The 576716-nt window shown below is 42.0% G+C and overlaps 1 protein-coding gene, 1 non-coding gene and 2 pseudogenes across 4 annotated transcripts; 2 read left to right on the forward strand and 2 right to left on the reverse strand.

Annotated features, from left to right (window-relative positions):
• The first annotated feature begins 42693 nt into the window (after nucleotides 1–42693).
• Nucleotides 42694–410132, forward strand: LOC130027195 (death domain-containing protein CRADD). Of its 3 annotated transcripts, none has more exons than XM_056117855.1 (5): nucleotides 42694–42946; nucleotides 44408–44772; nucleotides 46416–46867; nucleotides 174806–175109; nucleotides 409787–410132. In XM_056117855.1, the coding sequence occupies exons 2-5, from the start codon at nucleotides 44634–44636 to the stop codon at nucleotides 410086–410088; spliced, it is 1197 nt and encodes a 398-aa protein (XP_055973830.1). In that variant the 5' UTR covers nucleotides 42694–42946; nucleotides 44408–44633; the 3' UTR covers nucleotides 410089–410132. The 3 variants fall into 3 exon arrangements, with proteins under 3 accessions (XP_055973830.1, XP_055973839.1, XP_055973845.1); XM_056117864.1 differs by lacking the exon at nucleotides 42694–42946 and adding an exon at nucleotides 42954–43589; XM_056117870.1 differs by lacking the exons at nucleotides 42694–42946; nucleotides 44408–44772; nucleotides 46416–46867 and adding an exon at nucleotides 173545–173655.
• A 27930-nt stretch (nucleotides 410133–438062) lies between these two features.
• On the reverse strand, nucleotides 438063–438269 carry LOC130029533 (small nucleolar RNA U3). The gene has a single exon (XR_008793368.1). It is a non-coding gene; the product is annotated as a small nucleolar RNA U3 (small nucleolar RNA).
• A 1145-nt stretch (nucleotides 438270–439414) lies between these two features.
• Nucleotides 439415–439868, reverse strand: LOC130028634 (60S ribosomal protein L23a-like; annotated as a pseudogene).
• A 24936-nt stretch (nucleotides 439869–464804) lies between these two features.
• LOC130028642 (ras-related protein Rab-11A-like) lies at nucleotides 464805–473177 on the forward strand (annotated as a pseudogene).
• Nucleotides 473178–576716: the final 103539 nt, after the last annotated feature.

A 576716-nucleotide genomic window follows, 5' to 3' on the forward strand; every position in this document is an offset into this window, starting at 1 on the left:
TTAAATGATGTACAGATGAATGCAGTAACCTGGAGGTTATTCTTTTTATTTGTGGTCTTATGGGAGATAGTCATTAACTATTATAATTGCACACTGAAAGAAAGGATGGTTCACTAGGGTGAGGGGTTGGGGGAGTTGGCTGAGGATATTTGAATTTTTTGCATCACAAGAAACCGGTTTGGTCCAAATTTTGAAGATGTAAATCGGCCAGCTAATGCTATTAATTTGTTTGCTATCTTCAGAATTATGATCTTAAGAATTCTCCCATGCAAGGTAGAAACTCAACATGTTTTTCAAAGATAGATAAAATCAAAGGACAAATTCCAAACTCGGAAGAGTGGGTTTCTCTACAGATTATTGCTAACATGTACCATCATTGAAAAGGGATTGTAGCACCAAGAGGAAGCCCAGAGCACTGCTGGGTGTGAACCCCCCCCAAAAAAAAAAAAACAAAAATAATATATATTTGGCAGGGGTGAGAGATAGTACAGTGGGCAGAGAGCTTATCTTGCACACAGCTGACCCAGATTCAGTGGCTCCCAGTGGAGTACCCTTGAACACCACCTGACCCTGAGTGTAGAGCCAGAAATAAGCCCTAAGTTTTTTGGTGTGGCCCTCCAAATGAAACAAACATATATAAATATATGTGTATATATATCACATGGTTTTATTCAAAGTGTCATGTAAGGGTGTGAGCCAGAGAATCAGTAACTTGCTCATAATTTTCTTCAGTTACAATTGAAAAACACCAAAAAACTAATTTATAGAAATTACCCTACATAAGGCACATTTTTAATCAATAAGTAATCGTTCTTTTTATATTCCCTTTTATTTTCTAATTTTTTTTAATTGAAATTCAATTTTAAGTACATTGAATCAGCAAGATCTTGAGTTTATTATGGTATTTAATGGTTTTACTTTTTATTTTTACTAATTTAATCATATTTTATACGAATACTGGGTCATGATGAATTAAATACCTGCTTCTTCATCACAGATAATGACCATTTCTGTTTACAGAGTGCTTTGCAGTAGGTTATTCACCTTTGGATTGAAGCCTTCTAATAGCTAGGAGTTTACTACCTTTTCAGGAAGCAAATTCCAGCGTTGAGCATTTCTGATTATTAGAAAATATTTCCTGATAGTAAGTGGAGATCAGTCTTTCTACAGTTTGCAGTTCATAGACTTGATCCCTGGCCCTGGACTGTCATAAAATAAACTTACTTCCTCATATTGATTAGCCTTTTTTTTTTCTTTTCTATTTTTTTCGGGTGGTCACACCCAGCGATGCACAGGGGTTACTCCTGGCTCTGCACTCAGGAATTACCCCTGGCGGTGCTCAGCGGACCATATGGGATGCTGGAAATCGAACCCAGTTCGGCCGCGGCAAGGCAAATGCCCTACCCTCTGTGCTATTGCTCCAGCCCCCTTTATTAGCCTTTTGGATATATGAATACCTGCCACACCATTCCTTATTTTTCTTTAAACTCTGCTTCTTTTATTTTTCATATGCCACGGTTTCCAGACCGCCCTTGGCCTGCTTTTCCTTCGGCATGTATTCTATTAATAATGTCTTGCTTCAGATATATTACCCAGAACTGAACTGAACGTCATTTTCTTGTTCCGGACAATATGCTTCTACTAAGAGTGCCAATAACGCATTAAGTTTTCGAGCAATCATTTCACTGTGTTGGTGTGCAATGAGTCATAGTTTCTGAAGACATACTAAGAATATCAAATTAGTCTCCAAATGCAGCTGATGCCTGGGTGAATACATTCTTCTACCTTTTTTGTTTCCTTTTAGGGTAAAAAAAATGGGTTATTTTCACTGCTAACCTTTTATTTTTGCTAATTTAAAGATTTTACCTTTTAGGGGCTGGAGTGATAACATAGCCGGTAGGGCGTTTGCCTTGCACGTGGCCCACCCAGGTTCGATTTCCAGCATCCCATACAGTCCCCCGAGCACTGCCAGGAGTAATTCCCGAGGGCAGAGCCAGAAGTAGCCCCTGAACATCACCAAGTGTGACCCAAAAAGAAAACAAAAAAAAATTATCTTTTAAACCCAGCTGGGTAATGTCACCAAAGAGGATCTGAAACAGGCTTCATATATTTAGGAACTTCTTGGCTAGACTGTAACAAGAGCTAGATGAAATACTGGGCAAACTGTTAAGTGACTCATGTTAGTAATTCAGGTGACAAAGGAGTTGGGCCTAGATGAGAGACATAGAAAAGCTGGCAAGGAGACCAGCTCTAGGGGCAAGCAGGAAGCAAAATTAATCCGCATTGGTTGCTGAATTATATGGGAACAACAGTAATGAATGAGAAAGGAGGAAAAACAGCTCCCGACATGCAGAAGCTGGCCTGACATTCAATGCTAGCCTGTTATTTCCTGTTGTGCAGAAGAATCTCAAAGACCAACATGAGACAAGTTTCTGAGGCCATAGGAAAGGGAGACAAAACAAGTCCACTCTGTAATTTGCTCTAGGCATTGACAAAAGCAGAGTTATTGTGCCCTTTCCGGAAATTCCACATGTCTCTGCGACCCCTTCCACTAAAACCAGGGACAGCCACTATTTATGGTGAGAGAGCATTATCTTCTTTCTTTTGGAGGTTGGTGGGGATCGGGGGTGGCAGCCTGGCTGTATTTAAAGCTTACTCCTGGCGAACTCTGGAGACCGATTATGATGGCAGGGATCAAGCCCAGGTTGGACACATGCAAGGCAAATGCCTTACAGGCTGTACTATCTCTGACTCTCCCTGGATTGTTCTTCCTATAGGTGAGCGGTATTGAGACACCTTGTCATTAATTGCCTCTTCTTTGTGACTACACCCAGGCTCCAGCAACCCCCGCTTCTTTCCAGTGCTGGCAAGTCACTCCACCAACTCCCACATGCTCTCCCAGACTCTTTCTAACACCCTGAGTCTGACTTCCCTCACCTTTCTGCCACAAGTAGTAAACTCAAGTTATCCACCAGGGATATATTCAGAGATATATTCCTGGTTGCCCCAGTTTGAAGAGCTTCAGTGCCATAAGAATAATCCCAAAAATTCTTGTTTAGACAACGAGGTATTGGTCAGGCCAACTGAAATGAAGAATCTACTCTAAAAAGAAAGAAGAATTTCATTTTAACAAGCTAGCGCAGGTTTCAGTGGAGTTATCCAGGAGGCATTTGGATGCCTCTATGCTCTGGAGCTGATGAAAGATGTCTGAATAGTTACCTACCTTCCTTTTTCCTAACTCTATCAACCTAGCTCCTGTCTATCCAGACCGAAATATACTCAGAAATATGTATGTTTGAGAGCCACTTTTATATAATAGTTGAAGGTGAGGAATTAGCTGAGATCACAGAGAGAGAGAGAGAGAGAGAGAGAGAGAGAGAGAGAGAGAGAGAGAGAGAGAATTAGAATAGCACTATAGCACTGTCCTCCCATTTTTCATCAATTTGCTCAAGCGGGCACCAGTAAGGTCTCTATTGTGAGACTTGTTACTGTTTTTGGCATATCGAATATACCACGGGGAGCTTGCCAGGCTCTGCCGTGCAAGTGTGATACTCTTGGTAGCTTGCCAGGCTCTCCGAGAGGGATGGAGGAATCAAACCCAGGTCTGCCGCATTCAAGGCAAACGCTCTACCCGCTGTGCTATCACTCCAGTCTAGAAAGAGATTAGAATAAGCAGAGAAAAGAGCTCAGACAGAATGCCAAATAGCTTGCACATTTAGAGGGGGAGCAGATAGTTAAGATAGAAAAGACTCAGGAAGAGATGTCTGGGCCAGAGAGATAGTACAGAGGTTAAGGCCTTGTGCACAGCCAACTCTAGTTCAATCTCTGGTAAAGCATACAGTCCCCTGAGCACAGAGCCAGGAGCAAGCCCTGAGCTCCGATGGGTGTATTCCTGAATCCCCCTGACTTACCCCTCCTACCCACTCCCACCCCCCACCACACCCCCCGCCCAAATAGCTATCTTTGAAGAAAGCAGAGAATCAAAAGCAGCAAAAGATCAGAAGTTAGTACAAGAATTTTAAGGAGGAAGAAAGATTTGGCTTCAGAAGCTGCGAAGAAGTCAGATAAGATGAGCAGGTAATACAGCTGGTACGGCGCTTGACTCCTACGCGGCTGACCCGGATTTGATCCTCGGTATCCCATATAGTCCCCTGAGCACTGCCAGGAGTGCAGTCAGAGCCCGCTAGGGATGACTCCCAAGTGCAGAGGCAGGATCAACCCCCTGAGTCCTGCGGGTGTCTGAGGAGCAGCTGGAGCCACCGGGCAGGCCCCGTCCTGATGCCTCTTCACTTCCTGGCTCAGTGAGATGTTTTAGCCTCTCCTGGACTTCCTGCTAGAAAGAAGTGCTGGAATCATCCATTTCTCTAAGAACTCTGACTTCCTTTGGGAGGAAGTGGCTAGTTAGAAATCCAAGATCTGGCTTCCTGCTCCTTTTCAGATGCTGCTCTGTGAAGGCTCAGGCAACATGGGGATGACAGGGCCAAGAGGGAAAACTGATGACTAGCCTGCAAGCTTCTGGTGCCACGCAAGTTCAGACACCTTTGCAGATCTCTCTAGGATGCACTTTTACTTTAGGCAACTTGCTGGGACTCTGCCTTCCACAGGATTTCCTCTGTAGCAGAAGAAAAAAGGCCAGTGCTGCCCTTGGGCACTAAGTGAAGCCTGAAACCACACGCGAAATGCTCACCCAGTATTTCATCCTGGCAGGTGAATTTCAGTGCTGCAGTTGTAGCTTTGTTTATTAAATTGATAATAGTGTTTGTTGAGTTTAATTTTCATCATCATCACCATGATTTTTATTTTTTTTATAAAGTTTTTTTATTTTTAATTGAATCACTGTGAGATAGACTCTAACAAAGCTGTTCATGATTAGGTTTCAGTCATACAGTGTTCCAACACCGATCCCTTCACGTGTACATTTCCCAGCATCAGTGTCCCCAATTGTTATTATTAGTTTCGGGGTCACACCCAGCAGGAGTTGGGGTCTATCCCTGTCTCTGTGCTCAGGAGTCTTTCCAGATGGTGCCAAGGATTGAGCCTTGGCTTCTGGCATGCAGAGCATATATTCTAGCGTGTTGAGCTCTGTCTCTGGCCCACACATCTGTGTTATTAAGAAAAGGACTCTTATGTGTGGTGTAACTGTCTCTGGCTTTGCTGGCCAATTGTCTTTTTTTCTGGATAATGCCCAATTTTCTACCTCTGCCATTTTGTAGGGAGTCCCAGTTCCTGTCACATTCAACGGGACTAGGGATAGCAAGTAGGACTGGTTAAAGTACAGTGGTTTGGATTCAGATTGAGCATTCAGGCCAATGAAGATGTGAAGCTTTGCAAAGGAGGCTTCATGATGAGTTCAGTGGGGGAAGTGGAACGTTCCATTTGTCTGTGGCATCGTTCCAGGGAAGTAGATCTGTGCAAGAGTAAGAGAGAAGAGGTGAAGGCTGTAGGGAGTGGTGGAATCTGATCCCTGATGGGTGAGGCCCATGGGTGCCCAGGCTGTCTCCAAACTATGGAACCTTCCAACAGACCCTTTAGCCTAAGTGGGTTCAACCTGAATCACAGTGACTTTCCCTCAGGAGGGGAGAGGCTTCCCTCACAGTCTTCTGCTCAGGGCTTCCTCCTGATTCTGCTCTCAGGGATTCCTCCGCACAGTGCTCAGGGGAACCTTAGGCAATGCCAGGGATTGAACCTGGAAAGGGTGCGTGTGAGGCAAGCGCTTTAACCCCTATATAAGCAGCTTCAGGTGTGAACTACCTCTCTCCTGCCATGCAATTCCCTTCACTTTGATGATCTCCCCAAAATAGTAAGAGACAAAGTGAGTCTACATTGTAATTATATTTTCTCTCTTATTAGCAGCTGTCCAAAACAGTTGTTTCTATTTATGCTTCACATTAGATCATCTTTCTGAATAGTCTCCTAAGAATCTTCCCTTTGCTCAGGGGCTAATTTCAACTTGGTGCTTGGGGATAATTTTTCAGCAGCGCTTGAGGGATGCCAGGGATCAAACTTGGGGCTCCTACATGCAAAGCATGCACTCCAGCCTGTTGAGATGTCTCTCCAGCCCTGACCTCTGTTTTAGTAATCTGAGTAATCTTATATTCAGTTTTGACCATATTTTCATTTCTCATCCATCACACCACTCCATCGAATGTGTATGATCTTGGCACTTTATCAAGTGCCTTCTTTTCTGAGTCAACAAGAAGTAAATCATTTGTGAGGGAAAGTATGGATTCTTTCTTCCTTTAGCTAAAAGCAGTTTTCCAAGTACCCACTTAAGCTCACACTTTCTCTAATGGAGGGCTACTTAACAGGTTTCTCCATTCCTGTTTACTTTGTCGGCTTTTCTAGTTCTCCAGGCTCAGTGGAAACTCTAATCCTTGTGCTTATCCTGATGTCTGAATTCAAGGACTGCTATTCAGGTAGGTTAATGTGTTGCTTTTGCTTTGTGTTGTTGGATATTGTACCCAGCGCATCATACACGCATGTTCCACCCAGCTTTGTCCCCAGGCCCATTCAGGGTTTGTTTTTTAAAGGAATCTGGGTTTGGTTCCATGCTTGTCAGGATTCAGTACATTCAGTGTATTGTCAGTCCTTGACTCATGTAGTTTTTCTTTACCTACTTACTCCTTGCAGAATCAGGCTCCAATTTTCCTCTGGGGATTTACCTTTCACCGCTCTGAGTTTGAGATTTCTGTGGTGTTCTGACCACTCACTCCCTCTGTCAAGAATGGATACTCAGGCCAGAGAGAGTACTGTAGGTAGGGTGCTTGCCTCACATGCAGCCAATGGGGGTTCAATCCCCAGCACCCCCATAGGACCCCCCAAACACCAACAGGAGTAATTCCTGACTGTAGGGCCAGGAATAACCCCTGAACATTGTGGCCAAAAAAACAAAATTAAAAGAATGGATTCTCATCCGTGCCCAGGCCTATAGGAACATGTGGTCCTGTGGTACACAGACCCCAAACCAGTGCAATAAGAGGACATTGCAAAACTCTTACGAATACTACAAGCAGAATTTCTCCTCTCTACTGGATATAAAGTTAAAGATCTATGAGGATAATATTTTAGGATGAGAAGGGAATTTTTTTTTTTTGAGAATGGAACTAACCCCAAGGGCACAGCATTGAAAGATGAATAAATAGAAACTAGACCCTATAGTGCCTTTTTTGGAAGGGGCAGGGGGCAAACCCATTGGTGTTCAGGGTTTACTCCTGCTTGGTGAGAGAGGGACCATGTGTGGTGCCAGGAATCAAACTGGAGTTTACCTTGTGCAAAGCAAGCACCTTACCCACTATACTTTCTGGCCCGATTTTGTTCTACCTTATGGAACCCCAAACTAACTTTGCTTAAGCCCATTTGGATGACTCATTCTGTTCCATTTCACCACTAACAGTATTAATTAATGTAAGTATGGTTCTATAAAGTGCACCCGAGTATGCAGACAGCCTGGATAAACACATCTGATTTTTTTTAAAGCACAGCTGAGAAACAAATGAAAATTCAGGATCTATGGGCTTTGTTAGCTTACCTCGGTGCTTGTCAGAATTAATTACCTAGTAAAGCAAAAAGCATAGGGAATTTGACTCTGAGTATTTTTGTTTATTAATTTTGTTTTGTTTGGGAGCCACACCAGGTGGTTCTCAGGGCCCACTTTTGGCTCTATGCTCAGAGATCACTCTTGTCAGGGACTCTATGGGCTGCCGAGGATTTCTTTTTTAAATTTTATTGAGCCCGGCAAGCTACCGAGTGTATCTCGCCTGCACGGCAAAGCCTGGCAAGCTCCCCGTGACGTATTCAATATGCCAAACACAGTAACAACAAGTCTCACAATGGAGACATTACTGGGCCCACTTGAGCAAATCGATGAACAATGGGAGGACCATGACTGTGAATTTTATTGAATCACCGTGAGAAAGTTACAAGCTTTCATGTTTGGGTTACAATCACACAATGGCCAAACACCCATCCCTTCACCAGTGCACATTTCCCACCACCAATCTCCCCAGTATAACCTCCCTTCCCCACCCTCTCCCTCCCCCTGCCTCCATGGCAGACAATATTCAATATTCCCCATTCTCTCTCTCTCTCTCTCTCTCTCTCTCTCTCTCTCTCTCTCTCTCTCTCTCTCTCTCCTTTTGGGCATTATGGTTTGCAATACAGACACTGAGAGGTCATCATGTTTGGTCCATTATCTACTTTCAGCACACATCTCCCATTTCGACTGATTCCCCCAGCCATCATTTTCTTAGTGATCCCTTCTCTATTCCAGCTGCCTTTTCCCATCCTCTCATGAGGCAGGCTTCCAGCTATGGGGCAATCCTCCTGGCCCTTGTATCTACTCTCCTTGGGTGTTGGGATTCTGAGGATTGAACATAGTACTTAGGATTTCCCCACTGTACTATCTCTGACCACCCAGTTGGGTATTTTCAGTAATCCCACCAATTGCTTGGGATATCCTGAGGCTGAGAGATTTAAGCCAGAGCCTTTAAGGTGCATTACAATGAGAAGAGCTCTCTTGAGCAGAGTTCCTGGACATTAGAAAGTCACAGTGGCTAGAGAAAGGTTTATAAATTGATACAGTATAAATCTGAACAACTTAGTTAGCAGGAAGTGGGCAGGTGGTACTTTGAAAAATGAAAATGGAAGTATGTTTTTGCTTAATCTTAGAGAAACGAAAATCTGTAACAGTAGTACTTCAGCCCTTTCTGCCAATGAAGACTCTAGGAAGGGAATTTTATGATGGCTGGACCTTCGATCTCTGGGAACATAGAAACTCAACAAATTTATTCTTTATCCCTTTACTTACTTATTCTTTATCCATTACTTATTCCTTATTCCTTTACTCTTTCAATGATACAGCATTGGTGAGGTTTTTTCAGACACGACCTGACTCTATCTTTTTTTTTTTCCCCTTTATTTTATTTTATTTATTTTAAAGTTGTAGATTTACAATTTTTTGTGCTTTGGTTTCAATTATACAATGATCAGATACCCATCCCTCCACCAGTGCCCATTTTCCGCCACCATGGATAATATCCCTCCCACCCCCATCCCCCCATCCCCCCTGTCTCTGTGGCAGGGCAATCCCCTGTGTTCTCTCTCTCCTTTTGGGTGTTGTACGACCTGACTCTATCTTATCTCACTTGACTCTCATTCGTTCCAGCTATGGATAAAAGGTAATTTTTGTCTTCCTGTTGTTTCCATCAGTGTCAGCCTGCCAGATTTCCTAATTTCAGGAAAAAATTGCAGATTTTGTACGGGGAGAGAACTGAAGAAAGCATTTGATAGCTTTGAAATATCAAAAAGAAACACAAATCCTGTAATCCCGCCTTGGAAGACTGAGTGGAGCACAAGTTTGGTCCAATCTGCTTTGTCTACGGTTTTCTTAGGCTCACACCCTTGTCTCCCAACACTTTGTCCTAGCAAAATTCTTTGTCGTCTTTTGACAACTGCTTTGCACAATTCCTCTGGGAAGCTTGAAATCTGCTATATTAATTGCAGGTGAAGAACTGAACTGCTTTGGTGCTCAGAGGTTTCTAGCTTCTGGGAAATTTATATAAAACAGAGAAATTCCCAGCACAGCATGGTCCCCTGAGCACAGCAGGGTGTGGCCCCAAACCAACAGGAATTTGCCTATCCTTTTGAATTCCAGTCTCTCTCTCTCTCTCTCTCTCTCTCTCTCTCTCTCTCTCTCTCTCTCTCTCTCTTCGCCCCCCCACCCTTTACCTTCCCTCCTTTCCTACTTACCTCTTTCTTTCTTTCTTTCTTTCTTTCTTTCTTTCTTTCTTTCTTTTTCTTTCTTTTTCTTTTTCTTTCTTTCCTTTTTTCCCTTTTCTTCCTTCCCTCTCTTCTTTCTCTCACTCCCTCCCTTCCTTCCTTCCTCCCTTCTCTCCTTTCCTCCCTCCTTTCTCTCTCTTCCTTCCTTCTTTTCTTTATTTTTTTAAATTTTAATTTTGAAAATTGAGTCACTGTAAGATACACAGTGTTTATGATCAAGCTTCCTTCCTTCCTTCCTTCCTTCCTTCCTTCCTTCCTTCCTTCCTTCCTCCTTCCTTCTTTTCTTTTCCTTTCCTTTCTTTTTTCTTTTCTTCTTTTTTCTTTTATCTTTTCTTTTCTCTTCTTTTCTGTTTGGGAAACACTTGGCCATGGTCATGGGGCCAGATGTGTTTCTGGGGAATAAACCTGGGTCAAGCCCTGTGCAAGGCAAGTGTCCTACCAGCTGTTCCAGCCCCCTATTCTGGTTATTTTATTTTTTATCACTTTCACAGCCAAGGGTCTATCACTCTCTTCACATTACAGATCTAATGTCACTCCTGTGCTGTAGCATTTTAATGAGTGTATCACATCTAGAAAGCTTTGCCAGATATTATGCAATCAATGCAATGTGCAGTACAGTTTGAGAAGCTTAGAATATTTGCTATGTCTGTGAAACTACCACTCCACACAAAATAGCACCGATAAGGCTTTAAAGTTCTGAGCTCTTCCCTTTACAGCCATTTTTTTACCCACTACCTGGCCCCCATCCCCAGAGGCAACCCTTTTCTGATTTAATAGCCATAGAGAGTTTTGGCCTGTTTTGCATTCAAAACACAGTCTGAATTTACTAGTGCCTGGCTATTTTTAATCAACAATCTTTGTGAAAGTCTTCTGTGTTATTCTTTGGATTGTCCATAAATGTATTGCAGTGTGTTTGTCCACTTCCTTATTGATGGACATTTATACTGTTTTCAATTTTAGGAAATTTTTTGGTGAGGGACACATGCCCTTGAGTGGGATTAAAACTGGGTTGGCTGGGTGCAAGGCAAGCCCCCTTTTCCCCCTGTACTTTCTCCCTGACCCTCAGTTTTAGAATATTTTGAGAATACAATGGATACTCATGCTAAGACTTTTGAAGAGTTTTATTGGGTAAATACTCAAGAATGGAAAAGTCAAGTAGTGTTAGTCTCTAGCCACATGGCTGGCATGGGCCTTATGGAAAGCGTCCCATCCCCATCCTGTTCCCTGCACTTCCTCCTCTAACTTTGGCCTCACTGTGTGCTCTTCCCTCCTCCAGAAACGCTCTGTCTTCTTTCTCTTCTAGAACCTAATCCTTGCCCCACCACGTCTTTGTAATCTGTTTTGTGATCCAAGGCTAAGGGTTTTTCATTGTTAGATACTTTCCATCCCATGTTTTGTCTCTACATCACAGAGGAGTGAGATCACTATTTGTCCTTCTTCCTCTGACTCCCTCTGACTCATTTCACTTAATATGATACCCTCCAGTTCCAGCCCGGTTGTTGTAAGCAGCATGATTTCATCTCTTTTAATAGCTGCTTAGTTTTCCACTGTGTACATATACCACAAGTTTTTTATTCATTTTCCCATTCGTTGGATGTTTGGGTTGTTTCCATATCCTGGTTTTTGTACTCAGCTCTGCAGTAGATGTGTGTGTGTGTGTGTGTGTGTGTGTGTGTGTGTGTGTGTGTGTGTATTGGTGGAGCATGTAGATGCCATGAAGTAGAACTGCTGGGTTATATGAGAGTTCCATCCTTTTTTTCTTTTTGTTAAATTTTTTATTGAGTCACCATGAAATACAGTTATAAGCTTTCATGTTTGAGTTTCAATCATACAATAATCAAACACCCATCCCTCTACCAGTGTACATTCTCCACCACCAATATCCCCAGTATACCCCCACCTTTCCCACCCTCCCACTTCCTCCATGGCAGACAATTTCCCCCATACTCTATCTTTACTTTTTTTTTTTTCGATGCAAGGCATAAACTTTATTTGGAAAGGAGTTGTTTGGGAAACCTGAACACAACAGGGGTGTATACATTGTTGGAAATGAATTTTTATATTACACAGTCTATCTCTACTTTTGGGCGTTCCATTCTTACTTTTCTGAGGAAAGTATATTGTTTCCACAGAGACTGAACCAAACACTAACAATGATTGAGAGTTACATTTTTTTCTTTCTCTTTTTTTTGGTGGGGGGAGTGGGCACACCCAGTGATGCTCAGGGGTTATTACTAGTCACTCTGAAATCACTCTTGGCAGTGCTCAGGGAACCACATGGGATGTGCAACCTGGTTTGCCATATGCAAGACAAGCACCCTACCCACTGTACTATCTCTCCAGTGTCCTAGGCTGAGTTTCTTTTGCTATGTAAAACATGTATAATTTGATGTAGTTCCATTTGTTTATTTTTGCTTTTGTCATCTTTGCCAATGGAACCAAATCGCTAAGACTCTTCTGAGGCCCATATCCTGGAGCATAGAAGAGGACAATTCGGAGACAAGAAGGAACCCGATCTGCACATCTTTGGGTTATGGTAGGAAATCACAGTCCCCAGAGAAAACCCTCACAGACATGGGGGTTGTGTGTGTAAAGGCCACACAGACAGTAGCCTCATCTGGAAGTTGATTTTTTGTCTTTTATCAGAGTTAAAAAGAAATGAAGTCAAATGCAGCTGTGTTGTCTGAGAGCTAGCTGCACATCCAAGACTGCTGTTTTACATTTATGGCTGTGATTATTCACTGAAAGTCTGCTACAGATTTGCTCTGTGAGTGCAGATAGCGGTTTTTTATTTACTTTGATTCACGTAGTGCCCAATTTCATTTCTAGCACATTCGGTGAACTGAAGGACCCTGTTCTTTTACCCCAGCACAGATTTTGTTCTCTGCTCTGGTGAAACCCCATTTAATCATTCAGAAAAAAAAGAAACTCTTCACCTTTGTCATGAATTTCTCCATGGTCCAGACTCAGCCTGAGGGGAAAGACTGGGCAATCAGTTAGATTCATGCAGTCTGGCTTCCAGGAAAAAGAAAAGCTGAGATTTCAATCTTAATGGGTCTTGTCCTAAGCAGAGCTTTATATAAACCAAATTCTTGCTAACAGGGTTTTTGATTCAAATAAAACAACAAGGCAATGCAGTTAGCAAATAATCCACCTTGAACTAGGTTCAAGGGAGCTTGCCCCCACTCCCTGCTTGCTTTCCCCCAGTTTTGATTCTTGGGCATCGTGTACTAGGGAATTCTCAAGAAGGCAGAGGTTTTCTTGGAAAGCAGTAAAGATTTCCTAGTAGAGAATCATGCAATGAAGAAAAACTAAATAAAAGAAGGGGGATAAAATGTTATTATGTGATTGACTTTGTTCTTTTCGTCCCCACCCCCTTTTCTTTTGAGGTGCTGGAGTTTAAACCCAGATCTTCTGCATGCAAGGCAGGCGCTTTACCTATTACATAGGGATGAAAGAGTAAAAGTGATGTGCAGGATATGATCAAAGTGTAAGGGGCAATAGAGTCTCATTGGGGGTTTGCAGCATAGTGAGAATTTATCAGGTGATGGGACTCCCATGGGTTTGTGTAAAGTCTGTGGTGGATGTCTTGCCATAGTTTGTTGTGCAGGGAGAAAGCATGTCTAGCTGGTCATGGATTCATGCCCGTGGTACAAATAAAGAGGTTTGTCTTGGGTGGGCGATAGTGATGTCAGTGGACCAAAGAGATGGCTTATGTGAAGCAGAGGAGAAAGACGGTCATTTTCTCCCCATCTGCTTCTACCACCTGGGACCCAGGATTACTGGGTTCTTGTCTCACTCGCAGAAAAGAATTTCAGGAGTAGACGAGCAGTGAAGTGAAACAGATTTTATTTGGAGATTTTGAAGGGAAGGAGGGAGAGAAAGTGGGAAGAGGGGAGAGTAACATGCTCAAGAGAGAACCCAGGCTTCTCCAAGGGTGGGAGAGCCCCTCCACGCATCCCAGCATTAGACAGGAAAGCATGAAAGTACACATCTCAAGAGGGGAGATGCAGGCGACACATGTACTTGGCCACGTGGGCTTGGGCAGCATATGTGCACATGGGCTTGGGCAGCAAATGCATGCCCTTCCTTTGCTCAAGATGGCCTTCCTTTGCCTTTATAGGGTTTCTCCAACCTGTCCCCAAGTGGGGCTTCTACTTTGGTTAAAGTCCATTGCTAAGGAGGCTGCCTAGTGGGGTAGGGGTAGGAGTGGTGATGGTCTTCTTTAAAATTCCTTTCCTGGCCATTTGTTCCTGCTGGAGCTTCTGTCAGAGGGGGTCCTGCCTCCACAGTGTCCATCGCTGGCACCTGGTGAGGGTCTTATCAGGCCTTAGTTCCTGTTTTCTACAAGGTTGGTCTTTGCAACTTCAGAGCTATTACTTTCCAGAAAATTTACTGCCTTCGCCTGGGGAGGGGGTCTTCCCTATCCGCCTGCCTACATCAATAGCACCACAGTGTGCGTGTGAGGCAGACAGTTTACTGTCCTGGTTGCCATGAAATTTACTTCTATATTGAAAAACACCTTTATAAAGCATTTTTACCAATTGTCTGGGCAGAGCTGAAGTGTGATGAGCTAGAAAGACTCACCCACTGACTCACTGTGTTGTTCTTAGGAGCACGGATCTTCAGATGTAAAATCTAAGGGGGGCAGAGAGATAGAACAGCAGGTAGGGGTTGCCTTGTATGTAGTCAACCTGGGTTTGATCTTTGACATCCTATATGGTTCCTCTCACACCACCAAGAGTGATTCCTGAGTGCAGAACCAGGAGTCACCCCTCAGCATTGTCAGGTGTGACCCAAAGAGAAAATAAGAAGATCTTCAGGTGTGCTTGGCTCCACATCGTCTGCCCCTCTCTCCCAAGGATGCCCCAATATCTACAGTAATGGAGACAGTGTCAATAATTTTACATATCTTTACAGATGATTTCTTCTCAACGTGGTTCTTGTCTGTCCGGAGTAATAATCATGAGCAGATATGAGTGTGGATACTTTTTCTTCTCTAAGTGTGTTGCCTTTGGGGCCAGAGCCATAGTACAAGGGTAGGGCGTTTGCCTTGCATGCGGCAGACTTGGGTTCAATCCCCAGCATCCCGTATGGTCTCCCAAGCACAGCCAGGAGTAATTCCTGAGTGCAGAGCCAGGAGTAACCCCTGAGCATCCCTGGATGTGACCCAAAAATTTAAAAAAAGTGTGTTGCTTTTGTAAAAGTCACTGGGTCCCTAACATAGCTCAAGTGGAGGAGTACATGTCTAATGTATGCAAAGTCCTCAGTTTAATTCTCAGTCCTGCACATCTGTGGCATTCTCTGTGAAGCCCTGGGCCCCTCAAACATCTGGACTAAGCACTGTTTGATGCCCTGCCCCCTCAACAGCCACCAGTCCCAATGAGAAACATGATTCCCTATACTCAGTGGGGGGCGGGAGGGGGAGTGTATCTAATACCATCAGATAAATACCAAAAGGAAACCAAATTATTTTCAGAGCTAGCAAACTTCTGTAGGAAGAATAAAATATATTCTCTCTTTTACCAGAGATGGTGCCTCACTTGAGAAATTAGAATTCAAACGTAACAACATTTGTTTGGAAATCTGCTAGAGTATTCTACTCCTAGATATATGTCTTAAAGAATTAATCACAGATAGGAGAGCTGGAAGATAGACGGCAGGTAGGGTGCTTGCCTTGCAAGCAGCTGACCTGAGTTAAATCCCCAGAAATAATGCTTGAGCACAGAGCTAGGAGTAACCCTTGAGCATTGCTGAGTGTGGTCCCAAAACACTTAAAAGTTTTTTAATCATAGATACAGATAAGACAATTACTAGGAAAAGACAAGAGTCAATTACTAGGAAGGTCAATTCCTGTTGCTGCATTATCACAATGGAAAAATTTGGGATATCCTGAACACTGAAAAGAATGCTAAATTAATTCCAGGATCTTACTACAACAAAATATTGTTCAGTATTAATTAATGTTCACAAAACCTATTTGATAATATAGAGCATTTCTGCTAGGGAAAGAACTACTTGGAATATGGGATGAGAGAGATAGAAGAGTGGATAGGGTGCTTACCTTGCTTACAGGCTACCTGGGTTTGGTCCCTGGCATCATATTTGGTCCCCTGAGTCCCACCAAGAGTGATCCCTGAGCACAGAGCCAGAAGTAAACCCTGAGCACAGTCACATGTGGCCCCAACCCTCCCCCCTCCCAAACTATCTAGAGTGGGACTTAAAATCATATAGGCACCTAGTAAATATTTGTTCAGTCTATAGGTGTTTTAAAAAACTTCCAAGTATGTGAAGGCTGGCATTGTAAAGAACTAATATGGATAGAGGAAATATTTCTGGAAGCCGTTTCACTGATCCATTTATTTTAATTTTTCTCTGTTTGGGAGAAGGCTTCCAAGCAGTGCTGCGGTGAAGGGGGCCACACTGGGTGATACTCAGCCAATTATCTGTGATTAATTCTTTTTTTGTTTGTTTTTTCAGTTTTGTGGGGCCACACCCAGTCATGCTCAGGGGTTATGTCTGGCTTTGTGCTCAGAAATTACTTCTGGAAGGTTCCATGCTGGGGTGCGGTCATACACAGTGGCCTCCAGGGTTCCACCCAGCAGTGCAGTGGGGAGGAGGTGGAGGAGGGCATGGAATGTCTGGGTCTGACCTTGTGTAGACAAGACATGCACCTCCTACCCTTGGGCTGTCTTCTGGTCCCTGGAAGGCATCTTGCCAGTGGAAAAAGATGAAAACTGTTCTCCTCTACCTTCATTTCCAGCCCCCATAACTCTTGGAGGGCATTTTAGGATTTTAGGTGGAATGGACCCCATCTGCAACTAGAACTCCCACTTTTTTTTTTCTTTTTGGGTCACACCCCACAGGGATTACTCCTGGTTCTGCATTGAGGAATTACTCCGGGCAGTGCTCAGGGGACCATATGGGATGCTGGGAATCGAACCCCGGTCAGTTGCGTGCAAACTAAACGCCTTACCCATTGTGCTATCACTCCAGCCTCTAGGACTCCCACTTTTGCTTATTCCTAAACCCTGTTTGCTGAACTGCTCCTGATCACTTTCTTTGTGGAAATGTTGTCTAGAATTTTGCTGAGATGTGGTTTGAGGGAGTTTCTAATTTAGGTCTTATCCTTTACATCTTCTGTTAGGTGGAGGGTGGAGAATATTTCTACTTCCTTAAACATTCTTCATTCCAGAACCCTGGAGAAAGTCCCAGGCTGGTCACTTGCTTTCTCCTCTCCTCCAGAGTCAGAGCTGGTGTCTGTGGGTGTTCTTCAAAGTGCTTACCTAGTGCAGATGAGTTGAATTTTAAAATGGGCTCATTGCCAACATGCACTGCAGTTTCTGGAAATTGCAGAGGAGATTCAATTGAACCAGATATAGAAGGGTGTGTGTGTGTGTGTTAATGGGAGATAAAACAAAACCTGACAAAGAGGTATTGACTGGCAGCCATCCTGAACCAAAGGCTGAACATAATGAGTAGAAATTAGGGTTCACCTACAGCAGGAATATTTTAAAACTAGGGTGAAGACAGAGACAAGAGGTTCAGGTTCATTCCCCCACCCAACCCCCAGAAATACATAGATTTGGAATCAAATTACGCTTGGCGGGAAGATCTAGTTTGGGGAGGTTATAACTTTGACAAGACCAGCTCCTTGCTCCTCCTGTGAACCAAAGCTCCCTCTCTTTCCAGCACCATCCACATCGCTGAGACGCAGTGGCAAAGGTCAGAGTAAGCACATTTGACCTCTAGGGCACCTGGTCCCAGGGCTGCCTTCAATTCTGGCCAAGTGGAAATTGTGGCATCACAACCCCTTCATTGACCTCACCTATGTGATCCACATGTTCCACTGTGAGCCACCCCCGCCCCCCACCATGGTGAGTTCAAGGGCCGAGAGGGAAAGCTCATCATGCATGGAAAATCTCCCCATCTTCCAGGTGTGAGATCATGCCCACATCCAACAGGTGACGATGGTGCTGAATGTGTTAGAGTCTGGTGGGGTCTTCACTACCTTGGAGGGTGCTGATGACCCTACACATGTCTGACAACCTCTGGATTGCTTACCCTGCCCACTCCCTCCACCCCCTGCACTATTCACTGCTCAGCCGCCCTGGCTGAGGTCGTCCAGGGCAACATCAGTTATATGGGGGGCTCACGACCACACTTCATGCAGTCTCTATCACCCAGAAGACTATGGGGAGAGTGTGGTGAAATATCTGGGGGGTGGCCCCTAACCTCACCTCCGTGGTCATGAGTGCTGCTCAGGCTCTGGGCCAGGCCCTCCTGGAGCGGAACAGAGAGCTGACCTGTGTGACATTCTGTGTCCCTACTCTCAGATCCGACCTGCCATGTGGAGGAAGCTGCCAAGTATGACACCATGGGGGTGGGGTGGGAGGATGAAGCCAGCCTCTCAGAGCACCTCAAGGGCATCTTGGTTTTATTTTGGGGGGTTTCACACCCGGCGATGCACAGGGGTTATTCCTGGCTTTGCACTCAAGAATTACTCCTGGCAGTGCTCAGGAGACGATATGGGATGCTGGGAATCGAACCCAGGTTGGCCGTGTGCAAGGCAAATGCCCTACCCACTGTACTATTGCTCTAGCCCCCCTCAAGGGCATCTTGGGCCACACTGAGGACCAGGGTGACACCTGCTGCCCCACCCTCATGTGGCACAGCCCTCAATGACCCTCTGTCAAGCTTGATTCCTGGTGTGACAATGCATTTGGCTCCAGTACCAGGGATGGTGAGCTCGAGGCTGCACAAAGCCACCAAGGAGTAAGCCCCTCTATGGGGGCACGGGAGGACGAACAGGCCCTCAGCTTCGAGGGAGTCCACCCCCAGACCCCCAGACTTACATAGGGCCTCCTGACTGCCAGTTTCTCTCCCAGGACCCCTAAAGAAGGGGGTGGGTCTAGGGAGCCCTACCCTGTCGTGTATCATCAGTGGAGTTCACTGGACCCATAAAACAAAACTAAAGCCACCATTTTAGGATTCATATACTTTAGCCAGACCCAACAGTGCTTAAAAGACATAAAGAACAGCCTGACCATGCATCTGTTTGCTGATGCCTTTTCTTCAGCTAGAATGACTATTGGGACTTCTCCAGAGTTCTCTGCTCCAAGGTGCTTTATGATGGTGGGAAAGGCAGAACACAGGGATTAAGGGCTTCTGGTTAAATGTCCTCATTTCATCGCACACAAGCACATGTCCTGAGAGCACTTGGCAGGGCTCCTCTTGGGTTTTGTTGGGGTCCTGCCCCTCCAGCTTGGTGAACTTTGAGATGAAGCCCTCTCTGGTCATGCGCATCCTTAACACTGCCACATCTCACTAAACAACCAAGGAAGCCGATGGGGGTGGGTGGATGTGGGGTTGGCAGGAAGAGCATCTTGGGGCCCTTCATGCCCGAGGCTGCTTCTCTGACTCAGAGCCTGCACTCAGGCTGGGGAAGGGGCCAAGGGCCACTTAGGCCTTCTGGTGGACAAAGTCAAGAAGGCTTGATACCTCCCAGTTGGTGGGCTTTGGGACTGTTTCTAGCATTTTGGGATCTATTGAAGGTTGCTGGAACATCCATACACTGTCGCTGGTTTGTACCTATTTGATTATCCCTTCAGGGTAAGTTCCTAGAAATCCAAGTACAGGGCCAAAGATCATGACCGTGTCCTTATTTTGATACTGCCCAATTGCCAGAAGCTGGTATAGGTCTTCTCATAGACCATAGACCATAGACCATAGACCTTTTCCTGCAAGCCCTGTGTCCTCCTGCCCCCCTATTTTTTTTAATAGTGAAACATCATGAGGTACAGTTGTAGACTTACAAATACTTGTGCTTGGGTTTCAGTTATACAATGATCAAGCACCCATCCCTCCACCAGTGCCCATTCTCCACCACCAATGATCCCAGTATCCCTTGTACCCCCCCCCCCATCCCTCCATCCCACCCTGCCTCTTTGGCAGGCATTCCCTTTTGTTCTCTCTCTCCTTTTGGGTGCTGTGGTTTGCAAAAGAGGCATTGAGTGGAAATCACGTTCAGTCTATAGTCTACTTTCAGCATGCTTCTCCCATCCTGAGAGGATCCTCCCAATACCCTTTATTTGGTGCTCCCTTCTCTAACTGAGCTGCCTTTTCCCCGAGCTGTGCGGCTGGCCTCCAGGTCATAGAGTAAACCTCCTGGTACTTATCTCGGCTATTCTTGGGTGTCAGTCTCCTATTTTGTTACTTTATGTCCCCCAAATGAATGCAATCTTCTATGTCTATCCCTCTCTTTCTGACTCATTTCGCTTAGCATGATACTTTCCATGTAGTACCACTTGTATGTAAATTTCATGACTTCATCTTTTCTAACAGCTACATAGTACTCCATTGTGTAGATGTACTAAAGTTTCTTTAACCAGTCATCTGTTCCACTCCCCTGGTTTTGGATGTTTAGTGAGATGTGCCTGCAACGTCAATGTTAAGGATGCACATGGCCAGAGTGGGCTTCATCTCAGAGTTCACCAAGCTGGAGCGGCAGGACCCCAACAAAATCCAGGAGGAGCCCTGCCAAATGCTTCCAGGACATGTGATTGTGTGAAATGAAGCAAGGACGTTTAACAAGCTCTGCAAACCTGTTCTGTTGAAAATAGTTGATTATTGGGGCTAGAGAGAGAGGACAGTAGGTAAGGCACTTGTCTTGCATGTGGGTGGCTGACCTGGCTTTGATCGCTGGCACCCCATATAGTCCCCAAACCTTCCCAAGGAGTGATCCTGAGCACAAAGCCAGGAATAGGCCCTAAAAGTAGCTGGGTGTGTACCAAAATCTGAAAAATGGAGAGAGGAGATGAACAGACATTTTCCTGAAGAGGACATCCTTATTGCTAGTAGGCATATGAAAATATGTTCATGATCGCTTATTACCAGGAAAATGCAAACCAAAATGACAATATCCCATACCAGTAAAAACACTTTGTACCAAAAAGATTGGAAATAATCAGTGCTGGCAGAGATATGGAAAAAAAGGAATCTTCATTCACTGCCGGTGGGAATGCAGTCTGGCTCAACCTCTATGAAAAACAGTATGGAAACCTCTCAAAAAATTAAAAATTGAACATTCCCGATGACCCAGTGATTCCAATCAATAATTTTTTTTTTATTGATAGAACTTGCTTAGAGAGGACTGAAGGGAGAGACAGAGAGAAAAGTACCCGTTCAAGAGACATCATGTGCTTCTCGAGAGTGGAAAAAACAAGCAAAGACACGGATTGCCAATCAAGCGAGGCACATGTTTATGGGAGAACACAGGCTTGAACAGCAAGCCAACGGTTGCTGTTATGAGGACTCCTGCTGTCAGGGTGGACGTGAGCAGGTGGGAATCTTTAAGATGATTGTAAATCTCACTTACACAGGTGTAGCCTGTCAGATCACAGAGTTGCTAAGGGGTGGGTGGGGGGGTTGGGGGGGATAAGTAAACAAATTAAAAAACACTGGGTAGGTAGCTTACTCTCACACATATGCGCAGACAGCTGGCAGGAAGGAATAGCAACTACAACATGCTCAGCTTGATGGACAGTGACCAGGAAGATAAATGATGCAAGAAGGAGGCAGCGTGATAGAACGCAGGCCAGCAACTGGTCACTAACCATGATGGAGACCAGCAAGAGGTAAGAAGAAACAGCAATGACACGAAGAGTGGGTGGGGAGCAGGGAGCGGCCATAGGGGTGATTGACCTGGACGCGGAGGCCACTTTTCTGGTGCTGCTACAATTGCATTAATGCAAAAGCAGTAGGACTTTCATTCCAGTTAACTGGGTTCAAGTATCTTACCCACAGAGTGGTCTCCTGATAGCGACCCCGACCTCCAAGTTGCAAGCAGTTTATATAAGGTTTGATTACATAAGCAGGACATGCCTTATAGTTTCCGGAAAATCTTACTTAATTACCAAATAAGGGTGTTTGGCCAGCGTCTAGGGTATGTGTTGGACTCTGATAGGCTTGTGGTTGCTGGGTGCATTCTCGCTGGTTTTTGGCACATTGTGATTGATTGAGCCCACTGACTCAGCCCAGGAACTTTCCAGGTGGGTTCAGGTTGGCTGGTTACACATTATTTGATTTCTGGGAAACTGAAACTGTTTCAGTTCCAGGAACTAAACCTGAGGCCTACTTGATTTTTCTTCTGCTGCCTGTCATGGTGTCAGTTTCGCCCTTACATAAACAGGCCTACCTGGGCTGTAACAGGAGTGGTATGTGTGCTGGTATTAAACGTATGTGTGCTGGTATTAAACGCTGGCCACAAGGACCCAGAAGTTAGCCAGTGAGCCCTGCCACACTCTTAGTTATCCTGTTATTCTGGGTCTGGAGGATAACGGGGAGTTAGTTATCCTGGGTCTGGGGTCAAGGAGAACCCTGTTATTTAGAATTTCTGTGCTTCTGCAAGTTAGGTGACATCAGCGAGGCCTCTTTGTTTCATAGATACATTGTGGGGTATGAAAAGTGTCCAGGTCATAGGGTTGTGTGAGGGGATTTTGTGCCAGTAAAATCCTAGAATGATGCTGGATCCAGTAAGTGTCTACCATCATCCACATTCTAGAATAGAACCATACTGGTTCAGATCACATACCCTACACCATGCTGATTTCAGTGGCTCCTTGGGCAATGGGCATGAAACTTTTTGGGATAAGGAAGAAGCCTGGTCCCCACGTGGTCACGGAGGATAGTAGCATCTTCATGTTGAGAAATTAAATCATGGCACCACATATAATTTATAAAAAGAAAGTGAACAAATTAGCACCCAGATATGACCAAGAGAAGATTCCTATGAGTAAGAATGATAGTACTGTGGGTATGGTGCTTGTTTTGCAGGCAAACCAACCTGGGTTCAAGCCCCAGCACCCTATGTGGCCCCCCAACCACCACCAGGAATGATCCCTGAGTGTAGAGACAGCACTGTCAGGCATTGCCTCCAAAACAAAACAAACAAACAAAAATGAACAGGAAGGGAGGGAGGGAGGGAGGGAGGGAGGGAAGGAGTAAAGAGGGATGGAGGAGGAGAGGGAGAGTTGGGGAGAGAGGGAGGAAGGATGGATGGATGCATGGATGGATGGATGCATGGATGGATGGATTCATTCCTAAAAGGGATATGGGAAAAGACCATCTGCCTCTATTTTTTTCCTGGACTCTGCAAATTTGGTAAGGTTAAACTTGCCAGTTGCCTTTGGACAAATCTGTTGGGTTGAACTTGCCAGACTCTGTAGCTTTACATTTTCTAACCTGGTAAGAACATTGGCTTAAGGAGCCTCACCATTTTCCTGCTGAGAGTAGTCCTCTCAACAATACCAAGAATTCCCACTTTGATAGATAATGACAAGAAATATGACAGCCTGTCAGTACACAAGCAAATCATTTGATGGCAATGACTGATTTAATCAAAACATTCTGGTTCTTCCTCCTGTGAAACCACGCAAGGCATGAATCAATTCAATTGGAAAAAAATATTTGTTTTATCTTTACCACATTTGTTTACTCTTAGAGATTGTTTAACTTGATCAGGCAGAGGAGCTGGAAACAATAAAAATGCTTGGGGCCCTGAAGAGCCTTCTCTGTCTCTGGCACTAGGAGGGCATCGCCAGGGGGTATTTACACAGCCCCCTTTCCCGAGCAGTTTCTTGAAATCCTTTGCCCTCTTTTTTGAGTGAGGGGGGAATTTAAATAATTTGTGCACCAAGCTTTGGGATTGGATGTAGAGTGGGAATTAGAGAAATATTCCATCATTGAACCCTGCCGAGTCATGTTCATTATTTTAATTTTTTTGGTCACACCAGTGATAGAGGAATCATTCCTGGTATTGCTTGGGGGATCATATGGGATGCCGGGGGTTCAAACTTGGGGTGGACACTTGCAAGGCAAAAGCCCTACCAGCTGTACTATTGCTCAGACCCCTGCACATTATTATAAAGTATGAAATGCTCATTCCAAATTTTATCTGGGCAAGGACCAGTGTTAAAGGAAGGCAAAGCTAGGGTATTTGATAGCTATCAGAGAAGCTCCTGATCAGAGAAGGCCTGGGGACAGACCTATAGATTCTTCTGGAGCCTGGAAAGTCTAGAGGTGTTTTAGGTTGGGATTCCTGAGAGCAGAGCCAGAAAGTAGCTTTGTGATGCGCTAGAGAGACTTTTTTTTTCTTTTTGGGTCACACCCGGCGATGCTCAGGGGTTACTCCTGGATCTGCACTCAGGAATTACTCCTGGCGGTGTTCAGGGGACATATGGGATGCTGGGAATCGAACCTGGGTTGGCTGCGTGCAAGGCAAATGCCCCATCTGCTGTGCTATCACTCCAGCCCCCGAAGGTGTGAGAGAAACAGGGCCAGGGAGATATTCGGTAGAGAAGGGGCACAGCTTCCGGCTTGTCCCAGTGGAGCTGTGGAGAGGATGATTGGTTTGCTTTTGGTCTTTGGTTTTTAGGTGGCCTCCTGTGGTGCTCAGGGGATACACCTGGCTCCCTGCTCATGGATTCCCCCTCCCCACCTACTCCTTCTTCTCTCACCCCACGTGGTGCTGTGGGACTGTAGGTATAGGATAACGTTGGTTTGTCCTTTCTGCCTTGCCACAGGGAGCTTTTATTGGGTTGCACCTATTCTCAATGCTCCTGAGACACTCCCATTCCTCTGTGTTTATCTGTAAGCTCTTTTCTTTGTGTTCTGCTTCCACATCTGGTCAAATGCCTTTATCTCCTACTGAGACTCTGTTAACTTGTAAATATTGCTTTTCTCTTCTCCTTAAGTCCTTTGCATGCATAGTTAATTCAGAGCAATGTCCTTTTTGTATAGACACAGGAAGACAGTTAATGCTATGCTTTTGTAACTTGGGAGTTAATTGACTCTGAACCATATTCACTCCTGAGCATCTGTTTTCTCAACTTAAGCCTCAGTTGCTCTTACTTCCTAGCACCCCAAAAGCGGGGTCCTGACAAGGGACTGGATAGACCCAGGGCAAGCCGTGAGCTACCCTGGCATAGAAATGGGCCAGGCCAAAGCACCATAATACTTAACTGTAAGTTAAGATCATGGTCATGGACAAATTCTGTCATGATCCAAAAAGTAACAACTAGATTAGGACCCTGCTAGGGTTATGAAAGATTAATCTGGCCTGAGCACTGTAGTCTGAGATCTATAGCGAGATGTCCCCAGGAGAGTCACCCTATAAGCTTAATGTATCTCTTACTGTGTCTGTACAAAACAACTAAAGAAGTAGAATTGAGATGTTAATTAAGATGTTAATTAAATTATTGGACTAAGGAAAGGAGAAACACACCTTAGGTGGTATTTCACCCTTGAGTGGAGGGCTTGATTGTGCTACAGGGCCTGGGTGTGGTTGTTACCCAATGTTGGGGGAGTTGGGGAGAGACTAGAGAGAGACCAAAGCATTGAGTCGGAGCACAGAGAGACAAGTGAGGGAGATAGGAGGAGATGGGAATGAGGGGCTTAGTGAGATTGGAACAGGCATGTGGGCAGGAAGGAATAAATGGCAACTGATCACCAACCAGCCTGGTCCTCATTTCCTCCTTCATCCACCCATGGCATCGGCTGTCCCAGGTGGAGGAGCGGTGCAAGACCACTGAATGAAGGCTGCGAGAGAGAGCTGCGGGCTTCCCAATCATTTGGGGATTATACATGGGACAACCATATGCAGTGGTCCGAGGGACAGAGCCAGGCTTGCAGTGGCCATAGGCACGTTCCAGGCAAACCCTGTATCATTACACCATCTCTCTGGCCACTGTGAAGGGACAGTCGGCATCTGTTTGGTCCTTGTGCCAGTTTCCTGCTCTGTAACATGGGGATGTTTCCTGCCCGGTGGGGCGAGTGTTGAATGGCAGATGGCCTGCAGAGCTTTTAGCTCAGACCTAACCCCACCTGCCACAGCCCAGAAACATCTGGCAATGAGACAAATAGTCAGGACAATATGGGGTTCCCCCCCAACCCCCAGCTATGGATGCATCTGTCTCTAATGCCTTTGTCTTTTTTTTCGCTCAATTCCTCTCTGTGGTCTGTCACCTCAGGTTGGAGAAGGAAATGAATAATTTTTACCGATAATGAATAATAACTCATAATAATGACCAACTCTAGGAAGAACAGGGGAAGGGCAAGGTGGGAGGCAGGTAGAGGTCCCAGCCAGCTCTCATCGAAAGGCAGATCCAGAAGTGAAGCAGGAGGGCGCTGGAGGTGTGTGTTAATCAATGCCAAGTCACTTCCTCTCACCTTGGCCCTGGGGAGAGAATCGGGGTCCGGGGGAGGAGTGCTAGAATCAGTATATTCCTCCCCCCCTTTTAGGGGGATTGTTTATGATAAATACAGCCATATCTCTAAGGAGTGAAGAGCAACGGTGCTGAACTAGAGAAAGACACACCATGCTGGGGATGGAAATAATCCAGTTTTTGCGGCGCCCTGACCCTCCTGGTGAATGCGAAAACTCTTCTTTGCTTTTCACGTCTACTGCAGGTTATGATGTTCAGAGGCAGAAGCTGTTTACCAGACTGTTTGCTCTGGTACAATGGACAAACTGGAACAGCGCATCACCAGGGGTCACTCCTGAGCACGCAGTTATATCGCCCACCCTCACCCCATGTGGCCAAAACTTCCCACAGTATTTAAAAAAAAGACACCCCCCAAATAAAATAAAATGGGGCTTTTACTCTACTGCCCTTCCGGAAAGAACACAGGGTTCTCAGCCCCAGGGTGCAGGGAGACTAGGAGAGTGAGGAAGGGAAGGGGAATGAGTTGTAAACGGGGTGGGGTGCGGGTGCATCTTGGGTCCTGGGACTTGGGAGAAGAACCTGAAGGGCTTATGGCTGTGCGGGGGCGTTTCCCCGCGCTCAGGGCGGAGACCAATGAAGGAAAGCACCCTAGAGGAAGTGCCTCGCTCCCACGTGGGGCCGCCTCACTATCATTCGATGTACTCAGGTGGGAGCCGCTGCAAAGCGAAGCGAGAATGGGTTGGGCTCCTTTGAAGGGGAGGTGGGAGGTTCCCGGGGCTGCAGCCCTGCATCTGGCCTTGATCACAGAGGGAGCTGCAGGAACCAGGAGGGGCTCTCAGGCCGGGTCTCGAGGATGTCTCCTGGAAAGAACATGAATGAGAACCCAAACCTCCAGGAGCAGTTCTGGAGGGGCGGGCAGGGGCCCAGGGTACATGGCTGCCGCGATGCTGCCTCCCAGAGTTCCCACCCCGGGTGCTGGCGTTTACCCGCGTGGCGGTATCCACTGTCCAGGAGAATTTTGCAGATCTGCCCTCTCCTCTCCTCATCACCTCATGCACAGCCTCCTCCCCTCCTACCGACCCTGCAAACACGCTTGGAGCATCTTTTTCTGTTCCTGATAGGCTTTACTTAGAAACCAGCAAGCACTCAGTGAACAGCTGCTATTGATGATTCAGTTGCCCCTGAAACCTTGACCTTGAGGGAGGTACGTGTTTCCTGATGCTCTGGTTTCCATACCAGTAAAATATGATAGGAAGAGGCTGTCCTTGAGCCAAGACCCAAGAAGAATGCCTGGCATATGTTCAATATGTAATTATTATTGTTGATAATCATATTACTAATAATACCCTACTCTGGTGATGAAGACTTTGATCTTAAGGGATTTCTGAGCAAAGGGGGAAAACCAGCAATTATAATAAAAGGGTAGGTGTTCATGAATCCAGAAATAGAACTGCTCTGGAAATGTGGTGGGGAGGCCCCTGTGCTATTGTTTTACTGAGGGTTGTCTAAAAGGTATGGTGCTTTACTTGGGTCCTGAAGTGGTTTGGAGGTTCCCAGGTATGGAAGAGAGAGCAGGGAGGGAGAACCTCCCAGGTAGAGCAACGCACCACCAGCAGCTACACGTGAGAGAAGCTCAGGGCAGGGTCAGCCGTAGAGCACTTGGTTTGCGCGTGTGAGGACCTGGGTTTGACTCTCGAGCACTGAACACAAAAATAAAAGAAGAGCCAGAGGAGATGAGAGGGCCCGGGAAGGAGGCCTGGTAAACCATGAGGAATTTGAATTGATTTAAAAAAATCAGAGAAGATACGGCTCATGCCTTATTTTGGTTTGGGGCCACACTCGGTGATGCTTAGGGTTACTCATGACTCTGCACATAGGAATTACTCCTGTGGTGCTTGGGGAAGGGGGTCCTATGGAATGCCGGGAATTAAATCTGGGTTGGCTGCATGCAAGAAAAGTGCCCTCCCCACTCTATTTCTCTGGCTCCACATGGATATAGTTGAGATATAGTTAAGTTAGGTCTACTAACTTAACTGGAGTAGATCTATATGCATATAGTTAGATCTACTAGATCTATATGCAGAGATATGGTTAAGTTCGATCTACTCCCAGCTCAGTGCTTGTGTGGTACTGGGGCAGGGAGCGGCTGCAGGGATCATGTGGCGACAAAGGTTAGCTCTGGGGCTCCTGTGTTCTGGCTTACTGAGCATCTTGCTCTGCCCCTCTAGCCTCTCCTCCCACATTCTTTGGGTAACTACTTCTCCTGCCTCTTCAAAAATGTAAAATTTGAGTATGATCCCTCAAGCTATGTCTTTCTCACCAATCACAATCAACCAGAGTCAAAGATCCATTGAGTAGATACAGTTGCCTCTACTGGCCCAAAGGGAGAGCTTTATTATATCTAAGTCTATTCACTTTGCCTCAAGCCAATTTACTTCTTTACATTTTTTTTTAAAAACTGAATCATCAAGAAATATATAGTTACAAAGTTGTTCATGATTGCTACAAAGGTAGAGTGCAGTTGGGACAGAGAAGAGAACACTATGACAATGATAGTTGGAAATGATCACTCTGAACAAGAACTGAGTGCTGAAAGGAGGTAAAGGGATAAGCACAATATCCTTTTAGTAACAGTATTACAAATCAAAGTGCAGAGAAAGAGAGAGAGACAGAGAAAGAGAGAGAGAGAGAGAGAGAGAGAGAGAGAGAGAGAGAGAGGGAGGGAGGGGGGGAGAGACAGACAGACAGACTGCTATATCTAGGCAGGCTGTGTGTAGGAGGGGTTGGGCCAGAGGGAAACTGGAGACATTGATGGCAGGAAATGTATTCTGGTGAAGGGATGGGTCTTTTTGTTGATTTGGGGCCACATGATAGTGTTCTGGATTTTCTCCTGGCTCTGTGCTCATGGATCACTCCTGATGGGCTGAAGGGGTGCCAGGAATGAAACCCAGGTTGGCCATGTGCAAGATAAGCATGCTACCCACTGTACTGTTGTTCCGACCCCAAAGTTCCTTTCAGATCAGGACTGATCGCTCCACCTAGTCAGTCCTGCTGCATCTCTCCCAGGCAAAACTAGTCTTCTGTGCACCTCATTGCAACTGCTTTATTATTACACACAGCAGGAGCTAAGGATCAATGCATCTGAAAAAATGCTTTTAGATCCCCTGGGGGAAGTGAAGAACATTAGTCTTGTCATTTAATTATTTTTTTGTTGCTGCTGTTGAGATATGACCGACATTAACATTGTGTAAGTTTGAGGTATACATAGTGTGTTGATCTGATACATTTATGTATTACAGCATGGATTGCCACCAGCTATTTGTACACCTGTATCTTGTCACAGAGTTATCTTTCTTTTTTGTGGTGACAACTGTTTAGATGTAGTTAGACTGTTATTTCCATACTGTTTTTAATACTAGGGGTAAGTTGGTATCTTTTCCTGTCTGTAATTTCACCAAAATGGGACTATTTTCTGCTTTTCTCAAATAACTGAAATTAAGGTGGAAGGAGGTGTACCTAGACCTTTTAGTTGTAAGGATTAAAAAAAGTCATTGTTGCCTCCTTGATTCGTCTTCCTGAAGTGAGCACTACTGAAAGGTTAAAATGTGGGTTAGAAGGAAAGAAGGTTATTATGTGACTGAGTCTTATCATGAATAGTGGAAGATTTCAGCTTTCCCTCCCTTCCTCATTACCTTCAAGGTAGTTTTTCCTAGCTTTACTTTTTAGAGAGTCAGGTTTTGGGGAGGAATAATTTACACAAACTAAAATTGTCTCGTTAAAGTGTATAGTTCTTTGAATTTTGTCAAGGGTTTACTATTGGTCACTACCTTAAGATATAAAATATTCTGACCAAACCCTAAAGGCCCTTCCTGTTCTTCTGCAGTGAATCTCTCCTTCACTCCCTGCCTCCATTTCCTGGAAGCAATTTATGTATATGGACTCCTATAGTTGTCGGCCTTTTGTGTCTGGTTTTTCAAAGTTTGTGTATTGTTTTTGAGACAATAATTCATATCGATACTGGAAATAACTTAAGGTGAAGGGTCTCCAAATCATGGTGATGGTGTACGTGGAGACTAAAGACATTAGCATTTTTTAAACTGCAATAAGAATACAGAAATTCATATTGTTGCCTGTGTCAGTAGTTTATTATTGTTGTTTTTTGGTTTTGAGGCCACATCCAGCAGAGCTCAGAGCTTAATCTGGCTCTCTCTTTGCAGGGATCATTCCTGGTGCTGCTGCTCAGGAGACCATATGTGGTTCTAGGGATCAAGCCTGGATTGGTTTATTCTTTTTTTATTTTGGTTTTGGAGCCATACCTGGCAGTATTCAGCACACCCTGTGCTGTCTCCTCGGCCCAGTAGTTTGTTCTTTTTAAATTGCTGATTGTTATTCCATGATTTAGCTGTGACATAATTTTTCTCTTTGTCTCTTGGTCATCATTTGGGCTGTTTCCAGGAATTAGCTATTACAAATAAATTAGTATAGTTCTTGAAAGTAGAGCGCAGTGGCATGTGCTTCTGATATATGGTGAGGTCCTGGGTTTGATCTGTGGCATCAAAAGAGTTAGATTCATAGAAACTTAAAATATTGTTATAAATATTCGTGTGTGAATATGTGAGTTTGTTTCTCTTGCATAAGTCCTGGCGAGAGCTGTTGCTCCATCATATAAGTGCAAGCTCAACCATGAAAGGAATTGGCAAGTTGTTTTCAAGTGGTTTTACACTGTTCTATTTTCACTATGTATTTTACTTTCAGTTGTTCCATATACTCTTCAATCTTTGATAATGTCACTCATTTATATAAATGCAAATTTGATTTCTGGGACATACCCATGCTCACCTCCAACCCTGCACGCAGGGATCACTCCTGGTGGGACTCAGGGGACCATGTAGGCTGCTGGGGATCAAACCCAGGTTTATCAGTGCCTTAACTGCAAGGCAAGAACCCTACCCACAGTACTATCCTTCCCCTACCTTTCAAGCAGTGCTCAGGAGGCCTGGGGGTCCCTCCCAGTGATCCTTGGCTCACCTGCTCAGAGTTCACTGTGAGGGTCTGAGTATTCGGTGGAGCTGTTCAGCTGTGATGCCTGAGATTACTCAGGCCACCTTGTGCTGGGGCCCCCCCCAAGGCTGCACCTAGTGATATTCAGGGGACTGTGTGGTCCTGGAGACCAAACAGGGATCAACTCCATGCGCCTTAACCCTGTGCTGTCTTTTTGGCCTGGTAGCTTATCATGTTTTAATTATATTTTGTTAATTCAAACTAGCATCTTATTTTAGAATCTTTTTTTTTCTTTCTAAATTTAGTTTAGGGGGCCACTGCCTGGCAGTATTCAGCACCCTTCCCAGCTGTGCTCGGAAAGCATGAAGTGTTGGCAATGAAGCCTCAGCCTCCCCCATGCCAAGCTTGCATTCCAGTCCATTGAACTCTCTCTCTCTCTCTTTCCCCAACTCTAAGATTGACCTATTAGATTAATTAATTTTGACTTTAGGGCCACACGCTGTGCTCAGGACATACTCCTGGCTTTGTGCTCAGGTATCACTCTTGGTGGGAGTCCGGGGGACCACCTAAGGTGCCAGGAATTGAACCTGGGTTGGCTTCAGGCAAGGCAAACATCTCCCCTCTGTACCACAGCTCCATACTGGTTGTGACCTGTTTTAAATGCAAAACCGATCTGAAGAGAGCTCAGAGGCTGAGCACATTCTTTGCATGCAGGATACCCAGGTTCAAGTCCAGTTACAGCCTGACCCTCTCAGAGCCCCAGGAGTGAGCACAGAGCCTGGAGTAGCCCTCCGTCACTGCCAGGTGCAGCCTCCCCCTTGGCCCCCTCAATCAATGAAAACGACTTTCCTCCAAGCCACTTTCCTACATCAAAATGTTTTCTTTGTTCATATTTGAAACCCATACTGCTTTCCTAAGGAGAACTTGTTTTTAAGCACAGAATAACCTACTTAACTGATTTTGGTTTAATTTTTCCAACGTGGACAGTAGGCATCTTTTTTTTTTCTACCACCATCAAAGGGATATCATAAATATAAAATCAGCTATGTTCTAAACATATTAATAAAGAGAGATTAAAGACATCATGTAAAGTCAAGTTGATGTTCTTTTATTGTTTTGAGAGAGAAGAGTCTTGGGTTAGGGGGCTACTCCTGCCTATGTGCTCAAGGGTCACTCCTGGTACCACTCAGGGGAGCATAGACAGTGATGGGGATGGGCCCGAGGTTGCCCACATACCATGTTAGTGCCTTTACCTCTGTGCTCTCTCTCTCAGGCCCCTGTATTGTTTTCTGTGATGAAAGAGTAGGACAGTGACCGGTTTCGTGTACTGGGATCAGAGAAAACACCCATGAGTATGAGCAGAGACCCTTCACGTGGGGCCCTGATGGAGGCTGTGTGGGGAAACAGTGCCGGTTGCCAGGCATGAGCTGCTCTGTCCTGGTCAGCCTTGTCCCTTCAGCAAAGGCCAAATCTCACCCCCAGTGGCCTATCAGCAATTTGGTTCATGGGTTGCTGGTGCTTCTCAGAATTCCATGACTCAGCCCGAAATAGTGTGGGTTGTTTACTAGGAGGTATTTCTTCTGCTCTGCTTACCACATCATTCCCCCCGGGCCTTGACCTTGGTCAACTTCACTGGAAAGTCAGACTACCCAGAAACTGCTTAGGTTCATTTCAAATAGCCAATGGCTCTTGGGAAGGGCCTGGAAGGTGAGTTGGAGAGGAAGGAGAGAGAACAAACTGCATGGGGGCCACGATTTTTTTTTTTTATGTAGGAGTACTGCTATTTATTCAGCCACTAATTAGCTGATTGAATTGGGCATGAACTCCACTTTACTTTTTTCCCCCCATTTTTTATAATTGTATTTATTGAATCACCGTGAGAGCTGTTACAAAGCTTTCAGGTTTAAGTCTCGGTCATACAATGAAACACTTATACCTTCACCAGTGCCCATTCTCCACCCCCAAAACCCCGATATACCCCCGTCCCACACCCTCCCCCTACCTGTGGAGCAGATGGTTTCCACATTACTCTAGCTCTACTTTGATTACATTCAATATTTTGAAACCAGACCCACCATTATTATTTGGGATTTTACCCCAACACTCAGATCTGCTGAAAAGGCAACAGTAGACAATTTGTTTTCTATTGCTGGTTATGAATAACATATGATGTTGCATGGCTGCAGCAGTGGCCGCGCGATTTTGAAATTTCAAAATTTTAACAATTAAATCTGGAGGGACTTCTGCCAAAACCTGCTGGGTTCTGAGATTTGCTCCTGAGTCTCTGGGTTCATGGTCGTTAAGCAGCTTGATCAGGAGCCAGAAAGGCCCTTCATGGGCGGCGACTCTGGGTCTCATTGAGACAGGGAGGAAAGGGCCGGCTTCACCCCCATCCCATGAGGCCCCATGTGTCTCATCACTGAGGGCCCAAACCTGACTATCCAATGGCCTCTGGAGGATGGTGGCTACCGAGTCACCTAGGGGGAGCAGGTGGAGGGATAGCACCCTTTCTCCCCTGAAATGGCCTGGAGACAGCAACCTACTACAGGGTCTGGATGCATTTCTGCCAAAATCCACTGTTACGAGATTTGTTTCTGAGTCTCTGGGATCATGGCCATTAAACAGCTTGATCAGGAGCCAGAGAGGCTGTTCGTTGGTGGCAACTTGGGGTCTCATTGGGGTGGGAGGGAAAAGGCAGGCTCCACACACATCCTGTGAGGGGCCGTGCTTTTTGAGGGGAGAGCAAAGATCCAGGGAAGTGAAGGGCCTGATCCAGGCCTCTCCACCTTCAACCCCTCCCCCAAACCTCTCTGGACTTTAGAGGAAGTGGCAGAATGCCTCTCCACCATTTGCAAAGCCTCCCTGTGAACCCCCATGACTTCTCACCAGAGGTCAGAGTGACTGGTGGGGTCTCCCTCCCTCAGCCCTCGTTTCCTTAAGAGGGGAGGGAGTTATATTTGTCCACAAGGCTTGGGATGCTTGGGCAACCCACCTAGCTGTGTGGCATGGGTGACTCTCAGGTTCTCTCTTCATACTGCAGTGGTGAGGTCAGGTTGGTGGTGATTATGGAAAACACCAATGGAGCCCATTTCCTGTTGGCAACAAGACGGCCTGAAGGATCCGCCAAAGATCAAGCTGAGCTGCAAGGAAAGAGAAAAAAAATGTTCAAGAGTGACAGTGCGGCGGGCAAGACACTTGCCCAGCAAGCGGCTGAAGCATGGGGAGGGGCTTGACAGCAATGAACATGATGAAGTCCCTTTTTATATTCTAGGGGGAGAGAGACATTAAACAAATGCCCAGCTTCAAGCCCATCTTAAGGTCAGATAATTCTAAGGACTAGGATGAAAATTAAAAAAACAAAAACAGGTGAAAGTGAGAGTTGTTGCCGAGAGAAAGAAAGACTCTCTAGACAAAATCCTGAACATGGTGAGGGAGTTGACACCAAGAAAATATTGGAAGAAAACATGTGTCAGAGAAAATGTGGCCCCGAGGCTGGCTTGGCATGTCTGAGAAACAGGAGGCCTGAGCTAGAGTACCCTGACAGAGGAAAGGGGGGATAAAGGACGTTATTCTACACCAGTGAACTAGCATCCTTCCCAGCACCAAACTCGAATGACTGATCAACTTCTCTTTCTAGACCAAGTCCAGTGAAGAGAGTGCCACACTGTGCTGAAAGCAGACCTTTCCCCAGGAAAAACATTATTTGATTAATGTTGGAGTCTCTCAAGCAGTACTCAGAAGGCCCCAGGTCTCCACCAGGCAAGAGTCTTGGCTGATTAGAGCGTTGACCAGCTGGACAGAGTTGTTCAATGCAGAGCCTGAGGTAGAGCTGTCAAGCCTGTGTTCCCAACATAAGCTGGGCCACCCTGGGGGTGCTCAGGTGCTCCTAGAGGCCATGAGGTATCTGGGATGGAACTTGGTAGTCTCATGTGGGCCATATGCCCTATATGCTGTTCTATCTCCTGAACCCCAAGAGAACTTGAATGGTAACCACAGTCATTGGTGAGAACAAGGGCACTCACCTTTAAAATTTTTTTTGGATTTAATTTTTGTAAAGTTGTCCATAATAATTCATTACATTTGATATTCAAACGTCAATCCTACCACTGTGCACCTTCCCACCACCATAAGAGAAAAGTGTGTGAAGATTGCTGTGTTTCATCCTGGAACCATTTAAGCCCTTATATAAGAGATTATAAGCATGTATGTTAAACTCAAATAAATTTGTGCTACTTTTGGTATATCAGTGGGCTAGAGTATGAGAGGTTGCTCCAGGAATTCTGAAATTTAGCATATGATTATAGAGATTCACTCATGGGTAAGACCTATGTCACTCTCTTCTGGGAGCTTTATTTCAGAGTCTTCGCATCTTGGTCGTTGAAGAGATTACATGGAGCCAGGGCAATTTGTGGGTGTGACTGTCAAGCTACTGGAAAACTAGGGAGCTGGGGGGAGGAGGCCCAATACCACTCCAAGTGAAGGGGCACTCACTTTTGTGAAGGACATTTACATGTAGGTACCTCCCAGGTAGGCAGGTCTGAGGAATTAACTGAGAACCAGAGGCCTGGGCAGTGAGCCTGGAGGAGCAAGGCATTGACCACTTCCTTTGATCCCCACACCGCATGTAGTTCCTTCCCAACACCACCAGGGGTCAACCCTGAGCACAGAGCCACCAGTATTAGTCCCTGAGCCACTGCTCTGCTTTAGCTTCCCCACAGAGAGATTGGGACTCTGTGCAGATGGATCTTGTGATTGGTTGGAGAATGGAGACATTTGGATCTTCTTGGGGGAAAAAATTCTGTTTCCGTTTGGTTCACATTTCCCTTTTTAGACTCCTCACACATCTCACTGGGATTCAAATATGGCCCATTGGCAGGTGGTGTGTGGACTTGCACCTACAGATTTTTGCCAGACTTTCTAGAGATCTGACTTAACTCTGACAGCTGGAATATGATTCCCCTCCACTCCCGTGGGAAGACCAAGACATTGCCCTCCAGGTTTCTGGGTGCCAGCATTTTCGGGGGAGTGTTCTGCCAGTCTGCTCTGCCCCCTCTCCGCTGACCCTGGGCATGAAGACATCAGTGTCAACTCCACTCCTCTCCCCAGTTCAGCAGCCCGTGTTCTCACGGACAGAGGTAGAGCAGGAGTTTATGAAAGGGAACTATTACCAGAACTATTACATTTAATATTCAAATTAAGTAGAGGCAAGCCAGTCTCCTGAGGGCAGGAAACAGGGGCCAGGAAGTTCAAAGGGAGCAGCCCTGAACATTGCTGGGTGGGGCCCAAAAACCAAAAAGAGAAAAGAAAAAAGTAAAAGAAGCTTTCTTCTTTGTCTTATCAAGCCTCCATTTCACTCTGTTCTGTAGGTACCTTCACAGTCAATCCCCAGACCCCGACAAGACTGTCTTTGATTTTACCTGACCCAAATCCAAACCGAACTTGGTGTCTGTCCAGGGGAGGGAGGAAGTGAGCTTGTTGATCCAAGATCCCAGGAGCATTCAGAACATTAAGTATTCAGAAATCTTTCTCTCCCGGCCAGCCTGAGCTCTGCTTTCTTCCCTGTTGTCTTTGCTCCAACAGGCCCTTTCCAGTCGGGTGGAGAGGCTGGCTGGTGTGATCATTACGGCTCACCATCTTAAAAGGGGCTCAGTTGTTTTTCTTATAGTATTTAACACAGTAACAAGTCTCACAATTTGTTGTGGTGCCCACTTGAGCAAACTGATGAACAATGGAAGGACAGTGCTACAGTGCTTTTTAAATCCAATCCTGAAAAATATAATTGACTCGGACTGTGACACTAGACAAGCTCCTGTGTCCAGGGGCATGGGGCATGCTTAGTAGCTTGCCTATCTCCACAGTCCCCAAAAGAGAAAGATAGGATCCTGAGGGTCTGTGTGTGTGTGTGTGTGTGTGTGTGTGTGTGTGTGTGTTGGTGCTGGTGGTGGTTGGTGGTGGTTGGGATGGCAGGGTCAATGTGATTGTCTGGTTCAATTTCCAACACCACATATGGTCCCTGAAGTACTACCAATGATCACTCCTGTTCACAGAGTCAGGGCTAGTCCCTGAACTTCACAGGTTTTGATCTCCTGCTCCCCAAACCCCAAATAATAAAAATAGGAGAAAGGAGTGGTTGTCACATAAAAGGCAGGGAGTGTGGAGGGTGCAGTGTGTGTGTGGTGGTTGGGATGGAAAGTTGTAAAAGAACTTGCAAAAGGATTGTGGCAACTTCAATGGCACCTTCTGCTCATAGATGTTTTAGACGCAATAGGCACAGAATGTTCTATTGCTCTCTTACCCCCAAACAGAACTAAAACACCCCTCTCTGCAACTTGGCAGAAGTTCATGTGGCATCAATTCCAAGATCAGAACCTCTGCATGGTTAATTAAGAATGGCCAGTTTGGATTTGGCACCTGGAAAGGACATGCAAGCCTGGGCAGTTCCTTAATGTAGGCAACTTCTTAACTCTCAGCTTCATGAAATCACTCTTTTCCCTTTTCAAGAAGAGAGCCATTTTCACTGCAGTTCCAAATGTGCCCCACCCAAACAACAGATCAATTCCCGAAAATCAAAGAACAAATAGTATATATGTGTGTGTGTGTGTGTGTGTGTGTGTATATATATATATATCCTCATCCTCATCCATCACTGTCTCATTTGCCAAGGCGTCAAAAATCAGATGGGCTGGTCACGTAATGAGATTTAGAGACGACTGCTGGACTAGAGCCATTACTGACTGGATTCCACGGGATGTCAAAAGACCGCGTGGCCGCCCACCTACCAGATGGTTAGACTTTTTCATTAAGATCATGAACGATCGGTTTGAGGCTCTTTGTGTTCCTAAACGAACAGACACCATGCAGCTACACTAGCATGCGACAGGGACAAATGGAGATGTTACTGGCACCCGCTCGAGCAAATTGACGATTAATGGGAAGTCAAGTGATCAAGTGATATATCCTATGTAGGTGCCATTGGGCTACACTAGCATGTGACAGGGACAAATGGAGACGTTACTGGTGCCTGTTCAAGCAAATTAATGAGCAATGGGATGACAAGTGACACAAGTGATATATATATATTATTTTTACATTATAAAATTCAAGCTGAAGGGAGATTCTGAGGAATTTACTCTAAATTCCCAGGCAGTGAGAGGAGGAGGCTGCAGGTAGAAAATATACTTCCTCACTAGGTGAAAAAGCCGAAGTCCTAAAGAGTTAAAGGGCAGTATAGAAAAGAATGGCCAATCTTGACCATTTGTTTAGTGCCAAAGTACTTGGCATAGGTTTTCTCATTTAATTCTTATAATAGTCCCATGATTAGCTCTGCAAGAGGCCAAACAACTTGCCTAAGATCATAGATGTAGCAAGCATCAGCAGAGTGACAATTTACACCTGGACAGCTTAACAGGAAAACTGTGCTATGCAAGTATCCCTGCATTCACTCACCTATTATGTAGGATGCTACGACATGCTAGAATGATTCATGGGACTAAAACAGAGTTGGAGAGGCTAGAGGGATAGCACAGCAGGTAGGACACTTGCCTTGTATGTGGCTGACCCAGGTTCGATCAATGGCACAGCATATGGTCCCCTGAGCACTGTCAGGTGTGGCTCTATTTTCACTAACATAAAATAGAGTTGGAAGCCCTGAGACAGAAATGCATGTCCTCGTCCTAGCTGGGAAGAAAGATGGGAAACTGGACCACTAAATAAAACCCCAGCTGGATTAGATCGCAGAGTTCAGGAAAGAGCTAGAGTTGGGAGGAGAGAGACACATATGTGTGTGTGTGGGGGGGGGGGGGTCCCTTGTGAATAGAATGATCAGGTCAGGTCTCGCCAAGAAGGTGACACTAGTCAGGAATTGAGAAAGTGAGAGAGTAAACCATGCAGAAATCTGAAGGGAGAGAGGCCAGAGCAATAGGACAGCAGGTAGGTTGTGTGCCTTTCATGCAGTCAACCAGGGTTCGATACCTAGTACCCCACATAGCACCCTAAGATCTGCCAGGAGTGATCCCTGACCACAAAGCCAGGAGTAAGAAAGCCCTGAGTACTGTTGGGTATGACCCCCAAAGCCAAAATAAATTTTAAAGAATAAAGAAATCTGAAGGAAGATCATACTAGGTAGAGGCAACAGCAATGGAGAGGAAACAAGTGGAGCATGACTTGAATCAAGAGAACAGGAAAAAATAAGATGAGAAGCAACTGTCATTGAATCTTTTTTTTTTTCTTTTTGGGTCACACCCAGCGATGCACAGGGGTTACTCCTGGCTCTGCACTCAGGAATTACTCCTGGCAGTGCTTGGGGGACCATATGGGATGCTGGGAATCAAATCTGGCTCGGCCGTATACAAGGCAAATGCCCTACCCGCTGTGCTATCGCTCCAGCCCCTGGCATTGGATCTTGTACGGACTTGGGAGTGAAGAGTTTTTGTCTTTTACTTGGAAGCAATGCAGGAGTTTAGGTTGGGGCAGAAGAGTGAGTTCAAACATGATCACTCTCAGAAACAATCATTGTCTTAGGAAGATCTTTGGTGGGAGGGGAGGGCCATGGAGGCCAGGCCAGAGGCCAGAGTTAAGTTGGGTAGTGATGGAGGTGGTTTGGGCTGATGTGAATGAAGACAGACCAATGTTTCCATTCTGACTTTACTATGAACCAGTCACAGGATAGGTGGGGTCCATGAGAAAAGGCAGTCAAGACTTTAGACTCTTGGCTTGAGCACAGAGATTCTGATAGATATTTTAGGAAGTAGAGTTTAGAGGTAAGGCTTTGTGTGTGTGTGTGGTGGGGGAATGGATGCTCTTTAGTCTCAGTTGGAATCTATTTTTCTTCCCTTGGCCATACCTAGCCGGGTTAAAGGGCTACATTTAGCTGTGCTAAGAAGACCATATGTGAGGCAGTGATTGAACCGTTTTAGCAGTGTGCAAGCAAATGTCTTAATCCCTGCACTATCTTTCCAGCCCTGGGGACCTGTTCAATTGGAGATGCACATTAGCACCTGAGGGAAATGCTGGGGGCTAGCTCTGGAGTTCGGGACAACATCCCATTAGGATTGAGTTAGAATTTCTATACATTCCAGCTCCCATAGAGCGGTTGAAGACACTGACCCACAGCAAGTTTGGGGAAATGGTAGCTATATCCAACATACTGGAACTGCATTATGAGAAGCCCAATGGAAAAAGTCACCCATTTCCTGCCATCCCCAACAGCTGCTTATTGCTCGTTCCGTTCTGGTTTTACGCACACACAAATTATTTTAGGTCATTGCCACATAATTTCATAATAATTATAATGAGATACCAATTCATATCTACCTGCCCTGCCTCCATTGATCCCTGAGACATTTTGCGATCCCAGCCACATTTTCCTAAGTGGCTCCCAGGTGAGTTTCTTGGGTATCAGAAGACCAACAACACTTTGGCCAATGACAAGGAACACTTTGAAAACAAAAAGTAAAAAAAAAAAATCCCTGCTTTGGCATACAGTAATAGTAATCTTGGTGGGCACTCTGTGTGATAGCGATTTCACATGGTGTGGAGGTAACTTGGTCCCTGAACCATGGGGGTGGCACACACTTTTCAGAGAGGCATTTCAGGAAGATGGAATCATTGGTGCGAAGGTCAGTGGAGAAAACAGGAGAACACATTGTGAGGGGCTGCTGGTAGATTCATTTGAAATGATTTTATCACTGTAAAAAATCCTAAGTATACATACATGTTTTAGTCTGAACTACAAATGAGTGTATTTCCCTTTCCTCTGGACCTCAGAGCCATGTGGAGTGAAGCGTTGTGAACCCAAGGAGCTGTAATTATCTTTTTTTTGGGCCTTATCTGGTGGTGCTCAGAGGGATTGAAACACTCGCGCCCCCTTTGTACCCACCCCCTCCCCAACTCCCAACCTCCCTCCCCTTAATCTTTCTTTAGGTTTGAGCCTCAGGCAATACACAGGATTCCATTCCTCCTGAAATCTGCTTTCGCATTCTTCATCCTCGTCCCTCCTCTCGACCTGGGGTTCGGTCTCTTAATTTTATAGAATAGGTCCAGCGTCCAAATAATCGTAAATAACCCGAACAAAAGGATTCCGTGGCTTATGACTTACAGAGAGGGTTTTAACGGGGCTTTCATGAGCTCTGCCCTGCCTTCCACAGACGATTAAAAACCAATCGTGTCTCCGTGCACACGATTCCTTCTTCGAGGACAAAACTCTGGGTGCGCGGAGAAACTCCTCTGCCCCGGCACACCTGCCTAGCACCGTGGAGGAGTACCAACTCCAACGTGAGACAAAGGTCGGGGAAAACCTTTGCGCCGGCTACTCACCTCATTCTCCGGGTGCAGCTTTCCGCTTCTGCGCAGGGCCGGCAGGGGGCGCCCCACACAAGCCTTGAGAACCTCTGCGCCCAGCCGAGCCGCGCGGGAGCCGCGCGCTCCCCATCCCTCCCCGCCTTCCCCTCGCCGCTGGTCTCAACTCAGAGCCCCATAGACCTTGCAAGCTTTTCGGCAGTGGTGCCGTGGAATAGTATTTGGGGGCGGGGGGAAACGGTCATCGACAATGTGGATCCAGTTTTCCCGTGTTTTTTTTTTTTTTTTTAAGTAGGTCACATTTAAAGTAGGTCACATTTCCAGGGTGCTGTGCGGGCACAATGAGTTTCAAGCGAGGCCAGGTGGTCTCCCACTTAGACTGGGAAAAGGTGAGGCTCCCCGGCGTGGGGGGAAATGGTAGTAATTGGTGGTGGTGGTGGTGGTGGAAGGTGGGGAATCGTCCAGAATTTCCGGTCTCCAGGCGCCACCCGCGCGGGCTGGCGAGCGGCGCTCCCCGGACTGCGGCACCGCGTCCGTCCGCGCCGCGGCCGCGGGGATGGCGGGTGGCTGCGGCCGCGGGTGTCGGCGCCGAGGTCGGCGCAGGTGAGCCCGGCCCGGGCGCCCCGAGGCCGGAAGGAGCCGGCGGAGCCGCGAGAGGGCGGGGCGGGAGCGGCGCGGCCAGGGGGAGGGGACTGCGGGCAGCCCGCGCCGCTTAAGGAGGCGCCGCTCCCGCCCGCCGCCAGCCTTCTAGGATTGGGCCCGGGGCGGGGAGGCGGGGGGCTCTAGCTTCGTGGGGAGGGGGCGCTGGGGAGCGGCCCGCTGCACGCCTCCTTTCTGTGTCTTAAAGCGGGAGGGGGAGTTCCCGGGCACCGCCACTCGGCCCCCTTAGGCCAGCTAGCGCCCCCGCCCCTCCCGGTAAAGGAGGGTCGTGGAGGGTCGTGGGGATGGAATGCCATCCCTCAACCTCAGCAGCGAGCGGAGGGGGAGACGCTATTCGCTCAAGCGTGGAGCCCTTTCCCCCCCTCCAGCCACCACTTCCCCCGACTCGGCTGGCGGGCGGCAAGCTCCGGCTTCCCAAACGTCGGGCTGCGGGTGCTTCTCTTCGGAGCGTTTATTATTTTTTTCCCCCCCGGCGTGGGGTTGGGAGGGGGACACGCGGGGGGGGGGGGCAGAAAAGGGCGGATTCCCAGGCGGGCGGGCGCCCGAGCGAGCGCTCAGAGCCCCGTCTCGCCTGCAGCCGGCGCCGGAGCGCCGGAGCCTCTTTAAAGCGGTAGCTGGGGCGGCGGTCACGTGAGGCGAATTCCTGGAAAGTTCCTGGAAAGCGGCCTCCGCAGCAGCAGCAGCCGGGCGGGGCGCGCGCGCCGAGCGCCGCTCGCGGAGGGAGGCGGGGAGGAGGGAGGCGCGTCGGACCGGGGAGTCGCGCGCGCACGGCGCTCCGGGGACAGACGTTTAACTCTTGCCAAGTCTCGCCGCCGCCGCTGCGGCTCGCGGGCCTTGGGCTTCCCTTGAAGCATGAGCCTCCGCGCCCGCCGCCTCCGGCGCTGCGCGGGCGGCACACGAGGTGCGCCGGGGCTCCGGGCGCACAGCCTCAGGATCCCCCGCGCCCGAAGCCCGGGGGCCGGCGGAGCTCGGGTCGGGACTGGCGCCAGGTACCGGTCCGGGGCAGCCCGAAGGCTCCGCCCCGAGGAGGGTCGTTTGGGGAGGGCGGCGGGGCGCGGCGGTCGGCCTGGGCTTCCGCCGGGTAGAGCCCCGGGGAGAGGAGTCCGAACCGCGGTCGCGCTCCGCGCCGGGCGCTCTTGCTGCTCCCGCTTTCTTCTTCCCCGCTCCTTCTCGGCGCCGGGAATTCTCCAGAGTTGTTTTTTTCCCTCCTCTCCTCCTCCTGGTCTAAACTGCCATCCAAATTAATAACCCTCCTGATAACCTGATCTCCTGCTCCTCCCTACCCGCCTCCCTCCCGCCTTCGCTCCTTCCTTCCTCCCGGGTCCCACCTCTTGGTTAAACCCGGCAATTGCCTGGGCCCCGGGGCTCGTCGGAGTCCGGGGTAGGGTGGGGTGCCAGGGGTCGAGGTCTAAGGCGATGGCTCCCCGGGCTTGAGCTCGTCCCGGGCGCCCAGAACTCGCGCGCTCCCCGCCGCGGCGCCGGTGGCATCCCTAAGCCCTCTCGTGCCCAAATTAAAAGTCAGCGGGGAAAACTCGGGCAGACACGACACCCCTCCTCTCCCAGGCCCCTCCCGCCCCATGTCTTCTGGGGAGGCTGCCTGGTGCGGAGGCAGCGGCAGCGGCCGGAGCCGAGGTAAGGGCTCGGTACTCGCGTTGGGCGTGTGGCAGGTCCCGCGCGGCGCGGCGCGGCGCGGCGCCCGGCGCCGGCGTCTTCGGCCCGGAGCCCGGAGCCCCTGCTCGGGTCGCGCGCTCGGGCTGATTCCTCGACAGCGCCCGCGGCGGCAATCAGCGGCGGCCGCGCCGCCGCCGCCGCCGCCGGGCCCCCGAGCTGCAGCCGCGCGCTGCGGGGCTCCCCCCGCCCCTCTCGCTGCCCGCTGCCGGCGCTGGGAAGCGCGGGGGAGGGGGATGCGGCGGCTCCCGCACCTCGGCTTGCAGGGCGGGCGGCTCCAGTGTGGTGCGGAGGGTGGCCGGGCCGAACGGGGGGCTTCTCCCCCCCCGGAGCTCCCGGAGACGCGGCATCCGAGTTGCTCGATTTTTTTTTTTTTTTGGCGGGGGGAGTCTCGCCTGTTGTTTGTTCCCTTTGTACATTATTTTCGACTGGTCCTTGGCCAGGGCCTTTGTACCCTGCCGTCCCGCAGGTGACTCTCGCGCTTCTCGGCTGCAAGAGAGCAGTTCCCGGGCGGGAAGGCAGCCGCTTTCCCACCCTCATCCTGCCGACCCCCCCCACCCCCCTACCAACAGACACACTCTTGCGTTTGGGTTCCACGCTCTCTCCCGTTCTCCCGGCCCTAGAGTTGGATGTTGGGCGGAGGGAATGGTGTAGGAGCAGAGAAGCGGGGCGTGGGGGGGGAGTCCCCGGGATTTTCCAGTTCCTCACCCGTCTCCACCCCAATCGGGCCCACTTTAAGCTGACACCCCCCGCCCCACCACCCTTCTACTTCTTCTTTGCAGGCAAACTGTGGGTGAGTGCGCCTGCGGGGGATTTAGCCGTCGACCCTTCGGGCACCGGGGAGGGGCAAGCCGCCGCGCCCCGCCATCTCCTCCCGCTCCGGCACCGTCCCGGAGACCCCGCAGGGACGGTGGCCGGGCTTCCCGCTGACTGGCGGGGCAGGACGCGCGCCCCCCTCCGCCTCCCGCGCCGGCGGCCACCTGTCTTAGCCGCGCTGACCCTTCTCCCATGACCCTGCGGTGCCTCGAGCCGTCCGGGAATGGCGCGGAAGGGACGCGGAGCCAGTGGGGCAGCGCGGGCGCGGCCGAGGAGCCGCCCCCCGAGGCGGCGCGCCTGGCGAAGGCCCTGCGGGAACTCGGGCAAACAGGTAGGAGCGGGAGACGGGGCGCGCGCGCGCGCGCGGGGGGCGGGTGTGTGTGGGGGGATCCCTTGCCCCCCGCCCCCCGCCACCCCTCACCCCCAGGAGGCTGCTGGAAACGGGGCGGACGGAGTGGATAAAAGATCCGCTGCCCCCGAGGGGCCCGCGGACACCATGCCCGCGCGCTCCGCGGCGGCCCCCCGAAAGTGCTGCTGGTGGGACGCGGAGGCGAGGCCTAGGGGCGGGCAGCGCTCGGAAAGGGCTCCTCAGTTGGAAGTGGCCTTCGGGGGACTGCTGGGACCTTCCTAGTTGGCCGTGGCAACCGGGGCTCGGGTTCCCCGGCTGCAGAAAGTGCTCGGCCGCCTCCGGCACCTCGACCTCTTACTTTCTCCCTTCCTGTTTTTGCGGGGTGCCGGGGAACCGCTCCCGCCGCCTCCGGCTCGCGTGGCCAGCCCAGCTCGGGGACTGAGCGGTTGCCACGCAGGCGGCCGCCGCCGCCGCCGCCGCCGCCACCACCACCACCACCGCAGTGACTGGGCTAGCGCGGCCTTCTTGGGCGGCGCGCCCCGCCACTTGCTGGCGGCCACGGGCGTCCTGGGGGTGTGTGCCGCTTGCTGGGGTCTCGAGGAATTAAAAAAATTTTTTAAGAAGATTCAGGCCGACCGTGCAGGTTTTCCGTAAATCTGGATCCCATAAGCCTGTGTTGGAGGCAGAGTTAAAGTTTTTGGTAGCACGAGGGAGTGGGGAAAGTTCCCCTCCCATGCGAGTCTCTTTCCACGCCAGGCCATATGCTTTCCCTTGGAGCGACAGGCAGATTTGCAGGGATCCCAGCAAGGAACTGGGGCGCGGGGAGGACGGGGGTGTGGGGGGTGGGGAGCGGACAGGATCCCTGTCCACGTTTTTAAAATACACATCGTTCCTGGGTCATTTTGCGAACAGGATGGGCCCAGAGGTGGTGCAGACGGAGCAAATCGAGCATGCTGGGAGACTTGATGGTAGTGATTGGATTTTGGATTAGGACAAAGTCCAGAAGAGTTTAGGGAAGATTGTAAACACCAAGCGCTAAAGATCAGTTGGGGTTTCCCTCATTTCTCAATGGCTGATAGGGCAAGTTGTAAACTAAAAACGCAAACAGAAGCTATTGTTCTGTAATTGTCCATTAAAAAAACAAGCTGCTTGCCCTTCCCCATCCCGAGAACGGAGAGATGTGGGGTGCGGGGTTGTCGGGGCCCCCAAAGCTGCCTGTTTTGACCAAGGTCGGGCTTTCCACAGTTGTAAGGCATGGCTTTTGTTTCCGACCTCGTATTCATTTCTATTTTACTTTTAAATTTCAACCGTGTTGGAAGCGCCCCATCAGTGCCTCAGATCGCAGATTTTCTTTTGTTAGAAAGAAAAAAAAAGCTAATTTACAGAACAGGAGCAGTTTTTTTTCTTTTCTTTTTTTGTAAAAAGAAAACTGCAGTTTAAAGTGGGCTCACATTTTCGTTAATATTTGTAGTTTTGGTTGCCTCCTCTAAGCTTTCTCCACTTCCCCACTTATTTTTAGAACTAGGAAAACTGTTGCCGAATAGTTGCTCTACTTAAGAAAAAGAAAAGGTTCTTTATAATAACTTTTATCCTGTTTTCTTTTTTCTTTTTGAACAAAAACCCAGGTTGGTACTGGGGAAGTATGACTGTTAATGAAGCCAAAGAGAAATTAAAAGACGCGCGAGAAGGAACTTTCTTGATTAGAGATAGTTCGCATTCAGACTACCTACTAACAATATCTGTTAAAACGTCAGCTGGACCAACTAATCTGCGGATCGAGTACCAAGATGGGAAGTTCAGATTGGACTCTATCATATGTGTCAAGTCCAAGCTTAAGCAGTTTGACAGTGTGGTTCATCTGATTGACTACTATGTTCAGATGTGCAAGGATAAGCGGACAGGCCCAGAAGCCCCCCGGAACGGCACCGTCCACCTTTACCTGACCAAACCACTCTACACGTCTGCACCACCTCTGCAGCATCTCTGTAGACTGACCATTAACAAATGTACCAGCACCATCTGGGGACTGCCTTTACCAACAAGACTCAAAGATTACTTGGAAGAATATAAATTCCAGGTATAAGCATTTCTCTTTTTCTAAACATGCCTCATGTAGGGTCTCTCTTGGAATGCAGCTATATAAAAGAGAACCAAAACACGAGTGACTGCTTTGGATAACGACAAGGAATTCTAAGAACAGCTGAAGTCAATCTAATCTTAGTGCGTGATGAGGTAGTTAGGTAGTTAAAGCCCCCTCTCTCCCACCTCCACCTCCTCCCCCCACACCCTTATCCCAGTATTTTTCTTCCCAGTGAAGCTTCCTTGCCCCTAGCCTAACCAAGACCAGTTGATTCTTTCAAATTATAAAGAAAATACTCCCAAGGCAAGGCTGAAGAAGCACGTGATCGAATGCCTTTGCCTCCTGAGGTTCCTTCTTTTAGGGCTGAGTTTGAGCTTTGGTGATAGAGAAGGACCCAAGCTGGCACGGGCTTCCCTCCAGCCTTCCAGGCCTGGTGTTCCGAGTATGTTAGGACAGTTTATATTTTGCATTCTGATGTACCTAGGAGTCTTGTTAAACAGATATGCTTGTATTTAATCCTTCATTTTATGCAATTAACCAAATCAACCAAAAAAAAAGTGACCGTGAAAGCCTGTATTTGTCTTTCTTACTACATGTATGACCTCTCTCATGTGGACGACGAGTACTGTAGTAAATCCATTTTAAGGGAGCCTTATTTCAGAACTATTTCAAACTGGTGCAAACGGGAAAGACTGTGTCTTTTCCCCTAAGGCTAAAGACTAGAATGTCGTGCCACCCAGGTGCAACTCGACCCTTGTTAATGAAACCATGTAGAGATATTTTATCCCTGAAGTCGCTGTGTCCCAGCCTGTTGCCATTGATTTGGAAATGGCTTTAGATATGTCCAAGTTGTCCTTGAATTGTCTCGCCATGGACATCAGCAGTTGTCTCCCTTCTACCATGTAGAAAAATACTTGGACTTAATTTTCTTCCGGATATTGGGGGATATCTGCCTGTTTTTCAAAGTGTTTATTTACTGCTGTTACTATTTGACTAGAATGTATTAAATAAAAGGAAAACTGACTTTTACAAGTTGCACTTATTTTAATTGGAGAGAACATACCGCTTTCACAGGAATAGAGCATTGCTATAAAAACTTACACCTATTAAAATAAGCCAAATAGTAAGAGATAGAGCATTAACTTTCTCTAAGGTACTGAGCTGTTTTTGCCCTTTGCTTAGCGTCATTTGAATTGTGGATTGATGTTTTACAACTTGAAGAGTTGTCACACTAATTCCCTTTCTGTCTCCAAAAACATACAGAGTTTAGCCACTCAGTGCAGACATGGCCTAGTCTTTTACATGTTGAGAAGGCACAATGCAAAATTTTTTTTTTTTAAATTCAGGGGACAGGTGGGTAGTACAGGGGTTTCAGAAGGGAACGTGCTTAGGCCTACCCCTACTTTTTATCCTGGCTCACATGTTGTTTCCCACTTCCTTGCTCCCCCAGCACCCTGGAGGCCCCTGAGCTTCCCCAGGTTGGCTCAGGTTGTTCCCAGTACTACAGAACCATTACAACATTGCATCCTTGGGTGTTTACACTGAACCACCTGCCCATTTGGCCTAGAGTCACCAGGAGTGCCTCGCAGGTTCCTGGAGCAGTGTTTGGGAGTCTTCCTCCCCCACTTCCCAAAAGAAATCTAAAGGTCTGTGAACATTCCTTCTCAGCCACGCAGTCTTACAAATGCTACAAATGCATCTTCTATTCTGGAGTTAGTATTACCCATTTTATCATCTAATTCTTTTGTTGCGCACACCCAGCAATGCATAGGGTTTACTCCCAGCTCTGCACTCAGGAATTACTCCTGGTGGTGCTTGGGGAACCATATGATCATACAGGATGCTGGGGATCAGACACAGGTTGGCTGTGTGCAAGATATGCGCCCTACCCACTGTGCTATTTCTCTGGCCTCAAATATTTTGTTTTTTGGGGCGGGGGCACATCTGGCGGTGCTCAGAGCTTACTTCTGACTCTGTGCTCAAGGATCATTCCTGACAATGCTTGGGAGAATCATAAGGTGTTGGAGATTGAATCTGGGTTGACCATGGGCAAGGCAAATGCCCTGCCCACTGTATGAAGTATTGCTCTGGCCCCATTAAAAAACAAAATTCCCTTGGGCCAGAGAAATAGCTTGAAGGACTTGTGCATCTACTTTGCATGCAGGAGGTACTCTACCCCTGCATGATCCCCCAGGAACCATGGGGAGTGACTCCAGAGCAAGGAACTGAAGGTAGCCTCTGAGCATTGCCAGGTTGAACATGCCCCCTAAAAAACAAGAAACAAAAACGCCCAGAATTTTCTGCTTATTTACCTGCTATGGTGAAAATGGTTTTGTACCGGGAGGGAAACCACATCTGTGCATCCAAACAGCAAAGCTAACTCAAGATTGCTGGGGGCAGCCTACAGAAGGCAAAATTGTTCTCTTTTTGGTCTTCCAGGAATGGAACCTAGGGCCTCATATATGTGAGACATGAACTCTGCCAGTGGATAATCCCTGGCTGTAGCCTGAAATGTAAAGATCGGGTGCATGCATGTAGGGCGTGATCTGTGACAGAAAGATTAGTCTTGTTAGGTTGCTGAGATTCTGGGCTTGCTTTCTCCTCCAACTGACAACAGTTGTCTAGAGTGTTTTAAATATGCTAGCAAAAATTTCCCGTGCCCCATGCCAAGGTGCTTTCTGGAAATTCTTCCAGGTCTATTGCATTTTTATTCTCATTGTTTCAAACACTCAGCTCCTCAGTGATTGGGAGTTGGGTTTGTTGGTGGGTATGAGTACCTGTGTCTCATTCCCCTGACCCTGAAAGAGCCTCCAATGTGGCACCGTTGGGAAGGAGGAGTAAGGAGAGGCTGCTAAAATCTCAGGGCTAGGAAGAATGCAGACGTTACTGGTGCCCGCTTGTGCAAATCGCTGAATAACGAGATGTCAGTGATACAGTGATGAATACCTGTGCAAGTGTGGGAAGCTCTGCATTGGTGCTAGCAAGGGTCTCCTTGGGAGAAAACTAGAGGATTGCTACACTGTGGAGTAGGCTGGGATCTTGGTCTCTCTTTAATCTGCCTTGTTCTGAGTAAATTAATAAGTATCCAGAGACCATTCTTTTGTATTTGTATTACTTTGGGTTTGTCTTGGTTATTTTGTTTCATTTTGTTTTACAATTAGTAACTTGGTTTACTTTCTGGGCGTGTCATGTACCAGGTTCTCAGCCAGCACTTTCTGGGCATTATCTAGTTTTATCTCACACCCTCCAAATGAACAAAGTGCAGTGATTACAAGAGGTGCGTCTTCTGCTTTGTGAGCGAAGAGGCATTCCAGGAATATGTAGCCTTTTTTATTCCTGGAGAGGAACTTCGAAGAGCAAATTGCTGCTATTTCTACATTGATCTGGAGGAACAAGTTAGAGCAGGCTATAATAGGAACCCGCAGCCTTTTTACTGCTGTCTTAGCCCCAGTGGTGTAGGTGCCTTAATTAGTGACGTGGGATTCAGTGAGTTTGGCCTCCTGTTTTTACCCGTGGGTGGGATTTATGTAGAGTTTTATGTAGCTGATCAATGGTGTTACCAGTTATAACTAGCCACATTGTACAGATGCTGTAGAACCAGGGGGAGAAAAGCTCAGATTGCATACTTCATTTTGTCTAAATTCTCTTCTGAGCAGGAAAAAAAATCCCATTTGGAGGCGAGAGAGAGAGAGAGAGAGAGAGAGAGAGAGAGAGAGAGAGAGAATAGGGGTTAAGGTACTTGCCTTGCATGCAGTTGACCCTGATTCAGTAATGACGCCCAGCGCTGCTGCGTTTGCTACCCCCACCTCGCCAGACAACCCTCCCCCAATAAAAACCCACAACAAAAATACTAATAACTCCTTTGTCTCCCTAAACAAGGTAGTTATTGGGAGTAGTTCTGGGAGGGTATGGGGATTCTTGTTGAGTGGAAGGTTTATACAGGGTTTATATATTCCCCAGAGATTTTCAAAGGATTCTGGTCTCTTCGGTCTGAGTAGAGTTGAGGCAGGACCGTTTTTAAATTTAATCACAGTGACACCTGAGATAGCTTTTTTTTTTTTTTGCTTTTTGGGTCACACTGGCGATGCACAGGGGTTACTCCTGGTTCTGCACTCAGGAATTACTCCTGGTGGTGCTTGGGGCACCATATGGGATGCCAGGGATCGAACCCAGGTTGGCTGCGGCAAGGCAAATGCCCTCCCCATTATACTATCGCTCCAGCCCCAGAGATGGCTTTTAGGGACTTGGGCGTTTTTGTTTTCAGGGACTTTAAAATAGTGAGGAAAAGACGGTTATTTGGTTGCCGAGACACTTGTGACATGTCAGAAAATCTTTGTGGCACTTACATCATCCAAATAGGTAATTTCAAATGGGACAGTTGTTTGGGAGTGTTTATTTGGAATTGGGGGGACGAATTTGCTCTGCTTCTAAAATATTGTACCTGTGGGGAGTCTAGGAGATAGATGTTTGGCTAATGACCTTCGGGGAGGCCTTGCAGAGCCCAGCCAAACCCCTCCTGGCTCACTGGCTGAGGCTCAGGCAGACGGTGGGTGGGGTTGACCTTGGGTTCCACCTAACAGCTGGTTCAGATCGTTAAGCTCTGAATAGTCTTTCTGTGTTTCAGAGCAAGAAAATAAAAAGAACAACAAAGTGGGGGCTGGAGTAATAATACAGCAAACAAAAACAAAAGTACAACAAAAACAAAGTTTGGTCATTCATTCTTGATTTTTCAGGTATTATAGTTTCCACTCCCAGTTTTCAGTTTTTCAGAATGGTAAAGGTTGAAGCCAATTTATTGAAACCATTTATTTTAGTTTATTGGGTTTTGGGGCCACACCTGGTTGGTGCTCAAGGCAGACTCCTGGTTCTGTGCTCAGAGATCACTCCTGCTTGGCAGGGCTCGGGGGACCATATGTGGTGCCAGGAATTGAACTGGGTCAGCTACCTGTAAGGCAAGCACCCTATCAGCTATTATTTGATTGTAGACTAATTGGCACACTCCCCCCTCCCCCCCTCCAATTTCCCTCCTCTGAGATGTAAATAACAGGCCTTGGAATTTTGGGTGGAATAATTTCACCCACCCCCACCCCCACCCCTCACCCAAGGACACAGACTTCATGATGCCTCGATCCACATTCAAGTCCTGCGTTCCTTGTCTTGAATCATCTCAACATCTTTGACCTGTTTGCTGTTTGAAAATCGAAAACCTGTGGTGCATGCTGCTTTATGATCTCATTCCTGCCTCTGCCAGCCGTGACTCACCCGCGCCGTGGATGCTTGGGTGACTGCCCACCTGCCACCTCACCAGGGGAGCCCATTCTTCGGGGGCCTGCTCATAGGCACAGTGTTCTAGCTACTTCCTGCCTTGCTTTTACCCAGTATCATAACGTCACTCTTAGCTCATCTTGCTATATGGCTAGTGAAAGAGGGTAATTACATTCTCCTTGGGGTGGATAATTGAGTGATTTCATATACTTTATGATTAAATCTCTCTTCTCTCTCCCCGCCCCTCCCCTCATATCTTCAGTCTCAGATCTCTAATTTTTTTTCCTTAGTGTATTGATCTTTTTAAAATATCTCTATTTGAGAGGGAGATTTACAATATTTTCGACGACAGGGTTACATGCACACAAACTTCCATCTCCACCCACTCCATCAGAGTGTAACTCCTGCCACGTTTGTGTTTACTGTTTATTTTACGGGCATTGGCACCCCTCCTTCACTGGTAAGTGCCGTTGGTCCTTTGAATGGGGTGTAAGTGTCCTGTGTCTTCTTGTGGAGTGACTTGGTTTCGCTCCTCTGGAGGCTTGGTTTTCCTTGTCTTCACATATTTTTGATTTTTCTCATTTTTCCTCGCTGTGGCTTGAGTTCAGGATTCTTCACTCTATTACTAAAGTAAAGTAACAGCTGTGACTGCAGCAGCGTGTGAAAGTCCCGGCGTGGAAAAAACCACATTTGGAGGCCAGCCTGAAGTCGGAGCAAAACTGGCCTTTGTCCCCTACCCCTGCAGAGCCCTGGCCATGGCGATGTGGGAACCCACCAATCTGATTGCAGAGAAAGGGGGTCCCCCTCATATACATTTACTGAGTCATAAGCATAAAATGGCTCTGGTTAACAACTCTCATTCTTCAATAACTCCCTTAACTTATAAGGGCTGACTGGCCCTGAGACCAGAGAGTCCTTCTGGAAAGTATAAATTCCTGCAGTGCTGCCTCTATGAGAGACCAGAGAGAGGGGGGTTGGCTAGCGGAGTCCCAGGGTGGGGGAAGGACTGTCTTTCCTTGGGTCCAGCACACGTACCACCCCAGAAGCCCCTTTCCTTGGCAGGGAGTGAGATTTCATCACTGAGCCTCACAGCATTTCCCTATCATGCCACAGTTTCCAACAGCATGAAGATACATTTAAGACTTTGCACACAGCCAAACTGGATTGGATTCCCAGCACCGCATATAGTCCCCCGAGCACAGCTGGGTGTGGCCCCCAAACCAAAGAACACTCATATGTTGGGGTCAGAGAGATAGCACGAAAAATGGAGCAGATGCTTTGCATGTAAGAGACCTGGATTCAGTCTCTAGCATTCTTTGGTCCCATGAGCGCTTCCTGGTGACCCCTGAGCACCACTGGGTATGACCAAATACCTTCTCCCACCCCCTAGTTTTATATGTTTCTAAATGTTTTCCCCTTCTGTTCATTGGGGATGCTTTTTCCTGTTTACACTCTGGTCTAGAAAGCCACAGTGATCCTTCACATTCAGAAAAATGTTTGTTATTTCTACCCTAAGAAGTTTGATTTCCCATTTTAACTTCTTCTCTGCCATTTTGATGAACTTGGCCTTATTAGATTTCCAGCATAGCTGCTTTTCTCCTCATTTCTATTTCCAGGTTGTGGCTCTCGATTCTATTTGGACTGTGTGTCTTTTGCACATTTGATTAGGGCATCTGCTTTTACTTATCTCCAGTAATGGGGGCAGAGAGAATGGGAATGATTGAAACCCATAAAGACAGCCAGCTAATCGTTTCAGCTTCCTCCTCATTTTATCTCCTTTACTAAAACCAGTGACAAACATCAGCTGCTTGCCTGTTCTCTTATTTTCCTTGCCCATCAGGCAATAAATGTTAATAAATAATAAAGAGACAAAAATATATAGAAAGGGCAGCAAGGGAGTGGCTCAGTGGATGCTCTGAACCACGGGGTTGAGCCCTGGCACTGCACATTACCCCCAGCACTGTGGGGGGTGTGGGGGTGTGTGGCTCCTTCCCCCCTATCCCCCCTCCCCCAAAGATGGTAAGAATAGAAAATGAAGGGAGAGAGCCGGTGGGTGATGAGGGCTCCTGAGAGCCAATTGTTAAATATTAGGGTTTTTGTGAGCTGAATTATGATTCATGAGTAGATTAAGATCATCCATGGTGGGAGCCTTTGCCTCTTAGAAATTGGCAGATGCCCCCAGTTGCCTTTCCTTGTCTAGGTGGTAGTTTCGCCAACACACAGTTGATCTAGGCTATTGTGTCTCCTGTGGCAATTGAGATCTTGTCAGAAAAAAAAGTTACTTAGACCTGAGTGTCAGCCTCAATTTGGAGAGTGGAGTAGGAATAAATGCAGGAGTGAATTTTTTTTTAATTTTAAACTATATGTGTCAATTTTATGTGGACTCCACTACCTTGTTAACGGCAGATTCCTCATCTCACTGAAAAAATTCAGTGTCTTTTCCTTATTACTTGCAGAATATACTTATGAGGGAGGGACAGGATATTTTTAAAGTCCTATAACGTGTTTATAGCAACTCTTTTAATTACATTTTAATTTTTTTGAGAGGGGTGGGGAACACATGCAGCTGTGCTCAGGGATCACTCTTGGGATCAGTATTTAAGGGAACATATGGGAGTTTTGGGATTGAACCCGGGTTGGCTGCATGCAAGGCAAACGCCTTACCCGCTATACTCTCCAGTCTCCTATAGCTACTCTTTAGTTGTAACTGTTCGGGGACTCTTTATCCTCCTCCTCCTGGCTTCGTTTTATTCAATTATTCACTCATTATTCATTTATTACTTGTTTATGGGCCTGGAGAGCAGACTCAGGGCTTCAAGTGATGTGGTATAAGCCACATTCCCCCCACCCTTGCTGATTTCATTCTTTTCACTTCCTCTTCTCTGGAACACTCTCCTTTTTTTTTTTTTAAATCCTGTGTTTTTATTTGTTTGTTTTGTTTTTAACACTCAGCATTTATTGAGTGCCTACCGAATTCTATCAGGAATAGAAAAGAGTGAAAAAGAAAATAATCTTGGTGCATTAGGGACGCTCTCATGGCCTGTGAGTAGGGTTGGTGCGGAGAGGAACTGACATGATTCAATACTCCACTGGGAGCTATGCGCACATGTTTACTCTATTTCATCAGAAACTAACTGCTAATGCCTTTATTCTGGCCCTACCCGCTCCCTCCCTCCCCATGGAACATTAAAGGGAGGCTTGAGAGAAAAAAAATAATAACTTTCCCAGTGAGGGATGTAGTTATGGGTCCAACCTGAAGGTTTTGCTGGACTCTGCACTTTCAACCTATATGTCTCGGGCTACCACATCGTGCATGCACTTGAAGCAGGGGAATCACAGGGTGATTCATTGTTAAACTGTGAAAAAGACAATGATAGTTCCCTTCAGACAGGGTATAATCAGCCTGCCTGGGGTGTTAGAGAAAATGTCAGAGGATAAAGGGCAGGAAGGAAGGCATCTTTAGATCCCCAGGTAAGGTCGAAGAGGAGGGGAGAGGTTTGTTTAAGATCTCTACAGACTTTGTTGAAGGCTATGGAATTTATCCAGGGCACAGTGGATAAAAGCTTTTTCAAATAAGCTGAGAAATCTAAGAAGGAGGAGGAGCCAGGAGCTTGGGAGAAGACTGAGGGTTTGTATGTTGACTTCCTTTGTATGTGGACTCACATTGTCATGGACTATGGGGTGATGGGTTCCACAAATATAAGTTCCCCTTCTACACCTGGCAAGTGGGGTTAACTAACTATTTCGTTCCTAGCAAAAGAAGATATGGGGATACAGTGGGCAAAACTTGGAGCTAGGAATTCAACTTGGGTTATACTTCTAGTTGTTTGGCCTTGGCCCAAATACTGAACCTTTTAGGGCCTTAGTTACTTCACCTGTAAGATGAGCAGCTTAGCACCATCATTCTTTCTGGACCCTTCCAAAGAGGTAGCCCCAGTGCCCAGAGACCAGAGCAGTCCTCTCCTTTGGGATGGGCATGGTCAGAGGAAGGTAAGTGCCACATTTCTGTTGAGTCTCAGTGTCCACTTCAATTGTAATATAGATGTTCTCTCAGTTTCATAATTTATGTTCCTTTAGGAGCGATAGCACAGCGGTAGGGCCTTTGCCTTGCACGCAGCCAACATGGCCGACCCGAGTTCGATTCCTCCGCCCCTCTCGGAGAGCCCGGCAAGCTACCGAGACTATCTCGCCCGCACGGCAGAGCCTGGCAAGCTCCCCGTGACGTATTCAATATGCCAAACACACTAACAACAAAGTCTCCAATGGAGACGTTACTGGGCCCGCTCGAGCAAATCGAAGATCAATGGGAGGGCCTTTACTTTTTATTTTGAATAAAAAAAGATCTTTAATTCTGTACCTTTTATCAGCTTTTCCACAAATGAGTTAACTCCATTTCCGTCCAGTGTAGAATAATGTTGTGTTCGCTCTTGGCTGTGGATCTTTGAGCACTGTCCTTAGTTAAAGAGTTTGGTTGCCAGAAAGATAGTACAGAGGTTAAGGCACTTTCCTTGCATGTAGGCAAATCCTGGTTTGAATTCCTGGGACTGCTTATCATCTCCAGAGCACTTTCAGGAGGGATCACTCTTGAGCACAGAGCCAGGAGTAGCCTAAGTACAACTGTGCACACCCTACCCTCACTACCCCCCTAAAAAAAATACGTTTAGTTTCATATTTTAGATTTTGGTTTTGATGGAGATACAGGAATCCGAAGTGTATCAACCATCATCTTGGATGAAATTTTACTGTTAGGGGATCTGGAAGACTGTCTTTGTTCTGAGTTATGAGAATGACTGTACTCCCAGGAAATTGGGAGCAGAATATGTATGTGTTTGAATCTTTAAAAAAATTACACGTTGTTCTCATGAATGATTCTTAATGGATAGGAATACTTTTGAGCTTTACTTTTCCATTCCTGGAGCCAATAAATGAAGAAATTCATAAAAGAGATGAGAGAGAGAACACCGAGATCTAGAATGTACTAAGGTAATTCTTAGATTCTTTGGTAAAAAAAAAAAAATATTGCAACATGAATGATCTTGTCCTAGTATTTTTTTCGCATCTGGACTTGCTTGGATCTATTTTTTTGTCTTGTTTTGCCTTGGAGCCACATCTAACTGTGCTCAGGGGTTATTCGTGGCTTGTGCTCAGGGATGAATCTTGGTGGTGCTCAGAAGACCAGATGTGGTGCTGGGGATTCAACTCTGTGTTGGCCACCTGTATGCAAGTGCCTTAATCCCTGTACTCTTTCTGGGTTGCCTAGATCTATTTTAAAGTGGGGCACATGGGTGAGACTAATAGTCCTGGAAGAGGGAAGTATGCATACATAGACAAAGCCCGTCACTGAGTCTGGGAATGGCTGAAAGTTCCTAAGAGATCTGGATGAACCATCATCATTGGGTTCAATGTTAGTTGAAGCTAAATTGGGTAGCCCAGGGGTTATGTTATGTTCAAGGCATGACAGTGAGTGACAGTGAGTCAGCCATTCTAGAACAGACCAACTGTTGGCTTTCCAAGAGACTGGAAGAATTAAACCATTTAGAAATGTTAGGCATTATATTTTGACCCTTGACCAATAGGATCTCTTTTAGTGCTCCCAACATGTTTTAAGGTAAATTCTGTTGTGTTTACTTTAGAGATAAAGAGATTGGGGCAGAGATTAAGTGACTGAGATCTTGTTCTCAAGTCAGTCTTACACCAAAACTCTTGATTTTGTTTACTTTTCTCTCCTTTTCCTCAATGACTTTACAACCCCTTTTATGAAGGCTGCAGCTACCACAAATTTCAATGATGTGTTCTAGCACCTGTCACTGTTACTGTCCTCCCGTTATTCGATTTGCTCGAGCGGGCCCAGTAACAAATCCATTGTGACACTTGTTACTGTGGTTGGCATATCGAATATGTCACGGGGAGCTTGCCAGAGTTTGTCATGCAGGCAAGATACTCACGGTAGCTTGCTGGGCTCTAGCACCCTAGCACCTAGCTTCTTCAAATGTGGTTTGGAGGAGAGGGGGTCATATAACTCAATATGAGGTAGTGAAAAATCTATTAAAATTTGGTTTAAAATAGTTTTCTTTGTGATAAAATTACCTGTAAAATTTGATATGTATACTTATTTTCTAAATCCTAGTCAGATAAAAATTTCTCAAGCAGAAGGTGGTTGTGAGTGAGAAAATCTTAGAAAACCCTGTGCCAGACCATATAACTTTCAGTCACTCAAAGTAACAGTGAAAGGACTAGGACCCCGTCTGACCAATTCTTCACTATGATATTATTAGCAATTCAATTTCAGGAGAAATACAAGAATACCCCAAAACCTGAGCATCCAGCTTGAGATATTTCAGTCCATGTGAATTTATACCTTTTCTCCTTTCTTCCACCCTTTTATAATCACTGCAACCACAACCAACCTTTTCTTCCCAATCACTTCCTTTGGAGATAAATTATTTGAATTATGCGGCAGTCAAAATCAAAATCTAGTTTTGGGTAGCTGGAGCAATAGTACAGAGGGGAGGGCACTTGCCTTGCATGTGGCCAACTGGGATTTGATCCTTGGGATCCCATATGGTCCCCTGAGCATTGAGTAATTCCTGAATGCAGAGCCAAGAGTAACTCCTGAGCACCACCAGGTGTGTGCCTCCCCCCCTAAAATCTAGTTTTTGGTTTGTGTCAGGGATCAAACCCAGAACTTCATGCATGTAAAGCTTTCCTCCTATCAGTGAGTCACATTTCTGGTCCCATAATGTAAATTTCTATTTATTTATTTTTGGTGTGTGTGTGTGTGTGAGAGAGAGAGAGAGAGAGAGAGAGAGAGAGAGAGACAGACAGACAGACAGAGAGAGACAGACAGAGACAGAGAGTGAAAAGTCTCCTTAGCAGTGCTCAGGGTATCTGCGATCACTCCTGGTGATATTCAACCAACTGGGCCAGACAGGTTCTTGCAGCTCAGGCCTTGCATTGCTCGGACCTCATGGTGCTTGAGGACCAACAGGTCCTTGTGGTGCTCTGGGGGTCAGGTAGCGCTTGGTGTTGAATACATGGTCTTGGGTAGGCAACACGTGTGTCCTGACTACAAACTATCTCCACAGACTCCAAAATCTAGTTTATTTATGTATTTTTTTTTAAATTTGGCACTGCAAATCAACTCCAAACTCACAGGGACAACAAAAATTTCTGTCTTAAAATAGTACAGACTTCTCCACTACCCTGTGTGGTCGTATCACCAGAAGCCTAACCTCTGGGTCATTCTGGAACCCGGGCCAACAGGGGAGCCTCCTCTGCCTTCATGATGGGGTGCTCAGCCTGTGGGAAAGAAGAAATTCAAGGATCCCTCGATGACATTTAAATATCTTGTCACTTCAACTCCCAGCTCCTTGGCCAGATTTCTGTTAAATGGGGCACCCCAACCCCAGCAAACTGGGCAGCCCAGCCCTGTCCTCAGCCTTGAAGGAGGAGGGCAGCAGCAGTGGCCGCCACAGGCCACAGAGAGCTTGTGCCCTTATTGTTCCTTGTGCAGTTCCACTAATTAGACCTCAGGTAAACTGCAAGGGGCACACAAAGCCTCTTTAATCCCTTTCTTCTGTCCCTTTGTTTCCCAAAGCTATCTCAGCTGCTGCAGGATCATTCGTTCCTCTCCTTCCTTTGTGAAAGCTGTCTGGGAGCCACAGGAAAGGTCCTCACTCAACAAATATTTAATGAACCACCATTGCCTTGTGCCAGGCATGAGGCAAATGTCCTGGGGAAACTTGGGCGGGGGGGGGGAGGGGGGGGAGCGGGGGAACACCATCTGGGGTCAGGGAGATGGTACAAGGGTTAAGGCTTTTGCCTTGCACAAGGCCCACCGAGATTTGATCCCCAACACTGCACAGGTTTCCCCTTAGCCCTCCAGGAGTGATCCCTGAGCACAGCACCAAGAGTAAACCCTGAGCACAGCTGGGTGTGGCCCACCCCCAAAATGAAAATCAAAACCACTGTCTGCACTTTCACAGGGATGCTGGAAGTAGGGAGACAGACATGCCAGTCATTACTGTGCCGTGAGGTCATGGCTCTAACGAGGGCCGAGGAGAGGGATGCAGGAGAGGAACTGCCTGGGTTCGTGGGAAGGCATCAGGGAGAAGGTGGCTTTTGAGGGGAACTGAAAGACGGCTTGTCCTGACCTACATGCCAGGTGAAGGAGACACCTGAGATCCAGGTTCTACTACTGTGGGTGGAGCTTCATGTGTGAAAGCAAGAACTGGAGAGGATTTTCAAGAGGGGAAAAAGAGCATCTGATTTGGTGGCAGTGAGGCAGGTTGGTCTAGACGGGCGTGGTCCTATATCAGGGCTTCTTATCCCAGGCCCTGTGCTTGCAAGGACATGATTGGGATGTGTGAACTTGGATAGATCAAAAATGACAGTTTGTCACTGACCTCAAACTGAAATCTAGCATTTCTTTGAACAGTATGAGTCCAAGTGACAGATCAAAGTCGTATTGAGCAAAAGATGAAAGTTTCTGTTGATTGAAAGCAGGTATTTTGATATATCCCAGTTATTACAGGTATTTCAAAGTACCATTTACATTATATACTTCAAACCAAAATTACTGTCATCATTAGACAAGTTATATTGTGCCACTTAATAAATCAGTCAAGAAATACGAATATTACCATGTCAAAACTTGAAAGTAAGGTAAAGGCCCTCCCGTTGATCGTCGATTTGCTCGAGCGGGCCCAGTAACGTCTCCACTGGAGACTTTGTTGTTACTTGATATATGCACCTTTGGTAGAATTAATCATTTTTAATCCTTAAATTTAATTATATCACTGTCAATATTTTAGTTTTGGGGTCACACTTGGTGTTGCTTAGGGAGTCTGTGCTCTAAGATTATTGTTAGCAGATAAAATTGGAGTCAGTCACATGGAAGGCAAGTGACTTAATCCCTATTGAGTCTTGCTGCCCCTTAATTTTATTGTTTGAACACATTATTATAAGAAAGAATCTAGTCTTTTCTAGACTGCCATAGGTCTCAAGAGAGGTCAGGGCTCATAGTTGAGGAAATTGATTAAGAAGTGATCATAGGGCCTGGAGCAATAGCACAGCGGGTAGGGCGTTTGCCCTGCACACGGCTGACCAGGGTTCGAGTCCCAGCATCCCATATGGTCCTCTGAGCAGGGCCAGGGGTGATTTCTGAGTGCAGAACCAGGAGTAACCCCTGTGCATAGCCAGGTGTGACCCAAAAAGCAAAAAAAAAAAAGTGATCATAAAGGCTAAGGGGAAGAGAGTAAGGAGGAAGAAGGAGGAAGAATTTGTCAGAGATTCTAGAGACCCAGTGAATTTAATAGGTCTGAGAGATGTACCCCACCATGTTTCCAGAGCCAAATTCTACTTTCTACAGCTGTTTCTCCCTTCCTGTTGCTATTCCTATTTAATGAAAATTACAATCACAGTGATTTGTGTAGTTTAAAAAAACTAGTGGAGCATGGGGTGGGGGTGGGGTGGGGCGGGGGTGAAGAGGTGATTTACAAGTCCATAAGGACTTTGGATGTGGTGAATTATATCAAAACTATATCAAAACCATAAGCATTAAGAGTACTGTAAATATGTAAACTAAACTCTAATATTGAAATGCAAAATAAAAATGGGAAAAAAATTAAAAGAGATCTCACCAGAAAAAAAGTTTGAATAATTTAAAAAATATATCAAGTAGTATAGAAGGGTATGGGAAAAATCAGCTATCCCTTGCTCCCTTCTTTGGTCCTTGCCATTCCTACGCTTTTCCATCCTTACAGTGTTCTCTAAATACACTGCAAATTCTGTCCACAAAGAGCCTTGCAGTCCCCACTACATTTTTCATGGCTGGTGTTGAATAAATGACTGATAGATCCCAAAGGGACTATCTATTTCAAGTTCACGAAGCACATTAATTATACCTTATGTGAAGGGAATATATTTCCCCCCTACATTTCCATTTTCTCTGTTGTCTTCAAAGTAACATAAAATATGCAAAAAAAATCACACTTGTAGATTGTGTTTGTAAAAGAGAGCAAGAGCAGTTGAATAATATTATGCAATAGGATTGTGAAGATAGGTTTGAAGTTTAAAAAAAATTGACAAGGTAGATTTAAATTTTATATCCATTACTATTCCCCACCCCCACCGCCACCCACCCCCGCCCCGTGGTTCTCAGTAGCAGGGGTTAATTTCTCTGTGTGTGTTTTTTTTCCTTTTTCTTTTTCTTTTTGGTGGTTGGGTGGGGAGGTGGCACGCCTGGTGTGCTCAGGGCTTACTCCTGGCTCTGGGTTCAGGGATCACTTGAGGCATCAGATGGGGTGCCGAGGACGAAGCCTGGGTCGACTGCATGCAAAACAAGTACTCTTCCTTCTGTACTATCACTCCAGCCCCTTTTGCTAATCTTGTTCATTGGACTGTGGAGTTGTAACTCTTTGATCGGCTGGTTGAAAAAAACCTTGCTGTGTTGCTTGTGAGGCCCAGGAAGGTATAGTTTTATGTCTGATGTTTTTTGATAATGTGGCCAGATAAAACTGATGCCTGGCAGTTTTTCTAGGAAAACATTTAGATTATTTTCCAGGTTGACTTGTAGGAACTTAGTGTTATTTGAATTTCACAGAAGAACTTTTTTTCAAGTGACAGAAGAAATAACAGCTCCAGTTTTGAGGACTGTTAGAAGCATGTCTGGCAGTGCCAAGGTTGCTAAAGGACTGGACTGTTAATATGGATTTATGACAACGTTAAGAATCTAGATTTTTTTAAAAAAAATTTTATTAGTGAATCACCAATCACTGTGAGGTACAGTTACAGACTTACAAACTTTCGTGCTTGCGTTTCAGTCATACGATGATCGAGTACCCATCCCTCCACCAGTGCCCATTTCCCACCACAAATGGTCCCAGCATCCCTCCCACTACCACCACTCAGTCTTCTCCACCCCACCCCACCTCTGTAGCAGTGCATTCCCTTTTGCTCTCCTAGATTTTTTTTAAGTTATCAACATGATAAAATCCAGTTCTAATTACTGATACTTTTCCTAATTTTTAGAAAAAGGCATGTATGTTTCCCCTTATTCTCGTCTCATTTATCAGAGATTACTTTGGGGTTAATCTTGAGACATTATTGCTGTTTACTGTTCTTGCTGTCTTTTGTTTTGATTTTGTGCTTTTGGAGGGAGAGAAGCATTTGGGGGAAATGTGATATGGAAAAGGAAGCGTTCCAGTTTACACAAGAAAAAAGTACATCTTTCTTTATATTATAAATATTGGAAGTGCAAGCTACAATCGGCTGCTTGAGAGATATTACCTGGTAACACAGTGAGTTAACTTTTCTTTAAAAGCCTCGGAGCCTCTCTTCACCCTAACCGGCTGAATAACGGCATTCTTTCTTTCTGCAGTGAAGCGTCAAAATATACTTGGAACAAGATTACTACATTAAAAAACGCCTTATTGAAATATAATTTATCACAGAGGAATATTTAGTTAAGCTCCAGAACTGCCAACTCAACCCTTTGAAAAGACTTTTAACAAGCAGGTTAATGAAAGGCCAGAGGAGATCACTTTTACGGTTCATAAAGGTTAAAGCCAAGTCTCAGCACGGAGCTGAGAGGCGGAGAGGCGTTGACTTTGATTTACATCTCCTAGACCAGAGAAGGGACTAGCCCCGTTGATGTTTCTAGGAACTAGTTAAGGGAGAATTGGGCAAGTCTGGGGTGAGCGAAAAAGTGTGGGTCTTTGCGCCGGCGAATGACACACACTTAAAAGTTGGTTTCTTTCTCACTGTAGAATTTTCGAGCCGAATTCCTGTAGGGTGTGACCCAGTCTAGGAGTTGCACACCGACTGTCGCCAGGAAAGGGACCTCGCTGCTGCTGTTTAGACAGAGGCAGAAGAAGTTTTTGTGTGTATTTGCCTGCTGAGTCCAGTTTCCCTGCTGGGCCGCTTGTCCTGCAAAGACCCACAGGGAAGCGGGAGCCGGAAAGCAGAGGGGACTCCTGGCACTTCCATAAGGCAGCGATGGAGGCTTACAGATGCCCACGTATTTAACACTAGATGCTACCCAGAGGAGTGTGGCACCGAGTGTAAACAGCCACACTTTACCTTACTGCTCAGTGTCTAGCGAGTTAACATCTGTTTATATAACCTCACTTACCCCCTACAAATGAGAGAGTGGCCGGGCAGAGTAGTTTTCGTGGATTATCTCCTAAAAGACATCTGTTCTGTTTTTATTTATTATTGTCAGCTATTTCTCTCTCCCGACACCCCCCACCCTCCCACACAATTATTTTTAAAGTAATAAAGTGACTATGACTGACTCCGTTAGAAGTCAAATCCAATTCAAAAGGATATGAAGCAAGAACCAAAATTGCCGAACTTCCCCTCTCCTTTCACTCTCCGGAGGCAATGCTTGTTAAAATTGTATTTTTTTTTTGTTCCCCAAGAATTTTTTGTTGTGAGGTGAGGATATATTTAATTTGCCTTTTAAAAAGTGTGCACAGATACGTTCATGCTGTATACCCTGGTCTACAATTTACTTTTGAAGTTTACTATGTGGGGTCTCTGTAGAGCTTTATAGCTCTTTATGGTAACAAAAAGCTCAACCACATTCTTGTCAGCATCTACACATTATTCCTGGTATGTGCACCCTCGTTGTCCCACTCATTCACTTGCTGATGGACATTGGGTTGTTTCCTGCTTCCTGCTATTGCTCACATCTGTGCTAATAGTTCTGTGTGCTCATGGGTATTCGTGTATGTGTGTTGAGTTGAGTGCATGTCCAACACTAGAATGTTGCAAAGAATATATGCACTAATATTTGATCTTTTCCTTTTGGTATGGTAGATTGAAAACTTCAATTGTATTGATCTCCTGTTGTTTTATAATACCATGTAAATTTATGGAGTGCATCTTCATGTCTGAAATGTGTCTATGAGCTCCTCCAACATTAACATTTTAATGCATATTTAAAAATCAGATTCCTAAGAAATTCCTAAGAACTGTTATTCTAATAAATATTTTAGTAATTCAAATGTTGCCATTTTCTCTTAAGTTATAAATACAATTTAGCCTTTTCCTTAAGATATCATTCATTTTTATACAGCCAATTTAGTATGAAGATCAAATGAGCTTGTTTTTTTTTCCTAATTAAGTGAGCTAGATTTAAATGGCCATTCCAGAGAGGCTGTCTCTGGAGTGTTCTGCCTTTGGTCTTCAGACGTGGTCAGGAGCCCACAGCAGCTCAGGAGGATATGGCCAGAGACATCCAGAGCTACGGAGCAGGCACACGGCTTCATACTTTGACTGGCTCCAGTTAAAACAACTATCTAGAAATCCTAAGAAAGAATTGGTAAAATGTCTTCTCATCTTTTCTAATATCCTCTTCAGTTAGATCAGTTTAGAAGATGGTGATGAAGGACAGCAATAGCAAAAAGTTTCTCCTCTGACAACTTTCTTCACTTCCCTTCTCTTGCCTTTTTTCTTTTTCTTTTTTTTTTGTTTTGCATTTCTTTTCATTCCAACTATAATTTAGCCTTTGCATCTGCTCATGATGGGAGGTGGAGGAGTGTGAGAGGGTACAATTCTAGGTACAGCAAAATTGATTTCCTGCAACTCAAAGACAGTTCTGGAGAGAAAATGAACTTTGTCTCTGATTATTATCAGAGTGATCTGACTCTGTATCTAGATTCTGATCCAGTAGGGATGTTTGAGCTGTTCTGACTGCAGGCGCTTGAAGCATTGTATTTATACAGAAGTGCTTCATTTCTTACTTTTATTTTATTTACTTATTTGTTTTGGATTTTTGGGTCACACCCAGCTTACTTCTGGCTCTGTACTCAGGAATCACTCCTGGTGGTGCTTGGGGAACTATATGGGATGCTGGGAATCAAACCCAGGTTGGTCATGTACAAGGCAAATGCCCTAACCACTGTACTACTGCTCCATCCCCTCATTTCTTACTTTTAATTGAAGTGGCTGACTGGCTTTTTCTTCCTTCCTTCCTTCCTTCCTTCCTTCCTTCCTTCCTTCCTTCCTTTTCTTTTGTAGCTAAAACTTAATACAGATGAAACTGGATAGATAACAAGATAGAAATCAGACTTAAAAAAATTGCATTTCAAGTTGCAATTAAATCGCGTTTAAAATGAACATAGTGGTAACACTAAATACTTTTTGAATTAAAAGCCAACCCATTGGGAATTACAGAACTTGGACAGGATTTTCGCCTATAAAATTACCTGCTTGTCTGAAAAACAACTCTTTCGACTCCCAGTTCTGTCACCCGCGAAACTCATCATTAAAGACACAGTTACATCAGGCTAGAATCTAGATGTCAGGACAAAAGAAAAGAAAAAAAAAGGAAAAGAAAAACGAAGCTAGATTTTCCCATTTAAGGTCTGAATCTCTGTAGCTTTTAAAGTTACCCTGTAATCATATGACTTATGGCTTAAAATAAAAGAAAGTAAACCAGGAAACTTATGCCTTAAAATAAAAGAAGTAAACCAGGAGACACGGAAAGCCTGTCTAATCAGAACTCTTCATTCCCAACACTTCGTTTTCCCAGTATCACATTAGAGGTCAGCAGGACAAGAGAGAGGGTGAAACGTGTTGTTCCCTATTATCCTGAAATAGAATGTTCTTCTTCACAACTAGACAGGAAGCACCTGGGGGATTATTTGCTTTAGAGATTTGGAAATAAAATGTCTTAGAAAATAGAATGGAAAAAAATAAAGTGGTTTCTAAGGGGGCTTTTATTTTTTTGCATTTCCTCACACATACATCTTTATAATCTGAAAGAAATTTCATAATTCTGAAGCTAATAAATCTAAGTAAACACTGTTTAAATTAAAATTAAAGTCAGAATGTCAAGCAAGTTGAGATAGAATATTTTAGCTGAACTTTCTAATTTTGACTAAAATTGACCTTCAATATTATCGTACTTTCATTTTCACAACTCTTTACATATTCTGTGAAAGAGTTTAAAAGTGAAACAAATATGTTTCTTAACTATTATTATCTCTACTGCCTTCTGACTTTCTAATTGTATAGACTTTAAGATATATTTTATTTTAAATCTCAATAATTTACTAATGGACAGTTGATAGATTTTTGTTTTTATTTTTAGCTTCCATAAGAAGAAATCATTTGATTCCTTTTCTTACTCTTATTTCTTTTGAAGACTTAATTGTTTTTTCTTCCGTAGTTAATGTGAAGTCAATTTATTATAGAGAATTCTGTTGTTGGCAGCTGACAATATGAGTACATATTTCCCCACATTACTAGAAAGAATGTTATATAAGGAAGTTAGCAGAGGGACACGAGTTCTCTTAACACTGGGATTTAAGGGGAAAATCTGTACTTGTCGGTCTTTGATCTTTGTGTTTTAAATAACAGTTTAAATTAACTTCATAATTATGTATTTAGTGCCTTAAGCAACATTTTTGAAATTTCTAAATTAATATATTAGATTAAATAATCCAACCAGAAACACGGGGTACTGGTTCTTCCTGTCAACAATACTTTAAAAAGTAAGGCTTTGTTGAGAGTTCTTTTATTACCTCAATTTCATCCCTTTTGCAAAATGTGTGATGGGTATTACACATAGATTTGTTAGTGTACTTAAAGTTTTGTCAAAAACAGAGTGAGCCTTTTTTGTCACAAGTATTACTGATTTAAGAGCGTTTGTCAGGGGGTGGATAATAATGCTTTTGAATCTTCCTCATTAGTGAAAATAAAATAACTTTGGCTTTTCTTCTTTTTTATAATAGACACACATTTCACTGATTATAAACCAAAACTTTAAGTTCAAGTTGATATTAGTTCTAAAATACTTTATTTTACATATTTCAACTATTTTTAAAAATCCAGTTGCATTGTAGATTGCTTCTTCTTTTTGAAACCTGATTTTTTTCCACGGACTTGTTGCAAACTCTGCCACTATCAGTTCAGATGGCAGATCAAGTCTTCCTATCACACTCTGCTGTTGTGATTTCAGACTGGAGAGCAGGGTTGTTGTCTACTCAAATGTACCTTTTAAAAATAAATTGAGTCTCAAATTTCTTGCATGTGTTAGTACTCCTGGAACTGGGATGTTTTTCCTTCAGCCAGCTGAAAGTGGGCCTGGCCCTTCTTGCTCAGATTAGTTCTCATTTCAGGAGTTTTAAATTCTCTTGGTTCATGACTAAAAGATGTTCCCTTGCTTTTCTTTTTTACTTTTCTTCTTCTTTTTTTTTTATTCATTCCAGTGCTTTATTTATTTTTATTTATTATTTTAAATCTATGTATTTTGTTTTATTTTTATTGAATCAGCATAGATACAGTTACAAAGCTTTCTTGAATTTCAGTCATACAATCTTTGAGCACCCATCCCTCTACCAGTGTGCATTTCCCACCACCTCTGTCCCCAGTATCCCTCCCACCACCCCACCCGACCCCACCTCCTGCCTCTATTGCCTTTCTTTTTCATTTTAAAAGACCACAGTGTATACTCTTGCTGAATTGTCTCCGAGAACTTTAAGTTTATTGCAATATTAGGTTTTGTGTCTGGTTAATAGAGACTATATTTTTATTCTTTTTTTTTTTGATGGGGACTGTTGAATTTGTGATTATATCTTATTAGATTTTGTTGTTACTGTATTTGGCATATCGAATACATCACGGGTGGCTTGCCAGGCTCTGCCGTGCGGGCGAGATACTCTCGGTAGCTTGCTGGGCTCTCTGAGAGGGGCGGAGGAATCGAACTCGGGTCGGCCATGTTGGCTGTGGCTGGAGTAATAGCACAGGGGTAGGGCATTCGCCTTACAAGCGGCCAACATGGCCGACCCGAGTTCGATTCCTCCGCCCCTCTCGGAGAGCCTGGCAAGCTACTGAGAGTATTTGATATGCCAAACACAGTAACAACAAAGTCTCCAATGGAGACGTTACTGGGCCCGCTCGAGCAAATCGACGATCAACAGGAGGGCCTTTACCTTTACCTTTATCTTATTAGAACCTTTAAGATTATCCAAATAAAATGATGCATTTTTTCCCCTTCTCTCTCTCTTTTTTTTAAAATTTATTTATTTTATTGAATCACTGTGGGAAAAGTTACAAAGCTTTCAGGTTTAGGTCTCGGTCATGCAAATATCAAACACATTTCCCTTTACCAATACTTATTTTTCACCACGAAGAACCCCAATAAACCCCCATCCCCACCCCTCCCAATGCCTGTAAGGCAGATGAATTCTAGTTAACACTCTATCTATTTTGACTAGATTCATTGTTTCGATAAAAGATGCACCATTATTATTTAGAGTTTACCACCCCCCAAATCAGACATGCTGAAGAAGCATTGTGAAATGATTTGCTTTCTACAGCTGGGTTCAAGAATTAAATGATATTTTGGATTTCTGCTATTTTACTTATTAACTCTGGAAGTATTTCTACTGAAAGTCAGATAATTAAGATGTTTCTGTGCTCTGGAGTCGTGGCTGTGCTGGAGAGCCGCTCGGGGAGGGCAACTGGTGACCTCAGTAGGGCGTGAAGGACGGGCTGGAACGCCCCCCTTCCCATGAGGTTTTAGTCGCCCCAACACCCCCGGCTCATACATGCTCTCCACAAGGCTCCCATGCGGCCGCCATCTTTCTTTCCAGCGGAGGGGGGCGGGGAGGGCGGATCCCTTCTCTCTCTTTCTGGTGAGGGTATGGTTTTCCCAGCATTCTCCAAGGAGAGGGCGTTGGCAATTGTGGTAATTTCATTAAATTTGCTCACCCCTCGCTGTACTTATCCACAATTTTATATTTCTCAGTTAGAATTCTCTATCCTTCCAGATAACATAAACAGTTTATACCATGTGTAGGAGCATCTCTAGACTGTAGAACTCCTATTTGGATTTATTTTATAGGTAATAGGCTATGATTCTTTGCTTTTGGTTTGGTTTGGTTTGGGGTCACATCCAGCAGTGCTCTGGAGCTAGTTCCAGACTCTGGCAGTGCTCAGAGGCCATAATCGTGGGAATGGAAGCCGTGTCCCCTGCCTGCAAAGCACGTGCTTCTGACCTTTCAGCTATCTTCCCTAATCGCCAATTTTTCACTTTTAGTAGCATTCTTACTAGGTGCAGGATTTTATGCAAGGACTTTTCATTTTTTTTAAATTGAATCTCCATGAGATACATAGTCTCAAGGTTGTTCAAACTGGGTTTCAGTCATACAATGATCCAATAACCATCCCTTCATCAGTGTACATTTCCTATCACCAATGTCCCCAGTTTTCCTCCCCACCTCATCCACCACCCCCCACCCCAGAACTACTCTTCTCTCTCTCTCTCTCTCTCTCTCTCTCTCTCTCTCTCTCTCTCTCTCACACACACACACACACATAACTTTCCTTCTGGGCATTATTGTTTGCATTATAGCTACTGAGAAGTTATCATGTATATCTCTTCATGTCATACATCATTTGATTTAAAAAAACAGGCGGAACATTGTTATCACATTATCCCCCATTTTGCAGATGAGGAAACAGAGACTCAAAGAAGGTTGAAGTGACAAGACCTTCTCAGTACCAAGCGGCTGAGGTATAATTTAAAGCCAGATTATCTGAGTTCATAATTTTTATCTGGGATCTTCACTTATGATATCCAGCCCAAGTCAGTCACTGTGAAGTCACATAACAGTGCCCTGAAAAGCACTCCCAACGATTTGGAAGGGGGTGGTTTAGGGCCACCCCAGGTGGTACTCAACTACTACTCTGAGCTCAGGGATCACTCCTGGTGGTGCTTGAGGGGCCTTTTGTGGTGCCAAGGATCTAATTTGCATCAGCTGCATGTAAGTCAGGTGCGTTACCCATTTTACTACTTTTTCAACCCCACCTAAGTGCTAAGTGTTTCTTGACTTGATTGCTCAAAGGAAACTCTCTGTCCTGCCCCACATAACAATTATTGCAAATGGCTCTATTTTGGGTAGGGTGTGTGTCTTCACTTGTTTTATCTGTCAAAAATTATATTAGGGGGCTGGAACGAAAGCACACTGGGTAGGGCATTTGCCTTGCATGCGACCCTCCCAGTTTCTATTTCCAGAATGTCCCCTGAGCACCGCCAGGAGTAATTCCTGAGTACATGAGCCAGAAGTAACCCCTGTGCATTGCCAGGGGTGACCTCCCTTCAAAAAAAGCAAAAAAAAAAAATTAATTATATTAGTTTTTAGGTGGACTTTTAATTTAAAAATATTTTAATTTGAAAGTCATTGTAGAGTCACAGGACTTTTCTTTTTTGTTGTTTTGGGGCCACATCAATCAGTGGTCAGGGCTTATTCCTGCCTCTGTGCTGATGGGACCGTATGTGGTGTCAGGCATAACACCAGTACTCCACATGCAAAGTTAGTGCCTTAACCCCTGTACCATCTCTTTGGCCCTTCACAGGAACTTTCCACGACAGGACAGAGAGTGACAGGGAAAGCCTGTGGACCTTTCACCCAGTTTCTCCAGGGTTTAGTCAGTGTAGCTGCTACATGAACAGAACCACAAAGTTGACATTGGTCAGAAGTGTGTGTGCCATTATGTCACCTGTCAGTTGGTGTAATCACCATTGAAAACATGAGTCCATCACCATGAAGATGGCCTCACAATTTGTTCTTTTTTTTTTTTTTTGCTTTTTGGGTCACACCCGGCAACGCACAGGGGTTACTCCTGGCTCTGCACTCAGGAATTACCCCTGGCGGTGCTCAGGGGACCATACGGGATGCTGGGAATCGAACCTGGGTCAAATGCGTGCAAGGCAAACGCCCTACCCGCTAAGCTATCGCTCCAGCCCCCACAATTTGTTCTTATCTCCATCTTTGTCACCTCCAATTTTTAATTCCTGGCAGCTGTTAATTTATTCTTCATTTCTATATGGTTGTCATTTCATATCCCCTCCCTTTTTTTAACAACAGCATTACTTTTATTATGAAATCAGTCAATCAGAAAAGTTCAGAGAATTCTGTCAAGCTATGTCTATAACCACCACTCAAGACTTAGAAAATTAAACAGGTTGGACAAATGCTGCATTTTCTTCTCATTTAAAAAGAAGTTATAGATTTAACTTAAGACCTCCTTGTTCTACTCTTTGATCCTTTGACACCCCCTACCTTCCTCAAGGATAAACTACCCCGTTACAGGGATAGAAAGTGCTTATTATATAGTGTATACTTGTGGAGGCAGGAAGTATATAGGAAATATATGCTTCCTATCCATTTAAATACATCTCTCCCTAAAGGCAGAGATTCCTGTAAGCACTAAATGCCATGAACATTACATCTTTTTTGTTTCATTTTTGTTTCTTGTGCAAGGGATCAAACTTAGGGTCTCACACATGTCAGTCGGGTATCCTACTTCTGGTTTTGATTGCTTTAAAAGTGTATATAAGGGGACTGGATGGTGGTGCTGAGTAGAACCCTAGTTGCTTGCCTTGCATGCAACCAACCAGTGTTCGATACCTGCCCTCCCACATAGTCCCCCAAACCCAAGAGGGATCCCAGAGCACAGACCAGGAGAAAACTCTAAGCACAGCTGGTTGTTTCCCCCCATCCCCTCAAATGTGTATGAGGATCAGGAATGGAGCTCAGGTAGATAACTTGTACAAGACCCTGGGTTTAGTCTCAATCTCAAGGCAATATTTTATTTATTTTAAATATCTGTAAAAAATGTTTATGAATAAATCAATATGTATTGTCGAGTGCCTCCTGTTGCAGATTACTGCTCTAGTCCCTGGGAACACAGGCAAAACTATATGGGTAGAAAATGAGAGAAATAAACTGAATTTTTGTGAAAAGGTAACATAGGATTCCGATGGCTCCTTTGAATTGAAAGAGCGAAGGGGGTGAAGGGATTGGTAGAACACCCGGGGAAAAGGGCAGCTAAGGATGTTTGACTTTAAAATAGAAACTCCTAATGATAGAAGAAACAAGCCAACACAAGGCACCACAGGAAGTGCAGTTGGCCTCATCTCGTAAGGCCTCATGCCCTAAGCATGGAAAAACAAGATGGCCCCAAGACTGAAAGAAGTGTAAACAGCAGGGAGCACGAAGGGGTGGAGGCAGGGAGGGCGCTGAAAAAGGGGGAGGGAGATTGAGAAGGCCAAGGAGGTCTTGGTCTGGAATATGCTGTTATTGAGGTGGCCGTGGGGAGCTACGGAAAGGCCAAAGCAGGACATGCAATAGTGGAGGGCAATACAAGGAAGGACAACTGGAAGCAATTAGGCTTCTATTTTCCTGTGGGAGAGATCAGCCAGGAGGTGAGGATGCCTCCTAGAACAGGGAAAGGCTTGGTAGCCACTGATCTTTCTCAGTTTGCCTCTCAAGTTCAACGTTGTGGCTCAAGATATTAAATAGAGTTAACTCATTTAAATTCATTGCTAAATTGACTTTTAAAAATTCATCTTCCTGCATGCTAAAAGTAGACTATAGACAGAACATGATTTCCACTCAATGCCTCTTTTGCAGACCACAACACCCAGAAGAAGAGAGAGAACAAAAGGGAATGCCCTGCCACAGAGCAGGGTGGGATGAGGGGATGGGGGGTGGGAGGGATACTGGGACTTGTGATGGTGGAGAATGGGCACTGGTGGAGGGATGGGTACTTGATCATTGTATAACTGAAACCCAAGCACAAAAATTTGTAAGTCTACAACTGTACCTCATGGTGTTTCACTAATAAAAATTTAAAAAAATTCATCTTCCTTCCTTCCTTCCTTCCTTCCTTCCTTCCTTCCTTCCTTCCTTCCTTCCTTCCTTCCTTCCTTCCTTCCTTCCTTCCTTCTTTGTTTTTGATTCTGAGCCACACTTGGCAGCGCTCAGGGCTTCTCCTGACACTGCATTCCGGGATCACTCCTGACTGTACTCAGAGAACCAAATTGGATGCTGGGAATTGAGTCTGGGATGGAAGCATAAGGGAAGGGTTACCCACTGTATTATCGCTTTGACTCTTCATTCATTTTCTGATTTATTTCTCCATTATACAGTTCTGCCTAAAGCATCCTTTTAGTGGATTCCAGTGTCTAGGATATGGGACTTTCTCTGGGATATGCAGATAGCACTAGCATTGTTGAGGCATTTTAGGTGTGATTATTGTCAACTTAAGTAGTTTCAATTCATTTTCCAAAGAGGTTGCACTGATTTAGAGTAGCTGTGTGTGAGAATTTCCTGGAATTCGACATTGGTGGTGGGATGTACACTGGTGAAAGGACTGGTGCTGGAACATTGTATGATAAAACCCAATCATGAATAACTTTGTAACTGTGTATCTCAAGATAATTTAAACAAAAAAAGAATTTCCCCGAATCCTCAACACTGCTGTTATGCTTTTAATCATAGCCAGTCTAATGACTGTGGAATGGAAGGACATTTAAAATTTGTATTGCCTAATTAGTAGTTACTGGGTTTTTTTTTTTTTTTTAAGATCTTACCCTTTAAGATTTGTTTTTGGAGAATTTCTTGTACTTATCTATCCCCGCTTTCCCTTTGGGTTTTTTTTTTTCTTGTAGGTTCGTAGAATTTTTTGTTTTGTTTTTGTTTGTTTGTTTGTTTTTGCTTTTTGGGTCATACCCAGCGATGTACAGGGGTTACTCCTGGCTCTGCACTCAGGAATTACCCCTGGCGGTGTTCGGGGGACCATAGGGGATGCTGGGAATCAAACCCTGGTCGGCTGCGTGCAAGGCAAACGCCCTACCCGCTGTGCTATTGCTCCGTTCCCCCCCACCCTTTTTAGAATTTCTTTATATGTTCTGCAGAATAACCTTTTGTTGGCTTTTATACATTGAATATTGAATATACATTGAAAAACCTTTGTAAAGTTTCACACTGTCACTGTCACTGTCCTCCCGTTGTTCATCGATTTGCTCGAGCGGACCCAGTAATGTCTCCGTTGTGACACTTGTTACTGCCTTTGGCATATGGAATACATCACAGGTAGCTTGCCAGGCTTTGCTGTGCAGGCGAGATACTCTCGGTAGCTTGCCGGGTTTCACACATTAAACTATTTTTCTCCAATTTTTAACTTTTCTTTTCACATTTTAAAATGACGGTTTGCATTTAAATTTGACCACTGTCAGATTTACAATCTGTTTTTTTTAATTTTTGTATTTTCTGAGGTCATAAAAATTTAAAGCGTTATTTTCCTCTTTAGCTATTGATTTTACCTTGATCTTAATTTTGTGTTTAAGGTAAACTAGGATTTAAAAAAAAATTTATTAATTTTTTTTATTGAGTCACTGTGAGAGAGTCCCTTACAAAGATGTTCATAATTAGGTTTCAATTCCAACACCCATCCCTCTACCAGTGTACGTTTCCCAGCACCAGTGTACCAGTGTCCCCAGGTTTCCCCCAGTCACCCCCAAACCCCCCATCCTGTCTCGATGTCAGGCACTTTTCTTCTCTCTCCCTTTCCCTCTCTCTCTCTCTCTCTCTCTCTCTCTCTCTCTCTCTCTCTCTCTCTCAACTAGGAATTTTTAAAACATTCCAAATGAAAACCTAACTGATCCATTACCATTTATCGACTTTATCTTTACTGACTAGTTGTAGTCTTATCTCTATCATATATATGTTTTTCCACAACTGATAGGCCTGTTAATGGTATTCTTTTCTGTTTTGCTGTTGTGGAGCGATAGCACAGCTGGTAGAGCATTTGCCTTGCACGCGGCCAACATGGCCGACCCGAGTTCGATTCCTCCGACTCTCTCGGAGAGCCAGGCAAGCTACCTAGAGTATTTGATATGCCAGACACAGTAACAACAGAGTCTCCAATGGAGACGTTACTGGGCCCGCTCGAGCAAATCGATGATCAACCAGGAGGGCCTTTTGCTGTTGTATTTTTCTGTATCAATACCAATGCCATTCTTTTGAAATTGCTGTAGTTTCATAATAAGCCACGTTATCTGGTGAGGCAAATTCCTTGTGTTTCTAAGTTATCTTGGGCAGTTTTTTTTTTTTTGTATCCTTTCCTTGAAGATCAACTTGTAAAATGACATGGGGGAAAACTTAGAAGTTTCGATTATAATTGCAACCAGTTTATAGATTAATTTGGAGAGAATTGCCATCTTTGAGTCTTCTCTTTCTTAAGGTGAACATTATGTGTCCTTATTAAACCTTTTATGTGTCTCAATAAAGCTTTACTCCATAATGATATTGTATTTCCTTGACTAGATTTGTTTATATGTTCCCCAGGTTTTTATTACTGTTTTAAGTGCAATCTGTATTTTGTTTCTACATTATACTTGCTATTCATTTTATATTGAGATAAAGAACCTCTATTGATTTTAGAATATTCACTCATAGCCAACAACCTTTTTTGTGCTAATAATTTGTCTAAAGTGTCATACCCTTTTTAAAAAAAAATGTAGACATCAAGGTTTTCTACAAATAACTGTTCTGTTAGTTTTCCAACTAACTAGATTTTATGCAGTCTTTTCCAAAGTCTCAGATCCTTGGTTCTGTTTCAGTGCTTTTGTATTCATGGATAGGCAAAAACCAAGAATCAGTATTCATTCTTGATATATTTTATACTGATCTTTCATGATTCCTACCTCCTCTTTATTGAATCTGTTAGGAACATTGCCTTCCTTCCTTCCTTCCTTCCTTCCTTCCTTCCTTCCTTCCTTCCTTCCCTCCCTCCCTCCCTCTTTTCTTTCTTTCTTTCTTTCTTTCTTTCTTTCTTTCTTTCTTTCTTTTTTTTTCTTTCTGAGGAGCGTTGCTCCCAAGAAGTGCTTAGAAAGCCCAAGGGCCCCTCCCAGTAATTCTTTGTCTCTTGGGCTGGGGGTTCAGTGCAAGAGCCTAGGGAACATCCTGCTAAGGCAGGGGTTGGGTCTTTGGCAGTGTTGGGGTGCTCGGGTGCCTCCAGGTTGTACATGATGATGCAAAGGTGACTATTCCATCCTGGGATTAAATTGGGGTTTTGCATGCACCGCAACCCCTATTCTATCTCTCTGGCCCTAAAATTGTACCTAAATTTTGGTAGCAAACAGAAAAGCATGTAATAAAAATGCCTTAAGAGCTTAGACATCATCATTTACTGGAGACAGTGATGCCACCACAGTATTACAGATTGTAAGAACTGGGTCAGAAAGAATTGAGAACAAAAATATTGTGTCGGTTCTCAGTACTTGTGGAACATGACCTTCCCTTCCGTACCCCTGTTGGGGATTGAAACTTGTTTCTCTCTGTCCTTCTGGGTACTTGGTTGAGACATCCCTTTTAATTAAGTATAGGTTAAAGGGAGGAATAACTAATTTAATAATACAGTCAGGGAATAGGTGCCTATATGTCATCCAGAACTAGAGAAGGGGTAGGGGTGTGGGACTTCAAGTGTGAGGGGGAAAAAATAAGAACACAGAAAGAAGGAAAGAGCAAATGTTTAGTGAACAAATGTCTGTTTTCCTAGGCAGAGACAAAGGGATACTAAAAGGACTTTGAATAAATGAGCTAAACTCTCTGAAGAACCTTATGAACCTCTCTTAGGAACCTCAGGGCTCATAGTCTTTGGAGAGGTCTGCGAATATGCGAATAGCTTTTCCTGCTATAGGCCCTCTGTCTAAATTATTTGGTACAACTGTGGGGAGGTAAAGAAAAACTACCCAAGTTTGCATGGTTTGTTTGTTTGTTTTTTGGGTTTGGGGCCACACTCAGCAGTGCTCAAGACTAACTTCTGGCTCTGTGCTCAGATGGGGCTTGGGGGGGCACATGTGGTTCTGGGGATCAAACACAGGTCAGTGGAATACAGGGCAAAGGCCTTACCTGCTGTAGTATCTCTCTGGCCATTTTTGTTTTTAATTTCAAAGGTATCACCTCTATTATCAATTATTTTTTATTTACTTATTGGTTTTAGAGTCACACCCAGCTTATTCCTGTTTTTGTGCTCAGGGATCATCACATTGGAGAACCATATGTGGTGCTGAAGATTTGAACCAGGTTAGCTACATGCAAGGCAAGTGTCCCACCTGCTGTTCTATCTCTCTGACCCCATGTTTGCTGTTTTTAAGAATAGTCAGCCTAAGGAAATCCTCATGTCAAATACATATAATTTACTTTGTTGGTTTTGGGGCCAACACCCAGTGATGCTCAGGAGTGACCCCTGGTGGTGCTAAGGGCGCCAGATTTTTAAACCTGGTGTTGGGATGGAAGGCAAGTGCCTTACCCTCTATTTTAAAAGCGATAGGCTGGGGCCATATAGGTAGTACAGTGGGTAGGGGGTTTCTCTTGCACATGGCCGACCCAGATCTGATCCCTGGCACCCCATATTGTCCACCATGAACTTCCAGGAGTGATTCCTGAGTGTAGAGCCAAGAGTAACCCTGAACATTGTCAGGTGTGGCCCAAAAGCAAAAATTAAAAATAAAAGACATAGGCTTTGGGAGGTAAATTTTGCTTCATTATAATACTGTGTATGTGTATGGGGTGGGGTGGAAGTCGAGGAAGTTATGTGAGCTGTACAACATATTGATATGAGAATATTTTTTCTATAATTAGAAAAAAAATCAAACACAGGAAATGGGGCTTGTTTACCATTAAAGTTTAAAGATGTATAACAAGAAGGGTCTGATAGACTTAGAAAGAAAATACTTCTGCAGATTCCTTCTCAGATGAGTCCCTTCAGCCAGAAGCAGTGATTTAAGTTTAAGTGGTTAATTCTTATCTCATAAGAGTATGAGGAAATTTCAGTATACAAGGTGGGTTATAGCAAAACTCAAGTTAAAAAGGGATTCATTTCTGTTTGTGATCATGCATTCTGTGATTCACTTAAAGACTTGTCCTGGCACTATCTATCTGGGATGAAGGTGATGAGATAAGAAACCCAAAGCCAGTGAACTCAAACAGCCAGGGACCCTGACAAAGTCTTTGTCGTTTCCTCTGTGAAATAGGAAAGCCATTAGGCTGCTCTTGGGAAGGCTTCCAAGGGCCTGCCCTTTACAAATGTGCTGGGCCTGCTGTTCCGGGCTGTCCAGCCTCGCTGGAGTGAGGTCTAGTCAGGATGTGGTCTGAACGGAGAGAGTTACCAGGCCATTACTCTACCACTGAATCTACTTGGTCAGAGACCAAGTCATAGCTGTTCCCCGAAGCTATGACACGGCCTCCTATTTTTAGTTGTTCACTGCTTGCAAAAATAGTCAGAAATTCAGACCTTTGGGTTTCAGCAGCCTGGCTCCTGAGCTGTTTCAACGATGACAGTGACCCTCACCGACTCAGGGTGGGAAGGGTACTGTGCTCAAGATCCCTGTCAGTGCTCCATCGCCATGATTTTTTTTGGGGGGGTCACACCCAGCGATACACAGAGGTTACTCCTGGCTCTGCACTCAGGAATTGCCCCTAGCGGTGCTCAGGGGACCATATGGGATGCTGGGAATTGAACCCAAGTTGGCCGAGTGCAAGGAAAACACCCTACCTGCTATGCTATTGCTCCAGCCCACCATCACCATGATTGAACATATTCGAGCATTGGCACATCACTGCCTATACCTCTGTTTTTAAGATGGGAAAATCAGAATGCAGAAAGTTCAGGTGGTCTGTCCCGATTCACACAGCCTTTCCTGACAGAGCCTCATTCTAAACCCATCTTTCCAGCTGAGCACCACAGTCTCCCCTTTGAGCATTTCTTGGTCCTGTCTTTCCACATTCCATACCGTCATTGCAGTGAGAGGCTTATAACCTGGGACCTAGTCTGGGTTCCTCCAAGAACCTTACTTGATCCATTGCATTCCCATTCATTGACAAGAGAGTCTGTCCATCTTTCCGTGCCATCTGAAATATTTTTTTCTTTTTTTGTTTTCATGATGATTTAAAAAGTCATTGCATTTACAAGTTACCTTGTTCTTCTCATCATGTTCTCTCTCTCTCTCTCTCTCTCTCTCTCTCTCTCTCTCTCTCTTTAAAGTGGAAAGCAAAATATTTTTCCAACACAGTGTTATTTGGGGTAATTGCTTGACAGTTTAAAGGGCATCCAGCCGTTTCATAGAACATAGTCTTAAAATGGCCAATAAAACCATCAGAGTATGAGCAAACTCCAGGGGTGGAACGAGAAATGTGACTGCCTGCTTCTGTTGATCGCTTTAGCAGAAAAATCAAACTCAGGATCCTGTGTTTATAAAGATGATTGGCATGCTTCATCTAATGAATTGCACCTGGAAAATTTCTGATCTTAGAGCTATTGATCTCATGTAAATGACAGATGGAAAACAAAAAGCAATAGTTTGGCAGGCAAATAAATGTGCAGGGAACACCCAGGGGCAGGCAATATGCTTGCTCCTAATTTAAAACTCAGTGAGAAAAAATGGCGTGGCCATTTTCCAGTGAATTCTCAGCAGCTGGATGAGTGTGTAAAAGCTCCAAGAATTAGGAGGCAAGGGAGTGACTGGTAGTGGCCTTACAGAGCGACTGTGCTGGGAGGCATATAGGTCAGGCTCTTTTATTTGCAAGTCACAAAAATAAGCTTACAGGGATGTAGCTCAAGTTGGTGAACACATACCTTGTATGTGGAAGGCCTTGGGTTTGATCCCCTAGTACTTCATGGTCTCCAAACCCTGCTGGATGTGACTCACACAACTACAGATGAAGAGAAGAGAAAAAAAAAACCAAACCAAAACAAAACAAAACAAAAAAACAAGGGTTGACGAAAAAGGAAGAGAAGAGAAAAGAAAATATATACATGAGATAAATAGGGAAGTTTTTTCTTCTAGGGATTCAAGGCTATGAAATTCAAGGCTATGAAATGTTGATGTGTGCTGGGACCTTCCAGTGAGACCAGAATGCTTCCCTGTTTTCTTTTTCGTTTTTGTTGTTTTGCTTTTTGGTCGCATCCAGTGCGGCTCAGTGCTTACTCTGCATTCAGGGATCACTTTTGGTGATGCTCAGGGGACCGTATGTCATGCCAGGGATTGAACTGAACTGGGGTCAAGTGCATGCAAGTGAAGCTCCCTTCTATACCATTTCTCCAGCTTGGGACTACAGTGTTGCTTTAGCCTGTGGTTTAATCTTTTATCTTTTTGCTTTTGGGCCACATCTGGTGGTGCCCAGGACATACTACAGATTCTGAGCTCAGGGGTCAGTCTGGTTAGCCCAAGGGACCATATGAGATGGAACCTGGGTTAGCCCTGTGCAAGGTGAACTTTCTACTATATTATTTCTCCAACTTCCCTCCCCTCCCCTGCCCCCTTCCCTGCTTCGTCCCCTCCCCTCCTCCCTCCTCTCTCCTTCCCTCTCCCCTCCCCCCCATTTCCCCTTCCCCTCCCTCCTTTCCTCTCTCCGCCCCACCAGGGTTCAAAACCTTACCTCACAGAGACAAACAAGTGCTCGCCCACGGAGCTGTACCTCCAACCCATAGTTGTCTTCTTTAACACCTCCTTTCTGGGATTCTTGGTTTCTTGTCCCTGTTTTATTCTTGGTTTCACTTCCCCCTCTCTCACTCTCTGTGGACCAGCTTTATCAGCTTTTCCATGCACAACTGACTCACAAACCACAGTATCTTTTGTCCTTTGTTTGTGCAACCAAAAGACCCTGAGGCTGTACCTCAAGTCCAAATTCTGGGTCGGAGAATGCAACTGATCCAGCTTGGCTCTGGTCAACAACCCCAGCTGTCAGCTCTGGCTTGGGAAATGGGCATTTGGCAAACACATATGTCTCTGTGAAAGAAAAGCTGTGTGACTTTAGGCAAGTGGTCTAACCTTTCTGAGTTTTAATTTCCCCATCAGAGCAATAATAATTATTATTCTGTGTTAGGTTAAAATAAGATATGCCTTCTTTTCCTTCTATTCTTCTAAACATAGACATTCTGCAACAAATGTTGAATGTCACTATGAGTATCGTGAGAAGTAGATACTTTCCATTCCAGAACAGGTTATCTGTAAGTGAAGCATGGGGTAAATGCATTTAAAAAAATGATGGGTGCAGGAGGGAAACTGGGGACAATGGTGGGGAGAAATGTGCACTTGTGAAGGGATAGGTGTCGGAACATTGTATGACTGAAAATGATGAACAGTTTTGTAACTGTGTGTCTCATGGTGGTTCAATTAAAAAATACTCCAATAATCTGCGTTTTCACTCCATAGACCAAGAAGAAATGGTTCATTTTGTTTTGGTTTGCCTTTGCTCTTCTAGGCCACACCTAACTGTGCTCAGGACTTACTCTTGGCTTTTAGCTCAGGGCTTACTCCTGGCTTTATGCTCAGGGATCATTCCTGGGGGAATCAGAGGACCATATAGGGTGCTGGGGATAGAACCTCAGTCAACTGTGTGCAAGGTAAAAACTTTATGCATTGCACTGTCTCTCTTATTGGTTCCTTTAATTCTAATTATATATGTTTGTTTTGGGGCCTTATGAAGTTCTAGGGATTGCATTGGATCAGTCACATGCAAGGCAAGTACTCTACCCTTTGTACTATTGCTCTGGCTCTTTTAATCTATTATTTTTATACTTAAGAGTGCTATTACCATTAATCAAAATAACTGTTACAACTATAATAAAAAAGCCACTTATGCAGTGTGTTTCATGTTTCCTTACATTTGGTCATTTTATTGATTTTAAAGGTGTGTGTGTGTACATATATTTATATATATAAGAATTTAATACTTTAAGTAAAAGTAATTTTAAAAACCTGGATTCACATTTGAAGAGGCGCTTATTTATACACCTACTGTTGAGAATATTTTTATGTTGTGTGCATATTTTTAAAGTTGATTGTTTACATGTTGAGTAAAATGTTTAGGATATATATATATGTATTTTTTTTTGTTTTCTCCTTCTGACTTAAGGGATCTCAGTAATGTTATATATCAGAATATAACTTATGAATAAGAAACCATTATTAAAAGTATTGTAAACTTAACACCCAAAAGGAGAGAGAGAGAGAGAGAGAGAGAGAGAGAGAGAGAGAGAGAGAGAGTCTGCCATGGAGGCAGGGGGTGGGAAGGAGTAGGCGCGGTGGGAGGGATACTGGGAACATTGGTGGTGGAGAATGGGCACTGGTGGAGGGATGGGTACTCAAACATTGTTCGACTGAAACGCAATCATGAAAGTCCATAAGTCTAATTGTATCTCACAGTGATTCATTAAAATAAAAAAATAAAATAGCAGACTTGCAGTTTACAATTTATATTCTGTGAATATTTGATAATAAAGAAGTCTAAAAATATTGTAAACTACAAAATCAGTATTTTTTTAAAGTTAAGAGTTTACAACATAGCTTTTGAGTAGGTCATGCATAAATATATGTACAAACACACACATATATATCTTTCTTTATTTGTTTTTGTTCTGGGGTCATGCCCCGTGATGCTTAGGGCTTACTCTTATGTCTGCACTCAGAAATTACTTTAGGTGGTGCTGAGCACCATTTGGGATACCAGGGATTGAACCCGGGTTACCTATACAAGGCAAAACCCTTACCCACTGTACTACATTTCTGGCCCTTTATTTCAAACTTAAGTTTAGTTTCAGCATGGATGGAACTCAGACTGCTGCTCACGCCAGGCAAGTGTTCTACAGTTGAGCTTTGTTCCCACCCCCGAGAATGTCTTTTAAATTCTCTTATTTTTAATTTATGATGCATTTTATTAATAATTTAAAATTTATTATAGTTTAGGTAATATGGTTACAATATTGTTAATAATTATAGTTTTGATGTATACTGTATTTTAAATATACAAAATGCTCAGGACAATATTTTCCTATGCCAATACTCTCATACTGAGCATGGATGACTCTTGTGGTAGTAACTGAATAGTCTCCAAAATGACAATGCTTCCACCAGAAACAGCAGTGCGCAAACATTCTAGATAAAACAGCCAGTGATCTAACTCTGTGATATTGATTTTTTTTTCTTTTTTGGGTCACGCCCCGAGATGCACAGGGCTACTCCTGGCTCTGCACTCAGGAATTACTCCTGCTTGGGGGATCATTTGGGATGCTGGGAATCGAACCCAGGTCAGCCGCATGCAAGGCAAACCCTACCCGCTGTGCTATCGCTGCAGCCCAATTTCTTAAGGATACATATATTTACTTAGACATATTCACATGGTGGGGCGCAGAGGCAACTGCTCCTGAAGGGTCATTGTCGGAATTGGGTGGACAAGGACCATTTAACTGAGTATCTTCAACTATATTTGTGATGTTGCATTTTTATAAATCATATGATGCAAAGAAGGAAAATGTTAATAATGGTTGATTCTTGGTTTCTGAAGAAAGCATATGATAAAGCAGTTTAACTTTTCAAGAAGAATCTGGTTACTTTAAAACCTTATCATTCCAGTTATAACTAAGAGAATGGGATTCTGTGAATTGATTATGGGTAGATGTCCTTTGCCTGTATATCTATATGTATGACTCTCATTTGAATCAGATAACAGAATAAAAATTAGAAAGGGAAATGTATTTCAATTTGAGTGCCTTTTGATTTTGGGAAGCTCTTCAGAGGGATAGTAGGAGTCTTAATCAACATTATCCTCTCATGGCTGACATGTTTACAATGTGTCAGTAATTTACCAATCACTTGACATGGAATATCAGTTATGATACTGGTTTGTCCACTGTAATTAGACCACCAAATAGCAGTAGCTTAAGTCAGAGAGAACTTTAATTTTCATTCACATAAATAATAGTCTAGATATATGTAGTCCCCCGCCAATCCGATGTTTTTACAGAAGGGGAAAATCTGAGCTATACCTCCTTTGTTGCCATTCCTAGGGTATGCCCTTTTAGTACAGGAAGGCTCTTAACTTTTCTTAATCAGTTGTTTCTTTTATTTCCTTGGTCAGACTTGAACTTCACAAAGACTTCAGAACTATCAAAGGCTATCAGGGAAGTTGGGCAATGTAGTCTTTATTCTATAAAGCCCAATATCGCAGGTCTAAAAACTAGAGTCTATTTTTTTTAACACACCTGGCAATGCTCAGGGGTTACTTCTGGCTCTGCACTCAGAAATTACTCCTGGCAGTGCATGGGGGACCATATGAGATGCCGGGGATTGAACCTGGGTAGTCTGCATGCAAGGCAAACACCCTACGACTCTCTATTTTTATGAATAAGAGGAGTTGGCTATAGGATGAAGAAGCCCAAGAAGTCTGTCACAAGTGGAGAATTTCCATTTAACCTTACAACACTAGAATTCAAGCCATAACAATTTATTTAATAATGGAGAAAGGGAGAGATTAAGTTGCTTGCTGAAGGTCATATAGCTAGTACAGCAGGTCTCTAAACAACACTGTTTTGTTAAAATGTTGAGAAAAAAAGACTCCTAGCTAATGTTGAACAACGAAACCGCATTATTTGAGGACTTGGTTTCCTTATGCGTCATTTCACTTCAAGTTGCAGTTTCCCAGAATCTATCCATGATGTTCATTGAGGACTTACTGTACTGTTGAACTGGGTGTGGCTTTATTTTTGTTCCTTTTTGCCATTGCGTGTAGTTTGTTGAGCTGTTATAATTGCAGCTCTTGAATGGTTCTTCTCAATCTCTGTGGTACTGCCACTCCTCAGCAGGGTTTGCGTGATTGTGTGACACCATTGAGAACAATCATCCAGGGAGACACTGTGTGGCCTGTACTTTAGAGTTGAAAGCAAGCACACGTTTAATTTTGTTGAAGGAATTCTGTGACATTTATTGAGCAATGGGTATTACATTTGACTGTTGCCTAATCAGCACTAGAAACCTAGACCAGGGAAATGTCATCTTTAATTTGGTTCATATTTTACCTGGCTTCTAATTAGGCTGAGAACAGTGCAGAGTCTCCTGCCTCCATGCCTGGCTGTCCTCACCGGGGCCCCTTGGAGGAGGGCAGGTTGAGTTTCCCTCCCCACCCCGAGCAGAGTTCCTGGCAGCTGAAGACCTCTGGTTCCAGCCACAGCCATGCTTAAGACCACTCTCCACATGTTTGGATGAGCCTCATGCATGAAAGAACCAGCAGAGGAACCCAGGTGTGTGGAACCGGGGGCTGAGATCTCCAAGCCTGCTCGGATTGGGACTGAACCTCCTCCATCCAGATCCCCCATCTTCCAGTATGTATGCGTTACACCCACCAACTGCCCCAGCACCGTGTAATCCCATCAATGGCCAAGACCCAGAGACTAAAAAACCCAGCTTCCGGACATCTTATTATCTAGTTCTTACTCTGGAGAAACTGGCAGGCTACCAAAAGTATCCTGCCTGCACGGCACAGTCTGGCAAATTCCCCGTGGCATATTCAATATGCCAAAAACCAGTAACAATGATGGGTCTCATTCTCCTGACTCTGAAAGAGCCTCGAATGTGGCACTTTCGAAAATGACAGGGCTAGGGCAAAGGGGACATTACTGGTGCCTGCTTGAGGAAATCAATGTACAACAAGATGACAGTGATACAGTGATTCTAATTAGGCTAGAAGATTTGTCTCTAAAATATTATCAATATATAAGAATTGCTTTAATAAATCTATGCTCTAGCATGTTTTTTTCCTGAAAATATCATGACCATAAGCTATCTCCTCAATATGAAATCAAAGATTTTGCTAGAAGTGATTTTATTTTATGCAGAACAAAAATAGGATTAGAACCAGATGGTGCTATTCTACATCATCCATCCACCAGCATCTTACATGCAACAGAATTCGGTAGAAAAGTGACCTTTCTTTTTCATCCAGGTAGCAATTTCCAAGAGTTGGCATGTGCTGAAGACAACATTCTGCAAGAGAAACCTGTTTCCTTGAAAGTTTACATCTGACATTATCTAAACTCATGACAGATGAAAAGGATACACTGCAAGGAAAAGCATGCAGTCAAACCTGTTGTTGATCACTGCACATGGAAATATTGAAAACTGAAGTTCAAGACCAGAGTCAGAATTTAGAGTGAGGTAAAAGGAGGCTTTCCACTTCTGGCAGTGAAATTCACAGGTGTGCCAGAAAAACAATCAGGAGAAGTAACATTAAAATGAACTACTTTAAACATTAACATAAATGCAAAATAAAGTCACGATGAACAAATACCAGAGGTGTAAATACAGCAGGCTATTATTATTGACATAGCCATCCTGCAGTGTTGTGTAATGGGAACAATTTGTAATCAGACCCAGGCTCTTAGATCCTAGGTGTTCAGACTCCCCACCAGGCAGATTTGATGAGGGTTGCTAATACAAATAGATTGAATCATACAGGGCGTTATATAGTTTATACTCTTGTTTTTAGATGATAGAGATGTTATTCATTATTTTCACTTGGATCAGAACATAGGAGGATATTTTGATGAACCGGCGTAGAAGTATACATTTTCCCTTTGTCTTGGTCTACAATATGGCTCATTGGGAGCACTATTCAGGACTTCCGGGAATCTTGCCCTTTATGCTAGATAAGCCACTGCTATAGGAGGTCCAGAGTATGGGAGTACTAATCATGATGATTCCTTCTCTGAGACCATTTGGCTTTCTACACGCCTGTGCACCCTTTAGTCATCATGCCTCAAGTACACTTAGTCATTTATGTACAGATGGAAATCTGCTTACTTTGTCTAGAGCTATATTATGCCACTTAGGATACACATCCCCCTAAACTGTCTCTGGGCCTTTCATCATAAATCAGGTACCCCTTTTAAGTCCTTATTTCCATTTATTATTTTGCATGCATGTGTTTTACATTTGTCTTCCCTGATCTATTGCAGATTCCATGAGGAAGTTGTCAGAGAACATGTCTACCTGCCTTATCACTCTGTCCCAAGACAACATAACACAGTGATCACATCGTGTGTGGTGTGTGTGTGTGTGTGTGTGTGTGTGTGTGTGTGTGTGTGTGTAGTTTGTATAGACTTGAGGGGCTGGAAATCCTACCTGGAAGTGCTTAGAGGATCATCTGTGGTGCTGGGGATCATCCAGGGTTGACTATGTGAAAGTCAAGCACTTTACCCGCTATACTATTTTTCAGGTTCCTTTATAAACTATTAAAATACTTAAATGAATTTACAGATACTTTGTTCACATTAGCCAATTCCAAGTCATGGTTTTTGGGTGTTTAATAAATGCTATTGGTAAAAGTCCTTTGGAGACTCAAGAATGCCTTCATTGTCAACGACAAGTATAATTAAACCTGTTTTTCTCTCATTATTTTTCCCACTTGACAACTACTGTTTGTGAGTAGTTGTTTAACATAGTTTAAGCCATGTTTTGCAATATCTGAGTGAACAGTAGAGCAAAGGCAGTTTGACTTGGTGGAAAGAATATTAGATTGGGAATCAAGAGGCCTCAGGGTGAAGTGCAACTATGAAAGAGACTAAGAAGCTTTCTGTAGAATGGGCTGGGTTTCCCTTTGAGAGTCCCTTTGTTATTTTCTTATAACTCTTTGGCCAGAATCTAGTCTGTAAAGCTCAGGGTGCCCTGTTTTCTTCTAATTGGCGCTGCTCATTAGCTAACTCTGACTGTGAATTCTTATAACAGGCTTCTTTCCACGAGGGCCCCTCCCTCCTCTATACCATTCTTCGACCAGCGATGCCTCCATGTCCCAGTTCAGATTTGGTTGGGGTGCCACTCCCCATCCTGCTCAGGAGTTACTGCAGTCTCTGCATTGGGATAGGACCAGACCTCCTGCATGTGATCAGCCCATTCAGTTATGTCTCCGACCCTAGTGCAGTTGTTTTGGGGGCTTCTCTTCAGGGATTCTGGACAGTATCAGGGAAATATGGGAGCTGTCTCCATGAGTAGGTCAGTGATTATAATGTTTAGTTAACTTAATGCACATCTAATAATAAGCCACTGGAACAGGTCAGGGGTTTCAGATTCTTTTCACTTTGGGAGAGGCAAGTTGATAAGAGAGAGAGGAAGATCTTTGACTTTGGAGTCTGGTAGCCAGGATGGCATTCACTAGCCAGATGAAGGAAAAACTTGAAACTGAGAAAGTAGAAAGAATAAATTGACAATACTATTAGATATGCCTACTGATCACACATCACAGAATGAACTCAGATTAGCTCCAAACGGTGTAAATAGGGGCTGGAGTCATAGCACTGCGGGAAGGACGTTTGCCTTGCACACGGCTGACCCAAGTTCGATTCCCAGCATCCCATATGGTCTCCCAAGCACCACCAGGGGTAATTCCTGAGTGCAGAGCCAGGAGTAAACCCTGTGCATCGCCAGGTGTGACCCAAAAAGCAAAAAACAAAACAAAACAAAAAGACAAAGGATGTAAATAAATCTAATGGAACAAGGGAATTAATCAGAGGGACCTATGAGCTTTGACTTCTATAAGTTCAGGAGGAGTAGACATAACTGCATTTCATTGACAATTGGAATTAAGATCAACAATATTGTGTGGGCACTAATGTCTGATCTCTGCTGGTTTCTGTAGTTGAAGGTTTTCTTTCTTCAAGTATACAAGGATGTATATTTCCATCCAAATATGTGGTAGACATGATCGTGACTTTTTTTTTAAACCAGAGTGAAATGTTTCTCTCCCTTGAGAACCAATTTGAAAAAAATCCTGGTCTCACCTGGATGACATGCTGCCTCCTTGGACCAGTGAGCTTTGGCAAGGGCAGTGGATTACTGTGATTGACAGCTCTCAGTGGAAGTACATGTTGAAATTGGTAGAGTGCTAGTTCCTCAAAAGAAGAGAGTTTGCTTTTCTGGTTTTGGGGTCACACCTGGTTTGCTCAGGACTAACTCCTGCCTCTATGCTTACAGATCAGTTCTGGCAGTGCTCAGGGGACCAAATGTGGTGCTGGGAATTGAACCAGGGTCACAAGAAAGCTGTTACATGCAAAGCCAGTGCCTTAACTCCTGTACTATCTGACCCATTACTATCTGACCCATCCAGGTGTTAGTTTTTTTCCAGAAAAAGGAGTAGTATCAGGTAGACTAAACAATCAATCAATCATTGCCCTCCCGTTGATCGTCGATTTGCTCGAGTGAGGTAGACTAAACAGTGCACACATATTCACCACACATCTAAATCTTTCAGAGTTGCTTGTGAGGATTAATGGTGGTGTATCCAGAGCACCAGTTGTGAAATGACCATGATGTTGATGATAATAAAAAGATCTAAGCATCTCTGGATGCCAAACTCCACAAACAGGACCTTTCTGTCTCACAGTTAGAATCACACTCTCTTCTTTGTATTCTCTTGTTCTTGGACAGTCTTCATAATAGACTCCTGTGAAGTCTTTTAGTCATAGGAGATGAAGAAAATAAGATCAGAAGAATGTGACTTGCTTAAGGATACATAGGTAGGTAGTGTTACACCCAACCCTCAAGCCTGCCAACTTACTTTACCTTTTGTTTACAATGTGGTGCTGAAAAGAGAAGCTGAAACTGGCCCATGGGCTTTAAATCTCCTTTGACCATGTGACCTTAAGTTTCTAACTTTTCTGAGCCTCAGAATCACTTTGCAGAACTATTAGGAGGATGACGAAATGAATATGACTCTATTAGCTATTAGGACAATTATATCCTCAAATACTTTAACTTGAGCCTCCCACTCAAAATTCAAGCTTGTCATCTCTTCTAAGTGTGTCTGGGGAATGCCAGACCCTAAGTGGGGGTATATATTAGGCATATATTTTATATATAAAATAAACTAATATTTACATATTAGCTTAAAGTACAAACAACTTCTGGGTCAGAGAATTAGCTCAACTGGAAGAGCACTTGCCTTAAAAGTGCCAGGCCCTGGGGCTGGAGCGATAGTACAGTGGGTTGGGCATTTGCCTTGCACATGGCTGACCCAGGTGCATATGGTTCCCCGGGCACCGCCAGAAGTGATTCCTGAGTGCAGAGCCAGGAGTCAGCTCTGAGCATTGCTGGGTGTGACCCAAAAAGTAAAAAAAAAAAGTGCCAGGCCCTGAGTTTAATCCCCTACCCCTAGTACTGCCAGTCTGTGTACCAAACCTCTTGGCAGAGAATAGCTGAAAGATGTCCCTATTAAAAATAATAACAAGCAAACATATTACCTACTAAAAGCACTTCATAAATTGCTGATACTAAAAGAGTTATATCCTGATCTTACAGGAATGGTGCAGACAGGCTGGTTTGAATCCTGCCTCTATCACCCATTAGCCATACAATTTGTAAGAAGCTCATATCTGAATGGAGAACAATGCCTGTATCTACCTAGCAGAGCTGATGGGAGGAGCCATGCAAGCAGCATGATACTTATCACACAGAGTGTGCTCAAGAGACACTGACTGTGGTTCAAATTAAATACCACGTGATGGGCTCAGGTTCAAGAACACACAAAATCACCAAGGATTGTAGAGCCTTGTTTTTGAAATGTAGACACCATGACTTACAATGGGTTAATATTTGTGTCTAAGGAATCCAGCGCCACTCTATTACACCTACCAAGAGTGCCAACAGCCCTCCATCATCTCTAGGTCTCTTCTTATCTCTCCCCATCATTAGTAAACCTAGTTCTATAGGCAGATGCTCAAGGTTTGTTATTTCTGACTAGGGTTTCTTAATTTACTATATTTCTTTGTCCTTCACAGAGAAGTGATATCATTCGATATTTGTCTTTCTTTCTCTGACTCACTTCCTCCAGCCTGATATCCTCCTGTTCCATTCAAGATACAGTAAACTTCAGGATTTTGTCTTAGAGCTGAGAAGTGTTCCATTGTGAATATATGCTACAAACCTTTATCAGCTTGGGTTGTATAAAATGATTTGACTTTTTTTTCAGGTATAGTTTTGCAAATTATGCTACCTCTTCATTCTGTGGAAGGCTCAGCTGCATGGAACTTGAGTTATTTTTCTTGTGCGATTTTTTTTAAAAAAAGAAGAAAATATACTCACACATACAGAAGAAATATCATCTTCGGTTGTGTGAAAGTCTTCAGGATTAGTTTTGACAAGAGAAATAATCTTCTGGAGCAGCAACCTTCTGGAGCAGCAAATGATTCCAATGTCGGTTTAGTCAGAAAAGGACTCCCACTTTCATCTACTGGAGTCACATCAGCACTTCTGTCGCCCATAAAAATAAAAGTGGGTTGGTTCCAGGAAAGACACATTCTCTCCAAAATAGAACCTGAGGCATTCCTTCAACTTTTTATTCTCCACACTCCTTACCATGACCTGGCTAGGGAATAGCAACAGATCCTTAGCATGATCCAATCAGGAATAGAACCTTCAGGTTTCAATTTAAATGTTAAATTTGAAGGTTCCAGTTTTATAGATTGAAACAATCCTTGTTGGCAAAATTGCCTTGAATATTTTTGGGATGGAGAAAGGTATTCTCTCAGTAGTGAAAAGTAATTTTTAATATAACAAAATAATAGCCTGAGATGTGCTTGTCTTGGTCACGAAGCTAAGTTAGGTGTTGGTACTAGCTAACCCCTGATGTGTCAGACGTATAACACATAGAGGTTATTTCTTGTCCACACATCTCTACCATGCAGATCTGGTGAACATGCAGAGTAACTTCTTTCCAGGTGAAGTTTAGGGACCACATCTGCTTATCTGCTTGAAGTTGGTGATGATCATGAAGTTCCCGGCCATTGCAGCAGAGGAAAAGTTCATGGAGAATGGAAACTCCCTGGGTGGAATCTTTTATTGAGTTTTGTTACAGTGATGAATATTTCTTTGTGTAAATTTGGCAGAATTTGTTGTGGTATTCAGTTAATTGCTTTTCTTTTCCATTTTTCACAAAAGCATCCTAGTTCAGTTTGCTTTTCTGTTTTCTTTACACCTCCTCTGCTCAGATAATGAGTTTGTTTGATCTCAGTTTTTATCCATTGGTTGTATTTTTTGTGTCAATGCCAAGTGATATCAGTCATTTCTGGCTTGCGTGGCTCTAAGGAATGTTGTCCATTGATCTCAAGAGATGCTAGAGATGCACTTTGGGAAGCAACCCTTATCTTGTGGAGTTCTTGGGAAACAAAGATAGAGGAAAGATCTAAAGTGCTGAACAGTGGTGTTAGGGTGACGCATGTGGGAAATGGCTCAGTGATTTTCAGTGCTTGCCCACCAAGTATACAAGGTCATGAGTTCTAACACAGAACGACTACACATGCTGAGTAGGTGATCAGGACTGTCCCAATGTCTGTGAAGCTTATCAAGCAAAAAGACAGAAGATGGTTTCTAGAGTCTTAGGTTAGGCCCTGGCAAGGGGAAGGTCTTGAGAACAATTCCTGTACATGCACCAAGGCGATCCCACAACCCCATAAGCTGGGCACCACAGTGAAGGAAAATAACAAAAATAAAAGAATTGAGTACTGGCACATGTTGAATGTTCAACCACAACCATCCAGTTTACATTCAGAGAAAATCTCTGATCCATTTCCCTTTCATTCCCTCCAAAGCATGGCTTGCAAGGATGACTCTCCAGCCCACAATCCAACCTTCCCTCCTAACCTATGCTGCACTTTTTCAGGTACCACAGACCTCTCTTTTGTAGCACCAATTGGGCGCCACTAAACGCTTTTCCTCTGGGAATATTTTATGACTACCAGTACCTACTAGCAGACCATCTGTGCAGAGAGCTCTGGTGAGCCCCTCAGGATGAGGTCTGTATTGCCCCACTGGGTTGGGGCCCTCAACTGCCAGCCCCACTGGTCTTGACTCAGCTGAAGATAGTGCCTTGCCACACCCCCTTCTAGTGATTGACATGGGAGTTTGAAAGTTATTTTCACTTATCTGGGAGGTCATCCATCCTTTCAACTGTTATAGAATTGGCCTTGGCTTCCCTGGAGAATGTTTTTTATTTTTATTTAATCCTCTATGCAATCCTTTCTTTCATGATGTTAATCTTAAAAGTATTATACAGGGGCTGGAGTGATAGCATAGCGAGTAGGGCCCCACAAGCACCATGAGGAGTAATTCTTGAGTGCAGAGCCAGGAGTAACCCCTGAGCATCGCTGGGTGTGACGCAAAAAGCAAAAAAAAAAAAAAAAGGTATTATACCTGTCCCCCACCCTTACCCCAACACAATTTAAATCTCTGTCTTAGAGTCTGGAACTCAACTTGCCCATTGTGCCCTCAATAAGGAGAGTCATTCTTTCAGCTTTTGAAAATTGTGTCTATTCTTAGCACTTATCATTAGGCAATTTCTGTTTTATGCTCTACTCTCCCCCTTTCTACAAAAAGAATATAAAATTTTTTTGAGGGTTCCTCTCAAGTGGTGCTCAGAGGGCCTCCCCCCCACCCCTGCCCACTGGTGATTCTTGGACATACTGGCTAATGATTCAATATGAGGGCTTGAGAATGTGGTGCTGCCTATGTCTGTGGTGCCAGGACACCTGGGTCATCCCAGTGATGCTGGGGGGCCTCTGGTGATACCCCGCATAACACTCAGGTACCAATGGTGTTGGGGACAGTGTCTAATAGGGTTGGCTGCAAACAGGGTATGTACCATAATGGCTGCACTCTTGGGTTTCAGGAATGTGAAAGAATTTTTTGGTTTCTTTCTTTCTTTTTTTTCAATTTAGGATTTTATCCTTTTGTTTGTTTGTTTTTAGGCCACATCTGGCAGTGTTCAGTGTTTTCTTCTGGCTTTGCACTCAGGAGTCACTTCTGGGATCTTATGTGATGCTGGGAATCAAAGCTGGGTTCACGGCATCCTCCTTGCCCATTGTACTCTCTCTCTGGTCCTAGGGATAGTCTTTTTCTCTTCCTCCTTCCCCACTCCTTTCACTTTTTTATCCCTTCCCTTTCTGAGATGCCTAATCACTGCTTTTTAAAATTAAGAACCATTTTTATTACAACCATTGCTTTTAGATGTAGCTGAGGAGGGGGAAGAAAGTCTCTGGAAAATACCTGCAAGAGGGTGATGGCGAATAACTCAGTTAGTCTAGAGGCCATTTGGGAGCTTCACTCTTCTTCCCTGTGGAAATCTGTGGGAAAGGGTCATGCCAAGGAACAGAGAAAAGTGCTGCTAACTGCATAGCTGTCAGAGGTATTTTCTCATTTTGAATGGGAAGAAAGAGGCTTTTAAACTACCAAACCTCTTGTATAAATAGAAAGCTAAATACAAAACAAAACAACTCCCCCCAGAGAATCAACACAAGTCTATGTCAAAAATGACTTATTATGAACACCTTACCCTCATGTAAGGCCCAAGTCATTGATGCTTTATTTTCTGTAACCCGATTTTTTTAAAAGTTGTTTTTTAAATTAAATCACTGTGAGATATAGTTACAAAGCTTTCATGATCGGGTTTCAGTCATACAATGTTCCAACGCCCATTCCTCCACCAGTGTACATTTCTCTCCATTTGGGATTTATGGTATTATGATTTGCAACATCTCCCATCCAGAGCGATCCCTTCCAATCATCATTGTCATAATGGTATCTTCTCTATCACAACTATCCTCTCCCCCAGTTCTTGAGGCAGGTTTCCAACCGTGAACCCTTTGTCCTGGCCCTTGTTTCTACTGTCCTTGGGTGTTAGTCTTATACTTAATTTTTTTTCTCTTAAATTCCACAAATGAGCGCCGTCATTCTATGTCCATCTCCTCCTTGAATTTATTTAACTCTGCGTGATATTCTCCATGTCCATCCATTTATAAGTGAATTTCATAACTTCATTTTTTTCTAACAGCTTTATAGTATTCCATTGTGTAGATGTTACACTAGTTCTTTAAGCAGTCATCTGTTTTGGGGCATTCAGGTGCAATCCTATTTTCTATTTCATGTTTTGTTTTATTTTGTCGATAATTTGCCTCTTTTTTGGTGGGGGGGTCACACCCAACAATGCACAGGGATTACCCTGGCTTGGAACTCAGGAATTACACCTGGCGGTGCTCTGGGATCATATGGGATGCTGGAGATCAAACCCAGGTCGCCCACGTGCATGGCAAATGCGCTACCTGCTGTAATATTGCTCCAGCCCTGATTTTCTTCTTAAAAAAATTACAAGATTCAAGCTTAAGGAGGGGGTGTGCAACCTGGCTCTGCTATTGAAGTCCTCGTGATGTCTCTTCGAGCTCGTGCTCCTTGTCTATATGGTGGAGATTTCATCGGCTCACTGGTCTGAGAAGCTCAAAGTGAGCCAATGATATGAATGAGCTTTAGAGCTTTGAAAATTGTGAGTGACTCTAGGGAGAAATTGTCTTCTTCACTTTTATTGCTTCTTAATTTTCAGTGAAACAACTTGAACATCAACATTAGAACAGACAGAGTCTAGAATGTATTTCAAAGCCAAATATTAAAAGCTTAAAGAATATTCCTTGTTTTCAAGTCTGACAAAGGTCCTTGATAGCTTCCATGGTTACAAATAGACTGTCCTTGTAAATGGAGACTGTCCGACTCCTGTGTGAATCAGTCATTTTGTAATTGATTTGGGGAACCACTTGTTTTCTAGTCCAGGGTTTAAGATCGATCAAGTGTTAATGTTAATTTAGATGTCAACTTCACAGCCCAGTCACTTTTGGTTTTTCGTCTTGGGGGGCCATTTCTGTGGTGCTCAGGGACTTTTATCTTGGTGTCACTTGCAATAGTGTTGGTAGTGGGGGTCGATGTAATGCTCAGGGTTGACCAGATCAAAGCTGCATATAAGGACAGTGCCTTAACACCCATATTATCTCTTTGACCCTAGTAAAGTTTTGTTTGCTTGTTTGTTTGTCTTCTGCAACCTGGAATTCAGATGTCTCCAAGTACATGAGAATTTATGTCATGAGCAATGACCGCCTTCCCGTTGTTGAGCCTGGGTGTGTGAGGAGCCATCATTTTCTTTTTGTTGTTTTTTGTTTTTTTTTGGTCACATATGGCAAATCTCAGGGGTAACTCCTGGCTTTGCACTCAAGAATTACTGCCAGCAGGACTCAAGAGACCATATGGGATTGAACTGGGGATGGCCATGTGCAAAGCAAGTGCCCTACTTGCTGTATTATTTCTCCAGACCCAGGATCTGTATTTTGTTTGTCTGGATTTTTGATAGATGGCCAACTAAAGAGCAACCAGGACCAGACCAGAGGGTTGCAGGTATACCCCTGTAAGGTTGTGGACTGGGATGTTAAATCCTTGTCCTAAACAGAGGCTGCAGAGCTCCTGAGTTCTTTTATAATCAAATGTGAGGGGTGGGCAATGAGGTGTGATCTGATTGTTGGTGAAGATTTATAAATCACCTGTGAACATTTTTTAAATTCGAAAGGGCTTAGTAAGGGTCTGTTCCAGGGGAGGCTAGTTTTCTCTCTGAAGGGTGGGCTTCATGTTCAACAGGCAACCAGGTGACATGTAACAGGCACACGCACAACACAAGAGTTACATTAACAAATGGGCAAGTGCTGCATGGATCCTGTCCACCATTGAGCAGATAGGTTAAGATGGTGCAGTGCGAGACTCCTTGCAGAGAGTTGTCTCATGTCTCTCTGACCTACAGAGAGCTACAGATACGCTTTAAGAATAGCATGTTCCCAGCTTCCCAGAATATGCTATTCTTAAAGCGTATCTGGAGAAGGGACCACTAAGTAAATGATGGTTGGAGGGATCACTTGGGATGGTAGACGAATGCTGAAGATAGACTATGGACCAAACATGATGGACGCTTAGTACCTGTATTGCAAACCATAACACTCAAAAGGAGAGAGAGAGTAAGAGGGAATGTGCCTGTCATGGCGGCAGGGGTGGGAAGAGGTGGGGGTGGGGGGAAGGATACTGGGAACATTGGTGGTAGAGAATGGGCACTGGTGGAGGAATGGGTACTCGAACATTGTTTGACTGAAATGCAATCATGGAAGTTTCTAAGTCTGTAACTGTACCTTACTGCGATTCAATAAAAAGAAAAAAAAGCATGTTGTTCCTCTCTGCCTTTTCAAAAACTTGATGGTGGCTACACAATGCATCTGATAACATGTAGTCTTTTCAATGTCTTTGTCCAGAGGCTTTGCCTCCTGTCACTGCCCCGTTTAACCTCCAGACGGCAGCCACCTGGAACAAATGACAATGCCCTGAGCATGCCTTGGTGTGATGCATTTGTGGAAGCTTTCTCTGCTTTTCTTCCCAGGCTAAATTCTTGTCCTTCTCTTTCCAGGGTCCTGTTCAGAAATTCTCTTTATTAAATTCCCTGACTATCTCCTCATATGCACATGTCCTAAACTCTATCTTCCACTGGTCTTGGTGCCTCTCATTTGAATGACCTTATCATCTTGCACAGCCCTTGACATTCTGAATTGCTAATCAGTGATTTACTTGTCTGTCTCCAACTCAAGGCTAGAGTAGAAGCCATGACTTCATGGTTCATGCTCAGAGCCTTGGACAGAGTTTGAAATATCTGAAGTGCACAGTAATTGTTAATTGCATTTCTGAATCAGTGCATGGCTGGTTGAGATCCTTTCCTCCCTCTCCATTAGCACCAGCCTCAATGTTGTTCATTTATCTGTAGAGACACTGGACAGGGTTCCCAGTGGACGGAGAAAACTTATGTCTAGTGTGGAAATTGCCTTACCCTTAACTGGTTTGTCATGTAGGTCAGTGATTTTCAACTTTTCTAGGCCTGTAGATTGGCATAGATCTGGGGACCTGCAATTGAAAACCATTGATAGGTAGTGATGTCTTTGATTCCCCACACTTTAATAGGATTTAGGTGCTTTCTTAAGAGAGGTGAAAATACTCAAGACATTCTCCATGGGAAAATTGGTAAAATTATCAAGTGTGGAAGTAGAAGGGGTCTTAGGGGTTATAGGGTTCATTTTTCTTATTTACCAGGTCAGGAAGCTGAACATATGTGGAAGGATTTGCCAAGTTCTCGAGAATTATTAATGACTAAAGAGACCAGGGATGTGGCTCAGTAGAACAAAAGTCTAGCATGTGTAAGATCTTGGGTTGATCCCTAACACTTGGGGTGGGGGGTGGGAAGAAGCCCACCTTTGCTTAAGGACTAACATGGATGTGTATTGCTTCTGCCTACCTCAGTTCCTTTGAGGGTAGTCCTTTCCACTTTTAGTCCAAGGCTCTTGTTTAGTGCCGTGTTGACTGCCAAATCCAGGAGGATCATGTGAGCCAGACCAGGTCCATGAGAGAATCAGAATATGCATGTCTCAGGAGGCCTATCAAGCAACAAGACTTAGTTTCAGGATGCCGGATCAGAGAAATTCTCCTATGGGGTTGCTGAGTGGATAACACTGGGCCACCATCATGATGCACAGGCAGAGCATCAGGAAAACAATGCCTGGAGATGGGGAGAGGTGACCTCATGGAGTGCTCTCCTGCCCCCCGGCAAAGCTATGTCTGACTTGAATCTTGGTAGGAACTCATTGATCCTACCTAGGTAACTTTCTTTGTGTTTTTTTTTAAATTATTTTTGCTTAAGTTGGGTTCTGTCACTTTTATTTTTATTGAATCACTGTGAGATACAGTTATAAAGCTTTCATGATTGAGTTTCAGTCATACAATGATCAAACACCCATCCCTCCACCAGTGGGCCTTTCCCATCACCAAGTCCCCAGAATCCCTCCTGCCACCCCCACCCCACTTTCCTTCTTACCCTCTCTCTACTTTTGGGCATTATTGTTTGCAATAAAGATACTGAGAGGCCATCATATTTGGTCCTTTGTTTTCTTTTGGCACATCATCTCCCATCCCGAGTGATTCCTCCAACCATCACTGACTTAGTGGTCTCTTTTCCATCCCAACTGCCTTCTCCTCCAGAACGTGAGGCAGGCTTACAACCATGGACCAGTCCTTCTGGCTCTTGTCTCTACTGTCGTTGGGTGTTAGTATCAAACTATGTTATCTTATATTCCACAAATGAGTGCAGTTATTTTATGGCTGTCCCTCTCTTTCTGATTCATTTCACCTAGCATGATACTCTCCATGTCCATCCACTTATAAGCAAATTTCATGACTTCATGTTTTCTAACAGCTGCATAGTGTTCCATTCTGTAGATGTACCATAGTTTCTTTAACCAGTCATTTGTTCTCAGGCACTCAGGTTGTTTCCAAATTTTGGTTATTATTTACAGTGCTGGCAATATGGTTCTGTCACTTTCAACTAAGTAATCTAACATTAAATCTTGAGCCAGTATCTTACCTCCCAAATACAGTGCTTAATTATCCTCAACTAAACAAACTACCCTGGGAATTTCACCAATTAACCCAATGCCATTGTGGACTGTCATGTAACTGGAAAATAACTGGAAGGGAACAATGCAGGAGGCCTAGATAAGTTAGGGTACATGTGCTCTAGGGAGAGTCTCTGGGGACCATTGAGTGTTGTAAGGTCATAGGGGTCACAAGAAGGGTTAGGGCTGAGTGACTAACAAGTGAACACATGGAAACCAATTCTCACCTCCATTCCTGTTTTGACCTTGGGGGCTGATTGAATAATAATGGTTGGGACTTGCCTGTGACTTAGAAGCCCATTCAGCTTGAGTTTTCTTTTTGATAAATGGAAGCACCGTTGGTTCTGGATTTGGAAACATTGCTGGGGTGAAAACTGGAAAAGCAAGGACAAGAGTCAAGACACTACCATTTTACTCTTAACCTCTTATGACTCACTGCAGGTGTAGGGGGAGGGGAAATGAGGAAGAGTCATAGGCACACACACACACAACAGAAACATTCTCCATACCCAGCACTGCTGATAAGGCGGTGCTAGGCCCTGGCCCCTGATGGGGATCTAGGTGAACAGCTCTCTCATTGTGATATGCTCTTGATATTGTTTCATGCTTTGGGGATCCCTTGGTTTTTAGCCCCTGTGATCAGATCGATGGTGCCCAGGGAACATGGACTGAAACTGAGGCCTGTTGCCAGCAGAATCCTTTCCTTCACAAACATCAAGATGAGAATTTCCAGGTCAGCTTCATAGTATTCATCTCTGCACTCAAAAAAACAAACAAAACTACATGGTGGTATAAGAATCAGGAGGATGGTTATCTTTGTTGGGGGTTGAGGGTTGAATATAGAGAGTGATTTGGAGAGGTCCAGGAGGGGTTCTTGGAGTTTTGGTTCTTAAACTGTGTGCCTGTTCTGTGAAAATATCCATTTTTGTTTGTTTTATGGGCCACACCTGACAGTGCTCAGGACCTATTTCTGGGTCTGCACTCAGGAATTACTCCTGGCAGTGCTCAGAGACCATTTGGGATTCCAGGGATTGAATCCAGGTTTGCTATGTGCAAGGCAAATGCCCTACCCACTATACTATGGCTCTGCCCACTCACAGGAATGTTATGTTTAGAAAATATGGTTGAACCATGTATGTACTAATGTGTTTTTCTTCCTATGTGTTACAGTGCAATAAACATTACCTTATGGCAAATGCTATCTTTGTAGGTGATCATTTGTTGCCATGGGGTGGGGGGGGCGGGTAGAAATAGTGACAAGGAGTCCATTGAAATTATGTATTAAGATTGTTATGTGGTGAGAATCAATGATCCAGAATATGATCATATTAATTTTTACTATATTATTGACAAAATTAAACTATAAATAGAAATTTGATTTTTATTAAAGTTATTTGGTTTATTATTTATGTTAATGTTATAAAATTAATGTCTCTTGATTTTTAAATTTATTATAGTTCAGGAAGTTACAATAGTGTTAAAATTTATGGTATTATAAACTTACTAGATCCTACCACCCACAAAGTGCCCATAAGTTTCCACCACTCTTTTTCATGTTTCACCTGGTCTATAAAATTCAGTGTTCACCATCCTCTGGAAGCCTAGGTCATTGGTTGGGAAAAACTGAAGTACTGTGATACTTCCCTCAGAATCAGTTGAAAGAGTTCTCAAATCCTTACATCTCTCTATTTCCATGGCTGTCTTTCTGGTTTCAGCCACCAGCAGCTCCAGTTGAGCTTGCCTGAACTATGACAAGAATCTCCCTCTCTTGCCTAAAGTGAAATCTGTTGCCTTCCCACACAGAAGACTAAACATTTAAAGCATGGTGCACATGCTTCTGACATGGAACTCCTCTAACCTCTTCATCTTAAAGTCTACATCCTTTATTCTTGAGCTCTGGAGCCCAGCATTGGCAGGTCCCTCTTGCTTTTCTGAACAGTGCACTCCCCTAACTTCTAGCCCCACTGGCCCCTTTTTATTCTTCCAACATTACATGCTTATACTTGCCTTAAAGCTTTTCCTTCTGTCTCAAAGGCCTTTCATATATTTGGATTGCCAGTTCCCTCTCAGATGTTTTGTCTCAGCACAAACAGTATCCCCTCAAGGAGCCTCTGTAAGCCATTCTTCATCATGTGACCTTACTTTATTTTCTTCATGACTCCATGGCTGCTTTGTTTAGGTGGTTGTTGATCAGGTTGTAAACCTCAGGAGGGAAGGACTTAACCTGCTTTCCTCATTATTATTCATGTCAGTTGGTGTCCTAGCCAGCAGCAGTTGGTATATTCAAAAGGGTGGAGTTGGATAGAATTTAGCAAGAGACCATATGTAGAAATGTGGTGAGAGTAAGAGACTCAATACAGCATGGTGAGGCCTCCAGGGTGTGGTCTCTATGGAAAGCCATCTGCAGGGGCTATGACCCTTAGTAAAGCTGCAAGAAGAGCCACTCTCCATGCCCATGGCCAGGCAGGAGAAAGCAGGAAGGAGAGAAAGACTTCTCCTCCACTCTCTACTCAGTCACATATGGCCTCACAGTGTTTTCTGACCAAACCCAATGAGATACCCAATGACAAGGGGTCTGGGGAGATGCAGTCCCTTGTGGTCAACCTCTTGGTGGCACAGAACAGGGCAGGGAAAAGTGGATCAGGGTTGGCAGGAAACAAAGAGAAGATAATTAACCTAGTGTCTGATATGTAGTAGGTGCTCACATCACAAGGTTGATTTAATGAATGAATGAATGAACTAAGCCAAAGAGAAAGTGGTAGCAAAACAATGCGCATTTTACAAGTTTATACTGTGCATCTATAGGAATGATTTTGTTGAACACTCTCAGAAATCCATGAGATGCATCTTATCCATGCACATGGTTGAGAAACTAGAGGCCTCAGAGGCAAACATGTTCTTTCTGGAGAAATCATGGAGCTGGGCTTTCAACATAAGTCCAGAGATTTCTCCACCATATCTCATGAAACATTCTTTGCTCATCTCCATACTTGTGTTCCCCAGAACCAGACCCTGTATCCCTTCCTGTCTGGAATATCTTGTTGCCTCCCAGAAATCCCAGGAAAACTTGCTTCCTCTTTCATTCCTGTTCTTTGCAGCAGGCCTTGGACCACCACATAGGTGCACCATCTCTCCTCTGCATAATTATAGCAGCTCTTCTATATGTCATTCACATTCTTTTCCTGATAGTTATTTAAGATAGTTATTATCTCCTGATAGTTATTATCTCCTTGATTACTTTGAATGTTCTTAGAAACAGGATATTTTCATTTTCTTTCTCATTATTTTGTATCTGTAGAACTAAGGTGGGTGATTAATAAATTTTTTACACACTTGTTGATGTGTCTATTTGAGTAGTTGGGCTTATTTTCCATGTTTTTTTTTTGTTGTTGTTAAGAAAAAAATCAGTTAAGTGATACATTCCACCACTCCCCTTCTCCCAGTTTTATTTAAGCACTGTGATTTTTTTCTTTTTGGGTCACACCTGGCGATGCACAGGGGTTACTCCTGGCTCTGCACTCAGGAATTACTCCTGGCGGTGCTCAGGAGACCATATGGGATGCTGGGACTCAAACCCGGGTCGGCCGCGTGCAAGGCAAATGCCCTACCCGCTGTGCTATCTCTCCAGCCCTGGCACTGTGATTTATAATACATGAACAAAGAAAGTCGAAGAGAAAATGTAATAGAATTTAATGATAGTTGTATTATTATGCTTTAGTAGAATGAGCTCTGTAACTAGAGATAATGATAGAGTTTCAGGCTTACAGTGTCCCAACATTACACCCTACACTAGAGTGTCAGGATCCCTCCACTAGTGTTGCAAGGTCCTCTTCCACCAACCTCCCTTCCATCCCTTTGGAAAACTCAGTTAAATGATATTTTTCAAATTACATATACTTCAGAAACAATCTGTATATTTAATACTAGGCTATCATATTTTTCTATTATATACTCTCTGTAAATCCATTCTTAATGATGGTCTAATAGTTCCTCTTATGGATGTATCAGAATTTACTTTTTCATTGCTATGCATTTGAGCACAGAGCTTTCTCCCACCTTCACATCAATATGATTATGAAAATTTTCGGAGCTGCACTTGTCTTCATGGAATCTTTTCAGGAAGAGCCCATTTTCAGGTAACATTTCGATCAGACTGATTATACACTACTGTTACTAATTATACCAATTAGCTAGGAGACTCTATTTTGTAATCCGTCTTAGACTTAACTGTAAAGGGAGAGCCAAAATAACAGTGTCTCCTACCTTTGGGACTGATTCATCCACACATTCACTCAGCACTGCTTAGGAGGATCCTGGTGAGGAGCATAGTATCCACCAGAGGAAGCTGGTAGTTTTCTCTGGAGATGCTCAGAATTTTCAGCGGAACCAGGTATTGGATGGCCAAGAAACTGAGCACAAATGTTGTGCAGGACTGTTTCACCTCTCAGCCAAGTATTTAAATGAAAATTAAATACTAATTTTATCCTTGAAATTGCTCCAAAGTATAGGAGGGAATCTGAGAAGGGACAACTATAGACTGAGCACATCTTACAGGTCACATTTTTTTTGTTTGTTTGTTTTGGGACCACACTCAGCTGTGCTCAGTGTACTCCTGACTACCTGGCTATGTGCTCTGCTCAGGGATCATTCCTGGTAGAATTTGAAAAACCATATGTGATTCCAGGGAGCAAATTTGGATTGGCTGCAAGGAAGGCAAGTTCTTTACCCACTGTACTATTTCTTCAGCCCATGGGTCAGAAATTTGTATTGTGAGCTGGAGTGAAAGTAATGTGAGGAAGGCATTTGCCTTGCATTCAGCTGACCCGGAATTGATTCTTGGCATCCCATATTGTCCCCCAAGCATTTTCAGGAGTAATTCTTGAGTGCAGAGCCAGGAGTAACCCCTGAGAATCTCCAAATATAACCCAAAAAGCTAAAAAAAGTTGTATGGCTTATTTTACAAGCATAACCCACTAAGAATAATGAAATCTGGGTTAGATTTAGATCTCTGTTCCACTTGGTTAGACTCTATGACCAGAACCAGTGACTTCTCTTTCCCTTACTTTCTTTATCTGTAAAATGGAAGAAATACTTATATTTCCCAGAAGGTTGATGTAAGAGTTGGTTATATATGTGCAAGACTGGTAATACAAAAACAATCCTGCCTGGCACATACTAAGAACTATATGAGCATTGGCTATCATTGTTACTGATCTTAAGCTTATTTAATTTTCACACTAACACTTCAAGATAGATCAAGAGTTGAAAGTTGTCAGTCTATGGACTCAGCTTGGATGCCAGATTGTTTTATTTAGCCTGAGCATATCTCTTTAATTTGAACCAACATTTTGAAATCTGTAGTTTTATATTAAAATATGGATTCCTGACTCTTCATGAAAAATTCTCTTATGGAAGCAACTGACAAGAACTTGGAGCCTCTGATCTCTTTAGATGAGAAATCCACCCCAGTGCAGTGGGGGATGGTTTCAATGGTGAGTTGTAAAAACTGTGCACGCTGAAGGTTGTGTATTCACGGGCTCACTGGACGGCACTGTCTCACCGCCTGTATTCAGTACTCTTGAGCCCTGTGTGTGGCCTGGATTAGGACCGCTGTTCTCTCTCTCAAGCTTGAGCCCCTCTCTCTCTGACTCTGGATCTCTCTTGCCTGGGCCTACAGTCTTAGTTATATAGCAATCACGTAAGGCAGTGACACACAGGTGGGTTGAACATTAACAAATCAACAAAGAGAGGTAAGACCACTCCTCCAGGAGATTAACTCAAGGATAAAATCTCATCTAAAGAGATTACTCCAGATTACTAGGAGATTCGCTCAAGGGTGGGATCCCAACAAGGGTGTGTTCTTCCCTCAGCTAGTAATATACTTAAATAGTTGTAATAAATAAATCTACTTCTAATATTTCTAGCAATGTCATTCCGTATGAGCACAGTAAGAGATATAAACTTAGTTTGGTTCTTCCTGAGAACATCTCACTATACATTCTGCAGTCCTCAGGCCACGTTAATCTTCCTAGCTCCAGCAGGGTCCTACTCTCATTGTTACTTTTGGATCATGACAGCATTTGTCCATGATCACGTCCTCAACTTATAGTTGAGTATTGTGGCGCTTTGGCCTGGCCCATTTCGATGCCAGGGTAGCTCATAGCTTGCCCTGGGTCCATTCGGTCCCTCATCGGGACCCTGCTTTTGGGGTGCTAGGAACTAAGGGAAACTGAGTCAAGAAAGCAGATGCTCAGGAGTAAATATTATTTGGAGTCAATCAACTCCCAAGTTACAAAGCATAATATTAACTGTCTTCCTGTGCCCATACAGAAAGGATGTTGCTTTAAGGTAAACTATTCAAAAGACATAAGGAGAGGAGAAAGGCAATATTAACTTATAATACAAGTTCAGTGCCCTAGGATGGGTGTGAACTGATAAACGTAAGCTACCTGAGGAAGGACAAAACAGTGTTATCCTACAGTGAGTGGTAAAAATTACAAGAGGTGCTGCTAGCATGGAACTTACTACTTTTAATTAATAAGCTCAAGGTAAGATAGTCTCAGTAGAGTGGAACAACGGCAATAGAATGTTGTCAAGGACCACTGCCTGTCCTAATTCCACCCACTGCTCCTGATGATTTATGCTTTCTCTCTTTGACTTCTTTGGCATGTCAGATTTCCTTATTTCTCTCAGTATCTTTGAAAGGTTCACATGTCATGTGTAGACATGAACATGTTCAGAGGAGGAGAAGGTGTCCTCCTATTGGTTCCCTTTTCTCACAAAGGAAAAGCCTTTCCAAAAAAATTCCAGCATGGGGATGGAGAGATAGCACAATGGGTAGGGCACTTGCCTTGCTTGCAACTGATCTGGGATTGATCCCCAGCACCATTAAATATGGTCCCCTGAGCACTATTAGGAGTAAGCCTTGAACATTGGTGGGTGTAGTCCCCAACAAAACAACAGCAAAATCCCTGATTTTCTGATTTCCATTCCTGAGCTCAAAAGTGCCCAACTCTGACTCATAGGCTGAAGCCCTTGTGACAGAAGGATCTGGGATTGCAGTCTCACATGCTGTGTTACTGTTTAAATGAGGAGACTCTTCCTACAGGACAAAGGAGCAAATTTAGAGAGAAATTTAGGTGTTTCCAGCAAGTTCTCAAACAACTCTGGTTGCTTACTTACGAGGGGCAATAGAATCGGAAACTTCTGAGGAAGACTGTGTTTTGTCTATTCTACCCGAGGCTCATGTAGAATACTTATTTTACCCAAAATGATTCCACTAAGAAGAATGCTTTCAGCGTAGTAAGCATTCAGAGACTGGTAGGTACTAGTTCTGGATCTTATGGGAGGCTTAATACATAGTTCTTTGGGGTATCTATTCCTTCTCGGATAATCAACAGCACCAAGTAATGTTTATAGCATATCCAAGTCCACATATAAACTACCATTTAAGATGCAAGATAGGAATGTGGATGTGACCTTCACTCACACAACTCTGAGGGTAAGTAAACCTTTTATATGAGAGAACACAGTGGAGCATGTGAATGCTGCAGACAACAGAGCTTGCTGGAATTTCCTTGTGAGCTTGGCAGGCTATTCCATTCATCTAGGGGAAAGTTGGATTAAGTAGAAGCCACATAGGTAAGGTTGTTTCTGATTTCATACTGAAGTTAGAAATCCAAAACAGGACCCAAAAAGAGGTTTTCAAGTGGAAAGAATTTTCCTAGTTTAGCAATTTTAGTGATGATGGTTCTTTCTGTTCTTTGGCAACTATAGTTTATGAGCTACCTTTAGCAGTAGCAGGGTGGAACCACGCCTGCACTAAGATCTTGACATCATCTTTTAAAAAACTCAGCTTTAATGAAATCCTCTGTCTCTGATGTCTTTCAGATCCCCTTACCACTGGTATTTGGTCTGACTAGTTTCCCATATTGAGTCATTTCACTGTCTCTCTCGCCAAATAGTACTAAACATTCTCAGTGACTCACGCATCCTCACCAGTTCTTTTCATATTTCTTTCTCTCTCCCTCTCTCTCTCTAACCCTCTTTCTCTTTCTCTTCAGTGCTCTCTCTCTCTCATACACACACAAACTGCTAAAAAGTTTCTATTTACTCAGTCATTTGATACCAAATCTCCCCTTTCTCAGTGTCTTCACTTGTATTTTATTTTCTATTTGATGCAATTGAAATAAGAGTTTGCTCATTTAATCTTTAACAAAAACCCAGGTTTATTCATGAGCATCAGATTCAGTGTTCAGGTCTGCAAAACTTAAGTCTTTGATGAAAAAGAAATGCCACATCATTATTATTTTTCCCTTTGGATCAGTTGCCTTGCTATCTCCAACTGTTCAGGCATCAAAACTCTGTGCCTGAAATAATTCGGCGAGATTAGCAGAGTCAGTGGAGCAAATCTATTTTTATCATTTTTGTACGAGTGGGCTGGGGATAAAACTCTGGGAAGCACACAATATTTATATTTTTTAAAGGTTCTGCAAATATAGAATTCTCAGTGACTGAGGGAAGTTGGTCTGATAAAATCAACCACAGAAATGAGCAAATACTTCATCTACTGCTACTACTCCTGGTACTAGTATTAGTACTACTATGAAGTAAGCAGGACCCAGAGTGGATACCACAGAGAACATTTATTCAGACTCTTAAATTATTCTAGAGCTTGGGGTTTTGATAGTTCAAGATCATAGCTTAGATTTTCTTTGGGAGTATTGAAAGGTAAAGGAACTTCTCTTTATCCCACAACTGCCGTTTTGTCTAGCAATGTATTCCTTTTTAAGAAAATATGAGTATCTACTGGACACAGACATACCTTTAGCATGGCATACCTTTCAAGCTTTATCTTGTTGACCTTCCTCCACCCCACTGGAACCTCCCAACATACCCTGCAATCCAGGCATTCCTAACCAATTATCAAGAAGGCTTTATATACCAGATCTTAAGAACATCCTCTTTCTAGAATGCTCTTCTTTATCTCATCTAACTTAGCTGACTCCTGTGTGTAATTCAGCACCCAACTCCATCATTTAAAAACTTCTACAGTATTCTCATATTTCCAAACAGCCCTAGAGATTTTGATCACTACTGTACCTGAAGCACAGCGGGTAGGGTGTTTGCCTCGCATGCGACCGACCCAGGTTCAATTCCTCTGCCCCTCTCGGAGAACCCAGCAAGCTACCAAGAGTATCCCGCCCCTGCAGCAGAGCCTGGCAATTCCCTGTGGGTTATTGATACACCAAAAACAGTAACAACAAATCTCACAATGGAGATGTTACTGGTGCACGCTCAAGCAAGTTGATGAACAATGGGAGGACAGTGCTACAGTGCTACTGTACCTTGCACATGCCTGTAATATAGCTCATATTCTATCAATGGTAATGACAGTCTCTCTTGTATTTGAAGTTATGCTTAGCTCATCACTTACCTATACTTGGCCTCTATAGATTTGCCTTATACTGTACAGTGCATATAAATACAATATGCAGCTCTGCAGTCTTGGTATCTGACTTCTTTTACTTAGCATATACTCAAGATTCATCCATGTTGTATATTGGCACTTTATTCCCTTTTGTGGCCAAATGATATTCAATTGCATGAATATGCAACATTTTATTTCTCTGGTCATCAGTTGATAGACATTTGGGCAGTTTCTCCTTTTTGGTTATTGTTAATAATGCTGCTATGAATAGCACAGCGGTAGGGCGTTTGCCTTGCACGCAGCCAACATGGCCGACCCGAGTTCGATTCCTCTGCCCCTCTCGGAGAGCCCGGCAAGCTACTGAGAGTATCTTGCCCGCACGGCAGAGCCTGGCAAGCTCCCCATGACATATTCGATATGCCAAACGCAGTAACAACGAAGTCTCCAATGGAGACGTTACTGGGCCCACTCGAGCAAATTGAAGATCAATGGGAGGGCCTTTACTTACGCTCGAGCAAATAGAGCTGCTATGAATATTTGAATACAACCATTTGTGTGGACATGTACATTTTTGTTTCTCTAATTATATAAACCTGAGGATAGAATTCTATGTTTAACTTTTTAAAAGGAAGTTCCTGCATTTCTTTCCTAGCGATGTTGCACCATTTTACACTTTTTAGCAGCATATCAAGTTTGAACTTTTTACATCCTAACCCATATTTATCATTATCTGCCTTTTTAATTATAGCTGCATTTGTGTGTTTAGAATGGTATTTCATTGTGGTTTTAGTTTGAATTGTATTGATGGCTAATGAAGTTGTACATATTTTATGTGTTTACTGACCAATTGTATATCTTCTTTTATTTATTTATTTATTTATTTATTTATTATATCTTCTTTTAAAAAGTACCTATTTAGTGCCTTGGCTTAGTTGTAGTTGGTTTGTCTTTCTAACATGGAGTTAGATATTTCTTTATATATTTGAGATTCAATTATATACTTCGGAATCATGCAAAGAATGTACTCCAGCCTTTTAAGCCATTCTTCATTCCTCTTTATTCTATTGATATTGAGTAGCATTGTATCAGTTGATTGTCCTATATTAAACCATCCTTGCATTCTTGGTATAAATTTGAACTATTTATATTTCTCTATCATTTTAAAAATCTTATTGGATTTTTGTTTCTGATGTTTGGTTGAAAAGTTTTATACTTGTATTCATACAGTATTATAACCTGTAGGTTTCTTTTCTTGATTTTTTTTTAATCTAAGTTTTAAGATCACACTGGCCTCATAGTCTTAGTCAAGAAGCATTTCCTTCGTTTCTGTATTTTAAAAGAATTTGTAAAGAATAGGCATTAATTATTCTTTAAAATATCTATAGGATTTCCCAGTGAAGTCATCTGGACGTAATAATTGATTTATAAGTGATTTTTGTATTATTAAATATTTGAAAATACAGGTTTTATTATTGTTTAGGTCTGCTAAGGCAGATAGATTAGACGGTTCCCAGTAAAAAATATTTTGTTACTCACAGATTCCAGCTTTCTGCAGACCTGGAGAAGAACAGTATCTGTCAAGAGGGAAAAAGGCCAAGGGGAAAATATAGGCAAAAACCTCTTTGAGGTTTCTCTGGAGGGGAAGGGTACAACAGTATAAGCAAATATAGCACTGGTTACTTGAATAATTTCAGCAGGTTCTGTCTGGAGCATTGGAGTTATTCTTAATTACCTGGTACTGGGGTGACCCAGGCAGGGATTTAGTGACCCAGATTATAAAATGTCACTAAAGGAGGTGGAGACTGGGTTTTGGATTTTAAAAATTACATGTGAAAAGCACACACATATGCAAAAGTGAGTAGTTTAAATATCTCTGGCTATTGGCTGGCTCAGGAAGGAAGTTTCTTCAGAGTCTGCAAGGCCTCAGTTGTGGAAGCTTCAAAGATACAAAAAAAATTTTTTAAAGCATGATTGATATTTCCGGGAGCTGGGTTTTATAGTCTCTGGGTCTTGGCTGTTGACGGGATAAAACCCAGCTCGTGGGAAGCGCGCAGCCGCATTTGTGGCCGTGCGACATCTTATGATCTCACTCTTACTTTGGACAACGTGGCAGGCTACCAAATGTGACCTACCCACACGGCAGAGTCTGGCAAACTCCCCATGGTGTACCCAATATGTCAAATACCAGTAACAATGATGGGTTTCATTCTCTTAACCCTGAAAGAGCCTTGAATATGGCACTTTTTAAAATCTCAGGGCTAGGGCGAAGGAGATGTTACTGGTGCCTGCTGGAGGCAATCAACGAACAACAGGATGATCGTGATCATGATCGTGATTGATATGTAAATCTAATCTAAATTTTGCTATGAGGCCACTCAGATTTTCTTTTTCTTTTTTTTTTTTATGTAGAGTACTGCTATTTATTCAGCCACTGATTAGCTGATTGAATTGTGCATGAACTCCACGAGGCTACTCAGATTTTCCATTTCTTATTGAGTTGCTTTTAGCAATTTGTCTCAGTATAAATGTACCCATTTCTTTTAATTTATCGAATTTGTTGGCATACAGTTGTTTATAATATTCCCTTATAATATTAGAATTGGTCTAAGGGTCTCTCTGGCCATTTTTAATTTTAGTTATTTGGGATTTCTGTCTTTACTTTTTGGTCAAGCTAGTCAGATACTAAGTTTTGTGGATCTCTTCAAATCAATTTGTAGTTTTATTGATTTTCTCTATTGTTTTCTGTGAGTTCAAACTGTGGGTACGTGATGTGTGGCTAAGAGCACCTCCCCACTCTGGTGGGGGGTGCTGCCAGGCTAGTTGGTAATCAGTTGCTATTTATTCAAGTCTCACAGTGTTAGTTATAGAGAAATTTTCAAGAGTTGAGGGTAGCAACTACACCTAAGTGTGGTAAAACATTATTATAAACAATGAACAAATGTAAAGCCCTTCCTTCAGGGGAAGCTCTTCTAAGATATACTCAAAGACAAAATCTCATCCTGCTAGGACATCCAGCCAATGGTGGAATTCCATCTAAGGAGTGTTACTTTTTTCCTTATTCCATATACATTTAAACAGTCATCTTAAATTTACTTCTTAATGATATTTTTATCCATCTTGTATGGACATAGTAAGAGATATATTAAGGTCAAAGAGTGGCTCTTCTGGGGGACATCTTGATATATATCCCAGACTACAGTCTTCAGACCAGGTTAATATTTCTTAACCGCAGCAGGATCTTTATTCAATTGTTTCCTTTTGGGTCATGCCAGAGTTTGTCCATCACCATGTTCTTATTATACTTCTTATGGCACTTAGCCAGTCCCTTTTCGATGCCAAGAGAGCTTACAGCTTGCCCTGGGTCCATCCTAGTACCTTGCCAGGACCCTCCTTTTGGGGTGTTAGGAACTAAGGGCAACTGAGGCTTGAGTAAATACGACAGATGCCCAGGAGTAAATATTATTTGTAATCAGTTAACTCCCAAGTTACAGAAGCATAGCATTAACTGTTTTCCTGTATCTATACAAAAAGGACACGCTCTAAAGTAAACTATGCAAAGGACATAGAGGAAAGAGAAAAGCAATATTTCCTTCTATATACAAAGTCCTCAGAATAATTTGACTTTACAAATCACATAGTCTGGTTTGGGGATGTTAGTGATTAACAGATAGGGGAAGCAGAGCATGAAGGAGAGGTTAAAGATAAACACAGAAGATTGAAAGTGCCTGATGGAATTGGGTGTGCCTTGAGAGCACTATGGTGGGAGTAACTCAATAAATCTAAGCTCCCTGTAGGGGAGGGTGTAGAGAAAGGACAAACTAATGTTATCCAATAGTTTTCTATATCTATTTTTTTAATTTTCTCTAATCTTAATTATTCTACTCCATATCCTTGATTTGGGTCAGTTTCCTTTTTTCCCCCCTGTGCTTTTAGGTAGGAGGTTGTATTATAGGACTGGAGAAATAGTCTACACATTAAGGTGCTTGCCTTCCATTCCACTGATCCCAGTTTGAATCCCTGATACCACCGATGGTCCCCTGACCACCACCAGGAGTTACTTCTGATCACAGAGCCAGGAATAGCCTGTAAGTACTGCTGGGTATAGCTCCAAATGTAAAACAAACAAACAAAAAAACAAAAAAGTAAAGAAAAGAGAAGAAGAGGGACAGAGATAGTACAAGGGTTTAAGGCATTTGCCTTACATACTGCCAACCTGGTTCGATCTTCAATATTGCCTATGGTTCTCATAGCAATATCAGCATCAATCCCTGAGCACAGAGCCAGGAGTAAACCTTGAGTCCCTTTGGTGTGGCCTAACACTCCCCAAACAAATAAATAGGAAAAAAGCTAAGATAGTTTTTGACTTTGAGATGTTTTCCCCTTTTCATTGTCGGTCTTTACAACCATAAATGCTGCTGTAAACATTATGTTATCCATATGAGTAAATATTGGTGATTTAAGATTTAATTTTTCACAAAGTATTTTTTGATTTACCTGTGATTTATTATTTTAACTGTGTTGTTTAATTTTTGCATACTTGTAAATTTTCTTAAAATTCTTTCTGTATTTGGATATTACTTTCTCAAAATTCTTTCATATGAATACATGATCTTGCTTGTTTTACTTCAATCTGATAAACTCTATTTTTGATTGAATAGCTCAATCAATTCCCTATTTACTGTTATTGATAGTTTTGAAAGCACACACACACCACTGCACGTGTGCACATATACTCAACACAGAGACACACAAATGAATACTATGTATTCTTCCATACTTACTTGTGATTAAGTTTAATTTATAAATGAGACCTAGTAAGAGATTAACAACAGCAGCAATAGAACAACAACCTACTGTAATGAAAGTTATGTGCATGGAAGCCAGGGAGCTACCCCTCAGGCTGGAGTGCACACCTGGCATGCACAGGGCACCACATCGCCTCCCAAGCATTACTGGATGTTGCCTGAGTGGTCTAGCCGCCCTGGGGAGGCTTTTCCACCCCCAGATGCTTATGTTATGAGGTTGGGGAAGACAACTCAAAGGACTGGAACCCACGCTTTGCATATAGGAACTCCTTGTTTGATCCTTGGAACTGTATGTCCACCAACCATTGCACCAGGAATAACCCTCATTTATGTGTCCAGATGGGGCCCTTTAAAAATAAGTTGTGAGGTTCTTTAAAAAAAGTTATGTGAGGGGCTGGAGCGATACCACAGAAGGTAGGGTGTTTGCCTTGCACATGGCTGACCCGGGTTCGATTTCCAGCATCCCATATGGTCACCCAAGTACTGCCAGGAGTAATTCCTGAGTGCAGAGTCAGGAGTAACCCCCGAGCATCACCGGCTGTGGCCCAAAAAGAAAAAAAATTAAAATTAAAAACAAAGTTATGTTAATGTGGTCTCTATCTTAAAAGATGTTTGGGAAGGCTGGATCAATAGTATAACCTTCCAGCAAGAGCCTTTTTTTTTTTTTTTGCTGTTTCACACTTTATTTGTTTAATGATTTAGAGCGATAGAAAATAGCCCATTTGCTGGCTTTTATAGTCTGATAATTATTCACATCCATCATATTATACTATTATGGTGGTATGGTGCTTGTCTTACATGTGACTGACCCGGTTCAATCCCTGCCACCCCGTACAGTTTCCTGAGCCTGCCAGAAGTGATTCCTGAGTGCAGAGCTAAGAGTAAGCTCTGAGCACCAACAGGTGTGGTCCCAAAACAAAACAAAACAAAACAAAAATCTTTTTGGGGGAGCTGGAGCGAGAGTACAGCAGGTAGGGCACTTGCTTTGCATGCAGCGGACTTGGGTTTGATCCTCTTTACCCCAGATGATCTCCTGAGCACCTCCAGGAGTTATCTCCGAGTATAGGGCCAAGAGTAAGCACGGAGAATAGCCAGGTGTGATCCCTCCCTATTTTTTAAATACGCAATATTTTCAGAATGTAGTTGGGTGATTGAAACTGCAGAAATCAAAACTATGAAAAATGGGGAACAAAGGGGGATCAACTATATTCTCCAGGGTTATTTGCTTTTAGCTCCAATTATTTTTTATTATTATTGTTTCTTGTAAACAATATTATTGTTTCTTGGATTTCTATTTGCAGAGGGAAGTGATGGACTTCTTAAGGAGTGCTCTGGAGGTCTAGTAGCTCCACCAGTGCTTCTTGGCCAGCCAAGTCGACTGTTCAGTGCAAAGGTCCAATGATGCCAAGATGCTCGGGATTTCCCAAGTCACCCCAGTAGTTCGGGGCCTCCACAGTCACATCTTATAGTGCCCAGGGGAGCAAGTGTTGACAAGCATCATTCCATAACTGCTGTACTATCTCCCAGCTGTTGTTGTTTTATTGTTGTTGTTTGCAACACTAACGTTATTTCCTGTCAGCTCTTCATCACATCTACATGATAGTTTGTGGCTGATATGTAGCTAACTCTTCTGCTAAGGGGTTATCTCTACTTTTCATTCTTACAAATGATGTTGTCATGAATTTCTTTGCAAATCCATCCTTTGGGAGCCTTCTCTTTTGATGAACAAAAGTAGTAAGAGAATACATTTATAGACAAAGCCCTCTTCAAGGTGAACTCCCTAGATGTCCCCCATTCTTCTTTGCAAACGCAGCCACACATCAGTGCTTGATGCATGTACTTTTTGCATACCTTTCAATAATATATCTGGAGAGACAAGGAGGAGGAGAGGAGGGAAAGAGGTTTAGTTTTACATCAGTGTTATCTTAGTGTTTGTCCTGAGTTCACTTTGTTTTCTTCACTCAGCAACAGGGCTTTCCATGTCATAATTTAAATTCCTTTTTTTAAAAAAATTTTATAAAATGGAGGGGGGGCACACGTGGTCATGCTTGGGGCTTTCTTCTGGTTCTGCATTCAAGGATCACTCTTAGCAATGATGGGGGTTGAACTCAGGTTGGCTTCTTGCAAGGCACTTCGGTACTATCTCTCCCATCTTCTTTGTTTATTTTTGAGCTACACTCAGTGATGCTCAGGGGCTTCTCCTGGCTCCGTGTTTAGGGGTTGCACCCCATGGTGCTCAGGGGACAATGTGGTTCCCTGGATCTAAACTGGGCTTCTCTCATGCTTCACATGCATTCAACCCACTGGACTTCTTCTCAAATCTTAAGTTCATTCTTCCTTTAACTGAACATTGATCCAACATTTCATGAGTCCCTGGAATATGGGCAAACACTGGGGATTCAGAGACAGTTTTCATGAAGTTTTACACTCACCATTTGGAAGTATGATGTTTCACGTTCCCATTTTGATGAATATTTAGGTTAATCTCCAAAGACTGATGCTTAGGGGCTGGAGAGATAGCACAGCGGGTAGGGTGTTTGCCTTGCACGCGGCCGACCCGGGTTCGATTCCCAGCATCCCATATGGTCCCCTGAGGACCACCAGGAGTCATTTCTGAGTGCAGAGCCAGGAGTAACCCCTGTGCAAGGCGGGGTGTGACCCAAAAAAGCAAAAAAAAAAAAGAAGAAAGTGTGTCACATGCCCCAAGAGGGGACTCTTGCAGATGAGCACGCTGTGCAAAACTGAGAATGCGCTCCAAAGACTGATGCTTAGATGCTTAGAAGAGGGATTACTTTGTGAACATATTTGTTTACAAGTCTCAATATGGAACATGAAACTGCTTACCATAAACTATATCTGGTTACTTTCCCTAAGAATACTAAACTAGAGTGCTGGCTTGGTTATTTGGTCAATGGCAAAGTCTAGTTTTGAGTTGCATTTTTGTATTACTACTGAGATAGACTATTCTTTTTTTTTTCTTTTTGGGTCACACCGGGATGCTCAGGGGTTACTCCTGACTCATGCACTCAGGAATTTCTCCTGGCAGTGCTTGGGGGACCATATGGGATGCTGGGAATCGAACTCAGGTTGGCCATGTTGGCTGTGTGCAAGGTAAACGCCCTACCCGCTGTGCTATCGCTCAAGCCCCGAGATAGACTGTTCTTTCATGTGTAAAAGGTAAAGGTAAAGGCCCTCCCGTTGATCGTCGATTTGCTCGAGCGGGCCCAGTAACGTCTCCATTGGAGACTTTGTTGTTACTGTGTCTGGCATATCGAATACTCTCGGTAGCTTGCCGGGCTCTCTGAGAGGGGCGGAGGAATTGAACTCGGGTTGGCCATGTTGGCCGCTTGTAAGGCGAACGCCCTACCCGCTGTGCTATGTAATCAATTATGTTTTCCTTCTCTTCACTTTTTTTTGGGAAGCACGCTGGGTCACATCCGGTAATACTTAGGACTTACTCTTGGTTTTAGGCTCAGGGATCATTCCTGGCAGTGCTCAGGGGCCCATCTGTGGTACTGGGAATGGAATCCAGATTGATGGTTGACAAGGCAAGCACTTAAACCGTTCAAATGTTTCTTTAGTCCTGTCAATTGTAGATTTTTGTTCTTGATTGTTAGAACATTTTGCCCAACTTTTAATGTGTTCCTTCCTTGCTTATTTGCATAAATATTTGTCAATTATAGATATTTTTCTTTTGTAGTTTCTGTTACACATATTGTTTTCCATTTTCAATGATTGTGATAAACAAAAAATCTTTTTTGGGGAAAAAATTTTTTTTGGGGGGGACACATCTGGTGGTACTCAGGACTTGTTCCTGGCTTTGCATTAAGGGATAACTCCTGGTGGGGCTTGGGGGACAATATGTGGTTCCAGGGATCAAACCGGGGTCAGCTGTGTGCAAGATAAGCACCCCATCTGCTACTATCGCTTATCCCAACATTTGATTTTTTTCTTTTTCTTTAGTGGGGAGAGCACACATCTGGCTCTTTTCACAGGATCATAAGTAATGCTGGGAACTGAACCATTGTTGGAGCCACAGTGAGCAAGGCAAGTGCCTTAACATCTACCTTTCTTCCTTCCTTCCTTCCTTCCTTCCTTCCTTCCTTCCTTCCTTCCCTCCCTCTCTCCCTCCCTCCTTCCTTCCTTCTTTCCTTCCCTCCCTCCCTCCCTCCCTCCCTCCCTCCTTCCTTCCTTCCTTCCTTCCTTCCTTCCTTCCTTCCTTCCCTCCCTTCTTCCTTCCTTCCTTCCTTCCTTCCTTCCTTCCTTCCTTCCTTCCTTCCTTTCTTCCTTTCTTTCCCACTTTCAAGTAATATTTTGGTTTATGAGTATTCTTTATTTTATTTCTTCCCCTACTTTTATTCATTATTTCCCTTATATCTCACTGGGATTATACAATTTTTTCCCAATTTCACATACTAAGAGAATAACTCATTTTTTCCTGAGTTCTAATAAGTGTGCAAAAAAACTAAAAACTCTCATGATAGTACTAATTTAATTGCATTTCACAATTTCTTTCATGTAGCATTTTTCTAGTGTTTTCAATTTTAAGCATTTGTTAAGGCTCCCTATAGATTCTGTTTTAACCCGAGCTGTTTTTAGTAAAATGTACTTTAGTTTCATTTGTAAAGAATTATTTTTTTTTCTTTTTGGGTCACACACGGTAATACTCAGGGGTTACTCCTGCCTTTGCACTCAGGAATCACTCCTGGAAGTGCTCAGGGGACCATATGGGATGCTGGGAATTGAACCTGGGTCGGCTGTGTGCAAGGCAAATGCCCTACCCACTGTGCTATCGCTCCAGCCCCAAGAATCCCTTTTGATATGCTTTTGTTTCCAATTTCATTATCTGATGTATGAGATGTTAACTATAAGGTTATTTTGTAATTATTTTAGTGTGTGATCCATGTTTTCTTGAAGAAATATATATTCTCTGCTTATTTTAAGTTGTTTTCTAATTATTTTTTAAAAGAAAACTCATACATTTGTGTGTTTGTGTGTGTGTATACACTTGAACAGATTCTGATAAGGATATGTGAGCATCCAACAATTGTGTCTTTTTCTTTCCTTAGTTCTGCCAGTTTTTAAAATTATTATTATTATTATTATAAATTTATTGAATCACCGTGAGAGCAGTTACGAAGCTTTCAGGTTTAAGTTGCAGTCATACAATGATGAAACATCTGTCCCTTCACCAGTACCCATTTTCCATCACAAAAAACCCAGTACACTACCTATCCTACACCCTCCCCCTACCTGTGGGGCAGATGATTTCCACATTACTCTCTTTGATTTCATTCAATTTTGACCCCAGACTCACCATTACTTGGGATTTTACCCCAACACTCAGATCTGCCGAAAAGGCAACCATAGGCAATTTGTTTTCTATTGCTAGTTATGAATAACATACGATGTCACGCGGCCGCAGTAGGGGCTGCGCAATTTTGGAATTTCGAAATTTTAACAATTAAATCTGGACGGATTTCTGCCAAAACCTGCTGGGTTTCGAGATTTGTTCCTGAGTCTCTGGTATCATGGCCATTAAACAGCTTGATCAGGAGCCAGAGAGTGGGTGGCAACTTAGGGTCTTGTTGGGGCAGGGAGGAAAGGGCTGGCTTCACCCCCATCCCATGAGAGCCCGCCTGTGTCGTCACTGCAGGGACTGGATGCATTTCTGCCAAAAGCTGCTGGGTTCTGATATTTGTTTCTGAGTCTCTGGGGTCATGGCCGTTAAGGAGTTTGATCAGGAAACAGAGAGGCCCTACCTCCAATTATATAGCCGAGCCGGAGGAGGCTTGTGGGCGTGTCTCCCACATACCTAACTTTTGGCTATTTACTTTCTTGTTAAACTTGGCTCCAAGTTTTTGGGGTCTGGCCAAAGACACAGCAGCAATTTTGGGGTATCTAGAAGTCTGAAGGCACCATCAGGCTGCTGATGCACTCGCCTCACAGGTACAGATTGACCTGCTAGTGGCACCATACCCCCAGTTCTCCCAGTTTTCGTATTATTTACTAGAGAGCTGTTAGTCATTGCACTCAATAATAATAATAATCTTTCTCTAATGCCCAATGCCTATCTTTCTCTCTTGTGGGTTTTTTTTTTGGAGAGTACCAAAATTCCTTCCTTCCTTCCTTCCTTCCTTCCTTCCTTCCTTCCTCCCTCCCTCCCTCCCTCCCTCCCTCCCTTCTTCCTTCCTTCCTTCCTTCCTTCCTTCCTTCCTTCCTTCCTTCCTACTTTTTGGATCACACCCATCTATACTCAAGGGTTACTCCTGAGTATCCCAACTCTGCACTCAGGAATTACTCCTGGCGGTTCTCGGGGGACCATATAGGATGCCAAGGATTGAATCCCAGTCAGCTGTGTACAAGGCAAACACCCTACCTGCTGTATTCCAGCCCCAACAACAAATATTTCTAAGTAGTTGCTTTCCCTTATATTGTAGCATCCTTACATATTTATTTCTTCAAGAGTTTTTCAAAAGGTCTTCTTCATATGATGAACCTCTTCTCTCTCTCAGTCTTTATCACACGCTCACATACTAATGATAATTTAGCTGGTTATAAAGTTAAACAGAACACACCTAAGAGTTGCTTTTGCTGTGGAGCTGGCACTGTGGGACATGGTGCGAGCAGGAAGACTACAACCTCCTACGGCTGTCATCCTCATACAAAAAAGAAGGACCTGCGGCTGGATGAGCATACCAGGAGGGAGCTGGCCGAGTTGAAGCAGGAGCCCATTCGATCTGAGGAAGGTGGCGACATGACAAGTGGGATCAGTGCCTTTGCCTACCTTGAGTGCTCAACCAAAACCAAGGACCAGGTGAGGGAGGTGTTCAAAATGCCACGAGGGCTGGCCTCCATGTCCGCAAGAACAAGCGTCGGAGGGTGTGCCCTATTCTCTCAGATCCCCAATTTCCCCCTTCCCACTACCCCTCTATTCATGGGGAATGGGGTGTGGAAAGTCTCCGTGCCCCCAGCCTCACCCTCTCAGGACTCCATGAGGGACCCTTTTCCAGGTCCCTCCAGCCCAGGACTGCATGGCATTTGCTTAGCTCCCCTGACCCTGTGGACGGGCAGTGGTGGATTCTGTCCATGCCCTGGCCACAGGTGGGCACCTTCATCAATTTGGCCTTCCCTGGAGGATCACCACACACATTTTCAGCTCCCAGCAGTGGATGGGGTAGGAGGCATGACTGTGGAACCCCAGCCCCAGTCCCTTGGCGTGGGTGGGGCAGGGACTCTGGCTGTGTTTCACAGGAGGCTTGAATAAAGTCTGTAAGACTAAAAAAAAAAATCTTGTTTGACATGAAAAACTTTCAGACAGAAAAAAAAATCCTTTGATCTGGTAAATTCTGTAGTCTAACAGGTACAATAAGACATCTTTGGAGAAAGGGTAGACTAGCACTTTTAAAGCACAAAGAAGGGGCTGGAGTGATAGTACAGCCAGTAGGGCATTTGCCTTGCACACAGCCAACTTGGGTTCAATTCCCAGCATCTCCTATGGTCCCTCGAGCACTGCCAGGAGTAATTCCTGAGTGCATGAACTAGGAGCAACCCCTGAGCATTGCTGGGTATGACCCAAAAAGCCAAAAAAAAAAAAAAGCACAAAGGAAAGATTCAAAGTTACAAGACCAGTTCAGATGTGTATCAAAACTCAAAGAAGAGCTGGAGAGATGGTAAAGGGGGTAAGGAGCTTGTCTTGCATCCTGGCAACCCCAGTTCAAATCCCTGGCACCACGAAGGATTTACTCCTGGGCACAGAGCCAGAGAAAGTCCCTGAGCACTGTGTTCCTTCCCCCCCCCCCCCCCAAAAAAAACTCAGATAGTCAATACAAGAAAAGTGAAGTGCAGGTTCTAAAACTTGAGGTTGTTATCAAGGTGGAATGATCAGTATCCGTGGACATACACAGTCCCTTGGCGATTGTTCAATAGTTTCCTTTCATCATTATGGACCAGGAGTCAAGGCTGAAGTCAGCATTGTGACATGCCTAGATTTCTTAATACGTTGGTAATAATTTATGAGAAGAATCTGGTGATTTCTGTTATCTTCCAAACATTTCCTTGTATCTTTGTTCTTTTTTGTTTGGTTTTAGTTTTTGGGTCACACCTAAAAGCCCTGTGATCAGGGCTTACTGCTGGCTCTATGCTCAGGGATCATTCCTGGAAGACTTGAGGCAACATATGGGGTGCCAGAGATCAAATATGGCTTGAACATGTGCAAGGCAAAGTCCCTACCTGTTATACCATCGCTCTGGCTCATAATTTCTTTTTTCACTACCATCCCCTCTCTTTTTTTTATAAGGTTGGAGGCCATACCCAGCTATGTTCAGGGGTTACTCCTGGATCTGCACTCAGTAATGACTCGTGGTGGTGCTCAGGGAACCATATGGGATGTTGGGGATCTAACTCAGGGGGGCAGCATGCAAGGCAAGTACCTTACCTGCTGTTCTATCTCTCCAACCTTTTGCTCTTTTCCCTCCTTCTGGTGCTCCCATTATACACATGTTGGAATTTCTTGGTTCTTCTTTCCTTATTAACTTAACTGTTCTTGTGTATTTTCCATCACATATTCTGAGTATAATAGGGCCTCAGACTTCAACCCCCACTCAGCATTTTGGACTCCAGTTTTTATTTTTTTTGAGTGATTAATCTAATTTGTTGAATGATTTTGTTCCCCCAATCATGTCTTTCATCTCCAGACTGTCCACTTGCCCTCAGTTCTGCTTCACATAACATCACTACTGAGTCTTGTTAGAAACTCTTCATGCTTACTTAGCATTAGTTCTTCGCTTCATTCTGTGGCTCCTTGTTTAGTTGTCTTTCTCTGATAGTGATAATCTTCTCTTTGAAATTTTAGTTCCTGAGACCATGAGCTCCAGAGAAAAGCAACATGTTCTGGCAGCCATTGGCCATTGGACTGTGGAATGGGCTCCTCCTACAGGATGGTGGGTTCCACTGGCTCCCACCCCCAGTACCACCATTTGAACTTGAACAATCCTTGCTTTGAGTCATGTGGAGGCTGCTCTCCCCACCTTGCAGAATCTCCATAGCCTTCGCTCCATTCAAACCTTTCCTGTCTAGAGGGAAAGCAGGTCTACCTGGTTTCCGGCCAGCCCACTTGCACAGGTCCTTGTCTCCTCATCAGCCCATCAGCTCCAGGGCTATCTGCCAATGGACAGATAGTGCCAGCACTGGCATTTGGCATGAAATGCTGTTTTTCTGTTTTTTTTTTTAGAAGCGTCAGGCAGGCAAAAAAAAATAATAAATCCATCAAGTTATTTTGAGAAAAAGAATGTGACTCCACACAGTCCCTACCCAAATGGCTAGTCTGTCCCCTCCCATATTGTCCTCTCTTCCCCCACAGCCTCTCCCCTGGGAGTGTCCCTCAGGGTCATGTTCCCTCTGTACCCCCCACCCCCACCCCATAACCCCATAGCCCCATAATCCACAGGAACTGGCATGCCACTGCTTAGATCTCATCCTCTGTGCTGCCCCACCCAAGCCTCCCTGACCCTTTCTTTATCTCTGACACAGACATGTTCCCTACCAGGCTTCATCTTTTGCGGCTCTTCTCTCTGCTTGTCATTCCTTCCTCCTTCACACCTCTGTTCAGGGAGGCCTTTTCTGAACCTGTTTCTTGGACGTTGGCCATCTCATCAGGCTCCGAGTTTCTCTAGATGATCTGTGGTCATGTGTGGTCATTCTGTTAATTGGGTTTCTCTGATGACAGAGAATGATCACACTCATTTATGGGATATAAAGAACTTAGTATGAAACCAATACTCAAAGACAGTAGAAACAAGGGACAAGAGGATTGCTTCATGGTTAGAAGGCCTGCCTCAAGTGCTGAGGGAGAAGGCAGTTGGGATAGAGAATAGACCACTCTGACAATGATTGTTGGAAATGATCACTCTGGATGAGAACTGCCTGGTGAAAGTAAGTAAAGGAACAAACATGATAACCTCTCAGTATCTATATTGCAAACCATAATGCTGAGGGAGAGAAAGTGAGAGCAAAAGCAAGAGCGCGTGCGAGAGAGAGACAGAGAGACCAAGAGAGAGAGAGAGAATCAGAGAGAGGCACAGAGAGAGACAGACAGACAGAAGGAAAGAGATAGAGACATCGAGACAGGCTGGGGGTGTTGGTGGAAGGGAAACAGGGGACATTAGTGGTGGGAAATGTACACTGGTGGAGGGATGGGTGTTGGAACATTGTATGATTGAAACCTGTTCATGAGCAGCTTTGTAAATGTATCTCTTGGTGATTCAATTTTTAAAGAAATGCGTGAATGTGTGCGTGTGTGCACGTGTGTGTGTGTGTGTGTGTGTGTGTGTGTGTGTGTGGCTTTGGGGGGGCACTCTAAGAAAAACAAAGAAAACTAAGATAATAAACCAGGCAGAAGAGAGAGTGCAATGGGTGGGGTTCTTGCCTGCTTGCAGCTGATCTAGGTTGATCACATATGGTCCCCTGAGCTCCACCAGGAGTGATTGTGGAGTGTAGCCCCCAAAACAAAAACAAAGGAACAAAACAATAACTACGAAACTACAAAAAGAACTTTCTTTCTCTCTCTGTCTCTGTCTTTGTCTCTGTCTCTGTTTCGGTCCCTTTTCCTCCCTCCCTAATATTGCTGGAACTCTGACTAGGGGACAAGTGGTAGGTATTTGGCTGGAGCTATAGTAAACACGCCTGTGGAAGGAGTGAGCCACTGGCAGGTCAGCTGTGTCTCCCTGGAGAGTACTCAGTGTCTTGATTTCCCCAAGTTCCTGGAACTAGGCTGCCAGAGCTTACTTAGCACAACAGAAACAGAAATGTGTTTTCTCCTGGAGACGCTGGAGGCTAGGAGTATGGAGTCAGGTGTGGGCAGGGCTCTGCTCCCTGGGAAAGCTCCAGGGAGGTATAATCCCTCCTCCCAACTCCAGTCTCTGGCGATTGCCCAGCGTCCTGAGGTCCCTCGTTGTGAACTGCCTACCTCCATCTGTCTTCCTCCTCATGGGGTCATTTTCCCTCTGTGTGCCTGTGTCCAAATTTCCTTCTTATGAGGACACCCCCTAAGCCAGCAGGACTTCAGCAGAAGACTACTTCCAAATAAGGTTACAGGTTTCTAGCAGCCAAGGGTGTGAAGGGGGCCGGCAGGGCTGGGGGAGAGAATTCCCTGAGAACTATCTTCACTTCTAGGTGGCTGTCAAGAAAGGAGGATAAACTTGCATTTTTCGCTGTCATACTTGTAATTTTGAACTGATCATTACTGAGAGAGGACTTAGGGAAAGACCCCAGTGAGTCTCCACAGAGCAACACAGGTGAATGAGGTTGTTAATCAAGACAGAGCTAATGTCTCTATTCAATTGGAGCATTTCTTTCTTTCTTTCTTTCTTTCTTTCTTTCTTTCTTTCTTTCTTTCTTTCTTTCTTTCTTTCCTCCCTCCCTCCCTTCCTTCCTTCTTTCCTTCCTTTCTTCCTTCCTTCTCTCTTTCCTTACTTTCTTCTCTCTTTCATTTCTCTCTCTCTCTCTCTCTCTCTCTCTCTCTCTCTCTCTCTCTCTCTCTCTTTGTGATGGCAGTTACAACTGGCAGCGCTTGGGCCCAGCAGTGGAAAGGGAGCTCCAATGCCACAGGTATGATGCTGGAGTTTGAACCTGGGACCTTAGACATGCAAGGCAGGTGCTGCCACATTCCTGGCTCTGGAAATTTACTTTTGTTTCTTCCATTAGTGCATAACTCTGTGTAAATTCTTTGCGAGCTTGACAAACAGAAGTGACTGATTGAAATTATACACACATACACACACACACACACAATCTAGTAGTAAATTAATTTACCCCCAGTTTAAAGTATTATAGAAATTGGCTTTCTCATAGCCTACCCCTTAATCAGTGCATAGGACTCACAACATCCACCAATGGCAACCCAATCCTAAGAGGACCCTCAATGCATTCCTCCCACCCCCACCCCACCCCCCTTTCTCTCCAATAACTGTAGTTTTCAGAGCATCTAGAAGTTTCACTTTGTTTTCTTTTACTTTTATTATGTGTACTGTGCAGAAGAGTGAAACCATTTGGTAATTTTCTTAGTTCCTCATTCATTTCACTTACATAGTCACCTCGACTTCCATTCTCTTTGTCCCCAAAGCATGGTCTCACTGACTGTTTTTTGGTTTGTTTTTTGTTTTAATGGCAGAGTAATCATGTCCATTGACTAAACACCACAGCTTACAACTAAATTTTAGCATGAGCTCATATGAGGAATTGGGACATTAGGACCAATGCACACATATGGAATTGGCAACTCAGGAACTAAAGGTGGCTACAGTGAAAGATCTGAAGCCTGTTATTCTACATTCAATCAAAGAGAGCAATTGGGCTTGATAGCTTCAACCCTAATGGGTCAACACTGCCATGAAGCATCGGTGTTCCTATCCAGAAAGTGGGATCATGATGCTGACTTCAGAGTGCTGTTAGGAATATATGAAATCACACAGGGATTCAACAGTATGAGTGGCCCAAAATAATGGTCTCAGACGTTTTAGTTCCTTTCCCCAAACACTTGAAATTAAAAAACATAGTTCAGGATCATGAATGTGTGACTTCAGGGAATGTGAATGTCTTTAAATTTGTAATTCCCTTTCTACTTCTGTCACACTGTTCTTTAAACTATTGCCATCAGTAACACAGTTTGCAATCAAATGGTGGCATGGGTGTTTGAAATTCAGGGAAGACCAACCTCGAAACACTTGGCCTTATTCACCCTGTTCTTCTGCGGTTTTGTCACTTTGTCATGTGTCCTGTTACTCATGAGTAAGCAGGTAACAGGCAGAGGCAGCCGTCCCCTTTATAGCCTCTGTTTCTAGCCTCTGTTCCGAGAGTCACATGGTGAATTAACACTCTTTGTTCCTTCTTCACTCCTACTTTGCACTTCAGCAAAACAGCTGCTTTCTACTTTGCCAGCCTTTCTCTCTACTTTTGTAAACATTGGATTTTATTTTCCAAGTCTTTGCTGTGAGCTCCTGGCTAATATTTTGTAATCTGTTCTGAAATTAAAAAAAAAAAAAAAGAACAGCCTCTAGTCCTTTGTGTCAGTTGTTTCCCATCTTGGAGATCATGGTGAGTCAGGCTTGGTCAACCCATCAGCAGCTCTTACCACATGCTGGTAGGAAGCCCGGGGAATTCAGAGTCCCAAGGCTATCAGAAACTCCCAGTTCATTCTTTTCTCTTCCGTGTATTGACTTTCCTCAAAGGTTCTCCTATTTATTCTACTTCTAAGCATGGAGCCACCCCCTCTTGAACTGTGTGTTTTTTTTATCTTCTCAATATGGGCATCTGTTTTCTAAATTTACTTCTTTCTATTTTTTTTCTTTTGTCTTTGGGCCACCCCCAGTGGTGCTCAGGGCTTACTCCTGGCTCTGCACTCAGGGATCACTCCTGGCAGACTTAGGGGTTCATAGGGGGTGCTGGGGCTTAAACCTGGGTTGGACACATGCCTTGTGCCTGTTGTACTGTGACTCCGACCCCAAGTTCCCTTCTATTTTTTTAAAAAAAATTTCTTTGTGCGAAATCTTTAAAGTGTTTTGGATATAAGAATGAGTACCAGACTTTTCAATTTCATGGACCAAAAATACCAAAAATAACACAAAACAAAAACAAAAGCAACTCCAAAAAATACCCACTTAGAACTGAACTAGTATTGCCAACATTTTATTTTTGCTAGGAATCTCTCTCTCTCTCTCTCTCTCTCTCTCTCTCTCTCTCTCTCTCTCTCCCTCTCCCCCCTCTCTCTCTTTACCCCCCCCACCCCATCACTTGTGCTTGCTCTCTCTCTCTCCCCATTTTCTGTTGTTGTTATGTCATAAAAGAACATTTTGACATCAAAGCCAACACAGAAGTATTATATTTGAAAAGAAAGATTTGCTTCATTGTCCTTTTCCTTTTAGTACTTGGAACCTTGGAAAACTGCCCTACAATTACTTGTGGAGCAGTTGCCTTAAGAGCTCTCTTTACAGGTGTTATCTTTGTTTTATCAAGGTAGTTTCTACCTGGCTCTATCGCCTGTCCCTTCTGCCAAAGCTTCTCTCCCACTGGAGAGCCTTGATCATCCACCCCATTGGGCTGAGTATTAAAGGAACCAACAGTAGGGGAGGCCCCGCAGAGGTGGCAGCTGTTCACTGTGAGGAAAGCAAGCAGCTGTTGACAGTCCTTCTAGAGTTCTCTCATCATTCATCATGAACAAAGGTGGCTTTACAGACCGCCTCCATCCTCTTGTTTCTCACCCAAGTCTTGGAGAACCCAAAGAAATGTCTTTCATCTTGATGCCAACACCCAAGCTCATTGCTGTTTGTCTTGCTGTCCTTCCTGGCTTTTCTATGAGTTTAAGGGCATGTGTCATGGTCAGAGGGTGTTCCAATGTCAAGTAAAAAATGCAGACCTCTGTAGCACAGGACTTATTCCCCCTTTGGTGTTGATCAGATTTTCTTTCTGAATTCCATGCTGAGCCAGGGCAGAGGATGGAGTGTCTGGTGTGCCTAGACTTTCCTCTACATCCACCATTTTCTTTGCATTCTGTCTTCCTCCCAGGAATTGATGGCTCTGAGAGGTCACTCTCTCTTTCTTCAGAAGTGCAAGTAATTTGGTTAAAAAAAATACTCCCTGCAAGAGGCCAGGAGTATAATTTCCTTCCTCCCTGAGGTTCTTAAACAATGAAGTGGAATGAGCTTAGTTTTGGAGTCTGAAGAATTTCATTTCAGCCCTGAAGCTACTTATTGCTATGGCTCTTGGAATCTCTTTAAAATTCTGTTTCTTTGCCAATTAAGTGAGAAGATAATAGTAATAATAATCATACTAATAGTAGTAGTAGTAGTAGTAGCACTGTAGCACTATTCTCCCATTGTTCATCGATTTGCTCGAGCAGGCCCAGTAAGGTGTTCTTCATGAGACTTATTGTTACTGTGTTTGGCATATAAAATATGTCACGGGGAGCTTGCCAGGCTTTGCCGTGCAGGCAAAATACTCTCGGTAGCTTGCCAGGCTCTCCAAGAGGTGCGGAGGAATCAAACCTGGGTCGGCCGGGTCAGCCATGTGCAAGGCAAATGCCCTACCCGCTGTGCTATCACTCCAGCCCAGTAATAATAATAATAATAATAATATCTATTCTACAGTTTTAGAGTAAAACTTGAGTGAGATCATAGTAACCAAAATACTTCATCATCTGAAAAGTGTCCAGATTTAAAAATCAAAGTTAGTTTTATATTTGGGATATAAAGAGGGGAAAGCCAGGGCTGGAGCAATAGCATAGTGGGTAGGGCATTTGCCTTGCATGTGGCAGACCCTGGTTCGATTCCCAGCACCCCATATGGTCCCCGGAGCAGTGCCAGGAGTAATTCCTGGGTGCAGAGCCAGGAGTAACCCCTGAGTATCGCCAGGTGTGACCCAAAAAGAAAAAAAAAGAGGGGAAAGCTACCTGAGCTTACTTGAGCAAAAATATTGAATTTTATAGACCAAATCTTATAAAGGACAAACTTGGGGCTGTGGCAAATCAAAGGATTCTTTCCCTCTTTATAGCAGAATCTTGCTTGTCAGTATCCGGTTACTCTCTTCTTCAAAGTGCATTTGGCTGTCCAGCTCCTCCATGTGTCTGATTTCCAGTGATGGACCGTGAAAGGATGAGATGTTTGTCTCTTCTAGACCTGGTTCCAAACCGCTTATTTTGATTTTTCCTGCTCTTTCTCTTCCTCCTTGAGGAGGAAGATTTTCTGCTGACTCTGACAATCCCAGGAGGATCTTGAAACTAAAACAGTGTGGAATCGCAAGATGGGATGAATGAAACTGGGCCCCAGTGATAGCACAGCAGGGAGGGCATTTGCCTTGCATGCAGCCGAACCGGGTTCGATTCCCAGCATCCCATATGGTCCCCTGAGCACCACCAGGAGTGATTCCTGAGTGCAGCCAGGAGTAACCCCTGAGCATCACTGGGAATAACCCAAAAAGAGAAACTGGGCCCCAGAGCTCCCTGCTTGGCTAACGCTGCCTGGAAGGGCACAGTCCCATGAAGACACACACCTGCTGGGTCCTGCAAGATATAAATGCGTAGATCAGCTGATACTTGGGGTTCTTTCTTATCATTCAAGAGCCCACATCTTGAGTCTGCATTTTCCTGTCCCCTGTATTGTTTATTTCTCTTGCTCCAACCATCAGTCTCATTGTCTTTGTATTCATCAGGGCAGGATGTGATCTCCAAAACCAGCAACCATGCCCATCTCTTCTGTTCAAGAGTCCAACTTGATTTCAATTGACAACAACTGATTTCACATTTCAAAATCCCTGAAGAGCAGCCTTCTTTGACATTTTTATACTTGAAGACTGGCATCTGTCTTGCATATGAGTCCACGGACTGGTGTTTATTACCAAGGTGGGGAGCCAGTGTTTTTCAACATTTCTTATCTGTGAACCCACACCTCTCCATGGCCTAGTGGCTTAAGACTGGTGTCTTAGAGAGAATTGACTTACGTTCACCTGGTTTTGGGGGGTCCAGTTCCTGTACCAGTGAAGCGCATGAGGATAAGGAGAAAAGGCAGTTTTCAGAAAACTGCTGCCTGGCAGGCAACTCAAAAACATATTTGCAATTGTGCTCCATGCTTGTCAATGTTTTAAAACAAAAATAATGGGGGACTACTTATTTTCCCTGATATTGTGCCAAAGAATAAATTCCTAAGGCTGGATTTGATAAATCATCAGGTGATGATTTATCTTGGGAATGGAGAAGTTTTGCCAAATACCTTCAAATTAGAGGTATTTAATGAAAGAGTGTGGCCCAGTCAGGAGTGTGAGCACTGGGATAGGAGCACATGTTGTGGTAGGAAACATAATCTGGTACCTCAGTACTGCAGGTGTAAGGCAGAAAATTCCATAAAGGGACTTTGGAAAGGTGCCATAAAAGACAGTTGACAGGAGCAGGAGAGAGATTCTCTTGAAAGCATGGAATAAATAGTACAGTACAGAAAAGGGAACTACAGATATATTTGCTGCTCCAAGTAAATATTTCTCCACATCACAACAATTCCCACCCTCTGTAGCACTGTCCTCCCATTGTTCATCGATTTGCTCAAATGGGCCCAGTAACGTCTCCATCGTGAGACTTGTTACTTTTTTTGGGGGGGGGGCATATCGAATACGGGAGCTTGCCAGGAGTAGCTTGCCGGGCTCTCCAAGGGGGCGGAGGAATCGAACTCTGGTCAGCCACGTGCAAGGCAAATGCCCTACCTGCTGTGCTATCGCTCCAGCCCATTCCCACCCCCAGAAGTTGAAATATGGAGCACAACCTTCAAGGTCTTTTGTGAGTGGCTCCCTTTGGCTTCATCTTGCCTGGGTTCTCTCAAAATCAGAGGGAGAGCACAGTCATTTTTCCAGAAGCCACTTGTGCTTTGAAGTCCAAGTGTGAGCATTGCAAGAGCCCTTTTCCTTCACCCATAACTAAGCTGGGCTAGCTCCTTCCACATCTGCACACCCCAGATTGGGGTAGGCCATTCCTCCTTTCTGCTGTCAAATACTACATAAGCTTTTTTTTTTTTAAATGACATTTCCCCTGCCAGTTGCAAAGGTCAAAAAATGTTAGTAACAAAACTCTGGAAAGTCCAAACTAGCCCCAAGAAAGAAAATAAAAATTTCCAAATTCTCAGCATTCAGGGAAAACACACACACACACACACACATACACACACACACACACTACATATACCATGTGTACTTACATATAAATTTCGAAAACTTCTCTTTTTAAGCTAACTTTCCTCAAAAAGGATGTCGTGAAGAATTTCACATTCACCTTTATGATGATTCTTCATGAATATATCATACTTATCGATATTCCACAGTTGATTAAGTCAAATATTCCTGTCCTGTCCTCCTGTTGTTCATTGATTTGCTCAAGCGGGCCCAGTAACGTCTCCATTGTGACAATTGTTACTGCGTTTGGCATATCTAATACATCATATTATTGGTCACTTATGGTTGATTTTTTTATTATGTAAATCACTGTCGGATGCAAATCCTTAGATATAAATTTTTGTTTCTTTCTCTGGTTATTTCTTTTATTTTTTTGTTTGGTTGGTTTAGGGAGCACACCTGGTGGTGCTCAGGTGTTGCTCCTGGCTCAGTGCTTGAGGGTCACTCCTGGTGGTGCTCAAGGGACCATGTGGTCCCAGGAATCTAACATGAACTCTAGGCCTTTGAATTCTTTCTCCAGGTCATTGACTATTTCTTTTTTTTTTTTAATTGTTTTTTTAGTGAGACACCATGAGGTACAGTTGTAGACTTACAAATTTTTGTGCTTGAGTTTCAATTATACAATGTTCGAGTACCCATCCCTCTACCAGTGTCCATTTTCCACCACCACTGATCCCAGTATGCCTCCCACCCCCCCAACCCCCTCATCTCACCCTGCCTCTGTGGCAGGGCATTCCCTTTTGTTCTCTCTCTCCTTTTGGGTGCTGTGGTTTGCAAAAGAGGCATTGAGTGGAAATCATGTTTGGTCTATAGTCTACTTTCAGCATACCTTTCCCATCCTGGGAGGATCCTCCCAACACCCTTTATTTGGTGCTCCCTTCTCTTTCTGAGCTGCCTTTTCCCCTAGCATGTGCAGCTGGCCTCCAAGCCATGGATTGTACTGGTACTTATCTCAGCTATTCTTGGGTGTCAGTCTCCTATTTTGTTACTTTATGTTTCCCAGATAAATGCAATCTTTCTATGTCTGTCCCTCTCTTTCTGACTCATTTCGCTTAGCATGATACTTTCCATGTAGTACCACTTGTATGTAAATTTCATGACTTCATCTTTTCTAACAGCTACATAGTACTCCAATGTGTAGATGTACCAAAGTTTCTTTAACCAGTCAACTGTTCTCGGCATTCAGGTTTTTTCCAGATTCTGGCTATTGTAAACAGTGCTGCAATGAACAAACAAGTGCCAGTATCTCTTTGACTATACTTTTTTGCCTGCAAGAAATGTGAAGTGGAGCAAAGAAAGCCTCTTTAACAAATTGTGGTAAAACTGGATGGCTACATGCAAAAAAATGGGCTCAGATCTCTGCCTAACACCATGTACAAAAGTAAGATCAAAATGGATTACAGACCTCAACATCAGACCCGAATCCATAAGGTACATTGAAGACAAAGTTGGCAAAACCCTACATGACATTGAAGCTAATGGTATCTTCAAAGATATCATGCCACTGGCCAAGCAAGTGAAAACAGAGATAGACAAATGGGACTATCTTAAACTAAGAAGCTTTACACCTCAAAAGAAACAGTGTCCAAAATACAAAGACAGTCTACAGAATGGGAAAGGATATTCGCCCAATACACATCTGACAAGAGGTTGATATCAAGGATATACAAAGTACTGGTTGAACGCTACAAGAAGAAAACATCCAACCTCATCAAAAAATGGGGCAATGAAATGAACAGAAACTTTCTCAAAGAAGAAATCCAAATGGTAAAAAAGCACATGAGAAAATGCTCTACATCATTAATCATCAGAGAGATGCAGATCAAAACAACAATGAGATATCATTTCACATTACAGAGACTTTTGGCCCACATCCAAAAGAACAAAAGCAACCGGTGTTGGTGCGGATGTGGCGAGAAAGGGACCCTCCTCCTCTGCTTGTGGGAATGTCGACTAGTTCAGTCCTTTTGGGAAACAGTATGGACGATTCTCAAAAAATTAGAAATTGACATTTCTTTAAGGTAAAGACTTCAAAAGAGAGTTGTTGAGTCAAATGGCATGTCTATTAAGACACAAAAACAGGGCTGTATCCAGGGCTTGGGAAAAAGGGAGCTCAGATAGAGAAGGGAGCACCAAATAAAGGGTGTTGGGAGGATCCTCCCAGGATGGGAGAAGCATGCTGAACGTAGACTATAGACCAAACATGATTGCCACTCAATGCCTCTTTTGCAAACCACAGCACCCAAAAGGAGAGAGAGAAGAAAAGGGAATGCCTTGCCACAGAGGCAGGGTGAGATGGGGGGATGAGGGGTGGGAGGGATACTGGAACCCGTGGTGGTGGAAAATGGGCACTGGTGGAGGGATGGGTATTTGATCACTGTATAATTGAAACCCAAGCACAAAAATTTGTAAGTCTACAACTGTACCTCATGGTGTTTCACTAATAAAAATTAAAAAACAAAACAAAACAAAACAAAAAAACCAGGGCTGTAGAGAGAGACCAGTGATTAGGGAGTTTGTCAGCACATGGCTGATGTGAGTTTGATCCCCTGCATCCCATATGTCCCCTAAGCTCCAGCAGGAGTGATCCCTGATCACAGAGACAGAAGCAAGCCCCGAGCACCGTCAGATATGGCCCCAAAACTAAAACAGAAACCACCACCACCAAAAAAAAAAGTGCCAAGACAAAAAAAGCAAACAGTCTTTGAGTCTTGAGGTAAACCTTCCCAGGACTTCCCTCTTCTCAACAGACTTCCGTGAATATCTCATGGGCATTCTGTGTCTGTGTCACCGACACACAGACACAGAAACTAGGTATTGGCGAGTCAGGAGTCTCTGATTAGAGTAAGCCATCGAGGTGCAGCTTATCAGATCCAATATCTTCTAGTTATTAAGGAATATTTGAATGTAACCATGTTGTAGATTCCAAGTTCCTTCTCTACTTGCTGCAGTATATTAGTATATTGAAAGTTGTTTTCCATATGAAAGGTGACAACCCATCATCTTTATTTCTATTTGATTATGGATGAGTGTGGGTATTTAAAAATATTAATTGGTCATCATATTTCTTTTGTGATTTGCTGTGTCTTGTTACTTTATTTCACATAAATACCATACAATTTTTTTCCCAAAAGTGAGTCTTTTCTTTTCTGAATCCTTCATTTCCTATACAAGATTTTCCAAATCGTTGCCCTCAAATAAAGACTTTTCAGGTGCATTAATGTCTTCTGATGTGGGCCTACATACATATGGGTGTGTACTGCAGGCATAAGTAAGAATTGGTAGAAGAATGTTTATGTATACAGCTGGCCTCTAGAATCTGCGAAACTATAAGCGGTATCTTGAAGCATGGTAGAAGCATAATTTTTCCAGGAACAAGTTGGGCAATTTTGTTTAAATTCTAGCTTTCTCTTCTATTAGATTAGTCTATATTTCAATGGTTGCTTATGAATGTATTTTGCAATGTTATCTTCACATTGAAAGAACTTTGATGGGTTATAGAAAAAAAGTTCATTATCTAGAGACAAAAGAAAAAAAGTCACCTTGTAGAATTCTTGTTACTGTGTTTGGCATATCGAATACGTCACGGGTAGCTTGCCAGGCTCTGCCGTGTGGGCGAGATACTCTCAGTAGCTTGCCGGGCTCTCCGAGAGGGGCAGAGGAATCGAACCTGGGTCAGCCATGTTGGCTGCTTGCAAGGCAAACTCCCTACCACTGTGCTATCGCTCCAGAATTATTCACCTTGACCATGATCCTTATGTTCACCATGATCCTTGTATCACCCAGTCTTACAGAATGACTTTGCAGTTTAGAAAAATTTGTTTTGATCTCTCAAAACTAAAATTACAGAATGCAAGCAAAAGCCATGGCAATACATATCAACTTTTTGTTAAAGAACTAGTATGATGAGTCATTGGTTAGAATTCTGAGGCTCATGGAAACTGCTAAGTGGGGGCTGGGACAAACATCCTTGAAAGTTTCTTTTGACCATGGAAAGCTTGAAACCTTGTCTCTTAAATTCTGTAGCTTGAAATTCTAAATGAGCAAAGTGTGTGATGTTTTGAAAGCTTCACTATTTATTTATTTTTTAAAGAATGTTTTATGGATAATAAAAATTGTCTTTGGAACCTCAAATGAATGAACCAGATCTCTTTTTTCATGTGCTTAATGATGTCTATTAATGCAGTGATGAATCAGCGTTATTTCCAAGATAATGAATAATCCCGCCCTCTAGCCCTTCAATATCTAACTATTTCATTGTATTAACATACCAAACCATCATGCAGAGACAGATAATTTACAACAATTTATCTAAATTTAACTCTCTTACTTTATGCTTATTGTCTTTATTTTTTTTTAACCCAAGGAAATGAACCAATGTACAGAATCACTTTACTTTATTGGGATTTTTCAGTGATTAAGCATTGAAATGACTTCTGAATGAAGGTGTTGTGGATCTTCCAAGAGCTGTGTAATTGATCATGAAATCCTATAATTGATTGCAAAACCCTGCCATCCTTCATTTTCTATACACGACAACAATCAATGGCATGCAAATGAAAGTTACAAAGTGAATTAGAAAGGGTTGAAACCAATTCATTTCCCCCAGCACCCAAGGCGTGTGAGAGATGAGAGATGTGTGCTAGCAAGGGAAAGGCTTCACCAAACAGGCATCTCTGCTTGCAGGCGGCAGACTCAAGCCCACATTCAGCCTCTCCATGCATGATGTTCCTAAGTGGAGTCTTAGATTTGGACTGGCATTATGTTACAGACATGTGGTATCTACCCATTTCCGCCACCCATATTCAAATTTCCTATGTGAAGGGCCTGTGTAGTTTTTCCGGGTTTGATGAGGTCATGAAGGTTGGACCCTTGTGATGGCGTTAGTGCCTTTGTACGAAAAAGGAGAAAGATCCGAACTCTTTTTTGCCAAGTGAAGGTACAATGAATGAGAAGCCAGCTGGGAAGAGACATCTTACCAGACACCACATCTGCCAGGACTTTGTTTTTTCCTTCAAGGTTTTTGGGCCACACCCAGAGATACTCAGGGATTACTCCTATCTCTGCACTCAGGAATTACTCCTGGCAGTGCATGGAGGACTTATGGAATTCTTGGGATTAAACTGGGTGGACTGAGTGAAAGGCAGATGCCCAACCTACTGTACTTCACTCAGGACCCTCAGTCAGTACTTTGGTCTTGAACTAATTAGTCTCCACAACTGTGAGAAACAAATGTCTGTTTTTGTATTTTATTGTCTGGATTTGGTCGTAGCGGCGGGACGGGGGGGGGGGGGGGGTGGTGGTGGTGGAGGGTGTCACACCCAGCAGTGCTCAGGGCATATTCCTGGCTCTGAGTGAAGTAGTGAATTATTCATTTGTGATGTATGAATTAGTGTAACCATGTTGCAGGGTCCAAGCTCCTTCCATACTTGCTGCAATATATTAATATGTTGAAAGGGTTTTTCCCATATGAAAGGTGAAAAGGTTACCCATTATCATCTTTATTTCTATTTGATTATGGATGAGTGTAAATATTTAAAATATTTATTGGTCATCGTATTTCTTTTGTGATTTTCTCTGTCTTTGTTACTTTATTTCACATAAATACCAAGCAAATATTTTTTCAAAAGTGACTGCTTCCTTTTCTGAATCCTTCATTGCCCGTACAAGATTTTCCACATTGTGGCCCTCAAATAAAGGCTTTTCAGGTGAATTTATGTCTACTGTTGTGGGCCTACATACAAATGGGTGTGTGCTGGAGGCATAAGTAATAATTGTAGGAGAATGAGAGTGATCCTTGATGACTTGCAGGAGCATATGTGTTGCTAGGGATTCAGACTGAGGTCAGTTAGAGCAGTGCCTTAACTCCAGTACTCTCCTTCTAGCTCAAGTGTCTGTTGCTTAAGGTGTCCAGACTATGATATTTTGTTATGGCAGCCAAACTTGGCTCAGGCAGCTGGAGAGTGAGGCAGCTGAGAATATGGCAAACACATTGGTTTTCTTAGGGGTATTGTCCCATAATTATATGTTCCATCATATTAATTTTTCCTTATTTCTTATAGCAACCATGCCACACTTCATCAGCAGTTATTGAGGTTACATTTTGGCTCCATTGCTTAATTGAATAATTATTGATTAAACATATATTAATGTAGTCTCTCTGGCCTTAAGTTTTGAATAGAATACAAAGACTAGTTAGTACCAGTCACTGTAATTGAGATCAGTTTATATCCAAACTGTAAATAAGTAGCCATCAATAGCAGCCTGAACTGTAGGCTGTGAAAACACAGGGAGTGAGTTTAGCTGAATTCCAAATGGGACATATTTGAGTTTTACAAAATAATAAAAATCCACATGCGATTATTAAGGTTCTAATGTGATAGACTGTAAATTGTCACACACAAAGCAGAAAATATTGTAGATTTTTGCATACTTATTCTGCACATATAATACTATGAGAAAGATTTTTCTTAGATATCTCCCCCTCACTTGAAAATAACTTTAGCGGGCGTATGGTGCCGCCAGCAAGTCAATCTGTACCTGTGAGGCTGTACATCAGCAGCCTGATGGCACCTTCAGACTCCCAGATACCCCAAAATTGCTGCTGTGCCTTTGGCCAGACCCCAAAAACTTGGGGCAAAGTTTACCAAGAAAGTAAACGGCCAAAAGTTAGGTATGTGGGAGACACACCCACAAACCACCTCAAGCTCGGCTATATAATTGGAGGCATGGCCTCTCTGGTTCCTGATCAGACTGCTTAACGTCCATGATCCCAGAGACTCAGAAACAAATCTCAAAACCCAACGGCTTATGGCAGAAATGAGTCCTGTCCCTGCAGTAAGTTACTGGCGCAGGGCAGTTAAGCATTTTGATCAGGAGCCAGAAAGGCCGTTCATGGGTGGCAAATATTCCCAGGTGGGAATAGGTTTCGTGCCTTGGCCTATTCCCCCTAGCGGCATGGTGGCCATCATCCTCTAGAGGCCACTGGACAGTCAGGTTTGGGCCCACAGTGACGACACACGTGGGGCCTCATGAGATTGGGGTGGAGCTGGCCCTTTCCTCCCCGTCCCAACAAGACCCCGAATCGCTGCCCACGAACAGCCTCTCTGGCTCCTGATCAAGCTGCTTAGTGGCCATGATCCCAGAGACTGAGAAATGAATCTCAAAACCCAGCGGCTTTTGACAGAAATGCGTCCGGATTGTGCAGTAGATTACTGTCGCCAGCCACCCCAGGGGGGAAAGGGTGCTGTCCCTCCACCTGCTCCCCCTAGGTGGCTTGGTGGCCACCATCTTTCAGAGGCCATTGGACAGTCAGGTTTGGGCCCTCAGTGATGAGATACGTGGGGCCTCATGGGATGGGGGTTGAGTCGGCCCTTTCCTCCCCACCCCAACGAGATCCCGAGTCACCACCAATGAACATTCTCTCTGGCTCCTGATCAAGTTGCTTAATCCCAGAGACTCAGAAACAAATCTCAGAACCCAGTGGCTTTTGGCAGGAATGAGTCCTGTTCCTGCAGTAGGTTACCAGCGCTGGGCCGCCCCAGGTGGGAATAGGTTTTGTGCCTTGGCCTGTTCCCCCTGGTGGCCCGGTGGCCGCCATCCTCGAGAGGCCATTGGACAGTCAGGTTTGGGCCCTTATGGCACGCAGGGCCTCATGGGATGGAGTGGAGCCAGCCCTTTCCTCCCTGTCCCAACGAGACCCTGAGTCGCCACCCATGAATGGCCTTTCTGGCTCCTGATCAAACTGCTTAATGGCCATGATCCCAGAGACTCAGGAACAAATCTTGGAACCCAGCAGGTTTTGGCAGAAATCCCTCCAGATTTAATTGTTAAAATTTCGAAATTTCAAAATCGTGCAGCCACTACTGCAGCCACACGATATCATATGTTATTCATAAGCAGCATAAGAAAACAAATTGTCTGCTGTGGCCTTTTCAGCAGATCTGAGTGTTGGGGTAAAATCCTAAATAATAATGTTGGATCTGGTGTCAAAATATTGAATGTAGTCAAATTAGAAAGAGAGAGAGTAATGTGGAAATCATCTGCCCCACAGGTAGGGATAGGGTGTGGGATGGGGGTGTACTGGGGTTTTTGGGGGTGGAGAATGTGCACTGGTGAAGGTACGGGTGTTTCATTGTATGATTGAGACTTAAACTCGAAAGCTTTGTAACTGCTCCCACAGTGATTCAATAAATAAAATTATAAAAAATGAAAAAAATGAAAATAACTTTAGGAGTACAATGCAAGGGTCTCAGATACATTGGTAATATAGAGGAGTGCTATAGTTACATAACCAAACCACAGAGACAACACTGAAATCAGGAGATTCAAAACACCACAACCAAACTTAAAGCTGCTCAAGTCAGGTATGCCAGCTGGGAGGGGGGAAGGGGTGTGAGAGGAAACCTGGGTGCACTGATGGAGGAAAGTTGATACTTAAAAGTTGATTGGAGCTGTAACATAGTATGCCTAAAACTCAACTGTAACTCACTTTGTAAATCACAGTGTCATAACAAAAAATATATCACAAAGGTATGTCATTTCTTCATTTTACCGTATTTCCTTGTTATCCAGAATGATCTATTTTGAAATTGAATATTCTCATACATTTTTAGAATGCTTATAACACAGGAAATTATGTACTTATAGAATAGTTATATGTATTTTTAAATTATTTTCCCCCCTAAAGAATGGGTTTAGGAACAGAGGGGAGTTCCACCAGAGATTACATGGATGCTTTGAGGTTACTCCTAGAAACTTGTAATTCAAGGAAATGCCTGAGCATTTTGAATGCACTTTGAAAACTGCCTTCTCTTTTGTTCTTTCTTTTTTAGTATATGTGTTATTTTCAATGCATATTATAGTATGGCAAGTATCCCAAACTTGCCATCTTCATTCAGGCCTTTGTGTTTTAGTTTATTCACATGTAAGTAGTGTGAGTTCACAAAGTAAATCTCGGGGACTGCAGCTGACATTGCACGTGTCCATTCAGTGGCCCAGAACTGCCTCCCCGCCTCCCCACCTCCTCCTCAGGTGATGAGAGACAGAGAGACGGGGAGATGGGGTGGGGGAGGGGAGGGAGGGGGGGGGGGGAGAGACACATGGACAACAGCCTGATGATGAAAATGGGCCCCTTAATGCAGAGTTGCTAGCATACTTATAAAACATCTGATTGGGGGCGGGGTTAAGGTAATGACCTCGGTGTGATTGATCATTTACATAGATAAACATTTGGCAGAGGAAATTCTCTTGGGGAGATCAACTCAAGAAGACACCCTATATTGCGTTTTTCTTTCCCTCTAGTTGTATTAAGTGATCAGTACTTGCAGTTGTTTGGATAAACACAGTAAGAGACAAAGATTCCTACACTTAGCTCTCTGGGCTAAGAGTAAGAATGGCATTTTAGCACTTTGTCCTCTGGGCTCTGAGAGCAAGCAAGGCTTTTACCATAAATCCCAGACTAAATAAATTCTCAGGTCAGTTCAGCTTGTCCTTCCTGATGGGGGTCTTGTCTCTTAAGTTGTAACAGCTTGCATTAAGATCATGTATTTATGCTTTCTAGAATGTCCCATTTCGATGCTGGGTAGCTCTACCACTTGCCCCTGGTCCATCCCAGTCCCAACAACTAAAGTATGAGTCAAGTAATTATGACCAAGTAATTCTGCCCAGGAGCAGATACAGTCCAGAGTCAATCAACTCCCCAAATTAGGGGTTTAGCATTAATGATCTTTCTGTGTCTACCGAGAGTATCTCGCCCGCACGGCAGAGCCTGGCAAGCTCCCCGTGACGTATTTGATATGCCAAACACAGTAACAACAAAGTCTCCAATGGAGACGTTACTGGGCCCGCTCGAGCAAATCGATGATCAACGGGAGGGCCTTTACCTTTTTACCTGTGTTTAACAAAAGAACATTGGTCTGTAGTAAAATATAAAAAGGCTATAGGGGAGATAGAAAAGCAGGTTCAAATATACAGCACTTCGAATACAAAGCAGTACAAATACAAAGTTCAGAATTACCAGAAAGTTTTGGCTTATAAGTAATCAAGACTGACTTGGGGAACTGTGACAATGAGAGGTAAAATACAAGGGAAAGGTTAAAGATAAACTTCTACTAAATTAGGGATGCTAGCAAGAGCAAGTTAAGCTTCACTGGGAGGAAGAAAGGGGGCAATTCACTGAGGAAGTCTACAGCACTTACGGTTAATATCCAACATAAAGGAAAGGTTGAAGATAGACTTTAAACAAATTAGGGATGTTAGCAAGGGCACCATAAGCTTCTCCGGGAAGAGGAAAGAGGCAATTCACTGGTGAAGGCTAAAACACTTAGGGTTGATATCCAACAGGTAGCTTGTTTCTCACTGTTTCTGGAGGAGCTTATAAACCCAATAATGTTGCCAATTTTCGTATACATATACTTCTACATACTTGAAAGGATATTGTTTATTTTAGATGCCTCTTAATGGAGATTTAAACACCACTTAAAAGAAATTCTCAGATTGTATTTTAATCATTTCAAGAAACTGTTGTTCCAGTGTAGAAAATTGCTTCATTGCTTGAATACAAACTGCAATATGAACTTTGCCAGTAGCAAAATAAAATAATACCACCATTATGGACTGGCTTTCATATGTGCCAATCAACTGTTAGGCATAGTTTACATTAATTGATTCTTTTACCAAAGAAATAGTTTCAGATGAAACTAGTTTTTAAAAATTAATTTTATTTATATGACAAAAAGTTTTGTCCCCAGTTAAACCTAAAGGAGTAGAACATTTTCTTTTTTTATGTAGGCACCACGATTTATAAAGTTGCTGACAATAGTTTCAGGAAACTCCAGTCCCAGCACCAGCACTTGCTTCCCTCCACCAATGACCCCAGATTCCCTTCCACCCCTCAATCTGTCTCTTGACATTTGTCGAGTTTGATGGTTGTAGTTATGTCCCCCCATTTACAGCACTGTTGTCTCTAGAGGTTTAGCTATACACAGATACCTTACATCTATACCTCTACAAGTTCACAGCCCCCGATCCTATAAGATTTCAAATATTAAGGAAGTCACTCTGTCAATTTTTCTTTTATATTTTCTTTTTTGTTTTGAGGTCACACCTGGAGTTGTTCAGAGGTTACTCCTGACTCTGCACTCAGGAATCACTCCTGGTAGGACTCAAAGGACCATATGGGATGCCAGGGATTGAATTCAGGTAGGTAAGGCAAGTGTCTTACCTGCCATACTATCTCTCCAGCCCCTTCAATTGTTCTCTTATGTGCTTTAAAAATCAGTATTATGAATAAAAAGAATACAAAACCTAACATTTCCTTTTGGGTAGCTGATATATAAATCTGATAGAGCATCTTCTGTTTTGTGTATGCTTAACATGATTCATAATTTTAAATCAATAACAGAATATTGATGCTAATAATGAGATGCTCTCCCGTTGCTAATTCTTTTGGATTTATACTCAGAAGTAATTGCTGGATCATATGGTAACTCAATTTTTTTTGTTTTAGATTTTTTGATTTTTGGTTTGGAGTCCGTATGTGGTGTTGGTGCTTAAAGATTACTCCTGGCAGTACTCGGAGGACCATGGTATCCCTGGGAACTCCCTGTGACTTCTTGAATGCAAAGCCTGTGCTCAACCTTTAGAGCACTGTTTCTGGCATAGTGATTCTATTTTCAGCTAATTTTTTTTTTTTTTTTTGGCGCTGGGACAGAGTACAGTGTTTGCTCTGTATGTGCTTTAATTGATTTTGATCCTTAACATATGGTGGTGTTAACATATGGTGTCCTGAGCTCCACCAAGAGTGATCCCTGAGTATAGAGTCAGGAGCAAGCCCTGAGCACTGCTGGGTGTGGCCTAAAAACAATAACAACAACAACAACTTTTTTTTTTTTTTTGGTGCTGAATATGGAACGCAGAATCTCATCACTGTGAAGTCTGAGCTGTATCACTAAGTTGCATCCCCGGCCCTCATTTTAATTTTCTGATGAATATACTGTTTTTCATAGTAGAGCTATTGCACATTCCCACAGTGATACACTATTGTCCCTGTTTCTCCATAACCCCACAAGCACTTATAAGATGTGGTTTTAGTTTTCTTTTTCTGGAGAAATGAGGGTCCTTTCCTGTGACTCTCTCCCTTTTGTGGCTCGATATGAGGGTAAGAGTTGTCACCCCAGCAGTACTGGGATTTTTCCAGCAGAACTCAGTGATGCTGGGGCCTGTGCCACACTGAGTGCATGTGTTTGCATTTTCTCTTAGATAAGTGACCTGGAACGCCAGTTCACACATTTGTTTGCCATTTGTATATCATCTTTGAACAAATTTCTGTTCCAGTCCTCTATCTCTTTTTACTTTGAACAGCTTGCTTTCTAATTCCTCTTAGAACTTGCTCATATATTCTGAATCTTAACCTTATCCTATGGAGCAATTTATGAACTTTCGCCCATTTCATCAATTGCATATTTGCTCTGTTCATTGTCTCTTTGTCTGTGGAATTCAAAACGGGTATCATCCCGTTTGTCTTTTAGTTTTCCTCCCCAGGATTATGGTGTCCTGTGAGATAGAGCTTGAGATGATTACAAAGATAGAGTTTGAGTCAAACCTCCTGGGAAAATATCACTCTTCTTTTTTTTCTTTTGCTTTTTGGGTGACAACTGGCAATGCACAGGGGTTGCTCCTGGCTCTAAACTAAGTAATTATGCCTGGCGGTGCTTGGGGGACAATGTGAGATGCTGGAGATCAAACCTGGGTCAACCACATGCAAGGCAAGCGACCTACCTGCTGTACTATAGCTCCAGTCCAAGTATCACTTTCTCAAACAAGATTTTTTTTTGTATTTTGTTATACAGTTTTTTTACTTTAAAGTTTGAAATACTTTTCATTGTATTACTGTGAGATTCACAGTTACAAAGTTGTTCATGGGTAGATTTTAGTCATAGAATGTTCTAATATCTATCCTTTCACCAATGTACATTTCTCACCACTAATGTCCCCAGTTTCCCTCCCATCACTACCCCCATTCACCACTCCTGGCCAGTCTGCCTCTATGGCAGGCACTTTTCTTCTGTCCCTCTCTCCCTCCTTCTCTCCCACCCTCCCTTACTCCCTCCCTCCTTCTCTCCCTCCCTCTCTCCCACCCTCCCTCCCCCTTCCTGTCTCTCCCTCCCTTTCCCTTCCTTTCTCTCTGCCCCCCCTCCCCCTTTCTGAGCATTGTGGTTTGCAATACACATACTGACAGGCAATCATGTATATCCCTTTGCCTATTTTCAGCATTTAATTCTTATCCAGATTGATGATTTCCAATTATCAACGTCATAGTGCTCCCTTCTTTGTCCTAACTGCCCTCCCCCTCCCTTCCACTTGTGACAAGTTTCTATCCATGAACCAGTCCTCCTGGCCCTTGTTTTTACTGTTTGTGGGTCTTAGTCTCATATTACCTTTTTTTAAATATCCCACATAAGCCCCCAAACCAAGCTCCAGGAATATAGACAAGAACAGGCTGAGGGCATATCTGGGCTTCATGCTGTCCCTAACATTGCCACAAGAATTACCTAGATGACATTTTCTGGATGCCAGTTTCTCATCAAATATAAAACCCAGAGGTAGGACCAACCTTATAATTTTCAGGGTCCAATACAGAATAAAAACACAGATCCTCTTTGTTCAAGAGGGAAGTGAAAAGTGCCAGTAAATTTGTTATAATAGAAAGCTCTTAGATTTATTTTTTAAAAGTCTCTTGACATGTTTCCTTAAAATGTTTTCTATTTAATCTCTTGAATAAAGATAAAAGAACTTAAATTTTTAGCAGAAGACTTACCGTTTGTATTGCACAATACTAGTTTTATTTTAATTATTATTTTTTAATTTGGGGGCCACACCCAGCAGTGCTCAGGGGCTATTCCACAATTGGTTCTTACTTTTGGTGAACCCGGGCCTCCTGCAAGCAAAGCATGCACTTGAGCCTTTTGAGCTATCTTCCTGGCCCACAATGCCAGTTTTAAATACAACAAGAACATTTAACTCCTGAGTAGAATTGCAGAAATTGTGCAATTTGTATTTTGTTGCATGTGCATCTTTTGTTTTCACCATAAATACTGGAAATGCTACATCAAAACAAACCAACTCATTTCTTGTTATTTCTCCTCTTGGTTTGAACACATGAGTCTCACTGAATTCCCATACATCCTGGATCTGAATGTTAGTGTGAATGGGACCGGAAAAAGCTGTTGGCTTACATGTTGTATATAGCTGATCTGCTCACACATATGCTCCATTATCCTATCAGACTTGACTTACAAAATGCAAGAGGAAATCATTATGTATTTCAAGCTGGTGGCAGCAGAGCATTAAGTCAAGCATGGACCCTTCTTGGCAGGAGGCCTAGTGTCCTTTCGGATGTTACACACTTTGCAGACAATCTCAGGAACTTGAATTCATTGAAGCTCATCTGTTTGTTCAATGAAAATCCCTAGGTCAGAGTGAAGTAACTTCCTTTCCTCTCCATAGTAGGGTTATCTGCTTGTTTCAGGGTGAAATGCCTTGAGAAGAGTAAAGTGGGAAAAGAATCACTACTTCCTTTTTTTTCTTCCCCCTTTTTATTGATTCACCGTGAGATACAGTTACAAAGCATTCATGTTTGAGCTTTGATCTATGATCACCAAACACTTATCTCTTCACCAGTACACATTTCCCACCACCAAAATCCCCAGTATCTGCCCCCATTCCACCTCTTCCCCTGCCTGTGTGGCAGACAATTTGCACAATACTCTCTACTTTGGTTACATTCAATAGTTTGACACCAGTCCCACCACTGTAAAATCTCTCGAGGGATAGCCAGGAAGGGGGTGGGGGGGGTTGGAGTGGAGGGGGGACGACTCTTTCCTTAGCCGCCTGCATTCGGGCCACTCCCACAGCTGGGGCAGCCCAGATGGACGAAATGAGGGCCAAAACGGTTGATTTATTTAAAAGATGCCGTTTATTCCATTCTCCCCACGCGCCTGCCTCAGTCTCTCTGAGCCCCCCATTCTAGTCTCCACTGCTCCTCATTCCTGTCTCCTTCTGTCTCTCCTGCTCATCTCTCCACGCTCCATCTCGCAGCCTGGGCTCTCTCTCTCCACGTTCCTGCTCCTGTATTCTTCTTTTACATTCTTCTCTCTCTGTCTCCCATGCTAGCCTCTCCGCAGCCCATCTTGCCGTACTGCTCTCTCTCTTCTCTCCAGCTCTCTCTCTCTCTCTCTCCAACTCCCCAACACTTTGGGCTGACATTGCACCCATTCTGGTAGCAAAATCAACATAAGAAAGCCCTTCCCCACCTGGTTCAAAGGGAACACCACTTAAGAGGTATTCCAAAGCCCATCCTGACTATTGACTGCTCAAGGGCAAAATACCCCTTTAAGGTGTTTTTCTCTTTTCCTTAGTCCAATAACTCTATCAACATCTCAATACTAGTTATTTTTGTATGGACACAGTAAGAGATAGCATTGAGGTTTGTAGGGCAGGTCTCCTGGGAACTTCTTGCCACAGACCACTACAGCGCCCAGGCCAGATTAATCATTCCTAACCCTAGCAGAGTCCAAATCTAGTTATTACTTTTTGGATCATGACAGCATTTGTCCATGACCAAGCTCTTAACTTATAGCTAAGCATTGTGGCACTTTGGCCAGGCCCATCTCAATGCCAGGGTAGCACATAGCTTGCCGCTTGCCCTGATTTCATCCAGTCCCTTGTCGAGACCCTGCTTTTGGGGGTGCTAGGAAGAAAGGGAAGCTGAGGCTTTGGTGAGAGAACAAATGCCCAGGAGGAAAATATCACTGAGAGTCACATAACAAAAGCATAGGATATACTGTATTCTTGTGTCCATACAAAAAGGATATTGCTCTGAATAAACTATGCAAAGGACTTAGGGAGAAGAGAAAAATAATATTTACAAGTCTACAGAGCACAAAGAAGTTACAAATAAACACAGACGAATGGGAGCACTGTGATGGGAGCAACCCAATAAACCTAAGCTACCTGAGGCTATGCAGGAAGGGCAAAACAGTGTTATCCTACATGCCAGCACTCAAACCTGCTGAAAAGGCAATTTGTTTTGTATTGCTTGTTATGGATAAAATATAATGTTGCACCTGCCAGAGTGGGCACAAGCTCTAAGAATTCTAAAATTTTAATAATTAGGGTCTGGAGAGATCTCTACAGGGAGCTGCTCAGTTTCAGGATTTGTGTGTGTGTGTCTCTGGATCATGTCCGTGTGGGAGCTGAAGTAGCTGGTGGCCATTTGTGGGTGTCATCTCAAGTCCCATCAGGGCGGGTGGAAGGAGAAAGGCTGGCTCCTCCCCTAGCCCAGGAGGCCTGGCGTTTTTTGCCACTGCCACCGTGTAACTGAAACTTTCGTTGAGTTCTAGAAGATGGTGGCCGCCAGGATTCCTCGGGGGCAGTGGAGGGATGGCACCTGCTCCTGTCTGGAATGACCTGGTGAAAGAGGCTAATTGCAAAGTCCAGAGGCATCTCTGCAGCAAGTTGCTCAGTTCCGAGATTCATGTGTGTATCTCTGGATCATGGCCACATGGGAGATTAAGTATCACATGGCCATTTGTGGGCATCATCTCAAAGTCCCATCAGGCGGGGGGGATGGAGATCCCTTTTGTTTTAAAATCATGTTTAGGGGGCTGGAGTGATAGCACAGTGGGTAGGGAGTTTGCCTTGCATGTGGTTGACCCGGGTTCTATTCCCAGCATCCCATATGGTCCCTCGAGCACCGCTAGGAGTAATTCCTGAGTGCAGAGCCAGGAGCAATCCTTGAACATCACCAGATGTGACCCAAAAAGCCAAAAGAAATCATTTTTAGTCCCTTCCCAGGGCAACCAAATGCTATGGACTCAACACTGCTGTGCTCTGTTGAAAAAGAAAAGCCTTCTGCTCCCGTAGCCCTGCAGGAAGATGCAATGAGCCGATTCCTGGATTCTAGTACATAGAATTCTAGCTTTTCCTTCCTTTCCCTGAATCTGCTGTTACATTATTTCTGCATGTGACTATACACAGCTAACATTTACTGTCTTGTATCTGTCTATGTTTTTGTCTGTAAAAGAAAAATAGCTGTTTAAAATGGGGTTAGGGCTGTAGTTAACAGGGGTTAAGGCATTTGCCTGGCACATGGTCACCCCCAATTTGATCTCCAGCACTGCAGATGGTCCCCAGAGCACCACCAGAAATGATCCCTGAGCACAGAGACAGGAGTAGTCCCTGAGGACCACTGGCTACAGCCCATAGAAATGGGATTATGGGTCAGCAAAGGTGTTTGGGTGGGGTCAATGGGCATTTTGACATGCATTGTTTGTGGTGCTAACTAGATGTCCATACAGTGAAGATGACACTTGAAAAATAAAATTATCTTTGAGCAATAACTTGAAACTGCCGCTTGGGCAGAGAACAACAGAGTCTAGTGGATCTGATTTGGAATTTATACCCTCTATTATAATTTCATTCCGTTTATTTACATTTATTTTTCATTTTGTTTCACTTGGGAAAAAAAAAGATGCTCAGCGTTTTTGTTTATTTGTTTTTGTTTTTTGGCTTGTGTGCCACCCTGGCAGTACCTGGGCTTACTCCTGGCTCTGCCCTCAGGGATCGCTCTTGGCAGTGCTTAGGGAACCATATGGGGTCCAGTGGATCAAACTCAAGTTAGTCATGTGCCAGGAAAATGCCCTACCGGCTGTACTTTTGCTCAAGTCCTGAAAGATGTTCAGTTTTAGACATTAAATGTTTACAACTTGCTTTGTTACAATTAAATGAAAGTGATTCTCTCTCTCTCTCTCTCTCTCTCTCTCTCTCTCTCTCTCTTTCTCTCTCTCTCTCTTACACACACATACACACACACACACAAACACATACCTACTAAAGCCTCTGGGAGAGTGTGATAATGATTTAGCTTTTGTCTTAAGTATGTGGAGTGTGGAGGTGGGTACCAGAGGTGAGATTAGACAGTATAATTTGGAAAGTCTGGGGTACTTTAAAGACAGGGCTTAAGATAAACTTTAAGAAATAGAAATAGGAGAGAGAGAGAACAAAAGGGAATGCCCTGCCACAGAGGCAGGGTGGGATGGGGGGGTGGGGGGTGGGAGGGATGCTGGGACCTGTGGTGGTGGAGGATGGGTGCTGGTGGAGGGATAGGTACTTGATCATTGTATAACTGAAACCCAAGCACAAAAATTTGTAAGTCTATAACTGTACCCCGTGGTGTTTCTCTAGTAAAAAAAAAAAAAAAAAAAAAAAAAAAAGAAAGAAAGAAATAGAAGTAGCCCAGAAAGGCTCATCAGAATAGGGGCAAATGTTTATTATGAATGCAATTAAAAGGAAGGTTGTTTGGCTCCAGGTGCTGAACCCTTCAAATTCAGGAGGGAGGTGTGGTTCTGTTGTTAGGGAAACCCAGGATGGCTTCCAGGAGTCAGCATGCTTACTGCTGGCAAATCATGCATCATGCCACAGAATTCATTGTTCAATGCTGATGTAAAAAGCAATCCTCCTGCCTTTGTCCCACATGACTTCCTCTTCATCAGAAGGGCTGAAAAGATAGCTATTCACTGGGGTTAGAGGCATGAATGAAAGCTGAGGTCTTTTCCCCCGGAGGAACACCCCCCCCCCCCCCTCCCAGAACCAAGCCTGTGCCTATGAATAATGCAGAGGGTTCAGGGAAAAGGCAGTATGGCAGACCTGTCTCTGTGTAGCCACAACGCTTCGTGATATGCTCCTTTACAAAACCTAGACGTGGGTTTATTTACACACACGCTACTAGCACAGTGCAAGATTATTATCATCCTTATCATTTGAAGATGAGGATGATAATAATTTCAACTTTGGCCATTGTCAGTAGAGCATTTGTCATAGACACAGCTGACCCAGGTTTAATCTCCGGCAACCCATATGGTTCCCTGAGCACTGACAGGAGTGATCTCTGAGCACAGAGTCAGGAGTAAGACCTGAGCACTGCTGTGAGTGACCTTAAAAACAAAATAATAATAATTCCAACTTCTTGGGGGACTGTTGTGACAAATGGACGGGGTTCATACAGCTGAAGTGCCTAGCAGAGGGAAAGTACTTGAGAATTACTATCCTTATTATTAGTTTCTACCCTCTCTGAATTCTTCATAGGTGTCTTCTTGGGATGCTTCCTAATTTAGTGGCTTGTTGCATTGTGTTGCGCTCATTGGCTACTGTTTCTTCTAACTTAATCCTATGTGCCTTGTGCATTGAATTTTAGGAAGGAAACCCAGCTTGAAATATTGAAAGTTCTCCTTTCTACACTTGTTCTTAGCCAAAAGGCTGAAAATCAATTAGAGCTGTCCTTTCTAAGGTATAAAATGTGTCCTTCGATATTCTCTCACATGTCCTTTGAAGCCTGTCCACAATGGAACAGATCCTTGGGTGTACTGCCAGAAAGTGGGGTGGCTCTTTGTTAGAAGGAACCATGCCTCCAGCCATTTCTTCAATCACTGGGAATCAGAGCGCTTCTCTTTCAAATAAAGAGCACTAAGCATTCAAAAACCTCCCAAGAGAGAACCTCTAACCTTGATAAATTTCAGCCTGCCAGATTAAATACAAAATGATTATTAATCCCTTTTTCTACTCAAGTTAAGAAATACCCGTGGCACATTGTCCCTTTTTGAAGAAGAAAACAATAGTGTAATGGTACGTGGTGCTTATTGCTAAGCAACAGGACCAGGTCTGGACGGCACAGGAATAAAATTGTTCTTTGTTCACTCTGATGAGGAATTATTAAGTGCAAAATGCTTGGTAGAATCTACTGCAACAATAGCACTCTCATTTTTCAAAGCACTAATCAGCAATTGATAATTAATTTTCAGGGGAGTCTGACAAGAGCTCACTGTTTTGTTCCCTGAATGAAATAGTTTACCTGGAACAGTTCATGTGTAGGGAAGAAATGGATCTGATATTTAGATTGAAAGTTGTATATCCCTGGACCTGGGCTGTGGCTCAAATGGTAGAATACTTGAGGCCTTGGGCTAAACCCCGTATACTTTCTTTGCCCATTCCAGCAGCAACAGTTATGGGCCCCACAGCAAGTAAAAGAAGAAAAAGGTCATCAATCTCTGTTCAAAGCCACCTCAAGGGAACCTCAATACCAGTTACTCTTGGTGTGTGTACAAGGAGACCTGGGGGCCCCTTTCTGTTATTCTTAGCCAACTGATGGGCCAAAGATTTGATGCAAGAGCCTGAAGATACATTGCTGCTCCAGCCCTGTAGTGCCAGGGATATCAGCTACATAAATAAATAAACATAAAAAATAGGCTTATTTCCATAAACATATGGAAATATGTTTATCTAATTGAAACCAATGATTTCCAGACACCTCTTTGAAATGCAAACTCCTGAGCTCACCCTAGGTCTATAGAATTTGGGTGATAGGACCCAGTACTTTGCTTTCACAGGCCCTCCTGGAGATTCTGATACTTTTGAAGTTAGAAGATTTGAAGGATCAGGATCCCTAGGTAAGACCATCAAAGTAGAAAGGTGAGAGTTGAGTTCACTTTGGCACTAATGGGTCATTTTGAACCACTCTTGACCTGTGTTGCCATTTCAAACTGGGAAAGAAAATTATAGTTGTAACTCAGAAAGAAATCATAGGCAAAAGCTTATCGGTAGTGGAGGAGACTCTTTAAGGAAGCCTGTACATATTTCTCGTTGAAATTAGAAACATATGTATATGTCTTTCTCAATTATAACCAGTGAAAGAAGGCCTTCTTCACTGTCTTTATTTATCCATCAGCTATTGGGTTGGGTAACTATGGGCCAGGAAGCCTAGTAGGTAGGAGCATTGCTTGCTTTGTGAAGTTTGCATTATGCTACTTTCTTTTTTATAAAAAGCACATTTTTTTATTAACCAAAAGAAATCCAAAGAGGATATGTTCTTTTGTGACAAAAAGCAAAAAAGTAAAAACGAGCTACAATGTTGGTTTTGCAGAACCTGCTGTAGAGGCAGTGTGTACCTAAACATTCCTTTCTCAGGAATGACTTTTGACCATGTGTGTATTTATCATAACTTTACCCCCTTTACTATATGCTAGTGCTGCATTAGATTTTTATGTGGTGCTTGATATGATTTGGCAGGATATTTTTTGAATCTGGGAATGGCTCAACATTTTCCACATAAATTAGTGGTAATTGCTTCTTAACTTTATGCTGTTTTGGCTTGGGAATGATTTCTTAGGAGCACTCAATTTTCTGATAGGAGGGAGAAAGTGTCTCACAACTGTTTGTAATAAAGCTATAATAATTTGCACAGTCAGCAGTATTAGACATGTGGAATTGAAGGAGAGATGTTTCTTGAAATTGGAAAATTTGACCAGAATAATGACAAATAGGAGTATAAAATATATAGGAAAAAAATGGAGTGCTAGAGCTACCATTTTTGAAATATGGTTAATGGTGTTTCTATATGTGTGGTGGATTAAACATTTTTCACAAAAATTTTAAAATATTCCTCCTATTGAAAGGTGGTACCTATTTATCTTCTCTTTGGATCTAGGTTGTTTGTAACCATGGGAATATGTAGGAGTGAGATTAGACACTCCCAGGGGTCTGCATCTAAGAAACTAATAGCTTCTTAAGCACTGAGCTGTCACAGAAGACATTTCTCCTGCAAGAGAGGTTTCATAGAGAAGAAGAGAAGCTTTACTGAGCCCAACCTTCCAGCTTTCTCTGCCAAGAAGTCAAGCTTGAGAATAAAGTAAGACTAGCCGCCGGAGGAATACCAACAAGTAACTCTGATCAATAACACATGGTGCAGAAGAATCACCCAGCTAAGCTCTGACTAATTCCAGACCTGTGGAATCGTGAGACCTAATCAAATGGTTGCTATTTTAAGTCACAAAACTTTGGTGAATATGCAGCAACAAATGACTCTGCTCTCTACCCCACTGATGACACGGAAAATGTGCTGACATGAGAAGAAAGCCATCAGATAAGGAGGCACGGGAAAGTAGAGCAGAACCAACGCAAGGCAGAAGACAATACATCATTCTTTGAGTGAGGCTTTCACTAAGAGTTCAGTGAAGAAACTTGAAGAGTCACAATAGCATCTCACTGTTGACACACCCATGCAGCAAAAAGATCAAGAGCACGGGACCAGCAATCAAGTCAACAGATATTGTGACCGAGTGCCACATTACTTTTAAAAAATAGTTATTATTAAATCACTGTGAGATATAGTTACAAAGCTTTTGTGATCAGGTTTCAGTCATATGATGGTCCAACATCCAGTGTACATTTTCTACCACTAATACCCCCAAATCCCTTCTATCACCCCTCCCCCCAGACTGTCTCTATGACAGATACCTTTCATATCTCTCTGTCTCTCTTTCTCTGTTTCTCTGTCTCTCTCCTTTTGCATGCCACATTACTTTATCCTTGCAAAAGATCTTAACCTTAATCTTGCTGAGACTCAGTTTATTCCATAGGATATAACAGGCTTCCTACAATGTTGTGAAAATTGAGTGAGTTTAATCACATACAAGTGCTTTATCACAGCACCTGACGGTGCAGGTTCTGGGTCTGGGTTCATCCTTAAATTTATTCCTCATTCTTTTCAGCCCTGCTCTGCAGCTGACTCTTCTGGGTTCTTGTGTTTTTATAGTTGGAAGCAATGATAGGATAGAGTAGGATATTTGAGAGCCTAGGGAAAGACGCATCAAACTGTGATAATCTTATTTCTTATTCTAACCTTCTGTTATTATTCAGGTGTGAGGGTGGGGGAGATTGGGAGCCACCCTCAGGCAATGCTCAGGGGCTGTTCCTGACTCCATGCTCAGGAGTGACCCCTGGTGGTACTCAAGGTACCTGTCTGTATAGGAGATTTAAACCAGGGTCTGCCACATTCAAGGCAAGGGCTTTAACTTCTTGTTCAATCTCTACAGCACCCTGTGCTGTTGCTGATTTATGTTTGAATGTTGTTTTCCTCGTTGACCCTTTTTCTGAGGATGTGACCCTTCTTAGGTCCTAGATAATTTCCAATCTAGACTTCCACTCTCATGTGTCCAAGGCTTTGCGCCTTGTCTTCACACCCTCAACCCTCCCCTCCCCAACATATTTGCCCTCTGTGGATTGAGTTTCTCTTACTTTGATCTATAGGTGTGTGTCCGACGCTACATGACTTAATCAACTTCTGGAACCTGTGACCATTCGAGTCAGGGTCGCAGGAAAGATCCCTTATTGCTTGGTAGACTTGGGAAGTTCCCAGCAGTTCTTGGCCAATGTGTCCAAAGACACGTTGCTGCTTAGGATCTGCAGCAGTGTTTGAGGTAGGGACCATGTGATGCAGTGAATGGAACTGGTCTGTGTGGTGGTATGCACATAAGACATGTGCCTTAACCCCTGTATTATCTCTATGGATTATGAAAGAATAACTTTCATATTTTGTCTTGCTCTGAGAACATTGTGTAGCACAAAGTTTCAGGATCTCTCATTCACCATATTGTCCTCAACAGGAGAAACTCTTTTAAACCTCATGTTCATTAGGCAGTAAATTCTACCATATTTGTTCTAAGTTCTTAGACAGTTTGATAAATTCCTTCTTTACGTTTCAAACCAGGGCTGGGGAGATAGTCACTGTTACTGTCACTGTCCTCCCATTGTTCATCAATTTGTCAAGCGGGCCCAGTAACATTGTGAGACTTGGGGCTGGAGCAATAGCACAGCAGGTAGGGCGTTTGCCTTGCACGCAGCTGACCCAGGTTCGATTCCCAGCATCCCATATGGTCCCCTGAGCACCGCCAGGAGTAACCCCTGTGCATTGCCAGCTGTGACCCAAAAAGCCAAAAAAAAAAATTGGCAAAGTTGAAACCTTCAGAAGTGGGCCCTGGCTTCCCTAAAGGCCAAAAGTTAATCAATTAAAAAGACTTTGCAAATCATCAAGAACTACTCTGTAAACCAAAGTATTCAAATAAAGTGTAGGTTAAAAAAAATGACATTGTGAGACTTGTTATGTGTTTGGCATATCGAATACGTCACAGGTAGCTTGCCAGGCTTTGCTCTACAGGCGAGATACTCTCGGTAGCTTGCCGGGCTCTTTGAGAGGGGCAAAGGAATCAAACTCCAGTCGGCCGTGTTGGCCACGTGCAAGGCAAATGCCTGACCTGCTGTGCTATCACTCCAGGGGTTAATGGCACTTGATCCCAGAGGGACCCAAAAAGGTGAAAGTTCCGAGTTAAAATAAATGCTACCTTAGACACTTAATGAGTTATTTATTTATTTATTTAACCTTTGGGTCACACTTAGCAGTGATCAAGGCTTACTCTGAGCTCTGATCACTCAGGGATCACTCCTGACAGGTTTGGAGGACCCTGTAGAGTACCAGGGATTGAACCTAGGTCAGCTGCATGCAAGACAAGCACCCTGCCTGCTGTACTAGCTCTTTGACTGTAATAAAGCATTTAAATGTAAATGATCATTAAAACAAATGCTGAATTAAAATAATTCAAACAAGTTAGCTTAAGTGGGTAGATGATTGTTGTCATTCTTCTGGTGTCCATAGTGGTTGTTGGAGTTTGGGGTGTTATGGTTCTTTATGGAGAACTATTCTAGAGCACACACCAGTAGCCTTCACATCTTTTTGGACATAAAATGTGAGGAGCTCTCCTTAGCCATGCATTTCCAAAAGACGGTGCTTGCTGTAAAAGCCATCTGATAAAAGTATCCCAAGAGGGTCTGTTGGTAGGGGTTTTCCTGTTTGGATGCATATTGTATAAATTACAGTTAAATCTGTGACAGATTTGTTATTTGTTAAAAATTATTTTTGAGGCTCCACTCAGAAGTGTTTAGGAGATGCAGGCAATATAAGTGCCTTAGCCAGAAGGATTGGTCCACGGTTAGAAGCTTGGCACAAGTGGAGGGGGATGGAGGGTAGACAGTTAGGACAGAGAAGGGACTACCATAACAATGACAGTTGGAAATGATCACTCTGGACAAGAACTGAGTGCTGAAGGTTGGTAAAGGGACAAACATGGTAGCGTTGCAATACCTGCATTGCGAACCATAATGCTGAAAAGAAGAGAGAGAGAGAGAGAGAGATCAAGAAGAAAATTGCCTGCCCATAGAGGCAGGCTGGACAGGAGGTGACCAGAGGGAAACTGGGGACACTGGTGATGGGAAATGTACACTGGTGAAAGAACAGGTGTTGGAACATTGTCTGACTGAAACCCAATCATGAACAACTTTGTAACTGTATATGTCAATGTTATTCAATAAAAATATTAAATTAAAAAAATAATTGCCTTAATTCCTGTACAATCTCTCTGATCTCAACAATCATTTTTTTTAGTGTTTATCAAGAATAAATAGTAATTAAAAAATCCTTACTTCTTATTTCCCCCAGGGGCTCTAAGGTGAAATCAAATCCCTGGTTTATTTTATGGGGGATTAGTAACCTTAGAAGTTTAAAATTAAATAAAATAAAAGAAAGATGGCGGCCGCACGGGAGCCTTGTGGACAGCAGGTTTGAGCCGGGGGTGGGGGCGGCAGGGACCTCATGGGAAGGGGGCTGTTCTGGGCCGTCCTTCACGCCCGACCGAGGTCACCAGCTGCCCCCCATGAGCGGCTCTCCAGCACGGCCATGACTCCAGAGCACAGAAACCAATCTCTTAACTATCTAACTTTTAATAGAAATACTTCCAGGGTTAATAAGTAAAATAGCAGAAATCCAAAACAACATTTAATTCTTGAACCCAGCTGTAGAAAGCAAATCATTTCACAAGCTGTTTCAGCATGTCTGATTGTGGGGGGGTCGTAAACTCTAAACAATAAAGGTGCATCTTCTATCGAAACAATGTATCTAGTCAAAGTAGATAGAGTATTAACTAGAACTCATCTGCCTCACAGGAATTGGGAGGGGTGGGAGGTGGGGTTCTATTGGTGTTCGTGGTTAAAAATAAGTATTGGTAAAGGGAAATGTGTTTGATATTTACATGACTGAGACCTAAACCTGAAAGCTCTGTAACTTTTCCCACAGTGATTCAATAAAGAAATAAATTATAAAAAAATTAAATTAAATAAAATATAAGATGATTGAACACATGTACATCAATATCCAATAGCTTCATTTTGAAAGTTTGGAATCATGAACATTAATGTAAGTGAAATGAGTGCAAAAGGGGCTGGGAGAGTCAGCTCAGAAGCTAAAGTGCCAGTCTTGCACGCGGGTGGCAGGCTGATCCAAAGTGCTATATAGGCACGAGCTCAATCCAGGCAAGTACCACAACTAGAAGATGTATTAGCACTGTGGCATGGCGTACAATCCCCAGCAAGAAAGTGTGAGGACCAAAGTGGCCCTCATTGAATGCTACAACCAGCGTGTTCTTAAGCAGTATGTGTAAAATAGTGTGACTTCCAATTAGCACCTTGGTCGGGTTTGGGAGTGTCTCAACGTGCTCTATGAACTACCACCAGTAAATGGGTGAGTACCACCACTGAGTGGGCGTGTGTGTGTGTGTGTGTGTGTGTGTGTGTGTGAGAGAGAGAGAGAGAGAGAGAGAGAGAGAGAGAGAGAGAGAGAGACTCCAGTCATCATAACAACATCAATAGAAGTGCAGTGGAAGTGGGGGGTGGGGAGCGGGGTGGGGGGGAATGATGATTCATTCATTCTTCAATGACTTTTTACATTTGATAAGCTAATTTTCTCCTATCAGCTGTAGATCCTATACCCAAACAGCACTTCACCTTTCTGTGGCTCCTTTCGATAGTTTTGACACACGAGGTAATTTCTTAGTTCCTCCTCATTTCCAGAATTCTCTGATTGTATGAGGCTTCATACTCTGTGTGATATTTCCTGTTTTAAAAAAGAGACAGATGGTGAGGCCCAAGAGATATTATAGTGGGTAGATACTAGTCTTGCACATGGCTGGCCAGGGTTTGATCCCCAGCTCCCCATATGGTCCCCCAAGCAACATCAGGAGTAATTCCTGAATGCAGACCCAGGAGTAACATCAATATGCCATCAGGTGTGGCCCCACAAATCAAAATAAAATAAAATAAAATAAAATAAAAAGACATAGATGCTCTTGGGATAGAGCTCACATGACATTTCCAAGAACCCAATTATTGATGTTGAATAGGTGGAGGGTAGGGGGCACTGGTGTTGGAACAATATATGCCCCAAACTCAATGATAAATATATTTGTAATTTTGTAACAAGGTGATATAGAATCTGGAAAATAATTTTAGAGTTCTTTGCTTTAAAGTGTTGACATTTGATATGCTGGTGGAGGTATGGTTGTTGGAACATTGTATGACTGAAACTCAATCATGAAACTTTTGTAACTGTATCTCATGGTAACATGATGATTCAATAAAAAATAAACAAATAAAATTTAGTGTTGACATTTGAGATGTCATCCAAATATCCAGATGGAACAAGATTCTCCAGATGGAACAAAATTCTATAGTAGGGAGTAAGATATGATAGTAATTTAGGTGAAGGTAATGGTGGTTTTGATGGAGTCACATGATCTGGATAGGAGATATTGTTGATAATCAATAGAACTTATCAGTGATTGAATAAAATGTGGGACAAAGGGTCCAGAATGATGCTACAGCAGGTAGGACTCTTGTCTTGCAAGTGGCAGATGCGGGTTTGATTCCTGGCACCCTATATGATTCTCCCCAAACTTCCCAGTGGTAGGAGTAAAAGCCCTCAGCATTGCTAGATATGGCAAAATAAAACAGTTGATAAATGGAGAAAAATCAAGATTATCTCTGCCATCTTTGACTTAATTGGATGATAGTGCCATTTTTAGAAGTGGATCAGGCTGGGAAAGAGTGGCTTGCGGGTAAGAGAAATCTGGAGTCCAGATTGGAAAAGGTTGAATTTTATTTGCCCTCTGGAATTCCAAATGTAGATATTAGTAGACAGCTTGGAGCTAAATATTCAGGAAAAATTTCATCTTTAGATAATATTTAGTGGAGTAGGCTTGATAAGAAAATTTATGGAAAAGAATAAAATTATAATAGAGAACAGGTTCTGAAAGCATTAAAAATTCAGGTCCTAAAACCTCATACAAGGACCATATAGTAGTAACATAAAACTCTTGTACAATTTTCCATGTGAAAATGATTAAATAGAAATTTTGACTGTTATATCCTTTAGTAGATATAAATGATAAGCAAGAATAAGTCTGGTTGTAATATACACTGGTCTTATATGCATTTATTTGGCCGTATTTTTTAATGACTTGCAAAAACCTTATAGGCACTGTGTGTAAAATGAAATGAACAGAAGAGTTATGGACATTTGTCGAACACATTTACTGAGCACATAATATACGACAGATGATTTTAGTAGACACCCCTTTCCCCTCCCCAAAAAGATCAATTCCATGTTTCCTAGAAGAAAATTTAAAACTTAAACTCAGAAGGAGGAACACCCAGTAAAAATATCTCAGGGATAGTCTTTTGCTTCTGCACATCTAATACTCTTTGGCCAGTAGGAGAAATTTTTGTGAGCCAAATAAGTTTAGTGAGGTAAGTCGGACTGGAACTCATTCTGGCTTTTCCTTTCTCCTTTATTTCTGGTCAACAGGAAGGTTTCCCTGTGTGGAGAGAAGCTTATTTTAGCCCATTGCACACTTCCAGTTGACTAGCGCTCCCTGCATTTATATTCTCATTCTCTGGATAATTCATCAGCACTTTTAATGGTTTCTTTTTCCTATTAAACCAACAGTCTCCATCAAGAGTACTTCTAATGGTTCAATATTAATCTCACAATTTATTCAAAATTCTATACTTCCTGAATAGCCTGTGGACAGATTGGATGAATGCCCACTTATCATCATGAATAGGAAGGAAGGGAGGTACCCTTTCCTGGGCTAATGGCTAAATTTGCTTTATTAAGATGCAGATGAATCTTTGGATGGATTATTGTCAGAAAGAACAACTTAGCATCAATTACACTGAAACAAAAATCCTTATATTTAGTAATCATTGTCTACGTTTTGAATGGACTTTATTAAATAAGCTCAGATAAAAAGCTTAATTCATTCAAGTACTTGGTACATTTACTGATAAATCAATCATCCTGGACAACTCAGAAAGAAATGCTTTATATATATATATATATATATATATATATAGAGAGAGAGAGAGAGAGAGAGAGAGATAAAAATGAGTGTGTGTGTGTGTGTGTGTGTGTGTGTGTGTGTTTATTGTGACCATCTGGCAATGGAACTACTCAGGGGTTTTTAGGAGAGCTATGAAATAATTTCTTTGCACTTTAGAATATTAATTTATGTGGTCTCAGTCAAGTACTTGCTCATATTCTTAAACAAGTTCAAATGTTTTTGTTGCTAACTGAGAAATATCTTGACCTTTCTTCCTAATACCTATGCAACTGCTTCTATGTCTTTTTTTGTTGGGGACTAAGACAGATAAAGAAGTGGACAGAGTGGGCCTTTTATGGGACCTTTAAACCCGGAACTCTGGCGCCTTGATGAAGAATGCTGCTCCAGCAGGGTCCTGTAATAGATTCACCTCTGCTCCTTCTTCCAGAAGAATCTCCCCTTGAGAAAGTCCTTTACAAAGATGTTTGTCCTGATATACTAAGGCTCTTGGATGTATAAAAGTCAAGCCTAGGTATGTTAGGCATAGTTAGGCATTTGACCAAAGAATGTTGTTGTTCTCCTTCTGATGATTACTGGTTTTAAGCAATAAGTCTTGCATGTGGAGGACAGTTGAGGCTCTCAGTCTGTGAGGCTGTAAGTCCCTAACTCCATGTTTTTTGTCTCTTATTTCTGTAGCCTTTCTTTTTTTCTTTTTGGGTCATACCCGGTGATGCACAGGGGTTACTCCTGGCTTTGCACTCGGAATTACTCCAGGCAGTGTTCAGGGAACCATATGGGATGCTGGGAATCTAACCCGAGTTGGCTGCGTGCAAGGCAAATGCCCTACCCACTGCACTATTGCTCCAGCCCCTCTATCTCTTTTCTTAATCCTAGTGGAGTCCCTACTTCAGTCCTGTTCACCTGGGGCTGGTCCCTAGCAATTTTTCTTGAACACAAATGGAAGGTTAGTTAATTAAACTCTTTATGTCAAAATTTTGTCAATCCTTTTTATGTCTTTTATTCAAAATATATGCATTGTCCTATCACTGATATACTAAATCCTTCCAGTAGACATGCAGTGAGACTTTAGCTATCAAAATTGTAAACCTCAATTTTAAAAAAGGAATAATATTGTCTTTCAGGAAAGGACAGACTCAATAAAGGGTGCTGGAAAACTTGAAAAATCAAAAGAATGAATTAGGATCACTATCTCGTGCCACATATGAAATAATTCAGGAAGGAATACAAACTTGGTTGTTAAATTTAAATTTGTAGAAAACAGAAAAAATCCCCAGCAAAACCCTATACACTATTGGCTTTAGAGTTGTCTTTGCCCTCAATAGCAAGGGGAACAAAAGCAAAAATAAACAAATTGGATTATATCAAATTAAACAACTTCTGCATAGCAAAAGAAAGTCATTACAATAAATAAAAAGGCATCCACCTGAATAGGAGAAAATAATATACATCATGTATATGACAAAAAACTCACTGTCACTGTCACTGTCACTGTCCTCCCGTTGTTCATCGATTTGCTCAAGCAGGCCCAGTAACGTCTCCATTGTGAGACTTGTTACTGTGTTTGGCATATCGAATACCTCACGGGTAGCTTGTCAGTAGCTTGCCAGGCTTTTGCTGTGCGGGCAAGATACTCTCAGTAGCTTGCCAGGCTCTCCGAGAGGGGCGAAAGAATTGAACTCGGGTCGGCCATATTGGCCGCTTGCAAGGCAAACACCCTACCTGCTGTGCTATCGCTCCAGCCGGACAAAAAACTCATACTCAAAAAATATATATAGCTCAAAAAACTCATCGATCAAGAAAATAATTTAATCATAACGAAGAGAGAAAAGTTTGAATAGACTATTGGAGACATTTAAATATCAAAAAAGCATGTGTAATAAAAAATTATTCATTTTATTTTTTTAATTAAAAAAAATTTATTAGTGAGACATCATGAGGTACAGTTGCAGACTTACAAATTTTTGTGCTTGAGTTTCAATTATACAATGATCAAACACCCATCCCTCCACCAGTGCCCATTTCCCACCACCACGGATCCCAGTATCCCTCCCACCCCCCATCCTTCCATCCCACCCTGCCTCTGTGGCAGGGCATTCCCTTTTGTTCTCTCTCTCCTTTTGGGTGCTGTGGTTTGCAAAAGAGGCAATGGGTGACAATCGTGTTTGGTCTATAGTCTACTTTCAGCATGCTTCTCCCATCCTGGGAGGATCCTCCCAACACCTTTATTTGTGTTCCCTTCTCTATCTGAGCTCCCTTTTCCCCTAGCATGTGTGGTTGGTCTCCAAGCCATGGAGTAAAATTCCTGGTATTAATCTCAGCCATTCTTGGGTGTTAGTCTCCTATGTTGTTACTTTATGTTCCCCAGATGAATGCAATCTTTCTATGTCTATCCCTTTCTTTGAGTCAACTTGCTTAACATGATACTTTCCAAAAAAGTTATTCATTTTAATTTAATCTTTAACTTAATGCAAATTAGAGTTAGAATGAAATATTACCTCACTCCTGTGAGAATGGCCTATATCAAAAAACCTAAGAAATAAGTCAGATATAGAGGGGGGAAAAAACTTTTGTACAATGTCAGTGGAAATATAAGCTGGTTCAGCCTTTATGGAGTATGAAGTTTTTAAAAACATTAAAAAATAGGGGCTGGAGCAATAGCACAGCGGATAGGGCATTTGCCTTGCACGCGTCCGACCCGGGTTTGATTCCCAGAATCCCATATGGTCCCCTGAGCACTGCAAGAAGTGATTCCTGAGTGCAAAGCCAGGAGTAACCCCTGAGCATCTCTGGGTGTGGTCCAAAACAAACAAACAAACAAACAAACAAACCAAAACAAAACAAAAAACAAACACAAAAAACAAATAAAAACATTAAAAATAGACCTATCTATCATATAATCCAGCAATGCCACTCTGTTGTGATCCATTTGAAAAACACAGTAAACACTGACCTGAAGAGATATATGCACAGCCATGTTCATGGCAGCACTATCTACAATGGGTGAAATAGGGCTGGAGCAATAGCATAGTGGATAGGGCATTTGCCTTACATGCGGCAACTCGGGTTCGATTCCCAGCATCCCATATGATCCCCTGAGCACTGCCAGGAGTAATTCCTGAGTGCAAAGCCAGGAGTAATCCCTGTGCATTGCTGGGTGTGACCCAAAAAGCAAAAATAATAAATAAATAAATACATAAATAAATAAAATAAAAAACAATGGGTGAAATATAGAAACAACTCAGATTCTCAGATATGTGGGTAAAGATCTTGCATGTAAACACAGTGCAATATTACTCAGCTCTAAGAAAAGATGAACTCTTGCCATTTTGTGGCAATGTAGACGGAATTGGAGAGAATCATGCTAAATCAAATTAAATCAGAAGGAGAAAGACAAATACAAGATGTTCTCATGTGTGGGACATAAAGAAACAAGGCAAGGAAATAGACAATGTTCAATGAAAACAAAATCTTGGACTCTGACAGCACAAATGAGGTAGCCAATGTGGGTGGGGAAGAGTGAACAAAGAGGGAGGCTATGGAACTGTGGCATATCACTAGTAATTTGGTGGTGGGTGGAGTATGGTAACATATTTTGAAGAGGTGTGAAAGTTTGCCACTCAAACATATATGATCATGTAAACCAATGTTACATGAGTGAAGAACAAAAACAGCCAGTACTATCAAAATATAAATTGTAATAATTCTACAATCCACTGAACTATTTTTTTCTTAGGTTTTGGGGCCCACTCAGCTGTGCTCAAGACTCTGTATTCAGGGATCACTTCTGGTGATGCTCAGGGAACCATGTATGGTGCCAGAGCTCAAGTTTCAGGTCTGCTGCATGAAAGGTAAAAGCCTTCACCTTTGTACTATCTGTCTGGCCCCCAAACACTGAACTATTATAGGACAATGTTGCATACTGCAAACAATCAGAGAGCTTGTTGGAGGTATTCAATTAGTACATATTAGCTTGCATTATAATGTATTTATTTAGCTATTTATTTCCCATCACCCCGTGCACTTCACCACAGAACTACATCTTGGACTCTGGCTCTTTTTAATGCTTTGCAACTTAAAGTTTTTGTTTAAAAACAAAAAAGATATAAAAAAAATCTGTTCTCAGGAACTTAACAATAAGCCATAATTAAAGTCAGATCAAGATATGAAGATATGATCTCAGAAAATTGAAGGAACCCTTTGAGTTCAGAATGTAGTAAAAGAATATTCAATGCACATAATTTGAATAATATCATCAAAGCAGACAACCTTATCAAAAATTATAAAGGGATTTCAGCTTGGCTGTGCCTCCCCAATGACTTTTTAGGATTTGTCAGTACTGGGCTAGATTCCTCTGCTTATTTTGATAAATTCCCTTTTCATCCTTTCCATGGGGCAAGGAATGGGGAAGAGAAACTGCACAGTATTCCCCGCTGTGTATTGAGGTACCTTACTAGTTGCAGCCGGTGATAGCACAGCGGGTAGGGCGTTCGCCTTACACGCAGCCAACATGGCCAACCTGAGTTCAATTCCTCCACCCCTCTCGGAGAGCCCGGCAAGCTACCGAGAGTATTCGATATGCCAGACACAGTAACAACAAAGTCTCCAATGGAGACGTTACTGGGCCCGCTCGAGCAAATCGACGATCAACGGGAGGGCCTTTACCTTTACCTTTTACTAGTTGCATTATGCTCACACTGATCATTTGTTTATTTTCATTTGTTTTTGATTTGGGGGCCACACCTGACTGTGTTCAGGGCTTACTCCTGGATCTTTGCTCAGGGATCACTCGTAATGTGCTTCAGGAGACACATTGGGGTAGAAGTCCCATCAGCTGCATGCAAGTCAAACACCTTGCCCTCTGGACTGGGTCTCCAGTCCTATCACCTTGATCATTTAGTTGAGGTGCTGTTGGGAACATTGCTTTATATATATATATATATATATACATATACATATGTATATATATATATTTTCTTTCCAGCAAGTGTGTAACTTTTTGCATTCAGCTTTATTGATATAATGGCAAATTTCAAATTTTATATACGTATAGTATATAAATATTCTTTGCTGTTCATTTACATTGTTAAATGATGGCCACAACAATGCCCAAAAGGGGGGAGGGAGGAAGGGAAGGAGAGAGAGGGAGAGAGAGAGAGATTCAGTCAGTGGCAGGAGTGATAGTATAGTTCATCATTGTGTGGTGAACTCCACTGAATCCCTGGCACCACATGATACCCTACGCATCACTGATGTATCCCGGGAGGTCCCTGAGCACTATTGGGTAACTTTTGATGCACTGCAGGGCCTGAGCAGCACCACATTCTTTTTTTTTTCTCCAATTTTTGTTTTTAGCAGGTACGGCGTTTGCCTTGCATGCGGCTGACCCGGGTTTGATTCCTCTGTCCCTCTCGGAGAGCTCCCGCCCACACAGCAGAGCTGGGCAAGCATCTCGTGGCATATTTGGTATGCCAAAAACAGTAATAAGAAGTCTCACAATGGAGACGTTACTGGTGCCCAACTGAAAAATCTATGAACAATGGGAGGATAGTGCAATAGTGCTACAAGGTTGTTCATAATAATTTATTGCATTCAATATACTAACACCAAACCCACCATCATTATACCTTACCACCACCATTGTTTTGAATTTTCCCACTGTTACCCAAGCCTGCCCAAAGGTAGATCCTATATAATTTATTTTGTATTGCTCGTTAAGAGTAATTCATTAAAAATTATCTGAAAAGGTTTCCTTTAAGGAAAGTGTATGAAGATTGTTGTATCTCACCTTGAAGCCATTAAGCCCTTGTATAAGCGATTACTAACATGTTGTTACAGGTTGAAACTTGTGTGCATATACATATATATATATATTTTAAACTGAAATTTGTTGTCTTCTACTTTATACCTCATCAAATGTGGTGTGGAATTCTTGGTATATCAATGGTATTAGAGGATGTCATCATGTGTGCATTAGATGTTGCTCCAGGAATTCTAAAAATTTAAATAGGGTGATACAACTGGAGTTAAGTGCATCTCTGCAGCTTGTTGCTCTCTTCTGAGATTTATTTGTGAGTTTCTGGATCATGACCCTTAATGAGCTTATATGGCACCCAGAGGTAGTTCGGGGGCATGACTGCCAGGCCCCTGAAGAACAGGGGGTTGGGGAAAGGTGGCCCATTCCTGACTCCGTATGAGCTTGGAGATTTCAGTCACAAAACCTGCACACCTGGGTTTTTCAGTGGGTTCTTTCTCATGTGTGGGGGCCTTGTCTTGAGCCTGTGGGGATCAGCTGTGGGCATGGTGGTGATTGGATTCTGGAGGTTTATGGCTGCTGGGCTTTTTGGGAGTGGGTGTTGGGTTCGCCAACCTCCCTCCAGAGCACAACATTCTTAGGTCTTAGCATTCAACCATAGGCCCAGTTGGTCAAGAATGACTGGGAAAAGCCCTTAGATACCAGGACACTGCTTGGGAGCTTCCCACACCCATAAAAATGGCATTAAAAGATTTTTTTCCTGTTATATAGCTTCCCTTAATATAATTTCCAATAATTTATCTACCACGTTAAGTGAGGATTTACTGTAACTTTTTTGTTTTGTTTTGTTTGGGGGCCATACCCAGAGGTGCTCAGGGATTACTCCTGGCTCTGGCACTCAGAAATTAGTCCTGGGGGTGCTTGGGCAGACCATATGGGATGCTGGGGAACAAACCCATGTCAGCTGTTTATAATATACAGTGATTGCCTGCTGTACTATCTCTCGGGCCCTACTGTAGCTATAAAAAAATCTATAGACACTATTTTGTAACGTAAAACTTCAGAATTTATTCATCAAAACTCAAATTTTGCACCCTTAACCAACAGTTACCCTTCCCACATCCCAGTCCCTGACAACCACCATGCTACTCATAACTCCTGTTAGGTGTTTTTCAGAATTTTACAGATAAGTGAGATCATTTAGTATTTTTTCTTTCTCTGTGTGCCATACTATACTTGACATAATTCCTTTCCATGTTCATTCATGTTTTAATGTATGGTATGATGTCCTTTCTTTTACTGTTTTCTGATTTTGAAGCAGTATTTAATTTTTAGGGCAGTGTAGGTTCCCATCATAAGGGGAAGGTACAGAGACTCCCCATATATGCCCTGCCATGCATGCAGAGCATGCCCTATGGACCCTCAGCAGAATGGTTCATTTATTAGAACTGATGAGCCTTTATTGGCACATCACAATCACCCAAAGGGATTGCAAGTTATATTGGTGTTATACGTTCCATGGATTTGAACATATGACAAGAGGGATGTGTATCCATCATTGTCATCATTGTGATATATATCCATCAAGGGCCAAACCAGTATAAAAGTATTTACTCTGCCTTAAAATTCTCTTGTCCCTAACCTACTCATCTTCCCTGGTCCCCTTTCCCCTACTTCTTAGTAACCACTGATCTTTTGTACTATCTCCATAATTTTGTCTTTTCTAGAATATTATAAAGTGGATATCATACAGTATATTGCCTTTTCAGATTGTCTTCTTCATTTAGTAATAGGCATTTAAAGTTACCTATGTATTTTTAATATGATAATTTATTTTTAGCACAAACAATATTCCATTTTCAGAATATATACATATATGTATATATATATATATCATCTACTGAAGAACATCCTCATTGCTTCCAATTTTTGGCAATTACAAATAAAGCTGCCATGTGTGCAGGTTTTTGTGTGTGGACACAACATCTCTGTGTAAATACCTAGGAGCATCATTGCTGGATTCTATGGTAATAGTACGGTTAGCTAAAGAAATCATTTTAATTTTAGTGGGAAGCACACTAGCTGTGCCCAGGGCTTACTCCTGGCTCTGCGCTAAGGGATCACTCCTGGCTGGGCTGGAGAAACCATATGGGATTCTGGAAATGAAACTCAGGTAGGTCACATGCAAGGCGAGCACCCTACATGCTGTACTATTGCTCCTGCCCCTTTGTAAAAATTCCAAATTCTCTCCCATAGTGCTTGCACCATCTTGTGTTTCCACCAGCAATAAATGAGATTCCTGTTGTTCCTGTTGCCAGAATTTGGCGGTGTCACTGTACCAGAATATAAGCATCCTAATAGGTGTGATTCTCTTCTTTTGTAAAGCTGAATAATGCTATGCATATCAATTTTCCTTATTCATTCATCCAATGAGATTTTGTTTTTGTCTTTTAGCCATGCCTGGCAGTGCTCAGGGTTCACTCCTCGTTCTGAGCTAAGGGATCACTCTTGATGGTGCTTGGTGACCATACAGAGAACCCGGGTTGGCTGTGTGCAAGGCAAGTGCCCTACCCTCTCTCTGTACTATGGCTCTGGCCCCCATTAATGAGACTGTCTTAAATTTAATCTTTTCAGAAATTTAATTGCTAGATCATCTGGTAGTTGTATTTTCCCACTGAAGCATTTGGTATTCCTTAAAAGAAAAAAATCCCAGAGTTTTCCCTCATGTGTGTTTTTGTGTTGTTTCTTCACAATTGGTCACAATTGACTGGGCTGGAGCGATAGCACAGTGGTAGGGCGTTTGCCTTGCACGCAGTCAACATGGCCGACCTGAGTTCGATTCCTCCGCCCCTCTCGGAGAGCCCGGCAAGCTACCGAGAGTATCTCTCCTGCACCGCAGAGCCTGGCAAGCTCCCCATGATGTATTCGATATGCCAAACACAGTAACAACAAAGTCTCCAATGGAGACGTTACTGGGCCCACTCGAGCAAATTGATGAACAACGGGAGGGCCTTTACTTACTTACTTTACTTCACAATTTGTGATGCCAGTCTGAAGTTACCAGTAAAATGGTGCCAAGCTGACAGAAAAAAACAGGTTGGCCTGACATTTTTGCACATCAAATCTGAGGCTAATCGTGCCACACTTGTTTGGCTTACACCAATTTTATTAGTTCTGGAATAATCAATGATTGCAAACTCACTAATGTAACCATGTCTCATCATCAAAGTAAAAACCGAACAATGACTTTGAAACATAGTCTTATAAGGACTTGGTATTTGCCTTTTTTTGGCATTGTTGATGCTGTGGAGAATGTTATCTGGGATATTAATGTATATCGTTGTGGTCTCACAGAAAGTCAATAGAAAGATGGTGGGGAGATGAATGAATGGAATAATTAATTTTAATGTTTTTAGAATTTTAATATTGTTTTCCATAATTGTTCAACCAAGGAAAGTGTCCAACTTTTTAAGGGGCAACCCTCATTGGTGTGTGTGTGTGTGTGTGTGTGTGTGTGTGTGTGGTCATTCTTGCGGTTCCTCAATCTGGTTATGTGGGTGTGGCACTTCATTGCAGACTCCCTTGTGTAGAACTTGGTGGCCATAAGAGTTACACCTGGTGGTGCTGAGCAGAGGGCAACCACTGCCATGTAAATTAGCTCCCTCATCCTCGTTACTTTATTTTTTGGATTTGGGTAGGGGTCACATCTCGTTGAACTCAGGCTATTGCTGGTTTTGCGTTCAGGTGTTATGCTTGGGAGATTTTATGTGGTGCTGGGGACTCAAACCAGGTGAGGCTCCCATAACTGCATGCAAGGTCAGCACCTCACCTCCTGCACTCTCTCTTTAGCACTACTTTATTTTTTAACTCAAGAGTTTAAAGAGTTTTAAACATTTAGTTTCCAATGTTCGAGGCTAGTTTTAAACTAATGAAACTAACTTTTTGTTAAAATTTCAGATTTTATTGTAAAATGGTATTGATTTTTTGAGATTAAAGCTACTTTGGGACTTAATTTATTCACCACTTCTGTTTCAAGTACGCTTGAAAAGAATCTATTATCTCTAGGGCTTCATTTTTATGATGTAGAATGAACCAAAAATATATAACTCCTTTGATATTTGATTGTTAACTCAAGGGCCAAACTGAAATAGAAAAATACCACATTTATTCTTTTTGACTCTTTCCTTTGCAAATTCAGACTACGTGTATCTTGAAACAAACATAGTGGGGAGAGAGAAAAAAAGAAAATATCTGTCATTCCTAAAAATGGTTTTGTTGCTGCTGGGTGACAAATGCTTAATCCTCTTTAGGGGACCAAATTTAGCCTACAGAGAAAGAATGGAGGAGTAATAATTATTCTGAGCTATGTTTGTTCCTTTAGGGCCTCCTGGCCTTAGATGTTTATCTAAGTGAGGCTGAAACTCTGGTATGCTGCTCAGAGTGTCTTTCTAGATAGTCCAGGGTGTGGCCATGGCCCTACAACTGGTTGACTGATGACAATTAGCTAGTCAGGTTTCAAAAGTCATCTTCCATCTAAGGGAATCCATTCACTTAGGAGGCAGCATGGATGCTCTTCTGCATTTGCTACAGGAAGAAGGAGTTGATGATCTAAAACAGTTTTTTCTCAACCGCTCCCTGTCAGCTCCCAGGATATTACAGGGTAATATTAAAGAATAGCTGTAAATCACATATATCGGACCACAGGATGCGTTTAAGGGGGACAACCTATAGGTCATGGGATTGGTGCACAAAAAGGAAACAAATTCAGAAAGGAGTAATGGTTGGGAAAAGGTTTATCTAAACTAAAAAGATCCACCTGGGCTGGATAGCACAGCAGATAGGACACTTGCCTTGCATGCAGCTGACCTGGGTCCAATCCCCATCACCCTTACATGGTCCTCAAGTCCCTACACAGGAGTGATCTCTAAGTGCATAACCAGACCTTGAGCACCACCTATCCATCTATAGGTATAAACATGAAATATTCACCAGGAAAGGATAACCTGGAGGAAAAGAGGAAGAAGAAATGCTGGAAGAGAGTTTCTGGAACTCAAAATTATCAAAAGTAGGAATAAGTACCATATTAATAATAATTCAGCTGTCAATAATTTAGTCTGTAAATAGCAGACACTTCATTAGATAGGGCCATCTGGTATACTGGAAACAAATCAGAGGGATCTCATATAATTAGTCTTTCTATGTATTTTCTATGGGAATTTGCCTAAGACACTTGACAACTCTGACCCATTCTCCCTACATATTTAAAACTTCAATAATTGTAATATTTGCCATAATAAAACGACATACCAGTTACACATACCTAAAGATTCTGTAAAGGAAGATTTGGAATTGTTTCCTGTTGCTTTGTTTACAAAGAGTGTGTGAAAACAGAAATAATGATAGTTGAGAAAAAGTTCCTCTGTAATTGCCAATTTCTAATAGGTATGTGAATTTCTGTATCATTTGATGAATCAATGAGCATATATTTTTAATTGTGTCTCATTTTACAAAAGAATTTGATGAAGCTTTATTTTACTTAATGATATCTCTCTATGTTTGGCTCACGCATTTTTCTTGCCTTCCATATTAAACATTTGGTGAACTCAGTAGATTGTTCCTGGTATCTGCCCCTCCCTCTTTAGCATGTCTTTCTGTGCTTCAGAAGTTTGGAGCTTTTCAAACTACATGCCCAAACACCTTTGCTGCTAATGTTCTGCATTTGAATTAGGTTTCACCAATTCATCAAAGAAAGACTTGCAGGTGCTGTTTAGCTGATGCTGTTAGAGATAGCCTTGGAAATCTTGATTTTTCTGTAGCAGTGTTCCAAATCCAGTCACTTGCTTTGTCAGTGTTGGGAGGATGTTGGAACTATGAAGTGGCATTTTTGGGACTTTATCTTCCGACTGTGGTCATTAATCAGCTTGGCAGTGTTATTTTCCAAGTCATCCTTGAATTCCCAGTCTTTCTTTAACTTTTCCAATGATTAGTAGCTGAATGCAGCAACCAAATCCTGATTAGCTTGTAAATTTTTGTTGAGGAGGTCCCTGTGGTAAAAAGATATCCTTGTATTTTATCTTTATCCTTTATATTTTATCCTTATATTTTAATGAAGAGAAACAAGAACTGAAATAACAAGTTTAGTAGCATGCTAGAAAAGTGACTGTAACTACGGAAAAGGATTGGGAAGTGCAGTTGTGTATTGTAATTTTAGCACTGTAGCACTGTCCTCCCCTTGTTCATTGATTTGCTCGAGTGGGCACCAATACGTCTCACAACAAATTATGAGACTTCTTATTACTGTTTTTGGCGTATTGAATATGTCATGGGTAGCTTGCCAGGCTTTGCCGTGTGGGCGATATACTATATTATAATTTTAAATATAGCAAAATTGATAGGTGACTTTTGAAACCTGAGGTGACTTTTGAAACCTGAATATCTGCTAAGTTATTTGTGTAAAATATCTACTAAGTGATTGGTGGAAGTTGCTGTGTTAAACGGCAATCATCCAATTATTTCTTTGCTAAGACAACTCCATAATTGAAGTTACCGGCTTCCATTTCCAGGGAATTACATTGTTTACCCACAGAAAAGATGGCGGAAAAGGCTTCAGCGAGACACATGGCCCCTAATGAAGATGGCACAAGCACGACTTCCGGTGCTTGCCCTTAGTAAACATGGCGGCAACACTTCCTGTAGCGGGCTTTCGCCTTCAACAAAGATGGTGCTTCTAGTACAAATTCTCTAACAGTCTAGGTTCCGGTTTCAATTTTTTTTTTTAAAGATACTTGATTGCAGACGTAAGTAACAGGAAATCAGATACCCTGTATCCATCCTTTCTGGAAGGCCCGGTGCTCTGGAGACTCTCACCTGGGCGGTGCCTCCCTCCTCCCACCCCCTAATTTGCTCTGGGCTTTCCGGAGCGGGGTGGGATGGGGGTGACGGAAGGGGTTGCGGGGGATCGCCCTTTTCCCGGTGTGCTTTTAGAAAGATTCCCAGCACTCGTTTTCTTGGGTCTGGATGCCCCGAAAACCGCTAGCAGTTCTCCCGCTCAGTAAGAGGCAGAAAGTTGCACTAGGGCGCAGGCAGTGCAAAGCGTGCACCCTCCTCGCCCACCGCCTCTGGCTAGGGCTCAGGTGGGCTGGCTTGGAATTTGGGTAGGGGCCTGGGGTTTCCAGCGACCCGGGCACCTCCCCTTTCTCACCATTTGTGCACTGTCTGGGACATAACACGCATCCCTGTCTCTTGGCAGCTGAACAGAACGGGTGTGGGGACTTAGTTCAAGAAGGAGGAAAAAGTCCCAATAAATGTCCATGCATGTGTGGTCACAGCTGTGGAGATGGTGATTCTGAATTCTTAAGGGAAAGAGATAGAATCTGATTTAGTGCAAACTAAACGCCTCTAAATGTTACTCTTGAAGGTGAAGGTGCATAGGGCTTTGCTGTCAGGGAAAAAGATCCTTATGGGAAGGGTGTTTGGGTTTCTGGACCCTATCCCCTACCTAGGTTTTGCAAAGACCCATGGCCCAGAGCCACGAACAAGCACATTGACAGTTTCTGTGTTGGTGGAACACCTCGGCTCAACACTATGGTTAAAATAAAACCGCTATTTCTTCTCCAGTATGTGCAAATGAAATATTGCCTGGGATCTACACAGAAAAGTTGCTTTTCAAGCTGGTTATCTTGACTCTCTCTTTGGAGAATAAGGAACTGAGCTAATCCCAATGAGGGCAGAAAATATGGTTCCTATTCAGTGTTGTTTGTTACAAAAAAGGGCAACATTAAATATATTTGACTTGTATTAACAGCCAGGCATTAACCCTATGGGTCGGCCTTCTGCAGAGGTCCAAAGATGTTGCTGGCCTGTCAGACTTTCAATGGTGGGCCACTGTCTTTGGGAGTTCATTCACTTTCTGTGATCCAAGCCACTTTTTCCCCCCCCTCTTCCCAGGGAGAAATGGAGGCTAGAGACAAGCAAGTGCTCCGTTCTTTGCGCCTGGAACTGGGCACAGAGGTCCTGGTGGAAGGATTGGTTCTTCAGTATTTGTACCAGGAAGGGGTCTTAACAGAAAGCCATCTTCAAGAAATCAGAGCTCAAGCCACAGGCTTTGGGAAAACAATGCTGCTGCTGGATATCCTACCCTCCAGAGGCCCTAAAGCCTTTGACACGTTCCTAGATTCCCTGCAGGATTTTCCCTGGGTCCGGGAGAAGCTGGAGAAGGCAAGAGCAGAAACCACAGTTGAGCTGTCTGCAGGTAGGCGGGCAGGATGGGTATTGCTTCATACTTGCTCCAAAATTCTCTTGGAATTTGACATTGGACTTTTAGGCTTGGAAGTGGGTTAGACATTTCGAGAGAAGGCATTTAGCACTGGGAATACAGGATGTTTGGATGGAATTAAGAAGATCAGGGAAGAACTGTTGAGAGGGTGAGGAGGGAGCTCAGAGACAGGCTTTAGAACTGCTTTCAGGGAACTTTCAGGGAATTTGGCAAGTCATTTGGGAGGCATGTTCTCATCTGAGAGCCAGTCACATCACTGCCCTTCGCATCGGAAACCTTTTGGAAAGTGCAGATGAGAAAACAGGCAATATTTAGGTCTGCTGAGAGTGATTCGTGGGGTGCCGGAGAGTGGGCTGGGAAGATCAGGTTCCTGAAGGAGGAGGTGGCCTCTAGGAAGGCCTGGTCTACACCTGTTCCCTTCTTGTCTCTCATGGCAGAAGGGGATGATGTGGAAGACTGGCTTAGATTAAAAAGATAATAATTTTTAAAAAATTTAACTTATTTTATTTATTTATTTTTACTTTCTAATTTGGCTTCATTCAGACAGCCAGCACATTAAAATTTGCAAGGACTATAGTTTGAAGTTAGGGCCATAGTTTGAGGAGAGTTTTATTGTGAATTTAGGTAATGTTAGAGACAGTGTGAAAATAAAATAGTCCTGGTGGGATTAGCCTGACTTGCAGCAGGAAGGATACAAGCTCTTGATCATTCCATCACTTCAATTTTTTATAAAGATTGAGGAACAGGGAACTGAGCTGGCAACAAAAACACAACAAAGAAGAAGAAGGATCATTGAGAGTTGATTTTCAGACTTTTAGCAGAGTTAGAAAAAGTAGTGTTCTCAGATTTTTTTTTATAGTGATGTAAAACTACTCTCATGGTCTTTGGGAATAACTGCTTATAAAGCAGAATTTAGTACTGCTGCTTTATAAATACCAACATATTTGGTTGCAAACTAAATCAAATAATAAGATACCATTTTGTTTTTGGTTTGTTTGCTTTGGAGCCATACCTGGTGGTGCTCAAGAATTACTCCTTACTCACAGGACCATATGGGGTGCCGGGGCTTATACCTGGGTTGGCTGCATGCCAGGCAAGACCTTGGGCTATCACTCTGGCCTCAAATAAAAGAACACTTTCATTATTTTTGTCCCATGGACTTTATCATTTTAATGCTTTTTCATACTACATTTGTTAAGTAATTGTGATTATCTTAGTTTTATTAATGGCATCTGTCAGAATATCTGATCAGCATGAAAGAACCAGTTAATTTAAGAGGACCTGAAAAGACTCCAATGGAAAGCAAAACTACCTTCACTTTCTAGTCTGGCCAAATTGCAGTATGTTTTAGACTTTTTTAAAAAGTATTGAAAATAACTTGTCTCTGAAAAGGATCTTAGGAACAGTCAGCTTGGATTGCCCTTACAAAATTAAATACTCTAGGTGTTTGAATGTAACTAAAGTATCACAAACATTTCTATCACTTTATTGAAAGCAGAATATATAACAGAATTGGGAATTGTTGAAAGAAATATTAGGGCATTCGATTTCTTCTGGTATTTGATTTAGAGGTTCCTCTTGGTTGACCAAACTTATTTGGAAACAAAACAGGCTGACAGATAGTATGTGACAACCAAAAGATTTAATTTTATAGCCACTTTGGGTGATATAAATAGTACATCCTTTCCTGCATATTAATCAGAGAACAAAAAAAACATTAATTTTTTTTTTTTTTACCTGTAGCATAGCACTGTCCTCCCATTGTTCATCAATTTGCTAGAGCGGGCACCAGTTACATTGTGAGACTTATTGTTACTGTTTTTGGCATATCAAATACACCATGGGGAGCTTGCCAGGCTCTGCCATGAGGGTGGGATACTCTCGGTAGCTTGCCGGGCTCCTCGAGAAGGACCGAGGAATCCAACCCGGGTTGGCCGCATGCAAGGCAAATGCCCTACCCACTGTGCTATCACTCCAGCCCAGTCCTAGGATTACAGCATTCAATTCTATTTTCTGTCTTCTTATATCACATCATGTGCAAAACTCACAGTCAGTGAGTTAATGACACACCTTTAAAAATTTTTTGGGAAAAGAAAAAAAAACACCGTGAGGGAAAACATATTTTTATGGTCAGGAGCTTGGGGGATACTGAGTGACTAAAGTGCTTGCTTTGCAGGGGCCAGAGAGAAAGTACAGTGGGGAGGGTGCTGGCTCTGCACACGGTCCACCTGAGTTAGATCCCAGTATCCCAGGAATAATCCCTAAGTGCAGAGCCAGGAGTAATCCCTGAGCATCAATCACTGGGTGTAAAAGTTTCAGAGAAGCTTAAGGAAAAAATAGTGTATTTTAAAGTAATAAAATAATGGCACTGGAGAGCTAGGATAGCAGGTAGGGTGCTTGTCTTGCATGCAGCTGACCCGGGTTCAGTACCTTACATGGTCTCTCGAGTCCCATCAGGAGTGATTCCAAGTGCAGAACCAGGAATACTGCTTCCCCTCCAAATAAAATTAAAAACCAAATAAGTAATGAAGTAGTTTATGGTCAGGTAACATTCTGTTCATTATTGGACTGGATGTACCACAGTGGACCCAACAGGTTACTTTGATTATAAACTCACCTCTAAAATAGTTTTTATGAACTATTGAGTAGTTTAAGTAAAATGCAGAATATAAATTAGTTATAGAAAATAATAACAGTGAAAACCTGTTTCCTCTGCTTGGTTAAGAAATAAATTTACCACTGCCTTTGAAGAGATTTGGGCCGCTTCTCCTGTTCAAACTCTTGACCCTGGCCCCCTACTCACCTATAACTTATGAATTTGGAGTTCATTATTCCCTTCTTCACTGTGTAAGTTTCATTCTAATAAAAAATCACATTCTCTTAAAAGCCACATTTTATAGAGAATCCATCATGCCATTAGTTTTGGTTGTATATTACATATTTATGTGTGTGTGGGAAAGGGATAAGAAAAGTGGTATTTTTTAAAGGAATTATTAATTAACTACTTATTCGAGATTTAAAATTTTAAGTTTAATTAATTTGATAGTTGTATTTTAATACAAAAATAATATTGGGACTTAATATGGGAAGCCATAGTGTGTGTGTCTGTGTGCAAAACCTGGAAAGGGTATCAGATTTTGGTTCGTTTAAATTTTCATAAAAGCATTTTTGAAATTTAGAGATTAGATTACAGGAAAATGTGGTATTTATATATATGTGTATATCTGCAGTAATCTTTTCTGACTCATTTTCCTTATTATTAATGAATTCAAATTGGATTTTTTTTTTTGTGGTCCTCTTAGAAGTTCTTGAGAACAAATAAAGAGAATCAGTCTTTTGCTTAAGAGATCATTTCTTCTCCAAGAATGAGCTGATTTTATGTCACGTAAAAGGTTTCCTTGAGTGCTGGAGATGTAACATAATAGTAAATGCATGCCTTGCCTGCATGAGACCCGGGTTGGGTCCCCAGCACCACAAAAAAATTAAATTTTCTTGTTTTGGTCTTCTCAGAGAATCTTGGTTTCATTGTTTATGTGTTTGATTTGTGTTTTTCACTTGTAAAATTTGACCTACCACAAAGCTCTTTAGTTAGTGCTGAATCCTAGTTAGCTGCCGTCTATTAGAATTCTGGATGCATTTTTTTAAAACCACTTTTTTTGAGGTATTGGGGTTTACAATACTATTAGTAATAATAATACTTTTCGTGCATTCATCATTCCAGTACCACATCTATCACCAAAGTGCCTGCTTCCCTACACCAAGTCCCCTTTCCCTAACTCGAGGTTCTCTCTCAGCCCTCCCCATGTAAGATCACTTCTATTAGACAAAATCTTCAGTTCTGATGACTCTGATAATTTTTTGTTCTTTTATTATTTTTCTTTATATTCCACATATAAGAGAGGGTTTTTTTTGTTAATTGTGAAGGTGGTGACACCTACAGACATATAGATGAATAAAGATAAACTGAAATTCCACAAAATTGTAAATCAATAAGTTGATAAAATTTTTCTCAAAAGCTTTTTTACAGTATATATATTTAAAAATTAATAGTATGAATGAAAATTTTGTGCTAACACATTTAACATTTTATGTGAAATAGATTAATTGTACAAATACACAATTTAGTAAGAGTGAGGAGAATTAATAAAATTTTAGAGCTGGAGAGAGAGTCTAGTAAGTAAGGTACTTTCCTTGCATGCTACTGACCTGGGTTTCGTGCCTGGCACCTATAGTTTCCCTTCTCATGCCCTCCACCGTCCCACCAGGAGTGATCCCTGAGCACTGAGCCAGTAGTCAGCCCTGAGCACAGCCTGGTATGGCCTAAAAACCAAAAGAAATAAAAAAGGAAAAATTTAAAAGGACCTCTTATTGTCTAGTTCTCACTCTCGGAGAACCTAGCAGGCTACTGAGAGTATCCTGCCCGCACACAGAGTCTGGCAAGCTCCCTGTGGTGTATTCGATATGCCAAAACCCAGTAACAATGATGGGTTTCATTCCTTTGACCCTGAAAGAGCCTCCAGTGTGGCACTTGCTAAAAATCTCAGGGCTAAGATGAATGGAGACATTACTGGTGCCCTGCTCGAGGAAATCAATGAATAACAGGATGACAATGATACAGTGATAAAGGATAAAGGGAAAAATCTGTTTTGTTTTGTTTTTTTTTCTTTTTGGGTCACACCAGGTGATACTTGGGGGTTATTCCTGGGTCTGCATTCAGGAATTACTCCTCACTATGCATGGAGGGACCATCTGGGATGCAGAGGATCGAACCTGGGTTGGCCACATGCAAGGCAAATGCCCTACCTTTTATACTATCACTATGACCCCTAAGGAGAAAATTTGAATAGGCCTATAAAAATCCAGAAGTGTGTTTAATAATAAAAAGGGAATATTTACTTTATACTAGAATATATCATAGACAATATGTAAGTATCTATATTAATTAATAAAAGATTGTAATAAAAATGTCTATGATTATAAAAGTATCACCAGAAAAGATACTGAACGTTCAGTATCAACAAAAAATTATTTCTTTATTAAAGGAGTCTAAAATCCCTGAGCAAGCTAGAAGTTATTAGGCCTTTACTAATCTAGTAGTGAGCAACCACATGAACGATGAGTGAGTACCGTACCCAATGATAAAGTGCTGAGAAGTTTGTGTTGTGTTATAAGGAAGCTCCTTTAATGATTTTTGCAAAACTGGTTTCAAGGGTAAGAGTTCCCTAAACTGTGTTCTGTTTCTTAGGCTCTGGGTGTTTCTTTAAATCTGATAATCTAGCTGGATAGAGAATTTGTGGTGAAGTGTTTGTTTGATTGAGTTTTTGTACTATAACCCACAGTTCTCTTCCGGCTCAAAGAGTTTCTTTTGATCAATTTGCTATCAATCTTATGGGTCTTCCTATATATGTAAGCTCCTTTTAAAAATATCTTGCTGCTTTTGGTATTCTGTCTCTGTTTTTGGCTTTTGTCATTCTGAATATAATGTCTTTGTGTGTGTGTTTTTTTTAAATGTTTTGCAGAGACTCTTTGGATCTCTTAATCTCAGCTCTGGCAAATTCTTATCTATGATTTCTTTAAATCAAGTGATTCTTTAATTCTTAACAAATTTGCCTTCCTATTCTTTAGGGATACTGATGAGTTTTATTCTCACCCCACAGCAAATCCCCAAACATTAAATACATGTACATTTATTTTCAGATATTTTTTCTCCCATCTTTTGTTATTTTCTTGACGTTTCCTGCATCTCATCTTGGAGCTCAGTGATCTTTTCCCCAGGTGCTATTCATTCTGCAGCTCAGACCTTCTATTGAGTTTTTATACATCAACTATACTTTTCATTTCTGTCACTTCTGATTATAGATTTCTCATTTCTGCTCTCATGCTTTCTTGTGCTTTGCTGACTACCTGTATCATTGTTTCTTTGCATTCTTTAAACATCTCCAACATGGTGTCACCAAAATCATTCTTTAGTACTTTTCAGAGTTTGTTGGTACTGGTAGAGCCTTCTTGTGTTATTATTTTCACCCATTGAGCTTGGTGAGCTTCTATGCATTGTTCCTATGTTTGCTGTGCTAAGAGTAAATTTGTAGTTACCCCTCACCCCCAGACCCCTAGAATCTCTGAGGGATTCGGCTGGGTGATGCTCTTTTCTTTCCTTTGCATTTTCATCCAGTGACAGGAAGTATAAGTGTAAGCAGTGTGAAGTCTGATGAGTATATGTGGCCTGGAGATGTGGATGAGGGCGTCTTGTGGATGAGGTTGGTGTAGAGGTCACTGGGACCCAGCTGGATGGGTGGCAAAGCTGCTACCAATTCCAGAAAGTTCTCAGGGGTGTCAGCCAGGAGGTCAATATCACTTGAAAGGGAGAATGAGCAAGTGAGGGTCTGAGATGTTGAGGTGGGCCTTGTGATATCCTGGATTTTTTTTTTTCGGTGGTGGAGGTGGTGGGGGGAGGGACAAAGCCAAGCGGGTTCCGGGACCGAGACCTCCAAGCCTACTCGAATTGGAGTCGAGCATCTTCCACCCAGATCCTCCAAATTCCAGTAGGCGGGGGTCACACCCACCACCTGGCCCCCTGGCGCCGTATAATCCCATCAGCGGCTATAAAATCCAGATCCCGGATTTTAAAATAAAATCCAAATCCAGATCTCAGAGACTATAAAATCCAGATCCCGGAACCGCGCGGCCACATTCGCGGCCCCGCGACATCTTATCAGAACTTTTTTTTTTATGACATCTTATTGTCTCATTACTACTTTGGACAAACTTGCAGGCTATCGAATGTAGCCTGCCCACAGGACAGAGTCTGGCAAACTCCCCGTGGTGTACCAAATATGCCAAATACCAGTAACAATGATGGGTCTCATTCTCCTAAATAGCCTTGAATATAATCTCAGGGCTAGGATGAAAGAGACGTTACTGGGGCCTGCTCGAGGCAATCGACGAATAACAGGAGGTGGTGGGGTGGGCGGGGAAGGGTTAGGTCACACCTAGCAGTGCTCAGGGCTTACTCCTGGCTTTATGCTCAGGGATCATACCTGGAAGGGCTCAGGGGACCATATATTGGTTGTCAAAGATTGAACCTGGGTTGACTGTGTGCCAGGCAAGCACTCTACCTGTTGTATTATCTCCCTGGCCCCTACATGTAATCATTAAGAAAAAAATTGAGCTGTATTTCTCTACTCTTCTATACTACACCTTTAGCAAATCCCCAAACATTAAATATCAACAACTAAACAATCCTTTTTTTGGGTTTTGTTTGGGGATCACACCTGGTGTAATCCCCTCAGGGCTTACCCTCTGTTCTGTTCTCAGTCACTATGGTGGTTCTCAGGGGTACATAATGCAGTGTTAATGATCTAATCCAGGTCAGCTGTGTGCAAGGCAAGTGCCTTAACCCCTCTGTTATTTCTTTGGTGCCCAAATAAACATATATCTTAAATCTTTGATTTTCTCTAAATCTGTCTAGGTTACCAGTATATACATATATATACATACATATACATATGTGCACACATATTTATACACATATATATGTATATATACATATATATGATGTTAGTGATTTTGTACTTTTCTCACTTATATAAGGACTCTCTCTTATTTCAAAAGAGGAATAATGGTGATGAAATTACTTCATCCAGCATGGCAGTTAAGTGCAGCACCTCAAGGTCTTGCAAGAAGCACTGGTCAGCTGGAAGTCAATCTCTAGACTCCGGGCATTGAGGAGTTGAGCACAATGCTGAATCTGGGTGAGGCCGGCTTGTGCCCTCCTGCCTGACTTCCCACTCACACCCCAGCCCTGTGCGTACGGACAAGCTCACTCCTGTGCCTGAGTGCCCCTGGATCTGGAAAGGCCACTTACTGGCAACCCCAGCTCACCAGCTGGTGAGACTTAGCCCAAGTCATGGTCGGAGTGACTCCTGGGTTCCAGGACACCCTGTTCCACCATCTTAGCCCTGGCTCTGGGACTGGGTCTCTGCCATGTTTCTCTTTTAAAGGTTAGCCTGGAAACCCTGCTTCCCCCCAGCCCCACAGCCTTTCTTTTGGGAGTGGGAATTTTGCTCTTCCTCTACCCCAGGCTAGAGTCTTCCCTCCCCCCCCCCCCCCCCCCCCCCCCGCCCCTTAAACTGCCAATGGCCAAGGGGCCAAAGATGTAACTTAGAAGTAGAGAACGTGCCTCACATTGGTGAAGGTGTGACGTTTTGGTTTCAAGAATACCCATTTCAACTCTGGTATACTATGAATCTAAGATACAGCAAACTTGATGATTAGTTTATTGGGAAAGATAAGATTTTGGTGATCCATCCAAGATAGATCTCAAGTATTTTCAGAGATCAAGCCTTGATTATTTGAGCTGTTGATATCTTAGTTGTGTTCTTTCTACCTACTGGGTCTTTCTGCCCCACTTCAAATCATTCTTGTGACAAGAGATCCTCTTTGAAATAAGGACAAGTATTCCTTACATCCTAATATTTTCATTTATACAATTTTACACTATTGTACTTTGCTTATGAGTCAAAGAGGAGGATGAGTTTATTATATCAAAACAGAAAAATGACTTGTTGAATTATATATTTAATATTAAGGAAGTTTGGAAATGCCTCTCTGTTGTAGAACTGTTAGGAATTAAAATGCTTTTACTGATATTTGGGCTAGAGCCATAGCACAGCAGGTAGGGCATTTGCCTTGAATGTGTCTGACCTGGGTTCGATTCCTCCACCTCTCTTGGAGAGCCTGGCAAGCTACTGAGAGTATCTCACCTGCATGGCAAAGCCTGGCAAGCTACCCATGATGTATTTGATATGCCAAAACTAGTAACAACAAGTCTCACAATTTGTTGTGAGACGTTACTGGTGCTCGCTCGAGCGAATTGATGAACAGCAGGAGGACAGACAGTGCTACAGTGCTAAACTGCCAGTAGGATGGGGACCATAGCTCAGTGCCTCCTACATTAGCATCAGACTCCTTAATGCTATAGTTTTTTTGAGTGGTGTTCCTGGGGTTGATTTTTGCTTCAGTCTCCTGCCCTTGGGCTGGCCTTTACTACCATCCTCCATCCTGGACTATCTCTGCAGCCATTGGCGTGGCTGACCTGCTCTTCCTGTTTTCCAGGGTGTGGCCTGCTGTTTCAGAGCTTGTCTGGCCTGACTATTGAGGACCGATCAACCACCATCTCAAGATGTAGTCTGTCTCTGAAATGTCTACTTGGTTGGATAGGAGATTAATGAGCAAAAACAGCAACGAGTTTAGGTATGAAAGCAGGTTTATTAGGGAGATTCCTAGCTTAGGATTTCCTTGTCAGACTTTCTAACTGATCTCACTCCACGCATGTTCATGTCAATGTTGATCTCTCCAGCATAGGGTCTGTCCAGTCACTTCTTCTGTGGCTCAGGAGTGCCCACTATGTGGCATCCTGTGTGCTGGAAGGGAGCAACGGTTAGCAGCACAGCAGGAAGACCTCTTCTTGTGGTAAGAGCCCAGACTTCTCTGTGTTCCCAGCTTGACTATCATACTATTTCTGAGGATCAGCTCAATGGCAGGCACTCAAGAAAGACTTGAAGGGCCAACCATGGGGTTTTATTCTTTAACTAAGCAGAAGCTGACTGTTGACCGTTTGCAGAGGTGTTGGGGATACAGCAGTAGTCAGAAGCCCTCTTCTCTTCCTCATGGTAGTCGGAGGGCAGAGAGGCATCATGAGCCGACTCTATTATCAGGTGGTGATAGTGCGATGTAGAAAAACAGCATGTGTGTTCTGAGGGGTGGTCAGAGAAAACCTTGCTAGGAAGAGCAGAGATCTGACTGTCCTGACATCCAGGAAGAGCTTTCAGGTAGCAACAGAAGTTCACAGATTTATTTGGCTTGCCATTCTTTTCTCAGAAAAAAAAATCACACAGAGTCCCCTGGAAATCTGACTTATTTAAGTGAATCAACAGAAAGTCCCCAACACCATCACCGTAGTTGCACCTCAGGTGACAATTGTCCCCCACCTCCATCATTCCAGTGCTCTCTGGGGTTAGGCTTTCCTGCCTTGGGGAGCATTGGACAGTGTGCCCCTAAATCCAAAGGTGGTGTTTTAAGCCCAGGTCCATCTGGGAAAGAAGCTGGATTGCAGAGAGAGGGATCACATGCTGCAGGTTGGCTGGGAGGCTGTGGCAGCCATAGTTCTTTGGGCTCCCCACGTGTGTGTGTGTGTGTGTGTGTATGTGTGTGTGTGTGTGTGTGTGTGTGCGTGCACACACACAGTCAGGATCTTAAAATGCTTTGTGATGATTTGCAGATATGAGACCGAATCACACAAGGAAAAAGTTCCTTTTTCTTTATGTTTTTTTTCTGATCCCCTCTGAGGGAAAGCCTTCATTGGATACATATAATTCTATAATCTGTCACAGCTCATTCCAGTTCTCTCCACAACAGAGAAGGTCCTATTGCTTCAAGTTTTCTGGGGCGGCAGTCTAGCTAGAACTTAGTTGTATTCATTTCTTTTTTTGTAGCAAGGTAATAGCTTCCTCCATTTATGTAATATATAACTTTTTCTATTTATAATGTTCCTTTTAAAAACACTTTGCTTTCATTTAAGTGAAAAAAATGAGTCATTGCAAAGACAAATACCAAGAAAATAATCATGGTATGGGGATCTGGTGAAAGTACAGAAAGGCTTTTCATTTCATTATCTCTCTTTTAAGAAGAGTGGCGGGACTTTGGGATGGGAACCATTACTAGCTGGCCTCAGTGGAGAAGGCAGATTCAGATAGAATCTGAATTAGTTCAGATAGAAGATAATGCCCCATTTAGTATACTTAACAGGCTGACACTACTGTGTACAGTGACTGAGAACTGATAAAATTTACCAGCAAATTTTCAGTATAACTTATTTTAGTTTTTCTAAATTGTAATCATACTTATTTGCTAATGTACCAAAGTCAGTCTGACAGAGACATAACCTGGTTTTCCATAATTTTGAACTGGTAAGGTCTCACAGGCCATCTAAATTTTCTCTGTGAAGGCCAAAGTTTAGGGTGAATAAGTCAATGTGGGATTCCCAGCTGGTTAATGTAATTTATTGCTGGGATTGAAATCCAGGCCTCTCAAGTCTTCATTCAGGACTTTTTCTGCTGTGCAATCTGGACTCCCCACTGGGTTTGAAATGGGTTTGTATTATGCTGTAGTGTTAATAATGGAAACAGACTTTTAAAATGTACTAATGCTTTCTTTTCATTTTAAGAGAGAACATTTTAAGGGCTTTGGAGATATGCTGGGATAAAATGTTACTAAGATATTTTATTTTCATTACTGTTAATTTTAATAATTTAAAAGCTAATTTTGATAGCTCAGTATTGTAATTTGTCAGAAGATCTTCTCCCCCTGCTCCTGCAAGGCAGACATAAAGGAAGAGCGGAAGACTTTTATCAAGTATTTATGGGACTGATGAAATAATGCATCTGTTGGCAGCTAATTGCAGCTCTTTCTAGGAATAGCAAACCATGTGACAGCTTTCTCCCAGCAGGGATGCCTCCATTTCACTTTAAAAAATTGCTTTAATGTTCTCTTTCTGGTAGAAATTCTCACTATGATTTTCCTTCTCTTCTGTGGATATATGGGCCAGTTGACTGTGATCATCAGGGTTGCTGTAGCTTACTACTTTATAACTACATTAAAAAAATTAATCTGTCAATACCAGGTTTTCACCCAGGCCAGTCTTGTCAAAATTTGTGAAGATGGGTTCTGGGCATTGGTATTAAACGCATACAGGCACAGCACAGGCACGCACATACGTAATGACAGAAGTATGTAAATAACTCACTACATTATTATATTATAAACACCTCACTATATTATTTTAAATGCAGCAATCATGGAGAACTCTGGGATCTGAGCTGCTGCCTAGGGGCAGTACACTTTATTCACTCATTGCATACGTACTTGAAAAGTTTTGCGGTGGGAGGGTGGTAGGAATGGACATGTAGAAGAATATATAGTTTTGCTATAAATCTATAGTTAAAAAAGTCCTTTCATTTATTTAATCTCTTAAATATTGCTGAAGAATGTTTTAGAATTTTGGATCCCATACAAGGTGTGACTCTCCTCTGAAAATTCATATCCCCTAAATGTACGAGAGAGAGAGGGAGAGAGAGAGAGAGAGAGAGAGAGAGAGAGAGAGAGAGAGAGAGAGAGAGAGAGAGAGAGAGAGAGAGAGAAGAGAGAGAGAAGAGAGAGAGAAAGAGAGAACTCAAGCAAGCGCAAGTGAGCCTGGCAACAGAGCCTGGCAACATTGATGGTGGGAACTGCACACTGGTGAAGGGATGGCTGTTGATACATTATATGACTGAAACCCAATCATGAACAACTTTATAACTATCTCACTGTGATTCAATTTAAAAATTAAATTAAAAAATTTAAAAAATTAGTACTCTGGGGCTATATAGGATATATCTGTATAGATATATATCTCTATAGATATATGTCTAATATATCAATCAAAATCAGTTGGAAGGTTTTGAGTTAGCTGGTGAATTTTAGATTTGGGAGGGGTTATTTTCATTACCTGTTTACATTGTTTATAATACAAAGCATGCACTCTGCTTGGTGCGCAGTAGATGTGTCCAGATGGAGCTGGATCTGCCAGTGAGAAAGTGTTAAATGTCATTTTCCAAACCAAAGAAAGCTGATGATGATTTGAGGGTGGATCAGAAGAAGATGGAGACAAATGGCCAGTTCAGAGATTGGGACTGGCTTTAACTGACTGTGGGTCAATTGGTGAGATACTCTGGTCTGCCCATAATTTTTTATGGTAATTCAAAATGAATCTTAGGGACCCTGGAGAGAGGTCAAGGGGATGGAGTGCCCGCCTTGCCTGGGTGAGTCCCTTAGTTTGATCCCTGGCACCTCATGTCCTCCCCTAGCACCCTTGAATTAGATAGAACCTGTTTGCCTCGGCATTGCTGGATCCCAGCACTGTGCATAGCCAGCCTGAGCAGTGACTCATCAGGCCTGCAGTACAAAGCTGAGTATTTCCTGAAGGGTCATAGGCCCCAAGCCACAAAGCACTACTGGGAGATCCCTATAAAATAAAATATATTTTTTTCTGCATTTCATAAAGAACCTCAAATAACATCAGTAAAATAATAATCATAGTATTTAACTGGGGGCTTATTAATATGCCAAACACTGTTCTAAGTTCTTTGTACTTAGTTGTTGGGCCTTGGCAGATGACACTATTATCTGCTCTGCACAGATGAAAAAATAGAAGCCCAGAGACATGAAGTTATATAGTTCAGGTGTTAACACACAGTGGGACCAAAGTTGAAGTCCTGACACTGCACTGGCAAAGCCCTTCATTCACAAACTAGAAAACATCTCAACAATTTTTTTCTCCCCTCCATAATTCTGATAACCTCTTTTGATAGTTCTGAATTAATGGTTCCAGAGCCCCTTAATTCATTCTTTCTCCTTTTAGACTCCTAGACATGCAACCCGAGGATTCTTTGCTGTCTTTATCCTTTCTATATATTCTCTGAAGACTAATTCCTGCTTGGCACCTCTCTCCCTCACCTCCCTCACGTTATCTTTCTTTGTTTTGGAGTGGGAAAGTCTAATGGGAGGCCATCTGGGGTCAAGGAGCAAGAGCACCTGGGTTGCTCCCAGTTTACCTTTTTATTTCGGAGTGAGAAAAAAGACCAAACCTTCTTGGCTGTGAGCAGGAGATGATCATTGTGTTGGCGTTCTTGATACTGGAATCAGGTCCCACTTTGGCAGCTCTTAAATCAAGCTGTCAAAAGCCATTAGTTTCAATAACCAGCTTTTCTGGTGGTGCAGCCTTCGAGTTCAGCCAAATGTTTAGCCAGGTAGCTTTCTCTTTTTATGGATGTCGTTCAGACTTGTAGGCTGCTGTGGTAGCTAGCTGCAGGAATGTTTGCCTTTACTTAATTTTAATAGGCAGCTGTGTTTATACTTGCTCCTTCAGTTTGAGCAGTAAGGACTATATGTATATAATTCCTTGGAGGACTTTTCTCCCCAGAAGGGGGAAGAAAGAGTTCATTGTACTTTTCCGAATGGTAAATTTTAATTGGAAGGAACTATAATTTCTAGAAGAAGTTTGGGGCAGGGTTTAGTCCTAGGCTTTATTTTTGTTAAAGTTTTAAGAGAAATCTTAACTCCTTGTAAGAGGTGCCAAGTTGACAATTCCTGGAAATGTTCATGTTCTATTTATGCTCAGCACCATAGCAGAGAGGGTGGTGACACCGTTACCAAAATAATACTGCTGAGATGTAATAAGTGGCAAACCAAGGCTTGTGGTTTACAGCCTAAATATAAAACCTTTAAAGCATCTCTCAAGTCTGCCTTTTATATGTAAAGCATACAAATGGGGAAAGGTAATGGCGAAGTTGTTAGGAGAATCACAGAGCAAACAAACCCTGCCTACTGCAACCTGTTTTAGTGTTAGAACTGCAGAAAGTTAGAGCTGGAAGGGAACTTAGAGACACCTATCGTGCAAAAGAGGAAAAACTAAGGGATTTAAATAGGTCTAATAGCATCTATGTGGCACTTGAGTTCAAGTAGTTTTACACTAACATTAGCAAAATATGAATTTCTCTAACATATGCTGAAACATTCATGGCTTTGAAAAATTCATGCAGAATTGATGTGTCTACTTTGAGTCCTGAATCCTCTTAGAATTCTGTGGCACCAGATATGGGGCAGTTCCAAAAAGAACTGATTAAGATCAGATTAAAATCAGAGATACCTGCCATACTCTGTCCCTTTCATTCTTTTTGTATAGCATTAGTTCTATACTTCAGACCTGGAACAAAATGATGCCCTATGAGAAGGAGAATGTTTTTACATGTTCTGAATAATGTAAGTCCCAAGTTGAAGACCAGGGGTGCAATGAAAAGTTTAGGAGAACAATTTCTTTTTCTATTTTCTCAGCAAAGATAGATCTTTCCAAACACTTTCAAAATCAGAAGATGTTGGGGGCTAGCAGGAAGTGGAGATGGATTGAGTGAGAATATTAAAATAAGATTGAGAATTTGAATTGGCTTCTTGCCTAAGGACTTTAGATTTACAAACTCATTTTATCTTCATAGACCTTTGGAGTAGGCACTGCTGTTATCATTTGCATGTTATAAATAAGTAATCTGAGGTTTTAGGGAAATCGTCCAACATTTCACAACTCTGGTTGATAGTAGAGTTGGTCTACTGGTGGTCCCTGCTATTAACTACAACATTCTCTCTCTCTCTCTCTCTCTCTCTCTCTCTCTCTCTCTCTCTGTTTGTTGTTATTGTCATTGTTGTTTTTGGGTCACACCTAGTGGTGATCAGGGCTTGCTCTTGTGCTCAGGGATCACTCCTGGAAGTCTTGGAGGACCATATAGGATTCCAGGAATTGAACTCTGGTCAGCTGTGTGCATAAGGCAACCTCCTTATTTGTTATAATATTGCTCCAGCCCAAGAATATTCTCATTTGTATTGGAGTCAGAAGTCTTAGGTGACCTGACTAGGGCTAGCTACAGCCTTCTAAAATTTTTAACCCCTTTCTTGCATAACTCATATTTGGCCAGTATTTTCATTTTTTTTAAACTGGTATGCCAAAATGAGAGATCAGGAAAAATCAAAGATTAAAAATATTTTCTAGGGGCTGGAGTGATAGCACAGCAGGTAGGGTGTTTGCCTTGAATGCGGCCGACCCGGGTTCGATTCCCAGCATCCCATATTGTCCCCTGAGCACCGCCAGGAGTAACTCCTGAGTGCAGAGCTGGGAGTAATCCCTGTGCATCGCTGGGTGTGACCCAAAAAGCAAAAAAAAAAATTTTTTTTCTAGGAAATGTGATTAGACAGTGTAAAGATTTTGAATGAGATTGGCATGGCAATTTTTGTTTGTTGACTCTTTAGACTTATCTCCTTCTTTTCAATTTCTTTTTATCCTTAACTGACCATTTGCTGCCTCTATGGCAAATACCCTATTTTAGGCCCCTGGTTTAGCCCTTTTATTTCTTCTTTTGTGACAATCAGGTTCCATTTAGGAGATGCAACCACATGGCATTTTGAACATGGAAAATAGAGAATTATTGATTAGTGAAAAGTTAACGATGGTTAACTGCTCATGTGGTAAGAGGTATCTGAGGAATATAGGAATAGCAAGTGGAAGAAGTTACTTTTTCTTGGACTTTTACAATGGTGACAGTAAGAGTTTGCAAGAGCCACCTCATCTCCAAAGGCTGGGAGTCAGATTGCCTTAGCAATGAAGTGATGGCCACGTGAAAATGCAGCCTGTCATTGGCCAATAAATTTGGTGAATAAGATAGACTGGAGCTTGACTGTTAAAAGCAGCGCATCAGGTTGAGAAACTTGGTAGAGAATAAGAGTGGACCAGGAGCGTCATATCTGTTCTGTGGCAGGGGAATTTCTGGGAGAGTGTGTTCCCTCGAGCTTTCTGGAAGCCATCGCCAGGGACAAAGTATCCCAAACTACCAAAGAGCCCCTCCCTCTGCTGTGGCCCTGCAGTGCCCTAGGGATGTATCTTCTATTGATGTAAACCAATCCTGCACCCTCTGGCAACGGAGAAATGTTGACGGGGTCCGACTCCAGTATCACAAAGCAGGACAGAGAAGGTGAATTTTGAGCTGAAAAGTAACACACTTTGGATTGTGCTTCTAATGTGTAAAAAGAATAATAGTGCTTAATTCCCAAAGTAGTTCCGAGAAGCTGGTGTCTTCATTCATTCATTCATTCATTCATCCAGCAGTTATTGTATTGCTTGCTGACTGATTTGCTGAGGCTCGAGATTATTGTCATTGTTTCCGTTTGTCTCTGTGTCAGATTGCAATCTCTTAAATCAGAGACTTTTTTTAAAAAAATTTTATTTTGTTTTTACAAAATTCTTCACAATGATTTATTGCATTCAATATTCTAACATCAGTCCCACCACCATTACACCTTCTCACCACCACCATTATTTCCAATTTTACCAACCACCACTAAAGCCTGTCCTAATAGCAGGCCCTAAATAATTTATTTTGTATTGCTTGTTTTGAATAATTCGCTAAAAAAGTAAAAATAATCAAAACAGATTTCCTTAGAAAAAAGTATGTGAAGATTGTTTTCTCTCACCCTGTAGCAAATAAGCCCTTGTATAAGAGATTACTAACCTGTAGTTACAGGTTAAGCCTTGTGTGTTAATATTTTCTTAATTGAGATAAGTTGCCTTCTACTTACGTCCCATTCAATGTGGTGTGCTACTCCTTCTATATCAGTGGTGTAGAGTATGTGATGATGTGATGTTGTGTGGTCATGAATGCACATTCCAGGAATTTTTTGAATGGGGCGATACACTGTAGCACTGTCCTCCCATTGTTCATCAGTTTGCTCAAGCAGGCCCAGTAACGTCTCCATTGTGAGACTTGTTGTTACTGTGTTGGCGTATAGAATATATCACAGGTAGCTTGCCAGACTTTGCCGTGTGAGCGAGATACTCTGGGTAGCTTGCCGGGCTCTCTGAGAGGGGCGGAGGAATACATATGGAGTCAAATTTTAACTCTGGGAGTTCAGAAGCATCTCTGCAGCTTGTTGATCTCTTTTAGAATTATTTATGAATAAATAAACTGACCTCTGGATTATGGCAAGCTAATGAGCTTATATGGAGCACTGCCAGGCTCATAGAAGAACAGGGGAGATGACCCACCCCTGACTCTGTGAAGGCCTGGAGATTTCAGTCACAAAACCTACATATTTGAGTTTTTTAGCACATTCATTCCTGCATGAGGCTCGTCCTGAGCCCATGGAGTCTGGCTGTGAGCATGGTGGTAATTGGAGTGTGGAGGTTTTTGGCTGCTGGGGCTCTGTTTGGGCGGGTGTTGGACTCACCTTGGGATGTCCCTGATGAGACTCAGCCTGGGGCAGGTCTGAAGGCATCTCTGCAGCCTCAGAAGCTGTTTTTATCTGTTTCTGTAGAACCTATTTGTCCAGGTGTTAGATACACCATAGTCCTCACATGTTTGTTTTTATTTTTAGTGCTGGGGAGCTAAATACACACACACACACACACACACACACACACACACACACACACACATGCACACACACATTGTTGTTGTTGCTATGATAAATGGAAATTCAGCTACTATACAGTCAAGTGGCTTGCTAATTCATAATCATTATTTATTAATAAAATACATTCCTATAAAGGAAAGATAGCTCCATTTCCCCCCTAAATGTAAAAGAAATACATAAAAAAATAATGGTGTGCATATATCCTTTCAAATGAATGTTTTTGTGTCTTTTGGGATAAATACCAAGAAGTGAAATTGCTTAGTCATGTGGAGACTTCATTCCTACTTTTTTTCAGAAACCACCTTATTATTTTCCATAGGGATAAAACCAGAGAACCAACACTTAGTATAATAGTTAGGATATGAAATCAACCCAGGTGTCCAGTGACAATTGAGTGGATTATGAATGTGTGGTATATATACACAATGGAGTACTATGCAGCCTCAAGGAATGATGAAATCATGCAACTTGCTGCAACTTGTATGCAACTGGAGGATATCCTGTTAAGTGAAGTAACTCAGAGAAAGGAGAACAAATACCTAATGATTTCACTTGGTGTAGTTTATAGAATAACATAGCAAAGGAACTCAAGAGTACCAAAGTGGGGTGAACCGTTGGCCCTAGATTAGTATAATAAAAAGGCCAAAAAGGGAAAGAAATGGAGGGCGGGTGGAGGCAAAGGTAGGCATAAGGTGACAGGGTGAGGGTCAGAGCCTTGGGCACATTTCTTGTGCAGAGCTGTGCTATATATAAACATCTAAACCACAGAACCACCAATACTGAAGCATGAAACCTAGACTACAAGAATTAATCTTAAAAATGTGCCTATTGGGGCCAGAGAGATAGTACAGGAGTTTAGATGCTTGCTTTGTGTGCTGCTGACCCGGGTTTGGTCCCCAGCATTGCATATAGTCGTCAGAAGTATGTGCAGTAAATCCTAAGAATTGCTGGGTATAGGCCCAACAGCGCACCCCCAAAAGTGCCTGTTATATGCGCTGAAAGTAGACTATAGACTGAACACGATGGTCACTCAATACCTCTATTGCAAACCACAACACCCTAAAGGAAAGAGAGAGCAAAAGGGAATGCCTTGCCATGAGGTGGGGCGGGGTGGGGGGATTAGGAGGGTGGGAGGGCTACTGGGTTCATTGGAAAATCTAGAATTGACACAGTAAATCATGGTGCCTAAATAAAAAGTTATTTTTTTAAAAAAAATGACTAGGAAAGTGAGGAGAAAATGAAAATTACTTATAGCCTGATCATGCCGAGATAACCACATTTTAGGCTAAAATGAGTAGCGAAGTACAGTATTTATGTTTTTACCACAGGAAATGCTGTTTCAGAACCTTTTTCTTTTCCAAACTCTAGTCATTTCCAGAAAGCTTTGATTTACTTGATACTAACACTTAAGTTATGAATATCTTATGTAGTGCAAAGAATGAAATTCAGATGATACATGTATGAGGAAAAATATCTTTTTTCTGTTTTACCTTCAGAGAGTAAGACTTTCTGAATCAATTTAAAGTAGATTTTTCAAAAATTGTTACTCATGACTAGTTGCTATTTAAACTAGCCGAGGGGGGAGGGACGGGGGGGAGGGCTGGGGTGGGGGCAATTGTACTTGAATGACCTTCTCCAAATAACTCTTAAGGAACTATGAGAAATAGTTTTCACTCTGATGTTTAAAGTATTTTTCTGTTTATCTTTCTATGAGTATTCTATTTCAAAGTGGTTCACTAGATTATTATATAACTTGTTTTTTTCAGTCTCCTGTTTTTGTGCTTTTAAGTATTATAAATATAAATCTTTTCATTGATTTTACCAAACTGTTAAGCTCTTGGTGATTAAGCAGTTGCTTAATGCATTTTAAAACTATATTTATGTCCCTCAAATAGACTAAATTTGTAAATCTGGAGTGTTCTGGATAGTAGATTAGAATTTTTCCCCTTGCTCTTGGACATTTCTAGTGGTCATCCCTCTGTCTATAATGGGGCAACCATAGTCCTATCCCCCACACCCCCCCCCTCCCACATGGAGTATATTTCAAAGACTGTTAAAATCTTTAGTGAAATGATCATATCCTATTCCCTGACCCTTTATTACTAGGGTAAGTGCCATAAACCACTGCAGAAAGGAGGTGGGACTACATAAGTCTGTGGAACGAACACAGCTCTATGAGAAAGTCTGATACTTCTTACATTATTTCAGCAAGCATTTACTAAATTTCTACTACGTACCAGTTAGACAGATACAGAAATTAATACAGATTAATCCCCATTCTCAGGTCATTCCAAATTAATGACGTGATATGTGTCAAGTGCTTGGAGCAGAGCTTGACCTATGTCAAACATTTAGGGAATGATGTTAGGTATAATTGAAGAGATTTGCTGGAGAGATAAGGGAGAGGACAGGGATGGGTACAACTAAGAGAAGATTGATTAAGTCTTTATGGAGAATGTGTATCCCTTACACTGTATCCTGATGAGTACATAGTTGACTGGAAAGGCAAAAGGGGAAGGACATTGTAGGCAGAGGCAGTGGCAATACATTGCATTTGTTCCTGCCTGGTCCAGTAGGCTGGGATAGTAGCAGCTAAGGACTGAAGTCCTAGGATTGAGTTTGGAGTTGAGTGTTTAAGAGGTGATAAAGTCCAGGTGATGACTTTTGGAGAAAGGAATGGACATGAACTGACTTGAATTTAGTTAGAATGCTCAAGTCTGGTCAGGGGTGGATTGGAAGATGCTAAAATGTGGGTATAGATGCCAATTAAGAAGCTCTTGTGTGTGGGGGGGGGGGTCGGCTGGAGCATTAGCACAGCGGGTAGGGTGTTTGCCTTGCATGTGGCTAACCCGGTTCGATGATTCCCAGTATCCCATATGGTCCCTTGAGCACCTCCAGGAGTAACTCTTGAGTGCATGAGCCAGGAGTAACCCCTGAGCATTGCTGGGTGTGACCCAAAAAGAAAAAAAAATTAGCTCTTGGGGATTGCCACCATACTCAAGGCTGCTCTCTATAGACTCGGACAAGCCTTACCCATGAGAGAATCTGCAGAAAAACCCAGTTATGCAGGACCTGTGATTGAAATCTCCAACCTCTCTTGGAGTGGGATTGGGCCTCATTTCCCCCATCTCTCAAGTTTACCAGTAGCTTGGCAGTCACACCCACAAAGTGCCCCTGGTGCCATATAATCTCATCAATGACCAAGATCCAGAGACTCAGAAATAAAGCTCCCATAAGAGAGCAACACAGGCCTCACCTATGAGCAAATGTGCTGTATAATCATATTCTAAATTTCAGAATTCCTGGACCTCTCTACACTGCTATTGTACCAAGAGTAGCACACAACATTTGATTGACTTTAACAAACATGTTAGTAACCTCTTGTACAAGGGCTTAATGGCTCCAGGATAAAATACAACAATCTTTATACACTTTCCTCTAAGGGAAATTTGTTTAACCATTTTTTAACAGATTATTCATAACAAGCAATACAAAATTAATGGTTTTGGTTCTGCTTTGGGGGGCACATTTTGGGATTTGGGGTGGAAACATTTGAAATACGTTGGTGGGGAGGTGGAATGGTGGCGGGATTGGTGTTTGAATATTAAATGTAATGAATTATTGTGAACAACTTTATAAAATAAAATATAATTTAAAAATGATTTAAAAAAGAAGCTCTTGAAGTAATCCCCAGTGCAAAATTGGGAGAACTAGGCTCCAGCACTGAGGACAGAGTTAGGAAAGCGATTGAGAGAGATTTAAGAGAAAGGATTAGTACATGAATTCTCATTGGGAGGCTATGACCCCAGTGGGGTGAAGTTTGCTTCAGGAAGGGTGGTATTAAAACAAAGCCAAACAAAACAAAACAAAAAAAAGCCCTTAGATATTAGAATGGTATGTGCTCTTCCAAAGAATCACAGTACAAAAATATCACAGATATTCAAAATATTAAAATTCTATGAAAGGGTAGGAGTAATCAGGGAAAATATATCTATAAAGCCTTAGGGATATAATGATGAAAGTAAGGTTGACGTATACTAAGTTAGGAGAAGTTATTGCCTGATTGATCTTGAGCTATGGAGGAAGGATGAGTCTAGGAACATGACCAGATTTCTGGTTTGGGAAACCCTTCAGAACCACCAACACAAGATAAAAAGTGTACATGCTTGATGTACACTTAAGAGTGAGCTAGACCTTTCTGTGTTTTATATTTCTCTTTTGTATAGGGCTTATTCTTTTACTGTTCTTTCCATCTCTCAGATGAGGAAACAGATCTTCCCCAGAGCAGTGCTTGGGGAAATCAGGTAGATTATTTTGCTGGTTTTTTTTTTTCCCCTTCAGTTCTAATTATTTTATGTATGAAACAGAGCTAGCTCTTGCTTATCTCCCGGAGTCTTTGTTCAGGATAAACAAGAGGGTGTAGGAATGAGTTCTTAAAACATTTGGAACTCTGTGAATGTTGATGGTATTTGACTTTTCTTTGAAATGCCTCGTTTCTACCTTGTCTCACCTTTTATCTTTCTCTTGTATGCACCAGCTTCCAGAAGATTAGAAAGATAGAATAAGGCCCTCCCGGAACATCTTCTACCATTTTTTTTTTGTTACAACTGTCTCTTTGTTACCTAACTCTTTCTCTCTTTAATCCTAGAAGGGGTGACTTCTATTTCCTTGGGTTTTCATGACTATCTTCCCATCCAAAAACAGTGACTCATTTTTGGAGTCCCTGTCATTTGACTTCTGCCCCTTGCAGCTGTGTGTAGTGGTCATCAGTGATCTTGGTTTGGATAAGTCCTTGGACATATTTTAGGTTTTTACTTGCTCTCTTGGCAGCAGCTGACATTGGGGGTGGTGATAGAGGGGAACCCCCTCTTCATCTTTTCTTCCCTTGGGCATATTTTCCTCATACCTCTCTTTTTTTTCTTTTTCTGAGCTGCTGCATTAAAAGATTTTGTGTTTCATTAAATTTCTTCTTAATTTCCCCTCTTTATTTAAACACCATAGCTGCGAAGTTGTTCATGATACATTTGTTTAGGAATTCAATATACCAATGCCAATTCCACCACTGGTGTGACCTTTCCTCTACCATTATTCCCATCCTCTCCCCTGCCTCCCTCCCCCACCCTCCAGCATGCTATTCATTGTTAGTTGAGCCTTCTGTGTTTTTGTTGTTGTTATTGGGATTTGTTGGCTTTTAGTTACTTTCCCATCTAATGTGGTGTGCTCCTTTCAGGAAGCTGGTATTGTAAAATTTGGAGGTGTCCCTCCAAGAACTCCAGAATATTTTACTGGACTGTGAGTTTCCATGTTGTAGGATGTGGTTGTGGCTGCTCGGGCTTCCGGAAGTACAGAGGGTGAGAGGAGGCTGCCTGCCCCCACTCCCAGAAGACCCCCGCGTTCTCAGCCTAAAGACTAATGTACCTGGAATTTTTTGGCAGTTTGGCACCTCTGCAGAGATTAATTGTGAGGCAGTGGAACTGGGTCATTTGCATGGTGGTAGCTATAGGGGTGTGAGTGTGATTGTCAGGGCTTTGGCAGGGTGTGAACTAGTCCGGATTCCCGTTCCCCAAGGCGCCCCAGAGTTCTTAGCTGGAAGACAATGTGTGTGTGAGGGGGAGGGGGGGTTGATTTGTTGATCTCTTTTAATATTTAATTGTTGTGATTCTATAAAAGTGGGCTGATGGAGGAGCCTATCTCTTTTTTTAAAGGTGTTTGAAAAAAACCCTAAAAACCTAGTTTTTAGGTGTCATAGAGACAGGCTGGGAGGGGGCGTAGCAGTAGGGTAACTGGGGATATTGTTAGTGAGAAATGTACAATAGTGGAGGGATGGGTGTTTGAACATTTTATGACTGAAACCCAACCATGAGCAGCTCTGTAACTATGTATCTCATGGTGAGTCAATAAAAATATATATATAATAATTAATTTAAAAAATTGTCCTCACGTAAGACTATGGGGTTGTTGATGGCAAGAATTTAATTTTTTTTAAAGAATTAATCTTTATTTATTTATTTAAGGGCTGGAGCAATAGCACAGTGGTAGGGCGTTTGCCTTGCGCGCGGCCAGCCTGACCCAGCCAGATTCGATTCCTCCACTCCTCTCGGAGAGCCCAGCAAGCTACCGAGAGTATCTCGCCTGCATGGCAAAGCCTGGCAAGCTCCCCGTGACATATTCGATATGCTAAACACAGTAACAATAAGTCTCACAATGGAGATGTTACTGGGCCTGCTTGAGCAAATCGATGAACAACGGGAGGACAGTGTTTGTTTGTTTGTATTTATTTATTTATTTATTTATTGCTTTTGGGGTCATACCCAGAGATGCACAGGGGTTACTTCTGGCTCTGCACTCCGGAATTACCCCTGGCGGTGCTCAGGGGACCATATGGGATGCTGGGAATCGAACTCGTGTTGGCCGCGTGCAAGGCAAATTCCCTACCCGCTGTGCTATTGCTCCAGCCCCAAGAACTTAAATTTTAATCTTTCATACTCAGGACCTTGCACATCACTAATACTTAGTAGGGCCCAGAAGGAGTATGAGAGAATCTGACCCTCGGTGCCTTGTTTTCTTCATTCACCTTCCTCCTGTTATCCATCTAAGCTATTTTTATTAGTCACTAGGGGTGGTATGATAAATACTACAGACCAGAAATTAATTTTCTCATAGTTCTGGAGGCTGGAAGCCCAAATCAAGAAGGTGTCAGCAGGCCTGAAGTCTCTCCTCAGGCATCTCCTCAAGCTTTAGCTGTTCTCCCTCCTGCTGCCTTCCACCCACACTCTGAGGCTCCAGCCTGGTATTGCTCATATGTCTTGACCTTCTCTGAGGTCAATACTGGGCAGACTGGGCCAGGACTTCACCTTCTTTTTATTCTCTGTGAAGACTGTATTTGGATGGTTATATGCCATGGGAGTGAGGGTTAGGCCTTTAACATAGGAATTTTGAGTAGCCCCAATTTAGTCCATAGCACTACCATCACTTAATAAAAAAGAACTTTATCTGATTTTAGTTTTTTTTTTGGATAACCAGAAATGAATAATGACTCATTAACTCTTGCCCCTCCATGAATGTGATTCTTTGGCATTTCTTCGCAGTTGCTTTGGAGTGTTTGTTGTATGCCTGACATTAGCCATTTATTTGACCAAACTGGTCTCCGCAAGGCTATTTCTAACCTGTCTATTTCATTGACATTACTGAAATTATAAACTTCAGAGGGTCTTTCATGGAAGCCTCACTGCTGAAAACGTCAGCGGTCAGGGTATAGGTGTAGGAGTCCCTATAGCAGTCAGAAGCCCATCTCTGTCCAGGACTAAATCATTTTAAAGATGAGGAATTCTAAGACTGAAGTTTTGAGGCTTTCAGAATCCACCCCTTGGGGTTGGAATGATAGTATAACGGGTAGGGCGTTTACCTTGCACGAGGCCGACACTGGTTTGATTCCCAGTATCCCGTATGGTTCCTTGAGCCCCACCAGGAGTAATTCCTGAGTGCAGAGCCAGGAATAACCCTTTTGAATCGCTGGGTGTGATCCAAAAAGCAGAATCTTCCCCTTTGAAATGGATATTTCCAGAAAGGTGGCACAAAAAAAGAGCAAAATGAAAATCCTCCCTCCTTCCACACACCGCAGACATTCTGCCATCAGCCCTGGCCTTGTCTGCTCAGAGAACTTTGGTTCTGGCTCCTCTGTTCTGCTTTTTTATGATGTTCAACTTTCTTACAGTTTCATCTCTATCCTTCTCTAGATGATTAGCTGACTTCCTTTTTGTTCCTTCATTTCCCATAAATGCCCTTGAGACTCAGCCTCTGGCTTCTCCTTTTAAAATCTGTCCCCTACCCCCAGATGTAGTGCTTCTGCTTGGCTTTCCCTTCCTTTGGTCTTGATTGTTCCAGTTTCTCATGGGTCTCCCTTCCTCTTTTATTCACCCCCTGTTCCTCTCTTCTCTCCTTCCTCAACAGCCATCTTGTAGAAATAAGCGGGAGACTTTCTAAACTACTTTTGATTTTCTGTTGCCAATTTGCTTGTGGTGTAAAAGCAGGGCTTGGCAAACTCGGCAACCCATGGGCCAAATCTTTGCAGGCCAACCCCCTCTCCACCATTCGTTTTTGTAAGGGTCTGCAAATTAAGAAGACGTTGTTTTTGTTTGACTGCTTACACGTTTTTCAGAAGGGTTGAACCCAAACCAAACCAAAAAAAGAGATGAATACGATTTCATGACATAGGAAAATTATATGAAATTCAAATTTAGTGTCTATAAATAAATCATCGTTCCTTGGCATAGGGCCCTGCTTGTTTGTTGACATGGCGTCTCTGGCTGCTCACAAACTATGCAATCGGAGCTGATGGGTGTGGGAGAGAGTTTATGGCCCATGAGGTTCAAGCAATATTTGTCTGGGCCTTTACAGAGAAAGCCTGCCCACTCTCCTTCTCAAAAGCGAGGAGGGCCAGAAAATAGCTTTTTGGGTTGGGGGGGGAGGCGGGGAATCAGCCTTATTTACCTTGGTGTTTAGGGGAGTGCAGGGTTGAAGCAAATGCTTGGTTCCAAACTTGTTTTGAGAGTCAGACATTGGGAGGCTTTTCTTCGGGGCAAAGTTTTCCTGTGAGAGTATGTCATTATCTTTGCCGTTTCTTTTGAATTAAAATTTTTCCATAAGAGATTTACCATGCCAGGGCCATTGAACCTTTTCTTTTATTTCTAAGATTGCACAGATGAGAAGAAGAATTAAGTAAACCAAACAGATAAAACTCACTCCTTTGTACTGGGCACATTCACACGAGGATTTAATTTCAGCATATCCTGTATATACTTACTCATGGTTTAGTCTCAAGATTTTTAAAGTATTGGGGTGATGAGATAATGCTAACATTTGAGAATGAACTACACAAAAGAAGTTGAGCAAGTTTCCACAGTGACAAAGCGTTGGCCTTCTTCCTCTATCCATTAGGTATTTTGTGTACTCAACCCTCAATTTTGTCTTTGTTTCTACCTTGTTTAAAGAAAATAGTATTTCTTGTTGAGATGCGATCCTCTTGACAAGGAATGCCAAGGAACGTGAGAACTTCTTTGGGTCTCAAATTGTCATTGTGCTCTTGTGGGCTGTTTGTTACTTTCTTTATTACTCCTGGCTGGCTTGAGGGACCAACTGGGATGTTGGGGATGGAACATGGGTCAGCTATGTGGAAGGCAAGCTCCCTTCCAGATGTACAATTGCTCAGGCACCTGTGAGCTTTACTGGTTTTTTCAGTCCCTTTAGCACTTATTAACAGCACATTTTCCATGCTCACAGAAAACCATAGGCTCTAAAAGGCGTCAGAAAGAATACTTCAGCAGTAGAAGTTAGAGCCCTTGTTCATCAAGGAGTTTATAATCTATATGGCTAGAGAGGGCTGGGACACATGTGAATTTTTAAACATTTAACTGTAGCACGCACGTGTGCATGTGTGTGTGCGCGCACACACACACACACACACACACGCACGCACAAATACCAAGGGAGGAGGGTTTAGTGGGGGGCTGTTTCCAGGGTGGCTCTGGGTTTTTAGGAACAGAGTCAAAGGTTACTAAGAAGAAAGCTCATTTCAGACAGAGTAGATACTCAGTATTTTTTCTTAGGCCTCTTCCCAGGTTACCTTTGCTTGGAACATTAAACTCAGCATGATGCAAATGAAATGAGACATTTCTGCAGTAAATCTAGTTCTTCCTCATACCTTTAGTAATCTCATTAATTTCCTTTTCTTTTCTGAGTCATGGACTTATAAAGTAGATTATGAATGAGTGGGTTCATGATGGGGAGGAGGATGAGTCCTCAAATAGTGTTTGAGGGGTGTGTGTGTGTGGGGGGAGAGATCGAGGGCAAGAGAGTAAGCAAGGGGGGGAGAGAGAGAGAGAGAGAGAGAGAGAGAGAGAGAGAGAGAGAGAGAGAGAGAGAGAGAGAAACTGTAGGGCTATAAGACTGGGTTTGGACTTGACAGGGTGGGTTGGAGGGACTCTTGGGGTGAACAAGCTACACTGCATCCACTCTATCTCCCGCCTTCCAGGGAGTGCAGGCCATTAATTACCACACATCTTCTAGTCTTCCCCAAGTTCTTTCCAAAGACTTTCTGATTCCCATCCTTATTAAAGCCATCTTGAGTTCACTTCAAGTAGGTGCTGACTCTGGGTCCAATCATTGATCACATGATACTCAACTCTGCTGATGCCCTTCACGATCACAGTCATCCTGTTGTTCGTCGATTGCCTCAAACAGGCCAGTAACCTCTCCTTCATCCTAGCCCTGAGATTCTAAAAAGTGCCACATTCAGGGCTCTTTCAGGGTTAGGAGAATGAGACCCATCATTGTTACTGGTATTTGGCATATTTGGTACGCCATGGGGAGTTTGCCAGACTCTGCCATGTGGGCAGGTTACATTCGGTAGCCTGCCAGGTTGTCCAAAGCAAGAATGAGATAATAAGATGTCGGGGGCTGCAGGGAATGGGGTTTTATAGTCTCTGGTGCCCTTATGTGAGTGATAAGCTACCGAGAGAATCCTGCCCGCATGGCAGAGCCTGGCAAGCTCCCCATGGCATATTCGATATGGCATATTCAATATGCCAAAAACAGTAACAACAAGTCTCACAATGGAGTAGTTACTGGTGCCTGCTCAAGCAAATTGATGAACAATGGGAGGATAGTGCTATATTTCAATGACTTTATTGATTATTTTTTTTGGCTTTTCAGATCTCCAGTAGTCTTGCTCATACTATACCAGCAGCTGGAATCTGTTCTTCCTTCCACCTTTCCTCCTTACCTCACAAAATAAACAAACTGATAACCTTGGACTCCTTAGGCAAGTGTTCCTTAGAGGTGCTGTGCTGGGCCTGTCCACAGGAAAGATGATTTTTACATCATTTATGGAAAAACAGTGGCCCTGGATAAATGAGTTCCAGTCACTTTACCCACCAGACAGCTCTTTTTCCTCCCTCTGGGCCATTCAGGTTGGGTAACCTCCCTTTCAATTCACCCAGCAAATGATTTAAGTCACTTAAGTTGTTATGTTCATTTCATTCAGGCAATGAAAGCATAGGCATTTTCATTTTTTCTAGAACAAGGTTTTATACCTTGGACAGACTTCCAGACCAGGAAAATGTGGATCATAACTCCAAGGTTTCCGACTACAGACACTATTATTGAGAGTAGGAGATGCAGAAATAATCAGAGGTTCTTACTGCTCTTAAAAGGGGCAAAAGGTAATTTCTCCTTAACTGTAAAAGAAAAAAAAGTAGATGTGAATTTTGTGGTGCTTTTTCTTTCTTATAATGTCTTTTAAATTTAAGCATTATATAAGTGACCATTGTAGTGGTAAGAGCTAGCTAGAAGCCAACTAAGCTCGACTAAAAAAAAAAATCAACACAGAAGACTCTACTAGCAACAGCAGCTTAGTAAACCCAGACAGTACTTAATGTCCCCATGGTGCGATACAACAATTTTCACAAATTTTCTTTTACTGAAGTATTTTTTGATCATTCCATTAGTCATTTAGTGGTTGCAAGCAATAAAAAATAATTTATGTTTTGTCTGCTACAGGGACAGGCTTGAGGGGTGGTTGGTTAAATGGACACAATGGTGGAGGGAATGTGACAGTATTGGTGGGAATGATTGGTGTTGGAATATTGAATAATGTAACAAATGCATCATGAACAACGTTGTAAATCACAGTGTCTAAATAAAGTGGGGGAAAAAACCCAAAAGATCAGTTGATCTAGGTTCAATTACTGCCACTTTCCCTCTGCGTATGTGTCTTGGGCAAATTATTGCTTTTGTTCTTAAATAAACTTTATAATATAAAAAAATTGTAAAGTTTAGTTAAGACAAGAAAGTGGCAAAATGCTACAAAGAGTTCCTTGACACCCCTCACTCAGCTCCCTCATGTGGTTTTATGTAACCATAATACATTTGTCAAAACCAGGAAATTCACACTGATACACTATTAACTACATTAACTACCATTAGCTTAAGGGGATAGTTTTTACATGTACTCTGTGTGTATGTATGTTGAAATTTTATCACATGTGATAAAACTTCCCATGCTATTAAATTTTATCATGTGAAATTTGAGCATATATTTTTAAATTTTGTATACTTCATTCCTGATGAAACTTGACCCTTGGTATTTGGCCTTGATGCTCAGACATGGTATTGCTTGGAACCAGCAGAACTTTACCTGGTAGTGTTCAGGGGACTGTGTGGTGCCGGGGAAACGGACCCAGGGCCTCTCACATGCAGGGCATGTGCCTGTCACTGCAGTGATCAGAGCTATCCTTGAATCCTTACAAATGCTTTTGATTTTTTGGGGGGGTGAGTGGGGTATGGGAGTTTGGGTCATACCTGGAGGTGCTCAGGCGTCACTACTAGTGGTAGTTAGGAGATCATTTGAGGAATCAAAGATCAAATTGGGGTCAGTCACATGAAAGGAAGTGCCTTTATTCTTGTACTATCTCTCCATCCTGCCTTTGATATGTTATGGGGTGGGGCAAACCCAGCGATGCTCCTGGCTCTACAATCAAGGATCATCTCTGGTGCTGTTCAGGGAACCATATGGAATGCTGGAGATTGAACCTGGTTCAGCCATGTGCAGGGCAAGTACCCCACCCCCGTACTGTCTCTCTAGCCCCCTTTGATATTTTTTTTCTTTGTAACGTTTTTACTTTTGGAGCCTATTAATATTTCATCTAATTAAAAACCTAAAATTAAAAAGGATAAAAAGCCTGTAGAAAATAAAAAATAGAAACAAGAACCTAATTTAATTGAATTATTCAAACAATAACTAATCCAAGTTTTTTTTTAAATGTAGGAGTACTGCTATTTATTCAGCCACTGATTAGCTGATTGAATTGGGCATGAACTCCACCTTACTTTTTTTTCATAATTTTATTTATTTATTTATTTTTCTTATATTTATTTATTGAATCACTGTGGGAAAAGTTACTAAGCTTTCAGGTTTAAGTCTCAGTCATACAATGATCAAACACCTTTCCCTTCACCAGTACTCATTTTTCACCACCAAGAACCCCAATATACCCCCCTCCCACCCCTCCCAATGCCTCTGAGGCAGATGATTTCCACTTAACTCTTCTCTACATTGATTACATTCATTATTTCGATAAAAGATGCACCATTATTGACAGATTTAAAAAGTATCCCCTTAAGCACCATCCCTCCCAACAATCAGAATTGCTGAAAAGGCATTGTGAAATACTTTATGTTCTATAGCTGGTTATGAGAATCATATAATCTTGCGTGGCTGCAATAGCAGCCTTGTGATTTTGGATTTCTGCAAAGAGCCAGATAATTACGAGATTGGTTTCTGTACGTCTGGTGTTATGGCTGTGCCAGAGAGCTGCTGGTGGGGGGCAACTCGTGACCTTGGTAGGGCGTGAAGGACAAACCGGTACCGCCTCCCTTCCCATGAGACTGCAGTTACCCCATCACCACTGGCTCATACCTGGCTTTTCAATAAGCTCTGAGGCAGCGGCCACCTTGCTGCCGGGCAGGAAAAAGGTAGAAGGGAGCAACACCCTTTCCCTCCTGGGGAGGCATGGAGCTGTAGTTTAATGCATGGTCCGTTCACTTTTCTGCCGCAAGCTGCCAGGCTCTGGATTAATTCCTTTTGCCTCTAGAGCCATGGCTGTGCCAGAGAGTCTCTTGTGGGGGGCAACTCATGACCTCGGTAGGGCGTGAAGGATGTGCCAGTACTGCCCCCCTTTCCCTGAGACTGCAGTTGCCCCATCAACACCAGCTCATACCTTGCTTTTCAATAAGCTCTGAGACGGTGGCCACCTTGCTTCCGGGCGGGAAAAAGGCAGAAGGGAGCAACACCCTGTCCCTCCTGGGGAGGCATGGAGCCATACTTTAATGCATGGCCCATTCACTTTTCTGCCGCAAGCTTTCAGGCTCTGGATTAATTCCTTTTGCCTCTGGAGCCATGGCCGTGCCAGAAAGCCACTCATGGGGGGCAACTCGTGACCTCTGTAGGGCGTGAAGGACTTGCCAGTACTGCCCCCCTTCGCATGAGACTGCAGTTGCCCCATCAATGCTGGCTCTTACCTGGTTTTCCAAGAAGCTCTGAGTCAGTGGCCACCTTGTATGCGGTCCAGATGCATTTCTGCCAAAAGCTGCTGGGTTTCAAGATTTGTTTCTGAGTCTCTGGGATCATGGCCATTAATTAGCTTGATCAGGAGTCAGAGAGGCCCTTTGTAGGCGGTGACTCAGGGTCTCGCTGGGATGGGGAGGAAAGGGCTAGTTCCACTCCCATCTGGTGAGGCCCTGCATGTTTTGGCCTTGCAGGCCTAAACCTGACTGTACAGTAGCTTCTGGGGATGGTGGTCACTGGGCCGCCAAGGGGAACAGGCCAAGGCACAAAACCTATTCCCACCTGGATTGGCCCAGAGCCAGTAACCTACTGCAGGAATAGGACGCATCTCTGCCAAAAGCTGCTGGGTTTCGAGATTTGTTTCTGAGTCTCTGGGATCATGGCCGTTAAGCAGTTCGATCAGGAACCAGAGAGGCCATGCCTCCAATTATATAACTGAGCCAGAGGTGGTTTGTGGGTGTGTCTCCCACATACCTAATTTTTGGTCATTTACTTTCTTGGTAAACTTCCCCCAAGTTTTTGGGGTCTGACCAAAGGCACAGCAGCATTTTTGGGGTATCTGAAAGCCTGACGGTGCCATCAGGCTGCTGATGCACTCGCCTCACAGGTACAAATTGACCTGCTGGCGGCATCATACCCCCTCCCTTTGATATTCTTGGGAGGTCAGCTCCCAATCAGTGCTCAGGGGATCTGGGGTCATTTCCAGAGATACTTGTCCAAGTGAGCCAGCATCTCAGTGCAAGGGGCCAAGGATGTAGTATTTCTTGGGCCCTGGGGTGTTGCAGACAACCAGGGCCACCCCAGCAGTGCTCAGGACCTCGAGGGCCACAACCTGTGAGTTTTGAACCATCGGAGCTGTTGGACCATTGGGGCTGTGCCCAGCGATGCTCAGGCGACTGGTGGTACTGGGGATTGAACCCAGGTCAGCATATTCCCTAACCTCCGTACTTAAATCCCAAGCCCTTACCTTCGATTTTTGACACATACTCTTCTTGAAGTTATTCTGATCCTTTATGTGAATAATTAGCATTAGCAAAATAGAAATGGGAATCTTAATTTGATACTTGTAATTAAAAAGCTTCCGGACTTTCCAATTGGAGAAAAAAACGAGGAAGCTAAATCAAACAGAAGTCTTGATTTTCTTTTTTTCTGGCTCTAGCCCAGGAATCCTCTTGCTTTGATTTTTTTTTTTCCTGGATCAGGCCTTCCTCCCCATGATCTGTTTCGTTTACAGACTTTCAGAAATAGTCCCCAAATGTGTCAGATTTTCTCCTTCCCTTGTCAGATTACTATAATAACAGTACTTCTTCCAAAACCTATTTTCCACACAGCAGAAAGAGCCATGTTTAAAAACAGTGCTTTTTGGGTCAGAGTTAGTATAGGGGTCAAAGCACTTGCTTTGCACCCTGCTACCCTGGTTCAAAGGCCCAGCATCACATATGGCCCCCCAGGAACTGCCATGGTTCACTCCTGAGTACTGAGCCAGGAGCAGACCTGAGCACCTCTGAGTGTGACGACCCAAATCTATCCCCTCCCACCCCCCCCAAAGTAAGAGAAAACCACTTCAAACCCAGAAAACTTTGGACAAGAGAGATAGTACAGGGGTTGAGGCACTTGCTTTGCATGTTGCCCACCCTAGTTCTCTCTTCAGTACCACATATGGTCCCCAAGCACCTCTAGGAGTAACCCAGAGACTTGAGCCAGGAGTAAGCCCCAGGTACCTGTAAGTATGAACCAACCCTCCTCCCCTCTCCACTCAATTAAAAAAAAACTGGAGCTGGAGACATAGTACAGTGGGTAAGGCGCTTGCCTTACATGTGGCCAACCAGGGTTCCATCCTCGGCAGCCCAGTATGTTCCCCTGAGTACCACCAGAAGTGATCCCTAAGCTCAGAGCCAGGAGTAAGCCCTGAGAATTGCTGGGTGTGTCTGGTCCCTCCCCCCCCCCCCCCCACCCAAAAAAAAGGAAAAGAAAAAGAACCAAAACCACAAAGTGAAACAAATGTTTCTGAAATGGGCCTCTAGGATATTCCTGGGGGCAAATGAAAAATGGCATAAATGGGGGGTGGACACATCATGAATCTAGGGGGCCCAATCAATAGAAATGGAAACAAGTTTGGAAGGGGACCATGAGAAACACTGGTTTCAAATACAGACCAGATTATATTACTCCTCTGTTTACACGGCCCTCCCCCATGGCTTTCCACGCTCTGAGAATAAAATCCCAATTCCTCCGGAAGCCTGGGAAGCCTTCTGGAAGAGTGGCTCAGCTGCCCTTCTCCCTCCTCTGACTGTCGCAGCCACACAAGCCTCCTTGGCGGCTCCTGCCCCCTCCTGCCTGATGACCTTGGTTCTGCTGCTCTCTCTGTCTGTCCGCTGGGCACTGCTCCTTTGCTCTATAATTAGCTCCTTTGATAATTTCACTGCCAGCCTCCTGAATCAGCCCGGGAGTAGACTTCCCCTTCCTCTCCTATCCTCCTGTGTTCTTTCCTGCTCAGCATTTAATGGTTCTCTGGCTTGAGTGGGCCTGTTTGCTACTTGACCAATGAATTGTCCTTCCAGAGACTTTCAGCATCTTGAGAACTAGGGTTGCTTTGGGGAGTTGGTAGGACGGTGGTGTCTGAATTACTCTGGGCAGTGCTCAGGCACCACTCCTGGCTTATTGCTCAGGGGTCATTCCTGGTGGTGCTCTGGAGTGCCTGCCTCACCCTGCATCCCTGCATCCCTATTCCTCTGGTCCACAATATGATGGCTTTTTTTGGTAGGGAGAAGGGGACGTACCTGGTATTGCTCAGGGGTTATTCTTGGCTCTGCATTCAGGGATCACTCCGGGCAGTTCATAGGGGATCATATGGGATGCTGGGGATCAAACCTTAGTTGGCTGCATACAAAGCACATGTCCTACCGCTACACTATCTCCCAGCCCCTCTTTTCTTTTCTCTTCTTTTCTTTTTTCTTTTCTTTTTTAAGGAGCCTTTTTCTCTTTTGAAGGAAGAGAGCAGAGCGAGGAGTAAGAATGCCCTAAAATGACCAGCTGCTTTTCTTTGTAGGCTCTGAAATGACCATTGTGAGGAGTGTATTCACACTGCTTCCATGGAGAACAGCTATAATTGTTTAAAGAATACTTGCATTAATGGACCAGATCATCAGAAAGGTTCTTGAAAGTGGGGAAAAAATCCACTCAAATTAGCATTTTGATGTTTAAAATTATTAAAATGTTCCCTCCATTTAGTGGTCCTTTGTTTGTCATGAGCATTGCAAGGTCATATGGTACATTCATATGAATAGCAATCTGTGGCTAGAGTGCCTTGATTCTTTGCACCTCTTTTTTACCAGTTCTTTCCATTAATTACTTATTGATAACCAGCATCTTCCTATATATTTTCCTAGTAAGATATTCCAAATTCTATTTTGTCAATAAAGCTAGATTTAACAAGCAAAGGAAAGAAAATAATTACAGTTAGTATTCAAAGAACTTTTTGTTTACATTCTTGTATCTTACGGATGTGGATATAGGTTGCTCTATATTCCAAAAAGGTTTTCATTCTTGTATCTTACTGATACAGATATAGGTTGCTCTATATTCCAAAAAGGTTTTTTTCTAAAGAAGGACCATTTCAGATGGGAGAAGTTCTCTGCACCTGAGCATGTCACATACACAGATGCTCTGAGCGCTGGGGAGATAAACCCGAAATTTGTTCTTCCCCATGAGCTGTACTTGGGCAGTAGAGACAACCACTGAGCAAGGTTTGGCTTTCTTGATAATACAGAAAAGGTGTGCAAGAAACTTAGGATAATGGGTTTGACATTTGAATGTGCCTTCATTATGTATTCATTAAGCACTTTCTTTTTCTTTTGCATTTCACATTGGAGGAAAGGCTTCCAGTGCAGGAGGACATGGGATTTCTTATGTTTTCCCTTAGGTGAAAAGTACACCTGTGAGGACCCTGATAGCTAGTGCAATGGGTCAGGCATTTGCCTTGCACACAGTCAAACCCGCTTCTGTCCCCTGCATCCCATATGGTCCCTCAACCACAGCCAGAAGTAAGCCTGAGTGCAGAGCCCTGAGCACTACCAGGTAGGGCCCCCCAGAAAAGCACAAATGTGGTCCTCTGTGTCATAATTTTATTTATAGACAGAGCTAAAATGTCACTCTATTTATTTTTGATGGTGTTAGTAGCTATTTATTCCTTGTGAGCAGTTTAAGAACTGTGATTCAATATAGGAATATAAATGTATATATTTTTATATGTACTTTGTGCTGAGTTAATGATTTACTACTGTTTTTTTTTAATTAATTAATTTATTTATTTATTGAATCACCATGGGAAAGGTTACAAAGCTTTCAGGTTTAGGTCTCAATCATGCAAATATCAAGCACATTTCCCTTTACCAAAACTTATTTTTTACCATGAAGAACCCCAATAAAACCCCACCCCCCACCCCTCCCAGTCCCTGTGGGGCAGATGAATTCTAGTTAACACTCTATCTGCTTTGATTAGATTCATTGTTTCAATAAAAGATTCACCACTATTATTTAGAGTTTACCAACACCCCCAAGTCAGACATGCTGACAAAGCATTGTGAAGTGATTTGCTGTCTACAGCTGGGTTCAAGAATTATATGTTGGTTTTGGATTTCTGCTATTTTACTTATTGACCCTGGAAGTATTTCTACTGAAAGTCAGATAGTTAAGAAATTGGTTTCTGTGCTCTGGAGTCGTGGCCGTGCTGGAGAGCCGCTAGTGGGGGGCAACTGGTGACCTCGGTAGGGCGTGAAGGACGGACTGGAACGCCCCCCTTCCCATGAGGTTTTAGTCGCCCCCAGTCCCCCGGCTCATACCTGCTGTCCACAAGGCTCCCATGCGGCCGCCATCTTTCTTTCCAGAGAGGAGAAGGCGACTGGGGCAACACCCTTTCCCCTCCGGACAGACCTGATGGCCTGGATTAACGCATAGTCCGTTCACTTTTCTGCTCCAAGCTGCCAGGTTCTGCATTAAGTCCTTGTGCTTCTGGGGCCGTGGCCGTGCTGGAGAGCCGCTCGTGGGGGGCAACTGGTGACCTCGGTAGGGCGTGAAGGATGGACTGGAACGCCCCCCTTCCCATGAGGTTTTAGTCACCCCCACACCCCCTGCTCATACCTGCTGTCCACAAGGCTCCCATGCAGCCGTCATCCTTCTTTCCAGAGAAGAGAGGGCGAATGGGGCAACACCCTTTCTCCTCCGGCAGACTTGATGGCATGGATTAACGCATGGTCCGTTCACTTTTCTGCTCCAAGCTGCCGGGTTCTGCATTAAGTCCTTGTGCTTCTGGAACTGTGACCGTGCTGGAGAGCCGCTCGTGGGGGGCAACTGGTGACCTCGGTAGGGCGTGAAGGACGGACTGGAACGCCCCCCTTCCCATGAGGTTTTAGTCACCCCCACACCCCCTGCTCATACCTGCTGTCCACAAGGCTCCCATGCAGCCGTCATCCTTCTTTCCAGAGAAGAGAGGGCGAATGGGGCAACACCCTTTCTCCTCCGGCAGACTTGATGGCATGGATTAACGCATGGTCCGTTCACTTCTCTGCTCCAAGCTGCCGGGTTCTGCATTAAGTCCTTGTGCTTCTGGAACTGTGACCGTGCTGGAGAGCCGCTCGTGGGGGGCAACTGGTGACCTCGGTAGGGCGTGAAGGACGGACTGGAACGCCCCCCTTCCCATGAGGTTTTAGTCGCCCCCACACCCCCCGCTCATACCTGCTGTCCACAAGGCTCCCATGTAGCCGCCATCTTTCTTTCCAGAGAGGAGAAGGCGACTGGGGCAACACCCTTTCCCCTCTGGACAGACCTGATGGCCTGGATTAACGCATAGTCCGTTCACTTTTTTGCTCCAAGCTGCCGGGTTCTGCATTAAGTCCTTGTGCTTCTGGGGCTGTGGCCGTGCTGGAGAGCCGCTCGTGGGGGGCAACTGGGGACCTCGGTAGGGCGTGAAGGACGGACCGGAACACCCCCCTTCCCATGAGGTTTTAGTCGACCCCGCTCCCCCGGCTCATACCTGCTGTCCACAAGGCTCCCATGCAGCCGTCATCCTTCTTTCCAGAGAAGAGAGGGCGAATGGGGCAACACCCTTTCTCCTCCGGCAGACTTGATGGCCTGGATTAACGCATGGTCCGTTCACTTTTCTGCTCCAAGTTGCCGGGTTCTGCATTAAGTCCTTGTGCTTCTGGGGCCGTGGCCGTGCTGGAGAGCCGCTAGTGGGGGGCAACTGGTGACCTCGGTAGGGCGTGAAGGACGGACTGGAACGCCCCCCTTCCCATGAGGTTTTAGTCGCCCCCAGTCCCCCGGCTCATACCTGCTGTCCACAAGGCTCCCATGCGGCCGCCATCTTTCTTTCCAGAGAGGAGAAGGCGACTGGGGCAACACCCTTTCCCCTCCGGACAGACCTGATGGCCTGGATTAACGCATAGTCCGTTCACTTTTCTGCTCCAAGCTGCCGGGTTCTGCATTAAGTCCTTGTGCTTCTGGGGCCGTGGCCGTGCTGGAGAGCCGCTCGTGGGGGGCAACTGGTGACCTCGGTAGGGCGTGAAGGACGGACTGGAACGCCCCCCTTCCCATGAGGTTTTAGTCGCCCCCACACCCCCCGCTCATACCTGCTGTCCACAAGGCTCCCATGTAGCCGCCATCTTTCTTTCCAGAGAGGAGAAGGCGACTGGGGCAACACCCTTTCCCCTCTGGACAGACCTGATGGCCTGGATTAACACATAGTCCGTTCACTTTTCTGCTCCAAGCTGCCAGGTTCTGCATTAAGTCCTTGTGCTTCTGGGGCCGTGGCCGTGCTGGAGAGCCGCTCGTGGGGGGCAACTGGCGACCTCGGTAGGGCGTGAAGGACGGACTGGAACGCCCCCCTTCCCATGAGGTTTTAGTTGCCCCCACACCCCCGGCTCATACCTGTGGCCACAAGGCTCCCATGTGGCCGCCATCTTTCTTTCCAGAGGGAGGAGGGTGGAAGGGACCAACACCCTTTCCCCTCCGGGCAGACATGATGGCCTGGATTAACGCATAGTCCTTTCACTTTTCTGCTCCAAGCTGCTGGGGTATGCATTAAGTCCTTGTGTTTCTGGGGCTGTGGCCGTGCTCCAAGCTTAACTATGATTTTCAGAGAGAAACGTTGGGTGGTTTACTTCCCATGGATCACTTTGTATATAGAGAGATGTCGCGCAGCCGCGTAAACAGCCGCTCGGTTTTGAGGAAAAGTCCTAGTTCCCGCATACTCGAGCTGTGGTTGTAGAGGCTTCTGGTCACCGGGGTTCCATCTGGGGGAGGCGGGATGCGGTACCTACCCCATCTGGGGCTTCCCGATGATCTCGGCTCTTTTTGGAACCTGTTTTTTATTTATTTTTTTTTCCTTTGGGATCTGTGGATCCCGCCCTCCATGTTGTCCTTCTCTTTGGCTGAATGCTGTAAATATGGCGCTGGGGGGCAGGCTGTGGACGTGACTTCCGGAATCTGAGGTTACCTGGGAGTTGTAGTCCCGGCAGATTTGAGGAAAAGTCCAAGTTCCCGCATACTCGAGCTGTGGTTGTAGAGGCTTCTGGTCACCGGGGTTCCATCTGGGGGAGGCGGGATGCGGTACCTACCCCATCTGGGGCTTCCCGATGATCTCGGCTCTTTTTGGAACCTGTTTTTTATTTATTTATTTTTTTCCTTCGGGATCTGTGGATCCCGCCCTCCATGTTGTCCTTCTCTTTGGCTGAATGCTGTAAATAAAATGATTTACTATTGTTGAAGGAATGATTTCTGCATGAAGGAAATGATTAGTCTTTCATGAAATATTCTTTTTTTTGGGGGAGGGGCTTTTTGGGTCACACCCAGTGACGCACAGGGGTAACTCCTGGCTTTGCACTCAGGAATTACTCCTGGCAGTACTCAAGGGGGTCATATGGGATGCTGGGGATTGAACCTGGGTCAGCCGCATGCAAGGTAAACGTCCTACCGCTGTACTATTGTCCAGCCTCCATGAAATATTCTTAACAGAGGTTGATGCATTTCATTTTTTTTCTCTAAGTAAATTCTAGAGCTCTTTTGGAAAAAAATGCATGAACTCATATAGCTTACAATGACACAATTAGATTTTATTGTTGTTAATGCTAATGAACTAGTTTTCTTTCTCCTTTGGGCTGGGGGTGGGGCAGTACTCCTGGCAGTGCTCTGAGACCATCCTGGTGGTACTGGGAGATCTTGAGGTGCCGGAAATTGAATGTAGGGCTCAGACATGTAAAACGTGAGCTCAAACCCTTTGAGTTCTGAATTAATTTTCTTTAAAACATTAAACAAATTTTATTATTTAAAAATCAATCACCGTGAAATTATGAAGTTATTAGTGATTGGGTTTTACCGATCCATTCACCAGTGTCCACTTCCCTCCATTAATACCTCCCTCAACCCTCTGCCTCCCCACCCACCAGTCGGCTTCGAGAAAAGGAGTTTTTTATTTTATAAGTTTTTGTGCCGTAGTTTACCTACCATACTGCTGCTGATAGGATTTCATGCATAACACTTTACCACCTTTCTGAATTAATTTTCAAGCAAATATATACTTACAAATGTGGAAGAGGGCAGTTGCTCTTAAAAGCATTTTGCCACTTTCACTCTGCTATGTGAAAAGCTAACCCCCCTTAGATTTTAGGGTGTTTTCTTGAAAGTTATTTTCTTTTGTCAATTTAAAAACACGTTGTACCAGTCACGAGTATGAATTCATAATGTGAGTGATGGAATATGATTAGACTCGCTTCAGGGTAGCAGTTTATTTGGAAATAATTGGTGCTCTACTGCATTTATTGCTAAAATTTGTTCTTTTGTGCTACTCCTCCCATAATTCTGGGTATACTTAGTGGGTTTTTTTTTTTTTAAGATTCTAATCTGACTTGAGGGGTGTGTGGGGAAGAGGAGGAGTGATATAAAATGAGCAGGCTGCTTCCTCAGAAGCCTCTCACTTGTAGACTCTGAAATGACTGATGCTGGGAAGAAGTGATATTTATACTGATAGGGGTAAAAATGCCTGCCCATTTCTAGGTGCTTTTGTCTTCATGATAGAACTCCTTTGTACAAACAAAAGGATTTTCTAAGGGAGAGGATCATTTGCAACAGAGTGTTTTTTATTCCAGTAGCGTCTAGCTGAGACTAATTTCAGAGATTCTTAGTATTTCATTCAATCATTGCTTAGAAATGGGATATTTTAGCTTTTTGATAAAATTGTACATTTCTCTTTTAAGCCCTACCCAGGTGGTTTTTTAAGTAGTGTAACAATTGTTCTTTTATCTGTAGAGTTAGTAAAATATGCATAATTTGCCCAATAGCATAATTCTGTGACCTGTATAATTCAGACGACTTCTATAGCTTTTGCCCTGGATACGTTTCAGGTGGCTTTAAATGGAATGCAATTTTATTAGAAGGATTGCTCCAGGATGCTCCTTCAAAGTCACCTCATCTGTCTTCCTTATGTCCGTCCTATGAATCAATTCTCTGGGTAGAACATAGGACAAATATTAGACTGTCAGTATTTGTCATGTTTAGGACTGAGGGAAAGGCACTTTCGTGAGTTGTAATGTTATATTCTTCTTTGTCCTCATGCTGCTCCTTGTTTTGGGGCCACACCTGGCGGTGCTTGGTGCTCGGGCTTACTCCTGACTCTGTGCTCAGGGATCACTCCTTTATTTTTATTTTACTTTTTTATTTTGCTTTTTGGGTCACACCCGGCGATGCCTAGGAGATACTCCTGGCTTTGCAGTCAGTAATTACTCCTGGCAGTGCTTGGGGGACCATATGGGATGCTGGGAATAGAACCCGGGTCAGCCGCGTGCAGGGCAAACACCCTGAACACCCTGCCTGCTGTACTATCACTCCAGCCCGCTCAGGGGTCACTCCTGACCAGCTTTGGTGTGGTGCCAGGGGTCTTCGCCTATTGGCTTCGAACAAGATAGTGCCTATACCTGCTCTTCCTGTACCTTCTCCTTCCTCTCTGCTTCCTGTGTCACAAAGATGAAAACTTGTCAGATTGAAACAGCTACTTTGGAACTGGAGAGACATAACAGGCCAGGGGATGGGCTGGCTCCCACCACAGCATGTGGTAACCCCTAAGCACAGCCAGTGGCCATCCCTGAGCACAGAGTCAGGAGTAGCTCCTTAGCATCCGGTGTGGGGCCCTTTCTTCCAAAAACAAACAAACAAACAAAAAATGCAAAATGAAAACCCAAAGGCAAGAACTGTTTTGCTTTGTTTATGTCTTAGTGGGTAAAATACTCAGAAGGACTCAGCTGGTTGGTGTCAGCTGAGGCTGGAGGATGAGCTCCTCAGACAGCTTCTTCACTGTCATATCCGGTCCTTGGGCTGGGGACGTTGACCGTCGTGCTTAGCTGGGATTGGTGGTCTGAGCATTGCAACAGGCTTGGACTTTGTTCTTAGGTTACTCAGAGCAGCTTGGATTTCCAGAGAGAGCATTGCCAGAGGGTCTGAGGGAACTTCGGTTTATGACATAAAACTTATGACATTGCTCTATAAGTTCCAGAACATCATTTTTTTTCTTTTTCTTTTTTTTTATTTTATACGGTGGTGCACAATATTTGATTACAGTTAATATTCAAACACCAATTCCACCACCATTATACCTTCCCACCACCAAATTTGGGATGTTTCCATCCCAAGTCCCAATCCTTGTCCCAAGATCATTTCCCCCCCCCCCCTTTTTATTAAATTAAACCACATGAGATACACAGTTTCAAAGTTGTTCATGATTGGGTTTTGGTCATACAATGTCCCCAACACTTATCCCTTCACCAGTGTACATTTCCTACCAACAATGTCCCTAGTTTCCATCCTTCCACCCCCCACCCCCACCCCCAGTCTGCCTTTATGACAGGCACTTTTTTTCATCCCTTTATATCTTCCTTTTGCTCTATCTTCCCTTTGGGGCTTTGTGGTTAGAACACCATTTCTTAAGTAAGTCAGTAATATCAAGCAAACTCAGGATGAGGGCATTAGTTAACTTCCATCTTCACTGGGAAAAGGAGGAAAGATCTTGATCCCGTCTTTTAAGGATGGCAGTGGAATCATATCAGGATAGAGTTTATTCTGTAGTAATTAATGTCTCCCCTGAGGCTCAAGTGGCATATGTTACAAACACTAATAAGTGCTTTCTTAGAAAAGAATCCTGTGGTGTCTCCATTTGCAAAGTAACAGTAACAGTAACTCTGAGGTACTTTATCTGAGTCATTTGATAGATGGAAACTCTAAAAGTGGCATGACTATCATCTCAAAATATCTAGAAAGATGTCAGGCCTCTGAGTCATTGTACAAACTAGTTGGTTGAAAGAGTTCAAAGGAATCATAGATCTTGCAGCTGGAAAAGACTCCAAGGGATTACATCATCATCACCTTCCAAAAAAGATTTATTGAGCATCACTTAGTTCCAGGCCCTGGGAATGCAGAGAATATGACAGAATTCTTGCCCTTGAGACATAGTTGAAGAAATAGCACTGATGCATAAGATGAAAAGACATGGATCTAGGCTCTGTGACCACTAAAAAGCACAGGTGATATTTGAGCAGAAAGACTATAGAGGCTGTCAGTCTGAATCGGGGGTTGGGAAAGGCTGTAAGGAGAGTACCCTCCCATCAGATTGAGAACATAAAATATAGAATCAAGTACTTCCATTACCAATCCCTATGTGATTGGATTTCTGCTTCCGCTCCTATTTTCTTTTTCACTTCTCTTTTTAAAAAATAAAAATAAAAAAATTTGTGGCTGGAGCAATAGTACAGCTGGTAGGGCGTTTGCCTTGCATGCTGCCTACCCGGGTTTGATCCCCAGCATCCCATATGGTCTCCTGGGCATTGTCAGGAGTAATTCCTGAGTGCAAAGCCAGGAGTAACCCCTGAGCATTGCCAGGTATGACCCCCAAACAAAAAACAAAACAAAAATTTTTCTTGTTTTTCTATGTGTAGGGAGTGCCACACCTGGTGCTGATTGGGGCTTACTCCTGACTCTGCACTCAGGGGACCAGTCCTGGTGGGGATCAGGGAACTATATGTGGTGCCAAGGATCGAACCCTGGTTTGCTGAATGCAAGTTAAGTACCCTATCTGTTGTATTTATCTCTCTGAAACCCTCTTTTCTATTTCTCTTTTCTTCACTCACTGGTCTTCCTCAAATATACAGGCAAATAAGGACCTTTGAATCTGCTCATTCCTCTGCCTAAAATGTGCTTTTCAACAGATTCTTGATTTCTTAGCATAAATATGCCCTCCTTGAACTTTCTCTGGCCAGCCATCCTTTCTAATTCCTATCTCTCATCACTGTTTATTTCCATGAAGGCAAGAGTATTTTCTGCCATTCATAATTGAATCCTCAGCATGTAAAGAGTGCACGGAAAATATCAGGTGCCATACAAAAGATGGTTGATACTTGAATCAGCACAAAACCTTGAAACGGGATACATTTAATGCAAAGTGGAGAATGGATGATATTGCTCTTTGCCTGCAAGATAGAGTGAAAGAGAAGCAAATATGTGTGCACGTGATATAGTTCATGTCATATATCTCCATAACTTGACATCAGGGCCCTCATTTGAAAACTTTAGGTCCTTTCAACCACCCTCTTTGTAGTACTTATGTGGTAAGTACTATCATAAGACTTGCATAGCAGGTGATTCATTTGAAGTATTATAGGGGGGTCATGCTTGGTTCACTTGGAGAACTTTTCATTCCTGCGGAACACCGTACTATACCACATCTTTGACTTTGCTCCTGTTTATATATGTAATTTGCAGGAGGAGGGGAGAGTTGGGCCATTCCATTTGGTGCTCAGTGACTACTTCTGGCTCTTTGCTCAGGATCACTCTTGGTGATGCTCGGAGGACCATATGCAGTCCTGGTGTTGGACTGGGATTGGCTGCCTGGAAGACAAGTGCTTTTGCTCCAGCCCCTCCTGTTTGTGATTCTATCTGGAATATTCTGCCTTTTTTATGTTTGTGTCAGTGCTGGGGACTGAACCCAGGGCCTCATAATTAAGACAAATGCCTTTCCTCTGTGCTACATCCCTACCAAATATTCTTTCTGTTTTGAACTAGTGAAATCCCATATTAATCATTACACAAACATATTCTAATTTAACTAGATGTGTTTGTAAATGCATATTTGCTTCACCTATGTGTAAATGCTTATAAAACTGAGCTTGGTCTAGTTCATCTTTTGCTTAAGTATACAGCATGTGAGGAAGCATTAATGCAAATGTCAACTCAATTAAATATGAAATTGGAATTCTTTGACTCCTAAAGTAAAAAGAATAGATAGCACTGTAGCACTGTCCTCCCGTTGTTCATCTGTTTGCTCCAGCGGCCACCAGTAACGTCGCCATTGTGAGACTTGTTGATACTGTTTTTGGCATATTGAATATCGAATGCTATGGGGAGCTTGTGTGGGAGTGATAGCACAGCGGGCAGGGTGTTTGCCTTGCACGTGGCCAACCTGGCCGACCCGAGTTCAATTCCTCCGCCCCTCGTGGAGAGCCTGGCAAGCTACCAAGCGTATCTCGCCCACATGGCAAAGCCTGGCAAGCTACCTGTGACATATTCGATATGCCAAACACAGTAACAAGTCTCACAATGTTACTGGGCCCGCTCAAGCAAATCGATGAACAACGGGAGAACAGTGCAGTGCTACAGTGCTAGGGGGAGCTTGCCAGGCTCTGCCGTGTGGGGGGAAAAATACATATAATGCCAATGCTTAATTTCCAAGGAAACTGAACAGTAATGAAGTATTTTCGTACATGGGGTTTTCTGGTTGTTTGGATCTGTTTAGCTTCTTCAGGTTGCATCCATGATCTACAAAGGGGCTGCACTATTGCACAGTTTTATTTCAGTTACCTATTGCTGTACCACATTGTCACTGTCACTGTCCTCCCATTGTTCATCGATTTGCTCGAGTGGGCCCAGTAACGTCTCCATTTCAAGACTTGTTGTTACTGTGTTTGGCATATTGAATATGTCACAGGTAGCTTGCCGGGCTTTGCCGTGCGAACGAGATACTTTCAGTAGCTTGCCGGGCTCTCCGAGAGGGGCGGAGGAATCAAATCCAGCTCTGCCAGGCTGGTTGTGCACAAGGCAGATGTCTTACCGCTGTGCTATCGCCCAAAACTTAGTGGCATAAAATGCTAACAATGTTACGATTTTTCACCATTTTGTGGGTTGGCTGTAGTCCACCATGCGTTGCTTCTGCTCCATGTAGTATAGACGAGTGTCCCTAACACAGCCCATGTTCTCTGATTCAGACCTCTGTGGGGACTGGACTGCTCAAGTGCACCTCGGTCACCTGCCTCACATTGGTGAAGCACTTCTATTACCCTCATTTTCTTCAGTGTCTCGGTCAGCCCCTTTAGAGCACTGTAGCTGCATTCCCAGCTTGCAAGATGCTTCTTTTCTAGAGTCTCATAGCTTCTTACACGTTCTCTTGGTGGGAGTTACGAGACCTATCTAAATTCAGAGGGAGGAGAAATAAAATTCACCTCTTGACGGAATGTATGCATCAGGATGGGACGAATTATTAGTGATGTTGTCTGCACGAGTCTATCTCAGCATGCTGAGTTGTTCCTCAGCATTATCTTTTCAGTAAGGGGCAGAGCATTCTCAGTCAAGTTCAAAGCCTTTGAGTTGAATTGGAATGCTTTGGACTTAGATTGTCAATTGTTTTCAGAGAGAAGTGCTATGAACATTTGGGGGCTTAATTGAGTAATAGTTAAAGATGATTATTGACTGTGTTGCTATGTTTTCTGCTTTATTTGTCACTTATTTTGTGTAGTGCAAGTTCTGGTTTGAGTAGAGGTTGGAGTCAGAAGCCTAAGGAACTGAAGGTTCATTAGTCCTGAAACCTTCTCTGGTTCTTGGTATAACCCAGAACAAGAGACATAATTGGCAGGATAGGTAAGCTCCAGCCAAAAAGCAAAAGGAAGTAAGTCTGTTGCTCTGGTTGATATTATCATGTTAACACATCACAGAGGGAAGTTAACTGCTCAGCTGCTGTGTGGCTTCCATTGTCTCTAATTGACTTCTCTGATTCTCTTCTTGTCTCCTACAATTCTCTTACCACAACAGAGCAATGAGAAGGATCTTTTGAAAATGTAGATCAGTCATTCCTCAGCTTAAAATAACCCCAATGCATTTCCTTTGTATTTCTAATAAGGTCCAGGCTCTTTATTTTACATTGTTGACTCCTGTTCTCACCTGTTAGTTGTACTCTTCCATTACGTTTGAACCAAATTTTATTTTATTTTTTATTTTTATTTGCTTTTTGCGTCACACCCAGCATTGCACAGGGGTTACTCCTGGCTCATGCACTCAGGAATTATTCTTGGTGGTGCTTGGGGGACCATGTGGGATGCTGGGAATTGAACCCGGGTTGGCCATGTGCAAGGCAGACGCCCTACCCACTGTGTGATCTCTCCAGCCCCCCCATTTTTTAAATTGATTTCCGTTTTTGTAGTCCCCCCCTCCACCATACCCTGACCCTACACACACACACAAACACACACAGAGTTTTATCCTACCATGTTCATAATTTTTTAGGGCATAACACTTACTGTTCCTTTTTCAGGAATTCTCTGCTCCTAGATATCTGTGTGTCTGGATCTTCAAGGACCAGTTTCCCAGAGTCCAAAGGGACCTTCTTGATGTTGATGTTCCAGTATCTTTACTGCCATATTGTAGTAGCATATCTTGCTTGGTCTCACACATTTTCTGTTCATTCTACCTTCTGTTCATACATTTTTCTGTTTCTCATTTTTCTTGCATATAGGGGCGTTGATAGTAGTAAGGTGTTATCATGAGGATTAAGATATTTATTGAAAAGTTTGCTCAAGCGGGCCCAGTAACATCTCCATTGGAGACTTTGTTGTTACTGTGTCTGGCACATCGAATACTCCCGGTAGCTTGCCGGACTCTCCGAGAGGGGCAGAGGAATCGAACTCGGGTCGGCCATGTTGGCCGCTTGTAAGGCGAACACCCTACCGGCTGTGCTATTCCTCCACTGGAGCGATAGCACAGCGGGTAGGGCGTTCGCCTTACAAGCGGCCAACATGGCCGACCCGAGTTCGATTCCTCCGCCCCTCTCGGAGAGCCCGGCAAGCTACCGAGAGTATTCGATATGCCAGACACAGTAACAACAAAGTCTCCAATGGAGACGTTACTGGGCCCGCTCGAGCAAATCGACGATCAACGGGAGGGCCTTTACCTTTACCTAAGATATTTATTATTTAGAGAGGAATCACTCACATGATATGTTTTCCAATTATTACTCCTTCTTTCTACCTGAAAGTGTTCTGCTCATTTCTTTGCTTGATTGTTGTTTATTCATTAATTGGGTATTAGCCCTTTGCAAGCAGGAATTGCCTTTACCTGTTCTTGTTGCCGTGTCATGCATTTCCCCATTATATTGATGTATACAGTCATCCTCCTCAGGCACTTACAGAAAGTGTAAATGAAAGGCAGAAATGGAACAGGCCTGAAGTCTTGGTAACATATAATTGAAGCTTGAGAAAGTGGAAGCTTTGTGGGAGATTGTTTAGTTGCTTGATAGTATTTTCAAACTGGAATCTTAGAGCTCCTTAAATTTCATATGAAACTTAACATTATTTGTTTTGTTCTTTTGGGCCATGACTGGTGGTGCTCAGGGCTCGCTCCTGGCAGTGCTTGGAGGACCATATGGGGTGTCAGGAATTAAACCCAGGTTGAATGTGTGCAAAAAAAAATGTCCTACCCATTTTACTATCTCTCCTTCCTCTTGAACCTTATGTTTCATGTCGCTATTTTGAGGATAAACTTTAAAAATCTACTTCTGAAGACAGCGTCTTAATTGGGGAGCATTGACCCCTGCAGGTTCAAGGACTTACTCTCAAAGGTTCATGGGTTTTAATCCCCCTTCCCTTGCCTTTTGCATAGGTCTGTGAAGTCTTTCCATTGAGGAATTTGTCACAGTGATATTTTATCTGGTTAACAAATTCTCCCTGTTGTTCCTCTTCAGAAAAAAAAAAAAACAACTTATGTTCTGCCATGAGACTTGGGTTCTTCTATACAGTAGTGTGTGGTGGCTGAGCAGTAAAAATGTGATGACTCCTTCTTGATATGTCCTGAAGTGGAAAATGAATGTGAATTTCAAAGACAAGGGCAGGACTGGGTGGAGGGTAGTTTCGGGGGGGGGGGAGGGGGGATATCCTTATCATTTAGTTTTGAGTATTGGTTGAAATGATAGGGTTTTTAAAAATATATCAGGTTGCATCAAAGATAATTAAAATGAATTTCACTTTGGTTTTTAAAATGTAGCTTCTGCCTCACTAGAAAGTGAAGAATAGTCTGTATGGCAATGTCCCAATATTCCCTGCATTCTTGCATGCTGCTGGGTAGGAAGCTGCCACCACTCTCCGAGGAAAGACTGAAGGAGTTGGTGACTAGCCGTGGCCATCCCGGCGCATGGGAGGGTGGACATGAAAGCTGCCTCTGGCCATTTGGATGGGTCTCATGCAAAGAGATTCTCTCTGTTTCCAGAAGGGAAAGGGAAAGGCTAGAAATGTCACGTTACTAAAAGAAGAAAGAAAGAAGACTAATCTAAGATGAAAGAGTTCCCTAAAATAATAGTTCAGTGATGGCATGGTTTTTTTCAGAAGCAGTGGCTTTCTCATCATTTTACGTATTCAAGCAGAGGCTAGAGAGTTATTAGATGGGCTTATTTAGAGAGAGTTCAAGAAGTTAAAATTCATTTCCCTTTCAATCCTGAACTTCTGATCCTGAGATAAAATCAGGCAAAAGGTTGCCATTCTGCTCACCACCCATTTCCTGTCCCTTTTTTTTTTTTTTTGTGATGAGCAGGGATCTCTCAGGATCTTTCCCCTCCCTTCCCCTCCCCTTCCCTCCCCTCTCCTCTTCCCCTTCCCTCCCCTCCCCTCCCCTCCTCCCCTCCCCTCCCTTCCCTCCTCTCCTCTTCTCCTTTATCTCTCTCAGAGTTGTAGTGTTCACTAAGCATTACACTTATGGTTGTGGTGCTTCCTGGGGTCATACACTTGTGTTGCTTGTACACATGTTAACAGTGGGTAGTGTACCCTTTGTCACATGCTCCCATATCTTCAGTTGTGCTGCTTGGATACACCTGCAAGGGTGCTCTCGGGGTCTTGCTGGTAGATCAGGGATAGAGCATATGGCCTCTCACTTGTGAGGCAGACACTTGCCATCGAGCCCCAGCCCCTGAACCTCCAAAAGGTTGGTTTTATAGAAGTAAAGCATTGACTTCACTCCTGGTGTACCTTCCCTTTCAACTGGTCTATGAATGTTGTTTAGTTGAGCTTTGTCTTCTCAGTGTGGCAAAGAGGCTTGGTTCTTCCGGCTTAGGAAATCTGGTGAACAGTACCTGCATGAGTAATGTGCTTGACAACAAGCCAAAAACAGAATCAAACGGGCACACAAAACGGCCTTATTGCTAATGGTCAAGTAAAGAGAGATCTTCAAAGGGACATAGCAAGAAGTTTTTTTTTTAATTAATTAATTTATTTTCATTGAACCACTGTGAGATACAGTTACAAAGCTTTCATGTTTGAGCGTAGCAAGGAGTTTGAAGGACATTTGGCTCATTTTCCAGAAGGATAAGAGTCTCTGTGGTCCCTTTGGCTTTTCCCTGTGGCCACGAGATGCCTGAGGCCCCCCGTAGAGCATCAGTAAAGCTGTATGGTAAGGGGAAGGGGAAACTCAACATGCATCTGTCTCTTTTACCAGGAAAAGCAGCCCTTTTCCCCTACATCTCCATTCCATCTGTCATTTCACAGGCTGAAACTCACAGCTCCGTCTTTCCTGCAAGGAGACCTGTACAGTGGGTGTTTGCTCTGTGGCCTCTGGAGTGAGGATGGTGCAGAAAGAGGAGGCAGCTGAGGATGGTGGTTTAAACCCAGGTGGCAGGGTCTGCTGCAGACAGCCCCCTGTCTGATGGAGAACACCATCCCCAGCTTCAAGGCCAAAGCTTCAGACTCAAGGCAGGACATCACTCAGTCACCTTTTCACTCAAAACATTTCTGTCACCAAGTGGTTTTAGCTGCCACTGATGATTGTTGCCTAGGGAGCGTTATTAATGTCTTGACATTAACACGTACCCCTAGTGACTCCCACTGGAACATGGTTTAACACAGTTGCAGTGGCGGCAGCCATGTGGGTTAAACAATTCCTTCTTTTCAGAGAGAGGAACACCAAAGAAGTTCATGCTTTGGATTCTTGTGGGATGGAAATGGCTTCTTGCTCTGTCTCCCTTTCCCTTTCTAACTTCATTATCAAGAACATACATTATAAAGTGTAAGGAAATTGTTACTGTCTTACACTTTTTTGTTTTGTTTTGGGGCCACACCTGGTGGTGCTCAGGGCTTACCCCTGGCTCTGTGCTCAGAGATCACTCCTGGGACATTATGTGGTGCCTGGCAAACACCGTAACTTCTGTACTGTCTCTCCAGCTCCTCTTACCCTGTTCCCTGCCCCACCCCAACATCTTTAGGTTTGGACAGCTTTACTTGATCACTTGATATCCTGTTACTCATCGATTTGCTCGAGCAGGCACCGGTAACATCTCCATTCGTCCCTGTAGCGTGCTAGTGTAGCCCAATGGCATCTGCTCATTCTAGGAACATAAACAGCCTCAAGCCGATCATTTCAGGGTCTTGACGAAGAAGTCTGGCCATCTCATAGGTGGGTAGCCACGCGATCTTTTGACATCATGGAATCCAGTTGGTAATGGCTCTAGTCCAGCAGTCGTCTCCAAATCTCATTATGTGTCCAGCCCATCTGATTTTTGATGCCATGGCAAATGAGACAGCTTCCCTGATTCTTGACCGTCAATGGAGGTCAGAATCCGTATTCTTTCTCTCATTTGAGTGAAGCGGGTTACTCCATAGCTCTTTCAGTTCCTCTTGGGAGACCCGAATAGTGTTCTAATCCTGTTTTTATAGGGCCCAGGTCTTTGAGGCATATGTTAATGCAGGAAGAACAGTGGAATCGAAGAGATGTGCCTGGACAGCTTTACTATGAAGGCCATTTGAGTCCATAAATGTAACATATACCTGCTAAGGAAGAGATAGTATTGCCCTTACCTTACCAATGGAAACGTTACTGGGCCCGCTCGAGCAAATCGATGATCAACGGGAGGGCCTTTACTTTACTTTACTTTTACCTTGTCATATTTTCCTATCAGTATTCTGACCTTCTCTTTTCTAACCAAGAATTCATAATTTCTACCAATAAAACAGTAGATGACAAGAATAAGACAATGGGGAGGGGGAAGGTGGTTGGACCATACCCAGCAGTGCCCAGGGTTTACTCTTGGGTCTGCACTCCGGGATTGCTCCTAGGAATCTCAGGGGACCATATGGGGTGCCAGGGATTAAAACTGGTTGGGTCATGTGCAAGGGCCCTATCTGCTGTACTATTGCACCAGACCTAGAATAAGACAGGTTTTATAAAAGTGGTCAGCTAAGTTTCTTGTTGTCACTAAGAGCTAACTAGAATCGGAATAGGAAGCCAGCTGGGTGTGGAGGCCCCCCTGACCGTGTATCCTTTGTGCCTTATATCTACCTCTCTTTGTCTTAACCCACCAATGCCCTATTTCCCCATTTTTTTGCAGAAAAGGAAGCTCAGATAGATGAATATTTTTGGAGTCTCAAAACAAATACATCAAGGAACCATTATTTAAGCTTAAGAACTACTCCAAGACACATGATTCTCCTAATGAGTTAACCTGAATGTCTGTGATATTTTTGGCTCTAATTGTTCTTGTGGTTAATGTTCTTGAATTGGCAACAAGTAAATAGTTTGGCTCCTTAATGGCTCCTTAATGGCTCTCTCAAGACTTATAGGACTTATTTGAAACAATCACTGTCACTGTCACTGTGTTGTTCATCAATTTGCTCGAGCAGGCCTGGTAACATTGTGAGACTTGTTGTTACTGTGTTTGGCATATCAAATTCATCATGGGTAGCTCACCAGGCTTTGCCATGCTGGCGAGATACTCTTGGTAGCTTGCCGGGTTCTCTGAGAGGGACGGAGGGTTCGATCTCTGGTCACCTCGGTCAGCTGCGAGCAAGGCAAACACCCTATGCACTGTGCTATTGCTCCAATAAATATTTTTAATATTTAATTGCACATTTTATTATTTCAAGGTCTTGCTTTTTGTTATCTGAACCATGCTTTGCTAGTGTTCTTTTGGGAACAATACAGCTCTCATGATGCAAAATATTATTTAGTTATGTAGTTATTTAAATATATGTGTATATATATATGACCAGAGAAGCATAAGGAACTGTACATTATTATTTTTTCTTTATCCTTCTGTGCATGAATTTTTACCAACTAGAAGTCTGATTTTGTCCAGCAGAAAATAACAGGTAGTAATGTCTTGACATTAGTAGGTCGCTCTAAAAGCCTCTATCCCTCTCGGAGAGCCTGGCAAGCTACTGAGACTATTCCACCCACATAGCAGAGCCTGGCAAGCTATCCGTGGTGTATTTGATATGCCAAAAACAGTAAATACAATGGGTCTCATTCCCCGGACCTTGAAAGAGCCACCAATACAGCAGCGTTAAGAAGGATGAGCAAGGAGAGGCTGATAAAATCTCAAGGCTGCAGTAGGCTGCCAAAATGAAGAAAGACAAAATTGACAATGCAGGTACACTGGCATTGGATGCATCCACCAAGGACCTGATGTACAAGTGTGAAAGATCAAGTACAACATTATTGGTCTGACCGAGACGAGAAGGCATCAATCACATCACGCCGTTTTTGACACTGGAGATCTGTTCCTCGGAACATGTGACAAAAGAGGCATTGGTGGTGTTGGTGTCCTTGTCAACACGAACTTGGCCATGAACATTGATTCATTCGAATGCCTAACAACCCGAATTGGATGATTACACTTGAATAGATGTGGCTCACTGCTGGCAGTTTCTATCTTCATTGTCTACGCACCAACATTAAATTATGATGAAGGAGAAATTGAGAAGTTCTACATGGAGCTGGAGAAGTTCTATAAAGGAGACCACACCTTCTACAAGATCATTGTCGGTGATTTTAATGCCAAGATAGGACTGAGAAGATCAGCCGAAGAACTCCACATCGGGACCCATGGCCTAGAATGGAACGAACAGGGTGAGAGACTGTCTGAGTTTATCATGTCGACCAAGACCATCCATGGTAACTCACAATTCCAGAAGGTCGAATCTAAACGTTGGACATGGAAGTCTCCCGGTGGACGGTTTCATAACAAAATTGACCACATCATTTTCAATTGATGGTCTTGCCTGACTGATGGTCTTGCCATTGTCCCAAAATTCCAAACGGGATCGGACCACCGTCTTCTTTCTTTCAAAATTCTACTTCATAGAGCGAGGAGAAAGGGCTGCAAAGTTTAAGAAGCAAACTCCCAGAACGACCACCAACTGGGAGCTGTTTGGCACTATTTCAGCAACATGGGAAGATGCTGTTTTTGACAACATTGATGAGGAATACGATCGGCTGGTTCTGCACCTCCATGATTGTGCGAGGAACTCTGAGAGAGAGAGATAGCCATAAAAAGACGACTGTCTTCGAAAACTCTTGAGCTCATTCGCCAATGTGGCTTGGCACAAGTCTCAGGCAACTGCAAGCGAGTATCTGAGCTCGCAAAGCAGTGCAGAGAAGCCATCAAGGAAGACCTTAAAAAGAGAAGAGCAGCAGTGCTGGCAGATGCAGCAGAAGCTGGGAAAAGCATTCGCAACGCCTGCCTGTTCTTCTCCAACTACAAAACCAAGATGACTGCCCTCCAACGTCCTGATGAATCTATCACATCTTCCAGAAGGGCAATGGGGAAGATTATCCATGACTTCTATTCAGATCTCTTTGATAGCCACATCCACCTGTCCACATACCAAATTCTGCAGGATGGATATATCTTTCCCAATGTTCTCCCTTCCAAAATCCGACACTTCATTTCGTCGGTAAAGAAGCAAACAGCACCTGGCCCAGACAAGGTCAGATCCAAACACCTGATGAACCTGCTGTCACTACTCATCAATACACTGGCTCAGCTCTTCACACACTACCTTTCTGAATGCAAGGTTCCGTCCCAATGGAAAACCAGCAGGACTGTACTACTGTACAAGAAGAGAGGCATCCATGACATTAGCAACTATCACCCAATCTGCCTGTTGTCTGTCATCTACAAACTGTTCACTCAAGTCATCTTGAACAGGATTGGCAGAACACTAGATGAAGGACAACCATGTGAGCATGCTGGGTTCTGCAAAGAATTCAGCACGATCGATCTTATCCACATGATAACTCAGCTCATTGAGGTTTCTCGGGAGTTCAAGATGCCGCTCTGTCTAACATTCATTGATTTAAAGAATGCCTTTGATTCTATTGAGACGGAAGTGGTCATAGAAGCCCTAGCCAAAGAGGGCGTTCAAACTCAGTACATCAGTATCCTCCATGAGCTGTATTATGAATTCACTACCAGGATCTCACCATTCTACAAAGAAGTGATCATCCATATCAAGAGAGGGGTTCGGCAGGGTGATACCATTTCACTGAAACTCTTCAGTGCCACCCTTGAGAATGTCATGTGACAACTGGAATGGGAAGGAATGGGAGTGAAGATAGATGGTCGGCAACCACACTACCTCCGCTTTGCTGATGATATCATTCTAATAACACCAAACATTAGTCAAGCGGCACAAATGCTGCCCGACTTCGGCCGTGAGTGAGTGTGGAAATGTTGGACTCCAGCTGAATCTCACGAAGACAATGTTTATGAGAAACGGTCTCATTCCTGACGTTTCATTCACTCTCAATGGAATGAACATCTCTGAATGCAACAGTTATGTGTACCTAGGTCGAGAAGTCAACATGACGAATGACCTAGCACCTGAGTTGTGCAGGAGGAAGAGAGTGGCTTGGAACACCTTCAAGAGCGTCAAATAGCTAAGAGAATGAAGAACCTCTGGCTCCAGGCACATCTCTTCGATTCCACTGCTCTTCCTGCATTAACATACGCTTCAGAGACCTGGACCCTATGAAAACAGGATGAGAACACTATTCAGGTCAGCCAAAGAGAAATCAAAAGAGCTATGCTTGGACTATCATGTTTCACTCAGGTGAGAGAAAGAATCCAGAGTTTCGACCTCTGTTGATGGTCAAGAATCAGGAATGCTATCTTGTTTGCCACGGCATTGAAAATCAGATGGGCTGGACACGTAATGAGACTGGAGACGACTGCTGGACTAGAAACATTACCGACTGGATTCCACAGGACGTCAAAAGATCGTGTGGCTACCCACCTACGAGATGGTCAGACTTCTTCGTCAAGATCTTGAACGATAGGTTTGAGGCTCTTTGTGTTCCTAGAATGAGTAGACGCCATTGGGCTACACTAGCACGCAACAAGGATGAATGGAGATGTTACTGGTGCCTGCTCGAGCAAATCGATGAGTAACTGGATGTCAAGTGATCCAAGTGATCGTTGTTGTGAATGATGACGTTTGAGATTAGAATGACAAACAAGATGGTTTACTGTAGCGTATTTGTTATAAAGGGAATGGTCCCATTGCTAAAAACAGTTAAGTACTGAAAGAAAAATCCTTGGTATTTGACTATCTTAGTTTCATGAGAACGTGAAGAAGCAGGAACGTGGGAACTGTTCTCTTGTATATTCTGTCCCTGAAGATAAAAATGACTCAAAATCTGAGCACCAGCCACCCTCAAATTTTGAAAGGTTCTTTTATTGTGTGATTGCATCATTCGATAACAACTCTTATTATCTTGTTCTTCAATTTGTCTCACTTATAATGCTCAGGTGGGAAAATTTTCAACCCTGGCAATTGAAAAAATCACTTTTCTGTGATTAATCACTTGGTGTGATTTCACTTGTTTTGCCATTGAATGCTCAGGGTTGAAAACAGGTGTGTTCTCTCCACATGTGCTTTTGATGAACTGGATAGATTCCGTCTGGTCTGTTCAGGGCTAGCACCAGTGACTGCTTTCTCACTCCTTCCTCGAGGCCTGCTTCCAATGTCTACTCTGAGAAGGACTCACCATTGGAGCTTGGTTCCACAGTTGATTCCAAACTAAAGACTAGGGGGAAATAGTTCAAACAGGGAATCCCTCAGCTTTGCTAGCTTTGTTATTTGGTTACCAGAACCTGTCACTATCTAGGAGGCACACACAGCAGTTTTGCTTTCATTTGCTCTGTTACCATTTTAGGCATGAAATGGAGTCATTTTCTCCCAGAACATTATGTTCCAATGTAGAAATAAGTGATAGCACTTTATGGGCTTGAAGGATTCTAGAGCCAGACCCATTAGTAACTGAAGCTGTAATGACTCAACTTGACGTTGATGGCCTTTTCCTGAGACTGGGTATGGAAAGGGCAGTTCTTTGACTCATGATACCCAATCCCCAGCTCAGTCACAGGCAACTGAAGATAGCTGAGCCTGCTGCAGGAGTCTGCAGATGGAAGAAATTTGCTATCACTATGCCTGGCCATTTCCCTGACATGGTCAGGCAGGGTGCACAAAACACTTGATTAACGGTCTGCATTAAGTCTGGAGGACTTAACTGCGGCTTCTTGGTGCATCTCTACTCATTGCTAGGTACATCCCAAGAAGCTTGCACCTATTGCAGAGTCAATGGTAATCTGTTTAGAAGTTTTTCCTGACACTAATTGCTGCCTCCAGAAGGGAAAGACTCTCTACTGTTCTGGGCTCCTTAAAACAGAACTTAGGACCAGAGAGATAGTTAAGTATGGAGGTTAAGTACAGAAGTTACAGAGTAAGGGACATGTGGGTAACCCAGGCCAAGATTCAGTATATGGTCCTCTGAGCACTGCCAGGAGTCAGCCCTAAGTACAGAGCCAACCCCTGATCACTGCTGGACATTCTTCTCCCAGTCCCCAAACAAACAAAAACCAACCCTAAAAGCCAACCCCTCCCAAAACTAAACAAACAAAAAACCCCTCAAACTAGAATTTATATTCTGTCATGCTTTTTTTGTTTATTATATTATGCTTATGTTATTCTATGCCTGTCTGTTTTCTTAGGTAATAAATGTAAAGCCCTTAGCCCAGAGGCCTTCTATGTAATGGACTGTGAATCCTTGAGAACTGGGACCCTCTTTCCACTGTTTGAATCCTTAATGCCTACTAGAAAGTTTATATTCAACTGGTGCTTGTGAAATGAATGAAATGGTGATGAAAAGCTCCTGGTCCACATGCCACTCCATCCTTTCCAGGGAAAAATATGCCAGTAATTATACCTGTTTTCCACAACTGCTAATCAGAGTTAACAGAGCAGTGGTAGAGACATGAATAGAGTTGAAAAATAAAGGTGATCTTACAGTGAATAGAAATAAACCTCACAAGAGTTTGACAGTACCACACTGAGGCAGATTAAAGAATATTTGAATGGAGAAACATACTATGTTCATTGGGAGAAGAAATAAATTAAATATCAGTAGTCACTTTTGGCCCACATGATTCCAAAATGTAATGAAATTTAATAAGAATGATTTTAAAGTTCAGGAAAAAATATTGAGACTAGTAAAGAATGAAGAATGAAAAATTTTATGTTATCAAATATTAAGACAAAACATTGTAAAACAAATTAACATACAAACTCAGAAAATAGTAGCTAATATAATCTGGATACAAAAACCTAAAAAAGACTGTATAAGAGGAAATTGCAGTTATAAATGGAAATGCTAAAATTCTTAACAAAATATTAACAAGTTGTACCTAGCAAAATAAAAATGGATTGTACATCATTACAAGTGGGGTTTATCCTGGAAATTGCAAGCTAGGCACTCAAAATTAGCATGATTTATCATGTTAACAATAAAAAAATTAGAATAACAGAGCTATAATAGGAGTCAGATTTAAATATATATGAAAACAGAATGTTTACTTAGTACTCTGAATAATATCTCCAATTCCTGATGTGAAGTGGTTTGGTTGATCACGTTTCAGAATTTAGAAGTTTTGACTTCTCCTAACCAAATCCATGTATTTTTTCTTAGCAAAGCAAATTTGTAGTGGCACTAAGTGAAATAAATAACTACTAGAAATAGCTTCACATTAGCTTGGGTCAGAGTTTGCTACAAAGTGAATTTTGGTACCAGATTTAAAGAAATCAACAAAAAAATTATTTACTTTCAAAGCATAACTTATGATTTCAAAAAATATCCTGTTAGGAATGATCAATCTTTTCATGTTGGGGTACCATTTCAAGACAGTTTCTGAAGGGTGTTAGTGTTATCTACTTGTCATATAGGAACAAAATGGTAAAATTAACTTCCTACTTCATAATAAAATGAATTGATTAGAGACTTTACAGTTCTTATATACAGTTCAAAGTCCTGTATATAAGAGTTGAATATACATATGCATACATATTTACATAAATATCCAATTTTGATTTATAATCTTTGTTTTTTCATTTTTTATAATTTTATTTATTGAATCACCGTGAGAACAGTTACAAAGTTTTTGGGTTTAAGTCTTGTTCATACAATGAAACACCTGTACCTTCACCAGTGCCCATTCTCCACCCCCAAAAAACCCCAGTATACACCCATCCCACACCCTTTCCCTACCTGTGGGGCAGATGATTACCACATTACTCTCTCTCTCTACTTTGATTACATTCAATATTTTGACACCAGACCCACCGTTATTATTTGGGATTTTACTCCAACACTCAGATCTGCTGAAAAGGTAACACTAGACAATTTGTTTTCTATTGCTGGTTATGAATAACATGATGTCGCATGGCTGCAGTAGTGGCCGCACAATTTTGAAATTATGAAATTTTAACACTTAAATCTGGAGGGATTTCTGCCAAAACCTGCTGGGTTCCGAGATTTGTTCCTGAGTCTCTTGGATCATGGCCGTTAAGCAGCTTGATCAGGAACCAGAAAGGTCCTTCATGGGCCGTGACCCAGGGTCTTGTTGGGACAGGGAGGAAAGGGCCAGCTCCACCCCTATCCCAGGAGGCCCCATGTGTCTCATCACTGTGGGCCCAAACCTGCCTGTCCAATGGCCTCTAGCTGATGGCGTCCACAGAGCCACCAAGGGGAAGCAGGTAGAGGGACAGCACCATTCCCCCCCCTGGGGTGGCCTAGTGACAGTAGCCTACTGTGGAGTCTGGACGTATTTCTGCCAAAAGCCACTGGGTTTCAAGATTAGTTTCTGAGTCTCTGGGATCATGGCCATTAAGCAACTTGATCAGGAGCCAGAGAGGCCATTAGTGGGCGATGACTTGGGGACTTGTTGGGAAGGGGAGGAAAGGGCTGGCTCCATGCCCATCCTGTGAGGCTTCGCATGTCTTGTCACTGTGGACCCAAACCTGACTGTCCAATGGCCTCTGGAGGATGGTGGCCACTGAGCCATCAGGGGGAACAGGCCAAGGCACGAAACCTATTCCCACCTGGGGTGGCCCAGCGCCAGTAACCTACTGCTGGGACTGGACACATTTCTGCCAAAAGCCGCTGGGTTCTGTGATTTGTTTCTGAGTCTCTGGGATCATGGCTATTAAACGACTTGATCAGGAGCCAGAGATGCCGTTCATTGGCGGCTACTCGGGGTCTCGTTGGGGTGGGGGGGAAAGGGCCGGCTCCACCCCCATACCATGAGGCCCCACATGTCTCGTCACTGCGAGCCCAAACCTGACTGTCCAGTGGCCTCTGGCAGATGATGGCCACTGGGCCGCCAGGGGGAACAAACCAAGGCACGAAACCTATTCCTACCTGGGTAGCCCAGCGCCGGTATTCTACTGCAGGGACAGGACACATTTCTGCCAAAAGCCATTGGGTTTTGAGATTTGTTTCTAAGTCTCTGGGATCATGACCGTTAAGCAGTCTGATCAGGAACCAGAGAGGCCATGCCTCCAATTATATAGCTGAGCCAGAGGTGGTTTGTGGGTGTGTCTCCCACATACCTAACTTTTGTCTGTTTACTTTCTTGGTAAACTTTGCCCCAAGTTTTTGGGGTCTGGCGAAAGGCACAGCAGCATTTGGGGGATATCTGGAAATTTGAAGGCACCATCACGCTGCTGATGCACTTGCCTCACAGGTACAGATTGACCTGCTGGCGGCACCATACCCCCATAATTTTTAATCTTGATGTAGTAAAGATCTTGGTAAGCATGACATTACGGCTGGACTGAAACTAAAAACTTTTTTTAAAAGAAAAAAGAGAGGTTAGACTTACATAAAAATTAACCCTCTATAACAAAACACTATAAAGTTAAGAGTTAATGTCAATATGGGGGAGTTTATTAGACTCCAAGATAAAGGCTTTACATTTGATGCTTAAGAAAGTACTCAGCCTGATGCAATGACTTTCCTCTTGAAATGAAGTTCCATTAAAATTTGGGAGTTAAGACAGGTAATCTTAGATCAGAGCATTTGAAACCCAGAAATGTTATCCTCCAGAGGTCTTCCACTTAAGTAGATACAGTTTTTACAGCCTTTACACATCCTATACTTCTGGAAAGAAGATGCAAATGAAAGCAACTAAAATTTATCATTTGTTTTCTTTATCAGATTGGCAAAGGTGTCAAACAGAATACTCATTGCCAGGAAAGGTCAGGGTGTGGAGAAGCCTTAAATTGTTGGTGGGAGTGTCAGTTGGCAAGATCATTCTGGAAAGCAATTTGGCAATATGTATCAAAAGCCACATTCTTTGCTATAATACTTCTGTTTCTAGGAATTTGATAGGTCTGATTTGACAATCGCTCATATATCCAAGGATGTTCAACATTGTATTGTTTTTAACTGTACAAAATTGAGAGAACTACTCTTGTTTGACAATGGGAGACTGGTTAGGTTAGTTATGGGAAAATCAAAGTTATAGGAAAATCAAAGATGTAGAATTGTTTGTTAACTTTTGAGTTATTATTGGATGAAAAAGTAAAGCAGGTTGCAACACAGTACTTGTGGCATAATTTTATGTTTTAGAACTGCGTGTATATGCCAAGAAAAAAGACTGGGGACACAGTGTTGACGTAGTGAAATTTAAAGTGGTTATTTTCTTTTTTTTGCAGCATTTATTTTTGCCTTTCACTTAGACTTTAGTTTAAAAAAACAGTAAAAATATATGACAGTAATGCCCCTATACTGATGGTATTTCTCAACTTGAAGATTAAACACAAATCTGGGCTCTTGAGCCAGGTCTGAATATTTCCTTTGCTTTTCTGAGGGAATATTTGGGCACTTAAAAAATTTAGGGATGTATCTGATGGTATTCAGAAGGCCATGTGGGACCCCAACCTGGGACCATTAAACCCAGCTCCCCCCACACAGAACATATAATCGAGTTTAGGTACTTTCTGCATTTATATTTTTACTCTTTGTGAGTTGGCATAGATGAGTTCACACATACACATAATTTCCCACATGTTTTTCCCCCCAAGAATCACCAGGCCTTTTTTTTTTCACTGATTATGTTTGAGCTAATAGCCTGCCAGCCCTTTGGTTTACAAATGAAGTCACTGTGAAATTGTCATGCATAAACTCACTAGCTATAAGGAAGTCAGCTCAAGGTTTGTCCAGTCTAGAAAGAACAAAAAGGTCAAAGTTCCTTATTGGGTTGATAGCAGTCTTCAAAAATTTAAGCTGAGCTATCCCTGTTAAGGAATCACAAGATTTATAGAAGTATTTCTTCTGATAGGGAAGCAATCACATTTTTTTTTTTCTGTTTGGGTCACACCCGGCGATGCTCAGGAGTTACTCCTGACTCTGCACTCAGGAATTACTCCTGGCAGTACTCAGGGGACCAGATGGGATGCTGGGATTCGAACTCGACTCTGCCGCGTGCAAGGCAAACATCCTACCCGCTGTGCTCCAGCTCCTCACATTTTTTATTTATTTATTTATTTTATTTTATTTTATTTTATTATTTATTTATTGAATCACTGTGGGAAAGGTTACAAAGCTTTCAGGTTTATGTCTCAGTCATGCAAATATCAAACACATTTCCCTTTACCAATACTTATTTTTTACCATGAAGAACCCCAATAAAACCCCACCCCCCACCCCTCCTCGTCCCTGTGAGGCAGATGAATTCTAGTTAACACTCTATCTGCTTTGATTAGATTCATTGTTTCAATAAAAGATTCACCACTATTATTTAGAGTTTACCCCCCCCCCCCCCCCAAATCAGACATGCTGAAAAAGCATTGTGAAGTGATTTGCTTTCTACGGCTGGGTTCAAGAATTAAATGTTGGTTTTGGATTTCTGCTCTTTTACCTATTGACCCTGGAAGTATTTCTACTGAAAGTCAGATAGTTAAGAAATTGGTTTCTGTGTTCTGGAGTCCTGGCCGTGCTGGAGAGCCGCTCGCGGGGGGCAACCGGTGGCCTCGGTAGGGCGTGAAGGGCGGAGCGAAACGCCCCCCTTCCCATGAGGTTTTAGTCGCCCCCACACTCCCGGCTCATACCTGCTGTCCACAAGGCTCCCATGTGGCCGCCATCTTTCTTTCCAGAGAGGAGAGGGCGAATGGGGCAACACCCTTTCCCCTCCGGCAGACTTGATGGCCTGGATCAATGCATAGTCCGTTCACTTTTCTGCTCCAAGCTGCTGGGTTCTGCATTAAGTCCTTGTGCTTCTGGGGCCGTGGCCATGCTGGAGAGCCGCTCGCGGGGGGCAACTGGTGACCTCGGTAGGGCGTGAAGGACGGACCAGAACGCCCCTCTTCCCATGAGGTTTTAGTCGCCCCCACACCCCCAGCTCATACCTGCTGTCCACAAGGCTCCCATGTGGCCGCCATCTTTCTTTCCAGAGGGAGGAGGGTGGAAGGGAGCAACACCCTTTCCCCTCTGGGCAGAAATGATTGCCTGGATTAACGCATAGTCCTTTCACTTTTCTGCTCCAAGCTGCTGGGTTCTGCATTAGGTCATTGTGCTTCTGGGGCTGTGGCCGTGCTGGAGAGCCGCTCCTGGGGGCAACTGGTGGCCTCGGTAGGGCGTGAAGGACGGACCGAAACGCCCCCCTTCCCATGAGGTTTTAGTCGCCCCCACACTCCCGGCTCATACCTGCTGTCCACAAGGCTCCCATGTGGCCGCCATCTTTCTTTCCAGAGAGGAGAGGGCGAATGGGGCAACACCCTTTCCCCTCCGGCAGACTTGATGGCCTGGATCAATGCATAGTCCGTTCACTTTTCTGCTCCAAGCTGCTGGGTTCTGCATTCCTCACATTTTTTAAAGTGTTGATAAAAGCTTGATGCAACTCGCAATTGTGGAACTGTGTAAATGAATATTTTACATGGTACACTAATAATTGGCACAGTGAGTGAGAGTGAACATCCTCCCAGCCATTTGACACTGTGGATGATAAAAATTGTGGACCAAGGAACTGGTTCATGTTTTGCTGTTGTCTCTGAAGATCTTGAATGCTCAGAGATTTGAGCTCCCTTTGACTGAACTAATACTTTCAGAAACAGAGTCTTAAATCTGTTTCTATTGTAGAAACAGAATTTTTTTATGTTGCTTAGCAAATGAAAGGTGGAAAACAGATGTAAATACTGATTGTAGTTTTTCTGTAAGGCCATCTGAGGCCAAAAAAAAAAAAAAACCCAAACAAACCGAGATGACTATCCCTGAGTAAATGGTTTAGTAATGGGCTCTTAAGAGACTAATGGGCTCTTAGTGGCTTCATGCAATAGGTATTTTGAATTATCTTTACAATGGTTAATTTACCTTGTTCTTTTTGTTATGACAGCCACTTTCCAAGGTGTCCAAGTTATAATGATACCAGCAGTATCTGAATAGTGATATTCTTATGGTGCAGTTAATGGGTATTTCTGAGTCAGACAAACTAGGTTAAAATCCAAACTCTACTTTGTAGTTTTATTTTTTATTTTTAAACCATTGGCAAGTTACCCAGTCTCAGTTTATTAATCTTAAGAGTACCAACATAAAAGGTTACTGAGTGGATTAAATAATGATTTTTGTAAAGAACATCATTGTATCTGGCACACATTAAGTCTCAGGTTGCTTCTACTAGTATATATAGTGCTCTCTTGCTCTCTCTCTCTCTCTCTCTACTTTATTTAAATACTTTATTTTACAAAATTGTTCACAATATAGTTGTTTTGGTCATTCAGTATTACAACACAAATTCCACCACCAGTGTGACCTTCCCTCTACCATTGTCCCCAGTTTCCCACCCACCTCCCAAGCCTGCCACCCTTAGCAGGCACAAAATTATTTATTTTATATTGCTTGTTACAACTAAATGGCTAATGGAATTATCAAAAAATACTTCAGTAAAACAAAATTGTGAAAATTGTCATATCTCATCATTAAGTCCTTATCTGAGGGCTTGCTATGCTGTTTGTTGCTAGTGTTACTGTTTACAGGAGTTACCCCTGAGCATCACTGGGTGTGACCCAAAGCCTTCTGTGTTACTGTTTTTGTTTATTGAGCTGAGTCAGCTTCTGTGGTACTTTTCCATCTAATTTGGTGTGCCTCCTACTGGACTGTCAGTATTGTGGAACTTGGAGGTCTATGCAGCTGCTCCAGGATCTGGAGAACTGAGTTTACATGACAATGTGGGATGTGGAGGTGGGTGTAGCTGACAGGACTTCAGGAAGTAGGGGCGATGGTGGGTGGGGTGAGGCTTTCACCCTGAAAACTGGTGTACCTGGAATTTTTCTTGGTTTGGTGTTGCTACAGAAATTAGTCATGAAACCATGGAGTAGGGCTTTTGGCATGGCAGCAGTTGTGGGATGTGGGTGTGGCCACTGGGGCTTCAGCAGGGCAGAGATTTGGACCACCACCTTCCTGAGGGTACTCCAGAGTTTTCAGCCTGAAAGACCAAGGCTGGTGTACCCATGAATCTCTTTTTGCCTCTCTTCTGAGACGTGTGTCATGAATCTGTCAAACTGGGTTGATGACTTTACAGGGCAGCAGCTGTGAGATGTGGGTGGGGCTTCTTCTGCATTTTCTGGAAGGACAGGGATGCAATCTCTTTTGGGATATTTTATTTTACCCTAATAGGTGGTATGATGCAGTGATCACACATGTGGTTGTGACGCGAGCATGCTTGGTAGTGGTTGGGGCTTGCACACCTTCCCGTGTGGTGATTGCTTGCACACACCTAGTTGTGTTGTGCTGGGGATGCGCTGTGGTGGCACAGGGATCTCACACAGCAGTGCCCCCAGGATCACTAGATGTATGTGGGGCAGTGCCAGTGTTGAACTCTAGGCCTGTCATCCTCTGCCGGCAGGTACTCTGCTAGCTGAGCTTTCCTCATTTGCGAAGCATGCTGTTCTTCTCTGTGTTCAGGCATATGCTGTTGCCTCTGCTTGGAAATATCTCTCGTTCCCCTTTCTGCCTCTTCATCTTGACCTTCACTAAGCTAATCTCATTCAACTCAAGGATCTCAGCTTTACGGCCCATCCTGCCCTATCCCCTTTGCCCCCAGCACCCATTGGTCTATCAGTCTCCTGCCTTGGTCCTCATTTATGTGATTTTCACCTCTCATCTCCTTGTAATATCCTGGGGGCCCTCCGGTGGTTATGTGGTTCCCCAATTGAGAAGCATCACAGTAGGGGAGATAGATTCATGAACATATGATAAGGACAATGTAAGTACCTGTCAAAGGGACATAGGAGGCAGTGATGGCTTGGGATAGTTAAAGGAAGGACGCATGAAGGCCACCTGTTGGATAATAGATGAGATTCTACTATCGGACAGGATTGGAGAGGGTATTCTAAAAAGAGAAACAGTATGTGAGGAGTTAGGGAGACATGCATGTGCATGGTGTATATGTGTGGGGGAAATCCAAATAATGAGGTACTGCTAGATTGTCAAGTATAAATGCTGCTGTGAAGCTCTGGCATTCCCAGGATGGATTGTGGAATTTCTTTGGTGTATTAAAAAATTAAGACCAGGTTGGGAAGCAAGCTAATAGGGCTGAGCACGTGCACTGCATGTAGGTAGTCTGGGTTCGATCCCTAATAGCACATGGCTCCAAGCATCTTTGGAGAGACCCTGGAGCACTGAGCTGGAAACTGGTCACAGCACCACTGGGTGTGACTTCAAAAACAAACAAAATAATTCAAGTAGGAGCCTGGAAGACAGCTCCTGTGGTAGAACACACAACTAGTTTGTGCAGGAGGCTCCTCCTCCAGTACCTCAGAATGTATCTCTAGGGACTCCTGAGTAATGTGAAGCAGCCCAAGCATTGTTTGGGAATGACCCATTATGTTTGTGTGTGTGTGTGTGTGTGTGTGTGCGCGCTAACATTATACTAATATATAATAATGGTAATACACATTTATAGTATATGTTAAAATCCTAAATTTATAGTTATGTATAATTTATATATACAATAGGCTGGAGCGATAGCACAGTGGTAGGGCGTTTGCCTTGCACGCAGCCAACATGGCCGACCCGAGTTCGATTCCTCCGCCCCTCTCGGAGAGCCCGGCAAGCTACCGAGAGTATTTGATATGCCAAACACAGTAACAACAAAGTCTCCAATGGAGACGTTACTGGGCCCGCTCGAGCAAATCCATGAGCAACGGGAGGGCCTTTACCTTTACCTTATATAATATTATGTTATATGTAATATAATTTATATATTTAATTAAAGCATTTATATCTGCTTGATGTGCTCTGGGTAATATTTTTGCCAGAGAGAGAGAGAGAGAGAGAGAGAGAGAGAGAGAGAGAGAGAGATCTACTATAGGTGTCAGATAAAAAAAGTCAATGACTGTTATACAAACATTAAAATTTTATTACTTACTTCTAAAAGGACTCCACACTTTACAATATTTACTGTTCTGGCCTGTTCAAGTTTTCAGTGCACCGAAGGCAGTCTGCTTCCTTCTAGTGAAATAAATGCATTCATCAAAAGCAGTACAAGTTGAATGTTAGTTAGCCTTCCTCCATGGGAGGGGACGGGGCCCTGGGGGTAGGGAGGTTCTTTTTGAGTAGAGGTAGTTGCCAAGAAATCAGCATCAGAGTTTGAAGGGAAAATGGAGCACGGCCCCTCCTAGTCTGCTCTTGCCTGCCTCAGCGGGTAGGGGAGCCTCGGATACTGTAGACCTTTAAGTTGGCTGCGTCGCTGCTTTGTCCCAGGCCAGGCCAGAGAACTGGGTAGGCAGTTTATAGTTCTAAGAACTGGAGCAGGACTGCTGTGCTTGCACTTGTATGCTTTTTATGGAGCAGGGAATGTTGTTTAGGGAATTTAGGCAGCTGGAACCTGCCACATTAGCAGTTTGAACTAAGAAAGAATTTGGGAGTGAGAAAATAAAGCTCATTGTATTATTTCATTTGGTTATTTAGCAAGCTGAAAAGGGAGGAACTGGTTAGATTGTAAAGGCAAATCGGGGAGTTTCACAAACATCTTCCCCTCTATTCATTTTTTTTCCTAACTGTAAAAACTAGATTTAAATTGGGTGATCATGTGATCCATTTTGTAAAGGGCTGTCATTTTCTGCTGTTTCTTAGCTGTTTTGCCAGTTGGAGCAAAACAACAGTGCTGCTCATTTTCTGAGGGGTAGAGGAGAATGGAAGGGCTGGGTGGGAAGCTGGAGAAGGGAGCGGCTGTGGAGGCCAGGACCTGAAGGAGGCACCCCTGGCTTCAGGGTTGGAGCCTGGAACTCTGCCTGCTCCAAGCCTGCTGACGATCTCATCCTAATTTAGCCTTTTGTGGAATCTTCCATGAGATGCAGTGCCAGCTTCACTCTTCCTAGAGAATCAGTCCTCTTGACTGTTATGAACTCTATGCCGAGAACTGGCAAAACAGGGTTCTTTTCACAATCAATCACGAAGGGAAAGGCTTCTTTTACTTCTTTTACGCGCGTGCATGCGCGCGCACACACACACACACACACACGCACACACACTCATATACACACCTTACTTCAACCTCCTACCAAAGCAAACAAACAAAAAAATAACCATCTCTCAGCAAAGATTGGAATTGACATCACTGTAACTTTTGGCTGTTCTTTTTTTGTGCATAAAGTGTTAATCTCCTGTTTTATCTTCCTAAGGAATTAGAAACTACTTCTCTGCCCCACAACCCTCCCTAGTGAATCAGAAAAGGTAATAGGGACCAGATTCAAACAGAATAAAAATAAAGTCAGAAAAGCTGACTTTAAAAAAAAAAGAAGAAAGAAAAAGAAAAGCAAGGGGGAAAAAAGAACAAGTAGAAAGAAAAAAAATGTGTCCTCGTGTCCTTAGTGATCTTAAAATATGTCTTAAAGGAGAACCATCATTTAGGTTACTGGTGGGTCTTTCTTTCAGCATATTTCTGTTAGTAGAAGGTACTTTTGAGAAGAGGTAGGAATTTTAGAAATACTTTTATATTTCTGATTTTTACCCTTGCCCCAGCAGGGAAACTACACAGATAATCTGCCTATAGAGACGCCTGAACCCAGCTATTTCAGATTGACCTTGGCAGTGGTCAAGGCACAGTAGGAAGTGGGGTGCCACTGGACAGACAACTTCTTCCGGAGAGAACCGTGCTGACTGCCTTTCCTACTGCCTCCGTCCTACACCCAAATGAGGAGACTTTAATGTTGTAGCCTCTTCTCTGAAAAAAAAAAAAGTATATCCTTGCTGAGAGTGGCCCCTAAAAGAAAAAAAAAAGGTTGCTTTGCTCACCTTTAATACAGATTTCAGTGTGAGACTCACTAATCTTAATCTTAACATATATATTGAAAGTATATAACACACACACATGTAAATCTAGATGTGGGATCTAGCTCAGTGATAGAGTACATTCTTCATTATATTTGTGGCCCTGGGTTCATCTATAAAATAAAAGCTGAAATCTAATATACTGGGTTATTTAGGTTTTATTAAATTATCCTTTAACTGTAGAATAAAAGGATAGGCTAAATTACTTGAACTGCTAAGACTGTTGAGACTCAGTGGTTTTCCATTGTTTTGCATCTGCACACTGGTCAGCAGATGGCCAGTTAATAACTGCAGTAGGCCAGTAGTTTTCAACCTTTGTGCTTATGAACCATTGCCAGTCTTGGGAGTGGTGGTTGAAAACCACTGAGATTTCAGATTATCTAACCCTCATAGACATTGGAGGATTTCTGATGTGTGTGTGTATGGGGAAGTATGAAGATTAAATATTAAGTATCAGTATCATGAATCTTTCTAGGAAAATACAATTGAAAGCATTAACACTGTTTCCTACAGTTGGCAGTTTCCTTTTCTTTTTTGTTCTCCGAACTATGATAATGTCACTGAATTTCAAAAATCCAAAGAGATGATTAAAAATAAAGCTCATAGTTTTGAAAGGGGAAAATGCAAGGATTCTGGAAGCTGGTATATATATTTAAAAATAGTCATTTTCATTGTAAAGATCAGAAAAAGCTCAAAAATATTTTTCTTCTTTAATTAAAACCCAGGGCCAGAGAGACAGTACAGCAGATAAGGTGCTTGTCTTGCTTGAGGCTGACCCAGGTTCAGTCCCCTGCCCCCCATATGGCCCTCAGAGCCCCCCCACCCCCCATGATCTGATGTAGGAGTAAACCCCTAGCACAGCTGGGTGTGGCCCCCAAACAAAAACTAAAAGACCAAAAAAGAAAAAAAAAAGTGCAGATTGTACTTTGAATTAACGCAAAGGCCAGGAATCTGTAGATAAATATTGCTAGTCATTGTGGAGACTACTAATAACTCTGCTTTTGAATTATTGTATATATGCATTGAACTTTCTTCTTTATTACTAATCACCGGCTTCAATTATAAGAGGGCTTTCACTGAAAACTTGAGTCATTTATTTTAAAGCATCTAATTTTAGAAGTTTACTGATTTTTAAATACTATAGTTGTAACTATTTTAGGCAAAAATATTAAACTAAAATTTAGCTGGAGAGTTTAGCCAAAATATAAAATTATATAGAAGGCAAAGTGTATTTAACACCAGGCACAATTTCCCCCAGTACTGAGAATTGATATATATCACTGTATAAACATTATACACGTTTTACAGCATTTTGACTCCATTACACATCTATTTAGTAATGACCAAATAGAAAAAAAAATCTGCCTTACACTAGCACATACTACATAGTTAACTGTGATGAGGTGAAATTAGATAATAAAGCAGGATACTTAGATTAACTTTTAAGAAATGAATATCTAAATATTTCTTCTTTTTTTTAATACTTTAGTTCTGGGAATTCTTTAATCCCAGAGATGAGGTAACAATTAGCTATGTGAAAAGAATTCTGAGGATTATAAATTATACACGTTTTTCTATGTCATGAAGACTAATTAAAAAAATTATTTTAGGAAGTAGATATTTAGGTTTGTTAATCTTCCCTAGTACTGTGGTTGTCAGAGGTTTTAATTTTAATACAAATTTTTTGAAGTTATCTGAGTCAATTTATTTTTGCTTACAGTCATTTTTTATATTCGTTACTGTGACTGGTACAAAAAAATGAATTTACTTCTGTGAGTAAAATTACTTATGTGAAGTTTCTACCTAGAAAGTAGGGTGGTTACCCATGTTCATAATCATGTCTAAATTTTTATTTTATTTTATTGCTGACTAATAATATTGACTAATAATTATTAAACAATATTAAGGATAGTTATTTATTCTTATCACAACCATTTAGTTTTTTATACCTATAGTTTTTTTCTAGTAGGAATATAATTATTTGTGATAATAACTTAAAAAAATTAATAATTTTGTAGTCTAAAATACTTACTACCTTTATAAAGCAACTTGACTTTCGGTTTTAATACAGCTCTGTAGTTTGGCGAGTCCAGCAAAGATTTTAGCTTTCTCCCTGACCTGCCAGCCAAATAACTTTTTTGCAGCATTTCCCTTTGCTTTCTTAGAAACATTTAAACATTTCACTTTTCTGTAGAGTCCAAACTTTAAGTTAGAAAGCCCCGACTTTGCTTTGAAACCTCCCTTTCTTTTCTTCATACATCAGGGAGGAATGATAAATTTTCTGTATTCCCTGAGAGTAGTGAAAACAGAATTACTTAGTTTCTCTCGTTGAGCTGTCTACTTGCCTTATTCCAGAGGAAATGGTTTTGTCTGCTTTGCTTTAAAATGAGTTTGGTTGCTTTCACGCTGATTCCAAGGCATTAATTTTATCTTCCACTCTCCCCCAGATAATCAGAGTATCTTGTATATACCTCTCCTCCATCTTGTGCTCCCAAGCTTGGCATAGCAAAGAATCCTTTCAGGGCTGCAGGTTTACTAGAAAGCATGCCACAAGTAGTAAGTCTCACCTTAAGGGCTATCAAGAACCAAAATTAATATACCAAGGAAGGTGCTACTACAGCAAAAACTTTATTTCCTCTCCAAAGCCCTGCTATTTCATAGGTAGCCGTAAATCATATTCTCATACCAAAAATGTTTAAATATGAAAGTAAATATGACACCAAAGCGTAAGACATTCTGTATTTAAAGCCAGTATTTTCAGGATGTGCGGTCTTTAATCTTGACTTGAATTTGCGGATTAATTTGGCAGAGGGTAGTGGAGGTTAGTATCTGGGATTTCGAATGAGGAGGCTAATTAAAAAAATAATTCATAGGCTTTTCTGCTTCAGTTTTTAAAGACTCTCTGGAAATACTAGTAAGGTAGTTTTACGCTTAAAAGTGCTTATAGCTGTGGTCAGATTAAGCAGGTTTACAAATAAGACATGCTATTTTCTTCTTTGTAAAATAAGGGAGCTGTACCTTGTTCTTTCTAGGCTGTTTCCAGAGACATAAATCTCGCTTCGAAACTCTTATTACTCATTCTGTGCTTCCACCTTTTCCCTTTGCCTGCCGTGCTTTTTAAAATTTTGTGATCTGATTTGCAAGTCAATGTTATGGAAAGTGATCTATTGTAATGCAAAACGCCTCAGCTGCAGGTCCTCGCTGATATCAACAACCCGAAGCCGCTATTCAGACCTCTGCCGAAAGAAAAACCTCCAAAAAAGATGGCAAACTCTGCCTTCACGTTCGCCCCAAATGAAGTTTTCAAGCAGCATCTGGCTCTGCGGGGTAATCCAATCTATTTTAATGCATAGATTTTCCAAGAAGGCAGGAAACAGTCAAGGGGAAGGCTTTTTGGCGTCCGCTGTTTCGTTTCCAGATCCCTTGTGTTAATTTAATGTTTCTAGGGAACTGGGCTCTTTCTTTTCTCAGAATCCTTTCTCTAGGAACTGGTGAGTGCGGTGGCGCTGTGGGAACTGCAGATAAGCAGAGAGCTCGGCTTAGGGGCTCTTGGTGATCCTTGCACAGCCTGCTGTGGACAGCAAATCCCCTCCCGCTCCCTGGTGCCCCTCCGGGGTGATCTGTGGGCGTCTGGGTGGTTTTGCCGGTGTCTTTGCTTATTAGGTCCAGGCGGCAGCTGAGTGACAGAAGCATACTTGAAAGGCCTGTTTATTTGCATTTGTTCAATTTGGTCTTAAAGGTAAATATGAGGTGACTGGCTCTTTCTGCCACCAAAATCAGAGAGACAATGCCAGTCTCCAGGAGACAAACCAAGCATGCATTTGAGTGACATGTGGACCTTGCAGAAACATTTGAATTGCCCCCCACCCCACCCCATGATTCCTGGGGGAAGAATGCCAGGAAAATTGGTCTTCCTTAACATTGCCCTCTGCCCGTCATGGATAAATTGGCAATACCAGGTTGCCGGGAAATGTCTTTTGTGATGAGCAGGTTGCTCAGATTTGGTTTGGAAGGAGCACACTGTTCTAAGAGAGGCAGGTGTTGTGCAACTAAAGAACATTCTGCCCCCTCATCCCCCCCACTACCCCTCTGCAGGCTAGGCCAGCCAGATCTGGCTCGGATTCTCATCTCCCTCACTCCCACAAGACTGTCTCCATCCAGGACGAAGGCAACTCTCTGGAAAGTCTACCAAGTCTGCTCTTTACAGTGGGTTTGTTTTTGCCCATTTGTGTCCATCTTTTTTTTCTGTCCTTCCCATTTTTATTGATGAGTCATGTTTTACAATATTATCCATGCTAGTTTCATGCAGGCATCCTTGCAACATCACACCTTCCACCAGGGTCCACTTCCCTTCACCAGCATGCCACTGATCCTCCTTCCCCTACCTCAGTTCAGTTCTTGGAGTCCAGCTCTCAGATTCTGTGGCCTTTGGGCATTTCTTATTCTCTTACTATATTTCTTTATGTCTCATCTGTGAGAGAGATCATTTCGTGTCTGTCCCTCTCTTTCTTATGTCATTTAACATGATATTCTCTAATTCCGTCCGGGTGGTGACTAATTGCATGAGTTTATCTGTTCTTATAGCTAAGTAGTATTCCACTGTGTATCTTCTCTACAATTAACTTATCCAGACACCTGTTGTTGGACACTTGTATTGTTTCCAGATCTTGGCTATTGTGAATTGTGCTGCAGTGAGCATGTCTTTTGTGGCACTTGGAGTAGAAGTGAACTTGTGGGGTCCTGTAGAAGCTCAAATATTAAGTTTTTGAGAAGTGTCCTCATTGTTTTTCAGAGAGGTCAAACCAGTTGATATTTCTATCAACAGTGGATGAAGGTGACTTTTCTCTCACATCCATGCCAGCACTGATTGTTTTTGTTCTTTTGTGTGTACACCAGTTTCACTGCTCTGAGATAGTATCAGTTTTCTTGTTTAGAAGCTTAATAATTTCTATGGCCATGGAAATTGCACTGCTTACCTTTGTTAAAATTCTATGACTTCATGTGTTGTGTAGAATACTAGTAACTTAACTACTTGGATACTATGATAGTACCAATATTTTTTTAATAAGTTATTATGAAATTGAGGAAATCATACAGTTTTGGAGTTGAAACAGGCCTTGGAAGCCATTAAGTACAGTTCTTCTATGGAATTTTAAGAATCTCTATAAAACTTTTGACTACTTTTTGATTCATTGCTGGAAAGCTCTTATTCTTGAAATTTTATTCCTTCCATTACATTGAATTATCTCTGTATAATTGTCACCCTTGGTTCTTGTTCTCCTTAAATTATAAAAGCCTATGATTATTATTTTATTAAAGTGAGTGTGATATATACTTAAAGACTGTGATAAAGTTAGGTTCATAGTAATTATAACCACAATTTGGGTGCCTTATGAAATTTTCTTTTGAACTCCTTGGAACTATTTTCACTTTTTTCTTTTTCTTTCTTTCTTTTTTTTTTTTTTGCATTTTGGGTCACATCTGGTGATGCTCAGGGATTACTCCTGGCTTTGCACTCAGGAATTACTCCTGGCAGTGCTCAGGGGACCATATGGGATGCTGGGAATGGAACCCGGTAGTACTCCCTACCCGCTGTACTATGGCTCCAGCCCCTTTTCACATCTTAAGGTAGTGTTCAATTTAAGGAATAAAAATGTCATATTGGTGATACTTTTTATCTTTAAACCTTTTTACTGAATCATTGTGAGCTAGACCCTTACAAAGCTGTTCATGATTGGATTTCAGTCATACAGTATTCCAACACCCATCCCTCCAGCAATGTACATTTCCCAGTACCAGTGTCCCCAGGTGACATTTTTTAAATTAAAAAAAAAATCCCTTCAATAGTTTTACATATATCTTAATCTCTTATCTTGCAACTTTTTGTTTCCTTTGTAATGTTTAATGCTATAGCTAAAGACATTAAGTAAACATAAATGTATAGAACAAACTCAGAAGTGCTCATCTTCTGATTCTTTTTGACTTTACGTATGTATTAGTTTTCTACTGCTGCTATAATATATCACCACAAACTCAGTGATTGACAACAGCAGCCATTTATCATTCCCTGCACCCCACCCCCACGCCTCTTCCTGTAGGACAACATTATAGCTTTCCTGGGTTCTCTGCTTAGGGCACATATGCAAAGCGTATGCAAAGCTGAGCCATACCCCAGCTCTACAATATGTGTTTTACTAATAGCCTTCGTTTTATTTACCTTTTTTTTTTTGTACAATGAGGGAATCGTATTAGGTTTTGTAAAACAGATGTTTGTGAGTAGGCAGCTTTAGATGTTTTATCTGAGGGTGGTAAAAGAGAATTAAAATACATAAAATCTGGAGGACATGGTAGAATCTATAGGGTCTAGAGAGATAGTACAGTGGGTGGAGCATTTGCCTTGCGTTCAGTTGGCCATGGTTTGTTCCTTGGCACCACATATGGTCTTCCAAGCTTCTCCAGGAGTAACACATGAGGACAGAGTCAGGAATAAGTCCTGAGTACCGCTGTGTTGTGGGGCCCCCAAAATAAAAAAGAAGCCAATCCCCCGAAACCCAGATGCATATGTTGTAAAATCTTTTGTAATAAGATAGCCTCGGATAGAAGTCTGTTTATTATATTGGCATTATATATGGTAACAATACTTGTTCTTTAAAAAGAATAGGTTTCTTCTGAAATCTTTTTTCAGTCTTGGAGAGATGTGTTTATGTTTTCAAATAGGATATCTACTGCAGTTAATTTTGGGTAAGAAACTAGTCCCCTGAGTTATCTGCCTCTTAACTCATTCCTAAAATGTGCTTGAACATGAAACTTCCTAGTGGTAGGGCACAGGTGTACCCCTTCCCAGCTAGTGCATGGCTCTTAAAGCTTGGGAGAATAAAGAGGTAGTCTTATATTATGCATTCGAATCGACTCTTTATGGATCTTGATTACTGTTTTTTTTTATATTTTTTTTTATTGAATCACTGTGGGAAAAGTTACAAAGCATTCAGGTTTAAGTCTCAGTTATGCAATGATCAAGTACATTTCCCTTCAACAGTACTTATTTTTCACCACCAAGAACCCCAATATACCCCCCTGCCACCCCTTCCAATGCCTGTGAGGCAGATGAATTCTACCTAACACTCTATCTACTTTGATTAGTTCATTATTTTGACAAAAGATACACCATTATTGTTTACAGTTTATACCCAACAATCAGAACTGCTGAAAAGGTATTGTGAAATAATTTTTTTTACAATTAGTTATGAGAGCCATATGATGTCTTGCGTGAATTTGGATTTCTGATATTTTACTTATTACGCCTGCAGGTATTTCTGCCATGAGCCAGATAATTACGAGATAGGTATCTGTGGCTCTGGAGCCATGTCCATGTCAGAGAGCCGTGTGGGGGGCAATTCATGACCTCAGTAGGGCATGAAGGACGAGCGGGGAATGTCCCCCCTTCCCATGAGGTTTCAGTTGCCCCATCACCACTGGCTCATACCTGGCTTTCCAAAAAGCTCCAAGGAGACTGCCATCTTGCTGTCCCGATTACTGTTTGTTTTTTTTTTAATCCTATTTTATTTTCTTCATAAACTATAAGTCACCAACTATCCAGGAGTATTCATCATACATGGAGACACTTCTAGTAAAAATAAGAGGACAGTCATCAGCTCCAGTAGCAGAAGGGAAAGTGGTCAGAGGGGTGACTTAGAAATATTCTTTAGGACTTCTTCCAATTTGTTTCAGTAATGTAAGCACCTCCCTGTAATTCCTGCAAATGTGGGGCTGGCTGAGGACATGAAGTGGTGGTGAGGGTGTCTAACAGTCTCAGACTAAGATGCGGTGTAGTGGGAAATTGATGGTGCTGAATCTGAAACTGGTACCTCCACAGCATTTGTGGTGATGATATTAGGATTTTCACATCTTACCGTCATACATGGAATTGTAGGCACGTGTGTGGACATTGAAAATTGGAAGAGATGACCTAATTAAGGCGCTCCTTTACTTTTCCCTAATTTATGATTACCTTCATGTTATGGATGATTGTCTTGGCCATTTTGGCATAGAAAGATTCAGTTATGAGTCCAGTATGCATGCAGTTCATTAAGCAGGATGATAAGTGTTTTGTATTTGAAAGCCTTTACAGCTGGAAGTAACTGGATCATGCTAGTACATTATTAATGACATAATTATGTATTTTTAAAAATCTATATTCCAACCTATTATAATTCTGTATTAGGAATATTTATACATACATACCCACCACCAGTGACCCTATCATGTAATGTAAATAGATGGGCTAAAGGAAATGATAGGAGAAAAAATAGCAAGTGTGATATAAGTTGGCTTAGCCAAGGAACATAGAGCATAAAATTACATACAGTTGCTAGAATTAGACAGTAAGTTTGGCTCTAAACTTTCCTAATAGCCAAAACAAAATGGGGAAAAATAACCAGCTAGAAAATTCATCACATTCATCAGATTATATAAAAATATGGGATTTTCCTTTGAACTAATCAGCCTTCCTTCTACCAGAAAATTTAACTGTGAATTGCAATAAATGTCACAGAAGCATGATTTGTTTATGGAATTAAATGAGTAGGATGACAGAATGGAAGCAGTTAACAGCATTTCTGATAGCACCTGTCTTTCCCTTGCTCCATTTTCTTTTTTTTTTTTTTTTAATTTTTTCCCTTTATTTTATTTTTTTTTTACAGTTGTAGATTTACAATTTTTTGTGCTTGGGTTTCGATTATACAATGATGAGATACCCATCCCTCCACCAGTGCCCATTTTCCACCACCATGGATAATATCCCCCCACCCCCATCCACCCATCCCCCCTGTCTCTGTGGCAGGGCAATCCCCTGTGTTCTCTCTCTCCTTTTGGGTGTTGTGGTCTGCAAAAGAGGCATTGAGTGGCAAACATGTTCAGTCCATAGTCTACTTTCGACATGCATCTCCCCTCCTGGGAGGATCCTCCAAACATCCTTTATTTGGTGCTCCCTTCTCTATCTGAACTGCCCTTTCCTCTAGGATACCCGGCTGGCCTCTAAGTTATGGAGTAATCCTCCTGGTGCTGAACTCAGCTATTCTTGGGTATTAATCTCATATTTTGTTACTTTATATCCCCCAGATTAATGCAATCTTTCTATGTCTATCCCTCTCTTTCTGACTCATTTCGCTTAGCATGATACTTTCCATATTGTACCACTTGTATGTAAATTTCATGACTTCATCTTTTCTAACAGCTACATAGTACTCCATTGTGTAGATGTACCAAAGTTTCTTGAACCAGTCATCTGTTCGTGGGCATTCAGGTTTCTTCCAGTTTCTGGCTATTGTAAAGAGTGCTGCAATGAACAAACAAGTGCAGATGTCACTTCGACTATACATTTTTGCCTCTCTGGGATATATTCCCAGGAGTGGTATTGCTGGGTCAAATGGGAGCTCAATTTCTAATTTTTTGAGATTCATCCATACTGCTTTCCAGAAGGGCTGAACCAGTGGACATTCCCACCAACAGTGAAGGAGTGTCCCTTTCTCGCCACATCCACGCCAGCATCGGTTGCTTTTGTTCTTTTGAATGTGGGCCAGTCTCTGAGGTGTGAGATGGAATCTCATTGTGGTTTTGATCTGCATCTCCCTGATGATTAATGATGTAGAGCATTTTCTCATGTGCTTTTTTGCCATTCGGATTTCTTCTTTGAGAAAGTTTCTGTTTATTTCATTGCCCCATTTTTTGATGGGGTTGGATGTTTTCTTCTTGTGGAATTTAACCAGTATTTTGTATATCCTGGATATCAACCCCTTGTCAGATGTGTATTCAGTGAATATCCTTTCCCATTCTGTAGACTGTCTTTGTATTTTGGTCACTGTTTCTTTGGAGGTGCAGAAGCTTCTTAGTTTAAGATAGTCCCATTTATCTATCTCTGTTTTCACTTGCTCGGCCAGTGGCGTGGCATCTTTGAAGATACCATTAGCTTCAATGTCATGGAGGGTTTTGCCAACTTTATCTTCAATGTACCTTATGGTTTCTGGTCTGATGTTGAGGTCTTTAATCCATTTTGATCTTACTTTTGTACATGGTGTTAGGCAGAGTTCTGAGCCTATTTTTTTGCATGTAGCCGTCCAGTGATGCCAACACAATTTATTAAAGAGGCTTTCCTTACTCCACTTCACATTACTTGCACCTTTATCAAAGATTAGATGATCATATGATTGAGGGGAGATGTCAGTGTATTCAACCCTGTTCCATTGGTCTGCAGTTCTGCCTTTGTTCCAGTACCATGCTGTTTTAATTATTACTGCTTTGTAATAGAGTTTGAAGTTAGGGAGGTTGATTCCTCCCATTTTCTTTTTCCCAAGAATTGCTTTAGCTATTTGTGGGGGCTTCTTGTTCCATATAAATTTCAGGAGTGTTTGCTCCATTTCTTTGAAGAATGTCATGGGTATCCTTATAGGGATTGCATTGAATTTATACAATGCTTTCGGTAGTATTGCCATTTTGACAATGTTAAGTCTCCCGACCCATGTCCCTTGCTCCATTTTCTAATCTCCCAATATGAGACTCAGCACACAGGGAGACCCAGTAAGATAAATTGTTCTTTTGGGAAGCTGAGACCTTCCCTGGAGTTTCTGTGGATGGGGCCATCCATGGATATGTTTCAAGTGGGAGAGCCTGTGCACTCATGCGAATATCCATTATCTAATCCCAAGCACAGCCAGGATTGCCTTTGACTCCCTCACCCCCACCAAACTATGGTAATGCCCTTTCCCTCCTCCTCCCCCCCCCCCATGCCACACAATTCAGTGGGAATGTAGGAATGGGAAGTCAGATCCGATTGGGCTTTGACCCTCCCGCCCCTTTTATGGTGAAGAATTTTTCTTTGTTGTAGACTTTTGTATAATTTCCAATCCATGAGTTCATGGTGTTCCATTAAGCAGGACATTTCCGAGTTGCTTGCTTGAAGTTAAGAATATATATTCCTAACAAAATAATGCCACAGACCTAATTTCAAATTTGTAGTGAGCCCAAGGCCCAGTGGGGTTCAATAGAACAAATGCAGGTCTATAATTTTTTATGCAGAGGCTTGTAGGCCAGATTTTATTGACTTCAAAATTAAAAAAAAAGTTTTTAAAGGATAATACTGTGTGTATATGAGTTATTGCATAGCTCTGTATTGTGGTCTGGAGCAGGAGACTCTAATCCAGCACATTAATATGTCTGCAGTGGAGCTGATGAATATTCACACTCAGAAGGATAAATAAAAACTATAAATAGCCTCATGTCAGCTCAGGTCAGGTCCTGTCGCCAAATGAATTCAGGCCAAATGAGTTCAGGTCAGGTCAGGTGTTGCTGCCAACTGATTTATGAAAAAAAAAAAAAAACTTTTGTTGGTTTTCAGAGTTATTTGAATTTCAGATTAGGAGAGTTGTATTCTATACTGACATACATGCATGCATCCATATTAAACATATGCATCCGCATATATATATACATGCATACATATATGATATAGTTAAGAAAATGTAAAAAGTCACTGGTTTTATAAAAACCGTCACCACAGCTTAATATTATTTTATGGAAAAATGTGTTGGATTCCAGTGAGGGGAATCCAGGAAACCCTCCCTGTCCTGCAGCCTCAGCCCACAGCAGGAGTGAAGGGTTTCCATCGGGAGGGTTCAGGCCAGATGCCTTCTGGGAAGCCTGGAGCCAGCAGGTGGGCGGGCTCCTGAGGGCAGGTGCTGGTGCAGGTGCCTGGAAGCCAGGGGCCTGGAAAGACAAGAAGCCTGAGAACAGGGGTGGGGCTGGGAGCAGGCTGGGAACTGTGTCTTCCCCATTGTTCACTTCCTCACTCTCCTCTCCTTTCTCTTACCGTTGCCTCTGGTGTCACGATGTTAGTTCCCTTCCTCTCTCTCCCAGCCCTTTCCCCAAAATGACTTGCAAAGACAACAGCTGGTGCCAGGAATAATAGTACTTTCACAGGGAGTTGAAATCTTGGTCTGCATTTTGCCTCTGCTACCCTCTAGCAGTGTGACCTAAGGTCGTTTGCTAAACTCCTTAGAACACACACACACACACACACACACACACACCCCTATGGACCTGATTTCCTGAGAGTTTGACAAGACTGAATTCTGGAGTCCCAGTCCTATCCTGTGAAATGGTCCCCATGAAATTTGTGTTCAGGAAAATGGTAGTATCCTTTCGCACTCATAGTCCCCTGGGCATCCCCAGAGAAGCAAGCAGCCAAGTGTGGCAGGAAAATGCAGTAGCCCAGGAGAGGAGAAATTTCTGGGGAGAAGGGGGAGGATGAATATGGGAACTGTGATGATGAAGTGGCCTGCAAATGTAGGATAGAGCCACCACCGCTGTGTGCTGCCCCTTTTTTTAGTTTACACATGTAAAGATATCGGGCTGGAGTGATAGCACAGCGGTAGGGCGTTCGCCTTACAAGCGGCCAACATGGCCGACCCGAGTTCGATTCCTCCTCCCCTCTCGGAGAACCCGGCAAGCTACCGAGAGTATTTGATATGCCTGCCAAACACAGTAACAACAAAGTCTCCAATGGAGACGTTACTGGACCCACTCTAGCAAATCGACGATCAACGGGAGGGCCTTTACCTTTACCTTTATGCAAAGATATGAATGCTCGCTCTAAAGTATGGGCAAAACCAGTCTCTCTTTGGAGTTAATCTTGGCTTCGGTAAACATTTGGACTTGAAAGTCTCTAGGAAAAAAAAATCAATCTCCAGGCTTTTAGAGAAGTTAACCTAGAGCCGGACATCTTAGGGCCTTACCTGAGTCTGTTCGCAGCTGGCTGCGGTTGATATTGAGCCAGAGCCTGCCGGGAGCAGCAGTCCTGCTGCCAAGAAGCCTCTAGCAATTGCACCACTCTCCTAAGACTTTGTGACAGGAGCCCAGTGTGCTGATATGCTTTCTCGTCACATTGATGACATTTATTCTTTGGGTAATATTGAGTGCTTGGTATCCCAGGTAATTGATGCTGTAGGTAAGATCCATGATGCTAGGAAATGACAGGGACTACGAGATGGGCAGGAGTCAGCGTGGTGAGGACTCCTTGAGGTGGGGTGGTATGGTCAAGTAGGGAACATTGACACTGACAAGTTGGATGATTAGTGGGAGCTCTCCATGCCAGGAGCAGACTAAAAAGAGGAGGTCAGCAAGACCCAAGGACCTAAGATGGGAGGAACGTGGTGTGTCGTAAGACCGAGCACGAACCTATTGGAGCGTCATGAGCAAAGGTTGGGGATGGGGTAGAAGGGGAAAGGGTAGCTGGGATCAGAACTTGCTGAGTCTGGCAAGCTCTGGAGAGGAATATGGATGTGTTCAAAGAACAAGAGGCCCCTGAAGGTTTTTAAGCAGAGGAGGGACATGGTTTGCATAAGAGTCCACTTTGCCTCCTAAATGAACGTCATACAGTATTAACAACTGGCAGGGTGCTAGGCTCCTTTGGCAATATTCCAGCCTTTCCCTTCTTTTCAACTCTAATTTGAAGTCACTTATCTCTTAACATTTTTAGATTTTTCTCTTCGAAGCTCTTCATCAGCTTAGCTTTTTTTGGTTAGAATATATAAGTAGTCATCTCTGTGTATTGAGTAATTTTCCTATTATCTGCAGTTTTTTTTTCCACTATGGATTTTGTTTATCTTCTGACACACCCATCCTTTGCTGCCAGCATTGGCATGCTTTCTCCTTTTAATCCTTTCTCTTTTTCTCTCTTAGTTTTGCAATTGTGATGGATGTGTGTGTGTGTGTGTGTGTGTGTGTGTGTGTGTGTGTTTATCCATTTTATGACTTTTAAAGCTTTTTTTCTTGGCTTTGCTAATTTCTATAACAAACCCAATGTAGCTCCTTTTGCCTAGTAGGTGATCAGTGAAGTTTTGTTAGATCAACGAATAAGCCAAGAACTAATTTTTCCTTCTGTGATGAATATGTTGTATGTACATTCTCAAGTGGCATGTTGTTTAAGCAGGCCACTTGAGAACTGAAAGGCAGCGTTTGGCAGGACTCTAATAAAGGGAGATAAAGTACTGTTTATGAAGGAGCTCCATGAGTATAGATTTGAGTGTAGATTTGATACCTTAACCAGATCAGATCTAGCCTCTCCCTGTCTTTTTCAATGAGATTAGACAATTTTAGGAACAGTAAGGTATAGATATTATTACAGTAAACTGAGCCAGGCTTGTATTCATGTTAAGACAAATGATCTGAAATTTGATAGTAAGATAACAAAAAAAAGGGTGTAGACTTTTAAAGTCTCAAGAGTTGTCCAGCAAGGTTTAGTGGTCATTTGATTAGACAGAGAATATCACATGGTTTTACTTATTATTTGCTATGTGTTAGCATTCAGATTGTATTAAGAAGTTGACTACTAGGGTGGAGAGAGAGTACAGGAGGTAATACACTTGCCTTATATGGAACAGAGTCTAGAGATGGGTCCCCTGGTACTGCTAAGGGTCACTCCTGAGCACCAGAGCACCAATAGACCCTGAACACCACACAGTGCATCCCCCAAACTAAAATCAAATTGGAAAAAGGATAAAACAAAACTCCCAGAAGTGAACCCAGATTTTTCTCAAATTTCTAATCAGCAGAAAAGATAACTCCAAATGTTATGCTTTATATTTCCACAGAATACATAATTTAGCAATCTTAGTCCAGATCTCTTTTCAATATTTTGCAATTTTTTGCTTATACTGTAGCAATCTTATGCCAGAATCGTATTTTGCTTATAATTTAGCAATCTTATGCCAGATTTTCTTTTCTGTATTCACCATGTCAATGTATTTGCCACCTTGAAGTTTTTCTGATAATTGAGTTACGTAAATCTTTGGCACCTATCCCATCTACTTGTTTATGAATTATATTTCCAACCTTTAAAAAAGATCTGTTGACATTTATATTCAGTAAAGTCCTTAGACAAGCATGTACATGTTACTAATATCCAAATTATCTAATTAAATAGGGGTGGGAGCACAAGTGGTGGTGCTCAGCGTCTACTAGCTGTTGGTTCTGTGCTAGGAGGTCCTGGGGTCACTCCCAGTGATGATCGGAGCATTAGTGGGGCTGGGGATCAGACTTAGGCCTCAGCATGTAAAGCATTCATTCGGTCCATTGAGCTATCTTTCTGGCTCCCTATAATTTCTAACTGGAAATATCATAGATGGCACAGTAAGGGGAACCGTAGCATGATGCATTGATAAAAATTTAACTTAGAGTGGTCTTGTTTGTTAAGAGGTTCTCTTGATGGTATCTGTCCCTCTACAAGTTCACCATAAAAAACCTGATTAACATTTGGGCCAGTTTTGGGTAATTCATTGAATTAACCTGGGAATGGTCTGTGTACACTGTGCTCTTTCTTGAATGGTAGGAAAAAAACCACTATAAATAAATTAGATTTTGAATGGAATGAAATATAAAGTACAAGTAAATATATAAAATATGATATAAATAAAATATATAAGAATAAAATTATTTAAGAGATCATCAGCAAATATACATCTTTTGTTTCTTTTGCTAAAAAAAGGCTTGAGTATAATTTTAGGGTAAAGTTGTTTCTGAGCTGTTTTACCATAAAACATCATTAAAGCAAGTACACAGGAAGTCACTAAATACAGATCACAGAAATCTCACCATTCACACTTGTAAGTTCAGCACGAGTGGGTGTGTATTTCCTGAAAGATACTTTACCTACCTGTCACCAGCTGATAGCTTATTTATAGATAGTAAGTCTTAACTGGAAGTTCAGTTAAAAGTAATTGTTAACTGAAACCTATGTTAGTGTGTGTTCTCCATTAAAGTCTTCCAAAAAATAGGTAAGATTAATACTTTTTTAAAACAGATGCTTAAGAGGGAAAAACCATGAAATAAAACATCCATTCAGTTTCTTTTAGTTGTTAACTTCTTGGTCACTGCTCAAAGAAATTTTACTACTAAGCTCAATAAGGCCTTACTGTAATGCTCTAATTGCTTCACTCTAAATTCTTATCTTTGATCATCTTAGAATAGCTCTGGAATTTTTTCTAGAGCTTTATTCTCAGCCTCAACAGTGTTTTACATACTGTACACGCTTACACACTTGAGGGTATTTATATTCCTGGTTTTCCAGGAATGTGCTCTCTCTCTCTCTCTCTCTCTCTCTCTCTCTCTCTCTCTCTCTCCTCTCTCTCACCTGTTTTCTTATCATAATTCTTTTTTTTTCTTGTCATCATTCTTAATAGTGCTCCATTTTATTTTCAGGAGTTTTTCTGTATAAATTTTATGTTCACTTGGTTAGATGTGGTTAAGACTTATTAACCCAATACTCATCTGCATTCTTTTGTGTCTCTGCACCCCTTTTCCCTTCCCTACACGTGGCAAAAGCAAGACATATACAAGGAAGAAAGAAAGAAAGGAAAGAAAGAAAAAGTAAAGAAAGAAGGAAAGAAGGAAAGGAAAGTAGAAAAGGTCAACAGCTTATTATGTTCCCAAGAAATTCTGCCATTTTTCCCTTTACAGAGAATAGGTTAATTTATACATCACACTAGATACCATTTATTGATCACTTACTGTGTTTCTGACACTTTTTACTAGGATTGATTTAGTTGTCCCAATGATCTTATGAATCATGTACTGTTATTATCATCTCCACTTTATAAGACTGGATAGATGAATAACTTGTCTTGGATCACACAATTTATGGAATGTAACTGGAAATCCCTTAAGTCAAGCACTGCTGCTGGCTACCAGTTTACATATATTGTTTATTTAAGGCTTCTCATGGTTTGGAATTCAGAAATGCCTTAGCTTAATCATCATATCTTGGGGTTTCTTATTATATCCTGTGATGCCACATTGGACTGGAGTCATATGAAAGCTAGAGTGAAACTGGAGAATCCACTTCCAAGATGGGGAGCTCTGGTAGTTTAAATGCCAGGCAAGATGCTGTTTGATTGTAATGGAAGTGCCTAACAATAAGCTTTTTATGGTCAAAAACATTAATCTTGAATGTCAAATTTATCAGTTTGACAGCTACTCATAAAATAACTAGACATGGAACTTGATCATCCTCAATCTTGAAGTTCCTCTTTTAGAAAATCCTGGCTGACCTAGATAACTGACCACTTGAGTAATCCTACATCTCTCTTTCCACTCATTAATCTCATGCTTTAAAATCATTGGTGAGGAATGAATCCCTGAAATCCTATCACTCTAATATAGACAGAGCTCCAGGTCCTTCCTTTCGTCCTTTCCTTCTACCTGTGAACTTGCTATGTGTTCTTTGGACTGTGTACTTTCCAGAACATGCAACTAATAACTCTTATTTCATGATAGTTTCCTGATGGTTTGTTGAGGTGTGTCCTGTGATCATAAAAAGAATCCCAAAGGCTGGTTCAGTGTTTACATTGGCTATAGTGAGGAAAATGCCTTTGAGGGCTCAACCATAACTTCCTCAGACCCAGATGAATGCCCAGACCTTCTTGACTGATAGCATCACTGTTCATAGGCATGACTGACCCAACAACTCACAGTTCTGGTTGCTGGTATGTTTTACTTTATCCCCATTTAGGTTCATCTAGGAGCTACTTGACTGCCCACAAAACCATGGAGATTGGCATGCTCCGGGAATATAGTGTAAGATGGAGGACAGTGTCTTTTTTGACTTATCTTAAAACTTGTACACTTGCACTCCTTGGAGCTAGAGTGATGATGGTACAGCAGGAAGCTCACTTGTTTTGCATGTGGCTGACCAGGATTCGATTCCTATCACGCCATATGGTCCCCAGAGCCCACCAGAGGTGATCCCTGAGTGCATAACTAAGAGTAAGTCCTGAGCAGAGCCAGATATGGTCCAAAAACGAAGTTGCACTCCTCTACCATTTCATGAGTATTCAGTTGATGACACAGTTTGCTTTGGGTGGGAGTGCTAAACAAGGGAGTACAAGAATCATGGCATCATTTTTCAGGCTGACCATCACAAAAGGACTACTACTGTAAAATATATTTTTATGACTTAGCATTTCATGGCTCAGCATTTCTCAACCTAAGCAACCCAAGTTTAGGTTCTTGAACTGAAAATTAAATAGTTTTTCCCTGTTGAATAATCATGTCTAGATGCTTTTTTTAGGTCCCTCTGATGTCACTGTCACTGTCCTCCTGTTGTTCGTCAATTTGCTCGAGTGGGCCCAGTAACATTGTGAGACTTATTACTGTGTTTGGCATATTGAATACATCATGGGGAGCTTACCAGGCTTTGCCGTGTGGGCTAGATACTCTTGGTAGCTTGCTGGGCTCTCAGAGAGGGGCAGAGAAATTGAATTCGGGTTGGCCAGGTCTGCCGCGTGCAAGGCAAATGCCCTACCTGCTGTGCTATATTTGCACTAGAGCTACTGCTAATTTTTAAAGTTACATTAATCTTCTGGAAAGACTCGGCTCATAAATTTTATGCAGAAATGTGTGGCAAAAAAGCAGCAGCCTCTGAATACATTATGAAAATAAGTGGTGTGTTTTAGCTGATGAAGGGAGTGAGGAGGCAGGAAACAGGTAACACCTATACCTTCACAGGTTGAAATAAATAGGAGTTTAAGTGACTGCTTGCACAGCATACTTGAAGAATTCTTGGATGCATCTTTTCTAGCTAGGTGAGGACCATGACCATTTTTCTGGGTCCTTATGCCAAACTCCATGGAAGATAAAATAGGGTCAAGTATATTTAGTTAGCATTCCAAAGTAAAGTTAGCATTTAAGTCTGAAGATAGTAACAATCAAGCTAACTTCTAAGGTAGAGACCTTTTGATCTGTTCATGAGAAGAGTGCTGGTAGTCACAATTTTTTTTTGTTTTTCCTTACCATTTTTATTATAAATACTGTGATTTACAAAATGTTAATTATACTTTTCATATATACTTTGTTCTAATACCACATCCATCACCAGATTGGTAGCTGTAGTTTTTGTTCAAATATAATTTTATTATTATTTCTGTAAGTCTGCTAAGGATGTTTATCATATTAATATTAAAGACAGAGGCTTTTAATATTATAATATTTTAAACCCAGAGTAATCACTCTGGGTTTTTGATATCTTTTTTTGCCAACTGTTGAGATCAAAGCCTCAGCTTAGTTTGCAAGAGAAATTAACGGTGTTTAGGGTATGAAAGCCATTTTGTATTAGTAGATTTGCAAATATGAGGCACTTAGACACTTATTTGTATTGAGGGTTTTAGTTTTTACCAATCATAGATAAAAGATACATTCCATTCGGTTTCAACAGGATGTCAAGGTAAAGTAGATGTGTTACCTTTTGCATTATGCCTCACAAAGGAGTGATGGGCTTATGAGGCCACATATCAAGGGTGTGACATCTCCTCTGTACAGGCTTTAACACTTCTGATTTGGAAGTTCTTTCATCTGTATATTAGATTCATTCTGTGCCCAACCCAACAATGAAACTGGGACAGGGAGATGGCTCAGAGGGTTAGAGCACATGTACCACAAGGAGCAACTTCCTAACACCCAAGCACTAGGAGTAACCATCAAGCACTTCCGGCTGTTGCCCCCAAACAAAATAGGACGAACAAACAAAAAACCGAAACCACCCTATGATTATCACTTCAACCAGACTTAGTTTCCAGGTCCAGATGGGGGTTGCCTTGTAGCACACATTGTCCAGGGCTCCCAACTTAACACATGGACTTACAAACCAAACAGAATGTTTCCGGGCAGAGTACCTGATCTTGACATTGTACTTCCTTTATCTTTAATTCATTGGAATTCACTCAGGCAGTTTAGGAGCCCAAATTCCTAGGTTCATCTAACATAGTGAATACACCATACTCCCTCCTGTTCTTCAATCAGAGAAATACCTGTTAGTCTTTCAGTTTGCTCTGCCAGACCCTCTATTTGTGTCCATCACAGCCCATTTCCTGATGGTGATTGTTTGATACGTATGAATAATTTTGTTTAGGAAAAAAAATAAGACAAACCAGCAGGTACTATGTTAAGAATTAAGGTACAGATAAGTGTTTTTTAAAAATTTTGCTGCTTTGGTGACAGATAAACTATTGAATGTGTGTTAAGCCTAAATGAATTTATCATCATTTCAATTCTAAAGAAAGCACAAAAGAAAATTCACCTGATAAAATTTATGTTAATATTTTTAAACATAGTTAATATCATCAGTCTCTCTAATCCCTAACATCGTTGAATCCTTGATTTCTATGACCTCACCTTCCTTCCCTCCCTCCTTCCTTCCTTCCTTCCTTCCTTCCTTCCTTCCTTCCTTCCTTTCTTCCTTCCCTCCTTCCCTCCCTCTCGTCCTCCCTCCCTCCCTGCCTTTCTGTGCACTTTACTGCTGAAACATATCTGCTCATCTACTTAAAAAGAAAAAAAAACCCAACTTTGAACCTCCATTTATGTTGTTACCTATTGAATATGAACCCCTTCTTCTGATAAGAAATTTGTTTAATGTTAAGTATCTTTCTTTTATTCTCAGATATATCCCAAGTCCTGTTACAGTACACTAAGTGCTTGGTAAGTGTTAGTGAACGTTGGGCATGGTGAACTTCCATAGGTTCCATGCTGCTTGGACCAGTTAAATCACTATCCAGATAGTATCCCCATTTCTGGGCACACATTCTCACTAAAAGGCATGCAACTACTTTGTAAGGTATGCATTTCGTACTGTAGCACTGATGAGCTAAATGAGACCACGTGGAGTCCATACAGACTTCTCTGGCCTAGAACCTGTCTATCTGATGCTCCTTGAGGAGTCCCATACAGTAAGAGGAAGCAAGTGAGAACCTCGATCACAAAGACCTAGGGTAGAACTGTTTTAGGCTGATGATTCGAGGGCCCTGAAATTTCAGTTCACTGCCCTAACAGCATCTAAAACATGATCTGGAAGGTAATATATGCTCAAGAAATAAATTTTAAATGAAGACAATGAGGAAAGTCTTTCCAAGCAGTAGGCTGTCTTTATGTATAGGAGTAGAAAAGGGAGGAGTAATCCAAAAGAGGAAATGGATCCCAAGGAAAAAGTTGAACATTCCATATGGTCATAAAATCTCGACCTCTTAAGCTTGTCAGGTATCCAGGAAACTTCCTGAATAAGTCTCTGCCTTTGTCCCTATTGGTTATGCCTCCCGCCTCCAGACATATCTGCAAGTGGGAAGACTTGAGCGCCCTCTTGAGGCTGAACACAGTGCTGACAAAAATGAGCATGTTAATTTCTTTGTCAGTCGACCTATTTGCTGAGTTTACCATCGTCCTGGAGAAACAAACTTCATCGAAGACACTGTTTCCAACCTGGGAACTACACTGTGGGACCCTAGGATAGTCCAAAGGGGTTACAGGTAAAATTAGTGTAAATGGGGGGACCGTGGAATAAGATTGATAGGATTGGGGATGGGGTCACAGGAAGTAAACAGGATCAGAAGGGGACCCTAGTTGGAAGAGAAACACTGATCCTATGAGATGAATTAAACTTTAAAGTACCACTTCTTAAAACTATTTCAACAATTTTGTTAAAACACTTGCAGAAGCATATTATACATTTTTCTGTCTTAATGAAGTATGTGGAATCTCATCTAATTGTTCCCTATTATTTCAGGATCATTTTGGAAATATCACACTATAAACAGTGGTATGCTCAGATTCCCTCCCAGGTAGAGTTTTTCCATTATACTGATGACCATAAACTGATTTAAGTTTGAATTCTCATGGCATCTCTCCTCTCCTCTCTCTCTTCTTCCCGTCTTCTCTGCCCCTCCCCTCCCCTTCCCTTCCTTTCCCTTCCCTCCCCTCCCCTCCCCTCCCCTCCCCTCCCCTCCCCACTTTCTTCCCCCCCCCCCACCCTGCTCACTCACTTGCTCATTCTCATTTTGTTTCTGGACTATACCTAGTGGTGCTTAAGGCCTACTCCTTGCTCTGCACTCAGGGATCACCCCTGATGGGCTTAGGGACCCATTTGTCATGGCGGGGATCAAACTTGGGTCTGTCCTGTGCAAGGCAAGCCCCTTACCCACTGTACTATTGTTAGGCTTTCATGCCTATTTCCAGCATTGCTTTCTCCTCTCCTGCACTTTCAGATGATCTTCACAGGCTTTTTTCTAATCTGTTACACAATGGTCATAGTCTCTCTGGCTATATATAAGAAAATAGATGATTAACTTGGTTGAATTTACCTGTAATACAAGGGAACCATAAAAGAGTTTTTGTGATGTTTGAGTCTCTCTTTTCCATTTCTCCTACCTCTGGTTTGTACAGTATCAGGTTTGTTATACATGTAGCTTCTGTACAAGTGAGTTGTCATGGAAGCTTGGGATTTTTCCCAAAATTTGAAGGTTTTGTTTGTTAGTTTTGTTTTATGGGCCACACCCAGTGATACTCAGAAGTTATTCTTGGCTTTGTACTCAGAAATATACTCCTGGCCGTGTTCGGGGGACCATGTGGGATGCCAGAGATCAAGCCTGGGTCAGTTGTGTGCAAGGCAAGCACCTTACCCACTGTGCTATCACTCCAACCCCTTTTTCTCAAAATTTGAAAGTAGTAGGCTACCACGACTAAACATGTGCTGCTTTGGTGGGTCCTTTTCTCTTAGTCCCTTTCTCATGAGAACTTGAGAAAGGGAAAACATCACCGGATGTTGTCCTTCCAGTTTCTTTATTTTTGCAAAGAAGAAAGAGGTATGGGAGAACAGTCCAGGCTGCCTAGCTTGTGTGCCTCCACCAAGAGAGCAACCCCCTGTCATAATCTGTGGCTAGCTTGGAAAATTTGCCCAGGCTTTTGGAGTTGCTCAGTGGATTGTGTGAAGAATCAAGGAGGAAACAAGAACACCAGGCCAGAGGTGATGGCTGTTGTCCAAGAGAGGGATGGGGGTGACGGAAGTGGTGCTGATTGAAAAAGGTGGTTGGAGTCACGAGTATGTAATGGAGGTGGAAACATAGTGCCAGGTGTTAGGCCTGAGTAGATAACATGGTACATTGCTCCTATTATTAGAGTTTGGTAATGTGTGTTCACACCCTAACCTTGTTTTTGCCAAGGAATCAGCTAATCCTCATTGCTATTATTACCATGGTTGGATTTGCTCCAAAAGTTACATTACCAGATATAGAATGAAAGTCAGTCTTTTTTCTGTGAGCTAGCAAGCCACATACTTGAAATTAGAATTTGAAATCTGGTCGAGAAGATTTGTCAGAACATACATCTAACAAGGAATGGGATATTTTCCTTCCTTGCGGTTCTTTTTCTGGGTTGGAGCGGGGTACACTCAGTGGTGTTCAGGTGAACAGAGGTGGAACCAAGGGCTCCTGCAGTCAAGGTGTCTGCTCCAGCCTTTTGGGTTACCCACTCATCCCCTTGGGTTTCTTTTTTTTTCCATGTAGGAATATTGCTATTTATTCAGCCACTGATTAGCTGATTGAATTGGGCATGAACTCCACCTTACTTTTTTTTTTCATTTTTTATAATTTTATTTATTGAATTACCGTGAGAGCAGTTACAAAACTTTCGGGTTTAAGTCTCGGTCATACAATGAAACACCTGTGCCTTCACCAGTGCTCATTCTCCACCACCAAAAACCCCAGTATACCCCCACCCCAAACCCTCCCCCTACCTGTGGGGCAGATGATTTCCACATTACTCTCTCTCTACTTTGATGACATTCAATATTTTGACACCAGACCCACCATTATTATTTGGGGTTTTACCCCAACACTTCAATCTGCTGAAAAGGCAACAGTAGACAATTTGTTTTCTATTGCAAGTTAAGAATAACATATGATGTCCTGTGCCTGCAGTAGTGGCCATGTGATTTTGAAATTCTGAAATTTTGACAATTAAATCTGGGGGGATTTCTACCAAAACCTGCTGGTTTCTGAGATTTGTTCCTGAGTCTCTGGGATCATGGTCGTTAAGCAGCTTTATCAGGAGCCAGAAAGGCTGTTCATGGGTGGCCACTCAGGGTCTCATTGGGACAGGGAGGAAAGGGCCAGCTCCACCCTCATCCCATGAGGCCCTGCGCGTCTCATCACTGCGGGCCTAAACCTGACTGTCCAATAGCCTCTGGTAGATGGCGGCCACCGACCTGCTAAGGGAGAGCTGGCAGAGGGACAGCACCCTTTCCCCCCTGGGGTGGCCCAGCAACAGTAACCTACTGCGGGGTCTGGACGCATTTCTGCCAAAAGCCACTGGTTTTCGAGATTTGTTTCTGAGTCTCTGGGATCATGTCCGTTAAGCAGCTTGATCAGGAACCCGAGAGGCTGTTTGTGGGCAGTGACTCGGGGTCTCATTGGGGTGGGGAGGAAAGGGCTGGCTCCACTCCCATCCTGAGAGGCACAGCATGTTTCTTCACTGCGGGCCCAAACCTGACTGTCCAGTGGCCTCTGGAGGATGGTGGCCACTGGGCCACCAGGGGGAACAGGCCAAGGCACGAAACCTATTCCCACCTTGGTTGGCCCAGACCAGTAATCTACTGCAGGGACAGGACGCATTTCTGCCAAAAGTCTTTAGGATTTGAGATTTGTTTCTGAGTCTCTGGGGTCATAGCCATTAAGTAGTTTGATCAAGAACCAGAGAGGCGATACCTGCAATTATATAGCTGAGCCTGAAGTGGTATGTGGGAGGTGTGTCTCCCACATACCTAACTTTTGGCCATTTACTTTCTTGGTAAACTTTGCCCCAAGTTTTTGGGGTCTGGCCAAAGGCACAGCAGCAATTTTGGGGTATCTGGAAGTCTGAAGGTGCTATCAAGCTGCTGATACACTCACCTCACAGGTACAGATTGACCTGCTGGCGGCACCATACCCCCATCGCTTGTGTTTCTTATTGAGGAACTTATCAAAGATAATTTGGGGGCTTATTTAGAAACTGCACAGGTTTCAAGGAAACAAGCATACACATCTCCAAATCAATGATACTCCTTACAGGAATATAATAAATAATTGCAATTTGACTCATTTCTTTTATCAAAATTTTGGTGGTTCTTTATAATTCACAGCATTTTGAATCAAATAAGCCCAGCTCAGTATTTTAGATGTGTGACAGATTTTACATTTGGTACTGTTTAAATTGCTTGTTACTAGCATAATTTACATGAAGGTTTTATCATTAACTTTTGACTTTGTACATTTTAATATGATGACTCTTTATATTGATTTGTATTCAAGACTTCAATAAGAACTTGGGGAATACACAGCTTAACCTTCTGTCTGATTTTATTACATTGTAACAATGAAAATCATAGAACTTTGAGACAGGGCCTATTCACTGCTAAAGGTTTTGAAAACAAGAAAGTTCTTATAATCATTTTGCAAGCATTATTTGCTGTGCTTTTGTATTTGTTTCTTCTGAGCTATCCTAGCGGGTTTCCAGGAATTCAAGAGCTAAAAAGCATTTTACTAAGAATTTGAAATACTAAAGCATTTAATTTCCTGTGAGTGTAGAGTGTTGATTGCTTTTTCAACTTTGACGACATGAAAAATGAAGAAGTATATCATGATCACACACGTTCTGTATTATAACTGTTTACTTCACTGCCACAATGTAACCAGAATGGAAGAAAACACTGAGGTAGAAGTTGTTGGTCTGAGGGGATTGAATGTATGGAACAAGAAGAGAATAAAATTAGTTACCAATTACAATGAAAGGATTACAGTTAGAAGTTGTACAGATGAATGAATACTAAGACTTTCACTCCCTTTCCTGAACATTTATAAATTTCCCTCTTCTTTGCTTAAGGACTTGGCCAAGGAAAAAAGTATTCCTCCTGGGTTCTTGCATAAAACACACCTTCATTATTTTCCTCTTGGAAGCACTTTATCTGTCATTGCAGTCACCCGAGGATATGCTTTAGCTGTTTTGAAATAATTTTTGTTTTCAACTTAGCTTGCACTTTACCCACCGAGAGACTGGCCCCATCTCCTCCTAACTCTTCCTTTGTCCCCCTTTGCACCTTCAAAAACTAGAAATTGAGCTTCCATCTGACTCTGCAATACCACTTCTGGCCAGAACTTGTTAACCATGACTTTCTCTTTTATGAACCGACTGCAAAAGACCGTAGGTGCATTACATTCACAGACGCCCTGCCATAATCTGATCCCAAGGAAGCAGATACAGGAAATACAAGAAAACATGTTGCTTAACTCATCGCAGATTGACAAAGTAGCCAAAGGAAAAATTGAGAACAACAGAGATGTTTCATTTGATTTCTAGGAATGGAAATTATCAGTAGTCTGCTCTTTTTCAACGAAAACACTGATCCTTGTCGCAGACTAGCTTTCTAGTCACTCCCACCTGATGCTGAAAGGGGCCGCCTCTCCTTGTTGTTTTTGTGAGATCAGTCTGTTGATTATGGATAAATGGACTCCCCCAGCCCCAAGAGAAGCAGAGAGTTCCTGTCACTCATCATTCTGGGCTCCAAGGCTACAGAGATATTCAATTAAAATGGAAAGAAAGCAGGGAAACATATAGAAACAAGAAGAATTAGGAGAAAACCATTACTTGACTAATCCATGTATTCCCAAAGAATTTTCTTTGATACTGGGCCTGCTCGAGCAAATCGATGAACAATGGGAGGACAGTGACAATGATTAATGTTTCCTATAATCTCTCCCTTTTCTTTTCTGCTTTTTGGGCCATTCCTTGTGGTGCTCGGGTCTTATTCCTGGCTCTGCACTCAGGGATCACTCCTGGCTGGTCCAGGGGATTGAATCCTGGTTGGCTGGCTGTGTGCAAGGCAAATGCCCTGCTGGTTGGACAGTAGCTCCAGCCCCAGATCTCTCTTTTCTTATTCTACTTTCTTCTTTCCTTGAATTTCCTGGTTTTCTTCTTTCCCATTTACTTTCTCTTTCATCATTCTTTCCTCTCTCCCAATTCTTTCTTTTCTTCTTTTTCTGAACTTAGTACAATGCTGTGCTGAAAGCAATGACTCAGAATGAATCTGTGGACCCAAAGGAATTTCCTCAGGGTTCAGAGCACCCGCCTTGTGTGTGTTCCACATGTAACTGGCTCTGCTGTGCGAGCCTGGAGGCTCTGCTGTCCGCAATCCTGTTTGTCCCAGGCCATTTCCAGATGCCATGAAACTAATTCTTGGAAGCACCATAAAAAAGGTGTGAGCCCAGGGGAGCCCTGCAACTAAACAGGTGTGTGAGCACTGTGGCCAGAAAGTATGACCTTGGTGGATGAGGAGTAGTATAAGTACTAGAGCGCTCGGCTCCCTGTGAGCACCACAAGCCTAACTTGTGTGCCCCTCAGCGAGCGCATGTGAGAGGACAGCACCCGAAGCCTTGCACCACAGCCAGGTGTGCGGGTCACTCATGTTCACCACAACAGTCAACAACAAAAGAGGGAGGGAGGGAGGGAGGGGATGAGATGAAACAAAATAAGCTTAAAGGGAAAAGGAACAAATTTTGCTGTGGAAGGAAAGCTGTGTGCAAAGCCTGATTCCAGGCAGTCAGGTGAGAAAGAAAGCACAGCTCCAAAGGAGAAGGCTTTATCTGCTTATGGAGATGAAGACTCAGTCATGGAATCTGTATTCTTTTATCCATTGATTCATCCTTCCACCCCCACTCCCCCCCTTTTTTTTAAAAAAAAATTTTTATTAGTGAAACACCATGAGGTACAGTTGTAGACTTACAAATTTTGGTGCTTGGGTTTCAGTTATACAATAATTGAGTACCCATCTCTCCACCAGTGCCCATTCTCCACCACCACTAATCCCAGTATCCCTCCTATCCCCCCAATCTCACCCTGTCTCTGTGGCAGGGCATTCCCTTTCGTTCTCTCTCTCCTTTTGGTGCTGTGGTTTGCAAAAGAGGAATTGAGTGGTAGTCATGTTCGGTCTATAGTCTACATTCAGGATGCATCTCCCATCCTGAGAGGATCCTCCCAACACCCTTTATTTGGTGCTCCCTTCTCTATCTGAGCTGCCTTTTTCCCTAGCATGTGTGGCTGACCTCCTAGCGATAGAGTGAACCTCCTGGTACTTATCTCGGCTATTCTTGGGTGTCAGTCTCCTATTTTGTTACTTTATGTTCCCCAGATGAATGCAATCTTTCTATGTCTGTCCCTCTCTTTCTGACTCATTTTGCTTAGCATGATACTTTCCATGTAGTACCACTTGTATGTAAATTTCATGAGTTCATCTTTTCTAACAGCTACATAGTACTCCATTGTGTAGATGTACCAAAGTTTCTTTAACCAGTTATCTGTTCTCGGGCCTCAGGTTTTTTCCAGATTCTGGCTATTGTAAACAGAGCTGCAATGAACAAACAAATACAGATGTCACTTCGACTATACTTTTTTGCCTCTCTGGGATATATTCCCAGGAGTGGTATTGCTGGGTCAAATGGGAGCTCAATTTCTAATTTTATGAGAATCGTCCATATTATTTTCCAAAAGGGCTGAACCAGTCAGCATTCCCATCAGCATTGAAGGAGGGTCCCTTTCTCGCCACATTCGTGCCAACACTGGTTGCTTTTATTCTTTTGGATGTGGGCCAGTCTCTGTGCCACCCCCCTTTTTTTATGGCATTCTGCCAGGCACAGAGGGGACAGTGTCCCAAGAGGCAGTATAGTTATAGGGACTTCTTTGAGGGAGTATGGTACACTCACCATGTCACGTGGACCTAGGAATTTGGGCTCCTAAGCTGCCTGAGTGAATTCCAATGAATTAAAGATAACGGAAGTACATTGTCAACAGGTACTTTGCCTGGAAACATTCTGTCTGGTTTGTAAGTTCATGTGTTAAGTTGGGAGCCCTGGACTGTGTGTGCTACAAGGCAACCAACATCTGGACCTGGAGACTAAGTCTGGTTGAAACGATGATCATAGGGTAGTTTCGTTTTTTGGTTCTTTGTTCTATCTTATTTGGGGCAACAGCTGGAAGTGCTTGATGGTTACTCCTAGTGCATTGCTTGGGTGTTAGGAAGTTGTTCCTCATGTACATGTGCGCTAACCCTCTGAGCCATCTCCCTGTCCCAGTTTCATTGTTGGATTGGGCACAGAATGAATCTAATATACAGATGAAAGAACTTCCAAATCAGACGCATTAAAGCCTATTCAAACACAGGACACGAACATGTACTTGGGGAATGTCAAGGAAACACATGGTTCCTCTCTGGAGTGTCAGAGGGTAGAGCAGGCGCTGCCTTCCCTGCGGAGTCTGGGAAGGCTCTTTGAGGAGGGCGGTTTCAGGAGACAGCTGCAAAATATGAGGAAACCAGACCTGGGAAACGCCCAGTCTTGGGGACCAAAGTGATATGCAGCAGGTAGGGTATTTGCCTTACACTTGACTGATCTGGATTTGATCCTTCACATCTCATATGACCCCTTGAGCACCCAGAAGAAATTCCTGAATGCAGAGCCAGGAGTAACCTCTAAGCATCAGCGGATGTGTCCCCCACTCTCTGCCTCCCCACCCCCCCAAAAGAGAAAAGTAGAGTCTTGCCCAGAGGGATAAGGGCAGAGTCCTGGGTGCTCAGAGCAAGGGAGTGCGGGGATGGGGGGGGGGGTTCCAGCAGAGGTGGGAGTAGCCAGGATGAGAGCCAAGGCGGGGGTGGGGGGGGGCGTGGGGGGGTGGGGCTCAGCGCAGCTTGAGGCTGAGGTTATAGTTCAAGCGTGTGGGAAGTCATTGAAAGGGTGTTTCTTGTTGCAGTTTTCTTTTTAAAAGTCAAGCCTAGTTGATGCATGGGGAATACATTTTAGAGGGTCAGATGGAAGCACAGGAATCATAATGAAATCTCTAGTCTGCAGGCGGCAGGGTGAATAGAGTGCTGAGAAGTATGCTGTGAACTTGATGGCATTATACTGGGCAGTCTTTCCCTCCTTCCATTCCCCCCCACCCCCCCACACTCACTCTACTCTGCCTGTCTCTCTGTATGTGTGTGTGTGTGTGTGTGTGTGTGTGTGTGTGTGCCTGTGTCTGTCTGTCTGTCAGTTTCTCTGTCTCTCTGTTGGAATTCAGATTGGCTGGAATTTAGACAAGCAGAGATTTGAAGAGAAAAGTATTTCTAGACTGAGACAGCAGCATCGGGGTATGGAAGATGAGAGGCATGAGGTAAGTTTGGAAAACTCCTGTTATCATAGGACCGAAAAGGGGAAGATGGCCAGAGCAAGAAAGGTTCTCTTTCTGCTTGGTAATACAAGGTCATAATGTGAGGCTAGGAGTTTAATAGGTATAGATGGTTAATTATTTCCTTATAAAATTTTACTATGAGGGGCTGGAGAGATAGCACAGTGGGTAGGGTGTTTTCCTTGCACTCAGCCGACCCAGGTTCGATTCCCAGCATCCCATATGGTCCCCTGAGCACCATCAGGAGTAACTCCTGAGTGCAGAGCCAGGAGTAACCCCTGTGCATCGCCAGGTGTGACCCAAAAAGCAAAAAAAAATTTTTTTTTGCTACGAGAAGTCTTGGTCTTGCTTTCCTTTTGTGGAAAAATTAGCTAGATTCACAGTTCCCATTGTTTATTTTTAGAAAATTAAGATGTCTGATCTATTTAGACTCTTCCTATAAACTTAACTTCCCCATAGTTAGCATTTAATATTTCATCACTCACGATATGCTAAGTCAGACCTGAATATATCATGGTACATTAAATATTTGTCTTGATTTTTTAAAGTTAATTTATGCATGGGGGGAGGGGTGGCAGTGATTGAACCTAGGACCTCACACATACGAGATCTGCTCTTTATCACTGAACCATGTCTCTGTCCTCCTTGCCTAGTTCTTTTGCTCATTTACTCATCTGACAAGCCAACCCTGAGCCCCAGGCTTGTGCTCTCTCTTGGGTCAGTATAAGGGTGCCCCCTGCTCTCAATGTGCCTCCCATTTTCTGCCAGTTTCCTTAGTGATGATTTAGAAGATTTCATGTTAAGTGATAGACAGCTTTTGCTAAGGTGAGAAAGACTTCCCCAAGGAAGTAGCAAGTAAGCTTAAACTGCAGTGATAATCAAAGGGAAGATTGGATCAAACCCTCATACCCCCACAGCAAGGGCGGGAAGGCAGCCTAAGCTTGGCGCCTGTGAGGAAGAGAGAGGCCACTGTGGCGGGGTCCAGTGACTGAGACAGGATATCCTGGGGGTTGATACTGGGCAGTTTTCTCAGCCCTAGCTGCAGGTTGTAGTCCTCAGGCTGACCCAGGCAGAGCCTTGAAATCTGAATCTCTGTGGTGGGATCCAGGTAGCATCATTTAAAAACAAAACCGAAAAACTTCCCCAGGACAGTTCTAGTGTGAGTTTGAGTTTATCATGATGATGCTGGGAAACTTTTGGACAGTAGAGGGATCATAAGATTGTCATTCTTTCAGAGACTTCTTGGGGACTGTGTATAGCAGTTAAGATTAGCAGAAGGCAAAAGGTAAGGGGTATGACTAGTAGAACAGTGAGGAAGTTCTGGTTGTGGTCTGGACAGGAGATGATGGTGGCTTCAATGCTGTGGGCTGTGGGATTCACTGGGAGACGAGATTACCTGCAGGAAGTGGGGAGAAAAGCAAAGAAACACCTCAAGAATGATTCTAAATTTTGGAATCTTCACAGAAGGGTGGGCACATGACTTTTTGTTGAGCCTGGGGCAACAGATGATGTGGGATGTGGGGTTGGTGCAGGGAGAGGAGAAGGGGCCAGTCACCAAGCTCCTGTGTTCATATAAGACTCAGGTCATAGGATGCACTTGACTGCCAACTGCTCTGTAACACATAGATCCTAGCATGTACCACTGGTGGCTCACACTTGGATGTCATCAGGTTGTTCCCATAGAAATGATTACTGTTGCCAACATTTCATGTGGTGCCCTCAGACAAAGTGGAACACCATGCATGAGGCTGCCGGATGGCACAAAACACAAATTGCAGCACCAGTGCCAGTGTTACTCAGTTTATTTCTTCACTCTTGGGTTGTATTTCCCAGTATGGCCTCTTCTATTCTTAGCACAATTCCTTTGCTCAAGGGTCCAATTGATCTTATGATCCCTGGTTTCACTTTGTGATAAAGAGGAATTCTCAGTGTTCTTCCCTCAGTTTATTTTGGGCCCTGACAGATTTTTTTCAACTTGTCAGAAAAATTCTCACCCTGCTTTAATAGGGTGGGAGAGAGAGAGAGAGAGAGAGAGAGAGAGAGAGAGAGATATGACTACAGACATTTCAGAGAGTGAATTCAGAGAGTTGTGGAGGACGAGCTTTGCCTTCCTGCCATCTTTTGTGCTTTGTTGTTTTTCTCCAACATCAAAGGAAACGGTATTCTACTGCAGGAAAATCCTAAAACAACAAAAGATCCAACTCAGCAGAAAGAAAAAGCCCAGTATAGCTTAAAATAAATTTGAAAAGGTTAATAACTTGAAACCTTTTTAAGCTCAAGAAAGAATTCATTGTCTTTAAAGTGGCAGTCTGCCTCTACTGGCTTCTGTGGTAAGAGGTTGTTAAGTAAGGTTCTGCAGATGTTGTGATCAATTGCAGCGATGACATGTAGGCCGGGGAAGTGATTACTCAAAATGAATTTATGGCCATCATTTTCGGGGTAAAGGTGAGGGCAACAAAGAATCTGAAAGCTGCTCTTTCCCTGTAAGGGACTTAACAGTCTATCGGAGAAAGACACCTGACTTTTTTGAAACAGGAACTTGATATGATTGGAACTAAATTTTGGAGATGAGAGCAGTGGACCTTTGGAAAGGGGAAGGAAGAAGATAGCCAGGGCCAAGAGGTCAGCAAGGTCTGTGGGCCATAGCGGGGGATGCAGATAGTTAAGATGAGAGGAAGGAGTGGAAGGGCTGGGGAGATGGATCAGAGGTCAGGCAGGCAGGCTGACCTCAGGTTTGAGCTTCAGCCCTTACATATTTCTTGAGCCCTGCCAGGAAATAGCCCAAGGGACGTGGCTCCTGGACCAAATGAGTAGAAAAACAATCGTTGAGCTGGACCTTAAATGTTACACACACCACATATAAGCATGTAGTAATGTAGACACATGGCATCTATATTAGTGTTTTATATTACTTAAGTTTCACTTATTTGTGAACTGCTGACACACCTCGTTAAAAATGTTTCTGATGTTTCTGTCTCCTTTCCCCAGTGCTTCACTTCCTCTTCCCAGAGGCAATACTGACTCATTTCTTATGAATCCTTCTTCCAGATGGAAGGTAATACTTTCTCACATGCATACTTTTTAATATTTCGCTTTTTGGGATTATCTTTTGTTTGGGGCCATATCCGGCAGTGCTCAGGCTGACTTCTGGCTCTGTGCTTAGAGGTCACTCCTGGTGCGTCTCAGGGGACCCTCTAAGATGTTGGGGAATTGAACCTGGCTCAGGTCCATGCAAGGCAAGCACCTTGGCCATTGTACTATCTCTGTGGTCAATGAGTTTTTTTTTAAGTTTTAAAATTTATTTTTATAAATTTGTTAATGATTTATTACATTGAATATTCCAACACCAGTCCCACCACTACTGTACCTTCTCATCACCATTATTTCCAGTTTTCCCAACCATCCCTCAAACTTGCACTATTGCAGGCCCTGAATAATTTATTTTATTTTGTGTGTTATAGTTCACTGAAGACGATCAAAAAATACTTCTTTAGAAGAAGTGTGTAAATATTGTTGTATCACACCAAGGAATGGTTCCTGAGTTTTTATTATTTTGTTTGATAAACATTCCAAACTTTATCCCTTTCTGAGGGCTCAAGCAGCCAAGATCTTAAAATTTAAAAAAAAAAAATTCAAAGTACTTTTCCCATTTCAAGGCCATAGCCAAGCTGATCTAGTCGATGAGTGGTGATATGGGTGAAATTCCTGTGACCCTTGCTCACAATCGCTGCTTAGTCAGTAGCTAGAGAAAAGCATCCTGTCTAGCGCATAGAGAATGGTCGATAATGTCTCCAGTGCTGGTTTTAGAATGAGTGCTAGAACTGCTAGAACTCGTGCTAAAACTGCTCGAGCCTCTTGCATCTCCACCCCTCCCAAGAGTGGACTGTTTCCTCCTTGGAAAATGAGGAAGCTGAGAACCCTGGGCCGCCAGGAGGTCAGCAGGAGGTGCAGGCAAGGTCCCTGCTGTCTTCTGGGTGTGCCAAGGATCTGAGCTTCCGTACCAGGTAAATAAATAAATAAATCTAGACTGGTGCTAGATTTCCGGAGTCATCACAGCCATGCTTTGGTCCTGGGGAAAAAAGTAAGCACAGTTTTCTCCTCCTTTTAAGTTCTGAGCCCTTGCTGTGAATGCAACCCAAGACAGGAACAGGAGCCCGGGCTTTATTCCTCTCTATTAAAAAAAAAAAGTACTGGCGAGAAAAGGTAAAATCCATGCTCGGGTTCCAGGGCTGTTAAGTCACTTGGCAGTGTGTTATTTAAAATATGGATCAGTTTCCCCTCACATTTCGAGTTTTTCAATCTGAAATGATGAGATTCTCATGAATAACAAATAGATACTTCTAATTAGCATTTTGAATTCATGTTTAGGGAGGCTTTTAAAATTTTTTTGTCTGGCTTCTCCTTTGAGTGAAAACGGTTGTCTATTATACAAGGCACAAACGTGAAACTGGAAAGATGTCTTCTTCAGCTGGTTGCCTTCCCCTCCCCCCGCCCGTGATTTTTAATTTTTTGGTGGTGTGTGTGGGGGAGGGTTTATGTATATGCATGTACTTCTGTGTTCTCAACTGTGTTCTGGATGGACTGACCCTGGGCCAGAAGGGAATCCCCCAACTCCTCTCCAGTATCTGAGCCTTGACTGGTGGAGGGGTAGTAGATACCAGGGCTCCTGAATTGCAACCTGAGACTAGGGAGAGAGCCTGTTCAAGGCCTTTTATTTCTTTCTTTCTTTTTTTTTTTTTTTTTGGTCTATTTCTGGGAGGCTGAGTACATCTAGTTAAGGAACAGAGACTCTACATTTGAATTCTGGGAATAGGATAAGCTATCTACCTCAGAGCTTTAAATGGATCTAAAGTACTTACAGCAGTGTTTAGACTAAAGCAAATACACTCTTGGCAGTTTTTTAGTATTATTACTTTTCTTAGCCCCACTCTATATTCTAGTCTCCTCTGCTGCTTGCTTCCTGCCTGAATATGAATTCAGTGTCTATGGTTCCCATCAGGTTCCTTGCAAGAGCAGTAGAATTTATAATAGTTGAGGCTCTTGCTCTGAAACCACTGAGATGTTCACCAGCGTCTGCTGCCACTTATGGGTGACCTTCTTGTTTGATGAGAGAAGCCAGCCCCTTTAAGTCACTTTGTCATTCTTACAGCCAGAGGCTGAAAGAATGACCATTTTGGGGAAATTCTGTCCCTTTTGTTCCCTTGGCTGTAGTCCTTGCTGTGCTGACTGGGGGACATGCGCTTAACCTGGCTGTGGTGTTGGCCTGGGGTCACACATATGGTCACACATCTGGCCACACATCTGGTTGTAGTGTGGGTCCTTGCCCTGCTGCTCCCAGCTCTGCTTGCACACTTCTGTTGGGGCATCTCGTTTTTCAGTTTCCTAATGCCGCTCCATATTGGGGTGGTAGGGCTGCTCAGGATTGACACTTGGGTGGCTGGCTTGGGTGCCTGGCATGGGTGCCGCACACAGTTTTCAGTTGTCATGCTCATCATGGTGCTGGAAATCCCTAATATCAGACCAGGACCCCATCTGTGCTTGTGGCTAACTCTGGGCACTGAAGTGATGGTCTCTTGCACTCTCCCCAGGCTCCTTTAGGATGGTTGTAAAGGGTCGGTGAGGACTGAAACAGAACACTGGGCCCATTGGCATGGCTTAGATTTGAAAGCATCTTGTAAATCAGGTTATGGGTTTAGGATTTTCTTTTTCCTCTAGGCTGTTTTTATCAGGGGACCAGACTTAAGCTGATGGCTTGAGGATGCTCACTCTGGGGTTAGTACCGCCTGGGGGGCTCTTCTCTCAAAGATCCTGGTTTGCTCTCTGCCACCACATGGCCTCCTGAACATTGCAGGGTGTAGTCCGGGAAGCCTCCCTCCTGTACTGCTGTATGTGTCCCTGAAGCTCCCTGAGCACCACTGGGATGCCCCCCCCCCCCCCCCCCCCCCCCCCGTGGAGTCCTGACATTGCAGGGCCCTATCAGCACCACACCCTCAGCACTGAACTGTTGGTTAGTGGATGACAGGGAGTGACTTCCCTCCCCAGGACCCCCACCAGCACCTTCTGGGAAGGCCCCTCCCCTCCCCTCCATGAAATTCAAAGGCACCCCCACCAGCACCTTCTGGGAAGGCCCCTCCCCTCCCCTCCATGAAATTCAAAGGCACCATCTGTCAGCTGCTAGGAGAAAAATGAAACTGAAGTCAAAAGTGTGGGGGCAGGGAGAGGCAGCTGAAGGTGGTGGTGGGGAGTGTCAGTCACAACAATGGGAAATATGGAAATATGTCACTGTCTTCCCGTTGTTCATCGATTTGTTCAAGTGGGCCCAGTAACATCTCCGTTGGAGACTTTGTTGTTACTGTGTTTGGCATATCAAATACTTCACGGGTAGCTTGCCAGGCTCTGCTGTGCGGGGGGATACTCTCGGTAGCATGCCAGGCTCTGCGAGAGGGGTGGAGGAATCGAACTCGTGTTGACCATGTTGGCTGCATGCAAGGCAAATGCCCTACCACTGTGCTATCGATCCAGCCCCTCTCAGAGAGCCTGGCAAGCTACTGAGAGTATTCAGTATGCCAAAAACAGTAACAAGAAGTCTCACAATGGAGACGTTACTGGGCCTGCTCAAGCACAACAATGGGAGGGTGGAAAATTCTACAATTTCTAGATTCTTTTTGTTTTGTTTTGTTTTCTTTTGGGGTCACACCCAGTGATGCTCAGGGCTCACTCCTGACTCTGCACTCAGGAATTACTCCTGGTGGTGCTCTGGGGAACCAGATGGGATGCCAGGGATTGCGTGCAAGGAAATGCCCTACCGACTGAGTGATTGCCCTGGCCCCAAATGTTGAGGGAGAGAGGAGAATGGGACTTGATGGAGGGGAAAAGAGGAAGAACATGAGAAAAACTGGAGTTTCTGGTTTGTGAACTTTTTGGATGTTGGTGTTCTCAGTTGACAAAGGGCAAACAGGAGAAAAGGTTTCTTAGTCTTTCTTTTGTTAATGAATTTTGATCAAATAAAATCTTGTCGGAGTTTTAAATATCCCACTTCCTCATGTTCTGCTCTCGTATTTTCCCTTTTGAACTATTTACAGGAGGAGGCTTTAAAAGACTTATTTGCCCAGGAAAAACAAACACCAATTTTCTTCCAAGTGCCAAGATTCTTTGATTCCTTATCTTACTCTAATATTCTTTAGGAAAAAGCATTAGTGCCACAGGTTTAAGAAAAACAAATACTGGAAAACTGCTTTGCATGGAGAGTGTTTTATTCCTCAGTTTTTTTTTCTTGTGAATTAGTAAAGGATAGGTCTGTCTAATCTTAGCAGAAATGCCTAGGACCAGATTCAGGAAGTTAACAAATGCCTTGGTACAGGATCAGCAATCCTGGAAAAGTTTGAGAGTCATTAGCAATAAAATTTCAAAGTGATTGAAAGGGGCATTACTTTCAGACTTTACTGATATGGGTTATGCTTAAGTGACATAGTAAGACAGAGAAAGACAAATATGGGATTTTGCTCATATGTGTTACATAAATAAAACAACCAAAAGAACTAAAACAAAAATGATCAGCCAGACTAGAAGGCTGAATTAGTGATTACCAGAAGGGACTAGAAGAGTAGGGTGAAACTTGGGTAAAAGAGACCAATTGCATGGTCAAGGATTGAGTGTTTTGTTATTATTGTTGTTGTTTAGAATTGAATTTTTAGTGGTGAACGTGATGTGATGTATGCATAGGTTGATTTATAACAACACCTGAAATGTTATAATGTAATATTACTTCAATAAGACCTTATTTTTAAATGCTGTGGTTTACAAAGTTGCTCATAATACAAAGTTGTTTTGAGCATTCCAACACCAATCCCAAAACTAATATGTCCCTCCAGTCAACATTCTCCTGTTTCCAACCCACCCCCAAGCCTGCCCTCTTGACAGAATAATTTATTTTATATTGCTGTGACAACAAAATGATAAGTGGAATTATAAAAAAAACTGTTCAGTGAAAAAGAATTTGTGAAAATTGTCATATATCACAATGGTGTTATCAGAGTCACAGTCTGAGGAGTTACTGAGCTGTTTGTTGCTAGTTGAGACTTCAGTGTTACTTGTTTTGCTTACTGAGTTTAGTGGACTTCTGTGCTACTTTCCCATTTAATTTGCGGTACTTCTGCTAGGCTGTTGGTATTGTAGGATTTGGAGGTGTCACAGGTGTCCCAGGAGTTTCAAGAGCTGTCAAACTGGGATGACTGTTGGCCATCCAGAAGAGGCCCCAGAGTTTTCAACCCCAAAACTGGTATATCTGGGAGTTTCACTGGCCTGGTGTCTCTTCTGAGCTTAGTTGTATAGCAGTGAAGCTGGGTCATTTATCTGGCAGGGGCTGAGGGGTGTGGGTGCAGCTGCCACTGCTTTCGCAGGGCAGGGACTCAGCCTGCTCTCGTTTTTAGGAACCCCAGAGAATAAAACCTTAAAAAAATAGTTTACTGTCCTCAGGATTATTTGAACAGGTTGTAAAATTTTCATATTTAAAGAAAAAGCATTATAAAGAACCATTAGTTTTGAAATAGAGCTGGTAAGTAAATATCTTCGAGGGCATTTACCTACTTCTGTTTTCATTGTTAATTTCTTTTAAATTTTATTCATATTTTAAAATTTTATTATTATTGACTCTGCGCCAGGCTGTGGGTTGGGTGAGAGCCCTCTCTACCCCAAGGGACCCAGTCCCGGCAGCTGACCTCCACTACCCAACCAGACTGCCTTGCTGTGAAGACACTTCCTACCCATTTTCCACAATTGCTATACCATATCTGATGTAACAAATTATAGAGAAAAAAAATATATATGCCTCTCAGAGAGCTGGCAAGCTACTGAGAGTATTCCGCCCACACAGGCAGAGTGTGGCAAGCTCCCTGTGGCGTATTTGTTATGCCAAATACAGTAATGACAACAGGTCTCATTTCCCTGACCCTGAAAGAGCCTCCAGTCGTTGGGAAAAGATGAGTCAGAAGAGGCTGCTAAAATCTCAGGGCTGGGAGGACTAGAGACGTTACTGGTGTCTGCTCGAGTATTTTGACGACCAACAGGATGACAGTGATACAGTGATTTTAAAATTTTATTATTATTGAGGTACATAGTCAAGTAGTGTTAATATTTATGCTTTTGGTATATAAATTTACTGCACCACCGAAGTGCCCAAAACCCTGTACTACTCTCCCTTGATCATTTCTAGTCCACTCTGATAATTTGATTGCCTCAGTTCTGTTGTCAGAGTCTATGGACTGTTTTCACTGGACACTGTCTAATCCTTGCTTCATTTCTTTATATGCCATATATGACTGAAATCTTTTGGCATTCATCCTCTCTCTGAATTATTTCACTTAACATGACACCCTCTAGTTCCACCCAAGTTGTAGTGAAGGGCAAGATTTTATCTTTTCTTACAGCTGAGTAGTACTGGATATATACCACCATTTCTTTATCTACTTAGATGTCATTGGACATCTGGGTTGTTTCCAAACCTTGGCTCTTGTAAATAACACTGCACTATCATCATTATGCACATATAATTTTGATTGAGTGCTTTTTTTTATTGGGACACTCAGCTCTTTTCCTTAGATGCCTCACCCAGTGCTGTCATTGGGCCACTACGAAGTACCTGAGTCTGAGCTTAGGGCCCATTACAAGTTAGGTTTGTACACTGCTGCTTGAATGATCTCCCTAGCCCTGTGCTTTTTGTGTTCTTGGGGTATATTTCAAGAATTCTATGAGGTACAGGAGAGGAGATTGAATGCCAGCTGGCCTGAGGGATAATCAGTGGCTCATGCTGGAGACTTGAGTCATTGTCTATGGCTCTGACTTTATGTGGGGTCTGAATGCCCAGTGGGGATTTTTGTTTGTATATCCTTTAAGCTCCTTCCCCATATTCATCCCATCCCATCCCATCCCATCCCATCCCATCCCATCCCATCCCATCCCATCCCATCCCATCCCATGTCTCTGCTGTTCCAGCAATGCCATAGCAGGGTTCATCTCCTGTGGGAGAAGGTCTGAATTGCTTGACATTTTCTTCTGTAACTTAGGGTTCTGCATTCAATCTCGTTTTTGATGTTGATATTTGCCCTAATGACAGGAGCGTGTTAGATGGGCACCCCCTGAGTCTCCAACAGTTGGCCATCTTCTTGGAAACTCTGCCTTCATTTTATGACAGGTTAAGCCATCCAAGATACTCAGTCCCTGGTCAATTTTGAGGTCCTTTGAGGTCTTTTGATTCCAAGTCCTTCTTAAGATTGGGATCAAGCATAGTGTATAGACAGTATCATGCTGTTTTCATCTCATTTTTCTTCTCCTTATGATGTCTTTTGCTGTACATGATGTGGCCAAAAATGTGCAATCTTTAATGATGGTGATGTAATAAAGGAACACTCAGTGTACTTAAAGATAGTGCTTTTTCTGATTAAATAACAACTCTCAGTTGTCATCCTCAGCAATATACTGTTTTTGGAATTGTCCATTGGGCTGTATAATCTGATTTGGTTGGTTGACTGCCTCTGTCCACTCTGGGACTTTTTTTCCTGGCTGCTGAGCGCAGTCTTTTTGTAGAATTGGCACAGATTCCAATGCTTCTTTTCTAGTTCTCATTCTGCCTTTGGTCAAGGTTAATAGGAACTCCAAGGTATTGTTGTCCTGATGAAGGTGATCTTTTTTCCCTCATTCTTGATTAAGTATTTACTCTTTCTCAGAAGAGAGATAATTAAGTGTTCATGGCCTCAAGGATTCTTCTCTGCAGGGTGGAGAGCCAGGCCTAATCTATCTGCTCTTGTGAGGGCAGTGAACTTTGATTCATCGGTCTCTTCCTAGTGGTTCAGATGGTGTCTGAGACATTATACAGGAAGATGTGTTGATTAAAAGAATGAATTTTTTGGTGATAGTTCAGAGTGTAGTACATTGACTTCTAAGGCATGGAGTTTCTGTCACCAATGTTGACAATTTTTGCGAGCTCATTAGCCACCATTCATGTAAAAGTCATTTTGATCATGGAGAGGACATTGCATTAGAAGGGCTTAGGGGCTGGAAGTCTATATTTTGGCTCTTTGATTAAAATGCACTCTGTGAAAAGAGCCATATGAATTTGCATTGTAAAGATAGCTTATTTCCTTTTAAAACTCTTGGATCCAGGTAATTTAATTATGTCCCTGCCACAGCCTTTTATTTCTCTGCAAAGGGACTCTATCTCCTTCTGACACCACGTATTGGAAGCTGGTCTTCTTATCCTTAGAATTAATTAACATGCAAATACTTGCCTAGAGACTAGAGAACACTGCTTTTTCCCCCCTTTTGATTAGCATTTAAATGTCACGCTAAATGATGTCGGATTGACTCTTTTAAAGGAAAACTAAAATGGTTTCATTATCTCCTAATTATTTCCCAGAGTGTGTTTTTGGTATTTCTGATAATCTGGTCTTGGTGGGAGCTTTATTTTTCCACTATTCCCAGGCTTACTGTATCTGATATGAGGCCATCCTTGATTGCAGCAGAGCTTGGGTTTGCCTTCCCTTGTCTATGGTCTATAGACAAGTCTATGTACCATACGTTATACTGTTCTCTCAGTAACAAGTTTATTCAGAAGCAGTGCCTGCAACAGCTGTTAGCAAGTAAAAGTGCCCAGAAGAAAGAAGGGAGGAGGAGAGGGACATTGTTAAGTACAGAATATAGTAAAGAATCAGGGCTAGAGGAATAGTACAGTGGATAGGGCTTGCATGTGACCTACGTGGGTTTAATACCCAGTGCCCCATAAGACCCTCCCAAGCCCTGCCAGAAGTGATCCCTGAGGGTAGAGCAAGGAGTAAGCCCTGAGCCCCACCAATTGTAATTCAGAAACCAAAAATCAAAAGAAAGAAAGATGAACATTGGAGTTAGAGATTCATAGATCCAAATCTTGCCTGTGTCATCTTAAGCAAATTACTTTTCTTCTCTAGAACTCAAAGAAAATAAATATGAAAATTTGAATAGTAGTATCTGTCACTGGGGCTGTTGGGAGGACTGAGGTTGAATGTCCATCAAATACCACAAAGTCAGAGGATGCTGTACTATCTCTTCAGCCCCGCCCAGAATTTTAACAGGTTGTTTTCTGCTTTGGAGACTGAGAGAAGGCACCCTAACCACTACTCTGTCTTTTGGATCTACTTCTTCCTCTTTGAAAAATCAACAGATATGCTGGATAGATAGTGCAGTGAGTTGGGTGCTTGCCTTGTACACGGCCAACTCTTCTTCCATCTTTGGCATCCCATCTGTTCTCCAGTGCACCGCCAGTAGTAACTCCTCAATTCAGAGTGAGAAGTAACCCCTGAACATTGCAAGCTGTGTCCCCCAAACAAACAAAAAAATAAAAACAAACAAAAAAAATCAACAGAGTAATTATACTTCTCGCTGCTAGTCTATAGTGTTTCTTTGTTTGTTGACCATACCTGGCATTGCTTAGGGTTTATGCCAGGCTATGTACTCAGAAATAACCCCTGATGGTTCTGGAGGACCATATGTGATACCGGGATTGAACCCGGTGTGGCCATGAGAAAGGCAAACACCTTACCCACTGTACTATCTCTCTGGCCCGTATATGAAGTCTTTTGTGATAATTAAAAATAATTAAAAAATGTGATACTGGGTTTGTAGAAATAATACAGCAGGGAAGCCACTTGCCTTGTACAAAAGCTGACCCATGTTTCATACCCTATATTGTTTATGATCCCCAAGTTCTGCCAGGAATGTTCCCTGAGCACAGAGCCAGGAGAAAGCCCTAAATATTGCTGGTATGGAAAAAAAATTCAAAGGAAAAAAAAATGACCCTGGACTTTTCTCCAGAGATGAGGTGAAGAGAAAAGACCATGCTTTAAAATGCTGGCAGCCAAGAGAAATAAAAGCATGCAATCATACCAAACTTTCTACATAGTAGTGTTATTCATACCAGCCCCACAGTGGAAACAATCCAACTTTCACCCACTATTGAATGCCTAAACAAAATGTGGGCTATATACATTATTATGGACTATTACTCCACAGTGAAAAGAATGAATTTTTAAAACATGCTCTACCATGGATGAACCTTGAAAGTATGCTAAGTCAAGGAAGCAGTTATAAACAACCACACATTTATATGAAATGTGCCAAATAGGAAGGCCCTAAGGATAGCAAGGGCACATTTAGCTAGTTCTTAGGGCTAGGGGGTGGGAGTGTGGGGGTGGGTGGGAAGAGGAGATTGGAGAAATGATTACTAATAGATACTGGGTTTCTTCTTGGGGTGAGGAAAGAGTCTTAAAAGAAAGTCATCATGAGAGTGGCACAGCTATATTATACTTGTCTCATACATTTTAAATGGGTGGCTTTTGTGGTATGTGAATTTTATTTGAATAAAGCGGTTGGAAACATGGGTGGGGGGTGCATGGGAATGATCAGGTGGTCATCATTATTCTGAGCACATGGCTCAAGCAGAAAGATAATGGTGCAGCCTTATGGGGCATTTGTATGGGGAGGCATTCCCCGGGGAGATGCTGGACCAGAGGTCAGGTGGCAGATGATGCCAGTACAGAGGTGGGGGTGGTTTCCCCCTGCCCCTCCCAGAAGACTAACCAGAAAGGGCAGTTAATGCAGTGCCTAGTCAGGGTGAGAATGAGCAGTAGGATGCTAAATTACTGACTCTGTGTTCGTGTTTAATCCTTCGAGTACACAGAAGGTACTGTTCTCTTGGAAGGCAGTAATAGTTTCCTTTGCTGACCTAGAAATGCCTGCCGTGCTCCAGCCTTCAGAAAAGGAAGGTCATGAGAGGGAACGGAGCTCAGTTGCTAAGTCAAGAAGAGGAGGAAGACTGAGGGTCACAGAGGACACTGAAGGCCTCCTTTGTGAATAAGAGCAAGTCACCAGTTTTAAATTCAGCAGTTCAACTCTTTTGTTATATAGTGGAAGTGGCTGTTCTTTCAGAATGTGTATTCTAGTAAATATGATAAGAATGTTTAAAAGGTTGTTATGATTTTACAGAGCTTCTGAGTGGTGTTAATTGCTAAAACCTAGCTCAAGGAAAAGTGGGTTCATCTTGCAGTAAACACTGGATGTTACATCAACTCCCCTTTCTGTGAAATCTGAGTTTTCCTTTTGATTGTGGCTCTCAGAACCTTTTTACTTCTCATTTCCCATCACTATGGCTCTGTAGCATGGTTAGATCAAACAGGAACATTGAAACCCTAATTAATTTTGGATCCAAGTATTTCAGCTTCAGGAAAAACTGGTTTAGTTCCCATGGTTTCACCAAGTGGGTGAATGGTTTTTAGGTGGTTTTTGAGGTAGTGACTACTGATTTATCAAAGTTCTTAGAAGACCAGGATAGCACATTTGTGGATCTATATTGCCTTACTGCAAAATTACTTTGTATCGGGAAGAGGACTTTTTCCTGGTTATTGTACTTATCTCACTACCCTGAATGTGTTTGTTATTTCAAAATTTTATTTAAGAAGAATACCAGCCTGGAGCAATAGCACAGCGGGTAGGATGTTTGCCTTGCACGGGGCCGACTCGGCCGACTGGGTTTGATTCCTCTGCCCGTCTACCGAGAGTATCTAGCCCGCATGGCAAAGCCTGGCAAGCTACCCGTGACGTATTCGATATACCAAACACAATAACACAGTAACAAGTCTCACAATGGAGACATTACTGGGCCTGCTTGAGCAAATCGATGAACAACGGGAGGACGGTGCAGTGTTATTTAAGAATATTCCATGCATAGGACCAGGGATGTGACTGAATGATAATGTGCATCCCTCACATATGAGAGGCCTTGAGTTTAATCCTAGCACTGAAAAATAATTAAAATTAAAAAGCATAAAGTATATATGTTATGCCATGGATAGAAAACTTTTAGTCTTTGTGCTTGGTTAGAATGTAAACAGAAATATTAGCCAATTTTAAACCTTTACAAAAACATAACTTTTCCCTTTATTTTATTTTGAATTGCTAAAAGATTTTTAGCATTGACAGAAAAATGTGTTGGATGATTCATAGTGTGAGGAAAAAGGAAGGGAACAATCCTGGCACATATGTACCAGTTGAATAACATCTGTTGAATATTTTTATATGTATTGCTATTCTTAGTCTAAGGCATATAGTTAACTAGTAAGTAACTAAGCTCAGTTATAATTGTCAGACTTAGATGTATATATATATTAATATATCATGCCTTTGGAAATGTACTTAAGATTGTTTATTTGATTGTTGAAATGCAAACTGTCATTGTGGAATTTAATTCATTCATTTTGTTCTTATTCAACAACTAAAGAATAAAATTTTAGAGAATAAGAGAAGGAACACATGGAGGGTGCGGGATCCCGGAGGAAAAGAAAAAAGAAAAAACAGGTTCCAAAAAGAGCCGAGAGCACCGGGAAGTTCCAGATGGAGTAGGCGCCGCATCCCGCCTCCCCCAGATGGAACCCTGGTGACCAGAAGCCTCTACAAACACAGCTCGAGTATGCGGGAACGAGGACTTTTTCTCAAATCTGCCGGACTACACCTCCCAGGTAACCTCTGATCCCGGAAGTCATGCCCACAGCCCGCCCCCCAGCGCCATCTTTGAAACGTTCAGAATAAGAGAAGGAACACATGGAGGGTGCGGGATCCCGGAGGAAAAGAAAAAAGAAAAAACAGGTTCCAAAAAGAGCCGAGAGCACCGGGAAGTTCCAGATGGAGTAGGCGCCGCATCCCGCCTCCCCCAGATGGAACCCTGGTGACCAGAAGCCTCTACAAACACAGCTCGAGTATGCGGGAACGAGGACTTTTTCTCAAATCTGCCGGACTACACCTCCCAGGTAACCTCTGATCCCGGAAGTCATGCCCACAGCCCGCCCCCCAGCGCCATCTTTGAAACGTTCAGAATAAGAGAAGGAACACATGGAGGGTGCGGGATCCCGGAGGAAAAGAAAAAAGAAAAAACAGGTTCCAAAAAGAGCCGAGAGCACCGGGAAGTTCCAGATGGAGTAGGCGCCGCATCCCGCCTCCCCCAGATGGAACCCTGGTGACCAGAAGCCTCTACAAACACAGCTCGAGTATGCGGGAACGAGGACTTTTTCTCAAAACCGCGCGGCCGCTTACGCGGCCGCGCGACATCTCTCTATATACAAAGTGATCAATGAGAAGTAAACCACCCAATCTTTCTCCCTGAAAATCAGAGTTAAGTTTGGAGCATGGCCACAGCCCCAGAAACACAAGGACTTAATGCAGAAACCAGCAGCTTAGAGCAGAAAAGTGAACGGACGATGCGTTAACCCAGGCCATCATTTCTGCCCAGAGGGGAAAAGGGTGTTGCCCCATTCGCCCTCTCTTCTCTGGAAAGAAGGATGGCGGCCGCATGGGAGCCTTGTGGACAGCAGGTATGAGCCGGGGGTGTGGGGGCGACTAAAACCTCATGGGAAGGGGGGCGTTCTGGTCCGTCCTTCATGCCCTACCGAGGTCACCAGTTGCCCCCCACGAGCGGCTCTCCAGCACGGCCACAGCCCCAGAAGCACAAGGGCTTAATGCAGAACCCAGCAGCTTGGAGCAGAAAAGTGAAAGGACTATGCGTTAATCCAGGCAATCATTTCTGCCCAGAGGGGAAAGGGTGTTGCTCCCTTCCGCCCTCCTCCCTCTGGAAAGAAAGATGGCGGCCACATGGGAGCCTTGTGGACAGCAGGTATGAGCCGGGGGTGTGGGGGCGACTAAAACCTCATGGGAAGAGGGGCGTTCTGGTCCGTCCTTCACGCCCTACCGAGGTCACCAGTTGCCCCCCACGAGCGGCTCCCCAGCACGGCCACAGTCCCAGAAGCACAAGGACTTAATGCAGAACCCAGCAGCTTGGAGCAGAAAAGTGAAAGGACTATGCGTTAATCCAGGCCATCAAGTCTGCCGGAGGGGAAAGGGTGTTGCCCCATTCGCCCTCTCTTCTCTGGAAAGAAGGATGGCGGCCGCATGGGAGCCTGGTGGACAGCAGGTATGAGCCGGGGGTGTGGGGGCGACTAAAACCTCATGGGAAGGGGGGCGTTCTGGTCCGTCCTTCATGCCCTACCGAGGTCACCAGTTGCCCCCCACGAGCGGCTCTCCAGCACGGCCACAGCCCCAGAAGCACAAGGGCTTAATGCAGAACCCAGCAGCTTGGAGCAGAAAAGTGAAAGGACTATGCGTTAATCCAGGCAATCATTTCTGCCCAGAGGGGAAAGGGTGTTGCTCCCTTCCGCCCTCCTCCCTCTGGAAAGAAAGATGGCGGCCACATGGGAGCCTTGTGGACAGCAGGTATGAGCCGGGGGTGTGGGGGCGACTAAAACCTCATGGGAAGAGGGGCGTTCTGGTCCGTCCTTCACGCCCTACCGAGGTCACCAGTTGCCCCCCACGAGCGGCTCCCCAGCACGGCCACAGTCCCAGAAGCACAAGGACTTAATGCAGAACCCAGCAGCTTGGAGCAGAAAAGTGAAAGGACTATGCGTTAATCCAGGCCATCAAGTCTGCCGGAGGGGAAAGGGTGTTGCCCCATTCGCCCTCTCTTCTCTGGAAAGAAGGATGGCGGCCGCATGGGAGCCTGGTGGACAGCAGGTATGAGCCGGGGGTGTGGGGGCGACTAAAACCTCATGGGAAGGGGGGCGTTCCAGTCCGTCCTTCACGCCCTACCGAGGTCACCAGTCACCCCTCACGAGCGGCTCTCCAGCACGGCCACGGCCCCAGAAGCACAAGGACTTAATGCAGAACCCAGCAGCTTGGAGCAGAAAAGTGAACGGACTATGCATTGATCCAGCCCATCAAGTCTGCTGGAGGGGAAAGGGTGTTGCCCCATTCGCCCTCTCCTCTCTGGAAAGAAAGATGGCGGCCACATGGGAGCCTTGTGGACAGCAGGTATGAGCCGGGAGTGTGGGGGCGACTAAAACCTCATGGGAAGGGGGGCGTTCCGGTCCGTCCTTCACGCCCTACCGAGGTCACCAGTTGCCCCCCACGAACGGCTCTCCAGCATGGCCACAGCCCCAGAAGCACAAGGGCTTAATGCAGAACCCAGCAGCTTGGAGCAGAAAAGTGAAAGGACTATGCGTTGATCCAGGCAATCATTTCTGCCCAGAGGGGAAAGGGTGTTGCTCCCTTCCGCCCTCCTCCCTCTGGAAAGAAAGATGGCGGCCACATGGGGGCCTTGTGGACAGCAGATATGAGCCGGGGGTGTGGGGGCGACTAAAACCTCATGGGAAGGGGGGCGTTCTGGTCCGTCCTTCACGCCCTACCGAGGTCACCAGTTGCCCCCCACGAGCGGCTCTCCAGCACAGCCACGGCCCCAGAAGCACAAGGACTTAATGCAGAACCCAGCAGCTTGGAGCAGAAAAGTGAACGGACTCTGCATTGATCCAGGCCATCAAGTCTGCCGGAGGGGAAAGGGTGTTGCCCCATTCGCCCTCTCCTCTTTGGAAAGAAAGATGGCGGCCACATGGGAGCCTTGTGGACAGCAGGTATGAGCCGGGAGTGTGGGGGCGACTAAAACCTCATGGGAAGGGGGGCGTTTCGGTCCGCCCTTCACGCCCTACCGAGGCCACCGGTTGCCCCCCGCGAGCGGCTCTCCAGCACGGCCAGGACTCCAGAACACAGAAACCAATTTCTTAACTATCTGACTTTCAGTAGAAATACTTCCAGGGTCAATAGGTAAAAGAGCAGAAATCCAAAACCAACATTTAATTCTTGAACCCAGCTGTAGAAAGCAAATCACTTCACAATGCTTTTTCAGCATGTCTGATTTGGGGGGGGGTAAACTCTAAATAATAGTGGTGAATCTTTTATTGAAACAATGAATCTAATCAAAGCAGATAGAGTGTTAACTAGAATTCATCTGCTTCACAGGGACGGGGAGGGGTGGGGGGTGGGGTTTTATTGGGGTTCTTCATGGTAAAAAATAAGTATTGGTAAAGGGAAATGTGTTTGATATTTGCATGACTGAGACATAAACCTGAAAGCTTTGTAACCTTTCCCACAGTGATTCAATAAAAAATAAAAAAAATAAATAAATAAATAAAAAAATAAATATACTTCTTTTGGATATCCAAAAAAAAAAAAAAAAGAATAAAATTTTAACAGATGAAGCTACAGGGTAGTTAAAATTGGTATTTATTTCTATTAACTAAAATTTAACCACTAACACATAGCTATACTGAATTTTTGTTTGGTTTGGGTTTATTTTAGTATGTTTGTTTGGTTTGGGTTCATTTTAGTATTTGGTTTGCTTCTCTTAAAATTTTTTAAAAAGCAAGTTTGGCCTATATTGAAATTCTTTCTTGTATTAGTATTCTGGGAAACAGAGATGGATTCACAGGAGGACTCGGAATATGAGATTACTAGTGAATTATATTTCAGTTAAGAAGGATAAATAGAAACAAAAGCTCTAAATAAATAAAACAAAAAAACAAAAAGAATCAAGTTATTGTCACTGCTTTAGTTAATTGTGACTGTGGGAGTAGGAAAGATAATTCAGGACTGAAGGGCAATTCTTGCCTGTGGCTGACCCTGCTTCCATCTTCTGTACTATAAGATACTCTGAGCACGTCTAGGGACAGTCCTGGATGCCCTTAAATACCACCAGGTTTAGCCCAGTATGGCCCTGGAGGTCCATGGGCACCCCTTTTCTCCCTGGTGGTTTGGGTAATGACACTATAGGGTGTAAGCAGCACCACATACTTAGACCCTTGAATGGCACTTCCCACGATGACAATCCCAAGATGGGCCCTGAGAACTACTTGGGAACCCTCCCTCACCCCCCAAAAAAATTGTGGCTAAGAACTGTCATGACACGTGCAAAACAAAGTCTGCTCTCTGGCCATGGAGTTAATACATTTTAATTCCTCCTGAATAGCTATTTTAGGTCCTTACACCCAAGTAAAAGTCTGACTTTGCTGATTAATATTGCATGTACTTAGATGGAGCTAAATGTCAGAACTGCCACAAGCCAAGATAGTCATTGATAAGAAACTTAACTTCCTCCATGTCTGATAGATGCTTTCATACATGGAAAGCAAAAACATTTTGTCTTACATTTTCATTTTTTTAAAACCATAGATTGAGGAAATAATGAGATAGAAGTACTACTCTTAATTTAACTCTGACCAACTCAAAAAACTGCTTATTGAAATAGAACTGGCTAAGGCCCTGGGAGGGAGGATCCATGCTAGTGTTGTAACCGCCAAAGAGAGGAGTGTTGGACAGAACTGAATGCCAATGAGAAAAAGTTTGATTTTGAGGAAAAGTTTGATTTTATATTTTAGAGAAAGGATTGATAGTTAGCAGTGTCTAGCTAGTTGAAGGGAGAAAATAGTCAAGAAGGAAAGGGAGAAAGAGAAAGAAGAAAAGAAAGGAAAATTCTGTATACAAATACATCATTTTCTGGATGAGGAAGAAAAGGGGAGGAGGAAACCATTGGAAGACAAGAATGTTTTCCGATGAACTTGCCCATGGAGAAGACTATACAGAAAACTGAAAGACAAGCACATGCTTGAGGACAATTTCAGAAGAGCGGCATTGAAACAAGTAAGAAAGTCTCTGCAAAGTTCAAGTTCAGACTGAGCTGAGCTGAAGAGAAGGCTTAGGACAGCAGAAAGAATGGTGTAAAGCTTTGTGCAAAATAAGAACAAGTAGAGGCCAAGCTCATTGCTTGGGGCAGATGGAATAATGTTAACATAATGAAAAACAGGGCCGCTCAAACAATTTGACTTTTCCCTTTTTATATCAAAGAGAGTGATCTTAAAAGTGGAATGTATAACATAAACATGGTTAAAAATTAATTGAAGCACCTGAGATTGGTGATAGTAAGAGCTGCAACTATAGTTTGTTGAGTTTCTCCTCGGGATTACTAGAAACGGTAATTTACTGACTTTCTCCCCCATTTCTTAGGGTGCCTGTTTGTAGTAGGTATTATTGTTATCAATGTAATTTTATTGATGAGAAAACAGGTTTAGAAATATTTGTTAGCAGCTCTGAAGTTATACAGCCAGAAAGTTATGAGCTAGATTCAGGTCCAAGCATAATGTTCAAATGTGGAGCCTTGTTTTTTTTTTTTTTTAATTTCTGCTTTTTACTTGGCATAACATTTATTACTTTCAGGTGTGCATGTAATGATTTTAAATTTGTTTATATTAGGAAATGATCACTAGTTAACATCTGCCACCATGCATAGTAACAAAATATTATTCCTTTAATGAGAACTTTTAAGATTTACTTTCTTGCCAAGAATCATATTATGCAGCATAGAATTATCAGTTATAATTATCATGCTGTGCCTGGTAACCCCACAGCTTATTTATTTTATAACTGGAAATGTGAACCTTTTGTCCCCTTCACCATTTTTTTCACCAGTTCCCATCCTAGAACCCACCAACAATCTGTTCTCTGTATTTATGAACTTGGGTTTTTGTTGTTGTGTTTGAGATAAACATGTAAGTGGGGGCCATATGGTATATGTGTTTCTCTGACTTATTTATCTTAGCATAATGCCCACAAGTTTGTCTATGTTGTTACAACAGAGAAAATGCCATGTTATTTTTAAAGTTTAAAATATTTTCCGTGTTTTTACAGGTGTCTCTCCATCTCTCGCCACCCCCATCCCCACCCCCTTCACTGTAACCTTATTGCAGTTGTCAGGTACGAGGGATTATTTTCATTCACTATCGTCCATCCCCTTTCTTTGCTTCTTTATATACCACATAAGAGTGAGTGAGATCATCTGGCATTTGTTCTCCCTTGGGCTTATTTTGGTTAACATGACTCTCTAGTTTCATACAGTTGTAGAAAACTGTACAACTTTAACTTTTCTTGTAACTGATTAATATTCCATTATGTATATACACCACAATTTTTTAAAATTCAGTTGTCTTGCCTTTGGACATTTAGTTTATTTCTAGAATGTACTTATTGTAAATGGTGCTGCAATGGACATAGGTGGGCACCTATCTTTTTGAATGAATACTTTTGTATTCCAGGGTAGATTCTAAGGAGTGGAATTGCTGGATCACCTGGCAATACTATTTTGAAATGTCTGAGAATCCTCCATACTGTTTTCCACAGATGCTGCATTAGATGATTGTTGCATCAACAATATATGAGGATTCCTTTTTTGCTGAATTCCAATCAGCACTGATTCTTTCTGGACTTTTGGATATAGTCCATTATCATTGGTAGGCGGTGATAGCTAATTTTTGTTTTGATTTGCATTTCCCGGATAACAAATCGAGATGCACACTTTCCTAGTTTTATTTGGTGTTGGTGTTGGGGAAAGGGGGCACAGCATAACCAGTAGTGCTTAAGGGTCACTTCCAGTGGTTCTTGGAATATAGTGCTGGAGATGAATAGGGAGTACCACAAATTATGAACACTTTTTCATATTCCTTGTTGACCATTTGTATCTTTTCTCAGCTCCTCTCCCAATGTTTAAAATTTATTTGATTGTTATTGTGATTAAGTTCTTTGAGTTTGTTGTTGAATTCTGTATACTTAGATATTATCCCTTTGATAGATGTATGCTGTTCATATATTCAACATATTAATTTATCCTGTTTGGGCTGGAGCGATAGCACAGTGGTAGGGCATTTGCCTTGCATGCAGCCAACATGGCTGACCCGAGTTCGATTCCTCCACCCCTCTCGGAGAGCCTGGCAAGCTACTGAGAGTATTTCGCCTGCACAGCAGAGCCTGGAAAGCTACCCGTGATGTATTCAGTATGCCAAACACAGTAACAACAAAGTCTCCAATGGAGACGTTACTGGGCCCACTTGAGCAAATTGATGAACAATGGAGGACAGTGATACATTGATACAGAATTTATCCTGTTTATTTTGCAATACACTTTTTAGTTTGATATATTCCCATTTATTTTTGTTTTTGTTTTCTTTGATATTGAAGCCAATTAATTCTTTATCATTTATAACCTAGAGAAAATTATGCTTGTTTTTTTCCCCCTCAATGTATTTTATGGATTCTGGTCTAATATTCAAGTCTTTAGTTCACTTTGAATTAACTTTGTACATGGTATAAGAGATGGATCCAGTTTTATTATTATTTTTTATTGCATGTTGCTATTCAGTTTTTTCAACACATGTTGAAGAGAATTCCTTTGCAACACTTTATGCACCTATTGCAGATTAACTAGTCATATGTTTGAAACTTTATCTCTGGGCTCTCAATTCTGTCTCTGTTTTAAGAGTTGGCCTTAATCCCAGTGCCATGCAGTTTTATTAGTATAGCTTTATAGTATAATTTAAAGCCAAGGACTGCAGTGCCTTCCCCTGTTTGGGGGGAGCCACACCTGGCGGTGCTCACAGCTTACTTATGGCTCTGCACTCAGGGATCACTCTTGGCAGGCCCAGAGGACCATATGGAGTGCTGGGGATCAAACTCAGGTTAGCCTTGTGTAAGACAAGTACCTACTGTATTGCTGCTCCAGCCCCCATTTTATTTTCTCAGAAATTTTTTTGCTATTTGGGGAGATTTGTGGTTCCATACAAATTTTAGTAATATTTTAATACTATGTCCTTGAAGCATGTCATTGGAATTTTGATAAAGATTCAATTGAATCTGTATGATGCTTTGGGTAGGATTGTCATTTTAACAGTATTAGTTTTTCCTGTCTGTGAGCATGAAATAGTTTTTAATTTCCTTGTGTTTTCTTTCTTTTAATGGTGATGTATAGTTTTTGATGACTCTTTCACCTTTTGTAAATTGATTCCTAGGTACTTGACATGTTCAAACACAACTGCAATTTAAAAGACATTTTTGTTTCTCTTCTAGATTGTTTTTGTATATAGAAACTAAACATATTTGCATGTTAATTTTGTAGCCTACTCCTTTACTGTATTGATTTATTGCTTCAAAAAGTTTTGTGGAGTCTTTTAGGGATTTCTATGTATATTATTATGTCATCTTCAAATAATGATATGTTGACTTCCAATTTTGAATTCCTTTAATTTCGCTTTTTTAAATTAATTACTATGGATAGGACTTTTAATATTATATTGAATAATAGTGCTGAAAATGAACATCCTTGTCTTGTGCCTGAACTTACATGGCTTTCAGTTTTTTTTCGCACTTGAATATTATGTTAACTATGGGCTTGTTGAAGTAGGTATGTTTACAATACTAAAGTATGTTTCTTCTTCTATCTCTATTTCATTTAGGATTTTTTTTTAAAATTGTAAATGAAAGTTGAATCTTGTAAAAAAAAAAAGCCTCTCTTTGTATCCTTTTTTGTGATCACTTGGTTTGTTGTTGTTTCTATTTGTTTTAGGGCCACAGCTGGAAGTGCTTAGGGTTTACTCCTGATTTGGTGCTCAGAGATCACACCTAGTGAGCTTGGGGGACCATATAGGGTTCCAGGGACCAAACCTGGGTCATCGCTTGCAAGGCAAGAACTTGCTTACTGTACTATCATTCTGGCCCCCTTATATTATTTTTCACATATGGTTTTTATCTGTCCTTTAATTGATGATTTCTGTATATTTAACCATCCTTGATTTCTAGAATGAATTTCCTGGATCATGGTGTATGACCCTAATATTTTATTGAGCATCTTTGCATCTATATTTATCAGAGATATTAGTGAATGGTTTTCTTTATTATTAATATCTGTTTTTGCTCTTAGGTCAGTATTGGCTCATAGAAGATATTAGGTAGAGTTCATGTTTCCTATTTTTTTAGTATCCTGGAAGAGCTTTAGAAGGATGGGTAAAATAAGGCTCATCTGAACATTTGGTAAAACTCACTAGTAAATTCATCCTTAACTTGACTTTTTTTTTTTTTTGAGGGGAGAAGGTTTTTTTGTTTGTTTGTTTGTTTTTAACTGCTTCAGTTTCCTTAGAAGTAATTGTTCAAGTTTTTTATTTTCTCTTGATTCAGTTTTGGGGGGTTGTATGATTCCAAAAATTCATCCAATTCTTCTAAATACTCTAGTTTAGTCGTTTAGAATCATTCATAGTAATTTCTTACCATCTTTTGTGTTTCTCAGAAATTTGTTGTAACTTCTCCACTTTAATTTCTGATCTGATTTATTATTTTTCTTTTGTATTAGTGGCTCTGACAAAACCTCAGTGTTATTTATTCTTTTAAAAAGTGGGACTAGAGAGATAGTACAACAGATAAGGTGCTTGCTTTGCATGCAGCTGACCCAGGTTCAATCCCTGGCATCCCATATGGTCCCCTGAGCACGGACAAGAGTGATCCCTCAGCACAGAACGAGGAGTACCTTAAGTATCAACAGATGTGGTCCAAAACAAAAACGAAAAACCAGAGCTTGATTTCGTGGACCTTTTGTACTGTTTTCTTGATTGTTTTGTCATCTATTGCTGCTCTCTTTCTCTTTTTTTAAAAGTCTGATTTCTATTTTTTCTCCTTATGTACACTTAATTTGTGCCCTAGCATGTGGTTGTTACCTAAAGAATGTTATATGCACACTCAAAATCATTGTGTACTTGACTTTTGGGGGGGGGGGTCGCGAATTCTGTACAGATTAATTAATCCCAGTTGTTCCAATTTTTCATTAAGGGATATTGTTTCCTTATTGATTTCTCTCTCTGGTACTCTGTCCAATGCTGAGAACATGGTATTAAATCTCCCTGTATTGTGTTGACATCACTGTTTCTTCTCAAGTCTGTTAGGAGTTGCTTTAAATATTTTTCTTCTATTTTCATTTGGTGCCCAAATAATGAGAAGAGTTAAATTTTCTTGGTATATTAATTTCTTAATCAATACGTTACACCCATCCTTTCTCTTATTACCATCTTTAGTTTGAACTCTATTTTATCAGAAACAAGTATGGTCTCTGCTTTTGTTAAGCTACCATTTGCCATTTTGTTTTCCTGACCTTTGCTCTGAGTCTGTTTATCATGAGAGTTCATGTGTGTCTCCCGTAAGCAGCATTAGGTTGAACTTTGTTTCCCAATCCGTTTAGCCACTGCTGGGCTTTTGTTTGGGGAGTTCAGTCAGCTGACACAGACAATTTTTTTTTATTAGTGAAACACCATGAGGTACAGTTGTAGACTTACAAACTTTCATGCTTGGGTTTCTGTTATATAATGATCAAGTACCCATCCCTCCACCAGTGCCCATTCTCCACCACCAATGAACCCAGTAGCCCTCCCCGCCATCCTACCTCATCCCCCCCACCCCACCTCTGTGGCAGGACATTTCCTTTTGCTCTCTCTGTCCTTCAGGGTGTTGTGCTTTGCAATAGAGGTATCGAGTGGCCATTATGTTCAGTTCATAGTCTACTTTCAGCACACATCTCGCATCCCAAGTTTGGAGATCCCTAAGTACGATTAGCGAGATCCCTAAGATCTCACTTAGGAGTCCTCCAAACACCCTTTACTTGGTGTTCCCTTCTCTATCCAAGCTGCCTTTTCCCCCAGCATGTGCTGCCGGCTTCCAAGCCATGGATCAGACCTCCTGGTACTTATCTCAAGTATTCTTGGGTGTTCGTCTCCCATTCTGTTACTTTATATTCCCCACATGAATGCAGTCTTTCTATGTCTGTCCCTCTATTTCTGACTCATTTCACGTAGCATGATACTTTCCATGTAGAACCACTTGTTTGCAAATTTTATGCCTTCATCATTTCTAACAGCTGCACAGTATTCCATTGTGTGGATGTACCAAAGTTTCTTTAACCAATCATCTGTTCTCAGGCACTTGGGTTTTTTCCAGATTTTGGCTATTGTGAACAGTGCAGCAATGAACGTACAAGTGCAGATGTCATTTTGACTATATCTTTTTGCCTCTCTGGGATATATTCCCAGGAGTGGTATTGCTGGGTCAAATGGGAGCTCAATTTCTAATTTTTTGAGAATTGTCCATACTGTTTTCCAAAAGGGCTGAACCAGTAGGCATTCCTATCAACAGTAAAGGAGAGTCCCTTTCTCCCCACATCCGTGCCAATACCGGTTGATTTTGTTCTTTTGGATGTGGGCCGGTCTCTGTGGCTTGAGATGATATCTCATTGTTGTTTTCATCTGCATCTCCCTGATGATTAGTGATGTAGAGCGTTTTCTCAGGTGCCTTTTTGCCATTCGGATTTCTTCTTTGACAAAGTTTCTGTTCATTTCATTACCCCATTTTTTGATAGGGTTGGATGTTTTCTTCTTGTGGAGTTCAACCAGTGCTTTGTATATCCTTGATATCAACCCCTTATCGGATGGGTATTGGGTGAGTATCCTTTCCCATTCTGTAGATTGTCTTTGTATTTTGGTCACTGTATTTTTTGTGGTGCAGAAACTTCTTAGTTTAATTTGTTTATTTCTGTTTCCACTTGGTTGGTCAGTGGCATGTCATCTTTGAAAATACCATTAGCCTCAATATTGTGGAAGGTTTTGCTGACCTTGTCTTCATTGTAACTTATGGATTCTGGTCTGATGTTGAGGTGTTTAATCCATTTTAATCTGACTTTTGTGCATGATGTTAAGTCAAGGTCTAAGCCCAGTTTTTTGCATGTGGTTATCCAGTTATGCCACATCATTTGTTAAAGAGGCTTTCCTTACTCTACTTCATATTTCTTGCTCCCTTATTAAAGATTAGATGTTCATATATTTGGGGTTGTGTGTAGGGATATTCCACCCTGTTCCATTGGTCGCGGCTCTTCCTTTGTTCCAGTACCATGCTGTTTTAATTGTTACCGCTTTGTAGTAGAGTTTGAGGTTGGGGAGGGTGATGCCTCCCATTGTCATTTCCCCAAGAATTGCTTTAGCTATTCATGAGCGTTTGTTGTTCCAAATGTAGTTTAGGGGTGCTTGATCCATTTTTTTGAAGAATTTCATGGGTATCCTTACAGGGATCGCATTGAATCTGTATAGTGCCTTGGGGAGTATTGCCATTTTGACAATGTTAATTCTTCCTATCTATGAGCAGGGGTTATGTTTTCATTTCCTCACGTCCTCTTTTATTTCATGGAGTAGCATTTTGTAGTTTTCTTTGTAGAGATCCTTTATCTCCTTAGGCTAGAACTCTCACAAACAGTTTGTATGAGGCACATATCTCCCTAATACCAAAAGCAAACAAAGACACCAATAACAAAGAAAATTACAGACCAATATCTCTGATGAACACGGATGCAAAGATCCTCAACAAAATGTTAGCAAATAGAATCCAACAACTCATCAAAAAGACCATCAAAAACAAGTGGGATTCATCCTGGTGATGCAAGGCTGGTTTAACATTTGGAAATCAATCAACATAATCCATCATATCAACAAAAGTATAGATAAAAAACATATGATCATATCAATAGATGCAGATAAAGCATTTGACAAGATCCAATACCCGTTTATGATAAAAACTCTCACCAAAATTGGCTTAGAAGAAACTTTCCTCAAGATAGTCAAAGCCATCTATGACAAACCTATGGCAAGCATTATCCTCAATGGGGAAAAACTAAAGGCCTTCCCTCTAAGATCAGGGACAAGACAAGGATACCCACTCTTGACACTTCTGTTCAATATAGTACTGGAAGTACTTGTAATAGTAGTTAGGCAAGAAAAAGATATTAAGGGCATCCAGATAGGAAAGGAAGAAGTCAAGCTCTCACTATTTGATATGATACTCTATCTAGAGAATCCTAAAGCCTCAACCAAGAAACTCCTAGAAACAATAGACTTGAACAGTAAAGTCGCAATCTATAAAATCAGTATCCAAAAATCATTGGCCTTCCTATACACAAATAATGAGACAGAGGAAAGAGACATGAAAAAATCAATCTCGTTCACAATCGTGCCCCAGAAAATCAAGTACCTCGGAATCAGCCTAACTATTGCTGTTTTTTATATGAGAATTATGAGCGTTTTTTGCCATTTTGCTTTCTGTCTTGTCTCCTTTATTTTCTCCACTTGCTCTCTGAACATTTCCTTTTGTGTATCAGTCAGCTCCCATTTGCCTCTGTTGCTAGTTTCTGCTAAGGAATTTTAGGTAATCTCTAGCTTTGAGATTATCATGTATTTTTTTTGCATCTTTTTAAATTTAAAACACTTCTTGAGTTCATCTCAGAGTTCCTCTTACTGCTTTTTTTTCTTTTCCCATTTTGTGTTTTTCATGTATCTGTCCAGTTCTCAGTGGGGTACCTTTTCTCTGGCGGAAGAGCATTTAACATTCCTTCTTTAGAATCACTGAATGCCTTTGACTGTTGTTCAATTTTTTTTTAATCACTCCGACAACTCTGAGTGATAACTTGGCAGGATAGAAAATTCTTTGTGGGAGGTTCATCTCATTCAACACTTTTGTATATATGATACCATCTCCCTTCTTGACTTAGAATTTCATTTGAGAAATCTGATGTGAGTTTTAATGGAAGTTCTGAGTCTTTGCTTCTTGCTGCTTTTCAGGAGCTATCTCTCAAGTTTTTTTAATTTTGATTATTCTGTTTGGATTTATTTTGTTTGGAACTCTTTGGGCTGCCTGAATAAGAATATATATCTCACTCATAAGATTGGAGAAATTCTAGGTTATTAGTTCTTCCACCACCATTTCACCCCCTTTCTTTTTCTGGAACCCCTTTGATGTGTATGTTTTTTCTCATAATGCTGTCCCATAAATATCTTGTGTTCTTTTCATGTTTTAAAATCCTTTTTAAAAAAAACCTTTTTGGGGGGCTGGAGCAATAGTACAGCGGGTAAGGCATTTGCCTTGCACATGGCTGACCTGAGTTCAATTCCCAGCATCTCATATGTTCCCCCGAGCACCGCCAGGAGTAATTCCTGAGTGCAGAGCCAGGAATAACCCCCTGAGCATTGCAGGATGTGACCCAAAAGAGCAAAAAACAAAACAAAACAAAAAAGACCTCACCTTTTTTTTTTATTGATGATGTTTTGTACCGTGTCCTTAACCTCACTAAAAGTTCCAGTTTCTTCTATTCTGTTAATGGGACTTTTAGTTCCACTATTGTATCCTATTTTTAAAAAATGAGCTTTTTTTCCACACTTCCTTTCAAACATTCTCTGAGCTTATTGATAGTTTAATTTATTTCTTAATTTCATTGAATACTATTAGGGTTCTTGCTAGTATATCTTCCTCTGGTAGTTTAGAAAGCTTTGGCATATTGGGGGACCTTTCTGGACTTTAGTCTCCATCCATGGTAAAGGTGCAATCCTCATTTTCTTCATTTTTCTTGGTGCTGTGTGGAGGTTAGGGCTAGAGATCTGAATACAAGATAACCCTAGTCATAATAAAGTACTCTTGCTTGCCAAATCAAAGCCGTGCTCGTGGCTTTGATATTTTGTGAACCTGGATGTCTGCTGGGGGCTTGTGGTCACATGTGACCTGTGGGAGCTACAGTGCTGCTGGGAATTTGTGGTTAAAGCATATTGTGGCACCATCTAACATTAGGGCATTCCATATTATAGCACCTCTAACCCCAAACAGTCCTGATATCAATTAGAGTATTTGCATTTGCCTGTACCTGGCAGTTTGTATTACCAAGCTTAAGCATGTCTGGGGGATGTCTTGTTTGCAAGCTAAATTTCTAGATCTGGGTTCCCATTGGATGGTCAAAAAAGCAGTTAAAGGAGTCTGCTGTCACCTTTCCTTACCTCAGCAGAATGTCTCCTTTCTGTCTATCGCCTGTAATCAATCAGATGTGGGATGGCTAAAGGACTTTTTATATTTTAAACTAGCGAAGGCAGATATCACCCTGCCTATTCAGGAAGCTGATCTTAGAAAGTGGGGGATTTGTCTTTGGACTGCTTCGTGCTCTGAAAAGGTTTGGAGAAGGTTTGCAGAAAGCTTCTAAGAGCTGTGGCTGTCTTACAAATATGGCTTCAAATCTTGCCCTAACTGGGGTTTTGTTCGAGTAGAGATTTAAATCTGAGTGTTGATTTTTTTGGCTTGCCAGTTTGGTTTCTCAGCACAAAGTTTTGGACTTTTAGCTCTTGTTCCACTCCTACCCCTCACCTCTGAAGTCAGTTCTATGTTCCATTGTGGCAGGTCCCCCTGGAGATTGTGTCCGGCTTTACCACTGGGCTCTTCCAGCGAGGCCCTCTCATTGGGATTCCACGTTCTTCATGCATTGTGTTGTACCCTGGAGCACTCTCAGATCCTTCTCTGTCCATCTTGGCCCCACCTTCCAGATTTATTCCTTTTCTTTTTTTTTAACTGCCTAGATAATATTACAGTGTGTACGTGTGTGTATGGGGGGGGAGCATCACACTTTTATCCACTTATCTATTTGTGAACATTCAAATCATCTTGTCTATTGTAAATCATGCTGCAGTGAGCCTGGGGATGCATATACAGTCATGGTCACTTAGGGACATTTCAGTCAACAATGGATCACATTTACTGTCACTGTCACTGTCCTCCCGTTGTTCATCGATTTGCTCTAGCGGGCCCACTAATGTCTCCATTGTGACACTTGTTACTGTGTTTGGCATATTGAATACATCATGGGTAGCTTGCCGGGCTTTGCCGTGCCGGCGAGATACTCTCGGTAGCTTGCTGGGCTCTCTGAGAGGGGCGGAGGAATCGAACTCGGGTCGGTGAGTCGGCCAAGTGCAAGGCAAACACCCTACCTGCTGTGCTATTGCTCCATCCCGGATCACATTTACTAACATTGTAAATATGATCCAGTAAACGGCTAGTTCCAGTGGGTTATACCACATGGTTTAATTTTGTCTTTGCATTTTTTATTGGTTTGGTGTTTGATCCATACTCACCAGTGTTCAGAACTTACTTCTAACTCTATGCTCAGGAATCACTCCTAGCGGGGCTCAAGGGACCATATGTGGTGCTGGGCATTGAACCTGAGTTGGCAGCAAATAAGGCAAGTGCCTTACCCACTGTAATATCCCTTTGGCCCCTGGGCTACATTTGTTAAATAAGATAAGACTGTGTCTTCTCAAATTAGTGTTTTTTTCCTTTTCCTTTTTCTTTTTGGATAAATATCCAAAAGTGAAACTTTTCATAATGCTTTCCATGGTGTTTGCTCCAGTTTATATCCTCTCAATGCTCTATACGGGTTCGCTTTCCTCTACAGCCTCACTGATACTTTTTTCCCTACATTTTTTTCTTTTTTTTATTATTAGTGAAACACCATGAGGTACAGTTGTAGATTTACAATTTTTTGTGCTTGGGTTTCGATTATACAATGATCAAATACCCATCCCTCCACCAGTGCTCATTTTCCACAACCATGGATAATATCCCTCCCACCCCCATCCCCCCCATCCCACCCTGCCTCTGTGGCAGGGCAATCCCTTGTGTTCTCTCTCTCCTTTTGGGTGTTGTGATCTGCAAAGGAGGCATTGAGTGGCAAACATGTTCAGTCCATAGTCTACTTTCGACATGCATCTCCCCTCCTGGGAGGATCCTCCAAACACCCTTTATTTGCTGCTCCCTTCTCTATCTGAGCTGCCCTTTCCCCTAGAATGCCCGGCTGGCCTCTAAGCTATGGAGTAATCCTCCTGGTGCTGATCTCAGCTATTCTTGGGTATTAATCTCATATTTTGTTACTTTATATCCCTCAGATTAATGCAATCTTTCTATGTCTATCCCTCTCTTTCTGACTCATTTCGCTTAGCATGATACTTTCCATGTTGTACCACTTGTATGTAAATTTCATGACTTCATCTTTTCTAACAGCTGCATAGTACTCCATTGTGTAGATGTACCAAAGTTTCTTTAACCAGTCATCTGTTCTTGGGCATTCAGGTTTCTTCCAGTTTTTGGCTATTGTAAAGAGTGCTGCAATGAACAAACAAGTGCAGATGTCAGTTTGACTATACATTTTTGCCTCTCTGGGATATATTCCAGGAGTGGTATTGCTGGGTCAAATGGGAGCTCAATTTCTAATTTTTTGAGAATCGTCCATACTGTTTTCCAAAAGGGTTGAACCAGTCGACATTCCCACCAACAGTGAAGGAATTTGTTAAAGAGACTTTTCTTACTCCACTTCACATTACTTGCACCTTTATCAAAGATTAGATGATCATATGATTGAGGGGAGATGTCAGTGTATTCAACCCTGTTCCATTGGTCTGCAGTTCTGCCTTTGTTCCAGTACCATGCTGTTTTAATTATTACTGCTTTGTAGTAGAGTTTGAAGTTAGGGAGGTTGATTCCTCCCATTTTCTTTTTCCCAAGAATTGCTTTAGCTATTCGTGGGGGCTTATTGTTCCATATAAATTTCAGGAGTGTTTGCTCCTTTCTTTGAAGAATGTCATGGGTATCCTTATAGGGATTGCATTGACTTTATACAATGCTTTCGGTATTATTGCCACTTTGACAATGTTAAGTCTCCCGACCCATGAGCAGGGGATATCTTTCCATTTCCTTGTGTCCTCTTTTAGTTCCTGAAGTAGCGTTTTGTAGTTTTCTTTGTACAGGTCCTTTACTTCCTTAGTTAAGCTGATTCCTACGTACTTGATTTTTCTGGGGCACAATTGTGAACGGGATTGTTTTTTTCATGTAGCTTTCTTCTCTCTCACTGTTTGCATATAGGAAAGCCATGGACTTTTGGGTATTGATTTTATAACCTGCAGCTTTACTATACGAGTCTATTGTTTCTAGGAGTTTTTTGGTGGAGGTTATTGGGTTCTCTAAGTAGAGTATCATATCATCTGCGAATAGTGAGAGCTTGATTTCTTCCTTTCCTACCTGAATGCCCTTAATATCTTTTTCTTGCCTAATCGCTATTGCAAGTACTTCCAGTACTATATTGAACAGCAGTGGAGAGAGTGGGCATCCCTGTCTCGTCCCTGATCTTAGAGGGAAGGCTCTCAGTTTTTCCCCATTGAGGATGATGCTTGCTGTAGGCTTGTGGTAGATGGCTTTAATTATGTTGAGGAAGGTCCCCTCTATACCCATTTTGGCTAGGGTTTTCATCATAAAGGGGTGCTGGATCTTGTCAAATGCTTTCTCTGCATCTATTGATATAATCATATGCTTTTTGTCTTTTCTTTTGTTGATATGATGGATTATGTTGATTGATTTCTGAACGTTAAACCATCCTTGTATCCCTGGGATGAATCCTACTTGGTCATGGTGTATGATCTTTTTGATGAGTAGTTGGATTCTATTTGCTAGTAGTTTGTTGAGGATCTTTGCATCTGTGTTCATCAGGGATATCGGCCTGTAATTCTCTCTCTTTGTAGTATCTCTGCTTTTGGTATCAGTGTGATATTTTCTTCGTAGAAACTGTTCGGAAGTGTTTTTGATATTTCAATCTCATGGAAAATCTTAAAGAGGATTGGGAGTAAGTCATCTTTAAAGATTTGGAAGAATTCACTAGTGAATCCATCCGGGCCAGGACTTTTGTGCTTGGGGAGACTTTTTATTACCATTTCAATTTCCTTGATGGTGATAGGTCTGTTCAGGTATTCCAGGTCTTCTTGGTTCAGCCTTGGAAGTCTGTAGGAGTCTAGGAATTTATCCATTTCCTCGAGGTTTTGATGTTCCGTGGCATAAAGCTTCTCAAAGTACTCCCTGAGGATCCTTTGAATTTCTGTAGTTTCTGTTGTAATGACCCCCTTTTCATTTCTGATTCAGTTTATTTGGGTTTTCTCTCTCCCTTTCTTTGTGAGTTTTGCTAGAGGCTTATCGATCTTGTTAATTTTCTCGAAGAACCAGCTCTTGGTTTCATTGATCTTTTGGATTGTTTTTTTGGGTTTCCATCTCGTTAATCTCTGCTCTGAGTTTTATTGTTTCCTTTCTCCTGTTCGGGTTGTGCTCCTTTTGTTGGTCCTTCTCCAAGCTCTTAAGCTGTGAGGTTAGGTTACTTATGTTTGCTCACTCCTCCTTCCTCAGGAATGCTTGTAGAGCTATAAACTTTCCTCTTAACACAGTTTTTGCTGTGTCCCATAAGTTTTGGTAACTCGTGTTCTCATTTTCATTCTTTTCTAGGAATCTTTTGATTTCCTTTCTAAGCCACTCGTTGTTCAATAGCGCACTGTTTAATTTCTAGGTGTTTGATTTAGTTTTCTGTTTTTGTGTGTTGATACAATCTCTATCTTCTTAATTTTATGGAGGCATGTTTTGTGGCTCAGCATGTGGTCTATCTTGGAGCATGTTCCATGTACGCTTGAGAAGAATGTGTATTCAGCTTTTTGAGGATGAAGTGTCCTGTATATATCTACTAAGTCCCTTTCTTCCATTGTTTCCCTCAGATGAAGCATGTCCTTGCTAAGCTTGAGTCTGGTTGATCTATCAAGAGGTGACAAAGCGGTGTTGAAGTCTCCCACTAGTATTGTGTTGCTATTGATGTCTTTTTCCAAATCTATGAGTAGCTGTTTTAAGTACTTTGCTGGTCTCTCATTAGGTGCATATACATTTATTATTGTAAGTTCTTCCTGTTGTACAGATCCTTTGATCAATAAGAAATGGCCTTCACTGTCTCTTATGACCTTCTTCACTCTGAAATCGATGTGGTCTGATATTAGGATGGCTACCCCAGCTTTTTTATGGGAGCTGTTTGCCTGTAGGATTGTTTTCCAGCCTTTGACTCTGAGTCTGTGTTTGCTTTGACTATTGAGATGTGTTTCTTGCAGGCAGCAGAATGTTGGGTTAAATTTTCTAATCCATCCTGCCACTCTGTGTCTTTTAATTGGTGCATTTAGCCCATTGACATTGAGAGAGATTATTGTTATGGGATTTTGTCCCATTGTTCTGTTGAAATTTGGTGTATTTGAGGGGCCTGTCTTGCCTTAAAGTAGCCCATCTAGTTGTTCTTGTAACCACAGTTTTGAGTCTATGAAGTTCCTGAGCTGTTGTTTGTCTGTGAAACTGTGTGTTGTTCCTTCTATTATGAATGAGAGTCTTGCTGGGTAAAGTATTTTTGGGGAGGCATTTATTTCATTGAGTTTTTTCACTATGTCCCACCACTGTTTTCGGGCCATGAGGGTTTCATCAGAAAAATAAACTGTGAATTTTAAGGATGCTCCTTTGTAAGAGATTTCTTTCTTCGATCTTGCTGCTTTCAGAATTTTGTCTCTGTCTAAGGTTTTGGTCATTTTGATCAGGATGTGTCTTGGGGTATTTTTATTCTGATTTCTTCTAGCTGGTACCCTCTGGGTCTCCTGAATGTGGTCACAAGTTTTCTTCAGCTCTGGAAACGTTGTAGCAATGATGTCTTTGACAGTTTCTTCTTCATCAAGGTTTTCTTCCTGTCCCTCTGGGACTCCAATAATTCTTAGTTACCCTTCTTGGCTTCATCATGATCTTCTCTTGCCATATGTTCCCGAATTGTGAGTCTCTTTTCCGTTTTCTGCTCTTTTCTGGAGAGTCACTGAACTTCATCTTCGAGCTCACTGATTCTGTTCTCAGCAGCTGTTAGTCTGCTGCTGAGGCCTTCCACTGAGTTTTTCATTTCGCCTACGAGATTTTTCAGGTCTGACATTTCTGATTGCATTTTCCTCATTTCTGCCTTCAAATCCTCTTGTCTTCTATTGGCATTGCTTTCCATTGTTTCTTTTAGTTCCCTAAGCATCCTAAGTAGCTCCCTTCTGAATTCCTTGTCAGAGAGGTTGTCTAACACTACAGTACTGTTGGTGTCATCTGGGGTAGACTCTTCAATAAGGAAGTTTGGTGGGCTTTTTCGTTGCTTTGCCATTGTGACAAGTGTGGTTTAGTCTTTCACGTTCACTGTTACTATTCTGCTTGATATGCAGTGTGAGTTAAGATAGGCTTATGAGTTATTGGCTACTGTGTTTCTAGTGGCTGAGCTAAACTAGAGAAGTTTCCATCTAAGAAGGTAGCTTATGGTTCCTATGGCATATGTAGTGGGAGAATAACGCGGCCACGTCTCTGGAAAGAGTCCCTGGCACTGGGCGAGGAGTTGGGAACGTCTCCTGGTTGGAATGAGGAGACGTTCAGCTTTGTTGCTGAGAGCTGTGCCTCAGTTCCTGTCCCACGCAGATCAGGGGAGAAAACCTGCTTTCTAGGAGATGGAGCTAGCTGCGCATGCCCAGAGAGAGTCCCAGGCCCTGGGGGCAGGCTGTACCTGGTTGGAATAGGAGACGTTCAGCTTTGTTGCCCAGAGCTGGGCCTTCGTTCCTGTCCCGCGCAGATCAGCTCCCTACATTTTTAATAATAGCCAAGCTTTAATAGGTGAGGTGATACTTCATTGTGGTTTGACTTTCAATTCCCTAATCGGTGATGTTGAACAATTTTTCGTGTACCTATTGACCCTCTCTGTGCCATCTTTGGAAAAATCTCTATTCAGAGCCTCTGCTCATTTTATCTTATTTATGGAGCCTGGGTGTTGGGGTTGAGTCACACCTGGCAGTGCTCAAAGCTTAATTCTGGCTCTCTACTTAGCAAATCATTTCTGGCAGTGCTCCAGGTGACCATATGCAATGCTATGATTTGAAATAGGGTAAGATGAATGCATAATAAGCACCTTAATCTCTGTAGTAGATCTCTGTCCCTTCTCTGCCCATTTTAAAGTGGATTTTATTTGTTTGTTTGGCAGTTTATTTAGCGATATGAATTTTATTTATTTTGGATCATAATTTGCAATTTTCCATTTGTCCTGTGATGTAGATACTTTTTAGTTTGATTTCCATAGTCCCACTTATTTACTTTTTCCTAGAAGCTTGAGTCTTTTAGTTGTATATCCTAACTCCATCATAGGACTGTTTCCTTCCGTTTAAATTATCTTGAAAAACATATAAACAATTAAGAACTCACTGGATGTTATTGAATATAGGGCATAATTGCAGTGGACTTAAGGAAAATAGAATATAAAATATTTTTTTTTTGCGTAAAAGAGACAAAGACTGTCTTAAGTTCTTTAAGAGTTCTTTATGGACTTCAAAGAGCAAAGAGCCATGTCTATAGTTGGCACATTAGGCAAGTGGACAGTTGTAAATTAAAGTAAGGATGCTACTTCAATCAGCTTAATCAGTGACTGAATAAATAGCAGTGCTCCTTCCTACATTTCAAAAAATAATAATAAAGTAAGGATGCTTGGTAGGGAGTATCTGTTCACAGAGCATCCCAAATAGGCTCTCCCTTTACTACCTCACTTTCTTCTTTCCATTTAATGAGTAATCCTGTCTTTTGATGTTATATCCAAAATTTGACAGAGGATCTCAGATTTCAAACAATTTAAATAAACTGAGGCTCAATTTGTATTCTATTGAACTACTTTGCTAAAATCAAAGCACCCTGTGTCTGGGGCATTTCTGTCATCTACCCATAGAGCAACTCTGTCAAAAAAGGAAGTGAAGTCTTAGTCAGAATTGTTTTTGGTAAACTTCTGGTGGTTTCTGTTATTTATTACCTCCTAGAGATGTTTATAGTTATCTGTATTAACACTCCTTAAACTGTTTTTCTAAAGAACTCTAAAGATTCTAGAAGAGCTAACAGGAGTCATCTCATGAGAGCATAGTTTAGGAAATGCTGATCTGTGTAATGATTTGTTTTTAAGTTTTGTCAAAAATAGATGTCAAACTTAGTGACCTATGATTTAGTGAATTTATTTTTATCAACTTTTAAAAAAACTTCTCTTTTTTTTGTGCTCAGTGTATTTCATGTCTTTATACATACTTGTTGGTTTTATTTTATATACTGATATCTAATTCATTTTGACTTAGTGATGAAACTCTTTTAAAGGAATTAGGCATATTCTTGTTTTGAACTTTAATCCCTGTTTATGCTTTACTTTTTGAAATTTGAGGATAAATTATACTTGGTATGTATAATGTATGACAGCTTAAAGTAAGAGTAGTTGCACATCGATTCACATCACTATAGTGAAATGTTTTGCAGCAATTTGGAAGAGTCAATGCTTTTGAATAACTTGAAAGTTTATATGTGTTAGATATATAAAGAGGAAATTCATGTGTTGGATGAGATGTTAGAGATAAGCTTCTGACTCTAAGACTCTATGATTACAGACATTTTTGTGTCTTATTTAATAAAATAAATGGGTTAGTTCCTGGGTAGTCAAAAGTTTAGACATCAAAGGCTATTTTTTAATGGTACTTTTATGGCATTTTATTTATATTTTTAGTTTTGGGCCATATCCAGTGATGCTCAGGGGTTTACTCATGATTCTGCAATCAGGAATTACTCCTGGAGGTACTCAGGGGACCATATGGGATTCTGGGGATCAAACCTAGGTTGGGCAGGTGCAAGGCAAGTGACTTCACATCATGGTCTTCTTCCCCAAAATTTCCTCAATTGTGTAATTTGTCTAGCCATTGTTTCTAGATGTAGCAAATGTTTGTTTAATGAACAAAGAAATGATAGACTGGAATGCGAACTATTCTTTCTGTATACTAGCTGATCCTTCTGAAAACAGGATTGACTAGTACAGACATTGGTATCCTATTATATATCTAAGAAATGTGGCATGTTGAATCTATTTCATATTATCTGTGCTACTGCTATGGTCCAACTTCCCTTTCCTGCCATTTTGTAAGCCCTTCCTGCCAGTTTCCCCATATTAAGTATCAGAGAGCATGTGACTTCCCTCCCTCCCTCCCTACCTCCCTTCCTTCCTTCCTTCCTTCCTTCCTTCCTTCCTTCCTTCCTTCCTTCCTTCCTTTTAGTAGCAATATGTTTGAAATACTTATCCATGTTAATCATGATGTTAGTTTATTGTGTATGTTATATATTATATTTTTCATGTAAAATCATGTTTTATTGGTAAATAAGCAAAGACACAAGAGTTGTCTTGCACATGATCACATGAAATAAACTGAAAATGCCAAGGTTCAATTCAAGTGTCACTGGTTCCAAGACTTACATCTTTATACCATGCAACCCCACCCCAGACTAAAACCCAATCTTTGATCTTTATTTCTATGTTTAGCATCCTGTTTTCTTACCTCTGTTTCCTGCTGTTTCTTCAACTAAAACTCAGCCCTGGGATGGATACTTTGCCTACCATTTTAAAAGAAAACTGAATTGTGCTCATATAATGTCCCTAGTAAGCCATTCTATATAACCCTCTAGTCAAAACTAGCCCCACTTCTCTTGTTATAACTTAGTCCTTGGTTCTTTTATTTCTTCCCAGAAGAACTTTCGAAGAATTAATCTTTCTGCCAGGCCAATCATGCCTTTCTCCTTCAAAATGCCCTTAACAGCAATTTTCCCTCTTCCACATCAGAATATTCACTTTAACCCAGAACATTCAAAATCCCTTAAGGTAAAAACAAATTCATAGTAAAACCCTCACTAGGCATTGGGAATAATTTTTGAATAAAGGCCAAGAGCCTCACCCTTAGATTAAGGTTCATTCATATTATTACTTGGGCTTTCCTGATCATTGTTCTCTATGCATTCCTCCTTTCCTACTGAATTCTTGTATTCCTTGCCTTCTTCCTATTCATTACAGTCTGTCAGTAAAATCCCCATTCACCCATAAAACTGTTTATCATCTTCCAGCTTCATTCTTCTGTCTGGACTGGATTAATCCTTCCTATCTTTACTAGCTGGTCTCCCTCTCAGACCTTGAAGTCTTCAAAACTCTCTTTTTCCTATTTTGAAATCTTACTAAGAGGGAAATATGTACAACTACCTTGGAGAAACTACCCTAAATGTACAATTTCTGATGATACCACTTATTACATTGGCATTGAATATGTGAAAAATAAATAACTTGGCTTCACTAATTTCTTTGTACCTGAATGTATGATTAGAAGATCAATTGTCACTGAGGAAACTCTTTTCTGTTGGTTCTTGTTTTGAGTTCACGGCTCATAGAGAATAGGAATTATAATTCTCACGTCCCGGTGCAGGTGGTTCCTATGTATCTGAATAGCAAATTCTTCATTCAGAGAATAGTCTATTTAATTATCTGCCCAAACCCCAACTTCTAATATGAATCTTAAAAATGGGTGTTTAATCCTTTACTCAGCTCCAGCAATTAAAAAGGTCAACCCAGATAATCTCATCTTGCTTAATTTCCCTGAGTTCCTAATAAATGTTGACTAAAGATATTCTCCCCAGAACAGATATTCTTTTTCTCAGAGTATGTTCAGACTAATTCGTACCCATTACAGCTACCCCCATCTTTTTCTGAAAGCTTTCATTCACCACTACATATTATTTCACTATCACCTTGTACTTCAAGCCTTATATTAGAAGAGTGATTTTACAGTCAGATCGTAGAAACTGTTCTGGGTCATTAGTCAAGAGCTGCCCCTAAAAGGTACGTATTATTTTACTTTGGAAAGATGACAAAATTTGTAGTGGTTTTGCCTATCATCTAAAAAATGAACACACTTGCAATCTGTCTAGATTTATTGACTTTTCAGAAGTCCTCTGAAAGTACACTGTGTACCAAATTATGGCAGAACAAATTCTTCTTTAGAACATTAAAAATGGTTTACACTTTCCTTTCTTTGCATGTCTCATTATTGGAAATGATTTCTGAAGCATTGTTCCACTTTTCTGAAGAATTTTCCACCTTTAATCAAAGGCAGTATCTTAGTGGTATTGCTATTTCTCATCTTAATGTTGGAACAAATTCTTGTCCTGACTGCATTGTGGTGGTCTTAGATAGAGATGGGTAAACCTGAGGATTACTGTGTAATTTATAAAGAATTCCCTAATTACCTTTGGCTGATGACTGTCCAGGTTCTTTTACACACACACACACACACACACACACACACATGCATACACGCACACACGCACACATGCACAGAACTGATGAAGTAATGAAGCATTAGGACACAAAATAAGGATGAACCCTTATTTTGTCTTAAAGATGTAATGTGGAGTAGAATATTTGTCTATAGAGAAGTTGAGTATGTTGCTTGAGCAAATGTTCATTCTATTGCCAGATATGAGCATTTTTATCTGACTTCTACTTCCAAATTAATCTATTTTAAATATTCTAATTTGAACTTTATAATAATCCTGTGTAGTTGGAAGGAAAGGTTAGAATTTTTTTTATTTTAAATCACCACATACAAGGATAATTCCTAAAGAAATTAGTGCTGATCATGTCAGTTAAAATTGTATGATCAAGTCCAGATTTCAGTTTTGATTCTAAGTACAGTGCTTTCCCCACTAAATCAGAAAATCTCACATTTGACTCAGAATTCTTGGGTTATAAATTCATGGTTTTTGTTACACACCTCAAGAAATGGATTGAGATGTAGACATGTATTCATATACTTTTAAAAAGTATATGAGAGCTTTCCAAGAAATGGGGTGTGTAAACACACAAAAAATAAAACGGCCGGCGGTCAGGCCGCTTCCCCACTCCAGGGAGGTCGGTGGCGATGGTCAGGCGAAGGAAGGAAACGAGGCCAAGCTGGTTGGTCTTAGCAGCGATTTATTACATGGAAGAGATGTATGTCATGGAGGCCTCAGGAATCCTCAAGCACGTGCACGCCTTTGTTCTCTCAGCTTCTGTCCTCAGACCCATCTTCCCAGGTTCTCTGATGCATGTGTCCCCACAGAGAGCCCTGAAATCTCCCTTATATAGATCATAGTACTTCTAAAGGGTGCAATATAGTGATGTCATCAAAAGGAGTTACAGAAAGAACACTGAGGCAAAACATACATTGTTTCTTTACATCAGCAGGCCAGTAATCCTGGCCTCACCTTTTTACAAACTACAAGCACTTAGATAAGTACAACAAAGACCAGTTTGCTAGAGCTCGGAATCTACATCTCCAAAATCAGCCAGCCTAGAGCCAGGCATCTACATCCCAAAGACCAGGCCTGGCTTAGCACCTGGGATCTGTATATCTAAGGCCAGCTAGGTTCCTGTGGGATAAGAGAAACTACCTCAATGTACTGAAATCATTTACTGAAGGCAGTTTGAAGGGGAGAAAGCAGTCTCATCCAAGCTAGTCAGGACACACAGGAAAACTGCTTCTAGGATGTGTTTCTCCTCTCCTTGTCCAACCAACATATAAGCATACATAATATTAATCATTTTGTATGGACACAGTAAGAAATACTTTGAGCTTATAGAATTGCTCTCCTAGGGCCATCTCGATCTCAGACTGCAGTGCTCAGGCCAGATGTCTTTCCTATTCCTAGCAGCAGGGCCCTAGTCTCGTTGTTACTTTTGGATCATGACATTATTTGCCTATGGTCAACCTCTTAACTTATAGTTAAGAATCGTGGCACCTTGGCCTGGCCCATCGCGATGCCAGGGTAGCACATAACTTACCGGCTTGCCCTGGTTCCATCCAGTCCCACGTTGGGACCCTGCCCTTGGGGTGCTAGGAAGTGAGGGCAACTGAGGCTTAAGTTGAGAAGGCAGATGCCCAGGAATGAATAATATTCTAAGCCAATCAATTCCTAAATTACAAAGCATATTAATTAATTATCGTCCTGTATCTATACAAAAGGACATTGCATTAAAGTAAACTGCTCAAAAGACATAAGGAGAGGAGAAAGGCAATATTAACTTACAGTACAGCTTCAGTGTCTAAGCAGGATGAGACCTTACAAATTGGTTGGGGAAGAGAGCATAGAAGAGGTTACAGACAGACAAAGTAATGGGAGTGACTCGGGAGCACTGTGATGGGTGCAACCTGATAAACCTAAGCTCCATGTACTCCAACAATGGGGGAAATAAATGGTGGCAAGCAACGCACTATATGTTGTAGAAAAACTTCACCAACTCACAGCCTGGTTTACTTGAGAGACAATCATATGTATATAGTTGGCAATTTGCAGTGCGATGACTGGGAGTGAGGGTAATTTATCAGTGAAGGCACTCGTAGCATGGCACATAGTAAATGTCATTGGTGATGGCTAGTCGGATCCTGCTATGACAGAGAGGATGACAGGTCTCATTGCTGGCCAAAACTGAGCCCTGGGGACAAAAAAATAAAAATAATAAAACAAATTCATAAAAACAAAACATAAAAAGCACCTGAGATCTGGTATTTTAGGCCAGCAATAACTAGATCATCTGAGTTGAAACACCAGCCCCCTCCAGGGAATAACTCAGAGATTGTGACCTTGGTGCCGAGGTAGAGAACTCTAATGTAGACCTTTGTTACAGGTAAGGGATGAGGAGTCACCACTGAGGTTGGGAGGGTAGCATAGACAGAGTTTGGCCTGTGGCCTATTTCCCTTTTATTCACTTCCCCAGTGGCAACACTGGGATCACTCAGATTTTGAATACCTTATTGTCCACTCCCTCCTCACCACAGTCTTAGAAATAAAACAGAATCTCTACTTTGAAAGCCACAGTATCACCTGAAGGAAAACCAAAGAAACTAACTCAGATACATAAGTAGAAAAGTTCTATGTAATACTGAAACTTAACAGACTTGGAGAATCTCAAACACAGGGAAACAGGACCAAGATATTTTTTTAAAGCTATGAGAGCACAAGGGGTCTTTTACCAGAATTCAAAAATATTTAAAAAATTCCAAAGAGATGATAGATATGAAGAGCATATCGAATGAAATTCAGTCTGACTGAAAAGCATAACAAATAGGGCTCAATTTTGCAAAGGAAAGACTATCAGAAGTTGAAGGTAAAATGGTAGTAATGACTCAAGAAGAAGAGCAAACAACAAGATTTAGGAAAAATGAAGAAAATCTACAGGAAATATCCTACTTCATTTAAAAGGATAATTGGTATTGTCAAAGGTAAAGAGAGACAGAGAGAGGAACAAGGACTATAATTCAGAAAATTAACAGTGTCCAGGAAACTGAAAGAAACCCAAATTTCTAAATCCAAATTGACCTATCTTAAGAAATGTCATTGTTAGCATGGCAACCGCTTCAGAGCTTTATGGAAAGCCAGGTGTGAACTGGTTGTGATGGGGCAACAGAAACCTCATGGGAAGGGGGGCGTTCCCGGCTCGTCCTTCATGCCCTACCGAGGTCACGAGTTGCCCCCCATGAGCGGCTCTCCTGCACGGCCATGGCGCTAGAAGCACAAAGACTTAATGCAGAGCCCGGCAGCTTGCAGCAGAAAAGTGAATGGACTATGTGTTAATCCACGCCACCATGCCTGCCCGGTAGGGAAAGGGTGTTGCTCCCTTCCGCCTTTTTCTCTCAGGAAAGAAAGATGGCAGCCGTTTCGGAGCTCTATGGAAAGCCAGGTATGAGCTGGTTGTGATGGGGCGACTGAAACTTCATGGGAAGTGGGGCGTTCCCAGTTCGTCCTTCATGCCCTACCGAGGTCAGGAGTTGCCCCACCACGAGCGGCTCTCCTGCACGGCCATGGCTCCAGTGCACAGAAACCAATCTCATAATTATCTGATTCTCAGCAGAAATACTTCCAGACTTAATAAGTAAAATACCAGAAATCCAAAATCATTTGATTTTTGTGACCAGCTGTAGAAAACAAATTATTTCACAATGCCTTTTCAGCATGTCTGATTTGGGGGTGTAAACTCTAAATAATAATGGTGCATCTTTTGTTGAAACAATGAATCTAATCAACGTAGATAGAGTGTTAACTAGAATTCATCTGCCTCCCAGGCATTGGGAGGGTTAGGGGGGCGGTTATTGGGGTTCTTTGTGGTGAAAAATAAATATTGATAAAGGGAAATGTGTTTGATATTTGCATGACCGATACTTAAACCTGAAAGCTTTGTAACTTTTCCCACAGTGATTTAATAAATAAATTTTAAAAAATCATTGTTAAATTATCAAAAGCCAGTGACACAGAAAAAACATATTGAAACTTACGAAGGAAAAGGAAAAAATTAAAATCACACAAGAGCAGTTTGGTCAGATTTCCATCTGACATATCAGAAAAACTTTAATTAAAGAACTGTAATTTAAAAGTTATTGATAGATGAGTTTTAGGTATATAGTATTTCAAGACCAATCATACCACCAGTGTCAACTCCCTTCCGCCAGTGTTCCCATATTCCCTCCCCATGCCCATCCTCTGCCCAATCTCCCACACACACTGTCAACTTGACAAGCACATTACAAAGTTCCAGTGGTTGCAGCTTAGATTTCATGTTTTCAGTGCGGTCGAGTCTGTATTCTGAATATATGACTCTACCTCTCACCCATATTACCAGCATAACTGAAGCCCTGATGCCTGTTCACCCATTACTTCTCATTCTTTTCTTCCCCACTTGATTTCTTTTCTTTGTCCTCCTCCTCTCTAAACACTAGGGTCAAGGTTGATCTAGGTACAACCTTTTTACTACAATACATTTTCTCATCCAGTATTCTATGAACACATGCAATTTGCTGCAACCTGGTTGGAACTGGAAGATTGAGCCAAGTAAGGCAGAAGAAGAAAGACAAACACCAGATGTTCTCATTTATCAGCAGAAATGTTTACATCTGGAGAGGAGTAGCATGACACAGTTACAGTACTTCAAGTGGAGAGGTAGCACAGTACTTAAAGATAACAATTGCCAGTCAAGAATACTTTACTCTGTAACATTCTCATTAAGTTATGATGGAGAAATATAAAGATTCTTATAGACACACACAGAAAATAGAGTTTACATTCACCAAACCTGTTCTACAACACATGTTGAAAGGAATTCTTACACAAAAAAATAGAAGCAAAAGAACACAAAATCTTGAGCAATGTGCTTAATGGCAGAAATATAAACAATAGTGATATGAGACAACAACAAAACAAAAAGGGAACAAGAAAAGAATAGAATTTGTATAGGCAAATGATCACGAATAGATGCTAACTAAAAAGTATTATATTAGATATAGTTAGTTTTATACAACATTCATGGTAACTGTGAACCAATTTAGAATGAAAAAAAGAAATGAAGAGATTCACCATGGAAATAATTTAAATGAAAAGGACAGAAATAAATGGGAAAAGACAAATCCAAAATATAAAATAACCAGGAAACAAAAAACAGAATGGAAATAAGTAAGGCCCATATATAATCAATCACCCTAAATGTAACAGAAATCAAAAGAAACAGAATGACTGGATAGTTAAAAAAGCAGGATGCATCTCTATTATGCATATAAGTATCTTACATAGATATTAAGACAAAATATCCACAGAGTAAAATGCTAGAGCATGGTGTTCCAAGCTAGTAGTGCAGAGAAAATGTCAGGAATTATTTTTCTAATATCGAATAAAATAAAATTTCAGCCAGTAAAGTTAATATGAGACAGAGGTAGATATTACATAATGATTAAGGAATAATTCATCAAGAGATATATTGGTCATCAATATACCCATAGCACAGCGGTAGGGCGTTTGCCTTGCATGCAGCCAACATGGCCAACCCGAGTTCGATTCCTCCGCCCCTCTCGGAGAGCCCGGCAAGCTACCGAGAGTGTCTCGCCCGCACGGCAGAGCCTGGCAAGCTCCCCGTGACATATTCGATATGCCAAACACAGTAACAACAAAGTCTCCAATGGAGACGTTATTGGGCCTGCTCGAGCAAATCGATGATCAACAGGAGGGCCTTTACCTTTTACCTTTACCTTAGGGGCACACCAATTACAAAATATTAATGAACCTCAAGAGATACATTGACAGTACAAAATAATAGTAGAATATTTCAACACAATGAACAGATCATTCAGACTCTATTTGACAAGGAAATAGAGGCATAAAATGAAGTAGTAATTGATGAGATGGATTGAATAGATCTATACAGAAATTTCTATTTCTAAAGAAATGAATACACATTCCTCTCAAGTGCTTATGTGATAATCTCAAAAATATATCGTGTATGGGGAAAAAAGAAGTCTTAATAAAAAATAAAGATTTGAAATCATGTTTTTTTTTGAAATTTTGTTAAACCATTTCCAATCATATTGGTATGATACTAGAAATCAATATCAAAAAGAAAAATGGGGAAAACCTCAAACAGCTGGAAACTAAGCAAAGTGCTTCTGAATTACTCTTGGATCCCTGAAGAAATCAAAAAAGGAAAAAAACTTTATCTAGAGAACAACAGTAAACAGAGAGATGACCTATTGGATCCGAGGGGGATAGAAAAAAGTAAGTTTAAAAGAGAAGGTCATTGTAATACAAGTCAATACCAGTAAATAAGAAAAGTCTCAAATAAGAAAAAATACCTAACCTACATCTGAGCTATTTAGTAAAGGAAGAACAAACAGAATCAAAAGTCATTAAGAAGAAGGAAATAATAAAAATTAGAGAAGTATAAAAAGAATATAAATCAAAGAAACCAAGAGCTGGTTATTTGAAAGACCTGATAAAGTAGACAAATTCTTTACTAGGATTAATAAGGAAAAGGAGAGAAAACTCTTATGAAAAACAGTCAGAAGAGAAAGAGATAGCTGATACTCTAGAAATACCAAGGAATATTAAAGTTACTGTGATTAGCTAGAGATGACTAAAATTATCTATATATAGCATGCAATTTATACTGGATAATTAAAAAAAATTTTTTTTATTGAATCACTGTAAAATAGTCCCTTACAAAGTCGTTCATGATTGGGTTTCAGTCATACAGTGTTCCAATACTCATCCCATCACCAGTGTACATTACTCAGCACCAGGGTCCCCCATCACCCCCCCCCCCCCAGACTGCTATTGGATAAAGAAACTATTATATATATTTATATGCATATGTTTATAATGGAATACTACTTGGATTTAAGAGAAGATTAAATTATGCAATTTGCTGCTATGTGGGTAGATATGGAGAGTATCATGTTGAGTGAAGTTGAAAGGAGAGGGATAAAGAATGATCTCTCTCATAAGTGGGATACAAAGAACAAAGTAGGAGTAGAACAAATATGACCAAGGGCAACAGAACCTGAGAACTGGTCTTTAGTATGAAGCTTACCATAGGGATGGGATGGAGGATGATAGGAGGAGGAGGGAACAATGGGCCAGTGATGGAGAGAAGTGAACACTGGTGGTGTGCAGTGTGTTGTATATGAAACCTTATCATTAACATTATTAACAGTAAATCATGGTGTCCAAAATAAAAATTTTTGAAAAATGACACGCCTTTTGTGACAAGCCAGATGAAACTGGAGGCGATTAAAATAGTGTTGTAACTAAAGGAGTGTAAAACATTTACCAAAAGTTTTCGCCCTTATGTAGACTATAAGTTATTCCAGAAAACTAGGATAGTAAACTGACTCTAAGACTCTGTGAGATGTTTTCTGGAGGCAAAGGAGAGGTGGTAGATATAGTGAGAGAAAAAGTCCTTTTGGTGGTAGGATTGGGCTTGAACTTTGGTGATGTAGTAAAATTCTACAGTTTTGTTAACCAATGATAAAAAAATGTAAAAATAAAAACTACACTCTGTATCGTATTTTACTTAGGATTTCAGAGTATTTTGAATTAAGCATAATGTATTAAGACTACCTTTTAAGGCTGGCATGTTTAATTGAAGAGAGGGTAGAAAGGTTTATTTAAATAATTACTGAAATCCAAAATGAGAGACATAAGTTTATTTATCATAACATTCCTGTTAAGATCTGCAGACTAGAATTCTCCAAATAGCTATCAAAATGGTTGAGTAACTATATGGAACTCTTGTAAGGAAAAATAATACGCAGTCATAAGAATAAAGAAAAATCGGGGGCTAGAGAGATAGTAAAAGGGTTAGCGCACTTGCCTTCCATGTAGCTGACCCCATGCAGCCAACCTGGGTTCATTTTGGTCCCTTTTGGTCCCTTGAATCCCACCAGGACTGATGTCTGAGCACAGAGCCAGTAGTAGGCTCTAAACACTGCCATGTTTTGCTTAAAAATAAAAAATAATAAAATAAAATAAAGAAAATTATTTGAAAGTTATAGGAATGAGGAAATTCTCCATATTTCTATTATTATATGATCTTCAGCATCTCTATTGTTTAAGTATTTAAGTACAAAGACAAAAAAAAGTGTTTATGGTCTGATACCCAGCCTAAGAAACTAAGACATTTCCCCTCACTGTACCCCCCACACTTAAGACAGGTATGTTTTGTATTATATAAAGTGTTACAATGGAGAAAAAACATTATAAAAAATGAAGTTGTGACATTTGTAATAAGATAGAACTTGAGGTGATCTTACTAAGTGAAATATGCCAAGAAGTGAAAGATAATTACTGAGTTATTTGATTTATAGTTGGAATATTCATAACTGAAGAAAATTATTGGGAAAATTACAACAGCTTGAACTGTGAATTATTTGGTGGTTACTGAAAGAAACAAGATGGGAGGGATGCAGTAGGGTCATTTTGTTGGTTTGAGGCACTAGAACTCTGGCGGGGATACACTGAGATGTATTACAGAGGGTGTGAAACTACCTCCAACATTACCCAGCATGATAAATCAGTAGTACATATGTAAAATTGGATTTGAATCTTAAAAAATGGAAAATATACCTGTACAACTATATTAATAGTCTATACTTCAAGATGAAATCTTTATAGAGAATTGTCACTGTCACTGTCCTCCCATTGTTCATCGACTTGCTCAAGCGGGCCCAGTAACATTGTGAGACTTGTTACTGTGTTTGGCATATCAAATATGTCACGGGTAGCTTGCCAGGCTTTGCTGTGAGGGCAAGATACTCTCAGTAGCTTGCCGGGCTCTCCTAGAGGGGCGGAGGAATCGAACTCGGGGCAGCCATGTTGGCCGTATGAAAGGCAAACGCCCTACCCGCTGTGCTATTGCTCCAGCCCTTCTAGAGAATTACAGTTTATAAATAGAATGATACTGTAAATAGCCACTACTTTACAGCATCTACTGAAGGAATTGAGTGGAATGAAAGTCACTCAAGTGTACTAAAATTTTAGATAAAATTGGAGCTTTAGGGCCTAGAGTGATAATACAGTAGATAGGGCACTTGCCTTGCCCACAACTCATCTGGGTTCAGTTCCTGGCATCCTATATGGTTACCAGAGTCCCACCATGGGCAATCCCTGAGTGCAGAGCCAGAAATAACCCCTTTGCACTGCTGGGTGAGGCCTCAACAGACAAACAAAATATGGAGCTGTATTATGGTTAATTATCTGAGAACACTTGAATCCATGGATCTATTTTACTGTCACTAAACGTGGAACAACAAAACACAATGTTCCTGCTGATGCTGGACCTGGGAAGAATTCTTGCCCACATTCCTTCTCTCCAAATTTGTGCCGGGATCTCTTCAAGCTTCTAAGCCAGTGTGTAAGAAAGATATGAGGCAGAGGAACATATTGATCACCACTAGAAAAATACACCCAGTCAAGGCCTAAATGTGAATTGTGTGTAACAAATAACCCAGTTTCTCCCAGAAATAAAAGTGTGGGTGAAAAATGAGGAGAGGGACGTGTTCTAAGACCAAGTCCTGTAAACCAATGTAGTGTGTGAAATCTTGTTTGGAACTTCATTTGCAGAAACAACCTATCAAAGCACTTTACATGCTTTTGAAAAGTAGGAGAAAATGGAATATACTCTATTTCCACTGGGTAACCAAATGGTACCTTTTCAGTAGGAGGAATAATAACATTCCTCCTTGTTATTTAAATTATTAATTGTAATGATTTTGATAACGATGTTATGCTTAATTACAAAAATCGTTACCCATTAAAAGCCTTTATTCTTGGATAGATATGATACCTGATGTTTTCTCTTAAGATACCCCATCAAAAAGAAAAAAGGGTGTCTAGAGAAATAGATGAAAATTGATGATAGAATATAATCATCATGAAGCTTGCTGCTATTTTCATGGGGATGCTTCATACTTCCCTTCTACTTTGTTGAATATGGAAATAGGCCCAGTTAAATAAATCAATATGGGACTTGGAAGATAACTCAAAGGGATGAAGCCAATGTGCAGCATGTCCCTAAGTTTGATCCCTGACACCATATGACCCACCAGCACCCCTGGTGTGTCCTTTGTGGGCCTCCAGCCACACTGGGTCCTATCAGTACCACATCACCCAACTGAGATCCATAATGGCCAGGTCTACATCACTGGGCTGAGTGTCCCGACCCCCAAGCACCACAGGGAAGCCTTTGCCCATCCCAGAAGAAATACAAGTCAACAAAGCTCTCTGCCTTTCTAGAGATACACTTCTGGTAAAGACCTGGATTATGGCCACAGTTTTATATAACTCAGGGTGATGGCAACTCACCCCTTTTGTTCCTCCCTCCCATTTCTACATTCCTACTGTTTCTTCATTAATTTATGGCACCGCATTTTTCAGGAGCCTCCATTCTGGCCCTACCAGCCTCCTGAAACATAGAGTCTGTTGTCACTGTCATTTTACAGAAAAGGAATTGGAAGCTTAGTGGGTTTAAATTTCCTGTCCCAAATTGAACTTTTATGCCTCATTTTTGACTGTGTCCCTGAAACTGTCCTTTGATTTTTCAGAATTTAAAAAATTTTTTTATTTAAAATTTTTTTTAATTTTTTTTTATTAGTGAAACACCATGAGGTACAGTTGTAGATTTACAATTTTTTGTGCTTGGGTTTGATTATACAATGATCAGATACCCATCCCTCCACCAGTGCCCATTTTCCACCACCATGGATAATATCCCGCCCACCCCCGTCCCCCCATCCCCCCCCGGCCTCTGTGGTAGGGCAATCCCCTGTGTTCTCTCTCTCCTTTTGGGTGTTGTGGTCTGCAAAAGAGGCATTGAGTGGCAAACATGTTCAGTCCATAGTCCACTTTCGACATGCATCTCCCCTCCTGGGAGGATCCTCCAAACACCCTTTATTTGGTGTTCCCTTCTCTATCTGAGCTGCCCTTTCCTCTAGAATGCCTGACTGGCCACTAAGCAATGGAGTAATCCTCCTGGTGCTGATCTCAGCTATTCTTGGGTATTAATCTCATACTTTGTTACTTTATATCCCCCAGATGAATGCAATCTTTCCATGTCTATCCCTCTCTTTCTGACTCATTTCGCTTAGCATGATACTTTCCATGTTGTACCTTGTATGTAAATTTCATGACTTCATCTTTTCTAACAGCTACATAGTACTCCATTGTGTAGATGTACCAAAGTTTCTTTAACCAGTCATCTGTTCTTGGGCATTCAGGTTTCTTCCAGTTTCTGGCTATTGTAAAGAGTGCTGCAATGAACAAACAAGTGCAGATGTCACTTCGACTATACATTTTTGCCTCTCTGGGATATATTCCCAGGAGTGGTATTGCTGGGTCAAATGGGAGCTCAATTTCTAATTTTTTGAGAATCGTCCATACTGTTTTCCAGAAGGGCTGAACCAGTCGACATTCCCAACAACAGTGAAGGAGTGTCCCTTTCTCGCCACATCCGCGCCAGCAACGGTTGCTTTTGTTCTTTTGAATGTGGGCCAGTCTCTGAGGTGTGAGATGGTATCTCATTGTGGTTTTGATCTGCATCTCCCTGATGATGAATGATGTAGAGCATTTTCTCATGTGCTTTTTTGCCATTCGGATTTCTTCTTTGAGAAAGTTTCTGTTCATTTCATTGCCCCATTTTTGGATGGGGTTGGATGTTTTCTTCTTGTGGAGTTCAACCAGTATTTTGTATATCCTGGATATCAACCCCTTATCAGATGTGTATTCGGCGAATATTCTTTCCCATTCTATAGACTGTCTTTGTATTTTGGTCACTGTTACTTTGAAGGTGCAGAAGCTTCTTAGTTTAAGATAGTCCCATTTATCTATCTCTGTTTTCACTTGCTCAGACAGTGGCGTGGCATCTTTGAAGATACCATTAGCTTCAATGTCATGGAGGGTTTTGCCAACTTTGTCTTCAATGTACCTTATGGTTTCTGGTCTGATGTTGGGGTCTTTAATCTATTTTGATCTTACTTTTGTACACGGTGTTAGGCAGAGTTCTGAGCCCATTTTTTTGCATGTAGCCGTCCAGTGATGCCAGCACAATTTGTTAAAGAGGCTTTCCTTACTCCACTTCACATTACTTGCACCTTTATCAAAGATTAGATGATCATATGATTGAGGGGAGATGTCAGTGTATTCAACCCTGTTCCATTGGTCTGCAGTTCTGCCGTTGTTCCAGTACCATGCTGTTTTAATTATTACTGCTTTGTAGTACAGTTTGAAGTTCGGGAGGTTGATTCCTCCCATTTTCTTTTTCCCAAGAATTGCTTTAGCTATTCGTGGGGGCTTATTGTTCCATATAAATTTCAGGAGTGTTTGCTCCATTTCTTTAAGAATGTCGTGGGTATCCTTATAGGGATTGCATTGAATTTATACAATGCTTTCGGTATTATTGCCATTTTGACAATGTTAAGTCTCCCGACCCATGAGCAGGGGATATCTTTCCATTTCCTCGTGTCCTCTTTTAGTTCCTGAAGTAGCGTTTTGTAGTTTTCTTTGTACAGGTCCTTTACTTCCTTAGTTAAGCTGATTCCTAAGTACTTGATTTTCTGGGGCACAATTGTGAATGGGATTGTTTTTTTCATGTTGCTTTCTTCTCTCTCACTGTTTGCATATAGGAAAGCCATGGACTTTTGGGTATTGATTTTATAACCTGCAACTTTACTATATGAGTCTATTGTTTCTAGGAGTTTTTTGGTGGAGGTTATTGGGTTCTCTAAGTAGAGTATCATATCATCTGCGAATAGTGAGAGCTTGATTTCTTCCTTTCCTACCTGAATGCCCTTAATATCTTTTTCTTGCCTAATCGCTATTGCAAGTACTTCCAGTACTATATTGAACAGCAGTGGAGAGAGTGGGCATCCCTGTCTCGTCCCTGATCTTAGAGGGAAGGCTCTCAGTTTTTCCCCATTGAGGATGATGCTTGCTGTAGGCTTGTGGTTAATCGTCGATTGCCTCGAGCAGGCCCCAGTAACATCGCTTTCATCCTAGCCCTGAGATTATATTCAAGGCTCTTTAGGAGAATGAGATCCATCATTGTTACTGGTATTTGGCATATTTGGTAGGCCACGGGGAGTTTGCCAGACTCTGCCCTGTGGGCAGGCTACATTCGATAGTCTGCAAGTTTGTCCAAAGTAGGAATGAGATAATAAGATGTCATAATGAAAAAATTCTGATAAGATGTCGCGCGGCCGCGAATGCCGTCTCGGCCCCGGAACCCGCGTGGCTTTGTCCCTCTGCCAGTACCTTCATGTGTGCGGACAGTGGTCTCAGCATGGTGGTGGCTGGTCCTGGAGGTCTTCGGATGCTGGAGCCCCGGTCAGGGCGGGGAGGAAAGCTCAACCTGCTCCCCTCCAAGGGGTCCCGGCAAGGGACACCCAGGCGCGGGGGCAAAAGACTGCTTGTGGTAGATGGCTTTAATTATGTTGAGGAAGGTCCCCTCTATACCCATTTTGGCTAGGGTTTTCATCATAAAGGGGTGCTGGATCTTGTCAAATGCTTTCTCTGCATCTATTGATATAATCATATGCTTTTTATCTTTTCTTTTGTTGATATGATGGATTATGTTGATTGATTTTCGAATGTTAAACTATCCTTGCATCCCTGGGATGAATCCTACTTGGTCATGGTGTATGATCTTTTTGATGAGTAGTTGGATTCTATTTGCTAGTAGTTTGTTGAGGATCTTTGCATATGTGTTCATCAGGGATATCGGCCTGTAATTCTCTTTCTTTGTGGTATCTCTGTCTGCTTTTGGTATCAGTGTGATATTTGCTTCGTCGAAACTGTTCGGAAGTGTTTTTGATATTTCAATTTGGTGGAAAAGCTTAAAGAGGATTGGGAGTAAGTCCTCTTTAAAGATTTGGAAGAATTCACTAGTGAATCCATCCGGACCAGGACTTTTGTGCTTGGGGAGACTTTTTATTACCGTTTCAATTTCCTTGATGGTGATAGGTCTGTTCAGGTATTCCAGGTCTTCTTGGTTCAGCCTTGGAAGTCTGTAGGAGTCTAGGAATTTATCCATTTCCTCGAGGTTTTGATGTTCCGTGGCATACAATTTCTCAAAGTACTCCCTGAGGATCCTTTGAATTTCTGTAGTTTCTGTTGTGATGACCCCCTTTTCATTTCTGATTCGGTTTATTAGGGTTTTCTCTCTCCCTCTCTTTGTGAGTTTTTCTAGAGGCTTATCAATCTTGTTAATTTTCTCGAAGAACCAGCTCTTGGTTTCATTGTTCTTTCGGATTGTTTTTTGGGTTTCCATCTCGTTAATCTCTGCTCTGAGTTTTATTATTTCCTTTCTCCTGTTCGGGTTGTGCTCCTTTCTTTGGTCCTTCTCCAAGCTCTTAAGCTGTGAGGTTAGGTTACTTATGTGTGCTCGCTCCTCCTTCCTGAGGAATGCTTGTAGAGCTATAAACTTTCCTCTTAACACAGCCTTTGCTGTGTCCCATAAGTTTTGGTAACTCGTGTTCTCATTTTCATTCGTTTCTAGGAATCTTTTGATTTCCTCTTTGATTTCCTGTCTAAGCCACTTGTTGTTCAGTAGAGCACTGTTTAATTTCCAGGTGTTTGATTTAGTTTTCTGATTTAAAATTTTGTGTGTGGATAAATTCTGGACAATGAGTAAATAGAATGAATCAAATGGAGTTAACATCTGTATATTCCTTGTGTGTGAAAATGATACATGGTATCTTTTTTTAAAAAAATCACAAGGCAGAAGCCAACTAAAAATACAGTCTCAGTGAGATATGAGGCATTTTCATAAAAAAGGAAAACTCTGCCAATTGTAACCTTAATTTCCCCCAAATAAGATGTGTTGGTGCTTGTGCTTCAACCACATATATTTGATAACTGTGTTAGGATCATCACAATGAAGAAGTCTCCAAGCATCAAAGCAAACATAAAATTCTGAACTTCCCAAGCCACTGTTTGCTTTTCTTCCTGGCAAAATTAGTTTGGCATTTGTAAAATCTGGGTGTGCCCCTGAGGCTATGTGGCATGTCCCTGTGGTGTGTCCCATATGTGAGCGCTGGATGCAAGAAATAACCACATCAGTCAGAGGAGGAGGTACCTTCAGGCTGGCTTCTTGTGGGAACAATGTGTGAAGAACACCCCATGCTTCTCCAGATTTAGTGTGACTTCCCCGGGTACCTGCAGTGCTGTCCTTAGGGCTGGTGCCACCTGATGCCAAATCCCTGGAGAAGTCTGACCAGAGTCTTGGAAAATTATATTAATGGATCTGACGCTGTCCTTTCTTTTCTTCAAGAGTCAGGGCACTAAATATAGCCATGCTGAGCAACATTTTACTCATACTGGAGATGCCAGCAGGGACATAAAAAATGGATGAAATGCTGGTAATATTTGTTGACTACTCATGCTAAGAAGTAGTGCTAAATTGTTTGTGAAAAATTCTTTAAGAAAAAATTATTTTTTAAAGTTGTTAGAATGTTTATTTAGTATTTGTGTTAGTAGATTCAGAAATTCTTATTAGTATTGAATCTCAAACTTCAAAACTAGCTTTTGTTTTATTTTATTTTTTTTGCTTTAGTTTTGTGTGTGTGTGTGTGTGTGTGTCCTGACTGTGCCAGGACACTCAGTCCCCACCCCCACTCTCGCTGTGCACTTCAGAGGGGCTGTGGGTTTGGACCTGACTTCTTCTGGGCAGCTCACAAATACTTAACATGTCCTACTCCCCCCCACCCCCCGCCTCCCAGGGTGTTCCTACCTGATTCCCATCCACCCCTTCTATGAATCTAATTGCATGAGGCTTCCCTCATAGACTGGCCCTGGGGTCCACAAGGCAATGTAATTCCGTTTGGCTTCATTTCTACTCCTGAGCCGCACTAATCATTTTCTGCCTTCCAGCAAACAAATGAGACTTCTCAAAGCCACTCAAAGCCTTCGTTGGCCATGTTGGCCCCACACTACCACTGCTTCCACACCTAGCTACGTTTGTGCTGTGACAGCGGATCACTTCTGTGTACCAGTGCCCTGTGATTCTCCTGTCATCCTCCCGGGATGACTTACTTTATTTCATCATTTTAAAATCAAATGTTGGGCTGGAGCGATAGCACAGTGGGTAGGGTGTTTGCCTTGCACGCGACCGACCCGGGTTTGATTCCCCAGCATCCCATAAGGTCCCCTGAGCACTGCCAGGAGTAATTCCTGAGTGCATGAGCCAGGAGTAACCCCTGTGCAGTGCAGGGTGTGACCCAAAAAGAAAAATAAATAAAAGTACTGATTTGTCATTGCCAATACTGTAAAATGTTGGGAATAAAATCTTCGCTCATTGTGCTTCCCGCAAAGTTCCAGTGACTTCACATTGTCAAAGCAATGCTTCACACCATTCCTCTCACCCTCCCACTTTCACTCTGTCAGCCACTATATTCTCCAAATAACTCTGAGTTATTTTTATGTGTTTGGGGTGTGTGTGTGTGTTTGGGGGGTGTTTGCTTTGGTTACTTAAATCCCATGGATGAGTGAAACTGTCTTACTTCCTGACTTATTTTGCTTAGTGTGATCATCTCAAGTTCCACTTATGTTATTACAAAAGATACGACTTCATTTTTGACAGCTGAACAGTATTCCATTGAATACATGCCACAGCTTTATGTGGTCATCCACTGACATGCATTTAGGCTGACCCCTTATTTTAGCTCTTTGGAGCAGTGCTGCTAATTCAAAGGTTCTTTTGAATTAGTGTTTTTTCCTTTTTTGGGGGGGGTCACACCCAGCGATGCACAGGGGTCACTCCTGGCTCTGCACTCAGTCAGGAATTACTCCCGGAGGTGCTCAGGTGACCATATGGGATGCTGGGAATCGAACCTGGGTCGGCCACATACAAGGCAAATGCCCTACTCCCTGTGCTATCACTGCAGCCCTGAACTAGTGTTTTTACATCCTTTGGGTAAATGCTCAGGAATGGTATTGCATACCATATGACATTTTAATTTTCAGGGTTTTTATTTTATGTAATACCTATCCTTTTTTTCTAGAGGAGCTGTATCAATTTACACTCCTATAATGTGCAAGAGTTTTAGGCCCACATTTTATATCACCCTCTGACTCAAGTTCAACAGAAGGCTCCCATCCTACCTTCCTTCTCTATCAAAGACAGAGTGAAGAGCTGTAGCTCTCTTTTGAATTGTGAGGTGGGAGAGAAACTTGTGCCTATTTTCCACAAATCAGGAGCAGGGCAGGCTTCGGGGGGGATGAGGGGCTTGAGCAGAAAGCCTTCACTTCTCAGCATCAGGACACCTGACAGAGCAAATGTCCTACAAGCATAGGTAAGATTTTGGTGACATTGAGCACCCCTGGGAATGTCCCCAGTCAGAGACACTCCCGTAGGTAGTGAATTGTCCTAAAAATAAAAATTAAAAAAGCAGCCATGTTTCAGTGTTGCAACACTGCCGCAGAGTAGCTGCTATTCTGTTCCCAGGCTGGCCACAGGCAGGACTCACTTGCCAAACTCCCTCTCTCCATGAAAGCCTGAAATCTCTAAACAGCAAATCTGATTTATCTCCCTTGACCATCCTATCTTCTTTGTATTGTTTTTGATTGGGGGCCACACTCATTGCTTGTGGCTTACTCCTGGCTCTGTGCTCAGTGATCACTCCTGATGGGCTCAGGAGACCAGATCGGGTGCCGGGGATCAAACCGAGGTCAGCCACGTGCAGGTAAGCATCCTACCCACTGCATTATTGCTGACTATTCCATTTCATAGCTGAAGGCGCTGCAACACTGGCAGAAGATTCATACAGTCAGTGTGTATGTGTATGTGGGGGGGGGGGGTGATGGGGATGAGCACTGAGTCTAGAGCCCTTTCCCTCCTAACCGCAGTGCAGGCTCAGGGCACCAGCAGAGTGAGGTGAACAGAGTAACACACTGCTGCGTTACTTGTCCCTCAAACTTTGAGGGCTGCAGCTTTGGGTGTGTGCCAGAGCTCCCTATGACAGTCTCAGGGATGTGTGGAACCAAGCAAGAGAGATGTGATTGCTAAAGTATACATGGCAGGTCATTAGCTTTTGATGTAAAGAACATCGAGTTGAGGTGATTACACAGAGTCCAAGGGCAAGTTCCTGTCCAGTGGGAGAGTCAGTTGGCATGGCCACCTTGGCAAGGCAGTTCAAGGACGTAAGAATGTATATTTACCCAAGGCTAGCAGCAAGAGATTAAGCGAGAAAGGAAATGAGAACAAATGGCCAAGCAAAATCATTTTAGTGTCAATTTAAGAATCTGTCCTACCTAATGAAGGGGATGTCTGAATTGTATCCATTTATTTAAAAAGTCCTCAAACCTCTTTAGGCACAGTAGCATGATATACTTTCCTGACAACAATGATATTTTCTCAAATTTTGGCTTCAGGCTTCAGCCACATATGGAAACACTGAATTGAATTCAAATGGTGTTTGAGGTTTTTTTTTCTTTTTAAAATAGAAACTGTATTTGATAATACATATGCTACACACACCTCTAAAAATAGTTCCCAGTTGGCAAGCTGTTTCTTTAGTATCCTTTCCAGGTCGAAGAGAGGAAGTTTTTAAAATTTAAATTTCATCGGCTTAGTGCCTTTGGGAATAAAAAGAAGACATTTTTGCAGCTTATATATTCAGAATATGCTTTGGTCTTCGGGTAGTAATTGAGAATAGCACAAACTGATTTTCTCTGGGTAACGATGGAAGTAAAACCAAAGGATGTGTGCATTTTGGTGTGAGTTCACACAGGTCACCAGGGCACACATGGCCTATAAGACACCTGTGAGACACCCATTACTGACCTGTGAGTTAGATATCAAGGATGTTTTACTGGCACCTTTCTCAGAACTTGGTTGGCCCTGTTGTTAGTCACACACAGCAGTTGCTGGCAGCTCCAGTCAGAACTAGAAAGGAAGCCAAGGTGTGAAAATACAAAAGCAGAGTGATCTATTCACAGGAGGTCTTTGGTAATGGGGGAAAAAAAGTAGATTTGAAGTCTTGGCAATAATAGTAGAATGTTTCTATATTTTAAAAAATAAATACAAGCTCATGATAATTTTTGTTTTGTTTTGTTTTTTGGGTTTTTGAGTCACACCTGGTGATGCACAGGGGTTACTCCTGACTCTGCACTCAGGAATTACTCCTGGCAGTAGCTCAGGGGACCGTACGGGATGCTGGGAATTGAACCCGGGTCAGCCACGTGCACGGCAAATGCCCTACCCGCTGTGCTATCACTCCAGCCCCCGCAAGCTCATGAGTGTATTTTAAATTACTTTTGGTTTGAGGGGACATACATGAAAACAAAAATAATGCCCAGCAGTACTCAGGGCTTACTTCTGTCTCTGAGCTTGGAATCACTCTTGGGGCTAAAACTGGGGTCAGCTATATGCAGGACAAGTGCCCTACCCACTGCATTATCATTCCGGTCCTCATGATAGTTTTAAATAGGACATTGGAGGCACAGTGTTGCCCCACTTCCCAGGTCTTTGGCTGAAACATATTTGGTTGTGGATGAGAAGGGAGGTAGAGAGGTAATTCTTACATAAGAATAAGAAAATTTAAGGTCTATTTGGGTAGTTTATGACTATAAATAAATCATTTAGCTCTTTGGTCTTAGGTTCTATGTAAAGGTCTTATACTTGGTCTCAATGATTATGTTTCTTATCAAAATGATCTAATCCTAAATCATGTGGGATATCCATGTATCCCACATGGATACATGGTAGGTTGGGATAGGTGAACATCAGTTTTGGGTTTTGCCTTAAAAATAAGCCTTGGGTCAGCAGCATAGAATTGCAAGGGTCACAAACTCAAATTATTATTTATCTGCTCTATGTGGGAAAGTGAGTAAATTGAGTTTGGTATAGTGGATGTACAATTTTTTTTTTAACGTGAGGCCTTATATATTTGGATGGGGAAGTTGGGCCACACCTAGCAGTAGTCAGAACTTACTTCTCACTCTGCACTTAAGAATCACTCCTGGATGGTTTGGTGAACCATTTTGGGTGCGGGTTAACAAATGTGGATTGGCTGTGTGTGAGGCAGGTGCCCTATCCATTGTACGTTCCTCCCCACCCACCATACCCCCCATGTGTTTTAAACATAAATGAATCATTTTGTATTTTTGTGTTTTGGACCACATCCTGCCATGCTCAAAGCTTATTCCTGGCTCTGTGCTCAGAGATCACTCCTGACAGGATTTGGGGGACCATTTATAGCACCGGGGATTGAATTGTAGTTGGCCACATGCAAGGCGAGTGCTTTAACCCTTGTTTTATTTCTCTGGCCCCAGAATCATTTCATTTTTTATAATTACTGAATTACTGTTTAGGTTTTATGTGGTTGGGTTAGTACACCTTTTGCTTTAGTCTTCTAGTATACCATCCATTTAAAAAATTATTTTCATTTATAAATTTTATACACATACTATGATTTACAATACACATAGGGTTTTTTTTTTGCATACATAATCTCTACACCGGAGTACCTGTTTTCTTCTGCCAAGGTTCCTAAGGTCCCTCTGATCCCCACAAATTTAATTTTGTAAAGCAACTCTTTAGTTTTGTTGCCTTTAGCTCTTTGTTGCTCTCTTACTCTGTATCTTTTTAGTCCCACATAAGAGATTATTCTGTGTCTATTCCTCTCCTTCTGACTGACTTCATTCAACATGATACCCTCTAGTTCCATCCACATTGTGGAAAATTGAATGATTTTATCCTTTTTTACAGCTTAGTATTCCATTGTATATATCTAGCACAACTTCTTATTCCATTCAAATCCATAGTTGGATTTGAATTTTTCCTATTTCTTGGCTATTATACTAAGTGCTTCAGTGAACATAGGTGTGCTTATATCTTTTTGAATTAATGCTTTGGAGTATATATTCCAAGAAGTAGTATCACTGGCTTGTATGGGAGTTCTGTTCCTACTTTTTGGAGAGATCTTTATATTGCTTTCAATGGAGATGAAATTTTCATCAACAGAGAATGAGGATTTCTTTCTCACCACAACCCCACCAACACTGGCTATTTAATTCAGCCCCCCCCCCCCCCACTACTTTATTCAAACACTGTGGTTTACAAGTTGTTCCTGATGATTTGTTACAGTGATTCAATATTCCAACAGCAGTCCCATCACCATCGTTACCTTCCCTCCACCATTGTCACTATTTTCCCAAACATCCCTTAAGCCTGCCCCCATAGCAAGGCCCACGATAATTTATTTTATACTGCTTGTTACCAACTGATTGTCTGATGGAATGCTCAAAAATATTTCCATAGAACAAAATTTGTGAAAATTATATCTCACCATGAAGACATTAAGTCCTTGTCTGGGGGGCATACTAAGCTGTTGTTGCAAATTAAGTCTTCTGTGCTATTTTATTATTATTATTATTATTTGCTTTTCGTGTCACACCTGGTGATGCACAGGGGTTACTCCTGTCTCTGCACTCAGGAGTTACTCCTGCTGGTGCTCAGGGGACCATATGGGATATTTGGAATCGAACCCGGGTTGGCTGTGTGCAAGGCAAACGCCCTACCCACTGTGCTATCTCTCCAGCCCCTTCTGTGTTAATGTTTTTGCTAGTCAATTTTGGTTGGCTTCTGTGTTACATCCCATCCAATTTGGTGTGCTACTACTGGAATGTCAGTGTTGTAGAGTTTGAAGATGTCATGTGGCCACAAATACAGTTGCATGCTAAAGAAAAAAATCCAGAATGTTTAATGAGGCAGTCTGTCCAGTGATATTGCAGCAACTTTAGGGTATGGGAACGGCCGCCAGGGCTTTCTTTGGGTGGGAACTGACCTGTCCCCACTCCAAGATCTCCCTGGAGGTCTCAGCTTGGAACTGGTGTCTGAGAAATTTTTGTACCTAGTTGATCTCTTTCGAGATTTATTGATGAGTCTCTGGAACAAGGCTGGTATATGAGCTTACATGGTGACAGCAGTGGGACATGAAATGGTTCAGCTATTGACTTTATGATATATAACTTTTAGATATGTGCCATTATTACAGTGTGAAATGATATCTCATTGTTTTGATTGGCATTCTCAAGTGATAATGGGCACTTTTTCATATGCCTATTAACCACCTGTATGTCTTCTTTGGGGAAGTGTATTTATCTCTCCACATTTTTGTTCTTGAGCTTTGTGACACTCTACATTTTAGAAGTAGGGGTCAGGCCTTTCAATTTTGACAAACCGGAGTCTCAACTCAGTTCTATCCTTTAGTAAATATATATCTGATATATAGCTGATATATCCATGCCTACCTCCGGAAAGTTCCAATTTTCTTTGTAAAAATGTGAATAACAGTACTTCTTTGGACATGTTTGTTAACAATTATACATAGCAGGATAAATGTGAATTGTATTACCTTTTCTGGGACATCAACTTCTCTTTCTTTCTTTTTTTACTTTATTTAGACACCATGGTTTACAAAGTTGTTCACAATAGAGTTGTTTCAGGCATTCAATGTTCCAACACCAACCCCAGCACCAGTGTCACCTTCCTTCCACCATTGTCCTCAGTTTCCCAGCTACCTCCAAGCCTGCCTCCTTAGCAGGCACAAAATAATTTATTTTATATTGCTTGTGGAATTATCGAAAATTACTTCAGTTAAAGAAATTGTTATATCTCACAGAAGGATCATGAAATCATTGCTTGAGGGTTTACTAAGCTGTTTGTTGGTAGTGGAGTCTCCTGTGTTATTGATTTTGCTTATTGAGCTTAATTTGGCTTCTATGCTATTTTCCCCATCTAGTTTGATGTGCTCCCGCTGGGCTGTCAGTATTGTGGAATTTGGAGGTATCACACAGCTGCTTATGTGACTGCACTCTCCAGGATCTGCAGAACTGGGCTGAGGAGTTTACATGGCAGTAGCTGTAGGAAATAGGTGTGGCTGCTAGGGCTTCCAGCAGTACAGGGGGCTGCAGGAGGCTGCCCACCCCCACTCTGAGAAGACCTTAGAGTTTTCAGCCCTAAAACCAGTGCATCTGGAGTTTTGTCTGTTTGCCATCTCTGCAGAAATTAGTTTGTGAAGCTGTGAAGCTGGACCGTTCGCATGGCAGTGACTGTGGGGTGTGGGTGCAGCTACCAGGGCTTCAACAGGGTGGGGCCTAAGCCTGCTGTTCCCAGGAAGGTGCCCTAGAGTTTTCAGCAAAGAGATTGGTGTACCTGTGAATTTTAGCAGCTTGGCTTGTTTCTCTTCTGCGATTAGCTGTGAATCTGTGAGGCTGGGACAATTACTTTACATGGTGGTTGCTTCGGGATGTCTGGGATAGCAAATTTTCTATAGTCATTCTCATTTTTTTTTTTTAAATCTTGATTGCTACTAGTTGCTCTTTTTTTTTTTTTTTTTTTTTTTTTGGTGGGCCTGATCTAGCAATGCTCGGGGCTTACTCCTGGTTTTGTACTGAGGATCATTCCTTGCTGGGCTTAGGGGACCTATGTGATTTTGGGGATTGAGTTGGGGTCCGCTGTGCAAGGCAAGGACCTAAACCCCTGTACTACCTTTTTGGCTCATAGTTACTCAGTGTTTTTGTTTGTTTTAAATTGTAGATGGTAGTGCTATTACATTGATTCTGAAACCTCTTTAGCATCATTAAAGTTCTTTAAAAGTAAAGACGGCATTCTTCTGAGACAGTTTGGAGAGACACATTTTTCTATTTGCCAGTGGATATAGAAAGCAATAAAATTAAACACATTTTTAGGTTAATCTCTTAAGGAGAGCCTTAAAGCAGCCAAGTCCACCTATTGTAATAAAGAGACACAAGAACACATTTTCTCCTTAGAAAATTTCTAGTAGATAAACCTCTGCTGTGGCTAATGTTTAAAAAATATGCTTTGATTATTTCTGAGAGAAATCCATTTTGAGAAGCATTTGCTACATGCTTAACTAAGTACAGGGCACTAAGTCAGAGAAAAAACATAAAGATCACTGAAATATTTTTACCTACAAGGATGGTTATTTATAGAATGTATTGTTCCCTACAGGATGGTCCCCACTGTTCAGAGTGTTAGACTACAGTTTGAGAATTGCGTAGGAGTTCATCTTGAGAGGACTAATACATTTTCCAGTAAGGTTGCCTCAAGGTATCTTTGCCTTTTTAAAAAATTTGTTTGTTTTTTTGTTTGTTTGTTTGTTTGTTTTTATTTTGGGGACACATCCTCAGGGCTTACTCCTGGCTCTGCCCTTAGGGATTACTCTTGGTGGGCATACGGGACTATATGGAGTGCTGGGTATCTAACTCAGGTCAGACCTTTGCAAGGCAAATATACTACTACTATACTATCCTGCCCCTGCACAAGTTATTTTTGAAAGCTCTGTTTAGAATTTGGCGAATTCCAAAATTTTTATATTTTGCTGGTGATTTTTTTATATGGGTAGCATTATTTATTTTTGGATAGTGGATTTGATGGGGGGGGGGGGGGGTAGGCTAGCCAAGAACTCGTCACCACTAAGTCTGCCACTTAAATATGTGGCGATCGAAATGACCGATTTTTGGTTAAGATGAGTGAGGAAGGACCAGAAAGGATCTGGAAATTGTTTTATTTAATTTATTTGTTTGTTGTATGCCACTTCATCTGATTTTTGAGATAAAGGCAGTTCTAGGGGAAGCGTTCTGCAATTTTTGGGGTTGTGTTTTTTTTCTTTTGGTTCAAAACTAGTGTCAATGAAATAGATGTGTTCCTTTGAAACAGATCCCAATAGGGTTGCTTTGAAAGGGGTGATGCTTATCTGTTCTTACTTTATAGTCTGTCTGCTGAAGCTGGTAATACCTCTGAGCAAAGGAGTTCTTTCTTTCCTTTTAAATGTTATGCCATTCTACCAAGCTCAGGGATAGTTTTCTTCCAAGAAATGAAACAAATCAGATCTACTCTCAGAAGACATTTTTGGAAAGAAATGGTTGTTTATCCAAAGTTTTTAAAAACTGTCACAACTCAAAAGGATTGCCTCCTTGTTGACTGCCACTATCCCTACCGTGACTCAGGGACAGATACATTTCTCAGTTTTTTTAACATGACAATAATAGAGTGCTTTGACCTTATTTATTTTACAGATTCCTTTTTATTTTTATTATTTTATTTTATTTTTTTGCTTTTTGGGTCACACCTGGCATTGCACAGGGATTATTCCTGGCTTGTACACTCAGGAATTACTCCTGGCAGAGCTTGGGGTACCATATGGTATGCTGGGAATTGAACCCGGGTCAGCTGCATGCAAGGCAAGCATCCTACCCGCTGTGCTATCACTTCAGCCCCTACAGATTTCTTTTTAAAATTCAAATTTAAAAATTTAATTGAAAGAACTGTGATTTACAAAGTTGTTGGTAGTTGAGTTTTATACAGATAATGTTCTAATACCAATCCCACCACCAGTGTCACATTCTTTCCACCAGTGTCTCTGTGTTCCCTCCTGCCCCAGCCCTTCCCCCAACATCCCCCACTACCTAACATCTTGACCAGCACATTTTAAAGTTTGGTGGTTGTAGTTTGGATCTCAAATTTTCAGTGTTATTGAGTCCATAGGTATCTTTTGAAGCCTACCGTATATGCTGGACATTATCAGGCTGTGTACCTGTGATAATGATGAGAATGGTACTGATTGTGGTGGTGAGGATGATCAACAAATATGCCTCACTTCAAAGAAGTCTGCATGAGGTGCAAAAATACGAACTCAGACAAATAACTTGAGTTTAATTAATAGGAGTATTGGCAATTATCCTACATTTTCCTTAAAGGATTATTTTAATTTTTGTGAAGTGGCTATCCTCTCTAGTGCTAAGATGAAATGTAGATTCATCTTCTAACCATTGGAATTATATACTCCGAAGGAAGCACATCTCTGCCATGGCGTCTGGTCACTGTGAGTGAGTAAGTGTGTGTGTGTGTGTGTGTGTGTGTGTGTGTGTGTGTGTGTGTGTGTGTATGCCATGAGATACACGGCTTAATCTTTGAGCACCTCTTTCTTCACTAATGAAGTTCTTGATCCTAGATGGAGGCTCAGAGATGGATGTTAGGTTCCAACCTCTAGAAGCTGCTGTCCGGGCAAGTAGAAAAGGTATTAGCTCTGGAACCAGAAGATGGATTTGCAAGTCCCTTTGCTCTTGTCTCTTTGACTGTTGTTGACCTCAGTCTTGGTTTTCTTTCCTTCTAAGGGAAAAATAACACTGTTTCATCCCACAGCATAGCAGCAGGGTGCCAGACACTGGGTATGTAAAAGTGTTTGGGGAACGATGGGTGTTGCCTTGTTGCCTTCAGTATCTTGAGAGTAAAGCATTGACTGCACTGAGGTAGAAGCAGCTCTTGAGCCTGGATTCCAGCAGTACTTTCTTCCACAGTCCTTAGCGTGCTTCCTGTTGCACGTCATGTTCATGTCTTAACTATAGGCATCAAACCTGGCCTGATCATAGTTGGGGCATGGCTGTGTTTCTGGAGGTGTCCTTTGAGCCTCACTTCAGTCTTTTTCCTTCTTACTGCCTTTGTTGATGGCTAGAATTACCCTGTTTCTTATTTCTGAGAATTGCCATAATTTTTCTCTGAAAAACTACACCCATGTTTCTCCTTGAGTGGTGGGCTGAAGTAGTGCTGAGTGAAGGCATTTATTTTCAGACTATAGTTATCTTATCTCCAGCACATTACCAGGAAATATGAAGAGGCACACACAGGAAAGGTGGTTTTTCCATCTGTGTTGAGTGGACTGGGTATGAAGGCTCTGTGAAATGATGAGGGACGCAGAAGACAGTAATTGATGCATAAAACCATGTAATAATAATAGTGTCGTGCAATGGGAGAGCAGGCTGGACAGGGAACGACTACATAACAATAATATTGTATACAGATTCATTGGGCTGGAGCGATAGCACAGCAGATAGGGTGTTTGCCTTGCACGCGGCTGACCAGGGTTCGATTACTCTGGCCCTCTCAGAGAGCCCGGCAAGCAACTGAGAGTATCCTGCCCTCATGGCAAAGCCGGGCAAGCTACCCAAGATGTATTCGATATGCCACAAACAGTCACAACAAGTCTCACAATGGAGACGTTATTGGTGCCTGCTCGAGCAAATTGAGGAACAAGTAGAGGACAGTACTACAGATTCATTATCCTGGAAGAATGTGGTCCTATAGGATTTTAAGAAAGCAAACTCTGTCTGAGATATTCTGCAGTTCCCCCCACTCCTCTACTCCCACAAATTGTTTTTTGGGCATGCTTACAATATGGTTAAGGAGCCTGGACTCTTTGAAAGTCTTGTTGTTATTGTTTTTAGTGAAGCAAAATAGTTTTTATTGAAAGAAATTTAGAGAAAGGTGAGGGGGAGGAGAAAGAAAGAGATACATGTTGAAAAAAGAGCATGGGCTTCTCCACGGGGGCAAAAGCAGAGAGATGTTTTTGGGAGAAGATGATATAGAATTTCTCTAAATTGTCTTGGCCTAGAGATTGTTGAAGACATAAAAATTAATCTGGGTGTTGTCTCAGGGAAAGCCTTGCACTCTTGGTGGTCCTATTATATGGGAGATACTGGGGAACTTTTCCCTTAATGGAATTTTTCAGGAACTCCTACTAAACATGTGGATTTGGGCCCCAGATCTTCATGTTGAGGACATTTCCAGCCCTGTCCCTCAAGGCTACAAAGTTTTAGTCCACTTAAAAAGCATCTGTTGGACCCAAATATAGACAGAGTTTTACCTCTGTGGGTAGAACGAGCATGTTACCTAACAGCTCATAACCTAACAAATCAATGCTAACCTTTTTTCCTCTCTTGATCCTCAGGAAACTCTGAGGTAGATTTGAAATGTCATGCTTGCAAGCATAGTCTGAACACTTGTTTTTATATTTTCATTAGTATTGAATATCTATTCTATTTATATTTTTTGGCTTAGTCCTTTTCTTTTGCTGTTGATAGTTTTATATGTTATTGATGGAAATCCTCTAAAACTCTTTTTGTAGTGAGTCATAAAATGAAATATGTGGTTTTATTAACTCACTTTTTCTTTAGGCAAGGAACATTTGTGAAAAAGCAAGGGTTATGGTAAATTTGAAAAAATCACGCATGGCTTTTCAGGCTTTTTTTTTTAATATGTAAGTTTACATATTAGGAATAGACTTTCTTTAGGTCCCAAATTTTCTGTTCTTCATTGTTGAAGAAAAGACCACTTCACTTGTAGTAACTATTATAGTTAAGGATTCAGGATACACTAAGAGTAATTTTATGTGCAGAAAACCTGGAGTAAAAAAAAGTAGATGAGGTTTACAAAAAGCTGGAACAAGGATGCTGAAGACATCTGCTATCTGTTGACTTGAATTTATTCATTTTCTGAGGCAAGGGTTCCACACTTGGTGGTATTTAAAGTCTCTTCCCAGCATTTTGCTCAGAGATCACTCACAGGGCTGGTGGGGGGAGAGGGGGAGGTGGGGGCATGCAGTGCCAGGGATCAAAACCAGGCCTCTTGCATTCAAAGCATGAACACTGGTCCTTTGAACAATCTGCCCAGTTCTTAATTTTTTTTTCTAACTTTATTTAAACACTGTGGTTTACAAAGTTGCTCACACTACAATTGTTTCAGGTATTTAATGTTTCAACATCAATCCCACCATCAATGTGACTTTCCCTCCACCCTTGTCCCCAGATTCCCATCCATCCCTCAAGCCTTCCTTCTAAGAAGCAGAAAATGACTTATTTTATCCTGCATGTAACAATCAAATGGTAAATGGAATTATAAAAAAATAGTTCAGTAAAAGAAAACTTGTAAAAATTGTTATATCTCAAAGTGGTGTTATTAAAGTCATTGACTGAGAATTTTCTGAGCTGTTTGTTGCAAGTTATTGTTACTGTTTTTGCTTGAGCTTAGTGGGATTCTTTGCTACTTTCCCATCTAATTTGCTGTGCTCCTATAGGGCGATCAATATTATGAAACTTGGAGGTGTTCTACTCACTCCAGGAGCTGTAGAACTGGATTGAGCATCTCTTGAGATTAATTGTAAAGCTGTGAAGCTGGGCTGTTAATATGTCAGAGACTATGGGGTGTGGGGACTTGGTCCGCCTCCCTCCCCAAAAGGCCCTAGAGTTTTTAGCCCAGAGACCTGTGTACCTGAGCATTTCATTGGCTTGGCATCTCTTTTGTGATTCCTGGACCTCAATTCTTATGAATTTTCCCCAATTTTTCCAGTAGCTTTTTCTCATACCAGATATAAACTTTTTATTAAAAAATCATATTTTATAGCTCCCAGAGAAATAAATCACTTAATTTGCAGTAAATTTTGAATATCAACATCTTTAAGGTGTAAAATACGTGACATAAACATTCCCTATCCTTCCCTGCTACCCCCTTCCCTCCCCAGCTTCCAGTTATGCATCCATTAAAATAATGACTAAGCCCACTCATCTTTTTCACATTTTCCATTTTCTTTCCTCCCTTCACTAAAACTCTGTTCCCACAGGAGCAATTTGGGGTGAGGGTGGGAAAGATGTTTAACAGTGTTAAAAACTACAACATGGTTTCAGAGCAGATAGGAAGAAAATAATATACTTATATACTATAATATACTTATAATATATGATAGTGTATCACAAAATATAAATATAAAAATATATTCATGACAAGAGTATTAATAGTTTACTTTTTATTTTATTATTAATTTTTTTTTGCTTTTTGGGTCACACCCGGCGATGCTCAGGGGTTACTCCTGGCTCATGCACTCAGGAATTGCTCCTAGCGGTGCTCAGGGGACCATATGGGGTGCTGGGAATCGAACCTGTGACGGCCATGTTGGCTGCGTGCAAGGCAAACGCCCTACCCGCTGTGCTATCGCTCCAGCCCCAATAGTTTACTTTTTAAAAAATTCCAGAGTAAACTTTCTGTAACTTTCAACAGGTCCCTGGTGTCCTGGACCTGTTGATTCTTTTTTCTTAGTTTTGTGACTCTCTCAATTACTAGTGATTAGAAAACATGGTAATTAGAAAACATCCTAAAAATAATTCCCTTGGTCCTAGGAGGGTAACTCACATCACCGAAGTGCGTGCCTGGCACATCCTAGACCTGAATCTTAACCCCAGCATCCTCCTGTCCCTCAGCAGAGCTGGGCATAAGCAACTCCATGTCTCTGAGCACTAAGCAAAGTGTAACCAAGAGCGGCCCCTGGCCCCCTACTCCCAAGAACGGCTTGGGGCTCTCCTCCCTCAGAAAAACTGAAATAACTTCCAAGACCCTTAAGATTTTAGTAGCTATGTACAAATAATTGGAAAAAGGGCTTTGGGGAGTGGTCACACCCCAGGCAGAGGGGGTGAGAGTGCCTGGGCGACACCCAGCAGTGTTCTGGGCGACACCCAGCAGTGGAGGCCCATCAGGCTTCACCAGTGGTGCTGGAGGGGCATGCTGGACCAGGAAGCCAATTCGGGGCTTTGCACATATCAGGCTCGTGTTCTACCACTTGGGCCTCCTCCTTGGCCACAGAAATTATCGCCTCCTTGAAGTTTTCTTTTTTCATTCCACGTATAACTGGCAATAGAAGGTCTTCGAGAAGCAGTTCTTTGTTGAAGAACAGAATGCTTCACTTGTAGTCTTACAGTAAAGAACCTAGGGCAAAATAAGAGTACTTTGATGCTTAGAAGTCCTGGAGTGAAAAAGGTAGGAGAGGTTTACAGGAAGCTGGAGCAAGTAAAAAACAAAATCCATCAATTTTTGCACAGTAACTAATAATTACAGTGATATGTGTGATCAATCAAAAGAGATCAGCAATTGAAAAAGCAATCAGAAGAAGAAATTGAAATTGTTCAATATGATTATTATGTTTAATCATGGAAATAGTACAAAAATTTAGTTAACCTATAATAATCCCTGTAAATGTCATTTTAGTACATGTAGAGATGGTCTGCTGTGTTCTAAATAAAAGGGCATGTTGTGTCTTCACCTTGACAAATACATGAATAAAATTTTATAGCTTCATATATGTGTATATATAAAACAATGCTGAACACCTCTGCTACTTGTTTCACTTGAATTTATTCCTTTTCGGAGGTGAGGGGCCCCACACTTGTTGGTGCTCCAGTATAGTCCCTGCATGCTGCTCAGAGGTCTCTCACAGCACTGCTCAGGTGACCATGCAGTGCCAGGAATTGAACCCAGGCCTCTTGCATCCAAAGTGTGAACACTAGCCCATTTTGCTATCTGCCCCAGACCATAATTCTTTTGAATTTCCCCCTAGTTTTCCCAGTAGGTTTTCATCGTGGCAGTATATCTAGGGTTACACTCAAATAACACAAAGTGGAAACACAGGTGATTCTTTGGCAGGTGTATACAAAGTAATTATGGTAGATATTCCTAGAGTTCATCCAGAGACATAGGGGTGGGTACTCATCCTAGGCTGTGGTAAATGCTTTGGCAAATAGCCCTCACCTGTTCCAAACCCTGTTTGGACAGTTATTCTTGGCCAGTGGGCATAGCACCACCCAGAGAAGCATGGCAGTTTTCATTGGCCTTTTCCTCCCAAGAGCAGGTAGCCAGTGGCTGCTGATTTGCTCAGAGTGCAAAGCTTGGCTTCCGCAGAGTGGATATTTCTGTGCCACGATTTGTTGGCAGCTCTTGTCCATTAGTCAAGGAAAACCTTGAGCACCCGTTTTTGCTTGGCTCATTTCCCTATCCTGGACCATTTCTCTCCTTTCAGGTTTCTGTTAAGAGTTATGCCGGGTTTAATCTCCACCATGGCCTGGTTTCTGAAGCTCTGCTTGGGGGAGTGACCCAAAGCACAGAGCCAGGAGTATCCCTTGAGCACTACCTGGTATGGCCCCAAAATAAACAACAGAAAAGCAAAAGCAGAATTGCAAATTATGAGCCACTCAGCATGTACATAGGTGATTAGATCCCCTCCTCCCTATTCACAGAAACCCCGGTTATCTGTATGTGTTCTACCACCCTGCCTAGTGTGTGTGGCAGTTGGACTTCCTAGAAATTTTTTTATTTTTTTATTCTTATATTTATTTATTGAATCACTGTGGGAAAAGTTACTAAGCTTTCAGGTTTAAGTCTCAGTCATACAATGATCAAACACCTTTCCCTTCACCAGTACTCATTTTTCACCACCAAGAACCCCAATATACCCCCCTCCCACGCCTTCCAATACCTGTGAGGCAGATGATTTCTACTTAACTCTTCTCTACATTGATTATATTCATTATTTAAACAAAAGATACACCATTATTGTTTAGAATTTCCCCCCAACAATCAGAATTGCTGAAAAGGCATTGTGAAATACTTTGTTTTCTATAACTGGTTATGAGAATCATATAATGTCACGTGGCCGTGATTTTGGATTTCTGCAAAGAGCCAGATAATTACAAGATTGGTTTCTGTGCATCTGGTATTATGACTATGCCAGAGAGCCATTCTTGGGGGGCAACTCGTGACCTCAGTCGGTACTGCCCCCATTCCCATGAGACTGCAGTTGCCCCGTCACTGTTGGCTCATACCTGGCTTTCCTATAAGCTCTGAGGTGGTGGCCACCTTGCTGCTGGGGGGGGGGGGGGGGAAGGGTTGGAGGAGAAGGCGGAAGGGAGCAACACCCTTTCCCTCACGGGGAGGCATGGCGCTGTAGTTTAACGCATGGTCCATTCACTTTTCTGCCGCAAGCTGCTGGGTGCCGGATTAAGTCCTTTTGCCTCTGGAGCCATGGCTGTGCCAGAGAGCCGCTTGTGGGGGGCAACTCATGACCTTGGTAGGGCATGAAGGACGAGCCGGAACCTCCCCCCCTTCCCATGAAGCCGCAGTTGCCCTGTCACCTCTGGCTCATACCTGGCTTTCTAATAAGCTCTGAGGCGGCGGCCACCTTGTATGTGGTCCAGATGCATTTCTGCCAAAACCCGCTGGGTTTTGAGATTTGTTTCTGAGTCTTTGGGATCATGGCCATTAATCAGCTTGATCAGGAGCCAGAGAGGCCATTTGTAGGCAGCGACTCAGGGTCTCCTTGGAATGGGGAGGAAACGGCCAGTTCCATCCCCATCTGGTGAGGCCCCGTGTGTCTTGTCACTGCAGGCCCAAACCTGAGTGTCCAGTGGCCTTTGGAGGATGGCGGTCACCAGGCTGCCAGGGGGAACAGGCCAAGGCACGAAACCTATTCCCATCTGGAGTGGTCCAGTGCCAGTAACCTACTGCAGGAATAAGACGCATTTCTGCCAAAAGCCTTTGGGTTCCGAGATTCGTTTCTGAGTCTCTGGGATCATGGCTGTTAAGCAGTTCGATTAGGAACCAGAGAGGCCATGCCTCCAATTATATAGCTGAGCTGGAGGTGGTTTGTGGGTGTGTTTCCCACGTACCTAACTTTTGGCCGTTTACTTTCTTGGTAAACTTTGCCCCAAGTTTTTGGGGTCTGGCCAAAGGCACAGCATCAATTTTGGGGTACCTGAAAGTCTGACGGTGCCATCAGGTTGCTGATGCACTCACCTCACAGGTACAGATTGACCTGCTGGCAGCACCATACCCCCCTCTAGTTTAAAATTTAACTAAAAAATAACACAGCCCTAGTTGGGATCATCTTCTAAATGATTCCTTCCTTTTGGTCCCAGTTTCTGAAGTTGTGTTTGTGACCAAAACCATGTTGGGAGCCAGTCAGTCACCTCAGACAGCCTCATTCAGACTATTTGAAGTACTTTTGACATTTTAACTGGCACACACATGCATCCATGGGAACATAATGCAATAGAAACACATCTGAACGTTATCCTTTTACATGGGAAGGGATCAGATTGTAGCACTTAACAGTGAACATGTCTGGGCAGCTATTTTCTTTCACAGTGGAAATTGTACATTGAAAGACATTTTATAGAACAAGTTTTTTTTTATTAAGTAATTTAATAAATTGAGTAACTGGTGATCATGAAAACAAAATAAATATGTGAAATGGTGACTGTTTTGTTCTGAATTACTGAGAAAAATACACAGTTGTAAGTCAGTCTGTGAATCAAAATTACACATCAAGAAAAGGCCAAATCAGAATCTCTTTATTGTGGGAACAGAGGTTTTACAGCAAGTCAATAAACAGTTTTGTCTCAAAACCATCTGTGCAGCTGTACCTAGGGCCATATTTATGTTTTTCTGTGAGCTCAGGTTGTGCTTCATCCTGTCTTTAAATATGCCAGCTTACAGTTCATTCATGGGAAACACAATACTAAGTGAATGGTTATTTCTTTATTAAACTTAAATTTTTGATTTAATTTTATTTTTGATAGACACCATTTAAGTGGATGGATCCTTGGACTGTCTTCATGTGCTGGATTGGGATAATTTTATTTTAGTATTGGTGTCTAATGTGTTTTTCTGTTTGTTCCCTTGTGTTTCCTGTAAACTAGTAGTTGGATCTGAAGACTTGATTAGATTTAGGCTAAAGACGTCAGGCAAAAATGCTTTATAGGTAGTGCTGTCTGTTCTCAGCAGTTTCAGGAGGTGCTTAAAAATTTGGCAGTCTGTTCTGTTTTGCACGAAGGAGGCCCACTTCTGTTTATCAGCCCTGGACTGTTTGTGAGCAAAAAAAAGAGAAATATCTACTGTGTTTGAGCCTACCTTAAAATATTCAGTTTCTGTCTTAATGTCATTTGACATTTACCTTTTGGCACTGAGCACCTAAACCTATCCCAAAAAATCTCTAAGTGCCTTGCCTTGCCAGTAAGCTGTTAGCAACTCTTAACTCAGGAGCTCTGCCTCTCCAGGCATTCTGAGAAGCAGAAGTCTCAAATTACTTTCAGCCGAAATGGAAAATAAACAAAATAAAACAAAAACTCTGATGTGGTAGGCATAGTAATGGTTCCTCTAAAACTGTACGTGTCTTAATCTCCAGAACCCAAGAAAGAGTGTGTTACCTTAAAAGGCAGCCGGGGCTTTGCAGACATGATTAAGGGAACTGGTTTTGAGATGAGGGGATTATCCTACATTAGCTACATGGAGCCAGTGTAATCACAGGAAGGAAATGGAAAAGGGAAGAAAAGGAGTGAGTGGTAAGAGAATTGCGACCTTAGGATTTGACCCTCTGTTGCTGTGTCTTTAGGCCAAGAAATGAAGGAAGTCTGGAAGCTCAGAAGGGCAAGGGACCAAAGTCTCTCTCTCAAAAAGCTTCCAAAATAGAAACACAGTGTTGCTGGTGGCTTTATTTTAGCTCCAGATGCCCATATTAGACCAGCAAAATATTAAAATGCACAATTAAATAAATGTTTTAAGTCATTAATATCGTGGTCATATGCTGTAGCAACAATAGAAAGCTCACATATCACCTAATATAAAAGCATGTATTTAAAAAGAAAAAAAAAGTGTGTTTGTAAAATTATACATAAAAGTCACCTTTAAAGGTCTTTAATGGCTCACATCTAGCTCCGGTACATTTGGGCATTTTAAAGTTTTAACAACTTTCTCAGGAGCTAAAATGGGGACAGTCGATTGATTGAAATGATGTCAGATGTTTAAGAGGAAGTGTGAGCATTGAGTTAGTCCGATGCACAATTCCAAATATCAGGATGGTGGGCTGCAGCCCCAGTTGTAAGAACAGCTACACTTGAGGGGAACTTTTTCGTTTTCATCTGGATGTCTGGCAAGCATGGACAAATCCAGATTATATAATTTTTTTTTTCTTTTTGGGTCACACCCAGCGATACACAGGGGTTACACCTGGCTCATACACTCAGGAATGACTCCTGGCGGTGCTCGGGGGACCATATGGGATGCTGGGAATCAGGTCAGCAAAGGCAAACATCCTACCTGCTGTTATCGCTCCAGCCCTGGGATTATATAAATTTTTACTTGAAACCAAAGAACTTGTGTTGTCCCCAGAGAACAATGGCCCCAAGGCTTGCAGCAGTCTTGGTGCCTTCACCAGTGTGAGCTGCTGAGCGCTGTGGTCAGGCCCTGGAGCAAGGAACACAATGGAGATTTTGTTTCCTTCTAAATCACTGCCCCTCCTATCTTATTGAAATGTGGTGAGCTGCTGCATTTCTCAATTAGGGTGTCACCCTTTCAATTTGCACAAACCCCAAGCTGCTGGAAAATAAAACCTCATGGTTCAGGCCGAGGGGAGCAGAGAAAACCAAAAGACCTGGGAGCAAACACATAAGGAGGAATCCCAAGCCAGAAGGACTCGTGGATTCGATCTTTAGTCAACCAGGAATGCCATATTTGACCTTGCATTCACCTTCCTGAGCTTTCACTTTGCAATACTCTAAAGGGTGATTAGTACTACCTGTGCACCAGAGCAGCAAAAACTAATAAATGGTAGTTAAGGGTAATAATAAGTCAAGTATAACAGCGACTGCTTTTTAAGATCTCTCATAATACATTCAGTAGCTTTTTCTGAAAAGACTCTGAGGAGTTCCCTATGTCATGGAAGACTTGAGTGCCAGTTATCTTTGGGTACTAAATATTTTTAAAGCTGCAGTAACTTCCTTGCTATAGCTATTCATGCAGTTCTGAAAACTTGAATCGTGTCATCTTTGTGCAGCGCTGTTTAGTTTTTTTCTCTCTTATGATGCATGGAATCCTGTTATGGAGATGTAGGTCTTACACTGAGGTCATTTGGGGCTTGGGGCCCAAAAGATATTTCCAAGTCATTTTCTTCTTAATATGCATGTTACATAATGAGAACCAGAATGGGAAAAACAGATAAAGTATAGAAATTTCTTTGCAGGAATATGCACAATCTAAATAACTATCTCATTGGTTTTTATTTTATTTTTTTAAGTTTAAAAAATTAATTTGTATGTAAAAACTGTTATTTCTCATCCGGGTTTGTTCAGTCCTTGTCTAAGCATTTCCTCAGCTGTTTGGTACTAGCTGAGCCTTCTGTGTAATTGCTTTGGTTCCTTGAGTTTAGTTAGCTTCTATGTTACTTTCCCATCTAATTTGGTGTGCTCCTACTTGGAATTTCAGTGTTGAGGAATTCAGGGCAGTGTGATCAAAAGACTTCAGGATCTATGGTCTGGAGAATGAGTTGACATGGGGGCAGCTGTGGAGGCTGCTGAGGCTTCTGGGTTGGAGGTGCGGGTGGAGAGAGAGACTGTTTACCCCTACTCAGAGAAGACTCCCAATTTCTCAGCGTGAGCACCAGGGTACCTAAAATTATTTGCAGTTCGGTGTCTCTGCAGAGCATTAGTGGAGCGGTAGGGCTGAGCCCTAGGTGTGGCTGTAGCGGTGGAGTGAAGGTGCAGCTGCTAGGGCTTCAGCAGGGCAGGGACTGGCCCACCCCATCCGAAGACAGTTTTCAATTGGGTGTGTCCATGAATTTTAGCTGCTTGGCTTGCATCTCCTAGGAGATTTAGTTGTGAATCGGTAGAGTCAGTGGGTGAGTTAACATGACTGTGGCTGTGGAAGTAGACTTGACTTCCGGAATTTTGTGTGTGTGTGTGAAAATTTCTTATTTAAAAGCATTTTAATTATAGTTTAGGTAACATGGTTATGATGGTGCTATAAAGCTTATGGCATTAATGTACAAAGTTTGTATCCAGCCACTAACAAAGTGTCAATGACCTGCCATCACTGACCCTACATTACCTCTATACCCATCTTCATTCCCCTCTCCTTGCCTTCTTCCCCTGCTCTCTCCCTCCAACTGATACTTAATATGTTTTGTAACCCAGGGCCAGTGGGGTGTCATTATTCAGTACTGTTTTTTCTTTTTCTGTCAGTTACACAGATAAGTGAGATCATCTGGTATTTGTCATTCTTCCTCTGACTTATTTTTGCTTAACATGTAAATTTTTTTTTTTGTCATTTTTTTTTGGGAGGGTCACACCTGACTGCTCAGGGCTTACTCCTGGCTCAGCACCCAGAGATCATTCCTGATAGGCTTAGGGGACCTAGGTCAGTCATGTACAAGACAAGCACCATTCCCATTGTACTATCTCTCTGACCCCAAATCATTATTTATTTCAAACATGTTTGCTTGTTTGAGCTCTTTCAGATTCATTTTCCTTACATAAGATTTATCATTTCTTGTTTACATTACAAATATTTAGAAGTAAGTGGTTCTGGGGTTTGTTAACTCTGTTAAATATACGGATATGGGTTCTGGGTCACCTTCTTTATGGTTCTTTTGGTTTTTATCTTATGGTCACAGAATGCTGCGACAGCCCTGATGTTATACCCTCCCATAGCTGTATCCTAACACAGGGAAGGAAGCTTCTTTTGGGCTTCCTTCTTTGCTAATCACTGAGAAAAAGCATGCTGAGAAATCCCTAACAAGTTCCTCTCAACACCCCATCCCCCATCTTCCAGTGCTATGACTGCCCCCCATATTTTCTCTCCAGCCCAACCTACCCTCTTTTAGAAATTGAAATGCAGTTGGTGTAATCACTATATAAGAAACTATATACTCTTTTTTTTTTTTTTGCTTATATATTTCGGAAGACATCAAAGAATTTTCTGGGGGTTTTTTTTTTTTGGCCTTTTTTTGGGAGGTCACACCCAGCGATGCTCAGGGGTCACTCCTGACTCTGCTCTCAGGAATTACTCCTGGCGGTGCTTGGGGGACCGTATGGGATGCTGGAGACCGAACCCGGGTCAACCACGTGCAAGGCAAATGCCCTACCCGCAGTGCTATCGCTCTGGCCGCAAAGAATTTTCTTTTAACTCTGACTAAAATGGGGAACCTGTGAGCACTGCTGGGTGTGGTCCAAAACAACAACAATGAAAATAAAAACAGAAGAAGCCAGAGAGATAACACAATGGGTGGGGCACTTGTCTTGCATGTGGTCAACCCAGGTTTCACCCACATCACCCCATATGGTCCCCTAATCCCCAAGAGGAGTGATCCCTGACAGATAGAAGTAAGCCCTGAGTATCGCTGGGTGTGCACCTCTCTCCAATAAGAAATAAATGGATTTGGAGTAGACAGGGGATAGGGAAATAATTTGATTTGCCCATGTCAGATTTAAGATTTCTATTTGACATCCCAGTGGAAATACGGAAGAGTTAAGTATATATCAAAGTTTGGTGAGAGATCTTGGCTGGATATTTATAGTGTCATGAGCAAGTGAGCAATATTAAAAACCATAGACATAGGTTTTTTTCTCCTTTCAACTTTTATGTTATGCACCATGGTTTGCAATATTGATCATGACTGGGTTTCATGCAAAAAAAGATTCTAACACAAACCCTCCACTGGAGTGTCATCTTCCCTCTACCACTCTACCATGCCCAGTTGCCCCCTCCCCACAGTGACAGGTTTCCTATAAAACACCAATTCTCTGTTTCTGTTGCCTTTGGGTATTTGTTGTTTATTTACTATGTTATTTTATATATCACATATTAGGGAGATCATTCTGTACCTGTCCCTATCCTTCTGACTCACTTCACTCAACATGACACTTACCAGATTCATCCACATGGCCTCAATCTTCATGATTTAGTCATTTTCTTATAGGTGAGTAGTATTCCACTGCATATATTTGCCACAGTTTCTTTATTCACTCATCTATTCTTGGATACTTGAGCTGTTTCCAGATTTTGGCTATTGTGAGTAATACTACAGTAGCACAGCGGGTAGGGTGTTTGCCTTGCACGTGGCCAACCCGGGTTCAATTCTTCCATTCCTCTCGGAGAGCCCGGCAAACTACCAAGAGTATCCCGCCTGCATGGCAGAGCCTGGAAAGCTCCCCGTGGTGTATTTGATATGTCAAAAACAGTAACAAGAAGTCTCACAATGGAGACGTTACTGGTGCCCGCTCGAGCAAATTGATGAACAGGAGGACAGTGCTACAGTGCTACTACAATAAACATAGAAATGCAAATGTCTTTTCTGAAGGGAGATTTTGGGCCATTAAAGTAAATGCCAAGGAGTGGGACTTATGGATTATATAAGTATCAATTTATAATTTTTTAAGAAGCTTCATATTTTTTCCCAAAACATTCCACCACTGGTGGGAATGTCAACTGGGTCAGTAGTGGATAAGGGCTTCTTATCTCCCATATCCCTGTCAACATTATTTTTAAAAATATCTTTCTGATGTCTGCTAGTTTCTGTTGATGAGTGATATCACACATTTTTTTATATGCCTTTTGGCTATTCATATCTCTTTGAGAACGTTTCCTTGGGCATATGTAGGATAACATTGGTTTGTCATTTCTCCCTGGCCAAAAGGAGCTTAGGTTTATTGGGTTACACCCATCACAGTGCCCTTGAGGCAGTCCCATTCCTCTGTGTTTATCTTTTAACCTCTTCTCTGTACTCTCTTCCCCAACAAGCTAATCACCATTTTCCCCTAAGCAGTACCTGTGACTTGTAAAGTCAAATTCTTCAGAAACTCTGATTTTGTATTTGTAAGAAATATGGCTTTTCTCTTTCTCTTATGTCCTTTTGCACAGTTTACTTCAGAGCCATATCCTTTTTGTATTGACAAAGGAAGACAGTTAATGCTGTGCTTTTGTAACTTGGGAGTTACTTGACTCCAAATAATATTCACTCCTGGGCATCGTTTTCTTGACCTAAGACTCAGTTGCCGTTAGTTCCTAGCACCCCAAAAGCAGAATCCTGAAGAGGTACCAGACAGACCCAGGGCAAGCTGTGAGCTACCCTGGCATTGAAATGAGCCAGGCGAAGAACAATAATACTTAACTATACATTAAAGAGCATGGTAATGCACAAATTCTGTCATGATCCAAAGAGTAACAACTAGATTAGGACCTGCTAGGGTTAGGAAAGATTAATCTGGCCTGAGCACTGTAGTCTGGGATCTATAGGGAGATGTTCCCAGGAGAACCACCCTACAAGCTTAATGTATCTCTTACTGTGTCCATACAAAGTGACTAATATTATTAAGAAGTAGAATTAAGATGAATGTTTAAATGGTTGTTGGACTAAGGAAAGGATAAAAACACCCCTAGATGGTATTTCGCCCTTGAACTGATCTCCTTGCTGCATAAGATCTTTGTCTTATCTTAGAAGAGCTCTCCTCAGACGGAAGGACTTTCATATTGTGTTGATTGTGCTACCTGACCTCGGTAGTTGCTACCTGGAATACTTGGAGGTTGGGCACAAGTCAAAGGCAGCAAGATGGAGCGAAGAGAGACTAGCATGGGGGACAGGAGGAGATGGGAATGAGGGGTAGTGGGAGACTGGAATGGGGAACTTAGTGAGACTGGAACAGGCCTCAGGGGAGAATGGAATAAACGACAACTGATCACCAATCAGCCTGGTGGTCCTGTTCCCTCCTTCTTGCGTCTGTTGGTGGCGACTGCAGGCTAGAGTGGGGGAAACAGCTCATGGACACTGAACACACGTGGCAGGCAAGAGATCACCACCACCAACATGCTCACTTATTTTGTGATCTTGCAAAGGAGGTAGGGATTGGGGCTGATAATGATGAAAGATCTCAAGGCAAGCTTTCTCTCTGACACCAATGCATACCTATGATCAGGAACAGAGGGCTCAGGATGGGGCTCTTTAATCTGAAGATTTAGGACTGCCTTCCAAGTCAGAGAATTTTCAAGTTAATATTTCTTTAAGTATTTCCTGTCCTCCATTCTTTCTTACAGCTTCAGATTTCTGTTCTATGGTTATTAGGATATTAGAGTCTACTCTTCATGTCTCTCAGTTTTTCTTCTATACCTCCTGTCTCTTGGTCATTTTGAGCTGTATCATTCTAGAATGGAATGAGACTTCTTTTTCCAGTCTTTTCAACTGTGTCTGTTTTGCTCCTCACATTAGATAATCCTACTTTTCATTCCCAAACTTTGTAGTATTTTCATCTTTTCAATGGATCTGGTACCTTCTTGAGTCTCCTTGATAATACTGAATAGTTATTTAAATTTAGAGATACTACACACATTTCTTCAATATTTTAACTAGTTTTAAATAGTTTTTTAAAACTATTTAGCAATATTTTCAAAAGCTATGTAAGTTGTCTTTGGTTTTCAGTTTTACTTTTGGGGCCACACCTGGTGGTACTTAAGGGCTACTCCTAGCTCAGTTTCACCCTTATTAATAATATAGAAACTTTTGACAACTCTGCTTTCAAGGAAAACAAAGATGAAATATGGAGGCACACATTAACTGCTGACACTGTTTTGGTTTTGTGCTACACCCAGCTGTGCTCAGGGTGTAGTCCTGGCTTTTCACTTAGGAAATCACTCCTGGTGGACTCATGGGACCATATGTGGAGCTAGGGATCAAACCAGGTCTGTTGTGTGCAAGGCAATCACAGCCTACCCATTGTATTATAATTTCAGTTCCTAAAACTGTTTTATGATACAATGCAATGCAATGTGTTGTCTTTGGGACTGGCATATCAAGTATCTTTTCAGTATCTAGGTTCTAAACAAACTATAGTCCCATCATTTTAAAACTAAAGTTTTAAAAGCCAGGTGCTATCAACACTTCACTTTTTCCCAAATCCCATCACGAAGCTAAGTTAATGCACAAAACACAAGTAAGAATTAGAAATATATGTAATGGAAGATATTTATTGGATATTTTTAATTAATTTTATAATTTTTACCAATCATTTTTGTAATAGATTCATGAATGATGAAGGTTTAAAATATAGAAATGTACAGTTTAGACAACTTGCTCAACAAGTTTTGTGATAAAGGAGAGGGTTGGCGCAGCGATTTTTAACCTTTTTACAGATGTAGACTAGTGAAAAATGGGAGAAATATTTTGTGGACTGCTAAAGCATAAATTTAAAATATCATTTATTGTAAAATTTTTTCTATATCATTGTTTATAACATTACCACTAAATGATCCAGGCATCACATATGTTAAATCATAAAAAATTTTCTGATGGGCACTGATCCATGGACAGGCAGTTAAAAACCACTGAGACAGTGTGTTCTGATTTATTTGTGGAATCTTCAGTTCTTTAGGCAAGTAATGTTGTGCCATTGTTGGATATTGTTTGATTTTTATCAGCTCTTGTTATGTCTCCTTTTACTCCAGTATTATTCCAACCCAGTTTCTCCAGGGGGGCTGGAAAACTAGGTCTTAGAAATGGCCATATTTGGGGTTATTCTGCACTTATTCTTATCAGTCAGCTCCCTGTGACTGTAGTTAAGACACTTCTGCTCTGGTTGACCTTCCACTCATTGTGAGAGAAACTGTAGTAGCACCCTGGAGCAGCTTCCCTGGCTCTATGACTTAGACTTATCTTGTTTCAAGGAGACACACCTCAAGCACTTAGCACTTAAAAGATTTGTTTGATTTCCTAGAAAAGTGTCTATCATTTAGTCAAATTGACTCTTCTGAGAGGTGTACCATGTTTATCTTGCCACCATGCAACTGCTTATGCTGCCAAAGGGTATGAAAAAGATCAGCAAATGAACTATGAAGATATTGGGGTTTCCCCTATCTTACCATAAACCAATAGTAGAGCTTTTATTTATTTATTTATTATTGAATCAGCGTGAGATACAGTTACAAAGCTTTCATGTTTGAGTTTCAGTTATACAACGATCGAACACCCATCCCTCTACCAGTGCACATTTTCCACCACCATTGTCCCCAATACCTCCCATTGCCTCTGTAGAAGACAATGTACCCCATATTCTCTCTCTACTTTTGGGTATTATGGTTTGCAATATAGATACTGAGAGGCTATCGCGTTTGTTTCTTTATCTACTTTCAGCACACATCTCCCATCCTGAACAATCCCTCCAACCATCATTGACTTAGTGATCCCTTCTCTATCCCAACTGCCTTCTCCCCCAGCTCATGAGGCAAGCTTCCAACTATGGAGCAATCTTCCTGGCCCTTGTGTCTACTGTCCTTGGGTGTCAATCTCATGTTATGTTATTTTATATTCCTCAAATAGCAATATGGCTTTGAAAGAAAATAATTTACACCTATTACTCTTCGTTTTCCTTTAATTATGGGGAAGGCAGACTGAGTAGTCATGGTGTCCTTTCCTTCTTATTATTTCATAATGACCAGAATTGCATCAGACTACTCCATAGTCTTAAGTGTTTGAACTTTATAAACCATAAAGTCCAGTTTGTAAACTTTACTTTCTTTTTACTTTTCTTTTTTACCCTTTTATCCTTTCTCCTTACAAATGATAGAAAGGGGCTTTAATTATTTAATTATTTAATAAATTTAATAAATAATGAATGAGCACTTGGTATAGTTGGTTTATATATTCCTTTATCCCTTTCCTAATGAGATCAAAATGTCACTTTAATTCATGACCTTCACTTGGCAAATAAAGACATGGGCATAATATTCCATGAATATAGCCTGTTTTCGTACTCATCAGTCTTACCTCTCCTGATAGAAATTCAATGATGTTGAAGAATTGTAGCCAAGAGAATATTCCTTGATTACTTTGGCCAGTAGCTGAAAATCATATAAACTTTTAAAAAGAAATTACCATTTTCAAAGGCTCGTGATTCTCAGCTCATCCCGATTGCTGTATAAAATCTACTCCTTAAATTAATCAGATCCTTAAATTAATCAGATCATATTATCCTAGAAAATAAGTATCATGCCTTTTCTTAAGCTTCTTAAGCTCTTTCTCCAGTCTGTACCAAATTGTAATCTCTTTTGAGATAGGTAGAACATTTGGTACCCTATTTGAAAGCTAGTAAGACTAACATAGAAAGAAATTTTTTTTTTTAAGTTTTATTGGATCACTGTGAGATACAGTTACAAACTTGCATGATTAAGTTTCAGCCACACAATGCTTGAGCACCCATCCCTCCACCATGCACATTTTCTAACACCATTGTTCCCAGTGTTCCCCCCCCACCCCCATTCCTTGCCTCTGTGATAGGTACAATCCTTCTTACTCTCTCTCTCTATCTCTAATTTTTGGCATTATGATTTGCAATACAGACATTAAGAGACCATCATGTTTTGTCCTTGGTCTACTTTCAGCACATATCTCACATCCCAGGTGACCCCTCAATTATTATTTGCTTGGTGGTTCCTTCTCCATCCAAACTGCCTTTTCCCCCAGCACATGGGGCCGGCTTCCAAACCATGATGTGATCCTCCTGGCCCTTATCTCTACTGTTCTTAGGTGTTAGTCTCATATTATGCTACTTTATATTTCACACATGTGTGCAGTCATTCTCTGTCTCCTAGAGAAAAATAATTTATATGCTCTAGGAGGACACAGTAGGGCTGATAGATGTTCTGTTAGGAGGCAAGTATCGTTCCTCACTTTCCAGGTGGTCTCCATCTTGTGCTTCAGTGTTATGCCTAAGTGACAGACTGGAGCCCACACCTTCCCTCTTACAGAACCTCGGCAGATGATGCTTTCTTCCCACTCCAGGCATCACCACCTGCCACCCCTCGTCACCTGCACTATAAGTAGAGATACTCAATTCACTGATTTGCAGATATTTAGAATTATGCTATGGTTGAGAATGAGGAATAGCTTACACCCCAAGAGTGCCATGTAAAATGCCTCTGTCTTTTGCTGAGAATCTGGAAATCTTGTTTAGTGTCTCGGCCCCTCACCTAATTTACAGGTTTGTTTATGCTGGTCATCTTAGGTTATTTTTGAACAAACAACTTGTACATGGCAGTTAATAACTTCCTTCCAGCCTTCCATCTTAGATTAGACAGCTGCTTGGTGTTCTAGTCCTCAGAAAGCAATCTTTCATTCCATAGCAGGTTGTAGGATTTGGGTTAGTATATACATTACTGAGTGCCTTTAGAAAGTAATAACACAAAGATCAGTGTTAAGAGACTGTCTTTTCTGGGACTGGAGTGATAGTACAGTAGATAGGGCTTTTGCCTTGCATGCAGCCAACCCAGGTTCAATTCCCAGCATCCCATATGGTCCCCTGAGAACCGCCAGGAGTAATTCCTGAGTGCAAAGCCAGGAGTAACTTCTAAGCATTGCTGGGTGTGACCCAAAAAGCAAAAAAAAAAAAAAAAAAAAAAAGAAAAAAAAAGAAACTGTCTTTTTCTGATGGATCCTTGTGTCGTGAATGCTTACCACTCAGGCCTACTCTCCGCTCGGTTCAGAGACTTGGCATTCCCTGTTGCTGTAGCAGAGTTAGAAGACAGAGTTTCTTACTCGGAACATCAAAGGGAGTACTAAGGCTCCTGCTATGAAATATCCTCCTGTGTCTGCTCTTACACTCAGGACAGAAATGCCTGCTGTAGAAGAGAATTATTAAAGGACCTGCGCAGACCTGCATCAGCTCAGACTCAGTGAATGTGCTAGTAGCAAGGACACTAGCTTCAAAGCCTGACCAGTCCAGTCCAATGTGTCTTTTCTGGGAATAGTTCTTATTCTGCTGTGGAACTTTGGGCAGACTGTTTTGCCTCTTGGAGTCTGATTGTTTTTTCATCTGAGTACCAAGTATCAAATGCATGTATCAGAGGACTGATAGAAGATAAAGTAGTGAAAAGAAAAAATAATGCTCCCAGTTTGGGGGACAATTTGGTAGTTTCTTTAAAAAGCTAAAGATGAGGGACTGGAGCAATAGTATGTCAGGTATAGAACTTATTTTGCATGCAATTGACTTGGGTTCAATTCCTGGAACCCCATATAGTCCCCAGAACCCCGCGAGGAGCAATCCCTGAGCATAGAGCCAGATATAAGGCCTAAGCACCACCAGATGTGCCCCCCAAATAATAAAACAGCTAAAGACTGTGAGTTCACTGGTGGGTGAGTGACACGTGTGTTAGGTGACCAAGAACCATTTCCCCAGCCTCCCCAGCAGAGAAACAAAGAGACAGGTGACCACAGACTGATGGTCAAAATGGCCCTTTTAATGCAGAGCCATTAGCATACTTATAGAACATCAGAAGGAGTTTGAGGTATAGGACTGTGCCTAGGTGTGATTGATTTTTTACAGAGTTAAGGTAGTTCAGCAGAGGCAGTTCTTTTGGGGGATCAACTTAAGGAGATGTTCTGTCTCCAGGGACATCTATATTGCTTTTCTCTTTCCCTTTAATTGTACATATTAAACAATTACATTTACTTCTTATTAATACTTGCAGTTATTTGAATAAACACAGTAAGAGATATAGATCCCAAAACTTAGTTCTCTGGGTTCCGAGGGCAAGCAAGGCTTTTACCGTAAATCCCAGACTAAGTCCTCTGGCCGTTTTAGCTTGTTCTTCCCATGGAGGTCTTGTCTCTTAAATCATAACAGCTTGCATCAAGACCATGCTTTTATGCTTTCTAGACCATCTCATTTCAGTGCTGGAGTAGCTTTGCTGCTCATCCCAGGTCTATCCAGGTACTGCAGTGGATACTAAATAACAATGCTCTATAGTAAAATATGAAAAGACTATAGAGGTAATAGAAAAGCAAGCAATTCACTACAAAGTCCAGAATCACTAGAAGTTTTGATTTGTAAATAACCAAGACTGACTGACCATGGGGAATGTAACAAAGGTTAAAGAAAGCCTAAAACACTTTGGGTCAATATTCAAGAAAAGACAGTCTTATACCTGATACAGAAAGTCTGGTTGTTACATATTGACCCAAATGATTTGTACTTATGTTTATGTTCATGCAAAAACCTGCAAACAGTTTTTTATATCAGTTTTCTTAATAATTATAATTGCTACATATTGGAAGGAATTAAGGTATCCTTTAAGAGTTGAAGGGGGTAAACAAGTGGTGATAGAATTTGTGTTTTATCCATTCTACCCATGTGATAAAATATGATAGAATACTGGGGCAACTTGGAGGGGGTGGGTTGATTTTCCCTCTGCACCCCAGGAGAACCTCGGCAACTAAAAACCTCCAGAACTCAACCACAGCCAAGCCTAATACTTCTCTCCAAGGGCACAAATGAACCTCACGCATGAGAGAAGCTGCAGAAAAACCCAGGTATGCAGGACCTGTGACTGAGATCTCTGAGCTTGCTCAGAGTGGGACTGGGCCTCCTCCCCCTAGCTCTCAAGTTTTTCAGTAGCTTGTCAGTCACACCCACAAATTGTCTCCAGTGCCATATAATCTTATCAATGGCCACTAAGAGAGGAACAGAGGTCTTACCCATGAGTGAATCTGCTCTATTATCATAGTATAAATTTCAGAATTCTTGGAGTGCTCAGCTGCATTCACGGCCATTTTGACCTCTCATACTGTAGCCCACTGATGTACCAAAAGTAGCACACATTTGTTTAGGTTTAATATACATCCTTGTAGTCTCTTATACTAGGGCTTAAATGGCTCCAGGATGAAATACAACAATCTTTGCACACTTTCCTCTTATGATGGTAGGAAGGTGCATGGTGGTGGGATTGGTGTTTGAATATTAAATGTAATAAATTATTGTGAACAACTTTATAAAAAAAAGAATATGATAAAATACGACTCAGCACTGAAGAGAAATTGGCTACCAAGTCATGAGATGACATGGAGGAGCCTTTAACACATATCACCAAGTGAAAGGAAGCCAGTATGAAATGCCACATACTAATTTATTCCTATTATGTGATATTTAGAAAAGGCATAATTATTGAGACATTAGAGAGATCACTGATTTCCAGGGACTTGTGAGACAGTCAGTTGGATTTCTAGGGAATATGAAAATGTGAGTAGGGCATCCATGTTAGACCCATGATCTTGTGCATTTTAAGGTTCACCTTAAATGCGAGACTAAACCTTAATCTAAACAATAGACTTCAATAAACAACAAAAACAAATTTTCTGGAAAGAGCAAATGTGATGGTGCATGTAACCACTAACTTGCAGATGATAGGAACTCATAAATGAAAGGTATTGTTTTTCAGTTCTTGCTCTGAGTTCTATGTTTTGGTGGTTACCAAATGACAATTAGCTCTCCTTTATAACCAGGTTGTTCAGAGAAATAGACTGTTTCTTTCCAAGCTGCCCATCTTATGAAAAGTAAGTTTGTTGCCAAATCTAAGAAAAGAGAATTCTGGCTCGGACAGGAGTCACTGAGTTTTATTTCAATTCTTAATCTGGATGTGGTTAGTTATAATGCGACTGTAATATACCAAATCTTGAGTTGATTTTTGTTATGTAAAATACAATCAATAATTTCCCCATAACAGTATCCTTTATTTGTCCCATGTGAAGTTTCTCCTCTGTTGAAAAGTTGTTTTTTTTTGTTTTAATTTATAATATGGTTCAAATTAGTCTGAAAAGAATAAGCAGGAAATAGAAATTTAAATGACATATTAAGGCATTAAAATTACATCAGAAAGCATTAAAATGGTGCACAGAAAAGCTTGTTTACATCTGATAAAGTAAAAGAAATTACACAGTTAAATAAGTTCTAAACTTATAGTTGGAAATATAGAGTGTCAAAGTGTCTTCCTTTTTTTCTTTGAATGCCAGAAATCTGGTTAAAAAAAAAATCCTAAGTGGAAAAACCCTGTACAACTTGAATCTAGCACAGCAATGCAAAACCTGATGAGAGCATGCAATAAATAGACGTTGGGCTTTCATGGAGAACTGAAAAAAAAATTTTTAAATGTTATGTCTATGTCCTTATCATACACCTTCTTGCCTGGCAACTTTTCCTGGCCCATTCCTGAGACATAAAATTACAAGCAATCAGTGGGATATGGGAGAGAAACTCTCTTTTTCTGCCCGAACCCCATTTCGCATATCTTTGCCTTTTCACATTCTCTCATGTTGGCAGTATCAACACTTACTGGAAAAGCCTTAATGACCAATTTAGTTTGTTTCTTCTGCCTTATGGCTGATAACTTAGTAATCTAAATGCCACTCTAATATGGGGCACTTGCTAACATGACATGTTGTCACTTGGGTTCTGTGGACACTGGGGAACCCCTGGCCTTAGTAAGTGTATGTTATTGACTCAGGGAAGACAATAGGATGAGCTTAGAGCCAACCACAACAAAGGAAGAATATGTGTTTGAAGAAAAGGTATTTCTGGAGAGTATGAGAAGAGAATAGAGTCTAGGCCAAGCCAGATAGAATTACCTTTTCCCCCACTTACTGAGGATATCACAGAAGAAAAGTTGGTTGGACCGCAGAATATTTGTGCATAGATCAAATGCTCAAATGGAAGGGTGTTGGCAGGTAAGAGAAAGAAACTCCATGTGGAGTTTCTTAGCTGCCTGCCAATTCTCTGTAGAGATAATGCCAGCCTCACAGGCTAAGCCATACTTCAGTGCTAGCTGTAGAATATTGTTTGTTTACCTCTCTCATTTCAACAGGATCTAGTTTCTGGCATGAGCAGGTAGTTCTCACTGAGTACATACACTCTGCTGTGAGCAAGGCAGGGCACACTCTCTGAGGTCCTGGATGGATTCTCCGCTCTAATGCCAGCAGTTTGTGGGTAGGGAGAGTTGGAAAGTGGCTGATTTCACTTTCTGTTCCTATAGGCTTTAAAATGTTTTTAATTGAATCACTGTGAGATACACAGTTACAAAGTTGTTCATGATTGGGTTTAAGTCATTCAATGTTCCAACACCCATCCCTTCACCAGTTCATATTTTCTACTACCAATATCCCCAGTTTGCCTCCCCCTCATCTCCCGCCTTCTACTGACTGCTGGCAGGCTCTCTCTCTCTCTCTCTCTCTCTCTCTCTCTCTCTCTCTCTCTCCCCCTCCCCTCTCTTTTGGGCATTATGGTTTGCACTACAGGTACTGAAAGGTTGTCATATTTATCCCTTTAACTCCTTTCAGCACTCCGCTCTTATCCAGAGTGATAATTTCAAACTATCATTGTCATAGTGGTCTCTTCTCTGTCCTAATTGCCCCTACCCCCCATGTGTGCTAGTCTTCCAACTGTGGACCAGTCCTCCTGGCCCTTGTTTCTGTTGTCTTTGGGTATTAGTCCCATACTATGCTTTTTTTTCATATCTACAAATGAGTGTAATAATTCTGTCTGTTCCTTTTCTTCTGACTCATTTCACTAAGCATGATACTCTCAATGTTCATTCATTTATAAGTGAATTTCATGACTTGATTTTTTTCTGATGACTTTATAGTGCTCCATAGTGTATATGTGCCACAGTTTCTTTATCTAGTCATCTGTTCTTGGGCACTCATATTGTTTCCAGATTCTGGCTATTGTGAATAGTGCTGAAATGAACATAAAAGTGCAGTTGGCTTTTCTTCAGTGTGTTTTTGGGCCCCCAGCATATATTCCCAGAAGTGGTATTGCTGGGTCACATGGGAGCTCAATTTTTAGTTTTTGAAGAATGACCATATTGTTTTCCAAAAAGGTTGGACCAGTCAGCATTCCCACCAACAATGAGAGTCCCTTTCTCTCTTCATCCATGCCAGTACTGATTGTTCATGTTCTTTTAGTGTGCCAGTCTCTGTTGTGTGAGATGATATCTCATTGTTGTTTTGATTAGTGATGTAAAACAGTTTTTCATGTCCCATGTGGCCATTTCTATTTCTTCTTTGAGGAATTTTCTGTTCATTTTTTATCCCAAGTTTTTGATGGGGCTGGATTTTTTTTTCTTGTAAAGTTCTACCAGTGCCTTATATATCTTTGATATTAACCCCTTATCAGATGGATATTGGGTACATATTTCTTCCCATTTCATGGTCTCTCTCTATATCTTGATCACCATTTCTTTTGAGGTGCAGAAACTTCTTAGTTTAATGTAGATCCAAAGTGTTTCACCTTTCAAGATCCCTTTAGCTTCAGTGTCATGGAGGTCTTGGCATTTTCCTCCATGTACCTTATGAATACAGATCTGATATTGGGGTCTTTAATCCATTTTATCTGACTTCTGTGCATGACATTAGAAAAAGGTCTGAGTTTGGTTTATCTTTTTTTTTTCATGTATTAGTAGCCCCATTTTCCCAGTCCCACTTGTTGAGTTTTTCTTGATCCACTTCATATTTCTTGCTCCTTTACCAAAGATTGAGTGATCATGTAGTTGAGGGTCTAGTCAGGATATTCAATTCTCTTTCATTGACCTGTGGGGTCTGTCCTTATTCCAATACCATGCTCTTTTAATTACTACTACTTTGTAGAAAGTACAGTATGAATTTGGGGAAGGTGATCCATCCCATCTTGTTTTTCTCAAGGATTTATTTCAGCCATTCATGGGGGTTTATTCAATATGAATTTCAGGAGTATTAGATCTATTTCTTTTTTTTTTTAATCCGTGTTCTCTTTTTTTAAATTTTTTAATTTTTTTATTATTAGTGAAAAACCATGAGGTACAGTTGTAGATTTACAAATCTTTGTGCTTGGATCTCGGTCATACCACGATCAAATACCCATCCCTCCACCAGTGCCCATTTTCCACCACCAGGATAATATCCCTCCCCCCCCATCCCCCCATCCCCCCCGCCACTGTGGCAGGGCATTCCCCTTTCTTCTCTCTCTCCTTTTGGGTGTTGTGATCAGCAAAAGAGGCATTGAGTGGCGAACATGTTCAGTCCAGTCTACTTTCAACCTGCATCTCCCCTCCTGGGAGGATCCTCCAAACACCCTCCATTTGGTGTTCCCTTTTCTATCTGAACTGTCCTTTCCCCTAGAATACCCGGCTGGCCTCTAAGCTATGGAGTAATTCTCCTGGTGTTGATCTCAGCTATTCTTGGGTATTAATCTCATATTTTGTTATTTTATATCCCCCAGATGAATGCAATCTTTCTATGTCTATCCCTCTCTTTCTGACTCATTTCGCTTAGCATGATACTTTCCATATTGTACCACTTGTATGTAAAGTTCATGACTTCATCTTTTCTAAGAGCTACATAGTACTCCATTGTGTAGATGTACCAAAGTTTCTTGAACCAGTCATCTGTTCTTGGGCACTCAGGTCTCTTCCAGTTTCTGGCTACTGTAAAGAGTGCTGCAATGAACAAACAAGTGCAGATGTCACTTCGGCTACACATTTTGCCTCTCTGGGATATATTCCCAGGACTGGTATCGCTGGGTCAAATGGGAGCTCAATTTCTAATTTTTTGAGGAACGTCCATACTGTTTTCCAAAAGGGCTGAACCAGTCGGCATTCCCACCAACAGTGAAGGAGTGTCCCTTTCTCGCCACATCCGCCCCAGCAACGGTTGCTTTTGTTCTTTTGAATGTGGGCCAGTCTCTGAGGTGTGAGATGGTATCTCATTGTGGTTTTGATCGGCATCTCCCTGATGATTAATGATGTAGAGCATTTTCTCATGTGCTTTTTTGCCATTCAGATTTCTTCTTTGAGAAAGTTTCTGTTCATTTCATTGCCCCATTTTTGGATGGGGTTGGATGTTTTCTTCTTGTGGAGTTCAACCAGTATTTTGTATATCCTTGATATCAACCCCTTGTCAGATATGTATTCGGCGAATATTCTTTCCCATTCTGTAGACTGTCTTTGTATTTTGGTCACTGTTTCTTTGGAGGTACAGAAGCTTCTTAGTTTAAGATAGTCCCATTTATCTATCTCTGTTTTCACTTGTTCAGCCAGTGGCGTGTCATCTTTGAAAATACCATTAGCCTCAATGTTATGGAGGGTTTTGCCAACTTTGTCTTCAATGTATCTTATGGTTTCTGGTCTGATGTTGAGGTCTTTAATCCATTTTGATCTTACCTTTGTATATGGTGTTAGGCAGAGTTCTGAGCCCATTTTTTTGCATGTAGCCGTCCAGTGATGCTAGCACAATTTGTTAAAGAGGCTTTCCTTACTCCACTTCACGTTTCTTGCACCTTTATCAAAGATTAGATGATCATATGATTGAGGGGAGATGTCAGTGTATTCAACTCTGTTCCATTGGTCTGCAGTTCTGCCTTTGTTCCAGTACCATGCTGTTTTGATTATTACTGCTTTGTAGTAAAGTTTGAAGTTAGGGAGGTTGATTCCTCCCATTTTCTTTTTCCCAAGAATTGCTTTAGCTATTCGTGGGGGTTTATTGTTCCATATAAATTTCAGGAGTGTTTGCTCCATTTCTTTGAAGAATGTCATGGGTATCCTTATAGGAATTGCATTGAATTTGTACAGTGCTTTCGGTAGTATTGCCATTTTGACAATGTTATGTCTCCCGACCCATGAGCAGGGGATGTCTTTCCATTTCCTCATGTCCTCTTTTGTTTCCTGAAGTAGCGTTTTGTAGTTTTCTTTGTACAGGTCCTTTACTTCCTTAGTTAAGCTAATTCCTAGGTACTTGATTTTCTGGGGCACAATTGTGAACGGGATTGATTTTTTCATATAGCTTTCCTCTCCCTCACTGTTTGCATATAGAAAAGCCATGGACTTTTGGGTATTGATTTTATAGCCTGCAACTTTACTATACAAGTCTGTTGTTTCTAGGAGTTTTTTGGTGGAGGTTATTGGGTTCTCTAAGTATAGTATCATATCATCTGCGAATAGTGAGAGCTTGATTTCTTCCTTTCCTACCTGAATGCCCTTAATATCTTTTTCTTGCCTAATCGCTATTGCAAGTACTTCCAGGACTATATTGAACAGCAGTGGAGAGAGTGGGCATCCTTGTCTCATCCCTGATCTTAGAGGGAAGGCTCTCAGTTTTTCCCCATTGAGGATGATGCTTGCTGTAGGCTTCTGGTAGATGGCTTTAACGATGTTGTGGAAAGTCCCCTCTATACCCATTTTGGCTAGGGTTTTCATCATAAAGGGGTGCTGGATCTTGTCAAATGCTTTCTCTGCATCTATTGATATGATCATATGCTTTTTATCTTTTCTTTTGTTGATATGATGGATTATGTTGATTGATTTCCAAATGTTAAACCATCCTTGCATCCCTGGGATGAATCCTACTTGGTCATGGTGTATGATCTTTTTGATGAGTAGTTGGATTCTATTTGCTAGTAGTTTGTTGAGGATCTTTGCATCTGTGTTCATCAGGGATATTGGCCTGTAGTTCTCTTTCTTTGTGTTATCTCTGTCTGCTTTTGGTATCAGTGTGATATTTGCTTCATAGAAACTGTTCGGAAGTGTTTTTGATATTTCAATTTCATGGAAAAGCTTAAAGAGGATTGGGAGTAAGTCTTCTTTAAAGATTTGGAAGAGTTCACTGGTGAATCCATCCGGGCCAGGGCTTTTGTGCTTGGGGAGACTTTTTATTACCATTTCAATTTCCTTGATGGTGATAGGTCTGTTCAGGTATTCCAGGTCTTCTTGGTTCAGCCTTGGGAGTCTGTAGGAGTCTAGGAATTTATCCATTTCCTCGAGGTTTTGATGTTCCGTGGCATAAAGCTTCTCAAAGTACTCCCTGAGGATCCTTTGAATTTCTGTAGTTTCTGATGTAATGACCCCCTTTTCATTTCTGATTCGGTTTATTAGGGTTTTCTCTCTCCCTTTCTTTGTGAGTTTTGCTAGGGGCTTATCGATTTTGTTAATTTTCTCAAAAAACCAGCTCTTGGTTTCATTGATCTTTCGGATTGTTTTCTGGGTTTCCATCTCGTTAATCTCTGCTCTTAGTTTTATTATTTCCTTCCTCCTGTTAGGGTTGTCGTCCTTTTGTTGGTCCTTCTCCAAGTTCTTAAGCTGTGAGGTTAGTTTATTTATGTGGGCTCGCTCCTCCTTTCTGAGGAATGCTTGTAGAGCTATAAACTTTCCTCTTAAGACCACTTTTGCTGTGTCCCATAAGTTTTGGTAACTCATGTCCTCATTTTCATTCGTTTCTAGGAATCTTTTGATTTCCTCTTTAATTTCCTGTCTAAGCCACTTGTTTAATAGCGCACTGTTTAATTTCCATGTGTTTAATTTAGTTTTCTGTTTTTGTGTGTGATTTACTTCTAATTTCAGCGCATTATGGTCTGAGAAGATTGTTGATATAATCTCTATCTTCTTAATTTTATGGAGGCATGTTTTGTGGCTCAGCGTGTGGTCTATCTTGGAGAACGTTCCATGTACGCTTGAGAAGAATGTGTATTCAGCTTTTTGTGGATGAAGTGTCCTGTATATATTTACTAAGTCCCTTTCTTCCATTGTTTCCCTCAGATGAAGTATGTCCTTGCTAAGCTTGAGTCTGGTTTATCTATCAAGAGGTGACAAAGCGGTGTTGAAGTCTCCCACTAGTATTGTGTTGCTATTGATGTCTTTTTCCAAATCTATGAGTAATTGTTTTAGGTACTTTGCTGGTCTCTCATTAGGTGCATATACATTTATTATTGTAAGTTCTTCCTGTTGTACAGATCCTTTGGTCAATAGGAAATGGCCTTCACTGTCTCTTATGACCTTCTTCACTCTGAAATCGATGTGGTCTGATATTAGGATAGCTACCCCAGCTTTTTTCTGGGAGCTGTTTGCCTGTAGGATTGTTTTCCAGCCTTTGACTCTGAGTCTGTGTTTGCTTTGACTATTGAGATGTGTTTCTTGCAGGCAGCAGAATGTTGGGTTCAATTTTCTAATCCATCCTGCCACTCTATGTCTTTTAATTGGTGCCTTTAGCCCATTGACATTGAGAGAGATTATTTTTATGGGATTCTGTCCCATTGTTCTGTTGAAATTTGGTGTATTTGAGAGGTCTGTCTTGCCTTAAAGTAGCCCATTTAGTTGTACTTGTAACCACGGTTTTGAGTCTATGAAGTTCCTGAGCTGTTGTTTGTCTGTGAAACTGTGTGTTGTTCCTTCTATTATGAATGAGAGTCTCGCTGGGTAAAGTATTTTTGGAGAAACATTTATTTCATTGAGTTTTTTCACTATGTCCCACCACTGTTTTCGGGCCCTGAGGGTTTCATCAGAAAAATCAACTGTGAATTTTAAGGATGCTCCTTTGTAAGAGATTTCTTTCTTCGATCTTGCTGCTTTCAGAATTTTGTCTCTGTCTAAGGTTTTGGTCATTTTGATCAGAATGTGTCTTGGGGTATTTTTATTCGGATTTCTTCTAGCCGGTACCCTTCGGGCCTCCTGGATGTGGTCACAAGTTTTCTTCAGCTCTGGAAACGTTGTAGCAATGATTTCTTTGACAGTTTCTTCTTCATCAAGGTTTTCTTCCTGTCCCTCTGGAACTCCAATAATTCTTATGTTACCCCTCTTGGCTTCATCACAATCTTCTCTTGCCATCTGTTCTCGAACTGTGAGTCTCTTTTCCATTTTCTGCTCTTTTCTGACAAGACTCTGAACTTGATCTTTGAGCTCACTGATTCTGTTCTCAGCCGCTGTTACTCTGCTGCTGAGGCCTTCCACTGAGGTTTTCAATTCGGCTACCAGGTTTTTCAGGTCCGACATTTCCGATTGCGTTTTCCTCATTTCTGCCTTCAAATCCTCTTGTCTTTTATTGGCATTGGTTTCCATTGTTTCTTTTAGTTCCCTAAGCATCCTGAGTAGCTCCATCCTGAATTCCTTGTCAGAGACTTGTCTAACGCTATAGTACTGTTGGTGTCTTCTGGGCTAGCCTTGTGAATAAGAAAGTTTGGTGGGCTTTTGCGTTGCTTTACCATTGTGACCAGTGTGGTTTGGTCCTTCACACTTGCTGCTACTGTTCTGGTTGAGTGAGGAGAGACTGCCAGGAGCCGTTCAGCTTTGTTGCTGCTAGATGCGCCTCTTCTACCTTTCTGAGTCTGACCTTCTTCTCAATCAGGCGTTATTCTTGGTTTTCTAACTGACATTGAGTGAAACTTTTGGAGGAGTTGCTATTTACTGCTGAGCTGGTATAGATATTTTCAAACAGAACTTTTGTTGGAAATGGAGTAGGCGAGTGGGATTTTGTTGAATTGTAGTAGAAGAGGTGAGAAATTTTTGGTTGGTATTAGGTAACAAGTTGACGAAAAGGATGAAAGGATGAAGGTCCAAATTGCTTGGAGTGAGTGATATACTTGCGGCCATTTAAGCGTCCGCCCGCACGGAAGCAGGCCACGCCCACTTTTAGGAGGCCACGTCCCCTTCTTAGAGGCCACGCCCCTAGCCAGTCCCAGGCCACTCCCTCTCAGGATCCTGGATGGGGGGGGAGGCGGTGGGCTGCTGTGCGCGCTGGTCCCGGAGCTGAACGCGTGCTGGGGGCTGGGGTCCACGCTGTCCTCCAGCGGGGCTCCCTCGGCGGGCAGCGTGTCTGGGGTCAGGGGCGGGGCTCCGCTGGGCTCCTCCAACCCACCTGGATGGGGGGGGCGGTGGGCTAGATCTATTTCTTTTAAAAATGCTCTGGGTATCTTTATAAGGACTGAATTGAAGCTGTATAATGCTTTGGGAAATATTGCTATTTTGACAATGTTAATCCTCTTGATCCATGAGCAGGGGTGTTTCCATTTCCTCCTGTCTTCTTTTATTTCTTGAAGCAGTATTTTGCAGGTTTTTTTTTTTGTGTGTGTGTGTGTAGGTCCTTCATCTCATTAATTAAGCTGATTCCGAGGCACTTGATTTTCTGAGGCACAACTTGTGAATGGAATTTTTAAAGAAAAATATCTCTTTCTTCCCTTCCATTGTTTGTTTATAGGAAAGCCATGGACTTTTGCATATTGATTTTGTAACATGCACTTTTCTATATAAATCTGTTGTTTCTAGGAGCTTTTTTGTTGCATCTTTAGGATTTTCTAATATAGTATCATGCCATCTACAGAGAGTAAAAGCTTGACTTCTTCCTTTCCTATCTGGATGTCCTTGATATCTTTTCTTCACCTAACTGCTATGGCAAGTACTTCTAGTTCTATATGAAATAGGAGTGGCGAGAGTGGGCAGCTGTGTGCCTATTCTTATATGGAAGGCTTTTGGTTTTTCCCTCTTGAGAATAATGCTTGCTGTGGGCTTTTGGTAGATGGCTTTCACTACATTGAGGAAAATTCCTTCCACTCCCATTTTGTTGAGAGTTTGTATCATGAATGGGTGCTGGATCTTCTCAAATGCTTTTTCTTCATCTGTTGATGTGATCATATGGTTTTGTCTTTTCTTTCATTGATATGATGTTTTATGTTGATTGACTGGTGAGTGTTAAACCATCTTTGCATCTCTGGCTTGAATCCTACTTGGTCATGGTATATGATCTTTTTGAGTATATGAGTGTTGGGTTCTATTTGCTAGCATTTTATTGAGGATCTTTGCATCTGTGCTCATTTGGTATATTTGCTTGTAATTCTCTTCCTATAGACTTTGAATGAAATGAGTCTAGATCCTTTTGCTTCCTACCTCCCCCAAGTAAACATGGTTTAAGTGAGAAATCCAAATGTTAGCCCTGCTCTCATCACCAATCTCATTACTCTTTTGTAAGCAGCAGTGACTGTGGCTCTGGAAGTAAGCTCTGTGCTTGGAGCTGGAAGTGTTGGATCTGGAAAAATAGAGGCTGTGAACTTTTGAGTATGCCCTGGGAACAGCTGAAGAACAGGGATCTAGGAGCCAGCTTCTCCAGATTAACCTGTGCTAACTCTGCAGTCCGGTGGCCACTTTTGTCAACTAAGGTCCAGGAAAAAGCATCTCAGAAATAAATCATTGTTATAATTTAAAACGTGTCCATTGTGTGTGAAATGAGCCAGGTGAATTGCTAAATTGAAGTTCATGGTTCTATTTACTCTGTAATAGTGTATATACAACTTCATGTTAAAAATAGAAAATCAGGGGCCAGGAATGTGGCTCAATGGTAGAGCACTGAGCACCTGCCTTGACTATGTGAGGCTCAGGGTTTGATGTCTGGCAATGAAAAAAATAAGATCAAGTAAATAAAAGTATCACAATAATTGTATCTAATCACTATATCATTTCTATATATTAAAAAAATAGAAAATAAAAGCGTTGTTTTATTATATTTAATATCTGTTCCCCTCACATTTTGTTCAGTGTATGCCAACTAGGCTTGCCAGGAGTTTTCCACTGACTTGGAATTGCTCCCTTTGGTGCTTTCAGCAATTTGTGAGGATGTTTTCTGAATTACCATAGTGATTGGAGTTGGGAGCTTTAGGATTTGCTGGGTAAGCACAGAGCTGCCAAATAAAACCTGCCAATCCTGCAAAGCAAATATTGCCCCCCACTCCCCAACCTGCCTGGATCCCTGGTGTCCTGCAACTATTCAGAGTCCCCAACTTTAACCTATAAACCTATGGTGTTTGTTTTACATTTTGGAAAATTGACACTGACATTTCCCAGAAGGCATAAAATAGAGGTCAGAGTGTGCTTTGTTGTGTTCCAAACTTTATCAAGAGCTATTCTTTGTTTTAAAAAAAATCAGATTCCCAGTAGGAGAGCCTGAGCACTCTTGAATGCCCTGAAAGCGGCTCTGCAGCCTGTGTGGTGACTTTCACGTGTATATCAACACCAGGGAGTGACCTGGGCTTCCTGGGCCAAGCAGCAGCTAGGCCAAGAAGTTCTGTATTGATATGCAAATCATTTTATAGACATTATTTTTCAGTCACTTCTTTGTATTGCAGCTGCTACATTGCATTACTTTAAAATGCTGTAATAAATAGCCTATATTATTTTATAATACTTGATGTCAGATTAGCAAATGTATTGTTCTGTGATTCTCTGATATTTCTAGGATTAGTTTAGTGCCTTCATTTTTGTAAGTGACTGAACTGGAGTCTACTAAGTCTCTCATATATTACACTTAACAAATACTTATTGACACATTCTAATTATATGTACACAAATGGATCACTGTCACTGTCCTCCCGTTGTTCATCGATTTTCTCAAGTGGGCTCAGTAACGTCTCCATCGTGAGACTTTGTTGTTACTGTTGACAAAAATAGAATTCCTGTATATACTCAGTAGAATACTACTTTGCCACTAAAATGATGAAATGTGCCTTTGGGAATATAGTGAATAAAACTTGAAGTAATTACAGTATGTGAAGTAAATAAGAAAGTGAAAGACAATTACTGGATGGTTTCACTCATATTTGGGATTTGAATAACTGCAACAAATAAACTGGCAAAACTCAGACTCAGTAGTGATAGTTCCACTCAAAGTGATGGTTCCAGGTGGGGAAGTGTAGGAAGAATGAATAAAGAGACCTTTTTAGTGGTGGAAGGCATTGAGGCTATTAGTGGTGGGAGTGGTGAGAATCATACACATGTCGAGGTACATAGCTATATCCTTGAAATTTCACAATATTGTGAATCACTGCTCAATCAATGAAAAATTAAAGTAAAAAAACATATGGCCCAGATTCAAGGCGCTCCTAGTCTGGCAGCCAAGATGAGATGTATGCCAGGAAATCAAAAAGAGAAAATTCGCTACCTGGTTAACCATCTAGTTGTCTTTAGAACCTGCCTTTGCTTTGTGCATGGTTTACTTTGTGCATGGTGTGCTAGTATGTAAGGGGGGACCTGGGCTGTTTTAGGTCAGAGATGATCTAGCTGTGATCTCTGAGCTAAAGTCATGGTTAAGGGAACATGATTTTTAGGTTCCTCTCTACTTTCCTTTTTCCAGAGTAACAAAGCCCAGAAATAGCCCATTCCTCAACGCACCTCCCTCTCCCTACCATATCACTGCCCACTTAGGTGAAAGTAAGAGTTTATGCCAGGATGCTGTGAGAGCAGAGGAAGAACCCAGGATGCTCATCCGGCAGCAGAGTATCTAAGAGTAAGATAATGCAAGCCACACGGGCAGTTATACATTCTAGTGGCCACATTTAAAAGGCAGAAGTGGCATGTAAAATTAATTTCTTTTTAAAATAACTGGAGATGAATCACTGTTGGAGGTCTTAGAGGACATCAGTGCCACCCTGGCTTATGATGACTGTGAGGTGGGACCCTGTGGTGCCAGGGATAGAGCCCAGGGCCTCACACCTGCCAGACGTGTGCTCTGTCACTGAACCACTACTCGGGTCCTAAAATGAATTTAAAAAGTATTATTTTATGTAACTCACATATCCATAATATTATCATGTCAGCAAGGAAAGAATAGATGCTATTAATGAGGTATGTTGTACTTGTGCGTACTTAATCTTCCAAATCTTTTGTGTGCTTCACAGTTGTCCTTCAGTTCATGTAAATTTCATGTTATTAATGTATTAGTTTGGGGCCACACCTAATAGTGCTCAGAAGTTACTTCCTCTGTGCTGGGGGGCCGCTCACTCCCTTGTTGTGCTCAGGGAACCATGTGGTCCCTGGGGATCAAAGCAGAGTCTTTTGCAAGCATAGTGTGTCCTCCAGCTCACTGAACTCTCTCTGGACCCTGTATTTATTTTTATAGGGGTCACATCTGATGGTATTTGGGGGGCATGTGCACCCTGGGATCGAGATTCAGCCTTGTGTGTGCCAGGCATCTGCTCTACCACTCTTGCTGTCTCTGGCCGCCCAGTTCATTTTTAGTGCCCATTAGCTAGCTGTGGGTAGTGGGTATTATATTGGCCAGTGCAGCTCTAGCAAAGTGGATTTCAGTCCTTTGTGCTTTTCACCGATGAGAACTCTCCCATCCGTAATTTCTCTCCTTCCAAACACTGACTGCCCTGACTCCTCCACGCCCTAGAAATGGCAATGGGAAGGAATGAAGCACGTCATGGAAGGCTGGTCATCACCCTTACTGGGCCAGAATCTTCCTGACATTTTCCTTTTATGATGAGTGTGCTGGGGGCCAGCCAAGAAGGAAGGACTGACATTCTAGAACAAACAGTCGGTTGGAAGTGGCCGGGTGTTGGATCTGTGCGACTTGACCATAGAGCATCACAAAATGCACTCTCTTAAAATCTTTCCTTGATCCTTCCGACTGTTTTTTCATTGTCTTCTAATTTAGTTTAGATCTTTTTCTTTTTTAATGGGAAAACACAGAGGGTGTTGACCCAGTTGCTTTTCTAGTGTCTTTGTCTGTGCATCTTACTGTCTCCTCTTCCAGGAGGCCAATCAGGACCTTGCACCAACTCCTTAAGGCTTTGCATTGTAGCTTTCAGGTACTTGAAGCATATTTCCAAATTGCTCAAGATTTATAGCCACATCAGGGTGTGAGTGTGTACGTGCACACTCCAGCCTGTCTGGGCTGAAGTGCTTCCCATCTGTTGTCTGACCTGAATCAGGAACAGCTGTTTGAGACCCATGCTATAGTTTTCTTCATTTTCCAGGAGAAGGAACTGAAGCAGAGCACTTAGGTCCTACATCCCAGGTCCCTGCAGTTTCATCACTCCGTTATGGTCGACTGTCAGAGTTTTCCTCCTTGGCAGTAACTTGCCTGCCCCTCCCTCACCCCTGCCCCACAGCTGTGTTTCCGTGAGGGTATCTCAGCCTGAAAATATGCGGGGGCTCCCAGTCCTCGGTGGGAGCCGTTGGTTGGCTCCACTTCCTTCTCCAGAATTCTCGCGCTGGCAGTATGTGACATTCCATTTTCTTAAGGTCATTCTTTGTTCAATTAGATTACCTGTCACCCGGCTCTAGGGATAAAAACTGGAGCTGCTGCTGCTGCTGCTGTGGTGACCTTCTCCTTACCTGGGAAGAGAAACTGCTTCTTAGGACCAGTGGGGCTGTCTGGCCACTAAGGGCAGGCCTGGCCTGCAGGCCGGATGCACCCTCCCCTGGCCTTGAACACCCCACACTGATGGGAGCAGGCCTGGAGTGGAAGGCGAGAAATGGATCTTCCAAGGAACTGACCTTTCCTCAGAACTGGGAAATTCTCGTTCTTGGGGACACAACTATTTGTTTACAGGCAGCATATTTTTCTCCCCATGGACAGCCTTGTGTGAGGAGCCAGGCATTTATCACAGTTGTTTATGTGAAGAAGAGAAGTTATTGTTGTTGAAGAATTCAGTATTCAGAGTCAGAGCCATGACACAAAAGATATGGAAAAAAATGAGTCTTTCTTCTCGGACTTTCTCTGCCCCACCTACCTCCATTTCTTAGTCCCTTCCATCGAGGCAACCCTAGATGGTTGACTTAACTCAGCCCTAAGCGTCAGTCTCAACCTTAAGGAAGGGTCTGAGACTTCCATTTCTTTTTGTTTGTTTGTTTGCTTTTGGTTTTTTGGTTTCACTCAGTAGGGCTTAGGACTTACTCCTGGCTCTGCACTCAGGGATCACTCTTGGTGGCCTCAGGAGACCATGTCGGATACCAGGGATCAAACCCTGGTTGACCTCATGCAATACAAAATTGGGATATACTGTACTGTTGTACTGTTGCTGTACTGTTGCTTTGCCCCGGGCTTCCATTTCTGGAATGGAAGATGTACCTGCTGTGTGCATCAGGTGATTTACATCTTCCTTTTAAGTTAGCCCCCCTTCTTCCCTCTCTCCCTCCCATCACCCTTCCTCCTTCCCCTCTCCTCCATCCCACTCCCCTCCCTACTCCTTTTCTCCCTCCCCTCCCCGCCATCCCTCTCCTCCCTTCCCTTCTCTCTCCTTCCCTCCCTGTCTTTCTCCCTCCTTCCCTCCCTGTCTTTCTCCCTCCTTCCCTCTTTCCCTCCTTCCTTCTCTCCTTCCCAAGCAAATTCTGTGATGAAAAATCCACCTTAATACAGAGACCTACTTCTCTTAATATCACTGCTCAATGCTTTTGCTTAGGTAACTCTCAGGCATCTCACACTTGACATGTTCAGATCTCATCCCTGAATTCTGTTTTTGCCTCTTTCTCCTCCAACCTTTTCCTTTTTCAGTGTCAGCAGTGACCATACCTGCCACCCACTCAGGATAGATGCCCGACAATCCCCACTCACTTCTGATCCCTTCCCCTTCCCTCTTCTGTATCAGTCACCAACTGACATCTCTTCTTCCTCCTCTGCTTTCCTCTACTGCTTCTATTCTAGTACAGGAAATTCCTGTATTCTGTCCTGCAGTAACTTTCTAACTGACCTTCTAGTTTTACCTCTACCCCAAGGCCAAGCCTACCGGGCACCTCAGTGTAGAAAATGTCTCCCAACTCCTGTGAGAAGATGCAACCTGAGGCCAGATCATTAGCAACCAACTGGGGCCAGATTTCACCCCTCAGCTGCCCATGTCACCAGCTCCCTGATGCTCTACCACCCACACAGCCACATGCAGTGCCCCTTGTTTCCAGGCTGTTATTCCAACAGTGAGCAGGGTGCTTTTGTTAGAATGTGAGTTGGATCGTGCCACATGCCCTTCTGCTAGCACCTCCTCCCCCCTGTAGACCTTCATGGATTTCTGTTGCCCTTGAGCTCCAGTTTAAATCTGGTCTCCATATGCCGTGAGATAAAATAACCATGTGAACAAGCTGTTAATTATATTAATAGCCGTGGTGCAGGTAGGGGTTTTTGCTTGTTAAAACTAGCTCTGGGGGATCGGTAGAACAGGGGCGTGTAGCCCTTCCAGAGAGCTGAGAGATTTTCCCCCCGAAGGCAGAGGCCATAGACTGAATAGTGGGGGCTGAAATCAGCCTGGACACACCTTTCATTGGACTCACACAACATTTAACCTTTTCTCCCCTAATTTGTTGACTAAAATAGAGGTTGCACAGAAAAGTAGAGATCCTTGGCTCTGCCTCAGCAGTGAGGCGATGTGGCGAGTTTGACCACTCCGGAGCCACACTGACCGGTGCCTTCTCCAGGCCATGCGTGCTCTGGTCTTCCCAAGCTCTGCCTCCCCGTAGGCCAGAATGTACCCTTGTTGGTTCCCTGCTGGGCCTCAGCAGATATTGTGCATGTGGAGACCTCGACTCTCACCTCTTCAGAGTAGCAGTGAGTGAGGTAAGGTGGGGAAGGAGGAGCGTCTGCCTGCAGGTCTGGTACCCAGCCTGGAACCAGCTGGAGCTTCTGCTGTCCCTCTCGGCTGTGGCCCATCTGTGCTGGCCGGAAGGAAGCACTTTGAGCTTGCCTGCTCTCATGACTAGCCAAGTGGCCTTTCCATTGTTTTCCTCACATCTGTGGCCGCATGGAAATGAGACCATCGTTCCTGGAGGACCAGGATGTGGTTCTAGAGAATAAACCCCACTGTGCTGTGTGACCCTCTGACCCCACTGAGAAAAGTTGAAAGGGAGGCCGGATTGAATATGACAGGGGAACATGAAACCTGGCTGGCTCAGAGAGGCAGAGCCCCTTCCTTCTGGCGCCGTGCAAAGGTGGGGAGGCCGCTGGGAAACAGAGATGTAGGCAGCAGTGAATCACAATCAGGAAAGAGTCTGGAGGGCAAATCTTCACGCTCAGTGCTCCCATTTTACACTGTCACACCCTGGGAATTACTGTGGACAGATCCATCACTGCAGAAAGGGAAATATGCCATTCGCCTGGGTGAACAATAGCTTTGACCAGTGAAGAGGAAGTGCAATGAAACAGAGCCCCAGAGGCTTCAGTCGGATGGATGGAAAAAAAGTCTTGCCGTTGCCTTCAGAAGAAGGAGGTCAAGTCACGCTGCAGGGAAATTAGCCCTGACAGCTCTGGGGTCCTTCGGGATCCAGCGTCTTCTTGGACCTAGTGAATCATTGCCATGAAGCTAGGAATCAAGGCTGCTCTGAGTCTACAGTGACTCTAGGCCTCGTCCTCCTGGCAACTCTGGGCCCCTTCTAGAGGAAGGTAGGCTGTTTCTGAGATGGGAAATGTGAACAGGGCAGAGTCCCAAAGGCAAGTGTCAGAAGGAGGGATGGAGGTGCTGCATGCTTGACTTTTGGAGATTTGTCCCTATTATATTATTCTCTTTCTGTTTCCCACTGGAGTCTCAAAGTGTCTAATGGTACCTAACAGTCTTCTTTTTGGTTGGCTGGGTTTTTTGTTTGTTTGTTTGTTTTTGATTTTGGGGCCACATTCGGTAATGGTGAGTGTTTACTCCTGACTCTGTGCTCGGTCAGGGATTACGCCTGGCAGAGCTCCAGGGCCCCTGTGGGGTTCCAGGGATCAAACCAAGGTTGACTGCATGCAAGGCAAGCGCCTTACCAACTATACTATTGCTTCAGTCCCTAACAGTCTGATTTTTGTCTCTATTCAAGCATAACTAAGAACTTTTGTCTACATATACATTCTCTTATGAGTAAGTCAGTGTAATTAGAATTTTTTTTCTCAGTAAGAGAAATATTTTCCTTTTGACATGGATGTAGAAATTAAGTTCTGTCTTTCAAGTCCCTGAGTGGAAGAATGATAGTAATATTTATGGCCCCATAGATTGCCATCTTATCCTATAGATTAATGAGCAGGATGATTTATGCAGACAAAGTGTACTCATTTAAGAATAAGCTAACATTGTTGATTTCATTTCTAGAATCCCTGGGGCCTTCTATGTTTTTTCCCTTAAGGAGTCCACCCAAAAAAATGAGTAGTGGATTGATAGCTAACACCATCTGCCTCTACTCCCTGTGCTGACAACAAGAAAAATTTTATATTCAGCTAAAATACTAATTATTTATCTTCATTAATTGGTTGGATCCACAGAAATAGATTTTTTCTTTTTCCCATAACATTTCTCTGCCTCCATGCTCTTTCAGCCAAAGAACATTTATTCATCACAGTACTCTCTTTAATTCTTTCATCCATTTGAGGTGTGAATCCATTGCTACCCCTCATCTTTGTCTGACTTTTTTTCTAAAAGCGAGTCTTTTGCCTTGCCTGAGGTTCATGCAGAAGTGGAGGCAGTAATTGTGTCGAGAGGACAGAGAGAGTCTTGAAGTAGGTAATGGAAGTGGGGGGGGTGGACTGGGAATTGTCAGAGGAGAAAGGAGTTAGGGCCTCTGGAATGTAGTGACCCAACAAAGCATGATGAGGAGCTCCAATCACAGAGACTCGGCTGCACAAGGGGGAAACCATTAAATTGCAGAATCCACAGTGAAAGGAGCCTGGGAGCAACTCCCTGCAGCCATGGTGAACACAGTGACCACACCGACAAAAGCATGAAATAGGTGGCGTTTCCCCCAGTGAATGGCAATAGCCTTTTTAAACCATGCTCCAAAGTCGCTGGCTCCCTAGTGATGCATGTTATGGTTTTGTTTGTAAAGCCCTGAGCTGAGGACTCCCAGAAACTCTCCTAGGCGCCGATGTTGCAGTGTGCAGGGTGAAGGATGGTGTCCCTCTCACCTTGGATACTGTTTGGATATTCTGGCACTCATTTGCAGCCTCTCAGCATGCTTTCCTGTGCTTGCAGTAACTGGTTTTTATAAAACACAAAAAAGCAGATGGGACACATGTAGATAAGCTCTTTTGTTTTTCATCCCTGTAATTTCCTAGGTTTGATAGCACTTCAGTGTTCTAACCATAAAAGCTGCGTCTGTGTTCTTAGGAAACACACACACACAATGCTGCAATAAGTAGGCTAAATGAATATTACATGAGATTATATGTTGTCTTGCTTCCCCCTCTTTCCATTCTTTCTCCCTCCTTCCCTTCCCTTGCTTTTTCCTTCCTTCCTTCCTTCCTTCCTTCCTTCCTTCCTTCCTTCCTTCCTTCTTCTCTTCCTTCCCTTTTTCCTTCCTTCCTTCCTTCCTTCCTTCCTTCCTTCCTTCCTTCCTTCCTTTTTTCTTCCTTCCTTCCTTCCTTTTTTCCTTCCTTTTTACCTTCCTTTCTTCATTTCACCCTCCCATCCCCCTCCCTCCCTCCCTCCCTTCCTTCCTTCCTTCCTTCCTTCCTTCCTTCCTTCCTTCCTTCCTTCCTTTTTTTCTTCCTTACTTCCTTCCTTCCTTCCTTCCTTTTTTCCTTCCTTCCTTTTTACCTTCCTTTCTTCATTTCACCCTCCCATCCCCTCCCTCCCTCCCTCCCTCCCTCCCTCCCTTCCTTCCTTCCTTCCTTCCTTCCTTCCTTCCTTCCTTCCTTCCTTCCTTTTTCCCTTCCTTCCTTTTTCCCTTTCTTCCTTTTTCCCTTCCTTCCTTCCTTTCTTCATTTCACCCTCCCATCCCCTTCCCTCCCTCCCTTCCTTCATTCCTTCAGTTTTTTTGTTCAGTTTTTTCCTTTTCTCCTTTTGTCCCCCCTCCCTTCCTTCCTCCCTCCTTCGCTTCCCTTCCTTCCTTCTTTTTTCCTTCCTTCCTTGCTTCCTTTCTTCCTTCCTCTTTCCTTCCCTCCCTCGCTCCCTCCCTCATTCCCTCCCTTCTTTCCTTTCTCCCTCCCTCCTTTTCTCTCTCCCTCCCTTTCTCCCTCCCTCCCTCCTTCCCTCCCTCCCTCCCTTCCCTCCTCCCTTCCTTTGTTCCTTCCTGTGTATTTGTCAGTGCACATTACTTACACAACTATTGTCTATAAGCCTGGCTGATGCTAAAATCTAAACTTCTAAATGATATTCCTGAAGGTACTCACTCTGGGAAACCATTAACCAAAATACTAGATTCTGGTTGGGGCATCTGAGTCTCCTGCTCTGGAATGTTCTCACTGAAAACTGATCTCACACTATTCTCACAAGGAAAGCTCTGTATTGTGTGGAATTTGACTGGCCAGAAAAATGCTCTCACAAGACTAAGTGAAGTTGGTGAAAGGTGGAATACATTTCATGGGATGTTCCTATGGGCTTCCAAATACCCTGTTTTGTCAATTAAATTATCATATTCTCCCAGGCATGGATTTACATGGGGCTTGTTTTAAATTCTGCGATTACCATGTTTTGTTTTGTTTTGTTGTTGGTAGATGTGATTTAAAGTGTACCTAGCCTCAAAACTAGTTGGCCAGAACTGTTTTTCTTCAGGATTTTTTGACCATAAAGTGAATAAAATCTTTGCAGGCCTTCTCTTTCCACATTGACTCCAGGTGCACATGTTCAGAAGATGTCTCTGGAAATATGCACAGGATAGAAGCTGTATTTGAACCAGCATGAAAATACTACCCTATAATCCTCTTTCTATAGTCACCTATTCAGACAGAGATAGCAGAGCATAAAGAAACTTATCAGAAGAGTACTGGTTCTGTAGAGTGTGAAACTGGAATGTAAACTAAATCTTCTCCTGGTTTAGATGAGCCATCTGGGTCAAGTCACTCAACTTGTCCGTGAGTGTGTGTGTGTGTGTGTGTGTGTGTGTGTGTGTGTGTGTAGTTTCAGGTGTACACTTTTTCTTTGTTGCCCGGCAGTGCTCAAGGATTACTCCTGGCTCTGCACTCAGGATTTTCTCCTGGCAGCATACACAGGACCATATGGAATGCCAGGGTTCAAACTTGGTTGGCTGCATTCAAGGCAAATGCTTTACCTTCTATACTATCACTCCAGTCCCAGGTGTACAGTTTTCTATCTCAGCATCTCTATATACTATATTGTGATGATCGCCAAAGTCTGGTTTCCATCTATCACTTTATAGTTGAATCTCAACCAGTTTCACCCATCCTCCATCCCCCTTCCCTTCTGTTAACCACCATTTTGCTGTCATAATCTAAGATTATCTTTGCTTGCTTGCTCACTTTTATCTTTCATATATAATTGGAGGCTGATCGTAGTTGTTTTTCTCTGACTTAGAATTATCCTGTCAAGGTCCATCCTTCTTGTCATATATGGCAATATTTCAGTGGGTGCAACCATTATAGAAATCTGTATGGCAATTTGTCAAGAAATTAGGAATGAATCTCATGTGACTAGCCCTTCATTTCTGGATCTTTATCAAAATAATATGAAGTCAGGTGGACACACAAAAGAATCTCTGAACCAAGCAGCTGGCTTCAGAGATGCCTCCAGACTTTGTGCCAGGCTGATTTCACCCAGGTACCTCAGACAGGAGCAGGCATCCATCCCTCCACCTGCCCCCTAGGAATCCCGGTGTTCGCCATCTTCTAGAACCCAGCGAAAAGCTCAGGTACTAAGGATTAGTGATGGCAAACTCCAGGCCTCATGGGATAGGGGATGAGCTATCACCCTTCCTATCTCCCCACCTCCATGGGACCCTGAATGTCATGCCCACAAGCTGCCTCCAGTGACTATTTAAGCTCATTAATGGCCATGATCCAGAGACACACAAAAGAATCTCGAAACTGAGCAGCTCTTTGCACAGATTTCTCCAGACCCTGATTCTCTAAAATGTTAGATTTCTGGGAGCATGCAGCCACGTGACATCCTATGTTATTCATAGCAGGCAATACAAATAAATTATCTAGCATCTGCCTGTTCAGCGAGTTTGAGTGGTGGTGAGAAATTCAAAATAATGGTGGTGGGAAGGTGTGATGGTGGTAGGATATGCTGTTGAAATATTTAAAGTAATTCGTTATTGTGAACAACTTTATGACAATCACTGTCACTGTCACTGTCCTCCCATTGTTCATCAATTTGCTCAAGCGGACCCAGTAACGTCTCCATTGTGACACTTGTTACTGTGTTTGGCATATTGAATATGTCATGGGTAGCTTTCCAGGCTTTGCCATGCGGGTGAGATACTCTCAGTAGCTTGCCAGGCTCTCCGAGAGAGGGTTGGAGGAATCGAACCTTGATCGGCCAGGTCAGTCTCATGCAAGGCAAACACCCTACCCACTTTGCTATTGCTCCAACCCCTTTATGACAATAAAAAATAAAAATAAATTATTTTTCAAAACAGAATAAAATAAAATGCACTTTAACCCCCCCACCCCAAATATGAAGTAATGTTTAGGGAGATAGCTCTAATAGTAGATTACCTGCCTCACATGTGAGAAGCTCCAAGTTTGATTCCTCACACCACATTGATTCTCTACATCCCCTAAAGCTAGGGAAGTAGCCCTGTTGGTCTCTGAGCACCATTAGATATAGTCTCTATTGCAAAAAATGGAAACACTAATTGGCAGAGATATTAATTAGCCAAAACTTGAAAACAACTAAAGTGCCCACTGAGAGATGGAAATACAAAGATGTAGTAGCTTGACAATGTTTTGTTCAACAGTGAGCTACAAAGAGCCTTCAGGTCTAGTTACATCTAGGTTTATGTCATTATGCTCTGTGGTATCTGCACAAGAAAGGACATTTCTTAGCGACATTTCTCAGAACCTATTCTCATTGCATAGCAACCCAAGGCTATATAAATGTGCTCTGTATTAAAAAAAGACTTTAATGATGGTGATGGTTTTAAGAGCAAACATGTTTTGTTTTCTCTTCTGCTTGTTCCAAAATGACATAAGGAAGGAACACTTCCAGTGAATTCTTTGAAACCAGGCAAGGCTGTTTGAAACTATAAACTTGGAGCTGGACATTTGTCATGTTAGTCATACAGTGGAGAAGGAAATGACTTGCTTCAATTTAGTTATCCACCCAGTCGTTAGGAGGGGAGTATAGGGACTAGATCAGGCTAAGATGAAGAATAATAGCTGTAAGTCAAGAGAACATCTCTGTATAGCCTTTCCTCAGCCCTTCCTGGGAAAGAATGGAAAGAATGAGCCTCCACACCAAGGAAGGCAAACAGACTGTCCCCTGTACTGCTCCCTACTCCTCAGATTTCCCCAACTGCCCTGATACCCCACCCACATAGGAGGGAGCATATCAGCCATACAACACACCCCTACTGCCTCTCTGTTAGGCCTGGTGTTTCAGTTCCCCTATTACTAGAAACCCTGCTCCTGTTATTATTTATTTATTTATTTAACTTTTTAACTATGAGATAAACCCTTATAAAGCTGCAAAGCTGTTCACGATTGGGTTTGTTATACAGTATTCCAACACGCATCCCTCTACCAGTGTACATTTCTCAGCACCAGTGTCTCCAGGTTCCCTCCCATCACCCCCCCCCCCCCCGCCTGTCTCTATGGCAGGCACTTTTCTTCTCTCTCTCTTTCTCTCTCTCTCTGGCATTGTAGTTTGCAGTATTGATACCAAAAGGTTATCAAGCATATCCCCTTATCTACTTTTAACACTCAGATCTTGTCCAGAGTGATCATTCCCTGCTGTTATTATTGTCATACTGGTCTCTTCTCTATCTCATCTACCCTCACCCCCCTGCCCAGACACACTTGTGGTTAGTTTCAACCATTGACCAGTCCTCGTAGCCCCTGTTTTCTCTGTCCATGGAATCTCAGTTTCTAGTATTTTGAGAAATGTCTATATTGTTTTCCAAAAGGAAATCCAGCCCCTTTTAAAAGAGCAGAGTGCAGCGAATACACATCCAGATTTCTATGAGTATTTATGGACCCCTCTTGTGCTTTCATGATCTGGTCATACAATGTACATGAGCATAAATGAAAGAGTGAAATAGTCTTCAGAACTATCTGTAGGCAAGGAACATATTAACAGACTTGACACCTGCTTCTATAAGAAACTTGTAAAGGCTGGAGAATTTCTTTGAAACCCAGGTCCATTGATCTCTTGCACAGATTTTTAATTCAGATATTCTTCCCTCTCCAGCCAAGGCTGAGAGAGCAGCCAGTTTTGTGGGCAGGTCTCTTTAATTAGAGACAAATAAAACTATCAATGCTAAATAAAATAGACCATTGTAAAACCTGGGTTAAATCCCACAGGGAAGAGTATGTGCGATTAACTGCATTATGTAACAAGACTGCCTTTAATAGCTAGCACTGTTTGTGTTCTTCCAAAGGAGAAGAAGCCAAGGGTAGGGCCAGAGCATATGAAATTATTTTAAAGTACTGCAGCTTCTGGAATTTTTCCTCAGAGAAATAGCTAGAATCAAAGTTTTACTTTGATTTATGGTTGCTTCAGATGTTCAACACTTCAGAAATTTCAAAGCTTAGGCTCCTGCGTCCAGCACCCTAGGGCTGTTTTTCTTTTACTTTGGATGATCATTTTCAAATGGGGACTTTTATAATTATGCAAAAAGGAGGTTTTACTAAAAGGACATTTGAGTGGCTTTACATGGATAAAAAAGGATAAGGCTGCAAAGGCAGGATACTAGCACTTTTCTTCTCAGCCACTTGCGATAGCTCAACGGAGAAGGGCTAGCGGAAAAGAAAAGGATTTTCAAAGTGGCAGCACATTCACTCAGCAAACGTCATGGGGTCAGACCCGGACCTCAGAGAGTCTACTGCCAGGTACGTGGGTAAGCCTGCATGGAGATTGCACTGTATATGAGGCTGCCATCTCTTACGTCGGAATTGGTAGAACACTGGCAGTTTTGTGCCGCCCAGCTTAAAAGTTAGATGCAGCTGTTAGGAGAGATGAAGTCATGAAATTTGCTTATAAGTCGATAGACATGGAAAGTATCATGCTAAGTGAAATGAGTCTGAAATAGAGGGACAGACATAGAAGGACTGCACTCATTTGTGGAGTATAAAACAACATAATATGAGGCTGACACCTAAGGATAGTAGATACTCAGGACAGGAGGATTGCTCCATGGCTGGAAGCCTGCCTCATGAGCAAAGGGGAGAAGGGAACTGGAATAGAGAAGGGATCACTAAGAAAATGATGGCTTGAGGAACCGGTCGGGATGGGAGATGTGTGCAGAAAGTAGATAAAGGACCAAACATGATGATCTCTCAGTGTCTGTATTGCAAACCATCATGCCCAAAAGTAGAGAGCAAGTATGGGGAATATTTTCTGCCATGGAAGCAGGGGGAGGGTGGGAAAGGGGGGAGTATACCAGGGATATTGGTGGATAAAATGTGCACTGGTGGAGGGATGGGTGTTTGATCATTGTGTGATTGTAACCCAAATATGAAAGCTTGTAACTATCTCATGGTGATTCAATAAAATAAAAAAAGAAATACAATGATGAAACATTTGCCATCTTAGGGCTGGGAAAAAAGTTAGATGAGAACTATACGGTGTTAAAAAAGGCAGTGGGTTAAGCATGCAGCGCTAGGACAAGTCTGAGAAAGATCTACTCTGTGATCTACAGACAAATCTTAACCAAAGGATATGAGGACAGCACAGTTGAATCTTTTGTTTTTAAGGAAACATTTTGTTGAGGTATATTTGGCATGTAAGAAACTGAACATAAATTGTGTATAATTTGATAAGTTTTATACATGTATGAAACCGTCACTAAAATAATAACAAATATACCTGTTCACCTCCAAATTTGTTCCCATATCCCCTGTGTAATTCTTTCCAACATTTCCAGCCACAGGCAAAGATTGATCTGCGGGGCTGGAGCAATAGCACAGCGGGTAGGGTGTTTGCCTTGCACGCTGCCAACATGGCCAACACAGGTTCGATTCCCAGCATCCCATATGGCCCCCCGAGCACTGCCAGGAGTGATTCCTGAGTGCATGAGCCAGGAATAACCCTTGAGCATCACCGGGTGTGACCCCCCCCCCCCAAAAAAAAAAGATTGATCTGCTTTCTGCCATTATGAATTAATCTCATTTCCTAGAATTTTACACAAATGGAATTACCCATTTTCTCTTTTGTCTGGCTTCTTTAGTCAGCATAATTGTTTTCAGGCTCACTCATGTTGAAGTTCACATCAATATTTCATTTCTTGTAAATATATTATTTAATGGTATACAGCAGTTGTTTTTCCACTCACCTGTTGGTGAACACCTCTCCTATGGACTGTTACAAATATAGCTGCTGTGAACACTGCTGTTTAAGTCTTTGTTTGGATATAGATTTTCTATTTTCTTTGGTAGCTACCTAGGTATGAATGAGTTGAATAGTAGTGATACATTTGATGTTTTAAAAAACTGTCAGTTTTCCAAAGTGGTTGTCCCATTTTCTGTTCCTTCACTGAGAGGTGTGGAGAGTTTCAGCTCTTCACGTCCTCACCAATGTTGTCTGTCAGTTTCCTCAATTTTCACCTTTGTGGCTTGAATTTGCATTTCCCTGGTGACTAGTGATGTTGGACATCTCATATATTCATTTGCAACTGATAACTTCTTAGCTGTAGTGTCTGTTCAAATCATTTAGTTAATGTCTAAATTGCTTTTTGTTTGTTTGTTTATTGCATAATTAAGCTTTGAGAACTAGGTGTTTGTCCCGAATATAATTCTTTATAAGATACATGATTTACAAGGTTTTTTTTTCTTCCAAGCTATAGATGGTCTTTTACTTGGCTCTCCAGCATCTTTTTAGGGACAGATGTTTCTTGTTTTGGTGACATTCCATTCGTCTATTTGCTCTTTTATATGGGGGGGGAGTCATGCTTTGGGTGTCATTTCTTAGAAAACTTTGTCTCAACTGAGGTTGTAGGTATTTACCACCTATGTTTTCTTTTGGGAATTATTTATTTTTAAAATTCAGCTCTATGGTCTATAGTAGCTGGTATGAAGTATAGATTGAAGTTCTCGCTCTCCCCCGACTCCCTTTTTCTCTTTTGGTCTGTGCCTGTATAGGTAGCCAGTTGCTTCATCATTCTTAATTGGAAAGACCATTCTCTGCCAAATTGCCTATGTACATTCATCCAAAAATAAGTTTGTTCATATATATAAGTGTAGATCAACTTCTGGACTTGATTCTGTTTCAAAGATCTGTTTGTCTATTTTTCTTTTTTTGCAATACAATGAAGTATTTGCTTCAACAGAAACAGAGATCACTGATCCAAAACAGATCCCAGAAACAGCAGTACAGCAGATGCTTAGATAATTAGGTAATTCAGTGGAAGAATGATAGTTTTTCAACAAATGGTACTAGAACAATTAGACATTTATATTCAGAAAAATTTAAAAAATCTCATCCTATTAACAAATCTTAAATATCACACTGCCTTCATTTCTTTAGCTTTTGAATGAATATAGAAGTTAGGCTTCAAACTTCTACAACTTTGTTCCTTTTAAAAATTACTTTGATGATTCTATTTCTTTATATCTTCTTATAAGATTTTAAATTGAAAGGACTGGAGAGATAGTACAGAAGGAAGGTTTTTTCCTTGTACATGCCCAATCTAAGTTCAATTCCTAGCATCCCATATAGTTCCCCAAGTTTCACCAGAAGTGTCCCTGAGCTCAGAGCCATGAGTAAGCCCTGAGCACCACTGGGTGTGACCCCAAAGGAAACAAAACTAGATTTTAAATTGGCTTGTTAAGTTTTTTAAAATATCTTAGAATTTTGGGATGAGTGATTGTACCTTTTGGGTGGTGTATCTCTGGAAAGATACATCACTTTTACATCTGAACAATTAGAACATTGAAACCAATATAGCATTTATAAAATTTTTCACAGCCTTGCTTCCAAGTTTTTAAAAAATGCCACCTGTGAAAAATAATGTTATTCAGTGCCAATGGGTGTGTGCGTGCACGTGCGCATGCACACACACAGAGACACACACAAATAAAGTATTCTAATTCCAGTCTTTATTTCCTTTTATTAACTTCCCCTCATTTTCCCTGAGATAGAGAATAAAGAGTTTTTCTTCTCAGGCAGCCTTTCCCTTCTGAGAATAGATGCTTATAAGGATCGTGAATTCTTTTTGCTGTACTTTCTTCCTTCTCTCAGATTGCTGGAGCTTATTCATCAAGGAGCGCAAGCAGTGGACTGCTGTACTGAACAGTATTTTCAAATACTACATGGAATAAGAGTCACAGAAATAAAGAAAAAACCCTGTAGGCTTGGGCTGTCCTGGCCGTGGAGAACAGCCTGGCCACTGGACTTGCACATGCTTTGGGGGGAACAATAGATGTTAGGGGGGTAACCAGCATGAGGATAATTCAGGTGAGCAGACAAGAAAAGCCTCAAATCTGAAAGTTTTTTGAAACCACCAAGTTTCAAATGCTGTTTCTGTAGTTCTGGGGATGACTCAAGTCAAACACATCTGCAGGCCAAAGTAAGTCCATTGGCCACCAGTGCGTGGCCTCTGGTGAACTCGTTCTTGCATCTTCTCTCAGCGTCAGCTTGCTCTTCAGTTCCCCCACAGAATCTGTTTCAGCAGTTGCTGATGGAGCACTTATGACGGTGCCACAAAGTGCTCTATGCCCAGGAATATCCTCAGAATGTTCCCAGGCAGGAGCAGGTTTGGTCTTCAGTGCCATCTTCCTCATTGAAGATGAAATAAATATACATTATTTATATTGAGCAACTTGATTCTGCCCATTCTCTGAATCCTCACTCTTATTATTATTATTATCTTATTATTTATTATTATTAAGTAAGTAAAGTAAAGGCCCTCCCGTTGATCATCGATTTGCTCGAGCGGGCCCAGTAACGTCTCCATTGGAGACTTTGTTGTTACTGTGTCTGGCATATCGAATACTCTCGGTAGCTTGCTGGGCTCTCCGAGAGGGGCGGAGGAATCGAACTCGGGTCGGCCATGTTGGCTGCGTGCAAGGCAGACGCTCTACCCGCTGTGCTATCGCTCCAGTCCTTATTATCTTATTAATTATCTTACTATTTCAGGCCTCAGTGGTAGGCCTGGTTGATTAGATTGGAAGGATCCTGGAAGGCTTCTCCACAGAGTTGACTGATTACTGAGCGAAGAGTAGAAGTTAGCCAGCTGAATGAATGTCCACTTAACTGGTCTTCATCAAACTCCTGCTTGATGCACATTAGTGCTTGCTAATCAAGAAGGAAAGTATAGAGTAAAAGGAAGTATTTTTTGTTTTGTTGAATTTTTTTTTTCAGTTTGACATACACAGACATGCATGCTTCTAATATATACATGTATGTATATTTAAGGAAAACAAAAAATATCATCTGGAACATTTTTATTTTTGAGGATTTAAACAAAGAGATTCTGCACTATAGCACTGTCCTCCCCTTGTTCATTGATTTGCTCGAGTGGGTACCAGTAACGCCTCCATTGTAAGACTTGTTGTTACTGTTTTTGGTATATCGAATATGTCACAGGTAGCTTGCCAGTCTTTGCCGTGCAGGCACAATACTCTCAGTAGCTTGCTGGGCTCTCCAAGAGGAGCCGAGGAATTGAACCTGGGTCGGCCATGTGCGAGGCAAACACCCTACCCTCTATGCTATCGCTCCAGCCAAACAAAGAGATTCAAAGGATATTTATGAATAATAACCCTGTGTTATTTCTGAGAATCTCTCATAAATGTATCCCCCAAATGCATAATTCAGTGGCATTCTTGCAGCTGAATTGAACATTCTATAGGCATTGGACAGCTATAGATCTCTTCAGAGACTCTATCACCAATTAATTGTGAGAGCAAGTGACTTTAAATTCCTTGATTTTATTTCTTCCTTGGTAAAAATAAATTAGTCTGGATAGATGTTTTTCAAGCCCTAAATTCCACAAAGGTGCTTCACAAACTGCAATTTACATAATAGCTCAATTTACCCCCTGCTCTATTGTTAGCATTGAAATGTGCCTAGCAACATAGTTAGGCCTCAATTAGTGCTTGCTGAATGAATGTCTATCCTCAGAATGCCTGCACTTTATGTGAAATCACCTAAATTGTTCCAGAAGTCTCCCTTTAGGTATAACATTTGAAATAATGCAAATCCCAGGAAATCACCATTTTGTTAAGAATCACACAGGTCCTCAGCCAAGTGACAGTTTCTGCAGTGCTTGGTACCAGCTGCATGGCAGTGCTCATATGCCTTGCCCATTGGTCGCATACGTATCCTGTAACATCTTCAGAATGCGTTAAAACCATAAACCTGCATAAAAACCATCAGTTTATCTCTGAACTGAGTGTCAGATGCTGCTATGTCTCAGGAGCAAGACTGACAAAATTTCTGGCTTCCTAAAGCTCCTAGTTCACTGTAGTAGGTGGCCAGATTCAGTCTTTCAGTGCTTTGACACTGAATTCAACTGCACTTTTCACATTTAACCTCCTTGAGCAAACCTAGTGTCCCGCCCTGGCCCATGTGTTTTGCCTTATCATGTCCACTCAGGTCATTGAGTATGGTCTGTCTGGCCAATGTTAATTCTGTGTGACTGCCAGATTATGAAGCAAAGATTGTGTTCTTTTTTGTTGTCGTTGTTGCTATCTTTGTTTTCCCAGGTTCAGTATTGCATCTGCAGTCATTTAAAACATCTGAACTTGTCCTCCTGCGCTGTGTTGAAGGCACACTGAAAACCATTCTACATGATTTTTTAACCTTCATAGAATGGCACATTTGTTTCTCCCCACCCCTTAAATTGAATCTTGTTAGTCCCACTCTCTTGAAATTATTTTGATTCTTGATGGTGTCACTCACCACATTTTTTGTCCTTTCCAGACTATGGAGCTAGCTTGTCTGCTTTAGTTTGAGGAGTAGTTTAAATACTTGTATATTTGATCTTGAAGACTAATGTGACAAATGTTTTAAAACAATTTTGGAGATCATATGTGATCATGTTATAAAGGTATTTATTTTCTCTATTCAAAAACAAGGCAAAAGTAAAATTTTTTATCCATAAAATATAGCTTCCATATTAAATAATCTTTCATTTTATTTGCTAGTAGCCTGTGGAAAATCAGTATTATTATTATTAATGTTGAAAATTTAGTTATCTTTGCGCTTGGATAACTGCCAACATGATTGCTTCTCAATATCTGGGCTCTGTTCTTAATTTCAAAAGGTGTAGTTTTAAAGTACATGTTTCAGTAAGCCAAGTAATGTTAACCATCTGCTAATGGATTTTTGACATAGAAATATTAGAATCAGCAGCATGACAGTTATTCAAAGGCTGTGTGCTTTTATGAGACCCTTCCTCCATAAAAATATCAGCAATTTTATTTTGTGACTTAAATATAACATGTTAATAATATATACAAACATTTTCTTGGACTTGCTTCCTCTTTACTTCTGATTGTAAAAGAAATGAAAACATTTTAGATGATCCCCCAAAGTATTATGAACTCTTAGCAGTATCTCTGCTTTACATAATTAAAGAAGTTGGCTCTGATCAGATGTTGTTTTTCTTTTTCTTCCTCTTTGACTTACAGAATTTAATGCCCACAATTATTAAATGGGAGAAATAGAGTCAGTTTCTATAGTTCTGTTCTTTAAATTCAGTACAATTGCATATTTGGTAGAAATGACCTGTCTCAACGCTGACCTACGTTGACCTATTCAGAATAAGAAAAGTTTTTTTTATAGAAATTGGTAAAAGGGACGTGTGTTTTTCATGTCATCAGTTCAAATCAGCTCAATGATCTGGAGCTGTCAGCATTCAGCCATTGTCTAATGTAAAATAGAGTACTGTGATCATGAAATAGCACATTTATTTTCTTTCTAAACACCCTTCCTTTCCTCTAGAGTGTAAATACATGCTACTGTCATCTCTCTTCTCTCTTTCTCTGTCTCTCTCCATTTGGTGGTTTTAAGGCTTACTAGTGTCAAATATTATTTCTCATTCATTTATAGTCTATGATTTTATGTATAAAAAGTGATAATGCTCTTTTTTAAAATTTAAAGAATTAATATTTGAAAAAAGTGCTCATCATCACTTATTATCAGAAACATACAAAGCAAAATGAGATATCACCTCATACCAGTGAGTCTGTCACACATCAGAAAGAGTAGATACAATCAGTGCTGGCAGCAATGGTGAAAAAGGAACCCTCATTCACTGTTGGTGAGAATATTATCTGATTTACCTGTATGGAAAACAGTGTGGAAACTTCTGAACACATTAAGAATTGAGCTTCCATATTACCCACTGAGTCCACTCTGGCTTCTACCACAAGAGAACAAAAACATTGTAATTTATAAAAGATATTTGAATTCCTATATCCATGACAGCATTTTTCATAATAGCCAAGATCTAGAAATAACCCAGGAGTCCAAGAACAGATTAGTGGATAAAGAAATTGTGTTAAACATACACACTGGAATTCTACTTAGCTATTTTTTTTTAAATAAAATCCTGTAGTTCACGGCTATGTGGATAAAACTGGGGTCATAGCATCATACTGAATCCAGTAAGTTAAAGGAAGAAGGTCAAATAATGAATGAGCTCTCTTATATGTGCAGTATAAAGAAACAATGTAAGAGAATAAAAAATGGTCAATGGTAACAGACCCTGAGAGTAGATCTGTAGAGCTAAGTTGCTAAGTGCATGTATGTTCTAGGATGGTGGGGGTTCGAGAATTTGAGGAGACGGGACCTAGGTACAGTGGAGAAGGAAAGCTGACACTTTAGTGTTAGGTATGGTTTAGCATCATTGCATGTCTGAGCACTTCTTATTAATTGTATTGTATATCAAAGTGTCTTAAAAATCAGGAGGGTTAGGGATGTAGATCAGTGGTAGAGCACTTGCTTACATGTGTGCAATTCTGGGTTTGATCTCCAGAGCCACAAATAATAATAGTTTTTAAATAAAATTAAAATTCAAGGAATAAAAGAGAGAACATTTCAAATGTATAAATCCTATCACTTAGGAATAGCTTCATTAACAATAAATGAGTATCTGTTGGACATCTCTCTGAGCATGTTTGTAGATGGGAAAATGTATGGACAGATGAGGGAGGGAGGGAAGGAGAGAAGGAATGAAGAAAAGGAGGGAGGGAGGTAGGAAGATATGGTTTTATAAATATAAATTCATATAATGTTCTAATTTTTATACTTAAGCATCATTACAGTAGTTTTTTTGAAGAAACTAGGCAAAAATTAAGATATTGATGCATTCGAATAAACTTTTTCCCCTTCACAGTATGAGATGTTTAGGCTCTTTTCCCTTTTAAGGTTAAAGAGTTGATGAAGAACTTGTTGGCTTATATTGATTTTCATGCAGTCATGTTTCTTAGGTAGACACTATTTCTGTTCATCCAGTTCTCTCACCCTGTAAGGATATAGAAGAAGTGTGTTTCCTCACTCCTTTCAGATTTTGCTCTGCCTCAAAATGTGAGCAGATATAAACAGTGTCCCTTAATGACCAGGCTCTTAATGACCACTCTTAACATCCACTGAAAACTTGTGTGCAGGCGCTGTCCTCCATGTGGGCTTGTGGTGAAGGAAATGCTCACAAGAAATTATCTGTGTTTTTTAGTTGTTGAGATTTAGACTTGTTTTCTGCCTTAGCTCCTAGCTTCTCAGGCTGTAGGTGATCACCCAATATAAGACTATATAACCATGAGGGTGATAAAAATTTTGTTTTAAACAGGAATTTAATATTTATTGCCAGTAAATGTTTGATTTGTGTACTTATTTAATGTGCCTGGGGTCACATAACAATACCTTGGGTGGAAAAGAGTTGTTAGTGGAAAAAGTCAAAGAAGATAAGTGGATAGCTTCATGTGTCCTGTCTGCTACCATCTCCATTTCAGGCCAGAAAAAATGTAAGGGGGGAAGGAAGAAGGGAGGGAGAAAGTACACATTGTAGTTTGTGATGCAGACAGCAGAGAATGCTCCTGAAATTCAGTTATTAGCCCATATTATATCTTGCAATGTATTATTCTGTGTCAGGTTTTTCATACCATTTAGAGATTCTGTTGTTTATCCATTTTTTTTTTTTGCTATGTTCTGGTTTTAGATCTTTGAATCCTCCAGGTTGGGTTTTCTTCATCAGAACTGTCCATTCACCTTTTCATAATAATGTATTTTTCTCCTTTCATAACTATCCCTTTTCTTTAATTGCTCTAAATTCTACCTTTAATATCTAATTTCCTCAAATCTTTTCTAAATATAAATAATTTTATGATTTGAGTTTGTGAAATGATTCTCTTCTTCAAAAAAATTTTTTTTATTAAGTCACCGTGAATTCTATTCTTAGTGTTTTTGGTTTATTAGTTTATGATGATATAAGTCCTTTATAGATTATTTTAATATAGAACACTTTTATAAAAATCTTATTTTATGTTTGATTATCTCAACATAATGCTCTTGTTTTAGGTCTTCATGTTCCTGTTGTCTCTTATTAGGCTGTTCTCTGACAAATCCTTTTTCTTATTCCTTGGAGATTGTTTTCCCTTTTTTCAACCCCTGCTCCCAGTGTTACCTCTGAAAATCATTAGTTACTGTCTTGCTATACTATTTCTCTAGTCCCTTTCCATGATTTAAAATTATACTATAAAGATGCACCACAGAGCCTGGCAAGCTACCTGTGGCGTATTCCATGTGCCAAAAACAGTAACAATAACGGGTCTCATTCCCCTGACCCTGAAAGAGCCTCCAGTACGGCAGTGTTGGGAAAGATGAGTAAGGAGAGGCTGTTAAAATCTAAGGGCTGGAACGAATAGAGACATCATTACTGGCATCCGCTGGAGTAAATTGATGAACAATGGGATGACAGCGATACAGTATGTTACTCAATTGCTCTGGCATTTCACTCGAGCATGTGCCCTGGTACTCAGGCACACTGGACTGATTTCTTCTGGATACGTCATGGCTCTCCATAGTGCCCTTCGAGAACTGGGTGTCTCCTGTTCTGTCCACTTTCTTTAGTGAAAGGGCACAAACCAGCGTAGGAGTCAGGGCTGAGAGCAGGAGCAGCAGGGTTGCTTGAGCATGAGCCAGGTTGTAGCCGTGTGCCTTGTGCAGTCCCTCCACTCACCACATGAAACGTCTTTCTGTTTCTGCCAGGGATAATCAGTCCTCAGAGTTCACATTTCTAATCTCCCCATGCCTCCAGGAGGCACTTACCATCTTCACTCCAGTGAAGTCAGAAGAGGAAAGAATGATAAGATACCCCACTTAATTTGTTCCTCTCCAGATATAGGATTGGATGTGTTAAAACTGAGTTTTGTCGAATAATTGATATAGCCTCCAGGAGATAGAAATTGTCATGTGCTTCTTTTTATTCTCTTTTGTGTATCTCCTTGGATATTGAAGCATGGAGATTCAGAGATCAAGTCTCGTTGTGACATAGTCACCCAGACAACTTTCTGGGATCTCTGGGTCTTTCTCACTCTCTAAATTAAATATGGGTAAGGAAGAGAGGATTTCAGTATAGAAAGTAATTAACATTGACAATATTTCACTAGTATAGACTTACCCCTTTTAAAATTTCCTATTCAGTCTCAAATTATTTACTATAATTTCTTTGGTTTTTAACTACTAAATGTTAATAAATATGAGTAGTTGGCAACATAATACCCCTAGAGTTATTTAACTTGTTTATTTATCCAGTAATACTCATTTATGTAGCAAATGGCTAATATGTGTGTGGCACTATTCTCAATACCTTGAACACATCATTGAGCAAAACTGCTAAGGTTCTCCTGACTGTGAGGAGTTTCCAATCTAGCAGAGATGGGATGAGTGTGTGTGATAAAAACCATAGCAATAGTAAATATAGCACAACCATAACATATAATATGCTAGAAGGTGATATGTGGATAAGAAAGATCTCAGAATTGAATGAGAGTTCTGTTTTATAATAGAGATCTTGGCACCAGAGGTACCATTCATTAATAATTAACAAATTTTGGATGGAGCCAGCAGAAGAATAATCTAGGGAAAGGGGTCAGCTGGTGTAAGACTAGGAAATTCCATACTGGATGGTGTGTTTAAGGAACATGATGAAGGACAATTAATGGCCTTGGGTCAAGTTTGTGCAAATAGATGAGATAAAATGAATGCCTCTGCAAGTTGAGCATGAACTTTTAAAGGTTTTATAGTACTATGAAAACATATGCTCCATATCAAGGATATACAAAATACTGGTTGAACTCCACAAGAAGAAAACATCCATCCAACTCCATCAAAAAATGGGGTAATGAAATGAACAGAAACTTTCTCAAAGAAGAAATCCGAATGGCAAAAAAGCACATGAGAAAATGCTCTACATCATTAATCATCAGGGAGATGCAGATCAAAACCACAATGAGATACCATCTCACACCTCAGAGACTGGCCCACATTCAAAAGAACAAAAGCAACCGATGCTGGGGACACTCCTTCACTGTTGGTGGGAATGCCGACTGGTTCAGCCCTTTTGGAAAACAGTATGGACGTTCCTCAAAAAATTAGAAATTGAGCTCCCATTTGACCCAGCAATACCACTCCTGGGAATATATCCCAGAGAGGCAAAAATGTGTAGCCGAAGTGACATCTGCACTTGTTTGTTCATTGCAGCACTCTTTACAGTAGCCAGAAACTGGAAGAAACCTGAGTGCCCAAGAACAGATGACTGGTTAAAGAAACTTTGGTACATCTACACAATGGAGTACTATGTAGCTGTTAGAAAAGATGAAGTCATGAAATTTACATACAAGTGGTACAATATGGAAAGTATCATGCTAAGCGAAATGAGTCAGAAAGAGAGGAATAGACATAGAAAGATTGCATTCATCTGGGGGATATAAAATAACAAAATATGAGATTAATACCCAAGAATAGCTGAGATCAACACCAGGAGGATTACTCCATAGCTTAGAGGCCAGCTGGGTATTCTAGGGGAAAGGACAGTTCAGATAGAGAAGGGAGCACCAAATGGAGGGTGTTTGGAGGATCCTCCCAGGAGGGGAGATGCAGGTTGAAAGTAGACTGGACTGAACATGTTTGCCACTCAATGCCTCTTTTGCTGATCACAACACCTAAAAGGAGAGAGAGAACAAAAGGGAATGCCCTACCACAGTGGCAGGGGGCATGGGGGGGTGGGGGGGGGGAGGGATATTATCCTGGTGGTGGAAAATGGGTACTGGTGGAGGGATGGGTATTTGATCATGGTATGACAGAAATCCAAGCACAAAAATTTGTAAATCTACAACTGTACCTCATGGTGTTTCACTAATAAAAAATAAATTAAAAAAAAAAAACATATGCTCCACCAGTATTCAGTTCACTGTCTTATTTCAAATGTCTAATGAGTGGTCCTTAAAAAAGCAGAAACAAACAAGTGAAAGAAAGAGAGAGAGAGAGAGAGAGAGAGAGAGAGAGAGAAAGAAGAAAGAAGGAGAGAGAGAGAGAGAGAGAGAGAAAGAGAGAGAGAGAGAAAGAAAAATTACCAAAGCCTCAAAACCTTGTTTCTGTGGTAGAAGATACAGAGGAAAGGATATGCAGCAAGAAGTGAATAGTGGTTGCTCACATCTCAGAAGATGTAAATTCAGTAGAAAATAACAAAATTGAGTTTTAAAAATGCAACTTGTTCTATAGAAACCAGGCCTTGGAAATTACCTGGCTTTTACCTTTCACAAGTAAGAAAACAAAATGGAGAGAGGCTAAATGGCTTATCCTGCACTCTATGGCTATCTAGTACCCAGGTCTGCCAATTCCTCAGCCAGAGCTCTGTCCTCCCACCTGCCTGCCTTTTAATTTGCCGAGAACTCAATTACTGCAAACTGTGTGTTGTTGACCTTCCTTGGACTTGCGCGTCAAATCAAGTTTTCCATTACAGTAAGTATGATTGTTACTGGTGTTTTGCAACATGGCCTTGTTATTTGGGGTAGGCTGTCACTTCATCATCCTGGAAATCAGTTTTAGAAAGACCAAACAGTTTATTTCTCCACCTCTCTGAGAGGATCAGATTGTTCTCTGTGATTATCTATCAGAACAAGGGGTTCCATCCTCACGTACAAATAATTGGCTCAGAGCATATGTTGCATTAATCGTTGGCCTACAGTCAGAATGATGACAAAGTGGAGTAGAATCACAGATGCTCCTTTCTCAACACCCCACGAACTAAACCCAAAAAAAGGTTAAAAACAACTAGTAGCATCCACACAAATAAGAAGCCAAATGCATCTTTATACCATGCACTTGGAAAAGCAGCAGGCAAGGCAGAAACTTCCTTCCTCTTCCCATGGAAGCAGTACTAGGAAAAGAAGGGAAAGCGACATAATCCCAAGGATTTCTGCTGACCCTGAGGATGTCCGGGACACCGAATGAGCAATAAGTACCAGCAGCCTCATCAGCAAATGCCAAGGAGGCAGGCAAGCCACCCAAGGCCCGTCATCTTCATGCCCCTGTGCTAGGCTCAGAAGAGACCAAAATTATGACAGGAACTTGCCTCACAGAGTAGACTTCGTTTCCAAGAGAAGGCATAGCACCAGGCCACTAGCAAAGGCCTTGAATCCTACTTTAATCCGGGACAGAGCATGGCATAGAAAATAACAGCTTATTTTATCGCAGCTCAGAGGAAGAAAGACAACTGTTCCCTAGGATCATGGGCAGAGTGTCAAGGAGACGTCAGTTTATACTGAGAGGGCAATCCCAGGTTTTGAAAAGAAGCACTCATGTTGGGTATAAGCATGTCTCCAACCCAGTGGTTGGAGAGATAGCACAGGGATAGGCGCTTACCTTGCATGCAGCTGACCTTGATTCAAGCACAGAGCTAGGAGCAACCCCCAGATACCACCAAAGATGTCCCTCATACAACAAAAATGTATGGGGGGTGGTGAAGACAGGTGTAGTGACAACTATATGAAAAAGTTAACATCGAAGAATGAAAAAAAAGAACAACTGTCATTTTTTAATATACTGCCACCCTGATCCAAGAAAATGCAGCCTTGCAAGTTGTGCATGCTATAAAAGAGCATTCAAAGAAATAAAATTTAAAAGAAACAAAAATTCAACGTAGCTGTAATGAAACATCACTGAGATTCTCTTATGTTCTACTTTTAATTCTGGTCAATTATACATAATGTGAAACTTGCCATCTTTTACTGTTCAGAAGTGTTAAGTACATGCTTGTTGTTGCAAAATCAGCCCCAGAACTCATTTCATCTTGCAAAAATGGACGTCTGTACCCATTGAACAACATCTCAATAGACCCATCTTTCAGCCCCTGGCAGCCATCATTCTTCTTACAGTGTCTTCTTAAGTGAATTTAGCTTCTCTCAATATCTCATATGTGTGGAATCAGAGCATTCGTCCTTGTGTGACTGGTGCGTCACATTTAATATGATGTCCTCAAGATTCATTCACTGGAACATGTCAGGATTTTCTTCCTTGAGCAATAGCACAGCAGATAGGGTGTTTGCCTTACAAGCGGCCAACATGGCTGACCCGAGTTTGATTCCTCCACCCCTCTCGGAGAGCCCGGCAAGCTACCGAGAGTATCTCGCCCGCACGGCAAAGCCTGGCAAGCTTCCCGTGACGTATTCGATATGCTAAGCACAGTAACAAATATCACAATGGAGACGTTACTGGGCCTGCTCGAGCAAATCGATGAACAACGGGAGGACAGTGACAGTGACGGTAAAGTTGCATGATACTTTAATATATATGTATATGAAGTCTTGTATATCTTTTACTCTCATAGGTTACTTTCTCTTTTGACTATTGTGAGCAATGCTAGGTATACCAGTGTCTTCAAGTCACTGTTTTCAGTTCTTTGAAGTCTGTAATCCAGAACTGGAATTTTCAGGTCATGTGGTAATTCTGTCTTATTTACTTAAATATTGTTACTGATATTATATTTTACAAGACAGTATATGTTTTAGGAACATTATTTCATGTCTCTTTAAAATATAATTCACCATGCTATGCCTACCAACCAAGTATCAATATCCCTTGACTGACTCTCTTAGACCTCTCCATCATTTAATCTTTTTCTCCCTCTCTCCCCCTCCCTTGTTGGTAACCTCAGTATCAGGGTCAGAGTCCAAGATCTTGTGTTCACTTATCTGTTGCCTTGCTTTGTTCTTTATATCTCATGTATGAGAAAGGTGATCCAGTGTTTGCCTTTGTCCTTTCCCTATATTTAACTTAACATGCTCCCCCTTATTTATCTTAACATAAATTTTATTCATGTTGTCCCAAAAGGCATTATTTTATCTCTTCTTATAAGTGAGTAGTATTCCTGTTTGTGTGTGTGTGTGTGTGTGTGTGTGTGTGTGTGTGTGTATGTCTGTATACTACATCTTTGTATTCATGTCATTGGGCACTTGAGTCTCATTTCCAGATTTTAGCTACTGTAAATAGAACAAATAGAACTGTTTTATTTATATATGTATATATAATACAGTTATATATTATATATATTCAAATTAGTGGTTTGGGGATAGATGCCTAGGAACAGAATTTTGGGGTGTTGTTAGAATATAATTAATCTATTTTTAATGTACTGAGAATTCTCTGTACTATTTTCTGTAAAGACTGGACCAATTTATACTCCCACTAACACTGTATGAGGTTCTTTTTCATCACAACACACCAGCACCTGTTTTAGATCTTTTTGATATGGTAATTTTATTTTTAATTTTTTTTGAGAAACTACCCTGCTATTTTTCCACAGGAGCTATACCATTTCACACTGCTGCCAATAACATACACAGGTTTCAGTTTCTCCCGTCCTCACCATCACTTACCTTTTTAGTTATTTTCTTTAATAGTGGCCAGCCTATTGGATGTGAAGTGGAATGACATTTCTTTTTTTCACTTTAATTTACTGGGGGTAGGGAGTTTTCAATAGTGTTTGGGGTACCATATTGTACCAAATATCAAACCTGGGACACCCACATGCAAAGAAGCTCTTTCTAATCCATTTCTGACCCATTGCCTCAGCCCGGAATGTTAAATGACATATTGAAGAGCCAAGAAAAGAAATTGAGATCAGGAGTCAGAGAGATGATACAAGGGTTAGGGCTCTTGCCTTGCATGAGTCAATCCCTCAGTTCTAATGTTGGCATCACATGGTCCACATATCTATGGATTTGATCCTGGAAACTCCAAGCACCATTTGATAGGGAGGGTCCCCAGCACTTTGGAGATCCCAACACCACCAGGATTAAGCAGCACTGCATCCTCAGGCGCTTCCAGTGAACTGCCAGCCTGTCAGGGTGAAATCACTGAAAGAGGACTCCTGGCTCTCTGAACACTGCTTGGGAGGCCCCATGAGCACTGCTTGTGAGGTTAAAAATTTTAAAATGGTTGTGTCATTGATATTAAATAAATGACCTGAGGAAGTTACTATTATAGAAGAATATAAATTTTAAGTTTGAGATAATATTAAGATATGAGGAAAAAACATCAGGTGTGACAGGGAAAGGAAATTGAAAATGATGATTATTAAGCAATAAAATAATAAAATATGTATTTACCACTTGCACTTTCATATTTTTCCTCAGTATTCCATGTATATTTGACAGCATTTCAGAAAGCCATTTGATTTTTGTTTCTTTTTCTTCTCTTACATGCAATCAAATTAAAGGACTTTTGTTGGGAGAGAAATATAAAACATCATTATATTATCCTTCTAACAGCATGTCCAGTGATATCCAGAATGATATCCCCCAACTGTAAACACAATGGTGAACTGATTTGGCTAATTTGTCTTCTTTGAACTTTTTTATGTGACTTGAGACTGTTTAATGAACCCATCTTTTGTAAAGCCCATAAAATCACCATTATTAGCATAATAAAATATTGATCAGTATAGAAATGTTATTCTAATTACATTTTAGACATTTTTTTATTATTGCAGTCCTGACAAACAGCAGGAAGCATACTTGGCAATTGCACTTACACTGCAGGCCTTGAGGTATTGGCAAACATTGTGCAGCTAGCAGTGTCTGTGGTGGGAAATGACTGTTCTGCTTAGTGGACCCCTCAGTGTACAGTTCATGAGCCAGAACTGCTGGTGAGCATGAAGTGAAATGGACGCACTATGCTGCTTGCTGCAGACAGTCAGTGTAGTACAGCGATGCCCAAGATACCCCAGCAAGGAAGACAGAAATGGCACTTCTCCTCGAGGTCTCCTTAGTAACTGGAACCAACACCATTCTTTTCTTCTTTTTTCAAAAAAATTTTTTTAATTTATAAAGTAGTTCACAATATTTGATTACATTTATATTCAGACACCAATCCCACCACCATTACACCTTCCCACTACCGTATTTCGGATGTTTCCATCCCGAACTCCAATCCCTTCCCCAAAACAGAACCGAAATAATATGTTTTGTATTGTTTGTTATGAAAACCTGCTGAGAATGCTAGAAAAAAGTATCCTTAGAGGAAAGAGTGTGAGGATTATTGTATTTCACCCGGAGGCCATTAAACCCTTCTGTAAGAGATCACTAACATGTTGTTAAAGATTGAGCCTTGTGTGTGTGTGTGCGTGTGTGTATATATATATATATATATATATATATATATATATATTTGTAAAAAATGTATATTTCCCTTTAAAATTGGTTGCCTCTTACTTTGGGACCTTCAAATGTGGTGCAGTAATCCTGGAGTATGGGTAGAATATGTACTTTAAAGTAAATAGATGCACTTGTGGGTGATGCTCAGCCTGAGTGTGTGGAGAGCCGCTGTGAGCATGGTGGTGACTGAGTTGAAGTTTTCACTGGGCTTCCCCGGGGCTGGGTCCCTTGGGGCAGGGAGGGGTCTCACCTGCCCTCCCTGCAGGGCACCCTGAGTAAAAGAGTCTTGCACAGAATCCGGTGGCATGGCTATGGCGAGTGTCACAACACCATTCTTTTTTTAAATTATTATTATTCTTAATATATTTTATATGTAAAGCTTTAATTCTAAATTAAGGTACTTTCAATGACTCTAGAAAAAATGTAAATCCTAGGCTAATCTCTCCTGGGTACTAACAATATTTTGGAGTTGACGTTTTCTTTTGAGAAATTTAACATTGGTCATGAAAAAAAATGAGGAAAATATGATACCAAATTCTCACATGTATTATATAAAACACCATTCTTTTCAATGTTTCCTGTCCCTGTCTGTCTTTCTCCCTACCACAGTGAACTTCTTTCACTTCCTTGAGTATCCCTGTTCTCCCGCTTTGGCACCTTTGCACACGTAGAATTCCCCTGGTGAGAAAACACTTCCCTCCCTATTCTCCCAGGGGCTCCTGTTTCTCATGCACAGGCCTGGGCTGGGCCCTCCTTCCCCTGGAAGGTTTGCGTCATGGCCATACCCCATGGCCAGCTCAGGACTGTGCTCACTCTGCCAACTGTCACCCACTCACTAAGCAATCCGTCTTAGCTCCCTGCACCTGGCCACACTGACTTTCTCCTCCTCTCTGGGCCTCTGCCAGGATGCTGACTGTCCTTCTGGGCCTGCGCTGGTGCAGCACACACAGCTTTCCTCACTTTCTGCTACCTCCCGGCCTCTACATCTTATTTTTTCGCTTGGCTCCTGCTTCCCTTAGAATCACAACTTTCCTTGGCAGGGTCCAAGTTGATCAGCAGAGAGTGGCTGTTCTGATTAAGTGGGAGTCTCAAGCACTAGCTGTTGCTCAGGGAGGGAATGGTGTATCAGCACCCACGGGTCAGAGCCAGAGAGGGCAGAGGCCCACAAAGGCACTCTGAAGCAGCCCCAGAATCCTCTGTTTGCTCTCTTTGAAAAAATGAGTGGGCACCATCTGTGGCAACAGCAGCACTAGCAGGTGCTTGCAATGCCATCCTAAATGTATGTTTGATAGGCCCAGACCGAAAGAAAATAGATCAGATTGTCACAAAGGTGGGGGTCTCAGATGGGATTTCTAGTTTTCATTTTTGTTTTTAGATTTTTGCCAATGAATTTGCATAGATGTTAAATGGTATTTCCTTTCTTTCCTCTTCCTTCTTTCTTTCTTTCTTTCTTTCTTTCTTTCTTTCTTTCTTTCTTTCTTTTTTTCTTTCCTTTCTTTCTTCTTTCCTTCCTTCCTTTCATTTTTTCTATCTTTTGTCTGGGGCCTCATCTGACAGTGCTCAGGGATCACTCCTGGCATGCTCAGGGGAACATATGAGATGCTGGGGATTGAATCTTGGTCTGCCATATGCAAGGCAAACTCCCTACCCTGCTGTACCATTGTTCCAGCCCTAAATGGTATTTCTTAAACTTCTGACATATTCACCCAGAGCATCCCACCCTCCCCCCCCCAAAAAAAGGGAAACATTGTTCTCTGCCATTTAGGAGTTTTGTATGGAGTCTCCACATTTTTTGTAGTTTGTCTCTTTGTTGTTCTCAACCCAGAGACCAACTCTTTGTCTCTCTTTGTTTCTCTCCTCCCCAGATGACCACGTGGCTGGGATCCCGGCTCATGTCCTCAACAGCTCCCCAACAGACCGACAGATTAACCAACTGGCCCAGCGGCTGGGCGAAGAATGGGAGCCGGTAGTGCTGGCTCTGGGACTGACGCATACTGACATCTACCGCTGCAAGGCCAACCATCCTCACAGTGTGCACGCACAGATGGTGGAGGCCTTCGTCCGCTGGAGGCAGCGCTACGGCAAGCAGGCCACCTTCCAGAGCCTGCACCGTGGTCTCCGGGCAGTGGAGGCTGACCCCTCATTGCTCCAGCACATGCTAGAATGATGGTGCCCCTCCTTTCTTCACCTCCTGGGGAACAGGTCCCCAAGCCACAACAAACGGGATAGATATCTAGGGGTAGGTGTTTGCAGGTGTTTTTAGGTTTCTCTGTGTGTGTGTGTGTGTGTGTGTGTGTGTGTGTATGTTTCATGATCTTTAGATATAAGGATAAAATAGGATTTAAACTTGAAAGCCCAAATTACTCAGATGCCCCACATTAATTTAATAATTCATTGTTTTTAATTACTGGAGGGTTGCATTGTTTGCATTGTATAATTTTTAACTGTGTGGCCCCTTTTTAGTAGATCAGAAGTAGATTTCTTAAAATACTGTTGCTACATTACATGCAGGTGTCTTATATGTAAAACATCCCCTTTTATGTTGCCTGGAACTGACCTTGCTACTAATGATGCTGATGGTAATAAAAAGCAAATCACTATATTTAACTTTTATGAGAAAGTATTGTTTGTTCCCCAACACCATTCTTGTATTGCACAGATGGAGGGTATAAAATTATCGTAGCGAGTTCTTTTGGTCAAGATTGACCATAGCAGGGAAATGCTTACTTTTTCCAGTCAGGATAAATACTCAGACCAGTGTCTGTGTTGAATTTAAAACAGGACTGCTCCTTCCAAAGGCCAGTTCAAGTTTTAGCACATGCATACCTGAGTCCTTCATTGCTTAAGATTGCTTTAAAAAGAAAATCAGTACCTTTTGTGAAAGGATTTATTTGTGAGACAATAAAGTGTATGTTTTTCCATTCAAGCCAGATGATTAAAATGTTGCACTTCTAAGTGTCTGATTTTGGTGTGAGTGTGTGTGTATGTGTGTGTGTATATGTATATGTGTGTGTAGTTTTGTGGGTGTGGGTGGAAGGTTGGTTCTTTTATGAAAATAACATGGTATTTAATAAATGCCTTACTGTTTTCAAAGCTTTTCTATAAGTGATCTGTGAAGTGTTTGGGCAAGACAGGTGAGCCTCCCTGTGTAGCAAAATTCAGTGATTTGCCTGAAGAAGGTGTGTGTCGAACTAAATGTGTCTTTGGAAGCTCCTGGGAGCTGTTTGCAGTGCTGCTTCTGCTCTTTAATGCACTAGGTTAGAAGCTGGAGTTCAGCCCTGGTGCCACTTCCCGACTGCAGCTCCTCAGTCACTGTACTTCACCTCTGTGATGCCTCAGTTTCCTCAGGGGTGGGATGAGGAAGTGATTGTCTCCAGGCTCAAGAATTCTGTGATGATTAAAGGAGGAATGCCTGCTGAGAACTCACGCAATGCCTGGCCCTGGCTCAGCCCTCTGGAAATGGTGCTGGTGATTTTGCTACTGTGGCTCCACAGGCCCAAATGAATAGTAGTTAAGACTGAGGAAGAAGTGGTTTTTCCATATTTCTTGTTCAGTTTCCCAGTGTTATGTGTTTTTATTCACATAACAACCCATTCAGTCCAGGGACATATGGACCTCAGTCTATGGTCTATCCTTTTTTTATAACTGGAAAATATATTTCCTAAATTCCAGCTTAACTCATTAAAATGTTGTGCTTCTAAGTGTCTGATTTTGGTGTGTGTGAGTGTGTGTGTGTGTGTGTATACCCCCTTTCAAAGGTGGAAGGGGGGTCGGGGATGGTCATTTTTACCTTTCTCATGCCTGAGGATAGGTTAGCAGATGGGTGGAGTTGAACATGAAGCGGGTCCTCAAAAAAAGGCGACAATAGTGTCTTGACTCCATCCTTTGAGACCTTCCCTAAACTTAGAAACACAGTCTTTGCATGGCTCAATAAACAATTCAGAAGTATGATCTAGGGCCCTTATCAGCTCTAATTTTCCTTTCTATAGTCTAGCCACTCGCACATTGTGCGAGGAGCGCCAAGAGAGTGATAGCCACAAAAAAAAGCCTGTCTTCGAAAACTCTTGAGCTTATTCACCAATGTGGTTTGACACATGCCTCAGGCAACCACAAGTGAACATCAGAGCTCACAAAGCAGTGCAGAGATGCGATCAAGGAAGACCTCAAAGAGAGAAGAGCAGAAGTGCTAGTAGATGCGGCAGAAGCCGGGAAAAGTATTTGTAACACCCGCCTATCCTTCGCCAACTACAAGACCAAGATGACTGCCCTCCAATGTCCTGATGGATCTATCACGTCTTCCAGAACAGCAATGGAGAAGATTATCCATGACTTCTACTCAAATCTCTTCAATAGCCATGTCCACCTGCCGACATTCCACAGGATGGATATGTCGTTCCCAATGTTCTCCCTTCCGAAATCCGACACGCCATTTCGTCAGTAAAGAAATGAACAGCACCCAGCCCAGACAAGGTCAGACCTGAACACCTGAATAACCTGCTGTCAGCACTCATCAATACACTGGCTCGGCTCTTCACATGCTACCTGTCTGAATGCAAGATTCCGTCCCAATGGAAAACCAGCAGGACTGTACTACTGTACAAGAAGGGAGACATCCATGACATTGGCAACTATTGCCTGATCTGCCTATTGTCTGTCATCTACAAGTTGTTCACTCGAGTCATCCTGAATAGTATTGGCAGAACACTAGATGAAGGACAACCATGCGAGCAAGCCGGGTTCCGCAAAGGATTCAGCACCATCGACCATATCCACACGATAATCAAGCTCATTGAGGTTTCTTGGGAGTTCAAGATGCTGCTCTGTCTAACGTTCATTGATTTAAAGAAGGCCCTTGATTCTCTTGAGACAGAAGCGGTCATTGAAGCCCTAGCCAACAAGGGCATTCAAACTCAATACATCAAGATCCTCCGTGAGCTGTATTATGGATTCACTACCGGGATCTCACCATTCTACAAAGAAGTAATCACTGATGTCAAGAGAGGGGTTCGGCAGGGTGATACCATTTCACCAAAACTCTTCAGTGCCACTGTTGAGAACATCATGCGATGACTGGAATGGGAAGGAATGGGAATGAAGATAGATGGTCGGCAATTACACCACCTCCGCTTTGCTGATGACATTGTTTTAATAACACCAAACATCAGCCAAGTGGCACAAATGCTGGCCGACTTCGACCGTGAGTGTGGAAAGGTCGGAATACAGCTGAATCTTATGAAGACAATGTTTATGAGAAACAGCCTCATTCCTGATGCTCCATTTGCTCTCAACATCTCTGAATGCAACAGCTATGTGTACCTAGGTAGAGAAATCAACATGACAAATGACCTGGCACCCGAACTGTGCAGGAGGAAGAGAGCGGCTTGGAATGCCTTCAAGAGCATCGAAGAAATAGCTAAGAGGACGAAGAACCTCTGGCTCCGGGCACATCTCTTTGATTCCACTGTTCTTCCTGCATTAACATATGCCTCAGAGACCTGGGCCCTAGGCAAACAGGATGAGAACGCTATTTGGGTCTCTCAAAGAGGAATTGAAAGAGCTATGCTTGGAATATCACGTTTCAATCAAATGAGAGAAAGAATCCTGAGTTCAGACCTCCGTCGATGATCAAGAATCAGGGATGCTGTCTCGTTTGCCAAGGTGTCAAAAATCAGATGGGCTGGTCACGTAATGAGATTTAGAGACAACCACTGGACTAGAGCCGTTACCGACTGGATTCCACGGGATGTCAAAAGACCACGTGGCCGCCCACCTACCAAATGGTCAGACTTCTTCATCTAGATCATGAACGATCGGTTTGAGGCTCTTTGTGTTCCTAGAGTGAACAGATGCCATTGGGCTACACTAGCACGCGACAGGGACAAATGGAGACGTTACTGTCACCCGCTCGAGCAAATTGACAATCAACGGGAAGTCAAGTAATCAAGTTATCAAGTTTAGCCACTAATGTAGCAATTCCTATATCTTTGGTCACATGACAGCCCAGTGATTAAACTGAAGTTTGACTAATTCTTCAGTAAGCAGCTTGCCTTTATGAATCTTGGACTTCTTATGTTGCCGTTTCCCCCGCACCACCGGGTTTTGTGCAAACAGTGGCATTGGCTGTTGTTCTCACCATGTATAGATGAACAGATAGAGTCTGACTGCCCTGTTGCATTGGAAGAGAGGGCCCTGAGTCTGATGGTTAGTGAGGTCGCCTTTCCACCAGGTGAAAGGAATCTGTCACACAAGAAGAAACTTCTGTGCTCTGTCAACAGTAGATGGACAACAAGTGGCATGTGAGTCTGTGTTGACCTGTGAGGCCATAAGAGAGCTCAACTTCTAGCCTTGAAAAGCAGGGTTTCTGCTCTCAGACATGGCAGCTGAGTGGGGTTCGGCCTACTCATGTTCCTGCAGACAATTTGAAGAATAGGTGAATGAAGCATCCATACCTCTCTACCTCATTTCTGCTCTGTGGTATCTTCTTCTTCCCCAGAGAATCAATAGGTGATGCTCCTGTGTAGGATAACACTGTTCTGTCCTTTCTGCATAGCCTCAGGTAGTTTAGGTTTATTGGGTTGCTCCCATCACAGTGCTTCCATTTCTCTGTTTATTTCTAACTTCTTTCTTTGTGCTCTGTTGACTTGTAAATATTGTTTTTCTCTTCTCCCTAAGTCCTTTGCATAGTTTATTCAGAGCAATGTCCTTTTTGTATGGACACAAGAAGGCATGCTTTTGTAATGTGACTCTCAGTAATATTTCCCTCCTGGGTATCTGTTCTTTCACCTAAGCCTCAGCTTCCTTTACTTCCTACAGCCCCCAAAAGCAGGGTACCGACAAGGGACTGGATGGAACCAGGGCAAGTGGTAAGCTATGTGCTACCCTGGCATCGAGATGGGCCTGGCCAAGGTGCCATAATGCTTAACTATAAGTTAAGAGCTTGGTCATGGACAAATGCTGTCATGATCCAAAAATAATAACTAGATTTGGACCCTGCTAGGGTTAGGAATGATTAATCTGACCTGAGCGCTGTAGTCTGAGTCTGTGGTAGGATGTTCCCAGGAGAGCTGCCCTACAAACAGTTATCTCTTGTAGGGATAACACTAGCCCTACAAGTGTTATCTCTTACTGTGGGCTGGAGCAATAGCATAGTGGGTAAGGCATTTGCCTTGTACGCAACCGACCTGGCCAACCTGGGTTCATTTTCTCTGCCCCTCTCGGAGTGCCTAGCAAGCTACCAAGAGTATCTAGCTCGCACAGCAGAGCCTGGCAAACTACCCATGACGTATTCGATATACCAAACACAGTAACAAGTGTCACGATGGAGATGTTACTGGGCCCGCTTGAGAAAATCGATGAACAAGGAGAAAATTGATGAACAATGGGAGGACAGTGACAGTGACAGTGTCCATACAAAAATAGCTAGTATCGATATGTTGATAGTATTGGACTGAGGAAAAGAGAAAAACACCTTAAGGGATATTTTGCCCTTGGGCAGTCAGGAAGGGCTTTGGAATATCCTAGATAGTGTTCCCTTTGAACTTGGTGGACCCTCAGGAAGGGCTTTCTTATGTTGATTTGGCTACCTGACTGGGGACAGTGTCAGCCTGGAGAGATAAGGAAGTTGGAGTGAGAGAGAGAGAGTGCAGGGCAGCAAGACAGACGGTGGAGAGACTAGAAAGGGGAGCAGAGAGAGAAGAATGTAGAAGAATACAGGAGCAGGTACATGCAGAGAGAGAGCCCAAGCTGTGAGATGGAGTGGAGAGATGAGCGGGAGAGACAGGAGGAGACAGGAATGAGAGGCAATGTGAGACCAGAATGGAGGCTCAGAGAGACTGGGGCAGGCGAGTGGCGAGAATGGAATAAATGGCAACTGATCAATCAACTGGCTTGGCCCTCATCTCCTCCACCGTCCGCCCCACGGCCCAGGCTGCCCTGGCTGCGGGAGTGGCTCGGGCCCATCCCGAACGTGGGGGGCTAGGGGGAGAGCTGTCGCGCCCCCGCCCCCGCGCCCTCAAAGATTTTATACACTCCTGCAAGGAAGTCCATGTTCTTTTGCACACAAGAAGACTACAATTGTGGAAAGTGCCTACTCCTAATAAACTGGTAGATGAGAGCACTGAGCTGGCAGAGCATTTGCAGATGCTGAATATTGACAAAAATAAATAATGTGTGTGTTTGCATGTGTGTGCAGATATGCATGCTTATGTGCATGTATGAGTATACTCTTTCAGTTTTCTCAATATAAAAATAGTGTGTTTATTAGAAAAATAGGTAAAGGTAAAGGTAAAGGCCCTCCCGTTGATCATCGATTTGCTCGAGTGGGCCCAGTAATGTCTCCATTGGAGACTTTGTTGTTACTGTGTTTGGCATATCGAATACGTTACGGGGAGCTTGCCAGGCTCTGGCGTGCGGGCGAGATACTCTCAGTAGCTTGCCCAGCTCTCCGAGAGGGGCGGAGGAATCGAACTCGGGTTGGCCATGTTGGCTGCGTGCAAGGCAAATGCCCTACCGCTGTGCTATCGCTCCAGCCCCAGTGGCGCAATCAGTTAGCACATGGTACTTATACGGCAGTACGTATTAGAAAAATAAATTTGAAAAGTATATATAGCGAAAAAAACAAGAAAAGTTAAAATTATTTCCATGTAAGATTTCTATACCTGTATAGATATGAAATTGAACTTTCAAAATGTATGTAGGTAAGCCACTGATAAATTAATGTACTTTTAATTTGGATAAGACTACTTTTAGTCCCACCTTTGAAAGAACCACTTTTTACCCCCACTTTCCAAGTTTTGCTCTCTTTTTTCCAATTAGATCCCTGTATATCCTTATGTCCTTTTCACAATAAAAATGGGGCTGTACATACATGTCATTTTATAATTGACTTTTAAAATTTAACATGTAGCTTTTCTGTGTCATTAATGATTTTATATGCCATTGATTTTCAGTGTCCTTTGCATCTGGAGCACTCAAACATGCAAAAAATGTTTGGGAACATGTTTGAAAAAAATTAAAAGGCTCTAGATATAAAGTATAACAATGCCTCTTATCCCACTTTCCATCTTCAGAACCATGTGACTGCTTGAGTAGGGCTCTTTATTGCCACCACTTGGTACTCTTTTAGCCTCAGAAAGCTAAGTACATTCCAGTAAACATTCTGGGATTTATTCGGAAAATTTTGCTCCAGTTATTACAGCTAGATGCCTTCTCCTAGGAACTCTATGGCCCACTCACATCAGTGTTCCATTTTTACAAGTATGTACTTTTGAAGGGCCAAGACAGCAGTAAAAATGTACTTATTGATCCAAATATGGCACTTGTATTGGACACTGTACAAGTGTCATTTTTAGTGGTGGCATGCCTTTCTAGTACAAGCATGTGCCATCAATTTTTAGTGTAGTCTTTAGTACTTAAATGGATTTGTAGGTAATTTTTGCTTTGTTACTAAACAGCAATATGTACATCATGGGGGGTGGCTTGAAGGCTGAGGGGGACATATTGAGCAGTGTTCAGAGATATGTCTAGTAGTTCTAGGGGCATGTCGGAGTCAAACCAGGTTCAGTCAGATGTAAGCCCAGCCCCTTGCCTCCTTTACTATCTCTCTGCCTTTTATTAAGTCTTTACATACTGGATCCCTCTTTTGTTCAGATCCAAAAAATACTTGAATGTTACTAGCAGTTACTTTTTATTATAGATAAAACACCCAGTATTATTAGTTCACTTCTGGGAGTAGGCTAGGTTGTTCTGGTTGAGACCAGAACCTCAGCCAAGTTATGCTTACTAGGATCATCTGCCTCTGCAGTTAGCCATATGTGCTATACTGTTGCCTGGGATAGTAGAGGCACATGGGCACCTGTCTACCCACCAGGCTTGTCACACTGCTGTCACTTGGCAGAAATGTTAGGGAGTCTCATGGGCAGCAAGAAGGCAAACACTGTTAAGCCTTTTTATAGTCTTTGCTAGTAATATTGTTTTGGCTAAAAGGAGTCTCAAGGCCAGGCTAAAGTCAGTGTGGAACAGGTCTTCCAAGGAGTATTCTTTTCATAGTACTTTTGGACAGAGACCTACTCCCGACCCCCACCCCACCTCCAACCCCCATATAATTTAGTTATTCTGCAGATGTTTATTAAAAATCTACTGTAAACCAGCAAGTTATTCTGCAAGACCTGGAGGTAAAATGATATTCAGCAAATGAAGGCATACCTCCACTTTTCAGTAGTTTGCCCCATCTCCCTTTCACTAATGACCTATATTACCACTTCTTTCCACTACCCAAAGAAATATAAAAAGGAATTTCACTTGTACCACCACCATCAAGTTTTACCAAGGACATTCAGCATCGGTTTTGCAGCAGCAGTTCTAGAGACAGCCCACAAGCTGAGTATAAGAGGAACACTGCCCAATTCTTTCTCCAGGAACTACTTGATGATTCAGCACATCTTTCCTGCTTTTATTATATGTGGATATCAGTTCATATTTTATGTTGTCTGATAAGATTTATTGTTATGGGGGGATAATACATTGCTACTTTTCCTCCTATAATTTTATGGTAATTGCTTCTTTACTTGATGCCAGTTTGACTTATGAAAGATTACGTGGGAATGATTTGCTTTTGCAGAGTGTGGGGCAATCTGTACGTAGGAGTTCACCATTGGGTCTACCTAACAGGTGCAGATCACTGAGGACAACATGTAGCAATCAAGTCTGTGCTTGACTTTTGAGTCGTGGGGAGCAGTGAGGAGAAATGGTTCCTTCTGCTTGGCTCCAAGTCACAGGAGGTATGGGAAACACTCACAGGCAGTGTTCCACTTGAATAAGTTAGTTCACATCTCAGTGCCAGTCTCTTCCTAAGCAAACGTGTCAATAACAATGACAGAAAATAACATGGATTGACAGTGAAGATTCTACAAGAGGCTTTTATTTCTTTTTTACAGTACCCAGCACAACAATAATAACAACAAAAACATGCAAACCCCCTTCCCCGAAAAACCCCAAAACTTTGATCACTAAGCTGAAATGTTTTAGCTACCAGGATTTCCCCCAAATTTGTCACCCTTCCAGGAAGGTAATCAGTGAAGGGTCAGAATCTTCAACTCTTGCTATAATCTATTATTTAGAAATAGAAAGCACACACTTGAACCAGGACTCCAAAGAGAAGGAATGTGAATATACTTCAGAACATATTCAGTATAGGAATCTGTTCTAATGTGAATATCATTAAGTGAATTCCTTCATTGAACAAAGTCTTGCTGATCGTCCTGTTGGATCTTGGTACACTGGGAGACAGATGTAGCAGCCATCAGCTATGCTTGCGTTTGGCCAGCACAAGAGAGCCAGTGATTACTTTGATCTGAAGTCGAAGAGTCATCTCTTCGACTTAGCCTTTGTAAGTTTTGCCTAGTGAGTGAGTCTTTTCCTTTCTGGAACATTGATGTAGATGGATACCAGACTTCCTTTTAATTAATTTATTATTATAGTGATTTATTTATTAGTAATTTATCTAGTTTGACATAGTACTTCCTGCCACGAACTCCAGAGGTATTATCACAAAGCCACTTAGAAATTTGGAGAATCTTATTGATAGACAAAATGGCCAATATCATCTCACTTTATCCACTGAGAAGCACGTGGTTTATTTGTCTGATAGATCAGATTTCAAGTTTAAGATATCAGGTATATAGGAGGGTTTTTTGTACTATGCCTTTTCTTTAGTAATTTTATTTTTCCCTAAAAGCCCCACAGATTAAAATTATATGTGGCTGAGGTTTGTAGAATTTTTTTTTGCTGGTGTGGGGTGCACTCAGCAGTGATCAGGGTCTACTCCTGGCTCCGTGCTCAAGGATCACTCCTGCCAGGCCTCAGGGTACTGTATGAGGTGCCTGGGATTGAATGTGGGTCAACCATTCAATGTAAGCAATTTACCCACTGCACTATCTCTCTAACCCCTGGGGCGTTTTTTTCAGTGTAGTGATTGACTGTTTAATTCTTGGAACTATAAACAGAACTTGGAAGAAAAGGAATGTTGATCCTATTCACATTTACTATTTTTATAGGGAAATAAAGGTTTTAAAAGGAGATAGTTCAATGAACTAATTAAGCCTTGTGTGCTGAAATTATGTAAAATATATGTCAATATGAAAGTCATTATTAATACAAAGTTTAGATCATGAAATCTAGGATTGAGTGCTTAAAAAAATCCTGAGGGACTGGAGCAATAGCACAGCGGGTCGGGCGTTTGCCTTGCACGTGGCCAACCCAGGTTCAATTCCCAGCCTCCCATATGGTCCCCTGAGCATCACCAGGGGTGATTCCAGCGTGGAGAGCTAGGAGTAACCTTTGTGCATCACCGGATGTGACCCAAAAAACAAAACAAAACAAAAACCCTGAGACTAAAACATCTTGAACATCTTGGTATTACTTATACATTTCCATTTTGTTTTTTATACTTCACTTCTAGTCAGTTCTCTTTTGGGTGTCAAATTACTTATTCTTGCTGTTTGTTTATTTTTATTTTGGGGCTACACCGGCACTGCTCAAGGTCTACTGCTGGCTCTTTGCTCTGGGGATACTTGCTCAGGGAACCATGCAGTAGGCATGATTGAACGTGCACCTCCTGTATGCACATCGTGCTTTGTATGTACTTAGCCCATGGGGTTCTCAAGAAATACTCTTAATTGTGGGAAATTATGTGATGATCTGAGTGCGTCCCTCAGAATATTAAGAGATGGGGATCTCCTAATTAAGTAATTAGGTTTTGAAGGGCCTCGCAGAGTTTCTTTCTTTCTTTCTTTCTTTCTTTCTTTCTTTCTTTCTTTCTTTCTTTCTTTTGAGGGGGGTGATGTAGTTTTCTTTTCTTTTTTTTTATTATATTAGGTACAGTTGTAGACTTACAAATTTTTGTGCTTGGGTTTCAATTATACAATGATCAAATGCCTATCCCTCCACCAGTGCCCATTTTCCACCACCATGGATCCCAGTATCCCTCCCACCCCCCATCCCCCCCATCCCACCCTGCCTCTGTGTCAGGGCATTCCCTTTTGTTCTCTCTTATTTGGTGTTGTGGTTTGCAAAAGAGGCAATGGGTGACAATAATGTTTGGTCTGTAGTCTACTTTCAGCATGCTTCTCCCATCCTGGGAGGATCCTCCCAACACCTTTATTTGGTGTTCCCTTCTCTATCTGAGCTCCCTTTTCCCCTAGCATGTGTGGTTGGCCTCCAAGTCATGGAGTAAAATTCCTGGTACTAATCTCGGCCATTCTTGAGTGTTAGTCTCCTATTTTGTTACTTTATGTTCCCCATATGAATGCAATCTTTCTATGTCTATCCCTTTCTTTCTGAGTCATTTCACTTAACATGATACTTTCCATGTAGTACCACTTGTATGTAAATTTCATGATTTCTTCTTTTCTAACAGCTACATAGTACTCCATTGTGTAGATGTACCAGAGTTTCTTTAACCAGTCATCTGTTCTCGGGCACTCAGGTTTTTTCCAGATTCCGGCTATTGTAAAGAGTGCTGCAATGAACAAACAATTGCAGATGTCACTTCGACTATACTTTTTTGCCTCTCTGGGATAAATTCCCAGGAGTGGTATTGCTGGGTCAAATGGGAGCTCAATTTCTAATTTTTTGAGAATCGTCCATACTGTTTTCCAAAAGGGCTGAACCGGTCGGCATTCCCACCAACAGTGAAGGAGGGTCCCTTTCTCGCCACATCCACCCAGCACCAGTTGCTTTTTTCGTCAATTCGTCAATTGCCTCGAGCAGGCCCCAGTAACGTCTCCTTCATCCTAGCCCTGAGATTATATTCAAGGCTCTTTAGGAGAATGAGACCCATCATTGTTACTGGTATTTGGCATATTGGGTATGACACAGGGAGTTTGCCAGACTCTGCCGTGTGGGCAGGTTACATTCGGGAGTTTGTCCAAAGTAGGAATGAGATAATAAGATGTCATAATAAGATTCCGGTTCCAGGATCTGGTTTTTATAGTCTCTGAGTCTTGGCCGCTGATGGGATTACAGGGCGCCAGGGGGCCAGTTGGTGGGTGTGACCCCCGCCTACTGGAATTTGGAGGATCTGGGTGGAGGATGCTCGACTCCAATCCGAGTAGGCTTGGAGATCTCGGCCCCGGAACCCACGTGGCTTTGTCCCTCTGCCGGTACCTTCAGGTGTGCGGAGAGTGGTCTCAGCATGGTGGTGTCTGGTCCTGGAGGTCGTCGACTGCCAGAGACCTGGGCGGGGAGGAAAGCTCAACCCGCTCCCTCCAAGGGGCCACGGCGAGGAACAGCCAAGGTGCGGGGGCAGGAGACTGCACTGTTCTCCCTCCGGGATCTTTTTGATGTAGTTTTAAGGCCTCAACCAACAGTACTCTCAAGGATGATTCTTTTTAATTGAATCACCATGGGATACATTTACAAAGTTTTCATTTTTGAGTTTCAGTGATACAATGATCGAACACCCATTCCTCCACCAGTGTATATTTTCTACCACCAGTGTTCCCTGTATCCCTCCCCCATCTCACCCTTCCCCTCTGCCTCTATGGCAATTTCCCTTTTTCTCTCTCTACTTTGGGGCATGATGGTTTGCAATATAGATACTGAGGGCCATCATATTTGATCCTTTATCTAATTTCAGTGCACATCTCCCATCCCAAGTGTCAGGAATCATTCTTGGTGGGGCTGCGGAGGCCGTATGCAGTGCTGGAAATCATACGCAGAGCAGAGCAGTTCAGTGCAAGGCAAGAGCCTTACCCACTGTAATGTTTCTCTGGCCCCTCCCACAGAGTTTCTTAACCCTTCCTTCCCACTTGGGAGGACACAGAGAAGTGATGACTATGAACCAGGAAGAAGACATTCACTAGAATGCAACCATGCTTGTGCCCTGACTTTGAACTTCCCAACCTTCAGAACTGAGCAGTAAGAGTTTGTTCTTTATAAGCTACCCAGTTTGTGGTATTTTGTTAAAGCAGTCCAAATAGATTAATACAATATCAAATAGGTTAGATTTGACCAAATGGTGACTAGTCTTTCTCTTGATGGACTATGGCTTCCTTCTTGTCAGCTTTTAGGAGAGGAATTTATTTTATTAGGATTTTCCTGATACCACAGTCTTTAGCATGACTTAACTAGCAGCTTGTTGTTTGTCCTAAAAGATGACAGCTGACAAATATGGGAAGTTAGCTCGACCACCCTGGTGGCATATAGGCAGCTCATGACCATATCATGGCCAAGAATGAGGGTGAATCTGTTAGGGAATATTTATTTGAAAACCCAGAATATCTAAAATTGGTGGTGCTTTTTGTCTTTTCAGGGGTCACAGATACCTGGAAAATAAGCTGTGGAAACCATTCTCTTTTTGTTGTAGTTGTTGTTGTTTTGGGGTCAAATCCAGCAGTTTTCAGAGTATGCATACTTATTCCTGGCTCTGTGTTCAGGGATCACATCTCTCCAAGCTCAGGAGATCATATGGGGTGCTGGTGATTGAACATTAGTCAGCCATGTGCAATGAAATTCATTCTTTAGAAAAATGCACATGTGTACTCAGTAGTACACACATCCCTTTTGGCATATAATTTTTGGGAGGTTCCTGATACACTTGAATCCAGTTCCTTCACCACAGGAATCCTAAGTCTGTAGGTTTTAATGGGTCTCTTATGCCATTTTTATAGATCCTAGGTCTGACTGGCTATAGTTTTTGTTGCTTCTTAGAATATTTAGAAATTCATATTTAGCAGAATGTAGATAAGTGTTTCTGTTGAATCTAAATCCTGATTCAACAGACCAGGATATATTGAAGTGAATGCGAAGCCATTTTCCCAAATCCTAATCATTCTATAGTCGGCTGTAGATCTCTTTTATGGGAGGGTAGACAATGGCTCTCTTGGTAATGAAGGAGTTGGCAGGCATGCAATGTTTGTTAGTCAGTTGCTTCTGGGAGCTTCCTTTCTCCACTCCAACTCTTCTGAACTAAACTGCAAAGGACTGAGATTTTGTGTGCAACATATTAGGGATATATTTTGTTTTTGAGAGAAATTATATATGGCCATGCCTCTTTCATATACTGGGGAATTCTTTCAAATATATATATATATACATACATATATATATTTTGACAGTATATATATTTGTCCAACCATATGCTTAAATGGAGTTCCTGTCAGTCTCTGGAAGTAGTAATTATTCCCAGCACTGATGCTGAGCTCGACTTTCTCTAAGATAGTAGAGCCTTTGACTGTCTATTGTCAAAGTACTTTTGTCACTTACCAATTGTCAGCTGCTGATTTTCCATTGAGCACTATCTTTGAATCTGAAAATAAACTCTTCCAACACAAGTTCCTTCTTTATGAAAGTGTGAAAGACAAGACACATCAGTAAATCATGTGTATAATTTTCTTTAGGCTTTTGCAATAGGAAGAACATTTGTTAATGAGAACTGTCTCAAGGAAAAGCAAGGAATCCTAGGGTTTTTTAGAAACAAGTAAATAAGAGAGTCTTTCATAAATCTTAGTAGAATCAGGACAGACGGAGGTGGCTCTTCTATCAGAGTATGGGATGGCTGGGATACTATTGTGGTGATTAGCTCTTTCCTGGAATCCAAAAGGAAAAGAACACACTGTCCGCCCGCCCCACCCTAAACCCCACTTTATTTAAACACCATGGTTTATAAAGTTGTTCATGATGATTTGTTACAGGCTTTCAATATTCCAACATCAGTCCCACCACCACTGTCACTTTCCATCTACCGTTGCCTCCATTTTCCAACCTCCTCTCAAGGCTGTCGCCATAGTAGACCCACAATAATTTATTTTGTATTAAATAAATTTGCTTGTTGTCACTAAATGGCTAACAGAATGATAAAAAATATTATCATGGAACAGAATTTGTGAAAATTGTTGTGTCTCACCATGGGAACAATAACTCCCTATCAGAGGGTTTATTAAGCCATTGTTTCAAGTTAAGCCTTCTGGGTTAATGTATTTGTTAGTCAAGATTGGTTGGCTTCTCTTTCACTAACTGTATTGCAAGCCATAAGGTCAAAAGGAAAGAGAGGGACACAGAAGGAGGAAGAGGGAGAGGGAGAGGGAGAGGGAGAGGGAGAGAGAGAGAGACAGAGACAGAGACAGAGAGGAGAAAGAGAGAGGAGGGAGAGAGAGGTGTCTGCCATAGTGGCAGGTGGTGGGACGGGGTCCTGGAGGGAAACTGGAATCATTGGTGATGGGAAAAGTATACTGGTGAAAGGATAGGTGTTGGAACATTGTTAGACATGGTAGCATGGTGTTGGAATCCAGTCACGAACAACTTTGAAAATGTGTATATCACTGTGATTCAGTTAAAAAAATGGAAAATATTGAAAATTAAATTTAACTTTTAAAAATATTTGGTTGGCTTCTATGTTACATTCCCATTCAACTTGATGTGCTCCTATGGAATGTTAATGTTGTAGAGTTTGGAGATGTTCCTCCAGAAAATTCATTTTTTGTTTAATTGGACAGTCCTGCCAGAGACATAGCAGCTTTGGAGCATGGAGGGGCTTTTTTAGGGTGAGAGCTGGCCCGCCCCCTTCCAGATCATCCTGGAGGTCTCAGCCAGGAATGACTATCTAAGAAATTTTTGCAGCTAGTTGATCTCTTTCTATATTTATTTATGTGTCTCTGGAACAGAGCTCATGGATGAGCTTTTATGATAGTGGCGTTGGGATATGGGCATGGCAGAACACACCACTTTGAGGGACCACAAGGTTCAACACGGTCAAAATTCAGTTTTCTTTAAGAGCCAAGATCAAATTTAAAAGCAAAAATAAATTGTCTAAAAGGTTTGGTTACAAAATCATCACAGTTCCAGTATCTTGACAGGCCTGTTCTATAAAACACCTAAATTATCTCTTCATTTAATTGTTGTTGTTGTTGTTGTTGTTGTTTTGTTTGAGGGCCACGCCCAGCAGCTGCAATGCTCAGGCTCAGCGTTCAAGAATCACTCCTCATTTCATCTGAGTAAAGAAAAACAAAAGACCTTCTGACCAAAGCTTAAAAAAAATCATAAGCAACATAGCTATTGTGACTTTGCTAGAGACTCAGAGCACTTGGAACAATTTGAAATTTGTAGACATCAAGGAAACTTTCTCTAGAATTTTGCCCAACATGTTCTTTTCCTTTGGAGCATCTTCTGTGCGCCATGCGTGGGTGTAGGTGCTAAGGTTACAGCAGCCAAGCATCCAGAAATATTCCCCTTGTAGATCTCCCTGCCATAGAGAAAAGGAACACAGCAGAGAGACCAGGAAAACCTGTGAGAGGAACTCCACAATTTTAAGTCAGTTCCTCAGAGAAAGTCCACAAGAAAGTGACCTGAATTGCAACCTAAAGAAGATGAGGGAAGAACCCTGCATAGGCCTCAGAGAATGCCTTTCGGTGGAAGAATCATCTAACATAAAGGCCTGAGATAAGATATTGCCAGGCACTTCAAGGAATAACAAGGAAAGCAGAGGGCATGTAAGTGATGCTGAGATGTAAGAGTCAGGGGACCAGAGGGCATGAGGTCCAACTTCGGCTCCTTGGGTGAGATGGGAGACACTGTATAGTTTCAGAAGAGGGATAACACCTCATAGTTCTATTTTCAAAGGGTCACTAATAACTGTTTGAAGAGAACTGAAACAGGGAGATGTGAGGATACAGTTGTAAAGTGAGGGACTGGATTAAGATCATCATGGAGAAGAGCGGAATCTGTGGACTCCCCTGCTCAGGGATGCCCCTTTGAGAACTGACTCAGTGGAGGTTCATCTCATTTCCCCCAAATCTCCAGTTTTCTTCCCAGGGGCAGTCTGAATCCAGGCACCTGTTGAAGATAAACTGGCTTGTTCCCCAACTACATAGTTTCAGGATAACGCTTGAGGAACATTCTTGTGTGAAAGACCTTTGTTGTGGCCACATCACAGCCCAATTCCCTCTTCTCAAGACATTTTCTTCCCTCCTCAGGATTTGGTCCTGGGAACAGTCCCTATTAACTTTCACTCAACTCCATCTCAGAATCAGAGTTGAGGGAAGTTAGCCCAAGCCATGGAATCAGGGACTGAATCAATTTTGAAGATAGAACAAAATGATTTTGCTAAGGGATTGAATGTGATGCAGAAAAGAAAAATACCAATTAAGAAACCCCCACACATTTTGTCTTAAATGGAAAAAAAAGGAATCACTATTAACTGATAAAAGAAAAACAAGGGGTCTGGAGCAATAGCACAGTGGGTAGGACATTTGCCTTGCATGCGGCCAACCCGGGTTTGATTCCTAGCATCTCATATGGTCCCCCGAGCACTGCCAGGAATAATTCCTGAGTGCATGAGTCAGGAGTAACCCCTGTGCATCGCCGGGTGTGACCAAAAAAAAAAAAAAGAAAGAAAAACAAGGGGACAAGGGCAGAGTTATGGACTACATAAAATATAAAAAAATTTTTAAATTTATGAAGGAATATAAAAATATTCATTTCCAGGAGTACATTTTTAACAATTTTCTGTAGCAGCAGATATTTTATTTGATTTGACAAATATTAGAGTCATTAAAAACATTTTAAAAATGTGAATACATGTGCTCAAGCATTACCCATTGGTTGCTAATTCACAGAGACACGGAGTAATGATTTTACAAAGAACAAAGCCAGCCATTGGCACAGCCACCAGGACATGTACCAAACTGTGAGCTTACTTTTCCTACAAGACTTTTCTCATCCATAGTACAGTAAAGTGCTTGAAAAGAAGCAAAGCTGATTACAAACCATATCTATCGCATACCTGGGCTGTAATCTAAATTCAACGTAGAAATAATCACAGTGTTAAGACATCATCCTGCATTGACAGAACTCTGAGAAGGAAGGAAAGTTCACAGGACAGAGAGTTCACCATGAGCAACAATAGTTAGATGGATCTTGAACTGGAACTTGTTGGAAGTATAAATAGAAAGTCTGGTGAGGGTATTTTAGAGGAATGAAGAATATGCTAGAAGGCTTAGAACTGAGTTAGGAACCGTTGTGATGAGTCTACCTCCTAAGAAAATTATATTAATGGGAAAAAGTAGGACAAGCAGTTGACCTTTTTGTTTTATTTTATTGTTTAGTGGAGTGGATCATACCTGCCAGTACTTAGGGCTTACATCTGGCTCTGTGCTCTTGGATCACTCCTGGCAGTGCTCAGGAGACCAGGCACTGTGGTGCCAAGAATTGAACTAGGATTGGCTGCATACAAGGCAAATAAGTAAGTGCCTTATCCTTTGTACTATCTCTTCAGCCCAAGCCAATTGACTTTTAAAACCAAGAAGAGAGTTTGAATTTCACCCTTTAAATGCTCAAGAGAGCCGAAGAAATCTCCAAAACCTTTTTTTTTTATTTTTTAAATTTTTATTAGTGAAACACCATAGGTATAGTTGTAGACTTACAAATTTTTGTGCTTGGATTTAAATTATAAAATGATCAAATACCCATTACTTTTTTTTATTTCATTTTTTTCCCTTTATTTTATTTTTTTTTTTACAGTTGTAGATTTACAATTTTTTGTGCTTGGGTTTCAATTATACAATGATCAGATACCCATCCCTCCACCAGTGCCCATTTTTCACCACCATGGATAATATCCCTCCCACCCCCATCCCCCTATCCCCCCCCACCCCCCCGTCTCTGTGGCAGGGCAATCCCCTGTGTTCTCTCTCTCCTTTTGGGTGTTCTGGTCTGCACAAGAGGCATTGAGTGGCAAACATGTTCAGTCCATAGTCTACTTTCGACATGCATCTCCCCTCCTGGGAGGATCCTCCAAATATCCTTTATTTGGTGCTCCCTTCTCTATCTGAACTGCCCTTTCCTCTAGGATACCCGGCTGGCCTCTAAGTTATGGAGTAATCATCCTGGTGCTGATCTCAGCTATTCTTGGGTATTAATCTCATACTTTGTTACTTTATATCCCCCAGATGAATGCAATCTTTCTATGTCTATCCCTCTCTTTCTGACTCATTTCACTTAGCATGATACTTTTCATATTGTACCACTTGTATGTAAATTTCATGACTTCATCTTTTCTAAGAGCTACATAGTACTCCATTGTGTAGATGTACCAAAGTTTCTTTAACCAGCCATCTGTTCTTGGGCATTCAGGTTTCATCCAGTTTCTGGCTATTGTAAAGAGTGCTGCAATGAACAAACAAGTGCAGATGTCACTTCGACTACACGTTTTTGCCTCTCTGGGATATATTCCCAGGACTGGTATCGCTGGGTCAAATGGGAGCTCAATTTCTAATTTTTTGAGGAACGTCCATACTGTTTTCCAGAAGGGCTGAACCAGTGGACATTCCCACCAACAGTGAAGGAGTGTCCCTTTCTCGCCACATCCGCGCCAGCAACGGTTGCTTTTGTTCTTTTGAATGTGGGCCAGTCTCTGAGGTGTGAGATGGTATCTCATTGTGGTTTTGATCTGCGTCTCTCTGATGATTAATGATGTAGAGAATTTTCTCATGTGCTTTTTTGCCATTCAGATTTCTTCTTTGAGAAAGTTTCTGTTCATTTCATTGCCCCATTTTTGGATGGGGTTGAATGTTTTCTTCTTGTGGAGTTTAACCAGTATTTTGTATATCCTGGATATCAACCCATTGTCAGATGTGTATTCGGCGAATATCCTTTCCCATTCTGTAGACTGTCTTTGTATTTTGGTCACTGTTTCTTTGGAGGTGCAGAAGCTTCTTAGTTTAAGATAGTACCATTTATCTATCTCTGTTTTCACTTGCTCGGCCAGTGGCGTGGCATCTTTGAGGATACCATTAGCTTCAATGTCATGGAGGGTTTTGCCAACTTTATCTTCAATGTACCTTATGGGTTCTGGTCTGATGTTGAGGTCTTTAATCCATTTTGATCTTTTGTACATGGTGTTAGGCAGAGTTCTGAGCCTATATTTTGCATGTAGCCGTCCAGTGATGCCAATTTATTAAAGATGCTTTCCTTACTCCACTTCACATTACTTGCACCTTTATCAAAGATTAGATGATCATACGATTGAGGGGAGATGTCAGTGTATTCAACCCTGTTCCACTGGTCTGCAGTTCTGCCTTTGTTCCAGTACCATGGTGTTTTAATTATTACTGCTTTGTAGTACAGTTTGAAGTTCAGGAGGTTGATTCCTCCCATTTTCTTTTTCCCAAGAATTGCTTTAGCTATTCGTGGGGGCTTATTGTTCCATATAAATGTCAGGAGTGTTTGCTCCATTTCTTTGAAGAATGTCATGGGTATCCTTATAGGGATTGCATTGAATTTATACAATGCTTTCGGTAGTATTGCCATTTTGACAATGTTAAGTCTCCCGACCCATGAGCAGGGGATATCTTTCCATTTCCTCATGTCCTCTTTTATTTCCTGAAGTAGCGTTTTGTAGTTTTCTTTGTACAGGTCCTTTACTTCCTTAGTTAAGCTGATTCCTAGGTACTTGATTTTCTGGGGCACAATTGTGAACGGGATTGTTTTTTTCATGTTGCTTTCTTCTCTCTCACTGTTTGCGTATAGGAAAGTCATGGACTTTTGGGTATTGATTTTATAAACCTGCAACTTTACTATACGAGTCTATTGTTTCTAGGAGTTTTTTGGTGGAGGGTATTGGGTTCTCTAAGTAGAGTATCATATCATCTGCGAATAGTGAGAGCTTGATTTCTTCCTTTCCTACCTGAATGCCCTTAATATCTTTTTTCTTGCCTAATCGCTATTGCAAGTACTTCCAGTACTATATTGAACAGCAGTAGAGATAGAGGGCATCCCTGTCTCGTCCCTGATATTAGAGGGAAGGCTCTCAGTTTTTCCCCATTGAGGATGATGCTTGCTGTAGGCTTGTGGTAGATGGCTTTAATTATGTTGAGGAAGGTCCCCTCTATACCCATTTTGGCTAGGGTTTTCATCATAAAGGGGTGCTGGATCTTGTCAAATGCTTTCTCTGCATCTATTGATATAATCATATGCTTTTTATCTTTTCTTTTGTTGATATGATGGATTATGTTGATTGATTTCCGAATGTTAAACCATCCTTGCATCCCTGGGATGAATCCTACTTGGTCATGGTGTATGATCTTTTTGATGAGTAGTTGGATTCTATTTGCTAGTAGTTTGTTGAGGATCTTTGCATCTGTGTTCATCAGGGATATCGGCCTGTAATTCTCTTTCTTTGTGGTATCTCTGTCTGCTTTTGGTATCAGTGTGATATTTGCTTCGTAGAAACTGTTCGGAAGTGTTTTTGATATTTCAATTCGTGGAAAAGCTTAAAGAGCATTGGGAGTAAGTCCTCTTTAAAGATTTGGAAGAATTCACTAGTGAATCCATCCGGGCCAGGACTTTTGTGCTTGGGGAGACTTTTTATTACCATTTCAATTTCCTTGATGGTGATAGGTCTGTTCAGGTATTCCAGGTCTTCTTGGTTCAGCCTTGGGAGTCTGTAGGAGTCTAGGAATTTATCCATTTCCTCGAGGTTTTGATGTTCCGTGGCATAAAGCTTCTCAAAGTACTCCCTGAGGATCCTCTGAATTTCTGTGGTTTCTGTTGTAATGACCCCCTTTTCATTTCTGATTCGGTTTATTAGGGTTTTCTCTCTCCCTTTCTTTGTGAGTTTTGCTAGGGGCTTATCGATTTTGTTAATTTTCTCAAAGAACCAGCTCTTGGTTTCATTGATCTTTCGAATTGTTTTCTGGGTTTCCATCTCGTTAATCTCTGCTCTGAGTTTTATTATTTCCTTTCTCCTGTTCGGGTTGTGCTCCTTTTTTTGGTCCTTCTCCAAGCTCTTAAGCTGTGAGGTTAGGTTACTTATGTGTGCTCGCTCCTCCTTCCTGAGGAATGCTTGTAGAGCTATAAACTTTCCTTTTAACACAGCCTTTGCTGTGTCCCATAAGTTTTGGTAACTCGTGTTCTCATTTTCATTCGTTTTTAGGAATCTTTTGATTTCCTCTCAGAGTCAAAGGCTGGAAAACAATCCTACAGGCAAACAGCTCCCATAAAAAAGCTGGGGTAGCCATCCTTATATCAGACCACATCGATTTCAGAGTGAGGAAGGTCATAAGAGACAGTGAAGGCCATTTCTTATTGATCAAAGGATCTGTACAACAGGAAGAACTTACAATAATAAATGTATATGCACCTAATGAGAGACCAGCAAAGTACTTAAAACAACTACTCATAGATTTGGAAAAAGACATCAATAGCAACACAATGCTAGTGGGAGACTTCAACACTGCTTTGTCACCTCTTGATAGATCAACCAGACTCAAGCTTAGCAAGGACATACTTCATTTGAGGGAAACAATGGAAGAAAGGGACTTAGTAGATATATACAGGACACTTCATCCACAAAAAGCTGAATACACATTCTTCTCAAGCGTACATGGAACATTCTCCAAGATAGACCACATGCTGAGCCACAAAACATGCCTCCATAAAATTAAGAGGATAGAGATTGTATCAACAATCTTCTCAGACCATAATGCGCTGAAATTAGAAGTAAATCACACACAAAAACAGAAAACTAAATCAAACACCTGGAAATTAAACAGTGCACTATTGAACAACGAGTGGATTAGACAGGAAATCCAAAACCTTTTTTATGGCCATATGCACTGTGAATTTCCAAACTTTACACTTTGGGGGTGAATTGTGAGTTCATTCTACATTTGCAGTATTGTCTGAATTTGACGTTGAGAAGATGTGTCTCACAGACACATGGAAGCAGAGGACACAACCTTGGAGTATGATGGGAAAATTAGTGACTCAAAGATTCCAAAAATAGCCAAGATTTTTTAAAGGGTGTGAACCATCTGTTAGATGGTGTACAGTATGAATTTAGTCTTCCCCTTTCACAAGTCATTCTCTGTTAGCCTTGCATTGCAGGAGGGCATAGGAAGGAGACTTTTCTGGAACCAACTAATTCTTCTTTAATGATTGAGCAGTCTGTCACCTTTTGTGTTCTGCCATTCTTGCAAATTGTTGTCCTGGGCCAGGCTGCATTTCGGTCAAGCCAAGGTTGCATTGCCTGTGCCGGAGCAGGTGTTGGGCACTCTCTCTGGTCTGTTATCAGATGCCAGGTGGCAGCTGTAAGACAAGCAGGAAGGAACTGTTCTTGCCCCTTAACAGACGCCCTAAACCAGGAAGGCTGTGTCTGGAGCCCTAGGCTTTTCCGCCTGTTCCCGTGCTTGGCAGCACTTTCTGTGTCCTTGCTGTCTGCATTGAGGTTCTCGTTTGTTTGCTCTGCTGCCTCCTCAACAAAACCAGTTGGTGATTCAATTTGACTTTTAACTTCCCTCGTTCTATTTCAGAAATGCCTGAAAATAGCTTCCCCTCTGGCCCACTGGGAGTCCTGCAAGTTTTTAACTTCAGTTCAGCATTGGCTCCCAACCCTTGGCAGTTCAACCTCTCCGTGTCCCCTTGCTTGCCACCATGTGGCATTCAGAAATTCTTCAGGGCAATTTTTTGGTGGGGGACTGTCACCATGCTTTGGAGGAGACTGATGTATGGGAGATGGGGGTGGGGGGTGGGGCAGCCAGCTTCTCACCAGAGAGTCAGTAAAACCCCAGGGAGATTGATGATATAGGTTGTCAGTTGAATGCCACTTTTATCAGTTTCATAGCTAATATGTATTTTTTTCCCTTTTTCTTTTTGGGTCATACCCAGCAATGTACAGGGATTACTCCTGGCTTTGCACTCAGGAATTACTCCTGGTGGTGCTCAGGGGACCATATGGGATGCTAGGAATCGAACCTGGGTTGGCTGCTTGCAAGGCAAACAAACATCCTGCCCTCTGTGTTATCGCTCTATGCCCTCTAATATGTCATTGATACCAGGATTAGTTTAACTTTTTTGTTGAAATTAATTTTTAAAATTTTGCTCTAAGGAATAGTACTTTGTTGTTGCCATTGTGAAAAGAATTTTCTTTTTAATCAAGGCACCATGATTTACAAAGCTATTCTTAGTTGAATTTCAGGCAAACAATGTTTCAGTACCAATTCCACCACTAGTGTCAACTTTCTTCCATCAATATCCCCAAGTTTTCTCCCATCCCTCAGCCTACCTCCTTGGCAAGCACGTTTTTAAGCTTGGTTGCTATAGTTGGGATCTCATGCTTCCAGTTTTGTTGGTCCTGTGGTTCAGATTTATAGATATACCACAGATCTACACCACTGCCAATGTATCCATGGTTCCTGCCCTCCTGCCTCTCCAGACAATCTCTTACTCCCTCTGTCAGTTTCTTTCCTTTCCTGTTCCTCTCAGTTCTATATTTTATGAATCAGTGTAATACAGATCTCCTCCTCTTTGATACCTTGCATTCCTTTGTCCTATTATTCTGTATACCACAGATAAGTGAGAATATTTGTCCTTCTGCTGACTTACTTGGCTTAACATGATATATTCTAGTTCCATCCAAGTTGCAGAGAATTGCATGATTTCATCCTTTATTGTCATACAATATTCTATTGTCTATATATAGCGCACTTTTATTATCCACTCATCTGTCACTGAGTCCATATCCTAGCTACTCTGCTAAGCAGCAATCGTGGGTTTGAAATATTGGATCAGTGCTATTTATGAATTGGGGTAGAGGTTTGGGCCACACCTAGTGGTGCTCAGCTCCTCTGAGGCCACAGCAGAAGCTGAAGCAGGTTACCAGTCTGTGAGAAATGTCCCACTACAGTTCTCAGCACGTCCTATAGTTATTGGCTGCTCAGGATCTGCTTCCTCTTATGAACTTGGTACAGTGCTGGCACCTGCTCTGTGAACTGAATCCTGCTTCTTATAAACTCATTTTACAGAAACTCCAGATCACATAGTGTGAGCAGGGACAGAAGAGACAAAGATGAAACAGTGACATAGAGAGACTATCTATATGTGGAAGAAGTGCCCAGTGTCTCATACCACTTATTCTTGTTACCTTCATCTTTTAGTCTTGTTACCCTTATTTGGGTTTTTTCCCTTTTTATTTATTTGCCATGAGATACAGTTACATTGCTTTCATATTTGAGTTTCAGTCATGCGATGATCAATTACCAATCCCTTCACCAGTGCACATTTTCCACCACCAAGATCCCCAGTAAACTCCCCCCTCCCATTCCAACCCTTCCCCTGCCTGTGTGGCAGACAATTTCCACAATACTCTCTACTATGATCACATTCAAGATTTTGACACCAGTCCTACCACCATTCCAACCTACCGAAAAGGCAATGCTAGACAATTCGTTTTGCATTGCTTGTTATGAATAGCATATGACATCATGCGGCTGCCCTTGCTCTGGAAATTCTAAAATTTTAATAATTAGGGTCTGGAGCGATCTCTGCTTGGTTCTGAGATTTGTGTGTATGTCTCTGGATCATGACCCAGTAGGAGCTTAATAAATAGCTGGGGACAGTTTGTGGGTGTCATCTCAGAGTCCCATGGGGCAGAGTGGAAGAAGGACTGACTCCTCCCTGTTCCATGTGTCCTGGCATTTCCCACTTCTGCTCCCACCTACCTCGACTTTTTTTTGGATTCTAGAAGATGGTGGTTGCCAGGATTCCTAGGGGGCAGGTGAGGAACCGTACCTGCCCCCATCTGGATTGGCCCAGTGAAAGTGGCCTATTGCAAAGTCCGGAGGCATCACTGCAGTGAGCTGCTCAGTTCTGAGATTCGTGTGTGTGTCTATTTTTTTTTTTTTTTTGAGGAAGGGGGCCTGGGAGAGAGGGCAGGGCCATAAATCAGTGTTCAGGGCTTACTCTGGCTTGTGCTCAGGCAGGGATCATTCCTGACAGAGCTCAGGGGACCTTATGTGATGCCTGGAATTGAACCAGGGTTGTTTGCGTAGAAAACAAATGCCTTAACCTCTGGGCTAGATTTATGGTCCTATGGTAAAGGTAAAGGTAAAGGCCCTCCCGTTGATTGTCGATTTGCTCGAGCGGGCCCAGTAACGTCTCCATTGGAGACTTTGTTGTTACTGTGTTTGGCATATCGAATACTCTCGGTAGCTTGCCGGGTCCTATGATCTCTCTTAAATTACAAAGCCTTAAATTACAGGTCAGAAAAAGGAAGGTTCAGATTAACGACCAGGGTCATTTACTGTAAGCCACTTTAAAAGCCAACCCTTAAATTTATGCCCCATTTGAACTGGTTTTTGTTTGATTTTGCTCAGACCTTATTTCTGGCTCTGTGCTAAGGAATCACTCCTGGCAGGGCTCTGGGGATCATATGGGGTGCTGGGAATCGAACCTGGACTGGACACGTGTAAGGAGAGCAAGTGTTCTATCTGCTGTACTAGCTTTCTAAGCCCCTTGAGCTGTTTTTTTTTTTTTATAGTTCTATCCCAGCCCCATGGTGAAGCTAAGGGTCTTCAAAGGGCTCTGTTGACCTTGCGTCATAGTATTTCTAGCTCACTTGCTAGATGTATAATGTAAGCACCCCTCTCCTCTCATCATTACCAAACATGTGAATGGGTGATTTGTAAGAGCTCCTGCCTGCCATCCGTGAGAATCATGTGAAACAGCACAGTACACCGAGGTTTCAGTTATTGCCCTGTGGGATTTCATCAAACGCCAAGATAATCTTGGACTGAGACAGTCTGAGGACATACATGGCCTGGGTTTTTGAATAGAGTATTTGTCTCTGGCTGAAAGAAAAGGGCTCTGTTTATTGCTTCTCCTGGTATCCTTTTGCATGAGAAACTAGAGAAAAATACAGATTCTTAGCTGTGAGTAGCCTGTCCCCTTTACTCTGAGCAGAGAGATCTATATTCCATGCCTGGCAGCACAGATTTTAGATAAATGGCTTCAATTTACTTCCTTTCACAATTATGGGGGCTGTGTTAAAAAGTTGTCTCAAGATCTGTGTGTTCTGAAGAGTATTCCAATTTTGTTTAGCCCAATGAAATTTGAGCTTCTTGACTCGATGAAGGAAACTTCTTGCCCTCTGTGCCCATCCGAAGTCTTCCTTCAGTTTTCATGGCATTGAATTCCAAACTGTTTCAAAGTGAAGTGTCATTTGCTAACTCTACTCTCTAAGGACTAATCCTGTTTCCCTTTACAAAGGCGATGACTACACCCAGTCCATCCAAATAGCTCATCCTAATAAATCATCTACAGGATTGGGAAATGCCCTGTCATCTGAATTTAGTTGCAGCAGAGATCATGTGAGGTTGCTGTTGGTCCACCTGAAGATTGGATTCCTGGGTAAAAATCTATGAACTTCTTTGCCCAGTTCCAATGTCAGTGAAAGAACCTGATATCCAACCTGGGCAGCCTCTCTTGCAATGCAGGATTTGCTCAGATAGTAAGCAAATGACCCTCGTGTGGAAGACTCAGGGTGAGTGCTTCAAACATCTGGTGTGTCCAGGCAAAGTCAGCATCAAGAAGAAGCTCTTTCTTCCCACATCCAAGATGTTGGCATCCCGTATCAAAGCAAATGATTTCCTCTTCTTTGAGGAGGAAACTTTCCTCCTCTTCCCTATCTTATTTGTTGTTTATTTAATAATTTTTATTAATTGCCCCCTATAAACCAGCAGTAGGGCTGGAGCGATAGCACAGCGGGTAGGGCGTTTGCCTTGCACGCAGCCAACATGGCCGACCCGAGTTTGATTCCTCCGCCCCTCTCAGAAAACCCAGCAAGCTACCGAGAGTATTCGATATGCCAGACACAGTAACAACAAAGTCTCCAATGGAGACGTTACTGGGCCCGCTCGAGCAAATCGATGATCAACAGGAGGGCCTTTACTTTTACTTTACTTTTTATAAACCAGCAGTGGTGAGGAATATCATAGTGGATAAAACAAGTATAGAGCTTGTCCTCATAGAACTTACAGTCTAATGAAGAGTTAGAAGCCATAACTGATGAGAAGAAAAGAATGGTGAACTATGGGAACAGATGGAAAAGAGGGCCATATCTCCCCTGGGGATTGGAGGTTCTTGTGTTGATACTGGTTCACTGATTCTTTCACTGCCTCACCCTGGTCCTGAGAGCTCTCAGCTATTGAATTTATATTTTTGGTGATTCCATTGGACCTTTTTTTTTGGCTTTAAAACCCCATTATCAGGCATGCCTATTGGTTCTATCAACTGCAATCAAAGTTATGTGTGTGCATGTGTGTATGAGTGTGTGTGTGTGTGTGTGTGTCTGTGTGTGTGTTTCTCCATGTAACTACTCAGACTACATCCTCTCCCTCTCCCTCTTACAAAGGAAGACAATAACAGTTGTCAATGGTAAAAGGCAGGTGCAAAAGTAGAACTGGCTTCATGCTCGAGAGAGGATTCTCTGGCCCCTCTTTGTGGTTGCAAGTACTCTACATGATCAGAGAAACTTCTCTAGTAATAAACTATAGAAATAGTCTCTGAAAGTATAGTCTTTGACCAAAGATTTTTTCCTCCTCTTACAAATGCTTGGCAATATCTGTAAAAATGGGTAGGAAAATGGCACAATACACAATAGCTTATAATCGAATGATATTACTAAAAGTTTGATGAGCCATTTCTGTATCACTCACAAGGGAGGGAGCATTTCTTATATGCTATGCCATTTCTCTATTGCGCACAGCCAGCCTGGTCGAGCCGGGTTCGATTCCTCTACCCCTCTCGGAGAGTCCAGCAAGCTACCAAGAGTCTCTCACCTGCGCGGCAAAGCCTGGCAAGCTACCCGTGATGTATTCAATATGCCAAACACAGTAACAACAAATCTCAAAATGGAGACATTACTGGGCATGCTCGAGCAAATCAATGAACAATGGGAGGACAGTGACAGTGACAGTGGCAGTATTTCTTTACAGGAATTGCTTCAAGAATACTATTTTATTCTATTTATTTATTAATACAAAATAATATTTTGCACCAGGGTGCCAGGTGCTATGCAAAGCACTGAGTGGGCACGATGCCAAGCATGGCTAGTATTTTGTCCCATGATGTGACTTGTGTCTAGTGTTCCTAGTACAATAAACACAGGAGGACGTCAATGGAGCAGCTACCACACCAAAGGGGAAATAGGCTACGGATGACTCACGAGGGACAAAATTTATAAGAGCCACAGTTGCCAGCATAGGGTATTAGCAAGAACTTCCAGATCTTTCCATCCAGTCTTAAGTTCTTTGCTCTTATTTCCATTCTTCCATTTCCGTTTCATTTTTACTTCCATTAAAGTAATGCAATAAAGTCAAATCACATAAAATAGTTTTTTGAGAGACTGATCAAAAAGAATTTCTATCCCTTGATTGTCTCTCACCACATTTAAAACTTCACCTTTTAATTTATTTAACTGTTTCATTTGTAACTTACCAGATCTCTTACACTCATGGCCTTTGATTTTTTAATAATAATTATATTATAAAAATTATTATTATAATTATATTGGAGCATAGTTAATGTAGGACAAAATTAATCCTTTTAAATATTGTACAATTTGATGGATTTTAAAAGTACATTCATAGAGTGAATTATATAAACCAACACTATCTAGTTTAAGAACGCTTTCTTTTTTTATGATGAAAAAACATATTTGGGATTTACCAGCTGTACTGTTTGGCAACATCCAAGGCACTATAGTCAGGAGCAGCCAAACATATGCCTTTTTCTCTCCACCAGGCCTTATCAGGGTGTTGTTTTCCACGTCAGTGTCATAGAACTTCTTCATGCCTTTTTAATCTGGTGCTTGTTGACCTTGACACCTACAGTGCACACAAGTGTGCTGTTACCTTCTATCTTCTTCATGGCTGACTCAATGGTCAGAGGCAACTTGATGATGACATAATGGTGAAGCTTCTTTCTTCTTCAGGAGCTCTTCCAAGGATAACAGGGCTGCCTTCTGAGCTGAAGCATTTTGGTTCTTCAGAAAGTGGGTGACTTTTTCTTTTCGTGGCTATGGACGCCTTTCAGTGCTGCCTTCTTGGCCTTCAAAGCTTTGACATTGGCTTCAACTTTGGGAGGACCAGGAACTTCCTTCTTAACTTTCAGCGCCATCTTCATTTAAAAAAGCAGAATATTTTTATTACTCACCAAAAAACCCCATACATATTTCCCCGTCCCTCTATCTGTGATCTCTATCGATTTACCTCTTATGGTCATTTCTAATAATGGAATCATATAATAGGTGGACTTTAGCATCTGGATTCTGTCACTTAGATGAAGTTTCAAAATTCATCTGCACTATAGCACATTTCAGTACGTTGTTTCTTTTTATTGTTGAATGATACTCCATTCTAAGTAAATGCTGTATGTTGTTCATCTAGGATATGAGGAATAAAACTATTACCAAACATTTGTATATACATTTTGGTGTAACATGTATTTTTAATTCTCTTGAACACCTACATGAGAGTGAAATTACTGAGACTCTGATTTGTCAATTTGGTAATATTACCTATGGCTGTCTTCTCACTGTGAGTTTCTCTGGAATTTTCTCAGCATCTTTTACTAGCTTCTACTACTGACACCCCTACACACATCTCTACAAAGCCATTCACTTCCCAATATTTTTATGCTTTTGATTAAATCAGTATTAATGTGATAAAATAAATGTCAGGGTATCATCACTCTTCCTTATATAGCCTTTAGTTTCATCTAGATTTTTTTTATTTATCTCTTTTCTATTTGCTTATGACAAATTCATTCATAGTCTGTTCCTCATGAGTTTAATCTTCTCACAAAAATGATCATACACAGCAGGCATACTGTCAATTCCAATTTTATCATCTTAGATTCCTCGACCCAGAATCTTCTGACTTATTCTAATCTAGATTGGTTATACTTTAGACTTGCTGCGTAGTCGTAGGTTATCCTGAGATTTCCCTTCAGTAGCATATTGTTGACTTCTTTTACCTCTCTTAGGATGGATTTCTTAGTTCTGGATCCCAGATCATTTTTCTTGTTTCTTGTCCTATATTTGGTGGAGCAGGTCCTTTAGATGCATCCTGAAAACAATGCAATGTGAAGGTTTTTTAAGCAGGGCCTCTTCCAGAGGCTTGGGTCAGTAGTGCTCAGAGATTAGTGAAGCTACACCCAGTTGGATTCGGAATTATGCACACCAGGGACAACTCAGGGATTTGCACATGCCAACTATTTGAGTATTTATTTTTTAAAAAATGTGTGTCTATAAAAGCTTTATGTTATTAAATTTTATTTATTTTATTTTTATTTTATTTGTGATAGTTTCACTAGGTATAAAATTCTTTAATTTTTTTCCCTCTTCATTTTTCCTTACTTTCCCAAGTTTTTATTCTGTGAAATGGTACCATTGGGGGTTTTCTTTTTTATTTTTTGTCAATATGTAGCCAATTTTTCACTCTAGAATATTTTTATATTTTTCTCTTGAATATTCTTAGTTAAAAGCAATAATTTTGTTTTTTTCTTTTCCCTCTCCCCTTACCATCCCTTCTATATCCCATGTCTTTCTCTTTTCTTGCTTTTGCAATGACTAGGGATCTCACACATGCCTGGCTGTGGTGCTTACACATTTAGTTGTGGTGCCCATCAGGGTTTGCATATCAGGCTTGATGCTCACACACATTCTCTTTGTACTCCTTGTAAAAGTTGCTGCCATGCTCACACACTGCTTACTCTGTGTGAGAAGGTCACACTTCCTGGCTCTTTTCTGCTCACACATTTTTCTAATTAGGGTACTCTCTTGAGGGTTTGTGATGCTTACACACACCTGGCTGCAGTACAGCCAGAAGTTGTTTACAGCATTGTGGACCAGAGACAGCAGAACTGCCAGTTTGAGCTCTATGCATGTGACAGCACCCTGAGTTGAACTCATAAACATACACATTTAAAACAGATGTTCTGAGGTGCTGAGCTACTCCAGGCCAAACAGTGATACACTTGACTAATATTTGTTCAGTTATGAAATGTAGTCTTTAACTTTTTTCTTTAGTAATTTCATTCTCCTCATTTTTTTCTCTTTTCCCCCCTCCTTCTATGAATCACGTAATTTGGATATTGGACTTACTGGCTTAGACTTTACAATGGGGGTAATACCCAGTGATGTTCAGGTCTTACTCCTATCTCTGTGCTCAAGAATGACTCAGAGCAGTGCTAGTACTCAAACCAGAGTTGCCTGCATGAAAGGCAAGCACCTTAACTCTATACTATCTCTCTGGCTCAGACTTCACTATTTTTATCTTTCGTTCAAGTTTCTGTAATTTTGTTGTCCTTTGGAAGATTTTGTCAGACATTTTTGTTTTCTAACTATTTGGGGAGGAATTTTTAATTTATGACTTATTTTTAAATATAGAAAAATTTCAGTCTTATGTGAGCTCCCTTTTAAATAACACCTTATTTTTTATGTTTGCGATATAAAATCCTCATTGTATGTATTTGTTTCAAATTTAATCGTCTCTACAAATCACTATGACCACTTTTTAAAAATATGTCTTCCGTATTTGATATTTCTTCAAATATCTGCAAATACCTGACCATTCATTTATATCTGTGATTGGGGTCCTAGAACACATCATGGCAGCTCTGATCCTCAGTGGAACTTGAAGACCAGCAGGGTCTTGCAGGGTGATTAGGTCAGACTGTTCACAGGCTGTTTAAACAGATCTTTGGGTATTTTCTTTTAGCATGTTAAATATTTTTCACAGAAAAACTTACTTTAGTATTCTGCCTAGGATTTTGGGAACCAGAATGAAAGAGGGCCAGGAGCTACAGGGGAAGGTCTCAATAGTTAAAATTTAATCTTCCTATTTTCATAGTTGTGATTACCCTCAGCTGTTCCAAGTTGTTCCAATTTGGAGACCTCTTTATTAGCTCTATTGTATGGGCTCCTGTTTTCTATTTAAGTAGGACAATTAGTTACCTGGATCTATAAATCAAGGAAGAGAATTGGGAAAGGGAGTAAGTATGTCTCTTAAACTTCTGTATTCTCCTTTCCCTGCAGGTCATAAACTCCTGATGCTTCTAATTCTTGAGCTATTGGAGGTGTATCATTTCCTCTATATTTCTCTTTCATCTCTTAGGTTTCTATCTTTCAAAAGTCCTTTTAGGTCTGTGGTGGGAATCCAGAGGTAAGACAGGAAAATGTATGTGTTTAGTCTTCTGTCTTTAAAGTGTTCTCATATCACGTATATTTTACCAAGAAAATGATCCTGACTGTAATTTGCTCTCTTTTTGAAGTAACTAAGATAGGACATTACAACAATAATTTGGGGGGGGGGGGCTTATTAGAGCATTTCTTATGATAAACTACTTTTTTGAGGTTTTAAGCTCATTAAGATTTCTTGAGAGTTCAAGATGCCACACTGTCTAATGTTCATTGATTTAAAGAAGGCCTTTGATTCTGTTGAGACTGAGAACAGCAAAAGATGGCTGGATGACACCCTTCTTACAAGCTGTAGCATGTATGGTTAGTGCATATGAGGGAAACGTTAAAAATTCCTAATATTCAGTATTTCTAAAATTGCGAAGAGGCATGGGAGACATGGTACAAGGGTTAAAGCACTTGTCCTGCATCTTGCTGACTCTGGTCCAAATCCCTGGTACCACATATGGTTGCCTGAGCACAGCTAGGCATGATCTCAGAGTACAGAGCCGGGAGTGGCCCCTGAGCATCACTAGGTATTGCCCCAGAGCATTCTTCCTTAAATTATCAAGAAATAGGAAGTTTTAGAGTCTTTATTGGAGAAGAATTGATGATTTTATATATATATTATTTTGAATGTGGCTTTACCCTGATTCAACAATTCTACTCCCAGGGCAATGATTCTATAAGAAAAAAAGTATCAATGTGTAACAATGTTAGTTACATCATTTTTTATAATAGGATAAACTAGAATAACCAATATGTGTATTAGCAGAGAATTATTTAAATTAATAATGTTGCAAATGCAAGTGTAACCTTATAGCCTTATAACCCCTTCTTCACATGGAGTTGCATTCAAAAGAAAGCAATTCGTTATCTTCCAAAAAACACCAAAAGTAATCTAACTCATAAATCATAGCTCTAATTATTTATCCTTGCTATATAGTCTTATCATTTAATAGTCACCGCATCATATGCCAGACAAAAGAATAAAGTTAATTAATATTAATAACATAGCACAATATTTAAAACATATTTTTAAAATGTCATAAAAGATCATACAGTAGGACATCATTTGTGTTTAAAAATATAAAGACTTCTAAAAGGTGGCGAATACTTCTTATCAGACTAGATCTCCAACGGAATTTATGCTCTGCCTATTTATCTGGTTAAAGGCACTAAGAAAGGATCAAAAGCAAACACAAACCAGAGGAGTTGTAATCTGCATTTGAACATTTCCCCCTGAAGACATTCAACAGTCTTCAGAACACAGACTTGCTAAACTGAAGAGTTAGGGCCTGTTTGTAGGGCTGCTGGAACAACTATAAATTGAAGGGGCAGGAAAATCCCAGAGTGGTTGGTTTGGGGAAAGTTCCCAGTTTATGTACAAAATCTTCTCACAACTTTGGCTGACTCTTCAACTGCAACTGCACAAGGGCAAGTCTCCAAGGAGTGGAGCTGAAAACAACAGCTGGATAGTTGAACAGAGATTGCAGCAGCTGCCTGATGCAAGAGAGAATTTGATTTAAAATCTCTAAACTAGGAGGGTTTGTTTGATAAACATCTCTTACATGCCTTTGATATACTAGAAACAGCATGCCTTAAATATAAGGAACACATACCAGGACTATGAAACCAGGACTATGTGACTATGACTAAGGAAACATTTGTATATATTTCCATTTCCAAAGAGGCAGGCAGGGGGATTTGAGAGGAAAATGGTGACATTGGTAGAGGGCAGTGGACACTGGTGAAGGGATTGGTATTGGAACATTGTATACCTGAAACTCAATCATGAATAACATTTTAATTTATAGTGACTCATTTTTTTAAGTGTTTGGGTGGAGGGGAGAAACAAAAACTAACTCCTCGAACTCCCAGAAACCACAGAAGCCAAAGGCATAGAACCATTGATCATATTTGTGGTGAGCAGAGGTAGGGATCAAGGCAGGAAGGAGCATTTCAGGGAGGTGGTCAGAGTTATAATAAATAAGTGGAGGGACAAAGTGTACAACACAATGATACAAGTACTCTGCTGTATAGTCTTTAGTAGCCTTTCTCTTTTGTTTTTCCCTTGCTTTTTGGGTCACATCCAGCAATGCTCAAGATGATCAAGGATTATTCCTAGCGGTGCTCAGGGGACCATATGGGATGCCGGGGACTGAACCCCAGTTGGCCGCATGCAAGGCAAATGCCCTACCCACTATACTATTGCTCCAGACCCATAGTAGCCTTTCTCAACTGGGGCCCATTATGGGCCCCCTGTGTGTCCCCAGGATATACCACAGGGACCACAGTTGAAAACTGAGCAAATGGGAGGACCACAGCATGAGCTAACAGGTAGGATGGTGGGAGGTTGGGGAACACACAAAAGAACAAGGAAGGGGGCATGGTTGAAAAAGAAAACACTGGCCTATGGGAATGGTGTCAGAGTGGATCCTAAGCTCATGGAAAGGAAATGACTTTTTTCCTTGTATCTTTCTATGAGAAGATCAGCAGGAACTCCAGGCATTGTGGTGATATTTCCCAGAACAGGGAAGTGAGATCATTACATGCACTTTCAACTTAGACAGTTAGATGTTAATCACACCTCTATTAAAAATGGGGAAAAAATGGGATCAACTCCCAGGAAAGCAACTTATTTCTTCCACCCAGTACTAAATTTGTATGTTGAAAAAGTTAAGATCATGTCCTGCAATATCCAATTGTATTGTTAAAATATAAAACTAAAGACCTGGGGAGCTCGCTTGTGTGCTGAGCATGTGTGAGCCTCTGATTCTGTCCCTGGCACCACACAGTCCCCCAGGAACCCCTGGTCTATGACATTCTGAGCTCTGCTGGTGGTGACCCCTACAAAAAAACAAAAGGAAAAAGAGAAATAAAGTGAATCTAAGACACAGAAAAATGGAAGAAAAAAATTGAAATCTCTGAAAAACAATGGGACTCTTAGTGGTCTTTGAGATACAGGAGCTGCTCATTATCCTGCCCAGGGAATTCTGGGTGTAAAAGTGAGTGGGAGTAACCAAGTCAATGGGAAGGCTAACCCACACCAAAACTAGGGTGGGGGTCAGTTTCTTTCTTGGAGGATCAGACTTCTGGAACTTAAAAAAATTTTTTGGGTGGGGGCAGCCAGAGAGATAGCACAGCAGGTAAAATATTTGCCTTTCATGTGGCTATGCCCAAGCATTGCCAGGAGTGATCCCTGAGTACAAAGCGAGGAGTTAGCCCTGATCACCACTGGGTGTGGCTCAAAAACCAAGACCAGAACCAAGAAACATGTTTTTACCATTATAGTTTAGGTATGTGATTACAGTAGTGTCAAGGTTTATGGTATTGATGTACAAAGTTACTGCCCTTCATCACCACCAGCCAGGTGCCCGTCCCTACCATCATCCACCATCCATATATCTCCTGTGGTCCTTAAGTCCCACGTCCTGCTCATGCCACTGTTTGGTAATAGATTTAATAACCCAAGATCAGGAATTCATTTCCTTTCACTTTACTTTGAGTTCCATCAAGCCCTGTGGCATAGCAACTTTATTTATACTTTAAATTTTGATTATAAAAATTGTAATCAGTGTCAGAATGTTTAGAAACACATAGCCATTAAAATATACAGGCACCCATAGGGGGCATCACAGTTCACATTTTTCTATGTCCCTTTTTAAAAATCACACACACGGAACACTGCAGTATGATATGTATTTGTGTCTTATTTGTTCATAAATTTTGTTTTCAGAAACTTTGTTTTTTTTTTTCACTTTTTTTCCCTTTATTTTATTTTATTTTTTTTAAAGTTGTAGATTTACAATTTTTTGTGCTTTGGTTTCAATTATACAATGATCAGATACCCATCCCTCCACCAGTGCCCATTTTCCACCACCATGGATAATATCCCTCCCACCCCCATCCCCCCATCCCCCCTGTCTCTGTGGCAGGGCAATCCCCTGTGTTCTCTCTCTCCTTTTGGGTGTTGTGGTCTGCAAAAGAGGCATTGAGTGGCAAACATGTTCAGTCCATAGTCTACTTTCGACATGCATCTCCCCTCCTGGGAGGATCCTCCAAACATCCTTTATTTGGTGCTCCCTTCTCTATCTGAACTGCCCTTTCCTCTAGGATACCCGGCTGGCCTCTAAGTTATGGAGTAATCCTCCTGGTGCTGATCTCAGCTATTCTTGGGTATTAATCTCATACTTTGTTACTTTATATCCCCCAGATGAATGCAATCTTTCTATGTCTATCCCTCTCTTTCTGACTCATTTCGCTTAGCATGATACTTTCCATATTGTACCACTTGTATGTAAATTTCATGACTTCATCTTTTCTAAGAGCTACATAGTACTCCATTGTGTAGATGTACCAAAGCAGAAACTTTGTTTTATTCGGGGTACACACACTACTGAATGTGAGAGAACCAGGGGCCACTCCTGGCTCTGCTCATGAGTGACCCATAACAGTCTGTGGCTCAGGGGAACATATGTGGTATTAGGGATCAAGCCTGGGCTGGATGCATGCAAGACCTTTCTTGAACCCCTATTATCTCTCTGACCCTCTCAGAAATTGTCTTGGTTTGTGGGGGGGAAACATCTATTTACAGCAAACTGATACTTGTTCTCCATTTAGTGTGGACAGATAATTATTTTTCCCACCTGCTTTAGACGTGATATACTCAGGTGTTTGATTTTCTTCAATCAAAGGCTAGCATAATTGATGGTCATACTTTTCAGATTGTCATAATAAAATATAGTGTATAACCTTCCATGTTCTTTTCCATTTTAATGGCTCCCAGGGTGACAGCAAAGGTGACCATAAAAACATTTATTAAATTTAATATCTGCTATATTCTTATCTCCTTAGCACGCAAAAGAAAAGTGATCTTAGTTTAGCCTACCCTAACTAGGGATTTTTTTTTTTAGGATTTTTAAAAATTTATATGATCAAACTGCCTTGTGAAAACTTTGTAGTGATTTTTAGCTCAAGCTGTGGTTTGCAGTATTAACAAATGAATACTATTGCAAATGTTGGGCAGTTTATCAGTGAGAGACTAAGTAGGAGACAGGTTAAGTTTATATACTATGGGAAACTGTGCGATGTTTATTGAAAGCACTATATACTAAGGGTGTTCACCATGAGAAATGGAACTACAATGGGCCAGAGTACTGGATTAAGTAAGTAAAATCTCAGAAGGAGGGAGGAAACCTCGGTCTAAAACACAGAAGGCTGTGTGTAATGACCACTAGACCATAAGCCAGAAGGTACAAAGTGCCTATTTGTGTTTTTCCATAATAGAGCAGACCCTGAGTAGAGAAAACAAGTTGGGGTATCTGTCTAAGCAGAAATCCAGCAGGTGAGGCACAGAGCCTCTCTTTCACCCCAGAATATGGCCTTCTGTTCCATTGTCAGAAATGGGTGAGAACTTGAGCATCATCCCCATGAAACCTGAGGGTTGAGTGGCCAGTGGTTTTCATTCAAGGCAGTGTGAGACAGAGAAGGAAAAACTAAGCAAATAAAATGAAACATGGCTGCATTACTTCCTGCAAAGAAACATCCTGAAGCTGAAGTTGCTATTTCCTCTACAATGGGCTGCCTGCTGACTGGCTGGAGATCTCCCCTTTGCTTTTGTTGGTTTATCATTAGTTTATCAATCACCATATAGGATTCAACAATATTGTATAATAACTTAATATGTGTGTAAGATTCGCCACACTTACCACCAGTTCCAGTTCCATCTCCTAGAAGGCTTCTCTCCCCACCTTTCCCACCCTCTCTCTTCTCCCTCCAGCAACCACTTGAGTTCTTCAAGTCTAAAAGTTAATTTTCCTAGGTTTTCCGTTTGTTTGCTTTAGTTATTTATGTTCCACATAGAAGGTAAACATTTAGTAATTCTATTTCATTGGAATAATCACCTCAAGCTTCATAATTTTTTCCCAAGTGGCATGTTTCATCTCTTGTTAATGCCAAAGTAATAGTCCACTAAGTACACAGCTTTATCCAGTTGTCTGTCAGTGGGCATTTAGATAGATTTCATGTTTGGACATTGTGAATAATACTGCTATGAAAATAAGGGTTCAGATATCTTTTTAAGTTAGTATTTTTTTTTCTTTCATATAAATGTCCAGGATTTGCTATGGTTGGGTTATAGGATATTTCCATTAAAAATGTTTAAAAGAATATCTATACCCATAGGGACTATACTAAAATATATTCTTTATTCTTTTTTCTCTATGTAATGGTGGGGATCAAACCAAGGATCTCACACATGCAAGGCATTGCTCTACCGCTGAGCCACTACCTAGCCCCAATTTACATTCTTATCAATAGTGTATAGATTGATAGCCTTTTTTATGCAGGCAATTTTCTTTTGAATGAGATATTTCATTGTGGTTTTGATTTGCATTTTCCTTATAATAAAGTGATTTACTGAGCAGTTTTTTATGTGTCTGTAGGCTACTGGTATGCTTTATTTGGAAAAGTGTCTATTCCAGTGATGTGTTTTTAAGTTCCATGCTTTTCATGTTGTGAAAATGTGAGAGTTCTTCACATGTTTTGTATATCACCCACCCCCATGTCAGACTTATAATGTGCAAATATCTTTTCTCAGTTGCTATATTGCTCTCGGAGGATGTTTGTAGTTCCTTCTACTGTGTGAAAGCTTCTTCAACTGTATGTAGTCTCATCTGCTTTTTGTTGCTTTTGTTTCTCCTGCCAATAGAGTTGAATCTCTAAGTATATTTTTGTTATTGAGGTATTAGAATATCTCAATTATGTTTTCTACTTTGTATTTTATAATTTCTGGATCTAATATCCAAGTCTCAAATCTATTTGGAATAAAATTGTCTGTATGGTGTTAATTAGTGATCTGCTTTATTTTTCCTTTTTTAAAATGTGACTGTCCAGTTTTCTCAATACCATTTGCCAGATAGTTTTCCTTTCTCCATTATATGATTTGTCTCTTTTGTTGTTTATGTATGTCTTTATATGCATAGATTTATTACTGGACTCTATATTCTTTGTTTTGTTTTGGTTTGGGTACCAAACCCAGTTGTATTTAGAGATCACTCCTGGGGAGGCTCAGGGAACTATATAGGGTGCCAGAAATTGAACCTGGGTCACCTGAATGCAGGACAGGTACCTTACCCACTGGATTATGACCTCTGAACTCTGTATTCTGTTCCATTGACCGTTTTTCTTTTAATAGCAAATTCAAAATAGTTGTTCTAGTATTGTCTTTGTTCTAACACCATTCTCTTTCAGTTACTATTGCTTTGTAATATAGATCGAAATTTAGGTTAAAAGATGCCTTCATTAATGTTCTTTTGGGAGCAATGTTTTAGTGGTTATTATTGTTGCTGGGGTGAGAGCTGGGGGTGGGAGTGGGGTTCCATGTGGTGCAAGGCACTGAACCCAGAACCTTACACATGCAAGACACTTCTTGTTCCTGTCCCAATCTTGGCAAACCTTTTCTTTTAGAGCTCTGTGTGTTTGTCAGAGCTTATTAAGTTGTAGCTGCTGCAGGCAGACAGATGGTGGGGTGACGCTGGTGTGTGTATTGAAAGAGAAATACTGTCTGACATCCAAACTAACACAAGAGCACTAAGGCCTTGGAGACACAGGACCCATGTGAGGAGGCAAGAAAATATTTAAGAGGTAGAATTCCAGGCCCTGAGCATAGCTAGACCCCTGGGAACAAAGACCGCAGGGCTCTGTCTACAAAGGCTACAATAAGAACATGGTAACCAACAACCAGAAGTTCAAAATTTTTCCCCATGAAAAACCCAATTAACTCCTACTTGTGCAAAGAATTCCAGACCAAGGCAGTTATGAAAAATATCCATCTATAAATAACCCAATCCGCATTTTTTCCAATGTTTTTACCACTCTGGAGAAGCCGTATTCTTTCTTGAGCATTCACTGTTTTTTCCTCTCCCCTCATTTCCTACATAAACTTATCTTGCTTCACTATTTATCTTCTGTGAGGAAAAGCAATGTTCCTGGAAAGCCTTGGTAGGAATTTAGGACTTACTTGCTTTTCCTGAAATTATCAATTTTTTGCTCTGGCATGGATCCAATTCCAGTTTCTTTAGAAATGGGGCCACAGGAATCATTTACCATGCAGTGTAGATAATGTGTGACTCAGGTACAGTTTGACAACTGTGGAGCTGGTGAGAGAAAGATCTGTACCATGCAGGTGCTTAAAGCAGACTGTCATCAATCCAAACTTTCCCCAAGCACTTCCCAGGTGACTGAGGTGGACAGAGAGGAAGGCAGAGTATCTCTCTGCAGGGCTGCCACCTTTTCTCTCTCCAATTTGTATAAGCCACCAGCAGCATAATAATCAGGACCTGTTGTTTCACTATATCAAGCTAAAAGAAGGGGTAAGAGTGGCATGTCTCATTATATAAAGTTTTACCTCAATACTTTTAGTTAGAAAGGAAAAGCTTTATTGCAACTGCTTTAGTACAACTGAATTTGTAGATTAACCTGAAGAAACTTGATGCATGAAAAAAAGATAGTTTCTGTGCAGATGCTGCTAATAATATCCCTGTATTAACCTTTCCTCTTCAAAACAGCTCTGGATTCCAGCTCAGCATTTATTGGCACAGAATGAAAGACTAAATTCTCAGACTTAGCATCCTAAGTGTGGCCATGTGGAAAAGTTGGAGCTACTATGATGTGCATGGGAGTGTTAAATGGGATCCAAGTTGCCTCTTAAAAGATCCTGACTAGGTCTCAATGTTCCTTTGCCCTTTACTCTCTGGAATTTGAATATGATGTGTAGAAATCCAGCAGCCTTTTTGCACTATCAGATGACATGGAGATGATCAACCAGGCCTGAAAATGACAGGAAGGAAAGGCAGGGTTCCAGGCTCCTGGTGGTGCCATTTCCATTACATCAATGACTAGGCTTATTATTATGAGAGAAACTCTTTTGTTCATGTCACAATTGTTTTGAGTGTTTCTTTTATATACAAGAATACATAATTTTATATTTATTTGAAATCTTTCTATAGAAAAGATTTGTTCATTTAAAAAGGCCCTCCCGTTGATCGTCGATTTGCTCGATCGGGCCAAGTAACGTCTCCACTGGAGACTTTGTTGTTACTGTGTCTGGCATATCGAATACTCTCGGTAGCTTGCCGGGCTCATTTATTTTTTCTAAAAATCACTTTTGTTCATGAAATAGATACTCATTGTTCTTTATCTAAGTTTAAATTATACTTTTCTTCCTTTACTTATAATAATCTTTACTTCCCTTCTTGTTCCTCTAATCACATATGTATTATGAACAAACTAAAAAGTGAAGGGAGTGTAGTTTCAGGTTTAGCAGCTAATGGTTTCAGAATGAAGGGATGACTTCACCTTAATTCTAATGAAAATACATTATAGGGTCTCTTTTCTCTTACCATGAGGTATATTCTAGTTTTTTGCATGTACAAAATGTTTTATTTTCCATGCCAACTTAAAAGATAATATAGCTAGGTGTATTACAGTTGTAAGACCGCATTTCCTCAAAATATGTAACTGCATCTATTGTTGTAAGACTGCATTTCCTCAAAATACTTAACTGCATCCATTGTTGTCTAACACTTGGTAGCACTGTAGCACTGTCCTCCCATTGTTCATTGATTTGCTCAAGCGAGCACCAGTACGTCTCCATTGTGAGACTTGTTACTGTTTTTGGCATATTCACTACGCCACGGGTCTAACACTCAGTATTAAAAATAAAATGTTCAGGGCCAGAGAGATAGTAGAGTGGGTAGGGCACTTGCCTTGCACACAGCCAATCCCAGTTCAGTCTCTGGCACCACATATAATCCCCTGAGTACCACCTGGGGTCGAGGTCATTTCTGAGCACAAAGCCATGTGAGCACCAGCTGGTGTGAGCCAAAACCTTAAATAAATAAATGTATAATTACATATGTACATAAAATGTTCATTACCATGTATCCCTATTCCTTTCTAGAAACTCCACTCTGCCCTACCCCTAGGATGCTTGGAATTTTTCTTTTATTTTTAAATTCAGAAATAGCTGTGCAATATACCTGTGTGCCTTTCCTTTTAATAGTGCCTCTTCTGATACATCACAAGAAAACCTTGATTCCAAAGGGTCAAGACTTATTGGCATGGTCCTAGAGAGACAGGTGGCCTGACACAGAAAAATTGGATTAGGTAAAAGATAATAACTTTTCAAACTCTGCAAAGTTTTTATTTATTTATTTATTTTTATTAGAATCATCGTGAGGTACAGTTACAGGCTTACAAACTTTCGTGCTTGCGTTTTAGTCATACAATGATCAAATAACCCATCCCTCCACCAGTGTCCATTTCCCACACCAATGCTCCCTGCATCCCTCCCATCACTCCCGCCCCATCCCCTCCACCGTACCCCGCCTCTGTGGCAGGGCATTCCCTCTTGTTCTCTCACTCTTTTGGGGTGTTGTGGTTTGCAATAGAGGTATTAAGTGGCCATCATGTTTGGTCTATAGTCTACTTTCAGCCCGCATCTTTTTTTGCAGGGTCAGTACATATTTTAAAACCGAGTTTGCAAAGGAAGAACAACAAGCAGAAACTCACTGCATACCTCTTTGTTCCTGCTTGTCTTTTGCCTTAAGGGTAGAGAGTAGAGTTCAAGCCCTTTTATAGATAAAATGCACAGTCTTAATCATCTGTTCTCCACATTCTTAGTGCCCAGTTCTGTTTATCGGGGGCCACACTTCTGGCTGTTCAAGGAAAGGAGAAAATGAATGTTTTCTGTGTTCCCTTCTACATTTATGGACATTCTCTAAAACTCAGGACAGAGAGGCAGATCCAAGCATAGCTTGAAAAAAGTGTTACTTTGAGAGCTCTTGGGACTCTGAGGTAAAGGCTATTCTTTCTAGCAAAATTCAGTAGTACTGTCTTTGGTTTCAGATCCATGTTCAGTTTCAAAAATAAAATGGCACCTGACCTCCTCAGGCTCCCTCACACACTCCCAGTGTATCTCCCCACCTCCAGCTGTTTCCCAAGGAGCTTTTGTTGAGACTCTTCTGCCCAAAGATTGCTTTCTTCCCAAAGACAGACGCAATCTTGGGCTCTTCTGAAAGCCACATGACCTTCTTACGCCTTTTAGTTGTTTCCGTAACTTGAATAGAAACCCATTTTCAGAATCAGTGTTTTTTTTTGGGGGGAGGGGAGGTGATGTTGGGGGCCACACTCAGCAGTCCTCAGCACCTATTCCTGGCTCTGTGCTTAGGATCAATCCCTGGCAGTGCTTGGGGGAACATATGTGGTGCTGGGAATTGGAACCAGCGTCAGCCACGTGCAAGGTCACATGTAAAATCTCTCTGGCCCCTGAATCAGCATTTATTCTAGTTGACCTTAGTTGAAAAGTGTGCTAAGCAGTTTTGTTTGTTAGAACCAAACTGAGTGATAAGTTTGCTTTCTTGGAAATAAGAACCTACGTCTCACTGGGTGACTTGCCTAACCCTAGGTAAACACCACATTGACAATTTAGCAGTTTTATTTTTGAATCTGGGAAGATGGGGAGGGGTCAAAAGCATTCAATGCCAAGTTCCCAGAAAGTAATGACACTCTCCATGTACTTTTCTTTAGATAATGATCAACTTTTACCATAGCTGCATGGCCAACCTCAGATATCTCTGTGACCGCATCTAACCACAAAGCTGATCCCTTGCCTCATCTGCTCCAGAACAACCTAAAACTTGTCTTGTGGTGACTAAGCTGAAGAGGACGTAGAAACAGATTCAGACAGCACCTTTTTGGTCAATGATAATATTTCTGTGGCTGGTTTCTTTACACACACACACACACACACACACACACACACACACACACACACACACGTGCGTGTGCACGCTCTTTTCCAGAAACAAGTTCCATTTTATGTGATCTGTAGTATTCAAGTAGGAAAAAAGGGAAATTGGTCTTTTATAGCTTTCAAGAAAAAAGTTCTTTTTTCCTTTTGGTTCTGTTTATTCTGCATCTAAATCTCATATCATCCAAGAAGAGACAGGGGATGAATATTTTCAAATCACAATCGTCGATTGCCTCGAGCAGGCCCCAGTAATGTCTCCTTCATCCTAGCCCTGAGATTATATTCAAGGCTCTTTAGGAGAATGAGACCCATCATTGTTACTGGTATTTGGCATATTGGGTAAGCTATAGGGAGTTTGCCAGACTCTGCCATGTGGGCAGGCTACATTCGGTAGCCTGCCAGTTTGTCCAAAGTAGGAATGAGATAATAAGATGTCATAATAAGATTCCGGTTCCAGGAGCTGGTTTTTATAGTCTCTGAGTCTTGGCCGCTGATGGGATTACACGGCGCCAGGGGACCAGTTGGTGGGTGTGACCCCCACCTACTGGAATTTGGAGGATCTGGGTGGAGGATGCTCGGCCCAAATCCGAGTAGGCTTGGAGATCTCGGCCCCGGAACCCGCGTGACTTTGTCCCTCTGCCAGTACCTTTATGTGTGCGGAGAGTGGTCTCAGCATGGTGGTGGCTGGTCCTGGAGGTCTTTGGCTGCCGGAGCCCTGGTCGGGGCGGGGAGGAAAGCTCAAAGGAATTGAAAAATCTCTGTCAATTCCAAAGCAATATTCCATCACACAGATTTACTCCACAGACACTGACTTGTGCAAAAGACAAGGTACTCATTGTCTGTGTCACACTTCAGATAGTAGGTTCAAATATATTTGTCTTAGAGTGAATATGAATTACATAAAGTTGTTCCTGAGACAAACCCTTAATAACTAAAGAAATAAAACACTGTCCTCTGATAAATGGCTTCCTGGGAGATTATAGCAACAGGATATGAGAACCCTGACCCAATAGCAAAGCTGATTTTAGAAGTGTATGCATGTATACCTGTACTTTAATATATACATGTACATATAAACACAAGCACACTTATACATTCCACTAGCATAATAGAACAAAATAACAATGTATTTATTTTGTGTGTATATTACAAAGCAATTGTATAAAAATAGAGAAGCTAGAAATATATATTCATACATGTCATATTCATAAATTTGTGTATTCAAGTTTGTCTACTTCTAGAACTTTCTTGGATATAAATATGTCTATTTGTGCCTGTTCCTTCTGCTCACTCTCCAGAAGTTAGTAGGTTTCTTTTGCTTACTTGTTTTTAGAATAACTAGACCTCTTTTTAAGTTAGAACTATACCTATACCTATATATATTTTCTATACCTATCTCTGAATCAATGGATTAACTTCTGAAACTGCATTGTCATTGAGGGACCGAAAGATGAGTACAGATTTCCTGGGGCCTCAGGCTCAGTGTTCACTCAATTCTGAGAATCCCGTTTTTGAAGACAAACAAAATGTCAGTTTGGTCTCTGTGGCTCCCCCTCCACTCTCTTGCTTCTTACAGGTCCGCCCAGTCTTTGGAATTAATGTGCCAATCTCAAGGGACTGTGTAATTGAGCAAAAATAGTTAGACCCAAAGTGGCAATGGTAAGAGGATTAGAATTAATACATCTCTGGTGACAACATGCTCAACATCATATAATTTGGTAAATGCTTAGTATAATTCAGCTGGATGTATTTAAAAAAGGGAGAAAATGATGTTCTCCATTGGCAGGAAAAGACTCTGTGGAATATGCTGGAAGTAAAATCATGAGGGCAAAGGTGAAGAGAAAATAGCAACCTCTATTTCATTTCAAACAATTTCTTTAAAGACTTGATCTTTTCTCTCCATAGACAGGCTCATTCAGTTATCTGAAATGTCTGTAACACCTTGTTTAGATGGCCACATTCAGCTTCTATTGAAAGAAATGTCAAACCCTACACTTTGAGATCTAAAATCTGGTATTATTCAGTCTCGATAAGAAAGGAAATCCTACTGGTGCCTAACATGTGCATGACCCTGCGTTTGATCCCTGGCACTGCATGATCCCTACATCACCAATGCTGGGAGTGACCCTTGTGACCCAAAGTGCACTGCCCTAACACTGATGATTTGCCAGAGCACAGCACTGTGGGAGGAGCCTGCAGAGAGTCTGAATACTATGAGAAGCAGCTCACTGGAAATGGTTTTGGTGACTGGCTGCCATGGTTGTTAGGAAGGGATAAGCAGAGGACATGTGAGTTACCACCCAATAACCACCTTTAGATTTCACTGTCAAATGAATAGAATTGCATGACCTGAAGTACAAGTAGAACCTCCAATTTCTTCTTCAATCTGAATCTTGAGATATTAGTACCATCCTCTAGTATGTATGGAGGAAAGAAGCACAAAGATAAAGGAAACATGACTAATAATCTGACTTATTTCCTTAGACACTTGCATAAAGAATGAGAAAGAGAATGTGTGTGTATGTGTGTGTGAGAGAGAGAGGAGAGAAAGATGAGTCCACTTCCCCATCTCTACATCATTAATTCCCTTATCCCAAGAGTATAGAGTAGAAAAGAGATATTCCTAAAGATAGCAACCCTGCCTTCTTTTTTTTTTCTTTTTTTTTCCCCTTTATTTTATTTTATTTTTTTTAAAGTTGTAGATTTACAATTTTTTGTGCTTTGGATTCAATTATACAATGATCAGATACCCATCCCTCCACCAGTGCCCATTTTCCACCACCATGGATAATATCCCTCCCACCCCCATCCCCCCCATCCCCCCTGTCTCTGTGGCAGGGCAATCCCCTGTGTTCTCTCTTTCCTTTTGGGTGTTGTGGTCTGCAAAAGAGGCATTGAGTGGCAAACATGTTCAGTCCATAGTCTACTTTCGACATGCATCTCCCCTCCTGGGAGGATCCTCCAAACATACTTTATTTGGTGCTCCCTTCTCTATCTGAACTGCCCTTTCCTCTAGGATACCTGGCTGGCCTCTAAGTTATGGAGTAATCCTCCTGGTGCTGATCTCAGCTATTCTTGGGTATTAATCTCATATTTTGTTACTTTATATCCCCCAGATGAATGCAATCTTTCTATGTCTGTCCCTCTCTTTCTGACTCATTTCGCTTAGCATGATACTTTCCATATTGTACCACTTGTATGTAAATTTCATGACTTCATCTTTTCTAACAGCTACATAGTACTCCATTGTGTAGATGTACCAAAGTTTCTTTAACCAGTCATCCGTTCTTGGGCATTCAGGTTTCTTCCAGTTTCTGGCTATTTTAAAGAGTGCTGCAATGAACAAACAAGTGCAGATGTCACTTTGACTATACATTTTTGTCTCTCTGGGATATATTCCCAGGAGTGGTATTGCTGGGTCAAATGGGAGCTCAATTTCTAATTTTTTGAGAATCGTCCATACTGTTTTCCAGAAGGGCTGAACCAGTGGACATTCCCACCAACAGTGAAGGAGTGACCCTTTCTCGCCACATCCACGCCAGCATCGGTTGCTTTTGTTCTTTTGAATGTGGGCCAGTCTGTGAGGTGTGAGATGGTATCTCATTGTGGTTTTGATCTGCATCTCCCTGATGATTAATGATGTAGAGCATTTTCTCATGTGCTTTTTTGCCATTCGGATTTCTTCTTTGAGAAAGTTTCTGTTCATTTCATTGCCCCATATTTGGATGGGGTTGGATGTTTTCTTCTTGTGGAGTTTAACCAGTATTCTGTATATCCTGGATATCAACCCCTTGTCAGATGTGTATTCGGTGAATATCCTTTCCCATTCTGTAGACTGTCTTTGTATTTTGGTCACTGTTTCTTTGGAGGTGCAGAAGCTTCTTAGTTTAAGATAGTCCCATTTATCTATCTCTGTTTTCACTTGCTCGGCCAGTGGCGTGGCATCTTTGAAGATACCATTAGTTTCAATGTCATGGAGGGTTTTGCCAACTTTATCTTCAATGTACCTTATGGTTTCAAGTCTGATGTTGAGGTCTTTAATCCATTTTGATCTTACTTTTGTACATGGTGTTAGGCAGAGTTCTGAGCCTATTTTTTTGCATGTAGCCGTCCAGTGATGCCAACACAATTTATTAAAGAGGCTTTCCTTACTCCACTTCACATTACTTGCACCTTTATCAAAGATTAGATGAGCATATGATTGAGGGGAGATGTCAGTGTATTCAACCCTGTTCCATTGGTCTGCAGTTCTGCCTTTGTTCCAGTACCATGCTGTTTTAATTATTACTGCTTTGTAGTACAGTTTGAAGTTCGGGAGGTTGATTCCTCCCATTTTCTTTTTCCCAAGAATTGCTTTAGCTATTCGTGGGGGCTTATTGTTCCATATAAATTTCAAGAGTGTTTGCTCCATTTCTTTGAAGAATGTCATGGGTATCCTTATAGGGATTGCATTGAATTTATACAATGCTTTCGGCAGTATTGCCATTTTGACAATGTTAAGTCTCCCGACCCATGAGCAGGGGATATTTTTCCATTTCCTCATGTCCTCTTTTATTTCCTGAAGTAGCGTTTTGTAGTTTTCTTTGTACAGGTCCTTTACTTCCTTAGTTAAGCTGATTCCTAGGTACTTGATTTTCTGGGGCACAATTGTGAATGGGATTGTTTTTTTCATGTTGCTTTCTTCTCTCTCACTGTTTGCGTATAGGAAAGCCATGGACTTTTGGGTATTGATTTTATAACCTGCAACTTTACTATACGAGTCTATTGTTTCTAGGAGTTTTTTGGTGGAAGTTATTGGGTTCTCTAAGTAGAGTATCATATCATCTGCGAATAGTGAGAGCTTGATTTCTTCCTTTCCTACCTGAATGCCCTTAATATCTTTTTCCTGCCTAATCGCTATTGCAAGTACTTCCAGTACTATATTGAACAGCAGTGGAGAGAGTGGGCATCCCTGTCTCGTCCCTGATCTTAGAGGGAAGGCTCTCAGTTTTTCCCCATTGAGGATGATGCTTGCTGTAGGCTTGTGGTAGATGGCTTTAATTATGTTGAGGAAGGTCCCCTCTATACCCATTTTGGCTAGGGTTTTCATCATAAAGGGGTGCTGGATCTTATCAAATGCTTTCTCTGCATCTATTGATATGATCATATGCTTTTTATCTTTTCTTTTGTTGATATGGTGGATTATGTTGATTGATTTCCGAATGTTAAACCATCCTTGCATCCCTGGGATGAATCCTACTTGGTCATGGTGTATGATCTTTTTGATGAGTAGTTGGATTCTATTTGCTAGTAGTTTGTTGAGGATCTTTGCATCTGTGTTCATCAGGGATATCGGCCTGTAATTCTCTTTCTTTCTGGTATCTCTGTCTGCTTTTGGTATCAGTGTGATATTTGCTTCGTAGAAACTGTTCGGAAGTGTTTTTGATATTTCAATTTTGTGGAAAAGCTTAAAGAGCATCGGGACTAAGTCCTCTTTAAAGATTTGGAAGAATTCACTAGTGAATCCATCCGGGCCAGGACTTTTGTGCTTGGGGAGACTTTTTATTACCATTTCAATTTCCTTGATGGTGATAGGTCTGTTCAGGTATTCCAGGTCTTCTTGGTTCAGCCTTGGGAGTCTGTAGGAGTCTAGGAATTTATCCATTTCCTCGAGGTTTTGATGTTCCGTGGCATAAAGCTTCTCAAAGTACTCCCTGAGGATCCTCTGAATTTCTGTGGTTTCTGTTGTAATGACCCCCTTTTCATTTCTGATTCGGTTTATTAGGGTTTTCTCTCTCCCTTTCTTTGTGAGTTTTGCTAGAGGCTTATCGATCTTGTTAATTTTCTCGAAGAACCAGCTTTTGGTTTCATTGATCTTTCAGATTGTTTTTTGGGTTTCCATCTCGTTAATCTCTGCTCTGAGTTTTATTATTTCCTTTCTCCTGTTCGGGTTGTGCTCCTTTTTTTGGTCCTTCTCCAAGCTCTTAAGCTGTGAGGTTAGGTTACTTATGTGTGCTCGCTCCTCCTTCCTGAGGAATTCTTGTAGAGCTATAAACTTTCCTCTTAACACAGCCTTTGCTGTGTCCCATAAGTTTTGGTAACTCGTGTTCTCATTTTCATTCATTTCTAGGAATCTTTTGATTTCCTCTTTGATTTCCTGTCTAATCCACTCGTTGTTCAATAGTGCACTGTTTAATTTCCAGGTGTTTGATTTAGTTTTCTGTTTTTGTGTGTGATTTACTTCTAATTTCAGCGCATTATGGTCTGAGAAGATTGTTGATACAATCTCTACCTTCTTAATTTTATGGAGGCATGTTTTGTGGCTCAGCATGTGGTCTATCTTGGAGAATGTTCCATGTACGCTTGAGAAGAATGTGTATTCAGCTTTTTGTGGATGAAGTGTCCTGTATATATCTACTAAGTCCCTTTCTTCCATTGTTTCCCTCAAATGAAGTATGTCCTTGCTAAGCTTGAGTCTGGTTGATCTATCAAGAGGTGACAAAGCAGTGTTGAAGTCTCCCACTAGTATTGTGTTGCTATTGATGTCTTTTTCCAAATCTATGAGTAGTTGTTTTAAGTACTTTGCTGGTCTCTCATTAGGTGCATATACATTTATTATTGTAAGTTCTTCCTGTTGTACAGATCCTCTGATCAATAAGAAATGGCCTTCACTGTCTCTTATGACCTTCCTCACTCTGAAATCGATGTGGTCTGATATAAGGATGGCTACCCCAGCTTTTGTATGGGAGCTGTTTGCCTGTAGGATTGTTTTCCAGCCTTTGACTCTGAGTCTGTGTTTGCTTTGACTATTGAGATGCGTTTCTTGCAGGCAGCAGAATGTTGGGTTCAATTTTCTAATCCATCCTGCCACTCTATGTCTTTTAATTGGTGCGTTTAGCCCATTGACATTGAGAGAGATTATTGTTATGGGATTTTGTCCCATTGTTCTGTTAAAGTTTGGTGTATTTGAGGGGCCTTTCTTGCCTTAAAGTAGCCCATTTAGTTGTTCTTGTAACCATGGTTTTGAGTCTATGAAGTTCCTGAGCTGTTGTTTGTCTGTGAAACTGTGTGTTGTTCCTTCTATTATGAATGAGAGTCTTGCTGGGAAAAGTATTTTTGGGGAGGCATTTATTTCATTGAGTTTTTTTACTATGTCCCACCACTGTTTTCGGGCCATGAGGGTTTCATCAGAAAATTCAGCTGTGAATTTTAAGGATGCTCCTTTGTAAGAGATTTCTTTCTTCGATCTTGCTGCTTTCAGAATTTTGTCTCTGTCTAAGGTTTTGGTCATTTTGATCAGAATGTGTCTTGGGGTATTTTTATTCGGATTTCTTCTAGCTGGTACCCTTTGGGCCTCCTGAATGTCCTGCCTTCTTTTTTTAATGTTTACTTCTTTATTCTTTTTAAAAAATTTTTATTAGTGAAACACCATGAGGTACAGTTGTAGATTTGCAAATTTTTGTACTTGGGTTTCGATTATACAATGACCAAGTACCTGTCCCTCCACCAGTGCCCATTTTCCACCACCATGGATCCCAGTATCCCTCCCACACCCATCACCCCATCCCACCCTGCCTCTGTGGCAGGGTATTCCCTTTTGTTCTCTCTCTCCTTTTGGGTGTTGTGCAACCCTGCCTTCTTATCATAAGGTTCTATATATGGTCCAAACTTAGACCAATCGGATTAGCAGCTCTTCTTAGTTGGCAAGAAGCCTGGATGAAGTCAGATGGCATGGAAAAAACTGCTGAAAATTCCTTTCTCTTGTATAGAAGTTGTGGTCATCCTTGTTTTTCGGAAAACAGAGATATGGACAGGTTACCTGAAGTTTAGTGAGACTTAAAACCACGAATGAAGTAACAAATTGTAATGAAAGAAAGAGAGAGTTGAGTCATGAATTAATATCCCAACATTAAAATTAAGCCATAGCTGTCAAGTTGGGTCAAAGATGCCCTAATTGCTGCTGAACTTATGATAAATACCCATTTGTAGGTTTGTATGCCACCGGCATTTGCATTGACAATAAAATAATTATAGATCCATGTTTATAGAAAAAAGAAACATTAGTAAGAACTTGGAATAATTTATTCCTTTTGTTTTTTTCAGAGTTAAGGAGACTGATATCCTAAGATTTAATGGGTAGGAATGGAAAGTAAGTCATTTTTACCTCTGTCTTGGGTCAAAGGTTCTCTTTAGAGCAATGTGTACAAAGATGAAGAATCAGTGTTTACAAGTTTAAACCTATAATATGTCTAATTGCTAAGCTAAGATGGCTGTGTCCCTTCCTATTTTATTCCACTGCCCCTGGAGGTTTCAAATTTCCATCTTTGGTATTATCCTCATATCCCTGTGATTTTGTTTTCAGGTTGGTAACCCCACTAAATTCTGGACTCAAAGTACAAGTACTAAGAGAGAAAGAGGTCAGTGATTGCATTTCCCATATAGGATGAGGTTTTCCACTTTCCATAGTATAAGAATAAATTGACTATAAATCTACTACTTTGGAAGGAAGAAGGCAATAAGTCCTAGCATTAAATTAAGGAGTGTGTGTGTGTGTGTGTGTGTGTGTGTGTGTGTGTGTCTGTGTCTGTGTCTGTGTGTGGTGTGGTGCTTTGGGGCTACTTCTGGCTCTGTGTTTGGAAGTGACACTTGTGGTATTCAGGGGATCATATGGATCAGGGATCAAATCCAGGGTCAGTGCTGGGTCAGCAGTATGCAAAGCAAGTACCTTACCCCTGTAATATCTCTCCAGCACATAATTAAGGAATCTTAAAGCATTAATCCTTTGGATAAATTTAGACATTGACACTGATTGATGACTTCCTGCTGACATTGCAGGCTTATCAGAAAAAATCACTTCAATTCACAGAGATTGCACAGGGACCATTGTAGGCTCATGAGTTCAATTAATAGCAGAACTTCTGAGGAAGGATGTCAACCTTCCTTCCTATACAGCCTCCCACACTCAAGGCTGAGAAAAGGTGAAAAGTCAGTGTCATTCTTTCTCTGCTATCTCCTTTACAAGGGAGAAAGCTGAAGAAGTTCAGGGAGGTTAGGTTGCAGGTCCAAGGTTATGAGCTTCTGAAGAATTACCATTGAAGCCAGATCTTTGCACAACTGTAGCCTTACACCAGGGAGGGTTCAATGCATTTTGAAGCTATCACTTATATAAGTTTGAAAATGAGGTAAAATGGATGGGAATATATGAGAAATAAAATATCAATTGTCAAGAGCTTGAGAATCTGAAAGAAAAGAAAGAGCAATACATTGACTAAAAAGAAAAAAAAAGTCTTACTCTGTTCTATCTCTTGACACCAGGCACCGATGAACTTCAGTGGCATATTTTTTTGTTTTGAACATTGTCACCAGAGTGGTATTTTATGCCAGGATCATAAATGAGTGGAGCACATAGAAAGCTGCAACAAATACAGAGACACCAATAAGAATTTAAAGTCAGGGGCCAGAGTGATAGTACAGCAGGTAGGATGTTTGCCTTGCACGTGGTCGACCTGGGTTCAATCTCCAGAATCCCATATGGTCCCCCAAGCACCACCAGGAGTAATTATTGAATGCAGAGCCAGGAGTAACCCCTGAGCATCATTGGGTGTGACCCAAAGCAATATATTGCTTTGGGTCACACCCAATGATGCTCAGGGGTTATGTATATATATATATATATATATATATATATATATATATATCCATGTTAGACTGACCAGAAGCAATTAAGTGAAATGCAAAAAGTTCTCAAGTAATAGGAATAGCTTTTGTTTCACAACTTCTACCAACAATTCCAAAATATGTGGACTTCTAGGAAACAGAGGAGTTAGCAAATTTCCCAGGCATGAACTGTTATTTCTTAGTATTGTTAGAGCATGATCTGGCTTGCTCATCCTACTGAAAGTGTTTGCCTTAGCCAGGATACTCTTTCCTGGTAATGATTCTTAATGCTTCTACTTGAAGGTGACACATACTTTGGGTAGTATGATCATGTTGTCAGAAAAAGAAAAAATTTGGGGTCTGTCTGCTGAAGCTTGGCACTTGAGTTACCACTGCTCCCACCCCTTGGCTCATCAGCCATGCAATGGGAAACTGTGATAATGAATACGACAACCTCTTTCAAAGTTGTCCTTATTGGAAACTCTGGAGTTGGGAAGAGTGTAATATCCTCTCTTGATTTACTTGAAATTATTTTAATCTCAAAATTAAGAGCACCATTGGAGTAGAGTTTGCACCATGAAGCATCCAGTTTGATGGGAAGACAATAAAGGCACAGATATGGGACACAGCAGGGCAAGAGTGATACAGAGCTATAACACTGGCATACTATCATGGAGCTGTAGGAGCTCTATTGATGGAAGACATACTAAAACAGTTCATATCTTGAAAATATAGAGTAATGGCTGAAAGAATTGAGAGATTGTGCTGACAGTAACATTGTCATCATGGTGGGCAATAAGAATGATCTATGTCATCTCAGGGCAGTTTCTACAGATGAAGCAAGAACCTTTGCAAAAAAGAGTGTCATTTATCGAGACTTCTACTCTAGATTCTGCAATTGTAGAAGCTGCTTTTCGGACAGTTATGAGAGATATTTCTCATAGTTTCCTAGAAGCAAATATCAGATAAACCTGAGAATGACATGTCTCCAAGCAATAACATGGTCCCTAATCACGTGCCACCAACTGCTGAAAACAAGCCAAAGGTAGAGTGATGTCAGAACAGATCAAGTGTCTCTATTCTCCTGCCTCCAAGGCTGTATATAATCCATTTCCAGGTCTGAGATTTAAATATATTTGTAATTCTTGTGGTCAAAAAAATGTTGGACACATACTATATACCTGGCTATGTCCTAGGTACAGGGCATATGAATATAAACAGAACACAGGTTAACTTTTATGAAGTTTTGCATCTTCGGACAAAAAACATTTAAGAAAACAAGGATTTTAACATGTACATTGGGGTAAAAACTAATAAGAAGGAAAGTCAATGGAAATGCAATAAAGGGGTATGTAATTCAGGCTTGGAAGGTCTGCAGAAGCTTCTTAGAATGCCATCTAACTTAAGTCTGAAGGATGAGTAAGAGTTTATGGGAATACATCAGTCAACGTTCTTCAGAAAAGTAGGCCCACCCAGAGATATGTGGAGATATAAATGTAAACATTTATTGTAAAAATTGGCTCACACACTTACGGAGTAAACAAGCTCTACCATCTTCCTCTGTATAGAAAACAACCAGTAATGTCAGTAGATCAGTCAAATCCTAGGAACCTAGGGAGTCAGTGATGCAAGTCCCAGTTTCAAGACAGAAGTCCAGCTCAAGCAGACAACAAATTCACCTTCCTATACCCTTTTGTTCTGCTCAGGCTCTCAGTGCATTGAAAGATGCTTTTCTGCATTGGTGAAGGTGACCTTCTTCACAGTCTTCTATTTCCAATGGTAACTTTGCAAAAAACTCTTACAACATACCTTTGACAACCATAAATACTCCTATACCAGCTCTCTGAGCAACCCCTGGTTCAGTGAAGCTACCACATAAAATTGACCAATGGAGGTGATATATTCTTAGCCGATGAAGCAACACAGGCTAAGGGGCAGAAGTAAGAAAAGTTGGGGAACTTAAAGAGATGCCTTTTGGATGGGATCTTGAGAGTCACTTTTTCTGGAGTGGTGGGCAGGGGCTATATTTGCATGCCATGTTAAGAAGTTAGGACTTTGTCCTTCTTATGAAGGAAATTATGAGACAATATGAGAAACCACTGAACCATAAGGATAAGTTTATCCTTCATGTATATTAGGAAGACCATTATTTTGCATGTATGTACTTCAGAATGATCTATTTGGTGACTTATGTCATGATGCCCAGATGGAAACAAGACTGGAAGCAAGATAATCAGTTGTAGGGTTGGAGAGATGACTCAGTAGGCTGAGCATACGTTTTGTATGCAGGAGGCAAGGTTCTATCCCTGGCACTTCATATCTCCTGAATACCACCAGCAGCAACCCCAGAGTACAGAGCCAGGAGTACCCCCCGAGTTCCACTGAGTATGACAGAAATATAAACTGGTGGTAACTGTAGTCTTTCAGGCCTGAGATGGAGGTGAAAAGCTGATGGTCACAGCACTCGAAGGAAAATAGACAGATTCAAGAGTTTGTTAAGGGGAGGATTGAATCAGTAGAAACTTGACATGAATCAAACATGTGGAATAAAATGGGGAATCAGTTAAGGATGACTCCCAGGTTTCTTGTGATGTGGGGTGGGGTACAAGCTCCTAAAACTATAGACATTGCCAAAAGAGTAGGATTCAGAGAGATATTACAGCATTCCATTGGGGAGTTGCTGGAGAAGTGTGGACATTCCAGAAGAGTTGTTCAGTATACAGTAAGGCAGCTGAGGGTGCTGCTCAGAGGGTGGCATGTGATAGGGCCAGAGAAGTAGTACAAGAGGCAGGGATCTTTCCTTGCATGCAGCTGGCATGGGTTCAATCCCTGGTACTACATACAGTCCCACAAACATTTCCATGAGTGATCCTTGAGCACAGCTGGGTGTTATCTCAAATTTTAAAAGGGGATAGTGTACATGCCTACCTAGTATATGTAGGGCTTGAGTATGAACCCTAGTTTGATGCCTGAGTGACTCCAGTGACTGTTGAGTCCTTCCTGGTGACTCCCTCCACCACCAGGTCTGTGCAACCCTGCACACTGAGACCAAGGTCTGTTTTGCCAGAAGTGGGCCCACTCCTGAACACTGCCAGAAAAGATCCAGCCAGAAGGAGATAGAATGAAAAACATAGGTTAGAATCTCAGGTGTGACAGATGAATGGACTGTGAATTAGAGACTTCATAGCAAGTCGCTGGCACTTGAAGCCAGCTCTAGTTGTCTTCAAAGAGTCTGGAAGCTTCCGTGTTTTTAAAATGAATCTTTCTGAGTCCGTGGAAGCACTGAGTGAAAGATGCAATGTGGCTCTTGATCTAAACAATCAAGATGATCTTACATAGGTAAGTTCAAGGTCATGAAAGGCCAAGCAGTGACAAAGCTTGCTCTAGGATCCCGCACAATCTTCTTTCCATGCCACTCTTCCTCTTTCTGGGTTCTCCGGCCTTACCATACACTCAATTCACTCTGTCCTGATCAGACGGAAGTTCTTGGTGAACCAGAGAGATTTCTGCTAAGAGAAGCAAGGGCACAGCCTTTCTTCTCAGCATAGGGATGTTGTTGTACATTTGCCCTCTCCACCCTAAATCCCTCCCCTTAACTCTCCTCCCCTCCATACTGATCTCAGCATAGTTTCATGCTGTTCCTGTTTCCCCTCAGTAGACTAGGATGATACTCCTGGCAACTGGGGCTTTGAGGTACCCTCCATGCTGCCCTTCACTGGTTGCTGGTTGAGAGGTGGCCCAACCAACAACCCAATGTGTAATGTTGATGAGTAGCCTGGAGAGAATCTGGTAAATTGAAAATGGGAGGAGAAAATTTTTCTGGTCTGGGAAATCAGAAGACAGAGAAAGCAAATTAAAAAAATGGAGAACATTTGGTTTGGGGTTTGGCTTTGTTTTCTGAGCAGTTAAAATTCTTTATTAGGGAAGGGTAGTTTCCAAGAGTCTGGGGTTCACTTGTGATATTTGACAAGCCAGGTCAATGGTTCAGTGCCGGAGATCAAGGATGTTGTGCTACTCAAACTCAGTGATACCATGCCCATCTGGCAGGCAATGATGGTACCCCAGTCAGTCACATGCAAGACATGTACCTCCATCTCTGTACTATCTCCTTTAGCTCCACTTTTTATTGTCTCCTTTCTATTTTTTTAATTTTTCAATTTTATTTTCATAAAGTTGTTCACAATAATTGATTACACTCAATATTTCAACACCAATTACACCTTTCTACCACCATTATTCCAAATTTTTACCACCACCACTCAAGACTGCCCCACAGGCAGATGCTAAATCATTTATTTTATATTGCTTGTTATGAATAGTAACATAACAAACCACATTCTCCTGGAATTCTAAATCTTTAAATAACTGGGGTCCGGAGACATCTCCATAACGTGCTGCTCTCTTCTGCTCTCTTCTGTGATTCTCTGGATCATGGCCATTAATGCATTTAAATGGTGCCCAGAGGCATTTCTTGGACGTGACTTCCAGGACATCAGAAGGGCAGGGAGATGGGAAAAGGCAACCCATTCCTGACTCTGAGAGGCCTGGAGTTTTCAGTCACTGGTTTGGCATACCTGGGTTTTTCGATTGGGTTCTGAAGGTTTGCGGGACTATGCCTGTTCCCCTCTGAGATACCCCAATGAAATCAGCCTGGCGTGGAGTCTGGAGTATTGTCTCCTTTCTTAACTTCCCTTCTGTTCCCTACTTCTTGCTGCTGTTGTAGTTGTGAGCACACATGTAATGCTGATGTGTTCACTAGGGTCACACACTTTAAGTTGCAGTGCTCACAGACAGCTGGGATGGTGCACTGGAGAACTCATATTCCACGGAGGTACCAGTAATACCAAACTGCAGAGTTCCTGAGACCGCACTCTGCATATGTGGGCAGAACCAGGGATTGAATTCTCGGTTTCACCACCAGGAGAGCCCAGGTATCCCTGGATCACAAAGCCCAAGCCCTGCACATCATTAGGTAAAGGTAAAGGTAAAGGCCCTCCCGTTGTTCATCAATTTGCTCGAGCGGGCCCAGTAATGTCTCCATTGGAGACTTTGTTGTTACTGTGGTTGGCATATCAAATACATCATGGGTGGCTTGCCAGGCTCTGCCGTGCGGGCGAGATACTCTCGGTAGCTTGCCGGGCTCTCCGAGAGGGGTGGAGGAATCGAACTCGAGTCAGCCATGTTGGCTGCGTGCAAGGCAAACGCCCTACCGCTGTGCTATCGCTCCAGCCCTGTGCTCCAGCCCTGGACTGGAGCGATAGTACAGCGGGTAGGGCGTTTGCGTTGCACGCAGCCAACATGGCCAACCCGAGTTCGATTCCTCCGCCCCTCCCGGAGAGCCCGGCAAGCTACCGAGAGTATCTCTCCCGCACGGCAGAGCCTGGCAAGCCACCCATGATGTATTTGATATGCCAACCACAGTAACAACAAAGTCTCCAATGGAGACGTTACTGGGCCTGCTCGAGCAAATCGATGAACAACGGGAGGACCGTGATTGAACTCTGCACATCGTTGAGTCCTTGTATTGAACTGCCAGCCTATAACTGAGAATTACTGGGATGGCCCTGGGGCCCTCTGAGCATCCACTCCCCCACAGGTAAAAATAAAGCAGTGAGTGAAACTGGAGGACTTTTCTGATAGAAGTAGGAGCCCTGAGGTTGAGCTAGACTTCTGGAGATGAAAGAACTCACCTGAGACCATTGCCCAAGGCCTTTGGGGATTCTTCACAGGTCCTGGGAACCAGACAGAGCTCTGTGTGTCATTACAGAGACACTAGACTAGATCTTCTCTTTGTTGCTGGGCACATTTGGTGCTCTTAAACTTGGCTCCAAAGGGAATAAATGCCTCACTGTCTTTTCCCAACCCTTTCTTTTCTTAGAACCGAAAGGACAGGGTCTGCATTATTTTGCTTGTAAGGAGGTTAGTAGAGGGAGGTGGTTTTACCCTGGAGCAGCCTTCTGCTTCTTGCTGGCTTGGATCAGAGAGTCCCGCTCCCCAGGAGCCTCTCTGGGGAGCTTCTCGATCACAGAGATTGTGTAGGAGCACTTGGTCAGCAGGGTATAGGACAATGCTGTCTCAGAGGTCTTCTCCAGCACCCTGGAGGTTAGTGGCTGCTCCAACTATGAGCAAGTTAGCATAATGGAGCCTTTTTCTGGGAAGGGACTATTGGGAATCAACTTCCAGGCTACCTCCTCACTCTGCTCTCAGCACCGCCCCCGGTGATTAGCCTTTAGGGAAATGCAAGGAACTGCTCGATCAAGGCTTTTCCTAGAAAAACCCTTGATGGGCTCATTATGGAAGACGGAGCTGTTTTTGTTTTCTCTGATTATCATAGTGTCCTGTTTCCCAAAGCAAATGTGGCCTTGGATTTTTCAGTGAACACAGTCACACAGGAAAGCTCCCCGCCTTGTGCAATTGAACCAAGACCCTTAATTGAGGGGCACACATGTCACAGTCCTTAAGGAAGAGACACTTCATTTTTCACCTTCAAGGGAGTTCATGCTATTTCCTTTGTGTTTCTCTGCCAGTATGAACAGGAAAAACATTAGTCTTTAAGGATTTCTTTAGAGTTCCTTGAAAGCTGGCAGGGAGGTGGCGGGTAGGGGGAACCAGCCCGGAAATTATATAACAGTGAAGCCCATTTAAAGCGACAGTAGGTTTCTGTGGGACTGTGGGGTTTCATTGATCTGGTTTTTAAAAACTAATTATAAAGAAAATGATTCTGTGAAGAAAAGACACCCCCGCCCTTTCCTACTTTCTGTTCTTTCCTAGAGAACACAATTCCTAGAATATTGACTTAAAAAAAAATACAAAGCCTCTTTCAGGGAAAACAAGAGAAAAAAATGACACTCATTAGCCTCAGATAGCCACAGAACATATAATCTTATTTGAATCCAGGAGAGAAAAGCTTTCAAAAGCAGCTGTTTGTTTTAACTGAAGGTGGATGGGGAGATTGCAATATTTGGCTATTTTCTCCTTCACTGTGGGCAGGCTCTTTGAAGTAGGTCATACTTAAACAGTCATACTCCCAGGTGTTATCCCAGCTGACCTTCATGTGCCCTTGGGTTTCCCTTCTCTTTCTTCCCATTTCAGAGATGATATAACTGAGGCTCAGGAGCCGGTGACTTGCCTGGCTCCCTGAAGCTCACGGGGGAGCTCCCACTTTGAGATCTTGTCTTTCTGGTACCTCTCCCCTCCCTGAAGGCCCCCACACCAAAGCGTCTCAACCACTAGGCCACTCTGCCTTCCAAGAGGCTCCTGTGAGGGACTTAGTGGACAGTTGAGGCAGGCAGTAGAGGTACTTCTGATTTCTGGAGCTGGAGGTCAGAGACGCTGCTAACACTCCAATGACTGACCCCTTCACGCCCCACCTGTACAACCAAACCCCCCAAAATTTCCTGGGCCCCAACTGTACAGCACTGAGGCCAAGCCAGGCATCCACACTGGGTTCTGCAGCCCAGGGAAATTCCCACCTCTGGGCATTGCCTCATCTCCTCTGCCCCAACAGCAGGCCTGGCAAGTGTTAAAGCCACTTTCCAGAATGCCCCCTGGCAGTGGCCAAGTGTCCTCTGCAAGGGTTTACTGCACAACTGCATCGACAGAGCTGATGTGTTTTCTAATTTATAGCCACAGGGCGCCTGTCTTCATTCAGCAGTGAGCCTGCTGGCAGCCGAGCCCCGGGAGGGAGGGAGGAAGCCGTTGGCCAGAGGCTACAGCCCCGTGGTAGCTGGGGGACGGCTGTCGTTCAGCGGCACCAGGGAATAGGCCGAGCACACATGGTCTCCCCTTCCGACCCATCCGTCAGCGTGGCCCAGGCCAAAAGACGGCCTATTGAACATTTCCAGGAACAGCACTGCCAAGGCTGTCAACTGCTTTCTTGGAAATCCACTCAGTCAGGATGGCGGGCCTCCAGCAGGGAGAGCAGAAAGCCTGGCCTGGACTTGGCCAGCGCCAGGCCTGGCTGCTGCCCTGTCTGTGGCGGCTCTCCCTGGCTTCCTAGCTGAGCCCTGCCTCTTCTGGAGTCTTTCTAGAACGTTCTTATTGGGGTGGGGGTGGTGGAGGTGCCTTTCAGTCAGCTGCTGTAGATAGGAAAGCTGAGAAATAGTTATTGTTAGGAAGACCCAACCTCCTCCTGCTCTGGGGGTGCCTGGGCCCAAATAAAGCTTTGTTCCCAAATGGAGTCCAGGGTGTGTCAAAGAAGTGCTAGTACGGGGTGGTGGGGGACAGGGGCGAGGGAGGTGTTCTATTCTCCTCTCTCTGCCACACCTTTCCCTCTGAAAAGAGAAAGTAGCAGACAAAGATGCCCTTTTGATTTGTGCTTTGGATTTTTTGGGGGTTGGTTTTTGTTGTTGTTTTGTTTTGGGGGGCAACAGTGATGCTCAGGGGTCACTCTTGGCTCTGCACTCAGGAATTGCTTCTGGTGGTTTTCGAGGAACCATATGAGGTGCTGGAGATCGAACCCGGGTCATCCGTGTTCAAAGTAAGTGTCTTAGGTGCTATATTATTGTTCTGACCCCAAAGGTGTGCTCTTAAGGAAAGACTGTTTTTACTTCATGTTCTTTCTACTCTCACTCAGACTTTTCCTTCAAAGACCCCTGGTCTGCCTGTTGAAGTGTAGCAGGGAACACCCACTCCCCTTCACCCTCTGCAGTGGGTGACCTGGGGTGTTCTAAGGAAACCAGTTGTCTCCAAAGAAACGGTCCTGGAAGATATGGATTCCTTAAAAGTGAGAGATCCAAACAACTCTCCTGCCTGTGGATTTCCAGGAAAGATGGTGATTCACTTCTTTCAAAGATGAAAGAGTCACAAAGTTGATCATAGAACAGGTGTGGGGGAGTTTTGTATTTCCCAGCTCCTCTGACTCAGAGAACAATCATCATTTAAGGCCAGCACTGAACTCCCAGCTACTACGAGATTCCTGGCTACATTTAAATTTCAGTGAAATCACAAATAATTCTTGCTGGTAGAAGTATGTTCCAATTATTATTTGCTCTTTAGCTGAAATTCAGCTTTACTTGGGTGTTCATTGTTTTTGTTAAGTATGCTGCTCTATTTGGCATATAAGCTTGACCTAGTTGTAAAAATTAACAGGAATATCAATGCGTACTCAACACACATAAGAGAGACCTTATTAGTTAAGTGAGTAGGGAAGGAGAGAGGGAGGCAGATAGAGAGAGATAAAGAGGGAGAGTGACAGAGACACAGAGAAAGACTGAGAAGAAAGGCATAAAAAAGATTTAAGAGCTGGAGAGATAGTACAGTGGGTCAGCCTCTTGCCTGACTCATGGTTGCTCCAGGTTGGATTCCTGGCACTGCATATGTCCTCCAACACAGCCAGGAGTGATCCCTATGCTCAAAATCCTGAGTAAGCCCTGAATTCTGGGTGTGTCCTGCCCTCCTCCCAAGACCACCCCCCCCCAGAAGATCTAGGTAAAAGAGTACCAGGAAATACTGAGATATATAAAAATTAACATTTCTGAAGGACCTGAAGTGTCTCATAGTTTATGACCCATCCACAGCATTTTATCTTCTGAGAAATGCTATTGTATTGACTCACACTTCTTGCACTAAACATTCTGTTACACTCTGATCTAGCAGGCTTGTGAAACCACAAGGGCGATTAGGGAGAAATTAGTTGTGGTGGCAACATCTAGGTTTACCTCACCTGGGAGTCAGGTTGATATTTAAGGCTTATCCAACTCCTAGATATAGACCCACCTTCTGCTCTCCCTCATTGCTATCATTTGTGGACTAGGATTTTCAAAGAATTATATCCTGAATAATAAAATGAAGTTGGGGGCCATGATCCTTAGAACTTTTATTGTTGATGATGATTCAGAAAACCTTTCCTCTCTCTTCTTTTTCCTCAGAGGAGAGCATTGAAGTGTAGAGTGCGCATGAATTATTTTGTGACCCACAGATGGGGACCACATTGACTTAAGCCCAGGGAGAGATAATTCAGTCAGCTCCCAGGGAAAAAATCAAGAGAAGCCTGTGGTGGTGAAGGTTAGGGTGGGGTGAGGGAGAAAGAACCTCTGCTGAGAGTCAGCCAGCCTGTGCTTTCACTGAGGAATGAAGAAGCTCTTTTTGATTCCTGAGTTGTATTATAGATGTGCAGAAGAGATTGACCAAATGTCCCTTCATCTACAATTATATTCCTGACTGGAATTTAGCTCATCTGCTGAGATTTTAGTATCACAACAACACTAACATAACTGAGTGCTTAATGTGAGCCAGGCATGTGTGAGGGTTTATATGCATTTTCCCAATGAACCCTTAACAACTACTAATAATAGTACCTTCATGTAGGTATTTTTCTTTGTATTGTTATTATTCTTTGTATTGTTGATTCCTTGATTTTTTTAAGCTCTAGATTTGGGCCTTTATTTATTTATCTATTTATTTTTACTTTAAATACCATGGTTTACAAAGTTGTTCATAATACAGCTTACAATGTTCCAACACCAATTTCACCACCTGAATGATCTCCCCTTCACCATTGTCCCAATTTTCCCAACCACCCCCGTCAAGCCTGTCCCCTTAGCAGACACACAATAATTTGTTTTATGTTGCTTGTTACAACCAATTGGCTATGGGAATTATCGAAAATATCTCAGTGGAGGAAAATTTGTGGAAATCATTATTTTTCACCATGAGATTTTTAAGTCTTTCTGAGGATTTATTAAATTGTTCATCACTAGTTGAGCCTTCTATTACTGTTTTTGTTGACTTTAATTGACTTCATATTACTCTCCCATCTAATTTGATGTGCTCCTACTGAAATTTCATTAGTGTGGATTCTAGAGATGTCCATGGTCATGAGGTCTAGAAACTTTAGGATCTGTGGGACTGACAGAGTATGCAAAGATTCTTAGTGAAGCTGTGGAATTGGGCCGCTGAAATAGTGGCAGTAGGAGGGTGTGCATGTGGCTGTGGGGCCTTTGGCAGGGCAAGGACTTGGCCTGTCCTCCCCTCCTTTGCCCCCATGCCCCCGTCAGGGTGTGCCAGAATTTTCAGCTGGGAAACTGGTGTTTCCATGAATTCCAGTTACATGGTTTGCATCTTCCCAGAGATTTAATTTGTGAATCTGAAGAGCAGGACCAGTGGGTGAGTTGACATGGTGGTGGCTGTGGGAGGTGGGTGTGGCTGCCTTCCTTGAATTTTTTTTAAAACTTCAATTTCTGTTTATTTTATGTTAAGTTTATTCTCAGGCCACAAGTTTTTGCTTCTTCTGTTTCTTCTATGCTATCTTTTACATTTGTACAACTTTCCTCTTCAGGTGTGGGAGCCATCTGCTCCTGTTCGGTAAGAATCATCTCAATGTGACAGAGGGACCACCTGTTTTAAGGTCTGGGATTAATCTGTCCATGAGCTCTGTAAGTTCAGTGGAACATCTTGGGTGCTTTGATCACTTGGATATGCTCAATGACCAGAGAATCTACAACTAAATCCTTAAGTTCAGCATTACTCTCTGCATTTTAAGCACATGCAGTAAAAATTCAATGTTCTTTTTGGAACGACAACCCTCTTGTTCCCTTAATTTAAGAGAAAAATTTTCACTATGAAAGATGTTGTCTCAAAGTCAGTAGACTAGTTGGTGCTGGACTGAGATTTGTCTCTGGCCTACCTAACTCAGCTCAGGTTTCAGCTACATCCCTCCGCTTGGACTGTGGGATTCAAATCTTCATGAGTAGTTCCATTCCATTACTCACGGGGTCTGTGACCTCGACTAAGTTAATCTCTCTGTGCATCTCACCCACAAAATGAGAAAACAGTTTCTAGTTCATGGAGTTATGAAGATTTGATAAATTTGAAAGTGTCGAGTACTTAGAATCTAATAGTTCCTTTACTTTATCTAATTTTCCAATATTTTATCGAAGTAGTGCATGTTATTGTACTTATTTATAATATATAAGAAAACTAAGATACAGAGGTAATTAACCTGTTTGAAGTCAGTAAGAGGGGAAGCTGAAATTGAAATCCAGATAGAGTCCATAGACTATAGTTATAATTCTTTTTCTTGTCTCTACACTTTCATATGCTCAATTCAAAACTTTTACTTTTCACACTGAAACATTATGCTGGCAGCCTATTACCCTTGTAAACAAGGTACAGCTTCTTCCTCAAATCTGCCAAATATTAATCCTTCACGATAGAATTGTTCAGAAGATTCCTTTCTTCTGACTTCTCTCTTTTTGTGATATTAATGACTCTGGTAGTCAGTATCCACTGAAGCTGGACTAGGCTATGGGGTTGTAATAAATAAGCCCTGAAATTGCAATAATTTATCATCACAAAGGTTTATTTCTCCCTCTGAAAGTCTAGGAAGCTTCTCCCCGTGTATTTGCTTCGGCTTTCAGGCTGCTTGTACCAGTGATCTAGTATCTCACAGTCCACTGGTCAGTAAGAAATATATATGTATGTGAGGATGGGTGGCGAGGGGACACACAGATATTTTTCTTCCCAGAGTCTTGTTAATCTCTCTCTCTCTCTCTCTCTCTCTCTCTCTCTCCGCCCCATCTGTTTGTCTGTCTCTGTCTCTCTCTTTCTCCCCTCTCTCTGACCAAGCTCAGTTTGTAAAACCAAATTAATAATAACTGCCACAACTTTGTTTTTCATGCTGGTAGTAATTGTATTTTATTTCTGCAATATCTGGGATAAAACCTGAGGTCTCACACATGCAAGGCATGTACTCTGTTGTGCACACAACTTTATTAACTGGTCAAGGGAACCCTTGGCTTGTTTATTATGATTCCGCATTTATTTGAATTGAGACATCTTTGTTCATTCACTAAATATTTGAGTGTTTCCTATCCACTGGGCAATTTTAAGCCCTGGGGTTATGTCAGCAAGTGAAACAGAACAAAACCACTGCCTTCACAGAATAATCATTCCAGTAATGCATGATGAAGTTTTAAATGGAATGACTGAAATGGTCTTGAGCAGATATCAAAATATTGCAGGAGGAGCTTTGGGAAAGAAGTGTTCTGAGCAGTGGAAGTAAGTTGTGCAAAAGTCCTGAGGCAGAGAGTGTCTAGCACATTGAAGGGCAGCAGGATGGGAGTGTGTTTGAGTTGGAGTGGTTGGAGAAACAGCGAAGAAAGTAAAAAGGGAATCTATGGACTCTTGGGGGCCCTGTAATCTTTTTTTTTTTATGTAGGAGTACTGCTATTTATTCAGCCAGATTAGCTGATTGAATTGTGCATGAACTCCACCTTACTTTTTTTTTTCATTTTTATAATTTTATTTATTGAATCACCGTGAGAGCAGATACAAAGCTTTCGGGTCTAAGTCTTGGCCATACAATGAAACACCCGTACCTTCACCAGTGCCCATTCTCCACCACCAAAAACCCCAGTATACCCCTATCCCACGCCTTCCCCCTACCTGTGGGGCAGATGATTTCCACATTACTCTCTCTCTCTTACCATTATTATTTTAGATTTTACCCCAACACTCAGATCTGCTGAAAAGGCAATAGTAGACAATTTGTTTTCTATTGCTGGTTATAAATAACTTATGATGTTGCACGGCTGCAGTAGTGGCCGCACAATTTTGAAATTCCGAAATTTTAACACTTAAATCTGGAGGGATTTCTGCCAAAACCTGCTGGGTTCCGATATTTTCTCCTGAGTCTTTGGGATCATGGCCATTAAGCAGCTTGATAAGGAGCCAGAGAGGCCATTCGTGGGCGATGACTTGGAGTCTTGCTGGGGTGGGGAGGACAGGACCGGCTCCACCCCCATCCGTGAGGCCCTGCGTGTCTCATCACTGCGGGCCCAAACCTGACTGTCCAATGGCCTCTGGAGGATGATGGCCACTGAGCTGCCAGGGGGAAGCAGGCAGAGGGATAACACCCTTTCCCCCCTGGAGTGGCCCAGCGACAGTAACCTACTGCGTGGTCCGGAAGCATTTCTGCCAAAAGCCGCTAGGTTTCGAGATTTGTTTCTGAGTCTCTGGGATCATGGCCATTAAGCAGTTCAATCAGGAACCAGAGAGGCCATGCCTCTAATTATATAGCTAAGCTGAAGGTGGTTTGTGGGTGTGTTTCCCACATACCTAACTTTTGGCTGTTAACTTTCTTGGTAAACTTTGCCCCAAGTTTTGGGGTCTGGCCAAAGGCACAGCAGCAATGTTGGGGTATCTGGAAGTCTGAAAGCGCCATCAGGCTGCTGATGCACTTGCCTCATAGGTACAGATTGACCTGCTGGCGGCACCATACCCCCTCCTGTAATCTTTTTAAGGACTTTGTTGTTTAATTGTTGTGTTGCCAGGGATCCAACCTAGGACCTCTGCAAAGCGCTCTAACACTTGAACCACATCTCACCCCAAGAACTTGATCTTTCTTCCTGCTTAAAAAAGAAATTTTTTTTTGCCTTCTGGTTTCCTCCCACTATACGATCACGTTGAGCTACTGGGATGCCACGATTCCTCTGCCCCTCTTGGAGAGCCCGGCAAGCTACCGAGAGTATCTCGCCCTCATGGCAAAGCCTGGCAAGTTACCTGTGACGTATGCCAAACACTGTAACAACAAAGTCTCACAATGGAGGTGTGACTGGGCCCGCTGGAGAAAATCTATGAACAACGGGGAGGACAGTGACAGTGACAATGGTTTCCTCCCCAATCTCCCAACATAAATTCATTGTCTTCCTGTTCCACTAGAGCAGTGCTTCTCAGACTGGACTTGCAGAAGGTCAGCTGGAGGGTTAAATCTGATCGCTCTACTCTGGTCTACTCTAGGAGTGCCTGGGTGTGGGGGAGGGAAGGTTGCATAAGAACATGCAGTTTCCATAGGATTCCGAATGGTGTTCATGCCACTGATTCGAGGGGGCCACTTGAGAACAACTGCTCCAGAGAAACTAGCTCTCCCTTGGTTTTCAGACCTTTCTGCTTTCTTCGACCAAGTTGGCAGGATTTCTGGACAGCCCCTACAGCATAATTCGAAAGGCCTATGTAAAATGAAAATCCAGGCCCTAGGTCTACAAATCAGGAAGAAAGGAGTAGTTAAAGTCATGTGCATATCATTATATACATACTTTAAACAATGCTTTATTGATAAAGCCTTTATTTTTAAAAGGTTTTATTAGTTATAAAATGTAATGAGAGCAATAGTGCTACATGAGCAATAAAACAAAACACTTAATAACCAAAAATACTTTTGAGGCTATAATTCTATACAATATGGTAACAATAATAATTCTTCTTAATGTCGTCATAAAATGTTTCAAATTAAAAATGTATTTAGTTAAACTTTTAGATCACAAAAATTTAGACATTTAGTGGTTTAATTTTAAATTTATATCAGTGAAAAAAAGGTTATTTGCTGTTGACAAATGCAAGATCTAGGTGCTTTTTGATCATTTAACTTTGTTCATTATGTTCAATAATAAACATACTGTTCATTGTTGTTCATAAATTTCAAGTGTGACTGAAGTAGGAGCACTGGAATGCTCTTCTGCTAAATGATTTTAAATTATATATTTTAGTACATTGAGAGAGGATGATTCCTGTACACTACTTTCTAAAAAACTTTGACCTTTCATGCAAATCAGTTTTGTGTCTTTGTGAACTAATACGTGAAATTACATTATTTATAAATAATAAAATACTACTGAATGTGTATAGCTTTATATATGAATTTATATATGAATTATGTAATTTATATATGAATTATATAAAAAGCACATGGAGATATCAGTATTATCTCTAGCAAGTAGTTCCTGTACCTTGTGGCATTCCTACAAGAAACCAAAAGTTACTTCATGATTTTTATATAATTCAAATTGTTTGTTTGTGCTTTCCAATACTGAATATTTCAAATACAAGAAAAATTGCACTTAAAATTGTCTTCTTTGGGGTCGGAGAAATAATACAGGGGTTAAAGTGCTTGCCTGAAACTCTCTACAACATTGAAGCTAAAGGAATCTTCAAGGACGAAACACCACTGACCAAGCAAGTGGAAACAGAGATAAACAAATGGGACTATCTTAAACTAAGAAGCTTCTGTACCTCAAAAGTCACCAGGACACAAAGATAGTCTACAGAATTCACTCATTACCCTTCTGATAAGGGGTTAATATCAAGGGCATACAAGGCATTGGTTGAACCCTGCAAGAAGAAAACATACAATCCCATCATAAAATGGGGCAATGAAATGAACAGAAACTTTCTCAAAGGAGAAATCCGAATGGCCCAAAGGCACATGAAAAAATTCTTTTAATCACTAATCATCAGAGAGATGTGTATCAAAACAACAATGAGATATTATCTCACACCACAGAGACTGGCCCACATCTAAAAGAACAGAAGCAACCCTTGTTGGCATGGATGTGGGGAGAAAGGAACTCTCCTTCACTGCTGGTGGGAATGCCGACTGGTCCAGCCTTTTTGTAAAACAATACGGACCTTTCTCAAAAAACTAGAAATTGAGCTCCCATAACACCCCAAAGGAAAGAGAGAGAGTAAGAGGGAATGTGTCTGCCATAGAGCCAGGGGGTGGGAAGGGGTGGGAGTGGCAGGAGGGATACTGGGAACATTGGTGGTGGAGAATGGGCACTGGTAGAGTGATGGGCACTTGAACATTGGATGACTGAAAAATAATCATCAAAGTTTGTAAGTCTGGAACTGTATCTCACAGTGATTCATTAAAATAAAATTAAAAAAAAATAAAGTGCTTGCCTTACACACCACCACCCCAGTTTCTTGTCCACAGCACCCCATATGGACCCCAGGTGTGATCCCTAACTGCATAGCCAGGAGTAAACCCTGAACACCATTTTGTGTGACCCCCAAATCAAAACTAATAATTATAAAAACAAAATGATCTTTATTGTTGAATTTTGGTTCATTTGAAGCTTTATAGCACAGCAGTAGGGCATTTGCCTTGTGTGCAGACGGCCCAGCTGAGCTGGGTTCGATTCCTCTGCCCCTCTCGAAGAGCCCAGCAAGCTACCGAGAGTATTTCACCCCCACAGCAAAGCTTGGCAAGCTGCCCGTGATGTATTCGATATGCCAAACACAGTAACAACAAGTCTCACGGTGGAGATGTTACTGGGCCCGCTCGAGCAAATCTATGAACAACGGGAAGGACAGTGCTACCTGAAACTGTATGAGAAGATAGCATCCTTCTGGGTAAAATTGTCTATCTTTAAATTTAATTTCTGCATCCGGTTTGCAATATTTGGTTTGGTGTTCAAAGAAACTTCTCAGTTTAGAGTTTTGGAATCAGAAGTTCTAACATCTTGGAAGACTCAGAATCACTGCAAGCTAGACTTCATTGCTCTGTCAATGTGTATGAACACCTTATTCTCTAAGATGTATTTGACTGCCTGTGTCAGCAGTTCCTGTTCCTGGTGTTCACACTAGAGAATCGTTTGTGCAGATGCCTTGGGGATGCTCTGGGGACACTGGCAAGGCATTCTCACTTCCTGCATCCCCGTGCCGCTTCTCAGTGGACACCCCCATGTCTTTACTCCCCAGGCCACCTCTCTGCCACTCCCACTGCATTTCTCTCCATGACTGCTCAATCCATCAGTGTGGACCCAGGCCTTGCGGCGCTGCTGGGGTTGCAGATGTACTCAGGCTTACTGGCTGGTGGGCGCAAGCTGGCATAGTCTAAGCTCTGATGCCTGAAATCTGTCCTCTGCATCCACACACTCTGCTGTCCCACTTGCTTTCACAGATCCAAAGAGAACGTGAGGACTTCCTGGATAGTAATGCGATACCACAGCAGTAGGGCGTTTGCCTTGCACGCAGCCAACATGGCCGACACGAATCCAATTCCTCCGCCCCTCTTGAAGAGCCCAGCAAGCTATGGAGAGTATCTCGCCCCCATGGCAAAGCCTGGCAAGCTACCAGGGATGTATTCCATATGCCAAACACAGTAACAACAAGTCTCAAAATGGAGATGTTACTGGGCCTGCTCAAGCAAATCGATGAACAACGGGAGGACAGTGACAGTGAATGGCACAGAACAAAACCCAGCACAATGTCCTTACCATATTTGCCAGGGGTGACAGGGCGGATTGCCAGGCCATTGATGTTAGTCCTTACAGCACCTTGCATAATATCATCCTCTAACAACGTAGTGCCTCTCTGACTTAATGTCTGTTTACCCTACTCTATTCAGGTCAGAGAGCAGTGACTGAGTCCCACCTGCTATCTGCTTTTTCCCCTGATTTTTTTTTTTTTGTAAATAAAACTTCATTGGAGCAAAGCAACACTCATCTGTTTGGAATTCTCTTTAGTTGCATTAATATCATAATAACAAATAAGAATAATGTAGTAAAGAATGTTTGTAAATGCAGTAAAGTGCTAACACATTGGCCATCTGGGTGGTTCTTTGTAGAAATTTCTGAAACCCAGGGTAGACTCTAAGAATCCTGAAGGTAAGAATCATAGAGGTCAGGTATTGGGGTATGGGGAGAGGAGACACATTTAGAGGGGAAACTGAATACACGAGAAGCTTTTGAAAGTAATTTTTGTCTAAAATAAAATCATGAAAATTTTATCATGAACTTCATTTTTTGTTTCCATAGAAGAATGATTTAGGGGTGTGTGTGATGGAGGTATCTGGGTTTACTTCTGACTCTGTGCTCAGGGATCACTACAAGTGTTGCTTGATGTGTGTGTATATATATATATATATATATATATATATACACATATACATATATGTGTATATATGCATATGTAAATATACATATGTGTACACACACATATAAATATACATATGTGCACGCGCACACACACGGTCACAATCACGGTCCTCTCGTTGTTCATCTATTTGCTCGAGTGGGCCCAGTAACGTCTCCATCATGAGACTTGTTGTTACTGTGTTTGGCATATCAAATACGTCACGGGTAGCTTGCCAGGCTCTGCCGTGCGGGCGAGATACTCTCGGTAGCTTGCTGGGCTCTCTGAGAGGGGCAGAGGAATTGAACTCGGGTCGGCCATGTTGGCCGCTTGTAAGGCAAACGCCCTACCACTGGGCTATCGCTCCAGCCCCCCTCCACCATATATATATATATATATATATATATATATATATATATAGTGCTGGGGGATCAAACTAGGTGGACCATATGCAAGGCAAACACCTCATTCCTGTATTACCTCTCTGTTACTAAAAATGAGGTTTAATATGAAATAGCTCTAGGGAAATGGAAGGAGATTTCTTTGAGGCTTGGTACACCCCTGACACCCTGGTACACACCAGTGCAAAGAAGCACCGTCATAGACTATCATTCATCATTCAATGAATATTGATGCAGCAAACCATAAGGTGAGGCACTATGACAGGAATGGCAGTGCTTCACTCATGCCATACTCAATAAATAAACCTATAGTGCCCATAGACCAAAGAAGAAAATACCAGTGCAAATATATAACTGATAAAAAGTGCTAAGAGCAGAAGGAAATATATAACTGATAAAAAGTGCTAAGAGCAGAAGGAAATTCCTGAATCAAATTCAGTGAACTTTCAGAATCAGGACAGATTGTCTCCAGTTACAAAATCAGGAGAGGTTTTTTTTTAATTTCTTTTTTACCTTTTTAATCAGTCATTTGGTTGGTCTTGATCCAATCCCTGCCTTTATTCTGCTTGCTCTGCACCAAAGAAACTGACTTCTGCAGCTCATTTTGCTGCCAAATTGGCTCCACAAGAGTTCTCTCAATCTTGAGAAAAAAAAAAGGCCACAGGAAGGAAGTAGTCAGGAGATTTCCTCGCCTCTATATGGACCTCAGTCTTCCCACCTGTACAATGGGAACATCAATAGACTATGTTTCATCAGAAATTTAAATGAGAATAAAATGAGGTAAGATAAGTAAAATTCTTAGAAAGGTAACTAGTATATAGAGTAATTAATCAAGAAAGAAGACTATCAATTGCTTTAAACCTTACTTGACAACTGGGAAAAAGGGTAGTCATTAATTAGTGATGTCTGCTAAGAGTGAAGGAATGTAAGACAAACATTTATCATCCCTGATGTTTTATATTATATTGTGAAGTGAGAATTGTAATAGAACCTGGAAAATGGATCCATAGGCTCTATCAAGGTGTTTGGAGAAATAAAATTTCAGGTGGCAAGACCAAATGAAGACATAGGCAAGACATGAACAAGAGTAGGCTCAGGAGAAAAGATTGTGAATTTACTATTGTTGGACTCTCTCCATTGTACTCTCTCCACTTGGTCTGTGTCTACATCTGACATTGGGCACTGGGGATTGTTTCCAAAACTTAGTTATCATGACTAGCCCTGCAATGGACATATATGAGTACAAGTCTGTTTTTGAATCAATGTTTTTTGCTTTCTTGATACTTTCTTGATACTTAGGAAAGGAATTAATGGATATAGTCAGTAGGTAGTTATTCTGTTTTTAATTTTGGGGGTCTTAAAAACAGTCTCAGTGAATGAAGTTCATTTATCTCCTGAACTTTGCTTGAGTGTGTTCTTTCTGGCCTCTTTGCTTTAGTCCAAAGAATGGAGTTTGTTTTTTGATAAAAGTATATTTAAGTATCCTGAATCAGTGAAGAAAACTGCCTCAGTACCCATACATTCAGAACCACCAGAGAACTGAAGAACCATTCATGAGATCACAGTAACTGTAGTTACTAGAGTGCAATCTCTGAGGAGGGGAAACCATTATTTTAAACAATTCTTACTGCTGTGCTTCTTTTTTCTGTGGTTATGTATTCTGTGTCTTGCTTTAAGATGATTAGACCGGATATTTGCCATTCACTATGAAGCTTCTCAAACAGACAGTATTCATAGCTCAAGTCACCTCCTAGTCTCCCGAGGCCCTGCCTAGATGTCTCATCCTCACCCCAGCATGGTGACTGGCAAATTAAAGTCATAACACTGTGCAGAGACACACATTTCCCAGGAGGAACTTTGTAACCATTTGTAGAACATACAGTTTTCATGTCCAGACCAGTATAGACATGGTAAGTTGGGAATGTCAGTGAAATCTCTGTGAAGTTGAATAAATAAAGTAGAGTCATAAATGAGATAATATGGATGAGACTTAATTGCTTCTATAGTACATTTTCCTTTTATATCAATTAAATCATAAAGTGTCAAAATCTGTCTAAGGGTAAGAGCAAAGAAATCAGAAATTATTTATTTAGAAAAATAGTCCTCTCAGTAAATCTCAGAAAGTTGAGTGATTTGCAAAGGGAAAGATTTTACTATTGTTCTTGCCCAGGACTTTCTTACAGGAACAACTTTAAAATTGGTGTAGAAGGATGGGTGCGGTGAAGTTAGGGTTTTCTTACTGCTTTGAGAGTAAAATATTTGACAGCTCAGGAAAAGAAGCAAAACAACTCAATCATTTGTGCCTCTGCCCACAACATTTTATGTCCAAGACATCTCTCACACTCCTTAGAACTTGGAGGATCCAGGGCTTACAACACACTTGTTCCCAGAATGAGTTGATACAAGCTCACATTTGGAATTATTTATTTATTGTGGTGCCAGGGATGGAACCCAGGGTCTCATGCAGGGGAGGCACACACTCCACTGCCAAGCTACTCTCCACCTCTCTCTTCTGAAGAAAGGCAGGAAAGAAGAGATGTGTGAGAAAAAGAAAACACAAACAAAAGAAAAAATCCCCACATATTATATTGAGGCAAATGTCAGCAGAAGGAGCTCTAAGAGACAGGCAGATACTTGCTCTTAAAATCTCCGGAGCAAGCAAAAAGGATGACTCTTAATGTAGTTATACTCTGGAGGTAATATATGAGCTTATCTTTTTAATCTTTGAGAGAAGTATCCTGGCAATCAAATGCTAATGAATAATGTAAGTTTAAAAAGAAAAAATATAACTGGGGGGCAAGGATGTGGCTCAAATGATAGAGTACATGCTTAGCACATGTTAAGTCTTGCCTTAGGTCTCCAGCACTGCAGAGACCCTCAACATGGCTGGGACTGTCCCCTACCAAAAACAAAAGCCATAGATACTAGTGTAGAAGTAGAAAACTATAAATAAAATAAAATTATATTTTATAGAAGTATCCTATCTTCTAACTAAATTCCTTTATTATATAAGTACTTTTGTCATTTTAATTTATATGCCTGTAGAGTTATCTCTGGAAGCCTTCAAACTTGCCACATAAACCTCCTAGGCATAAATGCTGATTTCACTGATTTAGTTATTTACCTAAACTCTCTGGGTGTTTCTTCTCTGAGCACCTGGAGACTCTAGTTCAATGTCTGGACTTCCTTCAGTCCATTGTAACTGCCGTGATTATCCATGACTAAATTAGAGAGTTCTGAATTCTCTGGGTGACTGGGACAAGAGACGTTAGCAGCAAGTTTGTGTTTACCTCTCTGGTTTTTGGTTTGTTTGGTTTTGTTTTTGGACCACCCGCAACTGCAATCAAGGCTTATATCTGGCTTTGTGCTCTAGGATCACTCCTGGCACGGCTCTGGGGACCGTACATGGTGCTGAGGATAGATCCAGGGTCAACTGAGTGCAGGCAAATGCCTTTATCCCTGTGCTATCTCTCTGACTGTCTCCCTAGTGTTTCCAGCAAAGATGTGAGTGAGTCTCCTCTGCCCCGGGCCTCACCCAATTCAAGATGAAAGAAATAGCACATGTTGTTAAAAGAACATACAGGATGTGCCAGATGGGACTCTGTGATGGCACTGGCTGACTATGGAGAGCTTATGCATTTCAGTGCTTCACTGGACATGTCACCATCACCGTTGGACCAAGTATCTTACAAAATGGCCATGGATTTCCAAACAGTCTAGGAATCTGTTTCTCAGCAAGGATATGGACCCAAAGTGTGTCCTCCTCAAATATGGATACTGAGGTTGTAGCCCCCAGTACCTCATAATATGATTATATTTGGATAGAGGCTTTCAGAGAGGCGCTTAAAAGGAAGTGAGACTACCGAGATGGGCTCTGATCCAGTTTGACTGGTGCCCTTTTAAGAAGAGGGAATGTGGATAGCAAAGTGCCGGCTCACAGAGGAAAGGGCATGTGAGGACACCACAGCCAGGCCACTATCTGCACATGGAGATAGGCTCCAGAGGAAACTGGATCTTGGACTTCTTGCCTCCGGAATTATGAGAAGATCAATATCTGTTTTTTCAGCCACCAATCAATGACATTTTGCTATGGCAGCCCTAACAGACTAATAGAGCAACTTAGCTTTTGAAAGCTCAGAATATTTAGCCTTTTAAAAGGAATGTAATTCCAATGCACGCCACAGCACAGATGAACCTTGGTGATATTATGTTAAGTGAAAGGAGTCTGTCACAAAAGGATGAATACAATGATTTCATTCAGAAGAGGTAGAATCAAATTCCCAGAGCCAGAAAACAAGACAAGGGTACCCATGGGGTTAAAGGAGGGAAGAATCAGGGGTTAATATTGCAATGGCCTAGAATTTTAGTTTTGCAAGATAAAAATGTTCTGGGGATTGATGGTGTGGATGGTAGCATGATGGTATGATTAGACTTAGAGCAGCCAAATGATACACCTAAAAATAGTTAAAATGCACTTAACCATTGGTTGGGCTGGAGAGTGAGTACAGGGGCTAAGGCACACTTGCCTTGCCTGTAGCCAAACCTAGTTCTACTCCCAGTACTGCATAAGGTCCCTGAGCACTGCCAGGAGTGACTTCTGTGCACAGAACCAGAAACAGTCCTGAGCACTGCCACGAGTTCCAAACAATGTCCCCTCCCCAGCCCTAAAAGAAAAAGATTAAAATGATAAATTTTATGACATGAATAGTTTGCAGAATATTTGTCAGCCCATTCAAATGAAAATTGTCTGGGCCCAACCTACCTCTGAGAAACACGTCATACCCAATGATTTGCTTTTGTCCTAAGGACAGAGAACATGAGTTCCAAAAGGACGCTGAGTTCCCTATTAGTTCTTTTCTTGGAATGACTTTTCCGTTTTGTGCTCCCTGCTTCTTCAGGCCTGCTCTTTATCACACAGAAAGAAAACATTTTCTCAGCAAATCAGGTCAGCCTCTCCCTGTGGCCACCTCAACTGTGCAGATTTTTGGTTTCAATTCCTTGCCAAACCTAAGACCCGGGGGATTTGGGTTTACAGTATTTAGCAAATCGGAACACCACCTTGTTACATAGGCTCCATTCTGCTGTGGAAGCCCTCAGGGCTTCTTTGGGGATGGTGACGTGAGTAGAAAATGTCTAATCTTATTTCTTAGCCATTGTCCTCAGAGAGGGCTGGAGCAATAGCACAGCGGTAGGGCGTTTGCCTTGCACGCAGCCAACATGGCCGACCCGAGGTCGAGTCCTCCACCCCTCTTGGAGAGCCCGGCAAGCTACCAAGAGTATCTCGCCTGCATGGCAGAGCCTGGCAAGCTACCCATGATGTATTCGATATGCCAAACACAGTAACAAAGTCTCCAATGGAGACGTTGCTGGGCCCGCTCGAGCAAATCGATGAACAACGGGAGAACAGTGACAGTGACAGTGACAGTCCTCAGAGAAGTAAACATTTCTATTTGGTTGGAGATGACCATGAGAAAGGATTTTCAGGTCACAAACTGTGTTGGCGGAAAACCACTGAAGGCCCTCTCCCATTGGCCAAAAATGGAAACATTTGGGTCTCAAAAACTAAATAATAATAATTAATAATAATAATAATAATAGAGGAACATTATAGATGACTGAACATAACTGAAAGCACAACTGAAGAAATGAAAGTTTAATGAAGACTAGAAATAAAAAGTATGATTAACAGTGTTATAAATCCCAGTACCTCAATGAAAATGGTTTAGAAATTAAGTAAATTGTTACCACCCTGCATTGCATTGTTGGAATGCCCTATCAGGGGAGTGGGGATGCTGGAATGGAGCACCCCATCCTGGGGAATTTTCCTAGACATCAGATGTTCCTCCTTGTAGGTTTAGAGGAAATGCTCTGAAGGATGAAATTCCCAGAGGACTATTCAAGCAGTGGAAGGGGCTAGCGGGATGGAGGAGACCCCTGGCTACCACCAGGTCCCTAAGACACCAGGGATTAGATGGACTTGGTGTCCATAGCTGGACGTCATGAAGTTAGGGGTCAGGGTTCCCCAGGAATCGATCACTGTTCCAGGCACCATTCTTTGCAGCCCGCTGCAGACCAGGCAGTGGATGGGACTGGGGTGGGTGAAGAGAGCCGCACCCTCTCCCTGCTGAAAGCTGAAGAGCCGGTGCCAGGCAAGCAGTTCCTGGAAGAGCGGGAAGTGGTGTTGGAGTCGAGCTTCGGAGCCTTAACAGGAGACTCGGATGGAACTGTTTCCAGGGTTGTTGGGCTGAGGCCCAGTTCAGCAGTCGTCTGGAAATACAGACTCAGTCTACTGTCGAAGAGACACGCAGACCTGCAGGGGGCTGGCAGAAGCATGCAGACTCACGCAGGGAAAGGCAAGCTGTGGGCAGGTTGAGCTGACTCACAGGAACCACCGTGGGCCAAACCCATTACCCAGTAAGTGTCCCATGGCCATCTACTCACCATTGTTTTTCAGGACAATTAGACTTAAGGGGTGTAGCATCGGTATAAGGCACCTCACAAGCAGCACCAAGGTACCAGGGCCATCCTGCCACCAAAAGACCCCTCTTTCTCTACCGCCACCCACTTTCTTTTGCCATCAGCAGCCATTCATCAAGCCCCATCAAGTTCAGAAGTAATTTTTTTGTTGGATTTTTTTGGGGGGGGGCAGACCCAGGGATGCTCAGGGGCTATTCCTGCTTCTGCACACTACTCCTGGCTCTGCACTCAGGAATTAGTCCTTGTGATCCTCAGGGGACCATATGGGATACCAGAGATTGAACCCAGGTTGGCTGAGTGCAAGGCAGTTCCCTACCCCCTGTGTTACCTCTCAAGCCCTTTTGTTGGATTTTCCCACTTTTATTGTGTTTAGTTATATTCCACAGGAGTATAGCCATCTAATGATTGCCTTTCACTTTCTTTCACTTAGCATAACCACCTCAAGACCCATCTGTTTGGTTTGAAGATCAAAGATTTTCATCCTTTAAAAAAAATGGCACAGTAATATTCTTTTTTTAATCCAGAATTTTTAATAAGATGTGATAATTAGTAGATATTTTACTTTTAATCTTACTTTCATTACAATAGGTGCAATAAATATGGTGCATTTAGTTTTAAACTCATGTTAGGTTTATTCAATCATAAATAATGTGAACTTTCTACTAGAAGTTCTTGGTCAGATTGATTAAAAAATATATTTATGTATGTATATATGTAGGAACAAAGGCATGTGGGTCCCGGGGCTGAGATCTCCAAGCCTGCTCAGATCGGGGCTGAGCATCCTCCATCCAAATCCTCCATCTTCCAGTAGGCAGGGGTCACACCCACCAACTGCCCCCTGGCACCGTGTAATCCCATCAACGGCCAAGACCCAGAGACTATAAAACCCAGCTCCCGGAGGCACGCAGCCGCATGCTATCTTATTATCTCATTCTTACTTTGGACAACCTGGCAGGCTACCGAACGTAACCTGCCCACACGGCAGAGTCTGGCAAACTCCCCGTGGTGTACCCAATATGCCAAATACTAGTAGCAATGATGGGTCTCATTCTCCTAACCCTGAAAGAGCCTTGAATATAGCACTTTTTAAAATCTCAGGGCTAGTGCGAAGGAGACATTACTGGTGCCTGCTCAAGGCAATCAACAAACAACAGGATGATCGTGATGTATGTATTTATGTGGGCTTGGGAGAGGAGTTGGGACACTCCTATGGTGCTCAGGGTTTACTCCTGGCTCTGAGTTCAGGGGCACAGTAATATTCTATTGAGTTTGTAAACCACAGCTTCTTCATTCAGTCACCCATCCATGGGCACTTAGGTTGATTTCATGGTTTGGTTATTGTGAATAGTGCTGCTGTAAGCAGACAGACGGGTGCAAATACTCTTCGGGATTAGTGTTTTCAGATCTTCAGGATAAGGATCTGGAGTGGTATTGCTGGATCCTGTGGCATTTCACTTTTACACCACATACAAAAATCCACCCAAATGGATTAACTACTTGGTTATTAGACCAAAGACATCAAATACATAGAAGAAAACACAGGGGGTACATTCCTGTCCTTTGACCTCTGAGCTGGGTTGGAACCAGCTTCTCTGGTAAGGAAAGCAAAAGCAAGAATTAAAAAATGGGATCACATCAAGTTACAAAGCTTTTACACAGCAAAAGAAACTATCTCAAAAACACAGTGCAGCAACTGGGAGAAAATAATTGCACATCAAACATTTGACAAGGGGTTGATAGCCAAATATATATGGGCTGTCAAACACTGTGTCAAATGCACTGTCCTCCTGTTGTTCCTCGATTTGCTCGAGCGGACCCAGTAACGTCTCCATTTTGAGACTTGTTGTTATTGTGTTCGACATATTGAATATGACACGGGTAGCTTGACAGGCTTTTCCATGCGGGCGAGATACTCTTGGTAGCTTGCCAGGCTCTCTGAGGGGGGTGGAGGAATCGAACCTGGGTAGGCCAGGCTGGCTGCTCACAAGGCAAACATCCTACTGCTGTGCTATCACTCCATGAGTCTTAATTTATTAACTCCAGCTGAAGTTTGACTTGAATTTCCTTGGTCATGCCTCAGATTTTTGACTCAGATTATGCCTCCATGTGAGAGAAGAAAGAGAAGGAACAGAGGAATACTGGCAAGATTCTTTCCAGGAGGACCTGTATTGTCTCTCTCCTTTCCAGGAATATAATTAGACTACAAGGAGAAAATTGCAAGGAGAGGAGAGATAGTATAGGGGCTAAGGCACTTGCATTGCATGTGGCTGACCTCTGATTCAACTCCCAGCACCACATATTGTTCCCAAGAACTACCAGAAGTAGCCTCTAAGCAACATCAGGTATTGCCCAACATCCCTCCGCCATCCCCCCTTCCAAAAAGTTTCAGGAAAAAATGGTTATGATTATGGAAGAATTGAGTTCAAATTCTGATTCTCCTTTTACCAGCTGTTGCAGTCAGACATGTTATGTTATTTAACATCACTGTGTCTCAGCTTTCTCATCCGTAAGAGAGGCATGAATTGAACAGTATTCATCTCCCAGAGTCATTGAAAGATAAACTGTAAGCTGCTTTATGACAGGGGCTCCTTGGTTAGCCATTGTTATAGCTATAAGTAGATGTTAGAGGCAACTTTTGAGGTGTCCAGAAAGCTAGAACACTTTAAAGAGGCAGGTTTCTCCCTCGGATGTGAAATAGTCTCTTGGGATGGTGGTAAGGGGTAATTATGATGGAAAAAACATTTTCTGAGTTCTGGAGCTGATGTGTACTCTCTTTGACATTTAATCTGAGTAATAGATTCCATTGCCTGCAGAGCTGTAATTTGTCAGTTTATTGCTTTTCCCTCTTCCCTCTCAAACTTGGCGTCTTGGCTCCAGCCTGTCTTCTGCAACCATGCTCTGTTTCTGGCCCATTTCTGTTCTGAAGTCAGGTTCTGTCTCCACTTAGGCAAGGAAGTCTGATTCCACAGCAAGGTCACTGTCTTCCTTGAGTGATGTGGGGTTTGGTGGCTATAGTGTGCCCTACTGCTGATCCCCTTTCATCCTTACAGCCATCCTGCAATGTACGAATGGTGGCACTCTCCATCCTGTGATGGAACAGAGGGTTTCAAGTATGTACATTGTAGTCAGCAGGTCCAGATTAGGTTATATCACTTACACACACTCTCTGAAACCTTGGGCAAAAACATTTCATTTCTCTGAGGTGATATCTGATTATGAGCAGGAAAATAACACTAGTCTTTGAGAGTTGTTGGGAACACTGGATTAAGTCACGTAAAATATATGGTATAGCAATTGGAGCAGAGTAGGTGCTCAATGCATACTAATTACTACTGTTCAAAGCAATTAAATCTCAGGATATTAGTAATTAGTATTGGCACTTGTTGGTACAGAAACCCTGTTCTTCCTATTTGTTTCATCCTTTACCACTGTACACAGCAGTCACCTTTCTGTGTCCAAGACTGCTATTTCTCAAGCTTTCATAGTAATAGGAATTTTAAGTGGGTAAATGTCCATCTCATTAAAGACTCTCTTGCCCAGATTTTCATGTGACTTAATGTAGTCCTGTGGCTAGTTTAGCTAGTAGTCTGCACTTAGAAGCAACAGTTGGAGCTTCCTGACTGGGTTTACAAGGAAGGGACTTGCTTTCCCTTGCATCTATTGAATTGATTTTAGGAACTCTTAAGGAAGGATATAAACTGTCATTCTGTTCAAGAAACTGTATTTTGGGTCTTTTGTTATAACAGTCAAACCTACACAGAGGCAGGAGCAGTATCAGTAGTAATCACAGTGACTGGGCTTCAGGAGAGCTGAATTTGATTTGTAATGTGACCAGATTATGAATTTGCTCCATCTTATCACAGATGCTCTTGAGCCAATGAGACTTTCACAGACTTTTTTTAACCAGACAGTCACAGTTAAATAAGACATTTTCAAAAATGATCTCAGCCACCAGTAGTTTTGGTGATGTTATTCATGTTAATCCTTGAAGAGAACTAACTTCAGTGTAGATGATGCAGACTCAGTTCCAGTTGCATGGTAGGGCTCTTAACTAATTTCTCTGTGGGTTCTCAGCCTTGTATGTGATCTAAATCTGTGAACACAGAGAAATACTCAGAATTATTGGAGTTGCTCAGCTACTTAGTAATTGTAAGTTCTTGATAATGCATTGAACCCATGGGGCTAGAGAGGTAGTATAGTAGATAGGGTACTTGCCTTGCATGAGGCCAACCTGAATTCTATCCCTAATTCCCCCTTATGGTCCCCTGAGGTCACCAAGAGTGATCCCTGAGCACAGAGTCCAGAGTAACTTTTGAACACTGCCGGATGTGACCCCAAAATCAAACAAAAAATACATTGAACCTTGTTCCAGTGGAAACACTGATACTTAAAGGATTAAATGAGGATACATGCAAAACATTTCACACCACACCCAGCATTTAGGAGACTCAGTAAATGATGATGGAGGTGGAAGTTTGATACTCAGTTGCTGTGTGATCTGTGGTCTGTGTTGCCAAAAAGTACCCTCTGAGGGGCAGGTACCATCATTTGTTGGCCCTTATAGGTTCTGTGAGACTTTGACGAGGCTGTGCATGCTAAACTTCTAAAAAAAGATGATATGGTGGTGGAATGGTTCTTTTGTTTGCATTTTAAACCTGCAGAATACTGCCTTACCTACACTGGCCCCTCAAATTGCTTTCTCTTTGCCAAGACCCTGTCTGACGATTGTTGCTTCATTACAATGTTGTTTGTTAATACTGATAGTTTATGTTACTATCTAGTCTCTGTGTCCCTTGGAATCTGCTTATGTATACATATGTACATATATAATTAATGAAAATTTGGTTCAATCTAACCATATTTTATTGTCTTTCTACGTGGAATATTCTTTAAGTTATCAATTTCTAAAAATGTTGAGGTTCATTTTCAGCATACCTAGAGGTATTCAGTGGTAGTTACTCCTAGTTCTACACTCAGGAATTACTCCTGGCAGTGCTCAGAGGACCATGTGGGATGCCAAAAATTGGACCCTGGTTGACTGCATGCAAGGCAAGCATATACCTCAAAAGTTACCAATTTTTGATTTCTTAAAGATTCTCTGTCTCTTCTCTCTCTCTCTCTCTCTCTCTCTCTCTCTCTCTCTCTCTCTCTCTCACACACACACACACACACACACGTTTGTGTTCATGTGTGTAGAATTGTATACATTCCTTAAAAGTCATTGTGAGTTTCAAGGCCAGAAACAATGATAAAATGCATGCCTTGCATTTATGAGACAGGGTTCCATCCCTCTAATCATAAAAAAAGAAAGAAAAAGTCATGTCACTTTTCCTAGTCAGATTTCTCAGAAAACTAGTAAAATTTAAGCACAGTTCTCTCACACTAAATTCTTTTAAGGTCCTATGTTGATTTTTTTTCTTTTTTGGGGTCACATCCAACGATGCACAGGAGTTACTCCTGGTTCATGCACTCAGGAATCACTCCTGGCAGTGCTCGGGGGACCATATGGGATGCTGGGAATCAAACCTGGGTCATCTGCGTGCAAGGCAAATGCCCTACCCGCTGTGCTATTGCTCCAGCCCCCCATATTTATTTTTAATCTATGCATTTGTTTTCTTTTTTCCCCCCAAGAAATTCCCAAATTATATACAGAAAGCACCAATTAATGTCTTTGTTATGCAGATTCTAAGTACTAGACTCAGAATTCAGGCAGAAACCATTTGAAATTTCAATTGAATTTAAATTCACTGTGACCAAGTTCTCTGTAACTTATTAAGCAGTACTATTTTATATAAGATTCTGCTAAGGCCAAATAAAGGTTCATAAGGTTGAAATTAGACTCTCTCTGTGTTAATCCATAGTGATAGGTAAGTTTTGCAAGGTGAATTTATCAATAACTAGCACTTCCTAATGCTATCTAAATATTGTGATAATAATCACAATGTCTTGATTTTACAGACCATCTTCTCTATGACATGCTCTGCCATTACATGAATTTTTTCTCAGTGCAATAATTATTGCTTCCATTTTATAATTGCTAATTGAGTTCAAGTTGTTTTGTTTGTGTTTTCTGGCTCACACCTAGAGGAGCTCAGAGTTTACTGGCAGTACTCACAGAACCATATGTAGCGCCAGGGATCAAACTTGGGTCAATTGCATGCAAGGCAAGCACTTTACTCCCTATACTATTTCTCTGGTCCCTATTATTGCTAATTGAGTCAAAGGAACAAACATCCTTTGGGGGCTTGGACCACCACAGAAGTTGTGGAGGTCATCAAGACTTTACCCAGTGGTGCTAAGGATGCTAATGGAATGTTGGGGATTGAACCTGGGGTCCTGTGCATGCCAGGTGTGTACTCTAGTCCTTTGATCTATCCCCCACTCCCAGCAAACATCTTAGTGTGAGAACCAAAGTATAGATTAACAGAAAAAATATCTTGGGAATTCCCAGAGATGACTCAGTGATGTGTTCAAGGTGCCTTCAGCTTGGCTTTAAAATGTGAGTGATTCTTCACTTGACTTTAGAAGTCTATAACCTGCTAAATTCTATCTGATTTTGCTTCCTCCTTCACATCATCCAACCTCAGATACTTTCATTCTATTTTGAAAACTCACCACCATCTTTCAAAGTAGAATTAGGCATGATAAAGGAATATGGAAGGGGTGAGATGATCACTCTTATCCAAGAGGGCTGGTATATGAAGTTGGAGAAAAGAAAGTTTCTGATTTCCTCTAACTGAATCTGTGAAAATTGCCATCTCTTATCTTTTGGCTTCAAGGTCTCTCCTTTCTTTATCAATAAAATAGCAAGAGAACAGAAAACGCTCTGACTCAAATCTTGGAGTCATAAAGATATGAGGCACTTTTTTTTTAATCCTTTGAGAATAGAGATAAGACTAATTCTGACTTTCCAGGAAAGCAGGGTGAAGATTGGGCAAAGAGATGAACAGAGAACAAGTCAAAACATCCTCCTATGTAATCTACCTTAAGTTTGTCCAGAGCATTGTCTTGTGGGTGTTCGGGAGTGTGTGGTGACTCACCTGGCCCAGGTGTCCAGTTATGATCCAGCAATGGAGGGTAGTTTTCTCCCTAGCCTAAGACTTGGGTGTTGTAATATGCCAGCTTGCTGAATAACTTCCGCAGCTGAGGAGTTTTATTTAAAAAGTCTTTGAAGTTTGGAGCTACCTCCATTGAAGAAAGACCAATTATTTTCATCTTGTCCCACCTCTGTAACATTAAAAATGGGGAAAAGTTTAGATGGTAACTTTTATAATATATATGTATATATACATATATTTTATATATAGTCTATATTTTCCTGTTTCATTTTTTCTCCAGAAAAAAAATTTCTTTTAAAATTTTATTTGAAACTTTCTGTTGATTGCCTTCATACTTGTAACCAATTTATTACTCTGAAATCCCCTAGTTTGTAATATTTACAGTTTTTTACATGGACTTCCTATTAAGATGTGTGTTTTGCTCACTAAATTTTTCTTTTTATCTTGCACATACTCTATGTCTATTTTACATTTCTAACTTTTGTTTTGTTTTTTATTTAACTGAATATCTGTAAGATAGACCATTACAAAGCTGTTCGATTGGGTTTCAGCCATCAATGATCCAATACCCAATTCCACCAGTGTAAGTTTTCCACCACCAATGTGTCCAGTTTCCTTCTCACCATTCCCAACACCACCACTTCCACCCCACCCTCCTACCCAGGCAGGCACATTTCTTCTTTTTCTCTCTCTCTTTTTGTGCATTATGGTTTGCAATACAGGAACTAAGAGGTCTCATGTTTGGTCAGGGCATTCAGTACTTTTATTGGGAAGGTTAGGCTGGAGTAGCTTTTTTAACTGGGTAGCAGCTTTGGGGTGACTGCTGAGGCTTCCAGAAGTATGGAATGGTGTACCCTGGTACAATTACAAAGCTGAACTACCCTGGTATGTTCAGCCTTGAGTGGGTCTGAGATGAACTGCAGCTTTTGATCTCTTTTGAGATCTACATCAAGATCTGAAGCAAGACCAGTAGAAGAGCTTATATGGTTGTTCTGGAGTTGGTTTCTGGGGGTGACTGCTGGTGCTTCTAGGAGTATAGGGGGAGGTAGCCCACCTCAACTCTGAGAAAACCTGGAGATTTCAGTCACAAAATCTGCTTATCTGAATTTTCAACAAGCTAATATCTTGATGAGGTCTGATCTGAGACATTGAAGTCAGACTGCGACATGGCAGCAATTTTGGATTGTGGGAGCAAGCGGCTGCCAGAGGCTCTACTTGGGAGGTCACTGGGTTGACCTGCCCCCCTCCAATTTACCCTGGACTATTCAGCCTTGCACGGGTCCAAGGTTGACCATGGCTTTTGATCTCTTTTGAGATTTATTTATGTGTCTCTGAAGCAAGGCCGATAAATGAACTTGAATAATGAAATCAGAGATGGTTTGTGTGTGTGGCTCCCACATACCTAATTTTTGTCTAATTTCTCAGGAAAATTGGTCCTGAGTACTTGGGGTCCAGCCAGAGGCACAGTGGCAAGTTTGGGGTATCAGAAAACCTGAAGACAGGTACAAGTTGACCTGCTGCTTGACCGTACCCCCACATTTCTAACTTTTATCATTTAAAAGCCTACTCTTGGGTTTCTATTTGTCTTATTATATATTTACTGATTATACAAAACAAAAAATCACTTTTTCTTTCTTTTTCTTTTTTTGGAAGCCAGACACCCATACAATCAAAGAAGCTAGTGCTGAAGAGATAGTATAGGAGTTAAGGTGCTTGCCTTGCACATGACTGATCCTGGTTGTCTATACCCCAGCACCACAGATGATCTACATGAAAATTGCTAGAAGTGAACTATAAGCACAAAGTTAGGATTCAACACTGAGTACTGCTGTGTGTGTGGTCGAATTCTCCTTCACCCAACCCCTCCCACCAATCAGAGAAGCTGCTGAGTCAGGATTCTAAAGAGCCAAGAATGAAAGTTGTTCCAACACTATAAGGAGCAATGAGCAAGCACTGTCACTTTAGGACACTGCCCAGTATGCATTAATGGGGATTTTTAATTTACCAGTCTGATTGACTTGCGTTGGTTGAACCATGTGTTTACACAGTGGCTCAAAAGTATAGAACATGTGGATTGACCATGCCACAACCTCTGCATGTTTTAGAAAGGAAAAATGAGCCTAATTAAGGAAATTGAGATGCTGTTTACCAGGAGATCAGAAGAAGGTTACTAATTAGTGGTGCTGCTCACTTCCTACTTCTCTTATTTGAATTTTCAGTCTTCTGTTTAAAATTCATAATATTTATATATTTTCTTTGCATGCTTTGTCTTTTTCTGATTCAAAAAGTAACAGTCTTTGCACATTATCTCCCAGGAGAGGAGTGTACTATGCTTATATTCATTTCATAGTTTCTATTTTACCTGGAATTCCAAATTACCTGATTTTTGAAGTTTTATGCCTTATTTATGATCTGCTTATGCTCTTATATATCTTCAACCCTTACTGTTTACTCTATGAAAACTACTCTTCTCAGGGCCCTTCTCTTGGACTCCTCATTTACTTCCTCTGATGTATACTTCTGGGGATGATATTAACTATCTCTTCCCTTTATTCCTCCCCTTAAGTTATATACATGGTTTCTGGGATTTCATGCCTTCCTTGTCTCAATGGAGTACAGTTTCTACAATACCTCAAAAATTTTATATTCATGAAATAGGGATAAAACATAAACTTCACACCCAGAATATATAAAATTATCCTGTTTTATTTAATAACATTTTGGAGGTAATAAGTTTTTCTTTTTTATTATTGAAATTCGGAAGTATCACAATAGTATTCTATGAATTTAGTGACACTTTATCTATGACAGAATTAAAGTAGAAGCTCCTTGCCCCCCCCCTTCTTTTTTTTCAGTTTTAAAAGATTTCACTCTATTTTATGTCAGCATCTGATAACTTTTTCCTTTATGGGTGACTTTTTTCTCTCAGATGATTTAAAACATTTTCTTTATCTTTGGTGTTCAAACATTTCATAGAGATGTGGATACTTAAAAATTTACACCTTTCAGCATGGAACCTCTTGGCCTACATCTTGTAAAATTTATCTGTACTATTTCTTGCTCCTCCTCTTTGTTTTCTGGAGCTCCTGTTAGCCAGATGTCGGATCTTCTAGTACTGCTCCTCTCTATTGGGTTTTTTCCCCCTTCAAATTTTAAGACATTCATACCAAATGAAAGTGACTGCCATTTTGGAGCTTAATAGATTTAGCTGGATGATTCAACTCCAGATATACTTGGATGACTAGTTTGCCTTGCTCTGCTCCAGATATTAAAAAACTAAAACATTTCCAGAAACCCCTAGAGCTAGGTTCAGTAATGTGGTCTGAGTTCTTCTATTGGGATGAATTAACACAGATGGAAACAAAAGTGATCAATATGAGATAGTAGCTGTCCCTGGAAAGATGAAATCTGATATGAAGAGTGTTAGTGTCCAGTTCATCCAGGGTAGCTCTTATCTTCAGTTCTGCATTGCTGATCAACACTAAACCTGGTGATCATGTTGTCATGTCTCATGCAAGTTGTTAGTGTGCTTGAGTGAATTTTCTGGCTGTTACTTATAGCCTATGGAATACAGACCAGGTTTTCTATCCCTCCTCAAAATTTTACAAGCCACTCAATATCTTTCAATAAATATCTTTTTTTGCTTAAACTAACCAGCTTAGACTTTGTTCTTTGCATCTGGAAACTTTAACATAGAGGCATGTGATGGATACTATGGGAAAAGAGGCAATGAGCCCTTCCCTTTCCTTATATGAAAGAAATGAATCTCACTGAATGAATGGCACTAAGCAGAAACTTCTAGAATGAATAGATGAGTAGATATAGGTAGAAATAGTTTGTAGACAGTATTACCAAAGTGAGGTTGTTCGTATTCATTCATTCAGTATTCATAAGTACTTACTATGTTCTAGATATTAAGCTTTATTCTAGAAATAGAACAGTGAGTAACACATGACTCCAGAACAATGGGCCATTTCCAAATTTGTATTGACCAATAACCGTTTGGTGGTCACTGTGAAATAAATTACCCCTGTTCATATTAAGCACAAAAGGAAGAAAACAGAAACAGGTGAAGAAAAATTGTTTTTGTTCTGATAGAGTTGGTTCTATCCAGGTGAAAACAATTTTTGACTTCTTGTGAATAAGTAGATCAATCTTGTAGATCCTGATTCATCATTTTCTAAAGTGACATATTTCTATCCTGCAGAAACCAGGACAGAAGGAGAATAGGCATTGAAGAGAGGAATGAAGACAACCAGTGCTCAGACTCGCTTCTCCCAGGTTAGTCCTCATGGTGGACACAGTTCTATTGTTGAACCTTAGAACCGCTCAAAATGTCTATGAGGATGGTGACCTTTGGTTTATATCTTGGGCTCCAAGTGGCCAAGCCTAATCACAGCATCCAAAACTGTAGAGATGATATGTGTTGAATGAGGTCTATATTCCTAGACCCAAGGAAACTTGTTGTTGGATTATTTCATTTGTGTGTAAATGATTACCTGGAAGGCTTAATGTCTTGGTTGGATTATTTATTCATGAATGACTTAAAAGATAACCTTTTTTGCTTCACAATAAATTATTGTCTCTAAAAGTAAATACTTAACTTTTCCTTGGCTTTCTCCCTTCTGAGAATGGGGTATCTTTATTTTCATGAATTAAATCACAAAAATGGTGGAAATTTAACTAATGGTAATAGTAATCCAAGAGGCAAATTTTAGATTCCCATGGGCCAGGTGCAGAATCAAAAGTTTAACGATTTCTATTTTTGTGAAACCAATCTATAATAATAATACTATCTAGAGAATGCTTTTTATGTGCTTGTGGACTCTGATAAGCATTTATATGCATTTTACCTTTAATTTTCATGATACAATCATGTAGCTTTTGTAAGATGATGAAATTGGGGTGATTAAGTGTTAAGCAATTTGCTCAAGCTAAGCCAGCTGACGAATAGCAGAGTCAGAATTAGAACTGAGAGCTGTGAAAAACTAAGGTCAAGTCAACTCTTCCACTCTGTTACTCCTTGAAAAGCTGTTGTTTTTGTTCTGGTAATTTGTCACTACTTGAAGAGAATTTGAACAAATATAAGATTTACTTAAGCCAAAGATTTGATCAAATTATGAATTAAAAGTAGTTTGTTAACATTTTAAGTATGGGTAGAGCCAAAAATGAAACACTGGAAGTTGCTTCTTTGATTGATCTTAGTGACATTGGACTCAAAATTAGTTTGGATTTTAATTCAGTAAATGAAAGAAAAAAAATGGAGCATTCTTGAAATTTAAGTTGAGAATGTGTCTTCTTTGAGGTACTATTGTATTGTAAGATGTTTCCCACTGCTCAGTGATAATCTATTGTCACTATTCAAATATTTGTTCCTAAAATGTTCAGACAGCATCTTGCAGAAATTCTGCTGTGATTTGTTCTTTAAAAATCTGGAAATGACAGAAATGGTTTTCTGGATTTAAGTCAGAGAATCTTCTGCAAAAAACAGCATTTTGAATAGATTCATTTCTAGAGCTGCATTACTAACACATGGAAATGATGTCAATTTGTTGCTAAACCATCTGCAGATGGTTCTTTTTTTCCCCAGTAAACACCCAGAGGCTGTGATAGTGTTCTTTAGAACAAATGACATTTCATTCTGCAGCCTCTCCATAGTTGCATAGCAATGTCCAGCTCACTGAACTGGGTCCTTACTTCTTGAAAACAAGGATGTTTAACATTATGGCTGCATTTTAAAAACTGAGAGTTTGCTTTGTGGTGAAAGATGGCCGGTTTTCTCCCCTGTCCTTTTCTTCAAGATAGAGCATACCATAATGGTGAAGGAAAAAAATGACCCACTATTGGAATCAGCAAATCTTAGCATTAGGAAGTGAAGTAAGTGTCATATAGACCAAACCTCATTTCCTAAAAGTTGCTTCATTTCCGAGTCAGAAAGAGAGGGATAGACATAGAAAGATAGCATTCATCTGGGGGATATAAAATAATAAAATATGAGATTAATACCCACAACACCAGGAGAATTACTCCATAACTTAGAGGCCAGCTGGGTATTCTAGGGGAAAGGACAATTCAGATGGAGAGGGGAACGCCAAGTGGAGGGTGTTTGGAGGATCCTCCCAGGAGGGGAGATGCAGGTTGAAAGTAGACTGGACTGAACATGTTCGCCACTCAATGCCTCTTTGGCTGATCACAGCGCCCAGGAGGAGAGAGAGAACAGGGGGGAATGCCCTGCCACGGTGGCAGGGGGGGATGGGGGGATGGGAGGATGGGGGGGAGGGATATTATCCTGGTGGTGGAAAATGGGCACTGGTGGAGGGATGGGTATTTGATCGTGGTATGACCGAGATCCAAGCACAAAATTTGTAAATCTACAACTGTACCTCATGTTGTTTCACTAATAAAAAAAAAAAAAGTTGCTTCATTTCCTAAGCTTAACCACCCTGCTGAGGCCCTTGTTATTTGCCAATCTCCCAGTTGTCAAAGCAGTAATTGCTATGAAGCCTCCATGTTAAACTCCCTACCCCATGGGGCTCTTAGGAGGGACTTTTAGAACATGACTTAGGGATGGGGTCAGAGTAGGTGAGGTCAAAGCAGACATTCCTAAGAAAGACTGAAAATAGGCAATGAGGAATGAGTTGAAATTAGACATTCCCAAAAGTGAGTTGGAGTGGGGTTTGCTCTAGAGATGGGACAGCACAAGCACAGGGCTGGGGCAAGCACAAACCCAGGTCTCCGTTTGTAGGGGTGATTGTTGAAGGTGAGACCAGAATGTAGACCAGACTTCCCCGGGAGAGAGCAGTGAGATGAAATGGGAAAGTGAGTCATCACAAAGACCCCACCTGCAGGCAGCATCAGACAGATCATGAGAGCATCTCGTGAACCAGAGGGAGGGCATGCAGCAAGCACGATGCAGACTGGGCAAACCAGAGTAGAGGCTCTATTCACAGAGGCGGTCCCTCCTCAGCTCCAGAAAGTTCTTTCCATGTGGCAATGTATGCCCAACATTACCTGATACTCTGATGTGTCTTTTGTTGTTGTTGTTTAAAGAGAACTCATGTTTTCATTAGTATGTGCTTTTCAAAATAATGCACACTGACTTTGAAATTTATGAAAGAAATATTTGAGTCAAGCAAAAGCCACCAATCCATAAGCTTCTGGTGTTCAGTCTTTTAGGAAGTTTCTTGAAAGCCATGAGAAAGAGTCTAAATTTTGTCCCCAATGCAATGAGATCAAGTACAGAGTTTTTTAAGGAGCAAGCTTGAGAAGAGGAGTCTCCCGTGATCTTTGAAAAGAATGACACTGAAAATAAGATGACAACTAAAATGCCAGTATCCCTGCCTGCCCTGAGGATGTGGATTTGAAGATAAATGAGTCTTATTCCATTCACGAAGTGTTTAGAAGTTAGAAATGATAAGCCTTGGCTGTAGGGAAATGAAAAATCCTTTCAACCTGAAACTTTGGATCCAGAAGGAATATAATTGGTTTGGGGGTGTGGCAGGGTGGAGGGAGTGGGCAATGAATTTACTTGCTAAGCTATTGGCCAGGATTTAGTGAATTTTCATTTTCTAGATTTTCAGATAGTGATGCAGATGCGAGACCACCCAAGTAGCTTTCTTGGTGCCATGGGGATTGTGATTGAAAATGCACATGATTGGCTGTTCACCTTATTTAGTTAATCTAATGCCTGAGCAGGGTTGTTGTTATTGTTGTTGTTTAATTTTTTTATCAGACTGAGTGAAGGATCTTTGTGCTCTTACTGAAAATTATAAGGTAAAGGTAAGGTAAAGGCCCTCCCGTTGATCGTCGATTTGCTCGAGCGGGCCCAGTAACGTCTCCATTGGAGACTTTGTTGTTACTGTGTCTGGCATATCGAATACTCTCGGTAGCTTGCCGGGCTCTCCGAGAGGGGCGGAGGAATCGAACTCGGGTCGGCCATGTTGGCCGCTTGTAAGGCGAACGCCCTACCCGCTGTGCTATTGCTCCAGCATTGCAAAGCACTTTTTTTAAAGGACAGCAGAGGAAAAAGGAAGAAAAATAGAAAAGAAGAAAGAGAAAGAGAAAGGAAAAGGGGATGAATGTGCAGGCTGATTTAATCCATCATCCTGACATAACCACTATGAGTAGTGGGTAAATATTTTTTGGTCTTTTGTGGCATCCTCATATTAATCTTTCCCCCAAAGTGGAGTTATTTGTAAGCAGGATTTAAGACTCTCATTCAGCTCACTGAGGTCATTTATGTGGCAGGCCTCCATTTTCTTGGTGCTTTTGGGGATGGGATCTTAGCTCAGAGGCATCTCACCCTTTTGTTTCTAAAGCCAGAGGCCATTCCAAGGAATCCAGTGTCCCAGGGCAGGGATCCTCACTTCCCACGTGGTTCTCTGAGGTGCTCAGTCATCAGCACACACAAGATGCCTCTGAGCCCTTTCTTTTTCTAATTGCTGATCCTTTAGATCCCTCTCCCATCCCACCCCTGCCACCCCATTTCCCTTTCTACAATATCTGTGCCCCTCTTGGTCATGTTCAGCTGCCAGAAATTCAGTGAGCTTGTTTATGGATTCCTCTCGGTTGCAAATCACTCACAGACACATGGATAATTCTTTGGGACACCAGACCCAGGACATGCACCTAAAACCCTCAAGCACACATGCTTATCTATGCCTTTCTTTTCTATAATTTTACTGTTGCCCCAGGCAGTTGCTGAGAAGAAACTTCACAGTTCCCTAGGTAGGGTTCTTTAAATGTCCTCATGAGAGAGCATTTATGGCCTCTTAGCAGCTGGGGAACATTTACAAATCACTGTCCTTCTCCTCAGTGACCCTTGCACATCTCTTATTCATGCTCTGAATTTTGGTTGTTAGTGTTGTTCCACTTATGAGCTCAGTTTCAGAAAGGGTTCCTTAGGAGAGACTTCCATTATCTTTCTTCTGCCCTTTAATACACATTGCTAAGACTAACATCCAAATGACCTCATTTGGAACCAGAGAGATAGTACAAGGATAGGCTTTTGCCTTGTTTGCAGTCCACCCTGCTTCCAGCCCTGGCAGTATACATGGCCTTCCAGGAGTGATTGATGGGCACAGTTACAGTTTTAGAGTGGGGTCTCAAACCATGCACATACATGCCTGTTGGTGCCAGTTTCTCCTGATGGACTGAGTAGCATACTAGGAAGAAGCAGAGTGAAAGGAGCAGCTTCCCAAGAGAATACTTTGGTTTGGACCTCTTGACTGTTCCTTTGATTTGAGATCCATGGTTCATGGATTTTCCCATTTGGATACAAGCACATAGAGACTCTTAGAGTCTTGGTCCTAATTAGAACAAAAGGGTCCATCCACAAGGAACCGAATTTTAATACCCTGAGTACTTTTTTCCCATTCTGATTCTCTCCTCTGGGGATGGAGGTAGGAGCAGAGGGAGAGAATGAGCACTTTAAGGACCATAATCTCCTGGGGGAAAGGCACTTTCTAACAACAGTATCAGTACATAGGACTCCTTTTTCCAGCCTCCTGTTCGTTCCTTGACTTAGAACCTCAGGCTGGAGGTTCTTATCTTCTATCGAAGGAGACTCTGATCAGGGCTTGGTTTTGTTCCGGCATCTGAAGTAGAAACCACAACCTTGAGACCATGCCCAGGCAACCAATTAAGAAGGTGTTGACGACACTTCCCAGGAACATTTTTCTAGATGTTTAACTTTGACCGAAAGTTTAAACTACTAATAAACCCCAGGAACCTCACATTTTCCAGGGAATAGCGCCTGGGCTCTTAAGAACTTCCAAGAAACTCCAATTCTCAGAAGACTTCCTGGCTTTCAAGTTCACCCGCTTGTTCAAGAGCTCTATGGAAAAAAACAAATGCAGTGAGAACTGTGCTTTCTCACAGGCCTTGAGAGATTCAAACAGCTGAAGTCAGATAAGCTTGGTATGTTGACATAAGACCCCGCCTAGTTTCCCCCCCCCCCCCCCCCCCGCCATTCTTAGTCCCTGCTGGTGACAGAGTTGACCGTTGGCAACATCTATCAGCCCAAAGTCTGGGTTACTGCAGGCCAAGCCTTGCTGTCTTCCTCCAGAATATTCTCAGTGTCCTTACTCAGCACAATGTCTTATTCAAAATTAAACCAAACTAGCCACTGAAATCTATAGTAGTATGTGTACCCACTGATCCAGTGGTCTTCCTGGAAACTCTGCAAGGCAGACTTCTGCTTCTGACTTACAGAAGGTAAAGATGGGTTGTAAACCTGAGTATTGTAATCCCATGCTTAGCAATGCCCTAGGCTAGGTGAAAGCAAGGGAAGATGTCGGTGAGCATGTTGTGGACAGTTTTGCTCTCCCAGCACCAAATCTTCAGCTCCTGGATCCAGGAGTCTCTGGAAAGCTGAAGAGGAGAGGGACTGGCTAGAATAAGATTAGTGGGAAGAAAGTCTAAAAAGATCTTGAGCAGCAACTTTTCTCTCCCCTCCCTCCCTCCCTCCCTCCCTCCCTCCCTCCCTCTCTCTCTCCTTCCTTCCTTTCTCCCTCTCTCCTTCCTTTCTTTCTTCCATCCTTTGTCCATCTGTCGTTCCCTCCTTCCCTCCCTCCCTTTCTTCTTTTCCTCTTTTTTTTTGTTTCCTTGGGCTATACTGGTGAGTATCAGGCCCCACTCCTGACTGTCAGAGGGATCATTCCTGGAGTGGTTTGAGGAACCATATGGAGTGCTAGTGATCAAAACCGGGTTGGCCATGGGCAAGGCAAACACTTGGCTTGCTGTATTATTGCTTCTTCCTTCTTTCCTTTTCTTTCTTAGGAAATAATTAGCATTGTGTGTGTGTGGGGGGGGGGGGTGAGCCATACCTCAATTTGTTTAGGCCTTACTTCTAGCTCTGTGCTCAGGGATCACTCCTGGTGGAGTTCAGGAGATATATGTGGTGCTGGGGATCAAATCTAGTTGGCTGCATCTTGCAGGCAAGATCCTCATTATGCTATCTCTCCTGCCCCAGTCTAAATTTTTATTTTATGTCAAACTAAATTTTCTTTTAAGAATAAATTATTTTACTCACTGTGGTTTACAATACTCTCAGTTATAAGGTTCATATATATATACATTCCAACATCCCACTCCCCACTAGAGTGTCCTTTTCACCATTGCCTCAGGGTTCCCCTCTCAAACTCCCCACCCCCAACTTCATCTCCACATCATAATAAGTTCGATTCTGTAGACCAGTTCACAGATTCTGGACCACTTGTTATTTCCCTACTCTCTTTCTATCCTTCTTGATATCCCACATATGAGAGAGCATTATGTACCTGTCCCTCTCCTTTTGACTAACTTGCATAGCACTGTAGCACTGTCCTCCCGTTGTTCATTGATTTGCTCAAGCGGGCCCAGTAACGTCTCCATTGCAAGACTTGTTGTTACTGTGTTTGGCATCTAATACGTCACAGGTAGTTTGCCAGGCTTTGCCATGTGGGCGAGATACTCTCTGTAGCTTGCCGGGCTCTCTGAGAGGGGCAGAGGAATCAAACACGGGTTGGCCAGGTAGGCCATGAGGGCAAGGCAAATGCCTTACCCGCTGTGCTATTGCTCCAGCCCAACTTGCATAATCCTCTTCTATTCCATCATTGTTAGAGTGCAGAGTTGACCACCCCTCAAGGACAGAGAACAGGCTAAAAAATGCAAATCACATAGTGAGGTTTATTGTTCCAACTAGCTGGGGTCCAAGTATCAGCCTTAAGCAGCGGGCTTCAACAAGCACCCCGAGCACTAGGTTCAGCACGTTCTTAAACTTTCATTTTGGCAAGTAAGCATTACTCAGCAATTTTCTATTACTTAGAAAATAAGAGTACACATATATTTTGTTGTTGTTGCTTTGGCCTGCAACATCCAGCCCACCTCCCTGACAGTTACATTATGGAGATCTAATCTTATTTCAGGGATGTAATCTTTGACAAAAGCATCTGATTTTTCTGCATTTCTTGTTCCTGGAAGAAGCCTCGGTCATTCAGAAGGCCATAAAGCAGCTCTCCAGCTAAGTGGGTCCTAACACCACATAGTGGAAAATTGCACTATTTTTATCTTTTCTTATGGTTAAATACTATACTATAGCTTCCTTATGCAGTCATTTTTTCTTGGGCACTTGAGTAGATTCCAGATTTCGACTATTGTGAAATGTACTGCAATGAACATAGGAGTGTAATTATCTTTTCTGAATACAGCTTTGGTCCACTGGGGTAAAAGCCAAGAAGTGGAATTAATAGATACAAAAGCTAATAATTGAGAAGTTTTTAAGAAGTGTCCCTATTGTTTTATAAGAAGATTGAACCAAGCCATATTCCCAACAGCAGTGTGCCTGGAACGAGCCCTAGGTGAAGAGGCCTGAAGCAGGGATGCCAAGAGGATTAAGAAAAAAACACAAAAAATAAGAGAGCAAAAGCTTGGGGTCATGGGGCCAATAGCCTTATGGACTGTTGAGAGCCCTGACTGTCCTCCAAGTATAATATTTATTGCTTAGAACCGGTAATCACAATAAGGAGAACAACAACATTCTTTGGTCAATTGCCTAACTCCCTTAGACTGTTACATATCTGAGGGCCTTCAGTTATGGTAACAGGATTTTCTTTAAGGAAGGAGGTAGAAAGCTGGTACAAGGGTGATCCTCCACCCTCTTTCTACCCCTTCCAGGGGAAGCATTCCAGGGCAGCATTCCATCTCCTGGACTCCAACATTCTGGGTTGAAATGATCCAATAAACTGCCATTCCTGTCTATCTGGGCCCTAACACAGTAGTTGAGGGGTTTTTTTCCCCACCCATATACATACCAATATTGATTATTTTTGTTCTTTGTGGCGTGTGCCAGTCTCAGGGTGTAAGATAATATCTCATTGTTGTTTTGATTTGCATTTTCCTGATGCTCAGTGATGCAGAAGATGTTTTCCTATGCCTTTTGGTCATCTGGATATGACCAAAATTTCCTTGAGGAAATTTCTGTTCATCTCTTTTTCTCATTTTTAGGTTGTGTTGATTATTTTTTCTTTGTTAAGTTTTACACGTGTTTTATATATCTTGGATACGAATCCTTTGTCAGATGATTGATGGGAAAATACTCCCTCCTAGCCCATGGGGGTTTCTTTAGTCATTGTTTCTTCTGCAGTACAGAAGCTTTTTGATGTAATCTAATCTCATTTGTTTATCTTTGCCTGCCTTTGTTTGACCAATGACCTCTCGATTCAGTGTCATGAAGGGTTATGTCTATATTTTTCTCAATATATGGATCAATGTTTGATATCAAGACCTTTAATACATTTTATATTGACCTTTTTTAAAAAATTTTATTAGTGAAACACAATGAGGTAGTACAGTTGTAGACTTACAAATTTTTGTGCTTGGGTTTCAGTTATACAATGATCGAGTACCCATCCCTCTACCAGTGCCCATTCTCCACCACCACTAATCCCAATATCCCTCCCACCTTTTTGTGTGATATATGATAGGATCTTGAGATGGTATATTTTTCACATGTGGCTGACCACTTTCTCTGACATTATTTGTTGAAGAGACTTTCCTTGTTCCACTTCGTACTGTTAACATTTTTGATGAAAATTATCTGTCCATATATTTATGGATCTGTCTCTGAGTTCTTAATTTTTTTCTACTGGTCTGAGTATGCCTTTATTTTACTACTAAACTGTCTTTTTTTAAAAATTGAATCACCGTGAGACACAGTTACAGACTTACAAATTTTCATGATTACGTTTCAGTCATACAATGATCAAGCACCCATCCCTCCACCAGTGCCCATTCTCCACCACTGATTTTCCCAGTATCCCTCCTGCCACCCCATTTCCCTCCTCGCTTCTGTGGCAGGCACATTCCCTCTTACTCTCTCTTCTTTTGGGTGTTATGGTTTGCAATAAAGGTACTAAGAGGTCATCATATTTGTTCCATGGTCTACCGTCAGTACACATCTCCCATCCCAAGCAATCCCTCCAACCATCATTTACATGGTAGTTCCTTCTCTATCTCAGCTGCCTTTCCCCCCAGCATGTGAGGCCAGCTTCCAAGCCACTACCACACTGTCTTGATTAGTATAGTTTTATAGTATAATTTAAAGTTAGGAAAAGGAAAGCCTCCCATCTTATTTTTTCTTAGGGTTGCTTTGACTAGTCAGGAAATTTTATCATCTCATATAAATCTCAATAGCATTTGGTCTGTGTCCTTTTAAAATGTCATGAGTTGGGGCTGGAGCCATAATACAGTGGGTAGGACTCTTGCCTTTCACATGGCCAACCTAGGTTCAATCCACTTATGGTCCCAGGGCTCCTTCTTCCCTGAGTGCAGAGTCAGGCATAAGTCTTGAGCACCACTGGGTGTGGCCAAAAAAAGTCAGGGGTATTTTTTTTTCTTTCTTTTTTTTTTTTACAGTTGTAGATTTACAATTTTTTGTGCTTGGGTTTCGATTATACAATGATCAGATACCCATCCCTCCACCAGTGCCCATTTTCCACCACCATGGATAATATCCCCCCACCCCCATCCCCCCGTCCCCCCCTGTCTCTGTGGCAGGGCAATCCCCTGTGTTCTTTCTCTCCTTTTGGGTGTTGTGGTCTGCAAAAGAGGCATTGAGTGGCAAACATGTTCAGTAGTCAGGGGTATTTTTATGGGAACTATATTCAATCTGTATAAACCAATCCATGAGCAGGGGATGTGCTTTTCATTTCTTTGTCTTCTTTTATTTCTTTTAATAGTGATTTACAATTTTTTATGTCTTTTCTTTCTTTTGCTATGGTTATTCCCAGGTACTTGATTTTCTTGTTAGACTGATTCCCAGGTACTTGATTCTACTGAGGTGTCATTTTTTTGGTTGTTGTTGTTTTGGGTCACACCCAGAGGTGCTTAGGGGTTACTCCTCGCACTGTACTCAGGAATTATTCCTGGCGGAATAATACCCTACCTGTTGCATTATCGCTCCAGCCCTGAGGTGTCACTTTAACAAGTATGGATTTTAAAAATTTCTCTGTCTTCTGGGGGCTGGAGCAATAGCACAGCGGGTAGGGCTTTTGCCTTGCACATGGCCAACCCGGGTTCGATTCCCAGCATCCCATATGGTCCCCTGAGCACCGCCAGGGGTAATTCCTGAGTGCAGAGCCAGGAATAACCCCTGTGCATCACTGGGCATGACCCAAAAAGCAAAAAAAAATAATAATAAATAAAAAAGAAAGAAAGAAAGAAAGGAAAGAAAGAAAGAAAGAAAGAAAGAAAGAAAGAAAGAAAGAAAGAAAGAAAGAAAAAATTCTCTGTCTTCTGTTTCATTGTTTGCATACAGGTATGCTATAGAATTGTATGTGTTGATGTTGTAGCCTGCCAGGTTACTGTGCAGGCTTATTGTTTTCCCATTGGTCTTATTTTACAACTGCATATCACAGTTTTTACAGTTTTTTGTTTGCTTTTGATAATTCAGATTGACCTGCATTTGATCTGTAACTGTTATGCTTGACTAAAGACAAGACTATTTTACTAAAAAGAAAAGATTAGGAATACATGAATATTTTAGGCGTTCACTGGATACAGATGCGAATTTATTTACGAGATCAAAAGAAGATACTAAAAGAGAAATGTGCTGAAACATGTACTATATTATTTCATGTCCATCATATTCCAATTGGTAGAAATCTGGAAATGACTGCTTACAGGACAGGAGAGTGTCCTGGAGGAACAGAGTTCACTGAGAAAAGAGATTATAGAGACCATGAACTCATCACATTTTCTTTCTTGAAATTGCAGTTTTGCTGCAGCTAGATCTCTTTTCACCTGTCTCCTTGCTCTATATTCCCAGGTACCTCCCCAGGAGCTGGATGCCACCATGGTCTGTGGATTTACTATGAATAAAGTTATCCTTAAGAACCACATTATGGGGGTATGGTGCCACCCATATGCAGGTCAATCTGTACTTGTGAGATGAGTGCATCATCAGCCTGATGGTGCCTTCAGACTTCCAGATACCCAAAAATTGCTGCTGTGCCTTTGGCCAAACCCCAAAAACTTGGGGAAAAGTTTACCAAGAAAGAAAACGGTCAAAATATTAGGTATGTGGGAAACACACCCACAAACCACCTCAGGCTCAGCTATATAATTGGAGGCATGGCCTCTCTGGTTCCTGATTGAACTGCTTAATGGCCATGGTCCCAGAGACTCAGAAACAAATCTCGAAACCCAGCGGCTTTTGGCAGAAATGCGTCTGGTCCCTGCAGTAGGTTACCGGTGCTGGGTCAACCCAGGTGGGAATAGGTTTCATGCCATGGCCTGTTCCCCTTGGCGACCCAGTGACCGCCATCCTCCAGACGCCACTGGACAGTCAGGTTTGGGCCTGCAGTGACGAGACATGCAGGGCCTCACGGGATGGGAGTGGAGCCGATCCTGTCCTCCCCACCCCAACGAGATCCCAAGTCATCACCCATAAATGACTTCTCCGGATCCTGATCAAGCTGCTTAATGCCCATGATCCCAGAGACTCAGAAACAAATCTTGAAACCCAGGGCCTTTTGGCAGAAATGCGTCTGGACCCCACAGTAGGTTACTGTCGCCAGGCCACCCCAGGGGGGAAAGGGTGTTGTCCCTCTGCCTGCTTCTCCCTGGTGGCTCGGTGGCCATCATCCTCCAGAGGCCATTAGACAGTCAGGCTTGGGCCTGCAGTGACAAGACATGTTGGGCCTCATGGGATGGGGGTGGAGCTGGTCCTTTCCTCCCCACCCCAACGAGACCCCAAGTCATCACCCATGAACAGCCTCTCTGGCTCCTGATCAAGCTGCTTAATGGCCATGATCCCAGAGACTCAGAAACAAATCTCGAAACCCAGCAGCTTTTGGCAGAAATGCGTCCAGTCCCTGCAGTAGGTTACTGGTGCTGGGACAACCCAGGTGGGAATAGGTTTCGTTCCTTGGCCTGTTCCCCCTGGCGGCCCAGTGGCCGCCATCCTCCAGAGGCCACTGGACAGTCAGGTTTGGGCACACAGTGACGAGACACGCAGGGCCTCATGGGATGGGGGTGGAGCCAGTCCTGCCCTCCCCACCCCAATGAGACCCAAAGTCATCGCCCACGAATGGCCTCTCTGGCTCCTGATCAAGCTGCTTAACGGCCATGATGCCAGAGACTCAGGAGCAAATCTTGGAACCCAGCAGGTTTTGGCAGAAATCTCTTTAGATTTAAGTGTTAAAATTTCAGAATTTCAAAATTGCGCAGCCACTACTGCAGCCATGCGGCATCATATGTTATTCATACCAGCAATAGAAAACAAATTATCAACTGTTGCCTTTTCAGCAGATCTGAGTGTTGGGGTAAAATCTCAAATAATAATGGTGGGTCTGGCGTCAAAATATTGAATGTGATCAAAGTAGAGAGAGAGAATAATGTGGAAATCATCTGCCCCACGGGTAGGGAGAAGGTGTAGGATGGGGGTATACTGGGGTTGTTGGGGGTGGAGAATGGGCACTGGTGAAGGTACGGGTGTTTCATTGTATGACCGAGACTTAGACCTGAAAGCTTTGTAACTGCTCTCACGGTGATTCAATAAATAAAATTATAAAAAATGAAATAAGAAAAAGAACCACATTATGAATTCCCACCTGCCTTTCACACTTCTCTCTGCCTGAATTCCTTGTATTTAAGTGTGTCTGCTAAATTGGATTCTCTTTAAGTATCAACACAAGCAGAAAGCATACCTAAAGTCATGCTGAATACTATAAAATACTATAAAATGCCATTCCTAAAAGGTACATTTTGTTACTTCTCCTTCCATTCCTCTCCCAGTCAACTTCAGTATCCCCAAAGGCCCTACCTATCCCTTTCACTGCTGTTAAGGGAACACTGTTAATATTATCTAAGAGTTATAACGTACATATTATCTAAGAGTTATAACTTCAGGGTTATAAGCAAGGACAGGGAACTGAAGTCATGCTTATTTGCACAAAGTGTCCAAATCCCAATACAAATATTTATATGGCTTCGGTATTTGTGAGTTTGATGGCTCTTGACCCCAGACAGTTTACAAGGCAAGTGGAAGAATACCTAGGATTATGGAGTCAGACAGGAAGGAAAATGTGTGTAATCTTTTTGAACGGTTTGAATTTTAATCCTGGCTGTATGTACACATTAAGAAAAAAGTGTAACTTGACCATAAGTCCTTTATCTTGGGATTTTTTCATTTCTTTTGCCTGAGGTAGGATCTGGGTGCATGACATACTTTCTAAATTGGTAGTTCTTACTCTTTTTGCTTTTGCAACATGCTTTCAAATAACACAATGTGGTGTAGAATAATTGAAAAAGTTTGAAAAGACTCCTAACAACTGAAATTGTTGGTAGACACCAAGTACAATTCTGAAAACCTCACACTGTCTCCCAGGGACAATATACAACGATTCATAGTTAGGGTTCAATATTGGGTCATGCTTTGCCCTTTCATGAGTGAGTGGGGCTGTTGACTGCCCTGACTTTATCAGCATGAAAGTTTTTCCATATTTTTGGCAGCTCGGTGGCCTTTTAGTAGCCTTGACTCTGCTTATTATACCTATGCCTCGTGTACTATATTTGTCCTAAGTCACAGGATCTGTATAATTTGATGTGCCCTTTGTCACAGGAACTAAAATGATAGATAACTTCAGACATCAGTCAAACGGGCTTTTCACATGGATCAAAATTAGGCCAGGAGTTGAGGATGAATACTTCCGGCCTCATACTAGCTATAAAGCCCTGTGGTTTGTCTTTATACAAACAAAAGCATTACTTTGAGAAAAGAACTAGTTGAGGCAGAGTACTTGATTAAGTCACCTCAACTAGTTCTTTTCTCAATATTAATTCTTTATCCTACGTCCTCTCTTTGAGAAAAGAACTAGTTAAGGCAGAGTACTTGATTAAGTCACCTCAACTTGTTCTTTTCTCAATATTCATTCTTTATCCTACGTCCTATCAATGGAGATAGGAAAACATATTTTGGTTATTGTAAAACAAAATGTTGCTAAAAACATAGGAATACAACTATATTTTTAAGTTTGTCTTTTTGTATCCTCTAATAAATGCAGGAATGGTATTGCTGAATCTAGTGGTATATCCATTTTGCAAATCTATTTTGGAGAAGAGTTTAGATCTTCAGAGTGGTGATCAGAGACTACTGGCTCTGGGTTCCAGGGTCATACAGTTCCCCAAGCACTGCTTGGGGAAATCTGTATAGTTCTGGGGATAAAACATGGGTTGACTTCATGCAAGGCAAGCGCCTTATGTGCTATACCATCCTGCTTCTAATTATTATTATTATTATTATTTGGGAGTAGGGAACACATCCGGCCATGCTCACGGATTACTCCAGTCTCTGCACTCAGGAATCACTCCTCGAAGTGCTTGGGGAACCATATGGGATGCTGAGGATCAAACTCGGGTCAGCCACATGCAAGGCAAATACCTTACCCACTGTGCTGTCACTCCAGTTTTGGTATTTCTGGTTTTTTTTTTAAGTGACATTTGAAATTTTGGGGTAATAACATCTAGTATGTTCTATAAAGATTAGAATTATAAGATAAGTACCATTATTTTTCTTTCCCTCTATATTCAGAGTTTCATCTTAGCTGGGGGTGGGGTTTGGGAGGAGGCCTTATAAGCAAACAAACAAAATGTTCAAGAGCTTCAGAGAAAGTTGAGGGCTTAAGACACTTACCTTACATGCAGCGGACCTACGTTCCATCTCTAGCACCATGTATAGTCCATCAAGCCCTGCCAGGAGTAATCTCTGAGCACAGAGGCAGGAGTAAGCCCTGAACACAGTCGGGTGGGCCCAAGGGAACACTCCCCATAAAAAAAAGTCCTACAGGTTCTGAGTATTAACTTCTAGTTTGGCTAACTTCTATTTGGGGAAAAAAATTATTCAAATACCATGTCAGGTTCCAAACAGGACAGACAGTAAATATTCCTAGCAATATCAAAGAATTTCCTTGCAGGCAAGAGGTACCCACAAAGAGGTATAGAAGATACTGCTACTCCAAGATTCAGGGCTTCTTCCAAAGATTAGAAAAAGAAAGACTCCAGTGTGTTAAAAAAAAAATACCCACAGGTAGTTAGACCCTATCAGCACATGGACAGCAACCCTTATTTCTGTCCAGTCGTGTGTGTGTGTGTGTGTGTGTGTGTGTGTGTGTGTGTGTGGCAGAGGTCGGGGCTCAGTTTTCAACCTGACATCTGTCCAGCCAAATTCTCAGGACTTACAACTATAGCACTATAGCACTGTCTTCCCGTTCATCGATTTGCTGGAGTGGGCCCAGTAATGTCTCCATTGTGAGGCATGGTGTTACTGTGTTTGGCATATAGAATACATTACAGGTAGCTTCAGGACTTGCAACATATAAAACAAATAAGGGATTAGCTGTCAACTGTGAGCAAAAGGATGAACAGTCATCCAGTACCCAAAGTAAGTTCACAAGTCCCAATTCAGGATCAAATCCTCTCCCTACCCCCCGTTTTTTTGTTTGTTTGTTTGTTTGTTTGTTTTTCACTCTCCCCTCCCTTACCCACCCACATATACACACAGAGCAGTGTTTGGGGGTTATTCCTGACTCATTGCCCATAGTGGAGTTTGGAGGTTCATTATCATATGTGGTCCAGGGGATTTGAATTTGGGTGAGCTACATGCAAACCTTATCTCCTGTGCCTCCTGCACTGTGTCTATGGCCTCTCAAGATTTGATTCTTAATAAGACTTATTTTTTGTTGTTGTTTTGTGGGGATTTTTTCTCTTTCTTTGCTTTGGGTCTGCCATTCTTAATTAGGAAAAAAAAAGGGCAAAATGAAAGTTTTACCTTTTGCTCTTGGTTAGACACCAAAGAAATACATTTAGGAATGCTGAATTTGGTAAGAATTCTCACCCTCCTCTAGCTTCCAAGGATCTCATATGAAGGCTCTGGAATGAGAGGTGTCCTTTTAATGGGTTTCATCCTGAAAGATAAATGCACTAGAGAGAAAAACCAATTTGCTTTTGACTGAGACCTCTTTGCTCTGGAGCAGTGTTTCTTAACCTCTTCCCAACAAGGTCCCCTTCTGACTTTGTGTCAAACTGTGACACTTCCAGTCCTACGCCTTATCCCCCACACCCGCAGACTTATACTGTGGTGTTCAATGACTCAGTTTTTCATCTTTGGCCTCTTTTGAAATATCCTGGGGGCTTGTAGGGGGACCAAATAGCCTCCCTTTGAGCCATAATTGAGAACCAGTGTTCTAGAGCACTTGGTGGGTAGATACTGTGCCCCCTTTTCTAGTTTATCTTTGGTAAAATTCTTCTTGTGCAGCCTTAAAGCACAATCTCATTCAGCTACGCCTCACCCTGGCCCCCATCAAGTTATAGTGAGATCAGCTTCAACACCCAGGTACTTTCTGGTTTTCCAAGTGAGATCCTGTGCCACTCTGGATGGTTTCTGGGCCCCATTCAGTTCTAAAATCAGACAAACTAGGTCATGGTTGATTCACACAGTCAGTTCAAGTTGGAAACATTTCTGAGCTGGGATCTTGAGGGGGGGTTGGGATGAAGGGAGCCAGAGAGCAGGAGCTCAGGAACTCCACAAGTAGGGTGGTTCTTTGCATCAGGAGGCTATCTGTGGTCTCATTCAGTTCATCTGATCAGAAACTGTTAAAACATAAGCCGAGATATATTAAAATTTTAAGGAGTTTCAACAAAAATCAATTGTAATCAGATAACATTTAGTCTAGCAGAAATGAAGGATCTCTGAGTAGCTATACAGAATTAAAAGACAGGAAGTGAAAATAAGCAAAGGGCGTTTGCCTTGCACGCAGCCAACATGGCCGACCCGAGTTCGATTCCTCCGCCCCTCTCAGAGAGCCCAGAAAGCTACCGAGAGTATCTCGCCCGCACGGCAGAACCTGGCAAGCTCCCCGTGACGTATTCAATATGCCAAACACAGTAACAACAAAGTCTCCAATGGAGACGTTACTGGGCCCGCTCGAGCAAATCGATGATCAACGGGAGGGCCTAATATTAGGCAAAAAGAAAAAAAAGTTGCTTATTGTAAGATACTTTCCTGTAGGGGACTAAGGGGCCTATCAGGCAGATTTCCTAACTAGTGCTAACCTGGTGATTATTGACTGGTATTCGGTTCCATTTCCAGGAGAATTTAAAATTATAATTAAGACTTTGGTGGCATGGAGTTTAGCATAAACAGTCCCATTGTCTTATTTCTAACAGTTCTTAAAGATGATTGTCTCAGGTGCACTTAATGATTGGCTCCATCATATTCCTATAAATCATTTTTCATTCCCTCAAATGCCCTTTCCAAACATCTGTTGGTTTATTGCTCTGGGCACAGAAATGATGATCAGTTTAGAAGCTGCTTAACACTGATTCAGATTCATTTGTCAGAAAGTGGAGATGATCCAAGTGTTTCAGAACCAAATAGCAAATAGATCAAAGGAAATCTGTATTCCACATATTTATGGAGTGTGGCATCTTTAAATATGAGAAAATGGACATTTGGAATCATTTTTTTTCATCATTAAAATGCTTCCCTGCTTCTAAGAAAGCAAGTTACCCAGCTACCAACATATATTTGTGCCAAGAAATGGATAGCATATGAGTGCAAAGCCTCTGGACTTCTCTAGCAAGCCTTATTCACTGGTTCAAGGACTAGATCTAGTGTCTTTTCTATGCCAGAAGTGTGAAATATTGTGGATACATTTGGAGAGGGAAATCTGGAGACTCCTCTCTGACTCCTGTAGCCTGTCTGAGGTGATAGGTGGATGTTCTCTAAGCAATTTCCTTGAACTGTTGAGTGTTACAAATTTGGGGCTGGTGGGGGAGGGAAGAGGAGGGACATTTGGTCTAGACATCCAGGAAGAACTCCATAAATAAACACCTGGGGGCCAAGCAGAAGGGAAGAAGTATGGTACAGGCAGTGGAACAGTGGTTTGTAATAAAGAAAGAATGTGGGGAGTGCAGGGAGTGAGTCTTAATAGCCATCGAGCAAGTTCTGTCCGGGAAGGACAATGAAGTAAGGTGGCTAGAGGCAGCAGTAAGCCTAAGATCAGTAGAAACCATGGTGGATTTGGAGTAGGAGACAAACATTGGATTTGTAGGATTTATTAAGTTTTAATTTGGGGAGGGAGATAATAGGGGGGGAGAGTCACACCCAGAAGTGCTCAGGAACCACCTCCAGCTAAGTGCTAGGAGGATTGCTCTTGGAGGTGTTCAGGGGACCATGCAGACCAGGGATCAAATCTGGGTGTCTGCAGTGAAATCAGATGTTCTGACTATTGAGCAATCTCTCCGCCCTCCCCCCTGTACTCCCCCCCCCCCCCCATTTGTGTCTCAGGAGGGGATCAGTAAACTGAGAAGGTGTTGGGAAATCAAGAAGCCTATCTGTAAGGTCTCTCACAGTAGGCTATTGTTTGGGGAATGAAAAAAAGACATAGTTGACATACATATATTCATAGAAAATCTCTGAGGAGCCATCTAAAGAAAGTACACAGTTGTCTCCAGAAAGCCAGCTGAGGCATGATGGACAGAGTGGAGGGAAACTGTCCTTCCACTGTGACATTTTAATACTTTTTGAATCATGAAACTTCCCATAAAAGACTTTTTAAAAGAAAATTTGTCTGTGCATTGACTATTTTCTTTTTTCTTTTTATTACTTTTTTAATTTTTAAATTTTTTAAATTTTTGATTATTTTCTTAAAGGGAGATTCTAGTTCTGAAGGTAATGAAGAAATCCTTCATTTTCCCTGGGAGTTGAGAGCTGACCATCTTCAAACATCTGTGCTTGTTTTAGGGCTAAAATGTCATTGTCTAGCAGACTGAAAGGCTAGTATAGCCAGGAGCGGTGCTTGCCTTGCACACGGCAGACTTAGGATCAGTCCCTGGAACCCCATATGACCCACTGAGCCCTTTAGGTGAGGCCCAATAACCAGAAGAAGAAAAAAAGACCTTTTTTAATAAAGTTGATTCCTTCTGATGCTAAGCTGGAGGCTGTGTTCCCGGTGGGCTGCTCACGCCTCACTCTGTTCCCCCTGTGCAGATGCTGGCTGTCCCTTCATAATACAGAGGTTGGTTGCTTCTCCCCTAGCCTTCAAAATATGTGTAAGTGGCTGTTGGGCTTTTGCTCAGTCATAGATCACAAACCTGCTAGGCAGGCACGTAACATCAAAGAATAAAGCCAACTGCAAAGAAGCAAAAGGACCCTGGTCCAGGAGACAGAGGGCCAGCACCTCTTCTTCAAGGAAATGCTGCCATGGAGGAAAGTGTGGGCCTGTGTTTGGGGGGACATTGGGAACAAATCACTTATTTTAAATACCTCAATATTTAAATATTGGAAATTTGATTGATTAAAAAAAACACTGCAAACTAGTAAAATACACTGTCAGCTGGATGTGACCTGCACAGTTTCCAGTTTACAGTGTTTTGTCTTATTTCCTTTCCACGTGCAGTGGAATACTTGTCAAGGCACTATTGTCCATCTCAGCCTACTTCCCAGTGTTTCTAGATATTCCAAGGAAGAGGGAGCTGGTCCAGTCCTAGTAGAAAGCGCAGTAGGTAGATCCTTAGAGGAACTGCAGAGGCATACCTGCATAGGTTCGCATTTCTTTCATGTTCAAGGAAGAAACAAAAACCTCATTTCTGGTAGGGTTATTCTAAAGACTGTTCTCAGTGGATTTCCCTAGAGTGGACTTTAGGAAGTTCTAGAGGCTGAAGTCCAAGAGCAGGATTCAGCATGAGCTGCTGAAACTTTTTATTTATTTATTTATTTATTTATTTTTTATTGAATCACCATGAGATACAGTTACAAGCTTTCTTGTTTGAGTTTTAATCATACAGTGTTCAAACACCCATCCCTCCATCAGTGCACATTCTCCACCACCAATGTCCCCTGATACCCCACTTTCCCACCCTCCCCTTGCCTCCATGGCAGACAATTTTCCCCATACTTTCTCTCTCTCTCTCTCTCTCTCTCTCTCTCTCTCTCCACTTGGGCATTATAGTTTGCAATATAGCTACTGAGAGGTTATCATGTTTGGTCCTTTATCTTCTTTCAGCACACATCTCCCATCCTGAATGATTCATCCAAGCGTCATTGTCTTAGTGATTCCTTCTCTATTCCACCTGCCTTCTCCTCCAGCTCATGAGACAGGCTTCCAACTATGGGGCAGTATTCCTGGCCCTTGTGTCTACTATCCTTGGGTATCAGTCTCATTATGTGATTTTATATTCCACAAATGGGTGCAGTCTTTCGATCTGTCCCTCTCTTTCTGGCTGCTGAGACTTTTCTGGCTCCCGACCTGTGTCTGAATGGTGGAAGGGCAAGGCCACTTTCTCTTTTCATTATCCACCCACAAACTTTGATAGCTTTCTGTCAGGGTATGGAACTAGGGTTTTTTCATCTGGAGAAAATGAGGAAGCAGAAGCTTCCTGCTAATCATCAGGAACTGATCTCCACTTCCCAGGATACTGATAGCCAGTTCATCAGTAGCAGTGTGCTTATTATGTAAGGCATAGGCAGGTGTTTTGCCAAAACTTCATCCAGTGCACTGTCAAGCTGTTCATCCCTGGAAGAGGCTTGTCTCTTTATTCTGTTTTCTTCCCTCTAGTTTGGAAGAAATCATCAGGCCTAGCTCAAAAGGCATTATGTGGGCAACCCTGATGAAGAGTCCCCCAGTTACTTAACTTACCCTGCCTTTCTTCTGTTTTCTCTACTTCAGCATGCACTCATCTTCCCAAGCAAAACTTTCAGCCCCTTATCTCTACATAGTATCCCGAGTCTTTTTAAAAACTACATAGAACATTTTTTAAGTTTTTTTTTTTTTTTTTGGTTTGGGCCACACGCAATGGTGCTAAGGATTTACTTCTGGCTCTGTGCTTAGGGATCACTCATGTCAGGCCTCAAAAGGCCATATGTGGTGCCAGGGATTGAACCTGTGTTGACCGTGTGCAAGGCAAGGTCCCTATCCATTGTACTATTGCTCTGGTCCATTAGAGCATTTCTTAAAAAGCTCCTTTTTGTTACCATTTTCCTCTCTCCTGCTATTTCCTGTTAAGGATAGGTGAAAATTGAGCATTACAGCATTTTTTGATATTTCTGCCTGTTTGCCATGCAACACAGTAATAATCACTTGGCAGATATATGATGACTTCTTTTTTTATGTCAACTTGACTGTATTATCAAATATCCAGCTAGCTGATTGAACATTATTAGTGCCTATGTTGGTAAGGGTGTTTCTAGAAAAGCACTGAATGAGTAGGCTGAGCAAAATGGATTGCCCTGCCCAGTGTTGGTAGGCATCCTCCAATTCCTGAGGATCAAACAATAACAGATGGAGAAAAAGAGCATTCCCCTCTGTCCCAAGGCATTAATTGGAGATCATTCTTTTGCCTTTTGTATTCCTGGCTTGCAGACCTTCAAACTTAGACTAGAATATATATTGTTGGATTTCCTGGGTACTGAGATTGTGGGACTTCTTTAGCTTCAATAATCTCAGCCTCCTTCTCAGTCAATTCCTTATAAAATATGTATACAAATTATACTTAAAGTCTTATATATGTCCTTTATATGCATTTTTATATATGCACAAAGATATTCTGTATATAGTAAATGCATATGTAATGATAATTATTATTATACATATACATTATATACATATAAGACATATAATACACACATATATCCTGTTGGCTCTTGCTCTGGAAAATTCTGATTAAAATCCATCTTTAGGGGGTATGATGCTGCTAGCAGGTCAATCTGTACCTGTGAGGTGAGTGCATCAGCAGCCTGATGGCGCCTTCAGACTTCTAGATACCCCAAAATTGCTGCTGTGCCTTTGGCCAGACCCCAAAAACTTGGGCAAAGTTTACCAAGAAAATAAATGGCCAAAAGTGAGGTATGTGGGTAACACACCCACAAACCACCTTTGGCTCAGCTATATAATTGGAGGCATGGCCTCTCTGTTTCCTGATTGAACTGCTTAATGGCCATGATCCCAGAGACTCAGGAACAAATCTCAGAACCAAAAGGCTTTTGGCAGAGGTGCGTCTGGTCCCTGCAGTAGGTTACCACTGCTGGGCCAGCCCAGGTGGGAATAGGTTTCATGCCTTGGCCTGTCCCCCCTGGCAACCTTGTGGCCGCCATCCTCCAGAGGCCACTGGACAGTCAGGTTTGGGCCCGCAGTGATGAGACATTTTGGACCTCACGGGAAGGGGGCAGAGCTGGTCCTGTCCTCCCCACTCCAACAAGACCCCAAGTCATCACCCATGAACATCCTCTCTGGCTCCTGATCGAGCTGCTTAATGGCCATGAACCCAGAGACTCAGGGACAGGTCTCGAAACCCAGTGGCTTTTGGCAGAGATGCATCCGAACCCCACAGTGGGTTACTGTCGCCGGCCCACCCCAGGGAGGAAGGGGTGTCACCACTCCGCCTGCTCCCCCTTGGCAGCTCGGTGGCAGTCATCCTCCAGAGGCCACTGGACAGTCAGGCTTGGGCCCAAAGTGACGAGACACGCAGGGCCTCATGGGATGGGGGTGGAGCCGGTCCTGTCCTCCCCACCCCAACGAGACCCCAGTTCATCGCCCACGGATGGCCTCTCTAGCTCCTGATCGGGCTGCTCGATGACCATGATCCCAGAAACTCGGAAACAAATCTTGAAACCCAGAGGCCTTTGGTTGAAATGCATCCAGACCACGCAGTAAGTTACTGTCACTGGGCCAACCCAGTGGGGAAAGGGTGTTGTCCTTCCTCCTGCTTCCCCCTGGCAGCTCGGTGGCAGTCATCCTCCAGAGGCCACTGGACAGTCAGGCTTGGGCCCAAAGTGATGAGACATTTTGGGCCTCATGGGATGGGGGTGGAGCCGGTCCTGTCCTCCCCACCCCAACAAGACCCCAATTCATCGCCCATGAATGGCCTCTCTGGCTCCTGATCGAGCAGCTTGACGGCCATGATCCCAGAGACTCAGGAGCAAATCTCGGAACCCAGCGGGTTTTGGCAGAAATCCCTCCATATTTAAGTGTTGAAATTTCGGAATTTCAAAATTGTGCAGCCACTACTGCAGCCACACGACATTATATGAAAATATGACATCAGTGGAAAGCAGATTGTCTACTGTTGCCTTTTCGGCAGATCTGGGTATTGGGGTAAAATCTTGAATGATGGTGGTGGGTCTGGTGTCAAAATATTGGGTGTGATCAAAGTGGAGAGAGAGTAGTGTGGGGGTCGTCTGCCCCACAGGTAGGGAGGGGGTATGGGATGGGGGTATACTGGGGTTGTTGGGGGTGGAGAATGGGCACTGGTGAAGGTATGGGTGTTTCATTGTATGATCGGGACTTAGACCCGAGAGCTTTGTGGCTGCCCTCATGGTGATTCAATAAATAAAATTATAAAAAAGAAAAAAATCCATCTTTAACTGTGTTCTATTTATTTTGGTTTAAGTTTATTGACCATGGTGTCATGTTGTCTGTAGATTCTCAGTCTTCATTGTTGTTCATGAAACTTCTCTGATTTTATGTAAACTTAGAATGTAAGACTAGAATCATGGATCAAAAGGTAGGGGTCATTTGTGTCAAATCTCAAAAACAATGATAAAGTAGCCATAACATTTATCAAAGATGCAACAGTTAGTGTATCTCTGGAATACATCCTGTTGAATGAATGAATCCATGAGTGAGGGAATCAGAATGTGGAGCTTTTGTGTTAAGAGTAATACTTAGGAACAAGAGTTCCAGTAACATCTTTCTCCCCTGGCCCTTTCAGCTCGGCAGTGGTCCTACTTTCACACTTTCTCATCTTCCACCAGTGTAGTTGTGACTGCTCAGTGAATTGGGCTGAGAAATACGGCGAGGCTTAATTTAGGTTCACTGAAAATAAAAACAGGGGCAGGTGACAGTGTCTCTGTGTACATGGAGGAAAGGGAGGCTGTGGTATTTGTCATTCTTGTAATACCTTGAAAAAGGGCTGTGTAGGGCTGGAATGATAGCACAGCGTGTAGGGCGTTTTCCTTGCATGCAGCCAACCCGGGTTTGATTCCCAGCATCCCATATTGTACCCTGAGCACCGCCAGGAGTAATTCCTGAGTGCATGAGCCAGGACTAATCCCTGTGCATCGCTGGGTGTGACCCAAAAAGAAAAAAAAGAGGGGGGCCTTGTCTAGAGTAAGGAGTAGATTCGGGATAAAGTACTCCTAATTTTTGTGCCTTTATTTTCACAAATATGTAAAATGTGAGCATCTATCTAAATAACTTATAAAGTTTCTTCTCTGTTCTGTTAGTTATTTATCCATGCTTATATTTATTAGCATATGCTTTGACGCAATTGCTAAAATTGGAAATTACTCTTTCCCATGCTCAGAGTAATTTCTGATCCCTGAATGTTGTTCTCCTGTATAGAAGCCAGAATCTCACTTTCCCAGTCTCCTTTGTAGTAAGAATGCAGCCCTGGAATCTAGGACCTCCAATCAGACACATTTGTTCTGAATTTGGAAGCTAGTGATGGTGAGAGGCAAGCCTGCTATGGAATCCATCTGGCAAGGAGGAAGGCCAAGACTGGCAGTTTGTTGAAGCTTGTGGTCCCAGAGGATCTATCTTGGAGGCAGCTGCAAGGTGGGGTGTCTGAGAGGCTCCCAGAGCAGGGAGAAGACTGCAGCTCAGGTGGGGATAGTTCTTGGTCTCGCGCTTCCTGTTTCTCATCATTATGCCTCTCTTACTAACCTCCAGCTGCTTAATTGTCTCTAAAGTAAAAAAAAAAATTTTTGACTAAAAGAGCTAGAGTGGATTTCTTTGTTCTCAGGGAGTTCAGAAAATGTATACTAGGATTTAATGCCTTAAGAGAAAAAAAATACTTTTTTTAATAAAGTAATTATAAAGAGCATAGGGCACTAGCTCTTAAAATATATTTTTGTTGAAGTTATCAGCATGATAAGTGTTGCCAGTGGTTTTTGTGTGCAGGGGAAGTTATCTCACTTTTCTCTCCCTTACTCTACTGGAGAGAAAATGCAATTCCTTTAGTATTTCTGGTTCATAGTTTTGCATGACAAGGGGGGGGCCTCTCCTTAATCATTGCTCATGTTGTTTTGAGTATTCATAGGATCACTGTGGTTCTGTTTCTTTAGACTAAGTGCTTCTTTTAATTTTGGAATGATTAGAAATAAATATGCACGAGGGTGGATAGCCACAGCAAAGAAACTCACTTGAGTAATTGTCTTGATGAGGGTTTTTATAAAAGAGAATTTGAAATTTAGTTCCCAAAGCTAGTTTGAAAGGAAGATCATATTAATTAATTTTTTTGATCAGTTGAAATTTTGTTCAAGTCCCAGTCTGCATGCTGCTGGAAACAGATGTCTAATACTCTTATCTCATAGTCGCTAAAAAAGCCTTGCCTCTTCCGTATTATTGACTCATTAACAGACCATCCTCCCACTTTTTGAAAAACAGACAAGTGATATTTTCTTGACCTTCTGGCAAAAGTAATCACTGCAAATTCAGACCCCTTCTTTGGAAACAATACTTCCCTTAAACCCTCCCAGTATTGAAATTTTGGAGCCTACACTTTAGGGACTTCTTACCTCTCTTCTTCCCCCATGCCTTTCTCCCCTAGACCTAAAAAAGTTTTTTAGGTATTAGAGCAGAGCAAACTCTTTTTACTTATTTATTTATTTTTTAATTTATTATTATTTTTAATGAATCACTGTGAGGCACAGTTACAGACTTACAAACTTTTGTGCTTACGTTTCAGTCATACAATGACCCATCCCTCTACCAGTGCCCATTCTCCACCACCAATGTTCCCAGTATCTCTCCCACCCCCACCCCACCCCACTCCCCTGCCTCTGTGGCAAGCACATTTCTTTTACTCTCTCTTTCCTTTAGGGTGTTGTTTGCAGTAGAGGTATTAAGTGGCCATTATGTTGGGTATATCATCTACTTTCAGCACACATCTCCCATCCTGAGCGGGCCCTCCAAGCACTCTTTACTTGTTGGTTCCTTCTCTATCTGAACTGCCTTTTCCCCCAGCATGTGAGGCCAGCTTCCAAGTTGTGGAGCAATCCTCCTGGTTCTTATCTCTACTATCCTTGGTTGTTAGTCTCCCATTCTGTTACTTTATTTTCCACAAATGAGTGCATTCCTTCCATGAGCAGAGCTAACTCTTATTGAATGCAGTTTCCAATACCAGCCATAACAGAAGTACAGTATGTCATATTTATTTTATGAAGGGTTCAGGGGTTAAGAAACATGTGGTATTCAGCACCCAAAAGGAGAGAGAGAACAAAAGGGAATGCCCTGCCACAGAGGCATGGTGGGATGAGGTGATGGGGGGTGGGAGGGATACTGGGACCCGTGGTGGTGGAAAATGGGCAATGGTAGAGGGATGGTACTTGATCATTGTATAACTGAAACCCAAGCACAAAAATTTGTAAGTCTACAACTGTACCTCATGGTGTTTCACTAATAAAAATTAAAAAAAAGAAACATGTGGTATTGCTAAGGGCCTATTCCCAGCTTGCTCTGTGGTGCTGGGGAACCACAGAGTGGTGGGGATTGAACCCAGGCCTCCAGCATGTGAAGTATGTGCTAGTCCCTTTGAGCTATCTTTCTGGATTGTCTTTTCACTTTAAATAGCTCTAACTGTAGACAAAATATACAAAGAAACGATCTGTGGGATTATATACAGTAGGTAGTAGAGTGATGTAATCCTTGAAAGTTGAAACATACACAAGACAAACTCATCATTTACCTCCATGAGAACTTCAATATGTAGAGGGAAAAAAATTAGCTGGGGCCAGGATGGCTGATGGTTATTAATTAAGTTCAAAAGCCATCACTCTTGAGACCCAAGAAGGGTCTATTTCAGTCTGAGTCCAAAGGCTAGAGAAAATCATTGTCCCATACAGGCCATCTGGATGGGACTAGACTCCCATCCAGAGGAGTTGCATCTTCTTGAGGAGAGGGCCAGTCTTTTAGTTGTATTTAGGTCTCCAACAGATTGGATGAGGACCTCCTAGACTAGGGGGAGCAGTTTGCTTAATTTGGTCTATTAATTCAAATTTTAATCTTGTGGAAGTGCTATTAAAGACAATCCCAGAATAAAGTGGCCCAGTGGCCACCTTTGCGGCCCAATCGAGTGATATGTAAAATGAACCATCATAGTTGCTCAGGGAAAAACCTTGAAAGGCCATGACTTTTCTTTCTCATACCCCATATCTAATCAGTGAACAGATTCCAAGTGGCTCTGCCCTCAAAGTATGAACATAATTTCACCATGTTTCATCATCGCTTATCTACTACAGTCATCTTAGCCTCACACCATCTTAATCTTTTGCCTAGATGATTATGATAGCAGCCCTTTTAATTACTATTACCCTGTGTTTGCTTTTTCATCTTCTCTTTGGTTTGGTGTGTGTGTGTGTGTGTGTGTGTGTGTGTGTGTGTGTGTGTGTATGTTTGGGGGCAGGGTTCCCAAGCAGCACTCAAGGGTCCCCGTGTTTGCTTTTTCATCTTCTCTTTGGTTTGGGGTGTGTGTGTGTGTGTGTTTGTGTGTGTGTGTGTGTGTATGTTTGGGGGCGGGGTTCCCAAGCAGCACTCAAGGGTGCAGGGGCCACTCCCAGAGATACTCAGCAACTAGGCCCTGATATTTCATTGAAAAGGCCTGGAAATATGTTGTTGCTGAGGCCCTATGGTGCTATGGGTTACCAGGGCTAGTGTCAGTGCTGGACATGGGGGCCTGGAGTGCTGTGGATTGAATTTGGGTCCTCTAACCCCTATCTTTATTCAAATGAAGGGTGCAGTGGTGCAAGTCCCAACAGCCAGAACCCCTGTAATGACTTCTCAGATGTTTTTGAGTAGGATTCACCCTATCTCCTCTTCTATTCACTGGTCATGTTACTTCAGGCACTATTGTTTCTTTGCGCTGCCTCAGACATGCCCAAAACACTTATCTTACAGCCTTTGCATATGTTTTCCCTTCTGTCTTGAAGGCTTTCGCCCAGATATTTTACTCCCTCAATTTCCATAGGTCTCTGCTAAGCTGAAAGGACATCTCCCTTAAAAATGTATGTTTCCTTGCTCCCAATCCCCCATATCAGGGCCTTACTCCATTCTCAGCAATACTCATCAATACTCTTCTTTACAGAATATACTATGAGTGGTGCCCAGGAGAGTGTCTGTTATATAGAAAGCACTCATCAATATTTGTTGAGTGAAGATATAGTTTAATAGGATAATTAACTAATACCAGAAACCAGTCAATGTCATGGGTTCAACTACTCTGCAAAGCTGTGATCACAACACCAGCACCTAGCTTTTGGCAGATGCTGCCATACAAATATGCATAATAATAGAATTTTCCTTGCAGTAGCAAATTGTTATCCTGTACACAATCATAAACCAGAACACTGTTTACTAATTTATTTTATTCCTGCCAAAATTCTAGGAATTTAATTATTATTAAAATCTTAAAGGAAGTGGAGCGTGGGAGCAAACTGCTTTTTAAATGTCAGTGTTTAAATTGCTGGTATCATTATAACCAGATTTAGCATCCTTTTTATCTACTTCCTATTCCTATTTGTGCTATAGAGGTTGAAGACACAAATTCCCTACGTGGAAGCAATTATTTTATTCTGTCAGATAATTTCAGAGCTCTGTATTAGTCCTGTTTGCTCTGATTGCAGATTTAGCTTAACCTAGTTGTGGTAGAATATACCATGGAAATTTTCGTCTTATTTATGATTAGCATTTACCTTTATTTTGGTGTTTTCCAAAAAGTTTTAGTTAGCACTAATTTTGGTTCATGCCATTCAATACTTTAGAAATTATCTTTCATATTGAACTCTAAAATGTATTAACTACCTGAAAAGAAGCAAGGGCCTCAGAAAGCATATTCAGATATTTTGTAGTGCATGGTATGAATGTAGTAAACCAAACAGTCCCAAATTCCCTTTGTAGTTTCTTCTGTGAAAGGTAGCTAGCTATAAATAAATTTGCCAGAGAGAGGGACACCTTGGAACCACCCTGTTACAAGCTTACAGATGTTCCTAATTAGCTAGGTTAGTTCACATTGTTTCAACTTTTACAGCTTTCCACTTTCTTTCCCCCAATTAAGGGAAAGGAAATTTGATTTTTAGGATACTCTTATTTTCCAAAAACCAAGCTAAAATAACAAATGGAGTTGTGATTCTCTGAACTGCTTCAGTATATTTCATTTAACATGCTTCCTTATTTTTAAGTGTGGTTAAAAAAAGTAACGGTCTTAACTATTTTTAAGGGTACAGTTCAGAAGTGTTAACTGCATGTTGTCCTCTTCCTCAGATATTTATAAGACAGTATTTATGTTGCTCAAAAAGTAAACATAAATAACACTCGGATCACGGTCACGGATCACGGTCCTCCCGTTGTTCATCGATTTGCTCGAGCGGGCCCAGTAACGTCTTCATCATGAGACTTGTTGTTACTGTGTTTGGCATATTGAATACGTCACGGGTAGCTTGCCAGGCTCTGCCATGCAGGTGAGATACTCTCGGTAACTTGCCGGGCTCTCCAAGAGGGGCGGAGGAATCAAACTCAGGTCAGCCATGTTGGCTGCGTGCAAGGCAAATGCCCTAATAAAAATAAATTGCTGGTATCAACTTCTCAACCTGAGGGTATGGCAGTTTGGGGGACCTGTAGGATGAATCAACAACTGTCTCCTCATAAGTAATGGGAATAGGCTTTTGGTACCCTCACTAAATATTTTTTCTCTTTTTCTTTTTTTATTAAATCGCCATGAGATACAGTTACAAAGCCTTCATGTTCGAGATTCAGCCAGATAATGATTGAATACCCATCCCTCCACCAGTGCACACTTTCCACCACCAGTGTCCCCAGTATATACCCCCTCACTCCATTCCTCACCCTGCCTCCATGGCAGGCAATTTCCCCCAATACTCTCTCTCTACTTTTGGGCATTATGTTTTGCTCGAATTTTCCCACAACCATAAAGCCTGCCTGCCAGGGGCAGATGCTAGATCATTTATTGTCCATTGCTCATTTTGAATAGCATGGGTGCTGCGGTCACATGCTTCTGCAATCCTAGATTGTAAATGGTGGGGTTCCAGAGACATTTCTTTAGGGCAATAATCAATCCATTTTGGGATTCAGTTGGGCATCTCTGGACCAGGACTGTTGGTGTGCTAAGATGGCACAGCCAGGCGTATGAGCAGGCAGGGAGCTGGGGAGGGACAGCCTGGCACCTCTGCCGTCATGCATTGTGGAGATTTAGTCCTAGAAGCTGCATATCTGGGCCTTGTTTGTGGAAGCTCTTGGTCACCAGGATACCATCTGGAGTAGGCAGGGAGCCTGCGTCTGCTCCATCTGGGGTGCCCTGGTGAAATTGGCTCCATATGGGGCCCAAGAGATCTCTGGCTCTGTGATTGTCTTCCAGGACTCACTGCCGTGTCTCTGGCTTTTGATTTCTTTCGAGATTTGTTTATGGGTCTCTGAAGCAAGTCCAGTAATAGAGTTTACAGGATGGCTCTGGAGTTGGTTCATGGGGGTGACTGCCGGTGCTTCCATGTGTATTGGGAAGTGGTAGGGAGGTAGTCCTACCACTGTGAAAGCCTGGAGATTTCATTCTCAAAACCTGCGTATCTGAATTTTCAGCAGATCATATCTTGGTGAGTCCGTCCTGAGACAGTGGAGTCAGGTCAGGGATATGGTGGCGATTTTGGATTGTGGAAGCAAGTGGCTGCTGGGGGCTCTGCTTGGGGAGACACAGGCCAACCTGCCCCCCTCCAATTTAACCCAGTCTGTCAAGCCATGTGCGGGGCCAAGATTAACTGGGGCTTTTGATTTCTTTCGAGGTTTATCTATGGGTCTCTGAAATAAGACCAAAAAATGAGCTTGTACAGCTGAGCCTGAAGTTGTTTGTGGGCATGGCTCCCATATACCTAACTATTGACTGTTTAATTTCTTGGTAAACTTGGTCCCAAGTTGTTGGGATCTGACCAAAGGCACAGTGGCAATTTTGGGGTGTCAGGAAGCCTGATGCACTCGCCCTGCAGGTACAGGTTGACCTGTTGGTGGCACCATACCCCTCACCCTCACTAATTTTGAAGGTGCCTTTATTTACATTACATATAGCGATAGCACAGCGGGTAGGGCGTTCGCCTTACAAGCGGCCAACATGGCCGACCCGAGTTCGATTCCTCCGCCCCTCTCGGAGAGCCCGGCAAGCTACCGAGAGTATTCCATATGCCAGACACAGTAACAGCAAAGTCTCCAATGGAGATGTTACTGGGCCCGCTCGAGCAAATCGACGATCAACGGGAGGGCCTTTACCTTTACCTTACCTTTACATTTATAACAGTAATAAGGCCCTCCCGTTGATCATCGATTTGCTCGAGCGGGCCCAGTAACGTCTCCATTGGAGACTTTGTTGTTACTGTGTTTGGCATATCGAATATGTCACGGGGAGCTTGCCAGGCTCTGCCATGCGGGATAAACACAGTAACAACAAATAACAGTAATAGCTGTTATTAATGAGTCAGCTGCTTGCAAAATTCAGTGGTAAGTGCTTTATTCTTAACTCTTTGCATCCCCACGACAGTCCTAAGCAAGATGGTATTATAGGGTAAGAGGCTGAGATACCAAAGAGTTACAATCTAAGAGTTACAAGTGATTCCATAATCTGTGGAATTCATAGGAATATTTTCTTGTCCAAAATGCAAAATGGTTTCTTCTCATTTTAAAATTGCATTTCTTGAGAAGGCTGAGGGTCTTTGATTTCTTTTGTTCTGGGTGGTTTTTATTAATATTATTGAGACTCCTCCTTTAGCATTCAGAGCCCTGCTGCATAATGCAAAGGATGAATAGTGCCTGATTGGTGAAGTCTTAGAAAAGTTAACTGAGAAGTCATCATGTTTATTCTTTATCTACTTACAGCACGCAGTTCTTATCCAGAGTGATCATCTCCAGCTATCTTTGTCATAGTGGTCCCTTCTCTATCCCAACTGCCTTTTCCCCCAGCATTGAAGCAGGCTTCCAAATGTGGACCAGTCCTCCTTGTTTCTACTGTCTTTGGCTGTTAGTCTGATATTACATTATTTTAAATATCCCATGAATGTAGCTGTATTGCAAACCATAATGCCCTAAAGCGGGGGAGGGGGGAGACAGAGAGACAGAGACAGAGAGAGAGAGAAAGAAAGAGAGAGAGAGAGAGAGAGAGAGAGAGAGAGAGAGAGAGAGAGAGAGAAAGTGCCTGCTTTAGAGACAGACTGGGGGTAAGGGGTGTTGGGAAATGTACACTGGTGGAAGGATGTGGATTGGAACATTGTTTGACTGAAACCCCATCATAAAAAACTTTGTTATTGTATGTCACACTGTATTCAATTTAAAAAAAAAAAAGAAGAGTTAACTCCATAGTGCAGTCACTGTGCCACGTGATTTGCAGTGCATGCAATTTATGATGTGGACCACAAGGACTAAGTCATGGTAGACCAGAGATCTTTAGCCTTTTTACCCCTATGGACTGACATCTGTCTGCATACAGTTTGTGGATGCAGATGTAACTAGCCATGGCAGTAGACCAGTGATTTTCAACTTTTCTACACCTGGATTGTTAAAGACCACTTTAGTAAACTGATTTTGTTAACTCAAGTAAAAGCTTGAACTCTTACAAATATTTACAGATTTATGTCTCCTTTCCTGATTTAGCCATCTTTATCACTTTCTTCTCCATTTTAATCACTTATACTCCAGAATAAGCATTCAGGCCTTTATGCATTGTGATGGTCTTGGCAAGGAAGAAAATGTCACCAATGACCCAATATGGAAAAGTTTTTCCATATTGGGTAAGTCTCATATAGCAATGTCTCCTTCTTTGGTTCTCTCAGTTTTTTGGTGCCCAAATTATCATCAGATCATGGCACAGCAAAAGCCCCAAATATGACTCTAGGTTCCCAACTGTAAGACACATTTTTTAATCATCTGTGTCATCTTCATTATTTACCAAACTCTTTAATTCATATAAATCCCAAACATTCCAGCTCTTTTTAGTTCCAGTATACTCATCACTGCACTCCACATTTTACCTCAAAACATACTAGATTCCTGAAGAATGAACCAAAAAAATGAACAAAAAAAACTTCTGTTGAAAAAAGGAAAAGCAAAAACACGCCAAGTGCCAAGTTTTGTTGTTTATCTACCTCAGTTCCTTTAGTTCACACCATTTCCCTTTGATTTCCATTTCCAAGTCTCCACAATTAGCTACTTTCTTTATGTCTTTGTCTTCTTTTTCTTTTCTGTTTTTTTTTTTTAAGAGGCAGGGGGTGGAGGAAGGGTGTAGATTGCATTGTAGACATTTCCTCTCCTTGTTAATTTGGGCAGTGGGATTATTTAGATTTCTTTCTTGTTCTAGCCAGTGGCCTCTGATGATGAATGAAAGACTCTCAATTCAGCTTCTATGGTGTGCTCTTTGGTTTTAAGTCAACATCTTTCTATTTTCTGCAGAGAACTCAGTTTACTTACACTCCTTGCCAGAATTTGGAATAAGCTGGTCTCAGCTTTAATTGCTTCATTTGTGACATCTTGACATGATCATTTCTTTAACCTTTGCACAATTTGGAGATATTTAATTGTGGGAGTCACTGAAGTTCTGGAACATGCTTTAGTTATTCCCTGATTGCAATGTTCTGAAACTCCTGGCTACGTTTCCCATTTTTTGTAGATTGGTTTGTAAATTAGCATACACATTTTTTTCTAATTAGTTTCTTTGTAAATTACAATTTAACTTGCCACTTCATCATATTTATTGTGTCCCTATATCTGATTTTTTTTAGTTCCTACTCATTGGAAGTTTTCTATCTCAGGGGCAGAGATCCCATTAAATGTTGAAATCAGATTCTGGCTAGCGCTCTTGTAGAATTCTCATAAATTCTCTTGTTCCAGTTCCCTTGCTTCAGTGACCTCCTCAGCTGATATCATATTTGGGTAACCTCCTGGCTTTAAGATTTTGTCATTCCACAAGTCAGCGTATCCTAGAGATGCTTTCTTGGTGTCATCATACCCAGCCTCTCCCATCTATTTTCTCAAAAAAGTCCAAATATTACACAGGAAATTATATAGCATATCAATTTCCATTTCTCAGAAAACTCAAGCCATGCATAAACATGAAAATAGTCGCTATTTTCAAACAGTCACGACCTTATTTCTTCTTTATTTATTTGAGGCAAGTTGAACTCAGATTCAAGGTGAGGTAAGTTAAACTCTATCCCTTGAAGAGAGGAGTATAAAAGAAATTGTGGACTGTTTTAAGCTTCCATATTTCCTATGGTTGGAAAAAAATAGCATTTTGCACAGATACATTATATACACATATCAATCAATATTCCTCCATTATTCATCAGGGTAAATTACAGAAGTGCTGTTTAATCAGAATCATGTTTGTATGAGTTATTTTTGGTTACATCACCTAAAGTATGGTTCTTAGTTTGATGATCTGTGAACTAAAGTCAAATTTTTCTTCTCCGTGCACCTTACACACCACAGAGAGACTGGCTCAAGAAAACAAAGAAGATGCTTGCTTTCAAAAAATGGGAAGGGGCTGGAAAGATAGTACCTTACACACAGCTAACCCCACTTTGATCTCCAGGACCACATATGGATTCCCAAGCCCCTCCAGGAGTGATCCTTGAGCACAGAGCCAGGAGTAATCTCTGTGTATAGCCAGGGTGTCCCCCCAGCCAAATTGGGAAAAGAACATGTATACTAGAGTCATTGGTCCATAGCAGTTTTGAAATCCATCTTGGAAAATGCTAGAATTTCCTTGGTTAGGATTCAAAGTATGGAGATAATTATCTGTGATTTTTAGTTCTCTCTGTGTGTGTGTGTGTTATCTTAATTACCCCTTCTTAATCTTCTTTTCCAGAAAGTATTTTTTCAGCCTGCTTCCAATGTGTTGAAGTTGAGGTTTTTTCACTTCATTTTGTATTGTTTCTTTTCTGTTCAGCACAAGATAGTGATGTTTCTGTGAATATATTTACAGTTTAAAAAATATTTTTGGGCTTTACACCTCTTGCCAAAAGCCATCTGCACTAATCCACCTAGAGATAATCCTTTCTGTAACTTGGGCCTCTGTTTAGATGGCAAAATAAACTTTCGCAAAGAAGAAATCCGAATGGCAAAAAGGCACATGAGAAAATGCTCTACATCACTAATCATCAGAGAGATGTAGATCAAAACAACAATGAGATATCATTTCACACCACAGAGACTGGCCCACATCCACAAAAGCAACAGGTGCTGGCGCGGATGTGGCGAGAAAGGGACCCTCCTTCACTGCTGGTGGGAATGCAGGCTGGTCCAACCCTTTTGGAAAACAGTATGGACGATTCTCAAAAAATTAGAATTTGATCTCCCATTTGACCCAGCTATAGCACTCCTGGGAATATATCCCAGAGAGGCAAAAAAGTATAGTCGAAGTGATATCTGCAATTGTTTGTTCATTGCAGCACTCTTTACAATAGGCAGAATCTGGAAAAAACCTGAGTGCCCGAGAACAGATGACTGGTTAAAGAAACTTTGGTACATTTACACAATGGAGTACTATGTAGCCATTAGAAAAGATGAAGTTATGAAATTTACATACAAGTGGTACTACATGGAAAGTATCATGTTAAGCGAAATGAGTCAGAAAGAGCAGGATAGACACAGAAAGATTGCATTCATCTGGGGAACATAAAGCAACAGGAATGGCTGAGATTAGTACCAGGAATTTTGTTCCATGACTTGAAGGCCAGCCACATGTGCTAGGTGAAAAGGAAGCTCAGATAGAGAAGAGAGCACCAAATAAAGGGTGCTGTGAAGACCCTCCCAGGGTGGGAGAGACATGCTGAAAGTGGTCTGTGGACCAAACATGATTGCCACTTAAATCTACTCAGTTCTCACTCAATGCCTCTCTTGCAGAGCACAGTACCCAAAAGAAGAGAGAGAGAACAGGGGGGAATGCCCTGCTACAGCGGCAGGGTGGAACGGGGGGGAGGGGGGGGAGGATGGGGGTGGGAGGGATGCTGGGACCCGTGGTGGGGGAGGATGGGCACTGGTGGAGGGATGGGTACTTGATAATTGTATAACTGAAACCCAAGCACAAAAATTTATAAGTCTATAACTGTACCTCATGGTGTTTCACTAATAAAAAAAATGATAAAAAAAGAAAGCATATGTTGTTACAAATCTATTGGCTATGAAATGTGCGGGCCTTGCTGTAATGGCCAGTGAAGGCCTATATAAGATCCCCTTTGAAGAAGCTCGGGGCTCTCTGCCACTGCCCACTCTGGGGTATGCTGTGGAGCCCCAGCATGCTGGCCTAAATAAACCCCGTGTTTACTCCTGCAAAAAAAAAATAACAATATCCCTCCGACCAGAGAATGGAAGTCAAAGGACCAGGACAAGGGACCTGAATGAGGGCACTTGACTGAAACACACATTTTTGTGGATTAGACCTACCACTTGAGGTCCTTATAGGAGCCCACACTGCACTCTGGAGCTTTTGCCTCACACACACAAAGTCACCATAGCTGTCAATGGAAACTCTCTTGCTACGAGGTGGTTTTTATTTTTTTTTTATATATATATATATATTTTTGAAGTCAGAGAAAAGGGTTGTAGAGTCATGTCTTTGTCTTGACCTTGAGACCAAGTTTACTTGGTGATATCCTGAATTTAATCATTTCTTGGAAGCTATTTCTTAATTTTGATGTCATTTGCTTTCTTTAAAGGTAGAGGAATCCCAAAATCATCCAGTACCAATTCTTTCATGATTGATAGTTGAAACAAGTATTTTTTTCTGCTATTGTATTTTTCCTAAATAGTAAAAAGAAATCAGGCTGTGTATTGTGTTCCTGGACCTAATTTCCTGTGGAAGTGAATTACAGGTTTCCCACACCAAAATGCAATTCTCAAATACTTGCAGGTTTCTGGGAATTCCACTTAAATCTACTCAGTTCTCACCACAGCTACCTGGACATAAAGTCAGGCTCTTCAGATAAGGACTCATTTCCCAAGAACACCCACATACTTTTTTTGACCATCAAACTGGAGACTGAAGACTGATTTTTCCTGCACCTCCTCCTCAGTCTTCATCTGTTTGCTATAAGCCCTTATTGGTATCTGTTTCTTATGACTAATTATAAATCAGAGGTTCTCAGTTTACCCTCTTTGTTCTTGATGGTCTTGATTTATTTGCTTAGAACAGCACATGAAACTCAGCAAAAACTGTTTATTCACCGAATCACCTCCTTATTACAACTGATAATAGAGCATATGAATCAAGATCCAGATGGAAGGGATACATAGGGCAAGTGTATTAGTTCTCCCTGGTGCAATCCCCTTGACAAATAGAGGTTTCTGGGCTTGTAGGGAGTACCCCAGGTCCCTGCTTCTCTGGGAACAGGGTTGTTAATAGGGAAATATGTGGTATTCTCTAAGAATATGTAGATTAATTGGCTTTTCTTACTGGCGGCCAATGGCTTGAGACATGGGAAACAGACATTTCTGGATTTCAGGATTGCTTCAACCTTGCCTCTGCCTTAGAGCTTCAAGGAGAGAGCTCCACCAGCTTCTTCCTAGTCATAACAATACCTTTTCTCCCTCCACCACCTGCACATATGCACATTGGCTCAGCCTCTATATAACCATTGCCTTTTCTAATAAACTTGTTCAAGTGTCAAGTGACTATGATTCTTTGGCCCATATGGGTGGCTGTGTCTTGGCCATGCTGCATTCACACAAGTCTTGAGCATCCATTGTCTCTGAAATAGTCCTGTGTTTCCAAGGGTCCCCATAGTTACCAGATAACTACAGGCAAAGCCTGGGAAGAAGACATGGGAGTTCCCATGTGCCAAGGAGAAAGTACAGGAGTCAGGGGCTCATGCTTGTCCTGCACATGACCCCTGTTCCTTCTTGGCACTGCATTGCCCCCCAGACACTGCTGAGTGTAGCCCTGGAAGTCTGAGAGTACTACTGAAGTAATCCCCAAACCTCAGGGTCCTTGCAAAAACTTATCCTTGGGCACTCATGTTGGTGAGAATAACTGGATTAGGCCTCCATGCTTCCTGAGCTCTTCTTGGGAAGCAGTCCCCCTCCACCCAATTATATGCCACTTCCATGTCTGCTCCAGGCATTCCATTCTTTCCAAATCTCCATATGGCCACTAATGTATGTTTGTGCACACTTTCTGCTTTCAAAGTCATGCCCACGTTTTAGGGTTTTTTTTTTATATATGTATATATTACATTACTTCCAGATCCCACTATCTGTATTATTTGTTTTTGTTGTGTCAAAATTTCTCTAGAATTTCTCTAGAATTTGTTTAAAAACAAAACAAAACAAAAGTTAGATTTTTTTCCCCCATCACAGAGGGAAAAATAAGCCTTCACTTCTGGAAGTTAAAGTTAAGGAGAAATCTTCTAATAGAGATCTACTGCAAAAAGAAAGACAAATCCTTCAAAATCCCTATCACTCAAGTACTTGAAGTTTGATTTCTTGAATCATGGATTAAAATGGGTGACTTTTGTATCTCTGTCCTTGAGCTGTGAGTAAAACATCTAATAGAAATTCAGTTACCTCCACACACAAAGATTCATACTTTATTCTGGTACATTCTAAACTGGGGTAGGGTAAATTGATAAACTTCCTTCTAACTTGTTGTACATGTTTTTTTAAGACTTTCAGATAAAAACACATTTTGTTTAATATTTAAATTACTCCACTCAAGAGGATGGAAAAGAATTTGAGAGTAGTTCTGTGAGTGTTACTGGTGCAGGTTCTCTTATTCAAGAAGCTGGTCAGAACATATGTGTATAGAAAATAGCCATGAGGTCAAACTCTAATAACACAGATGGAATTCAAGGAAAAAGCCAAGTAAGTAGTCTGGCTTCCACTTGAGTAGGATGTGGGTAGAGGCATGGGTATCCTGCCTTCCAAAATTACTGGGAGTGGGCTAGGGAGATAGCCAAGTGCAAAGCTCATGCCTAGTACGTGTAAAGCTCAGGGTTCAATCCCTGGTGTGGGGGAGCTGGAGCAATATTACAACGGGTAGGGTGTTTGCCTTGCATGCAGCCGACCTGGGTTTGATTCCCAGCATCCCATATGGTCCCTTGAGTACCACCAGGAGTAATTCCTGAGTTCAGAGCCAGTACTAACCCCATGTGCATTGCCTAGTATGACCCAAAAAGCAAAAAAAATAAAAATCCTTGGTATGGACAAAACAATTCGTTTAAAGACAAAAGTAATGGGAATTAGTGGATCTAATATTCATATTAGAATTAGAAATTGTGCATAGAGAGTATATAATACTGAGCATACGTAGCAGCACTTTAGTACCCAAAGCCTACCAGGAGTAGGCTTATATTAAGATCTGCTACCAGACCTTTAAGTACCTGGGGTTAGTTACTATATAACATATAACTCAAATTCTTCATCATCCAGTTGTCTCTGTTCAGTCACTCTCTGTTTCATCAAAACAGAGTGGTATTTATGTGACCTTGTGGTGTTTAATGCTCTAGGCAAAATCCATCTGGAGTAGAGAACATTGAAACCACTAAATACATCCAAAAACTATGCCTTTGGTGTTTGTTAGTGGGATGAATCAAACAAAAGGAGATTGTTCTGACAAGTACTTGGATGAGGATTGAGAAATGTCTCTGGGATTTTCAGAGGCACATCTAGTTGAATTATGTTCACCATTTATTGGATCTTTTTATATCCCTGGCGCTCTAATTAGTTCTTGTGATACAGATATGAATACCGCATGCTTATTTCTTGCCATGCAGGCTATTCCATCTTTAGTTCTTAGCCACTTCATCCAGCCTTTCTGCCAGTTCAGCCATATCAGTTCTTTTTGTTTGTTTGTTTGTTTATTTGCTTCTATTTGGGGGCCACAAGACTTACTCCTGGCTCTGTGCTCAGGGATTACTCCTACTGGACTTGGGGGACGATATTGGTTGCCAGGGATTGAATCTGTGTCAGCCACATGTAAGACAAAAGTTCTACCCACTGTACTCTCTCTAGCCCCCATATAAGTTCTTATATACTTGAAAATCAGCTGTCCATGTTCCTCTCCCTTATACTTTGCACATCCAAGCTTTGAGATATTTACCTGAAGGACTTCTGACAGACTTTTGATAGTTCTCCTCTCTTCTCTTCCTATTATATACTTATATCCTCCCCACAGTATATGGGTGTACTTTAAAAAAAACTTCTGGGTCTAGAGCAATAGCACAGTAGGTAGGGTGTTTGCCTTGCACATAGCTGACCCAGGTTCGATTCCCAGTATCCCATATGGTCCCCTGAGCACTGCCAGGAGTAATTCCTGAGTGCAGAGCCAGGAGTAACCCCTATGCATTGCTGGGTGTGAGCCCGCAAAATAAATAAATAAATAAAAACTTCAGTCAGATGTTTGTATACCACATAAATTAAGAGACTACTTCTCTGCTTCAAAAAGTTCAGTCAGTTTTTAATTCATTTAGAATAAAATTTGAACTTCTTCCCAGAGGCCCCATGTTCTGTGGGATATGGTTTGTCATATCTCTATCCACTTGCCTCTCAGGCACTAGCCTCTAGTTCCTGATCTTCTCAGATACCGCAAGTCCTTGTCATCTCTAGATTTCTAAATATACTGATCTTCAACCTGAACACTTCTTGTTCCAGTCCACACTCCCACCCACAGTCTTGCCTTATTCTTTGGGTGAGTAGGTTTATTTCAACCTCTAGATATTTATTCACTGTCCCATCAATACTGTCTTCTTATTCCCAAATAAGAGCATCACTCATTTCCACCCAAATGCATAACAAGCTGCAGTTATAGATTATTTACTATTTTTAAGTCTTCTCTCTCTCGACCTGACCAAAAAGCTCTTGGAGAAAGAGACGGTAAGGTCTGCTATGTACCTGGAGCTTAGCATAGTGCTTAGGCAAGAAAAGTTTGCCTTTCACAAATAGTGGTTAAATGAATATTTAAATGAAAATTTATTTAAATTACGGAGCGATAGCACAGCGGTAGGGCGTTCGCCTGACAAGCGGCCAACATGGCCGACCCGAGTTCGATTCCTCCGCCCCTCTCGGAGAGCCCGGCAAGCTACTGAGAGTATTCGATATGCCAAACACAGTAACAACAAAGTCTCCAATGGAGACGTTACTGGGCCCGCTCGAGCAAATCGACAATCAACGGGAGGGCCTTTACCTTACCTTACCTTACTAATTAGGAAACAGAATTATAATGTAAATATTTTATGAGAATTAAATGTATTGCTGTGATATATGTGAATGTATTTGTTATTAATACCCTATATCTTCTTTCTTCCCTCCCCTCTTTCCTTCCTTCTTGTTGTTTTAGTTAAACACGGAACTCTCGACTATAAATAATTTTATTTGTGGGGAGGGATTGTCACATGGTGGTGCTCAGGGGCTACTCTAGGCTCTATGCTTGGGGGTCATACCTGGTGGTGTTTGGGGGACCATTTAGTGCTGGGGCTTGAACACAGACTTTCTGTATGCAAAGCACATGCTCAACCTATAGAGCTGTAATGTGCACTCTCTCTCTCTCTCTCTCTGTCTCTCTGTTGTGGTGTGTGTGTGTGTGTGTGTGTGTGTGTGTGTGTGTGTGTGTGTCTGGTCTTGACTATAATTTTCTTTCATATTTACTCTCTTTCCCATAAACTTTGAAGAAATTTTATCTCCATAAAGAATCTCTCTTTCATCCAGATGGTCAGCAGACATAAAAAAAAAGTGTTCACTGTCATTTTTTATCAGGGAAATGCAAGTCAAAATGACAAAAAGATATCATCGATATCATATAACACCTGTGATGATGGTATATGTCAAAAAGACTAGAAATGACCAGTGCTGACAGAGATATAGTGAAAAGAAAACCATTGACTGCTGTTGGAAATGTCATCTGTTTCAGCCTCTATAGAAAACATTGTTCAGAGATTTCTCAAAAAAAGAATGGAGCTTTCATATGACCCAGTAATTCTACTTTTAGGCATTTACCCAACACATACAGAAACATTAATTTCAAAAGATGTATATATCTATGTTCATTACACAATACCTAGTGAAATAGTCATATATGGGAATGCCTAATATCCCACTGTAGATTAATGAATAAAGAAGTTGTGAGATACCAAGTGCAGCTCTTGGGGAAGATGAAATCATGAATTTTGCTGCATCATGGATAGAACTGGAGGGTATTATGTTAAGTGAAATAAGTCAGAGGGCGGACAAATAACAGATAATATCACTTATCTGTGATATGCAAGAAACACAATAAATTGGTAATAAATTCTTCACTCTAGAGTACAGAATTGAGAACAAGCAAGGGTATGTTTGTAGGGAGATGAAGAGATGGACTGGAAGTGACACTGGGATATTGGTGGATTGGTGGAGTGTCAGAGGGTCTTGGGTGTGTGATGGTGGTGTGGTGTGGTGATTGGGATATAAAACTATAAATAATAACACTGTTGTGACCTAAACTATAATGGTTCAGTATTTTTTAAAAAATCACTCCTTTATAAAGGAGAGAAGTTTTTTTTTTAATTTTTGTTTATTGAATCACCATGAGAACAGTCACAAAGCCTTTCAGTTTAAGTCTTGGTTGGACATACAGTGATCAAACACCTGTTCCTTCACCAGTGCACATTTTCCACCACCAAGAACCCCAGTATACCCCCCCCCCAACCCTCCACCTGCCTGTGTGGCAGATTTCCACTTTACTCTCTCTCTACGTTGATCACATTCAATATTACTACAAAAGTCCCAACGTTATTATTTGGAATTTTCCCCAACATTCACACCTGCCAAAAAGACATCATTAGATAATTTGTTTTCTATTGCTGATTATGAAGAGCATATGTCTCGTGGCCACTATTGCGGCCACGTGATTTTGGATTTCTGATATTTTAGTAGTAAGTCTAGAGGGATTACTGCCAAAAGCCCCTGGGTTCTGAGATTGGTTTGTGTGCCTCTGGGATCATGGTCATTTAGGAGCTGTAGGAGATGTTTGTGGGTGGCAATCTGGGGCCATGTCAGGGCAGGGAGCAGGGCTGGTTCCACCACCCATCCCACGAAGCCCAGCGTGCCTCATCAATGCAGTCTCATACCTGGCTGTCCATTAGGCTCTAAAAGATGGAAGCCACCATGCTGCCACCACAAGAGGGGACAGGTGGAAGGACAAACACCCCTCCCCTCCCAGGGCGGCATAGCACCGTAGTTTAATGCACAGTCCAGATGCATTTTGGTTGGGCATTATATTTTGCTCAAATTTTTCCATCACCATTCAAGTCTGCCTTCCAGGGGCAGATGCTAGATCATTTACTTTCCATTGTTCACTTTGCATATCAGGAAAGGTCTCGCAGTCGCATAAGCAGCCACACAGTTTGGAAGAATAGTCCTGGTGCCCGCATATTGGAGCCATGCTCATAGATGCTCATGGTCACTAGGATTCCATCTGGAGAAGACAGGGAGACAGCACCTACACCCTCTGGGACCTCCTGGTGATATCGGTTCAGTACGGGATCTGGAGAATTCTCTGGGTGTTGTGGAGCCTTCTGACCGGGTTTCTTTGCTGCTGTGTGCAGGAAGATAGCCAGTTTTCTTTAAATGATCTTTAAAACTCATCTATAAAGAGCATTTCCCTATAAAGGTGTTAAGCCTCCTTATATCTGTGAGAAATTTTTAGACAAAATTGCCATTTGGAATTTCTCATTCATCAAGAACCAATGCACAGAGCCATACCCGAAGAAAAATTTTAAAATAATAAATACAACTGGTACCTAATCAATCCTTACCTATATGAGATATTGTGGGAAACTATTTGCCTGTCCCATCGCTTTTAACCCAAGTAACACCCCAAGGTGGGTTATGATTACCTCACTTTACAAGAGAGAATATGGAGCTTGGCAAATACAATTCTAATGTAGCACTGTAGCACTGTCCTCCCGTTGTTCATCAATTTACTCAAGCAAGCACCAGTAACATCTCCATTGTGAGACTTGCTGTTACTGTTTTTGGCATATTGAATACGTCATGGATAGCTTGCCAGGCTTTGCCGTGTGGGCGAGATACTCTCGGTAGTTTTCCAGGCTCTCCAAGACAGGTGGAGGAACTGAACCCAGGTCGGCTGCATGCAAGGCAAATGCCCTACCCCCTGTGCTATCGCTCCATCCCACAATTCTAATGTAGGCTGGTCATACTCTAGTATTCCTTGCAACTTCCTGGATGGAAGTTGGACTCTCAATTTTTATTCTTCTCTTCTTATTTTATTCTTCTATGTAGTACAAGTCTTTAGCTCACCCTCTTTTACCACAGCCCTTTCGAGTTTTGTGTGCCATCAACCTAGAGAAGTATACCTAGTTTTTTTGTGACTTCTCCCTGCTGACTAACCATCTACATGGTCTTCTTACCTTCCTTTCTTATTCCATATAGATTAATATTGCATGCTCTTCATATTCCATATGGATTAATATTCCTGAGACATTTTGATTTCTCTGCTATTAAAAATCTCTATTCTAGTTTTACCTTTTACTGGTGATATGACATTGTCAGGGTATTGACTTTCTCTTAGTTGTCTTATTTCTAAAATGAAGATGATGGCATTTACCCCATAAAGCCAAACCCTATGATTATGTTCTCGTATCTTGTAATTATTGCATGTATGCCATATTTACTTTAGCATGCAAGCCAGTGGATTAGGCTTTACAGAAACTTTGTCAAATGTGGGCCAGTACTGATGTAGGTGATCAGTAGCACAGGGTTCCAAGATGATGTAGAGGCCTGGTGTTTGCACAGTGTCAACATATGGTACTGAATGAGCACTTTATCCTTCTTTATCCTCAAGTGGAAAGTGTGTCCTTACACTGAAGCCTCTGCATTTATGAACAGTCTGTGCCTCAGGGATTATGGAGTTTAGATGGAATCTTATTGCAGTCCTCACACAGCTTACTTACTCTTTTGAATGGTTACGTTATTCTTTGTCTATTGGTTTCACAATCTGGGTAGTACTAGTAGCTACTTCCTGGGACAGCATTAATAAATCACCATACATGTGATAGCTGAAATCAATGGAAATTATCACAATTTTGGAAACTGAAAATTTAAAATGTTGTCCCTTTTCTCTGTTTCCTCTTTATATGTCCTAGAAAAGACACTTGTCATCAGATAGAGGCTGGTCTCATTTCAAGACCTCTAAATTAATTAATTACATCTTCAAAAACCCATTTTACAAATGGGTTTTTGAAGGTTATAGTCATAAGTTTGGGGCATTAGTACAGAATCATGCATCTTTTCTTGGTAGGAACTACTATTCAGATTACTCTAGTGACCAAGTAAATACAGTGGTTTTAGTGACCTGTCCACAGAACCATGTTATTCTGAAGAAATTTCTTGCCAACTGTGAAAGAAATTTTTGCAGCTATTACATAATTTGGAAGTACCTTGTGTGAAGAGGCAGTAATTACTGTTTGGGCTGGAGTCATAGTACAGCGGGTAGGGCATTTTGCCTTACATGTGGCCGACCCGAGTTCAATCCCCTGCATCCCATATGATCCCCCAAGTATCCCCAGGAGTAATTCCTGAGTGCAGAACCAGGTGTAACCCCTGAGCATCGCTGGGTGCGACCCAAAAACAAAAAAAGGCAATATTTTTTTCCCCACAAACCAGCAGTAAATTTCTGCAGACTGACACATGCCCATGGGCATCTTGAGCACCACAAAATTCACAGAATAGTTTTTTTTATTACCTTAATATGAGGTTCATTTTTCACATCACATATTTTAAAAATGTAAACCCAAACTAAATAAAAATATTTTCTTTCTACTATAGTATAGTTGTGTCTCTAAGAAATTGACCGGTGGCAACAGATAATATAGGAGATAAGTGCTTCTCTTGCATACAGCAATTCACATTTGATCCCTCACATCACATGATTCTTTGAGCACCATCAGGAGTGATCCTCAAAAGAGCCAAGAATAAGCACTGAGCTCCTCTATGCTTGGCCCCAAAAGAAATTGATACTAGGGTTGGAGAGATAAGTACAGGAGGTAGGGTGCTTACCTTGCACACAGCTGGCCTTGGTTCAATTCCTAGCACCACATACGGTCCTTCAGATAACTCCAGGACTGATCCCTGAGCATCTCTAGGTATAGCAAAATTAAAAAAAAGGAAAATGAAAGTAAGAGAGAGAGAGGAAAGAGAGAGGGAGGGAGGAAAAAAGAAGGAGGGAAGGAAGGAAGGAAGGAAGGAAGGAAGGAAGGAAGGAAGGAGGGAGGGAGGGAGAGAGGGAGGGGGGAGGGAGGGAGGGAAGGAGGGAGAGAGGGAGGGAAAAATGATGCAATGTGGTCTCACATTTTCCTAACAAGAAAAAAGAAAAAATAATTATATTCAAAACAAAACATTCTTTGTTTACTCTCCTTTCTAGGATTACTTATTAATGAGGTGTGACTCATTTTACTGAGATTTTTCGTACAGACTCTCATGGTATTTTTAGGCATTCTCCCTGTTTTGTTTTTTTTTTAAAAGTCAGAGTTGCCTTTGGCTAAAATGGAAACTTCCATGTAATTCTGGATTGTCTGATGTTTTCTAGGAAATTCTCTTATGCATAAAGTCTTTATTAAAAATTGTGTCTATAAAAGAGAATTTATGGTTAAAGAAAAACAATTGTATATCCAAAGTACTTGACCTATGATTATACTTTGAAAAGAATTGAATTGCTTTGCTATTTTTTGGAAAAATAATTGAATGTAATTTTAACTCTGGGAGGGAAATAATAAACTTCTTGTATACATTTGTTATTTTTAAATGCTTGATAATAGTTAATAAGTCATATTTTTTTCTAGTAGTAACAAATCCCTACTCTTGGTGAGAAGATATACTGACAGACTGTGTCTCTTCTATATCATTTGTAAATGATAGAGGAAGAGGAAAAGAGAAAGAATAGCAATTTGTTGTCATGGAAATGACTTAACACATGCTGGTGGCTGAACTTCATGCCTAAGCTGCTTAAGATGAGGGGAGGAGGGATATGACAGCATCCATATTATATGGATGAGAGCCAAAATCTATAGAGAAATACTGCTAAGTACATAGGCAGATTTTCATCCCATTTCTCTCTCCTCCTCATGTTAGTGTGTAACCATTGAATTTATAAAGATCTAACAAGAACCAGACAAAGCCGAAGTATTTTTTACTCTCATTTAGCATTGCATGGTCAAATGTGGTAGAACCAGCATTCATTCAGTTTTCTATTTCCCAGACAAGTGTGGCTCCTGTCTATATTGATAGATCAAACAAGCATTTGCTCAGCTTGCTCAGCTTACCTTCATTCTCTTGCCAGCAATTGAATTGGCTTCCTAATTGTTAATGGTGCGACCTACCCTTTCAGTAATGGCCCTAAATTACAGAGTTGTTTTCTGTGGCCAAATCTGCACAGTTGGCCCTGACTCTACCCTTTAATACCATTAGGTGAATGTCCACCTATTGGTCTAGGAGTGAGACTTGACTCAGGCCAAACATAATAATTTATCCTTCTGGCCGTTGGTCCAGTCTTGGCCATCTGAGTCAAAGAAGACCGTTCATTCCTCAGAAATTTTCACGCAGAGACAAATTGGTCATTAGTACCTTTGTATTAGTGAAACTGGGAGGTGAGAACTGAGAACTGCACCCAAAAGTAGCTATGTTGTCTTCTTCTAAACTGAAACCTATCTTTAGCGTGTCAGATAAGAGAGACAGACAGACAGACAGACAGACAGACTGACACACACACACAGAGAGAGAGAGAGAGAGAGAGAAGAGTACCAGCAGAGCTCAAATCTCCAACTAAATTGTTTCTGTGGTCCTGCTATACTTCTATTCTTTCCACAATTGGGAGAATACATCATCAATAAGTTCCTGTTGCTTCATTGGGCAATTTAAGATTTCTATTACTGAATATCAAAATTGTCCTAATTAAAACAGTTCTTACCCTTTTTGGGGTGACTGAAAACATTCCTCAGTCAAGTCCTAAACATCTCAGAAGAAATTTGACTGTTGGATGACCCAAATAGATAAAGCTACTAAGATCTTAAGAAATTACTGTGTTGGGGCTGGAGCGATAGCACAATGGATAGGGCATTTGCCTTCTACACGCTCAACCCGGGTTCGATTCCCAGCATCCCATATGGTCCCCTGAGCACTGCCAGGATTTCTGAGGGCAAAGCCTGGAGTAACTGCTGTGCATCACCGAGTGTGACCCAAAAAGCAAAAAAAAAGAAGAAAAAAGGGGAAATTACTGTGTTATACAAGGCTGAATAGAGAGCTCAGATAGTTGTCAGTAGGGATATTCTGTTTTGATCCATTTGTTGAATATCGCTTCTAGCATCAAATTGCCCTCCAAGTTACAGGATGTGGATGGGGGCAGAGGGCATACCTAACAGTGCTCATCTGTTACTCTTAACTCTGCTTGGACCTTGATTAACCATGAGGTTGTTGGCTTCCTACATGCAAAGCATATGCTCTAACCCAAATGCTCTGTCTCTCTAACTATCTCTCTAACACCAGGATATTTTAAAATTTAAGTCATTTACATCCAGCGTAGTCATTTACTTTAGCAGAACTCTTTGGTATCTCTTATAACTCCTACAGAATTTTCACTTCCATCGTCGTAACCTCTTAAGATTGACTCTTGGTGGTCAGTGGAACTGGTTGTCACCATTAGCATTTTATAATTGTTGTTTGGGGGTGGCATTATCTGGGCACCTTTACCATTTTGTTTATTATTATTATTTATTATTATTATTATTATTTTAATTTTTGGGGTCACACCTGGCAATGCACAGGTGTTACTCCTGGCTCTGCACTCAGGAATTATCCCTGGCGGTGCTCAGGGGACCATATGGGATGCTGGGAATCGAACCTGGATCAGCCTCGCGCAAGGCAAATGCCCTACCCACTGTGCTATTGCTCCAGCCCCACCTTTACCATTTTAAAAGGAAGTGGTAACTACATTCCTCAAGAATTGTGTGTTTTATTCAAGACATCTGAATTAGTCCAGGTTTATATATTAAAAAAAAAGAAAAAAAGAAAATAAAAAGAAAAAAAGAAACCTAAACACTTGGGGTTTTTTGTTTGTTTTTTGTTTTTTTACTCTTGGGCCATTATTTTTTCTCTACCAAACTTTGGCCAAAATTAAATAAGTATATCACTTTCCTTTTACGTTACTGATCTAAAGAAGTAGAGGCAGTGGGCCAGGAATTGAATGCTGTTTTTTTTTTTCCCAGCTGGTTTCTGTGCATTTGTGGCAGATATAAAATATGATAGGATGTGGGCGCAAGACTTATTTTTCTTGCCGGTCACAAATTGGAATGGGAGAATTAGATGATGCACACTATTAACTTGGTCTCATGATGGCAGTTAAGAGCAATATGAGCTAAGGTCAAGGAGGACAGCCTGACCTAAGGAAAACCAAAAAGTACATGTTTCTACCATCTGTATATATGCCCCAAGAGACAGCAGTATCATCACTGGGTCTATTTTCCAAGTTGGAAGAAGGGATTCCTTCCTGCCCACGGGAATGGCAAGCTCCTTGGAGGCAGGAATTTTCTTGTGGAATTTCTTGACAACAGAATTTCTTGGGTGTGGTCAACAGCTCTATTTCTTTTTCAGATGCATGGAGTATCAGAGAAGCCTTGGATTTCCAAATGATTCTGTTCTGCCACACACACACTTCTGGGAAAATGAACGCCTGAGACTTCATGAGTGAGGAAAGGAAACCTTGTTAGAAGTTGCTTCCAACCAAAGGGAAGGTATGATGTAGGAAGTAATACACTTGCACTGTATTGCAACTTTGGTTGTTGCAACTCTGGTTGCAACTCTGGTTTGAATCCCAGGTATGGTCCTTTGAGCAACACCAGGGGTCACTAAGCATATGAACCAGGAATATCTCTTGCACACCACTGAGTATGGTGCTCAAAGAAATAAAAGGAAAGGAGGGGGAGAAAACAAAAAAAAAAACTAAATGGCTCTAGCTCAGGGTTCTAAAGAAAGAAAGCTTTGATGGTATTTGACTATTGTTATTTAAGAGCTTAAAAATAGGAAATGAGAGAGAAAGGACAGACATTTGAGTGCTAAACTATAATATCAATATATGTTTGATTGGATATGAAGTTTCAGTGGAAAGATAGGATAGCTTTCAAAACCCTTGGACTGGCTGGAAGTGATGGCTCTGATAATTAACCATAGAAACAAAAACCAACAGATAGGAAGATAAATGTTAGTTGCAATTGTTCCACCCTTGTTTTGTGGGTAAGGGACCTTGGCCAGTGGATTTTTAGTAGAAAATGTCATTCTGAGTGATTAGATCTCTCTCTCTCTCTCTAGGAATTTTACTTATGCTGTTTTCATGTTGTCTGTAAGACTGTCCCTGTTTGAGATGAATGAGGTACTGGTCTGATCTGCCCTGTGCTATAGTGTGACCTTTTGACTTAATCTGATTATCCTCAATCTGATGTCATCCAAATTGAGAAATCTCTGGATTATTATCTTTCACATAGACAGTAAAGTACTGGTACTGAAGAATTCAGATAGAGTATTTTTTTATCATGAAAAGTGAATCACTTGGCATTCCCATCTATTATCTCAACCCTTTGAACATGATTGACATAAACTTGCCCTTGGAGATTAACTGCAGGGTTTGCTGACCAAATTAGTCTGGTAAACTCAGACTAATTCTCCACCTATCATTGACTATAAACTTGTAAGTTAATAAACAACATCCTTTAAGTCTATTAGGGAGTCAGCTAGCCAACCATTCTTACCCATATGGGAAATCCTGGTATTGCCATTTGACTAACAAAGCATCTTATTTTTGGAGCGTGAAATAGATATTGCACGGTAAAAGCTGAGTGTTGGTGGCAGGCAGGGGAACATACAAGTCCCCATGTGGTGTTGAGATATTCATAGGATGAGTGTGGTTATCATGAGTCTATGCTTCCCAGACCTGCACTCAGAGGAAATTTGCTCCACTCTGAAATCTCATGCCTTGTTTCACCGCTGCCACAATGCCCATGCACAGTTCCCACCCATAACTCAGCCGGTGGGAACACTAAGGCAAGCCCGTTCCAGGGTGGACACTGAATCCCTCTGACGGACAGCTTCAGGCTGAAAACTCACCAACTTGGCCAAACCTTTAGCTTACAAGAGAGTCTGGATCAGTATTTCTCAACCTTTTCACAACCTTGTGTCCTTTCTGACCTCATTTCCTTCTGGTTTGACCTCTCTGTTCTACCAGTTAAACCCCGTAGTCTTGTGCTGTGCCTCCCATTTACATGATTTTCTTTTGCAAACCCTTGGGAATATCCTAGGGACCAGTGTTGAGTTTTATGGGCCAGGGCTAAGAAACACTGATCTAGAATATTCCCATCCAACCTTCACATTCTTTTCCACTCAGCCAGATTTGTCTCATATTCTTTATTCCTCCAGTCCTGTTAACTGCTCCTTGAATGCTATAGGTAAACACAATTCAAAATGTACACAGTCAGTATTCTGGTAGGAAGGAGATGACACTCTCATATTGGGATATTTTTTAACAGAGTTAAACGAAGCAATTATTTCTGAACATATGGGCAGGGGTATAGAGAAATTACAAAAGAGAGTTTAGTTGTGCAGACTAGTAGGGTGTAAGAGGGTGGCCTGTGGGTATAAGAGGAGGAACACAGCAATCGGCAGACTAAGAGGGCTGTGATGAGAAGCTTGCCTGAGATGAGCTGAATTATTCCCAGAGGTTTCAGCCTTCTGCAGGGCCTCCCAGTGGAGAGGCTAAAGGAAATCAGCTTCACTTTTCTTGCTTCACTGTTTTCTTCCCTCAGATCATTTACTGGTGCTCCCAGAGGCTCCGAGTAACTAGATGCTGCAGGAAAGATTCATCTGTTGGTGTGATCCTGAGGTCAGTCTGAGTCCTGCCACAGAGGAAGATGAGAGAGAATGGATCTGGAAAGGCAGGAGGGACCTCTTGGCCCGTGAATAATAGCCAACTTTTGTGGCAGCAGACTTCTGTCTAGGCTTTCCTGGAGCAGCAGTAGCAAATGAGAGCCCTAATTTGGCCAATTCGAATACTCTGCAACCACTGTTCTTTGCATCTCTTAGCCTCAAACTCCCCCATGTGGTGGCTTTATCCTCATCGCAGGTTGATATCCGCTGTCAGCCAGTTCCTCCTGTGATTGGTTAGACAGTATCTTTCCTCTTATGCTTCACTTAGGCATGAGGAAACCTTCCTGGCAGCTTCTCCAGAAACTTCTCTGGTGCTCTTGACCACCCAAAAGAAGGTTTCTGAAAAAGCTGGGAACAAGGAATAAGGAAAGGGAAGGGAAGGCCATGCCCATTTCCAACAGAGAATCTAGTGCTATTTCTGATGCGCGAACCCAGTCACGTTGGCTTCGGATTCACTGTTACTGTCCCTGTCCTCCTGTTGTTCATTGATTTGCTCGAGTGGGCACCAGTAATGTCTTCATTGTGACACTTGTTACTGTGTTTGGCATATCAAATATGCCATGGGTAGCTTGCCAGGCTCTGCTGTGTGGGCAAGATACTCTCGGTACCTTGCCAAGCTCTCTGAGAGGGGCGCAGGACTGATTAATTTCTCCTACTACATTCAAGAAAATCCCCAAATATCTTAGGTAATCTTAAGTGAGGTATATGAGCCACCCACCTGTCTACTGAAACTCCTTTCTTGGTCTCCGTCCTGTTGTGTACTAATGCCAGTTGTCATTTTACAGACAAACCCTGCTATCCCCTTGGTAACTTGTTGCTCTCCTTTCTTTCACTTATGGCTAGGATTCTTCTATATCTTCTATCCAGAGAACACTCTGCTAAATCTGACTTACTCAGCCCATCTTGGGATATATGAATTTCACTTCTCCAGACTCTTCCTTAGCCTTGTTGTGGTGTCATGACTCCTTTTCTTGACTTCAAATACTAACCTGACAGTATCTGGCTGCATTTAGGTCAGAAGTTTTTCCTCCTGGTCTATGCTCCAAGAGGAAGTGAAATCTGTGTTAACTTAAAGGAAGTGTCTGATGTCCTGCTTAAGCACTTAGTTTTAGCATCAGATAGCCTGGATTTGGGTTGTGGCTCCACTCTTCATAGTGGATTTAGGCAAGTAATTTAACCTCTCTGGGATGCTAATCCCTTATCTGTACCACGAGGATAATGATAACTACCTTATAATATAGTTGTGAGTGTGAAATAATGTGATTTGTGTAAAGCATTTAGAGTGGTGTCTGGTTCCAAGTTGTTGCTCAATAAATGTAGTAAAGGTGACAACCTGGTTAACAAACCTGTTTCTTACTGTTCAGAGCAGGTTACAATGTGTTGTCATATTCTTGCCTACGTAGGGGGCTCCTGAGGTCATTCTTACGCGTGTGATTGAAGAGGTAAGAGTGTGGCAACGAAATGAACAGAAACTTTCTCAAAGAAGAAATCCGAATGGCTAAAAGGCACATGAGAAAATGCTCTACATCATTAATCATCAGGGAGATGCAGATCAAAACAACAATGAGATATCATTTCACACCACAGAGACTGACCCACATCCAAAAGACCAAAAGCAACCGATGCTGGCGCGAATGTGGCGAGAAAGGGACTCTCCTTCACTGCTCAGCCCCTTTGGAAAACAGTATGGATGAGTCTCAAAAAATTAGAAATTGAGCTCCCATTTGACCCAGCAATACCACTCCTGGGAATATATCCCAGAGAGGCAAAAAAGTATAGTCGAAGTGACATCTGCACTTGTTTGTCCATTGCAGCACTCTCTACAATAGCCAGAATCTGGAAAACACCTGAGTGCCCAAGAACAGATGACTGGTTAAAGAAACTTTGGTACATCTACACAATGGAGTACTTATGCAGCTGTTAGAAAAGATGAAGTCATGAAATTCATATACAAGTGGTACTACATGGAAAGTATCATGCTAAGCGAAATGAGTCAGAAAGAAAGGGACAGACATAGAAAGATTGCATTCATTTGGGGAACATAAAGTAACAAAATAGGAGACAAACACCCTAGAATAGCCGAGATAAGTACCAGGAAGATTACTCCATGGCTTTGAGGACAGCCGCACATGCTAGGGGAAAAAGCAGCTCAGATAGAGAAGGGAGCACCAAACAAAGGGTGTTGGGAGGTTCCTCTCAGGATGGGAAATGTGTGATGAGAGTAGACTGTAGACTGAACAAGATTGCCACTCAATGGTTCTTTTGCAAACCACAACACTCAAAAGGAGAAAGATAACAAAAGGGAATGCCCTGCCACAGAGGTAGGGTGGGATGGGGGGATGGGGGGAGGGAGTGATACTGGAACTGGTGGTGGTGGAGAATGGGCACTGGTGGAGGGATGGGTATTCGATCATTGTATAACTGAAACCCAAGCACAAAAATTTGTAAGTCTACAACTGTACCTCATGGTGTTTCACTAATAAAAATTTAAGAAGGAAAAAAAAAAAGAGTGTGTTGGCATCTCAAGTGACTCCCTTACAAACCTATCTGGGGTTGCTCCTTTTCTACAATTACAGATTGATGTTTATATGTTTGCAATCAATTCACAGCAGCATTTTTCAATTCATTCCCAGATCTTAAAGACACACTGTTTCATCTGGTCAGCCAGGATCCAGGCAGCATGTACTGTTGGACTTTAATAGAGAACACTCCATTGAACTTGGAGTCTGGGTGGCATTTGGACAGGTGGAGAGATAAGAAGGCCCAGAAAATCAGGAGAAAGGTGAGAGACAGGAAACTTTGTTACATGACAGAGGGTAGTCTGTGAGCCTTTGCATGACTAAAGAGTCCTGTAGAGAAATCCTCAGAGTTGAAAATGACCCACCAGAAAAAACTCTGAGTTCACTTGAATTGATACAAACTTTAAAAAGCAAATTTTTATCCCCATTATTTGATAAATTTGAACTTAGAAAAATTCAATGTCTTGACCTAAATCCCCGAGTTAGTGGCAAGAAAAAAAAAGAATATAAATTATATTCTCTGAATTGAGACTCTTTTGCCATGAAAAATAGGAACAATAATAGTAACTGCCTCATAGGATTGCTGTGAGTATGAAATAGTATGATTTGTATCAAGCAAATAGCCATGGTTGGTGCTGAGTTGGTACTCAATCAATGTTTGTAGAGTAGGTGATGGCTGGGTAACAGAGCTGAGCCTTTCCCATTGTTCTGAGGGGCTAGGAGATTTTACCCATGTAGCTCTCTAACCCATGATCAGATCTCTTTTCAGACAGTTTTATTTTATCTTAATAGACTGATGAGAACATGGACAAGGCAAAATCATGGTGGTATAATAGGTGGGATATCAATGGGAACAGTGCATAGGAGAGAAGAGGAATTCTCAGAGAAAGTGGGGAGGTAGGAAAGCTGTGTCTCTAACATTCAGCTTGTCTTCTAAAACTCTTCTTTCTGAACAGAGCCTAATTGGTGCACTCACATGAGATATAAGTAACCCAAAGGCCAATACTGAAAGTACCATGTTCAAGGACATGTCATTAGGAGGATGCTGGAGAAGAAATCTTTGTTACAGGAACAACACTTGGGAAATCTGAGTCATATTGTCCACCTTCCAAACAGAACCACATTAGCTGATTAGGAAAAACACTCAGGTAATGGAATCACGTAGAACATTCCAAAATAAAAGTTCTTTTTTGTTATTGTTGTCAGTTATGGGAGCAACATCCAGCAGTAATGCAGAGACTGGGACTACTCCCACTAGCGCCATCCCCTGAAGTTCTGGGGTTCATAAGATACTAGGGATTGAATCCAGAGCCTCATACATATAAGGCATGTGCTCTACCACTTTAGCCACATCCTTGGCCATTAAAGAATAATTTTTAAGATATTTGCCTAAAAACAGGCCCCTATCAAAGCCTTCAGTTCTTCACACTGAACACCATTCTTTATTTCTTCTTTAGTTTCTAATTTACCCTGTTGCACTCCTCTAGAAAGATTGCAATCTGTCAGTGTCTCTTCTTAGGGCACTGAAATGGAAAATAATATTAGGGTTGTACTGGTAGATCAATACAGTCCTTTCTTTCCTTTCCATGTACTCTGGGCTTTCTTTAATGGAGTGTAAGTACTAGGTCTGTTGGGCAACATTGTTTTAATGGTACTTTCCTGCCATAGTGAATATTGATCCACTTAGCTACATATGCTGCCTTGCAGCTGGCTACCATCTACTATAAATCCTTCATTATCTCCAAAAATAAATTCAGGAAGAAATACTGTGCAGAAATTTTATGTGGACAAAGTTTCTTAATTACTAGTCTGTAGTAATGAATGGATAATGAATTTATCTTTGCACTTAATGAACTTAAACTTGTTTTTCACTGGCCAGCTTTGTCATCTTTTATTTCAAAGGCTTATAGGTCTAGAACCTGGCCTGGATCAAATTCATGCTCACAGGCCAATACCCACTTTTTATTGCTCTTTTAAGAAATTCTCTCCCCATGATTGTCTCTGGTTTCTGGCATCTCCATTCCCTCCCCACCCCCAGTCTTCCAGAGAAGTTCCCTCATTTCCTTGAAAAATGCCTATTTGGCATGTGCTTTTCAGTACATTCCTGATAGAACTCATTTCTTGTAGAATAGGTTCACATGCTATACAAAACCCCAAAACAATAGTGAATGAGAAGAGATAGAAAATATCTAGTTCTACACTTTGCAATAGTCCATGTATGAACTGTTCTGAGCTCATATAAAAGCATTGATAACGAGAATTTTTTGATCTTGTAACTCTTTCATCTTTTCTTTGGCCACAAAGCTCAAGATGGCTCATCACATAAACTCAGATGCTACCTAGGTGTCATGGTAGTGAGGAGACAAAAAGCAAGTAATCTATAATCATGTGTCTCTTTAAGAGGATGACCCTGAATTTGTATATGTCATTTATATTAACATTCCATTGGCAAGATCTCAGATTTGGACATCCAGCTGCAGATGAATCTTGGAGATACAGTTTTATATTGACTGTAACATATATTGCTAAAAGTTTGCAACTTGAGTTCTATAGGAGAAGAAATGATAACTATTAGGGAAAGTTTATCTGTTTCTTCCACACTCCAATTTAGCTTCTATTCTATTTTTTAAGGATCCTTCCTTTCTCTCTAATGTGAATCTACAGTCATTCCTACTCTTTCTCTTTCTTTACTTGCACAAAAATTCCATTCTTTTAAAATTACATTTCAAATTCTATTTTGATTCTTAGTTGTTTTTTTTATCCATTTCTTTATATTTTTCACATGTCAACATCCTCACAGACTCTGTAGTCCTTGATTTTGTCGGCTTTATCCATGTATCCAAGTTAATCATTTACTGTCAGCTGATTGGTAAGAAAGGATTTAGTCAAAATCTCCACTGATAAATGACTTCAGACAGAGTTTTGTCCTCCTGTAACACTGGTGTCTGTTGAAAGTTGGAAGATTCAATGGGGAGACAGATGTTTTGACTTGTTGGTCTCTCCTAAAGATAGATAAGGGATTACTGCTTCTTCTGTACTTTTCCAGCTAATTCTCAGTAATCCAGCTCAGCTGTCTTCTTCCAAGAAATGTTTCTTGGAACAGTTGGGCCTGCCTCTATACACAAGTAGGGAGCTGTCCTCTATCAGTGCGTCTCTTCTCTGTTTTAGAGCTGCGTGTTCCCATCTTGTCACTTCTTGACCAAACTATACTATTCTATTAACTTGTTTTTGTTACAATATTATGTAGGTTCTCCTCTAATCTTTTAGGAAGAACCAAATTAATCTCCTTTAAACACCATTTTTTTCCTTCTTGTTGTTGTTATTGTTGTTGTTTTGTTGGATCATATCTGGCTGTGCTCAGAGCTTACTTCTGGTTCTGCACTTAGGGATTACTCCTTGGTGGTTTGGAAACCATATGGGGTGCTGGGTATGAACCTGAACCAACCTTATGCAAGGCAGGTGCCTTACACACTGTACTATCCCTCTGTACTATCCCTCTAGCCCACCAATTACATTTTGGAAAAAAAAAACCTTTCTATTTAAATATTTATAGGTGGGGGCCACTTGTCACAGTGGGGAGAACATATGAATATTGCTTTGTGTGAAGCCAACCTTACAAATAAAAATGCTCTTTCGGTGCTTTAGAATAGAACTTCAGGATTCTTTCCACAGTTGGTAGTATTAAACTTATTGGAATGGATATGCGAGATAAATCTGACCTCCAAAATCATGTCAAAAGCTGGGTTTTGGTAGTCTTCCATCTCTGAATATGCATTGTGTGAAAAGATTGATGTTCTATCAATGTAGGCCTTCCTTCCTCAGAAAACCACAACTTCCTTATTTATTTTTGTTTTTGCCTTAAATGTCCAGATGCTGCCATGGAGTTGAAACAGATACTGTGGGCATCTTTGAATCAACATGATGTTGAAGGTGCTTAAAGTTAGAGTTAATGGGTGAAGGGAAACCAGACCTGCAGGCAACACTAAAGTCTTATTAAGAAAGGCAGTAAAAGGCTGTTATTAGACAACAGTGCCAGGTGTGAGGTCCAAGGACTGAGGCAAGGTCATCAGTGGAAAAGCCAGAGCTCGAGTCACATGATGAGAAATAAGTCAGGCTTCAGAGGGCAAGTTGAGACAAGGCAAATGATTCAGAACAAAGCTTGTCGAAATATTTCTTGGAATGGTTTGGCCTGCCTCTATACACTACCAGGATTAATAGGACCATGTGTGTAATATGCATGAATGCATAAATAAGGAGAAACATAAATCAAAGCAATATTATCTGATCCTATGTTGAAAAGCCATGTTGAACAAGTAATTTCTCTCAGTTTCCTTTCATCCAGTTTTACATAAAAATATTGAGTTGACAGCTTTACATTACTGGTTTCTTGGGCCAAAGTGATAATACAAAGAATAGAGTGCTTACTTTGCATGCAACCAACCCGGGTTCAATCCGGGGCACCACATATGTTCCCATGAGCACCACCAGAAATGATCCCTGAGCATAGAGCCAGGAATAAAGAGTCAGAAGTAAACCCTAAGCACCAACAGGTGTGGTTCCCAAATTATGTATATATATGTATATATATGTGCGTGTGTGTTTCATATATTCATATATCATATATTACTGGTTGTTTAAACCAGAGTGGATAAGGTAGCTTTCAAGATGTGCACAAATAATAAAGCAAACATTTAAGAATGTGGCAGATGGAAATAAGAGACTCCACCCAGTGACTATTGCAAATTAGATCCCCATGAAGCCTGTGTTGCCCTCTGCTGAGAGGGCAGAGGGCCTGAAAGACAGGCTTCTTGCTGCATCTGCCTTTGCAAAAATTAATGTCTTGCTCCTGCCAAGAAAGCAGGTGACAAGCTCAGCAGCTCTCCTTTGGTTTGTTTTTCAGTGGCAGAAACATGTGTCCCCTGAGTAGGCATTTGTTTGTCTAATCAGTAGGACTCCAGAAGCAAAGGCATGGAGGTGAGGGTTGTGTCAAGAAGAAAGTGGAACCTGGGAGCAGAATAAGACATCAAAAATCCCGGGGATAGAAACAAGGCCAGCTCACATTCATCGCATTAATCGAAGCAAGTTGACTCATGCAACCCTGGGAACGGCTCAGATTGTTTGTATGCACATGGTGAATCATCTTATATGTAAGTCAAACCATTCACTGTAATTAATCTTAGGCATTAAAACAAATTTGTTTATTTTGAACATGATATTGACCTGTATGATCATGCAGCATTTGTAGCTGGGTTTGTGCACCAAGGGCAAAGGAGGAATCTGGGGGTGACTTTGGGAAGTGCTTTGCTCTGTGGCCTGAAATTTCATATTGATGCTCTAGGTGGTGTGTAAGTGTTGGCAGTAGGTGGGGCTGGATGGTATTTGCTCCATTCATAATACCTTCAAGTCTCCCTTTATTTATAGGGCTATTACAGAAGAGATGTTTTGTGGAACACAAAGACTGTAGGGTATTTTTGACCCCACTGTAGCACTGTAGCACTGTCCTATTGTTCATCGATTTGCTTGAGTGGGTCCAGTAACATTTCCATTGTGATACTTGTTACTGTGTTCGGCATATTAAATACGTCACGGGGAGCTTGCCAGGCTTTGCCGAGCAGGCGAAATACTCTCGGTAACTTGTCAGGCTCTCAGAGAGGGGCGGAGGAATCGAGCCCAGCTCGACAAGGCCAGCGGCTTGCTAGGCAAACTCCCTACTGCTATGCTATCGCTCCAGCCCATTTTTTACTCCAATGAAAATAAACTGATAATGAAATTGAGTGTGCTGATTATTATCATTGATCATAGATTGCTGAGAGTTATTATTCATACTGGTGTGGGCATTTCTTGGGCCTCAGCAGGGCATCATCTATTCCTTATTGCCTTCATATTAGCACTTTGTTCTCTTTTTAAGATTTACATCTCCCATATCCAAGATTTACTTGATGAGATTATAATTGAAGAGTCTTGTTTTTTCCTTCACTCAGGAACAGGTACATAACCCTTGCCATTCATAATTTTTATCTACCCTTTTGATCTTAACCCAAATGACAAAGAGATTGAAAAAAGAGTAGAACCATTGCATCAGAAGTAGCCCTGAGAAAATAATGCGAGGTATTCTGACACTGTCAAGATTTACAAGAGTACTTTGCTGACAAACTTGGTTCTCTACCCATTTGTTCTTCTTTGATATTGCAGTGTGGATACATGTAACATATTTGATCCAAGTGAGAACTCTCTATTATGTATATATAGGTGTATGTATTGTGATGAGTTTTTAAAATCTGTTCTCCTAGCAACTTTCAAATATGCAATACAGCATTAACTATGTCACCACACTTTGTTTTACAACCCTCTGGCCTATTTATTTCACAACCAGAAAGATGTGTGTTTTGACACCCTTTCACTTAACTTTTCACACCTTACCCCCTGCCTCTGGAAATCACCAATTTGCTCTTTGTATTTACAGATTCCCATTGTTTCTGATTGTAGTTCTCTGAGTCTGTCCTTTATGATTTTCTACATTTCTCCTCACACACACACAAATATTTTTTGCTTAAGTTTGCAAGACTTTGTTTCTGATTTCTATAACCAAAAGATACCAATGGTTACAAATTCACATTTGCAAAGTCTCTACAGGTGTCCAAAAAAATGGAGACTGTTAGGTAATGCAATAAATGGATTATGTGTGTATTGGTTAAGGAAATGTCAGTCTCTCCTTTCTACCTTGCATTCTGTATTCTGACTCATTTATTCTTTATTTTAAATTATCAAGTTTCTTAAAAGTTTTGGGACTGGAGTGATAGTGCAGCAGATAGTAAATACAAGCATTTACCTTGTACACAGCCAGTCCAGGTTTGATCCTTGGCACCCCATATGGTCCACTGAGCCCACCAGGAGTGATGAAGCCCTGAGCATCACCAGGTGTGGCCCCAAAACAAACAAACAAAGCTCTTAAAAGTTCAATAGACAGTGACCGAAGAGTTAATTCATAAGTCTGAGTGTGTGCTTTGCATATATGCATGTATGTATGTATATGTGTGTACATATGTGTGCGTGTGTGTGCATGTGTGTCTGTGTGTGTGTCTCACAACTTCTTTATTCAGTCATCTGTTAATAGTCATTTATGTTGACACCCTGTTTTGGCTATTGTGGATAATTTGGTAATGTCCATGGGAGTGCGAATATCCCTTATAATTGGTGTTACCATATTCTTTGGATAAATGCCTAGGAGTGATATTGCTGAATCACATGGCATTTGTCTTAGATTTGTTTGTTTTGGGGCCACACCCAGAGGTGCTCTGGGCTTATTCCTGGCTCTGCGCTGAGGGATGACTCCTGTCAGGGCTTGGGAGACCATATGGGGAGCTAAGGACAAAACTCAGGTTGGTCCTGAGATAATACAAATACTCACTGTATTATCTTTTCATCCTGTGTCTTAGATTTTAAGGAATCTCTATACCATTTTCCATAGAGGTCACACCAAAAGTTCCTTTATCTTCACACTTCCACATTTTTATTTTGTTTGTGTGTATGTGTGTGTGTATTCCAGTTTTAATAGGTTTGAAGTGATATCTTATTGTGGTTTATTTACTTTTTCCTAATAATAAATAAAATTGAACATTTAAAAAATATTCTTGGCTATTTCTTATCTTCTGGGAAAGAAGTGTCTATTTTGGTTTTAATCCATTTTTTTAAAAATTAGGTTGATTATTTTTTGTTGTTGTTCTGTGATTTCTTTATATGTCTTAGATATAAACCCATTTTTCTGTATAAAAGCTTTTAAATTTGATGTAGTCCCAACTATTTATTCCTGCCTCTGTTTACCTTATGATTGGAATAGATTCTCTGAGGTCCAAGTCCAGGAATTTTCTGCCTATTTTTTTCGTGTATTTTGTGACTTCTGCTTTTATAACTAAGTCCTTGATTTTTGTGTATGTTAAATAGTCATCATGTTTTAGTTGTTTATTCATTTATTTGTGACTAAACGGTTTCCCCAGCACCATTTGCTAAAGAGACTTTCCCTTCTCCCCTTCTCTATCGGATAGTCTTGATTCCTTTGTCATCAGCTGAATGTTAATATAGTATGGATATATTTTCTGAACTTTGATTCCATTGGTTTGCGTCTTGTTTTACTCCAATACCATACTATTTTGATTTCTAACAGGGTCTAAAATTTTAGTATGGGGCTTAAACATCTAGTATTTAAATTCTAAACTGACTTAAAATCATAGAATCTAATGCCTCATCTATCCTTTGGTATAAAGAGCTAGTGAAGCCATCTGATCTTGGACTTGTATTCTTACTCTCAGTCCTGGAAGATTACATAATTCTGAAAAGTTTCCCATTTCTTCTAGACTATTTCATTTATTTTCATATAGATGTAGTAGTCATCTCATGATCTTGTTATTTGAAATATACTGCCTCTCTGAGTTATCTGTTGTGATTTTCCTTCTTTCATTTCTCATTCTTTTAATTACAGCTTTCTCTCTTTCCAGTTTATCTAGTTTAAAGGTTATCAATTCTGTTATTCTTTCAAAGAACCCCCTCTTATTTTCATTGATAATTTTGTGTTTTTGTTTATATTTGTTCTAATGTTTGTTATTTTCTTCCTTCATTTGACTATTGGTTTCACTTGATCCTTTCCCCCCACCCCCCCCCCCACACACACCCAATCCTTCAGATATAAAGTTAGATTGTTTTAGACTTTTGTTTTTTGTTGATGTGGGTATGTATTTCTATGGATTTAATCTCTTGATACCTTTTTAAAATGCGTTCGTTGGTGGGGCGAGGGTCATTGGGCCACACCTGGTGATGCTCATAGGTCACTCCTGGCTCTGTATTTAGGAAACACTCTTAGCAGTGCTCTGTGGGCCGTATGGGATGCCAGGGATTCAAGCTGGCTCTGCTGTGTGCAAGTGCCCTCCCTGCTGCACTATCTTTTTTGGCCCTTTTGCTACATTTTTAAAGTGACAGTTTATTACTTCATTTTTGTCTCCATCAAGATATTTATTTTTCCTTCTTAAAAATTATTATTATATTATTAAATTTTATTGAATCACCGTGAGAAAGTTACAAGCTTTCATGTTTGGTCTTTAATCACAATCACAATCACACAATGATCAAACCCCCATCCCTCCGCCAATGCACATTCCCCGCCACCAATATCCCCGGTACATCCCCCTTTCCCACCTTCCCCTGCCTCTATGACAGACAATATTCCCCATACTCTTTCTCTACTTTTGGGCATTATTGTTTGCAGTACAGACTCTGAGAGGTCATCATGTTTGATCCATTATCTACTTTTGGCACACATCTCCCTTTAATTTAACTCCAAGTTTGTATACCAGTGGTTTCCAAACTTTCTGTACCTGCGTACTGGTACTGGTCAATGACCAGTGGTTAAAGCTACTGGTTTAGAACTATGTTACTTATCCTCCATATGTCTAAGCTTTTTAGAGTTTTCTCCTTTTTTTTTCTCTTTTTGATTTTTGGGTCACACCCAGCAATGCCCAGGGGTTACTCCTGGCTCTGTACTCAGGAATTACTCCTGGTGATGCTCGGGGAACCATATGGGATGCTGGGAATCGAACCCGGGTCTGCCATGTGCAAGGCAAATGCCCTACCCGCTGTGCTATCGCTCCAGCTCCTAGAGTTTTCTTTATGTGGTAGATTTCTAAACTTTTATTGTGTTCAAAGAGGATGCTTTATATGATATTGTTTTTAATTTTTTAGGCTTGTTTTGTATGTTACATATGATCTATCCTTGAGAATATTTATTTTATTTATTAGATAAGAATGTATTTCTATTTATTTTTGATGTAAATTTCTTTTCTATAAATTTCATATACTAATTTGTCTGACCAATTGCTTATTTATTTATTTCCCTCACTTTATTTATTTTTATATATTGTAATGAATCACTGTGAGATACAGTTACAGACTTACAAACTCTCATGATTACATTTCAGTCATACAATGATCCAATACCCATCCCTCCACCAGTGCCCATTCTCCACCACCAATGTTTCCAGTCCAATTGCTTTTTTTTTTTTGAGGTCATTATTTCCTTGTTAACTTTCTGATTCACCCATTGTCATAAGGGGTGGGATATTATGTTATTATCAGTGTTTTAGGTATTTCAGTATTTTGGATGTTTAGATGCAACTGTGTTCAATGCATGGAAAATAATAAGATATATATTTCCAATGGATTATCTGCATGACCATTATATAGTATTCACCTTTTATTTTTGGTTCCTTTTTAGCTGAAAATATAATTGGAAAAATATAAATATGACAGTTTCCCCCTTTTTTCTGTTACTGTTTTACAGTATAAGACGTCTTACTCCAGCCTTTTACTATAAGACCATGTAGACCTAATAGATATTTCTTGTGTGTGCCTTACAGATGGGTCTACTTGAAAAAATACTTATAACTATTCTATTTTGATGATGACTATTCACATTTGGTCTCAGTTTTGATATGTGGTGCTTAATTATTGCCTTTCTATTTTTATTTTATAGCTTTTTCATAATTTTGGTATTTCTTTTTTTCAATTTGCATTTTGTTTCAATCTGCCTTTTTAAAAATTGAATCACCATGAGACACACAGTTACAGAACTTTCATAATTAGGTTTCTGTTTCAGTCATACAGTGTTCCAACACCCATGCTTCCACCAGTGTACATTTCCCAACACCAATGTCCCCTATATCCCTCTTGCCACCCCACCCCACAAGCCTGTCTCTATGGCAGGCACTTTTCTTCTTTTTTTTTTCTCTCTCTCCCCGCCTCTCTCTTTATCTCTCTCTTTCTCTATCTCTCCTTGTAAGCATTATGGTTTGCAGTACAGCTACTGAGAGGCCATCATGTTTGGTCCTTTACCTACTTTCAGCACACAACTCCCATCTAGAGCAATCCCTTCCAACCATCATTGTGATAGTGGTCCCTTCTCTATCCCAAAAGGATCAACTTTGTAAGAAATTCTCATAGAAGATACAGGTGAAGAAAGAGGCAAAATATCAATGGTTTTTTAAAAATGGTAATGTGGTTATTAATGTCTGTAAATGCTAGGTACCTTAAAAATTTGCAATTATTTTAACCTATTAAAGACATCAAGGAGCTCATGTTGAATGGAGGTCAAGATTCAAGTCCATATTATTGTTTGGGGTTTGTAATTTGTTCAAAATTTGCACCAAGTCAGTTCAAGGGTCTGGAATCACGTTAACATTTCCACCTGAAACTCTTTGAGGGAGAGTGTGTGGTCAATAGTTATTGAAATACACATTTTAAAAATTGTTCACTTGAGGACCCAGGAGATAGCTCAGAGAGCAGGGGCCAGGCCTGGTGCACAACATTCTTGAGCTCAATGCCTCCTACAGCCTGATATCCAGAACATGGCTGGATGTGATGCTGGTGGCTGCAGCACCAGTGGACTGAAAGGTGCCCCATCACTAGCTGGCTACACGACCATTTGACTATACAGCCAGGTCCAGGATTATTGGAAGTAGCCCTGGGGCCCTCTGAACAATGCTTCAGAGTCCCCCACCTCCATCAAGTAGATAAATTAAATTTTAAAGTTATTCCATTTATATAAAATTTTGAAAAATAACTGTCCCAAAGAGGGAATTTGGCTTATTTTGTTACAAAACAACTCTTAATGCTACCCATCTGGATACATGCTCTGTTCACATTTTTTTGTCCTCTGTACATTGAGATCATGTCAGCTATTACTATTAGAAAAAAAAAAAACATAAAACCTGTCATCGAAAGAACCAAGGGCAATTTTCTTTATTCCTCTTCCTTCTGCTTGGGACCTGTTGGGAACTTTCAACAGCCCATGAAACCATGTAGTGGCAAAACATTAGATAGGGAGAAAATGTATCTATAATGTATTAGGTAAAAAAATGAAAGTTGTAATGATTACTGAGTCGTTGAAAAAGGTAAATGATGGGTGATTCCTGGGGTTATATATGATAGAATTTATTTTTATTGAATCACCGTGAGATAAATTTACAAAGCTTTCATGTTTGAGTTTCAGTCATACAATGGTCGAACACCCATCCCTCCACCAGTGCACATTCTCCAAAACCAATGTCCCCAGTATACCACCCCCCTTTCCAACCCTCCCCCTCCTCTATGGCAGACAATTTTCCCCATATACTCTCTACTTTGGGGCATCATGGTTTGCAAGATAGATACTGAGAAGCTACATGATAGAATTTTGAAGTTGGAAAAGTTCCATTTATTGGTAGAGATGAAATATTTTCCTTTGGCTTTAACTCTCTGTAGAGCACTTTTAACTGTAGATCGCTGAAGTAACTTCATACCTTGTTTATTGGGGGAAAAATTCTGGGGTTCAGATAGGGTTTTGGATCTCTCTTCTGGAAAGTGTGTATGGGGTCCTATGGTGGCTGGCATTGGCACACCAACTTGCCTGGACCACAAGGCATTAGCAGGTGGCCTGCTTGGGACTACTCTGAACCCATCCTCAGTACACGTTTGTGACTCTAAGTCCAGTCATCCGAGCTGCACGCCTGTCTTGCAGTTTTAATGAAAAAGAAGAGGAAGCAACATGTTCCTTTCTGAGGCTCCCTGTGAACTAGGAGCATTTGTTAGTAACAAAGGAAGACAGACTGCTGGGGCCCGTCCTAGGAGAGCTCAGGCAGAGAGCAAGAACAGCGTAACCCTACTGCAGACTGTATCAAGCAGTGAGATTCAGAGCTCTGTAGGCCTGTGGCTGAGCCTCTCTCAAGGCCCCAAGCTTCTCATGTGCTAGTGGATTGTGATCCTGAACTACCACTGGTGGAGACAGTAACCCAGGTTCACAACCCATAATACAGTAGCCAGAGCATTGGCCTCTCTCTCCATTTTTCACTGGGTTGTTGGCCACCCTGCTTTGTAACTGAGCTAATATGGGGCACAGAGTGGCTCGAACCCAGACCTGACTGAGACATATAAGGTAGCAAGTGAAGCCATGCGGGAGTTTCTTGGAAGTGGAAAGAAGGGGCTGGAGTGATAGTACAGCAGGTAGGGCATTTGTCTTGCACACGGCCAGCCTGGGTTTGATCCCCGGAATCCCATATGGTCCCCCAAGCACCACTAGGAGTAATTCCTGAGTGTAGGGCCAGGAGTAACCCCTGAGAATTACTGAATGTGACCCAAAAGGTGAAAAAAAAAGAAAGCAGAAAGAATAGTGGTCCAGGTTAAACTTCAAGGTCTTCTCATTGTAGCCTAAAGAGGGGTTTGCAAGGCCTTGCACAGGGGGAGGTATTGGGAGATTGGAGACTCTCAGCAGGCCCCCAGTAGCTCATGCAGGTGTGGGACAAGCTTTCTTGAAACCATTGGTGGTCAATCTCAATTTCTCTCCCTCCTGGCCACTGGCAGTGTCTGAGAGGAAAGTGTCCTCCCAGGCACAAAGTCTGACATTTGGCAGAGGTTTTGCCTTTGCCCTTGTTCCCTATCCACAGGAGCATGTGGGACTTGTGAAACATTTAAGCAACAGTAAAAGATTTCTGAATGCACAATACCCGAAAATCCACCAATATCTACCACTTTATGAAGCCGAGGTATTTCTGGCAACATGGCAACATACACCTGTGTTGCGTTTCTCAGGTGAAAGTGGTTTCTGAGTGGAAAAAGCTTAAGAGACCCTGCACTAAAGCAGTGTTTCTCAGCCACAAATCGGTGTGAAGAATGGGTGAAAGTTGTATAATTCAGGGCCACAGCCCAAGACTAGAGGTCCAACCTGTAGGACAATGATGTATGTGTGTGTCGGGGAAGGGACAGGAAAGATACACAGTGTGGGCCCCAGTGGGGAAATGTTTGAGAAGCGTTGCTAGAGAACATGTCTCAGCTCTCCAAATACACCAGCTGTTGTCACGGTGACAAAGGAACATGTGAGGTGTTTGACAAGGCCACCTGCTCACCTGCTCTTAAGCACCCTGAGTAGAATGAAAACAAAACAAAACATCACAAAGTACTTATCTCTGAGAATCTAAGCAGTCTTATAAAGAGAAAAAATTCGGGTCTGAAGAAGCTGCACTGCACCGGCAGCTTACATTTTTGTTTCACTGTGTGATTGTGGTACTTATATCACCCTGGTCCTGTGCTCTCTCTGGGGAAACTTCTGGAAGTGAGCACTTCCCCCATGCAGGGCCCACATCCTCTCCCAAGGTCAGTTTTTCCTTTTAGGAAACATGCCAAGACCCTCAAATCTAGCAGAGGTCTTAGGATTCTGTCTTCTCCTTATTACCTAATTAGCCCTTTCTCTGGTGCAGTCCAAGGAGCCTGCTCCCACACTAAGCTGCAGATGTTGCTTCTGACGTGCATTAAAAAATGAGTAGCAAAAGCTCCATCATGGTATGACTCAAAATCATTCAGAATCTGAATGAGAGGACCATATTGCACACATGTCTTTGTGTTTGGTGAAGGTGGGGCACACAATAATGTGTGTATGTGTCATGTTTGCAGGTGTGTGTGTGTGTGAGAGAGAGAGAGAGAGAGAGAGAGAGAGAGAGAGAAAGAGAGAGAGACAGACAGACAGACATAGTTGAGATTTTTTGTTTGTTTTCTTCAAACATCTATTCTGCGAGCAAAAGGGGGAAGGGACACACATCAATGTTAAGTGCCTAGGAGAGGAATTCTGGAGAAACACCACCCACTTAACTGATCTCAGCACTGTGGTAGATTATAGGGTTTGGACTATTCTTGGCCACATTCATGTATCAGTGAAAAGTGGAGAAAAAGGCAGTAAGTGGGATGGGCATTGTGCCTTTGGTAATTTGCCTCCAGTCAGAGTGTCTAGACACTCCCCTGGGATGTGTGAGGAATGTGGGACCATTGCTACAACCTTCAAGACTCTTTAGAAGCAGGACAGGCAAAGACCATCTGGGAGCCCCTGCTGCATTTGGTATCAGACATAAAAAAACATTTTTTTAAAATATGAGGCATTTGAGAAAACAGGGGCTAGGAGGACTGGTCAATGGTTGGAACCTAACACAAGTGTATGTGGGGCAGAAGCTAGCTAAGGTAGACACGGGGCATTTATGACAATAATATTTGGAAATGATCAAGCTGGACAAGAACTGTGTTAAAAGTAGGTTAAGGGATATAAATAATAGCCTTTTAGTATATGTATTGCAGACCAAATACCAAAAAGGAAAGAGAGAAGGAGAGAGAGAAAGGAAGAGATAGAAGTGCCTGACATAGAGGCAGGCTGCAAGAAGTGGGGGAGATGGATGGTGAAGGGAAGGAAACTGGGGACACTGGTACTGGGAAATGTACACTGGTGAAGGGATGGGTGTTGGAACACTGTATGACTGTAACCTAATTATGAACAGCTATGCAAAGGTCTATCTCACAGCGATTCAATTTTTTTAAAAATTGAAGCATCATGATTTACAATATTGTCAATGAGAGGGTTTCATGCATGCAAATTTCTAACAGCACAATCCCACCAGAGTATACCAAACTTCTTCCTTTTCACCCCACCATTGTAAACTCAGTTCTATAGAACAATTCTCAGTTTCCGTTGCCTTTGGCCATTTTGTTATTCCCTTACTGTGAAGCTTTATATCCCACCTATGGGAGAGATCATTCCATCTGTCCCTTTCCTCCTGACTGACTTCACTAGGCACAATACACTCTAGAGCTAGCCACATAGCAAAAAATTTTGTTTTTGTCTATACCTGAATAGTACTCCGTTGTATATATGAACCAGAGTTTCTTTATCCACTCATCTGGACACTTGAATTCCCAGATTATGGCTCTCATGAGTGGTGCCAAAGTGAATACAGGAATGCAAATGTCTTTCTGTGTAGAGATTTTGGGGCCCAGAATTCTTATCTAATTCACCTAAAATCAAGTCAGAGTACAATGATCTGGCTTTCCCCCATATACCAAGGCTCACTAAACCTGGGTGGCAGGGGCATTAGGGGTATCAAAGAGGCTGCTGAAGTTGAAGCTGGGTTTAAGACTTAAGTGAGATCTTGGTGCCACTGTTTTCCAGCCTGTGTTACTTAAGAACAGGATTTTAATTCCTCCATGACTCCATTCTTTGTCTTTGTCTTGTAAGCACTGTCACTGTCCTCCCATTGTTCATCGATTTGCTCGAGCGGGCCCAGTAACATCTCCATTGGAGACTTTGTTGTTACTGTGTTTGGCATATTGAATACATCACGGGTAGCTTGCCAGGCTCTGCCGTGCGGGCGAGATACTCTAGGTAGCTTGCCAGGCTCTCCAAGAGGGGCGGAAAAATCGAACTCAGGTCGGCCATGTTGGCTGCGTGCAAGGCAAACGCCATAAGCAAGTTGATCATTTTTAATAACTGCAATAGCTAACATTTATTAAGAACTGCCTTTAGGCCAGGCACCAGAATAAACCTTTGATACATTCATTTACTCTTCCTTCAACAGTCCTTTGAAGGAGGTCATATTGGTGTAGTTCGTTGATTATTTCATTTTAACCTTTACTTCTTAGTCTGTACTTTTAATTTTCAGTTGTGTATAGATTGGTATGCTTCATGTGAGGAGAAAGCAGGGGTTCAGATAGACTAAATGGCTCTGCTAAGACCACACAGCTAGAAAGTAGGAGGACTTGCATCCAAGCTGGTTCTAAAGTGCACTGACAGACATAGAATGATTACGTTAATTTGTGAGATATAAAAACAACAACATAGTATGAGACTAATACCTTAGGACAGTAGAAACAGGGGCCAGAAGGATTGGTCCATGGTTGGAAGCCTGCCTCAAGTGCTTGGGGAGATGGCAGTTGGGATAGAGAAGGGACCACTATGACAACAATAGTTGGAAATAATCATTCTAGACAAGAACTGCATGCTGAAAATAAATAAAGGAGCAAACATAATAACCTCTCAGTACTTTTATTGCAAGCCAAAAATGTCTGAAAGTAAATAAAGAGAGAGAGAAGAAACATTCCTGCCATAGAGGCAGGCTTCTGTATGTGTGAGGAGAAGTCGGGAGCATAGGGAAACTGGTGGCATGGGTGGTAGGAAATGTACACTGGTGGAGAGATGGATGTTGGAACATTGTATGACTAAAATCTAATCATGAGAAGCTTCGTAACTGTGTATCTCATGGTGATTTAATAAAAAATAAATAAATAAATATTTAAAGTGTAATTGTTTAGATTTGAATCCTGCTTCCTCCATATATTAGATATGTGGCCTTGAATACATTTTTTCTCTTAATTAAAAAGAAATTTATTAAGACACTGTGACTTTAAAAGTTGTTAATAATAGAGTTTTTTCAGGCATGCAATGTTCCAACATCAGTTCCCATCACCAGTGTCCCCTTCCCTTCGCCAATATCCCCAGATTCCCTCCCACCGCCCAGTCTACCCCCTTTGCAAACTTATAAAAAAGTTTATTTCTTATTCCTTACTCCAATAAAACAAAGGAATTACAAATAGAATTATCAGAAAACAAATCAATAAAAATAAATTTGTGGTGATTGATTGCTATGTTTTTAACCTTTCTTAATCTAGTCAAGAGCAACCATATGCACCATTAGTGATTCCCATACTCGGTGCCACATGTTGGGAAGTTTCTCCTGTCCTTTAAAAGAATTCTTTTACCAGTCGTCTGTTCTGGGGCACTCGGGTTGTTTCCAGATTCTGGCTATTGTGAACACTGCTGTAATGAACATTCAGGTGCAGATGTCATTTCTACTTTGCTTTCTTGTACCCTTGGGATATATTCCCAAAAGTGGTAGTGTTGGGTCATAAGGAACCTCAATTTCTAGCTTTTTAAGGAATTCCCATATTGTTTTCCAAGAAAGCTGGACCAGTTGGCATTTCCACCAACAATGAAAGAGAGTCCCTTTCTCCCCACATCTGCACCAGCACTGGTTGTTCTTGTTCTTTTTGATGTATGCCAGTCTCCATGGTGTGAGATGATATCTTATTGTTTTGATTTGCATCTCCCTGATGATTAATGTTGTAGAGCATTTTTTCATATGCCTTTTATCCATTTCTATTTCCTTTTTGAGCCTCTCAGTTTCTATATTGCAAAACATAATGCCCAAAAGTAGAGAGAGAGTATGGAGGAAATTGTCTGCCATCGAGGCAGGGAGAGAGTTGGGATGGGAGAAGGAACATTGGAACACTGGTGGTGGAAAATATGTACTGGTGGAGGGATGGGTGTTTGACCTTTGAATGACTGAAACTCAAACATGAAAGTTTTGTAACTGCAACTCATAGTAATTCAAAAAAAGAGTATTCTTAACACTTCTTGCAAAACTGATTTCAAGGCTATGACTTCCCTAAACTATTGCCTGTCAATGACGTTCTGTATAGTTCTTTCAAATCTGAATGATAATTTTGCTGGATAGAGTATTCTTGAAGAGGTGTTCATTTTGTTGAGTTTTGTATTTCCATATTCTTCTGACTCATAGAGTCTCACTTGATAGATCTGCTGTGTCTTTCATGAGCTTTCATTTGTATGTAAGTTCCCCTTTTTATCTTGATGCTTTTAATATTCTGTCTGTATCCTTGGACTTTGTCACTTTGAATGTTAATATGTCTTGAGATTTTCCTAAGTGAGTCTATTTTCACTGGGATCCTTGGGGCCTCTTGAATCTCAGTGCCTGTAATCCTTAACACAGGGAAGTTCTCATCGATGATTTCTCTAACTGTTGCTTATTTATCACATTTGCCTTCCTGTTAACCAGGACTCTGATGATCCCTATAATGTTTCCCTTGAATTTAGCCCATAGTTCTCTGGCGTACTATTCATTTCTATTCAGACAGTTTCCCACCTTCTGTTTCCTAGCAATTTCCTCCTCATGATGGTGCTCCTTGAACTTTTGCTCAGCTGCTGTTAACCTGCTTTTATGAACATCTATTGAGTTTTTTTTTACTGGTTTTGGCATATCAAATACGCCAAGGATAGCTTGCCAGGCTCTGCTCTGTGGGCGGGATATTCTCAGTAGCTTGCCAGGCTCCCTGATAGGGATAGAGGCTTTTAGGGCGGACTCTAATCGTCCTTGCAGATGTTCCCCTAGTTGAAACCATATTTGAACCCCATCAAATATAGTATGGTAATCTTGGAAGATGGGTATTAAGTGTCTTATGATGGGTCACGTGGTCCAGAAAGCATCCTGGAGTGTGGCGGCGGCTGGGTAGTGGAGGTAGTGGAGGTCTACCCATGAGGTATTTATCTGGTACCGGTAGGGTGGGTCTTCTGTGTGGAATCCCTGGGTCACTGGAGATCGGTGGAAGCAGACAGGGCAGGGTAGGGTGGGGCTTCTGGGTTTAATTCCTGGGTTGCCAGGGATTGGTGGGAGCAGTCAGAGGACCTCTGTTCCCGGGTCCTGTTGAGCCTGAAGTCCAGTGTCACAGAGTTCTGCTTATCTGATACTGTGGGGCTTCACTCGTGTGTGAGTCTTGGCCCAAGCTTCTGGAAAGCATCCTGGAGCATGGCGGTAGCTGGGTAGTGGAGGACGAAAAACCTCTGGCTCTGGGCACATCTCTTCAACTCTACCATTCTTCCTGCGTTAACATATGCCTCAGAGACCTGGGCCTTATGAAAACAGGATGAAAATGCTATTTGGGTCTCCCAACGAGCAATCGAAAGAGCTATGCTTGGAGTATCATGCTTCACTCAAGTGAGAGAAAGAATCTGGAGTTCCGACCTCCATCGACGATCCAGAATCAGGGACGCTGTCTTGTTTGCCAAGGCATCGAAAATCAGATGGGCTGTCCACATAATGAGATTTGGAGACAACCCCTGGACTAGAGCCATTATTGACTGGATTCCACAGGATGTCAAAAGATCGCGTGGCCTCCCACCTACGAGATGGTCAGACTTCTTTGTCAAGAGCCTGAAAGATTGGTTTGAGGCTCTTTGTGTTCCTAGAATGAGCAGACGCCATTGGGCTACACTAGCATGCAACAGGGACAAATGAGATGTAACTGGCACCGACTTAATTGATGAGTAATGGGATGTCAAGTGATCAAGTGATTGAGTTATTTTATTTTATTTTAAAAAAATGTGTGTGAGGCAGCCACACCCAACATTGCTCAGGGCTTACTTTTGGTTCTATACTCAGAAATTACTCCTGGCAGTGCTCAAGGGACAATATGGGATACCTAAGATCAAACTCAGGTCAGGTGCATACAAGGCAAGCACTCTACCTGCTGTACTACCTCTCTAGCCCCAGAGTTTTAAAATATTGCCTATCATGCTATTCATTCCTGCTTAGTTTTTCCATTTTGGCTATCTTATGCTTTGCTGACTACCAGTCAAAGTGCTGTCTTTTCTT

The sequence above is a fragment of the Sorex fumeus genome, unplaced genomic scaffold (assembly GCF_029834395.1).
Source record: "Sorex fumeus unplaced genomic scaffold, SorFum_2.1 ptg000003l, whole genome shotgun sequence".
Taxonomy (NCBI): domain Eukaryota; kingdom Metazoa; phylum Chordata; class Mammalia; order Eulipotyphla; family Soricidae; genus Sorex; species Sorex fumeus.

Excerpts from the sequence above, each read along its gene's own strand:
- LOC130027195 (XM_056117855.1), top strand. The coding sequence starts at position 44,634 with ATGACCCTGCGGTGCCTCGAGCCGTCCGGGAATGGCGCGGAAGGGACG. Across the intron at positions 46,868-174,805 it reads TGGAAGAATATAAATTCCAG|GGAGAAATGGAGGCTAGAGA; the intron begins GTATAAGCATTT and ends CCCTCTTCCCAG. Across the intron at positions 175,110-409,786 it reads CACAGTTGAGCTGTCTGCAG|ATGACCACGTGGCTGGGATC; the intron begins GTAGGCGGGCAG and ends TCTCCTCCCCAG.